Raw genomic sequence first — 576,716 nt, forward strand, 5'->3', positions numbered from 1 at the left:
CTCATCACAGAGAAACGTAGCTTGAGACTTCTGTGCTGAAGTGTATTTCCTCCTATGCCAATACAACTTGCTTGTTCCATTAAGCAACAGGAACATCTGATCAAAAATTTATCTGAACGCATTTTGCATATAATATTTTGTCTCTGACTATGAAGCTCTGTAAATAGGTTAAAATCTGCCTATAAATCATTTATATCTGCCTGATGGTCTCTGCGCAGTTATACTGTTGATGGTTTAAATATCATAAAATTTTAAGTGATTGCTGGGCATGAGAGACCTATGAAATTATTTTTATTAAAAAATTAGGAATTAGAAAGTAGGACTTCCTTTAGAGTTGATGTTGCTTAAATAATTTCAGCCAGATGAACCATTGTCAACAATTTGCATTTAAAATATAATTAATTACGTTAGTCGGCCTGCTGTTTTATTAGGAAATTAAGATACCATGCATGTTTATAATAGGAAACTTCTCAACTGTCTTTCTTAATCCACCATGAAGCTGCGCATTTGTTTCCACAGGAGAAAAGTAAAACGTATTATGCTGCTAATGTAATACCGGTCTTCTCTAGAATTAAGAATCAGTGGATGGTTTGTGGGATTAGTGATTTCTATTCTCAAATGAAAACCAGATGGACCAAATGGACGGCATAAACAGCTGAGAAAAAAATTGGCAGAAAAAGTCAGATTTGATTATTACATTTGTTTTTATGCATTCCCTTATTTAATGAGGTAGTCAGAAGGTTGGTTTGTGAGAGGTTGTAACTCCTGAGTTATGATTTAACCTAATAAAACTTCAGATTCTATTTCATTTGGGAATTATTAGGTAATGATATGATAATCAAGTAGTTTTTTTCATTAGAAATAGAAAATTACACCCCCACCCCAAAATTTCAGGAAATGCTTATCCCATTGTTCACTTAAATGTATAGTAATCAGTGTATGTATATGTTTATACTAAAAACTAATTTAATGTGTACCCTCTATGGTAAATGTATTCACAATGCCTAGCAATCACTAACCACACGTTTTAGTAGTATTCAGTGTTTTAGCATAAATGTAAAGAGGGAATTATGAACTAGAGAGTAGAATCAGTTATGTTAATCACTCAATATCTTAGAGAACACGATACTGACAACACAATATATAGTTTGCTCTTTAATCTAGGCAATTTGTCTGGAATCCCTGATTCACTGGCTCATACATTCATCCACATTCCGTGACAGCCTACCCTGAGTTGGATTCTGTTATTATCCCCACTTTTCAAAGGAGACTGAGGCTCTGAGGGGCTCAGGTAGTCATCTAGGTTTGCCCAGCCGGCATGTGGCAGAGCTGGGTTTGAACACAGACATTCTGCAGCCAGGGAGTGCTCTGAGTTCCTGCTGCGTGCCAGACACCGGGCTGAGTGCTGGGGACACACAAGGCGTCAGACACAGATGCTGAGCTTAGAGTTGGCAGGCACCATGGAAATAGGCTGGCCAAACTCCCTTTTATCACAGATGAGAAAACTGGCCTGAACAGGGTGTCTTACCCTCAGTGTGTATGGTAGATACATATATAGATAAAAATTACCAATTAGTGAAAGTGCTGAAAATATCATTTACTAAATACTGTTGATCTGTGTGGCTTGACTATGTATAAACTAGTACTTTAGCCTGTTCTTTGCTCAAACATCTGGTAAGAGTATGGGTGTCAATGAGTATTATAACTATGGCTACAATAGAGATTAAGAAAATGAAATCATAATTCTGGTTTATTTAGTTCAATGAATATAAATTGGGTGCTTATGTGCTGAGCACAGAAATAAGTGCTGGATAAATAATGATGAACAAGATGTACGAGGTTTGCCCTGACTGGTTGCTCAGCTGTTCAGAGCATCGTGCCCACGTTGCCAAGGCTGTAGGTCAGAGCGCCTACGAGAATCAACCAGTGGATGCACGCAGAAGTGGAGCAACAAATCAATGTTTCCCTCTCTAGTAACAATAATAATGATAATTTTTAGAAAGGTGTACAAGGTTCTTGTCCTGTGGCTATTGCCCTGCAGTAGGAGAGACAGATAATTAACATAATTACCGTGCGTGGGATAAGGGGAGGTTCAGGGAGTTGTTAGTAGGTAACAGGGACACCTAGCCCAGGAAAGGGACAGCAGGGTTTGAGGAAGAGCTGGGGAGAGGGCAGGAAGGAGAAAGGCGATCTGGATGGAAAGGATGTTCCTGTGCCAAGCCCCTTTGAGAGGTAGTGGGACCCACGGAAGGTATTCACACCACATTCCCTCCATTTGCTCCCCAAGATCTGACATCGACCCCTTGCCCCTGCTCTCTGCTGGGAGACTCACTTGCAGGGGCTGCGTTTGTGAGCACCACTGGGCCCTGTGGCTCCTAGTTGGGTTCAGCCACTGGGGAGCCCAAGGAGGAGAATTGGGTGGAGGAAGGTAAGTGAGCCCAGGTGTCCATGGGGTAGTTTCCAGCTGGCTGGAGGTACCCTAGGACACCTCGTCACCCAGCTCTTCTGGGGTCCTGTATCTGCTCCCTCCTTCAGGTGGTAACAGCCCTTAGGGACTGCACTACGCCTACAGTTTCCCTACAGCCCACCCGCCTCTTGGTCCATGGTCCCTTTATGAAGCCTCCCTTAAATGGTCCCAATTTCGTGTGCAGGGATTCCTGAAAGGGAGGATGCAGGAGACAGTGTCAGTGGAATTGGCAAGGTGTGGGGGGTAGTATCGCCAGGAGGTTGACGATCTAGGTTAACAAAGTTCAGAATACGACCTGAGGACAGCTAGGACTGGGATCAAGGAGAAGCTCGTAGGCACCGGGGACTTTGGATTTTATTCCTAGTGGGCTGGAAGCCCTTACGAGAATCTTCAGCAAGAAAGTGACAAGATCTGACATATGTTTTTCAAAGATCTCTCTGGCTGCTGGGTGGCTAAGACTCTCGAGGCTGAGGGTGGAGGCCATGAGGGAGGTTATCGGCACAGCCCCAGGGAGAGACTGGGTGAGAGCTGGTAAGGGCATCAGAGGTGGTTAGATTCTGAACCTGTTTTGAGGTCCAGCTGACAGGACGTACTTTTAGATCAGATGTGGTGGTGGTGGCCGGAGACATGGAGAACTGAAACAGACATGATTGTTGCCTTTCTGGAGCTTTTGTTGTAGTTGGGGTGTCAGACATTAATCAAATAGTCATTTACATACATGAAAAGTTCTAACTATTTAAGTGCTCTGAAGAAAAACAAACCCAGGACCTCTTGTGTGATAGGGAATCTGATGGGGTCAGGGGGTGGAGTGTTGTCAAGGAAAACACCCCCCTGGATCCAAAAGATCCATATGCCCTGACAAGATGCATGGGGGTGAAGGGGAAACAGAATGTGCAAATGTCCTGGGGATGGGGGTGGGGAGGGAAGTGTCTTGGAAGATCCAACAGGAGGCCGAGGAGAGAAGTTGGAGGAAACTTGAGGAGATAAGCCTGTGTGTGTGAGAGAGAGAGAGAGAGAGTGGTGAAACTTCTAAGTGATATGAATTGAGAAATAGAAACCAAAATGGAAGTTGAGATGATGTAACTATTGAAATCATGTCATTATGAGCCTAACGCAGGGACCAGATATGGGAGATGGGAGCAGGAGAGGTGAGACTCAGCTATTCCCATTGATGTCATTGATACCATTGCATCATCTCTGCATTGCTGGTTCTTTCATTCAAATGGTTTACTTGTGCGAAAAACATTTCGAGAAAAACTAATGTAAAAGCGAAGACATTTTGGAAGGGTGGTTGTTTGCCTATTACTTTTAAAGAGGTATTCCAAGATGATGCAGACTGGAGTGTGTATGTGGTTGACTTTGAAACCCCATTTCCTGCCCTTGAGTCTGTGCCATGGACTGGCTTGACTTCTTGTCTTACAGCTCTGCTTTTCTTAAAAATATTGAGGTGAAATTTACACTACATAAAATGAACCATTTCAAATCAAACCAGCAGCGGCATTCAGTACAATGCTGTGTGAGTAGTCTGTCTGATTTAAAAATATTTCCATCACCTCGAAAAAAAACCCTGTTACCCATCAAACAGCTACTCTCCGTGTCTCCCTCCTCTCAGACCCAGAAACCACAAATGTACATTCTGTCTTTATCGATTGAGCTGTTCTGTATTTTTCATATAAAAGGAATTAATGGAATTTTCTGAAATGCTTTTGCGGTGTCAATTAAAACTATTATTCTGTGACTTTAATCTTCTGTTAATGTAGAGAATTACATTCATTGAGTTCCAATGCTAAACTAATCTTGCATTCCTGAATAAACTCAACTTGTTCATTACATGTATCACATTTTTCCACATCAATGGAGTCAGTTTATTATTATTTTGGTTGGTATTTTTATATCTATGCTTGTGGGTAAGATTTTTCCTTAAATTTTGTTTTCTTGTAATATACTTTTTGTGTTTTGATATTAAAGGTATGTTGGATTTTTAAAGTATTGTTGGAAAATAATATTTTCTTCTGTTTGCCAGAAGCCATTGAAGTAAGAAATGTGTTGGCACTTCCTTGAATATGTGGAGTTTGGTAGACTTCCCCGTGGAAATTAAGGGCATCTGGAATTTTCTTTGTGGGAAACAAATTTAGTTTCTGGAATAGATAAAGGACACTTCAGATTTTCTATTTCTTCTCATGATAGTTTTAGCAAATTTTGTTTTTCAACAGACTCGTGTATTTCATTTTAAATTTTTTAACCTATTGGCACAATATCCTCTTATGTATTTGATGTTTATGAGGCCTGAGAGATTCTACTTCTTCATAACTAATACTGTCATTTTTGCCTCTTCTCTATGTTTTTCTTAATCAATATTTCCAGGGCTTTATCAAAATGGTTGGACTTTTCAAAAACCAATTCTTTAAACTTTGTTGATTCTATCATGTTTGTTTTCATCTCATTAATTTCTGTTCTTATTTATGTTATTTTCCTTCTCCTTTCCTTGAATTTATTATAGTATTCCTAATTTCTTGAGATGATTGCTTAGCAAATTGATTTTTAGCCTTTTTATTTTTGCAAATCTATGCATATCAGGATAAAATATCTTGATAAACACTGCTTTAGTGTATATTACAAGTTTTGATATGTTGTTTTTATTATTCACTTCAAAATATTTTCTTTTGCACTGTGCTTTTTAAACCTGTACTAATTAGAAACTATGCTATTTAATTTTAAAATACTGCAGAGAATTCTAATTTATGATTAGCATTATTAACTGTGAATGCTCTCTATGATTTTAATTGTTTTAAATCTGTGGCCCAACATATGGATGCTTTGGTAACTTCTCCATATGTGTTTGATAAGAATGCATACTCTATAGTTGTTGGGTAAAGTGTTCTCTTTTTTTTTCTCAATATTTTTTTAAATTAATTTTCAAGTACAGTTTTCTGTCTATGACTCCCATCCCATCCCACCCCTGTGCTCCCCCCCTCCCATTTCCACCCTTCTCAGTTGTTGTCCATGTATCCTTTATATATGTTCCTCTAAATCCCTCCCCTATTTCCCCTGAAATTGGGTAAAATTTCTTAATTCACTAAATTTCTTAATTCATACTGTTCAATTAATTTATCATCTTACTGATTATTTGTCTGCTGTATTACTAATTACTGAGTGCAGTATTTATAATTTTTCATTTTGTTTATGAATTTATGTACCTTTCCTTTTAACTTTGTCATATAGGGATATATAACTAAATATCCCTCATTTCTCCATTAATGCTTCTTGCTTCAAACTCTATGTTGATATTAGTATAGCAACATTAGCTTTCTTGTCATTGTGTTTGCATAATGTATAATATTTTATATTTATACTTTATTTATTTATTTCTAGAGAGAAGGGAAAGGGAGGAAGAGAGGGAGAGATACACCAATGAGTGATTGCCTTTTGTGCGCCCCCTACTGGAGACCTGGCCTGCAACCCAGGCATGTGCCCCCATTGGGAATTGATGAGGCAACCCCCCTGGTTTGAAGGCTGGCACTCAATCCACTGAGCCACACCAGGCAGGGCTATATTTTTACTTTAAAATTTTCTGTGCCCTTATACTTGAGATGTGACTAGTGGGAGCAGTGTTGTTTTAATCTAGTCAGAATTTTTTTGTCTCTCTACTAGAACATTTAGTCAATTTACATTTAATGTAATTGCTAACATATTTGGATTTAAATCTTCCATCTTGCCATTTGTTTTTTATGTATTTTACATTGTATGTTCCTTTTTTTATTTCTCTGTCTTTTTTAAAAAATATTTTTATTTATTTATCTTAGAGGGGAAGGGAAGGAGAGAGAGAGAGAGAGCGAGAGAGAGAGAGAGAAATAACAATGTATGGTTGCCTCTCGTGTGTCCCCCGCCAGGAACCGGGAACTGGCCTGCAACCTAGGCATGTGCCCTGACTGGGAATCGAACCTCGACCGTGTAGTTCCCAGGCCCGCACTCAATCCACTGAGCTACACCAGCCAGGGCTATCTTCTTTTTAATAATCCCACTTTTATTACATTTTCCAGCTCTCCATGCTTGTTACTTATACATTTTTAACTAATTTTAAGTAGGTGACCATTAGATCACAACATGCATTCTTGACTTATTTAAAGAATGATATAATTGTTACTTTAACTTCTTCAGTAACTCTTAAAACTTATTAACTCCANGGGAATCGAACCTCGATCGTGTAGTTCCCAGGCCCGCGCTCAATCCACTGAGCTACACCAGCCAGGGCTGTCTTCTTTTTAATAATCCCACTTTTATTACATTTTCCAGCTCTCCATGCTTGTTACTTATACATTTTTAACTAATTTTAAGTAGGTGACCATTAGATCACAACATGCATTCTTGACTTATTTAAAGAATGATATAATTGTTACTTTAACTTCTTCAGTAACTCTTAAAACTTATTAACTCCATTTAACTTTCACATTTTCAGCTATTATTGTCATGTACATTAATTATTATATATATAATATATAATATATATATATATATATATATATATACATCAAGCCCCATATTATTATTATTCCTTTATACCACAGGTGGCAAACACAAGGCCTACAGGCTGAATCCCACCCTCCACCTTGTTTTATCAGGCCCGGCACCTTGTTTCTACCTGGCAACAGTGCCGAGTTCTCGCTTCACTGTTAAGGAGTGGTTACACTTATACAGTCCTAAAATTACATTCGGCCCTTTGAAGTCAATTGTGAGGCTGATGTGGGCCCCCAGTGAAAATGAGTTTGACACCCCTGCTTTATACAGTAAATATTTATTTAAATTTATGCATGTGTTTATCCTTCATTCTTTCTTAAACATGCCATCTAGGATCATATTTATTTTTCCTAAAAATCTTTCTTTCACATTTTCATAGTGAGGAATACTTTAGCTGGGCATAGAATTCTATCTAGGTTGGCAGCTACTTTCTCTTAGCTGCCAAACTAGACAGAATACAGATGACATAAGTCCACTGTCTTCTGTATTCCATTGTTTGTTTTTGTTGAGAAGTCACATGTAAACCTTATAATGTTGCTTCTTGAAGCAAATCTATTCTTTTTCTCCTGGATGGTAAGGTTCCATCTTTGCCTTCAATCTTCAGCTGCTTTGCTGCTGAGCACGCACGCACACAGTGCTTGGGTGTTCATGGGACTTTTTGGACCTACGAGACCACGAACATCTCTGCTCACCTTCTCATTCTCTCAGTTTCAGTCCATTCCAAATGCCAGGATTCCCTCTACCGGGTTTTCTCTCATTCAGATATTGATCAGACAGATTCTCTCTGCTTTTGTATTTATAAAGTATCTTCAGAGTTTTTGACGTGTATCTTTTAATCCTCTGTCTAGGTTTTCTAGTTTTTCTCATAAGGAACATGAGTAGAAAACATCTCATTAGTCACTGCTGGAAGTTTCGATGAATCTTTTTATAAAAGTTACCTACCATTGAATATCTGCATGTGTACTAAATGGCCATAAACTTGTTTGCCGTTGTCTGAATTTAGAGAAACAGATCGGTAGATGGTCTGAAAGGGAGGAAAGTAAACACTGATTTGAAACAAACTTTAAGAATTTTAATTTTGGGGAGTTAGTGTAATGAATGCTCTAGTAGTGATAAAGCATAATATAATCATGAGAGTGAAGGTAGAAGCCATTGGAGTTGATGTGTAGAAAAAGAGGGGGAGGTGCCCACTGGGAAATCGTGAGTCCCTGAAGTGACTGCAGGACTCCCTCCCCTGTGATGGAGAGGGAGCCTGAATTTTCTTTGATCAATATGGAGTTCGAAGAGGGATTATACTGATTATGTCACGAACTTCTCTCTTTATGAAGTGCTTTTACTGTGCCAGCTTCTGTACTGGTAAGTGACCAACCTGAGGAGCGGTAAGAGGCTACGTCACTGAAAGGCATGAGGTTTCGAGAGGAAGAGAAGAAAGACCACATGAAGGGAGAGAAGGGATGACTTCGGAAGCTTAGGGAGCACCAAGCCCTTTTTGCTCTCAGCCCCCCCCTCACCTCCCTGCCTCATCACGTGTCCTCCTGTGAAATAAACAACTTCTGTGTGAGGTTCCTATAAACAACAACCTTGTCCTCAAGACAGAGCAGATTTCACTTATAATCAGGAAGCAGAAGGAATGGTTTGGGAAGTGAAGGATTATGGTAAGAAATTTGCTTAGCATTTAGCAAAGGATGAAGTGGGGGGCTTAAGAGAGAGACAAGTACCCATGAAAGGTTCCTTCCCATGCCATTTGAAGAGTGTGATGGTGGAGTTAGGGCTGAGATGTTCCATCAATCAACACTGAGACCAGAGATGCTTATTCCGGACAGTGTGACAATAAATTGAAAAACGGTTGCTGACAACACAGCGTCCTCCAGATCACTGAGAGCCAAGGGGTCCACAGATGGCACTAACCCAAGGAGGAAGTGAGGAACATAGTAGCATAAGTTGTATAAGTTATGTCCATGGATAAGAATAACTTGGAGTATAGTGATTTACTTGTTTGACTTAAATTGCTATGAAAATAACCCCTTAAAGAAAAAAGACACATCACAGCACATGGTATGGTATACTGCTGTGGTATTATATGAGATATACAGGGATGGGGGAAACTAGTTTAATAATAATAAATATAATAATTGTTAAATAATAATACAAGAATAAACTGTGTTTTGTGCACTCACACTATAAGTCTACTTTTGTCCATCCCTGTGTATTGAAGGCAAGAAACAGACCGAGTTAAAAAGAAGACAACAGTGTTAACATCATTCCGAATTCCACTGGGCACATGGATGACATCCCCATGTCTAGGAAGTTGTAAATAGGAAAACCAAGAAAGGACAACACAACAAGAGACTACGACCACCCTGAGAGGAAAAGCTATTGTTGAAAGAAAACACAGCCTAGAGCAAGGGGCCTGTTGGAAAAAGTGATCATGTTTTAGGAAGTCTCAAGTGCATGGAATCCTACTCAAGCCGACGGTCTCGGGCTTGAGACCATCCCTTTGCCTCTGAGATGCCTATGGGCTAATGTGGCATTTCTGAAACAAATGTGGCTCTTAAATGCAGGAAAATATAAAACGTGAGTCATTGTGACAGTTGCCCCTTCTCCCTGTATACTGTCATATTGGTCATTTTCATGGTGTTAAGTTCATGGTCAAGAGTGAGCATAGGGATGGCATATAAAGCCTTTTGCCATAATATTTTACAACCAGCATATTCTTTGTCTTTTGGGGTCTTTTAAGACCAGCCACTATCTTTTCTTCCTAGGAAATTTTTTCCCTGTCTAAGTTCTCTTTAGACAATACAATCCGTTTTCTTACTAGTATGCACTGCTCGTAATGACTTCAGTGAAACATTTAGGTCATTTGGAGCACAGAACTGCTCTGTGATTCACATCATTACGAAACATTTCCCATTAACATGATGCACAAGCTGAACTGGAGTTAATGAACCTACATTCTTGCAGGATAATTCAAACTTTAAGGGTGATATTAACTTAAATAAAGTAAGAAAGGGAAGGAAAATCAGGTTCATTGTACACCAGAGATCTTGCTCTTTATCCTCTCTGTTCATAAACGCGCATCTATTGCTCAGTTACTCTTAGACCATGATGAGAGCACATAGATGTTTATAATTAAGTAGCCCTCTGTGGCTGTAAAAGGACTGAACGCATTTCCACAGGGTGTACACATGGAGCTCGATTCATAAGCTTGTACGAGAGAGTGGACACCTTTAACCTTTAAGGACTGCTGCATGGAAACGTGTGGCGTATCCCCACGCCCATGGCCAAATCCACCCCACTGCTTGTGTTGTAAATAAAGCTTTATCGGCACACAGTCACACCTATTCATTTACGGATTGTCTATGGCTGCTTTAACCCTGTAACCACAGAAATTGTGTGGCCCAGAACATCTGAAATATTTAGTCTCTGGCTCATAAGGGAAAGATTTGCCAACTCCCAAAGAAAAAAATGTTGTTTCACACCTGTTGACCATACACAGAATTGCAAAATGAGTAAAATCTTCATGAAATCAATCAAATATTATTTCAGAGCACAACAGAGGGGTGAGGAAAATTGCCTTATAGCTGTTTGTGTGGAAAAAGACATGCACAGCTTTCCCAGCTCGTGTTTTGCATAGTCACAACTGTAAACCTACTTTTGCCCACCCTTGTGTTTACATTCCATCCAGTATCAGGGTTCTCGAATCCACTTGGCCTGGTTAGGAACGTGTCCTTTTCCAAAGCCTGTACTAGGTGTTTTACAGTCTTCTGTGGTCAAAAATCTAACTGATTAATTAATTCAAACAATAGCTACTCATTTTTTGAGGCCTCCCGAACCAGTGTCTCTGGTTCCCCTTCTGGCTCCGGGGCAGCTGTTGACGATTAAACACTATTTCTAGCGCTGTGCTGACATCAGTCCCCGGTCATTCCCCGGGGCTGTTGGGCAGCGCCTGCCTGCCCTGTGCCGGCGGAGGCTGATACAAGGAAACGGCTCTGTTCAAATGAACTCCATTCACATCGCAGAGGGAAAACTGAGTTTGCCAAATCAAATCCTTCCTATACCAGTGGGGAACAACTATTTTCCAACCTCTAAAAAGGTAATTCAGGCACAGGAGGGGGAAAAAAAAAGAACCCTCCAAAATGAAAATGATAAAACAAAAATTTGCTTGACAGCAAAAGTACTTCCAAATGTAGGAAATTGAATCCAAAACTGAGCCTGCCACAAATTTAACTGACAAGAAAGGCTGCATAATGGACCTGGCTTTATTATTAATGCTAATACGGGTACATTTTTGTTGTGCTGTGTGGATGGCGGGAAGACGAATGCCCACCGAAGGCACTAAACTGTCTTCGCTCTGCTGAAGCGCTGGTTGTACTTACAGCGCAGACGCTCTGTCTTCACTCGTGGGAAGCAAGTTTTTCTCAAGGAAGTGGTACTGTGGAGGCCATTTCAGAATCGGGTGTAGCTTTGAAATGGAATTGCTTAAAATAACCGAGTACAATATTCAAAATACTGTTTCTCTGTGAAATTTAAAGCTCTGTGGGTATAATGTTATCAAAATGACGAATATATTCCTTCCATGATTTTGATGAGAACTTCTTTAAAATGAGTAATTAGCCTCCCATAGTGGTGGAAGTTTACATCAGGGCACGCGATCCAAATGGTGAGAATGCTGTCTTCTGTCAGTTCACCTCTCCCTGAAAATCAGTATTTAAAGTCCTCTCGTCCTCTGAACCCACGGCACACTGGAGGTCGAGCAGCAGCCAGACAGGGACTGCAAGAGGTGGGGTCTGTGCCATTCTCAGGTCTGTGAGACGAGGACTGAGGATCCACAGTTGTCTGGAGTCCGAAGAGGCAAAGGTCTGGGAGGCGGGGAGTTCAAGCCAAAGCCAGAGTGTGTCCAGCCAGTAAATCAGTTAATCTGAGAAGGAGCAGCTGGGTTTTGGAGATCAAGACGCGCAGATCAGAAACTCTGGGAGGTCAGTGACAGTGAGGAAAGAGAACAGGAACGCCAGCCCTGAAGCTAACATCTATTTGTACTTGCTTTTACGGGTCTTGTTTATACTCCTCCATGGTTGCATGCAGAGTAGTGGTTACAGCTACTTGAGAGTGAAACAGCCTGGGTAAACCTTGACCCTGGCTGCAACCAGCCTTTAATTACAAGAAGGCTGTCATAGACCATCAGGGCTGTAGAGATTGTTTGAATACCAATGACACCTGGGCTCTACACCTGTGCTAATCATTCCAAATCCTCCCACCACTTGCCTTCTCTCTTTATGAATTTATTTAACCCCTCCTACTTTCTAGACTTCTGTCTGTAGTAGACAATTTTACGATGGCCCCCAAGAATCCTCACCCCTTGCTGTACATACCCTCTGTAGTCTCCTCCCCTTGATTGTGGGTGGACCAGTGAGTATAATGGGATATCACTCCTTCGATTAGGTTACTCATCCGTTTACTGAGTTAGTCAAAAAGTAAATTATCCTGGTGCGTTTGAGTTAATCAGGCAACCCTTTTTAAAAAAGGTGAAGCTTCAGAAACATAATATTTTGACAGCTTCAAAGAAAAAACAACATATGGCCATGTTGTGAGAGGAGGGGAGTATGCGGTAAGGACCTCGAGGTGGCTTCTAGGAGCTGGAAACGGTCCCTTGGCCGTACAGGTACCATGAAGTTCTGCTAGCAACCAGCGGGTTTGGACAAATACTCTGAGCTTCAGCAGAGACTCCAGCCCGCACTTTGACTGCAGCCTGGAGAGACCCTGAGCAGAGGACCCAACTAAATATATGTGGACTCCTAATCTATGGAAGCTGTGAAATAACGTTTGTCTTATGCTAAGCCACTGGGTTTATGGTCATTTCTTCTGTAGTAATAAGAAACAAAAACACCGTTTGATAGAACTTTCCATCCCAATGAAAATAGTCTGTATTCATGTTGCCAATGTGGTAGCCACTAGACACACGGGGACTATTGAGCACATGAAATGAGGTTTAATGCAACTAAGGAACTGAATTATTTCCTTTATTTAAGGTTAACTAATTTAAACTTGAATAACCATATGTGGCTAATGGCTACCCCACTGGACAGTGAAGTTCTAGGTTAATGATAATGAAGATGAGAGCCCTTTGGTTTTGGTGTTCTTCGTCACAAGTAGTTCTTTTCTGAGTTTCATTTTTGAAATTTAATTTTAAACACATCTCTATAAAGATGGAATGAGAAGCGATGCAGGATCTAGCCCCAGCTCTCTGTCTTTGGCTTATTTGCTTCTCCAAACCATGGGGCTTCTCACACCAAGTTCTTTCTCAGCTGAAGTCTTCCCTCTGTCAAGACACTCTTCCCTTCATTCTTCTTCTGTGTAATACTGACTTGATATTTAGGTCTTAGTTCAAATGTCACTGTCTTGGAGAATTCCCTGATGAGTTGTATCAGTCAGTTATTGCTGCGTAACAAATTATGCCCAAATCCAATGGCTCAAGAAATCATATTTTACTGTACTTTATGCCCCTGTGGGTTGTCGGAGTCATCTGATATAAACTGGGCTCACATGTGTGAGCTGGAGGCTCTGGTTTAAACTGGGATTGGCTAGAGCCTGTCAGCAGGGTCAGGTCTCCCTGGGTGTCTCTCTCCCTCCTGGGACCAGCAAACTAGCCTGGGCATGTTCTCTTTGTGGCAGTGGCAGAAATATAGCAGGGAAGTAAAAATACACCTAGACTCAAAGCTTAGGCTCAAGCCTGGTACAACATCACTTCTGCTTCCTTCTATCAGTCAAATTATCACCAGGCCAAAGCTGGAGATTACAGGTGAGAAGTGTCCTCTGCTCTTTTTGTGGGAGGAATGGCAACACTCATGTAACAAAGGGCTGAGAGACGGGGAAGCATGAAGAACTGGGATCACTGATGGAATCTTTCATATTTTCTTCATTTAAATTGGATCCCTCATTCTTAATACCCCATAAGAAACACTTTTCTTTCAAGGCATGTGTATGTGGTAATTGTACACTTACTTATGAGATTATTTGTTTACTGACAGTCTTTCCCACAATGCTGTGAGCTCAATGAGATCAGAAATCACATTTACTTTATTGACTGCTGTGTCACCAAAACCCATGACACTCAATTATTTATTGAATAAAGAATAGACAAAATGTCTGAAGAGCATTTTTAAAGCTAAATATGTTCTGATAAGCAGTATCTGAGAACAGATAGTTTTGATCAAAATTTGGTAGCTATTATCAGAGCATGAAGAGGTATCATTTAACAAATTGATTTATGAATGGCAAGAGAAGTAATTGAAAAATAGGAGAATGTGTGTTTGTCTATACATACACGTATGTGAAATTTGCATGTGCGTGTATGAATATATAAAGGCAAGAGACGCAGAAGGAAGAAAGGAATGAAGAAACAAAGAAAGGAGGAATGAAGGGGAATTGACAGGTTATAAAAATAATAGACCAGGTACAGCTATCCTTGAAACCGCAATACAAAAACCCTGCAGTAGTCAACGAGTAATCAACCAGAATATACTCAGGTAGGAGCCAATAACAGAGCAATAAACTCTCTGTGCATTGTCTGGTTTGCATTTGAAGATGCTGCTTTTCATTTATGCAGGTGTCTCTCCAGAGGCAACTGTACGACAAATAGTCCTACGACCCATAAAGTCCGCTTTTTATCTGCAGTCAAATCAGATGTTCTAATAGATTCTTTTTTTTCTCTTCACCCCGTGGGCAGTGCAGAACCTCAGAAATTTATGAAGTCCCTCCCTCTCTTATCACCATGTTCCAATCATTTTGTAATTTGGGAATACTCAGCAGTGTTCTTAGCAGTGTTACTTAAGAGTTGTTGTATTTGGGGGAGGTTCATAAAAGGCGCATAGAAAGGATCCCTGAAATATAGTTGTCCTTGCTTAGATGCTGCAAGGCTGGGGTGAATGTGGGACCATCTCTGATTTTCACAGAACCCTGCAGAATTTCAAACACAACAGGGAATTTTGGTCAATCTAGTCAGTCTTCGATGCCAGTAAAGATTTCATATGTTTCTTTCTTTTACTTGCATGTGTGACGTATATATGCATATATGTCCTTTTTCATCAGAATCACAAATAGCTGCAAGATGTTAATTACTTTTCTTTCTTTGCTGCAAGCAGCATCCTGAACTCTGAATCACTGCAAACGATCTCAATGTAGTGATGTGAGCCATTTGAGTGCAGGGTTTCTAACTGCTTTAAGGACAGTGTCTTTTAAAAGTTGCATATAGTGTGAGAAAGTGATCCAGTTTCATTCTTTCTCACATAGCTGTGCAGTTTTTCCAACACCATTTATTGAAGGAATTGTCTTTCCCCCATTGTATATTCTTGCCTCCTTCATCATAGACTAATTGACCATACAAGCATGAGTTTATTTCTGGGCTCTCTATTCTGTTCATTGATCTATATGTCTATTTTTATGCTAATGCCATACTGTTTTGGTTACTGTAGTCTTGCAGTATAACTTGATATCAGGTAGCATGATACCTCCAGTTTTGTTCTTCTTTCTCAAGATTGCCTTAACTATTTGGAGTTTTTGGTGATTCCATATAAATCTTATGATTAGTCATTCTAGTTCTGTGAAAAGTGCCATTGGTATTTTGTTAGGGATTGCTTTGGGTAGTATAGACATTTAATAATGTTAATTCTTTCTATCCATAAGCACAGTATATCTTTCCATTAATTTGTATCTTTTTCAATTTCTTTCTCCAGTGTCTTATTATTTTCTGAGCACAAGTCTTTTACCTCCTTGGTTAAATTTATTTTTACATATTTTATTCTTATTGATATAATTATAAATGAGAATATCTTCTTAATTTCTCTTCCTGATAGTTTGTTATTGGTGTACAAAAATGCAACTAATTTCTGAATATTTATTTCTGCTACTTTGCTGAATTCATTTATTAGTTCTAATAATTTTTTTATGGAATCTTTAGGATCCTTCCTATTATAGTATCATGTCAACTGCAAACAATGACAATTTTACTTCTCCCTTTCTGGTTTGGACCTGCTCTTCCTACTGATGTAAAAGCATGCAGAAGTACTTAATGAGCACCTACTATCTTATGCTGGAAACACTAAGAGTGATGACCAGACGCCCATCTTCTTGGGGCACACAATCTAGTATGTGAGGCATATGTATGTGTAAATAAATGACTGCAAAGAATGTGTCCAAAGTCAGCGGGCACTCTGAGAGGGAGGAGAAACTTCAGCTTCACTTAGGATGGTAGGAGTTTGACAAGTGAGTAAAAGGCTAACAAGGCAGGAGACAAGACCTGAGAGATGTCAGGGTCCAGACCAGGAAGGGGCTACGCTGTTCTGAGGAGTCTGGGTTTTACCCTCCAGGACAGCAGTTCTCCGTCTGTGGTCCCCTGACCAGCACCATGGCCCTCCCCTGGAAACCTGTTAGAAATGCAGATCATTAGTCCCCGCCTCAGATTTCCTGAGACAGAAACCCTGGGAATGGAGCCCCATAATCCCTGTCTTAATGAGTTCTCCAGATGAGTCTGCTGCATGCTCAAGTGTGAGAACCACCGCCCTTGGAGATGAGGAGCCGTGAACGTGTGTGAGTGGACCGACATGTGAGCTGGATCAACTACAGACTTTCTGAAAAGCATCCCTGGCCATGAAGTAGAGGGTACATTGGAATGGAGAGAGGAAGCGAAGTTGAGTGGAGACAGTGAGACCAGTGAGGAGGCTACTGAGAGCATCAGTGGACGGTGTGATAAGTAACTGGGGGGTCCTGAGGGAGGATCTCAAATTTGTTCTGATGAAAATGAAGAGACCTTAAAAGCATATAGGTTATTGGCTTCACACCCCATTAATGAAATCAGTGGCAGAGGCCCTGGTTGGTGTGGCTCAGTGGATTGAGCTCTGGCCTGCTAACCAAGGGGTCAGTGGTTCAATTCCCAGTGAGGGCACATGCCTGGTTTGTGGGCCAGGTCCCCAGGGGGTGGTATATGAGAGGTGACCACACGTTGATTTTTCTTTCCCACTGTTTCTCCCTCCCTTCCCAGCTCAAAAATAAATAAGTAATGTCTAAAAAGAAAAAAGAAATCAGTGGCAGAGGAGGCCTGCGGCCACTGAAGAATTACTACAAAGGGCCTATGAGTCCAGGTGGCCACCTAGACTAAATCAATTGTGGAGCTCACATGTATGTGTGCTACTGTCCCCAAGAGTGTACAGTGTTTGAGTATAATATGCACATTCATTTAAAACAAATTCCAAAGTCTTGGTAACTATTCATCATTATGTATGTTTATACCAAATACTATACTATGCCTACCATTCGTTAGGGGATCTGGGAATTTTAAGAATGTTGTAAGGAGTCTCTATACTTGTAAACGTCCCCAAGCCTACACATGGTTCTTTGAATGCCATTTCGTTGTAACTCTTGGTAATAGATGCCCCAAACCACATTCAAAGTTCACACAGATATGGAAATGTTGCCACATGTTGATTCTCTGATATTCCTTTCTGTTTGTGGGGTTGAGTTTGCAAGCTCGGCACTGAAAAGGTTGTTTAGATTCTGTTAGTGCTTTGTACATGATTAGGGTGCTGGCCCCCAGGAAAGTGACGATTCTTACACTAGAGCTTTGCATTCTAAAAACCCAGATCTCCCAAAGGTGTGATTACCTGAAAAATTGATTTATTTTATAATCTAATTATAATTTTTTTACAGAGAAGAAATCTCTCTATTAATAAGATAACAAACATTAAAGAGCAAAGAAGATAGCCCCACAGAGCAAATTACTAAAGAAAATAAATACCTGAGTACATTTGCTACATTTCTTACCCATTTTTAATTCCTATCAATCATTGTCAGTCTTTGTTTTATTCTGAAAGCTTAGACAGAATTTCTCTTTCGGTCATCGGGGTCTTTATGCTTCCCGTCAAAGCCTCCGGCTGCTCTGTCTGTCTGACTAGCACCGTGGCTTTCCCCAGAGTCCCTGGCTCTCAGAGGCACGAGGATGCAACCAGTTCAGACGCAGAACCACAGAACTGTGGTGAACAAGGCCTTGGTTTTCTCTTCCTCCAGCTGATCCAAAGGAGCGCCCCGTGAGGCATAGCTGTGGGCTGGGAGAGAGAACCGCAGTGCGGCAGGAGGGGCAACCCAAGGAGGAGTAGATGCTGGAGTCTGACTCCCAAGGCAGTCTTCTGGCAGAATTCGCTTTCTTTGTGGGACAGTCTTTTCGGTTATTGCCTTCAACTGATTTGGAGAGGCCCACGACGTCACTAAGAGTAATCTGCTTTACTCAAAGTCTACCAGTTTAAATATTAATCTTGCCTGAAAAAATATCTTCACAGAAATATCTAAAATACTGTTTCACCAAATAGCCGAGTACTGTGGCCTAGCCAAGTTGACACCTAATATTAACCACCATAATGTTCTTTGCTAATAGGAAAAAACCTGTCCATCCTCCCACCCCCTCCCCCTTCTTTTCTTCCTTCTTTCACTCCTTTCTTTTTCTTTCTACAAATATTTCCTGAGAGCCCTCTAGGTTCCTAATCCTAGAAGCCTACTGATGAGGTTGAGCAGTCTCCTTGGTAACCATCTCTAAGTCAGAATGGAACGCAAAGTGTGCTGGGAAACAGACTATCTTCTTTAAAGGGATCACATGTCCCTTTCCAATTGTAAACCCTAACTTATAAGGACACAATGTTACTCTCTCTTTTAAACGAAAAAATAACTTTTAAAAAGAGACTAATTTTTGACACCATGGTTTAGCTGGTGGGGGGCAATAATTCAGACACTTCCGATTTTAAACGTGTCATGATTTGGTCAGAGATCGGCTCCGAGATGTCTCTGGTATTATAGGATTTGGCATGGAAATGAATGGTTCAAAAATGTTTCAGAGGAAAACGTTAATCCCACTTTAGAAAATAAACTGTTTTCAAGTCATTCGGGTAGTTGAATATGTAATTAATGAAGCATGTAAGTTATACTACACTTAAAAATAGATGTATTAAAGCAGACCCAAATATGTCTTATTTGTCAAAACCAACTCAAAACAACTTTGTAAATCTACTTCGAATTAGTATATTCCTCATAAGCTTACTTATTACGAGGTTTGCTTTTCTACAGGTGGGCCTGCTACTCACGCAAGTACTGGGGAGGCTGTTGGAGCGCCATCCCTATGGTGTTGTGTGCCGCCACGCCGCCGACCTCATGTCTGTTCTGTCCAAGTCTCTCCTTTCAAAGATTTTGTTTACTCATTTTTAGAGAGAGGGGAATGGAGGGAGAGAGACATGAATTAGTTGCCTCTTTCACACGCCCCGACCTGGGACAGAACCACAATCCAGGCATGTGCCCCTGATGGGAGTTGTTCTGGCAACCCTTCCCTTGCTTTGTCGGGTGATGCCCAACCCATTAGCCACAGCAGTCAGGGCTCCTTGGCTATTTCCATGAAGGGGTCTCAGACCCCTCTAAAACTGACATTTAAAATCCCTTATGATACTGTCCCCTTGAAATCAGGCCCAATTTTATCCCAGGTACGCCTTTGTCAGCCATTAATGGGTCAAAACGATTAACCACAACACAAAATAAGTGTGGAAAGAGAGGCCATCGCCAACCAAACCACACATTGCAATACCTGCTTAAGCAGCACGGCAAAAAGCTGATGGGCTGAGAGTACAGTAGACCCTTGATCAGCACAGAGGTCGGGGCGCCAGCCCTGGTGCAGTCGGAAATCTGCGTATAACTTTTGACTCCCCCGAAACTTAACAAGTAGCCTTAGTAGTGGATCAGAAGCCTTACCTATAACATAAACAGCCAATTAACACATTTTGAAAATATTATATGTACCTTATATACTGTATTCTTACAATGTTGTAAGCTGGAGAAGAAATGTTATTAAGAAAATCATAAGAAAGAGAAAATACATTTAAGTGTTTATTGAAAAAATCTTCATGTAAGTGGACCGTGGAGTTCAAACCATGTTCAAGGTCAACCGTATGTGCTTTATAGTACAGCAATGCTCATTGGACAAGAGCACACAGCAAAGTCTATCACGCCCCCTCTCATTGGCTGAGAGCACGTGGTCTCCTTGGAGCATGAAGGAAACAGACGTTGCAATAGACTCTGATCGCTTGTGTGTGAAAATTCGGAGTTTTCCTTCAAAATTATGACATGAAATCATCTCAGAGAAAAGCAGCTTTATAACAAGTTAGTGCTGTGTAGGGCAGTAACAAACATAGCATATGTATACTTGAAAAATCATTTTATATTAAAAGAAATCGTCTTTAATGCAGACGTTCATGATTTTAGGTCTACTGTTTTCCCTATGCCAAACTAGTTCAGTAATTCTCAAATAAGACAATGCCTGTTTTTGGACAGAAACAAGTTGACGACTTGTGCCAAATTTTCTCATCTCAAGGGGTATTTCCACCAAGCAGTTAGTGTGTACTTACACATTCCCAGTGACCGATGGCACGGCCACCTGTTTTTGTAAATAACATTTTATCGTAATACCGCACACTCATTCTCTGAGGTCTCGGCTGTGTAAAAACGGAGTCGAATGGTTGTGGTAGGGGACACTCAGCCCTCAACACCTATAATGTGTTCTACTCACACTTGGAGGGAAGGGTTTGTCTCCCTGCTGTAGACACTGGTATCACTTCTGTCCTTTTAGATGGACAGAGGGGATTTCATGAACCCCCAAAATGAATGAACATAGACTACTTACCTCTATCTCTGTGAATAGAGCAGTGCTGTTCTATACCATAGGCAATTTTAAATTTTTGTGTAGCCACAGTAGAGAGCTAAAAAGAAACAGGTAAAACTAATTTTAGTAACATATTTTATGTAACCCAGTCTATCCAGAGTTTTGTCATTTCAGCATGTGATCAATGGACAAATTTAGTAATGGCGTATTTCTCATTCTCTTCATTCTAAGCCTTCCAATCCAATGCGTATTTTATACTTAGAGTGCACCCAGGTCTGGACCCCCCACGGCCCGAGTGCTCTGAGCCACACAGAGGCAGTGGCTGCTGTACTGGCCAGGGCAGGCCTGTCAGCAAGGGGAAGCAGATGACCTTGATGTTCTTTTTGTTTTTATTTATTTGTTCAGCTTTCATGCAACTTTAAAAATCCCTTAAGTCTTATGAAGGTAAAGATGGAGACCCTGTTCTGAAAGACTTTAATTCTTTCTTAAATACATATATACTTATATAGTTATTTTACACTTTTCTGAATATCAAAAGGTACAGTGATGGTGGACATTAGGCAAAGCTTGCTAGATTTCTGGAGGGACTGTCACTTACCTGCACATAACAAGAGCACCCCCAGGATCACCAGACAAGAAGATAGGAGGAGATTTCAGTCTGAAAGCACCTTCTATAAGCTAAACTTAAAAAAAAAAAAAAAAAAAAACCAGAGAAGCCACTAGCTGGTAGTACTCCAGCATGGCCCAGGTACATGGACACACCGATCTGAACTGGGCAGAAGCTCAGGAGCCCAGCATCCCTTGAACGACTGAGTACCTGAATATAGTCATGGGCCACATCAGGACGTATTGGTCAGTGACAGACCGCATATGTGACAGTGGGTACCATGGAGCCCTGGTGTGTGATAGGCGATACCATTTGGTTGGTGGAAGCACACTCTGCGATGTTCATACAGCTACGGTGTCTGCTAATGATGACTTTCTCAGAACGCATCCCCGTCACGAAGCAGCACGTGACTACGAAGCGTTCCTTCTCTTCCTCTTCCAACTTCTGCGAAACAGTTGCTCCCCCACCATTTAGTTTCAGCCAAATGTACCTGCAAGTTTATGGAATTATATGGATAATTAGTTACTATACCACAAGTCATAACATTTGCTATTGACCAAATTTTTCAGTCTCTCACCATTTCATAATCTGGTTGAACTGGCTCTCTTTGACTTAATTTTTTCTTAATGTTCAGAAAAGAGAGATCTGACTATATTAGGAGCTAGGTTAAGAAATGGAGAAAGCTTTCATGGGAACAGATTTTATTTCTCTGTGTGTGTGAGATGAAAAGTATATTTGTGTTAAATACTCTTTAGACACCGTTAACTATGTCCATATTTTATATAATCCACCCACAAAGTGGCCAAGAAACACCATCCTCTTCAAATACAGACAAAATACCTGCATATTGCACAGGCAGGTACTGGACGGCAGTGGCTGACCTTTCTAATAGACAGAAGAAAGGAAACAGGTGAGCACGACTCCAGCCTCTCCTGGTTTACTGCGGGCAGCATGCAGGGGTCAGGTGGTGATTTTTTGGCACGCATATTTCCATTACAAGTGTCATTAATCAACCACTACTTTCCTTCCCGCTGAGCACAAATGTGAGCCCAGAAACTTCCTAAATGTAACACTCCAGGAAGGCGCTATCGAAGGATAGGAGTTGGCATACAAGATAAGACCTGCTGAACATCTCTGGTATACAAAGTAGGGGTTAGCATCCAAGCCAGTGGGTAAAAGATAAGGTGCTGCTTATGTTCTACACCAAAATATTCTTTATGGCCCCCTGAAAATAGCCTTATGCAATTCCGAAGGGTAGGAGTAAAAGACATCTTCGTCGGGAGGTAGGTGAAGAGTGGGCAGCATGAAACCAGATGAAGGTCATTCAATCATTTTAAAAAAATTTTTGTGTATTAACTATTTATTGAACAATTACCAAGAGGGTCAACATCTGAGCTTTTAGGAATTTTCCTCCCACTTTCTTGTTCTAAATATTTTACCAGAAGTTTCTATTTTCAAATGCTTAACTGTACTTTAAACTACAGACTTTTAAAATTTTGACTTATTAATTTTTAGAGAGAGAAGAAGGAAGAGAGAGAGAGAATACCACAGATTTGTTCCACTTACTCATGCATTCATTGGGTGATTCTTGTACGTGCCCCGACCGGGGATCAAACTGGCAGCCTTAACATATCGGGACGACATTCTAACCTACTGAGCTAACCAGCCAGGGCCTAAACTACAAAATTTTAAAATAATGGAACCTACTCTTAATAAAGTCACCTTTTCCCCATCCTCTCCACTCATGAGCAATTGATATCTCATATGTTTTACAAATCTATTTATATACCAATCTGTTCTTTGTATATATAACCCTTCTAGGCATTGACTGTCCTTACTGCTGTTGCTTTGTTTTGCTTGGATCTGGTTTTTTCATTATAAAGGACATCTAAATTAATATTGGCCCTGTTACTCTGAAGTTCATTGGCTGTTTATTGACTTTTCAGGGTTATGAGTAAACAATATTTATGTGTCTATCAACTTAGCTATTCATATAATGTGACTCGGTTTATGTCTTCTTTCTCATAGTATATTGCCCCACCTTTTCTTCATTGTTGGTTTTTTTGTTTGCTTATTTTTAAACAAAGAATCCATTCTACAAAGAAGATAGAATGCAGTATTAGCTGACATTCTTGCTCATTTTAGAGGAAACAATGCCTGTTTTGCAGCAATGACTCATCCACCCAGAGGTCATTTTTCCAATAATGTCAGTCATAGAGAGCAAGGCTCGGATGAAAAGGCCTCGGAGAAGTTAGAATGAACGCCACAGATCTCATTCGCTAAGCTCACGCATCCTATTTTCACTTTCTTACTCTGTCATTCAGCGACTATCTTTTCCCATGCTGTGCACGGTCATAATAAACCCGGTTACTGAGTCTCTTAGCCCATAGAAGATTACAAATGGCTGATTCGAAGGAGATCAAGAGGCATCTAGAAATCAACATGACGGCTGGTAGTGAAGGAGACGGTAGAAAAAGGACCAGATTCCCAAGTTCAACAATTATAGCAAGGAGGGGGCCATTTTGTGTTTGGTCAAAGAGTCCCTCGTAGTGTAGTTACCTCCATGCCCCTGGCAATCATGCTTCTAGCTACAGCTCTGAGTTGTGGAGTTTATTTCCTGTCCAGGGCTCTCTATTTAAGGAGAGGTGGGCGTATAATTCACTTTGGGAGACTGATGAATGGAGGTAAAGTGGTCGGAAGGAGGGAGGACGGGCTTTGGAGCAGAACAGAGCTTTTGGCTTCCCATTGCTGCCTACTGCTTCCTGTGGGACCTGACCTCTCTCAGTCTTATTTTCTTTATCTATAAAAGAGAGAAAAGAACTAACGAGATAATGTTGACCAGGTACCTGCCTGAACAAAGGTGGGCCTTGGAATCCCTCCGTCTGAAGTCTCAAGTCTAAAGGTAGGAATAAAGAGGAAATACCAGACTCAAATGGGAACAGCGTGACAAAGGAAAGGTAAGGTCAAGTGCAGCAGGGTGGGGTGGGGGTGGGCGAGTTAAACCGTGAGAGGGTTTGTAAAGGCCACAGCACCCTGGAAAGGAAGAGGGGTTACTCAGACTCGCCTTGTGGATGGGAGGGAACCACTGAGAAATGGGAAATGTTTTCCAGTTTGGGAAATGTTTTCTTTGCTGATGTTTATTTTTTAAAAATGATTTTATGTTATTTTATGTATTTGTTTATTTTTAGAGACAGAGTGAGGGAGGAAGAGAAGGAGAGAAACACTGATGTGGGAGAGAAACACCCACTGGTGGCCTCTAGCACTGTGCCCCTCAACTGCGGACTGAACTTGCAACCCAGGCATGTGCCCAGAAGGGAATGAACTGGTGACCTTTTGCTTTGCAGGACCACGCCCAGCCCACTGAACCTCGCTGGTGAGGGCCGAAAGGCTTTTGTTTTTTTAACAATAGTTTAACTAAAGTCTCTGCCTGGTGTGGGGAGAGTGGGTGCCTGAACAGGGCTCCTCCTTTTAGCTGGGAAAAGGGTGTACAGGAAGCATTTCACCTCATTTCTTTTTTTCTGAGTATTATTACATTTTTTTAAATTTTCAAAATTGTTTTTGAAAGTGGTTTAAAGTTCACAGCAAAACGGAAAGGAAGGTTCAGAGATTTCCCACATACCCTCTGCCCCAGCACGTCCACGGCCTTCCCGTCATCCACGACCCCCACCAGAACCACACACTGGTGCTAGCTCCTGAGCCTGAATCAGCCCATCGTTGTCACTCAAAGCCCGTTCTTGACAATAGGGTTCACTCTTGGTGGTGTACATTCTTTGGTTTGGACCCATGTATTACTACTGACACGTGTCTATCACCGTGTGTCCTGCAGAGTAGTTTCACAGCCCTAAAAATCCTCTCGCTCCTCCTATCCATCCCCCCTCCCCCACCCCTGGCAACCACTGATCTCTTTACTGTCTCCATGGTGTTGCCTTTTCCAGAAAGTCATGGAGCTGGAACTGTACAGGGTGTAGCCTTTTCAGACTGGGTTCTTCCACTTAGTGATATGCATTTAAGTTCCTCCATGTCTTTTTGTGTTTTAATAGCTCATTCCTTTTTGGCACCGAATATCACCCTCTGTCTGAATGTACCAGTTTATTTCTCCATTCACCTACCGAAGAACAAATTGGTTACTTCCAGTTTGGGGTTATTATGAATAAAGCTGCTATAAGCATCTGTGTGCAATTTGTGTGTGTGTGTGGACATAAGTTTTTAACTCCCTTGGGTAAACACCAAGGAGTGCAATTGCTGGATCATATGGTAAGAGCATGTTTCGTTTTGTAGGAACCTGCCAGCCTCTTTTCCGCAGCGGCTGTCCCATTTTTCAGCCCCAACGACAGACAGTGAGTGAGAATTCCTGTTGTTCCACAGCCTCATCAGCATGCGGCGTTGTCAGCGTTCTCGAGTTTGGCCACTCTCATAGGTGTGTGGTGGTATCTCGTTGGTGTTTTAATTTGCATGAGGAGATGAGCCTGTCTGTGAAGTTTTAAAGACAATTTTAAGTGAAATGCAGTCCTCTCTACCTGCAAATCGCATGAAGTTCTTCACATGCTGTGAGGATGTCTTTTCATTCATTCACTCAGTGTTTAATACATTTAATGTGCCTACTGCCTACCAGGTACTGTTGCGAGTTGCTTGGTATACGATAGTAGAGTAACTGTCATGGTTTAAAAAAGAATAATAATCCTATCAGGAGTGTTTCCTATTCTACCACTACCAAAACCCTGAGAAATATGAAAGGTCCCCACTCTACCACTTGCCATGTGTCCAACTTGAGTTGACATTTAATCGGGTCAACATTTAGTGGTGACAGAGGGTGGTGCTTAGTTGAATGTTTCCCCAAATATAAATAATTAGCTGAACTAAAGAAGATATGGGAAGGGAGGACTTGGTCTTGAGTGGGCAGTCAGCAGCCAGAGACTTTTCTTCCGCTCACCTTCTGCCAACCATTGGTGTGGCGTTAGCCCCTGTGAAGACCTCACAGGTTGGTTTGGGGTCTGCAGGAAAGGAAGTTTTCCTACTGAAAGAGTACAGCCCCTGGCTATGACAAGCAGTCTCTTGTTTACCAACAGAACAGAAGGGTAAGACTTTACGTTAAGGGTAGTCTACCATACCTTAGTAACCTCAACAATGCAAAAGATCCCTCATTTGTATTTTCATCAAAGCGTTCATCTGAGATCATGTTTGAAAGGTGGATTTATCTGTTGTAGTTACTAGAGATAATGACTTCAATTTTAGAAAATGATGTTTTCTACCTTAAAAACAGTGGAATACCAAAGAAAAGGTAGTTTAATTTGGGCCATCAAGAAAGGGTGTCAAAGTCTAGTGGTTTTCCAAGTGGCCAATCATAGCTGTGTCTAAGCAAAAGAGCACAGTTTAGTTTCAAGTTATCTCAGAATTTATTTTCTTCTCTTTATTGAGTTTGCCTCGGCAAGTCTTGGAATTCTGATTTCAGGGACCCTGGGGATTCTCAGGCGATCGCCTGCTTTATCTTCCTGATCAGGAATCGAAGCTCAGAGAGGTGAGACGATGCTCTGGCTGGCTGTCTTATCAGGGGCAGAGAGTTTGCGGGACACAGACAGGCTCGGGGGAAGATGCAGCTGTGGCTTCTTTCTCAGAAAAGACTCTCAGGCAGAACACCATCTGGAGCATGTTCGTAACATCTTCTATAGCCAGCGAGAGTTTCATAGACAAGACAGAGGTTCTTTCATGAAAGGAATTATCGATCAGTCGTTGCCACCTCGTTTTATCCGCAGGGCATAGATTAGCTTTTTTTCTGCTGAATATGTTAGTGGTTAACATCAGTTTCTACCTTTGCCTCTCTCACGTTGCTGGCAGTGCGCCACCGTGAAATGCACTGTTCCTTGGAATCTCACAGTTCCCTCCAGTACCACTTTCCTTCGGCAGCAGGTCACCCACTTGCCGTTTATCTAATAAAACTGGGAATGTGTGCGTGTGTGCGTGCACACACACACACACACGTGTGTATAAAGCCCAGTGGCCTAAGGAATTTTACTGCCCAGTTTAACAACTCAGTAAAAAGGATTTTACATGACAAGCTTTTTTCCCCCCTTCTGTATGATGAAGAAACGATTGGTCTTTTAATTTACAGCCTTCTCTTAAAGAGGAGGTTGCATCAGCTACAATAAATTCTGGATAAGAATGTTTCTGCTAATTCATTTTTCACTGAACCAACCAGTCTGCCAACAAGCTGCTTCTTTATTTGAATTCAAACTGATAGTGAAATATTTTAAAGCACTATATCTGTGGCTTCTTTGAACTTGTTTGATCATTTAAAATCCTGTATTGTACAGAATGTAATTATCTCTTTCAATAAATATTTGCCATGATTTTGGAGTTAAGTTGTACTGTTTCCGAAGCAGAAGGTAAATAAGAATGCACTGAACCAAGGAAGGAGATTCAAGATTTTGATGGACCATATGATTACGAAGGCCAAGACGTACAGGAATCTGATCTGGTCCCATGGCTTCACACAGCACCCAAATGTTAATGATGTCCAAATCTCTGGGCTAGTCTCTCTCTGGAATGCTAGATGCCTGTACCAAAGTATTTATTTGCTATCTGCATTTGGATGGTGAGTAAATATTTCTAACCTAACAGAGCCAAACAGAATTTCTAGGTCACCCCTCTGACCTCCAAAGTAGCTTTGCTTTAGTTTTCCCTCATCAGTGTGCTGACATTGCAATCCACTAACCTGCGTAAGCCAGAAATCTAAGGGTTACCTTCAATTTCTCTCTCTCCTTCCCCACTAACTTCTAGCTATAACTCCAAAAGTTATCCTGTGTCTTTCCACTACCATTGCCCTCATCCAAGTCCTCACCACCCCTCTCCTGGACCACTACAATTACAGCCCAACTTGTTTCCCAGCCTCTAATCTTGCCTCTCTGCAAACTGCTTTCCACACAAAAGCTAAAGTGGGCTTTTAAAAATATGAATCGGCCTGTGCTCCTCTCCTGATTAAACTCTTCAGTGGCTTCTCATCACACTTTGCAAAAACTGAACTCCTTACTCTGACTTACAAGGCTCTAACCGACCTGGTTCCTGTCCCGTCCGTTGCCTTATTTCTTTCACTTTCAACTTCCCTCATTTCACTCCACTAACTTTGACCTTCTTTCCTTCCCTCTAACATGCCTGTATTCATCAGGGTTCTGCAGAGAGAACCAACAGTGTGCTTATATTTATATATGTAGAGAGATCTATTATCAGGAATTGGCTCCCATGCCTGTGCCAGGTGAGAAATCCCGCTGTCTGACTCCACAGGCCTGAGGACTGGAGAGCTGATGGTGTAGATCCCAGTCCAAGAGCAAGAGAGCACCGATGGCCTAGCTCAGATAGTCGAACAGAGAGAACCTCCGCCCCACCCCCGCCCTCCACCATTTTGTTCTACGCAGGCCCACAGTGGATTGGGTAAATCCCACCTACACCGGGAAGGGTGATATACTTTATTCAATCTACAGATTCAAATGCTAACTCCTTCCCAGACACACCTAGAAAGAATGTTTTCACCAACTATCTGGGCAACTAGTATATCATGACCTAGTCAACTTGACACAGAGTTCAACAATCACGAATGTCCTCTCTTCTCCCTCAGATGCTCTTCCCGCCAATTTGTAGCTGGTTCCTTCTTGTCCGTCAGTGCTCACCTTGAGGGCCACCTTTGCCCGATAAACCCTTCCCTGGCTATCCAATGTAAAGTAGTTTCTCCACTTGTTTTCACGTCCGGATTACGGTTGAAACAGGAGGAGGGGGAGAACATTTTGTTGCTCTCAGAGGCTCTTTTTCACCTGAGGCCCATGGACTCCGCAATTCCCTGAAACAGTGGCCATATTTGCTATGTCTTTGAGTATGCAGGTGGTTGCCTCAAATTCTCAAAAAAAGAGTGAGATCCATCAACATTTAAGATACATTTGAAACCGAACCAGCGGCCCACTCACTGGTACCCATCTCTCTCTGCCCCCCATCTTCCTTTTACCTAGAAAATTAGACTTTACATTGTATACAGCACCCCAGGTCATCTCCCCCTTGACACCCATCTGGCATGCAGGCAGAGAAAAAGCACCTGTTTTCACTTTGGACAACAACGGGAAGGTTCGATCCTCATCATCCTGAGGCAGGTATGAGAAGACACCCAGCACTGCATCTCTGACAGGCGTTTCTAATCTCGCCTTATTATTCCGCTCTTCCTGAAATACTAATCCCCGGGGAGAGAAAAATAAATCTCTGTATGAGTTCTTTAGCACAAACAAACCTCTTAAGAGAAATGTGAATGAAAAACCACATTGACATAATTTCAAAGCCACAGGAGGAGAAGGAATGACCAGAAACCCTCCACCACCACTGAAGAAGGGCAGGGGTGAGGGGAGTAAGTAGCTTATGTAAAGTAGGGTGAGCTGAACTGGGAGGGAGGAAGGCAGTGAGGCACACGTTCCTAAATCCATGAACTGTGTGACAATAAAGTAAGCCACCGACAAGAGCTGAGACTTTTCTAGCGACATACATTCTAGTGTGATGGCCCGGCAATAATCGTTAGAGCAGTGTGCATACATACCCACCCAAGGGAGTTGACATGCCTTTTTTGTCATTAACAAAAATGAATTCCACCTCACAAGTGAATTTCACTATATAGGTCTAGCCTATATAGCGTTCTGCCAATAGAAAATATAAACGCATCAGGGAGTTTCACACTCATAACTACCGGAAGCGATGAGCTTCTTATTGTTTCATTTTTCTTGGCAACATCGGTAGACCCGCCCTTGCAATTCTGTCCCAGAAATCAAAATACTAGACTACACAGAGTCTGGCTGATTATCAGCGCTCTCGTCGGTGCTTCTAAAGGGTCTCGTTTGCACCAAACTCCCATGAAAAGGAAACATTAACTGAGAGGATGAATGTGGGGCTCTTTTTGTATTACTAACTTTGTTTGTAAGCCCAGTTGCCCATGTGGCTTGGCGAATATTCTGAAGAGGCACCCATGGCCATCATTTCCTGTTCTCAGAGAGCGTGAACCAGGACGTGCGACGTAAGGCAGGGCGCCGTTTCCACAGTGGAGGAATGGGGTCTGTTCACGGCAGTGCTTGGCCTTCGGACCCAAGAGAGTATCCGAACTGCCTGGTTTATCCTCCCTACATTCTACTTCCGCCCAGTGAAATGGGGCACTGTTCACCTCTCTGAATCTTAGGCTGAGTACCAGAAACAGGACTGATTTCTCTCTCTCTATCTCTATCTCTCTTTCTCTCTCCCTCCCTCCCTCCCTCTCTTTCTCATTGTCCAGGGCAGCAGAGCGCTCATCATGCTCCTTGGAGGAGACCAGCCAGCCCCTCCTGACCTCTTTCCATCCCCTCCCACAAACTCAGACTACGCCTGGCCCAGCTTCCTTCAGGTCTCTTCTGTGGCTCAGGCAAACAATGGGGACTCAGCAATACGGTCGCACAGTCAGAATGAGGATGCTCCATAGGCCGGTAAAGGCTCCCTGGACTCTACGCTGAGTTTGAGGACCTTCTCTTAGATTCCCCGAAGGATGCTCTCAGGACACCATTTGGTAGCACCATTGAAAAATGGATCACATTGTAATGTAAGTTCCTCGTCCCTCTCCATGCATCTTTCCCAGTGGATTAGGAACTCCTCAAGGGGAGAAAGGTGCCTTTTTCGCTGAAATTGAGTCGGCCCACGGTTGGCTCTCAATGTTAGTTCAACAGCTAAATAAATGATCTAAGCAAACAGGTTTGAGGAATTACACGACAGGATTTCAGGAGGAGCAAAGGCGTTAAGTACAACATCGTGGTTGGAAAACCAAGATCAGTAGTTAAGTGGCAGAGGGAACATCAGTTCAGGCGAGTAAGTGGAGATGCACTGGAGAGAAAAGCTGTGAGAGATTACGGAGCTCCTGGAGTGCTGGGGGGTGGGAAACTGTGCGCTGTGTACGCTGGATACTGGGGAGTCACCAAAGATTGGGGGCCGGAAGGTGCTAGAACCAAAGCGGTGTTTAGGGCAACCAAGTGTACAGGCAAAACTAAGCATCGGGCAGCTTCCCTGGAGTAGGAAGCGAGTGGAGGCAGGCAGCCTCGTACAGACCGACCGGGGAAGCAGCGGGGGACTGGCCTAGCGGATAGCGGGGGCAGGACTTGCTCCGATATGGTAACTGTATCAAGCATCAGATTGTCCAGGGTCCTGACCCCCGGAGAAGTCTTTGTTCTTTGTCTAACTCCCATCTGCTTGGACTCCCAGGTCTGATGGGCTTTTCTCTCTTGGCTACCCAAGCAGCACGTGTCATCTGGTGTGAGAGTGACTGGGAAGCAGCGTGGGGTTCACGGGGGCAGTGGCAGAGGTCAGGAGATGCAAGAGGCTGGACTGAGGCGGAGGCCGTGGGGATGGAGAGGCAGGGCCTGGTGTAAGAACACTCTCTGAGGCGGAATCTATAGAGGTTGGGGGATGAAAGTGAAGCAGGAGGGAGGGGCATGTGAAGGGCAATTTTCAGGTTCCTGGACACTGACGGTAGGAACACAGAAAGAGGAAGCTGAGGGCGAGAGGGTAACTAGTTCAGTTCCTGGCACATTAAACTGAAAGTGACAGTAACATTTCCAGGAAGGGGGGGGCGGTCCAGAAGCTTGATTGGGGACAGAGATTTGAAATTCGGGAGGGAGGTGGGTACTGGTTACTGGTGATCATTCAAGGCACTGAAATGGACACGATCACCCAGAGAGAGCAGGTGGAAAGAAAAAGAGGCAGTGAGAGAACGCCAGTGTCAGGAGATGGGGTAGGAGCCGGCGGCAGCATCTAGGAAGGACTGGCCAGAAAGGTGGAGGAAAGCAGAGTGTGAGGAAGGCCAGGGTTGTCAGAAAATGAAAGGAACAGCAGTGCACGGCGCAGACGAGTAGGTGGAGCCCTAGGGGATTCATTCACGCGTCAATGAGAGCGATTTCGGTGGAAGCCAGGTCGACCGGCGCCCCACTCTTTGCAGCGGGGTGGAGGGACGCTCCCCTTCTTTGCCGAGTAACAGGGTCCTGCACACCTGAATGCAAAGGAGTCGGCGTGAAGGCGGAGGGCGGAGCCTCTCACTGAGACCGCCCCTCTGATTCTCTTCCCTCCAGCCTGCTTTCGTCTAAGACCCTGAGCTTTGGTTTCAGGGTACATTCGTGGCTGTTAACAGTAGTGGAAGTGAAAGGTTTAATGATGTTTTTGTCTTCTTGTTTTGTAAGAAATTATTCAACGTCCACTTTTAACGTGCTGAGAGAATAATATGAAAACCTTGCCTTCCTGGTTTTTATCAATGGAAGTCCCTATTGTCTCAGTCTTTTAAAGAATCAGTTCTTGACTCACCAAGACAAAACGATCCATCTCACACTGAAAATATCTTATTGTCAAGTCCAATGGCATCGGGAAAAGTCAATGGATGAAGTACAAGTATTTACCACAATGCGATTTCTGTACGACAAAGAGGGAAGCCTGAATAAAGAACTTGAATATTGAAACTGTTTCTTCTCTATTAAAAAAAACAACAACAGAAAAAAACAATGGTTTTTTTTTTGTTATTTTGGAGATTCATTTTACTTTTTGTTTTTGGTCAAAGCTCTAGCGCATTTCATTTTTTGTGTCATTATGAACACTCTTCCCTGCCTGTGGTATCAGAAACATGTATGGCGGCCCTCTCCTTCTTTCGGAGGGTACGTTCCCAGAACCTCAGTGGGTGCCTGAAACCAAGGATAGTGCTGAACCCCGTATATGCTACAGGTTTTCTTACATGAAACATACATACTGCATGCGTACCGTTTTGCTTACGGGAAACACTACGGCCTCTCTTTGGTACACCCGCATTGCCAGCGTTACCAGTCTGGTGCCTTGAAGACGGGCCATTATTGGGTAAGATGAGGGTTGTCTGAACACAGGCACTGCGGTGGCGTGGCTGTGCATCTGGCAACCGAGACGGCCACTAGTGTCTAACGGGCGTGTTTCATGTACAGGGTGGGTACCCTGGACAAAGGGATGATTCACATCTGGGTGGGATGGAGCGGGATGGCTTACGGTTTCATCATTCTACTCAGAACAGTATGCAATGGAAAACTTATGCATTGTTTATTTCTGGAATTTTCCATTTAGTATTTTTGAACCACAGTTGATGGCAAGTAACTGTGGGTAAGTGAAACTATGGGAAGTGAGACCATGTATCAGTGGGGAACTACTGTATGTAATACATTCCCTATTTTATTTATGCAAAAATGTATCTGTGATGAAATTTGCTCACATTTCTGGTTTATTCACCTAGCACCAGCAGCCAAGGGTAACTAGTTCAATCCGCCTTGAGAGCAGCTGGCTTATTCTATGACCACAGAAGTCCCTACACTTAAATGTGTGTTATGACAAGTGGAGTCTGGAGAGAGTGGGGGACCACGCAAACTCAATGTTACTGCTCATAAAACAATGGCTGATGGGTACAGCTGGTATCCAAGAGGGAAGCCCTTATGTCAGTCAATAGAAGCTGACTCTGGCTGATCTAAGAAGAAAGGACATTTATGTGCAGTGCAGTGGGTGGCCCGCAAGAATCCTTAGGAGGGCTGGGGGACCAGCAATGAGGTGACGCAGCCTGGATGCCGGCTCAAGTCCCACGGCAATGCTGCAGACTGGTCTGGTGACGTCCCCTGCCTTGGACCCAGCGATGCTGCACTCTGCCCCAGAAGCTGCTGCCACCCACAAGGCTGCTGACTTTGGCACTGTCCCCTCCTTCCTGTCACTAGCTGCAGTTGTGTATCCCCAACAACTTTAAGAAAGGCTGGGAACATGGTCTGTGGCACTTCCAGTCTTCAATGGGGAAGTGGCTTTGCCTCTTAAGGTTAGGGAATCCCCAGGCACAGGAAGAAGTTCACATCCTGGGCAACTCAAAAGAATGACAAATGTCACCCTTGCACTTGAGAACTAGGAATATATCTTCACCTTCTTTATGGGCCCAGACCCAGCGTGGCACACCGCGCATAGTAGGGGCCAGACAAACTTGGAGTTACGAACACTCTGCCTACTTATGTTCAGGGGCGAGTTCCAGCTCCCAGACTGCTAATAGCCTAGGGCGCTGAGCAACCGGACAACACAGGCAGGCTTTGCTTTTTAAAGCTGTGGTTCTTTTGCTGAACCCGTTGTGACATGGCCATCCAGTACTCACATTCTTTGATGGGACCTGTGTCAAAGCCATTAACAAAACTCACCAGCCAGTGAAATATTTCACCAGCTGGTGAAAATATTCTTCCGGCCCCCATGAGAACATCATAGGTTGTGTGGTAGAGCAATAAGGAAATAAAGTGTTTAAATCCTCCGGTCTCTATTGAGTGGGAGAGAGAAAAGATACCATGACATTTTAAGATGAACATCTCAAAAGCTGTATGCTGGGTGGCCAGGGTATTACCCACCCAATCATCTGCCAAGATTGTTCTTGCTAGTCACTGCCCACCAAGAGGAAAAGTGTGGAGCTGGTGGAGTGGCGAGCCATCCGTTTTCTGTGACGCAAGGAAAGTACTGGGGGCTTCAGTGGTGGGGTTCTCAAGTCTCTACAACCAAACAGCTACCTTAGAATGACTTCCACACAGGCAACGTTTCCGTTTTCTGGGGTTTCCCCCTGACAGCAATGTTAGCTATTTCAGCATACAGTATGATGCCTTGCAGGCACTGGACACTGGGCGACTTTTTTTCCTGGTGGAGATAACAACTGGCGATAACATAAATTGCCTCTTATTTTGGCAAAAACGTGCTACATTTTTGGACCCTGAGGAGGGATTTTACTACAGTACACTAAACATATAGGGAAAGTATTAGACCTACGGTGTAGGCATTATTGATTTGGATGCATTTTAATGAGGTCACTGCTGTTGTTAGATGAGCATTTGTTGTCAAGATGGAATAGAGTGGGAGCTGTGCAAGGCGCACCCAGCTTCCTGGAATGTTAATACGGCGATGACTGCGATACATGCATCAAAACCAAGACACTGACGTGGATACAAGCTGTCAGCTAAAGCACAGGCTTCATTTGGATCCCCCTCCCATGTCTTGTTCATTTTTTGCTACTAATTTGAGCTGCCTGCTGTATAGTAGAATATTAATTCAGGGAACGGGGGTTAGACATAGAAGTGGCTCAGAGAAACGATAATATCTACTATTTTATATGGCAATGGTAGATATGTTTTAAATTATGGCCCCAAAATATTTTCCATGGGTGATCTGATTTCACCCTCCCCAGAAACCAAGAGGGCAGGGGTGGGTGCCGTCATATCCACTCTGCAATTAAGACAGAAGGACTTGGGCTTCCAAGCAACTGTTTGCAAGAAGGCTCAGCTGGGGAGGGTCAGAGGCCGGATGTGGACTGAGTACTCTCCGATTCCGAAGCCCACCGCAGCGAGACTGTGGGTGTCAGCACTAGGCACAGTACAGGCTGAAGGCCAGCATCACAGGTGTGATACACACACCGCCTCTCCACCAGCAGCGTTGCCCAGAACTCACTTTCCAAGGTCGTCTGGATCAACTGTGGCTGGTGGCCCCGGTTGGGGGAGGTTGTCCTGTAACGATGACATGTGACTCTAAGTGAAATGTGTGGTGTGTGGAATCGGTTCCACCCTTGACACCCTGACCTTGCACTCTCGCACAGGAAGTCCTCCCTGGCTCCTTCCTCTGCAGGGTGAGCGTGGGGCTGCCTGCGGCTGGCCGGCCCTGCCAGAGCAGCTGAGAGGAGCGGAGCGCAAACATCCATCCCCACGTGCCTTTTGCTTTTCTTGCCGGAGTGTTTCAAGGCTTAATTAACGTGTGCAAAGTGATCGGAAATGCAGAAACAAAAGGAGCTGGGGAGCTGTCGAGTGTTGACGATTACCTGAGGCCAGGCAGCTGAAAAAGGGAGGCCCTGGGAGAAAACGAGGGTCTGGGGAGACACAGAGGCCTTCGGCGCGGCAGCCAGCTGGTTGGCCCAGGGCCAGCGCGGACTGTTTCAGCAGCTTCTGCTCCCAGCCTCCTTCTCCAGGCTTACACTGTGGCTTCGCTCAGGAATCAGACCCCCGCATAAACAGTTCCCGAAGGGCTGAGCCAGAGCGGAGGAGAGGGGGTCCGAGGACACAAACGGCAGCCAATCCCATCACTGGCCCTGTAGAGACAGGGTCAAATGCCACCTATCTTCCAGCACTGTCAACGCAGGACGGTCCCCAGATTACTGGATTCGGTCAATGAAGGAGTAAATGCGNCCAGCTGGTTGGCCCAGGGCCAGCGCGGACTGTTTCGGCAGCTTCTGCTCCCAGCCTCCTTCTCCAGGCTTACACTGTGGCTTCGCTCAGGAATCAGACCCCGGCATAAACAGTTCCCGAAGGGCTGAGCCAGAGCGGAGGAGAGGGGGCCTGAGGACACAAACGGCAGCCAATCCCATCACTGGCCCTGTAGAGACAGGGTCAAATGCCACCTATCTTCCAGCACTGTCAACGCAGGACGGTCCCCAGATTACTGGATTCGGTCAATGAAGGAGTAAATGCGATAAATATCAAAGATCGGAATGAAGCAAAGTGTGCTCTGTTCATTCCTTTTGACAAGCACGGATTCGTCGTAGTGATTTAGTACTATCACCTGTGGGAGGCAATAAATCTCGTGTAAAGTGGTGGGTAAAAATAATGAAGTCTGAGTCACGTGCTAGTTCACCATCCCCTGAATGTGCCTTCCTGAAAGGGCAAGGCTTTGGTTTCACGGAGAATGTTAAAGCCTGGGACTCCATGGGGTGGAGGCCGGTGGCGTTTCACTGCAATCGAAAGCATACAGAAAAGCCGGTGGAAAATCTTGCAGCATGTCCTGATACCACCTGTATCTAAAGAGGTAGCATTGCGGGGTTTTCTCCAACAGAGTGCAGATTTGGGGGCTCCTGTATGTAAGCGGTGGCCATGTAGACCGTCTATTCTGAACTGTTTACAATAATGGAGGGAAAGGGCTTATTTGGGTAATCCAAAGTTTATATTAGGCTTTTTATGTCCTGCTTGGCCTAATAGTTGGGTTGTCATCCTAAGCCTGCAAACTGAGGATGTGGCTGCTGGAAGCCCCCTACAGCTTGGCATGGGGCCAAGGGGCGACGTGGAGCCAACCCCATGGTCAAGGAGGGAGGGTCATACTGTAAGACGTCCTCTCTCCCATTCAGCATCAGGACCATTGTGTGAAACGGGAGATCTCCAAAAGCACAGCCAGGCAGCCAACCCCTTCCCTTCCCCGTCTACCCTCTGAATAGTCAGGGAGGCCAGAAGATGCTCTTGTCTGCAGCTACATCAGGGGGACTTCTTGACAGCCAGGACCCACCATAGTCATCCAGTCTGTTCTTTTCTGGACATTGCGCTTGGACTGATTCCTCTTGGAGTTGTGTCTGTGGCTACTTTCTGTGCATGTAACAAAATGTGACACCCCCAGGACTGAAGGGTTATCTGAAACCACCAATAATGGCTTCCTTCAGGTCTGCATCTGTTCTTGCCAGAACTGTCCAACAACAACCTCCGAATAAGACTCCTGCCTCTCTGTCTTGCTCCCTTCTAAATTACCCTCGGTACATGTCCTAGGAGGATCCTGATAAAACACAAAGTCATTTTCAATACTATGATGGTGAATTTTATGTATCAACATAACTGGGCCACAGGGTGCTCATGCGTTCAGTCAAACATTTTTCCGGTATGTCTCTGATGGTGTTTTGGATGAGATAAATATTTAAATCTGTAGACTGAATAAAGCAGATTGCCCTTCTTAGTGTGGGTGGGCCTCACCTAATCTGTTGAGGATCTGAATAAGACTAAAAGATTGAGTAAGAAAGAACTCAGCCTGCCTGACTGCCTTGAGCTGGACCATTGGTTCTTTCCTGTCTTCAGACTCAAATGGACACATCTGTGCTTTCTGGGTCTCCAGCCTGCTGGTGTTTGGGCTGGAACCACAGCATCGGTACAGGTTTTCACTTGGCTGACTGTCGATCTTAGAACTTGTCAGCCTCCATAATCACATGAGCCAATTACTTATAATAAAGCTTTCTCTCTATACTAGGTAGATCCTGTCGGTTCTATTTCTTTGGAGAACCCTAACTGATACAAATACCTTATTATGTACTGACTTCGTTCATTGACTCATTAAAAAAAAATTTAGTGAGCACCTGCTAGGGGGCCAGAAACTGTTTTATGTTCTTGGAAATTAATACTGCACAAAACAAGGATTCCTAGCCTTAAGGAACTTCTATTGTTGTGGGGGTGGATGGCAGTGGAGGGACCTTCACACTTGGAGATACTGAAGACCAGAAGCAAACTCCCAGTCTGGAAGCCTTTCAAAGACTGGGAGCTTGAATCAGACTGGAGGCAATGAATAATCAGTAACACATCAGACGGTAGTAAGGGCAAGGGAAGACGGACAAGGTTGAGCAGGACGGGGGTGGGTCAAGAGAAATTGAGGAGACATTTGGACAAAGGCTCAAGGGAGAGAAAGAGGTTTGCCAGGAGGAAAGCAAGGTAGACTTCAAACCTAGTGGACACTGGCCCCTGCCTGTAGGGACCTACAGGTGCTTCCTCACCTGAAACCCCTGTCTTAGCCACACAGGGCTCTGTGCAGCACCCTGATCACCTTGCACTTTCATCCCATCCTGTGCCCAGGATGTGCCCTCGATCGGGACCTTCCCCCCACTCTTGTTTACATCTTACCTCTACTTGTCTTTGAAGGCTTAGAGCTTCTACCAAGGCTGCCTACCTAGGGATTTTGTGAGCCTCTTTGGGTATCCAATAGACTTAGATTTGAGCTGTAATTCTGCTCCTAAGTATCTATACGACTTTGGGCATGTTTGTTCATGTGTCAAATGGGAATAAAAATAGTACCCTGCTTATAAAGAACCAGAAATGAGAAAATACAGGTAAATTGATTCTGTGACTCTCAGCTGCTATTATTATCGTTCTTCCCCTTCCCCTCCTCCACCCCATGCCCTTCCTCCCCTCTTCCTCTCTGTCTGTGTTCCTGGGGAGCCCGGGGCCAGCCCCTTACCGCCCCTCCAAAGGCACTCTGACTGGCTCTTGAACGCAGGCTCAAGTCTCCCTTCTCAGGCCTGGGCCCTAGGCCCTGGCTCCACACCCTGGCCGGCTGCCTTGGTTTCCTCGCTCACATCCCTCAGCCCTGTCTCAGCATCTTTGTCCCAGATCACATTCTGGCTTCAGATTCAGGCTTTTTTCCTGGCTTCCCAGAGCAGCTGAACTCCTTGCAGGAATGTTTCTTGTGAAACTCCCTGTGTAGAGAGCCCTGTGAGAAAACCCTGGACCTGCTGGGTCAGGCCCGAGGCCTGCTTGGGACGGGAGGCCACAGGGCTTCTGCAGGAGGGACACAAAACCACTTGAAATGTTTACCATAAAGCAAGGTTTTAAAAATAGAGTTTATTTTTTATAACAGTTTTCTTTTTACAGAAAAATCCTGTTTGGGCCCACATACCTCACACCCAGTTTCCTCTTTTAGTAACATCTTACATTTTACCGTGTGGTACATTTAAATGTCACAGCCAGTAAATCCGTATTGATAGATTATCGCTACATGAGTCCATATGTTATTCGGATTTCCTTCGTTTTTCACCTGATGCCCTTCTTCTGTGCCAGGACCCCGCCCAGCGCACTACAACACATTTAACTGTCTTGTCTCCTTAAAGGTCCTCTTCACTCTAACGGTTTCTCAGCATTTCCTTGACGACATTGATGGTTTTGAGGAGTAATGCTCAGGTATTTTGTAAGCTGCTCTTTCCCTGGGTTTGCTGACGTGCACAGAAGGACTGTAATGCAGGGGGTTGCTCATGCAGGTGGTGGAGGATCTGAGATGGAAACAGGGGAAGGTGAAGTTACTCAGACTCATTTCAGCAGAAAGCCTTCAATGTCCCTGAGCTGGAGGGTTAGCAGGAAGTGGCAGTGTTACCTAAGCCAGGGCCTGGCGTCCCTCGGAAGAAGCCTCAGCCAGATGCAGCCACTGCTGGAGGTGCTGTCAGAGGCAAGAGGGAGGGGGAGAATTTCTCTGGCTTCTCCTTTCCTCCACTCTTTTTCCAGTCAGCCTGTAAGGGGCTGCTCCTAACACTACAGGGCAGAGGGCGCGGCTGAGAATGGCTCTAAAGACAAACCGGCCCAGACTGGGACGGTTGGCGTTTGAACACAAGTGCCTGTGATGTGGTTTTATTGCAGCACTTCCCCCCCGCCCCCCCCCACCGGCCCTGCTCTGCGATGCCATGATTTGCCTGCCCACGGGCTCTGAGTGGTGACTAGTGCTTTGAGGGCAGTGTTTATGTTTTGATACCCGTAGTCCTGGAACAGTACCTTGCTCATAGTAGGTTTTCAACATTTGAAATGTGCACAGTCAAGAGAATGAATGAATGAATGAATGATTGGTTCCTTTTGACTCCTACCTCTCTGGTGTGCTCTAACTTTGAGGAAGGCTCACCACCAACATTTCTTTTCAGCTTCATCACCTCCTCTTGGTGCTAAGATTACTTTGAGCCTAGCATTTGCAACATTGGAAGGCCACATGGGTGGTGTGACTATAAAGTAATTAGACCAGTTTGCAACAAGGAATCAAGTTGTGCATGAACCCTTCTAAGTTGTTCCTAAGGAAGGTCATCCATATCTTCCAGTGAGCTGGCATGCCCAGCTTCTTCCATAGGAGCTACACAAAACAAAGGAACGAATCCTTTTTAAAAATACAATGTTCCTGTCTTTACAGCGAAATGTCACCCAGCCCTCACCTGGCTGGTACTTGGGTGGGCTGGGACACACCATCAAAGACGCTACATTTCCTTTCGGCAGAGGGGAGGAGGAAGTGGACTGCCGCAAACAGAACTGACTAGTGACTTTCCACGGGTGCAGAGGGCTGAGAAGCAACGTCCTGGTTGTCTGTCACCAGGTCTGAGCCAGGGCGCCCTGCCTCTCACTAGTAGGCCCTCGGGTGTCTGAAACGTCTGAGGTTCCAGGATTTCCGAGGACTTTCAGTGCTGGGATGCCACTTGAGGAAACCTCGTTTCTCTGTGTACGGAGTCTACTGTTAGTCTCTGAAAAAGAGCAAAAAGGTGCCCAGGTGACGGGAGCATTGCTCAGCCCTTGAGCAGTAAGTGTTCTGTCTGCCAGGGTGCCCTGCGGGCAGCCTCAGGACAGAAACCTGACCAGCCCAGCTCCACTTATCATTTTGTCTAGCAGAGACTAAAATATTTTCAACTAGCTCCTTCTTTCCATTCTGCTAAATTGCTGCTCTAATACAGGTGAAAAATGATGACTACAGAAGCCTCCCTACATTTACCTTTTGGATGCCTCTTTTTCCACAGTAGTTATGGAGAAATTACAGTTGGGAAGCCAGTGGTGTACCTGAAAAAGCAGAAATCTGGCCCTGACCTGCATGGTTCAAATGGTTGGGTGTCTCTGGCCAAAGCAAAGTGTCCTTGGTTTGATTCCCAGTCAGGGCACATGCCTGGGTTGCAGGCCAGGTCCTCAGTTTGGGGCGTGTGAGAGACAACTGATTGATGTTTCTCTCACAGGGATGTTTCTTTCCCTTTCTTTTTCCCTCCCTGCCCCTCTCTCTAAAAACAAATAAAATCTTTTTTAAAAGAAAGGAAAAGCAGAAATCTGTTGGAAATGTTGTGATTTTGCTACACTTCGATACCTCTATTTTCTCACTTAACAACTGGGAATCGTATGTCTGTCTTATAACAGGTGTGGCAAAGATCACATGGGATGTAGGTGAGAGTGTTTTGAAGATGGATGAGTGTAACACACTACAGCTCGTTCTCTGCATGGACATAAGGCCACAGAAAAGGTGCTTTTGACATTTGATTACTACTAAAATTCCTCCACTACTTTTATTTAGCTACAATTGGGAAGGAGGAGGGCAAGAGTAATTTTCAAAGGGACTTTTTCTGCTCCAAAAATAGAACTCAGAAAACACACATTTGATTTTCCTCTTGGTGTCAAACCACAGTGCCATTGTTGTTAGCAGTTTTACAGAATGGTGACCTTCAAATTTGGAGATGACCAGAAGACCAGAAGCAAGCTCTTAAAGCCTTTCAAGCAGGCTTTTCACACTAACTTGCTTTTGTTTTGAATTAAGGGCTCATAAGAATCCTCCTCTTAAATGAGCACTTGCAAGTTTAAAAATTGCCTTCCAGGTGGACTTCAGTGAATGAAGGCGCTGAGGGGTCACTGAAGGCCCTTTGAGGGGACAGTGTGGGTAATCTGTTATAGGGGGTTCATGTCACACCCTTTCCATATTAAAAAATTAGAATTTGCATTTTTCCTGTGTACATAAGCTGCTTTGTGTATATGCCTAGAATCATAATTTACTTTCAGTTTACTGAATTTGTGAATTTTTGCAATTGTTTTGATTTGTAATTAAGTTTTCTCTAGAAGGCACACCATATGCCACCATTAATTCTTGTTGATTTCTTAAGAGATACGCGAGTGCATATTTTGATGCGATTTTTGAGGTCTCTTGAAAATCAAATGATTGAGTGTTTAGCCATATGGGCCTTTGTTATTTAAAATAGCATACGATAAATAAGAGAAAGCAAAATGCATAAGGACCTGTTAGGAAAAAATGGAAAAACTGTTTAAAACATTGCTAGCCTTTTTTATTTTGCGTTGTATTTCTGACACCTGTCTTTGTCGGTCCCGCACTGTCTCTCGCCGTCTGTGAATCTACACTGTCACACGTGCACCGGCAACACCTACAGAAACGTTGCTGCCCCGTTTTACACTGGGGCTGCAGCTATTAGCAGCCGCCTTCAATGAGTCCAGCTGTAGCAAATGGTTTTCTTTAGCATCTCACGCCAGGATTTAACACTAAGCTCCAGTTCCTTCGCACATACGGCGTCCGGTTTAGAAAGGGGCCGACGCGTGTTTCTGTTTTCGCGGGGGTTCACGGTGCTCAGAGCTGCCTGCCCTACGGCGGGCGCAGACACTGCCACTGGCGGGCGCGCGGCGCGCACTAGGACCCAGCAGGGCTCCGGGCCCGGGGAGCAGCCGCGCCGCCGACCCCGGGCGGGCGCCGGGGCTGGAGCCGGGGTTCCGGCCGCGTTCGGCTGCAGCTCCGCCGGGAGACGGCGCGACCCGGCGGCGGGGCCACCCGCGAGTCCAGTGCCGCCGCAGCCCCCCAATGCAGCCGCGAGAAGCAGCGCGGGGGGCAGGCGATTGAAGGTAACGAAAATGGGGCTCATTTCCTGCCTCCTGATCTTCTGCTCTGGTTCAGCATTGTCACGAGAAGCCCTCACTATTCAGGCTGCTGCATTTTGGGGCACCCTTTGATTTTTTTAAGGGGTCCGCCCCCATATTTCCACCTGGCTTGATTGATTTATAGCATGCAGCCCATATGGGAGAGGTCCAGGATGGCAAGTTGCATGTTTTCATTAGTTTTGTCTCAAAAGTAAGTTTATTTTTTTTAAAAAAAAGTTTCTCAGAAATTTGTGCATAGTCGTTTAATTTTTAAAAAAAATATATAGCAGAGAAATGGATAATTTTAAGATTTATCAAATAATTAGTGTAATTCTGTTAATGACTTGCTAGGACTTTACTTTTGTGGGCTTCCCAGGCGTTACTTTTCTTTTCAAGGTACTAGCGTGTTAAATGTGGAGTTTGGCTCGGGCAGAGTTTCCAGCTTTGCTGTCGCAACTGTTTTGCTATCAATTATAAACAGTGTCCAATCTGTGGGCAGTCCAAGCCTCTTTTCAAATACTGTAACTGGTTATCCTGATGTGACACCTACAGATGAGAGTTTCCTCGGAGGCCCGTCAGAATATTTCTCGTTTCGGAGAAACATTGTTTCGAGGAGAAAACCATGATGCCTGGCTGGGGAGGCTGGAGAGACTATTTTTCATGCTTTGTTTGTACTCTCAGGATGACATTTGGGGAAGAGAAACGCATTCTTTCTCGGCAGCTTTTTAATTGTGGGGTTATTAATTTATGTAATTTATTAGTTTCAATGGGTTGGGCCCGGGCCGTTCTCTGTCACAGGATGTGCTTAAGGTGACACGTTTGCCAGCAGTTGGGACACATGATTGCCAGTGTAAAATGTGCCTCGTCTGAAAGGGCTGGTCTGCTGGGAGCTTCCGTGTGGAGCCGCGGCGGGTAGGGTGCGAGCGGCCCACTGGGGAAAGAGGGAATCATTTTCCTTAGCAGAGGAAGAGACCCTGTTATATTCCTTTTGTTCCCTGCTTTTCATTGATCGCCAGCTCTGCCTTAAAGAGGGGAGTGCAGCCGGAGAGCGCAGAGCTGGGAAGACTGCACCGCTGACTATAGCTCACTTCAACTCTCACACTGATTGGTCAGTAAGACGGACTTGCGAAAACAGTCACCCCAAACCTCCTGGTACAACCACGCTGTAAATTCAGATGAGCCGTCTTGCGCACGGATTTCTGCAAGATTGGTTTTTAATTCGGGTGCAGCCTGCCGGACGTACCTTTGAGTTTAATTTTTTTTCTCGTTATTGCTGTCAAGATTAAAGTAGGCCATTTTGTTGACCAATTTCTTTGCAGACGTCAGCCACTGGCTTACATTTAGAGACATATCACTTTCCAGTCCATTCTCCATGCTTTCTGCTCAGGAGTTGTAGAATGCAAAGTTGTTCAACTTAGAATAATTTTTTCCTAACCGTTTTTTGATCTGAAATAGCAGATGGATGCTTACTTTGGTAATGTATCTTTACTTCGATAATGTGTCTGTGCATTGGCTATTAGCATGCACTAAATTTAAGTCTGCAACAGTGGGGGGAAAAAGGCGACCAAGAGCAAACAGTCAAATTGGCTTCTGGTTTGAGAAGAATGCATTTCAGATCCAAGAAAAAAAACTGTATTCTTATGAGAATGAGTTAGTAAATTATGTGACATATTATATCTAGAAGAGAAAAAAATATAAGGCTGGTGGTGGACATCTCCATTTGAGCCTTAAAGCACCCCAGTTAAAGAAACACCCTCCCAGAAGTTGTTAAATGTATAAACACTTTTCTGATTGGCTTAAAAATTTAGTCACAGGAAGTGGATGGTATCTAGTAACCATGAGTGGAGACATGGTTGTCATGGAAACTAAGAAGAGTAACCCCCCCTCCCCACCACACATACACGACTATAACCACCACTTTAAAAAAAAAATCCTGCATGTCATCACAGATGCCTGGAGAACATGTTGGCTTCTGCGAGCTTTCCGACAGCATCTGTTGAAACCTGAGACCGTGCCTGTCAAATCAAGGTCATTTTACCACAACAACCAACAATGCAGTCTCCTAGATTTCATAACTATGTTTTATTGAAAATATGAGTGGAAAAAAAACCTTAAAGCAGGAGTGAGCATTCGTGCTTACTTGGCATTTTGCTGCTTCTGGGTTGTGCAAGGAAAGGCGAGAAAGGTATTGGAGCGCTTAATTGTGAGTCAGATTGATTTGTATGTCTACTGTTGGAATCAAACTCTTCAGAGCTGTAAAGACTAGTAACATAACATGTTACCTGGGGAGGAAAGGTCATTTGGGGGAAGGTATGATAAAGACTTTCCGTTTGCAGGAGGGTTCCAAGTAGAGCTCTCACGACTGAATTCCAAGAACTGTGGCATTTTGGAAACCGGCTCCAGGGCTGCAGGTTGCAGAGGTAAAGGGAGGCCACAGCGGCTGCTTTGGGGGCGGGGGTGTTCTCAGTAGCGGACGGGGAAGAGGAAAACTAAACTAAAATAAGAATGGTTTCGAAACTGCAACTATTATTCTTTGGTTAACTTAGAAAAGTTTCCTCTTTTTCTTTTGTAACTAGAGAAAAATGCCTCAGTAAATTTGTAGGGCAATGAGAGAGGTTCCCCAAATCAAGGTGTTGAATCTTTTCGGTGTCTTGGTAATGGTTTCAGTGATGGGGTGAAGAAAAGCTTGGAGACCCTGCCTTCGTTTTGCTAAGTGAAATAAACCGAGGAGGCCCTAAACCGAGGAGACCGTCTCCGAATGTCTCCGAAATTTCGGCTCTGGAGATGAACGCCGAACCTTCTCAATGCAAAGACATTGTGTTTCTTATATTTCTCTAATCTTGCCAATAGTAGTCTTTACATTTAAAGTTTTTGATGTTCATTTAGAAATATATTCCTTCTAATCATGATGATTTAGAGCATTGTATATTGCTTTATCATAATTGAAAACGGTCAGTTTTAAATCTCATTTCATTACCACTGATCTTTTTTTAAAAGCAGCAAATTCATCTTGTTTTCATCAACTAATTGCCTTGGGGGAGAGAGGAGGTAGAAAGAACCCTAACATTGTTGGGGTGACTTAGCACGTAGTTCATGATCCCTGGTTGTCAGATACTGAATGGATTGTGAGTTGGTGAAAAAGGTTAAGTTTAATGGCACAACTGTTCTCTTTCAGCAAAGGATTTCCTGTAAGGAGCTTTCTTATCTGTGACTGTGTTCATTGGCAGGAAACATGTCAGTTGCTTGTTTTTACAAACCGAAGGAAATGAATGGGATTTGTTGGTTTCTAGAATCTGCCTTCATGCTCCATTGTCTGTCAGATAGTTTGCTCAGAACACTTCGTTTCTAAAGAGACTTTCGAGGATCGCAGTGAAGTCACTCCAAATCTTGGGCATTTCTGTTTATTTATTTTTGACTTGGGGACTAGAAAAACCGGTCATTATGCTACTATGTATGCCTTATTTTACCAATACAAATGGGCAAGATGTTCAGTCAAGTTCCCATTAATTTTCAGTTGTCCGATGTACACATACACACCACAGCAGTGATTTTTTGATGGCTGTGCCAGATTCCTAATAATGAGTCTAGAATACCAACTAAATGCCAGTCTTGATTTTGGATCAGCTTAGGGAAAGGAAGTGAGGCAGCTTCACTGTCTTTGCATACAAGAAAAAATGCGGTAAGACTCCATGTCAGGTGTATGCCTACTTTGCTGGTAACAGAAATTTGATGTTGGGAAAGGGTTAGAAATTGGAACTAGGGGTGTGGTAAAACCAGTTTGAGTTCATATGAGAAGACCAGTCTTAACTCTGAAAAGATTTATTGTGCAAAAGTCTGGACTATTTTTGGATATTGTACATACATATATTTGTTGCAATCCATGCATGTTTCAAATTCTGGAAGAGGAAACAGGGCAAGCTTCTTTGAAGGGAAGTAAGTCTATAGACTCCATCTGAAAGGAGCCGCCTGGGGAGGGGGCCAAGAGTGCCTGCGTGAGAGAGGACCGTTTGCTGTCACGACGGCTTTCACACCTTTTTGAAGACCTCATTTTTTATTTATATTTAGCACCAAATGAAATCTTATGCAAGACCCTAATGTATGAGTAGAATGAAAACAGAGATGCTTTGAGGGAACCAAGAGCCAGAAGCCCAGAGGCGCTCTCGTCCCCTGTGCCTGGGACACATCCTGGAACCCTAGTGCTCTGAACACAAGCTGAAAACCACTGCTTTGAAAGTGCCCAGAATATTCTCTCAAGGCCGGAGGGAAGTCCTGGACCATCTTAGTTGAAGAGAGAACTTTCGTCTTGACAGTTTAAGGTGGTGCTCGTGTTTAGAGCTTGTAGGAACCAGGCACATAATACCATGCAGTCTAATAAGCCAGCGTGGAGGAAGATTAGACTGGCCATAAGCCCAGGTCCAGTCTATAAGGAGGGAAGACAGAGAATGTCTTAACGGTTGCTTACAAACCAGGGCCCCCCTTTTCTTACAGGTTATACAAGCATAGCTCAGAGTGTTTGAGACCCATTGGTTACGATTGCACTATAATGCAGGAGTTTATTCTGACCACCTCAGGGTGTGGTATCCTATCTGTCGCTGGAAGTTATTTCATACTAAGTGTCCTTCATGGAATGAAAGTTTTTTCAAGCTATATAATCTGCTTGGCAGGCTCTCTGGTGTTTTGAGTGTTGAATAAAATGGTAACACACAGCTGATACTTGAATATCATGAAATATATTCAAATTATGATCTCTAACTATGACATTGACTGAAATGGCAGTGTTGGGATTGGGCTCAGTTCTCCTATTCTACATCCCAGAAGCTACAGGCACTAAGATCTCTAGTGGCGGCAGGTAGAGGAGCCCCCTTGAGTTCCACTCTTGATTCTCTCTAGCCCTGATTCCCATACGCATGGTTTACAGAGGTGGGGAGAAAAAAGCAGAGAGGGCTGGCAAATTAGAGGAGAGTTACATTTCTCAAGGCCACGGCCAACTTCCCTGTGTTGATTCGTGGAGGCTGCACAGTCGGGGCGTTTATAGAAGGAGGAAATAAATACACACTCCTCTCGGTGTTTGCCTATTACTTCCATGGTGCTTGCCATGGTTCTCTTACCTGCGTGGGGTTAGAGATGGTGATTAAAATCATCAATGTCCCAGGAAGCCGCAGTTCTTCCAACAATTTGTGCTAGAACATTTTCTAAAGATCTTACTTATTTATTTTTAGAGAGAGGGGGAGGGAGGGAGAAAGAGAAGGAGAGAAACATTGATCTCTTGCTTCTCCTATGCACCCCAGCCAGGGACTGAACCTGCAACCCAGGCACGTGCCCCACCTGGGGATTGAACCCGTGACACTTCATTTCATGGGATGAGGCCCAACCGACTGAGCCACACCAGTTAGGGCAGGAACGTTTTCTTTTTTAGAGAAAATCTTTCCTCTACAAAGATAAAACTAATTTAAGCACAAAATAGTTGCTCGTGGTAGTGGATGAAAATGATTGTGGTTAACTTTTATTTGTTTAGTTGTGTTGAATAAGATGTTCATGTTTAGGATGTTTAAATTTCTCTCATTCCTCCTCCCACCTGCCTTAGAAAACTAACAGAACTGCCCCAAGGTGCATTCGTAGTGATAGACCGGAAGATTCTTCTTCCTCTTTTTTAAAGATTTTATTTTTATTTATTTTTAGAGAGAGAAGAAGGGAAGGAGAAAGAGAGGGAGAGAAACATCAATGTGTGTTTGCCTCTCACGCGCCCCTCCCACTGGGAACCTGGCCCACAACCTAGGCCTGTGCCCTGCCTGGGAACTGAACCGGTGACCCTTCGGTTCATAGGGTGGCACTCAATCCACTGAGCCACACCAGCCAGAGTGTTTCTTGAGTGAGCATTTAAACTTTGCTATTTGGGGGGACTTAGATATCTCTTCACACTCTGAAATTTCCTGATCACATGAACTTAAACATTTTCGCAGCCTTTGAAATGAAAACAATTACCACTTAATGACTACTTAATACATGCCCAAATTAAGACCGCCATATTGTTTTGTAGGACTAGATTTAGCATTTAGAGTGGTGTCTTGAAAAAAGAAAAAATTACTCTGATAAGTTTGGCAATATTGGATAATATAGAAAAACTATATCACACTAGTAAGGGACTCTCATATATCTGATGTTGCCCCCACATTATTTTACTTGATTCTTATAATAACCTAGAAATAATTACTACTTCTACTACTAAGTGATGGTAATAAACATTAACATCCCATTTGACAGATGAGAGGCTGAAGCAACTAGGCTGTCAGAGCCACACTCTTTGGTCGCCAGTAGTTCTCACCCTGACTCCAAACCGCAGGTGTTTCCGCCCCACAGGCTGTCTCCTGGTGGCCCCTGTGTCTCAGCCCCTGGGTCACGACTCCCCTTTCCAGGCAGAAAATAGAGTCCCCTCCCGGGAATAACTGCAGGATTGGCTGGGGAAAATTCGCTGTGACTCTGGAAAGAAACAGGGTTCTGCTTGTCATTCTGTGTTCCCCGTCTGACCATTAGTCATGGGAGGGACTTTTTAGTGAGTGATTATCTTCTTAAATCATCGCTGTTTGTCCCTTCGTCCACACCTGAGCACATTCACCCCTTTGTTAACCAAATGGCCCTTTCCCCAGGGACGCGACTCTCCTGGATTGCTGATGTCCCTCTTAGGCTTTCTGTCCGTGGCATCCACAGAAACAGATTTCCTAGGCCACAGTCACTGTTGTAATTTGCATGAACTGCCCCCAAACTCAGGGGTGCAGATGCATCTCATTTCTTCCTGAATGAAAAAACAATGGGCTTCGGTTGTCAGATTAGCAGGATGTCCAGTATCTCCTTCATTGGTCTCTCTACCCCTAGAGAGAGACCCCATAGGGTCACGCCACAGGGTCATGCCAAACCCGTAGGGGTTTCTACAGGCTGAGTGGAGGTCAGTTTGACTTCCTCATCTAAGCCAGGAGCTCTGTGTCTGTGCCTGTCTAGGGGGCCTACTCTGCGTATGCACACGAATTGGGGGAAACCGGTTGTCCGGCCATTCATTCAGCGAACAGTCATGGAGCACCTACAGCATACCGGGAACTGTGCCGGGAACATAAGGGTGTAGAAATCCCTCCCGGCCAGCCCACCACCTGTTCTCTAACTCTGATTGGCCTCTCAAACTGTAAATGTCCTTCTTTTGAAGTTCATGTTCTAAGCTGATATGGACAGATGGAAGTGACGCCCTCCCCGAGTTCCTTCCTTGGGGCACATGCCTTTTGTTTTTATTTAGAAGCTGGTCTTGCAAGGCGGGTTCCGGGTAGGTCAGTTACTTGGGAGATGATCTTGGGAAGACACCAGTGGGGGACACAGGTGGGAGACGAGACAGAGAAGGCAGCCAGTAGTGACGTGTGTGTCCAGTCACCCCTGTGCAGGGGAGCGAAGGCCCCCTGCAGCTTGCTTAGAACTGCTGTCCAACATGCCACGTGTCCTTTCAGTTAGCCGCTCTCAGGCCTTGCGTCCCCGCATTCGGGGGTGGCACGCGAGCTGGTGGAGTGGGCTTTGGTGGAGGAGGTGCTCGGACATTTGTCGATGCCACGGGTGCAGCTGTTGGTTGTAGGGCTGCGCGCTGAGAAAGTAAGGCCTGAAAGGGACCCCGCCAGGGCGTCAGCTGCTTCTCTGACCTGTCTCTGCTCTCTACCTCCTCCCACAGTCTCAGAAAGGTAGACAGATGCCTTAGAGGAAGGAAGGATCGTTTTTCCAGAGGGGTCCAAACTTCCAAACGAATGAAAATCCTGGGACAGTGGCTTTTCAGTGGGAAGGGAGCATGAGAAATGGCCTTCATTCAGAATCTGAACGTTCAGGCAGAACTTTTCAATAGGGCACTCGTTTTGTCTGTTTGTTCTGCCTTTGATGCAACAACCACGGTCCTTGTGTCCCAGTAGAAAGCTCGGGCAGCCCTTGGTTTACGTCCCACCATAACCCGAGACTCAGTAATGTGGACATCCAGAGGGGATTACTGTGAAGGCTAATCACAGTAATGTGAAAGCCCCCGGCAGAGCCTGGCAGGTCCTTACAACTGAAATTGTTGTAGCTATTTTTATTTTTAAGTTGTCATTGTTGTCGTCATGTCTCTCTACCTGGGACGGGTGGTGGCTCCCTGTGGGTCACCTTACCCAGTCTGTCCTCCTCAGTCTCACTTTCAGGACCTTCTTTAATCTGGCCCTCCCCATTAGTGCCCAGGAAGCAACCCCAGTTCTGGTCCGGCTTTACTCACCTCTGAGCTTGCCTTGCTCCTTCCAGCCGCCTGCCTTCGTTCGTGCTGCCCCTGGCCCCAGCTGTCGTGTCCCCCCTTCGCAGGTTGCAGGACCACAAGTTTCACCCACTCTGCAACTCAGTGCACAGAAAAAATGCAGTTGGTGCATTCTGTCTACGGCAAGCCTTCCTCCCCAGAAAATACCCGTTGACACCAGGGGAAAGAATAGTAACTCTTGATCCCATCCATTTTAAAACTTAGTTCGATCTGATAGCCCAAATAGTTGCTTAAGATAATTCTGTCTTCCTAGGAAAACAGCGCCTGTGTTGTCCGCCTCCTTTGCCCGTGTGGTGTGTGTGGGACAGGGTGTGCAGTGCACTCCTTTTATTTCTCAGGGAGGACAAGCAGGCTCAGGCTCCTTGGGTGGGTGGGGGGTGGGGGGACGCTCTGCTCTAAGGCGCTAGGTCTCTCGCCCACTGGTACCTCTTGTTCTGTGTGGTAGGTCCTCGAATAACATAGTTTTATTTAAGGTCATTTTAATATAACATTATAATGTTTTAACATTGATGAGATGCCTTAGGAACTTAACTCTTTTATATCAGTTAGCCTATGGTAAACATGGCTTTGCTGTAATATGTTGTTTGTTATAACACTTAAAGTCATAGAATGTATCAATGACAATGACAATGACATTACTGTACTAGCAGTTGAAAGCTGTGGCTTTTATAACATGTAGTCTAGTCCAGTGGCTTTCACAGACCCATTGCAAGATACAGATACATTGTCATGACATTCTAGTAAGCACATAGGACATATGTGTACATGGACGGGCCATACCAAATTTTTACTAAGTAACCTGTATAGCTGACACATAACTTTCACAATACGGTATTATTCTCGCTATACCAGGAGGCACTCTTATCTCTTCCATTATATTTTATTTAATGAAAAAAAAGGTAGCATGGGTTGGGACCCAATAAATGACTCCAGATTGCCACAAAAGTTGATCTGATTGTCCTCTCAGCTTTATCAGAATCCTCCGTGGCCTCTCCTGCTGACTCCATCCCACCTCAGCTCCGTGGCAGCAAACTCTGGGTGTTAGCCACACCCTCCAAGTCCACTGGCCTGGTGGTCTTTGCAAGGGGTTCCTTCCTCTGGCCAGAACCGCCCCGAAGCACCACCTCATCGCTCCCTATGCTTGCTCTTGCTGCAGCACCAGGCTGGTGAAGCTGTGTCCCAGACTGGTACAGGCCGTCTCCCCTAGTGATGCAGGGGATGTAGATGGTGCAGGGATTTTCTCTTCCGCCTTCAGGAAGCGGAATCACCCTGGGGTGAGTTGGTACCAGCAGCCAACCACTCCACCGTCTCATTTTCTTATCTCTTCCCCCATAGTGACCTGGGCTACAAAAAAAGCAGGCTCTTCTTTTCTTCCCATCTGGGATCTCATTCTTTTACCACTGAGTCGGAAAGATGAGGGACTTGACTATCCCTAACTGGTGAAAGCAGCATCTTCTATAGCCTTCAGGTCTGGGTCCTCCAGACTCCTATTAAATTGTAGAAAATCCTATCCCAGGGCAAAGTCTGACTTTCAAGACTATAGAATTTCTGTCTGTGGCAGAGTCTGTTAGTTTCTCACCTATGTCCATTCTCTCCACATTTTAGCTGGCAACAACTAATAACCACATTTCTACGACTCCCTTGCAGCTAAGAATGGCAAGATTGTAGTCATTAGGATGTTAGTAGATGTGAAATATGTCATTTCTGGTTTGTTTCTGTGGGTTTTTTTTTTACAATTTTACCACATTTTTTACCCTGAAACTCTGTGTATTGTAGTTTAGTTGTGCATGCTTTCTTACAAATGAAAACATTATAGATATGCCTGTATCTATCCATAAAGTATCCAGCCATATAATATGAAAAATGGAGGCATTTATTGAAGGAGATACAAGAAACATTGAACACAGGGTAATGCCATCTCAGCCCCCTTAGAAGGAGGCACCTTGGGACCTCACCCCATCCTCCCAATCGCCATGAGCAGCTCTGTTGTCTTTTCCTGAATCTCATCAAGAGTCTGAAATCTCTTCCCTTTCAAAGGTAATTTTAGTTTTGGGAAAAGGCAGAAGTCACCAGGTACCACATTGGGGCTGTAGGGGGTCTGAGCCATACACTCATGGTGTATGATTTCATGTTTTGACAAAAACCTCTGAATGAGACGAGATGCATGAGTGGGCAGATTGCCATAACGAAGCTGCCAATCACCAGTAGCCCATAGCTATGGCCTTCCGAATCATCTTAATAGTTTTTGCGTGGAGGAATGTTCGAGCTTAATGCAAAAAATGCAAAATTTGATGTAGATTTGTTGTTCTACTCATTCAGTCATTTTGAATGTGATGGCTACACAGTGCACATGCTCACTAAACAGCATCTGCCGTCTCCACTTAGTACAGTGAAGTCAGCATTGTTCACGCGTGCTCGTTCCAGTCCACTGGCCTTGGCTGCCAGGTTACATCCTAACCCTAACCCTAACCACTCTCTTACAATAATAATGGTTGGACTTTTCCCAGACAGACCTTGTGTGTGTATATATATATATATTTCTACAATTTTCCTTTTTGGTTTTCGTTCAACATTGTGTTCCCAAGAAACACCTGTATTATTGAGTGTAATGTAATTTATTCGTTTCTTTACTGCCATGTGATATTCCATGGTGTGGATATACTGAAGTTTATCTATTTTACCATCCATGGACTTTCGGGTTGTTTGGTTATTACAGCATCACTATGAACAGTCTTAGTACAGTCTAAAGCTACTTAATGTCTTCCTCTCAAATAAGGCAAACACCTTAATGCCAGTCATACCACCCACTTTGCAATTCAGGTCCCACAGGTTAGACATTCTCATTTTAAAATTAAAGTGTTTATTCAGATGTATCCGTACATTTCCTGCTTTCTTTGCTTATAATTCCTCTTCCTCCCCCCACCCCTCAGATGACCTCTCTTTTTAGATTTCATTTAGTGAGAATCAACTGAGGGAAAACTAATTCAGTTATTGTTTGTTGGAAACTTTTATTTTTAATGTTTTCTTAAAATATAGTTTTGCTAGATATAAATATATATTTTTGCTAGGTATAAAATTCTAGTTATTTTTTTTCAACACACTAAAGATGTGCCATTGTTTTCTGGCTTCTGCTGAGAAATCAATGGTAAGTCCAATTGGCACTTGCCACGGAAGGTAACCTGTTTTCAAGAGTAGGTTATGGCTGCTTTGAAGACATTCTTTTTGTTTTTTGCGTATTGTAAATTGTCTAGACATGAATTTCTTTTCTTATGTATTTCTTTTTTAGCTTGAATTTGTGTGTGTATGTGTGTGTGTGTGTGTGTGTGTGTGTATTTTTGGATTAATTTTTTCATTGGTTCTTGAAGATTCTCAGAATTTGTCCCTGCTCTGTGCAATTATCTTTTACTTCTGAATTTCAATTAGGTATATGTTAGATGTTTTTTTGCTGTCATTTTTACATCTTAACTTCACTTTCATATTTTCTGTTTCTTGGTATATCTTTACATGCTACAGTCTAGATCATTTTTCAGTCTTCTTCATTTCCTGCATTTACTCTGTTTAATCCTGCTTGCAATTTATATGCTTTTCCCTTGTCTTATTTATTTACACATTTATTTTGTATTTAGATTGGTGATGATCCCAGGTGCCTGGTAGAGACAAATGCAAAACCTAGAGAAATTCACCTTCAACCCGAATCCTCAAGAATTCCCACTGATAAAGTCTCAGAAAAACAAACAAGCGTAAGGTCACAGTAAAATAAAACAAAGCAGAACAAAAACCACAAGCACATGCACATTCGTAAGGAAACAAGGCATTGTGAACATAACTAGTAGAAATATTAGGTAGTAGAACTGAACCTGCAAATGCTTGATAACTTAAAAATCTAAAAACCAATAGAAAATGAATACAGGAAAACCAAAGTGGGTGTCCTGATTAGGGGGTGGCTGCCATTCGGGTGGCGATTTGGAGAGCCAGACGCTTTCCATTCTGTGGCTCTGCCGTTTTCAACTCAAGGTCATTGTGCTTGTTTGGACTATGTGGGCAAAAAAGGAAAGAACACAGAGACTCCTAAGTGACAGGTTTTTAGCAGCCTGTCCTAGGTGTTGGGAATTCCGCTTCCTGTCCCATTCCATTAGGTAATAACTTGGTCAAATCACGGCATCTGGCTGCACGCAGGGGTTGCTGGGAAAGGCTGTCTGGGTGGGAGCCTAGGACGGAAAAGGAACGGGTTTAACAAGCAGCCAGTCCTCCCTCTTCCACATCTTTCTTCTCCGAGACTTTAGCCTGACCCAATTTTTCTCTTCTCTAAGCTGCTGTTTCATTTATGGTCATGCCACCAAGTTTATGATCTAATTGTCCTCACTTATTTCACATTTGTGTAGTTTAAATTTCCAACTATATAATAACTTCCTTGAAGGTGTGAATTTTGTGCTGATCTTTTAATATTTTGTTTATTTATCTTTAGAGGGGAAGGGAAGGAGAGAAATATCAATGTATGGTTGCCTCTCATGAGTCCCCTGCTGGGGACTGGCCTGCAACCCAGGCATGTGCCCTGGCTGGGAATCTAACCGCAATTGTGTGGTTTGCAGGCCCGTGCTCAATCCACTGAGCCACACCAGCCAGGGCTGTGCTGATCTTTTCAAAAAAAATTTTATTGAGTGATTTTACAGAGATAGAGAAAAAGTGAGGGGGTTGGGGGAGAAACATTGATTTGCTGTTCCCTTATTGATGTATTCATTGGTTGATTCTTGTATGTGCCCTGACCCCAGATCGAACTTGCAAGCTTGACCTATGGGACCAGTGCTGTAATCGCCTGGGCTACCTAGCCAGGGCTGTGCCGGCCTTTGAAAAGGGCCCCTACCACTCAGTTTTGAACATGCAATATGCTAAAAAGAAAAAAATTAAACCTTTGAATGAAAGGAGAATGTTCTCATTCTAAGGAGATAATTGCTAACCTATTTAGAAATGCAGTGTTGTGGTTGGCAACTTATTCATTATATTATCCCTTCAACTTTGCTTCTTATATTTGAAATTTGTCAAAATAAATCTTTAGAGGGAAAAAAACCCAAACCCCTGAAGCTTGGAAGAGGCTTTACAAACATCAGTGGCCTTTCCGTGAGGGGTTTAGTCAAAATCAGCCACTTCAGCTTCTACTGGGTTGTTCGGAGAATTCAGGCAGTCATTCTAGGAAATCTGTTGCTGTCCACATACCGTTGTATGGTTGGGGGTAGGGAGATGATTGACACAGGTAAGACCCTGCTGCAGAGTGGATTAGGTGAAGGGGCATAGACAAACTGCTTTGAATGGAGAGTGACCATTATTTATAGTTGCCTTTGTGATTGAAATAGTGGTTGTGAGGTTCTAGGTTATTTGCATGATGTGAAGGAAAACAGCTTGGTGCTTGCTCAAGTCGTTCAGGAGAGGCCTTGCCCTCCTTTCCCTCTTGTTTCAGGCTTTGCTTAGTGAGGCCAGCCTTTTTTCAGGCCAGTATTTAGCAAGTCGGCAAGCAGCAGAGTTCAGGTCTTCGGTATTCCTCAGGGCCACCGATGATCTAAGCTGGGCTGGGCCCTGGGTGATCAGCCTCAGTGTCTCTCTCTACTTAACTTGCTACTTGTGGCTAGGCTGAGTGTCTTCAATGCTTGATTTTTCATTTCTATTGCTGTCGGTCTTGGTAAATGAGCGTGACATGTGGACCTCAGTGAAGTCACTGGAATCATGACTGGTTTTCTTTTCACTGAGTGGTTCTCTCCCTCTGCTACACTGTGTTGTGGATGGGAAAATACACTAACATCTTAGTAACTAATCTATTATCCACCTGCTCAGATACAAACACCAGGCATGTGGCAAATGACTTTATATGCAGATAAAGCCTGTGTTTTGGAAAAATGCTGGGCTGTTTATATACAAAACATTGTTTTGAACCCACCATCTGAAGTATGCAGATGAAGAATAGGGAGCTGTATCCTGAATAGGATCATCAACATTCCAGGAAGGGTCAGGTTGGAAAGTACAAGACGTGGTGAGTCTATATTTAGATACTGGCCGTGTGTTATTCGCTTGAGCATCTCCTTGGGCTCAGCTCTGGCGCTGGTCACAGGACAGCTCCCCAGCCCAAAGGCTTTCAGCAGGATGATGACTCAGGTGGCCAACTGAGCTCCCCAAGGGCCAGGACAGAACAGGCTCTTCATGTGTTACGTTGTCTCCTTCATGAAACAGACCATAGAAGTTCTGACAGGTGAGAGGCGAGTACACCATTGCCAATACACTGGATGGAGTTAGGGAGGGACAGTACAGAGTGCTGTCCTTGGACATTAGGTTCACTTTCTTCTCAAGACGAAGGAGTCTCTTATCTTTTTTAGGAAAAGTTCTCTTTTGTTTGGAAAAGCTTCGCAAACTACGCTTTTAAAGGTACCAAGTCTCAGCCAAGGACTTTAATGAGATAGAGTTTGGAGCTAGCCGGCTGGGTAGAATAGTTTACTCCTTCTATTGAATGAATTCACTGCCAAATGGTTTCTTCCCACATTGAGTAAAGGCTCATTTCTATCTGGAATACCAAATAGTCATACATAGAGAAGAGACAAGACTTCCATATTCTTGATATAGCCAATGTGATTTTGAAATAATTTAATATTTTTAAGTGATGTATTTTGTGCACTATTGTTGGGAAGACCGTATATCCTGATTTGTTTGTGGTAGCTTTGGTTCATGCCTATGGCCCCAATGTAATTATGCATAGTGAGTGCTTCCTCTCATTTTTCAAAATTGTTCTGGTGTATATGATAAATTGTAGTCACCTCACTTACAATGGTAGTCAGTGTATCTATCAACAGTAGATCAGTTTTGTTCAGATCAACTCTTCTATTGAGAAAAGCTGCTTAAAATTAAAACGAAAAAAAAAAAAAGTCCAGTTGGAAGCACTGGAGAGCCATCCAGGTAATGAAGAATTGCAGAGCCAAGATGTGGGAGGAAGAAAAGCCTAAGAGGTGAGCGTAGCTTTTGGATTTTTTTCTTGAGATAATTGTCCATTCCAAAAGTGGTGGCTAAGAGACTGAGAAGCTTGGTAGAACTTTCGACAAACTCGTGGTGTTGGAGGCATGGGAACTGTATTCAGGACCTGCCAAAAAGCAGGATCCCTAGGAAACAGCTCAGGCTTTCATTGAGACCCTAAGTCAGGATGAACCAGAAATAGAAAAATTCCCGCAGGGACTGAAGTCAAAAATCAAATATTTTCAGATGAGTGTCCCCAGCTTCAGTGCCTGCCAGAAGTCAAAGTAAAAAGCCTTTCGGGAGGGATATAAACCTTTCAGAGCTGCATGTTATCACTAGAGTTTTTCATGTACTGTATCTGTCACCCAATGAAAAAGATGTGATTAAAGACAAAGAAAAAGGTTGATTAATGAGATACACCTACAAGAATCCAGATAGTGTATTTATCATATATGGTCTCTAAAATGTGATAAATATATTCAAAGAGTGAAAAGATAAGATTTAAAAATTTGCCAGAGAACTGGAAAATAATAAGAAACTAAATCAGAAAAATATAGTTGCTGAAGTTAAAACCTACTTGGATGGGCTTTTTAGGTTATTGCAAATTTTTAAAGTCTGCACAACTGAATCAATATATGAAACCATTGAATGTACGTTTATAGTAGGTGAATTTTATGGAATGGAAATTATACTTTAATAAAGCTATGGGTTCAGTGGAGTAGATGCTGTTCAAGAGAGAGTTAGTGAACTAGAACACAGGGCAGAAGAGAATACCCAAAATAAAGAATGGAGAGGCAAAATAATGGAAAATAAATACAGGGCTCTGAAAGACATGTAAAATATGGTGGAAAGCCCTAATATACATGTAACTGGAAGTTTAGTAGGAGAGGAGAGAGAAAAATGGAACAGAAAAAATAATTGGAAAAAATGATTGAGAATTTTCTAAAACAAACAAATGATACAAACCCACAGAATTAAGAAGCCCTAGGACACCAAGCAGGACAAGTACAAAAAAGCCTTTATCTATAAACAGCATAATGAGATTTCTGGAAACAAAAACAAAGGAAAAGCTGAAAAGCACTCAGGGCTGGAGAAATATGTACCTCTTGCCTTCAATGGAACAACAGTAAGATGGACAATGTAGCCCTGGCTGGCGTAGCTCAGTGGATTGAGCGCGGGCCTGCGAACCAGGCGATCGCGGTTTGATTCCCAGTCAGGGCACATGCCTGGGATGCAGGCCGGTTCCTTGCAAGCTAACTACCAGCAGGGGACACACAAAAGGCAACCATACATTGATGTTTCTCTCCCTCTCTCCTTCCCCTCTAAAGCTAAATAAATAAATAAAATCTTAAAAAAAAAAGATTGACAATATATTCTTCAAACCAAACAATAGATGTCAGAAGGAAATGGAATGATATCTTAAAATTGCTAAAACAGCTGTTAACCATGAATTCTATCTCTGCCTAAAAGATTTCTCAAAACTGAAGAAAAACTAAACATCTTTAAAATTACTATCATGACCAGATATATACTAAAGGAAATACTTAAAAGCGTCATTGGACAGAGGAAAAGCATTCCAGATCAAAGCTCAGAGCTGTAGTAAGGCATGAAGAGCAACAGAAATAATAATTATGTAGTTAAATAGAAATAAATATCAACTGTATAAAATAATAATTTGTCTTGTGGAGTTTAAAATATATAGGGAATAAAATATATGATCAAACTGAAACTTAAGTCTGGAGAGATTAATGATGTTAAATTGTTCTCAAGTCCTTAAATTGTATAGGAAGCAATATAAAACTAATTTGTATTAGCCATTAATAAGTTAAGGATGCGTGTTTTAAACTTTGGATAAATTTTTAAAAGGATGCCCTGGTTGGTGTAGCTGAGTGGATTGAGCTTGGGCCTGCGAACCAAAGGATTGTGGTTCGATTCCCAGTCAGGGCACGTGGCTGGGTTGCAGGCCAGTTCCCAGCAGGGGACGCATGAAAGGCAACCATACAAATTGAAAGAAATAGAAAATTGATAGAAATTGATATTTCTATCTCTCTCTCCTTCCCTTCCCCTCTGAAGATAAATACATTAAAAAAATTTTAAAGGACAATGAAGGGATGTATAATAAGCCAAGAGAAGTGGAAAATAGAATAATAAAAATACTCAGATAATTCAAAAGAAGGTAGAAAATGGGAGAAAAAAGATCCAAATAAAAAATTAGTTTTGCCCTGGCTGGTGTGGCTCAGTGGATTAATCACTGGCCTGAGAATTGAAAGGTGTCAGTTCAATTCCCAGTGAGGGCACATGCCTGGGTTGTGGGCCAGGTCCCCAGTTGAGGGTATGTGAGATGCAACTGACTGATGGTTCTGTATCCTGTTGATGTTTCTTCTCCTCTGTTTCTCCCTCACTTGCCCTCTGTCTGAAAATAAATAAGTAAAATCTTTTTTAAAAAAAATTTTAACTTATCTCTTTTAGTAATTATTATAGCCAGCAGAGAAAAATCAGTGATGACAGCACAGTATGAACAAAGTTAATTAACAGATGTGACCTAATTATAAATATTATAGCAAATGTAGAATACACATTCCTTTCAAGAGCACATAGAATATTTAACATTTCCCATATTGAGTCATTAAGCAGCTCAGCAAATTTTAAAATATTGAAATTACACAGAGAATACTTTCAGATCACAGTGACATTAGACTAGACTTCAGTAACAAAAAAAGATAATGAAAAATTCCCATATGTTTAGAAATGATCAACTATGGGCCAATGAAGAAAGGACAATGAAAGTTAATGATATTTAGAAATTAATGACAATGAGCACATGAAATATGGAATGCAGCTAAAGCTGTGATTCGAGGGACATGTACAGCCTTAATTACATGCATTAGAAAAAAAGGAGAGGCTTATAATAAATAACCTGAACATTAATTTCAAGCAGTTAAAAAAGAACAATGATTAAATTTTAAAAACAGGTGTGGTGAAGAAAATAAAAATAAGAGAAGAAAGTAATGAAATAGAAAACAGACATCCTGTAGAGAAACTCAATGGAGGTAAAGGACTAATAAAATTGATAAATCTTGGTGAAACTAATCAAAGAAAAAAGCACAAATGACCAATACCAGGAAAGAAACCAGGAACATCACTACATTTAAAAGATAATAAAGGGAAAAAAGATAATGAATATGATGAATAACCCTATGTCAATATTATAATTTTTTTCCTTCCTTTCTTTCTTATCTATTTATTTATTTATTTTTGAAATGAAGCTTTAAAAGAACTGAATGAATTTTCTAAAAATGCCATTATCAAAACTGACATAAGAGAAACAACAGTCATCATAGCCCCATATCTACTCATGTGAATGTATAATTAAAACCATACCACCAAGATGACTTCAGACCTAGACAACTTTTGTGCTTAATTCACTGAGTATTTAAGAAAGACATAGCATGTATTTTTCACACACTGTTCCAGGTAATGGAAAAAGAAGAAAGACTTCCAACGTGTTTCAAGAGGTCAGCAGAATCCTGACACGGAAACCTGACACTGTGACACAGGCGGATGCGCACCCGCCCCTTGGTCCTGGGCCACAGCTGCGGGCTCCTGCCACCCCTTGGTTCAGGGGGAAAAGAGCAGGTGTTGAAAAGGTGGATGAGGCTGCTCTGGGACGGAAGCCCACAGAGCCTTTCCTTATTCTCTGCACACATAAAAATCCCCCAAATGTTCCTCTAACCCGAGGGAAGGGGAAAGGTCCCTGAAAACACAGTTGAAATTAAATTTTTATCGACTGAGGTCCAGAGTTAATTAGAAATAAAGTAATGGCATGTCCCTTGCACTGAGCTTGCACCAAATGTGGGGCAAATGTATGCCCGTTACATGTCAAATCAGCTCCCGGTCTTGAGGGACCCATATTTGGGGGAGAGCAATCTCACTTCTGGATTAGGGATCAGGCAGTCAGGTGCTGGTGCAAAGAATCATATGGAAGGGGACTGGGCAGGGCTGGGGGATCCCCTTTAAAGGGGACAGTGGGACAGTGGCATCCACCTTTGGCAGTATGACATGGCTTGTGACTCTTGCCTGCGTTTACATGGTTACTCAGATGGACTGAGAACCCCACACAGTGATGTGTGTGCCCGGAACAAATTTTAGTTAAAAGTACTCAGGGTAGTCCTAGAGCACTGAGAACTGACCAAACTCTTTATAGTCTGGAATGGAATAATTTCTCCTAGAACCTCCATGAGAAACTTCTTTTGTTCACCACTTTATAGATGATGAAGTTGTGGTGGTGGGAGAAATTCTGAGCCTAGTACAAGTTCTCAGGCCATTTGTTTCTGGAAAATCTTAAGAGCAGAGTACCTCTTCTTGACTGATTTTCTAGACTTCACTAGAAATACTAATGTGGTGTCTGAAAAAGATGGGTATTGGAGTTAAATAGATTCAGGCTGAACTTTGGGCTTTGCTGCCAATTACCTGGATGACTTTGGCCACAGTTCTGGAAGCCTCAATTTTGTCCTCTTCATAATAGTAATAACATCTCATAAAATTAGGGACACATATAGAAAAAATCTATTTACATATTCACATTTTACTTATTGAGCAAATATTACTGGGTATCTATGCTGTAGCTGGACGAGAAAGGTGAGCAGTGTTCCTGGTACCATAGAGCTGACCGCTGATTGAAGGGACAGGGAAACAGGAACAAGCTAAACAAAGCAAAGATAAAGAATGATATCGAGGCCACTCTGATAAGGGTCACCAGAGGAGAATTCTCTAGTTATAAAGTGCCAGCCAAAGGGCACAGAGCACGACAAGGCCTTGAGGTGGGATCCCATGTGCGTGTCTGAGGAACAGAAAGAAGGACCATTGTGGTTGGAGGCTGATGAGTCGTGGAGCGACCAGAAGATGAAGTGGCAAGGCCCCGCCCCTGCGGGTCTTACAGCCAGAGGAAGGGTGGGCGTCATGGTAGGTGAACCGGCTCGAAGGGGAAGCTGCTGGAGAGTTTTAAACAAAGGAGTCCCTGAGTCTGGTGTGTTTATTTATTTTGTTAAATTTATTTTTAATTATAGTTGACATACACTATTATACTAGTTTCAGATGTACAACGTAATGACCGAACATTTATATACCTTGTGAAGTGATCGCCATTATGTATGTAGTAGCCATCAGTCACGGAACATAGTTCCTACAATATTATTGGCTATATTCCCCATGCTGTGCTTTACAGTTATGAGACTTATTTTATAACCAGAACTTTGTCCTTCTTAATCCCCTTCCCCTTTTCTGCCCATCCCTCTGCTAACCATCAGTTTGTTCTCTGTATCCAGGTTTTGTTTGTTTCTGTTTTGTTTGTGATTTTATTTGTAATATTTTTAAATTTATTGATTTGAGAGAGCGAGAGACATCGATTTGTTGTTCCACTTATTTATGCATTCATTGGCTGATTCTTGTATGTGATTCTTGTATGTTTCCTGGCTGGGGATTGAACCCTCAACCTTGGCCTCTCGGGATGACTCTCTAACCAACTGAGCTCCCCAGCCAGCACAGTGATTTTTAATTTTAATTTTTTAATTAAAAAGATTTTTAATCTTCAATCAAGGATATGCTTAGAAAGAGGAAGAGGGAGAGAAAAACATTGATGCGGGAGAAACATTGATTGGGTGCCTCCCTTACTCGCCCCCACCAGGGATCAAACCTGCAACGTAGGTGTGTGCCGTGGCGGGGGATCTAACCCGCAACCTTTTGGTGCATGGGACGATGCTCCAATCAACTAAGCCCCCCAGGCAGGGCCATGATTTATTTTTTAAAATGAACATTTGGCTGCTACATGGAGAATGGACGCAGAGAGACCAGTGAAAACATATGGACCATGCATGGGAGAGAAGGGGCTTTGACTGTAGTGGTGATGTGCAAAGGTGAGAATAGGAAGGTTCAGGATGTGTTTGGGAAGTAACACTGATGCATTAAAAATGGAGGGTGAGGGGGAAAGGAGCAATGGAGGATTATTTTAGGGTTTCGGAAGACAGCACAATTTCCTGAGATTGGAAAGGGAGACGGCATTGAGCCGTTGTGTTTTGGACAGCCTCGTTGAGATGCCTGCTGGGACGTCAGGAAGGCAGCTGGGTTACTTACGTGTAGAGCTGGGGTTGGGCAGGGTCATTGGCTTGGAGGTGGTATCTGCCCGTGTAAGACTGGGAACGACCACCAGAGAGAGGGGGCAGGGAAGAGGAAAGGGTTGAAGACAGGGCCCTGTTGCATTAAAATGTGGAGGCTGGACCAAAGAAAGAGGGGCTAGCAAAAAAAAAATCATTGAGAAGGATCTTTCACTGAAGTCAGAGGAGAACTGGGCATGCAGTAGGTATCCCGAAAGTCCAGAAGCCTCACATTGACCAGCCACCGCTGGACACACAGTAGACACTGCGTGAGTTAGTTTTCCCTTAATATAAATTGTGTCTTTCATTTATCTTAGTTCTTTCAGGAGGTATAATTTTACTTTTCTTCCCAGCATAAATTCAATTTGCAATGACATTTTTAACCTCTTTCATAATGTCTTTGAACGCTGAAACACGGGGCCCTGCAGAGTCATGGCTTGGCCACCCCACTTGGAGAGCACGCACTTAGCAGCATGCAAATGCGCCAAGTGAAGATTTCTCTTCTTCTGCCGTAAGTTCACGTGATTTAATTTGTCTGAGTAACCTGCTGTCGGAGGTTTTCTTAGAGTCCTGACATCGAACAGAGTAATTAATGCTTTAGGCTTTTAGGAACTGTTTCAGGTTTTTATTAATCACTGTGGTGATTGCACATATGAATTATGAAGGAGTTATTTTGGTAGTTGGATTTCCTCCCCAGAAAAATTTCCATATTTGTTCATTATGAACTGATTGCCTGGAGAAGGAGAATAAAAATGGAGACTGTTCCCTGGGTCCTAGGCAGACCTTTCAAATTAGCCAGGGTGAGGATTAGTTCATAGTAAACAGAATTGTGAGTTGTTTGAAGTTGGGGGTTAAGTGCTTTCTCGTTCCCTCACCGTAAGTGCGAGATTCTTTGTGACTGCCCCGAATAGACGGGGTTTTGTGAGCTGTTTCAAGGGACATGAACTTCAGAAGGCATGCGCAGGTTTGGGGTTTTGTTTGGCTTCTCTACGGTTCCCGTCACTGGAGGAATCACCACGAGGGCCTTCATGGTTAGTGTGCTGTTCTTTGAGCCGTTTTCCAGGAGACCGAGGAATCCAAGCAAGTGGAAAGAAACAATTCCTTCTCATTTTATTTGGGGAAAACATCATGGATTTTCCAAACTAGTTGATTTTATTTGAGACCAGAATATGGAGAAGAAACGTGATGGGTAGCATCTAGTCTTTAGGATTTGCTCTCAAGTATAAAAAACAAAACACAGTAACTGTTTTGTGTGAAGCTCCACTGTCCTGCCCCGTCCCCAAGGCATCCATTCACCCCAGACACGGGCGGGTTTTCTGCATTAATGCTACTGTGCCTGCAGGCGGGTCCTGTGGGCTGTTTTCCTTGGCGTGGGGAGAAATGTAGGTTTCCCCTGTGTCTCCAGGAAATTTTACTCCACGCCTTTTACTTTGACAAGAGACTTGCTGCTTTGCTGGGAACAGGGCTCTTTTCAATGATTAGAGTGATTTTCCATGATTCTACCATACTTGGGGAAGACTTTTGAGACTACAAATAAAAGACGAAGTGGTTAAATCAGTGTGTGGATGGAGGCAGCCACTCTGGGAGTAGGCAGGGCCATGGCTGTTGAGCGAAAATACCTGTTATTGCTCTAACTGCCATTTCTACTGCTCCTAAGTGGCCGGTTGGGATGAGGGGTGGGGAAGGGATCTGAGTTGGGCAGGAGGAGGTCCGTTTGCAAAGTTGATAGCGGAAGTATTCAGGCAGGACATCCTGCATAGATAAAGGAAGGATTTGATACCCAGCAGACACCACCTGGCTCCTGCTATGGGAGCTTGCTGAGGCCGACTGTGCACTTCTAATCTGATGGTCTTTTCATCTTAATTTACTTGCAACCTGCTTTTTTTTTTTTTTTTGTAAGTAACAGCATTTCTGACAAAGGTGATAAATTTGCTAAAGCTTAACATTAAGATTCTTTCCTCATATGAGTGTTATATAATTATATATACATTTGGGCTCAAAGGTCCCAGTCTAACAAATTCCCTTCACAGGAGTACCATTTGAGAGCCCATTCTCTCATTAATTTTATTTGACATTTATGTCAACATTACATTCCTAGCCTAAAGGGAGAAATCACATGCGTACACAGGGGTGTATTTTAAAGTGGAGTATTTAGTTTGGCAGTGAAAAGCAGCTAGCTAAGTCTGCTAAAGCAAAATTTTCTAAATTAGTTAATAGAAAGTGGTCTAAAAGCACGAAATCTAACTTGTTCTACAAAGTGCTAAATGCTGGCGCACATGGCCGTTTTGGTGTTTGTTACATTTTTTTCCTCCGGGGCTCCTGGAGTTGACTTTAAAATGGTGTCAGGCAAATTAACTAGGGAGCCATCAGAGGCCAAAGCAATGACGGTCGGAGAGTAAGTCCCCATGGTGTCAGGAGTGCAAGTTGCTAATGTGAGACCCGGCGCAAAAATCAGCCCCGATGCCTCTCCCACTCACACAGTAACTTCAGAGGCAGGAGTTTATCAGCAGAACATGGAGTGTCTGCCCCTGACTTCTGAAGGACATTGTCACAGACATGGCTGTGGAAGTGGGGGGTGGGGGTAGTTGTGAGACGTTCCACGCATCAAGAATTGCATTATTTCTCTGGCCAGCTGATCACGTGGCGCGAGGTTGCTTGGCACTTCTGAAAGGAGTGGGAACCACGGTCGGGGGCGTGGTGGGGGGTTGAAGTTTATGAGGGAGAAACTTTGAGTCTGGATTGGCCTCAGTGGCTTAGACAGCTTTGTTCTTAGCGTCTAGCTTGGCTTCCAGGGTGTTGTGGTTTTTTTACCTCACCTGATCTGCATAAGCTCCGGCTAGCCCTGGTCGGTGTGTTTGTGTGCAGGGTGAGCTCTGGTGGTGGTGGTGGTCTCTGTCTGTGTGTGTGTGGGGGGGGGTGCGGGGGGGAGCTGGGAGGTTTTGGAGTTCTGGTAAACCCTTTCAAGCCTCTTACAAGCACGTCATGTAGAACAAAGCAATTCACCATTTTCTGGCAGTCAGGGCAGTTCTGGATTGCATAGGGAGGAGATTTTGAGAGCTAGAGAGGCCCTGGAGGTCTGGGCAACTTTTGCACATAGAGATAAACCCAGAGTGGTTCTAAGGGCCAGGTTTCCTGATAGTTAGTCTGTCTTCTTTTCTCCTTACAGCTACCGCCTATAGGACCATCAGAGAAGCTTCCCACGGGGACACCCGTGTAGTGGGGTGGACAGTGGTAGGAATTCCTTTGCTGAGAGCTGATGAGAGTTGTGTCCCAGCACCCTGGAATGGCAGGGTCTCCCAGACTGTGGCGCACACTCTGGGGGCCATAGGCTCAGGCTTGCAGAGCTCTCCTCAGCCCTTAGCTTAGTTAACCCCTCCGCATCTTCTGGGTAGAAGGTGATTCCAGGCAGCTGTTGGTGTTCTCCCTCGTCTCTCCCGGCCAGTCACCAAGCGTACCTATTCCAGGCCTTTAGCAGCCCCAAGGAAGGCCTGAAGCCATATTAGGGGAGTGTTTACCGTGGACTAATCTGTCCTTGTTGAGGCCATGCCTCTGTTTTAAACAGAATTAAATGAACTACCATTCCCTTAGAAGCACTCATTTTTCTGGAATGTTTGCTGCTGCCTCCAGCTGCCCATGGGGGTCTTAGTCCATTCAGGCTCCTGTAATAGCGCCACAGCCTGGGTAGCTTATGAGCAGCAGAGTTTCTTTCTCTCCCTGTGGAGGTGGAAGTCTGAGATCAAGGTGCCAGCATGGTGGGGTGAGGGCCCCCTTCTAGGTCACAGACTTCTCATTGAATTCTCCTTGGTAGCAAGGGCTAAACGGCTCTCTGGGGATCTCCTTAAAAGGGCACTAATGCCCATTCATGGGGCCTCCACCCTTGTGACCTAATCGCCTCTCAAAGGCCCCACCTCCTAACACTATCACATTGGGGTCAGGATTCCAACCTGTGAATTCTGAAGGGGACACACACATTCAGAACAGAGTAAAGGTGACACTCTTCACCCAGGAAATGGTGAGGATCTGCTGTGGGGGGGTGGGGCTGGGAGGATTGGGTGGGGGCCACAGGGAGAGGGCTCAGATCCCCAAGAGTGGAGGACAGTGACCATGGAGACAGTCCCCTAAGTCTCCTGTCCCATTAGAGAGTACTCTGCCACTGAAGACCTCACTTTACACAGATGCCCCCTCCTCGCTTGGCTTTCATACCTGGCTGGAGAGCTGGGTCTGACGGGCCCGCGGTTCTTGACCCCAGTGCCTGTTCACAGGGCATCCAGCTCGTTGCCTGGCCTGGGAAGGGAACGTGGGTGTGTTCGTACCGTGCGGAGGGGAGCTGTTGAGCAGCTTTCTTCTCCAGTGCAATTTAGAAGTTGCCGCTGGACCAGCTCTGTGGCAGGAGGGCCCAGTCCCTTTTCTTTTATTTTTTTAAGCCTTTATTTATTTATTTTTAGAGAGAGGGGAGGGAGAAAAAGAAGAAGGAAAACATCGGTGTGAGAGAGAAACATTGATGGGTTGCTTCTTGTACCGACTGGGGACCGAACTTGCAACCCAGGCATGTGCCCTGACCAGGGATGAACTGGCGACGTTTTCTCGGCAGGACAACGCCGGGGTGGCCCGTCCCTTCTTTAATGAAATATTCGGAAGGCAACACGTGCAGCTGGTTTTCTCTAAGTGCAGCTTTATTGGCATCTGGCGTCTTGTAATATATTTTTAATATACTGTGTGTCCTGTATCTGAGTAAATCAGTAGGTGTGTTTTGAAATTAAATATTTGCTAAAGGCTAGGTTCTCCGGGTGTTCAATTATTGATAACAAATTTCACAGACACTGTATGAGAGTTGATGATATATGATTTTCAAGTGACCTGCCATTTATTAGACTTTATCTGCCCATGAAATCCATTTCCAATTCAGACCGTATCTACTATGGGGATTGCTTGCCAGAAATCTATTCCCAGGTTTCTCCTTATTTCAGTGAAATATCTTTGCCTCAGCACCTTTCCCAAGGTGGCTGATCTAATCAGGGCCCCAATCACTTATCGCTTCTCATTTCGTTGGCAGGTCTGTCAAACTGGGAAGTGTACACTTGGAAGCAGTAGGGACCCACCCCCTTTGCCCTTTTCCGGTATAGCCACGGCAGAATGAGAAGAACTCCTCAAACCAGATCCCAGCTCCAGGTCCAGAAACAGAAACAGGACCACCTTTGTGGTCACAGAAACAGAAGAGGCTGCCTGCCTTTGCCCGTGTCCAGCACGTCGTTTCCTGGGTGAACAGAGCTCAACGACCCTGAGCAATTAGCACTCATTTGCATGGCCTGGAAGGCCCTGGGTCCTTGAGCCTCCTCCAGCTCCCCCTCCTCCCTGCCCCCTCTCTAGACAGGTACATGCTTCTGGCTGCTGGGAGGGCCGGCTGGCAGGACCGCTCTAACTTGTCTTGGCAGAAATAAAATTTGTCACCTCTGTGTTCTCAACCTCTGTTCGTTCATGTTGAACCAGTGCGCTGAATCTCTAAACATGTCAGGGTTTCTATTTTTGTTTCCTAATTAATTCAAGAAAGGAGCAGAAGATATTGCTAATGAAAGAAGAGAGAAGGGGGCAGGTAGGACTGAGGATGGCTTTTATTTTTCCGTTAGATAAGCTAATTGGAGGAATACATGCCCACAGTTTGAGAAATTACGGGGGGCCTGCCAATACCTTGCTGATTCTTGGCCTGCCCTGGACCTGGACAGAATTGATGACATGTCTAAATTGATCGAATATGAAAGCAAGCCTTTCATCTTATACCAATGGACAGTGATACCTCATTGTTGCTACGCACAGGGGAGGAGATGGATTTTCACATAGATTAATTTTTAAATTATTTGAAATGTGTTGTTTTAGCACCACTTCTGAAATTACATCCTATGAGCACATTAAACCTAATTTAACCTTTGTCTTGATGATTCAAAATCACCTTTGTAAATATCTGGAGTTGTGCACTTTAATGATTCCAGAATCTTAACAATCTCAAGGGGGTAGTATTTTAATTAACCAAGCATTTCCTCCATGCCATTGTTACCAAAAGGCTAACATAATAGAATGAAATAATGGAAATAGTTCTAAATTTGGAGTCAAAACTCTGGTTCTCATTTAAGTTTAATTACTAATTAGCTGTTTGACCTTTAGCAAGTCTCCTAACCTCTCTGAGAAGTTATTTCTTCATTTACAAAAATGGGGACTTGGACCATAATGTTCCCAATGTTATTTAGATTGCTAAAATTTTATAATTTTACAAGGAAAAACCATATTTTTCTGTAATTCCAGTTGTCCCAAGGGCCTTTGAAGTCAGGATTATTTATTTCTTTATGATATAGCCGGCAGGTTGTTAGGATTTTCTAGATATGGCGTTGGCTTTGAAGCTTTTCTGTATTTCACCGGTACAAACTATAGCCTCTGGGCAAACTTGGACCCACCACCTGTCTTTGTAAATAAAATCTTACTGGACCACACCATTCGTTGGTTCGGTACGGTCTTTGGGGTGACCATGGTAGAGCTGAGTAGTCCCCTTAGAGAAGGAAGGCATGAGTCGTAATGCCTAAAATATTTACTATCTGATCTTTATCTTTCCAGGAAAAGATGGCCAACCTCTGCTTTATTTTTATTTGTTTACTTATTTCATTCTCAGGCTGTCAGTCTTCTAGGAATCCAGTTTAATTGACCACAGCTACCTGGCTGGAGGCTAAGAAACCAGACAACACAGCTCATTAGAATGAAGGTCAAATGAGGGTCACCAGGCTCTGAGCAGAAGTTCGGGTGGACAGTCTTTGAGGACAGCACTGAGCACGTGTACTTTGTAGCTATTTAGGGGGCCTTCTTTCTCATTTGGGTTTCTGGATCATTCTGGGTAGTCATTCTGTATGGTTGAAGCCTCACCGCAAATTGAAAGTTCTAGAAACGGTTGCTTTTATTTTGCTTACAGTGGTCACGGATTTGCCGTAAAATCAGGTTCCTACATGTATACACCACTTCATACAGGTGGTGTCGCTATCGTGGTGAGTAGGCTCAACGCAAAGGTAGCAAACTGGACTTTCGGTCAAAAGGCCTGGGTTTAGATCCTGCTCAGCGGCCCTGTGTCTGTTTGGCCCGAGGGCTTCCCTTCCCTTTGTGAAGCATGTTTCTTCGTCTGTAAAATGGGAAGGATTCTGAACTCATCATCGGGTGTTCTACAAGGGATATTGTGTTTCAGCTCTGCCCTTCCACTGCCCTTCCCATCACTTGGAGCAGTTAGGAAACTGATGGGCCAAATTACAGAAAATAAAGCGGGCCACAAACAATGGCGGGCAAGCTCACGGGGCCTTCAGAGTTAACATGCCACTCCACGATTTCCTCTCTTCTCCGTGGCCAGGTGAGTAAGTCTTGCACTGGCTGAGTTCGTGATAAAATCAAACTTGGGTTCTATTATGCCCTGTTCCTGTGTAGAGCTCCCAGGGTTGTAAGGGGCAGGAGTTGGGGGGGTGGGTGGTGAGATATAGGCATTCATGGGACCGTAGTCTCATTAGCATCAACCCCACTTGCTGTCAGTTACAGGTCATGGCACCGTTTCGTAGGTGTGGGCCTGAGACCAGGTGTGCATACATGCAGCGCAGATGACTGCCTCTTTCTCTGGTCTCTAGGTTTCTTAAAGGCAGAAACTGTGTTTTTTTTTTTTTAGTTTTAGTTCCAAATCTCCATTGACAAGAACAATGTTCGGCTTCCACAAATATATGTTGAGTTGATTTGTTATGACCAAGGTTTTCTGGCGGCATAAAGGTGTCTTAGAGTCTTTTGTGTTAACTGTGTATCTAGGTAGACTTCTGTAGTAGCTGAATATTTTAAATTCACGCAGCGTACAGTGCTCAGTATCAAAGCACAGCCACCTCCTGCGGGAAGTGCCCTTCCTTTAGGAGACAGAAATGGAAGGCAGGCCACAGCTGTGGCCACCGTAGAGCTGGCTGAAATCTTAGTGGGAAATCTCGTCTTCGCCTCTTGCTCTCCTGGGATCACTGTCTCCGTCCTTCTGTGACTTCAAGGCCGGCACCCGCTTCTCACCTCCATCCCTTTTGCCCCCCAGCTGTCAATGGGCAATGTGGGTCAGATGGCGGGGAACTGACAAAAAAGCTAATATACAACTCAACTTGAAGCTTACCTAAGGCAGGGCCAAACTGTACCATGGTGACTATAGTTAATAAAACTGTGCTGCTTATTGGAAAGTTGCTGAGTATACCTTAAAGTTCTCATCACAAGGAAAAAGAAAAATTCTAAGTAGGGTGACGGATATTAACTAGACTTACTATGATGATCATGTAGCAATATATACAAATATCAAATCGTTACATTGTACACATGAAACTAACAATATTATATATCAGTTATACCTTTAAAAAAACAGAGAGAGAAAGGGTCAAATCATTCATGATCCAAACCATATGTAAATACAAATAGGAAATTCTTCCTGTTACATATACTTTCTTGGGAAATGAATGACAAACACTCGACCCATTCATTTAAAAAAAATATGAAATCTCTGATAGTTGTTGGGGCAACAGCAGTGAAAAGGACAGAGGAGGCCCTTGCCAGCAAGGAATTTATAGATAATTAATGAGTAAAAACAAACAAATGAAATGGTTGAAGATTATGATAAGAAGCAATGAAGGACATAAATGTCAGGGGCCACCTCTGTGAAGGTGAGTGACACGTACAGAGAAGAGCTTCCAGGCTAAGGGCACAGCATGTGCAGAGACCCCAAGGCTGGTGGACGCAGCCCGGCCCAGTGTGTTCGTGGAATTGGAGCAGCATGAATACGTGGGAGAGTGTAGCCTGGATGGAGGCCCAGGGATGGGAAGGGGCAGGCTACTCTTGGGGGAGGTTGGCTTTATTCTAGCTGCTGTGGGAAGCCGTTGGTTAGTTTCAGCACGAGAATGGCGTGGAGAGGTTTCTGTTCAGAGCATCACCTTTGCTGTTGTCTAGAGAATGGTCCTAAGGTGAGCGCGACTGCAGCCGTGGAGACCAGGGAAGTGATGTCCCTGGTGCAGGTCAAGGTGTGAAGGGAACTTTCAGGTTTATTGGAAGGGAGAGACAAGGACCCAAGGGGTTGCATTTATTGAATGGGAGAAATTGGGGAGCTGGTGGGAGGACAGATTTGGGGGGGAAGTCTACAGTTCTGCATGTTCTGATTTGAAATCAGGTGTGTGGATGGCACAAGGCACCCGTTGGAGCTGGAGCTGGTTGGCCTTCCCTGTCCATGCTGCTCATGAATTGTTCCTCGGATGAATAACGAGGCTTGTTCTTACCTGCACATCTTCCCTAGATTTGTATCATGTGGCACTCACAGTGGATAACATAACTGCTTGCTTGCAGTAGATGCTCAATAAGTAATTGGTGATGAGTTGCTTGTTCAAAGAGCTCGACTCCAAAGCAAGAGAAAGGAACTGTGGTTAAGGGGGAAGAGGGGCAGGTGCAGAGGGTTTATTTTGTGTGTATGGTGTCGATGAGGAAATGGCCGGTTTTCTGAAAAGAGACGCTAGATGATTAAGAGGAAGGAATGAGAGAGAAACTAGTTTGAGGGAACACACCTAGACATCGGGCCCTTGCGTCACCTTGCTTGATCCCTCCACCTGTAATCTCGGGTTGGCCGTTGGTGGGGGTCAGGGTCACGTACACACCCCCATCTCCTCTTTCCCTTTTTATGTATCCTCCTTTCTCTGCTCTTTTCTTTTATCCCCTCCTGAGGGGGGAGGGAAAGGCCAGGTGATGGGGAGGAGGAGAGCAAAGCCATAGGCTTCATTCAGGTGTCACAGGGGCAGGGGACATTGTCTGAAATATGTTGTAGCTGCTGTCACACACAAATGCGAATTGGTCCTGAACAATTTCATCTCCCCAAAACCGGCACAATGGGTGTCATTTTCACTTGGTGGTCTCAGTGTTCGGGGAGATTGAAGCTGGTGATAGCGGCACCACTTATTAACTTAAAAGTGCTTTTCTGTGATATGTCCCATGTCCCAAACTAGTAATTTTTGACAAAGCACAATAATGAGGGCAATGTCGCGTGATTTTAAAAGCTAAGCGTGTGTTGCTTTTTTAAAAAAAAAAAATTCAAGTTATTTCTTCTCTGTAGGAAAGTAAAGAAATCTGCGATAAAAATAATAATTAAATGCTGACAGTGCTAAATTTCTACCCAGCATGAGCTGGCAGCAGCTTCATATCAAAACATTAGGTCATTTGAAGAAAAAAAAATCTGATTAAATACCTCCGTAGGCTTTTCTGATTAGCTGTTCTTGAAAGAGTCCGTGACAGTAATGAAAGGGTGTAATTTGACGGCCGCAATTTACTCTCGAAAAAAAAGGTAAAATAGAATAGAGCTTATGCGTGAGGTTTTTGCAGGAATTTCTTGTGGGCCTTTACTAGCGGGGTTTGTTTTACTAATCATCAGTTCTGAGCTGTTCCGAAGAGCCCACCAGCAAGGGGTTATATACGATGAAAAGTACATGGTCTCGCTGGGGCGAGGGCTGGGGGACCGTTGCCATGCTTGCCTTTCTTCGCTTTCTTTCTTTTTCTCCTCCACGCGGGCGGGTTCGTGTTCCTGGGGTTCAATGACCTTGACATGAGCAGGTTTGGGAAAGGAAGTGTAGGTTGCAGAGATCCTGCTCGCATCCCGCGTATTAATTTTCTGAGTCTGGCAGCTCCTGGCGTCTCTTTGTATTAACTCACCGTGGCACGAGGGCTGCAGGCCAGGTTCGATGTGAGGAGGGAATGATTTCGCGGCATATGGCAAATGCAGCCACCGCCACTAATTACTCTTTCTGTTCACCTTCTCCTTGACTTCGGCTGGTCTTCGAAGGTTTCTTGAGTTCGGAAGTGTTCTCCTTTTCTCAGCCCCATTACACTCTCACCCTCAGTGGGTAGGAGAGTGAATGACTCTCTGGCCTATGATGGGATAGAATCATAGCTTCAAACCTAAGAGAGGCCTTTCGGGCTCATCCAGCCCAAATACTTCATTTCAAGGACCAGGACCCTGGCTGCAGGGGGGTTCGCCTGGAGGGATTTGCAGAATGGAGCCTGGAACTCAAGTCTCCCAAGCTTTAGACGAGCCTGTCTGTGGTTTTTCTTTCCTGTCCTACCTCTCAGAGCTGAAACGAAGCAGTTACACTAGTGTCCTCCGGCTGCCTGCCGTAGCAAAGGACTACCCACTGGGTGGCGTTGTTCTCTCCTACGTTCTGGAGGACGGAGATCCCAAATCCAGGTGCTGGCAGGGCCATGCAGACGTCTGCTCTACGGGAGCATCTGCTCTGTGCCTTCCCTTGCTCCCAGCGTCTGGAGGTGCCGGCAGTGCTCGGCATTCCTCGGCTGTGGCGGTGCAGCCCCAGTGTCCGCTCTGGCGTCGCGTGGTGTTCTGTCTGTCCGTGTGTCTGTCAGTCTCTCTCTCTTCTTACAAGGACACCAGTCCTATGGGATAGAGGGCCCACCTCACTCCAGTGTGACCTCATCTTAACTAATTGCATCTGCCAGATCCTGTTTCCAAATAAGGTCACCTCTCGAGGTCCCAAGAGTTAGGGCACCAACATATTTTTTCCCCTCAGTAGTTTTGTAGTTTTCCTTTTGACTTAATTTTTTTGTTACATCCAGAGTGTATTTTTTAAATAATACTTTACAGTCGATCTTATTGCATACTAGTTTGAGGTGTACCAACGTATCTTTTTAGGGGACATAGTTCAGCGTGTAACAGGTGAGCTGGGGTCAGGCTTTCCACGATGAGTTCGGGAGCCGGTTAACTGCGGCGATGAGTCATTGTCACCTTCAACTGCACTTGAGAGCTCNACAAGGACACCAGTCCTATGGGATTGAGGGCCCACCTTACTCCAGTGTGACCTCATCTTAACTAATTGCATCTGCCAGATGCTATTTCCAAATAAGGTCACCTCTTGAGGTCCCAAGAGTTAGGGCACCAACATATTTTTTCCCCTCAGTAGTTTTGTAGTTTTCCTTTTGACTTAAATTTTTTTGTTACATCCAGAGTGTATTTTTTAAATAATACTTTACAGTCGATCTTATTTCATACTAGTTTGAGGTGTACCAACGTATCTTTTTAGGGGACATAGTTCAGCGTGTAACAGGTGAGCTGGGGTCAGGCTTTCCACGATGAGTTCGGGAGCCGGTTAACTGCGGCGATGAGTCATTGTCACCTTCAACTGCACTTGCAGAGCTCGTTCTGTCTTCATGCTTTTCCTGTCAAGTGCAGGAACCCGAGTCCCTTCCATTTATTATTAATGATGCTGACGTGTAGCTTTCACTTTGAGCAGGAGGGAGAGCATGTAAGGCAACCCGAGGACTGGCCATAAAGAAAGGATGAAGTTAGAAACAGTTCAGAGACAAGATTTGAGTTGCAGACTTTTTAAAGAGATTTTCTGAGTAATCTTTTCACTCCGTGTTAAAGCCCTTCAAGTTGGATAGTTGTTTCTTCTTAGGTTTATGGTCTGTATCCCTTTAAAATTTAAAATATACAATGATGTATTCTATAGGATTTATTCTATAATTTATTCAGTAACCACAGGTATTACTTCCTTTTTTAAAAAATGGTCTCCTTTTTAAAAATTGATTTGAGAGAGAGAGAGGCAGAAAGAGAGAGAGAGAGAAACATCAATTTGTTTTTCCACTTATTTATGCATTCATTGATTGATTGTTACATGCACCCCGACTGGGGATTGAATCCACAACTTTGGCATGTTAGGCTGGCGCTCTAACCAAGTATGCGTCTTTCTCTTGAACTTTTATGTTTTCACTATTCCTCATTCTAAATTCACCTTCTGGAAAGCTCGACTATTTTGATTTCTTCCATCCCACCACAATCCGCACGTAAGCCATAATGGCTCTCCATTTCCTGCCATTGTTGTCTCCTGGCGGTGGCCCTCTCCAGGCCCCCACCAGCGAAACAGATTTACCCCCTCATCTCCAAATATACCTTGTGCCTGTGTACCTCCTTACTTGGCTCTGGCTCCTCTTGCCATCCGAAATGGTGTCCCCCTCCCCTTTCTCCCTCTCTGCCTACAGCCTACCCTCAGCGTCTTGTATCCATCACCCACCCTTCATGGATGCTGCCCCAACAGGAAGGGACCCGACCCTCTAATAGAGTAAATTCTATTAGAATTCCTTGTCAGCACCTCATTTGGGTCCCACGGGGCTGCCTTTTCGTGATATCTCTCTATAGAGGTGGTGGCTTCGCAGTCACAGGACCTGCCTTCTCCTTGTGGTTCTGCCCTTACACCTCTGTGACTTTGTGGCACTTCCAATATTGCCCGCCACACTGTGGTTCTGTGAGAGTCAAAGGAGATAGAACATTGAAATTATTTTTTTGGAACTCATCCGTGAGAAGTACTATTCAAGTATTTCTTGCTTAATGTACCTCAGTTTACTCACTTGTAAAATGGGCCTATTAATGATGATAGTGCCTAGTGGGGACTAATTGAGTCAAGCACAGAGGGTGGACCCTTGATTCTAGTAAGTCACTTCAATACTAATTAGCAGTTGTCATCCTTATCATCATCCTCACCATATCTGTGCAGACAGGATTGTATGCCCCTTAGGATAGAGGTGGTGGGCTCCTCTCCATGCTTAGGGTGCGCCCTTGTACTGGCTGCCCAGTAGACACTTGCTGGCTAATTTGAGAGTTCCATTCTCGTTGTTATGTGCGGTACTTACGCATACATTCTCTTTTTTTCCCCTTTTCCTGAGACATTAAAATTCCCACTGATCGCTCGTTAGCTTGGAAGCTTTCAAATGAATGGAAATCAACTCTCTGACAGCAGTGTTGATTTTGGCTCTGACCCTGAATTAGTTTGATAGGTAAATCGCTGCAGTGGTGCAGGTGCCATCATTCAAAGTGGTCCCCATTCATTTTCTTCCGATACCTCCTCATCACGATGTAACATGGGCATGTTTGAAATGGAACATCCTCTGTTTAATTGAGTGTAGTTTTGACAGCATCGAGGTGTGTGGAGTGTCCTCGTAGTAACCCTTTGAAGGTATGTGCGAGAGCAGGATTGTCTTACAAAACAGCAGGGCAGAAAATTTCTCTCCGTGTGTGTGTGTGTGTGTGTGTGTGTGTGTGGTGGCTGGTTAAGTGACAGCTGAGAAATGGGAAGAAACAGAAAACCTTGCAGATGACTATCTGGAAGTAAAAGTTTTATACGTTGCCTAAAAATACATGGCACAATCTGTTCCCCCCCCCACAAAAATTGTTAATTGCATGCTTTTATTTATTGGTACAAATTTCAAATTTCCTTGGAAACCACCCCCCCACCTTGGGTAAGTAACGATACCCCAAGCCCCTGCCTTGGGTAAATCTTACCAATACACTTTTCTTACCAAGACCAAGTTTGTTCATCCCTTGTATCTGTTTGCATGGATGGAAAGATAGAAATTCCTTTGGGGCCTAATGTGGGTATATTTCTTTTCTTCCATGTATTGGTCTGATGCCCTGAATGACCCTCATGCCCAAACCTTTTGACAACCAACTGTCTTTTTAGGACATGTGATTTCGGTACTTTTACCGAGAATTGATGGTGTGACAACAACATTAGCCATGTTTATTCAGGAGTTGTTTTTCCTGTAAGAGGCTGAATGAGAAAATGTTCAAATCTTACTNGCATGGATGGAAAGATAGAAATTCTTTGGGGACTAATGTGGGTATATTTCTTTTCTTCCATGTATTGGTCTGATGCCCTGAATGACCCTCATGCCCAAACCTTTTGACAACCAACTGTCTTTTTAGGACATGTGATTTCGGTACTTTTACCGAGAATTGATGGTGTGACAACAACATTAGCCATGTTTATTCAGGAGTTGTTTTTCCTGTAAGAGGCTGAATGAGAAAATGTTCAAATCTTACTTCCTGCGTACAGGTCGAGGCGGAGCAGTAGATGCTGCTGCAGAGAGGGTTCCGGGCGGAGACGGAGGAGCAAGAAAGGGTCTTGTTGTTGTGATGTGATGGTGAATTAATGTAATATTCACACCTGGATCCCTTCCCCTACACGCACATACACACACACGCGCATACACACACACGCACATACACCACTCCTCCCTTCCGACTGGGTCACACCAACCTAACCAGAGCCTTTCTCATAAATGGCGCTGTTCACAGTTACACAGACCACCATCTCCTCTGCCGCCATGCTTCCCCAGTGCCTGTGAAACTAGGCAGTGCCTTTGAAGGAGTCCCAAAGCCCCCAGGGAAGCCACCTCTTGACGATACCCACAGCATGGCTTCTTCCCTTCCTTCCGGTCCAGAGCCTTCACAGATCCCCACCTTCTGTTCAAGCCCAGGGGGCCTTTCTATACCCTACTCATCTCAGTTGAGGCTGTACCTCCGGTACTCAGTCTGGAGGTTGTACTCCGTCGAGGCTGATTGGAAGGCACCTGGACTCCCTTACCTGCCACTTAACTGCCAGCATCCATCCTTTTTGGTCTGGGCGTGGTTCGTTGTTTTAAAGAATCTAGAGCAACTCTCTTGGAAATTTCTGAACCAGACTGTACGGAGGCCACAGAGCAGAGTCAAAAGAGGGAGACCTGGTTTCCAATGTCAACTCGTCTCACAGGTTGGCTCTGTGACCTTCGGAACGTGTGTCCTCAGAGCCAAACGGGAAGGGGTATGTGATGCGCTTATCTCTGTAACTGGCGTGCACACACGTAAGTGGTGTATCTGGTTTTGTTTTCCTTTGGCATATCCTTAGAAATACCGGAAAGTGAATCACTTGAAAAGCAGTGCTGGGCCATGTAATTTTTGCTCCATAACTGTAGGTCATTATAAAGTAATGAGACTTAGGTTTGTCACCTGGTTCTGGAGTCACTTCTAAAATCAGTGACAAGATGTACTGCTGTGCATAAAGTCAGCGCATTCCAGAGCTAGCTTTTATCGTCCAGAGCTTCTGTACCAGGACTGAGTTGTACAGGTAACTTGGGGGTAGGGTATTGTTCCCCATCCCTACATCCAGTCAGCACAGGCTGTGTGAGGGGGTGGGCCCCACTGTCTCTCTCCATCCCATCACAGTTATCTAGGGGCCACAATGGGACCGCAACCCGGCCAGCCCTCTGCCTGTGCTCATTCAGTGTGTGCAGGGAAGACTAGCTTAGGCGGCGTTCACTGGCTTTGGAAGGCCTCCTTCTTCCCCCAGGTGTGTTTCTGAGCTACTTCTACGGCCTCTGTCCCCTCAGTTGTCAGAGCAAGAGCACTACAGAGAGTGGCTGGGCGCCAGAGCTACAGAGAGTAGCTCTACCTGGTCCTCGCACCTCCCATCAGTGTCAAAAGGAGAAGTTCTGGTGCATTGTCATTAAAAAAAAAAAGAGTCCTATGACTTTGTAATCACACTTTCCCTATTACTTTTGGTAGTGCTGTGCCTTCCGGAGAAGTGAGTGAGAATCTAAAGTGATAAATAGGAAGAAGATTCATGTTAAGAGAGGCCTGAGCCTGCTCAGATGTGAATAGGTTTCACAAGTTTCAGTGAGTCTCAGCCAGGTAGCGAAAATCAAGCTGCAGCCCATCTTGATCTGTGGTTGCCCCTACTTTACAGCCAGCTTTCCAGGGCCCGTGGTAGGCGTTGAGATGGAGGTACCTGCCCGCTCCCCCCTCACCTCTGCGGTGGCTGGGTCTGCCAGACCCCTGGGCTCCAGACCTGGGCATCTCACTGCACAGCTGAGGCTGGCTGGGGCTTCCCTGGAGGATGGGGCTTGTCCAAGACCCAGGATGAATCCTGACCCGAGGCAGTGTTTAGGGAACTTGATCCACCATGTTTCCTTGACACCATGTCTTGGTTCTTTTCCTTGGTTCCTCATATTGGTCTCTAAGTTCCTACCTTTTTCCTAAGCTCAAACATCCTGTCTTGTTTAACTGGTTGAGAACCCAGGGACTAGGGGCTTGGTCTCAGCCTGCCCTGTCCATGCAGTAGAGCCTGTCTCTCAACATTAGCCCAACAGATGTCCCAGCGGACTGCCTGTCCACGAGCTCTGAGGTTTGCACTGTGGCTCTCCTGGTCTCCATGGCACGGCATTCTGTTGTCTGACTATGATTATACAGCCTTTTCCCTGCACTAACCACTTATTTTTTTTACTGTCCTGCCCTTTGTATTGAGTGGAGATACTTCATGCGGGTTTTAACCATATGGTCCAGGCAAAGATAGATAGATAGATAGATAGATAAACAGATAGACAGATAAACAGACAGATATTGTCTAGAGAAGTAGAGACAAGTCTTTAGTATCCACAATACACATTGTAGATTTTTACGTCTATAAAGCCAATCCATTTTAAAGCAGTTTTTAAATTTCAGAGTGGTTTTGTCCACCCTAGTTTTTTGCCTTATGTTTTGACTTTAGTTCCTAACTTCTGAATAACATGAGACCACATTCTGTATGATGTCAAAGACCCCCTTCCAGTGCTTGCCACGGAAGCTTAGTCCTCAGTACCTGCTCCACCCCGGTGAGCAGGTCTGCTGACACCCAGCCAGGGGGCCCTGTTTGCAGTTAACCAGGCACCCAGGCTGCAGTGCAGGTTCTGGGCAGCTCCCAGGCTGGCGAGATGAAGCCAGTAGTGGTGGTACCAGCAAGAGCTGGTTAGATGTCCCTTCAGCTGTTTAGCCAAATTGCACGTCTTACCTGCCCTGTGCATCGGATGGGAGCTCCATCCGACTGTGGTGGAATTTCCAGACAATCCTAATGTGCTTATTCTGCTAGGATTTTTCAACTGGGTGAATATTAATTAACCCTTCAGTAAGAATGGTAAATGGAAAGAGAGTTTTTTCTATTTTTCTATGGAAAGAACTACTCTTGAAAGAAATGAACAAAGTCATGTAGTAACTACATTAAAGGGAGAAATTGGTACCTGTCACTAAAGGTATAAGCTCAGATTTATGAAATATCGCTCATTATATGGTCTGGCCACTGGGGCCTTGAAGATAGTCAAGAGTCTGGGTGACAGTCTCAGGGCCTTTGAGCGAAGTCCTACCTCGTGCAGTGTGGTACTAGAGTCGAACCCACAGCTTTCCGGCCTGGCCACTGTGCTCGCTGAGCCCTTGCCCGCCTGCAGGTTCTGTGGCTGCATCCCAGGCCCTCAGAGGCAGCTCTCAGTGGGTTTGCCTCTTTTTGTTTTTGCCCCTGTTGGTTACAGCTCTGGACCCCCTGCCCAACCTTCCCCCCACCCTTGACCTACACCAGTGTGGGCAGAATCTAGTTCTTCCTGCTTCTTTAGATCCTTCCTGTCTCTTTTTCCAAATCAGCTTGATACTCTCCATCCCAAAGCCCCTTTCTGATAAACTAGAGACCGGATCTCTGGGGACAGGCCCCCAAATACTTAGAAATTAATACCCTAGGTTGAACCCAGAGCAGTTCTTGTCAATTACCAAAAAACTATCAGGCCCCTAGGGTTTGTGACCTTTTCCTGTGCTGTCCTGGGGGGCTCCTCCTCCTGCCCTTTCATAGGTGTGGATCTATTCATCCGCTCCCCTACGGCCTTCAGTAGGAGAAGGCCCGTCCAGAGGTTCCAGACTTTCTGGAACTCCCCTCCACCCGATACTCTGCCCACCCAGGTTGATAATAACAGGTACGTACACTGGTGACGTCCATGGAGTCTGTGTTTGTCTAGGCTTTGGCTCAGAGAACAGAATGAGAGCGTATAAAGTTTTAGTGTTTCTTGTTTGCTTGTCATGCATGAAACCTAACCAGGCAAATAGGAAGTGCAAATTTATCATCAAAGAAAAAGAGAGTATTTCCTTTCTAATCTTTTCTGCCAACCAAGAGTCATTTTGATATAGTAAACACACACACAGAGACACCATTAGACTGGAAGGTAAACTACATGAGTTCCAGTCTTGACCGCAAACTTTCAGTGAGCTCTTTGGTCAAATTTGCGAACTCTCTAAATCTTGGCTTTCAGGGCTATAAAAAAGGAGTCATATTTTCATGCCTCCTCACTAGCTGATTGAAATTATTAAGTTGAATAATATGTGAATGGGCCTAAAGAATTATAAAATACTATACAAAAGACCAGTCTGGGTATTATTTATTAGAAAGATTGCTTTTAATAAAGAAAAGGAAATGGTAGAAAGTCACATGGGATATGAAGATACAGTTGACAGAGAAGGAAACAAGTGTCTCTTAAACACAGGAAACAATGATGGTTCTCAGTGCTAATCAGAGAACTATAAACCCAAAAGTTCATGCATCATTTTTGCCTGTCAGGATGGCAAAGTTCAAAATAGTTGATAATACTTTGTGTTAGCCAAGGCGAGGAGAAACACAGACTCATTGCTGATGGGAGTGTGAATTGATGCCGTTTCTAGGAAAAGCACCCTGGTAGCACTAATTGAATTAGAAAATGCATATATCTTTGATCTGGTAATTCCATTTCTTAAAATTTGTCCTGCAGATGTGTTTGCGCTTGTACGAAACAGGACAGCTCTGTCTGTCCTGATACAGGGTGATCTCAAATGTATGTTAAATGAAAGTGCAAAGTACAGAACAGTTTATACAAACCATTGTTTTATCTTGTTTTTTCACAAAGGAAAGAAATGTTAGTATTTGCATAGATTATATCTGAAAGGATAAGCTAGATTTGGATCATTGTTTTAATTTTCTTCTTTTTTTTTGGTGGTAGTATTTGCTTTTGGGGGGGCAGGGGCTGAAGAGTGGAATTGAGGGGCTAGTGACCCAGGTGATAAAATTACTTACTTTTCACTGTATTTTTTTTTGAACCATTTGATTTTTGTACCATATGTAGATATTGCCATTTTTTTTACATTGAAACAAAACAAGAGGAAACAAAAAAATGAACAAAAAATATATCATCCATGCTCAAACTCTCCTATTTTCCTCTTGCTAAAATAAAATGAAATGAAATGAAAGGAAGAAGGAAGTCACGTTAAGGGGAATTATTCAGGTTTTTCTTTTTCCTGCTCTTTATCATGTTTGACTCTTTTTGTGTTGAAGTTAAAATATTTTCCTTCCACTGTTTGGAAAACTAAGTCGACCCCTTACAACTACAAAAAGTGATTTTGTTTTCACCACTCTAATGAGCCAGACAGTCATGTCTGTGCTTTTCCCTTGATCTGCCAATCTTGATTTCTTAGATCTGAGTAACCCTTGAAATGTCGTGAGCATCAAACCTAACCTAGATACACATTTTCCCTGGCTTCCCAGTGAGCCACGGAGTGGGCTGGAGCGCACCCTTGGGGTCTGCCACCCAGGGAATTAATCTCCGCAGTAATTAGATAGCTGTTCCGGGGCCGTGGATCCTGAGTGGCTATTGAATATTTTGTTAAGAGACTCAAGCACGGCCTTGCTGCTTTATTAGAAATTACAAGTCGTGTATCTGGGAATCGGGCCCCCCGAGTTTTGCTTTCTGTAGTTTACTCTTTCTAAACTTTCATATTGTTTAGGCAGAGGGCTCCTTTAAGTAGGCTTGTCTTTCTAACTGAACAGACAAACACTGCTTTATAGTTCATGTACCAGATTGTCCCCTTTGTATAATTATGGGGAACCACGTGGCCTCTGTTGCTAGGAAGGCCACACGGAGCCCCTCCCCGCCACCAAAGGGAGCCTCTTGAAGATTTTCAGAGCAGGAGACCCTCCATAAACAGGTGCCAACTGGGGTGTTTGAAGGAGCCCATCATGTGGACCGTCACTTTTGATTAGGAGAATGTACCACGGCCCCCAGAGGTCACCCCCTCCCGAGCTCAGTAACGAGCTCATTTTCTTGTGTGCATAGACAGCTTGGAGTTAAAGGTTAACTTCAACTAGGGGTCACATTTACTTTGCTATTGTAAGCGGAAGGGACTTGTTTGTTTGAGTGGGGTTCAGCTCATTTACACATTATTCATACCTGTAAGTCAGAGATAATATGTGTGGTTGTGACATGTATGTGAACTGCATGCTTCTGTTTGCTGACGGGACTTGGTTTTGCTGAGGTTTCCCGGCAGTCCTTACCGCCTCACTTAAGCAAACAAACAGTGGGCTCCGTCACAAAACAGCAGAGCACAGGATCCTGAGCGATGTTGCAGATAGTCTTTACAATGATTGGCCCACGGCCTATCCTCACCCCAGGCACTGCAGAAGCAGCTCTAAGTTCTTTGAAGAACAAAGGTAAATCTCAAAGCAACAGATTTCCTTCTGTTTTCCTTCAATGTTTGGCTCCGAGTCAGTAATTAATTTTACAGGGATCCTCAAATCATGATAATGATGGCACATTATATTATTGCTTTTTCCTAGGTGACTCTTCCTTGGGTCCCAGAATCTCTGGGTCCCTAGCTTTGTGGGGTCTCGCATAAGAACTTATGTCATGGTATGAAATTATAAAATAAAAACAAATAAACTACACTTTTCTGGCAAGAGAGGGTTCTGATCGCCAAGCCTGAATCATGGATGAGGCCCTAAAAATAGAGCGTACCCCAAGACAGGCAGATATCTGGTGGAAAGGAAAGCAAATGTTGGAAGTGGGGGTAAACCAGGACTTTGTTTTACAAGTACATCATGAGTACTCACTACACAGGGTGGGGCAAAATAGGTTTACAGTTGTTTGTATGGGAAATAATACAGTGATGAATAAATAATGATACAAGAATAAACTGTTTCGCATACTCAGAACTGTAAACCTGCCTTTGCCCAGCACTGCGTACTCAGCACCGTACCGCCCAGGCACACAGTGTGTGGGAATGGAGTGGTTGACCAGATGGACAGGACCCGCCATAAGGAATAAACGCCAGTCTAGATGCTTTGGAGAGCCGTGTGGAGGCACTGGTGGGCATGAGGCCCCCAATATGTCAACACCTTGGATTCCCACTTGAGAGACGACATTGGAGGGGGCTGGAGTGCCCTTTTGTGAGGGGGGTCAGGTGAGATATAGTGGTATTGGTGGGAAGGACTGGTGTTGGTAGGACCAGGGAATGTGGAAGCATCAGAACCTATTTCTGCTCTTTGACTTTGACTTGAACCTCACTAAACTGAGCACTACAGAAGACTAAAAGCAACGGGGGTTAACCCCCAAAAGTTAAAGAACCCAGATCTCTTCACCCGCTCAGCACCGGGGAGTGTCCACGAAAAGGATGTTTTCCCCTACCTCACCATCCCATCACTTGGCTGTTTAAAAAAATTGGCTCTTTTGCCTTGTGCTGCAGTGAAAATATTTCCGCAATTCTTGGTAAGTAAATGGAGTCTTAAAGCTTAAATCTCTGCCCCGGGCAAGGAACCAAAGGATGTCATTGTGCATAACTTCAAAGGCTGATAAGATGTTTAAGGTCGCTGCTCTCTGAAAGACTTTCTTTCTTTTAAGGCCAGCCAGAAACCTTCGTGTGCACATCCCACAGTTATTACAACGCGAAGTAGAAGACTGTTTCTTTATTTCTTTACTGCACGTCCGTGGAGGCTCTCGCTTGCGTGCCTGTACCCCACAGAATGTATTCTCTCTCTGACTGTCCCACAACGATTGCATTGTGCTCTGGGTGATGGATGGCCAGTAAGCATGACATTAAAGGCAGTACCTTTTCTGCCTGGAAGAGCCAAGGAAACCGTGGTCTCTTTTGTACCGTGTCTGCGTGTGTGGAAGCGGCCACCCAAGGACATGGGGATCTTGGTTTTGCTTTTGATTTTGGGGGGTGATGACTGGTGAGGTGCATGCTGGTGAAAAGTAAGCAAGCTGCTTGCTTTCTTACCATCTCTGATCATCCACCACTTAAAGTCTCTTGGTGACAGGTCGCACCACTTTCGTTCAGAGTCTACTCTTTGTCAAGGACACTGCTCTCTCTCTCTATTACCAGTTTTATCTGTGGGCAAAGCAGACTCTGTTGGTTTCTCTCTGTCACCAGTGGCCCCTTTGGTGAGACACACCCTTAACCTAAAAGAAGGGGTGGGAGGTTTCCCACGAGCTGGCTGGGAAGTGGGGAGATGCTGGCTGTGCTGCTGGCCGCGTATACTCTTGGCTGCACACATTCGCCCGTAGAACATCTTCCAGCTGTAACAAGTTCTTTAGTGCATTTTGATTTTGAAAATGGAGGCCTGCGCTGTCAAGTCTAGGAGGAAAAGGCTTCAGAAGAGAAAGAACGAAGTCCTTGGAATGATTCGTCACCCCAGATGTGGGCAGCGGGACGTGGCGGCTCGGACGGCCAAAGACGGTGGCGCCTTCCCTGAACCTGCTGAGCACAGCGCGTGGAGCTCCTCGCCGCTCGGTAAATGCCTGCGGGTGGCTTGATGAAAGTACAGTTTGGGGTTCTGGTGCTTGTGGTCTTCCCTTGTGCTCTACCTGAATTCTGGGCTCTGAGGACGGAGACAAAGCTCCCTGGCCTGCCCTCTGCTGCTGCTGTGTGTTAGTTACTGTAGTCCATGAGCATCTCATTGTCGTCTTCCATTGACGGAGCATCAGCCAGCCTGCTGGAAAAAAAATGTAACAGAAATGAGACTTGGGAACCTCACAGTCTGAAGCGCTCATTCTCGCATTCCAGACTGATACCCTCAGGCACACTGGAGATAGCTTCATAAGGCATATTTGTAACACTCCGGTTCCAACCAGATCAGAGGGCAGGGAGCTGTCCTGGGTCGCAGCCGCCCACATGAAAACTGGGCCCTGGCAGTGAGCCTGGGTGACTTGGCCATACCTTGAATCCGAGAAGAAACACCAGTTCGGTCATGGGTGTTTGAGCTGTCAAATGGGGACTTTGAAGTCTCTTTGGCGATGATGCCTTGGTTTCGGGCTCCCCACCGCCCCCAGATTGGTGGTTGCTTGCAAAGTGGCACTTTTCGTCGCGGGTGTTGAAAAGCACAGAGTGAACATGCACGTGCCAAGGAGGTGCTGGTGTGCTGGGGGCCAGGGTGGGCCCAGCTCGGAGACCGGATCTTTTGGGATGTTCTAGAAGTTACTGTGATGGGGGCGACTCAGAGGGATTAAAGCTATAGGTAAAGCGGAAGCCTACTGTCTTAGACAGACTGTGGAGGTGTTGGTGTTTCTGTTGCCTGGATCAGCTTTCTTCGGACTTTCAGATTCCATGGATTAGTGAAATTTCAAAAGAAAAATTTCTTATTTATTTTTTTGCAAGTAAGGGCTTAAAAATTAACGTTTGTGATCACAATAAACTTATGAAACAATGAATGATCAAAAAACAGTAAGAATTTAACTAGAATAAACACAGTATTTTAAGTATAGTATATTTAGTATTATTTTAAATTTTTTATTAAAAAAATTTTTAAAGACTTTATTTATTTTAGAGAGAGGGGAAGGGAGAAGGAGAGGGAGAGAAATGTCAATATGTGGTTGCTTCTTGCATGCCCCCTACTGGGGACCTGGCCTGCAACCCAGGCATGTGCCCTGACTGGGAATTGAACTGGCGACCCTTTGGTTCACTGCCCGGGCTCAATCCACTGAGCTACACCAGCCAGGGCCTAGTATTACTTTTAAAAAAAACACTTAATACATTGTAATAATTTTTGTCATTTTTGCCTCTAGTCAGTGAAAGCTTTGTCACTGACCAGTACTGGTTTATGGACAGGTATTTGAAAACTATTGTGTTAGGCTACGTACATTATGTAATACATATGTATACATAGATACATATACACAAATTGAAAAAAATCATAATTATTATGGTAATAACTCACATTTACTTTAGGCTTTTAATTACAGAGTACTTTTACATATATTATCCCATATAATCAGCTAGTGTATGCCTTTGAAACATAAATTAGTCTTAATAGCTTAAGCTAAATAGAATTAAGAATAGAAGGGAAGTCTAATGTTTAAACTGTTAATGTCCTAGAGTCAGATATGAATAATTTTAAAAATTATCTACTGCTTTGATTTTCCCATGTCTCTGTTACCCAGCTACATTAGCAAGAATAAATAAACATACTACTGTGATGATATACACATATCTTTATAACCATACATACAGCCTACTCACATACATGCATATATTTCTGATGTTTTTTTCTGAATAAAAATTAAAACATGTATTCAGACAAACAAAACCATCCGTGTGGGGAATAATAAATTTATCTGAAGCAGAGTATGTGGAAATCTGAGGAATCGGTGGGGTGGGGTGGGAGGAGAGAGCGAGGGAGAGGAGGGGAAGGGAGGGCAGAGGAGGGAAGGAGAAGGAGGAGGGAAGAAGACAGAGTCGCAAGTGAAAAGACAGTTTTTACTTTAAGTGAATAGGGGTGTTTCTAGTCCCAAACTTATATTTAAAAACAAATATGTATTTTGACTTCAACTCAAGGGTCTCACGAGAACATCTGAATATAGGTGTGTCTGATTTTGAACGTCGTCTTTGAACACAGTAATAAAGTATTTTCTCAATTGCCAGCTTCTCTTTCCAGCTCCTGCTCGCTCTCTCAGGATTATAGACTCCCTAAGGTTTCCTAAAAGAGGGTCTCCAGTATGCTGTTTGCAAGAGTTTCTCTGAAGCAAAATCTGTTGCAAGACTCGCAGCCTAGTTGCTAAATTAGCAGGCTTATTGTGAAGACCGTCAACCAAACTAGAACTTCAATTAGGTATTAATTAATCAGTCAGTTAATTGAATCAGGCTTTGCTCATTCAACACATTTACTTGCTGCCTCCTCTGGTCAGGTTTAGGCTGGTGCAGGGCAGTGTGGTTACTGATAGAGCTCACGATGAAACAGCTTCTAACCTTAGAGAACTCCCAGCCCCTTGCAGAGAGACACAAACTAGGGAACAAAAATTAGATACAAACAGTGGTGAGTTCTGGATAGGGAACAAATAGGGTGGTATTATCAATAAACTCGAAGGAAACAATCTTGCAAACTCATCAGGTAAAGAGAATATTTGACAACCAACGATAGCTGATACTCTGTGTGTATGTATATGTGTGCACATATGTATGCATGTGTGTATGTAAATATATATATTTACATATAATCTCTCCAGAAGGTATCCAGCAATGTAATATGAAAAGTAGACATTTACTGACAAAGATATAAGAAACATTATACGCAGGACAATGACGCCTCAGTCCCCTTCAAAGTAGGCCCCTTGGGACCTCACACAGTTTTCCTAATCGCCATCAGCTGCCCTGTTGTATTTTCCTGAATTTCATCAATGGTCTGAAATCTCTTCCCTTTCAAAGGAGATTTTAGTTTCGGGAAAAGCCAGAAGTCGCAGGGCACCAAATCTGCGCTGTAGGAGGCCTGAGTCACCTGGTGATTTGATGTTTCACCCATGCACTCTGCACGAGACGTGATATATGAGTGGGCGCATTGTTGTGGTGAAGCTGTCAATCACCAGTTGCCCACAGCTGCAGCCTTCTGAATCATCTGAGCAGTCTCCACGCAGGAATGTTCAAGCATAACACAAAATTTGATGCCGGTCCATTGCTCTACTCCCTCACTCATTTTGAATGCGACAGCCACACAGTACACACGCTCAGTCAATGGTGTCTACCACCCCCACTGACTAGTGCAGTGAAGTCGTCAGTTGTTCACACGTGTGCATCCCAGTCCACGTTCTATGGCTGCCAGGTGACATCGAGGTCACCCAGACCGTTCTCGTTATGTTAGCAATGGCTGGACTTTTTCTGGACAGACCTCGTGTGTGTACATACACACGCATGACAAAGACAAAGGTTTAACACATTTGTGTTGCTTTTATTATATACGCATTTTAAGAAAGAAAACCGTTAGGAAAAAATGATGAACTCCTGGGTTCTCTTGGCCTCTGTTTACTGAGCGGTTTCTCTACAAAGCCGCTGTTTCCTGCACCACTTCCAGGGAGCAAAGTGCACTCCGGTAGGAAGGGAAGAGTCAGTTGCTGACTTGTACTCACAGCACAGACTCTCCCTTTCGGATCAGAGCTCTGGGGGTGGGACCAGATATCCCAGGCTATCCATGAACTCAAAAGTATAGCTTTTAATATATACGTGCCGTCTTGTTTTCTTCCAATAAAAATGAAAATCACCTCACATCCACCGAACATCTTTTCTGAATAAGGCCCTGAGCTTGCACTTGGGGACCACACACCAAGCAGGAGAGAGGATAGTTATAGGCAGAGGATGAATATAGCACAGAAAATGTTCGGTGCTGGGACAGAGCTACAGGTAACAGGGGAGATGCGCTGGGGGAGCGGGACTCAGCAGAGATTTCGGGGGTGGCCTTGGGACTAGACCTTAAAGAGGGGGCAAGTGGCCGACGCACCTGCTCAGCCACCTCCACAAGCTCACGGATTACCCATTAAGTCTCTTTTTTTTTCATATTAAAACTAGCAACTCATTGTTTCCTGAGGGCATATGTCTTGTTAGGGAGCAATAATAATATACCGATTTCCATCAAGTTGCATTTTATCATCATAATGGTTACAGAGGAGGCTGCTTTTAGCTCCTGCAGTGCATTTTAATGTGTTGCAAGGAACATGGAAACTGACTAGAGGCATAATGGATCCGTAATGGACGAGGAGCTGGCCAGGCCACAAAAGGGACGTGCCGTGGTTGCGGTGTGAAAGCGCTTTGCTTGAAGTCCTGTGCGTTCTCCACATCAGAAGGGGCGCAATTTGATTTCACCCAACGCTCCTAGGAGACAGCGTGGGCCAAGTTGCTGGTCTGCCTGGTCTGGGTGCCCCTGCCTTCCGTGTGTCCTGTGGCAGCGCTGTGCCCGCCGAAGATCACAGGTGCGGGTTCCCGTGCGAAGAGGAAGCGCTCTGTCGATGCCAGTGTGCACAGCTTTCTGAAGAGGCTGTTGTGGAAGGAGCCGATACATTACGAATGCTGCGCAGCATGTTTTCCTAAAGGGGGAGTTTGAGATCAAGTGTGAGTGGACCATGTGGCATTCAGAGCCCTGGCAGGTCAGCCTGCTTCACGCCTGAACCCTATGAACAGCCTGGCGTGGCCTTGGGGCTACCATCCCCGACCGTATGGGGAGTCTGGTCACCTCAGCCAGCCTGTCTTCGAGGTGGTTTCATAAATGGACACAATAGATGACAAACTAGCCTTTTGCAGAACTTAGTGGGTGAGAAGAAACAATTTTACCTTATGCCCTAAGAGTAAATATGTGCTAAATGAGGACTGGCCAAAAGGCTTTTTTTTTTTTTTTAATTTTTAAATTTTTTTACTGCCCCTGCAGCACAGGGACGGGACCTCAGAGCCCCTAGTGAGCCCTTGCTGATTGTCTACTGAAGCGCTCAGATGTTCACAAAAGAAGTGCAAATGCCTCCACCAATACCAGGCACAAAAGTAGATGTGAATCTTGAACTGCTCATTGTCTTGAGGCTCCATGATACAGCACTAATATTTTCTCGAATATTCTTGGATGCTATTTTGTTCCCATTGCATTGGGATATTCTTTTTTTTTTAAAGATTTTACTTATTTATTTTTAGAGACAGGGGAAGGGAAGGAGAAAGAGGGAGAGAAATATCAATGTGTGGTTGCCTCTCAAGTGGCCCCTACTGGGGACCTGGCCTTCAACCCAGGCATGTGCCCTGACTGGGAATCAAACCAGCGACCTTTTGGTTCACAGGCCGGCACTCAATCCACTGAGCCCCACCAGCCAGGGCAAGAGATGTTCTTATTAAAACAAAATCATGTGGATCCTAGACGGTGCANGCTATTTTGTTCCCATTGCATTGGGATATTCTTCTTTTTTTTTTTAAAGATTTTACTTATTTATTTTTAGAGACAGGGGAAGGGAAGGAGAAAGAGGGAGAGAAATATCAATGTATGGTTGCCTCTCAAGTGGCCCCTACTGGGGACCTGGCCTTCAACCCAGGCATGTGCCCTGACTGGGAATCAAACCAGCGACCTTTTGGTTCACAGGCCGGCACTCAATTCACTGAGCCACACCAGCCAGGGCAAGAGATGTTCTTATTAAAACAAAATCATGTGGATCCTAGACGGTGCAAGAGATTGGTCACCCAGCAGAATAAACTTCATCAGATTCCACTTTTCCTGGGAAGTTAGTCTTTTGCTAGGTGTTGGGATATTGCCTGTCTCTCCCCGATTCCTGCATTTAGAAGTGAGTAAGTTACAGTACATTTTGATTCTAGTTTAATCCATCAAAATCAAGTTAGTTATAAGTGATGGAAGAGCTTACTTTGTGTAGTCTGGGCTGCCTGCAGATGTCAGCCACATGCCAAAAGCTTGCTTGTTGCCTGGCAACCTTGCTGGAGGAATAGATTTTCTGCCACTAGCTCCCTTTTTAGTTGAGGTGGAATCTATTACTGCTACCATTCTAGCAGAGACAACTGGAGCCAAGGTTTAGCTGAAAAGAAGGCCAGAGTTTTGTTTTTGTTTTCCCTTTTTTTTTTGATAACCCAGCACCATATTTGTGGCTTTTGAACACAAGTGATGATTTTATTGGCTTCTTCATAAAGACTTAGAGCTTATTAATAGGACTTGACATCGCTGAAGCTAAGGAGGTCAGTCCTGTACCTCCTTGGGTCCTAAGGAAGCTCATTGTTTAATTTCTGTAGAAACTACCATGCAGGGAATGGGTGGGGACCATGAGCATCCATGTTGAATGTGGGGCAGATAAGAATGACTTCATGTGCCCCCAAACTTTTCCGAGTCCTCACTGGGTGTACTTGTAGGCTTGTGCTTTCTGGAGGCGAATTTATCATCAGGCTGTCGAAGCTGTTATTTCTTCAAGCGAATACAATCCAGCTCTGATTGAAAAGTGCCCGTGCCTTCCTTCCTCGTATCCTTCAATTGGAGGATGTCTTTTCTCCTTTTGTAGCTAAATATTTCACCAACAGGATTGATGGTTTCCATCTACCAGGGGGGTTTGCGTTACTGTCAGCTCGATTGTTTTGCTTATGCTCTTAATGTAATAGCTTTGGGTTGTTGCAAGGGAAGATGATGGCTTAGCCCAGGTCAGGTGGCTAGAGTGATTTGCCTCTGCTGAAATGCAATTTTAATAATGGACTGTATCAGCTCAATGTGTTTTCTTGCCCCTTTGTAAAACAAAGGGAAATCTCGGCACATTAACCCGTTGGTGGCAGGAAACATCAAAATCACCAAGAACCACTTAATTAAATGACACTTGGGTCTCACATTGGAAATCTTGCAGACAGGCTACAGGAATTCTTCGGATAGGACAGGGAGGGGTGGCACGTTTTTTAGTGAGTGGATACTAGCCACCTCACCTTTCCACTCTTTCTGAGGGCCAAAGGCAGAAAGGTACAGTTTGTGATTTGGCAGTAAAATGAACCATCTCAAAGAAACCATGACTAACTCAATAAAACAATCCTGGAATGCATTTATTTGTTCCTGTTATTCTAAACTTTATCAATTATGATAACTTAGTCATTTGGGTTTATGTTTTCCTGAGTAATCTGAGACTGTCAGTGACACAGAGGACCTTTGAGAGCGTGGTTCAACACCCAGTGTTACAAAGAAGGAGACCAGGGAGGTGCAAAAGCTGATTCGGGGATGCAGGGCTGTGCCGAGAATGACAAGGCAAGGCCCCCAGTCCTGGCTGCTTGACTCAGTGACAGCGACACCCCATAAACGATGTGTTTGAAACAAAGAGAAGAAGGAAAAGCACTACTTCCATAGCTCTGACTCCAGCCAGATATCCAACCAGGACGTAAGGCCCACGCACCACGGGTGTGCAGGCACTGGGCCAGCTGCCGGGGCGGGGCAGGTGGGGGGAGGGGGGTTGAGGGGGGCAGTGAGGTCTTTACTCTCCGGAAGTTACATTTAAAGGTGGGAGGACCTCACAGTCAACAATAAAAAAAGTCAGAAAAGTGCTGGTTGTGACATATATATTTAGCTGAGACAAGGTGCACACAGGTCACCATGACAAGGTGACCGCTGGTCACCATGAGATGACAGAGGGTTGTCCCCTGAAGTGCTCCGCTCTTCGGGAACACCCGCTAACAGATAACACGCTGGGCACACTGAAGCCTCCAGAAGCGATTCCTTGTCACGCATTCTGTGGCGTCGCAGTGGGGAGATCTGCCCAGGGAGGTGGTGAGCGGCCCAGGACACAGCGTACAAACCAGGATCTAAATCGGTAAGGATCTCAGAACCCCTCCACCTCAGACCTGCTGGGAGTCAGGTACTTCATCCGCGTGTTCGCCCTTCATTCAGTCCCTTCGCATGGCAAACAGCTCTTAGGCACTCCCGACTCGCTGTTGAAAATCTCTGCTCCGCGAAAAGATTTCCAAGACTCCATTTGACACACACATATCGAGGAATAGTCTATGTAAACTTCTGTTCGCAGCAGTCTGTGGGCATTTTATTGTAATGAGAGTTGAGTTTTGAGGTCATACAGCCAACTGGTTGCTTTGGTGCCCTGGGCGACTTTATACACAAAATTCTTTTGGGGAAAAAAATGTGTGCTATGAAATTCTAGTGTTAGGGTTGCTTTAGTTTTAGGTCTGTGTTCAGCAGGCCCTTTAGGGGGCAGCGGTGAAGATTAATTGACTGTGCCAAGGAAAGCGTGTTTTCAAAGTCTTGATCTTATCACAGACCACAAGGTGGGTTGTTGCTGGCTTTTCCACTACACCGTGTGGTTCCTCAGAAACACCCTGGATCCTGGAATCTGCCGCACATTTGCCCCGGGGAGGGGGGGCGGTAATGGCATTTCCTTTCACCGCTATCCTGCAAGCGCCGATCTGAAGGAATGGAATGGGAAAACAAGGAAAAGCATTGATCCTGCTGATTTCTGCGTTTTCTTTGTTCTCCTGAAACAGTGTGCTATCTGGACATCGGATTTCATAGAAAAGTAGACATAACTGAGGGCACTGTTTTTGTAATTTCCTATTAAACTCATTTCCTTGAAAAGTTGGCTGGAGAGGAGTTTTCTTCAGACTGTTCTTCCATTTTGGCACATTTCTTTTTCTTTCCCCCATGGCCTGCCGAGCGTTTCCCTGGCGTTTGAGTTGAACAGGTTTTCATGTCAGTGTAAGAAGACACAACCCTGTGGACTAACCACACTCTCGGGGGCCTCTGAGTCACCCCTGCGTGTCACATGGGGTGGTTTTTGCCCATTGAAGTTTTTCTCTGCTACAGACACTCTGCTGGAGGGTTGGACTCAGCCTTAGGGGCAGATAATGTCATTTTTCCCATTTGACTCACGTGGAACCCAAGGCTGTGAAAATTTAGGCCAAGGTCACACAGTGTAAGCGGTGAGCAGGACCCAAAGCTGTAGTTCTGTAATTTCAAAGCCCCTCTAGGACTGTGGGCACTTGCTATATTGCCTGCTTTATTTTTCCATTATAGGCACCCTCTTCTTTTTTTTTTAAACTGTGACCAAGACCTTATGATAAGAAGAGGAGGTGATTTATGTATCGTTTTCACTAAACTAGTGTTTTTGGCAATATTAGCTAGCAAGATGCTTCTAAAACAAATAAACAAAAATAGTCTTGCATTAGATCAATGTGGTCAGCACTGCACACTATACCCTCTTCTAGGAGGTTCTGAATTCACTTTTGCCTATGACAGGTCTGAGATGCCCTTCTACCACAAAAGTATTTTTATTTTAAAATTTAAAACGTTCATTAATTTTCCCCAATTTCCATTTAAAAAAAATTAAGCATTCATTTTAGAGAGGGGGGAAGAGGGAGAAAGAGAGAGAGAGAGAAACCCCAATTTTTATTGTCCCACTTTTTTATGACTTTGGTGGTTGACCCTTGATTGTGCCCTGCCTGGGGACTGAACCCACAACCTGGCATATCAGGTTGGCACTGATATGTGCCAACTACCTGACTCAGCTACCGAGCCAGGGCTCCCAAATTTCCATTTGATCACAGAACCTCCCCTGCTCCCCCAGTCCCTTTTAAAGCAAAGTTTAGAAAAGTCTTCAGTGAGAAGACAGCCTGGCGGTCGGTGCATTCCACTATGCAATTGAGTTTAAGAGAAGGAAACACAGCGTTCTGAGGCCCCCAAGGTCATGGCTTCCTGCTTGGCCCTGCTCCACTTTAAAGTGAGCTTTTATTTTATTTTTTACCAAGATTCCTGTAAGACAAGAAATGTGAGCCCCCTCTTCTTTATCTCCTGCCTGCAGACTTACTTACTTACTTTATTTATTTATTTCCGTGTTTATTTCTTCACTTGCCGGGGTTGGGACGAGGTCCCTTGCCCGCTGAGTACCTCTCACCTACCAGTATGCGTTGAGCTCCTTGAGGGGAGGAACCAAGCCATGCCATCTTGGGGGCCTCACAGTGGCTCACTGACCACTTAGAAAGTACGCAGATGGACGGCATTTTGGATAAGAGAACAAATGCAGGATGCAGACCCGTTTTTATGAGTTGACTCTAGCCAAGTGAATGACCCTTTTTCTTTGGGTGACAGTGAGGAATCTGAGAAGCTGCAGTAATTCATTTATATCACTAGGGTTCCATTTGGTAAATGATACCTCCTGTTGTCTAATTTAATTAGTAATTGTGTTTTCAGTTCCAATTGAAAGCCTCAGAAGAAAGGATTGCAGTAAACGGCGGTATTTGGTACTATTATTGTTACCTAATTATATTTACGGTTGTGACAGTTTTAGATTAAGGTGCTTTTCAAGAAAGAGCGTGTCCGTCTTGGTTTTTCTCCATACCTCCCCACCTCCGGTGCATTCTGAAGTCCAGTGTTCAGCACGAGCCCTCTTTTGCAGATATGTAAATTGATGCGCACAGGGTTTTTTTTTGTTTTTTTTTTAAGTATGGTCTAAAGTGATAGGCAAGTGTGTTCCTTATGCAGAGGTTGAGCCGGAAGTCTTCTCCGAGCTGTCACGTTGGCAAAGGCAGTGTGGTCCCAGGGAAGTTGGGAGACCTGGTGCCGGCTTTGGTTCTGCCGCTTGCCTGTTAGGTGGCTTTGGACAGTCGTTTGTTCATTCATTTGTTCATCGAACACTTTATGGACTGTCTACCGGCTAAATGTCCAGGACTAGGCAAGATGCTAGGATTACAAAGATGAATGGGGCCCTGCCCTTGTTCTTAAGGAACTTCCTGTTTAGAGTGTAAATTCAGACACATAACCCAGTGTGTTCAGGAGAATGCCACGGGTGCTTGATTAGAAAAGTGCCCAGGCGGAGTGGGGGCCCAGAGGAGGGGGCGGGGCAATGGTACCTGTGGCACCACAGAAAGGCTTGGTGGCCGAAATTATTTTGGAGGAAACATATATATCATATATATTCTATGTATCGCAGCTGAAGGGGTCATGCCATGATAAGGAGTTTGAACTTTCTGCCCCTGTAATTTCCTGATGATGGGGGCCATTGACGAGCTTTCAGCAAGAAAAGGCATCGTCATGTTTGTGTTTTAAATCTTTTATTTTTTATTTTTATTTATCTTTAGAGGAGAAGGGAAGGAGAGAGGGAGAGAAATATCAATGTATGGTTGCCTCTCATGCACCCCCTGCTGGGAACTGGCCTGCAACCCAGGCATGTGCCCTGACTGGGAATAGAACCGTGTTCCTGTGGTTCGCAGGCCTGCGCTCAATCCACTGAGCTACGCCAGCCAGGGCCATTTTTGTATTTTAGAGAGACGTGTGGAGGATGAATTTACTTAATCTCCGAGGGTCTCACTTTTCACATCTGTAAGATGGACACGAATATCACCCACTCCTCTTGCCTCACGAGTTTGTCTGGGTTGCGTTTTTCTCTTTAAAATGCAGTAAGAATGGCTAATGTGCACTCACTACTTTCTAAGATGTTAATTCTCACAACAAGCCTCTGAAGGTTATTATTGCTATTATTTGCACCTTAGAGATGGGGATGATCACAGAGGCTGGATGAGATCTGACCCAGGAACACACAGCTAGTACTAGGCACAGCCAGGGTTTGAACCCAGGTCTGCCAGATTCTGGAGCCCCATGCCCTTCGCCACTGTGTGATGCTGTTGAGCTGTTGGCAAGTCTTTCGTCTGCCCGTCATTTCTCACCTGAAATATGGTGGCTTGTGGCCGTATTTACCTGCGTCGACCTTAGCAAAGGGTATCGATGTATTGGAAAGACTAGGGATCAGCACCAAACAAACGTGCCTTTATTTACAGCTATTTGATCTTTGTCTGTAATAAGGTGGTCTTTTATTAAAATAGAACCGAATTTATGGAGCAGAATATGTGGCTTTAATTCTTTTGTGCTAACTGGTATTACGAACAACCTATGTTTCTATGGGCACGTACATGAATCTTCCTTCCCATGTTAACAGAAAATCAATCCTGACTCCGATTCCATTCTTTTGAGGAGTTCCTTTGAAGATCCGCATTGTGAATAGGTAAAAGCAAAATTGGAGAGGATGCGATCGGGTGGATTAGAGCAAGGAAAAGACCTTAAATAGGGTTGGCCTGTGCCGAGGAGTTGCCAAAGAACAGACGAGACAAAGGTATAAGGTTTGGCAGCCCGGCGAGCTCTGCTTGTGGAAAAGACTGTCTGGAAAATGTTCTGGAAGTTCACACACAGTGTGCTGCAATCCAAGGACAAGTTAGCAGCACGTCTTTGGTGAAACGTTCGTTGACTACCTTTTCTCCGTACCAGGTCACTGTAGGGTGAAAAGGCTGCGGGTCTGCTAACCGCGAGTGAGCGCCTTTTGGACTGCCGCTTGAGGGTTCAGGAGGCTCAAGAAGAATAATTAAAATGCTGCTCCATGTCTTGACCTGTGTTCCATGTGCCCCCAAAATAGCCCTGAAAAATACCAAGGTTACACATTTGGTGGCTTGGGAGGAACATTTTGATCAGCCTTCAGCTGCTCATAAAAAATAAATACTGCTGTGTTCTTATACGGGCTGTTTCTTAAAGATCTTTTAGAGTAGATTTCCAGCTGAAATTTCACCTCGAATGAAAAAAAAAAAGTGCTGTGCCTTACTTTACACCTTAGGCATGTCATGCCAGAGTAAAATAATGGTGTCGTAAAGGGAAAATGCTCTATTGAGATAAAACAGCTGTCCTTTATACTACCCGCTTCCATATAATTCATCTGCTGCTTGTAGGTTACGCTTTAATGGGAAGGAGTATGGAGGGAATGAGAAAGAATCTCTTTATTAAGTGGAAGAGACTTGCAAACATATATATAAAGCCCCACTTGAAGGAGCTACTTTAGAAGAGCAGGTCCTGGAATGGGGGTCCACGTATGTTCCCCAGGACCTTACGCCTCGGCTGCCCGGCACGTAGGAAGGATGGAGCAGACCCAGGGCGTGTGGAGCCGAGGACAGCACTGACCTCATGGCACCAGTGCGAGGCAGTGGGTGTCACTGCCTAGCTCGTGGGTTCTCAAACTGGGATGTGTATTGGGATCACCTGGCGAGTCTGAACTATGACGCTTGGTTTGGAAGCCTCCGTCCTAACTCTGGAGCGGATGTCTTCAAGCCAGACTCACAGAGCCCTGGGTTAAGTCTTCAGTTTGCTAGGCTCCTGTCTTGAAGGCTAAAAAAGTGGAATTCTAGTGTTCCTTTGAAAATTAGATCTGATATTTTTTTCATCACAGGGAAAGCCTACGTCTATTCTCTCTGAACCTCATAATAGGAAAAAGGAAAAAGAAAACCACATCCAGATGTGGGCAGAATTCCAAGTAATGGGAAGATAAGTGGGGTGAGGGTGATCCAGGTGATGTGAGCAAGTGAGTCTTGACCCTCATTTGCTGCTGTTAAAGAGAAAAGAAATAGAGCTCCGTTCTTGAATACAGGTCAGACGGTCAGAACCGCAGATCCCAATGTAAGTGGGAGCTTTTCTCTTTCCTTTTTGGGATTTCCGGGGAATATCTGTGCAGTGTAACATAAAGAAGAACATACACGGCTTTTCTGTAGTACTTTGCTAATGATAAGCTTTGACCTTCAGTAAGTCACAACTTCCGTGAGACTAGTTTTTCTCAATCTGTAAAACAGGAGTAATACTGTCTCTTCTGTTTTCTGTTCTCAAATTGGGCACAGTCTGAGAGAAAGAAAACAACAGGTAATTCCTTGTAAGGAACACCCTCCCTAGCTGGTTGAGAATGGGTCTGTGCACCTCAACACCCACGAGAAACAGTCAGGGAGTCACAGAGGGTAGCCAGGGGGGTCCGGGAGGCCAGAAGCAGCCTTGAGTAGGGGTTCTCGAATGGAGTGTGCCTGCAGACCTCCTGGAGAGGTTCGAGTCAGACCCCAGTGCAACAGCATTTCCAGGTGACGTGGAGGACACCGATCCCTGGGCCACGTGCAGAGAGGCCCGGCAGTTCAGAAGCCCCGCTGCTGCGATTGCCTTTCTTAAGGCAGCGGGAGGCGGGGGAGACGTGTGTGCACTCGCCCCCTTGCACGAGACAAGGGAAGGACAAACACAATAGTAATGTTTTAGCTTTGAGTTCACGTGGCCCCCTTGGTGTGATCAATGCCTGCTTATGTTCTCCAGTGCCCTCTTATAGATGCTAATCTTTATATAGTTTTCATTGTCTGTGTGCCCTTCAAGGGAGCCTGAGCATAAAAATTCAGTTTTTCTCCATTAATATTTTTCCATTTTATTGAATTCTCACACATCAGCCTCCTAACTTTCTCTGTCGGTGATTCAATCTAATACTGGCTTGGCTGAAAAGTTCGTATAGTTTTTCTCCATAAAATAAAAGACACATTTTTCATTCTTATCAATAACTTGATTGCTATGGATGTTTTGAGTATGTTGGCTGTCTCCAGTGTGGTATAACGTTGATTGTTCTCGATTAATGCCTTGATTCGTTTGCTGTCAACTTCAACTGGTCTGCCCGACCACGGAGCATCGTCCTGTGAGAAATCTCTGGCACAAAACTTCACAAACCACTTTTGACACATTCAGTCAGTCACAGCAACGTCTCCTCACACTGCACAAATCTCTTTTGCCTTTCAGCTGTGTTTTTTCCTTTCTTGAAATAGTAAAGCGTAGACTCTGAAAATGTTGCATATTTTCTTCCACCTTTTAATTTAAATAGCTACACAAAAATTCACCAATTTTGATAAGTTTTTAAAAAATATACACCGATATGACAGCTGTCACAATATACTCTAACAAAATTGTTTCGAATGAAGTTAAAGATAACTAAGGGCTACGAGAGCCAGCTTACGGAAAAAAAAAAAAACAGACCGTTCAGCCAGCGCAGTGTCTCTCTCCAGACTTTGTTACTTACATGTATAGAGAGACCTCTTTTATCTGGTGCCCCCAGAAACGATTTTTAAAAAATCTCTAGGTAAGTGGCCACATAAACATGCAGTTGGCCTCATCCTCACTGGGTTATCAGTGGAAACACTGGGGTGAAACCAACCTGCCAGCATCATTATAAATAAAATCTTCCGATTGCATTGTTTGCCCAACTGATAGGCTTTTGTTTTGCCACCATGAATCAGGAGCTGTGTTGCGTTTTCCCGATCATTCTGTAATGTTCTCACACATCATTTAAGGTTCGCGAAGTTGAAGAATAGATGTAGCTTCGGTGTGCTCTGATTTAAACAGAGTTCGGGAAGGGAAGAGGGTTTTTAAAGACACGGCGGTGACGTGTTTATTACAAACACGTGGAAATGGAGCCTGCGGTTACCCTGGTGGGATATACATTGTACCTTGTCAACAAGAAAGCTTTTGTGTTTAAGAGGCTGACAGGTGAGAATACATAAGAAAATTAAAGAAGTTTCCTTATGGATCGGTTTTAGAGGAAGGGAGGAAGAGAGAGACTTTGATTTGTTGCTCTACGTATTGATGTATTCATTGGTTGGTTCTCATATGCGCCCTGACCCTGGGGATCGAATCTGCAGCCCTCACATGTCGGGATGATGCTCTAACCAGCTGAGCTAACCGGCCACGGCAAAAGCTTTCCTGTGTGTGTCTTTAACACGGCATTTTCTTCCTTAAAAACATTAGAACTGATGGTGTCTCTGGGAAGACTTAAACAGACTGTGGTCCTTTACAACCAGGCTTCTTCTCGAAGTTTCTGTGGCTTTCTCTTAGCACCGCACACCTTTTGGAATCGAGCTGCTTTTGATTAGCTCCTGTCAGTTATTCCTCATTCTCTAAGCCAGGGGTTCTCGGATATCAGCGTGCCACAGAATCACCTGGAAGGCTTATTCACACACAGCCTGCTGGACTCTACTACCAGGGTTTCTGACTTAGGAGGTCTGGGGTGGGGCCTGAGAACTTGCATTTCTCCCCTATCCCCAGGTGATTGATGCCGACGCTGCTGGTTCAGGTGCCACTGCATGTGAAGCCCTTGCTAAGTGTAATATATACATACAGAGCCAACAGTATATACAGGGTGGGGTAAAAGTAGGTTTACTGCCGTGAATATACGAAACACAGAGTTTATTCTTGTCTTATTATTTATTAATCAGTGTGTTATTTTCCATACAAACAGCAGTAAACCTGCTCTTGCCCCACCCCGCATTGTAGGCTGCTGGTGCATCACCTAGGAGCTTCTCAGGGGTGCAGAATGTTAGGGTCCAGTCCAGCCCTCCAGACTAGGAATCTGCATTGTAACCAGAGCCTCCGTTTGGAAGGAGCACTCTTGTGTATTCTCTTTTTATCCCCTTTGTTTACTTAGTAACTATATTTCTTTATTATTTTAGTCATTGCTTTAGTATTTGTAGCAGATAGCTTTAACTTATCAAGTCTAGCTCCAAGTGATATTACACTAATAAATATATGGTATAAGAATCTTAAAAGATGTACTGCTATTTCTTTTCTCCTGGCCTTTGTGCTATGGCTATGTGTTTTACTTCTATGTTTGTTATAAACCCTGCCATTCAATGGTGTTATTTTTTGCTTTAAACAGTCCCTTGTCTATTAAAGAGATTGAGATAATAAATAAGAACAATGTGTTTTATACGAACCTACCTAGTTATCATTTCTGGTGCTTTCCATTCTTCTGTGTCCGTCCAGATTCATACCTGCCATCGCTTTTCCTATACCTGAATGACTTCCTTCCACATTTTTTATAGTGAAGAATGTACTTATGATCAATTCTTTTAGCTTTTGTGTGTCTGAAGGAGTATTTCATTTTGCTTTTAAACGCTATTTTCCCTGGGTATAAAACTCTAATTTGATAAGTTTTTTCCCTTCATCGTTTTAAACATGAGGCTCCACTGTCTTCTGACTTGCATTGTTTCTGGTGAGAAATCTACTGTCACCTTTGTCTTTGGTCCTCTATATGCTTTCCACCCACTCCATGTACCTTCATCATGCCTTCTGATTTTGGTTTTCAAATCTTGATTTCCTCCAAAAGCTTGAGTATGGCATGCTCAGGCGTGGTTTTCTTTGTATGTATCTTGCTTGGTGTTTACTGATCTTAAATATGAAAGTTTATGTCTTTAATCAGATTTGGGGCATTAGATCTTTAAATAATCTCTATGCTTCATAATTTCTCTCCTGTCCTCCTCCCCTCTCCTTCTCAGACTTCACTTGTGGTAAATAGATAGGTGGGTAGGTAGGTAGGCACATAGATGCATCCAGAGATAAGCAGACAATTCGTTTCATAGCCCCCACGGTTCTGATATTTAAGTCTTCATTTTTCTTTGTTTTATAGATGGAATAAGTCTGTTTTGTCTTTAAGTTCATAGATTCTCTTCTAGTCTCTCTATTCTGTTCTTAAGAGATTTTTTTTAATTTTAGATTTTTATTCTTCATTTGGTTCCATTTGGTTCTTGTTCATTCTGAGCCTATTTTGTTTATATCATGCATATTGTGTTTTGTGGTAAAATATCATGTGCATAGTTTTAATGGGCTCTTAACATCCTTGTGTGTTAATTCCAACATCCGGATCATTATGGGGGCGATTCTTTTTTATTCCTTTTGACTCTCTTTTGAGTACAGGAGGCATTTTCTTGTTTCTTCCCGTGTCTCTACATGTGTCTAGACATTTTGGATTATAACCTAGATTTGGGGGAAGAACTCTGTAATTCTTGAAAAATGTTGATTTGTTTTATTTCATCCAGCAGTCCTTCTTGTGGTGGGCAGCCACTGAATTTCTTTTCTGTTTCTTTAGCTTTAGCGTTTGTGCTTGTAATTGTTCCCACACCTGAATAGCCGCAGATTTGGGCAGAGGTTTTTTTAAAAAATATCTTATTAATTTATCTTTAGAGGGGAAGGGAAGGAGAGAGGGAGAGAAATATCAATGTGTGGTTGCCTCTAGTGTGTCTTCTGCTGGGAACTGGCCTGCAACCCAGGCATGTGCCCTGACTGGGAATCGAACCGTGGTTGTTTGGTTCCCAGGCCCGAGCTCAGTCCACTGAGCTACACCAGCCAGGGCTGGACAGAGTTTTTACACAAAACCTAGGACTTCCGTCTCTCAGGTGCTCTTCTTTCTTGGATTTCACGCCTCCCTTTAGAGCTGCTATGGCCGCCTCAGACTCCGCCTTCTGGTTCTGCAGGAGGTCTCTGCCTGAGCTTTAAGCTCTTCTTGGGACACTGATTGGTGAAAAGCCCTAAAATACAGAAGGTTCCCCAGTGTTTGCCACCTGGTGTTCCCCACTGCCTTCAGGTACTATTTTTGTTAGTCTCTTTGCTCATTTGCTTGTTTTTTAGACCTAAGGCTGGTAGTTGTTATCTGTAAAAGGATGGATTTGTTGGAAACCGTTCTGCTATTATAAGAAGCAAGATCCTCCTTTTTCCCTAACTTTTAAAGTTTTGTCCCTGGCTGTAGGTTCTTAAGCCTCCCTGGGCCCCCCACTCCCCTCACCCCAAGCCCCAGCAGAGAAGGCATCAGTGCCATTCCTAGTCCATCACAGTCTTGACTCCCGCTTTCCCTCAGGGACTGTGGACTCTACTCCTCATTCCCGTTGGCCTCCTCATCTCAGGACCGACTTTACCCCCTCCCATCCGACCTTCCTGCTCGAGGCTCTCCTGTTCCAAGCCGCCTCCCCTGCCTTCGCCCACACCTCCCTACCTCGTCACTCTCACACTTTCCGCCTTGCTCTGGGAGCGTCTGCAGCTCCCCACTGCCTGCTCCCCACTCGTGGGTGGTGATAGATCAGTGGTTCTAGAAGCCAGCAGCCCCCCACTTCTTTCCATGGCCTTTCCCATAGTTTTCTAGCTTCCCTGAAGGTAAGAGAGGCAGAAAGAATGAACGCGCCACCACAGCCCCGCCCTTAAGACCCGATGGTCAGTTTGTCGCAGACACACCTTAGAACTTCAGAGAAACACTCAAACACAGCTTTCCTGTGCGCGTGTGGGCATCCTGGGGTCTCCGCAGTGGGACTCGGGCCCCTGTCCGACCTCAGTTTCCCCCACCCCTCCCCATTCACCACGGCCCCTCCCTTGGCCCCCTTCCCTTCGAACAGGCGGGTATCCCATTCCCGTTCATATGTCTGAGGATGGGTGCTTGCGAAGAACTCGTTCTTCAGGGCCAAACTCCAATCCCTGCTGCTTTTCTCACATGCCCGTGGCTGGAAGTCATCTCTCCCTGTGCCGGGCCTGCCCTTTTGTTTATGTTTTGAAATCATTTAACTCGTTTTGTTACCAATAACAGAGACCCTTGCCGACAAAATGAGTTTTTCCTGGGGTGGGGGAGAATATGCTATAAGGAGACTTGGGTGTCAGACTGGCAGATTCCCGTCTTCTAAATCCTGATGCCATGTTCCTGAGAAAGATCATCTGATTGGCCTGCTCAGGTCAGCCCAGGCCTGGAGAGCAAGGTTACGTGATATAAACTTGGCGCCTGCCGCAGGGGGGTCAGGTGATTTGGGGTTGGTCAAAGGGAAAGATATGACCACAAGGTGGCAGTAGCACACGTGGCTTTATCCGGCAATACTTCCGGCAGGTCTGCAGGTCTGCACAGGCAGGGGTGGTGGGGTGGGGGGAGAAGCCCTTGGGGCTACAGCGGGAGAGTTGGGGGTTGGTCCTAAGGAAGGAAGGAGGGTGAGGGACCTCTAGGGAAGCGGGTGTTGGAGAGGGAGCTTTTCTGTGTCCAGGTAATGTCATTCAGCTGCAGCAGGTCACGGAGGAGTCCACAGAGTCTCTAGGTCAAAGAGTCCCTCCAAAGGGCAGGACTGACTTAGGGTCTTAAAACCCCAAGGCCTGATCGTATCAGTGGCTGGCGGATGCTGGCTGTTGGATGTAAAGTGGGTAGCCTCTAAAAGGCTAAAAATCTGCTTGCTTGGGCTATTTTTTAAATAATCGGATGTGTAGAAATCAGAGTTTGGAACCAGGCTTTTGAGCTTACAGTTCTCAGACAGCATTGAAGAAATAAACACAGCTCGGGGCCAGTGTACACGGGCCATCTTTGGCTCCTTTGCCTAACACCCAGGCTTATCCCTGTCGATTCTGGTAGCACGGAGGGGAATTGAACGGAGAAGGAGACAGTTTCCAGAGAAAGTGGTGACCTCTGCAGTTCCTCTTCTGGCTCTCATCACTGTTGCTTAAACCCGGTAGACGTTGGCGTGGGTACTGCCTCCTGCAAGCTTGTGGGCCTATTATCACTGCATTAGCTGGCGTACCCTTTGACTTGTTACACACGGTGAATGTGAAATCCTGTTACTGAATGAATGAGTGGGTAAATGCATAAATGCTTTGCTCCTCTCTGACATGCCAGGCATCTGTGTAAAATCTTCCTTCTGGCGCTTTCCCTGGCCAGTCTGTATTTTCTCTTCCAGCCTCTTCTATTCCATTCCTTTGGCATGTGCCATCTTCTGTGGTTACGTTTGTATTCCTACCAAGATTGTAACCTTCTGGAAGGCTTGGGGTATGGCCTCCATTTCTTTAACCTTTCACGCTGCTGCAGTCATGCCCCCTCCTGGGAAGTTGGGGACACTGCCCCATCTGGTCGGGGTGCAAGCCAGCTGCAGGGCCTGGTTCTAGGGCAAGCAGGCTGAGCAGAGTCTGAAACTGCAGTCATGTTTCAGGAAAGCCTTGGCGGTGGCCAAGATGACAACCAAGTGTGACCTAGAGGAGCAACACAAACAGGAAGTCAAGTGATGATAAAGTCACTGCTGAGGAGAGTGTGGAGGAGGGCAGGCCAGCCCAGCTCAGTGGACAGGTCAAGGGGAGCCGTTCAGGGCTGGGACTGAGAACAGTGACAACTGGCCAGAGCATCTCATTTTCAGGGTGTGTGTGTTACAAAGCCACTGGATCTTCTCTTGGTTTCTAACACAGGGCTTCACAAGCACTAGGGGGCCACTGAGTATCATTATAGCATTTTCCTAAGTCCTAGGAGGCACTTGAATCCCAGAAGTGAGAACTCAGGCCACAGCAGAAGGATAAGTTGTTGCATGCAGAATACTGAGCATGTGCTCATCCTTGACGTTTTGTTTGCTTATTTACTTCTGCACCTTAGAAGAGTGGATGCCTCTGTCTCCACCTGGCCTGTGTCCCGATTTGAAAGATTAAAGTAACGCAGAGTGCACAGAGAGGGGAACTTTGGTCAAACCCCAGTTTTTCAAAGCCCCTGAAGCGTGATCTCCACACAGAGCCGTCTCTGTGCGTACAGCGTCTGCACGCAGATACAACGCCTGCTGTGCGCAGGCGCCGCACGAGCACGGGCTGACTCCTGCTCCTCCGTGATGCACAGCACGAGGACGCAGTCAGCTGCTGTCCTGAACAGTCCGGGGGCTTGATTTGGACCGTTGGGTGCTGGGGTTTTCTTTCACAGTTGGTGGCTTTCTGAAAACCCTGCAGCCCTCTGGAGTGCTGTGGCCGTTGACCGTGGCCGTTGACCCAGGCCATGGTGGAGACCAGGAGCGCACCTGCCCCAGGGTCCCAGAGGCAGTCACACTGCCACAGTTATGACCCTTTAAACTGGGGTGTCCAACCTGCAACCTGTGGGCCGCCTGCAGGCCAACACAAAATCATCAATTTACTTAAAATGTGATGAGATTCGCTTGTGGTTACGTGGCACAATGTATTTAATGGGTGGTCTGAGACGACTCTGCCTCTTTTTCCAGTGTGGCCCAGGGACACCACAGGTTGGACACCCCTGCTTTCAAGGCCCCCTGGGTCCCTGGGGCTGCAGGAATGGTTTCTGTTGCAGCCTGGGACCCTCGGCAATCTAAAAACTGACCCTTGGACTTCCATTACATGTTTTTCCCCCCATTGTAGTTTGCATTCAACATTTTTCTGTGTTAGTTTCAGATAGACATTCCCATAGGTTACAGAGTGTTCCCTCCGATACTTCAGGTGCCCCGGGGCACCACAGACAGCCATTCCCAGAGTGCTGACTGCATTCCCTGTGCGTTGCCTTACGTCCCCAGGCCTTTCGTGTAAGGACCAACCCACCTCCCCCAGCACCACTCCCCTCTGGCCTCCATCAGTTTGTTCTCTGTGTCTCTGAGTCTGTTTCTGTTCTGTCCGTTCACTTCTTGGGTCCTTTAGAGTCTAAAGGACTACAGGTGATATCACATGGCATTCCCCTTCCCCTGGCTGGCTGACGTTGCTCGGCTAGCGCCCTGCAGGTCCCCGGTGCTATGCCTGTACACATCCAGCCTGGCTGGCTCCTTCCCAAGGTCTTCACTGTATTTGGAGCACTTCTGTGAAGTAACAGTGAAAGCCTCTCTAAATGACAGCGTCCGGGGTCGCTGACGGCGGTGACTGCCTTCTCAGCGGCTGTGAGCCTTGGAAGGAACTTTTTCCTGCCCATGCCCAAAGTGGGTTGTCAGTCCAGCGGCGGCCCGTGAGGCGAACGTGAAACGCGCCTGTGTGAATGTTTCCCGTCTCTGTGCCGTTGGAATGCCAGGCGGGTGAGGATCGGTGTAGGCCCCTGGGTCCCCTTCTTTGAAGGGGAGAGCAACAGATAAATGCACGGGAAGCCCTGAGCACAGCGAAGCTAGTGGAATGGCAGGATGCACAGATGGAGTGGGGACTGTGAAATTCCTCGAAAGCGTGAGCGGGATGTGTGATGAACTAAAATTAAATCCGGGTGTGCGAGGCGGAGGGCGTGGTTGGAGACAGGGCCGTCCTGTGACGGCGTGAGCTCCGCTCGTAACTCACGTGACTGGACCAGCCTCTTCGGGCCTCGGTTTGGTTTTAGTGGGTGATGTCCATTCCTGGGGCTCTAAGACTGCGTGAGTAGGAACATTTCTTGGCAGTCTGACTGTACTTAACTGAGGCAACATGGCTGTTGTCTTGGCGTGTGATTTACATGGGTGGGCCCCAGGGAGGTGGTGAGGACAGCCGTGCGCTTATAATCACCGATGGTAAGGTCTCAAGTGTGATTGATGCTGAGGCCAAGGGCAAGTTCATTTATAGCATCTGCCGCCTTTGAGATCGGCAGCAGCAAAGCTCGGGGAAGAGCAGAACGTTGCTCCATTACCCCAGCCCTGGGTGACTGGGGAGCTCAGTTACCCGGCTGTCACCCAGCCTCTCCCTGCACTCCACCCTCCTCTTCCTCCACTCACCACTTGCCTCGTTTTCTAGCATCTTCTCCTCTGTTCTGGCTGGTCTCGTTATGATCTTGTCTTCCGTCATCAGCATCATCCCCTGGTTCTCCAGCGGCCCTTCCACAACAGCAGCTTGCATCTCGCAAGAAAGAAACGAAGCAATGCCCCCTTCCTCCCAGTTCATCTAGAAATGCCACCAACTTTTCCCTTGCGTGCAGGAGAGGGTGTGTGTGTGTGTGTGTAGAGAGAAAGAGAAAGGCACTGCTACATTTGGTGTAACAGTGGGTGGGGTTTAGCATTTTTAAAAAAAACCCTCAAAAACCGTTGTTGGAAACAGCATTGAACACTGTGGAAGCTGCACTCGGAGAGTAGGGTTTGGGGAAGCTGCGGCTGCCTGGTTTCTTTCTTACATTTCATTCCTATTACTCAGCACGTGTGAGGCTGCCCCGCGTGCCACCTGACAGCCCCGGCTGCAGTCCTCGGGGAGCAGAACGTACCAGCCCCAGGCCCGCCGCTTTGGGCTCTTGGTGATTTGGAGGTGAAGGCACCTGAGAAACAGCTGCGGTAGGACGGGGAAGTTGCAGGGCATGTAGGAACGGGCCCTCTGCCCTCCTGCTCTCTACCTAAAAGCAGAGCGTGAACTTCCTACGAGAGAGGTGCCTTCCCTTGACCAGGAAGAGACCATTCTTGTTGCTGGAGACGGGCAGGGGCAGGGGGGCCGAAAAGAGCCCGTACAGCTTCCCTAGAATAACCCTTATCTCCCACTAGTGTCCCCTGCATATTTTCTAGTCACTGCCCAACCAACCGTCTTTCCCTTTCTCTGGTCACGTTCCTACCATTTATCACCCTTTGTTAAAATGGTATATGAAGCTGCCTGGTCTAACTGCTTTTGGTGGGGGTTCACTTCTTTCTCTGGAGCCTCCTGTGCCATGTAAAAACATTAGCATCAAATAAAATGTGTGTGTGTGTTGTCCTGCTGAATCGTCTTGTCAGTTCAGTTCACAGGCCCCAAGTACAGAACAGAAGGGGGCAGAGGGGGAGTCGTTCCTCTTCCGAGGTTCCCCAGCAGCTGGTCGTGCTGCCCCGCCCCACGCCCCTGCCCCCGCCCCCGCCCCCGCCCCGCCACGTATGGCATCCTGCCCTGCTCTGGAGGGATGCAGACACAGGTCTTTGCTCTGCATTGCAGGCGAGTGGCTGAGGGTGCGTGTGCCATTCTGAGAAAGCAGCACGCTCTTCTGGAGGGTCTGAGCCATTCATGTCAGGACTGCACAACCGCGTCAAGCCTGGGTCCGCTTGGGTCCAGCGCCTTTCAGGGATGACCTCTAGGATTCAGGTCTAACTGGACGCTGCACGGTGTGGGTTACGATGTGCAACATGAACCAAGCAGGTCTTCTGAAAACACCACTCCCCTGGGATGGCTGGAATGGGAGTTGAGGAACCCTTGGCCCCCCACGATTGCCCGCACAACCACCCTGGCCGGGTGTGCACAGGGGGATGGAAGATTTAAGGGGAATTACCAAGTTCACCACCATGCCTTTGGGAAGAGGCATGGTGGTGAACTTGGTAATTCCCCTTAAATCTGTGACTTCAAATTTGCAATCGCCAGTCTCCAACTAAATACCCTTTCATTCTGAATGCGATGGTAACTGCGCTCATGGATTTTCTGGGAGTTTACGTGAAGCCACCCCCCGCCCCGACTTGTCTCCTGAGTGGTTGGAGATGTGCACTGGAGAGATGCTCAGCCTGTCAGAGGGCAGTGTGGGTCCTGGACTTGCTCTGGATACACAGCCCATCACCCCTTAGCTGTGGCTGCCTGCAGTGCCTATGCAGGACTAGCTCCCAGGAATGTTGATGTTCTTGGGCTCCATGGACGTCACGAGACTTATTCAGGACCCCTGTCCTGGGTGTTGGAGCTGAAGCCATTCTCAAACCAGGTTCCAGAATCTGTTTATGTATAAAGAGAAGCAGAGTACAAAGAATATTGGGATTTAGGAGGCATGGGTTCAAGTCCCAGCCCTACCACCAAATGGCAGTGAGACCCTATGCAAGTCACTTCTGGGAGCCTCAAGGTCCTCGAGAATAAAACAAGGAATTCTCCACCCTGCTCTCTAGCTTTTCTCAAACCATCCCCATTTGTGTGCCAGGGTGGGAGGCCCCTGTTATAAGGAGGTCTGCCTGCCAAATTAGTTCTGCTCTTGTCTACGTGGGCCCCAGGGGGGTGGGAGGAGGAATCCAGGCTGATGAATGGGAGCTGGAGAGCATGGGGAATGCCTTCCCCTACGAAGCCCGAACTTTCACGGCAAGATAAAAATAGCTCCTACAATCTGTAACAACTGATCCTTTTGAAATCGCCAAGAAATTGGGTTTTTTCCCCCCAGAAAATATCAGATGTAGGCAAACGATCAGTGAAATCCTTGAGGGTGATTGTTGGCACTTTAAAAAAATTTCATTAGAAATTAAAGTCTTCCTTCATTCTATGAATATTTAAAGACGTATTATCTGCCACACACTGGAATCCATGCGGCAGTGAGCAAAACCGACAAACACCCTAATCACTTCGGACTGATGTGCTAGTGGGGAGATGGACAATGATCAAAATAAATAATATGTGTAATGTGCAAATAGTAAGAAATGCTGCGGAGAAGGATGCAGAAGAGAAGGGCCTGTCGGAGGTGCAGGGGTGGTGGCGGGAACCAGACGTCTGGGGCAGGTCCCCCCACGGGAGGAGACGAGGGTTCGTGCACGGCAGGTGAATACCTAGAGGAGGAATTCTGCAGGTAGAGGGGACAGCAAGCATGAGGTCCTATCAGGGGTCTGCTCCAGGCCAGGAATGGCAAGAGGCCAACGTGGGTGCAACCGAGGAGGGAGGTGGGTACCTAGGGGGGCACCTACGAGCTCGGGGTGGTACAGTTAGTGTGGGGGTGGGGGGCCTGTCAGCTGGTGTAAAAGCTGGTGTGAAGATTTTGAGGGACATGATCTGACCCTTGAGCCATGCATGGGTTAGGGGTGCCGGTCTACCTTGCATTCGAAAGTCTGAGTTTAAACTTTTCACCCCCCTCAAGCTTAACTACTAATAGCCTACTATTGACCGGAAGCTTTACTAATAAACATAAACAGTTGATTAACACAGATTTCGTGTTACATGTATAGTGTAGTCTCATCATGAAGTAAGCTAGAGAAAATATTACTCTGAAGATCATAAGAGAAAATGACTTTACTGCATTTATTGAAAAAAATCTGTGTATAAGTGGACCCGTGCAATTCAAACATGTTCACATGTCACCTGTATTTGAAAAGGGTCAGTTGACAGCAATTTTTTTTTCTTTGCCTCATACAAAGCCTGTCATCTGGAGTAGAGGAAAAGCCTGAAGTCACAAGGTCACAGAATGTGTGGTGTCCTAGATCCGGCCACCTAATGTGTGACCTACAGGCCTGCAGAGCTGGGAGCCCCGAAGCGGTTTTAGAAATGTGGAGCCTCAGCCTCACCCAGACCGGCCGAGTCAGAGTGTGCATCTCACAGGACCTGCACGGGGTCCGTGGGCACCATCGAGTTTGAGACGCACTGGTCTAGAGATGACTGCAGCTCTGGGCATCAGGAGCCTGCCCAACCCATGTCCACCAGGGTGTCTCTTCGATGTGCTCAGAGATGGCCTTTCTTCTTGGCAGAGTGTTACAAAGGTACGAAGTCCACACCATGGTGGGAAGAGCAGGGAGTACGCTTCCAGCGGAGTGACAGGCGTGGCAGCTAAGCTCTATATCAGGTTCCATAGTCTTCTCCCCCCCACATCGTCTTTTGCCAGGTCCCCTCATGGGCCCAGAGGTTCCAGGTGCAGGAAGGTTGGTTGCCTTGGAGAGTGCACGGGCACGTCGCTTCTCATGGCTAGCATCGGCGTTACATTGTACGGACCGGTCCATTCTGGCCTCAGGCCCCGCCTGCTTGGCCTGCCCTCCGGAAACAAAGCACACAGCCTGGAATCTTGGTGATCTAATTTTGGTTCAACTATTATTAACTTCTGAGCACATCGCTCCACAGGCCTGGATATCAGGCTCCTGATTGATAAAACGAGGTTCCGATCATATCTGCTTCACAGGCGGGTTTGTTGAAGGCTGCGTGATAGAGAGGTGTGTGAGAGCCGTTCTCCCATGTGCGGTCTCCAGGCTTGAGTCCCGAAATACTGGCACACCTTTAAAAAACAAAAGTGTGCAAGCTCTCCCCCCTTGTTCCTTGAATGATTGCAGCATTGACAACAGCTAGTGGCGAATGCCTATTAATGTCACTCCCAGGTTATTACAGGTTACGAAACAAACTAGGCATCGACCTTTCTTGGCTGTTTCTGAATTAGTCATACTCCCTGGCATTTGCGTATGTCAGCAGCATGACCCGAAATAATGTTGGGGTTGAAATCCTTCAGGATCTGTTTTAGATTTCTCCTTACAATAAGTTAGGGCGGTCTGACGTGAGGCTTGCCGGGCAAGGGGAAGACCTTTTCAGCAAAGCGCTAGCCCGGTGAGGGCGTTTTTATGGGACGTGGGTTTCTGGAGGTGGTCGAAGTCTCAGGTTTCTCCAGTGTCTCCTGGCCTGCTAGGGGCTCCGGCAGGAAGCCGTCTTCATTGGTCAGCGCCGCTTTCTACCGGTGGGGCAACTCGATAGGGACGACCACCCGGGGTCTTCCCTTACCACCTTGGAACTCCAGATCAGCGCCGCACTCGCTGCGGCTGGGTGTTTTCAGATCTCCGCCAGTGTGCTGTTAGGTGGCCTTCTGGGCTCATCGACCAGCCACTTCGTCGGCGGCTGTCCTTGCTCTGAGGCAGGTGGCTTCAGGGCGGTGTTCTCATTAGCCGCGTGATTTTAGGCGACTTTCTGAGTAAGGAAGGCAAGCAAGCAACGCAACACTGACAGTTGCCACCAAAATACCCTCCGTCACGCCTGCGTCTCCCATCAAGCTTGGGCTGCAGAGATAAGATTCGGCCGTGACAGCTTAGCCAGGCGGAAACCACGTAGGGGCTGCATCGGGACCATGCATCTTTCCTGCCCGTTGCCGGTCCACCTGATTTTCTGCCTCACTGCATGGGTGGAGAGCTTCCCAGACCTCCGGGGTGCACACAGGCCTGTTCAGGGCGAGAGAGCATCAGGTCAAGTTCCTCTCTGGTTCAGGGGCCCCTGGCGGGAGTGGGGTTGGGTCCAAGCACTTTGGGTGCCAGGTCCCTGAAGAGCGCTTTGGGATTGGGATTGTGATCACAACCGGTCCTGAGTGTCACGGTTCCCTCCGGAGGGAGTTTGGTCTAGGAATGGTGTAGCGTGTCATCTTACAGAAGGTTTATACCAAGACGAAGGTCGTTCCAAAGCAGTGTGAAGCCGTTCCTCAGAGATGGCCCCCAGACCTGGGGCATTGATTAGGGCTAGGGTTGGGGCATTGGGGAGCGGGGCAGAGGCACCCCAACATCTCATCCATGCTCTCGCCCTCTCTAGTGGCCCTGAGGAGAGCACCAGCCTCCATGAACTGGGGCAGATTAAAGGGTCAGTCCCTTGTGAATTATTCTGGGACAAACCCAAAAGAAACCTATCAGCTCCCCCTGGCTGGCGTAGCTCAGTGGATTGAGCGCGGGCCTGCGAACCAGACGATCGAGGTTCGATTCCCAGTCAGGGCACATGCCTGGGTTGCAGGCTGGTTCCTTGCAGGCTAACTACCAGCAGGGGACGCACGAAAGGNGTGGCCCTGAGGAGAGCACCAGCCTCCATGAACTGGGGCAGATTAAAGGGTCAGTCCCTTGTGAATTATTCTGGGACAAACCCAAAAGAAACCTATCAGCTCGTTCTCCCAGCTTGTCAACAAGTTGGCAGGAGGTTGCTCACTTCTGTCACAAGCCTGGCCATCCACTTCTTGTTTCAAGATGCACAGGTGTGGAAACTCATCGCCTGGACCACCGAGTGGCGTCGTCAGCATCCTGCGTCGCGTGGGTTGCATCCTCGACACTTGTCTGTGGAAGTGAGCTAGTGTCAGGCCACGGATTTCAAGCTTCTGTGGGCTGGTATCCCCTGAACGCACACGAGTGGACTAGCGATGTGCGTGACTCCTTGGTTTGCATATTCCCTTACTGAGTGACCCAGATAGAGGCCTGGCCCAGGGACAGGGCGAGCAAGGCTAGCCAGGCACTGTCAGGAAACGCTTCCAGCTGGGGCATGGGGGCTCCAGCCATCCTTAGCGAGGGGTGCAAACAAGCGTGAGAGTGAGAGGAAGAGTCCCTGCTGTTGGTTTGGCCCGGGGTCATTTTCTTTCTGGTGTGTAAATAAATAGAAAGAAATGAGGAGGGAGAAAATCCGATGGGCTTGATCCTAGAGCTTATTTCATGGCATTACGTGTAGGCAGCAGCCATTGTGAGTGGTCTTCTGGTTTTCGTCCAAGTGTTACCCAAACTCGAAAAATTTAGAAGCTCCTCTATGCGTTCGTATGCCCAGAGGAGCCAGAATCGCTGTTGTGCCCTCATTAGTGGCCGAGCAGAGCTCCGGAGTGGTCATGACCCAGTGAAAATCGCGCCCTCAGGAGGAGCCAGGTGGCGGCAGAACCCCGGGTCCCGACTCTGTCTGTCCCACCATCATCTCTCCGGTGGTGAATCAGCTGATTTACGAAACGTGTGGTTGCTATGAACCGCTGCTGTTGGTACGGGGAGTTGGAAACATTCTCGTTTCTCGATTACCTTTCAAATATTCAAATCCATGCACCAGTAGCATATGGCTAGAACTTTTATTTTTTCACTCCGATGTCTTCCAATGCGCTTCATTGAATTCCAAATCCACATCAGGTTTTAATTTTGAAAATGCCAACTGTAGAGTCACTGAATGTGAGAAATGAAGAAAACTTTTGTGATTTTTTTAAGTTGCGGTGATTTATTTTTCTGCATTCCTATACACCAGCTGTATGGATTCTCCCACCACCCGTTTTGGTTCCTTTGCATCTTGGTAATTCCGAGGAAACAATGAAACCAGTGTATTCACAGCTAATTTTCTGTGAGGTGGTACCACCACAGCAACTATCAGACATGAGAGGAGAAGGGACCAGGGCATCTCTTCTGTCACCTCTGCAGGCCAGGAGCATGGCTTCCCTGTGGGGGGCTGGGGACACCTTTGTGGTCCTCAGACACCTGTGTCTGCTGTGTCCTCTCCGCCTGCACGAAACTTGGTGCAGTATCATTTGACTCTGTTTTCTTCTCACTGGGGTTGAGTTCAGTTTGCACGTGCCTGTACGCTTTTGTCTCCTACCAGGTGAGAGTTTGCAAGCACTTTGGAACTAATAAAGAAGGGCTTTCATCTGCTAGATTTTCCTCAGTTGCAGAGAGAATTGGTCCCCCCATGTGGGTGGGAGTGTGTTTTAATGACCTCAGAGACTGTCAGTGAAGAAGAATGTGGCCCTGAAAGTCAGAAAACCCCTGGACAGAGGGAGCCCAGATCCGGGTTGCCCACTGTGGAGACATCCCCCACCCCCGCCCCCACTCACAAAGGCATCCAAATGCACCACAGTCCACCTGATTTATACATCGTACATCTTCAAATCTAAGTTTGCACTAATTGTGAAAAGTAACATTATTTTGTGCGTCACTAAGAAAAATGCTGCCTAATGTTATAATTAGTTGTACTCATTTCAGAGGTTCAAATGCAGGAAAATGTGCATTTTAGAATTGGTGAAATACAGTTTAATCGTGAGTTGAGTTGCATTTGGGTCCTGAGATAATGCTAAGTTTTGTGAGTTTTATGATGATTTATTTCTACTGTAAAAAAAAACCTAAAACACCATTGTGCCCACCACTCAACTTTGACAGATCTTAGCATTGTCCCCTATTTTCTTCCCATACATATTTTTAAAAGACAAAACACAGAAGATGCAGTTGCGGGCCCCTGTACCCCCCTCCCTGGTCCTGGGCTCACCTCTTCCTTGTGCCCCGTGTGGCCACCGTCTTGGATTTTGTGTTCCTCACCCCCACACCTCTGTGCAAACTCTTAGTAAATATGTCTGCACCCATACATGCACTCAGCGGTTCTAGAACACGGCTGCTTGTCCACCAGAATTCGTCCTCTGCGGCTCCCTCTCAGTAATAGAGCCTGAAGCTTTTGCTGGACACCTTCTGCCCCAGTCTCTCGGTGACTATGGCTGATGGAGGAACATGGGAGGGATGTGATGATGTGTGCGTTTTACCTTTAAAACGAAGGAGCCAGCCCTTCACATTCTCTTACTTCTGTGCTCTTGGTTAGGACAGGGCCAGGGTGAGAGTGTGCTACTGAAAACCAGCAGGTGTGCGGAAGACCCTGGGAGATTGCTGAGCAGCAGGAGAGAAAGATCCAGAGTCCCTGCCCTCGGGGCACACCCACCCCTGCTCTGCTGACGTACTGCGCGCCTTCTTGGGCTGTTGTGTGACAATATATTTTGCCTGGCAGGTGTGGTTCAGTGGATTGAAGTGTTGTCCTGTATACCAAAAGGTTGCCCTGGTCAGGGCACTTACCTAGGTTGCAGGTTCGATCCCCAGCTGGGGTGCGTATGGGAGTCAACCAGTTGATGTTCCTCTCTCCCATTGATGTTTCTGTGCCTCTCTCTCTGTCTCTCTCTCTCCCTCTCTGTGTAAAATCAACAACCATATTAAAAGAAAAAAAACTTTATTTTTACTTAAGTCAGTGTTACTTGGTCTTTTCAAAAAGAGGCCCAAAATTGTTCGGATAGAAGTGGTTTATACTCTGATTATGTATATTATAGTGACTTACTGTATTAAAAACTTGCATTCTTATTAAGTAGGGAAGATTAGGGTAAAACACACTAATGTAATTCACTGCATCCTCAAAGTAAAAAGAAAAAAACAACATTGTTTTACGACTCCCCCAGGGCTGGGTGTTAGTGCCCCGTCCTGGAGTGGTCACAGGCCCTTTGAGGGTGCACGCATTGAGCTCCCTGACCATCTTCCACGGAGAGACCGAGGAAGTTCATACCCTCTGAGGACAGCCAGCTGCTCTGTGCCCGACTGGAGATATTTAAAGCGAACCTCACAGTGATAATTGCAGAGTGAAAAGTTTCCATTCCCAGGAGAATTTTCTTCCCAAATGCTGACTGAGCATCCATGTGAGTGCCAGCAGAGTGAGGCCTTCCCGGTTCGTCTGTCTCCTCCAGCAGCTGGGCGGGGACCCCTCACAACCGCCTGACCACTGGCAGAGCGGCTGCTCTAGGAAGAAGACGACCCTCACTAGCTGCTGGGCACTGTCCAGCGTGAGGCCGGGGTCCCCTGCTGCTCGGAATGCTTGCTTTCTGCAAAGTGGTGAAGGGCTCCGGGGGGTCTACCCAGAAGGGCAATGTCGTGACAGGGCCTCGGATGGGCAGTTGGGGGCGGGGTGTGCACAGGGACCCTCTTTGGTTCTTTCCTGTCCCGCTCTGCAGCTGACACTGCCTGATTCAGAGCCCACCCACCAGCTTGTCCCTGATCTCGCAGGTCAGCTTGGCTTCTGTCCTTAATGGCAGGTCTGGTGTTTGCTCTCTCTCTCAAAGGGCCCTGGGGAACAGTGCTCCAAGGCACCTGGCCTCTCCTTTTGACTGGGGCTGGTGCCATCAGTTCCAGCAATGCCGGATACACCTTGACCCTGGGCTTTCCCCGCCTTTGCATTGAGCATCGGTTGTAAGGGGACTCTGAGGCGTCCACAGCCTGTGCTTTGCTTTGATGCAGGAGACCACGGTGCCTTGTGTGCATTCCGCTCCCCCCTCCCACACACACACCCAACACACACAGCAGAGGCTCCTGGGTAACCGGGAGGTGAGGCCTGCTTTGAGTGAGACTCAACAAGCCGAGCTCTCCTCAGAGGTGCCCATTAATTAAATTCACGGTGGAAAGAAACAGAACCGAGCCCTACAGATTCCTTCCCCTCAGTGGAGACAGAGGCTGAGCTGCACAGGGTCCTATGTAGTAAGGAGAAAAGTAGTCTGGGTAACTGTGAAAGTCAGATTGTGCATTCCCATCTAGTGGAACGCCAGATTTCCTTAGACAGTTTTTACATCCTGAAAAATGAAAATCAGAAGTAAACATCCCCTTAAAACCAGTGCTTGTATTGATCAGCCTAGTAACCAGTTCACCAGAAAATTCAATTCTGTTTTGAGTGTTTTTGCATTCATCACTGGTATCACAAAAAATTATAGAAGTAAAAAAAAAAATGAAACATACACTAAAATTGAAAAGCAAGCTGGGCCCTGACCTGTGTGGCTCGGTTGGTTGGGTATTGTCCGCAAGGTGAGATGTCGCCAGTTTGATTCCTGGTCATGGCACACGACTGGGTTGCAGGTTCAGTCCCAGGTCGGGCGCACACGAGAAGCAACTGATCATAGGATCATTTCTCTCACATTGATACTTCTCTCTTTCTTCCTCCCTCCCCATCTCTCTAAAACATAAATAAAAATTAAAAACTAAAAAAAAAATTTAAAAAGCTGATGTGCCCTAAGAAAACCCAATTTATAAACTTTATAATGCCAAAGAGACAGCAAAAAAAAAAAAAAAAAAAAAAAACCCCAAGGAAGAAAAGACATTCCCATGTAAAAAGATTTAAAATTATAGGCAAATTGCTCATTAGGTGGTTGACTTTGGGCTAATTGACCTGGAGCCAATGGCATCTGAGAGCTGACACTCTTGTGCTGAGGGACACTTGCTGAAGCCTGTATTCGTCTTATTTCAGACAAAATTCCAGTCAACTCTCTCATTTGGCTCCCCAGCCCCTGGCATAGTGGGTACATATCAAAGTAGGGAGGAAACAGCGAGAGCCAGACCGCTTCGCCTGGTGGGAAGGCCAGCTGATGCCCTGACAGCCAGGGAGGGCCAAGTGGCGGCCAGAGAAGATTAAAATGCAAATACAAGGCTTAGGAAATCACCATGGCGTGGGGCTGTTCCTGTGTGGGCCGCCTCCCCGCCCCTGCTGCTGTGGCTTCTGAGAACTCCTCTGTGTCGTAATGTGCGCGACGCCCGCCAGGTTGCAAAAACAGTCGTGGGCCACGCCACGAGCTGTGTGCATCACCCTATTCACTGTTTCCTTAGACCGTCCATGCTGGAAAACTTTTTGCCAGAAGGGACGGAATCACTGCCTCAAGCTGGACCAAGTGTGTGTGAGGGCCCAGGTCCCCCGTCACCCTCAGGAATGTTCTGCTGCTGCTTCAGGGACACCTGGGATAAATTGGGTTGGCTGGAAGAATTTACTTCCACGAAGTCCCCTTTCACCGAAATGTAGCACAACCAAGTCCATTTAACTCCGGATGTCAAGGGTGATGTGGGGAAGAGGTCGTGAATAACCCGAGTCGCAGCGGCCCCCACTTCTGAGGATCTGCTGGTGGAAAGCCCAGAATGCCAGGCTCCCTTAGGGAAGGGCATTATCCGGAGCCCTTACCCAGAGAAGCATTGCCAGGGCTACCCAGATACACACGCACACCCACACATTTACATGGACACACACGCACATGTGTGTCTGCACCCCAAATTAGCTATCACAGGACGATATCTACTCTCCTGCTGCTCCCCCTCCTCCTCTTTCACCCCCAAAGCCCAAGGCACGTCCAGCCTTCTGGCTCCTGCGAGACCCTCTGTGAGGAGGGGCACTTGGGGTTGGGGTATGTGGGACAGAAGGGGGCTCAGGGCTTTGTGAGCAGGCCAAGGTCATCTGCTGTGGAGCCAGCGCTGGACCCAGCCTGCAGGACCCTCGGCGCCAGCTCTTGGGAGCAGAGAGTGGGTGGGTGAGGGCAGAGAGGAGCATTAGCTTGACCAGCCGCCATAGTCAGTATCTGCACTTTCAGGAAAAAAAACTTCTCATTTTAATTCAATTATTTATTTCTATTTAGAAACAAAACTGATCATCATGTTCCAGGGTAGTGTTTTGCATATGGATATCATTACTTTCTAGGGTTACACTTTTAATGCATAAGCATGTATAAAAGAATTAAAAACATTTATATAGATATGGCATTAGTACTATCCATGTATAATGCACATCCTTATTTTTCAATAAAAAATTTGGGCAAAAAGGTACACATTATACACAGCAAAATAGAGTACTGATACCTTGTATCTGACCTTTTAGAAGTTAGTTTTTAAAGTTATTTTAAGTCCTTTATGACCAGCTGCACATGTGAGCCACCTAGAGACCTAGGGACCCATGGACAGAGCACTGGACCAGGCAGCAGGGACAGGGTTCTGCCACTTAGCGTGTGACCTTGGGCCAGTCACTGATCCTCAGGACCTCTGTGCTCTGCACTGTGAGGTGAGGCTGTCGATAGTCGCCACGCTAATTCACAGTATCGCCTAGGGACAGTGCAATGAAGGGACCTGTGTGAAAATGCCTGATGCTCGAGAGATGTAGATACAGAAATGTGACATGTGTCAGGAACAATTGCTTTTATTACTGTGGCTCTGCTCCTTAAGTTGGTAAGTGCTGGTCGTGATTAGCCACAGTTAGTTAGTGAACTCTACCTGCTCTGCTGATACCCCAAGACGAGGCTCGGCACTGGACCCTAACATCATCCTGAGATTGTCTTTAAGAAGTAATTTATCTCTTTCACCAGTATGGTTTGTCTATCTATTTTCTGTCTTGCTTTCTCTTAGGGGTGAGTTGATTATTATTATTATAGTGTATGGCCAAGAATGACTCCATTTAGAAAATAATAAAAAAATTTTGCTTAGCTTTTGGTAGGATACTTTTGCCACAATTCCCACAAATAAAGTAGTGGTTTCTTTAAAAAGTGCCGGTTCAGAATCATGGGTCTGCACTTTCAAAGCCTACAATTGATTGTTTTGTGTGAAAATCATATTCAGATGAAGCGCGCCAGCGTGCAAATCTGAAGTGTGGTCGTTTTCATCTAGACTGAGTATTATCAGCTAGCCCAAGGGATAGGGTGTAATTCGGATTCTGAAAGGCTGACTTTTGTCTACTGTGGTGCGTAACCCTATTGTTAAAAGAGGCGTGCCAGTTTGAACAGTAGCACGCTGTCCCGATGTACTGAAATCCACACATTTTGGCTTTTAGGTGTATTGAGAGAATTGGACTTTTCTCTGTCGGTCCAAACATTTGATAAGATCAAAGATTCGGACTTGCAGCAAATAAAAGAACATTCAGATTCCAGGAAAATCACATTTCTTGCTGGATGATGGCAGATTTCCATCTCGTTACTCACTCATTCTAATACCTTCTATAGGTTTAGAAACAAAGACCAAGGCGGGACAGATGAAGCCCTGGGTGAGGGTTTATGCCTTTGCCCAATTAAAACTATTGGGTTTACAACCTGCTAACGCAGCTCTGGTTGGAAGGGAAAACCGCTCAGCCGGGACCCACTTGAGAAAGTTCGCAAAGCCTTCCTCTGCCTTTCAGGGAACTGAGAAGGCACAAGGCCGATAGCATCTTTATTCTGTGATGACTGTTCTTAGGTGAGACAAAACGCTCACTTTTGTGTGTGTCTGTTCTCCCCACACTGTTTTCAAAGAAGGAAACAAAGTTCTCCATCACTCCCAGGAGAAGTTAGTGGAAGGGTCTACTGCCTACTGGCACCCCCTTAAGCAGATGCCCAGCAGGCTAGGCTAGCGCACAGCTCAATTTCAGCCACCCGTATTTTCAGGTGTACCATATGTATTTAGTACATCATTTGATAATGCTGAAAAAATATTAAAGCAGTGTGAGACTAAAGGAGAAAGAAGATGAATGTTAGCATTCCCCTGGGGTTCATGGGTGAAGGAATTAACACAGCATGGCACTCTACCCTAGCTGTGTTTGTTTCCATGGCAACAGCTACGTACATGTTTCAGACTATCTACAGTGACACAGTTGCAGAAATAGTAGCTTGCAGGTTTCTGATATCGCATCAGTGGACAGGCAGCACGCACTGTATTAAGTAAGTGTAAAAGAACTTAAAATATAGCTCTGATTCAGCTGAGCAATGAATTGGGGTGGGGATTGGCATTCCCCACCCCTCACAACGATGGCAAAATCTGGACAAAGTTGAAAGTTGCAAGATTCCAGCCAAACAATTGTCCTTGCTTGGGTAAATATCATCCGAAGAGACAAACGTGAGTGAGTCACGGAGGTAAGAAAATGGCCTTGGCAGATGACATATTTAAGGAGGCTATTGCTAGTGAAGCTAATTTTTTTGGAGGGGGGAGTAGTGGTGGTTAAGGAATAAAAGCTTCGGTTGAAAATAGCCGAGTCTTAAAGCAAATCTAATGTGCAACAGAATCTTTGACTGCTGCTGAGTTTATGGCAACTAAGGTCTTTGAATGTATCATTGTAGAAATTGCTTTTATATAGAAATGATCAGGTGAGGAGCGGAGAGGTTGATTGGGTGTGCAGTTAAAGGGAAATTGGGGCTCCATTGTCTTTTCTGAATGCTTATGTAAATATCTCTCTTCCCCGGGATGACCCTGGCTTGTCTTTGACATCTGCTGCTACTTTTTGGTACCATTTGCTCGTCTCTGTGTTTATATCCTGCTGCCACACTGTAGCTTGATAAGACTTGAGTGTTGGTTAGAGAGCGACCAAGTAAAGATGATAGACTTTGTAAGTGTGTGACTTTGCAATCAAATTGCACGGTAATTTAGGAGAAGTGTACAAATGGGTATTTATTTACATGCCAGACCTCTGCGTTTTGAATAGCAGCCTAGGTATTAGGTTAATAGATTTCAACACGCGCATTTTGATTGCGGGAGCTTTCAAGTATGGGGTAGTTCCATTTATACGGAGTTTTTAATGTCAAAATATTTTTATATGCCCATTCTTCAGTTTAAGCCTGCATTTACCTCATAGTTTTATGATTTGTGTGTCCGTGAAGAGAATGCAAAATGGCATGGTAATTCAAGCTAATCTGTTCATTTGAGGAGGGTTAGTTTTCTGACCGTAGGTGGACTTGTGCAAAAAGTGGTACGGGAGACATGTGAGTCTTTTGTAGTGTTGGGACTGTTTTTATGCACGTGGGGAATTACCTACAGCTGCTGCTGCATGTTTTTCTTCATAGTAATTATTTGATTAGATGTTAAGAGACCATGGGGAGGGGTGTCTGGAGCTTCCCAAATGCCTGGGCAATATGGAGGGGTAGAACATATTTTGTGTTACAAGTCAGGGACTTGAACCCTAGAATGTTCGACACCCCAGGGGTTGGGGGAGACGATTTGCCTTCAGGTGATCCAAAATGAGACTAACGTTGAAGCTTCCCATTTATGCCCATTTGCAGTCCAAGCGACCCAAAGGTGGGAAATGAAGTTTGTGAAATGGCTTTTAACAGTGGCTCACACCAAAGGGAGCTCCATTCTCAGAGACTCACCTGTCTGCTCCCGTGCTCACCCCTGTGGTTTTTGAGGTACTAGACCATGTTGGGGGCCCGAGGGAGGATGGGCCTGCAGACCCCTCCCCCGTGCTCTGGCGAGCCTGGCACAGGCCCCATGTATCCCCGTGGTGGGCAGCTTCTCTTGTGACAGCTGCAGGAAGCCACCTGTGCTTGTCCCCCTGCCCCCACCCCCCAGGCAGAGGAACCAAATACCATTGGTATGAGGGTTTACATCATGTTCTGCTATTATTACATTTGAGGGGCCTGGAAACCTTGGGCTCGCTAACCTTGGGCGCGGAAGCCGGAAGTCAGAAAAGTTTCAGTGGACGCTTTCGGATGACTGGTTCAACATGCGCCCGTCTGGGAGGGCTAGAGCAGGCTGGCCCTTCCAACGGCTGTGGCATTTGTGTATTGTTTTCACTGCCCAGAAATATTTTCCGTGTTAAAAAAAAAAAAACCCACCAGTCTGTGCCATGTCATTTAACTCTTTTGTAAGAACAGAAAAACCACATACATCTAAATGCCAAGCCCTAGGCCGAATCAGTCATTTGAATTTAAGCCCGGGCAGGGTTTGTAGGAAACTCAGTTGCTTCCATTGGAAGGGCCAGGAAATTGATTTGGAAAAAAATAAATTTGAGGGATTCCCAAATAGTGGCAGCATGGAATGAATAAGAGAAAAAGGAAGGTACAGACAGATCTTATTACTGGTCTTCAATGGTAACAGAATTGCCAGAATCAACTTCCTCAGGCACAGCTCATCTGGAGCCCCCACCGCCCAGTGACTTCTGGCGGGTCTCGGTGGTCACAGCGTACGAGCAAGTCTGAAGGCTGGCGTCCAGGGCTCTCCACCACGGTGCCTACCCAGCCTGCCCTCTCACTAGGTCCTCTTTCCCTTGAGCATCCTTGGCTGCCCTCGGGTACTAACTACTGTGGCCTGGCCTCGCCAGGAAGCTTCTAGGCCTTTCTCTTGCTGCTATATCTGTCCAGAAGTCTTCACTCTCATCTCGGCTTGGTAAGACCCAGCTCTAATTCCAGCTCCTCTACAAAACCTTACAGATCTCCCCCCTCGCCCTCGTTAGAATGATTTTCCATCTTCCCGTGTTCCCATAACAGTTTCTTTGTCTTCAGTTAAAGCACTTAGTTCCCTGTATTAAGATTAGTTGTATCTCTTCTTAATTGAGACGTAAGCATGTTAGAGACCAAGGACCGTGGCTTCCGCACTCCTGTAGCTTTGGCCATACCTGGAACAGTACGTCAAACTGTTGTGTTTCATTGGCTCCGTGAAGACTTGGAAAGCTACACGTCATTGCAATCTTCAGAAGCTCATGTTCTGAGCTTAATGAGACTCTGTGAGATGCCGCAGCCCCCAAGGCCCCGTCTGCCACAGCCCCGAGCACCTGAACCAATCCAGCCGCTTCCAGGGGCTTCCAAATTTCCAGCTGTTTGGCGTCATCTAAACACAGAACCAAGGGAATGGCTGGGTTTTTTTTTTTTTTTTTTTTCATATTCATAGTGCCCTGAGCTTTTAGAGCCAGAGAGAACCCTGTGGAGCTGAACTGCAGAGGAGAGGATTGTGAACCGGAACTAAGTGACTTTTCCACGGCCACACGTTGGTTAGTGACCCAGGTGTGGGGATACGGCCTGTAACATCTGTACATGGTCCCGTCTCCTGAGCCTCCCTGACCGAGGCCTTGGGCTCCACTTAAGATACTGCAGTCAGCTGGTGCTCTTGGCTGGGTGTTGGGATTGGCTGGCTTTCTGTACATAAACACTGTCCTGGGACAACAGTCCCATTAAACTCTTCGCTGATGTCTCTGGGGTAGAATTAAAAACAAAAGTAGACTGAGAGTTGGACTCTGGGTGGGGGTGGGGGACTGGGAGCAATGCTAATGGTTCATTAGCCATCGCCTCACTGAGGTTATGGCAGCTGCTGAATTCAGTCAAATTCAGACCCTTAAAAAGAGTGGAAAAAAGAAAGCACATACTTTCCAGAGCCTGGGCACCGCACAGCTGGGCCAGCTGGGCGCAGCTCCGTGGCAGAAAGATCTCTTCGGTCTCAGAAATATGAGCCCCGAGCTTGCACACGGGGAGGGGACTGCAGCCGCCACGGGACCTGATTTGGCGTTACGTCTCTGGGCTTGTGGGGGCCTGCAGTTGCATTAGACTCGGCTCTTACGGGGAGCCCATGAGTACCTAAAGAAAGAACCAGCCCTCCAGACTGACAGGCGGAGCTCTGTGTGTGTGTGTGTTTGAAGGCCCGTGTCTAAGGTCGGCAGGCTTTTTAAGAGGAGCTCTTGGTTTTCCGTATAAAAGCGTGCTTCCTCTTGTCCAGAGTTAGCCTGTTAAGGGAATAAAGCACAATTCAGGTTTCCGAGTTGGAAGCCTGATTAATCTCTCTGCCAGTTACATATGGAAATAAATTAGTAAATGGCCCATCTGGGACGAGACTACTGCAGAGATGATAAATGATCGCCGTCGTGCACGTCTGTGTTGCCGAAGACTGAGCAGAGCTCCCCTGGCGCTGCTGAGAGATAACTGGATGCTGTGTCCTGGTCAGAGGAATGAAACTTGAAAAAAAAAATCACAAGGAAAAAATTTACTGTGAAATGTTTCATGGGAGAGTGCTTCGGCTGATGCCAAGTGTGTTCCTTAGAAGTGCGGTGTCTGCAAATATTTAAAAGGACTCTGAAGGGCAAAAGAAACATTGTACTTTTATATTTTCAAAGGCCAATATAGTAACAAGTATTAATTAGTCTCCAGATGTCTCAGTGAGTAGGATAATTCTATACCTCTGTGTGGCACTGCAACTTTATAATTTTCATAGCAACTTTATGTTTATTTTCTTATTTAAGTTTCAAAGATGTTAGGGCAAGTCAGTGCCTCCATTTCTTGATTTGTGAGACACCAAGGTTTAGTGGTCGAGTGCCTTCTGCCCGTGGTGACTCGGGAGGCCAGGCAGCAGAGCGGGGATAAGCTACCAGGTATCACCAGTGCCGAGTCCAGCTTCACTTCATCAGAGCCGGTGTGACATCTGAAACACTTTCCGTGTCCCGCCCCTCATCTGGCAGCATCAGGCAGGAACGCATTCTCTTTATGTCAGGTTCCTAGACACGAAAGCCATGCCTTTCCAAAGATTTATTTATTTATGTATTTTAAGCAGAGGGGAAGAGAGGGGGGAAGGGAGGGAGAGAAACATCAATGTGTGGTTGCCTCTTGCATGCCCACCCTGGGGATCTGGCCTGCAACGCAGGCATGTGCTTCGACTGGGAATTGAACCTGTAACCTTTTGGTTCACAGTCCAGCGCTCAATCCACTGAGCCATACCAGCCAGGGCTAACGCCGTACCCTCTTGATTGGGAAAATAATTTTTTCTCTACTTGGAGATCTTAAGTATCAGTTTAACTTGTTTTTTAAAAAATATATGATTTAAAACTTTTTCATTGAGCTATAATTAAAATATAGCATTAAATTAGTTTTTAGTACATGACCTAATGATATGATATTTGTACATATTGCAAAATAAACACAGAATAACTCTAGTTAACATTTGTCATCTTACAAAGTTACGATTTTTTGTGTGCAATAAGAACCTTTAAGATTTACCCGCTTAGTGACTTTTAAATATGCAATAGAGTATTATCAATCCTAGTTATCACGCTGTACATTACAACCCCATGACTTATTTTATAACTAGAAGTCTGTACCTGCCGACTACGTGTATCCATTTCTCCTCTCTGACCCTTCAAATTTTTCCTGTGACTAAGGCACATCACTACTCCCTCGAGTTATTTTATAAAGCTAAAGCCACGGATGTTCTCAGGGACTTTTTAGGTGTGGTAAGATTCTGCCCCTTGCAGAATGGCCTGAGGCTACTGTGGCATCCAGAGCCTGGCGCCTCCTTCAAAATGCTCTTTTACAGGTTCCTCCTGGGCAAACCTTCAGCAGTTAATCCTTGAAGCAGCTGAGATGCTCCCCTCTAGAAAATGCAGTACAGAAAAAAATACAGAAAAGCAAACTGGGTTTAGAAATCTGGGAGTCACCCGGTTTATTAGATGTCAATTTCTAAACAGAAGCAACGGATGCTGCTGGGTGGTTTTCACACAAGAAAGAGGCCCCAGGGCCCCAGTACTTACCTGTCTATCCTTGAAGGTAACCTCATCCCCCCTGGATCACCTTCAAGGGTCTCCGGTGTCAGTTAGACCCGGCTATTCCATGTACCTGAATAACCTTCATGCTTTCTCACTTCTGGGCCTTTGCTTCAGCAATTGCTCGGTCTTCCTGATCAAAATCCTGTTCCAATCTCAACACCCATTAGTGTTGTTATTGTGTTGATACTTTCCCTTACCTGCCTCTACTGCAACCCCACCACGAACACGTGTCTCCTCTGAAGCCGTCTGGCTGTTGTTATAGGAGATAACAGTCTGTCTGTATTTGAGTGGCCTACGTACGTGTTTCATCTCCCACAATGCACAACACCTTCTCAAAGGTGGCGATTTCATCCTCTTCTGTCTCTAGCCCTTCCGTCTTCCCTCCAATCCCCAGTGCAGTGCTTCACTCTTGACGGAAATATACCACGCATTAGAGTAAGGTTGTTTTGTTTTACATCAACAGACTCGATGTCTTTGGATGGGCAGATAAAGATCTGGAGTGTATGGGAATCACATGAAGGGCTCGTTAGAACAGATCCCTGGACCCCCCCTCCAAATATTCAGAGTCAGGTGGTCTTGGGAGGGAGCCAAGAATTTGCATTTCTCACCAACTCACGGGTATCGTTCATGCTGCTCTTCCAGGGACCACCATTGGAGAACCACTGATTTAATGAGTTTATTTCCTAACATGCTCACATTAAAGCTCAACGTGTAACAGCGTTGTTTTTACTAGACAGACAACTGATCCGCCTTCCTTGAGGCAGAGGCTAAAAAAGTAATCTTCCATCAAATTATGATGCAAACCTTCTCATGTACCACCTTTCCTCTTATTCAAGATTATTGGTTAACTGTGGCTCAGAAACCCGCAGCCCCTCTCGTGAGCTTTAGCTCAATGGGATCTTTCTCCCCAGGAGCAGAGCCAGGGTCATTTTTCATTACAACAACAGAACAGGGAGTTACTGACGTCACAGCCTGTCTCCCCGTCTTCCCCATCATCCCCGTCATCCCCATGGGTCGAGGCTGGTCCGCGTGCTGGCACACTGGCCTTGAATGCTCGTTGGTGCCCTGATGTTTCTCCTTTACATAAACAAGTGTTTCGGTGGCAACTCTAGCAAAATAAAATGATCTCGCACATGTCTCAGTAGCCGTGGTAGTGAAATAAGGTGATTTCACAATGTCTGAGGCACGTATTTTCAAATGCCTGAGTCCTTGGGTGCCCCACGAGGCAGTTTCAAGAACACTCCACCGTGAAAGACCCCGGGCTTCAACAGCTTCCCGAGCAATCAGGCACCACGGTTGCAAGTGACTCTCTCCCTGAAGTGTGTCGTCGTGTAGAGTGAGGAGAGAGGGACATCCATTGAGAGGGATGGTGGAGAGGGGCCTCTCTCATCCTCTGCTCTAATCCCGCCTTCCTTCTGCTCCTCTCCACCAGGCGCCAGAAGCATCATTTCCTGGAAGACCAGAGCTCTTGCGGTAATGGAGGCTTCTTGGTCCTTTCCGTGACGGAGCAATGCTGACCTTGGTTTCCTGGACCCATTCTGACTCAGGTAACCACGCTCCCCCTTCCCCCGCTCGAGCACACCTCGCCGACACTGCACGGAATAAATGAAATGCCAAGGCTATATTTAAATGCAAATGCCAAACTGATCGTTTCTCCATCAGTTGGTGTCCTTCCTTCTCCCTCCCACTCTTCTTAATGATCAAGATATGCAGCCGATCAGACTGGCAAGGTGGTCAATCCAATTTAGGCACTGAGAGAATGAAAACACTGAATCACGTCTTCATTGCAAGTTTGTGGGGGGGGGGGGGGTGTTGCAGACACTCAGAGCAAAAGGAACGTCACCGGGAAGTTTTCGAATGGAAGCTAGATTCTACTGTAGTTCCTCTAAACCACTGCATCATTTTCTTTCTCGTAGAACCCTGTTTTACTGATCTTTCTAATGCTGTAGCTTTTCACTGAGGACAATAAGTATTGCCGAGTATCATTTGGGTGTGTGTTCTTGGCACAGATGGGGATAAAATAATGTAAGACATGGAACTCCTCCTGGAGCTCCCAGTGCAGCCGAAGATCCAGTATCTATTCATGAGGAGGTGGTGGATGGTGGCGCCCCCTGGGGCTGGGGCTGGGTACTGACAGTAGCTCTGTGGTTCCGGGAATTTAGGATTAGGATTGAATTCTTGGGAAAGGGAGGGCCCCAGGTGGCCTTGGTCACTGTGAATCATTAGGCCTGGAGGCAGGAAGAGGAGTGTCATGGGGCCTGGGTGGGCAGATGGGAGAGAGCCCGCTGTGAACCCAGGCAGTGAGGGCCCTGGCTGCTTGGACCAGGACCCCAATTCTTCATCACAGCCTGAGCTATGCTCCCCCGAGAGCCTGGGCCCCTTAAGGTTTCCCTGAGGAAACCCCACCTCACCTGTTACAGTGGGGTGTTGGCTGGCAGCTTCCTTTAGGGACAGTGGTCATTGCAGCCCCAGCCCTGGCTTGCCTGCCACTTTGCTGGACTCTTCTGCTTCTTTGTGTCTGTCCATGCCCAGCCTCTGCCTGCCTGCCTGATTATTTAGTCTTCTCTTACACACCTGCACCCTTCTTTCCCTCCAAGCTCTGCCTGCTGGGTATGGCCTCAAAAGGCCCTGGGATGAACCAGGGACTGTGTGAGGTCAGTACCTGGTGATTCACATGATGCTAGTCTGAGCTGAAGAGTGGAATTGACAGGTAGGGAGCATAAGCCAAGAACACAAGTTTTTAAGTTGCTGCTGGGAGCATTTCCAGAGAGTTCGGAAAGCCGGAGGTCAGAGACAGTCTCAGGGCTGAATAAGGAGTCACAGTCAGGGATGGGGAGCCAGATGCCCTGATTAATTTTGGGGTGGCCAAGTACGCCTTCTTCCAGCATTGCTTTTGGATAAAGCAGTGGCGGCTTTTGCTGCCCTGGGTCTTGAAAGTACCATCGAGACTTGCATTCTGAGGCTCCTGCCCTTCCTGCCAAGCCTGCCCTGGCCACACTCCCCCTACTTCGCATGCTTGGGGCTCCGGTGGTGAGGTTCTACTTACCTCGGCGTCTGGGCCTTCCTGGAAGTAGAGCCTTGCAGCACTGGCCACCAGGGCGGCTGTCCTGTGGTCAGTGTTTTGAGACTACAGGCCTCCTGCATCTTGCGACATCTACATCTTAACATGTGGCCTCCTGGTTGCCGCAACATGTGAAGGGAAAAAAAAAAAAAAACAGTCGAAAGCACACACTCACTCTTAAGTATCTTAGACTAGAAATGACCCCAACCAATTCCACACCCACAGCCCATTGGCCAGAATTGGTCACATGACACTGTCTCGCTGCCAGGAGGCTGGGAAGTAGGGTGAAGTGGAGGAATGCTTGGGGTCCCCACTGTCCCTGCAGTGCTTGTCACTGTGGGAAAACCTATACCTTCTTTGTGCTTTTGTTGGCTCCTTATTAAAGGGTAATGAACCCAGCCATATATTTTTTCACCCAATTTATTAAATGTGCAAATAAGATATTTGAAAGAGCTTTAAAAGGTATGCAAAAAAAAGGTATCATGCATAGTAAAATATCTACGATAAAATTTGTCACTTAATTTCTTTATTGCATCTTGAATGGTGATGGGCTGGAGTCAGGGTGGTCACACATGCCCTCGTGTTCCCTATTGACCTAGGGTGATTGCCATGCAGTCCTGCCTTCCACACCCAGAAGTATTGGGGTGTAGACAGTAAATCATGTGATCTCCCCAGCTTGACCCCACTGGTCATCCTTTGAGATTCCTGTTACCTCCTGTTTATTGAGCTTTTCCTAAACGTCAGGCACTGTCCTCAGCTTTTGCCTCCAGGACTCCATTTAATCCCCAAACAAACCTGTGCGGGTTTTAAGATGAGGTAACAGATGCAGAAAGGGTCAAATTGCCTGTAATCACGCAGCTGTCAAGTGGCAGCACTTGGCCCTGAACCTGGGTCGGTCTGGTGCTGCGCTCTTGGGTGCCCCGAGGGGCTGCCTCACTCATCCTTGACCGTGTGGGGCCCACTTTCTGGACACTCCCTTGGGGCTCTGCTCCCCGACCGCAAGCTGGTAGAAAGTTACAGCCCTGAGCGGTGAGTTTAGCCCCTTATGACCCCGACAAGCAGTCCAGATACAGGAGAATCACTTCGTGAATCTCCAGAACCAGCAAGTAGTGGGACCAGGGCTGGCGAGCTTGTCTCCTGACTTCCTGTCAGTCCCCTCCCCTCCCCACTGCCCTGGCGCTGACATGGGCCGCCTACTTTAAAAGTGGGCACTGCGTCGTGTGTAGGGAGAAAAGACTGTTGAAATCTAGGGTGGAGTCGAGCTTAGCCAGTGAAGCCTCGCCATGTGCTGTGCCGTGGGTCCAGACAGGCATCCGCCCAACACAAACAGCTGGGAGAGACCAAGCTCTGTTTCCAGGAAGTTTATTTACAAATTTGTTTATTAGAAAAAAAAAAAAAAGCTGGACCACAACCAAAGACCAGTTTGCTTGTAGAATAATATCAAACAAAAAACCATCTACTCCCAAGCTGGTACTAATTTCCCTGGTTCCTGGGCTTCCTACTCAGTGTTCAAAACCAAACCCATGATATCAAAGGGAAGAGTGTCTGGAAAATGAACCAAATGCGGCGGTGCCTCCCCTGCACTGCGTGCTTCAGGAACCCCGTCCCCCCACATTACATATGTGGTTTCTAAATGTACAAAGAAAACGAAAGGAACTCCATTATGAAAGAAAAATTAGATGGAAATTTCTAATTCCATCTCACAAACAATATAGGAATTACTTTAAAATATTCTGCTTTAAGCATGCATTTAATTTGTGCTCTGGGAACCAAATAATGTTGCTAAGATAAAGCATTCTAATAATGATTTATGTAAATTTATTTGTACAAAGTAATGGTGTAGTTGCCTATAGCAAATTGCTTGGAATATGAAATGATATTTACGAAGTCTTTTTTTGGCCTCCGAATGAATACAATGGAGAAAGTGAGAGACTCCGGGAAGGGAAAGAAATCCACGTTCAAAACGCACTCCAGACAGCTGGACAGGTTAGAGGGTGTGCAGATGGTCAACAACTCAGTTCAGTGTGTTGTCCTGGGATGCGCTCGTTAATGGAAACCATTGTAAACGCCACGCACAGAGTGGGTGTGTTCGATTCTCAGAAGACTAGAACCCTCCATCCTCGTGACCATGAGCTGCTTCAGTGCCAGAGCTTTTTCAGAGCAGCCAGTGACAGATCGCTTGTTCTCGTGGTGCCCCAGTGGACAGGGTGCTTCCAACCTGGGGTATGCGGAGGCCAAGAGCCATTGAAAATCGGGCCACGAACGCAGTTCCCAGGTACTTTAATACGAAGGAAGTTATGCCTGAGCCATGACGGGGACCCAAATGTTACCACACAAAACAAAAAACTCACCCGAAGGCTGATTCATAGACCTGCAGGTAGTTTTCCAATGGGCTGCCCGGGTAGAGCCTCTGATCACGGCTCTGGGTGTTTCCCAAAAACGTTTGAACTGAGCGGAAATCCCCACATATGTAGCAGATCACACTTCGGCCTTGTGAGTGCCTAGTATTTGCCGTAACCTGTACTGTTTGGAATGGCAAGGCGTTAACACCTTGGTTTTGGGAGGCATTCCTTTTCTTTTCTTCAAAATATTTTTGCTGTCTCACCCGGTCATCACGATCATTTTCGTGAGATCGTGTGAGGGTTTGTATTCTGTCCATAGGGAAACTGAGAGGCACGGAAGTCACCAAGCAAGATGTCACAGAATGGAGGGGACAGCTTCTTTGCTAGCATTTGTCCCATTGCTGCCACAAACTACAGCAGATGAAAGACATTTGTGAATTCTGAGGCTCTTGCTTTATTTAAAACCAATTCAGCATTTTGGTCCCTCATAAGCCATTCTGGACTGGCACCAGCTACCCTGAGGGAAATGGGCTTGTCTAATGGGACAGAATGACTCTGCAGTTCGGCTGTGGGCCTCAGCGGGCCAAGGCCGCAGGGCTGAACTTGGAGCTCTGGGGGAAGGGCAGAAAGCCTGAATAGGACTGCAAAGCAGAAGGAAAACAAGGCTGGCCTCAGGGAAGGAGGGTGCGGCCTGGGCGTTCAGCAGAGCCCGGTCTACTGGGCAGGCTGCAGAAGCGTGGCCCCCGCCAGGGCTGGTTTCTGTGCCATGGCCCGGGATCCCGGGGTGGCACTGGATGTGAGGGGGAGAGTATGAGCCCTACTTTCAGACTCCAGTCTTCCTCCTTTGTAGCTGAATGACTTCAAGTGTGATTTCTGAGCTCTGGATTCCTGGATAATATGTAAGGTGCCCTAGCCTCCATTTCCCCATCTGTAAAATGGGGGTGATAGGAATTTACCATCTAGAAATGGTGTCAAATAATTCTCAGAAAATACATGACACAGTGCTTGGCAGATGGTAAATACTCATGGTAGCTGTTCAGAAGATAATAATGGTTATTCCTTAAGAATCTATGGTCCTGACTGTTAATGGGAAATGAAATTGAAACCCATTTTTATTTCATTGAGGATTAATCTAAAACCATTTGAGATCGGTTCCTGGGTACCCAACAATAACAAGGTAACTATGAACTCATTCATTTGTCCATTCAACCAACAGCCCCTGACGTCCAAGGGCCTTTGCCAGCTGTTTGTGAGGGAGGAGGAGGCTGGATGCAGAGTTCTGGGTAAGGGGGATTTTTGCACATGGCAAGTAGGCACCGTGCAGGCCGCTTCAATGTAATGGTCTTTGTCTTCCAAGAATTCAGAAATTAAACTGGTCTGAATCCCTACTTGTCGCTGAAAGTGCTGGTTCTGGCCCAGACTCTGCAAATGGGTTTCCTTCAGAACAGTCGTTGGGGCTGGCTGTGGAGCAGGTTTGTGTCGGGATGAGTGGACAGACAGTCTGTGGTCATTCGCTTCTTCTGCCTGTGCAAGAAGGCACTCATGTTCTTTGCACACGTGTTCTTGGCAGGCGCCTGGGCCGAAAGTGTGAATACGTCCTTTCCTTAGAATTCATTTCCTTGAGGAGCGTAGATATACACTGCTTTCTCATCTAGGCTTGAAGTGAATACAAAGTGAAGGATGTTGACTTTTTTTTTTGAGACGGCTAGGTAGTAATGTCACCTTAGAAAGGGTGTTTCCCAGAAATTTCTCTGAAGGAAGATAAGGAAATGTGAAATGTTCTCAAGTGAAAAGAGAGAATCAGTAATAATTCTCCGATTCTGGATCCAGTCTGGTCAAGTTCACGGGCCTCCTGTGGGGAAGGCAGGGCTTCCTGAGGTGTGCTGCCTGAGTGTGGAGCGGTGATGCCGGTGGGGGTGGGGTGGGGTGACCAGACAGCTACGCACAAGTAAGTGTTCAAACAGGACCTTTTCCCCAGTCCAAGGCAAAGAAGAAAATAAGCACAAGATAGAGAGTTCAATATCCTTACTTGGCCAAATAAGAAGTTGGCAATCTATGCTTGTTCCCGAAACTATTTTTGAAATTTTATGGCAGTGCGAACTCATGATCTGGGAACCGGCCAGAGTGGGTGCTCTGGCCCCCTCTCTGCACAAGGGTCACCTGCCTGTCTTCCTACCCAGCTCCTGCTTCTGCTAACTGGAGGTCCGCAACCCGTGGCTTATCCTCCTCATTAAAAAGGTTAGCGAGTATTAAAGGCATCACAACCATTAAAACATTTTTTCCTGATTTAAGGAGGGAAAACAAGCATTTGAAAAGATGAGCGGTCATCTGCCCATAGTACTCCAGGTTGAGAACCTACAGTCAGCCCTGGCTGGGTAGTTCAGTTGGTTAGAGCATCTTCCTGATATGCCAAGTTTGCAGGTTCAATTCCCGGTCAGGACCTATACAAGCGTCAACCAATGAATGCATAAATAAGTGGAGACACAAATCGTTTCTCTCTCTCTCTCTCTTGCTAAAAATAAATTAAAAAAAAAAAGAATACAAGGCCACACACTGATCTCCTGGCAGAAGTCTGGCAGATCCAGACCCTGCCAAGGCAGAGGGCCAGCTATAGTGTGCCCACTGCTTCCCTGTAGTGGGTATATTTCTGTGTCCCCAGTTTATGTTACTCTCCCTCTGGTGTGTGCATATGAACTCTTAAATGGGTCTGTTAGCATTAACCAGGGACTGAGTCTTTCGGCTCCCAACTCATACTGTCCCCCCAGCTCGGAGCTCCGCGACCCGGGGGAGCGACGCGGCACCGCGGGCGCGCTCTGGTGAGCAGTGGAGAAGCAGCCTCAGAGGCAGGACTGGCACTCAGAGCGGCGGCCTCCCTGGGCAGACTGGGGAGGAGGAGCCGCTCTGAAATCGGCTCCCCTTGAAAGGGAAGGCCATCCCGTCCGGCCTCGTTAATGTGGACAAGGCACTGCATCACCCCCGGCCCAGCAAACGGCCCCTGAACGGCTGCACTTTGACCCGCTACTCGGACCCCCGCAGAGGGTTTGCCTGCGAGGTGAGCACGTCTGACCTCAGCAAAGCAGGCCGGGTCTCCGCTTCGGCGACACTTTATTCTTGTTAGAAGCTGAGGGCACTTGACCGCCGTTGCCTTTTTTCCTTGAGTAGCAGAGCCCGTCATTGCCTCACACATAAGACATAATTTTCCAGGTGAACCAAAAGAGGCGGGAAATTGGTGATAGTAGCGACTGGAAAGTCAAAATCACTCACCAGTTGGAGTTTAACAGGCTTTCCCTGTGGTCGGCTGGGTCGGGGAAGGGCGCCGCCCGGGCATCGGCCTTGGGTGCGATGGTGTTGAAGCGGCCGGTGCCGAGTTCTGATTGAGGGCGGCGTGGTTTCTAGAGAGTTGCATCAGGGTCCCTTTAAGGTAAACGAGGGCTGCTCGTTTGCAGAGTGGTGTGTGGCTGTGCACTAGGTAGGTAGGTGCCTGATAAATGCTTCTAAATAGTGACAGCCTATTATTGTTATTATTATTATTATTACTAGTATCATGGCATTCCACTTTATTCCTCATGTGAATGTACCTGGAACATTATACTTAGCTACAAGAATCTATTGTTATATATATGTATATTTATGCAATATGTGTATGCAAATATATATGTCTGTATGTATATGCATGTATGTATAAATAATGTCATTTGATTCTGGGACAGTTCATAGGAGTCACTGTTTTTCTTAAGGTGTGGAATTATCTAAGTTACCGCCATTGTAACTAGTTCCACTTTTTTATCACTTGGCCTCTGGTTCTTTTTTTTAGCTCTCCTGCACGTGTGCTTAACTCCACAAAAGTGTAAACAAGCTGCTGTTTATTTTATTAAACATCTTGAGCGGAGATGTTTGGTCTGATTGCCGGAAATTGTTAGCTTATCATGGAACTGTCCCGATCGTTTATATTATTCAATTTGCATCACTTATGATAATAATTATTACTACATAAAAGAGCACGGTGTTTTATTTGTATAGTTCTTTCATTAATAATTTAATTGACTATTACATTCAAGTGGTTCTGCATAACACGTATCAAAGTACTTAGAGACTGACCCTGGGCACCTTGGAAAGCCAGAATTTAGCTGTAAATTGTAAGGCAGGGGGTGGGGATCCGAGTGGCCTTGACATTCATTTGGTTGGCTGTACATGTCCCCTCATATTTATTTCCAAGCATTTTATTGATTCATCAGCAGTAACTCTGATCTGGTCACTTTAACACCCTAAAAGAAACTCCATCATGGTGTAGTTATTTTGGTCACTAAAATGACTACAGTGGTACTGATTTATAGGTTAAAAAGCTAATGATGGCTAAAATAATGAATCCAATCCAAAATGAGTACATCACTGTCTTCGTGTAACCGCGGTCTGGGTCTATGGGGCCTGTTCTGTAGAAATGGGGAGATTTCATTGGTCAATCTGAGCCTACGTTCCTACACGGCATTATAGCTGGGTCAGACGTGTGTTCTGATACATTTTGCTACAGGGGAACTTAGTCTGTGGATTTTGGTAGAGTAGGAGAGTACTACAGATTGTCCTAATTCATGCTGATATGTGAAACACATGATGAATTGGTATGTGCCTCTGGAGGCATGAGAACTGGGTTTGGGTCCGACTCTGGGTTGGCGCCAACCCACAGTGAAGTTCAAGCGGGCTACCTCTTAAAACTCTGGGTCCGACAGGGAAAAGAAAGCCAGCAGAGGAATTCCAGTTTGACCAGATGAGCCCGCGTCGGGGAGGACGGGCACGTGTCGATCAGGAGAGTCTCGGAGGAAGTCTTCTTCCACGCCCGCAGTCGGAGTGTGTGGGACCGAATGCCTCTCCTCTGCCCGTGGGCACTGTGTTTGGAGCAGTAGTAACGTCGGCCCTGGTGCCTGGAAACGTGTTCTCTGCTGCGCAGGAAAGAATTGGGGGTCGTGCGGCTGAGGGTGCAGTTTTAACACTTAATTGAAAATGGTGTCTACATCTGTAATAAGCAATGGAGTTCCTAGCGCCGTGCGCTCCATGGGCACACTGGGTGTTTCAATACAGTTAAACCCTTGACAGTAAGTTACCAGTTTAGGGGAAGGAAGGCACCTTCCGGTGGCTAAGTGGTGCATATGACATCGGTCCAGAAAGTATCCAGCCATGGACTGTGAAAAATAAAGACATTTACTGAAGAAGATACAAGGTACAAGAAACCTTGTACATAGGATAATGATGCCTCAGTCCCCTTCAAAGTAGGCACCTTGGGACCTCACACAGCTCTCCCATTCGCCGTCAGCTGCCCTGTCATATTTTCCTGAATTTCCCTAAGGGTCTGAAATCTCTTCCCTTGTAAAGGTGATTCCAGTTTTGGAAAAAGCCAGAAGTTGCAGGGTGCCAAATCTGGGCTGTAGGGGAGCTGAGTCACCTGGGTGATTTGATATTTCACCAGAACACTCAGCATGACGTGACGCATGAGCAGGCGCATTGGCGTGATGAAGCTGCCAACCTCCAGTTGCCTATAGCTGCACCTTCTGAATCAACCAAATAGTTTCCACAGAGAAGTGTTCAAGCTCAATGCAAAATCTGATGCAGACTCATTGCTCTGTTTGCTCGTTTTGAATGCGACGGCCACACAGTGCACATGCTCCCTCAACAGTGTTTATGGCCCCCGCTGATTAGTACAGTGAAGTGCTCACTGTTCACACATGCGCATCCCAGTCTACTCTCTGATGTAACCTGGGTGCCAGGTTACATCAGTGGTGCACAAACCATTCTTGTTATATTAACAATGGGTGGATTTTATCTGGATAGAGCTCATATGTGTCAGTCTGGATATTGTAGTTTGGGGTAACAGTGCCCCCAAAACTCATGGAACATAAAACTCACGAAGTTTTACTTCTTGCTCACTCCACGTATCCATTGAGGCTGGCAGGGGACTCCGCCTGTCATCCTTGTTCTCATTCCCAGATGGAGGCTGAGTCCCCATCACTGTGGCTGAGAGAGAGGAGAAAATGGCGAAGCACGTGTTGGCTCTCAAAGCTGTCCAGTTGCAACACTTGTCACTTCCACTCACATCTTATTGGCCAAAGCTAGTCACGTGGCCACTCCTACCTTCCAGTAGGTAAGAAAATGTGATACAGCTGTATGCTTACAGGATACAGAGCTGCAGTACTTAGAAATAGCTCTCTGACATCCACAGTATGTGGGAACTAGTACCTTCAATACTAGAGCTAGGGCTCAAGAGGCCAACTGAAGCAAGTGAGTAGAACTTATGTGAGAATTCTTTATAACCTTCAGAAAGTGGACCAGTCACGTGAAGTGGGGTTGTCTTATCTCTTCAGTACTGTCCTGTCTAGGAGAGGGGCTCTACCCCAGCCCCCACATTCACCATCTTACACACAATCAAAGCCACTCAAACAGTTGGGGTGCTTGTTGTGCACATGCAAGAGCACGTGGGGTCCTGCATCCATCCTCCCTGGCCAACCCAGTGCTCTTCCAAGCTTCTCCTACCCAGACATTCTGGAATGGCCACACGTCCTTGGTTCTGCTCGTGGGTGGTCACTGTGGAGTGTCCCAGTGTTGGGAGTCATGCTGTAGAAAGCTCCTTCTGCAAGGACAAAGCCCGGCTGGTTGGAGCATCGGTCTGTGTGTACAGCTTCCTGTAGGGAAGTTGTTCCTCCCTCACCAGGCTCTGGGACGCTCCTGTTGACTCCATTCTCTCTGGTCTTCTGTTAGTCTCTGCTCGGGGCCCTTGCTGAGAGACTCTCTGCCTGGAACAGAACCCTTGGGTCTAGGCTTGGGTTGTTGGTGTAACGAGTTCCATCAGGGCCTTAATTATGTTCTTTAAGGCCCCCAGAGGAATTGATACCCACACAGGAGAGCCTGACTTAGCCAGCAAATTCAGCTATCTGGAATATAGCCAAGAGTTAGCAAGAGACAACACGTATCTCAGAGGAGAAAACAGCTTTCACCAAATCCATGCACTAAGAAGTAAGGGAATCTTTACGGGTTTTGTGTTCTTAAATATAGACACGCTCCTGATTCACTGGGGTTTCTGATTCTCTGTACTGTTCTAGATGACAAAACTGAGGCACAAAGAGGTTAAATGATTTGCCTAAAGCCTCAAGCTTTAAGTGGTAGAGCAGGTTCTTGTGATTCCAGACTTAGTTGGATGTTTATGATGGTGGCAGAGAGATTAGGAAAAAGGCTGAACTGTATTTAACTCTTTTAAGAAAAAGAAAGTAGGAGAGAAATATGTAATAACTGTAGGATGACTCCCTTGAAAACGGACACGTTATTTTTTAATTGTAACGTGCAGTGAATATTAGCCGGCAGAGAAAATCTAATCAGTGGAACTGTGCTTCCTGACTCTACAAAATGAATGTGAAATTTCTGGAATTCTCTTCGCAGAACATCTAGTTTAGCTGGTCTATACATAGGTGCTTACAAAATAGGTCCTTGCACAATCAAGATAAAACCTTGAGTCAGTCTGTGTCACCATGATGGGCCTGGCTGGCTCCAGTATGCTCAGGTGGGCGGCGGATGGCCTCGGGAACACCTCGGAGCAGGGGCCCGTCCCGTCTACGTGACTGAGGACAGCTGCTTCATCGGGGAAGTCCCCACACTGACGCCAGTGGCCACCAGCTCCTGGGCCCCCCCCCCCCCCACTCAGGCCCTGTGTTTGTGTGGAGCCCTACAGTTTTCAAGGCCCTGGCAGGCACACAGCGTGCTCCGCTCACCACCATCCTGTGTGTTAGGCAAAGCGGTCATCGGTGTCATTTTCATCATTTAGGGGAGGCTTAGAGGAAGGTACCCAAGGCCACAGGGCCGGTGACAGGCAGGCCCTGAGCGCCTCCCCCGGATGGGGAGTTCGCTCCCCTCGGGTGCTCCGTGAACACCTGCTCTGAGCATACCTGGGCAGGGCCCCCAGAGGGTAATCGAAGGGGAGCCTGCCCCTACTTCCACCAGCTTTCTTTCCTAGTTCAGAAAGCCCAGTCCTGCAGAGGAGAAGGGGAATGGAAGGGTCCAGTCACAAGATGACCCACTTTGCTCTCAGACAGAAGCAACATTTAAGGTGACGGGCGTGAACTGGAGGAAAAATGCCTGAGAGCCTTAGACAGTTTGGAAGCAGCCTTGCAATCCCAGAAGCCTCACAGCCTTGCTTCCTGGGCCAAGGACTAGGCTGAGACTTCCCCTCTGGCCAGCGACACACATTCCTGGGGTTTTCTGGTCCCTGGGGAGGTGCTCGCAGGAACCTCAGGAGTGGAGGACAACCTCTCCCAGGTGTGCCCTGAAGGAGGAAAGAGAAAGAAGGCTGGTCGCCGGGGTGTCGGACCCTCCTCCTGGTGCTGGGGATCAGGACCTCCTGGGGTGGTCCCAGACTCACTTGAGATCTGGTCCTGACACATCTCTGTAAATAGCTCAGGGTGACACATTCAGCCAGTTAGGGGACTTCTGGGTCTCTGTTTTTCTCATCTGTAAATTAAACAGTTCTCACCTTCACTCATGATTTAAAGAGGCTCAAATCTACACAACAAGAAGATACCACTAGCCACTTGTCTGACTAGCCAATATTATGGAATTTGAGAACATCCATTTCTGGAGAGGGGTTGGGAGACGAACACCCTCTCTCAGTTTTCATGGCAGGGTACATCAGCAGGCACGTGGGGGGGGGGCAGCGTTGGCCGTATCTGTGAAAAGTTAAATGCACCAGCCCAGCAAGTTCACCCTTAGAACTGTATCCTGTGGACCTACTCACCGAAGCACCAGAAACTGGGAAATGCAGGTGGCTTGGTATCGTTTATAATGGAGCAGGAGGACAAAGCAAGCGTTCCGATTCAGGACTTTGGTTATGGCCTTTCGTCCTAGTCCGTTGGGACAGCTGCAGCAAAATACCACACACTGGGCGCCTTGTCAGTGACAGCAATGTATTTGCCACAGCTCTGAAGGCTGGAAGTCCAAGACCAAGGTGCCAATGTGGCCCAGTGAGGGCCCTTTTCCAGGTTGCAGACTTCTCATGGTATCCTCACATGGAGCAAGGGGCCAGGGAGCTCTGTGGGGTCTCTTTTATAAGGGGCACTAGTCCCATCCATGAAGGCTCTGCCCCCATGACCTAATTACCTCCCAAAGGCCCCACCTCCTACACCGTCACACTGCGGCGAGGATGTCAACATGAATTTTGTGGGGACACAAACACGCAGACCACAGTCCTTCTTGAGTGAAACAGGCAAGTGGCAGGAAAGTGAGGTTCTGTTTATGCAGAACAATCAAGTCGTATATATGTGTCTATATATGTACATGCATGTATGTGCTCATGTCTTATAACTATTTTGGCAGGATGCACAAGAAAAAAGTAGGGAGGACAGAGGGTTCTTTCCGTACATCACATTTTGCCTTAAAAAAACAACAAGTCTGTGCCTCTCAGTCTTGTACTTTTTAATATTTACATGGGTCTGATATGTTTAGGCAGTGGAACTATCGACCATTTATGTTTAATTTTTTTCTGTATTTAAAAACGACCTAGTAAATAATTGCATTTTTGAGTGACATGGTTGGACCTCACCCTCTCTGAGAGCCCCTTCCAGTTTAGAAATTTGCTGATGTCGCGGGATTGGTACACCCATGCCCAGCCCCATTTCCTCCTGTAGAAGGTAAAGAAGCCCCCTTTTCTGGCCACAAGGTGCGTAGGGTCCGAGCGGTGATGGCAGATGGGGAGAAACACACCTGAACAGGTGAAGCGCCCGAATCACAGCATTCTCTGCTGGAGGATGGCTTGCCTTGCTGGGCCAGAACTAGTCTTTCTTCCCCATGGGAGAGTTGAGTCTGCGCCAGGGACGGGGAGAGCCACTGGGACAAGGGGCCAGTCAGTGTTGTGCAACTGTCCGTGCTGGCCCCTGGGGCAGGTCCCAGCCGGGTCCGGATCCGTCTGAATTCCCCATTGTCATCACCATCGGTAGAGGAACGCACACGGGTCTGGTGCCAGCGACTGTGATCATCTGTTTCTGCCCACGCATTGTAGTTCCTGTTTTTCTCCCCATTCCATAGATGAAGATGCTGGTGGGCCCCTTGCTGCTGCCTTAGCTTTTCAGTAGTGAACATGCCGTGCCCCCTGCTCCACGATGTACACCGCTGGGGATCCGAGTGCCGACTGGAACAGTCGCTGAGCAGAGGAAACCCCCAGAGAAGGGGAAAGGCAGGGCGGTCAAGTTCTTGCTCAGACCCCTGCAATCCTCTGTCTCATGGTAAAGGGTTTGCTTCAGTTACGGAGGCCGAGTGTCTCTCCAGTCCTCTGATAGCCTGCCCACCCTGGCATCACAGCGCTCCCCACACTGTACGGGAACCGGGCTGTGCGGGCCTGGTGGGCAAGGCCTCCATTCAGCCCGCGCTGACCTGTGGGCCTAGAACTGGCCCTCAATTAGGACTCCACAAATGCCTCAAACACGCGCAAGGTTAGTACTCGTGGGCAAAACAGATGTTGGAACAAGTGACACGAAAAAACACCCCCATGCTTGCTGTCAGTTGGAAGAGAGATGAAAAGGCGGAGATGTAAGTGCAGGTGTTCATTTTTTAAGTCGGGAAAAGTGATATTTGGTAGCAAAGTAGCTGCCCTGGTGGGGGTGGGGGATGGGAGGGCAGGGGCCACACGATCGGTTGCTTCCCTCTGAGTTTGCTTTGAGCAGAGTAACTTCTAGGCCTCAGCACACTGAGCTGTGATTTGGGAAGGGGCAGACATGAGAGGAGGAGAGGTGGAAAGGAGGGAAAACGAGTGATGGACCAGTGGCCCCGGGAGGCTCCTGGAGGGTGGGCCCTGCATGTACTTGCCCACCTCCCCCCACCACGTGCTCAGCCGAGGTCACTCTGGGATGCATTTTGAGGCAGCTGTTAGAAACTCGTGTGTGTGTGTGTGTGTGTGTGTGTGTGTGTGCATAGCTGATAAAAATGAACAAAGCTAATGAGATGGGGACTATCCTAGTATCCTACTTGAATAATGAGCCTTGTGGAAGGAGCACTTCATGGAAACCTAAAAACTGGGATAAGCATTTCAACTTAATTTTATCAAACAGTCCAGAATGCTGCCCAAGCCTAGGGTGTCTAGACAGCTCCCAAGTGAAGATTTAAATGAACATTCCCAGCGGTCCTTCACCCTAGTCCAGGGCGCCGATCCGCCTTCACCCACTAGAGGGAGTGGACGTGACCTCCCAGCACCTGGTGTGACGAACGATGTGGGGTGGCAGTGTTAGGTCCCTCTTCATGTTCTTTGGAATGCTTTGGAAGAAGTGAGTGCCAAGGAACCCCTTCTGCATCTGGTCGGTGATGTGAACCCCACCTTGTGGGGCCTCCTGGAGAACTTCCTGCCGGTCATTACTGAATCGTTCATTGAGCGGAAGAACCCTCTTCATAAACTGTTAAGGAGGCTTTCTCAGCACAGGGTTCTGGGAAGAGGGAATCGCTGGGAAGCTTTCCAGAAGCTGCTGGAAAGGGAGCTAGACACTGGCCATGTGTATATGACACCAGGATTGTGTCTTAGTGAGCACGAAGGCTGAGCACGGAAGAGTAGTCACCCAAGCTGCCTCCAAGCCCACGTTAGTGTTGGACCCCCCCAGGCCTGGGGAGAGTAAGAAGACAGGGGTGTTGATGCCTGTACCACACAGGATACTTCCTCACTGTAGGCACCCCTGTGCCTACCCAGCGGATGGAATCTGGAAAAGACTGGGGTGTGTTTCATCTTCCCTGCAGGGCAGTGGGCTGGGTACCCCCACCCAGAGCTTCATGAGATGGCTTTTGACAGTATTGGCCATACGTACCTCTTAACATCCCAGTCTAATGCATTTTACCTTGGAAGCTTTTTCCAGTATTGGGGGTTCCCTTAAGGAAGAAAAGGAGGAACTTGACTTCTATCTGCATGACCAGGAGAGGTCACCAAAGTGACCCTCCCCACAGTGGAGGGGTTTGCCCCAGAGGGCCAAGGATTCCTGCTTCCTAATCCATTTAGTGGCCTTCTGGTTTTTCTTCTAGTCAAGAACTGAGACATACCGAGGTGCAGTCTCTAAGCTCTCTGCTGTGCCAGGAAACATTCATTAATGAAAAAATCAGTGTTTATAAATCTTATTTTACTAGACAGAAAGCTGATGGTCTGGAGTAGAGGCCCATGTGGTCAGGGCCTGTCTCGCCTTCACTGCGGTAGCCTCGGCCCTGCGCACGCTAGGCCACCAGCTTCCTAAAAGGACAGATGCAGGCCTGGACACTGCTCAGGTGTTCTTTCATATGGGGTCCCAAGCTCTGAGACACCCTCTCTTTAGATCCCGCCACCTTCCATGTCTGCCAGACCACCACCCACCGGGCGTCCACCCTGATTGCGCCAGCCCCAGGGGGTCGGCCTGCCCCTGGCACCCACTGCAGATGCCACCATGTGGGTTTCCAATCATTTTCTGTGAATCATAGTGAAAGGGCTGTGTTTTGTCAGGGACTTGCCTTTTATTGTTAGTCTTTTTTTAATTTTTAAGATTTTATTTATTTATTTTTAGAGAGAGGGAAAGGGAGGGAGAAAGAGAGGGAGAGAAACATCAACGTGTGGGAGAAACATCAATCAGTTGCTTACTGTACACGTTCCAACTGGGGACCAAGCCCTCAACCTAGGCATGGCCCCTGCCCAGGAGTCGAACTGGTGACCTTTCATTTCGTGAGACAGCCGATGCCCAACCAATTAAGCCATACTGATCAGGGCTATTGTTATTTTTAGAAAGGCATTAAGGCTAATAATATTACTCCCAGCATCAGTTTCTAATACACTTTCTTCATTCATTCATTAATATATTCATTATTCACTCACAATGCATTCCTTAGGTTTGTGTTGGGTACTTGCGATTCAGGGGCACGGTGACCGGTTAAGGAAAGCTGTTCGGAAGGAGCGCCGGAGTCAGCCAGTAAGAGGGTCTTGGAGTGCCAGGGACAGGAGAGGATGCAGTCCGCCAGGTTAGGGTAGCGGGTTTGGTGGGCGAGGGGCCAAGTGCTGGGCTGGGGGTCTGGGACTCCAGGCCTCTTTGGGGATTCCTCCGCACCTCGCAGAGGCAGGAGCTCAGAGGGAGCCTGTGGTCCCACTGGAAATTCTGCGTTTTTTCTTGCTCTCCGATCCATCCGTTAGCGCAGCAAAGGGTGATGTCTCCTATGAGCCGATCTGACCCGGGAGAGATGCCTGGACGCTGCCTCACAAGGCCACCCCTCCCGGGCAGAGTGTGGAGTGACGAGAAGCCCGTTCACCAGCCTCCGCTCCGACACACCAGTGTTTCCCGGCGAAGTGCCTGTGTTTGCGTTCCATTGACATTTGCTGTACACGAAGAAACTAGGTGTTGGGTGCTATGTCCGCGTTTCCTTCGAGTTTTCTGAAGAGGGAGAGCTACCTGTCAACTACTGGGTCTGCACAGATTAAGAACAGCATCCATCCACCCAAACAGGAGTGTGCCTGTTTGATCGAAGCACTTAGTGTTCTGACCTTTCGAACGTGTCGTTGGGGGCTGCAGCCTGTTAGACACAGCCTGTGGGGCTCTGCTGGCACGCTCAGGAAAAGGGCTGACTAGGATGGCCCTGTCTTTGAACAAAGAGCAAGAAAAGGAAGCCTCTCCCCCTCCCCCCATTGTCCCATTGAGAAGTAGCTTGGCTTCCCAGAGAAAGGAAAGAAAGACAGTGAATAGTGGATACCAGATAAGTGCACCATGGGCTCCCAGGAGGATTGCAGCCCAGATTGGGCAGCCCGGGGTCACTTCCGCCTTCCTTAGCAGTGGGCAGAGTTCACGTCTTCCCCTCCTGCTGACGGGCTGACTGTCACGAGCTGGATGTCACTCCACACAGGCGTGTACCTCACTTGCTCGTCACACAGTTCCCTTTGCGTCATTTGTGTGGCCTCGGTCACAGGTCATGGAATGCAACCCTGGGTGGGAACTCTGACACTGTCGAGGCCATTACCTTCCCAGTGAAGGGTCCGGGTTCCAGGATACACAGGATGGGCCCAAGCAGCCCTCTAGTACGGGACCCTCCACTTTGCCTTTCGAAGGTGCTTGAGTGCGAAGTGACTTCATTAGCAAAAGCCTCTCTGACTGCTGCTTCCCGGGCGGGGCTCTGTGGCCTGCGGAGTGTGTGTAGCAGTGTAAGGAGGAGCTGGACTGGGCGACCAGTGCCCCAGGCTCAGCGCAGCCCCAGCTTGGCACCACCCCAGCCACTGCAGGTTCTAGACTGGGCCATTTAACCTTGTGGGACCTCGTTTTCCATGCCTGTAAATTAACAGCTACAGACCAGATAATCCTCAGATTTCTTCCAAAATGAATATGCTGTCCTTGTACACAAAAGGCTAATGGTTTGTGTACAGATTTTAATTTACCCCGAGCTTCATGCTGTTTGCCAAGAAACAGCGTGCCCTTTTAGGAGTTCTGTTTCTCAGGTTTCCTGAGCCTTTACTGATCTAAAGTAGCAGCGGAATCATTGTCACTGTAAGTGACCATAAGTTTTTAAAAACGGACTTCCTGCTTTTTTAGAGGACACATCGTGCACAACTCTTTGCTGAACCCTCTGTACAGACAGGTTGTGATTCGGAGACCAAAATGTTGAGATTCCCTCCAAGTCGGGGCACACTAGTTTAGCCTTCTTCCGAGAGGAGACGGACAGTCTGCAAGGTGGAGAGAGACTTCTTGTGGCCTGCTCAGAGGGCTCACCAATGAAATTTGTTTCCTTTTGTCCTTTTCCACTCGGCAAATGTCCTTCGACTCTTGGCTGTGAGTGGGCTGGCGCGGGCGCAGCTAATCTCTGGTCGAGGGCTTTATCTCCTCCAGGGAGTTGATCAGCCACAACTTCTTGGTGCCCTTGTTGGCTGGGGCCTGAGGGGGTCTTGGTGGCTCTGATCGCTGAGGCTCAGACGGGGCCGGCCAAGAGGGCTCCACACTCAAGACAAAAGTAGCTGGCAGACTGTGGAGGCCAAGTGGATAACTTTCTGATAATTACTCATTTTCAGACATGCCAAGGCTGCGCTTGAAGCTCGAATTATTCACGAGCATAATGGCCAAGCTCTCAGTTATGTGGTATTTCCCTGCCGACTACTGAAGGGATAGGGCAATTTTCTGAGGAGTGCATGGGGAAACCCTTTGTAGAAGGGCACCAAAGACACAGTTGGTGTGTGTGGTTGACCTGCCTACTGAAATTTGAGGGGAGAGAGATGCGCCCATCCCAGGAGGAAAGGAAGTTCCTCGACAGAGATCCTAGTGGCTGTCTCCAAAACCTACCCTGTGTGTTTCTGGTATCGGAACAGATACAGCTGAGCCTGCAAGGCCCAGAGAGCCAGCCCTGTTCCAAGGCAGAGGGGAAAGATGCAGGTGGTAAGAAACACAGAAAATGACGGACATTTATTTGGGTGGCAGAAGTAGTAGGAGCCACGGTCATCTCTCATCTGATGTCTCACCATGCCACCCCACTTCCTCCAAATCTTCTAGTCACTCTGACATCAAGACCGTGATGGCAGACAAGACAATTGTCGTGAATGACCTTCCCATCCTCCCAGGACCTCACCTACGTCCACTTCTTATTTCTCCGAATCTCTCTCGCCCAGGCTTCTCTCTGTTTGCTGTCTCCTGCCTCTTCTAAAAGCTGTCTGGAGGAGTAGCAAAGGCCACCAAAGGGGCTTTGGAAAACTTCGGTCCAGGTCCAGACTGTGCAACACCTATCTCCCCCTTTGAGAGTTCCCTCCAGGTCTCCATTTGTTTGTTCATGCCGCCTTTCATTTGACATGCATTTATTGAGCGCTTATTGTATTCGGGGCACAGTAGGCTCTGAAGATCTGTCGGTGAGCAGCACAGAGGAGCTCCGGCCCACCCAGAGCTCACGTGGACTGGCTCGTTTTTATGGCACATACTCTTATACCTAAGAGGCATCACTGTGTATTTTGCTGGCTGGACAAATGGTTCATACCTTCTCTGGGTGACCTACCCAGAGTTAAATATCCAGACTCTTCAGCTGGGGGGTGTCCCAACTAGGGGGAAAAAAAGGTAGCCATAACAGAGACTTCTATTAATAGAGATTCTAGCCCCCAGTTTCAAAAGTGCCGAGAGCTTCGCTCACCTTAGTTTGCCCTTAGTTTGAGGTCAAACAGGTGTGATGGACGGTCAGAGTCTTTCACCTTATGTATCAGTCACTCATTCAGACATTCAGTGGAGACCTGTGATGTGTCAGGCACTCTGCTTATGTTCCTGGTGAGGCATCCACTGCAGCACCAGCTGATGCTTCCCTCCACTCCTCAGTGAGGGCACGAGATGATTGCACATGTAACAGAAACGTAGAACCCAGGACAGAGCCTCCATGGAGGGGGTTGCTTCTGGTAGGGTTTCTGCCGATGGGCCGATTGATTTCTGTGATTTTCCACAATCCAGGAAAAATACGATCTTCTGCTTCCATTTCCTCTTCCCCCACGTAGGTACTATTACTTTGTTCTTCCCTACTTTTCAGATGAGAAAACCGAGGCTTCATGTGGTTAATAACTTGCCCAAGGCCATCCAGTTAAGAGTGGTGGAAGTAGGATTTGAACCCAGGCCTCTGCCCCCTGATTCTACATGTGCCACAGTGAACAGGCTCAGGTCTCAGGAGGCCAAATTACGCCTCAACAGTCTAGGTCTAGGCTGAACCCAAACTGCCCGCCAACCTGTTGGTTCTCCGTGACCCATCTGTGGGGCTCTGCCTCACATGTCTGTTCAGGCACTTCGGGGAGGTTCCCAGAAACCACGGATCAGCTGATAAGCTGATCAGCTGTTCTGACAGAAGGAGACAGGAGAAACATGATGTTTGCAGAAGCCCCGTTGCTGTGTTGGTTATTAACCAGGAGCTCCCAAAGGGCCACTGAAACTGAACGGTGCAACTTTGCAGTGGCACTTGCGATCGCAGGAGACGCATGGCCTTCGGGGTCAGTGGGAGTTATTAATAATGGCGATACACTGTTAGTTCCCGTTGTCTTTCTTTTCTTTCAGTTTTACTGTGCACTGGTTTCAGGTGTGCTGGTTCCCATGTTCTGAGCGTCTGCAGTGGGCGAGGCCGCTCGCGCCAGGTCTGCCCCAAAGCCCGGGGAGGCGGTTCCCATGATTCTGCTTCACAGGAAGGAACCAAAGCCTCAGAAGTTTAGGTGACGTGCCCAGGGACACACCCCCACTCTGATCGCCTACTCACTGTGCTTTTTCCACTACGTCATCCGTTTGTAAACGTATGTCCTGACACCTAGTACGTGCCAGCCTCTGTTCCAGGACTGGGGGTGCCGTGGGGAATACGGTAGCAAGGTCTCTATTTTCTGGAGTTCACACCAGACCATGGTGGGCTCCCAGGGCCTGGGCCCCCCACTCAAACTTGGCAAGTGGGAGAACGGGGTCCAGGACGTGATAGGAAGAAGGCCTTGAGTCTGCAGGGTCCAAAGCCTCATTTGTGGTTAGGATTTCATCAGGCATGTAACCTTAGAGATGGGGGTCCTGTAATGAGGCTCAAGTATTTACCAGTGTTTGTTAAAGGGGAAGATTCAGAATGGGTATTAGGAGGTTAGGGGGTTTGTAGTTTTGCCTCCCTGCTTTCCTTTGCCACCCACGCAGCACCCATCTCCCGCCCAGCCCTTCATCGGGTGAGGAAGCTGATGGCTGCTAGTCTCACCAGCACCCCCTCGGTTACTCTGGGGGCTGCGTGGATGGAACTGCCCTGGGACTGCCCCGATCCTTGCAGCAACTTCAGCACTGCGGCCACACCCACTCGCGGCTGGTGGCAGCTGCCTTCTTTCTCCCTGTATTTTGCCAACCCGAACCAAATCCTGAGGATTTCCAAACCCTCAGTTCTTCAGGTGAGAACCTCAGAAAGGTGCCATCCTTTTTTCCCTGCATCAAAACCCTTTGCTCTCTTTCCTGGGCTCGCTCTAGTCCACACCGACTCTGATGACGCGAGACTCTGAGACTTTTGTCAGTTGGTCCTTTTCCTGCGGTTTCCTGATTTCAGGCCCTGTCTCTGGCCTCCTGTATTTCAACAAATGCCGACTGAGCACCCCCTCCCTAGAGGGTCTGATCAGGGAGGGTCAAGGTCTTCAACTGAGAGAAGATCCGAGATGATTCCTTCAAGCCCTGGATGTTACTGAAGAGAAAAACGAGGACACAGAAAGGAATCTCGCCCATGCTGACCCTCCTGAATCAAGGTCTTGCATTCCGTCCACCATACCAGGCAGGTCTTGGGTACGGACTATCTTTAGTGTGAGGGTGTTTGAAAAGCTGGAGTTTCGAGCCATTATTAGAGGGATAATAATAGGATTAAATACAGAGTATTTTTTAGAACATATAAGAAGCACAGTCCTTGCCCCACCACCAGGGTACGATACGGGGCAAGGACAAGGTCGCAGATAGTTAAACAGCATTGTTTTCCTTTTCTGATTACAAGTTATTGTTTGGTGTCAGAAATGAAAAACATGAAGATCCTAACCCGTTTGGAACAACTGATCACGGAAAGTTTAAAGTCCCCAGTGATCCACCCATCAAAGATGTTCTGTACACGTATCAACACATCTAACACTATTTTGCAAGAAAGAGACTTGATATGTAGTTCCACAACGCGCTCTCCTCTCTGAGCCATTTTTCCCTCCAGCGCCTCGTTCTACCTTTCTCTTTTAAAAGCTGCCAATTTCCACTGCATGAATGAACCAGGGTTTCGCTAACTGATCCCTTTTTGATGGACATGGTGTTCTTTCCAGTTTCCTACTCTCATAGCTGGTGCCAACGTGGTGCTTGTGCATGTGTGTGTTTACACAGTTGTATGTTCCCGGATGGTGAATGCCTGTCAGGAGAACTGCTGGGTCAAAGCCAAGGTGCATTTTAAATATGACGGAACATGCTAATTATCCCTCTAAAAATGGTAGGACCCAGGAATGTTCTCCTAAACCATACGCGTGCCTATTTCTTTACCTCCTCACCCACATGGGTTTTTACCGATCTTTTAAATCTTGGGGCTAAGTGTTTTTAAAGAGACAGCATAATTCTTTGGTATACTTTAAGTTCATTTTTAAATGTTATTCTCGTCTGTCATGGTACAGAGTTTATTTATTTATTTAAAAGATTTTAGCCCTGGCTGGTGTGGCCCAGTGGGTTCAGTGCCGGCCTGTGATCCAAAGGATTGCTGGTTCGATTCCCAGTCTAGGGCACATGCCTGGGTTGTGGGTCAGGTCCCCAGTAGGGGGCACACTACAGGCAACCACACATGGATGTTCTCTCCCTTTCTAAAAGAAATAAAATCTCTCTAAAAAAAAATAGAAGGTTTTATTTATTTTTAGAGAGAGGGGAAAGGAGGGAGAGAAACATCAACATGCGAGAGAAGCGTGGAGGGTTTGCCTCTTACACACGCTCCAGTCAGGGACTGGGCCTGTAGCCCAAGCGTGTGCTCTGAGTGGGAATCAAACAGGTGACCCTCGGCCTCGCAGGATGACGGCCAACTCCCTGAGCCACACTGGTCAGGGCAGGGTACAAGGAGCTTAAATGTATGGTGGTTACGTTTTAGATAGGCACTTTAAAGAAGGTTTTCATTTCAGAGCTTTGGAAACCTGAGACTAAAGCCTGGTCCCTTCCCAGCACTTTTTCCAGTCTCCTGTTGGAGCTGACTTGTTTTCTGGAGCCTGGCCCACAGGCTGTTGAATGTGGACACATCGGCCTTCTCCGGGCGGCCTAAGGAGAAAGAGCCAGTTTCCGAGGCCCCACGTTTTAACGGGCACCAGGAAACGTCTTGAAGCTGGCTGATTTTTAAGTTAAGCTCCCCATCAGAATGGCTGCCCCCAGCAGGCTTTAGAGCACACATTTCCTAACCCAGATGGCCTTGCCAGCCTGGACGCCTGGCTGAGACAATGAGCTGGCACCTCCTGCGTCCGAATTAGTGCTGCTCCCGCGATGGCGCTGACGGTCTCAGCTGTGCTCCTTGCCACCCTCCCCCAGGAGCACTGGGGAGATGGAGGTGGGCTTGGCCAGGGAGCTTTTGGCCAACTCCACTTAGGCACCACTGGAGCCAATGGCGGATGAACCAGCCTTCCATGGAGGCTCATTATCATGGGATGCTCCCCTTTTAAAAACCAAACTAGGAAGAGGTAAAACCACCTCCTTGGGAAGGTTGTGCAGTGGCCTTGTTGTTCTGGGTATCACCACCTGTTGTTTCTGCCTTTCTTCTACCCTGCCTCTTAGAACATACCCTGATAACACAGCTCTACACCTCCTAGGGCACGAGGATGCCTGCCTTTTCTCCAGCCTGTTTTAGGGAGCGGCCGTGACATCTGTCGTTTACACTCTAGTATGAATGCAAGGTACTAAACTTTAGACATTAGGTAATAGGGTTGAGGAATGAGCTTCCCATAGGGGCTTTTAAGATGTGGCTCCTTCTTATTCTCTGAAATTACTCCAACAAAATAACCCTCTCCTCAATGTTGAGTAGATTCCATGAGCTGAGACATTCAGACAAAGCAGTGGCAGGGTAACAGTGTCCTCCTCTGGAATCTGAACAATTCTGAAAACCACACAGTCCCTAACCACTCATGTTTGAGTGGCAACTTCCAAAAATATACTCCGTGCCTTTTAAACGCTCCTTTAATTTGAACTGTATGATACACGCACAGGCCATTCAGTTTGTTCAAATGGGTGGTGAGTGAATGTACTCAGAGAGAAAGAAGCGGATCCGGAGTGTTGAGGCAGGCAGGCAGGGGTGATGAAGACTTCACCGGTAGGACTCTCATCCTCACGCGATGGCGAGTTCTCCAGAATGAACAGAGACGTGGCAGCCTCCCATACATCTTGGCCTGTTCTCAGGCTGACGTCTGCATAGTGACATGTTTCTGACAGGTGACATGGAGAACTGAAAACATATCAATGTCAAGGCCAGCCAAGGAAAATCCTGTTAAATTATCACATGGTCCAGGAGTCCCATTTCCAGATTGTTGGCTGAGGGACAGTATGTGTGTGGCCAGTGGTCATTTTTAGGGCTCAGGCGGTGGTTTGAGGAATTGTATTTCCCCACAACCAGGCATGATATTCAGAGCCGGACGTTAGCGGGTGAGCTTCGCCTTATCTGATTAAGACTGGTCCCTATTGGATGCCCCCAGGGCTGGTCGAAGGCAGAGGACTGGCCAACTCACCCTGTATCTGCATGAACATCGTCATCATCTTGACACCAGCAAGCAAAATGAGGGGGAACTGATACTCGTGTCTGATTTGGGGTGTTCCCTCAACACTGGCTTTTCTCCCCTCCTGCCCCAGCCTTGCTGGTTAGCTTGAAATTTCTTCTGGCAGAATCCTGAGCCGTTCACTCTGAGAGGCCTTAGGATTCATCGGCCTTCCCCAACCACAAAAGGGAAAACTAAGACTCTTAAAACCAGTGGTGGGAAGATACGGCCTCCAGGCCTAGCGATGTCCTGTAGATGCCGGGAAAGAAGGCTCGCCTGGGGGCGCTTCCTGTCTTGGTCCACATTCCAGACTCATTTCACAGGCCAGCCAGGAAAGTTATTTCTGTCGAAGGCACAGGGAGCAGAGCTTTAGGAAGAGAATATAGAAAATATTCATTTTCTCAGCTGGAAGAAGCCCTGGAAAGGAGCTTGTCTTGCTCCTTGTTATCAGAAAAAGACACTGAAGTCCAGGGTGGTTCCCAGGCTCCTTCAAGGGGACAGGGCTCCGAAGCTGACATATGACTTCCGGTGGGCTGGGCCGGGCTCCAAGGAACTGCTGAAGTTTCTGAAAAGGGTGTCAACCAAGACCTGGAGGAAAGAGGAGGGAAGAGAATCCTTTTAGTGGGGACATGGACTCTGAAGTACCTTGGGGAAGGGGTACATGGCGGCCATGGGCAGCCCTGAGCCACAGGGGACCTTCAGAGGTCTGTTCCTCAGCAGGAAGGTACTGAAGGGGTAGTTACTGGCAAAGCTCTAAGCCTGCTGGCTCCTCCACGGAGCAGTGATGTTAGGAGCTCAGTAAAATCGTGCCTCCCGCTCAACACGTGTCAGTAAGTCCTGATCTGGAGACATTTCTGTGGAGGCTGGTCTGCCAGGGAGCTCCAAGTGGTCCCAGGCAGCTGTGTTGGCACCGTGGCCCCTTGCCTACCGTCCTCCGGCTCAGTAGTGGAAGTGTGGGGGGTGCCAGGGGCTGCAGGATATCTGGGTATCCCCTCTGCCCAGCTCTGGGTCCAGGGCAGTTGCCTCAAAGGGTAGAAAGTGAGGTGACCCGGGCCATGGGCTCTGCCCCATGCAACAAGCAGACCTGCTGTCAGGGCAACACTTCAGTGGCTTAGGAACAAGGGCACATGGTCACTGTGCCTCTGGTGACAGGGGCGCCCTCGTGTTTGGTTCTGCCAAGTCCTCTCGCCGGACCAACCAGTTCCACCCCTGACTCCGACGGTCTGTTCCCCTTCACTCAAGAAATCTTACTTCTTGGTCCGAAGGGTTTCTGCAGAGGCAGCTTTTCCTCTCTCCCCACGAGCCCACCTGCCCAAGAGGCCGCCTGATGGCAGATTCCCTTTCAGCTGCCGAAGGAAGCAGAAGTCCTCGGGCACGGATGTCAGCCCCCAGCGGTGACTTGGCTGAGCTGTGTGCCTGTGGGGTGGTGGATCTGGCAATGCCACCACTGCAGAGGAGAATGCGCAATGTCCTATAAGTTGGCCTCCTGCCCCCGTCATCGTGGTAATTCCAAATGTCACCTTGGCATTTTCTTGTCAAATGAATTCGGTCTTCGGTCTTGTTTGTATCACAAGAAACCAGGAAACAGACTTCAGAATTTCTGCGTTCCTTTCTCAGTCCCCTGATGGACTTGCTGAGTGACGTGTCAAACTATTAAATTTCTCTAGTGGATAAACGTGAACATGGGCTTTGAGATTTGTATCTATGGCGTACTGGAGTCCCCTGGTTTATTTTGAGTCAAAGAAGCATTTGGATGTCCATGTTGTTTGAGTGTGTATGTGTGTGTTTGCAGGAAAAGGAAATAAGGTGAAAAGTCACTAATATTAATTGATTGTGAAGAGGTATATGGATTTTTAAGTCTCACGGGTGCTACCGGAACTAAGATGATACCCTGATAACATCGCCATTAGAAACTGAGGTGCAGGGATGGTTTGGGTGGAAGAGCCGTGTTCGGTTGTTAAGAAAGCAGAATTCACAACAAAGGAATACAAGTGAAGCCCTGGCTGGTGTCGCTCAGTGGATTGAGCACGGGCCTGCGAACCAGACGATCACGGTTCGATTCCCAGTCAGGGCACATGCTTGGGTTGCAGGCCGGTTCCCTGCAGGGGGCACACGAGAGGTAACCATACATTGATATTTCTCTCCCTCTCTCCTTCCTTTCTCCTCTAAAGATGAATAAATAAATCAATTAACTAATTAATTTTTTTAAAAAGGAATACAAGTGAATTTAGAGACACACTTTGCCTCTCAGAACCCCTGGAAGATTTTAATGCTGCAGTTGTTTGTAAAGTTCTTGTGAAACACCTCAGAGAGAGCAGGAGTCACCCCAAGTTGAAGATGCCGAAGGGAAAACACAGAAGGTACTGTTGACATCGTGATTCTATGACAAGGTGGAATTTGAATCCAGGGCTTCTTTTCTTTTCTTTTTGCCCCCAGCATTTTTATTTATTCATGTTTAGAGAGAGAGGAAGGGAGGGAGAAAGAGGGGGAGAAAAACATTGATGTGCAGGAGAAGCATCAATCAGTTGCTTCTCTCCCCTTCCCCCCCCCCCCCAACTTGGGTCCTAACCTGCAACCCAGGCACGCGCCCAGACCTGGAATGCAACCCGAGGCCTTTCGCTTCGTGGGACGACGCCCCACCCACCGAACTACACTGGTCAGGGCTGAACCTGGGGTTTCTTATGTAGAGGAGAAAAATAATTTTTCATCATTTGCTCTATAAAGGCTTTGGAAAGAAATTAGTGATTTCCCTGAGCAGTCAGCCCAGCACTGTGGGAAGAGAGACTGGAGAAGGACACGGGACGAGGAGGAGGGCTGGAGAGTCAAGGTCATTATCGTATCCTATCAGGAGTATCTTTCTTGGTAAACGGCTTGGTGGGTGCAAGTGGGGACAGCACTGGTGGACATTGGAGCATCTTCCTTGCTGAGATGCTCCTGCTGGCTTCCGAGGGACCGCTGACCACGGAGACGGCGGGCTTAACACTTTCTGGATCAGCACCCACACAGCTCCTTGACCTAGGGAGAAAAAGAAATTAAAACACTCCAGTAGACACATTCATTGGAAATTTATTTTCCCGATTTTATATTAGGGAGAACTGAACTTTTTCTAAGAATCTAACATTAAACATGAGTCTTTAATGCGTGCGTGCAAAAAGGCATTTAGAAACCACTGTGGACATTTGCTTTGAACTGCAGATATTTATAGACAAGTTCAAGCAAAACAGGCTGGGTGCCAGGGACGCAGACTTGGTGTGAGCCACTGTTTACACGGAGAGGTCGGCTTTTCTGAACTGCATCCTAGGAAATCTAGGGCTCCTGGCGCAGTGGGTATGGCTCATAGTATAGCACACGTGTGTAGGGATGGAAGGGAGTTGATACTTCTCCTGTGGCAGCGCGAGGGGTAGAGGGGTAGAGAGGACATTGCCGGGAGGCCGGTGAGAGTTCAGAGACACCCTGTGCTGTGTGGGGTTGCTAGACACCCAAAGCCCAGCCCCCAGTTCCTCATTACAGCTCCTACTGAGGGGTCCCGCACTTCCCCTGGACTCACATACTCACTCTATGGAGAAAACCTACGCCCTTCTCTCTCCTGGATCGCTGGCCGGGGTACACGTTAGAATGACCTTTCTAAAGAGCAGTTTGGTAGCAGGAGGCCGAGGGTTTTCGGCCAGGCCCTCAGTAGGTGTGATATCAAGGCTGACGTGGTCTCAGCCCCACGGAAGCCCAGATTTTGTTGTGGCGACAGATCTCAGACACCGTGAAGGAGGAAAACAGCAGAGTCCCACATGTGTTTGCGGGGTGAGATCTCATTTCTGGTACAGGAGTGGAGGAACCTTGCCGAGACAGTCTGAGTTGTTCACGGATGCGCAGAAGCTCCTGGCAATGAGGAGATCTACAGGCCTTTCCCCTCTCTTTACTCTTCCCAGTTTCCAAGTGTTCCACGGTAGACCGTTTTGATTTTCATAATTTTTAAATATGTGACTTTGGGGAAAGAGAGAGAGTGAAATGAGTAGACCTGGGTTCTAGCCCTAAGGCTTCCTTAAACTGGTAGTGAGGTCTTGAGTGACTCAGACAACCACCCTGAATCTCCTCCGAACGGAGGGGCCAGGCCTGTGAGGCCTCCAGCTCGGGGTTCGGGAACTCAGCCCCTGTCTCCTGTGCAGACACGGGGGACTTTGCTGTGGGGCTGCTGGCCACGAGCTCCCGAGAGACAGGACAGCAGCCAGGCTGTGGAAGCCCCAACCCCAGACCCTTGATCTTCTGGGCTCTGGTCCTCTGGGAACCTGGGGGAATGCGCCGATGGGGACAGGAGTTGCTGTGTGCGGCCTGTGAAAATTAAATTAAGGGAGAACTAAGTTGGACCAACTCAGCCCAATGTCACTGCTCTCCGAGAGCACAAATGACGGCAGCCCCATCGATGGAGCCTTACCTGGGTGCCAGGCACAGTGGAAAGAGCGTTTTGCAGATAGTTTCCTAGTTCTGGCTTACGACACCCCTGAGGTAGGTACTCTGCAACCCCATTTTACAGGTGAGGACCTCGAGCTCAGATGGCAAGTAACCTGAGCTGGTCCCCTGGGTAGAGGAGGCTGGGATTTGAACCTCAGTCCCTCCTCTGAAGCAACGTTTTAACCTCCGCTCTGCGCTGCCTCCCACTTCAAGAGGCAAGCTCTACTGTAACCATAAAAACAGATGTCCAAAGCCAGGGAAATGAATGCGTGAGGCTGTAGTGATCCATCAAGTGGTGGAGCTTCGGAACCTGAGGAATGCGGAGGCCGAGAATGGGCAGCATCTTATTTCTGATGAAACCTGATGCAGAGAAAGTTACTCTTAGCTACCTTTCCTGGCTGGTGTGTGTGTGGGGGGGCATGGTATTCAATGATGAAATGGGTGCGGCGGCTGGGGAGGGGGGGAGAGCGGGCACAGCCACCCTGTGCTCACTGTAATAACCTCATTTCCTGCTTGTGATTTCCAGTCAAAAGGCCACCGTTACACCTTATACACTATCCCTCCCCAAAGAGTGATAACTTCACTGGGACTTGACTTTTTTTTCTGAAATACTTTCCTTGCTGGGTTCCAGCTTTGCTATTCACCAGGTATTAAAAGATTATAAAACTCATAGGAGATACCAGAGACAGGCAGGTAGGAAAATCTAAGTTGAAACGAGGACAAGGAATCGTTTCTTTTCTCTACCAAATGACTGTTCCAGTGTGACGGATGCCTATTCCCGTGTTTCCGCCCTGGTTCTTCTGTAGTTCAGTTTCTTCTGATTCATCTTACGTACCATGACCCGACTGACCTTGCTAAAGTACTACTCTCATGATGTCATCTCCCACCTTCCCTAGAATATTCAGTGGCGCCCCATTGTCTAGGATAAAATCTAAACTTGTGGGTTTGGGATTCAGATTCCTTGGCCGATGGATTGAAAGATGTGAGAGAGAGAGAAACATCGATTTGTTCCACTTATTTATGCATTCATTGGTTGATTCTTTTTTAATTTTTATTTATTGATTTTAGAGAGAGGATGGTGGGGAAGGAGGGGGAGGGAGGAGAGAGAGAGAGAGACTTTTTTGTTGTTCTATTTAATTATGCATTCATTGGTTGATTTTTGCATGTGTCCTGACCAGGCATTGAACCTGCAACCTTGGTGTACTGGGATGATGCTCTAACCAGCTGAGTTGCATGGCCAGGGCCTAGATATTTTCTTATTCTGGCTTCAACTCTACCTTTCCAGACACCTTTCATTATTCCTACGAGTGATCTTTTGCTCAGATGAACTGGTCTATTCCATGTTCTTTGAATATGTTCTTGACCTTTCTTACTTTGAGCATTTCTTTTACTGTTCCTTGTAGTAAAGCACAAGTGGAATGTTTTCCTTTCCCTTTTCTTTTCTTTTTTTTTTTTTAAGTCCTACCCTTTCTTTCAGGTACAATTCATAATTTTCCTTTTTTAAAAAACCAAACAATTTTGAATATCCCAGTTTGGAATTCCTTTTCTTTTTCTTTCTTTTTTTAAAAGTATTTTTTATTGATTACACTATTGCAGTTTTCCCAATGTTTCTCTCTTTATCCCCCGCTCCACCCTGCCCTCCCAACCCTCTAGCATTCCTCCCCCTTAGTTCATGTCCATGGGTTGTACCTATAAGTTCTTTGCGTCCTCTGTTTTCTATACCATTTTTTCTCTCTCCCCATCTATTTAATGTCTACTAGTTACGCTTCTTCTTCCTCATACCTTTTCCCTCCCTTCCCCCTCCCCACTGAAATCCCTCTGTGTGATGTCCATTTCTCTGATTCTGTCCCTGTTCTGATTGTTTGCTTAGTTTTTGTTTTCATTGTTTTTCTTTTCTTTTGTGTTCATTTGTTGATAGTTGTGAGTTTTTTTGTCATTTTATTGTTCATATTTTTTATCTTCTTTTTCTTAGATAAGTCCCTTTAACGTTTCATATAATAAGGGCTTGGTGAGATGAACTCCTTGAACTTGACCTTATCTGACCTTCCCTTATCTGGGAAGTACTTTATCTGCCCTTCCATTCTAAATGAAAGCTTTGCTGAATAGAGTAATCTTGGATGTAGTTCCTTGCTTTTCATGATTTCAAATACTTTTTCCTAGCCCCTTCTTGCCTGTAAGGTTTCTTTTGAGAAATCAGCTGATAACCTTGTGGGAACTCCTTTGTAGGTAACTGTCTCCTTAACGATGAGGACAGAGCCAACCTGTCTGATGGAGAATTTAAAGCCCTGGTAATCAAAATGCTCACAGGACTGAGTGAGCTTGGTCAAAAAATGAAAGAACAAATGAAAGATAAAGCAAAATATTCAGGGAACCAACAGTGACAAGAAGGAAACCAGGATTCAAAGTAATGATTTGTAAAAAAAAAAAAAAAAGAAAAGAAATAAACATCCAACTGGATCAGGACGAAGAAACAAGAATCTAAAAAAATGAAGAGAGACTGAGGACTCTCTGGGACAACCTGAAATGTTCCAATATCCAAATTATAGGGGTGCCAGAAGGAGAAGAACAGCAACAAGAAACTGAAAACTTATTTAAACAAATGATGAAGGAAAACTTCCCCAATCTGGCAAAGGAAATAGACTTCCAGGAAGTCCAGGAAGCTCAGAGAATCCCAAAGAAGATGAACCCAAAGAGGAACACACCAAGGCACGTCATCTTTCTTTTTCTTTTCTATTTTTTTAAATCACAAGTGGCCAAGAGCACTTTATTTTTTCTTTTCAACATCCTGTTCTGTGGCTCCATTGGCTCTTTTTGCCCAGATGCCAAAGAGCCAGGCTCTAGTGCGGGTCACATGGAGACGGTGAATGCTTTGCTGTTCTCCTCCTCTGCCATGACTCTGGCTTTCTGTTTCTGGTAGATGTTTCATATAGGCTTGACTGGTCCTGTCAGCTGGGTGGCCAACTTGCGTTTCTTCAGCACAGCTGTCTCCCTGCTCGGAGGCCTGAGGGCTGCTGGGGGAAGAGGATGAGCTTGGAGCAGAACCTCTTCAGCCTTCAGGGCCTCGTCGGACTTGCTCTGCCCCCTTGGATCTGATAGAGTAGGCAGTCAGGCCAGGTACAGCATGTCGCCAGGGCAGAAAGTCCCGGGTGCCTAGCGATGGGCAAAACTATAGAAAACAGCTATTCCAGGCTAGGACCTCACCCCCAGGGTGACCTTTCTTCCCATAACATTCTTTAGTCATGAGGTTTAGATCCCCTTAGATGAGGAACAAGGGGCCGGAGAACAGCCTATTCCTCATACCAGCCCTTGTACAGTCACTTCTTAAGCATTAGGCCCTCAGGACAATGAGGGTCTGATCAGTCTCAAATAATCTCAGGAACGAAGCCTGAGGTCTGCTGACCACAGAGACAGAGTTTTCCTCGAACTAGAGATACCATCTAGCTCTCAGTTCTGTTTCAGCTCCAGGCTCAGGAAAGCAGCAAAATTAGAAGAAGCGACCTCAGGGCCAGAGGCACCGATTAATGGCGCTCCACTGCAGTAGAGACCACGGCCCCGAAAGGACACCCATGGGGAGTTACTGAGTAATCTATTGAGATCTTCCCCCAGACTTTCCCTAAAATCTCCACCCTGAGAAAACAAATAAAAACTCTTGCCCTGGCTGGTGTAGCTCAGTGGATTGAGCACAGGCCTATGAAGCAAAGGGTTGCCAGTTTGATTCCTGGTTGGGGCACATGCCTGGGTTGCAGGCCAGGTCCCCAGTAGGGGACACATGGGAGGCAACCACACATTGACGTTTCTCTCTCACTCTCTCCTTCCCTTCCCTTCTCTCTAAAAATAAATAAATAAAATATTTTTAAAAAACCCTCTTAAGGCGCGGTACCCAGTATGCTCTGTGTCTCTCTGAGCACGCCCCTGTCTGTTCCCTCTTCTTTCCCGAGGCATGTATCCCTTGCTTGCTTTCTTCTAACCTCCAAGGGCCCTTTTGCCCCAGTAACTTGTTCCTGAATCCAGCTGGCTCACTTCTTCTGCCTCTGTGACCTTCTTTCTAAAAGAGCTAAATAAACCTCTTTTACTAGAGTTCTGGGCCCTGAATTCTTTCTTGTCCAAACTCAAGGACCAAGGTCTAACATGTCTGCCACCAGATCCACCCAGACCAGTCACCTGAGTCACCTCTTTGTGAGTGCTGGCCACTCTCACCTCTTCTAACTAGGTCCATATGCAGGGCATGTGGCGATGTGGCACTTTGGCTCACCAGGCCTTGTGTCAGTGTGTCCTCTGTGCTGGCCAGTTAAACCATGTGGCCATGCGCCACTGCCAGTCCCTGTGGACACGGGGCTTTAAGGTCATGCCATTTGACCTGGGCACCATGGTTGCTGCCCACAGGCCTTCTCTGAAGATAACAGCCACCCAAAAAGGGCAGTTTGGGATTTTCCTTATCGTATACTGTTGTCTGTTGCAATCCCAGGTCACGTGGGGCTGTGACTAGATCAGTGCGTTGATTACCACAGGGGCTTGATAAGCACCTAATGAAAACACCATTTCCTGTGCAGCTGGCCTCAGAAGGAGCACTTCCTGTCCCGGCCCTAAAGTCCTGCTCTGCCAAAGAGAAGACCTCTTACCCTTCAGAAAACAAATAGCCAATTCTCCCTGTCTTGTGTTCAAAATGCATATGTTGGCGTATTAGCCAATTATTTGTCATGCATTTGCCACCCATGACTAATCCTATTTTATGAATGAGATGGAGGCGGAGAGGTGACAATACTGGCCTGACCTCACGGAGTTGAGCCTTTGGTAGAAACAGCACTTGAACCCATTTTCTTCTGCTAACTTATTAGGTGACTGTTCCTTTTAAATCATGAGTCATAGGCCACCAGGAACTTCTGTAAACACGCTGGTGCCTTTTCTCATCCTCTCTTCTTTTCTCTGAAGGGCCAGCTAGTAATTATTTTGAGCTTTGCAGGCTGTGATGGTTTCTTTGCAACTGCTCATCGCTGCCCCTATAGTGGGAAAGCAGCCCTGGGCAATTCATAAACTAAAGGGTGTGTCTGTGTTACAATAAAACTTTATTTACAAAAAGAGGCAGCGGCACTGACCTGTTTTGGGCTCATTCGGTTGGGCATTGTCCTCCAAACCTAACTGTTGCCAATTCGACTCCCGGTCAGGGCACACGCCTAGGTTGTGGGTTTGGTCCCTGGTTGGGACATATGCGAGAGACAGCAGATCAATGTTTCCTTCCCTCTCTTTCTGCCTCCCTTCCTTTCTCACAAACAAACAAACAAACAACAGGCAGTGGGCTGGATCTGGTCTGCAGGTTGTAGTTTACTGACCCCCCACCCCCGCCACGTTAGCAGGTTTCTTTCTTTCTGTTCCTGTTGGTGGGTTAGAAAGTGAAGTTAGCCATAGGAATTTTGAGTTTTACACCTGAGCAGGCCCTGCAGTTGGATATAGACTAATGCGCAAATTCTGTCCATGTCTGGGAAGACTGGCTGTTGGGGATGAAACTGGGAAATTCAGGCAACAGCCCGCACACCTGACCAGCAGTAGAGAGCAGTCACTCCGTGAGCGAGGGAATTGGACTCACAGGAGGCTGTGGAGTGTTCAGGAGGTAGCCGGCCCAGAGTGTTCCCTACTGTTGAGGGGCAGAGTTGCATCATCACCCGCAGCACTAGAATGTTCCATCGTGGTGGACAGAGCCTAGGCCTCCAATCTGCAGGCTGTCCCATTTCTGCATCGGAATGTGGATCCCAGGAAAAATCAGAATTATGACACATGCATTACAACGAGTCCACAGCGCTGAGCACTTTTAATTGGCAGCAGAGGGCAGGGAGCGATGTGATTCCCCTGCAGTGAGGTGCCTGCTGGGGGGGTGTCACAAGAGATGGCTGATGCCTGTCCCCCGAGGGGAACAGGTAGGTTTGAAAACAAAAACATCTTAAAAGCTAATTGTCCGTGTGTGCAACCCCCAGCCCCACCAGGAATGTGCACATTCTTTACGGGCAGTCTCCTACAAAGGGGCTGGAATTTGAGGGCCCGCTCCCCGAGAGTGGGCAAGTTGACTCGCCTTTTCCCTGTGCCGAGAGCCAGAGCTATTTGCCCTTTCAACAGAGACGCAGCTCCAGACTGGGATTTGGGAGAAGTTTTCAAGTATTGTTCAGGGGTTGTGGAAAATATAGGGAAATCCTAGTTCATTCCAGGAAAGAATTTTAGTCATTTCTTGATAGTTTAAACTGTCACAGGTGGGCACAGGTAACCGGGTTCTTGGTGATCTCCAAGACTTGAACCGAACACACAGAGTTTGTAGCAGAAAGAGAGAGCAGATTTATTAAGCGATAGTACACTCCACAGAACATGGGAGGAGGCCAACTCTGAGCAGAGATTGACCTCAGGGGCTGGAGAGATTCTATTCTTGTAGGGTATATATATCCTGGCTAGTTTGGGCGGGCTTTGATTGCACGTGTACAGGTAGTTCCATTACCTTAAAGCTACTGTGCCTGTGGTCTCCCGTGATGTTCCTTGATTGGCCACTGGGGAAGGGGCACAATGTTAATTTATTAGAAGGCTATTATAATGAAGCAGGGTCACGTGGTACCTTCTGCCCCAGTGTGTTCGGGATTCCCCATGATTCGGCGCTATTCCAGAAAGCGGGAAAACTGGTTTTAGAGCAGGGTCTCTGTCCTCTGTCCTGTCCTTTATCTTAGCCCTGGGGCAGCTCTGGAGTTTCCGCCTTCCTATCTCCTGCCTCACAACTACTGTAGGGAGAAAGAAAAGAAGAAGAGCTTTGATCATTCTCCTTAGGAGAAAACAGGCCAGTTTTAGGCAAAATTAATGAGCAAATAATTCTTTCGGTTGACTCTCAACTCTCATTCTACTATGCGTCTCTTTATATGTTATATAATAATAGCAAACATTTACTCTGAGCCACGCATCCCTGTGGGCATGTTACACGAGTTAATTTATTTAACCCTCCTGGCAGCCTTATGAAGAGGGTAGTGTTCCCTTCCCATTTCACAGGTGAGGACAGCGAGGCACCAACAGGCCAAGTGATGGCCTGTGCCCTCACAGCGTGACCAGGGCTGCACACAGCCTGTGCAAGTAACCCTCCTGAGCCCAGCCTCTCGTCTTCTGAATGGACATCGTAGCAGTCGAAAGTATGAGTGTATTCTTTGTATTGTACTTTATAACAGACTGATCCGTCCCTCCTTCAACCTCTTACTTGGCCATGATTTCTAACACTTGCCGTCTGCTGGGCAGCACTCTGTTGTTTAGCCTGTTCAGGAGGTAGGGGTGTCCCAGTGGCCGTCCTGGTCCACAGGAGTCTTGGGGGAGGTGGAGAACTTCCCCATGTGACGTCACTTTCATCTGGGAGTAGCAGACCTGTTTCCCAAGGGTACCCCTGTTAACTAATCTCACAGGATGGTGTAGCAAATCAAAAAGCCCCGGTATTAATTTACGGTGAGAAATATTACTGCCTGGAAGTGGGTTGGTGAGCTTGGAAACGGGGAAGGGAAGGCGAGATGACTTGAATGTTGAGTGCCATTGGAAAAGTCAACGGCTCAGGGCCCCTGTGTAACCCATTTCGTTGTTGCTGAGACCCCCAACCTCAAGGCCAAGGTCAATGCTGCCAGGGTGCTGGGTGGGGCTTGGAAGAGGTTTCACCCTTGTGGAATTTTTGGCGCCTCCAACAACCTGACCCGGCCCACTCCTACCCCACCCCTGCTTCCAGGGGCTGCTTTAGTTCTTTACATATGTTAATGAAGTCTACTCTTTAGGGTGGGGGACTGGGTGGTGTCTCTTTTTCTCTCTCTAGGACTTTGCATATCTATACCCCAGTGTAGAAGGGGGCCTTTTCTGCTCTGAAGGGTGGCTCCGTAGGGTGACTCAGGGCCCTCCCTTTTCTCTCCCTGTGTGGTGGGCGAGCCCAGAAGCAGGACTGGTAAGGCAGGATGGGGCCCTGGCCAGGAGCCCTTTGGATCAAGCTGCTGACCTTAGAGCGCAGGCCACTTCAGGATGCGTGAGGCCCAGGTCCCTCCCTCATCCGTCCAATGGGGACAGTAGCACCTGCCCCGGCTAACTGCTTGCCGACAGTCCGTGAAGACCTATGAGTCTGGTGTGCACTGGGCACCCAGAAGGTGGAGGCCGGCTTTGCATGGCCCGAAGCCTATTCGGTCTGGGGGTGAGGGTCTTGAGAAAGGAATGTACAATTGCAAATAATAAAATTACGTGTAACAGTAAAGCATTCATGTCAAATGATGAAAGGAAACACAGAGGGTAGAGCAATAAGAAGCTGACATCCCAGCCCTGGCTGGTGTAGCTCAGTGGATTGAGCGCAGGACTGCAAACCGGAGGATCGCAGTTCGGTTCCCAGTCAGGGCACATGCCTGGGTTGCAGGCCACTTCCCGGCAGGGGACACACGATACATTGTGTGTCCACACATTGATATTTCTCTCCCTCTCTCCTTCCCTTCCCCTCTGAAGATAAATAAATAAAATCTTTTTAAAAAAGCTGGCATCCCAAACATCACAAACTACAAAATAAATAAATAAATACATAACCTCATATTGTTAGTCAGCTGTTTCATGCTTGTCTGCATTACTTTTTTCCCGACAAATGCCACAAACTCTTTGTGCTGTGTACCCTCTGCCCATTTCATGTGACAGTGACTGTGGAGTGTCATTTCCTCTTGAGAGACTAGCAAGATAACTCATTCTTCTAGCATGATTAACTAGGATTTGTTTTTTATTTTTTCATAGTTTAGTCAAAAAAAGTTACTTAGCTTCTCAACTGTCGATCGATAATTCCATGTAAATTTGTAGGGCTGTCAAGTTTGGGGGACCTTTCTCAAGTTTTGTGTGTGTGTGTGCTATAAGAGTTTGGGGCATTTTAGGTTTTTTTTGTGCAGTGACTAATCTTAAATGCTGAAGATGCTCATTGAACACACTTCGGGGTCCTTCCCAGGGTTGTGGGCAGGGCCTGTGTGAGTGATGGGTGCTGGGGTTCAGCGTGTCATGGTAAATTCTTCCGTATTTAATAAATGTTAACTAGGTCCTATTTTATCGTATGTATGGACACTCATCTTCTTAACTTGATAATTTTAGACTTACTAAAGAAAAGATTCTCAATGACACTAAATACAATCTTGCATTAGTTAAACTTGTGCAAGTCATTCATTCTGTATCATTTGTTAACTACCTACGTTGATCAACTTCTCCCTCACATTGATCTTCGGGAGCATTTGATGACCTAAAGCAGGTAAAATATGGCTCAGTGTCTTCACATGACAACTGCTGTTAAAAAGCAACATTCAGTTGAATACAATTGAAGGTGTAATTGGCTTTTTGAAACAACTCACCAGCTGGGCAGCAACCCATGTAGCCGGAGAAGGCAGCTGCTGGAAGTTGTGCAAGGTGGAAGATGCTTATAGGCAGAAAGTTCCCGTCAAAAGAAGAGAAAGGATCATTCAGGGCCAGGCTGGGGGCTTATCTCACAGATCAGGACAATCCAGACGGGTTTGTCACATGCCTGGGAGGGGCTGACTTTCCTTTCAGCCTTGGTTTGCTGTCCTGGGGGCAAGGGACTCCACCCTGTTCTTTCTTTCTGTCTTCACCTTTCTCTCAGGACACAGTCTGGGGCGGTAAAGCTGAGACATGTCCCTTCGGGAGGTCAGAACAGGCCCAGCTGCTGGTTACACTCAGGTCTGAGTATGGGTCCTAATCGCCCCTCCCCCCTTAATCAGAGCCCGTGTTCTCTACAGTGAATCTCCACCTGTTGGTCACACTACCAACATGGCCACGTTCACACATTAAGCCCTACTTTTAAAGCGCTCAGTGACCCTTAATTTCATATTTTGCACCCAGATCTTTTGAGTCTTATCAAGATCAGCCACTAAATTTGTCAAAGCATGGTTTTCTCTGCTTTGTACTCTTAAAGACTATGATGGCAGAAACATCCCTGGACAGGGATGGCTCGTGACCAAGAAGCCAGATCCTCCTGTAACTACGTGGTCATCTGTTGGGATGCTTTGGGCTGCAAGTGACGGAAGAGCCAATTCAGTGTCTAAACAGAAGAAATGTGTTGGCCGGCGCATGGAATCCTAGCTGGACCTTCAGCCCCAGTCCAAAGCCCCTGGAGCTGATGATGGGGTCAGTTCCACCCAAACCACAAGGCTGAGAAATTTGGGGGCTGTTGGGAAGGGGGAGGAGAAGAGTAGACACCAGACGGGAAACTCCCAATGTGCATTCTGACATGCGGGCCTAGCCTGGTTGCCCTGTTCAGTTAGGGGCTTGTCTGATACCATTAGTAAATAAAGCCTTTCCCAAGAGGAACCTTTAAGATTTTATTTTCTTTTTATATTCCTTGGCTTTTGTAATGAAGAAATAATCCTTTGCTGGCTAGTGCTGTAAAGCTAACAATGTAATTAGTAAACAAATAGCTCTGTTTAGATCAAACGGCAAGTCAGGGCAGTCAGGTGTTAGCACCTCTCTTCCTTCCCATGAGGTGTAGATTTTGATCTGGAAAAACACAGTGGAAGATGTGAGAAAGCAGCCATAGGCAAAGGCGTATAAGACCTGCTCGGACTTGGTAAGCGTGTCTTCTGTGCGGCACATGTCACTTGGCTGTTGGTTCCCAAAGGCCGGGAAAGTCTGAGCAGCTTGTTTTTCTTACTATAATGGCTTGAGGTTTGCTGTGGTGCTGGTTTCACGAAGGGGCCAAGAGAGCTTTGATTTGGTTTCCGAGGGAGCTGGTGTTGGCAGAAGCCGGAGAGTGAGTCTGAAAGGCAGTGGAATCACATCCCTCTCGATAGCTGAAGGTTTCTGGGGACGGAAACCACTGACCTCAGCCTTCTGCTGCGTCCACTTTCTACAGAGCCTTTGGCTAGTCTGGAGGCGAGATTCCAGTAGCATCCCGAGGAAATCTTTCAAGGAAGTGTCTGGGGGCGGGTCACAAGCAAACCAGCTCCTCGGCGTGGTACCGAAATCTGTTTGGTGGCGCCATGGGTACCAGAGGGGCAGTGGCTGTGGGAGCATGTGACCTGTCCATGCCCAGGGCACAGGGCTGTGTGAAGACTGCAGAGGACCCGTGGGGCATTGGGCTGCCTTAGTGGGGGAGTTTTCCCCGTATAACCTGCACAGTTTTCCCCTCCTGTGCAGGTTATATGGGGAAAAGTTAATCCAATTAGCAGTACAGTTAGTGTATTTTCTCCATGGCGGGCTAATTTTGTAACATATTTATAGGATTGGCAAAGGTGGATCTGGGCCTTGACCTCATTCTCTGTCATTAAAGCTTTTGGAAGAAAGTTCTAGTGCGGTAGTTGATGGTGTTTCTAAGCTGGCAGACAACCACCTAACTGTGGGCAAAGTGCGAAAGAAATTGTTTTCTAGTCAAATGTTTGAACCTTGGAAGCATTAACTTGAAGTGAAACCATCAGGTCTTTATCCCTGTGGCCGGAGGATGCTGTGAGCAGTTTCCTTTCTTGGCCTGGGGCGAGTGGGATGGGGCTGGAGAAAGAGGGGACTGTTTCGTGGGCCCCTCCCAGCTGCACGTTTCTCCCGAGGGTCTGTCCAGGTGCAGACGGAGGCACACGCACAGTTGCAGACCTGGCCTCTGGAGTTGTCAACTGTCACGAGTGGGGTTTTTTTTTCCCCTTCCAAAGTCTTTTGTGTTTTATGATTCAGAAAGGAGCAGAGTGCTGATGTGGGAGCCTTGCCCCGGGTATTCGGATGTTTTGTACATGTGCCTGTCCATTCAGCGAGTGGTGTCCATTTCTGAGAGAGCACCCAGAATGGTAGAAAGGGGGCCCATGGTTAATGGCCCCTTTGGAAAAATGCCATGTAAAAAACTAAACCAAACCCCCAAAATTGTAACAAAGAAGCCCAAGAGGTAGGTTGTAAGCAGCAAGTTCCATTCCGTGACCTTGACAATGAGATCTTGGATTGCGTGACTAGACAGGAGAGCGCAGTGGTTAAGAGAGTGGCCGTTTTAGGCCAAAAAGATGGAGGGAATCTCAGCTTTTCATTTCACCTCTACAAGCACCAATCGTTGACCTCGGCCAACGACTTAATTTCTTAAGTTTCAGTATCCTCATCTGTACGAGAGGACGACAGCACCTGTGTGGTGGAAGGGGAAATAAATAATGCAAGTCAAGCTCTTGGCGTGGTGCCCGGCCTGTAGGAAGCATCAGAGAGCTCCTGTTCTGCATGTCTTATAATCTCTGGGGTGAAGCAGATCAGGGACTCGGTGGTCACTGTTTTGGCTGAACCTCTTCAGGCCAAATTGACATTATGTGTGACCGTCTCAAGACAATTAGAAGCAAGATGATATTAGGACCATCTCTGGTCAAGCCAGGTCTCCCTTCCATGAAGGGAGAGGTGACCTGTGCCTCTTAGGCCCGTTCCCCAAAAGAACCCACCTGTGGCTTGGTTTCAAAGCAGTGTTTTGTCCATACCCTCCGCCGAGGGGTGACAGGAATCCGGTTGGAGGAGAGCTGCAGAGCAGCTGGGACCTAAATGGCGTGTCATTTTAGACTTTTCCATTTCTTTGGCATTGGGTTTGTACATGTTGATTGATTTTAAAAAAAGAAACAACTGCAAGAACTCTTGCACAGAGGAAGGAAAGAATGGCTTTTCACTGGGTACGGAAACGAGTATAAAAACTTGCTAAGGTGAAGACCAACCAGATTGCTGTCGGTAGGAGGCCAGGTCCTTGGCTATAAATATTGCAGGATTCCTCATTCTCTGCTTCAAAGAGACATTGCTTTGCATTTCAGACAGACAGCAGAAATGGCTGGACAAGCCATTCGTCCGTGTGCAAGAAACTGAAAACAGCGTGAAGGTTTTCCTTAAGTGGAGTCAGCGCTAGGCCCCGTCTCGTTTTGAAGTTAAAGCCCTGACCTTCACTCGCCTTCTAGAGTTTCTTTCTCATATGTTAGGCAGGATTCTCCGGCCCCCAAGTCATTCATTTTTTACCCCCCTGTCATCGCGAAGTGTGTGCAGGGCACAAGCCAGCCTCAGACCTTTCTGCTTTCACTTTTGGTTACTCAGAACCTTCATCTGGCGGCGTTTGAATGTGTGTTTTCTGTGGCTCCTTTTCAAAGTATTCAAAGCAGTTTAAAAATACACGATGTTCAGCGATCTGACCAAGAACTAATGTAAGGACTTATTGGGGGAGTGTTTTTAAGGAGAAAAAAAATCCATTCGACAAATTTGAAATTCTTAACTTTTACTCTACTGTGTCTTGGAAATGGATTTTTGAAAAGGCTGGAAAAGCAGGGGACGGATTCTCTACAGCCAGTGATTTTAGTAGCGGCAGTCGTAGCAAATAGCAGAGTTCGTGAAAACAGAAGAGCTGAGATGATTTATTTAATATTACGCAGGAAACTGCACGTTGTCTGCAGCAAAAGGCGGTGGGTTTTCAGCAGACCTGCTGCTGGGTCTGTCTGGGCCCCAAAGCCTGACTGAGACCGTCTCTTTTTCTCATGTGAAGACGGTGAGTTTTCATGGAAATCTGCACGAAAACGTGAGCCTGGGAAGCAGGTTCTGTGCTGTAAGGTTGGGAAGCAGCGTGTTTCCCCTGGAACCACAGGAAATTTGGAAGCAGATCGAAACCCTCTCCGAGAATGGAAAAATGCCCTGCACTTTGGTTGCCGCCTCTGTGCGGGGCTGCTGCTCACCCGACATGTGCATCTGAATATTCTGTCTGAAGACCTGGGCTTCATTGTAAGGTCAGCCTTCAATTTCTAGAGAATATAATTTGCTGCTATTTTTAGAGCCTCATGATTGCTCGTAATAACTAATGGAAAAAAAAAAAAACCCTCAACAGAGAAATAAATGTGTAACAGCTGTGTCTGCTTAAACTTGATTAAAGGCAGTAAAACAAAGTAAACAGAAGAATGAGCGTGACAATAGATGAGGGGGAGACAAGTATCTCTTTCACTGTGAAAAGTTTTACAGACGTAACTTGCTGCACTTCGGAGGCCGGTGTTGTCTGTGTTTAAAGTTTACTTTACTGTTTGTCTTGAGTGGGATCAGTGTTGTAGTGAATAATTTATAGCCAGCATGAATGAGCTCATTAGTCACCTTTTCAGACTTTAAATGAGTTTTGTGGTTATCATTACCCGAGCCTTCTGTTCTGCCGCTGAGCAAAATGACAGTTCGGCAGTTGGCTGCCTTGTTGAGGGGTGGCCTGCTCTGCCTCAGGTCTGCGTTGCTTTTGTGTTTCATTGAAGCCTTCCCTTTCTGCCCCCGCCCGGGCCCAGGAACGCCTATGTGGCAGATGCCTTTTGCACCCCAAGTTTAAAAGACAAGTTTTGGGGGGATTAAACAAAAACCATCTTTCAGTTGCATCTGCCAGACGGAATGAACTGGACGGAGTGAGCTTTTTCGGCAACTGCTGCGTCTTACTCCCTTTGTGCTTGGTTCGATATTCTAGTTATTCAAAGCAGCGAGCTGGGGAGTGTGGTGGAGCCTCTGAACCAGGCTCTCTCCCATGGTGGCAGGCGTTTCAGACCGAGGGGTGTCCTTGGGGTTTGGAGGGAGAAGCCTGGTTCGGAGTGGGTTTGCATCGTCACACTCCGGAACACCAAGGTAATGGGAGTGTGTGTGGATGCAGAAATTTAGCCCAGCCCATCTACTCAACCAGATTTCTAGGCCCAAGAAAACCACATTTTTCATATAAAGGGGCCAACAAGATGACCTTTCAGGCTCCCAGCCTTCTCAGAGGTCCAGGTCATTGAGAATGGCCATTACTCCTTTCCCATCTATATATCCTCCCAGTGTGAATCCATGGGGGGAATGCAAACTGTTGCAGCTGCCTGCTCATCGTGCCCTTGGAGCCTTGCCTGGGAAGCTGGTAGGTGGGGAAGACGAGCCTGGGCATGATGCTAGCAGGTGGCATTTCTTGGGAACCGACGTCATGAGGTTCATCCCTCCCTTTGAAGCTGGCCGGGGCAGTCTCTGGAGAGCTCTGACATCTGCTCTCTGGGACTGGACTCCGTCTGGGAGTGGCATGGCCGCCTCAGCACTCAGGTGGCTTTGCTGGTACTCTTGGTGCACGGATGCGTGCCTGGGGTGTCTCAGCCAACCGCCTGGACCCCTGTTTCGAGGGCACTTTGACGTTCGCTATGAGCAACAGGCACTAATGACTGCCATCACCCACGTGGGCAGCACCCCCTTCCGGGATCCATATTGGTAGACAGCTGGCCTAGCGCTGTGTGAGGCATGTAGAAAAGATGCTCAATATTCTTCTGTGGAAAAAATGCCAACTTAAAAAGGACGCCTAGTTGTTTGGGGGCCAAAACTTTGAAGCGAGTCAGAGTCACATGTCTAGCTACAGAGAAATGAGGTGTTTGATTGCACCCACAGAAAGGCAGCCACCATCGTGCAGCTGCTTCCTTTCCAGCCCCCACCCTTACAAGACGGAGTGCTGTGTGCACTGGGGCCTGCACCTGAATCATGACTTTAAAGGCCCAGGAGATGCTATTTTTGGAAGGGGCGGGGTTTCAAGACAGAAAGTGGTGGTGAACTTCGCTCTCCAGCTGAGGAGAAAAGCCTTCAGGTTTGGCTGTTGTAGTGAGTTGCTAATCTCCCCCAAAGAATTTGGTACAGCAGGGAAGTCTTTTGGTAACATTTAAATCTCTGTACTGTTTCCCGGAGAGTTCAACACATGCAGGGCTTTTTGCTTTAAAAAGACAAACTTAAAGAGAAGAATTGATTATTTTCTTTCACATCCCTGTGCAAGAGAAAGAGAAGGCAAGTCATTTCTCGGCCTGGTTGAGACTTTGGCAGACCCAGGCCCCAGGGCACCAGAGGCTGTGTTGGGCTTGATGTGATCCCTGGAGAGAGGGGCACAATGAAAGCTCTTACCGACTTTGGAGGAGGAAAAGGTTGATGATGCTACCTTTCTTTGACCCATCTGTCTAGTTCTGTGATACCAGGATGGGAGACGGACAAAAAGGAGCTTTTCATTTTCCTGGGAAAATAAGGGACCCGTGCTTCAGACAACCGCTGCGCCACGTGCTATGAGCAAACGGGAAGGAGAAGGCAGGGTCCTTGCCGCTCGAGGCACTGACAATCTGTTTGGTGCTCAGTGTCTAGACGACCGACTTCTTATTAGAAAGATACACTGCGTCCTATGGGTTTATGACATAGAAGCCGAATTTCTTCTTTTTGCAAGTAGTACCTTTTCATTCAATCTAAAAGTCCCCTTGCCCTTCTTCCTTCGGTCATTTCCTAGTCACAGTGTTTCATCCCTGAAGCTCTACTGCTCCTGTCCTTCACGTCCTTGGGCCCCAAGAAGTTCCCGTAGAGGCCAAATGCTCTGGATTGATCTGAAACTTCTCTTGATGCATTAATATGAAACTCAGACCATGTGGGTTCAAATCCCAGCCTCATCACTTACCAGCTGTGTGACCATGGGCCGGTGGCTAAACCCCTCTGTGCTTTGGGTCCTGATTTATAACTCAGACATAATAGTGTGAAATAAATGAAGCCTTAGAATACTTTCTGGTACCGAGTAAGTGGTATTTAAGTGCCGTGAATACAGCCGATCTTCATGAATCACAGGTTCCATATTGGCAAATTTGCATTCTTGCTAATCTAACAATAGCCAGAGGGGTAGGGGTAGGGGACAGTGGGGAGAAGAATTTTCAGGAACTACTATAAAGGCCACATGGACAAAACCAAGGGGGAGGGTGGAAGCAAGGGAGGGTGGTGGGTTTGGAGGGGGTTGGGGGAAGGGGGAGGGAGAAAATACAGACAACTGTAATTGAACAACAATACAATAATTTAAATTAAAAAATTATTCTAACCCCCCAAATCAAAGATCGTGGCACTTTCATGGTCACGTGGACATAAGTTAGAGGGACGAAAGTTTGAGTTGCCCAACACACACACATGCACTTGCGGCCAAGATGGAGCAAGGTGGAGATCTGGCTGCTGGTTTCAGCTCGCACACTGCACACAGGTGTCCTTGCCGTGCATTTCGTCGGTGGTGTTGCTGATTACAATGGGCCCCAAATGTAGTGCTCCAGTGTTGTTCAGTGTTCTGAGCGTGCCAGGGCTGATTGGTGTTAGGCAAACTTTGTTACAATGGGAGTTACAGTTCTGTTGGCTGCAATGTGAATGGATCAACGATCGATGTCAAATAAGGATCTTTAAATGGAAACACAGAGGAAATAAGGTTATGTATTGATTAGTTAATGAGTAAGTGACCACGGCACAAAGAACCCAACCCTGTATTTCCTTTAAGGAGCCGTGGCTCCTTATGTGCTGATTTCATCATTTGTGGAGACCGTAGAACACAACACGAGTAATAAGACTTGACTCTAGGTGAAGGGGTGCAAGAGTTTGGAGTGGGAGCCTCTTCTAGGGCAAGCTCCTGACTGCAGGTAATATCTCAGGGAAGGTAAGATAAAATCATAGTTGGTCTCTTACAGCCATAAGTTGTTATAGAAGAACAATCTGGAAAGAGAGTAAATGTCCTCCCTACACCCACAAATTCTTAATTCAGGCATATCTCCTCTCATGTTCACGGCTACTTAAGAGTTCATGGACAAAGTTTGATCCTCAAAACCTGTCCATTGAAAGCCTCCCCAGACAATAGATCTCAGAGTGTAGGGTATAATACTGATTATTCTTAATAATTCTCCTGTTTGCTTGGAGCACCAGCCCTTTCAGAAAGGGATCATTTCTGTCCCTTCACATTGAAAAGATTAAGAAATGCTTCAGTTTGGTGAAAAGCTTTGATAACATATTTATTTTCCCCCCAACTCTTCCTTTGTGGAATGTTTGCAAATGGTTTCACACATACAGTGTATGAGACTGTGAAAGCGATTCACAAAAGGGCAAGCTTCACTTAAAACAGCTTGACTACGCAATGGCAGGGAGCAAAGGGAAGCTGGGGCCTTGGGCCCGTACAATAATACTCCTCTAGCCTCTTATTTCTGCAATTTGCAGGTCTTCACGATTTTAAACAATGTTGCAGCAAACACCCTCCTAAATACATTGTTGCATAGCTCCAAGCCTTCATTCAGTCCATACTGAGTGGCAGGCACCGGGTAGGTGCTGTGTACATTGCTGAGTAGGGGTCCTGCTTTCCTCACGTGGGAAGGCAGTCTGGTGGGGAAGTTCACTGGTGTCAGTCCCTAGCATGTGGAAACTTAGGGTCAGTGGCTGTGCTCACTTAAGTTGTAGTTTGGTTTGTCAGAGGTCCAACTCTCTTGCATAGTGGTACCAAGCCCCTTTTCTTCCAACAACCCTCACCAACATTTCATGGTTCTTTTTAAGTCTGTGCTGACCTGACAGGTGAAAGGAGATATCCTAATTGCAGTCTGCACCATTTTGGTTTTATATAAGCTGAGTATCTTTTCATGGGTGTATTACCATGTTTGTTTCTCCTTCTGTGAATTTGCTCTTTTAACATTAGGGTGATATTTTTTTTCTTGGTTGAGTTGTAAAGGTTATAAATTTAAAATATTAGCTTTGCGCAGTGGCAGTATCATAGCCAATGAGGTTTATCTGAGGCACGATTATTGCTAATTGAAAACTTTTCCTAAAATATTAACCCTTTCATAGGTGTGGCAACCTATTTCCTCATTTTTGGTTAACCTGATTGATGACCGCTGGTACTGTACATGAATTTTAAATTGTCATGCAGCCAAATATGTCAGTAATTTCCCTTTTGATTTATAATATTTATTTAACAGAAATAGTGCTAAGTACAAGGGTGTTATTATATATTTTTTTACAAATGTTATTTCATTTGATCTTCACCACAAGCCTATGAAATGAGCATTGCTGTTAGTTCCTCTCCCCCAATCCTTCTTGACGGTGAAGAGACTAGGTGGAGAGGAAGAAGTTCAGTGTCTTGGCCAACGTTAGCTGGTAAGCAGTAGAGCACACAGACCCAGCCCCAGGTTCTGATGCCAGCCACCGCGCTACGCGTGTCTGGCCGTGGAATTGGGCTCTTTGAGTGTCTATTTGTGGTTGCTTCGTGAATGCTCACTGAGTCTCCCCAGTCCTTGTCTTTTATTTCTCCTGGTTCCTTCCCAGGCCCCTGCACTGTACAGTAACTGGGCATAGAGCACCTAGGTGTTTAACAAATTCTTGGCGACTGAATAGATTGACTAAACCGGTATTCTGGATCATCAGCTCACACTTGTGTTTATGCTGCAGGAGGAGTCGACAGGTTCTATATTTCCATTTTGCCTCCAGCAGGTGACTGGAGAAGCTCAGGTTTGGCTCCGGCACCTGAGCTAATGCACTTCACTGCACCGGTTCGGCTGTACTTTCCCTTCCCACACACCCGTCCTTCCCTCATCAAATAGACTTCCTGGCTCTACTCCCTGCTAGAGAAATCTAATAAGCCTTTTCCCAGGCACCACCCTTTGGAACCTGTCACGTAAACACTGAGAATGCACAAGAGGAAAGCCCCAAGTAAGATTCCAAATGACGCTTGACCAAGTTTTGGAGCTCACCATGAGGCTGAGGGTCTTCAGCTGGGTGCTGGCCTCTCTTCTGCACCGAAGGGAAGGAAGGGAGGAGCTTTTTTGTCATTACCAAGTGCATTCTCATGTTATGCCCAAGAGACTCTTAGGCTGCCCAGGATGAAGGAGTTATCTCTGACCATAAGCCCCCCCCCCTTTCTTCTCCTATTCAGTCATTGGACCAATCCTCTGGGTTCTTCTTCTGAAGGTTCTCGTGCATTCTCCACTTCAGTGGGTCTCAAAGTGTAGACGCTGGACCAGGAGAAGCAGCCACCACCTGGGAGCTTGTTAGACCTGTGAATTCTCAGGTCCCGGCCCAGACCTACTGAGTCAGAAACTCTGGGGGTGGGGCCCGGCAAGCTGGGCTTTAACAGCCCTGCAGGAAATTCTGATGCATACTCAAGTCTGGGAATCACTGCTCTCTGAAGGAACCCCCTTTTATTATTAGAACATTATAAACGTGATAGGTGTTCACTGGATAAAATTTGGAAAATATAGACAAGGATGAAAGAAGCAGACAATAAGAAATTACCCCATAACTCCACTAGTTAGAGAGAACCACTCCTTTAACTTAATTTTAGCATTTAGTTCTCGTCACATTAAAAATAACCTTTCTTCCCCTTTGTGTATGAATTACTGCGGTGTTTTCAGAGCGGTTCTGCTTGGCTTTGGCCTTCTGTTTTCTCCTTTCCTCCTCCAGAATTCATCCCGGATCCACGTCCCCCACTCCTTNAAGCAGACAATAAGAAATTACCCCATAACTCCACTAGTTAGAGAGAACCACTACTTTAATTTAATTTTAGCATTTAGTTCTCGTCACATTAAAAATAACCTTTCTTCCCCTTTGTGTATGAATTACTGCGGTGTTTTCAGAGCGGTTCTGCTTGGCTTTGGCCTTCTGTTTTCTCCTTTCCTCCTCCAGAATTCATCCCGGATCCACGTCCCCCACTCCTTTCTCCCCACACCCTTCTCCTCCAAATTGAGATGTGTGTGCCGTATGACACTGTGTAAGTTTAAGGTGTATAGCATATGGATTGGATACATGTATATTACAATGTGATTGCTATTGTAGCTTAGCTAACACCTTTATCATGTCACATAATTTTTTCTAGTCTTGGGAACAGTTGAGATCTAATCATGTAGCAACTTTAACGTTTATAGTAGTTTTGTTCTCTGCAATCACTGTACTGTGTATTAGGTTTCCGGAACTTATTTGCTAGTCGCAAGCCATTCTTACTTTCATGTATTTCTGAGAGGGCAACTTCTTGGACTCAAAAACGTTCAATGTTTCCTTTTGTCCTCTGAATGACTGCGTATGAACTGCTTACCTTAGCATTTAAGGAGTTTGTGATATGGTATTTTCATTTCACCCACTAATATGTATGTTCCATAAGAAAGGAAAAAAAAAGCCTTGTATCTCAGGTACCTGATAGAGTTCCAGGTAATTGGTAGGTACTCAGTGAATATTTGTTCAATGAACAAATGTATCTTCTAATACAATCAGGTTGTATTTGATAAATCTGTGCCATTCATTTCTACTTCCTGGAACAGCAGTTTGTGCTCTGTGGTGCTTTCTCAGAATGCACATGCCTGAGACCCAGGCAGGGAGATTCTGGTGCTTCCAGTGTGGTGCCCTGGGTAGCCCTTGTAGAGAAGCTCAGGTCTATAACACCCCTTCCCCAATTCCATGGGTCAGACACCCACCCACCTATATCAGATATTACTCCTCCCAAAGTCATCTCCCTCCCCTCCCAGGTCCTGTTGTACCTGCCTCAGCTGTTAGCTTGTGGGCAGAAGGGAGGAGTCACCTGACTTGGGCTCAGCCAATCAGATGATTTCCCTGAGAATGTGAACTCTGTTGTGGAAGATTGAGGCAATCTGATGGTGGTGGGTGCTGAAGTCAGAAGATCCTTAGGACTTGGTGCTGGCAGCCCTGTGTGGTCCTAAGTGAGCAGAGGAAGCCAGCCTTCAAGGAGCAGTGTGGAACAGCTATGCAGAGAGTAGTTAAGAAGATGTGGGAAGAGAGAAAGAGAGGGATGAAAAGAAAAACTACCCGACGACTTCTCGGTTCTGCGCAGCCCAGCTGAGCTGCCAGCCCTGGGCTCACCCAAGTTTCCTCTTATGGACCAGTGTGAAGCATCCTGGACCAGGAGCCCGTCTTTCTAGGCCTGCCTCAGCTTCCTCCTCGTATTTGGAAGTCCCTCAGGTCTTCCCCCGCTGCTCATCTCTTCAGCCGTGACTGCCAGGAGCAGAGTCACAGGGCTTTACACCGATTGTTCCATAAATAATCACATCGGCCAAATAATCAGCACTGGGGCAGGGGCCCTGGTGTTCCAAGGCAGGGAAGAAGCCTGCTGGAGAAGAGAGTGTGGAACCTGGAGGGGAGGAGTGTTCTCTGCTGTGGAGGAGGAGACTGGGGCACCAGGCTGACTGTGCTGGAATCGTGGTGTGCCAGCTTCCAGGCCCTCTGCACTCTCCATCCAGGCCCGGCCAGAGCTGCAGCCTGGATGGTTCCATCATGTCCTCGGTTAGGGAACTGGTGCTGGCCACAGTGACTGCGAGGACACACACCTAATTCTGCTCTCAACTGTGTTTTCAAACAGTTCCTCTTGCAGCTTTGAGACCTCCCAGGACATAAGGCACAAGGGTACTTTTTGGAAGTTCAAGAGGGGAATTAAGAGGGAGGTTGTTTCTGAGCAAGTTTGGTCCCTGTACCCTTTTGTCAGGTAGCATGTCCCGGAGCCTGGGCTCTGTGGAATTACAAGGTGCAAAGGCCACACTAAGCCTTCCTTTGGCTTTCAGTAAAGGCCTTGGATCCCCTGTTGCAGAAGGCAGGCAGACAGACATGTGTATTCTGAGGTCCGAATCAGGCAGGGCTGGTCCAACACTTCAGGTGATACCCTCCCTGTCATATCTCTTGCCACTTTTGTGATAACAGCAAGAGAGATTAAGATACAGGCTTGAGAATGGAAGAAACCATAAACAACAACAATAACACACACGAAGAAGAAGGCGAGCTACTAAAAGGCAGTGTACCTCACTGCACTCTGCCCTCTGCTTATGGCTTCTCAAGGCTTGCTCATCTCTTCGTTTTTGTTCACCTGGGGTGGCTGGTGCAGACACTGGAGGCTAAGAGTTTGCCCAGAGAGTTTTTCAGAGTGACTTACTCCATGTGCAATAACCTTCAGGTCACATCCTCTCATCCTGAACTCTGAGTAGGAAGGAAAGTGCTGGGGTGAAAATAACCTGCCATCTCTACTTAACGTAAAGAGATTTCCAGCTCTTGTGTGAGTGTGGTTGGGGACTGGGAAGGCGGGTAACCGACCAATCCTCCAGGCCAGTGAGGTGTGAGGACAAAGGTCTCTCACCTTGGTTCCTTTGATGGGAGATTCAGCACTCCCAACTGATATGCAGATGAGGGGTGGGGCCTGCACTCAGATGAGCTTCTGTCTTGGCTTCATTGCCAGTTCTGACTTCAGAGATGATCTAGTTTGTTTCTCTCACCTCACACCTTTTCCTGGTGACTTAGGGTAAGTCACAACCAGTGCGCAGTCATTAATGGGGTGGGGCTGGGTGAACTGGGGCTGCCCCTCGGCCTCCACCTCTGAATCATCTTCTGGTTGAGGTTTCCCATCCTGCTGGTAAGTAGCACAGCCTGTGGTGAGTGTCCTTGCCGAAGACTTGCCACCCACCATCTTGAAGCTTTGTGAGGGGGAATGACTTAGATCGATCGGGGTTTCCTTAGTTTTTGAAACAAAACATTTTTCAGACACCCTATGGGACTTTTCTTCCCCTTTGGCTGGGTTACAAAGTACTGCAAGCCAGAGGGATTTCTGATGGCCATCACTCCGGGATTTCTGATGGCCATCACTCCGGGCCTTCTTACCATTTTGGGTTTTTTTCCTGTAGTTTGCAAATAGCTCAAAATGGCCTTTCCACTGGCTCAGGTGGGTTCAGGTAGGGGTGGCAGCGTGACCTGGACTTCTGCGGAGGAACCCGCTCATGTGGCCACCTGGGAGAATTGTGCAATCGTATTTTCATCTGTGTAACCACCAGGGTGTCCTGCAGGACTCTCCCCCCTCCCCCGCCGCCCAAGGCTGCTGCTAGCGACGACTTGAGCAGTGGGTGGCCATTCTTTGTAGGAGCCTAAAGACTTGGGGTGGTGGCCGCACCTTTTGCTGGGTGGCCACGTGAATGGTGGGCTCTTGAGAGCTCAGATATGAAGGAGATGAAGCTTGTTATGGCTCGAGGTTTGGAAGTGGGTCAGGGAGTTGAGCACAACGCCGTGGAGAGGCCCCACTGGCGTTTGCTCTGTAATCTGTAATGGCCACCCTCCGGCCCTCGGCAGACAGGCGCCGGCAGACGCCCGGAGGAGCTGCCACCTAGGCCGGAGGGTGCGGTGTCTTTTGTGCCTTTTCTCCTGGGGCAATAGGTGGGCGCCAGGGGAGCTCTGGCGACGGCCCTGGGAGTCCCGCCAGGACGCTCGTAGTTGGGGAAAAGTGGAATCTCGTCTCCCCCTTGCAAGCCTCGCCCGCATCATAATTCCTTTTATTTTTACTTTCGAGCCATGTAAGGCGTGCGGATGGGGTAGGAGCGCTCTGGAGACACGTAGCCAGCGGCGCAAAGCCGGCCCGTTCGCGTGGCTGGAGCCTGGCGTAGGGACAGGCCTCCCGACTCCTGCCCCACCAGCCTCGCCTCCCACAGTCACGGACACATGGGGTCGTGGGGTTCCCGCCAGCCACCCCAGTCCCGCCGTGCCCCAATCGGGGCGGCCCAGCCCAGTCTCGCCCCAGCTGCGTCCCGGGAACGCCCAGGGGAGAGGCGGGTCGTGGAGTCTGGGGCACCGCACGGCCGGTCCCGGCGTGTCTGCGCCCAGCGCCCCAGGCCGGCCCGGCCCACGTTTTCCCTCTCTCCGGCTCCCTCCGCCTCCTGCGCTCCGTCCCTCCCCTTCGCCCTCCTCCCTCCCTGCGCTTCCCCTCCTCCTGGCTGGTCATGTGTCGCCTTTTTTTGTTTGCAGTGGAAACAATTTCTCGCTGCTCTACGCACCCCGGCCCGACGCGCCGCGGCGGAGGCGAGCGGGAGGCGGGACGGGGCGGGGAGAGCGGCGGGGCCGGCGGGAGGACGCGCTGTGCGCCGGGCGGACGCCGCAGGTCCCATGCCGCGCCGCGACCCCCGTGCCCCTGCCGTCCGCGCCCGCGGCCGCCCCCCGCCGCCCGCTGCCCCGGACTTGCAGTGCCGCGCCCGCGCGTCCCTAGCCGGGCCACCAAGCGATGCCCGCTGGGCGCCCGCGAAAGTTTGTCTGTTCCCACTAAAGGGCAGCGGCGCCCCCGTGCCCCCGCGCCCCGCTCCAGCCAGGTGAGTTCGCTCCGCGCTCTCGCCGGCACCCAGGGCAGGATTGGGCGACCCGGGCCGCGGTCTCTCGTCGGAGGAGGTCCTGGAGGCTCTCGGCAGACAAGGGACTCCACAGTTCCTGCGGGAGAGTGCGGGGCGGGGGCCTGGCCGGGCGGGGAGACGGGAGCCCCGAGCGGGGAACTCGCTGGGTCGGAAGAGTTTCCTGCCCCGACGTGCGGGCTGTTTCCCGGTGCCTCGATTCCCAGGAAGACGCCCCAACGGAGCAGTGTTGGTATTGCCCTAGGGGGACGGGGTCCCCGCCGTTCCGGGCCGAGGGAGAGGGTGCCGATCCAGGGGACACCCCAAGATGAGAAACAGGATCCTAACAAAGATACCCTCCCCCCACAAATTGTGCAGGCTGGGCACTGGCTGTGAGCGTCTCCCAAGACCCCCGAGGCCCGACCCCTCCTCATCCCGGGCCGCTTTGAAGCCCTCCTTGGGTCCTGGAGAAGCCGGGGGACGGCGGGCTTTTACTGATGTGTTTTTAAGGCTCGCAGCAGTGCGGCCAATAAAAGGTTTATGACATCTGACCAGCAGTGAAGGTATGCGAGCTCCCAATTGCCCTGTATACGGGGAGAAGAGCAGTTTCCCTGTTGCTTGGCAACTCCGCTGATTGACGCGCGACGCAGCCAATTGCAGCTCCCGCAGGTCCCCTTGAAATGTTTTTGACAAGTACAGTAAATGCGAGTGGAGCGCGTGCCTGTGCGCGCGCGGGCGCGCCCGGAGGGTGGGGGTTCTGCCCCCGCCCCCCCCCAACTCCAGACTGCCCTGCGAGCCTTGGGGAGGATTTCTCAACTTTTTAAAGTTCACATCTAACATCTGTTCAGAGCTGGGCCAGTAATGTATTTGTCAGTTATTTGGAGACAATTCTGATAGCCGGCAAAAAAACAGCTTTTTTGCTGCCTGTTCTCTGTTGAAAAGCAAAAAAGATAACTGAACGCGTCATGAAAACAAGAGAGAGATAGAGGGAGTGAGTGTGTGTGTGGCGGGGACCGTGAGTAACCCACAGCAAACCGAAAAGTTGCCGGGAGGTCCCTAGTAAACGACTACTGGAGTGCGGGATGGAGCAACCGTTCTCGAAGCCGATTCCAAATGTTTGCCTAACTGCAGCCTCACGTGATCCGGATTCTTCCCCCCACCCCTGAAAAGGGAGGAAAAGAGATTTGGCGAATTATGTAGTTTGAGAATAATAATGGAAAACTCAGCTGTGGTTTCTGGGAACTGTTTTTTTAAAATGGAACGGGAGTGATCCGCAGCTCTCCATCCGGTGGCTCTAAAACCCAGTTTTTAGGGGTGCCCTGCACCGTCGGACGGCCTTGGGGGAGGACAGAGGCAAAGCCTGGAACGATCCGAGGGGACCGACCCCTGTAACCCTGTTTTCTTGACAGTGCCGTTTTTTTTCTAATAAAACTGTATTGCTGCCAATGTTTGTTTAAAACAAAAGAAAACATGGAGAATAGTGTGTTAGTTCCTTTGGGAAGCTACTGACAAATAAGCAAACTAAAAAGAAAGAGAGCAGCATGTTGTCATAGCAACAGTGCAATTAAATTACTTTACTGTCAGCCATGATATAATTTCGCTGTTTCGAAGCTCAGGAGACATAAAACTTTCGTGTGGAGCTAAAGTTGACTTCAGTGGCTGGGTAGCTGTTCTCTTTTGTACTGTACCCTGTGGATATTCCTGGTTATCAGAAAATTTGTGTTGGTTTTTTTTATCTGGGTCTGAGGAAACTTTGAGAGGGACAAACCTAGCTTTGATTTGTTTATAAAGAAGGTAAAAAGCCTTATCAGGCTGGTCTGTGTCAAACTCCCAAGCCTGAAGATACTACCTTATTATTTCAAATATGTCATGACTTCCCTGGTTAGTTCATGACAGAGAGAAATAGTCCCCGTGGATGAACTTGAGGTATATGCAAACTGTCGGGGGCGTGGGTCTTGGGTGCCCATGGTTCTCTTTGTTTAGAATTGGGCACCTCACAGCCATTCTGGAGAGCTCCCCAAGCCTTCTGTGGGTGGGTTCTGTCTGACCACCTTTTGGAAGCAGGAGAGTCCTGTGGTTCTGGACACCCTGTGTGCCCCTCATGGCTTTCTAGAGCCTCATTCTAGAGCTTCCCCAACTGCAGGGGCAGTTATTTTAGGTGTAGTGTTAGGGGACCTTTTGAGCCCTGGAATGATCACTTCTTTGCTTTTGATGTGGGTTTTTTTTTTCCTAGATAGATTGTTTGATCTTCTCACTTATGAAGGGAAAATAAAACAGACACACTTCTTAAACCAAGCGCATGGTTCGAGGGCTACACAGAGAGGCGTGGGAGACACCTCTTCATCATCTTCATTGCTCTTTCTGTCTTGCCTGGAGTCCCAGGGCGTTGAGCAGCTTTGTATCTGCCGAGGTCCTTCTGTTGTTTCCTCATTCTCTTTTCTCATCAGATGTTCTACTCCCTGTTCTAGGCCATTGATAAAAATGGAGAGCGACAGCAAAAGAGGATTCTGTAGCAATTTTTGTTGGATTTGCCTCCGTTTGTTGAAGGGCTATTTTGCTCACCTGACTTTTTCCCCCAATTCTAATTTCGGTTAATGGCTTGTCTTTCATATGCCCATTTGTGTGGTGTCTGAAGTTACTCAGTTTTTTGTTCAGAGTGTAGTGTCGCAAGAAAATGTCCTTCTTCCTCCAGTTCAAATCCACAGAATGCAACGTAATTGAAGTTGCAGAGTGACGGGTACGGTTTGTACAGAAACGTTGAAACAACTTGTCCTAAACTTCCAGGTGTTTTTGTGAGAACACTGAACAGTGAGTCCTGTCAGCCCAAGAGCCAGGGTTTGTGCACTGTAGGTAGTGTGTATCCTGAGGCTTGAAATATTTTTACCTGTGTATATATTCATATATAACAGATAAAGCGAAGCAGCAAGAAAGAACAGATTTTCCCAGGGTCACAGTGAGAGAGTGCGTAGACCCAGGAAGAAGGCATTGTGGAATTTCCCATGCTTTCTGTGATTGCGTGTGCACGTTACAGATGGCAGGTCTCTCCAGTCCTGCTGTATTGAGCCGGGGCAGGTCACGGTGGGGCACGCACGGTGGGCCGATTTTACTTACAGTGTGTCTCTGTGGTTGAACTGTGGGTTTGTGTGACACAGTGTAGGAGCCATGAGGTGTGTTCCAGGGAGGGGGACAGGAGAACTGGAAGAGCACAGCTGCCTTTCTGGTTTGGGTTTTACTAACTTCTCTTTTCCGTGTCATGCGTTTACCAGGAGCCTTCACGTAAATGGGTCCAGTCATGCCTCCCAGTAAGAAGCCAGAAAGCTCAGGAATTAGTGTCTCCAGTGGGCTGAGTCAGTGTTGCCGGGGCAGCGGCTTCTCCAAGGCCCTTCAGGAAGACGATGACCTCGACTTTTCTCTGCCTGACATCAGACTAGAAGAAGGGGCCATGGAAGATGAAGAGCTGACCAACCTGAACTGGCTGCATGAGAGCAAGAACTTGCTGAAGAGCTTCGGGGAGTCGGTCCTCAGGAGCGTCAGCCCCGCCCAGGATCTGGACGATGACACGCCCCCGTCCCCCGCCCACGCCGACATGCCCTACGACGCCAGGCAGAACCCCAACTGCAAGCCCCCCTATTCCTTTAGCTGCCTCATATTTATGGCCATCGAGGACTCTCCGACCAAGCGCCTGCCAGTGAAGGATATCTACAACTGGATCTTGGAACATTTCCCGTATTTCGCAAACGCGCCTACTGGGTGGAAAAACTCAGTGAGACACAATTTGTCGTTGAATAAGTGTTTTAAGAAAGTGGACAAAGAGAGGAGTCAGGTAAGCCTCTGTGTCTGGAGTTCAAGAGTTTCCTTTTTCTTTTTGAAATTTTTAATTTGCCTCCACTAAAAAAAAAAAAATTGGTATGGAATGTAAAGTAGCCACTGTAAATGGATCCGTGTATTTCATTTGTTTAGATAGTGGCAAACGTCCTTTTCCTTAAACATATTAACTCAGGACTGCTTCTGGTGTTTGTGCTGGACCGAGGCTTTCCCACTGTGGTATCGGATACACTCACAGAGGAGTGGGTGATGCCCTCTCGTTGGTTCTTCTGTCAACGGGGACGGGTCAGTTTGGGTTTAGAGTACCAAGAGCCATTAGCCTCGAGGTATATCCTGGAGTAGATGGACAGTAATGGGCACTGGGAGGCGACTAAGCATCCAAGACTAAACAAAGACAGACATGCGTTGCCGAGGTGACTCTCGAAATCAGATGTCTACCTAAGTGTTTGGCAAGTTTGAAATTCCCTGAATGTCAAAAATTAGCTCAGGGTAACGTTCCCTCCCACTAGAGAGTTACTTTAAAAAAAGGTTGATTTTTAAAAATTTTCAAAACTTAATTTATTTATCTTTAGAGGGGAAGGGAAGGAGAGAGGGAGAGAAATACCAATGTATGGTTGCCTCTCATGTGTCTCCTGCTGGGAACTGGCCTGCAACCCAGGAATGTGCCCTGACTGGGAATCGAACCGCAGTTGTTTGGTTCACAGGCCTGTGCTCAATCCACTGAGCCATGCCAGCCAGGGCCAATTTTTAAAATTTTTTAAAGCCTTAGCTTGAGCTTGGTCGTCCACTAAAAGAGACAGTTTTAATAATCTGCTTTGCTTTTCTTCGAATAAAACAGGTACAATAGAAATTAGGTCGACTGTTAAGAGCTGGAAAATAAAATTGTGATCTAACTTGGAGTTCGGTAAGGTTGCATTGCCGCAGTTGAAATAAAATGCCAGAAAACATCTCTCGGCCCACACCCTGTCGTGTGACTCTGCGTTCCAGCTTTGTTTTTCATTAATAATGCTGATGGTCTACTTTTCCCCTTTTTGAAGTTGAGGTTCGGGCTCAGGATCACTATTGTGTGGGGTCAGCAGCTGTGCAGGGTTGGGGCCTTTACTTTCTTTCCAGAAACATGTTTCTGTTTCCATCAAAATCTTGAGCCTGAGAAAATTCTTCTTGGGCACAGAAGAATACGAATAAGGAAGGGGAGGAGCCATTTTTCTCCTTGCCACAGCTGGGCACGTTAGTCTGCAGATGCCCTTGACCTAGAGTTTATGTTTGAGGTGGGGTTGGGCCTCATGCAGAGTTTGAGGAAGGGTGGTGCTGGGGAGCAGGCAGATGTGGACACCAAGGAGCTTGTGCCTTTGGTCGCTGGTGCCGGCGGTGCCTCGATGCAGCGTTGCCCTGTGAACAGTCGTGTTCTGGGCCCCTCCTCCGTCAGACCCTCATACCTACATAACTGTAGCAACTGCGGGGTGCTGCTCTTGTCCCCGGGTGTCCGCTTCTCTTCCTCCTCCCCTCCACGTCTCAGAATGGGCATTTGGAGACCAACCTCTGTGGATTTGGCTCCACGGAGTGTTTTACGATCAGTCGTTGAACTGAGAAAATTTGCTGCCTTCCTGTGAGGAGCCAAGTCTGTTATTAAAAGCTCCTGTTCAGGTAGGTCCTGGTGGCGAGAAAGAGAAGGCAGTTCGAGGTTCAAATGTGGCATGGAAAGTGGTGTTCAGGCCCCCCAAAGCGGCCTGTCACTGATGAGGCAAGACACAGGACTTCAGGTTGGTGAGAAATGATTGTACAAGCCACCATGCGCCCGTGTCTCCACGTTTGCAGTCGTGCCTGTGCGCATAAAAATAGCCCAGCAAACGCACCATCTGAAATATGTGGACGAGCAACTCCGACCTGCGCACGGAGCCTGGGAGGGCTGTTCGCCTGCTGCGGGCGTGGCATGCAGGTGTCGGGTCATCTGTCTGGGAGAGCCCTTTCCTCCCCATGCACCTCCCCCCACCCCCAGTCACCTGTTTCCAGGGGTGACCGTTGTCACTCTGAACAAATGCAGATATCACCTGTTGAAAGGGAACAATTTTAGGGACTTAAGATTGTGAATCTCACGAAATGTTGAGTTCTGCCTTCCTGCCCGTGCTGACCTGTGTGGACACGTTTCTGATCCAGTGCCTCTGATCCAGTGCCGGCAGCCTTGTGGTCGAGAAGTCGTTCCCTGCTGTGAGAGCGAAGCAGGAGTGAGAGTTTTCCTTCCCCTTTTCTCCTCTTTCCTTGGGTTGCCTTGGGGCGAGCTGCTGGCTGCTCTGAGAGGCCTAGGCCTCGGGGACTTCCGGGACACTTGGGATTTTCTCCAGGCTAGCTGAGCAAAGAGGAAGGCATTTCCCCTGACACTTTTCTCAGTGAAACCTCCTTTGGCCCCACAGGTAACTTGGTTGTTTTTTTCTCCCGGGAGATTGTGCATGATGGCCCTGCCACGGCGCAGTGACAGTGACTGAGTGTACCCGCATGTTGGTGGGCAAGAGGGGAGCTGCAGGGGTGCAGGGAAGCCTTGCAGGTTGTATTCACAGAGTTGGCCATTCCTTTTCTTTCAAGAGTGTAGAGCACAGCGTTAAACCCTATGTCACTGTGAGGACACGGAATGTCGTGTGGTCCTTGTCCCCAAGGGCTTGGAACGTGTACCCTGCCAGACCCCTGCCGGGTTTGCAGGAACGCACAATGTTGCCCGCATCAGAGTCCTCAGCGCCCCTTAAAGATAACGTCTGATTCTCTGCCCCTCCCCGGAGATTCCGATTCCGTGGATTTGAGGTGGGTGGGGGACCACCGGTGTCCCTACCGGCTGTTTTCATGGGTGTTTCTGACTCGCAGTTGAAGTCGAGAATCCCTCAGCTGGATGCTTCTGGGTTCTTTCCAGTGCCGAGATTTCATCACGAACATGTCATGAATGAGTAAGTCAGGGGGAAATAGGTGGTTTTGCTTCTGTGTTATCTCTGTTTCTCCCTTCCTTTCGGTTTTATCTCTGGAAGGAATTTAAAAAGATAAGAGTTTTATTTTTTAATCAGGAAAAATTTACACGGGCACAGGGAGGGAGTGGTGTGATAAATCTGTATAACCATCCCCTCTGAGGCTCGAATCCAGGTTCTGTAGTTAACAAGGGCTTCCCTCCCTTCCCTCGTTCTTCTTGGTTTTGCTGGGCATGAGTATTTCGAAGCCAATCCCAGACCGTGTGTCACTTTATCCCAATGTATAACAGTCTGTGTGCGTGAGAATCATGGACAGTTTCTCATCTAACCACAATGCCGGTATCACCCGTAATGAAATGAACAGCTTGTCGGTGTTACCTAATACCAGGGCGACACTCAGCTCCCCTGATGGTTTATGAAATGCTTGCTCGAATTGGGATCCAAACATGGTTTCTGTGTTGCGTTTGGCTCTTACGTTTCCTCATCCGCAGCAACCCTACTCCAACCCCCCTTTGTGCCCGTCCTTCTTGTACAGACCCGGCCTTCGGGCTGTGGGAGCCCCGTGCCTGTCTGTTTCTTGTCTGCTTCGTTGAGATTTCCCCGAGCTGGTTCCTCTGTGCTCTGTGACTTCTGTGATATGGAGGTAAGTGCGAAAGGCTACATCACGTTCTGGCTTGGTTTCCCCCGAGGATGCCTTATGGATGGCACGGTGTGTGCTCACGCAGGAAGCCTGGTCACCCCTTTCTCCGGAAGGCTGAGCTCTCTCTCTGGGTTCATGGGGGGTCGGCTGCTCCGACCTCTGCCAAGTTCCCTGGCTGTCTTTCATCTTACGGTTTCATTTATTGAGTACCTTCGCCCGAATCAATCAAGATCGAGCTTCAAAGTCAGGGATTAAGTTTTATGCCTCCTAAATACAGACCTTAGTTAAGACTATAAGATTAGCAAGTACTAACCTTCTCATGAATACTTATAAATGATAAGTAAAGGGCATTTATTTATTTTTTTATTGACTGGATAATAATGGTTTAGGTATGTGTGTTTCTATTTCTGTGCTTTTTCTCAACTTCCCCTCTTGCCACTTTAACAAAAAAAAAATGTTGTCGTAAGAGGGTTCGCAATGGAAACGCTGTACAACAGAATGTTTTGTATGTCCCGAACTGAGTACTTAAAATATAACTTTAGCTTTTTAGTATAGGTGACTTGGTTTGGTTGAAAAAAGACTGGATTGGAAGCCAGGGTACCAGCTTCTGTGTTGGATGCTGGTGGCATGTGGCGTGGGCTTCAGTTTCCGCATACAGAGAGGCAGGAGTTTGTAGTCACTTGGATCTTCTTCTTCTTCCTTTTGAAGGTTTTGTTTTCAGAGAGAAACATTGATGATGTCCAAAAGATGCATCATCGATCAGGTTTACATTGATCAGTAGCCTCTTACATGCCCCCAACCAGGGACCTGGCCCGCAACCCCTGCATGTGCCCTGACTGGGAATCGAACCAGTGACCTTTCAGTTCACAGGCCAGTGCTCAATCCACTGAGCCACACCAGCCAGGGATCTTGGGGCTTCTTACTGTGGGTCTTTGGGTGTCAAGGGCTCTGCAGACACCCTGGAATTATTGACCATGTGTCACGTGACTTTGCATATTGCATTTTCCCAGAGGATCCAAGATTTTTGTTGATTTACTTGTGTTCATTTTGCTTATTTTGCTTCTTTAATGGACCCTCTGACCCAGGAAAGGGAAAGAACCACTGGCATTGTATAACAATAGTCGGCTCTCCCCTTCCTTCCTTACTATAACCCTATGAGGCAGTCCCATTTTCCTTCTTAAAATAGATGATGAATTAAGCTTAGAGTGGTTGAGTCACTTGGAGGGCACACAGCTAGTACATAGCAGACCAGGAACGCGCCCTAAGCCCCTCCAGTTCTGAAGCGTATGTACATGCTTAAATGAAGCCTGGAGTCTGACTACACCTTCGTAGAGAGGCTCTTGTAGATGGTCTCTATATGCGTCCTCAAAATGCTCTATAAACAGGAGTTATGAGGGACTGAAATAACCCGACTGAATCCAGAATTCGCTCTGGGTACAGGAAGAGACAGGTGAACATAGAGCGTGTTTTTGAGCTATTGCAATTGGGCCAAATTCTGTCTTAGTCAGCAAATGGAAAGGAAGATGTCACACTTACTGCACAGAGCTTGCCACTGCCTTCTCTGCTTTCTATTTCCAGGCTCTGCCCCCGGCCCCTCCCCCCGGCCCCCTCCCCGCTGGGCTGTCTCCCCTGCTGTCCGGCCCAAGTTCAGAGGCCCTTCTCCCTGCACAGACACTGTTTGTACAAGTCCCCCACCGCACTCCCAGCCCCCTGGGTGTTCATTTTTCCCTCGGAGGACATGCCTTTTCCAAGGAAGGCGGTTTAGAAAAGGAGGTAGCACCCATTTATGAGGCAGCACCCTCATGTGCCCAGTGGTCCCTCATGTTTTTCCTCTTGGTGGTACAAACCCAGAACAAGGGCGTTGCCCTTTCCTGTGACACTAGTAACACACATACTAGTTTAATTGATAATCGTTTTAGGAAGGAGAGATGACTGGTTTTGTTTTTGTTTTTTTGAGGGGTGGATAAATCATGCTCTTTGAAAGACGGTGCAGCCTGGTTTGGGGGGGTAAATTTCTAAAACTCAGGGTGATGTTGGGTGGTGGGACGTGCAAAAAATGTGGTGAGGTGTGTGGGAGCAGACCCCGGGGCACACGCTGACCCCACTTCCTCCCTGAGCTGGTTTCTTCCGGGCCCAAGGGCCTCATTGGTGTAGCTGTCCAGTAACTGTTCCGGAAGCGTTCGTTGCATTCTCTTTGGGAGGGCTTTGTGGTACCTGGGTGAGCCTTTGAGATGCTCCTTCATTGATGTACTGCCTGGATGTCCGGCCAGCAAGACAGTGTTCTCAGAGCTTCTCCCCTGTTGAGCCGAAGAGGCTTGGGGATTTCCCTTTGAAATCACTTTAGCTGCAGGATAATTCTCGGCAGTAAATAACATAGGAAGTCGGCACACTGACCTCCTATTTGAAAGTCATGGGCTTCGCTTCTTTCACAAATAGTGGTGGGTTATTTGGATTATTCCATACTCTCCCACGGAGCCCCTGGCCACCTTCATGCTCCCCTTAAGCTTTGGCAAGATGATGGCAGGTTTTAGATTTCACAGGAAATTTCACTGCCTTCCCAATGGACGTTTTTTTGTTTGTTTGTTTTGCACCTGACGCAGAAGATTGGCATATGTTTTTAAAAGGCTAATGTAATGTTTTGGTGATACTGTGTGTATTAGGCAGGTCTTTTCACAGATTTTGGTTTCGTGCACCTTTACAGTGTTTTATTGTTGTCCTTTGGAACTTTCTTGCTGTTCGTCTCAATGACTACATCTAACTGCCTGTGAGAATTTATCCCTTCGCTACCCTTGCACACCAGTCTGAGGTTTTCTGGCCGTAGGGACTTACTTAGGTTGCTTCTGCAGGATGCCTCCCTATTAGTTGGCCTGTATTTCTGGACCCTGTTGCTTCTAATTTCGGGGACTTCAAGCACCCTCTGCGTGTTAGAATTATTTGGTGGTGTTAAAGGTGAAAATAAAAAGGGAGATTTGGTTCTTGCCTTTTTAGGAGCTTACGTTCCAGGGAAACGGGAGGCATAGCACACAATAAAAAAAAGAGTAAACCCGCCCCCAGTGCAGAAAGCGCCGGAGCAGTGAGAGGTGGGAGTGATTTGAGGTTAGTCGGGAAGCTTCCCTTCCCCACAGAGGGCCGTTTGGAGCTGAGATAAAAGAGAGCAACAAGCAGGTTTTGAATATTCCTTTTGGGGGAGCACTTGAATAAATTGTCAACATAGCAATCTTCCCCGGTGGGAACGCACCTGAGAATGCCAAGAATGGATTAGTTAGGATGAGTCTGGCTGCTTGTTGTAGAATACCCACGTTAACAGTGAGTTTAACCCAGAAGTGCGTTGCTCTGTCACACAAAGTCTGTCTTGAGGAATTGGTCACAGACCCACTGCATTCCATCCGTCTTTCTGCTCCACCTGATGGCAGTGCCGTGCCGGCTTCCCTTCTCCGGCCTTCCCATGGTTGGAGAAGGCATCAGCCAGCTTGTCCCCACTTTAGGAAACAGGAGGAGGAATGCACAGAAAGACAAAAAGAGGGTTTTACTGAGTTACCAGTTTTAAGGTGCTTTTTCAGAAACCCCACACTCTGCTCTCATCTCATTGGCCACAGCCTGGCCACATGATCCCTCTTAACTGCAAGGAAGTTTGGGAAATGTATTTTAACTGGGCTCATTGCAATTTCAGATTAAGTGTTGGCTCTGTTACTGAGGAAGCATGGGATTTTCTGCCAGAGAGTTCTAGATACTTAGGAGATGATGTCCTGGGCCCCAGAGGGGTGTTAGAACATTGTCAGGGAAAAGGGAAGAAGATGGGTGGACCTGGAGGTTGTATAAATACTAAGTATGAGGAAGTATGAAATAGTAAGTATGTACTGGGGGGGCGGACTCAGATAGGAAGGGGAAAACTTTAAATTGCTGTAGTAACTTAATTAAAGCAGAGACCCAGACCCATTTTTAAAAAGCATTTCAGTTAACCAAGGGTTTGCGTCAAGATATTTTGGTTAAATTTCATTTAATATCTTCAGAAACATTAGCCTGATAGCAGTGATGATGATGCGTTCTGTGCCAAGTACGATAAGAGGAAAAGCAAGGAAATGTGAGGTTGAAGATGGAGAGCAGTATTAAGTTGTTCTTTTAATAATAGCCCGGTGGTTTGCTCTACGAGGTTACGCAGGTCCAAGAACAGAATGAAGTCCTTGGGGGGGATGTGTGTGCATGTGTGTGTGTGTGTGTATGCGTGTGCTTGTTTGAGTGCCTTTGCGTGTGGACCCAGCCAGAGACCAGTGAACACAGGCAGAGTGACCGCACTGCTTCTCTGGGGTGAGGGGCTCTCCAGTTACCCCCCTCCTCTTCTTTATCTCCCCTCAGGCTGTGTAGGGCTCCCCTCTGGGCCTGGCGGTGCCCACTACAGTGCTGCCTTCCATTTATCAGAGCTCTGTGCAGTGCCTCGCAGAAGGTGTGCCCATCTTCCCTGGGGACGGGACCGATAGGCGACTTAACGAATGTGGTTGGACAGAGAGCAGTAAGCGAGCAGGGCGCTGGCAACACTGGGTTAGGAGGTTAGGCCAAGTCATGTGAGCACTGGCCGCGGTTGTGGAGCCAACGCAGAGGGGAAAAATCCAGAGTCTGCTGGAATCAGCACCGGCGTTGTGGCCCAGAGCTGGGGTGCAGAGTCACACCAAGCACTTCACGGAATGCCGAGTTCCTTCCAGAATCTTCCATCGCTGCAGTTATGTAGAGTAAGAACCTCTGTTCATAGCTGTGATTCTGAGACCCTGCAGAAGTCCTAGTTGAAAAAGTACAAATTTGACTCTGCACTTGAAAGAAAAGTTGCTTCTGTCATGTTAGAAGGGTTTTCAAAGGTGCTTCGTTCGGGCCACACAGCTTTGTGGGAGGCTGGGCACTGTTCTGCGTGCTGGGGGTGCAGTTCTGGCCAATGACTGTTCCCTGGCTGTCCTAGACTGTCCATGGGCCAGGGAGTAGGTGAGGGGGAGGCATGTGTAGAGCAGTAGGTTCATACGTGAACATGTAGGAAATGTAGCAGGTAGTGATACATGTGTGAAGAAGAGGAAACAAGGTGATGTACTAGAGAGGGGAGGGGAGGGAGGTGGGAGTGTCCCAGAGAAGGGGACTGTCTGTGTCCTGGTGGCAGGAGGGATGCAGCCCTGCAAAGACTTTCATCAGAGAGAACAGCAAGTACAAAGGCCCTGAGCTGGCAATGGCTTGAAATGTTCAAGGACCAGGAAGGAGGCCTGTAGGACATGTACTAAAGAGAGGAGAATGAGGTGTTTAAGGGGACATCAGGGGAAAACATCTGTTTGGGGGTGCAGGTTAGAAACGGCAGAAATGACACTGGCTTAGACCAGGATTGAGGTTTGCTGGGGAAGGTGTGTGGGCATGAGTGGATGGGGAAGTGGGATGGAGGTGAGGCCAAAGATTTGAAATGGCTGTTTAACGTGTAAGTGGAGCTATCAAGTTAGAAGCGTGGTATGGGAGTTTCAAGCACAACAGAGAAGTTTGGAGCAGAGGTACAAATCTGGGACGCATTAGCGCTCAGTTGGTGAAAACTAAAGAGGATTTCTGGATTATGTCTCCATCAGAAAGGAAGAAAAATCAAATGTCTATTTCAGTTCTTACAGGAAATTATACTTCCATTAGAGTTGACTAGAGAATTTGTTTGGGAGTATGTCCAGCATGGCAAATAAAAACAAAAGGGGTTCATGTTTGGAGGAAGAAATTCAGAATCATTTCAAAAATAGCCTACCTGTAGTTTTTTATAGCCACTCTCTGTGGCTTTGCAGGCAGAAGGGAACAAACCTGTGCTTTTGGTAATGAGGGCGTAACTTCTCAAACTGCTTGGGGCCAGTGGCATCTCTGATACGATGAGAGAAATGCACTCCGGTAAACATCCCATTTAGCAAAGTCCTCTAACCCATGACTTCTTCGAGCTCCCTGCCATCTGGTCCCTGGCTGCAGAGAGGAATTTTTCTTGTATATGCGTCTCCATGGCAACGAGTTTGCAGTTGATATGGAAAGTAAGCAGTTGCCTTAGCAACACGGAGTTGCTGATGTGGTGGCTCCCTTGCTTTCAGGGAGTGGATAAGCTGACCAAACTGAATTAGATGCACCGGGCAGGGCGCTGTAAAGCAGAGTCGTACACGCTGGCCCTGCCAGTGCAAAATCAGCCCCAGTTTAAAAGAGATGGCAGCCCCTCCTTTTTCCAGAAGGAAGGGCTTACAGAGGTAATAAATCAGACCAAAGTAGCTGCTGTCAGTTGAAATAGATTAGAAGAGGAATCTCCTGGTGGAGTTCATTTAGTTCATTCATCGGAGAGTGTTGTAGTCAGGACACACTTGGTTGCAAGGAAAAGAAGGCCACCCAAGTGGGCATAAGGAGAAGAGAGCTTGTCCCGGGCACGTAATAATCAGCCCCAAAGAGCAGTGGTGACGAGGAACACAGCACGTCCTCAGGTCCACGGTGACTGGATCTGCGCCCCGCGTCCCTCTATGACCACACGGATGCTCGTCCCTGCCTTTCTCTGGGGATCTGGTCCAGTCTCCCGCTTGCAGCCTGGCCTCCTCGGTGTGGCTCTTGATTTCTGCTTTCTCGTACCCTTGGCTTGCCGTGGAGGAGCGTTCGTGCCAACCCTGCAACGCAATGGCTCCAGTGCCCAGTGACACTGACCTCACCATCTGTCGTAGCTCCAGACGCACTGACTCGTTCTTCCTGAGTCAGATGTGCAGCCCTGGCCAAAACAGGGGCAGGGTGCCCAGCATCAAGATGGCTCCCAGGTCTGTCCCTTCACCTGGGCTGGGGCTGGGGCTGGGGCTGGGACTTGAAACAGGCCTGCACTAAAATGTTTCCTGGAAAGCCTTTGGTCTTTCAAACACACTTCCGTAATGAAAATAGAAGTTATGTGGAACTTTGGAGTGTTTGTACTTTCCTGCTTCCCTTTGTGTCTCACAGGTGAGAGGGCAGGTCTCACAGGTGACAGGGATGAGCATCTCAGAGAACCCTGGGACTGTCCGGAGCCTGGGTCCTGGTGCGTCAGGTCCTCTGTGATGACCAAATCTTTCCTGCATTTCATTTCCATAGAGTTGGGGCTGGTGGTTCCCAGACTAGCAAAGTCTTTCGTTGGCGGCTGCTTCTTCCCGCCAGCTGCCCTCAAATTGCCGGCAATCACAGGGTTGAGTGATGACCGGAGCTTATGAACTGCAGCCCCTGTTTTAGACAGGGGTGACTGTCAGCCATCGAACACACGTTGTGCTGGTTTTCTAGATCAAGGGATTGGGTAATGGTTCTTGTTAACCACACTGGACCAGTCCAAGTCATTGCTTTGAGGTTTTCAACATGGGGGGAAATGTAGTCACTCTCTGCCGGGAACCAGAGCTATAAAGAGATGGAAAACCTCTGGAGGAATAGTCAAGGCACAGATAAGAAGAGACCAGGAAGCTTAAAAGTGTCATATGCCAATTGTCAGGGGATCGGCCTGTGGCCAGATTACAGGGTTTGAGACTCCAAAGGAGAAAACGCCCATTGATGGTGAGCAGAGCCAAACCGGGGCCCCTGGAGAGGAGGCGGAATTTGCTGGCTGGATCCTTCGGGATGGGCAGGAAGGGGGCTGGAGACAGGAGAGTGGAGGTCCCCTGAGTCATGGGGGTTAGCTTGGACATGGAGCAGGGGGTGCATAAGGGGGAAGACTGAGTGTGAAAACGGGAACTGACATTTCCGCAGGGCTTGCCGGGGGCTGTTTCAAATTGCTGGAGGCGTTGGCATCCATGATCTTACCGCTTCCAACAGCCGTAAAGCAGACGGTCTGTTCCTTCGGCAGGGGAGGAAACTGAGGCTCAGAGAAGTCTGTCTGCTTGCCCAGGTGACACAGCCAGACGGTGAATCCAGGTCTGAGACGTCTGTGTTTTTCCTTTACTCGGTTGGCTCAGGCAGGGGGTTCCTGTGTGGGGGTGGGGAGAATAGATTTGGGAAGCTAGATGTTTCTATTTCATGGATCCTGTTTTCACTGGCCATCGCTCTTGTTTGTGGGCATCACCACTCCTAGTAACGTCCTGACCGTTCTGGAATGCACAGGAGTGGAATCAGTGACCGACTCGCCCCCTCAGCTCTGCCCTGGGGGGTTCACTCACGTTTTGGTGTTGGGTGGGTGTTCCCTCTTCCTGTCTCTGATGGCAGCTTCTCTTCCCCTTCGGCGGGGTCTGTAGGAAAACAGTGCTGTTTACCCCTTTCGTCGTGTAGGAAGTGGGGTCAAGTAGGCGATTCCACTTGTTCCTTTGTCCTTTCAGCCACGTCGGGTTCTTGGAATGTGGAGGGCGTTGTGCTGGGTGCTGTGTGGGCCCCAAGAGGGATAAGACCCGGTCCTCAGCGAGCATTGTGTGGCCTTCCCCAGGGCTTCCCTCTTCTTCAACCTGGTGCCCAACCAGACAAAGATCCCCGGTTCTGTCTCCAGTTCTGTCTCCGAGGTGTCTCTGGGCCACCCCTTCCTCTCTGACCCCGCCGCCACTGGGCCACACTGTTGGCCCAGAGGTGCATGGTCTCTCGCCCCCTTTTCCTCCCTCCACTCTGCTGCCTCCGCTCGACTCCATCGAATGCGGTGCCGCCCTGTTTGGTCGCAGCTGTTTGGTGGCTCCTTCTCCCCGGAGTGCTTTGCCTCAAGGAGTGGCTCTGACCATTGGCTTTCGGGTGTTTGGTAGAAATGTAGATCTCAGGGCCATCGCCCAGGCTTACTGATGGAGAACATTTCTGGTAGTGCCGCCTAGGAATCTGCATTTAAGTAAGTTCACCAAACGAGTCTTCTTTACAGTGAAGTTTGAGAAGCAAGGCTCAGAGGGGTCAAGTTCATACCCTTCATTCAGCAGGGCTCGTAATGCCTGCCCAGTCTTACACTTTTTCTCATGGGAGCATTCAGTACTGTAGTGTGATGGACTGTCATCCACAATGTGACCATCGTGGGTCCACACACACATGGGGCCCCTCCTGCTTCACTCCGTCTCCTCAGCCCCTCCTCAGCCCCTTTGCTGGGTTGGGCATTTTTATCATCATATCTGCAGATCTTCCAGAATGGACCTGTGATATGTAATGCTCACACACGTGCACGTACACACACACACACACACACACCCCACAAAACCATTATCATGCCTAAAAAGAAATTTACCACGATTCTTTATTATCACCAAAATCTAGTCTGTTTTTGAATTTATCTGATTGTCTGCTAAGAAGAAATTGAGCAGTGGTTTGTTCAAATGAGAATCCAGAGAAGGTCCTCATTTGTTTGATGTATCTTTTTAAAAAGATTTAAAAAAATTTACTTTTAGAGAGAGGGGAAGGGACAGAGAAAGAGAGGGAAACACTGATGTGAAAGAGAAACACTGGTCAGCTGCCCCTCGCACTCACCCCAACTGGGGACCTGGCCCTCAATCCAGGCATGTGCCCTGACTCAGAACCCGACTGGCAGCCTTTCGTTTTGCTGGGTGACACCTGGCCTGCTCCGCTGTGCTGGCATCTCTTATATCTTTTCAGTCTTTCCCCGCCCCCCATGTGCCATGTGGACGAAGCTGTCTCCCCTCTTCTTCCCCCTTTCCTGTCGCTATCCTGATGCTCCAGTCCGGCGGGGCGCCAGGACTAGCTGTCTCTGCAGAAGGCTGCGTGCTCTAACGCCGACTCTCACTCGCTGTTGCTCCTGTCCTCTGGGCGCTGCGTTCTCAGCCCAAAGACCCAGCTGAGCTCTGCACCTCTGTACACCTTCCTGCGAGCATCCCTTCCCATTCTGTTTTGTTCTCCACTTTGCCGTGATTTTGTAGTGTAATATGCCCTTAGTGTCTGTGCCTGCCACTGTCTCCCTTTACTATAATCTCCCCACCCGGAGCTCAAGGGTAGGGCCACATCTTGTCCATTTTTGCATCTAGCACATTGCCTGGCATCTCATAGGTAGTCTTGAAATAACTTAGGAGAGAATTGGTAAGCCGTAAACAACCAACCCCAGTATTTTATGATTAACTTATGTTCAGCTTTTTGGGGACACTCTAGTATTCCCAAACCTTACTTAAGAAGGTTTGCATATCCTATATTTAGGATGAACACAGGTTACTGGGTTTTTTTTCTCAGTCCACTATGATGCTGTAAGTTTACCCAGATACCTGCCTCTCTCTACCATCAACGGCCACCAGCTGGCCTCCTTTCTTCCTGTTTTCGGCCACCACTACCACCCCCTTGTCAAGAAGGAGCAAAAGGAAGAGAGGAAGTCTAAGTCTCGGTACCGAATGTGCTGACCCGAGAATGTCTCACAGTTGCTGGAGAAAAAGGGGGTTCAAGTGAGACAGGAGAGTCGGCCCCTGCCCTGTGAAATGTACTTCGCGGTAGACAACACCCAATGCTCTGTGGCTTTGTCCACAGGAACGGGAGCACAGTGGGTGTGTGCTCGCTGACCGTGGGTGCAGATCTTTTTACCGGGGTGCTAGGAGACGTGGTGGCTTCATAGATGAAGCATCTGAGGGCCAGACAAAATCCGTACATCTGGTCGGAGAGCCCAGCTCTGCTGCCTCCTGGTCTGATGCTCTTTTTTCTGTGTCATCTCGTTGCTTTATTATTCTTCCAGGATTCGGATTAATCGGAAACAGACACAAACCGCGGCCATGTACATGGGATTTTGTTTTCCATCATGTGCCTTATTTTGAGTTACTGAGTGGACTAAAATTTTTTAAAAGCGATGTATATCATTTCTGTTTCTGACCTTGAAACTATGCTCAAATCTAACAAATTTTTATTTTATGAAGTACTCAGAATGTTCTTGAATGTCCTCCTTTGATTGAGTTTGTGGACACTACTTTGAGTTATCTGCTAGTGAGTGTTGTGACCGTCGATGACCCACACAGTCCCTTCCCAGTGTGAGCTAAGGACCTGATTCTCTTATGGATAAAATGTGTAGAGAATGCAGATTGCCCGGAAGTGGTGACAAGCGTAATCGGAGACCATCGTAAGGTCTTTTACTTACGGATCTGTCGTCATTCAGTCTGCCTTCATTGTCTCTGGTTGTTTGACTTGTTTTAAAGGTTTTTCTCCCCATCCTTAGAGATCAATTTATATTTTAGGGGGGTTGTTCTCTGACACAGTATTACTAAGTCGTAAGGTGATGATACCACTCCTGGGCAGTGCCTGCAGCTGAGTGCCTGAGTTCTCAGAACTCATTCATTCACCCAGCAGATGTTGATTTCATGCTTATGAACAGGCTTTGTAGTAGGCACCAGAAAAACAAGGATGATTCTGGGCCTGTGAGAGAGAGAGATGCTTATAGAGAAATACACGTGCAGCGTGACTAGGGGCATCTATCCAAGGGGCTGTGGGACGGGATGGAGGGCCGAGTGACCTCGGGTTTATGCGAGTTGATTGACAGGCTATCTGTTGGATGGGGAGGGTTAGTAGAGAGAGAGCTCGGGAAGTGCACACAGCGTCGAAGTGCACGTTAGGAGAAGCTGGTCACAAACCACCTCTGCGACCTTGGACAAGTTCTTGCATCTCTCTGAGCCTTAGATTTCTTCACCTGGTTCGATAAACTTCCTCAAGTGGGCCTGTTGTATTTATTCACCGAGTTTGTTCAACAGTTAATCTGTAAGCTGAGTCAGCCTGGATGCAGGGCTCCCAGACTGCTGGCCACAGAGGACTCCCGTTACCCTCCTCGCTCCGCACTTCTGGCAGATGCAGAGGTTGCCCGCCAGGCACAGGCTCTGCTCAGCACCAGGCAGCCAGTGTGCTGAGAACATTTCTGCCCCACGCACGGGGCCGGGATGTGGCAGCGCACACAGCAGTGTTGTGCTTGGGTGTATGGCCTCCGAGAGGCTCTGGGCAGGGGTGGGAACGGAGCCCCGTTCTCTCAGTGCCAACCCCGCGGAAGACCCTTTCCGTCTGGGAACAGTGGGACTGTGACCTTCAAGCCCTTCCCTGTGCCGCGGTTGAGACTATGAAGTCGCATGTGTAGGGACTCACCAGTGGTGCCCCCGTTGGGTCTCATGTCTCCCTGGTGCCCGCTGAGCCTCTCGTTCTCAGCAGCCTCTTAGAGTCAGTGGTGGGGACCGAGCTCTCCTGAACGCTCCCTCAGGGCTCACTGGACCCCAGTGTTAGAGAACAGCAGGTCCAGGTATCCTGTTCCTTCGGAAATGGGATCGTAGGTGTGTGCACGGCCACTCGGGCGCCCTTGGCACACACATGTACCTGACCAGAGTTCCTGGGCCAGGCACGTCCACATGGGCTACTGGTTTCTCTTTCTCTGCACATTTCCCTTGACGATGCTGTCTCTTTGCCAGAAAGCACTTAAAAAGCTCCCGGGGAGGCCGTGCAGGGCCCATGGGATGCTCCTCATCTTTCCTCCCCAAGTTCCTGACCTGGACAGGCCCCACCTTGGGGCTCTCTCTCTGCTTCTGCTGCTCTGTGAGCGCCACTCTGGGCAAGCTTGCCATCTCTGCAGGCCTGATTTATTGCCAAATGGTTATTTTATTAGCAGCGGTTGAGTTTCGTGAAATGTAATCCCCGTTGGTCTTTTTGTCCTCCGCGTGAACTATTTGGCTTACACACCTTGCACTGTTTGTTTACCCCCGTGCTGAGGTGTGCGGGGAAGGGGTGGCCTTCACGGCTGCCACCTGGCCGTGGCTGATGGAGGTAGCGGTTACCCTTAGCAATTCGGAGACAGCCCGCCAGGTTTTCGGGTGAATCTGTTTCGCCGCGGCAGTTCAGTCACACAGTGTCATTGATGGATGTCTCCGGGTGGCCTGTGTTCTCCCAAGTAAGGGTTGAGTCTTGAATTGTGTCTCTCAGAAAGACACATTGACGTGTCCGACTGCCTGATTTCAGACTTCAAGCTAGAGCTATGAGGGAATCAGTGTCTGTTTTGGACACTATTTTAAGCCACCCTGTTTGGGCACTTTTTTAAACAGCAGCCCTTGGACACTAATGCAGCAACAAAAAGAAGTCGCAGAGGGTTTCCGCCTCTGGGAAAGACTTGAGGATACAGCCCAAGCAGAAGCACTTAGGAAGTACGTGGTGGGACTGTGTCCTTCTACAGAGGAGGGGACTGAGGCCTGGACAGGGGCTGTGGCCCCACAGTGGGGGCTGGTGATGGATGCCAGACCCCGTGTCTTCCGAGGTTGGAACTTGCCCACTCTGAGCACTGCCTGTTCCAGTCCACGTGAACCCGACCAAATCAGGGGCAAGGGGCGTCTCGTCCCCTTTAGTTTCTGGTGGTGAATGAGACCGCAGATCTTGACGACAACAGTGGGGAGAATTTGGAGGGTTCTGGTTGTATTTGCTACGTGGACTTACAAGTGGGGAGCACCGCGGCACAGACCAAGGGGGGTCATTATTCCAGGACTGTCGCTTAGTGGTCATGCAGTTGAACTTTTTGTTTTTTATCAGGAATGATGTGTATCGAGTCCCCTGTGCTCTTCTTCTTTTCTCTCACCTCCCCTCTTTTCTGTAAATGGAAGTGTTTTATAAAAGATCGTTTTCATGGTTTCTCTTAGATGAAGGTGGTATGGGCGGTAGAACAGGAGGAAGGCTTCGTCTTTTGGATTTATTTGGAAATCCGGAACTGTTTGAAACTCATGACACTCGCCTCACCCTCTCGAAACCCAGTGTATCCTTCAGAAGGTGCCCTTCCTTCCAGCACGGCCGACTTGGCTCTCCACTCCCTGCTTGGTGTCGGGGGTGTTTATGGGCCTGGCTCAGTCTTCTCCCCAGTTCTTCCCCGTCAGGGGTGAGTTCTCCCCGGCATCTGTCTCCTGGGCCTGCTCACCTGCCATCCGTGCCCCCAGCAGGGCGTTAGATGCACTGAACCTGTAGAACTAGGTGCCGTACCTGCCCAGCATTTCTTACTCTGAGCTGATCCGAGCCTTGCACTTGGAGTGACTCGTGTTTGGAGTAACATGTACTTCAGCAGAAGGTCCTCTTGATTGAAACATGAAATCACGAGACTCAGTTTGCCTCCAACTGCGAGGGCTCGCGTCCGATGAGCTCATGGTGCTGACGTGGAGGGATCGGCTGCACCCCTTTAGCACCACTCACGTATGGGCCCTTCTGTTCCCCATGACTCCGTGTTTATACGACCTCACTTTACTAAGCTTCTGAAGGCCCTTTTCTCGAGTGCCTTCTATCGGCCCAGTGAACAGTCACGCTACGTCGGAGCGGCAGCCCAGCCCTTTCAGTGGGCTGCTCTTCAAGGAGGAGGACTCACTGGCCTCCCCTGAAAGCCAAGGTCGGTCTGGGCTGGCGATGGGCGGTCAGGCCGCTCCCTGGGTTCAGGTGATTCTCTCCCCCAAAGCCCTCCTGCTCCTAACAGGCCCCAGGAGTCCAGCGTAAGTAAGTAGATGCTGTTCGTGCAGGCCGGTCCTCTGGACTGTGGTGGGACGGGTCCGCTGTGTGCCTGGCAGCCGCAGGGAGAACTTGCTGAAGATACTGACTGTCGACACCTCTTCTCGCCCCTTCTGAAGCTCTGAGCTCCTTTCCTTTCATCAGTGATCCTTCACTCTCTTTCCTAAAAAGTGGTGAGGACAGGGACTCCTGCGAGGACCCGGACTAAATGTAAGGACCGACTGCACCTTCGAGACGGTCACCCCTCCCGTCCGGGCAGGGCAGAGACTTCACAGTATTTCCGGAGACGTGGGTCGTCCGCGTGGATTCAATTACTTTGGAGCTTCCTTGAGCCATTTTTATTTTCTTTAGTATGTTGTATATTATTTTGCTAGGCTTTCCCCCCCTAGAATAAAGGCACATTCAATAATAGGAAGTCTCTAGTATCCAATACAAAATGATAGTGTTGTCAGTTTGAAGAAAAAGCAAATTGTCTGCTCTGTGGGTTGGGATTTCCTCTTTTTACAAAAAGCAGCTTAGAGAAAAATCCCTGAACATAGTCTCCTGATTGAAAAATATATTAGTGGATTTCACGGCTTTATCATTTTCTTAAAGTAACAGTTTTTCTTACTTTTAGAACATGACGTATCTATATATAATTTTTTTTTTTGCTATTGAAACATATGGCTGAAAACATTTCCAGTACAGAATTTTTTATAGTTTACCAAACTGAAAAAGTCTTTATTTCAGAAAATTGCATAGTTGGAGAGAACGTCGGTATTTCTCACGCCCAGCCCTGGACCATGGGCCCAAGGGCAGGAGTCCCCGAGCAGCCGCGAGCAGCCTGGGCCGATGCTGTGACCTGCAGGGAGGGCTTGCTGGCACCACGGGCTGACAGGTGCAGACAGCCCTGGGAACCCCGAACGGGGCTGCCCACGCATCCCCCGCAAGTGGAGGCTTCTGGCCGGCCCGCTGGCCAGTGCAGCAGCTTCCTCAGCTTTTCCTGCTTGTCTTTAGAGCGCATTGTGTGTGTGTGTAGCCATTTGGATTGTTTGTTGTATACTTTGCCCTGGTTTTTGTAAAAGTCAAAAACCAAAAAGGTGATGGATAAGAGTCACGAAGAACATGATTCTCCTAAACACGGCCATCGAGAAAGCTGGGACTCACTCGGCGAGGCTCTCGGCTCCTGGTTGGGCGGCTGTGGGGTCAAGGGCTGGGAAGGGGAAGAAGGAAATGGAAAGGCATGTGTGAAACGCTGGGGAGGGACTGTGGGATCAGAAAGGCCTGGTCTGCGGAGGGATGTCATCATCGCTCTGTGCTCGTTTTCTGTTTTAAGCAGAAGGTCCTCTGAGAAGGGACACCCCTTTACGTTGGTGAGGTATATGCTGTAACATAAAAGTGCGTGACTTTGTGCATATTACTTGCAAACCCCTGATCAGGAGGGTGTCACAATGGGGAGAATGGGTGCCGTGGGACCCAGACAGACTCCTAAGTTCCCCGCTGATGCAGCCCTGCCCACTAGAACGTTCCTGGATAAATGTTTCCTTTTCGTAACAGCAAGTCACCATAGAGGTCAGCCCCCAGTTACCCTGACTCCCCTCCCCAGTGCCTCAGAGGTCCAGTAGCCCCAGATTGGCTCTCCGGATCACCTGACTTTGGACTCTTCCCTTTCCCGGCTGCCTGTGTGGATGCCTCCTGGCGTCACTGCAAGCCTGGGCCGGCACCCTGCTGTGCCCGGTGAGCCTCCCGCAGAGCCCTTTCCTGATGCCTGGAATCTGTCCTGGCTCATCTTGTCTCCCACAGAAGGCTTTGCTGCAGCCTCGCACGCATCACCATGTTGATTCTCCTGCTTCTCACCCAACCTGGTACCCTGTCATCTCTCAGCTTCCGGCTTTAATGGCGCCTCTCCGGAGAGGTCTTCCTTAGCCCCCCTGCTGGGCTTCATCAGGACTTTTCCTCCAAGGGCGCTTAGCCCCACGAGTATCTATCTATGCATTTACTTGTTACTCGTTTACCTTCTGTCTCTTCCAAATAGGGCACAGTCCCTTGCACTGGGAGTTGCGAAGTTCTGCTGGATGAGTGAACAGCAGCCCCGTCCTCTGGTTGCCCTGGTGCTGGACCTGGCACTTGTCTTCGTTTCCTGCTCTCCTTGGTCATCAGTCTGCTGAGGACTCAGAGCTGGCAGAGCCCAGCACCTGGCCCTCTGGCCCGGGCCGAGCAGTTTCCACACCTTGCCTGAGGCCCCGCCCCCTGCACCCCTGAGTTGTAGGTGTAGCTTTTCCTGTCTCCAGGCTCCGGGCCCTGTAGCCCCTGTGTTGTCACCACTGTGTCCTCTGCTCAGTTGTCCTCGCTGGTTGCTGCCACCTGTGGAAGCAGGTTCTCATCTTGTCCCCGACTTTCTGGACCCTTCAGAGTCTTCACCCCATTACTCTTTTGTTGGGAACCACCCTGCCTGGTTTCAGAAGCTGTAATCCCCTGTGGTAAGGCTGAGTAAAGGACCTTGGGACCATAGGCCATTTAGGAGACAAAGCTTATCTTCCTTGTAGGGGCACCACCTCTGCCCCCTTTCTCTTCACCCTGCTTGGCCCTGGGTGGATGAGTGGTTAGCTAGTGACGGGTAATATTCCTCAAAGGAGGGATGACCTAAGACAGGCATGGCCGAGAAGGGGCCCTCAGGGAAGAACTTGGGGGGCTGTAGAAAAAGGGGGTGATGGACCCTCACCCCTCAGCTCTGACATAGCCCGAGTCCTCATTCTGTCTGTAAGAGGTCTCCTGATCTCTTGGCTGCCTTACTTCCCCTGCCTGACTTAAGCCTGAAACAATGCTGGAGGTGGGTGCGGTCCTATGCTGGAAAGGGTGGGTTCCCTAGGGCAATCAGGCCTAAGAAAGAATGCATAGAATCCTATGAAACCTGCTTTGCCAATACCTTCAATTTAAATGATAAGGGTCCAAGCAGGAAGTGAGTTTGTTCTCCCAAAGTTTTATGGCCCTTAAGCTATCTGACCCAGACTCAGAATAAGCCCTCAGAGTTCTTTGGATGTTATCTACTGTTTGATCATTACTGCCTGACAATGATTGATGAGCTTTTTGTATATGGCCTGTATAAAAGTCTGTCATGGCAAGGGTTGGGGCGCTCTCCCCTTGAGAGAGTGGCCGTGCTGTCCCTTTTACTCCATGGGAGAACCTATTCGTGGGCCTGGCTCCTGTGGGCCACACCTCACTTCCCACCGGCTTTTCCGAGTGGGAGCTGGGCCACATTCCCATGTCACGCAGAACAGTCTCCTGTACTCTTTATTGTATGTTGCTTCTCTGCACATATACCCCCCACTAGAGACAGGCGGGGTCTTGTCTGTTGTACAGACACCTGCCAGGCATGGTCCTCTGCTTCACAGTGACCCCTCTTCCTTCTCCTTTCTGTCTGCCCCCACCCAGCTCTTTCCTAAGGGCTCAGTATATGTAGCCCATCTCCTTAATGGAATCTATTCCCCTTTCTCTGGCCCTTGGCATGTTTAGCCTATGGAGTTTATAGTGAACTCTAGATCAAAGCCTGCCATCTCATGAAATACAGGGCAGCGCAGGTGGTTTGGACCGTGGGTGTTGGAGTCAGAGAGACCTAGGCGTGAATTTGTTTCACCGTTTGCTCTCTGTTTCCTTCAGCAAGCTAGTTGCCATTCATGAGCTTCCTGTTCTCTTCTGTAATATGGAAATAATAATGACTTTCTCACATGGAGGTTTAAAGACTAAAAGATGTGATGATGGTACGGTACCTGGAATACAGCGGACACTCAGTAAATACTTTGCAGGTGGGCGTTTGTGCTGTGCTGATGGTGGGCTGTGTCCCCCTGGGACCTGTGTGTGGAAGTCCGAGCCCCACTCTGATTGTGTTTGGAAATAAAGCTTTTAGGAGGCAGTTCAAGTGAAATGATGTCGCAAGGGCGTGGTTCTCGTCTGTAGGGTTGGTGGCTGTATGAGAACAGGGAGAGACAGACATTTACCTCTGCCCACACTAGCACACCTGGGAAAGGCCCTGCGAGGTGGCCGTCTGTAAGCCCGGAGGAGAGGCCTCCCCAGGAACTGCACCAGGCAGCATTTTGATCCTGGATTGTGAGAAATAAATTTCGGTGTTTTGTGAAAGCTCTGTGAGCTGACTAATACACCTGGCTTTCCCTCTAATTAGATAACAGTTTGTTGAGCTGACATTAATTGAGCACTTACTATACGCTGGGCAGTTTATCACTTGACCTCGCATGTGTGATTTCTCGGTTCTCATAACCACCCGCGGAGGTTGGTTTGGTAGCTTGCTGAGTGTCCCCCAGCCTACCTGTGGCAGGATTGGACCGCCTGCTGCACGTGCGGCCCTCGTGAGACGGTGCCCCTGGGAGGTGTGCCGTGCGCACCTCTGTGACCCTTCGCGGTGACCTGATGGGAGGCCGTGTCTCTGACTCCAGATGATGAATGCCTGGATGGCAGGGCCAGTGCCTTGCATTTTATCTCCATTGGCACTTAGCAAGAGCTACGTGCATGGGAAGCAATTACAAGTAAATTTTCGTTGGCTCGTTTCTTCCAAACAGATCTCCTTCTGCTTCTGGGAAAAGAGTGACATTTCCTGCCCATCCCAGGTCCCCAGGGTGCGTCCCTCGAGCAGTTTGCCGTCAGCGAGGGCATCTGAATACTGAGGTGGAGAGCCCGCCTGTGGACTCGCTGACCCGAGGAGCGTGAGGGGGGGACCAGGCCTTCGGTGGTTGGACACTAGCTGTTGTTAAGTCTGGATCTTTGATTCTTTCCTTCTCTCTGTGCAGAGAGGTAAGAGTGGATGGGAACGGCCCTCGCGGGGGCACTGGGCACGTCGGTCGTGTGAGTGGTCCTCGTCTTGCCTTCTTCTCCCTCTCTTGTAGGATCTCAGCGTAAGGGACCAGAAGGAACATGAACCGTTTTTTTTTTCTTTTCGCCTTGGCCTTTTTTTATTCAGAAATAAATTTGCTTCATTCCTCAGGACCCAGATGGCTTTGCTAGTAATTAATTAATCCCTTTCTTCTCGAAAGTTGATGGGTTTGGGCTTAGACCAGCCAAGTGAAGCCAACTCAGGTTCTGAGGGTTGGTGCTGTAGCTCATGGACTCCAGGGCCGTCTCTACGGACAGTGCCGTTGCTTCTTATCAGCGTGTTTGTAATTGGCGCCCTGTGTCCTTTCCAAAGGGATTACATGAGACATGTACAATAAGGCTGTTAAAGTAAAAATTGAATACAGACCCTCCTCCCCCCATAGGGAGGGGGGAAAGCCATTATTTCAGATTCTTTGGCTGACGTATTTGCTGCGATGGAGTGTCCTGATAGCCAAGGCAATGATGGAAACCAAGCAGGTTGCGTAACCCTGCTTCTCGGGTAAAATGCCAGTTCCAGAGAGAGCCATAATTCTTGGGGGCTGGTTTTTTAAAAGAATACGTTGAGGAACCCCTTCTCCAAGGTATATAAAACCACATAATTTACAGCCAGTGCAGGGAGGGTCCTGAGCTACAGTTTAAGAAATAATCGAGGCTTTTGCTTCTGCTGTTAGTTATGGCCCTATTCTTCTTTGCCCCTGGATAGCTCCTGTTCGTCCTTTAGATTTTGATAGGGAGGAGTCACCTCCTCCAAGAAGCCTTCCATGATGTTCTCTGTCCAGGTGGAGCTGAGTCCCTCTCCTCAGTGGAACCATAATACTGTGGGCGTATCTTTGTCTCTCCACCTCCACACTGCTTTCACACTTTATCTTACAAGACCAGGTGTTCCTCGGACTCCTCCCGGGTGTTGTGGTAGGTATGTGGCTGTTGTTTGTTGAAGGAAGGACCTTTATTGATCGAGGTTAGAAAAACACTTTTGTAAGTGGATGGAACACGTTTCTGCCATGCAAGTCATCCGCTGATAGTTCGTTTCTGCTCCTAGTAAGCAGCTTGTCTGTGGTGCCGGAAATTGTACGTCATTCATTGTAGCAAATGGAAATGCTGGTTGTCAGGTGTGAATTGAGGAGACCTGGAATTGAGTGGAGATGTGTCCTGAATGTTTCATGGGCTCAGTTTCTGCATCTGCAAAGTGTGCATGCTGAGTCAGGGCAGAGACGCCGAATCCACCGCCAGTCGTCTGCCCCACGCCCGGGTGGGCAGCCCGCACGTTCAGGGTCAGGCTCCTCCTCTGAGTGTTGTTCCCAGAAGCTGCTGCCAGGCTTTGAGGGTATCAGAGAAGAAACCTATTGAACGCCCGTCATTACCTTTGAAGTTCTTCGTTTACCTGTAATGATTCTCCAGGATTTCCTGACTTTCCCCTTTTCATGACCGGAGTGGGCTTAAGAACGTGCCCCCAGAATTTGTGCCTGGNGTCTGCCCCACACCCGGGTGGGCAGCCCGCAAGTTCAGGGTCAGGCTCCTCCTCTGAGTGTTGTTCCCAGAAGCTGCTGCCAGGCTTTGAGGGTATCAGAGAAGAAACCTATTGAACGCCCGTCATTACCTTTGAAGTTCTTCGTTTACCTGTAATGATTCTCCAGGATTTCCTGACTTTCCCCTTTTCATGACCGGAGTGGGCTTAAGAACGTGCCCCCAGAATTTGTGCCTGGAGCCTCAGAACGTGACTTCCTTTGGCTACAAGTTCTTTGCACACAGAAGCGGCGAACATGAAGTCATTGGGTGAGGGTGGCCCCTGACTTGAGTGACCTGTGTCTCCAGTAAATAGAGAGGACACAGTCAGAGGGAAGAGCACCGAGTGAGTGATGGTGGAGGCCGAGACTGGAGTGAGCTGCTCCACGCCGAGGAACCACCAGACCTAGACGCAAGAAAGCATGGCCCCTGGTGCCTCCGAGGGAGCGTGGTCCTGCCAGCTCCCTGATTTGGGACTTCCAGCCCCCTGGTCTGTGGGGATTTGTTACAGCAGCTGTCTGTCAAACCCCCACGGTGTGTTCTCACCCTGGCGCTTGGGCATCCCAACCCCCGCTACCTGGAGGGTAGAGAACGCTGGCATTTTGGAGGATGGCTTTTGCTGTATTTTGTGCGGTGGGAGGAACCAGACGTTTCTCTGACTGTTCATAAAAATGTAAGGCATTGATAAAAAGCCCCCTTTCCCAATTAATAGATGAAAGCATATGACTTACTTTATATTTCTGTGGGACATATGTTCAGCTCAGACTCCCCGAGGTCTTATTCAAATTATCGAAAGCCTGGCCTCGGCTGTGCGACTCACAGATGGCACTGGCTGTGTAGCCAAAAAAGGAAAAGGCGGGGGGAAAACAAACCCTCGTGTTCAAAATGTAAGGATACTCGAACACCCTCACCAGTAGGGTTTCGAGGGAGCGGTGTTGACAGGACCTGCCCCCCCCTCTTTGTCCCAAGCTGGACCCCTACCTGTAGACCGGGGGCTTTTTACTGCCCTTTTCCTTGTCTCATTCAATGAGACCTGCAAGTGTTTGTTTGCCCAGGTTTTCCCTGCCTCGGACACAGCCCTTTCTTTATCAAGTCTTTCCCTAGGTTATTCAGTGATCTCAGCACCCTGCAAAGTGGGTGATTATAGTCCCATTTTGTAGACCAGGAAACTGAGGCTTGGAGATGCAATTAGGGGACCTGCCACAGGTCTCACAGCTAGTAAGCAGCAGAGCAGAGTCTGAACTGAGCCCATGTCCTCCCACCCTTGTCTGGGTCTCTGTGGAGGGGCAGGGAGTGTGGCTTGAACAAACTCTGGTGGGCATGGACCAGTTTGGAAAGGAAGCTGGTGGAACAGGAGAACATGGGGAACTGGGAAGCGGGCAGCAGGGGATGAAGTCAGAAAATGAGGAAGGTGTCATGCTGAGAAGGGCTTGACGCTTGGGCCTGGCAGGGAGGACATTTTCTATCCACACTGGGGGATGCTGTTGAAGGCTTGGAGCATGGAGGGGTGTGGCACATGACAAGAGTCTAGGGCAGTCACATCTGGCAGCGGGAAGGGAGGGGTTCCAAAAGGGGGGGGTGTTTGGCTGTGATTGTGAGGAGCGGAGTTCGGCTGGCAGTTGCAGGGAGGTGACAGCAGACCTGCCCTCCCAGAGGGGGAATCCACAGGCTGGGACGATGACAGCAGCGGGCGAGGCTACCAGGTGGGCAGATGAGGAGGAGACCTGGGGTTGAGGGTTATGAGAGGGTGGTGACATGATGCCCTGTGACCAGCGACAAGAGGAGAGGGTGGGTTTCGGTGGCGGTGGGAGATGATGATTCAGGTCTGGCCATGGTGGACTCCAGGCCCCGGAGGTCATCGGGAGAGGATTACCAGCAGACAGCCGGATGAGTGAGCCGTGGATGGGCCTGGGTGGTGGTGGTGAGGGCTCTGGAGATGGTGAGCAGATCACACACAGGCCTGGGGTCAGCTCTGCTGTCGTTTACGGGGATGCCGAAAAGCCCGTCCTGGGCTGTGGGCACAGATTCAGCAGATGCTCTGCAGGGCCAGGCCGTGGGGGCTGCGCAGGTCATGGGGGAGGGTGGTATGATCCTGCCACCAGGTGTTGTGGAGGCTTTTTGTAAAATTAAGAACAAGCCTGTAATCTCTGTGGTTTTGCAGGTGAGGCCTTGGTCCGAGGCCTAGTCCTTCTGTGCGCCGCTGCAGGGGACCTGGGAGTGATGTCCCTGTGCAGGGTCGCTGTTCCTGTCCCACAGCGGTGTCTGCAGACGGCAGTTTGCTCACCTGGCTGGTGTCCTTGTGCGGGTCTCCGAGGAGACAGCTTCTCCGCTGTGGTTGCTGAGCTGGATTTCGGAGTTGTTAGCTACGGAGCCCCAGGCATCCTGGGGCTGGTTTTGCCTCTAGCCCACATGGCGAGCATCCTTACAAATGATTCTGAAGGTGATTTTTTGGACTGTCCTTGGGCCCTGGGGCCAGTGAGGTCATTACTTTCAATTGGACATCTAGTGTGTGGCCTCCATGTGGAGGGAGAAGCAGGTAACCCCCTGCTCATGGCTGGGTTTTTTGGGGATGTGGTCCGAGTGGCCACGCCAGGATGGACAGGGGTGTGGGACTGTGGGACATGGCTGTCGATGCCCAGTTCTTTCTGAGACAGTCTCAAGAAGACCAACTGTGTTTACACATTCACATGAATGAGGAGGTGACACCTGACGGAAGTGCTTCGGTATCCCTGGAAGACAGGGCCTTCGAGAGGACGAGGCAGGGAAGAGAGGGCCTGGGCGTCTGCAGGCGCTGAAGCCCGAGAGGGGAGAAAAGATGGCTGCCCTGCATTCCAGCTGAGCTCTCGTTTGGGCATTCTGCTATCCTCTGTCCTCTTCCTGGGGATTCACAGTTGATTTGGTAGTTTATCTTGCTTTGAAACAGAGGTTCTTAACTGGAGGTGATTTTTGTCGCCCTCCCCCCCNTGCCCCCCCCCCCCCCCCCCCCCCGCCCACCTTGGCCCCCAGACACTTGGCCTTGTCTGGAGAGTTGGTTGTCACAGCTTGGGGGAGGGGTCCTGCTGACATCTAGCAAATAGAGACCAGAGACTCTGCTCAACCTCCTGTACCACACAGGACAACCCCCCAACAAAGAATTACTCCACCCCAAGTGCCAGTAGGGCGAGGCTGAGAAACTGTGGGCTCGGGAGCCAGTGGAGTCTTTCTGTCCTCATCCCTGTCTGCTGGGGTGGCCTCAGGGCCCTTACCGCAGCCACTGGGTACAGCGGGGAAGGTCCCGGAGTGAGGGTCAGGGCCGGGAGACCAGGGCCAGGCCACGAGCTGTGCGTGCTCCAGGAGCTGTGCCCATCGGAGGGTGGGTTCCTTCCGGAGCCAACCAGGGGGTCGCAAAGACCCTTTGCAGTGCCTCTGAGGCTCTGTCGCTGACCCTCTGTCCTCGGAGCCCAGGCGGGACTCTGATGCCCTGGGAAAGGGGGGTCAATGAGACATCCTTTTTTTTTGCCTTTTTTATTAGCTTTTATTTGCATTTCTTTGTTTCCGGTAAAGTAATTGCATAACATTAAATACATATTGAAAAGGTCCCCTTATTTTAATATTTAAGAACCACGATAAACCTAAAAATATTTCTTTTACTTCAGTGAGAAATGACGGGAATCCATTTCACACACCTCTGCTCGGTGAGGAACATGTCCGATCCCTCACCGCAGACAGACGTGTGTGTTTTAGGCATCTCTCCCAGGGTACACCCAGGCTGCCGGGAGCTCCCCAGACAGCCATCGCTGGCTCCGAGAGAAGGTGTCCTGGGAACGCGCGCGGAGCCGTGATGCCAGGGCGCCTGGGTATTCCCCAGCTGATGCAGCAGACGTTAAGTCATCCCGAGAAGCTGTTCCGGCTCCCACCCCTCTCTGCACACACGCATGCACGCACACGCGGTATCCTGGGAGCACTTGATTTTCTGTGCCAGTGAATGGGTAATGCACACAAGTAGCAGGGGCTGCGTCTGCGTTTGGATTCGCCTGAGGAACGGTCTTTGTCTTCCCTGAAGCTGTCCCTCCTGTTTCAGTCGGCTCGGGCAGCCGTAACAGGTATCCCAGGCTGGGGGCGTACACAGCAGGGTTTTTATCTGGTCCCAGTTCCCCAGCCTGGCAGTCTGAGATCAAGGTGTTGGCAGCGGTGGCTTCTTCCGAGGCCTGTGTCCTTGGCTTCTGGAGGGTGTGCTTCCCCCTGTGTCTTCGCACGCACTGTGTTCCCTCTGTGCGTCTGTCCACATTTCCTCTACTTATAAAGACACCAGTTATGCATTAGAGTAGAGCCCACCCCAGTGACCTCATTTTAGCTTCATTACTTCTGTCAAGATCCTGTCTCCAGGTACAGTCACAGTCTGAGGTGCCAGGGGTTAGGGCGTCACCATGTGCATTTGTGGGGTGGGGGGCAGTTCGGCTCAGTGCGCCTGGGGGGGGGGTGGCTAGAGCATCGGTTCTCTCTGGGATGACACTCTACCAGAGGTGGCAATGTCGCCTTTGTTTCCCTCTCTCTCCTTTTCGTATTTTTATTATGGAAAACTTGGAACCTAAGAGAAGTTGCAGGAATAGTAGCGTCCCCACCTGTCTACCCGACAACCTAGAGCCCACGGTTGTTAACGTGCTGGCGGGGCTTCACCTGCACGGAGAGGTTTTATGACCCACAGGAGAAAGCTGCAGGCATCGTGGCGCCTCGCCCCGGAGGACGGCAGCGGGAGTCCCTTGGGCGTGAAGACCTTCTCCCGGGAAGCCTCAACACCGTGGCCGCTCCGATTTCTCCCATCGTCCCTCAAGGTCTTTTTTAACCTTTTTGTGTTTCGTTGAAACTAGGATCTAGTGAAAAGTACAGGCCAGTCTGTACTTTCAATGATGGGACCATCCCCCGCCCCCTCCCCGCTTCTTGAGAAGCTCCAGGCCAGTTGTTCAGGGCTGCCTCACATCCTGAATGTGGCTGATAATTTTCTAGTGGTATCATCCAACTTGTCTCTCTGTCCCCTGGAAGTCAGATCCAAATGCTCATTCAAGTTCAAGCTTGTTTAAACAGTTGCCAGATGATGCTGGGTGCTTCTTCAAGTCAGATCTTACCAGCTTGTCTCACTGTCGGTGACGCTAAGTTTGAACGCCCGCCCAGGGCGGGGGTATGTTTTTCCCTTTGCAATTAGCCCGTGATCTGTGGGGAGATGTTTTGACACCGCACGCGTACCCACTGGCGGTGCTTGCCTGAAGTACTTCACCGGGGGTTGCAAAATGGTGATTTTTCTAATTTTATCATTTAGTTCTGCCTTCCACTTCCAACTCCAATGACCGTATTGTAGAGAAAAAGATTGGTGTAACAATGATCTCTGATGGTGGCAAGTAACTCAGTGGCTATTGCTGTGAACTCAGTGGGTTTTCTCCAGTGGCCGTTCTAACATCTGTTGTCGTCATTGTTTCCGGTGCCCTCTTTAAGCTGCTCTTTGTGTCCTCGAAACATGGCCCTTCTAGTCTCTGAGTACTTTCTTGCTTCTTTGCACGGAAGTGTCCCAGGCTCATCTTCCTTTCCATTGCCAGACAGGGAGTCATCTGTTTCTCCCAGGAACCTCGGACTCCTTTGAGTGGAGAACGGAGAGACAGAACCTGGATGCTAGGGGTGCTCACTGGGCCGGGCTGTTGGCTCTTCCTGGGCTCTCAGTGGATGGGACTCAGGAAAAAGTAGGCTCCCGAGTTCTTTTGATCTTTCCCAGTCACATTAACAGCCCTGAGTTCTCTTTTACATCTTTGGTTTTGTATTCACAGCTCTTCGCTTGGCTCCTAATTCTGTTAATGCTGCTGACACATTTACTTTTTCTTTACTAGTAATGTAAACTACAATAGATAGTTTCAAAATTCTGTTGCCTGTTAATAATTCTGATGAAACATAGTTTTTTTTTTAGTTCATTTTGTCCTTTGTATGGACATCCCACTAGAATATAGTTACTATTGGGTTCAAAGGCCACGTGAAAGAATTACCCCCCCCCCAGCCCCCGAGTGAGGTTATGTTGCCAACTTGGTCCTCTAGTTAGGTCCTTTTGTATGCTTAAATACATCTTTTTAAAGATTCTGTTTATTTATTTATTTTTAGAGAGCTGGGAAGGGAGGGAGAAAGAGAAGGAGAGGAACATCAATGTGAGAGAGAAATACTGATTGGTTGCCTCTTGGATGTGCCCTGACCGGGGACTGAATCTGCAACCCAGGCGTGTGCCCTGACTGGGAATCAACCCAGTGACCTTAAGTTTTGCAAAATGATGCCCAACTGAATCACGCTGGCCAGGGCTGCCTTTTAAAAATTCTGTTTAAATGTATGGTGTGCTCTTTTCTTTTTTATTTGAAAAAACTTTATTGAGGCACTGTTGAAAGTGTTCTGATCAATATGTACATACCTGTGTAACCAACTGTTACCATGGAGCGCTGAACGTTTTCGCCACCACGGGCCTCCTGGCGCCCCTGGGAGCGAGCGAGTCCCCTCGCCCAGCACCCACTGCCTCCCTCGGGCAACTCCTGATCTACTTTCTTAGTAGATTAGTTTTTCACCTTTCCTGAAATTTCTCATGACTGAAATCACAGAGTGGTACACTTTTATTTCTAGCTTTTTACTCAGCGTAATGTTTTTGAGAATCATAAATACCGTGCGTATCAATAATGCAGTCCCTTTTATTGCTGAGCAGTGTTCCATTTTGCGGAGATACCGTAATTTGTTTGTCCTGTCACCAGCTGATAGAGTTTGGATTGTTTGCTATTCGTAGTTTTGAGCGCAGCCGCTCTGAGTATTCCCGGGCAATCTTTTCTGCAGATATATGAGTTCATTTCTTGGATAAATTTCTAGGAGTAGGATGGCTGGGTTGCATGATAAGTACATGTTTCGTTTTATGAGAAAATGCCAAGCTGGTTTTTTTAAAGTGGTTGTAATAGTTTATATTCCTCTCCAGGATTTATGAGTGAGTGTTCCAGTAGCTTCACATCCTGATCAGCACTTAGTATTGTCAGTGGTTTTAATTTTAGCCATTCTAGTGGGCACGTAGTCACGTCTCATGATTTTAATTGTATTTTTCTCCTTTTGATTGCGTTTTTTTTTAAGTTTCTTTTTTTAAAAGATTTTATTTATTTATTCTTAGGCAGGGGAAGGGAGGTAGAAAGAGAGGGAGAGAAACATCAATGTGTGGTTGCCTCTCACATGCCCCCCCCCCCCCCCCCCCTTCCCCCCNCCCCCCCCCCCCCCCCACTGGGGACCTGGCCTGCAACCCAGGCGTGTGCCTTGACTGGGAATCAAACCTGCAACCCTTTCATTTGCAGGCCGGTGCTCAATCCACGGAGCCACACCAGCCAGGGCTGAATTTTTCTTTTAAAGAATGAAATACATCTTAGTTCCCAAGTCAAAATTCTGTGAAGAAGGATATTTAGTGAGGTCTCAAACTTACTCCTGTCGGAGGTGTGGTTTCAACGACCAGTCTGTTGAGCACCTGTGTCTGTGTGAGCCCTGGGTCCTGAGCAGAAATGGAAGTAGTCCCTGCATTCCCAGAGGGGAGGGGCGGAGGACACGCAACCTCATACATGAAGGTAAAATCGTAACTGCTTTGTGCTGTGTTGGAAAAGTCTAAGGCTGTCGTATCAGGATTTCACCATCGTTGCCCAAGAAATTGTTTATGTGCCTCCTTTCTTAATGCTTGTTGCAACATTGTGACCTGTAGTAACAGGTCCACCCTGGGCACGTAACCCACACCCCGCGGGTGCAGCCCGTGTGTGGGAAAGCCGCGGTAAGACCTCATGTGTTCACTTGGCCTTGACGGAGTCGTAGGCAGACTCGTTCCTCACAGAGCCCAGGTTGAAACACACCTTTGGTGTCTTTAAAACTACATAGGGCCCTGACTGATGTAGCTCAATGGATTGAGCACAGGCTGCGAACCAAGGGGTCGCCAGTTCGATTCCCAGTCAGGGCATGTGCCTGGGTTGCAAGCCAGGTCCCCCGTGGGGGGCCAGATGAGAGGCAACCACACATTGATGTTTCTCTAACTCTTTCTCCTTCCCTTCCCCTCTTTCTACAAATAAATAAATAAAAATTTAAAAATAATAAAACTATATTGGCAACACATGGTTTGTATTGAATTTGTTAAATGCTTTTAAAGTTTTTAACATTGTAGGCATACTAGATTAGAATCATTCCTTGGTAATGAAAGAATGTCAGTGCATGCCATGTTACCAGTGTTTCGGTTTTTAAAAATTATGTCTTATAAATTTGTTGAGGATTTCCCACCCCCCCCTTCAGCCCATGAGACAGATCGCAGTTTTTAGATTTGAAACTGTGGTTTATATTTTAATTTCCTGAGGGTCAACCTGACCCAGTACAAAACATCAACGGTCTTTGTGATGAGGTTGACGATTGTCTCAATCTTAGAAGTTTTGACTCGGTGTTGGTATCATGATTGTGTCCATACCACGTTACCTACTTCATGGCGTGTTTGAGGCGAGGTGTAGTTTAATCAGCTCCTGGGATGGGAAACTTCCCTGCCACCCGCCCTATTGACAGCTTTTCTGCTGCGTGGTTACTGTGACTCTGAAACATAATAGTAATCAATGGTGATGCGCTTACGAAGGTGTTCTACGGAGGGTGTTCTTAGTAACAACGTGCTCTTCTAATGTGATGCTCAAGTGCTCGTGTTTGAAAGCTTACTCCCCTTTTTAAGAAGACAGATTCTGCCCTTTCAGGGTACGCAATAACGTAAATTATTTTGGATGTATTGGTGGCATTTTGTTTCCTCTCTGCCTGATGACTGTCTTCTGTGACTTGGAGAGATTGCAGGGGAATTATTATGGACACATTGTGGTGTGTGGATTCCAAGAGCGAAATCCTAGGGTGATCGGTCTGGTTTTTATTTTGCCAGTCGCTGTTCTGCCAGGACACATACTCAAACTGAAGTAACCGAGGAGCCTTTAATAAAGGCAGTTCCTGGAAGAGGGCAGGGGTAGTTCCCAGAAGTGGGCAGGGACACACGAAACCAGCAGGGATGGCATGACCCCCAGAGGGAGGGCCTGGTTTCCTACACCGGGGAACTAGAACTTCTTACCCCTTGGTCCGGAGGGGCAAAGGAAAAGTATAAGTACTAGGTGTTCAGGACATAGTAGCTGAGGTCATGGCCCTCAGGAGAGGCACAGCCTTGGTTGCAGGATGCAGTTAACTCCCTGGGTTGGGGGCAGGGGCATGAACACCCACCCTCACTCCCCGCTCCACAGTCACTTCTCTCATGGTGCCTCCCTTTGGTGGGACCAGACTGGAAGTGAGTGGGTAAGGGAGCCTGTTATAGTACAGATACCAAAGTTAGTGTCCTGGGCTGGGAGCAGCGTGGAGGAAGGCGGAGGTGTCTCAGTGGGGCTGGGGGGGTACGGCCAGGGAACCCATCTGGTAGAATGGGGAGGGCTGACAAGCACTGTGGCCGTTCCCCCTGCCCTGAGGACCTCGTGCAGGTGCACATGAGAGAGGAGTGGGGCTCCTGGTATTTGGGGGGGTCACAATGGTTTTTTTTTAATATCTAAGGATCTTCCTTTAATTTAAAATACGTAACCAGAGCCCCACCCTCTTTAGCGAGGTTCTGATGGCCTTCATTTTCAAGCATTGGATAGTTACACCCCCACCACTGGAAGATGGTATAGAATCTGGGGAGATCTCTCCCAAAGAAGAGCCAGCCAGCCTTCCTCACAGGGCCCCTGTGGGGAAGGAGGACGGTGGGGCTGTCCTTCCCGGGCAGGACGCCGCTCCACAAGCTCTTCTGCGTGGAGGAAGAGTCTGTCCCAGCCCAAGGACACCTGGGGCTGCCGTGCGGACTCCCGTCGGCTCAAATGGGCAGAGCGAGCTTGTCATCCATGAGTCCCCGGGGGCTGGAAGTTGTCCTTGGGGCTGCTGCAGGGGGAGGAAGTGCTACTGAGAGGCATGCCCTGTTCGTTTTGAGGAACAGCCGCACAACCGAAAGCCCCAAAGCACAGCTCTTAGTCCTGTTGTCTTAAATGGTGGCCAACAGTGTGTTATATATGCACACTTGTAAGTACTTCCTGTGCATGTAGGTTAAAAACATTTGCAGCAGACTGGGCCTTCTCACGCCAGCAGACTGGTTTAGTGGGGAGACGGAGGCAGCTCACAAGACTGAGGTTCGAGTCCTGGCCCTGCCTCTGGCTGCTGATGATCTAGGCCAATCCCCTGTCTCGTTGGGGAGGGGATTGTTTTCTTGCCTGTAAGTGGATTTCATCTTCTCCGATTCCTTCATTGAGTTGTTTAGGGCCAAGCGAGATATTTGATCACCCTTTGAAATTTGCTGTACAAACGGAAAAGTGATGTTTGCCTGCCCATGGTTCAGTGCCAGCAACACAAATATCGAGTCATCGTAATATAACTTTTGACTTTTTCACCTGACGGGAGGGATTAAAGAAAGTGTGTGTGTGTGTGTGTGTGTGTGTGTGTGTGTATCAGAAAGCATTTGTAGGCGTGCTCCATTTAGTGCAGTAGGTGATCCCCAAATCACTTGTGATTTGACTTGGAAATATGTGAGATGGTTTTATTGCAGTTGGCTACCCACTTAGCAGTGGTGTGTGTCACAGGCCTCATTCTGGGGGTGAAGTCCCTAAGTCAAGACTGATTGGTTACCTCTGATCTTAGGCAGGTTCATTAACCTGTCTGAATGTCAACTTCCGTATCCGCAGGGTCAGAATACTCCCTGCCCGTGGTTCGTCGGGAGAATGAAATGAAGTAATGAGGAAGAAGGACAGCTAGGAGGGCGCTCGGCGCACAGTCAGCTCTCAGTCAATGCTAATGGTGGTTGCTGGTGCCGGCTCTGTTCCTGGGTCTGTGTGCACCTTGAGTTCCAAGTTGGACTGACTTCTAAGCTGGGTGACTCAGCAGTATACTGAGTTGAAATTTCTTGTGTATAAAATTTCCATGGATAATTAAGGGCTGGCTGTGTTTGGAAACCTGAATTAATCTTGGTGGTTGGTGGGGGTCCGGGTGCATTTCTGGACAACACGCCCAGAGTTCCTGTGCCCCCTGCTCCCTCGAGGGGAGGCCAGAACCCCGGCGGCAGGATGTCTCCCCGAGGTCTGGTTCGGGACTGATGAGACGGTGGTCAGAGGGGACTGTCACACGTTAGATGAAAGGCGCTGTGTGAAGCGCTTGTTCAGCTGGAGATTTCCCCCCCACACCTTGTAATCAGGTAACTCACAACCCTTGGCAGACTTCCTCTCTGGCAATCCTCTTGTTTGCTATCCTGTCGCCTTGTGTAATTGTCAGTTATTAATCAACCCGAGGAGCTTCGGGTTGAATCCCTGGAGGAGTGTCCTTTGTGTGCTGCGCCTCAGGTTGCAGCGAGTTCTCAGGTGAGCTGAGAGGTGTTCAGCCACAGAGGCGTTGTGCCAGGTGCCCCGTGGCCCAGCAACAGTCTTCTAGGTCACTGTGCCTGTAGCCCTGGTGAATCCCCATAGCGCCCCGCGCTCAGCTGTGACACTGGCCTTTGCATACCGTATCACACGTATCGTCTGGTCGCTGAAGCTCAGCCCGCAGCTGGATAGACATGCGAACACTGAGGTTGGCAACTCCCACCTGGTGCAGGACCGCAGAAGCACAGTTTGTGAGGAAGACGTGATGACGAGATCGAGGGCCAACGTACACTGCTTTTTCAGTGCTCTGAAGTGGCCCGGGAGGAGAGTCGGGGTGAGGCAGGAGAGGTGGGCTGAGATGTAGGGTGTGGGGTCTAGACAGCTGCCCCAGCAGGCCACTCATGCCCCACCCACGTTTTCAAGTGCTCTCACGAGGTTCCTAGGGCTCCGGCCAGCTTGGGTAGACTCTGTTCACTTAAGTGTTTCCTCAGTCCCCTTAGCATGAGTCACTGGATTAGTTCTTTCTCTGACTCCACCTCTCTTTTCCTTTCTGCCTTCACCTCCTCTCTTTGTTTGCCTGGGGCTTGGTAAGGTCAGTGGTGAATTCTGGATTTCTCCCCCTTCCTCCAACGAAGTTGGCCCTGCCCTTTGCTTTCGTGGGCTCTGTCCCTATCTTGACCGGCATCTGCCAGAACTGAGAAGGACTCTATAAGACTCAAAATGTCCTCCGGTCACTGTTGCTTTGACCACAGGATCTGGGGTGGCTTCAGATTTATCTCTGTGGCAGATGCCACAACGTCAGGGGTCCAGACTGGGCTCAAACACTGTTTGTTGGAAGTCTCCTTTGTTCTTGGGACACGTGTGCTGGAATTTAATGACACCGTCAAGGCAGTTTCTCATTCAAACTGGGCCCAAGTTGCTATAGCAGAGGGCTGTGGGGAAGACCTGGATTCCCAAACCAGGCCCCCCCAGCCAAGTCCCCTTCTGGACTGTCTGTCAGGAGGAGTGGGTGACCCATTGGTCCCGTGGCCAAAGGCCACTCTTTACAAAACAAACCAATCAACAACCCCGTGTGCGTGTTTTACTGAGAGAGAGGGTCTTCATGGTTTGTTTTTTTTTTTCAAAATAAAGGCCATAACTCTGGCTCAGTACACATACACACACCCTGTAACTGTAACTGTTACCTGGCCAACAACTTTTAGTTCTGGAAATAAGGCGATCAAGTTATAGGTGCCCATTAGATAAGATCACACTGGGACACTTAAAAATAGATGAGTGAGTACTGACGACGAGAAGCTACAGTGGCGCTGGGTGGGCCAGGTGTAACCCAGCCGAGAGCGACTCCGTCCGTCAGCCCCGCGTGGGCCTCCCGAAAACACCGCGTGGTCGTTCGCAGCGTCCGCATGGCTCAGGAAAGCAGAGGCCTGGGGGAGGGGGCCAGTGCGGTGCAGGGCTGGGGCGGCCGCCGTCTTCCCCCCTTCTCTTAACTTGCTATGTTTAGAGAAGTGCTTTATTGGGTCTTGACTTTTGAAATAGCTGGGTTTTTATTTCTGACAATAATGAATGGTGAGTTTTCCCTCATTTTATATCTATGAGCTTGACGTCCGTTTGCCTTTTGAACTAAAAAAGGGAAAAAAACCGTGTAAAAGGCAATTTAATGTATGTCTTTGATTCAACCACATTTTGGTAATTTGCTTATGCAATTTTAGCTCCAAGACTCTTTTTCAAACATTTTGAAAAAGGATTAGATCCACATTTCAGACATCTTTATCACATCATTGAGCATTCCTCTTTCATAGCTGATAAATAAAACCTCTCCAATTTGCATAGCTTTGTTCCTGTAATAAAGTTATCGGCAGTTAAATGGTCGTGCAGGATTTGTGTGTCTGTCCATGTACCCTGTGTGTGTGGGAGGTGGCGCACAGTGGGTTGAATTCATCTGAGTGGCGCCCTTCTGTGAAGGGAAAGGGCGCGAGCTGGCACCAGAGCTGTATGCACGCCCAGCTTCTTACCCTTCCTGGGCACTTCGTGAGTGACATTAAAAAAAAAAGATGTTTCTGTGTGTATCTTTTCTCAGCCTGCATAGGTAATGCCGTGGGGTTTCAGATAGGGGAGAATAGTTACCTCTTTCTTGCTAAAGGCCCCCAGTGGACAGGTTGGTGGAACTCATTGGGGGGAATCCAGGTTGGATAACAGCAGTGACTTCAGAGATGCTGCCAGTGGGCCTTCTGGCGTGGAGTGTGAGGGGCTTCATGCAGCTCTGGGTGTGTTCCCATTTCTTCATTAGAACTCGCCAGTGGAGAGCTTGACAGCATTCATAAATAAATATATCTCGGCTGTTTTGATGACCATTTTATTATTGCTTGTTGTGAGTGCACTAGCTCCTGACTGCCTCTGGCAGTTGGGAATCAGCAGTTCAGAGAGTACAAAGAAATAACTCATTTCAACCCGAACAGACACTTAGGAGCCCTGCCAGCCTTCCCGAGCTGACATGCTTCGGATTTGGGGCCCCGCCCCCAAGCCCGTGGAAACCGCGCCCGTGGGTGGTGGAGGGCAGGAGGCAGCCCGGCGCTGCATCGGTAGTGAGCGAAGGACAAAGACCGAGTGCTGGTCGTTAATAAACTCCACTCCCACCCGCAACTTCACCAGGCCAGGTTGCTCCTACAGATCACCTTGGTTTCAGGCAAATCTTGGGGCTCTTTTGGTTTTATTTAGGTGTTAATGCAAGGAAACTTTGGACTCTTCTTCCCACATTCATCCAAGCACTTCCTTGCATACACACACCTGTGCAGCCACCACAGCCCTGAGAGAGGGCCACCCCCACCCCGCCTGCGTGCTCCGGCCCGTCTCATGGACCCTCAGCGGGGGGGCGGGCTGTCAGAGGCGGCCGAGGCGCACTTCCGGAAGGGCCATGGTGCTGTGTGGTCGCCACGGAAGTCCTGTGTCTGAACACGTGACACGTTCGTCACGGTTTCTGCCTCTGCAGCTCTCAGGACACATCTACACAATAATGGCCACACAGTGCCAGGAGCGAAGGCGATTTCTGTGTCCAGTGTTCAGAGGACCCATGGTGGAGTGAGTTTGAAGTCCTCAGTGGCCGTGGTTTTCAGGGGCTCTGTACCTGGGGTGGGGGAGGGGGTGGGGGGCACTGCAGGGGCCCTTCCCAGAACTGGTGTTAGATCCACGCACACTGGGCGAGATCGTGAGAGGGAAATGACTGCCTGGGCCAGGGGTAGAATTTCTCTTCTCCATCGTTCTTTCTACTTTTCTGGGGGTGGGGTGGGGTGGAGTGGGAAGGGAAATCCCCAACCCCCCAAAACCGTACCTGAGCAAAGTGGGACATTTATCTAAAACACTGCAAATGGTCGTTAGGGAATCCCAAGTGTCCAATGTGACTTTTTCCTAAATCTTGCTTTTGGAGTGATTGTTGTGTTAGGGCAGATGAGCACTGATGTATCAAGAATAAATTTCTTTGTAACTGCTGTTTTTCTTTCCCTCCCTCTCCTTCATGTACTTGGCTATTCCTCAGGTTATTTTCTTAATATTTTTAAAATTTAAATCTTTCCCCTGATGTCTTCAGACTGTAATGTACAGGATTCCAGGACCAAAAGGCCTCCAGGAATCACTCACCTGCTACATGTTTTGTTGTGGTAGGGTGTCATGGTCATTCATTAGAATGGTTTTTTATTGTTCTATTTGGTTTTTATTTTTTCCCCCAGGGTCACCCAACTTCTCCTGTGACTTCTTTTGACAGAGAGAAGAATTCAATTGATCGTTTGCCTTTTAGATGCTGCAGATGGTGTTAGGTGCATTCTGTCCATTGTCACATTTGAGCCCAACCGGGGTGGAGAGACAGTATTGCCTTGAGCGTACAGGTGAAGAAACTGCTGGCCTGAGGGGATTGGTGGTTTATTCTTGGTCATACCACAGGGCAGCTGTGTGGACTGGAACCGAACAGGTTGATCCCTTTGTTGCTTGCGAGCCTCTTGTGGGGATGCGTTCTGGAATGGCCCCCGGGGAAAGCCCTGATGTTGCTTCTGGCCCCTGTCGTGGGCACCTTTGCCACTCAGCGTCCTGAGAGGCCCAGGGAACATGACCCTGAGGAAGTGAGACTGTGCAGGGGGTTTGTGGGGAAGGTAAGAGGAGGTGCATGGGAACAGTCTCTGGGCGGCTGTGTGTTCCAGCAGCACAAGCCTGGGTGCAGGCTGGTGGGCTGCAGGTGAGGTGGGGGTCTGGTGGGGGGGTGGCATTGCATGGGCCTGCAAGAGGAGCTGGCCTTGGTGTGAGTGCGCATGTGTGTGTAGTTTTAATACCGTCATGCCCCACAGGGGTCATCTTTTCCCTCCTCTGTCGTCCTGCAGCCCTTTGGCCAGCAAATGCAGTCACTTACAGTTGTTTAGTATTTGTCCTTTCTGGAGGTTCTGCACCCCAAGACACAGAGCCATCCTGTCCCCCCTGGTGGCCGGCCCAGCACCTCCTACTCCCTTGGCTCCCTACAAGTGTTGTTAAATGACTTGCTTCCAAATGAGGCCCAAGGGGCTTTTCCTTAGGCTGTGTAGGTGTGAATGGGTTTCTCACCTGTTGACGTCTGGATTCTGGCCTTGTCTGTGGGCTGACGCTGTTTGGTGGGAATGGGAGAACCTGGGGCTCTGAGAGTGGACCTCCTTGGACAGCCCTCCCTGCTGCCCCACCCCCCGTCCCTCCTACCTTTGCTTTCTCTCTCCTTTATGCCAGTGTGGGCCTGAGGCTTCTGGCAGAAGCCAATGGGCTGTAGAGGAGGAGCCTGCAGGGGGTGGGGCAGTCTGGTGGGAGCAGAACCAAGGCAGGACCGGGCATGCGGGAGCCGCAGCAGGCTGCTCCTAGGGAGCTAGCTAGGAGTCCACAGTGATACAAACCTGGGCTGTTACCAGGAGAAGACTTGAAGCCTGCATTCCAAATCCTGGAAAAACCCCTACATTGGCTAGTAAGGCAAAAAAAAGAACAACTCAGTCAGCAACTCCAAGGCCTGCTGTCTCTAGAGCCACACGTGTCTGAGTGAGTGCTGAGCGAGGGGTCCTTACTCCACTTTCCAGCACAAGCCCATGGACCCCAGAGAGAATGGGAGAGTGGCCTCCGGGGCCACTGCTTCCTGACCCAGCGCCCTTTCTTCTCAAAAACTGCCCTTCTGCCCATTCTAGCCCTGCCTGCCCTGCCCCAGGGCAGCGTGGAGGGCAGCGCCTGTCCACTCAGGGAAGGTTCTGAGCTCATAAGGATCCCTGGGCATGCAGGGGGCCTTGTGCTAGAAGCAACTCCAAGCACATGCTTCCTCACAGTCTCTTACCAGAGTGTCTGATCTGGTCCTGGCTTCACCCGAGTGACCAGGTCTTGCTTTGTTTTATCTTTGTCCTTCGAGTCACCTTCATCTGAGTGTACCTGACACCAAATGCTTCCTCTGGACCAAGGAAACTAGCGTCAGACGATGGAAGACAGACCGACATGGGTATCGGCATCATTTCCCAAATCGACAGGTACCTGCTCCATCAGGGCAGGGGCTGCGTGTTTCGGAGCTCGGTATCGAGGACGGCTGGCTGTTTGAACATTTTCATCGTCATCGTCATGACGAGTGCAGTGCTTGTTGAGCTTCTGTCATGTGCCGTGAACGGAGTTATCTCCTTTCACAACAGCCCCCGGGGCTCACAACAGCCCCGTGGAGTGGGCATTACCCTGCCCCCCCAATCTTACAGATGAGGCAACTGGAGTTGAGAGCACGGAAGTGGCTTGCCCAGGGTCCCACAGCTGGGAAGTTGAAGCAAAGCTTGGTCCCAGGGCTCCCTGACTCCGACGTGCGTACCAGCCAAGCGAGGGTTACCCTGGGAAAGCTCAGAGGTGGGCCTCACTGCCTTGACAGGTGTGTGGTTCTGGGCGAGGGCAGAGAAGTGGCCGTGCTGGGCAGCTCAGATGGAGGTGGAGAAATGCAGGCCCGAGTATACTAACAGTTAACCTATCGTAACGTGTTCTCAAAGCATAGATAGAGTCAAGGGCCTGTGGGCTGATGTGGTGTAATCGCCTGACTTACCAACGGGGAAACAGAGAGGTCTGGGAGCTGCACATACACAGTGATTTCAGAAGGCATTGATGTCAGGCACCGCTCGACAAACACTCTGTTCTCACTGCTGGGGGCTCCCTTATTCCAGTCTGTGCCTGTACCTCCTCCTCCCCATGACCCCCCAGACGCCCCCCTTTCCTGTCTTGGAGCTCTTGACTTAGATCCTCATTGGCACCATCCTCCTAATCCCACAGGACCCAGCCCCACACCCCTAGCCCCTTTCTTGACCCCTTTCAGATCCCCCCAACCGCAGGAGCTCTGAGTCGGAACCCCGGGTTGGCGTGTAGAAGCTGTAGAACAAGGGCCACCGTTAGTGGATAAAATGCTACGGAACCGTGGCCCGTCTGTTTGTTATGTCTGTGGTTGCATTTGTGCTGCAACGCAGAGCTGGGCAGTTGCAACAGAGACCACGTGGCCCACCAACTCTAAAATGTTTACTCTGACCCTTTGTGAAAAAGTTGATCACCTCCCACTGTAGGACCTCGAGTTGACATCAAACCTCCGAAGCCAGACCGCCTCAGACCTGTCCTTGTAGGTTCATGACCTTTCATTGGGGTTACTGAGAGCACAGCAGAGGGAGAGAGGCGGCCTATATCCGTCCAGCAATTCTTTCAAGTTCCTTAGTTGTTCCTAATAAACATCTAAAGTCTCGTACATTCCAAGAAGCACTGGATTTTTTTCTCTTCTCACAGTCTTTGATCTGCCCCAGTGCTCAAACCAAAGAAATTTTTTTTTTCTCATTTTCTTTACCTGCCACTTCCAGCCCGTCACCAGGTCTACTTGGTTCTCCATAGTATACACCCTGGAGGTGTCTTCTTTTCTCTGTCTCTGCTGCTGTGACCTGGCCACCTTGGCCTGGCTGGAAGCCTCAGCTCCTAACAGTTCCTGTCTTCTAGCTCATCAGTCTTTGTTTTTTCCCCAGAAGGCATTGCAGTCTGTCAGGATATGACATGCTTTTTCTTTACTTATTTACTCTTTTCTTCCCCCTCTAGAATCCAGGCTTCACAAGAGCAGTCTCTGTTTGTATTGTTTTCTGTCCGCTAACATATCCCCTATGGTGCCTGGCTTGTCCTGGGTACCAGAAGGGCAAGGGGATGGATGAGGGAGGTTGGTTTTGGAAACACTCCCAGAAATGGCTTATTGTAAATGCAAAAATGGATTGTTTCAAATTTGCAAAGAGCACGTATCCAGCTCCCTGCTCATTGCGATGTGGGTCCTGCCTCAGTATCTCCTTTCCCCAAGCACAGACTCTTCCCTCACTGGGTGTCACATTGAGAGAGGCCTCCATTGTTGCTGGAAGTGGGCTTCGTACTCTCCCCCTCCCCCAAAGTGACAAGAAGAGAAAAAATATATAAACCGTTGTCCTAGACTGAGGCTTAGCACGCTTTTTAGCAAGAAGTGGACGTTACCTTGTGATCCCCAATGCAACTGCACATATGTAGACATACTCACCCATTTTGGTTCTGCTCTGTCCCGTTGAAACAGTGCTGGTTGTTCCCCATTACACTGATTCCACGACCCATGCGTGTATCATAGCCCACAGTCCATAACCAGTGCTTCAGACAAGGTACTTAAGCTCAGAACTCACAACCTGGCGAAGAGACCCCAGAAGGAGCTGATCCCAGGGGAGCTGCCCAGCGCTGCGGCCCAGGGGCCTGGGGGGCCGGGGGGCCGGGAGGTTCAGGAGCCATGGGGACAGCCCTGGGTCTGGAGCTCTCGGGAAATGGATGTTACTGTGGAAGCTGGGTTTAAGATTTACTTCAGTTGTATTTTTATCTCTTTCTTTTTTTGAACCTTTCTGACTCATCCGTTCCTTCTACAACAGAGGATCTTGTATTTGTCTTTTTTTCCCTCTTATGTACTGATGTTTTTATTACTAACAGGGAGCTGTTTGTTATTCCCCAGGTGGGTTTTAATTTAAATAAAAAGGTTGGCCTCCTTCATATTTTTTATTCAATTTCCCCCTCTACTTTTCACATTAGTTTTCTCAAATTCTGTGTGTGTGTGTATAACATTTAAATACATTTACGATGAAAGTGTCTCTATGAATGAAGGTCTTTCTTCTCTTATAATTTTGAATTCCTTAATATTTAATGAAAAATGGCCCCTATAGTTATTAAGTTTTAAAATATATATATATATATATATATTGTTTACATGAGCTGCAGATATTATATTTCTAAAAGCTCTTACTCTCAATTATATATTTACAACTTTCATAAAATTACACCCTTCTCTCCTCCATTAGGGGCATTAAATGTACTTTTTCTTGGCCCAAGAAACTGGAGCATTCTCTCCTCTGCATATTTCCATTTGAGACGTTTTCAAGTACACCTTCTTTCTACTCTGAACCGTTACATGAAACCAAGGAGAGAGCTTGCAAATAAGACCCAGTGCCCGTGTCTTCCCTGCCCCTTCCAAGCCCTGCCTGTGCTCACTACTATCAGATCACAGGAGGGATGAACAAGATTGACAGTGTCACCATGGGTGTGTCCTGATGATGCTGCTCTTGTTTATTTTTTTGCTTTTCAGAAGTTTGAAGTATGAGATTCTGAAACTAGTGTCTAGTCTGTAAAAAACCTACCAGCATTTCCAGAATCCCCTCCCTGCAACAGGCAGCACTAATGAAGGTCGGGACCATTATGCTGCAAAGCCCGCGCAGAGAGCTGCAGTGAGCGAACGCTGTAGTCATGTGCAGGCTGACCAAGTTTGCAGTGAGGCCTCCGCTGGACAGTCGCACAGGAGGGGTGGGTGTTGAGAGCCAGAGCTGGCTTCCTGAGTAAGGGAGAAGTTACAGTAGAGAAAACAGGGAGTGTGGGGTGCACGGAAGGCAGGTGGGGGCTGGTGGGGTCCTGGGGAGGGGGGTCTGAGAGAGTAGAAAGGACTCCTTGAATGAGTGTGCTGAGCCGGCCCCAACAGCTCCTGGGAGTTATCCTGGCCCCGCCCACTGCCGCTGCAGGCAAGGTGCTGCGTTGGGGGCAGAGGGCTTTGGGGAAGGCAGATTGGATTTCATAAAAGGCATTGCACTCCTAGCACTGGCCGTGCTTTTTCCTGTGAGAAAGGAGATGTTCCTGAGGTCATCACTGTTTATTGAGCCCCCGTAGATGCTGCCACGTTCTAGGTGTTTCACCGCATGCCATTCCTGGGCCTTGCACCAGTCTCTGGGGGGTCTCTGTTTTGCCCACGAGGAAGCCAGGACTTTCTGTGGGACCACAATTTGCCCAGGGCCACATGGGAAATGTCCAGCTCCAGAACTTCTGTTTCTGCTGTGACTCCGCCCGCTTCTTGTACCTGGATCGGTTTACCTTGTGAAATGTAACCCCCACCGCACCCCTGTCCTGCGGTTTTTCCATTTGGTTTGTAAATAGTGCTGTGGTATAATAGACAAGCTACTTAGGTCAGGATTAGGGAAAAACACATTCTTGGCCTATTGTTACTTCCCCTGAGAGGGTCAGTTGTCCTTCCTTCCTCTGCCATTATTTGTATTCCCTGTAAAATTCAACAGCCCTACCCTGAAAGCCACCTTGATAAAAACAAAAGCTGTTAGGTTCCCAGGCCTGAGATAATCTCCCAGAGGAAATGTTTGGATTTCAGGTGGGCCTCAGCCCTCTGGGTAGCTCGTTGGGGGCCCCCTGTTCTGGCGGGTCAGAAAGGAGGGTCCTGCTGCCTCCGCAAGCAGTTCTGGTGCAGGCAGGGCCCCGCCACCGAGGAGCCACTGGCTGCTGTGGGCCGTGGTGCTCTGCCTTATCCACATTTGGTGGTTACAGTCTACCCTCCCTCCCCATGACTCTCCACTTGTTAGCCTTTGGCTTTCTTCTTAACAGTGTGCCTCTTTTCCAAAGAAAAGCACGTAGGGTCCACAGTAGGTCCTTTGGCTGTGTGGCCACTTGACTCAGAGTCTGCTCAGTTCCCTGAACTCGTCCTGGCTGGAAAGGGGACACATGAAAGGCGACACGAGGATGCTGAATTTTCCGAAGTTGAAGTATTTTGTGTCTGTAAAGAGCGGGATAACTAAACTGGGAACTTTGGCCTGATTGGAACCTGTGTTGGGGGTCAGGCCTGTGCCTGGGAATGGGTGTGACCAGGGCGGCGAGGGCTCCTCCCCTCTTCTCAGTGCACCAGAAAGAGCTCTTTGCAGTGACATTGCCTGCTGGTGTTGTTGATGGTAAAGAATGGGAACGAGTTCTGTGAATAAGTTTGTTAGTAAATGATTTGGTGAGTTGACTGACATGGGAAAATGTTAAGGTTTCTCTCAAGATGTTAGGACTCATTTTCTAAGAGATTTTCTTGGGTCCTGTCCCCATAATAGTTAAGCACGTTTCTTGTTTGCTTTCTAAATCTTTCTGGCGTACAATAGTTCTGAAAATAAGTTCTGTTGGCTGGAAGCATGGGGTGGGCACGAGTTTATGTAATTTGACTTCTTTTCTTTCCAAATCAGTAAATATTTACAAATGACCTTATCAAACAGCTTGGGTACATTCGGTCACTTGAAAGCAGTTGGGGCAGTGACTGCCCATTGGCCAGCTGCCAGTTCCAGGGGCCCTCATGGGAAGGCCTTTCCCCCCCCCCCTTTTTTAAATAAAATGCCCTCCGTGTACCAGAAGCCCCCCACAGAAAGTAGGCCTCGCCAACTCCCTCATTCCATGCCACCAGTATCATAGCATGTGCACTTTGAAGACCCACTACCAAAGATCGGACCCCCATTAGGCCCAGAGCAGAGCACTGTGGACTGAGGGGTCCGGCAGACAAACACTGGCCGGCTCAGGTTTACTGCTGCCGCCTGGTTCTTTCATCTCTCAGGGCGGATTACAGGGTTCCGTTTGAAGCTGAAATGTCACACGTGTGTGAGTTAGCAGGAAAGGAGAAGTGGATTACTTGTCTGATTTTGTAAAGTGGGACCAATGTCAGAAACACAGCTCTCGGCTTTTAAAGCAGACATGGAGTTCAGAGGGTGTCTTCACCCCCGTTTTCTTTTCAGCATTTAAAATCTGACACTTCAGACTAATTTTTAGAAGAGAATACATGTTTTTCAAAGTTGACACTGAAAAATAATATAGGAATTTAGCTGTTTGGGGCCATCAGGATATGAAAATTACAATATTACTGTATCAGTCTTGCCCGGTAATAAATAACATGTTCATTTTGTCTGTCAAACTCAGTACGGATTAAACCAAAGTGCATTTTATGGTGTTGTGTTGTCAGGGCATGAAATCACACTGCTTAAGGCAGGCGAACAGTTAACGAATAACTGAAGGGGCTTTTAAAACTAAGTAACCATGATAATAGCTGTCTACCCACTTCATGCAAAGTGTTTAATGTTTTCGGTATTCACAGCGCTTGTGTTCTCATTCTCTTCGCAGAGCATTGGGAAAGGGTCGCTGTGGTGCATAGACCCGGAGTACAGACAGAATCTAATCCAGGCTTTGAAAAAGACACCTTACCACCCACACCCACACGTGTTCAATACACCTCCCGCCTCTCCTCAGGCGTATCAAAGGTAAGCAATTCAGATGGACTTGTCCTTCCCGTCTCCCGGAGTTGCCTAATTGCGGCCGAGACCGGCGCCGAAACTGAATGGGCTGCGTGATTTTAAAAACAGGTAAATGAGAAAGAAATGAAGCGTCACTGGAGGTGTAGCTATGGTTGTCTTTCTGGCAAATCTTACCGCGGTTGCTGCTTAGGAGGCCAGTGTTTCCAGAGGATTCACGGCCGGCGAGGTGCTGCTGTCTTCTGGGCAGGAAGAGTTACAAAGAGGAGTGGGTGGCTGTAACGTCCCAGGGCGTCGCAGTTTGCTGGGGCGGAGGCCCAGAAGGAGTCAAGTAAGCGAGCCCGTCGCCCTCTCGTCCGTCCGACCACGAGCGTCTCCAGGTGCTCACCGAAGGGCTCACCCACTTGTTGTCACTCTGGTCTCCATGTGGACGGAGCTCCTGAGTGACCGTTGTGTTGTGGTTACTTGGTGTTTGCCTCTGTGAGGGCAGCAGTGGAGGACAATGGGTGCTTTCATCCGCCCGCACTTGCCCATTCGTTTGGAGGCAGGGAGGCCATGGGTACCCTTCTTACAGAGATGTAATTGGAGGGGTGGGCAGCGACCTAGGACAGAACCAAATTTTAGCACTGAGTTTCTCTTGGTGCTTGGCTTTGAAATAGATCCCTCAATCCTACCAAAAGGAAAATGTTTAATGTCTAGAGATGTTTCTACCGTAACCACCCAGTGAAATTATCCTTAGACTACAAGTTTATGTTAATGAGAAATGGCGCGACTTCTTAGGTTTCGGTAGTTTTGCAGCCCACCATTTTGCAGATTCCTTCTCTGGGCTGTGCTCTGCAGAACGGAGCACAGAGCAAGCCTCTGAAACGGCCTTAATGAAGTTCTTGTGCATCTCAGTTGAGAAGCATTCCATCACAGGCCCTAGACAATCAGTCTTCAGCAAGAGACGGGGAGGAACAGCTGGGCTCTCTGAGAAGACTGCTGTATGTCTGCCTTTGCTAGGCGATTAGCGTGATGGTAGCCATAGCAACTGGAGCGTCTCCATAGTAACGCGTAGCAGAGACAGGTGCAGTTGCATCGCAAGGCTGTTTGTTGCCTGGCAAAAGGACAGGCCATTAGTACTTAGATATACGCTGTTGCCTTAGAAACAAATAATCCTACATAGCAACTACAGTTGGTTTGAAAGATTTGGGGGAAAAAAAGAGGTTGTAGCGGCTTTTGTCTGTGTTCATAAAAATCAGTGGAAGCATACTTTATTGGAAATGACAACTTGAGGTCATAGAGCTGTAGGAGATAGAATGGGATTTTCCAAAGCAACCCAGCCAACACTGTAGAAATGTCCAGAAGGACAGAGCCATATGTTTGGTTTTCTTCTTGTGGCTCTAGCCACTCCTGAAATCTGGACGGGAACTAGGATTGGAGGGCAGAGCTGTTGCCATTCGAGGTTGATGAGGGAGCAGATGACGCTAGTTTCTGGAATATTTCCCCAGTTCTCTTGTCCCTTGCTTATTCTACTCCCCCTACCCTCCAGACCCCACAGAACACCCCTCACTTTCCTCCCCACTTTGTGCCTCAGAAGTATTTCATATCCTTTTGCTTCTAGGAAGTTAACAACATTGTGTTATTCACTGGGTCATATCATTGGTCCATTTAGACCAGTATTCTGTTGCCAAGAGTGACCCCAAGGGAAATGCAGTAATTATTTAATAATTGGGAGGATTATAGCCGAGCGCCAGGGGCTGCAGGAGGAAGGCACACTCAGGCGGGAGGTTTTCCAAGCTGGTCTAAGCTTAATGACTTCACTGGATTCTTTAATAGAGGTGTAAAAATGCAGACGGACCAGAGCTTCGGAAATGAAAATTATTTCCAAACAAGTACTTCATATCCTGTACTGTCACCTCCAGTTCCTTGTCACCCAGTTGGCTGAGGACAGAACAAAGTTCCTCTGTTTACCTACACGGGTGCTTGGCTTTCACCTCCATGACGGTCACTGGACGTGGAACGAGGTGACAGATCAGCTTCTAGTCTGCCTGTTCCCTGTCTTCACTCTGTGGGAACAAGTCACTTTCTTTTTCCAGGGGACTAGAAAGCTAAAAGCACTAAATACGGGACAGTATTTGTATGACTGATAATGGCATGGTATTCAGCCCCACTATAAGCCATGGGCTCCCTTGTTGACGTGTCTTAGGGAAGGTGGCAGTGGGAAGTAGGGCAAAGTGAGTCATTTAAACAGAGACCAGAAATGCCAACCTGATGCGGTGGCTGGGTCTCATGTGACACAGGGAATCACCTGTCAGCTCCTTGTAGGATTGCGATGTGGGGCACCTGGGAAGTGCTTGGTTTTCATGGAGCCGGTACTTAGCGTGTTGAGGGTGGCGATCACACTAGATGGGTGGTTAGTGCCCATACTTGCAGGTGCGCTTGGCAAGATGCGCTCTGAGCTGAGCTGCAGGTGGCTGGAAGTTCTGCCCGGGAAATGAGTGTCTGAAAAGCCTGCCTCTGCGTTTGCTCAGGGCCAGATAAAACGCTCAGTATTGTGGTGCGTGTATGCGTGCCTCTGATTTGCAGTATGCCCTTTTGGATGTCTGTTAGAATCTTCTTTTGATACCATGTTTGTGAATTGTTTTGGGTTGAAACGCAGAGCTTACTGACATTAGCTCTTGATTAGTTTGCAAAGGCTGCCATAGCCAAGTAACTGCTAACAACAGGAATGTATTTTCTTTCCGTTCTGGAGGCTAGAAGTCCAAGGTTAATCAATGTTTCAGCAAGGTGGGCTCCTTCTGAGGGCTGTCACCTGGCTCTCACCTGACTTCTGGTGTGTTGCTGGCATTTTTGGCATTCCTTGGCTTGAGGAAGCATCACTCCAGTATGCATATGGTGTTTTGCTGGTGCACTGTCTGTGCCCAAATTTCCACCTTTTATAAGCACACTTGCCGTATTGAACCAGGGGTCCACCCTGCTCCAGTACGACCTCATTTTAAGTAATTACATCTCCAATGACTCTTTTCAAATAGGTCACATTTTCAAGTACTGGTGGCCAGAACTTCATCATGAATTGGGGGATGGGGAAGGGACACAATTCAACCCATAACAACCCTTTTCTTAAGTAAGGCAGTTTTGCTGATGGAAACACGAAAGTAATGAAATGTTCGTAACCAAAACGATGAGGCGTGTTGAAGGGTGAGCCTGAAATTGCTCCCAGGGGACAAGGCTGGGACCAGAAAGTAACTGACATAGTGCTGGGTTATAACCCCAAATATAGACTAGATATCTATGTGTCCACACTGATACACTAGTAAATAAGTTATTGGATAAATGGATGTAGAGACAGATTCCCCCCAACAGGATGACTTTTGACAATTTCTGCAGGTTCTTCTCTAACTCCCGCGGTTGGAGCTTAGCTCCCTGTTCACACGATGGCTGCATGAAATGACTCATTTCCAAAGAGTGGATGATGGGAAAAAAGGAAGTTTGTTGTGGGAAAATCGGGAACACACTGCTTAAGCCAGGTGATCAGAGCTGACATCTGTCACATGAAGTTGACAGCAGGTACCTTTGATATGACATCCTGATATTGACACTTCGCCTCTGTTGTCTTCTTCCCCCCCAGTTATGGACTGGGGTCCATAACCCCAGTCTACTCAGTGGAGAACGCTGGACAGTAGTTTTGTCCTTGAGGCGGGCCATTCAACAGAATACCTGACCAGCGCTCCTCAAAGGTCATCACACACAGGGACCCTCTCCGAAGCTGTTTCGACCAGAGCAGGCCAGGGAGATGTGGGTGACGTGCAGGGTGCAGTTCAGTCAATACTCAGGTGCCATCGTGGGTTCCTTAGTTGTGACAAATGTATTGTAGTGGCATAAAGGGGTAGCGGTGGGGGGGGGGGTGGCCTGCGAGAAGGGTATGTGGGAACTACCCCTGCTCTCTTTGTAACGTTTCTGTGAAAGAAAAAGCCGTCCCTGGCACACAGACCAGTTGAGTTTCTTGATGTTGTCAATCTTAAATATCCAAGTGATTTTGGGTGTAATAAAACGTAAGGTCACTGTGTCACCCAGCGGTTTCCTGGCCCCCTTCAGTGTCTCGGTCGTTGGCACAAGGCGTTTGATGAGCTTGTCATCCGCAGTGCTTGCTGTCACCCGGTTCTCTGTAGGATCGGCTGGGCTGCAGGATCGGCTGGGCTGCGTGAGGGGCGCCGTTGTCATGTGGATGTGAGAGTTCTTGGAACTTTATTGTTGTGAAGTGACACTCAGTTCTGCTTTGTGGGGTTCCCATGGCCACGTTCAGAGAACTCGGGCCAAATCAGCTTTCTTTGGAACTCCAAACCTTTGCCAGTGTGGGCCTCAGACTTTGTCAAGAGGAGGGGTGGTGGCACGTTCGGGTTTCGTGCTCACCTCCCTTCAGAAACGTCCTATCGTCTAGTGGTTATTTTGCTTGTACTCCCTCTTTCCTGGATGTGGATTTCTCATTAAACGGTTTGCACGTTTAATACTTTTGATGTAGCTCTTGCCACATTGCCTTCTGATTTTTACACTCTTCCAATCTATATTCCCACCAACTTTCTAGGAAATTCCCATTTTCTAACCTTTTTCCGTGTCTGATGGTTAAATAAGTAGTTTCCCAGTGGGTGACTTCAGCCTTTGTGAATTCGGTACTTTAGAGTAGGGGCATTTAAACTTTACAGCATTAAATTAATGTCCTGTAAATGGCAGATATTTGCGAGCAATGTTTTATATCAGATGGTTTTCCAAAGTCATAAATGGGGATCCTCTGTGATACCTTCTCTGGTATCGGCACCAATCCCGAATCAGTGAACTGAAGTCCTCAGCAGGTAAAAGTCAACTTTGGCTGAAGGAGTGACCTGGTCAAGGCCGATGGTGGTGCGGTTCAGGAGGAGGGGGAGGTGTGCGGGGAGCTCATCCTTTTAGACAATTAGATGATTAGGAGATCCTCAGAATGCTAAGCTTGTTAAGTCCCCCACTAAAAGGCTGGATTTGCACACAGCAAGGAATTGGTTGCTTGGATGACATCCAGTAATTTCTTAACTTATGAGACATCCCTCACTGCAGTTATTTGAAGTGCTGCGCAGTAATAGTTGCCGGGAGAACGGCGGGGCCACAGGGAAGTCGGGGTTGGCTCGTGTTCCAGGGGTTCAGTCGTTCGAGCGCCGTGTTTTCCTTCAGTCAGGCAGAAGGGAGGAACGTGGGGGTTTCGCTCGGCTGCCTCATTATTCCACTCCTTGTATTTATCTGTACGCAGCAGATTTGGTGGAAACTATAAATAGTTTTTTTAAATGCTCCTCATGGTCAGTATACTTACTGTGTGAGTTTATTTGAAAAGGGGGAGGTATTAGGTACTGTGAAAGAGTATGCTTAATGTGCAACTTTTTGCCTAGAGGAATTTTTAAGAGAATAGTAACTTTTAGAAAATCATATGAAGCTGCATTGTGCCAGTATAGAGAAGGAACGGCTAAACTGATGGTAAAGTGGGTGTGGGATTTTCTAGTAAGTACTTACAAATATAAACTTAATTTTGTTTAAAAATTGGAGGAAACAGATAATGGAAAAGGCTTAAAATTGTCCTGGGGGGGTGTCACTCATATATAACAAAGAATGCCATTTACAGTGTGAGCTTAAAAAACCCACTAGCTGGCTATAATTTTATTTGCATATCAACTTGTTATCTGTTGACTTCCGTGACATTTTCTGAGTTGGTCTTAGAGCATTTTTTTCAAAAAATATATTGTATTGATTATGTCATCACAGTTGCCCCACTTCCCCCCTTCATTCCCCTCTACCCTGCACACCCCCTCCCCCAGCATTCCCCCCTTTAGTTCATGTCCATGTGTCACAAGTTCTTTAGATTCTATATTTCCTATACTATTCTTGCCCTTCCCCCTGTCTACTTTCTCCCCATCATCTATGCTACTTATTCTCTGTACCTTCTCCCTCCCTCTCCTCCTCCCACTCTCCTGTTGCTAACCCTCCATGTGATCTCCATTTCTATGGTTCTGCTCCTGATCTAGCTGTCTTCTTAGTTTGCTTTTGTTTTAGGTGTGGTTGTTAATAACTGTGAGTTTGCTGTCCTTTCACTGTTCATATTTTTTATCTTCTTTTTCTTAGATAAGTCCCTTTAACATTTCATATAATAAGGGCTTGGTGATGGTGAACTCCTTTAACTTGACCTTATCTGAGAAGCACTTTATCTGCCCTTCCATTCTAAATGAAAGCTTTGCTGGATAAAGCAATCTTGGCTGTAGGTCTTTGGATTTCATGACTTGGAATACTTCTTTCCAGCCCCTTCTTGCCTGTAAGGTCTCTTTTGAGAAATCCGCTGACAGTCTGATGGGAACTCCTTTGTAGGTGACTGTCCCCTTATCTCTTGCTGCTTCTAGGATTCTCTCCTCCATTTCAATCTTAGCTAATGTAATTATGATGTGCCTTGGTGTGTTCCTTCTTGGGTCCAACTTCTTTGAAACTCTCTGAGTTTCCTGGATTTCCTGGAAGTCTATTTCCTTTACCAGATTGGGAAAGTTCTCCTTTATTATTTGTTCAAATAAGTTTTCCACTTGTTGCTCTTGCTCTTCCCCTTCTGGTGCCCCTATTATTTGGATGTTGGAACTTTTAAAGATGTCCTACAGGTTCCTAAGCCTCTCCTCATGTTTTTGAATTCTTGTTAGTTCATATTTTTCTGTTTGGTCATTTTTTTCTTCCTTCTGGTCCACTCCCTTGATTTGAGTCCCAGTTTCCTTTCCATCACTATTGGTTTCCTGTGCATTTCTCTTCATTTCAATCAGTTTTGCCTCCATATGTTCCTCTAATTTGTGACTAAAATCAACCAGTTCTGTGAGCATCCTGATCACCAGTATTTTGAATTGTGCATCTGAGAGGTTGGCTATCTCCTGCTCGCTCAGAAGTATTGGCTCTGGGGCCTTGAGCTGTTCTTCTTGAACCACAATGTTTTGGTCTGTTAGCACCTGTTACATATGAGGGGCAGAGCCCTAGGTGTTCACCAGGGTGGGTCAATCCAGTCGCTGGGTTGTGATGCTGTATGTGGCGGGGGAGTCAGAGAGGGGCAATGGCACTTGTTGCACTCTCTCTCGGATTTCAGTCCCCTCTGCTGCTTCCCGCAATCAAATTGGGCCCTTTTGGTGCTGGTTCCCGGGTGTGTGGGCCTATGCACCCTCCAGGACCCTGTGGGTCTCTCCAACAAACTCTCTGTGAGCCTGGGAGCCTCTTCTGGCACCTTGACCCCCGAAAGTTTTTTCAATTGGTGCTTTTAGGTTTTAATTCCCGGTGCTGGGGCCCTGGTTTATTCAGTCTGTCTCACTGCTCGTTTTTTTGCCTGGTTTATCTGCACGGGAATGTGTGAACGCAGTCAGCCAGCCGCCTTGCGCCCTCCTCACTGGGTCTGCCCGTTGCCACCCCACGCCTGGGAACTGCCAACCACCGCCTGCCCGTAGCTTTTTCCTGCGTGGCCCTGCTCTGCCAGCTGCTGACTCCGCCCACTGCTGACTCCACCTCTCTTACTGGTCTGGATGAATCGTTCTTTGTTGTTGGAGTTCTGTACAGTTCAATTTTCTGTGTTTTGGTTGCGTTTTTGTTACTAAAACTTTGTTGTCTTTACACTTGGGGTGTGAGGAGGCACAGTACGCCTCCATGTTGGCTGGAAGTCTCAGAGCAGTTTTGATCCCAGCGTTTTGTCATCACTGTGCTGTCCATTGTGTGTTTCATTCTCATCTAATCCTACGTTATTTTCTGTGAAGGGAACCCGCCCCTGTTAATTTCTGAGCACCATGTACTGGGCATCTCTCGTGGATATGGTGCCCAGTCATCCAACTTTACTGTTTGCACACTCACTTTGAAAGTGGAGTGTTTAAGCAGCTGGGCTGATTGTATCTTTTTGACTCAGGTGCTGGGTAAAACTCGTGGCTGCGAGTCACTTTTTTGTCCTTGGAGCTCTTGGGGTTCCTGGTTCGTGCAGTAACTGAGAAACGTTTGGTTCTCTTCTAGCCCTACTGCCTATGAATTTCTGTTGCTGACTCCTGAGATGATGGATAGCAAGGAGGTTCTGGGTGCCTAATTCCTGGTTAGAAAGTTGAAGTGTTGATGGAATCAGTAGGAGTCTAGGCTCTTTGCCGACTTGCTTCCTCTGTATTTGCTTCTCCAAGTAGCTGGCACAGGACCTGGCAGACTCCCCATCAGGGAGCCTCTTAGGTGGTGTTGGGGTCAGGGGTGGGGAGCGAGTGGCCGCTGGATGGGGCTGGTGGGCATTCTGTCTCAACCTCCTCCCCTTTGCACGGGGGGTGAAATTGATCTCCATGTCAGAAACGTGAAAGAACTGTCAAAAAAAAAATGCACAAAATGAACAATGCGCAATGTGAAAACAACAAGGCAGTGTGTGTTTTTGTTGTGCTGTGGCATAAAATAGGCCGATTGTTCATCACAGCAGAAAACAAAAACTTACCACCGCTGTGTTTAAGCTTCTTGTGACACTAAATGCTTCTGGATTTTAGACATTAACATGATGGGGGGTGTTAAAAAGTAGAGGCGTAGTGTCATTAGATTGGGCAGTGGAATCCATCATTCATAAGAGATTTGAGGAAGATAGAATGGGGAAGGATTAATTTCCTCAGCAGTGGATTAGATCGGACAGAAGGTGGTCATAGGTAATATTAATAAAAGGTAAGTATTAGACAAGTGATGTGGTGGCCAGTGATGCCCACTTCCAGTGTCGATCAGACCTCACCGGGAAGGTCCATCCAGGTGGGAGGGGCGCTCTGACATCTGACGTCATGAGGAACACAGGCTGGCTGGTTAGGGGGCCCGCGTTACTGACTACGGAGGAGCTGGGAATGCGTAATGCTGAGAACATCGGAAGGCAGCTAGGAGAGATTTGAGTCCAGTGGGTAGACATTATAGTATAGAATGAAAGGTTTGGGTCTAAATGAAGATCTCTCTGAGAACAGTGTCAGATTCTGTGCTAGGCACGGAACAGGAGCTGGGTAAATGGTTGGGCTGATGGGTGAGTGAGCTACCCATGTGGAGGCCGCTCAAGGCCGGACAGCCACCTGCCAAGAGCCTTCGAGGAGATTTAACGTTTGCAGGGAGAACTTCAAGGTAATCCCCTCCAGGCCCTTGAATGTTGTAAGTCAGTTGAGTTGCAAGGACAGTAGAGTGATGGGCTGTCATTCTGTCCACTGGGTTTGTCACTCTCCAAGCTCACGGTGTAGGTTGGAGACAAACAGGGAAAAGGTGCTCGGCTTTGTTACTAAGAAATGAAAGGTCAGGTTCTTCTCTTGAAATTGCTGAGTCCAGATTTGAAGACGGCGACGGGACTAATTTAGTTACTCTTCACTCTGTGTCATCCAGTGTTTCGGTTCATGCCCTGTAATTACCTCCCTTGCTTCAGTGACACTTCTTTGCATTTCCTTCCAAGGGAATAAAATGATCACTGCAGTGTTTTGCCAAGCAGAAGATCATTTCCAAAAGCTGTCCGTCAAATCCTCTGGGCCTTCCCCCTATTGTTTACCCACTGGGTTACCCCCCCACTCTCTGTGTAAATCTCCATGGGAGAGCCACCCTGGTGTCCTTGTTCATGGAATCACGTTATTGGCTAGAGTCTCTGATCACATTTTCAACCTTTTTTCTTTCGTGAGGTTCATGTTGCATCATTTGTTTGCACCGTGTTTGAGGCTCTGCCCTGTCAAAGTTGCAGAAAGAGTGTGAGCGTCCTCAGAAATTCCATATTAATTGCAAACTTCTGATCTTTGAGTCATCTGGAGGAAACATCCATAAGCCATTTATATATTTAGATGCATTTTGTAGGGCGTGTTGGTTTTTTTTTTCAAGATTGAGCTGCTTAATCACAGTAGTCCAAGTTGAGACATGTTCTCTTTCTGTTTATGTACTTTCAAATGGAAAGTTTTGGTCAAAGTCTGTTTACCATTTTGTTTTTTCCACCCATTTCTCTCTAGCAAACTTAGTACCCCTCACCCCGTACACACACACTTGCTGTCTAGTTTGGCAAGAATGAAGATGAGTGGAAAAAGATACACTCGGGAAAAAAACTAAAGAATTTTACCAGCTTTCTCTACCTCCTTCCCTCCCTTCCTCCTTTTCTTCCTCCTCTCTCTTTTTCCTCTGCAACTGTGGGGCTTCGGAATGAAAAAAAATTTTTTTAACTATAAAGAAAGCAGAGCTTCTTAGGATTCTTCTGAGTTAGAAATTGACACACCTTTTCTGCTTATAGAGAAACTGAGGCACGTAGAGATATTCCCCCCTCCCAGTCCTCTCCTCCTCCGGCCCCCCACCCCTTTTAAACTGTCCAGTGCAGTTGCCCACTGGAGGTGGGTGTTCTGGCCTTTGGGATGGGTCCTCAGGCCCGCAGGCCCCCACCCAGCCTGTGTCCATCTGCACTAGCTGTGGAGGGGTCCGGCTGCCCCCGCAGCTGCAGGCAGACACATATAGCAGCTGTGAGTCCTCAGGAGAAAAAGGACTTCAAGTCTGGGGACACAGTAAGTATGCAAAAAAGTCAAAAAGATCTCAAGTTGGCCTACCCTGCTCCCCGCCACCCCCACCCCTGCCTCCCTGTCTGTGAGAATCCTGCCCTTTGGGGGACCTGAAGTCAGACAAGAGCTCTATCCTGCTTCTGTCTCTGAGAGATTTTGTTGTTGTTGGGCATGACCTTGTGCCTCCATGGGCCTCAGCCCCTCCTGTGTAACTGGATACAGGATGGATGGAACAAGACATGAGAACCCCACACTCGCCAGCACAGACTGGGACTGGAGGGTCCCCAGGCTCCCTTGAAGCTTCTGCAGGTCACTCACCATCCAACTAGGCCCAGGCAAAGCTCGGCAAGTCTCAGAGAGACCTGCAGGTGAGGACTTGGCCTGGGTCACTTACCAGCTGTGTGACTTTGGACAAGTTACCTGCACTCTCAGAGCCTCCATTGGTTTTTGTTTTGTTTTTTTTGTTTTGTTTTGTTTTGTTTTGTTTTTGTATTGTGGCATTAAATTAAGTAAAAGGATGTACCCAATCCTGAGCACTGTGCCTGGACCGCACAAAATCACTGCATTTTAATCTTGTTCTCTACAGTCACCAGACTTTGGATAATTAAATAGTTTTGTTTTTCCAGATGCCACATACCACCTTGGCCTTTGTATATAGGGCTTTGAACTGTAAGGTGTCTTTTTATACTTTATATTCTGTAGTTTCTATGAGATTCAAGATCTGTGAAAATCGAGACTCTGAGTTCTTGGGCCTGTGCTTTAAACACAAACTGCATACAGGTGATATTTATTAATGATTCTTCCTAGAAAGCATAGCGCAGATTCTGAAAATGGTGCAAAAACATTTGCTTATCCTTGCTCAGGGATTGGGTGTCTCCCTCCCCTTCACTGTCCCAAGATAGGGGACATATGGAGGGGAAGGGAGAAGCCCTGCTCTCCGTCCCTTGCCTCTGAAGATACTTGAGCGATTTTGCAGTGTTCGTGTTTCTGGCCATCCCCATCCTTTGCCATCTGTCTGCCAAGGCCCCGCTGTACCTCTGGGTGTCACAAATTTGGACCGGGTCATTCCTGGAGCCTGAGAGACCCATCACACTACCCTGGGTTAGGAAGGTTATAAATTCCAGGCTGTGGACTCCAAGGCACCAAATACTGTCAGAGGACCGAACACTCTGCAGCTGTCATAGGAAATGCAAATGGGCTTAAGGTGGTGCTGGCCAGAATCGCTCCCTCTCTGCCGCCTCTGCCGCCCCCCCTTCCTTTGAAAAGAAGCCCCCCTCTGCTTCTCACTGAAAAGAAGCTTCCTCCGTGCAGCAGCGCACTTGAAAGGTGAGGCGCTCCTTGCTCCCTGCCCTGGTGGTAGTGGGAAAAGTCGCCACCACAGGCTGGCCCTGACAGTCAATTGTGTCCCTTCTCCAGCAGATACATAATCCGCCGTGCTTCAATCTCTTGGCAGTGGTCATTAGTTTCCCCCCCCTCCTTACAATTCTTTTCTTCTTTGATGAGAACAAAGCCTGTCTCCTCCTTGCTCTGCATCTTGCCTCTTCCTCTTTCCCAGGAAACCTCTGTCCCACCCAAATGATATCCTTCCCTACCTGCTAAACGATGAAGAGCTCCATTCTTTGTACTTCCACATCCGTGCTCAGAACTCACAAATACGCCGCTGCCGTGGCCCGGGTCCTGGGCTCTGCCAAAGGGATTCAAGCGATAAATGCGGAGGCCCTGCTAGCGAAGGACCCCTCGCTCAGCGGCACCTCCTCCCAGCTCTTTCAGGGGCCTTTCTTGAGAAAGGAGGGATTGGTCGAATGGTAACTCTGGTGGAATTTTATTCTTATGAAAGCCCTTTGAAGTTCCCTTCTCCTAACACCACCGCCTCTTACCCTCACCTCTTAGATGTAGCGTATTCTATTGTCAGGATTGTTGAAGTCAAAGTTATAGAAAAACCAACCTGAATTGCTGTGAAACAAGTCTTTGATTCAGAGTCAAACAAAAATCCATTTCCACTCAATATTCTAGACTTCTAAGAAATAAACTATGACTGTAAGCTTTTTAGCACCGCAGGAGTATAACGAATTTTAAATTTAGTGAATGTCCCCTGTTTTGGACCCTAAACCCTTCTGGATTGGGGGTGGGAGGCACACAGCAAGCGTTTATTGAACACCTGGTATGTGGTCGGCTTGGTATCACAGGCAGCGTACACACAGTGTTTTCATACTTGTAAGAGCCTGTCGGAATAGATTATATCGCTGTTTCCATGTGAGAGAACTCGCCCAGCTGGGCCCCGAGACGCATGGCCTCGCTGCTCTGACTCCAGAAACCAAGCTCTTCCCACGGGCCTCCGGCACCTTGGGGCCACTGTCTTCTATGGAAATATTCTCTGATATCTAATGGCTGAAGGGGGAGCCTGGAAAAGGGAGGAAGGCATGCCACTTTTTAAAAGGCAGGTTTTATAGCATAATGAGGGTGGGCCGAAAGGATGTGGGACCATCCAGGAGGCTCTTAACGTAGATCCAGCCAGTGGTGGTGAGGGTCTGAAGCTGGGGCTGGAGAGGAAGGAAGGAAGACAACTGTGTTGGGGGGTCTCGGGGCTTGGTGGGGGGAGGGTGGGCCGGAAGGCGAGAGGGTCTGGGTAGCATGGATGGAGGAAGTGACTAAAGATCACTCTGTCTGTGCACACGTGTGTAAAGGCTCACTTTGTGGAGTGGGAAGAATCACAGTATTTTATTCAACTTGTGATTGGAGTTGTATGATTTTGGAGATTATGTATGCTGTTTAAAAAGGAAAAAGAGCCCTGGGTCGTGTAGCTCAGTGGATTGAGTGTGGGCCTGTGAACCAAACAACCATGGTTCGATTCCCAGTCAGGGCACATAAAGAAGCAGCAACCATACATTGATATTTCTTTCCCTCTCTCCTTCCCTTCCCCTCTAAGAATAAATAAATAAAATCTGTAAAAAAAAATAAAAAGAAAAAAGAAATTCAGAGTTTGCAATATTAAAGAGCTTGCCTTGTCCATGAATTTCACTCTTAGAGTTAATTAGGCTTTTTCTTTTTTTTTTCTCTAGGCTTACTTAAATAGTCTGCCATTCTTGGGAGTCAGAGGCTATATGTCCACTATTTTTCTAGTAATTTCTGCGAGTACTTTTTATTTATTTTGTAATGTCTGTAGGGAGAACTAACAAGGGCTTAACCAACTTCTCAGGTTGAATGTGCTTTGTGGTCATTGTTGTTACAGTTAATATATTTTGTTAACATTCTTTAAAAAAAAAAAACTCTTTAACCATTGCCCTGAAGCTCCAATATGTACACACTCAGTAAATATTTGTGGGATAAAAATGAATAAATGTAATAAGCATCCTTTATTTAGATGTTGATGTCACAAAATGGATTAAAGACACAAATGTTTGGTAAGGAATAAGCAGTGAAAATGCCAGAAAATACCTGTCTGATTCTAGTTGATCCACATGTATGAAAACTCAGCTCTTAATAACTATTAAGGCAGTGCTCTGAAATTGCTTATTTACTGTGGCAAGACAGGTTGGAGGCAATGGTTAACGCCTCTGGACATTTGGGTCAGTACGCGCTGAGTTGAGTGGACCACTTGGGTGACAGAATGCAACATGCGAGGATGTTTGCAGTAGAGAAGGTGCAGGAATGATACTGAATTGGAGAGAGTCAACTCAACTTTACATGCTAGGTCACTGAGTTGATTTGCAGTCCGTCTTGGGAATTTTGGGTCTGACAAAGTCTCTGGGTCACCATCAAGGGACAAAGGGCAGGGTATCAGAGTCACTGAGAGGGGCTTTGGAAAATGATATATGATGCGGAGGCAGCAGGCTGTGTACATTGCGGGGGGCTTCCCATTCGGTTCTCTGTGAACCTAACACTTCTTCAAGACCTCTTCAAAATACTGAGTTTTTTGGACTGTAAGATGCCCCGGACCAGAAACGCATCCAGGTTTTAGGGAAGGAAAATAAACTTCGAAGCAAAAAATGTGGGAAAATACTTAATAACATAAATGACCTAGCCCTCCCACCCCCCACCACACACATGGGGAGCCAGGCAAACTACATTCAGACTATAAGACGCACCCCCATTTTCCGCCCAAATTTGGGGGGAGTGCATCTTATAGTCTGAAAAATGCGGGAGTCTTTTTTCTTTGAAAGTGACAGTAATTTAGTTTAACTTTAAATTTCTATATAACGTCATATCTATGTATTTATCATATATACATATAGTCAGACGTACGGGTAAAACCACTGCCCCACTTGGGCCGTGGCTGTGGTGGTGGGGTGGGGCTGTTCACCCCTCTAACTGAGCCACGGCAAATCCGTGTGGAGAAGTGCCATCCTTTAGTACAGAGTGTCAGAGCAGGAAAACCCTAAAACCACCCTGCGTAGTGTTCCACATGTGGGCCCCACAGCGGACAGTTCACAGAGACGTCAAGACCACTTTTGAGTATGCGTGAGGTCTTCCACGGTCAGTAAGTTTGGGAAATGCAGCTTATGAACTTCTTTGTAGTGAGCTAGTTCAGCTGCTTCGCACATTTTATTAAAGGCACTTTGGCAGGGGGCATACACTTATCAACATATTCCAAGGAAGACCAATTTGGGAAAAAGTTATCTAAAATAGGGTGTTTCAGAGTGGCAGTTGCCGCTTGTTGGTGGGCTGTGAAATCGATCTAGGTTTTTTTTTTCTCATATGAACTCAGTCATAATGAAAACTCTGTTTCTTTCTGTAGATGATGGGCCCCAGATTTTGGAGAAAGTTGGTCTAATTCGGGTTCTCCGTTTTATAAGTGAAAATACAGACATGAGTCTCCAGATCACATGGGGAGTTAGTGACACAGAATCTGAGTCTCCACTCTCTTTGACCGACACAGTCGCCAGATTCCTAAACCACCCTCACAGGTAAAAAGCCGCCCTCCTGGAAGCAAATGAGTGGACGGACAGACACATGCGGTTGATACGTACGAGTTTCATTCAGCCCTCGGAACAAGGGATGTTCTTCTAATACAGGCCGCATCGTGGATGAGCCTTGAAGACATTATGCTAAGTGACACCAGTCAGATCCACCGGGGGCAGATATGAGTGGTGTGATTCCACAAACCCGAGGTTCCTCGAATAGAGATGAAGTCCGTTACAGGTTACCAGGGACTGAGGCAAGAGGAGAACGGGAGTTAGTGTTTATTGAATGGGTGCAAAGTTTCTCTTTGGAATGATGAAGAAGTTCTGGAGTCGGATGGTGGTGACGGGTTGCCCAATATATGAATATGCTCGGTGCACTTAAATGTTATGAATATGCACTGAATCGTGCACTTAAAAAATGGCCAAAATGGCAAATTTAGGTGATGTGTATTTTATCACGTAATTTTTAAAAAATCCAGGCACAGAAGAACAACAATAATAAAGCAACACAGTGGTTTTTGTATTCACATATTCATAACACCATGTTCCTTTTATTTGTGTGTGTGTGTTTATGTGTAACACAGTGTTTCTTTTAGACAGACCTTGTTCTCCATTCTAACATCCATTCATGCCTTTGGACCTGCCCTTAGGGGTCCTCGAGCAGAGTGGCCGTGGTATGACCTTGGTCCCAGAGTCCCTGGCAGGCGCTGGCCGCCGACATTCTAACAGGTGATACATTTGACAGCGGCAGGTCCCACTCAGCATATGACCTTTCCTGTGCTGGTCGCTCTGATTTTCCGGCATTTGCAACATTTGGATAAACTTGCATCTGAAAGGCCAAGCAGACACATATTGCATAGTTTTCTCTTGGTTTCGCCCCTGCGTCACTTGGTCTTCAGCCTTGACCATACACAAATACCCCCTTTCTCCATTTACTCCCCTCTTCCTTCACAGCACCGCCGGGCTCCACCAATAGCAATTTAAGTGACATGCTGCCACCCACAAGGTGGTTGCCGTGGTTCCCTCTGTCCCCATTCCCTGCGCTTGCCTCTCCTGTTTGGATATGAGAATCACAGGGGTCTGGTGAACCAGAAGAGAAAGAGGCAGGGCTGGCTGGATGGTGGGAAATGGGCACGCATTTCTTCCTTGGAGCCGACTGAGGCTTTTCAAACTCCTGATGCTAGGTAGTTTCTGCCTGTAAAAGTTGCAGCAGATGCGAGTCACCTTTCAGTGCTGTCTGAGGACTTCGGGGGTTTCTCACTGTCCGGCAGGTGCCCTTTGGCTTCTGGTCCCAGCACAGGTGTGGACAGATGGCAGGGCTGTGCCTGCAGCTGCCTCGGGTTGGCATCTGCAATACTAAAGGGAACCAGGAGAAAATGCCTCCTACCCAACCAGAGAAGGTATTTCACTTGGTTTACTGGGAGCTAAAGAAGTGCTTCAGAAATAGTTCGTTGGAACTTGCCACAAATGAGGGGGAGGCAGGGTGGCTGCTTAAATCTTCCAGAATTGGGGCAACACATCATAACACCGCCCTCAAAATCTTTTAGCATATAGCCTTGTGAGTTTGAAGACTCACTCAGGCCCTGTGTTTGTTGCGGGGTGGGGGGGGCTGTCCTGTGCATGGTGGCGTGCTTAGCATCACCCCTGGCTTCTACCCACCGCATGCCAAGGTGCCCCCTCTCTAGCAATGATCAAAAACGTCTCTAAGCGTCATTAGATGTTTCCCAAAGGGGCAAAATCACCCCCAGGCTGAGAATGGCAGGCAAGCCCCAGATACCTTCTGCCGTGTTCTAAGTTTTCGGCCTTGAGGACTTCGTCAGTTGTTATTCTGGGAATAACTAAGGGGTAAAGGCTTGGGTTTTTCTTTCTGTTTGTTGGAGTTGAGTCCTGCTTTATTAGCACAGGACTGAGATCTTGCACGTGTGTGTACAGTGTCACCAACTGGGAACAGTGGACACCTCGCCCTGGCGTCCGACGGCCCCAGTACAAGTGCAGTAGGCATGTTCTGCAATGGGTGTTCAGTTCTGAGTTCGGGTTTCATGTGTCTGTTGGAGGTTTGCGTTGTGGTGGAGGCCTGAGGCCCCTCTCATCTCTTCTGCGTTCCTGCTTCTCCCAGGGGCTGGGGTTCTGTGTAGCTATTGAGAGAACAGGAACCAGCCAGCGGAAGCTGCTGGAGTGTGCATGGCCACTACCTAAGGCCTCCGGGTCCCCTTCCGCTGTCTGTGCCGCTCTCATGGCTGAATGCTGTGGGCAGGTTATTCACTTCCTCTCCTCGGATCTTTCTCTCCCTCCTCTAAACGGAGGATGAGATGCATTCTTCATCTTCCTCAGTGGCTGTGACGTGGCCAGTTCATCTGTGGAGCTTACCTCCTGGAGTGCTGTCAGCTGTTTGAGACCGTGGCATTCCTGTGGTTTGATTACCTCTTCCAGAGCCCCAGGTGGATTCTCACGTTTTATTTCCTAAAAAGCAGATTTGCTGTTTTCTTCCCCAAGGCAGGATTCACCGGAGTTGTGTCTTTATTCATTCCTCCAGTGTTGCTGAAGCTCCTGTGTGCCATGCTTTGTGCAAGTCACTTGGGACATTTAGATGACTAAGTCAGGTTTCCTGTCACACTCTAGTTAGAAAGACATGTTTCTAAATTATAATATGAGACTTGTTTTCTGTTGCCTTTACAAAGTGCTGTGGTGTGACCTTCCTGCCCACTTAGAAACTCTTCTTAAGCCCTGAGGAACTGGGATGGTGAGGATGAGTTTGGAAGGCATCTTGTGAATTGTGCTGCCCGCGGGAGCACTGCTCTGGGGGTCTGCAAGCCGGGGTTTGTGTGTCGGCACTGGCCCCGAGTAGCTGTGTGCTCGTAGCCAGTCGCTTCACCCTCTGGGTCTCCCTCCTAGGCTTCTGCAGTGATGTGCACGGGCTAGTGCATCTCCGATAGCCCTTCCGACTCCTGCAGTCTGTGCTTATTACAATAATAGTTAGGTTGTAATTTTTAAGTACTATCATAATATGTTTAGAGCTAGAAACCTCACAATTAATTAGCCAGTCTTTGTGCAGAGGATTTACTGTAAGTTTTTCAAATGGCTTCCTTCCTCACTTGTACCCTTTGGGGGGACTTGCATGACTCCAGTAAGGTCACAGGCCCCACGACACCCTGAGTTCCCATTTAAGGAATAAGCCAGGAGTCTGACAGATTGAAACAGATATCTTGCCCTGAAGCTTCGTAAGAAAAATACCACCTTTAAACAGACCCATCAACCTCAGGGGGCTTCTTTCCACAGGCCTTGTGAGTTGGGGTGTCTTTTACCAGTGTTTTTCTGCGCAGCTACAGAATTACTGTATAAACTCATTGGGTAAAGGCTACCCATTGCTTCCACCTGAAGCTGTGGGTAAGTTTGCTGCCCAGTTTAAACCTGCGATACCTGTCCCTTCTGGGTCCTGTGCGGGCCACCTGCAGTGTGGCAGCGGTGCTGGTCAGGGGTACCAGCCATAGTCAGGCACAGGTCACATAGCAACAGGAGAGAAATACTCAGAGCAGCCTTCTCTCTCTCTCCAAGAAACAGCCTATTCGTTAGCATTTCAGCTGTGGTCCTGCAGGTGAGTCTCACCTTCTCCAGGAAAGCATCATGCGATCTTTCACTGTGTCGTAGAGTGATTTCCTGAATCGCCTGGAGGACACCAGGCAGCTGCTGCTGGGCACTGTGGTCCTGTGTGGTCACGTCCTCTTTCTCTTCCAAGATCGTGATCATCGACAGCTGTGATGGGATGTAATCGCCCGGAAAGACCCCGTGGCCCAGGTCCGGCTGTGTGCGCCTGTGTGCTGGGTACGCGGTAAATTCTGGTGGAATGAATGGGTGCATCCAGTATCAGACACGGAGAAGCTCTCAATAAATGGTTGTAGAATTGAGCCGAATCGTAAGCGTGTAAATATTTCACAGTTCCCTAGCTGTCCTACGGAACGCCGTGCACTGCGGGTTAGAAAATGAGATGAAGCTGTGTGTACCCACTCAGGAGAGTAAGTGCTTGCTGGTTAGCTCAAGTGCCGTGGCGCTTTTAGCTGTTTTATAGCTCTGGGTTTGGTTTTTTTTTTTTAAAGCAGTGTTTACTATTTCTGGCCATTATGTACAATAACATAAAAATTTAATTAGACGCTTTCTTTTCAATTAATTATTACAGCCCTGTTTGTTTGCTCTCTCGACAGAGCCTACATTATGGGAACAGGAGAGATCAATTTTCTATCACAAAATTCATTATTACTTTGGACCACAGTCTGCTGTGTTTGTGGGTGTGCATGCACCACCCTTGGTGGCTTCCCGGGTGGGAGGAGGACTGTGGGTTGGGAAATGGGCGAGTGTTCAAGGAGCCCAAGAGGGAAGAACCTTTGGAGCCACTCGGAGGAGGTTTGGTTTGTTCGCTGTCCTTCTCCGAGCAGGCGTGAAGCGGAGATAAAAGTCTGTGCAACGCTTGTAGGTTAAAAATGTTCGCGTGTCTTACCCATTCCTCCCTGTTTAATCTTCAATTATCTAGAGTTGCACCTTGGTATAGAATCTGCGTAGGGTTCTGGTGTAGGACAGGTCCTTTCTTTCACAGCCCCCATAAAAGAAGGGGAATGTCCCAGGAAGGCAGGGACCTGCAGTCCTGTCTCTCTTTACCTCTAGGGCCCGCGCGGTGCTCAGCCCATGGTAGGTGTTCTGTAAGTATTTGTTGAGTGAGAATCCATGACATAAATTGCTTGTTTTGTTTTTGTCAATGTATCAGTGTTTTCTGGAGTAAAGGGCTCTCTGCGATGATGTCTCTAAGTCTCCACAAATCACACCTTGGATGGGGGTGCTTTCTAGGATTGGGAGACACTCCCACACCCATCCGCGAGAGTTGCAGCTACGAGATCAGGGGCAGAGGGCTGGCCTGGTTCCCAAAAGGCACAGGGAATGCCCAGTGCAGCTCATACAGCCCCCAGGGACAGGGCGTGAGTTTGGGAGCCACACACCTGGCGCAAAGCCACGTACCACTAGCTCTGTGGCATCGGGGCAAGTAGCAAAACCTCTTCTGTTGTCTGTTCACCGATCTTGTAAATCTGCACAAGTCACCCCAACCATCCAGAGTGGGGGGGGGACGTATTAAACACAGTAGCAGGTGATGTCCTGTATACTGAGCTATGATTTAAATGTATTCATTTACAGTTCCTTTACCTTTACTGGTGTGCTGCTTTTATGGGTATGGTGGTTCTTCACTTTCCTCGGAACCAAGTGGTTTGCCTCCTACTCTTGCATGAAGTAGGGAAGATGGGAGAAGGGGTCCCAGTAACTTCGGTTCACTGGTGCTTTAAGGAATCTTCACATGGCGCAGAGCTGGCAGCTAAAGCATCAGTGCAGGAAGGACTGTGTGCTGGTGTGTGTGTGGGGGGAGGGGACAATTGAAAGAGAGCTCCAGGAGCAGTGCTGTCCCGTGGAACGCTGTGACGGTGGAAAATGCTCTATGATCTGTGCTGTCCAGTGCGCGGCCACTCACCACACGTGGCCACGGACCACTTGAGATGCGGCCAGTCTGACTGAGGAGCTGAAGTTGAAGTTCATTTAATTTTAATTCAAATGTCCCAGGCCCCGGACGGTCGCGGTCCTCCTCTCGGTGGCTCGCACACCCCACTGTGGTTTTCGGGGGCTGCACCCATGTCATTCTGGCAGCCAAGAAAAAGGTCTCCAGCTCTGAGCTCGGGATAAAATGCTGCTTTGTTGCTTCCTCCTCTGAAATTCCTTAATTTCTCTGTCCCCAAGTTTTCTCCCCAAAGGTGGCTCTCCATTTACCCTCCCATTATACTGTCCCACTGTCACTTTGTACTTTCCTGCTCCTTCACCTTAAACTGGTAAAGACATGAGTGTGTGTGTGTGTGCGCACACACACTTTTTAGATGTTTTGAGCCAAGTTGGCCTGTTTGGTTTGTGGTTATCTTAATGCTTTCACTCTGGCTAGTGATAAATATTTCAATAGGGTAAATGGCATTTTCTCTCCGAGTGAAACTGGAGAACCACCTCTCACCTCACTCGCAGTACTTTCTCTTCTGTAATGGTGCTCATTTAACCAGTGGAAACTCAAACAGACCTTCTCTGAGTTCTTTCACACCGGGCAGTCGGATCTCGAAGGCCAATGGGGGTGTGGCTCGGGGCTTGTCCATGGCAGCCCAAGCTGGGGACTTGATTCGGTGTTTATTTTCCTGGGGACTTTTTCATCCTGTCCCCTTTTAAGTCTTGAATGGCTCACCCACCCCCAACACACACACGCACTGGCGTCCTTTTCTATTCCCAGTGCTATTTACTTTTCCTGTTAGCCCTTAGTATTACCCGCATCTTACATTTTTAAAAAAAGAGTTTGTGTATTTATTTTTAGAGAGAGGGGAAGGGAGGGAGAAAGAGAGGGCGAGAAATGTCAATGTGCGAGAGAAACATTGAGCAGTGGCCTCTCCAATGTACCCCGACTGGGGACTGATTTCTTAACTCAGGCATGTGCCCTGACTGGGAATTGAACCGGCAACCTTTCACTTTGCGGGGGCAACACCCAACCCACTGAGCCACACCAGTCGGGGTGCATCTTACATATTTATTTGTATGTCCTTGAGAGCAGACACTTTGTGTTGTTTACTGCTGTATCTTCCAGGTCTAGAAGTCCCAGCCCATAATAGCACTAGATAAATATTTCTGACTGAACCAAGGAATGAATTAGTGAGTGAGTGAGTGAGTGACTCTGACCTGGATAGGACTGCCACCTCCCACTTGGTCTGTGCTTTGCATCTTGCCTGGTGTGCTCCCCACGACCGCCCAAGTGATCCCACTGTGACCCCTCTGTGACATCTGCCTGGCTCCTGAATGCCTCTTAGTCCCCTTCTCCTCTTTCTGAATTTCCTTGATTCCTTTGACCATGCCACACCACACTTCTTTTCTCTGTCCTTCCTTCTTCGGCCTTGCAGGCCTGGGCCCTGTGTTCCCCTAGGGTGCACACGTCGCCTGTATGGCGTCCACACATCACAGCCATCTCGTCCTCAGTGGACTGGGAGCTTTGTGAGGGCAGGAACCATCTCTATCTCATTCCCCTTCGCCCACCCGCCCCACCTCCACCTTCAGGCTCAGCGCCCCGCCAGAGTAGGCGCTTAATACCTGCGTGTTGGAGGGTGAATGAGGCCACGTAATTCTACGGGGAGATCCACACAGAATTTGTTGGAAGCAAGTCTCACTTCTCTAGAATTAAGTGTTTCTTTGGCACCACGAGGTCTTACTGTTCAAACTGTGAGATTTAAAGACAAAATGCTTCCTGCTAATTATGGGCAGTTGCCCTGTAAGAGCAGAACCGCAGTGGGGCCCTGAACCCTGGCACGCTGCCCCCCATCCACCGGGGAGTGGAAGCCGAGGCGGCCATGGCCCTGGCACCCGGTGGCCCTCAGATTACCCAAAGAGGATTTCGGTCTTGGGGCCAAAGAAGTAGGGAGTGGGTAAAAGGATTTGAAACCAGATGAAAGGACCTAAGAGCGCCTTGCTTTTTGTCCAGGAAGTACTGTGCCAGTTTTCTTCAAGGCAGCGAGACAATCTCGTTTCAGGCCTGGACTGGTGGATCAAGGTCCCAGGGCCCCTCAGACACTTAACAATTTGTTGGTCCACAGCTATGCTTATTATTAGGCTTCTTGTTTAAAAAAAGGGGGGTTGGCGGGGAGAAGGACAAAGATGGACAAAAGTTCTCTAAACAAATACAGTTGAACATACCATCTATAGGAGCACACCAAGACAGCCTCCCCTTAAAGGTCATTGTACGTGGTCCATGCCTGTTCAGGCCCAAGTCTAGAAAGTGAATGGGCCGTGCGATCAGAATGCAGTTTCTTTATTGTGACCTCTGCACAGAAGGGTCATTCCCCCCCAGGACCCCAGCTTCCTCCCTGTGAGATCATTCGTAAAAGCGCTGTCAGTTTGGTTGGGGCTGAGTTAGAATCAAGCTGGAGTTCTCGCTACCATTTGTAGCGGGTTTTATAGCCGTCATAACGATTCTCCTAATGCGTTAAAAGTCTTTTTCACTTTTGATGCTTCCTGGAGGTATTTCGTTTGGCCCTTGGCCCAGGTGCCTCTTACAATCCTAAATCTCCCTTAGTGTCCCCTTCCTCACACTGGTGGCCTCCCTGCCTTCTCTGAAATTTTTATTGATGTGACATGGCTTTTTGCCAGTGGAAGAGTGGGCTTTTCTATTCCTTTCCCTCTGAGTGTGACGAGGGAGGCCCTGGGGATCTGTCTCACTGCTGATAGTACCTGAGGCCACCCCTGGTAGCTGGCAGGGGATTAGCTGACTCACAGAGGTGTACCAGAGAAGACCACGTGGTCTGAGACTCACCTCTAAGGCTGGCTGTCAGGTTGATCCCACCCCCAGCAAGGGGAGCGCTTGTAGGTGATTCCAAAGAAAACATTGGAGAGATCCTTTCTACCATGGAACCCCAAGTCGACATGAATTTTGGGAAACCCGGGGACCCTGGTTACAAAACATACTGCCAGGCCTTGTGTTTGAACGCCCATTGTTGAAAATGTATGCTGAGTCCATGGGACTGGATTCTGCCACATTTCTTTGGAATATTCTGAATGAAGCTGGTGTGTTGGAGGGCATCCCGTTTTGCCTTTCCATGTCCGGCTTGTAATTACACAGATGTAAAATGTGTGTGCACTCTTGAGGGGCCGCAGAAAGTGATTGTTTTGAATACCTCCGCAGAAGAAGCGCCTGACGTGCCCCCTTAACAGTGAGGTCATCTCTATCCTCCTGTTCCCCCGACACCTGCCAGTGTGTTTTATTTGAGGAGGAGGGCCAGGAGCATGTCAGTTAATTAAAGTTTTAATTGTGTTTGATTGTACAGCAGACGTACTGTTTATTTACCTTACTAATGAAATGCAAAGTGTCACTCGCTTCCAGCTCACTGTCTTACTGGACAGCAAGGAGAGCGGAAGCTGTCCCCAGGCCTGCTAGCCCTGCCCTGCCCGGTAGTTTGCATTTGCAGGTTTGTTTTGGTGTTATTTTCCTAACTGAGAATGGTGCTGATTTAGGCTTTGTCATCTGAACATTACTCACGAACTGCTCTAAAGTCTGACGTTTGAGTACTTGTGTGCTGGAGGTAAGATATCACCTGTACTTGTCGTCCTGCGCAGAAAAGATTTAACAGAGCAGGCGTGAGACTGTTCTCCTTAGGAAGTCCCACTTGCAAGCTTGGCCCTTGGCTGGTGGTATCTGGAGACTGGGGTTGTGAAAGGTTTCCCACCATTCTCAGAATGGAAAGAGTGGTTCACTCTGTGTAGGAACAAGGGGATCTGCAGGAGAAATCTGGAATTTGAAAATGTGCCAGACTGAGGGTGCCCCCGTGAGCAGTGCCCCCCCCCCCCCCATGGATAGTCTTGGGCACTGACTCTCAGGTGCCCCTCATAGACAACACGTCACTTACTGTCACAAGTTGTTGCTAGAGGAGTGAAGCACGTCTTGTGTGACTGCATTGGGCAGGGGGGACCCTTGGAAGCTTGTGCCCACTGTTCCTCCAGCCTCGCCCCCTGTGTGCTGATTGCACTGCCCATCCTTTTGCTGAAATCAGTGGTCGCCACGAATGTGTTGATGCTGTCTGCTGAGTCCTGAGAGGTCTCGTGAATCCCTCCACCTGGAAAAGGGAGTTTGTTCAGTAACTATTCGCTGTGCTTATTTTTATGATTATCTCTTGGTTTTCTCCTAGTCTCCCCTCTGCGCTGTGAGCCACCCCCTGATACAGTATCTGGCTATAGCTCTTTAATAGTCAATTGCTGGATGGATGGATGGATGGATGGATGGATTGAAGGAAGAGAAAGGGAGGGGGGAAGGAGAGTTGGTTAAGACATGGTTTGTACTCTCAAGAAGCTTCTTAGCAGTCCAAAGCTCAAGGCAACCAGCTAAAGGGGTTCAGGTGAGGTGTTTGGCTGGGCGAGGAGAAACTCTTCCCTTCCTCCTGCTGTTAAAAAATTGCGCCTAGACTACAAAACAAACATCACCCAGAACCGTCAGAAAATCGAGCTGCATGGAAGTCCGACAACCAAGGATTTAAAGAAACCACATACATCCAGATGGGTGGGAGGGGCAGAGACATGGGGAGAGGCCCAGAGCCCCAGAAGTGGCATGGAGAGGCAGTGGAACAGGCAGTCCCTGTGTTCATGTGTTGTGGATAAAAATGGCGGGGGAGGGATACCTTGGGAGCAAGGGATCCCAGCCCCAAACCAGACCACCCAGCTGCCCAGGGTTCCAGCACCGGGAAGATAAATCCCTATGACTTATGGCTGTGAAAACTTTTGGGGGTTGAGGTGGCAGAAGAAACTGCTGGGTTGTCAGGGCCCTCTTAAAGGGCCCAAGCCCACCCAGTTTGGAATTCGGCACCAGGGCAACAGCTAGAAGGACACAAGTGGCATATGGAGAGAAAGTGAAGTGACTGGAAACAGGGTGAGTGCTGGGAGACAGTTTCCTCCTGGGCAAACCTCCAGAAACCTCTTCTAGACCTCTACCGACACAGGGCCACAAGGTGGCGAAACAGGTTGTCCTGCCCTGCTGATCACCTAAGGCTCCTCCCCACACAGTTTACAGGTCCACTCTTCTACAGTAGACCTGTAAGGTCTACAGTAAAATGTGGAGTCAAAGTAGCTCTACCTAATACACACAAAGAAACACAGGGAGGCTGCCAAATTGAGGAGACAAAGAAATATGGCCCAGTTGAAAGCACAGAACAAAACTCCAGAAAAAGAATGAAATGAAATGGAGATAACCAACTTATCTGGTGCAGAGTTCAAAACACTGGTTATCAAAGCACTCACTGAGTATGGCAACAGCATAAAAAAGACCCAGGCAGAAATAAAGTTTACATTAAGTGAAATTAAAAAAAAAAAATATATATATATATATATATACATACACACACATACACACACACACACATACATACAGGCAACCAACAGTGAAGGTGATGAAACTGGGAATCAAATCAACAATTGGGAACATAATGAAGAAAAATGATTTCAATCAGAACAGCAAGAAGAAAAAATAATTCAGGAAAAAGAGGGTAGACTAAGAAGCCTCTGGGACATCTCCAGATGTACCAACATCAGAATCATTGGGGTGCCAGAATGAGAAGAGCAAGAGCAAGAAATTGAAGACTTAATTGAAAAAATAATGAAAGAAAACTTCCCTAATTTGGTGAAGGAAGTAGACATGCAAGTCCAGGAAGCACAGAGAGTCCCAAAAAAGTTGGGCCCCAAAAGAAGAACCACACCAAGACACATCATAATTAAATTGCCAAAGGTTAAAGAATCTTAAAAGCAGCAAGAGAAAAGCAGAGTTACCAACAAAGGAGTTCCCATAAGACTGTCAGCTGATTTCTCAAAAAGAAACTTTGCAGGCAAGAAAGGGCTGGCGAGACATATTCAAAGTGATACAAACCAAGGACCTACAATGTAGATTGCTCTACCCAGCAGAGCTACCATTGAGAATGGAAGGGCAGATAAGGGGCTTCCCAGATAAGGTCAAGTTAAAGGAGCTCATCATCACCAAGCCCTTATTATATGAAATGTTCAAGGGACTTATCTAAGAAAAAGAAGAAGACCAAAATTATGAACAGTACAATTGCAACACATTCACAACTGTCAACAACCGAATCTTAAAAGACAAACCAAACAACCACAACAGGAACAGAATCATGGGTATGGAGACCACCTGGAGGGTTATCAGCTGGGAAAAGGAAAAGGGAGAATGGGAGAAAAGGTGCAAGGATAAAGAGGCATAATTGGTAGGTACAAGATAGACAGGGGGAGGTTAAGAATAGTATAGGAAATGTGAAGTCAAAGAACTTACACGCACGACCCATGGACATGACCTAAGGGGGGCGGGTTGCTGTGGGGAATGGGGGCATCGGGTGGAGAGGGGCAAAGGGGAAAAATTAGGACAGCTGTATTAGCATGATTGATAAAATATATATTTTTAAAAAGACGTTGGTTAGTTGGGGGCTATCCAGTGCACTAATAGATTAACAGGACGGGGACGTGGATCAGTTTGTGGTGCACCATGTAAGAGATTCCAAGAAAGGAGGGGTCTGTATGGGGTGGGAAAGAAGGCAAACCAAAGTGTGAAGCCAAGGTACCAAACTCACGCTTCGCTGCCATTTCAGGTCCCACAGAGACCGAGAAGTGTTGGGCTTTGGTGTGCTTCTAAGAAACAATGATAAAAGTGAAGTCTTCCTGCGGGACCCTTAGACTCTACTCCTGCAGAAGTTCGTCTTTCTCTGGGGTGACATTTTGATCTGCTTAACGGGGTGCAGTCACTTCCAAGAGAATAGTCACTGTGTGATGATTTCTGAATGCTTGTCCCCGGGGTGTCTGGGTTTCCTTCTGCCTCTCTGAGGTGGAAGGAACTCTCAGGGGCAGGGAAATAGGTCACTGCCAGAGCTGCTGCCCAGGTCCCCGGCCCCTAGAGCATGTCTGGGGAAGTGGGGTGGCTTTTACCAGGTCTTGCACAACTGAGTTGGTAGGAGGGGTAAGGGTGTGTGAGTCAGGGGCTGTTTGGTGTAATGCAGCTGTCCCATGTAGAGCCAATTTTGTCCTGTGAGCTACCTGGGGAACGGCTGGAGGCCAGGTTGCAGAACATGTTATCGAAATTGCTGTTCTGCTTTACTTTTCCTGCAGTGGGCACCATCTACGTCACCACGGGACGTTATGTCTTGCAGCTATGGCGCAGTCTCAGGATCTCCGTTTGTTGCGCGGGTGCGGTTGGGTAGAGTTTCATATCATTTAGCTTCTGCTGCATAACAAGTGTCCCCAAACTTAGTGGCTTAAAAGAAGAATTATTTCTTTATTCATCATTCTGTGTGTTAGTAGCTTGGGTGGGACTCAGCTGAGGCAGCTCACTTCCGTTGATTGCCGTGTTGTCCGCACTCACTGTGTCTTTGGACGTCAGCTGGGAGGGCTGGGACAGTTCTTTCCATGGGGTCTCATGTCCTTTAGGAAACTATTTTAAGCTTATTCACATGGTGGCAGAAGGGTTCCCAGCAACGAGAGAAAACAAGCCCCATTCTGCAAGCCCTTTTCCAGTTTCTGCTTCTGTCATCTTTCCTTATGTCCCATGGGCCCCAGCAAGCCGCGCAGACAAGCCAGAGTCATTGTTGGCAGGGCCCAGATGAGGGTGTGGATTCAGGGACGCGTGATTCTTGTAGGCTTATAACTATAGCATCTACAGCAACAAGTTAGCTAGGGTCTTGCCAGAAATTAAATCATTAATGTTGTCAGCTCTATGTCTTTCTCCTTCAGACAGTCACCTGGGGTGGGTACAGCCAGTGGTTTAGACACTCTGCTCCCCAGTCCACATGGGGATCCCCTTATCATGACTTCACTCCATGACCAGCAACTCTGCAAAGGCTTAAGCCATCTGGCTCACAGATGGATGGGCTCACCTCGTCCCAGAGGACCTACCGGGAGAGTGTGGCTAGATCAGCACAAGCCTGATGTTAATACTACAAAAAAAAAAAAAACCCCTCCAAGCTGATCTCCAATAAAGCTAGTGCCAATAATTTTGACAAAGTGACATCTGAAATACCTTGCAGTGTTCTCAGCTTGCCCCGACATGGGCTGTGTCCTCCCTCCATTCTTGAGCATCTGGAGGAAACATCAGCCGCTGTCCTTTGGATACCTGACCGTGCCTGGACAACACAGACGGCAGCAGAGCCGTGAAGGACAGTTGGGGGATGGCGTGGGGCACTGGACACACAGATTCTTTCGTTGGCTTTGCTGCTAGGTGACTTTGATCTTTTGGGCAAATGGAAGGGTGCGCTGAGCGACTGGATTGCTTTTGTCCCAGTCTGATAATCTGATTTTAAAATGTGTATCTTTTTAGGGTGATGCTGATGTATTAGAAGTTAATAGTTAGCAAATACTACAAAAAGATTGCCTCATGACCCACCAAGAAACAAGATTCAAGGGAACGGTTTTGAGATCAGATGAGTGTTTCCTACAGAGCTGGAATGAGGAGGGGAGGTTAAGAGGAAGGATGGATGGATGGTCTTCGGGGTCTAGAACGAGGCTGGGCCCTGAGCATGAAAGACATAGTCACCCCTCTCCTTGTTTGGCTGAGCCAGGCGGGGCGCACGTAGGGCCGATGAGGAGGCTTCTGGGGCGTGCTCCCCAGGTAGTGCCTTCTGCGGCACACGGGAGAAGACTCCATCGGAGCAAGGACGATTTTCTGTTCTTTTCGTCCAGGAGTATGGCATTACCTCAGGTTGAGCAAGTCAAACGGGAACTACAGCCATTTACAGCAGAAGATGGGTCTACTGCCCTCAGTGGTGGGAACTGTCAAGGTTCTAGGTTGGCTGATTTCAATATCTCTGAATGTGAAAGATGCCCGGGCGACCACGTGTGTGTGCTCACGTGCACATGTGCACACATAGCCTGGTGCGGAAACCCCGGAGAGCTCCCCCCCAACCAGCCCACCTCACGTCTGTCTGCTGGGTTATGGCCTCGGCACGGGATCCAGGACTGGAGCTCGTCCTGGCCAACATCGTGTCTCCAAGGCTTTGTGTGTTGCCAGGCACATACTAAGCACTTAAGAACGTTTACTGAGTGACTGACTCAAGAAAAGCTGGAAGGGGATTTTTATTCAAAGCATCTTTACGTGGTCATTTTTACAGAATTAACCCTGGATGTTGTCACCAGCCCCAGAACAATGGCTGTTGATGCCTTTTAAGCTCTTTTGGTGGCAGTGAGATAAGAAATGAAAGGAAGCTGACGAAACAAGGGACCAGAGTTCAATTTATCCACCATTAAAAACAAACACATGTAAACTGCTAAAAACTTCCAAACTTTATTTACTTACTTATACAATGTATTTAAAAGATTTTATTTATTTACTTATTTATTTAGAGAGAGGGGAAGGGAGGGAGAAAGAGAAGTAGAGAAATATCAGTGTGTGGTTACCCCTCGAGTGGCCCTTACTGGGGACATGGCCTGCAACCCAGGCATGTGCTCTGACTGGGAATTGAACCAGCAACCCATTGGTTTGCAGCCCTCACTCAATCCACTGAGCCATACCAGCCAGAGCCCAACACTTTACTTAGATTACCAGCTATTAGTAGTAGAAAAGTACACTATTTTCACAGTGTATTTCTGCTTTTCCAGGATTAAAATAACTTTATTGTATTTTTCAAATTATTAAGTAAATATACTTATATACAGTGGTTAAACAATGTACCAATATAAAAAAAATTCACTAAAATGCCCTTATTTCCAGGCTGTTAACATTTATGAAAAAAAGTTTAGTGTTAAAATACACATACTGTAGAATTTACCACCTTAGCAATTTTTAAAGTGTGGGCTTCAGTGGCACTGAACACATTCACATTGTTCACCGCCCCCCACCCCGACCCTGAATACCACCCTCTACTTTCTGTTTGTATGAATTTGACTGCTCTAGGTCACCCATGTAAGTAGAATCATCCAGTATTTGTGTGTGTGTGTGTGTGGTTTATTTCACGTGGCATAATGTCTTCAAGTTTGATCCATGTTGTCAGAATTTCCTCTGTATGATATACTCCCTTTTATATGTCAATATAAATGTATATGGATATAGATATAGATGCCTCCATTGTTTATCATGAACTGAGGCGTAGTTTCTACCTCTTGCGTATTGTGAACGATGCCGCCGTGGGTATGGACCTTGAACCTCTTTTAACCTGTCCCTTTCCGCACTCAATCTGTATTTATAAAGGGATCATACTCTGTGCTGCTCCATCACCTGCATTTTTACTTAACACTCAGGCAGGCACATCTTTTCTTGTCCATTAATATTGACATCGGCTCTCTTTTTTATAATGTTCATAATGTATGCACCCTGTATGGATTTATCTGTTTGTGGTTGGGCATTTAGGTTGTTTCTCATTTCATGTTACTGTAACTGTGCCTCAGTAAACATGCTGAGACTCATACCGTTGTCCCCTGGCCTCGTGATAATCATAATAACTGTTAGGTCTGATGTCAGACTCGGCAGAAGCTGAGCCTGAGGTGGGGATTGGGCGTGAGTGATTTACTAAGGAGGTATTCTCAGGAGAAGAGGGGTCAGAGAGGCAGGCTGGGGAAGGGGCTGAGCAAAGAAGCCCAGCCTTTGGCCTTATTGGAGCAAAGCACACTGACGGGGTCCTCCACCTTGGACCAGGGGGCCCGTCAGCCACTTAGGTTCTGTTACTTCACAGGCTTCTCTGGGCCCCTCGGTCAAGGGCAGTTCTGGAGAAGGTGCTGGTTGTGAACTGTTAGTAGAGCCTCCAGCAGCCTGGTGCAGGGTGGCGCAGCCCCCCGGTTGGAGGCCGTGGGTGGGACCTTGCACCAGCGATCATCACATATGGGGTGCCTTCTCAATGCCGGCAATGAGGCTTGGTGCAGTACTGAATTTAATGCACCATGACAGTCCTGTCGTCCAGGTGTTTGCACGTTTCCAGTTAACAGGCGAAGGACTGAAACTGGGTTGAGAAAATTTGACTCAGAGTGGCTCAGGTACAAATGAAAATTTGTTTCGCTTTATCTAACTAGAAAGTCCAAGAGTAGGTATAACTTCAGGCAAACTTATTCCATGGCTCAAACAAAAAGTCATCATTTTCTATCTCTCCTTGTATCTGGTTGGCTCCAGTCTAGGCAAGCTTTCGCCTGATGGAGGCAGGATGGCTGCCTAATTGAGCGTGAATCCTTGAAGGTCAAGTCCAGTGGTAAAAGAAAGGACCTCTTACATCCAAATTTAGGCCAATTTACCATTGGCCTAAAGACTAATAATTATAACAGAGAGCAGTTGACTTAGGCCAGCCTTGCATTTGGGGAGGGCTGGCAGCCAAAGGAATTTGGGGAGCTGTTACAAGAAGAAGAGAGAGTGGATGCTGGCTGGCCGGGAACACTGGTAGAATGGGCCTTCCCGATGTTTTATTTTCACAATCTAAAGCTCAGAAAGGGCAGTGTTTGTAGAGAATAGGGTTTGCCCTGATCTTGTTTGCCCTGGTCTTAAGGACAAGAGAATACCCCTTTCAAGTAATTCTGTGGACCACTGGGAGAGCCCGGGGACATTGAGGTCAACAGTGACCTTTGGCAGAGGTTAGTGGGATTCTCATCCTTTTAAGGAGCCTGCCATTTAAGTATTAAGCCAAATGATTCCTTAGCACACTGCTAAGTCACATATGGACCCAAGGAAAAACACCAAGAAAAAGTTTAAAATGCTTTAAATGAAAATGAGAATACATCTTATCAAAATGGGCGGGGTGCAGAAGCAATGCTTCAAGAGAAAAGTTCGATCATCGGATACAGATATTAGGGAAAAAAGCAGTGCAAATCAATCATCTAAGTTTCTGGCATAGGAAACTAGAAAAAGAAGAACAACTTAAATCTAAAGTAAGCAGAAGGAAATAAGTAAGAATTAAAGCAAAAATCGATGTCATTGAAAACAGAAAATTAGTGGGGAAATATTGGTGAAATCGAAAGCTGGTTCTTCGAAAAGATCAGTAAAATTGATAAGCCTCTGGCTAGGCTAACTACGCTAAAAAGAGGACACAAATTAGGAACATCAGAAAGGAAAGTGAGGCTATCACCACAGATCCCACGGACACTAAAAGGGGAGAGTAAAAGAATACTGTGCACCACTCTGTGCCCACAAGTTTGATAACCTCGATGAAATGGTTCAACTCCGTGAAAGTTATAATTGCTAAAGCTCCTACAAGGAGAAACAGACCATGTGAACAGCCCTATATCTATTAAAGAAATTGACTCAATTAATGACCTTTCAAAACAGAAAGCACCAGGCCCATCTGGGCTCACTGGGGGATTCTACCAAACAATTAAGGAAGAAATTATATCGAATTTTAATAATCTCTTATAGACGAAGTTCCAGACTCATTCTGAGTCTATCAGTACCCCAATACCCAAACCAGCACAGGCATTACAGGAAAAGAGAACTGCAGGCCAGTATCACTTGTGAACATAGATGCAGATGTTCTCAACAAAATGTTGGCACACCAAATCTAACAAAATGTGTAAAAAATAATAATACACCATGGTCCAGTGGGAGTCGTGTCAGGAATGCAAGGCTGGTTCAACATTTGAAAATCAATGTAATCCATCTCATCAACAGGCTTAACAAAAACTATAAGTATGTGTAAGCACACACACATGGTCTGTAGACTATCGTAAGAAATAAAAAGGTTTTTGTAGCAGTCCTGGACATCCCATTCTCATCCGTGGGAGCACAGTGCAGGCTCTAGGGCACTAGTGCCTGGAACTGGGGATGCGCCAGGCTCCTCTGCTCTCACTCCAGCTCCCTCTCAGCTTCAGCTAGCCCTTGACGTCCAGTCAGGCCCCGGCAACCTCCTGGCCTCCTCCTGGTGGCTTCTGCTTCTGTGACCACTTCCCTAGAGTGTAATTCCAGTCCTGACGACTCGGACGGGCTCAGCTGGGCCAAGTAGGTTAAATGTCATCAGAAACTGGTGACTTGTGGTCTGGCCCAGTCAGCTGTGGCCATTGGTGTGGGCTCGGGAGGACTGTGTGGCCAGCAGCACCAGGAGACCATGGATCATCAGCTATCCAAGGCTACCCTGGGTGTTGGCAATCACCGAATACTGCTCTTCCCACTTTAGCCTGAAAATGCGAGGGTTATTCTTGTAGGAGATTGTGGGCCAACAGTGGAGAGCAGTGTAGCCCGTCTAGAGGTAATTCAGAAGCTTGCAGGTTGTTTTAGGGGAGGTAATACTAGCCAGGAGGACCAGGGAGATAAATGAATTTTTGATGTTAATTGCTCTTTAATGCTTTTCTTCCAAAATTGCCACAGTCTTAGATTCCAAAAGAACTTGAAGATCTGTTCTCTGTTTCAGGGCAGGTGCAGCATGTCTAAAAGTTACTCATATCTGGTACACTGGGGCTTTCATTAGTGAAGATTGCTGTAGGATTTACTGTAAGTGATCCTGGAAAGCTTGAAAAAATGGCGCCTGCAGGTGGGGTTGGGAAGGATGGTGAGATGGTGAGGACCATGGTTATGCAAAAAAAAAAAAAGTGGACTTCAGCACATACAAACCACATGGCGCTGCTGTATAACCAGAAGTGCAGGCTGCCAGGGAGCTTCAGGGGAAATGCCTTGCTTGGTAAAGGGAGAGCCCTGGGGAGAGGATGGCAAAGGCAGAGGCTCGTGGCCGTTACAGACTTCAGCGAGTGTGCGTCCAGACTTTAATCTTGATCAGCACTCTCCTAAGAAAGTTCATGGCCATACAGCATGGCCTGGAGGGCCAGCTTACTAACACACAAAAGTATAATTGATTCCACATTCCTCTCAGACCTAAAAACAATACGCGTGTTTGTTTTCAATAATAAAATTACTTCGGAAGGTGGTGTAGATTTACAGTGTCCGATGNCCAGAAGTGCAGGCTTCCAGGGAGCTTCAGGGGAAATGCCTTGCTTGGTAAAGGGAGAGCCCTGGGGAGAGGATGGCAAAGGCAGAGGCTCGTGGCCGTTACAGACTTCAGCGAGCGTGCGTCCAGACTTTAATCTTGATCAGCACTCTCCTAAGAAAGTTCATGGCCATACAGCATGGCCTGGAGGGCCAGCTTACTAACACACAAAAGTATAATTGATTCCACATTCCTCTCAGACCTAAAAACAATACGCGTGTTTGTTTTCAATAATAAAATTACTTCAGAAGGTGGTGTAGATTTACAGTGTCCGATGAGTAACTTGGATTGTTCTGCTAATAACCCAATAGTGGAGAGGAGAAACAATCCAAGAGAAACATTTTCAAGAGAATTTGTGTGTGTGGAGGAGCAGGGGAAGGAAGGATTGGTTAGCTGAAATCAGAAAGATTCCAAGTAATGGTTGTTCAATGTAATACTAATTAAATTAACATTCCATGCGGACTGTATTTGGGAAGTTTTGCCAGTGCATTTACAAAGCAGCCCAGACTCAAGGCCATTTGGTGGGAAATGGCCACTTTGCTTTGTTTTGCTCATCTTTAAAGTCAATCCAGAATCAATTTCTTTTTCGAGAACGAAAACGTCACTGGTCTCTATTCCACCTCAGAGACCTGCAGACTTTTTGTAAAGGGCCAAATACTAGGTATTTAGCATGAAATAGACATATCCACAAATAAAGGAGCACTTTGTATTCTGATAAAATTTTATTTATATGCACTGGAATTGGATTTTATATACATTACTTTATACCATTTTTACATGTCTTGAAATATTAGCCCTCTTTTGACTTTTTTATTTCAACGACTTAAAAATGTGAAAGTCATTCTCACCTCTGGGGCAGTGTAGTTCGGCCACCCCCGCGGAGTTCCTACTTCACCTTACTTCTCTGTGTTTGGGGAGAGAATATTCCTGCCCCTTGCGTATGAAAGGGGGGGGGGCAACGTTTGTGTGCATCCTTGTGTGTCCCCTGCTCTTCCAGCCTCCCGTCTCGGGGATGGATAACTTGGGTTGTTCAGGCCTTGCCCCCCAGCACCACCATCGCAGCCCGGGTGGGAGGGAGGCCAGCCTCAGAGATGCCGAAAAAACTGTGGACTCACCCTCCAGCTGGAGAACTCCAAGCGGCTCTCGACTCGAGGCAACAGGGAGTGCAGACAAGGTAGAAACTTGAGAGTCAGACTGTGGAGCTCCGGTCCAGGTGTCTCGGGAGAGCTGGGAGGATGGCCTTGGTAGCCCAGTGCGTCTTCGCAGATAACAGATCTTTTATTAAAAGCCCCAGCTGCCCCTGATGCTTCCTTTCCTCCTTATTCTAGAGGAGTAGGCAAAAGGCTCCTACAAAATGTAAGCACATGGTTTTGTTTAGTACAACATTTAGGGAATTACAAAGTTGCAAAAACACCCAGTTTCCCTCAGATGACCCACATAACGATCGACAGTGGAGCAAAGACAGATATGCGTTGTGTTTGGTTAAATCCGTTTAATAGGAACCGTTCTTATTAGGGTGCCCTCCCAAAATCCTTCATAAATATGAAGCTTTAAATATTTGTCCCATTTTGCAATTAGTCTAGATTTAGCGGCGGCTCTTCCTGATTTGGGAGGAAGCGTGCTTGATGGTTGCCAGGCAACAGCTAATCACCATATTAGCTGCCAGCAAGCTGTTGGCAGTCACTGTAAATTCTTTTGTCTTGTTAACAACAAAAAAAAAATCAGTGTGTAAAAGATGCTGCGGTATATAAAGTGTATCCTGTTATTCAAATATATGTAGCTTCGGCGATAAATTCCTGTACTGATATGACCTCGGTGTGCCGCGACACTGTGTGAAGCATGGAGAGAACCCCTCCGTCCTCTGCGTGAGTCACACGCAGTCTGCTCCTGGCAGCGTGCTGAACAGGACAGTGATGTCATAGAGGCATTGTTTTTCTCAACGTCCGCAAAAAAAGAGGCTGAAGTTTTTCTTAAGTTACGGGCCGTGAAATGTCGGCGGGCTTACAGCAGAACGGCCCCAAGTGAGGGCTCCGGTTGGTGAGCCGGGGCCACCACCATCCACCTCTGTGTCGGGCTCCCAAGGGCCCAAGGGCGCTCCCGGGCCAGTGGGCGGTCAGTCCGGCCCTCATCCCTCTCCACCGCCCGCTCAGCTGGGCTTGGGGCAAGGCTTTCAGGACAAAAGCTCATGAAACTCATTTTCACCTCGTAAGCAAACGCGGCGTCCGTCCTCCTTTGGATGCATAGTATTAAGAAGGAAAAAAAACCGCTGGCTTTTCAGTCAGTCCATTTTTAAAAAAATATGAAACTACCCTGTATCCCAGTCCTGGCCCCAGACCAGGGTCAGCAGCCCTAGGTCCTTGCCTGCGGAGGGCATTGTTGACTGGCTGTTAGGGGTCGTGCCCTTCGTCAGGCACTTGGGCACACGTATGGTCACGTCACTCTCATACCTTGTACACGAGAGAGACACAGCAGGTCCCTTGGGCCAGAAGGGGAGGGGCCGGAACGAAAGCCCCAGGTTCCCCTCTTTCAAATCTGTCTCTGCTGCTTCCTCAGTTTAGGTCGGGTTTTCAGAAGACGTCCACAGAGGCCCATTTGCCAGTAAACCAGTGGTAGGCATCAAGGGAACGGCCGAGATGGTGAATATATTTCATTCTTCATTGCCTTGATTTCTAAAAACAGCTCTTAGGTGTCTTTTAATGAGTTAAAAAAGACCACTCCATGTTTCGAAGCCCCCTTTTTTCTGTTACCATTTTCTCTGCCCCTCCGCCGCCGCCCCTGACTCCAGCAGAGCGGAAGCCCCCTCTCCTGCCTGCCAAAGCCACAGCCGTGCTCACTGTCTGTCAGGCTCGCCGACAGGCGGGACAGGTTGGGTTTCCCTGCCAGCCTCACTCTCATGCCCAGGGTGCAGCTCGGCAGAGAGTATTGTCCCCAGAGGCTGCAAAAACATTTCTGCCCCTTTGCAGTGTTCTCCTCCCTGCCACTGCTTTTTTTTTTTTACTATGAGCTGAATTCCTTCAGCATCATGTAAACACGTTGGAGTATGTTAACAGCTGCCTCTCTTTTCAAGTTGAACAGGCTCAGAACTAAAAGGGGAACTGCTTTCAGGTTCTGCTCAAGTTTGCATGTGACAGCCAGCATCAGAGCTATTTTTAGTGGAGTGATCACCGGCAAGAAGCTGAAAACTGCCGCTTTCAACTATAAACAGTGGGAAGAAAGGATCATTTATGCACTGCCACAGCTCTTGAGTCCATTTATACGGGAGACAAAAGGGTGTGTAAATCTCTTCTTCAAAGTCACGCAGGCATCTCGTGCCTGTGCAGAGCCCCACCGGCTCTGCAGAGAAGAGTAATGTTAATTTAGTGCTTGGTTGCCCGGGCTCCGAGTTAAGCTCGATGCACTGATAACGATGAATCACAGGGCTGTCCTTTGGGTGTCCATTCTGAAAAGAGGGGAGTGCACAGGTGCTCAGAAACATCCAGGAAACTTTTACTTCCTGTAGATCACAGAACTCGGGAGACAACAGGAAATGAGAGGTGGGTTATATAAACGCCTTGGTGCCGGGGAAACAGCATGAGTCACTACGTGCTACAGGACACTCGTGACTGCACCTTTCAGAATTAAGTGTTCTTCGCTGCAAAATGAGGATCCCGATACCAGCTCTGTTACTTTCATAAGATGAGGGTTTTTGTGTTTTCCCCACGGCAGACATTTGTTGAACTCCTGTTCCGTGCCAGCCACAGAGACTTGAATGGGATAGCCATGGCCCTCGAGGGGCACAGTGTAGCCACCTAATCAGTGTGGCTACAGGGAAATTCGGTGCAGTGTGATGCGTAGAGAGGAAAGGCCGGGCCTGCTCTGGGTGTTGAGAGAGGTGGGAAGAAGACAGAAAGCAGAATTTTAAGAACTGCTTGAGAATTTGCCAAGAGGAGAATAGAGGGAGGCATGGTTGAAACTGGGACAGCTGAGTGAGTGAAGATCGAGGGAAGTGGCACTCTGCTGTGTCCAGAGGCCCGTGAACGACTTCAGATTGCTGGAGCAAAGCAAACAAACAAAAAACAAGACAGGGTGGGGCAGGACATGAGGCTGGAGCCCGTTGAGGTGTTGCTATTGCTAAGGAACTTGGAAGTGCACAGGGAGCCAGGGAGCGGTTTTGAACATAGGAGCACAGCAGAGCGGTGCCCAGATGGGAAGTGGTGGAGGCTCGTTGCGAGCGCTGTGCGTCAGCCCTAAGCCTAAAGTCCGTCCCCAGGAAAGGCCGAGGCCAGGACAGCAGTCTCAGCACTGGAAGGCGCAGAACTCTGTTGGGTGCTGCTTGTGAAGAGGGGCGGCTGGAAGGAGTAGAGGCAGCTGGGAAGACCTCTTCAAGCCCGATTTGGCGCTGAGCTCTGCAGGCGAGTGTGGGGGTGACCTGTGTCCTGCAGGAGCTCTTGGCCACTTGCCCCACCTGGGAGGGCGTGAGCCCCAGCCGGGAGGGGGAGTGTGGGTGCGTGCGGTCAGCACACATGTGACGGAGCTCAGCACACACGTGACGGAGCGCGGGATGGCCAAGGCACCAGGAAGCACCCTCTCTGTGTGGGAGTCCAGTTCCCCCAACGGTTTCAGGAAGTGAAGATTTTCCTGAATATGCTTAACGCGTCCGTGACTGGAAACCCTTCTATGCCATCGAAACTCAAAGAAGGGGGACCTGCAAAACGACCAAAGTCACACCCAGCTATGTTGGTGATACCCAGGAAGAAATTTTCTAAAAAGTCACCACGTCGTTCCAAACTTCCATGCACCTCACTCAGATCAGTAATGGCGTCCCGGAGTCGTTTTACTCTATTGAAATGACACTCTCTTTTAATTCAGTCCTGTCCGGGAAGTTTAGCAACATCGTTTGTTTCCTTTTCCCTTGAGGAGAGGAATGAGTGTCTCTAAGTTTTCTGGGAGACTCGCATGGGTGTAAGGGTTTGGAAAGTCAGCTCATGGTCCCCGCCATGGGACATGGGGCGAACATCAGTGCACTTGAATTTCCCAACCGTTTTTTCTTTGCCTTTTCTGAGCAGGGCTCAGGACGCATGTGGGGTGGTTGGGGAACAGGAGGAAGCCTCAAGCAAGCAGTGACTTGGTGCAGGTGGTGGGGAGGTGACTTGCTGCAGGTGGTAGGGAGGTGGCCCAGGATGGTGTGGAGAGGAGGAGAGGGGGTGGAGGGACAATCTCTGAGGGTGGGTCCCGCTCTCGATGCTCACTCAGAAGCGTCAGGACCAAGACTTAGTTGAGGTGCTGATGCCAATCACAGTGTGTGTTACCTTGGCAGACATAAGTGATTACTTTTTGGAAATGGAAAATTGCTTTTTTGACACTTCAAAGCCAACCATAAATAGACCCAGTAAACCGCAGGGAAAATGTCTCATAAAAAAAAAAATAAACTCCTGTGCTGTTACGTGCAGCTTCACCCTGGATTTGGTGCCCGTGGAATGAAATCTAGACAGCGGGGTCCGGCTCTGTATCATCATATTTCCCAGATCAGCGTGTTTCTCTCACCTTTGTGCTGGGGTGAGGGATGGGACTGACTCTCAAAAAGAGGAAATGAATAATCAAGGTGAGTCACAGCTTTCCCACAGACAGGTCATTTTCCTGTCTGTGACTGGTGTTTAGGTTACAGGGTGTTCCAGTATTCGACTCGTCAGAACATGGATTAAATGTTTACATCTCTTGGTCTCGGGCAGCCTGGAAGATAAATAGGTTGTAGTAACTGTTGTCTGCGTTGCTGAGGCTTTTTCTCTGAGAGTCCTTTTAGTTCAACAAAACAACCAGAGCTAACATTCTGTGCATTGTCCGTATCGGGCAGCGTGTGGCTGTCGGTTGCAGCCTCAAAACAATGTGTCGTCTTGGGGTACAGTGAGGAGCGTGGCAGCCACCCTGCTTCTTGGCGATGGGAGATGGCCCGAGGATATATCAAACCTGCCGTTTTTAGCAAACCACCGATCTCACCTGAGATCAAGGTGAAATGGTATTTTCACTCCAGAGGTATTTCCTCCAGAAGCTGTACATTTTTAGATAAAGATTCCCCTGGCACCTGTCTCTGGCAACAGTAGCACTGTCCAAAGTCCCCAACAGGCCCCACATGTTAAACGGAAGCTCTTTCCCACCATTTTCAAGATCTCCACAAAACCACTGCCCAGGGAAGGAGAGCAAGAAACCTAGGGCCTCTCCACCCTAGCATGGCCAGAGGGGACGGCCTAAGCACTGTCCCTGTGCCACCTTCGGCCACTCTGTCTCAGAGACCCCCCCGTCCTAAGAGGAGCTGCTCCCTGAAGGGTCTCAGTGTATTGGTGGGGTGGTGACGCCGAGACAGAGAAATTCCACGGCAAAGTCTCAGGGTCTCACCTCTCTGGGACCGCACCGAAGAGTGTGTTGAGGGGCTGCTCAGTGGGCCGTGCGGCAGCCAGTGTTCACCGAGCGCTTGCTGGGTACACTGGAGCAGAGCAGGCCAGGTCACGAGGCAGGAAGCCCCAGGCGCCTAGTGACAGGCAGTCCTGGGAAAATGAGGACTGTCAGGTGGGACCTTGCCCCCAGGTGACCTTCCCTTCCCTAGCATATTGCTGGTCATGTGGTACAGAGGAGAAGATGGGCAAATGAGAGGAGAGAAGGTGGGCAAACTCCACTCCCTGACCCCAGAGCCCTGGGACAGAGGGGCAGAGCCTTAGAAGGTGTTCGGCCAGCTGTACGGGGATGCCTGTTCATTTGTGTATTTATTATTTATTTTTAAATTGTGAGAAACACACAGAGCACACGTTGACCACCTTACCCGTTTTAGGTGCACAGTTCGCCGCGCATTAAGCACCTCTGACTGCGGTGCAGCCCCCGTACTATCTCCAGAGCCTCTTGCGCAGCTGAGACTGCTGTGGCCCGGGGGGTGGGGGGGGGCAGCTTGCCCCGTTCCCCTCTCCCAGCCCCTGGTAGCTGCTCTCCACTTCCTGTCTGTCGTGGATTTGACTGCCCTGGGCCCCTCATAGAAATGTGAAGATACATACAGTCTGTGTCTTTTTGTGACTGGCGTATTTCACTAAGCATAAGCAAACCCTGGGGTTCACCCCTATTGTACCATGTGTCGGAATTTCCTTCTTCTTCTTCTGGGGCGAAAGGAAGAAGTGAATGATGTTCCACTGTGTGGACACGGTACAGTGGGCAGTTAGACACACTGGAGCAGAGCAGGCCAGGTCACGAGGCAGGAAGCCCCAGGCGCCTAGTGACAGGCAGTACTGGGAAAATGAGGACTGTCAGGTGGGACCTTGCCCCCAGGTGACCTTCCCTTCCCTAGCATATCACTGATCATGTGGTTCAGACCTTCCCCTGACCTTCCCAGTCCTGGCTTGTTGCTAGTGGTGTGGTGGACCCCTTCAGAGGAGGAACAGGGGGCCTGACAATAGCCTCACGTGACTTACCACCAAAGCAATGACTCCTTTAATCACTAAGCCTGCAGCAAATAAACCTTTGTTCTCTTTCTCCTTAACTGCAAGGACCCTTCTTTTGCCTCCGTCGCTTGTTTCCTGGGTCCACGCAGCCCTTCTGGCTCCCTTCAACCACCGTGACTTTCTAAATCAAACTTTCGCTTGTATTTGAGTTCTTGGCTCTGAATTCTTTCTTGGCCAGACTCAAGGACGGAGCGTCCAGCGTCGCCTGTGACATCTGGTGTGCTCCCCGTTGAGATAGATCAAGTCGTCTTTGTCCGTCCACCCTGTGTCGATGGACTGGCTCCTGGTGGCTCCCACTTTCGCCGCTTGTGACTCAGGCTGCGATGTGCGTGGGTCGACACCCACCTCTGCGTTCATGCTTTCAGTTCTTTTGCGTGTATACCCAGAAGAGGAACTACGGGATCCTACGGGAATTCCACGAATAATTTTTGGAGAACTACCTTACTGTTCTCCATAGTGGCGGCACCATTTTAAGGGGATGTCTCAGTGACTTAACGCTTTGTGTATGAGTCTTTCCTCTGTGAGCTTTCACATACAGTTCTTCTCCCTTCTGCTCCAGGTACGTCCTCTGAACCAGCCCAGTCCTGGGGCCTTGCGTGGGCTGGGTGGGCCGCACTGCCCAGTCAGCCCAGACTCCTGAGCTATCTCCTGCTCTCTCCCAGCCACCTTTGGACAAGTTAACTTTACCCCAGGCAGGTGTTCTCTGGGAAGCCTCAGGCTGCTCCAGAGATTCCCCTAGAACCAAATTTGGCCCCAGACTTGGCGCTCCTGGAACAGCTGCTCAGCTTTCCGTTGATTCCACCGTTTTAATTGTGATTAGTAGGTTCATTTGCATCTAAAAGGAACAGTTTTCTTATCAGCACCATTGAGTTGGGAACCAGTGTGCTCCATTTATACAGAGTGGCCCATTTTAATCGGACCCATTAAGCAGTAAAAGTAAATGTGGGTGTTTTACAAATGCAAATATATCATGCAAATAATGTACTGTATGCTGAATGATGCCTTGGTTTTCATATGTAAAATTAGAAACTGTGTAGCACAAAGATAATGATAAACACCTTTGCATCTGTTCTGAAGATGTGGCGTGAGCTGTGTGCATCTAAAATTGTAGCAGAGGCTTCAGGCAGAATTTCTTCAGCACACCCAAACATGCATTCCATATTATCAAAAATATACATGTACTTATCTAGTTATTTATATATTCCTAAGTAATCAAGAAATTGCAGAAAAGAGTAATCCAAATTGCCTAACCTCTTACTTACCATCAGTGATGAGATTTGTAATTTTGTTTCCTTTTTTAAAGATTTTTCCGTTTTTTATCTGAGCTGATGATAATGAAGTAGACATGTTACTGTATCATCTACCTCCATTCTAAGAGACTTCACTGTGTCTGTAAGAGATACTTTCAATCCTCAAGGTTGGGAATAATCCTGTTTTTGATACACAGGTAGCTGTTTTGTGAAAGCTCTCGGTGGAACAAGGACGGCCCCTGGCTGTGTGCAGCGCGCTCGGCACAGTTCTAGGAGGAACATCCCCTTTAGCCTCTGCCCACCTGGGTTTCCTTTCTGCTCCGTGGAAAAGTGACAGACACACCCGTGGAAAGTAAATTAAAGGTTTACATGATATCAGATCAGGAAATGCCACACGGTGAGATCAGTTCCCAAGCTGGCTATACAGACAGTAATTACCAGGCACATTCAGAGGTGGGAGAGGCCCCAGGCTTGCAGTGACTGNGTTTTGTGATAGCTCTCGGTGGAACGAGGACGGCCCCCGGCTGTGTGCAGCGCGCTCAGCACAGTTCTAGGAGGAACATCCCCTTTAGCCTCTGCCCACCTGGGTTTCCTTTCTGCTCCGTGGAAAAGTGACAGACACACCCGTGGAAAGTAAATTAAAGGTTTACATGATATCAGATCAGGAAATGCCACACGGTGAGATCAGTTCCCAAGCTGGCTATACAGACAGTAATTACCAGGCACATTCAGAGGTGGGAGAGGCCCCAGGCTTGCAGTGACTGGAGAAAGTGTCCCTGGGACCGGGGTTCTGAGTAGAAGCTTAAAGGAGGGATAGGTCTTGAATAGGCAGAGAAGGACACGTAGTAGGATGTTTCAGGCAGAGGGGAACAGAGTTGGCGCGAATGAGCCAGGAAATACAGGGGGCACCTGTGTGTCTCTGAGACCTACGCCAGGTGGCATATTGGGGAGCCACGGGAACACATTGAGAAGAATATAGGGGATTCTGAGAGCTAGAGAACCTGTTGAGTTTGACCATGCCCTATAAACCACTGTTTTTCACACACCTTGATCATCACCGAATTCTCCAAATGAAAACGTGTGTGGAAACTTAATGATACGTAACACACATGGAGAACGAAATGCTTTGTTGGCATTGGGGCAGGACCCCATCTAGACACCTGTCCCCCATCCCCACCATTATCAGCACTGCAGTCGTCCTGGGGGTTTCCTGGAAAACCGTTTGCAAAGCATGAATGTGCTGTTCTTTGAGAAGAGGGCAGCTAAGGTGTCGGGCAGAGTGGCCTGGGCTGGGGAGAGATTGGAGGGCGATGAAGCCTGTTAGGATGCTAGGGGAACATCTGCCAACAACTGGCCCAGCAGAGTAGAAACTCGGAGGAAGGGGAAGTGCCCGAGGCCCGAGAAAGGGAAGGGTGGCAGGAGTGGGTGACAGGCAGGGGCGGGGTGGGGGGAGGAAGGGGTGGGAGACTGCAGATCAGTCCCTCAGCGAACATCTGATGGGTGCCTGCTAAGTTCCCAGGACTAGAGCAGGTGCTAAGAAGTTAGGAAAAGAGAGACCGGTGTCTCTGTGTTGTAGGGAGTGAGCATACCTCTGGGAATGGGAGGCAGCCATGAACATGTAGCTTCAATTGTCCCCCCAGACTTTGTAGGTTGATGTCCTGTTATCCAGTCCCTTAAAATATGACCTTATTTGGAAATAAGGACATTGCAGGTGTAATTAGCTAAAGATGAGATCAGGCTGCGATAGGGTGCCCCCCTAAGCCAGCACAAAAGGGGGAAATTTGGAGATGAGCGCACACAGGGGAAAGCTTGAAGGGAGAGACCGGGGTGTACCTATAAGCCAGGGGATGCTGAAGATGGATGTCCACCAGCAGGAACTAGGAGAGAGGCCTGGAACTGACCAAACTTGCTTGATCTTGGACTTCGAACCTCCAGAGCTATGAGACAAGAAATTTCTGTTGTACAAGCCACGCATCTGTGCTCCTTGAGACTCCAAGAAATCCAGGGCTGCGTGGAACGTGCCCATGGAGACCAGCAGGGGAGGCGGTGGTGGGGAGCTGGACCCCTCGTTTGAGGGGATGGTTGGGGCAGGGGTGACAGCCAAGTGCTGTGTCAGGATGCAGCCAGAGATGCCTTCCAGGTCTGGAGACAAGGTCCGCTGGAGATGCAGAATCAGAAGAGCTAGGTTTCCGTGAGGCTGGGAACTCTCCTGGGAAAGGGGTATTGAGTAGAAAAGAAAAGAGGCTAAAACTCTAGGAATGCCCGTAATTAGGGGGTTAAAGCTGGACAGAGAGCTAGCTGAACATTTAGAACAGAGGGTGGGAGGAGGAGAACCAGTCCAAAAGGGTATTTTGAGGGTGAAATTAGAAAGGATTTTAAAGAGATAATGTCAAAAGTCAGATTTTATGTAACCAGAAAGTAAAAGCATGCTTCTCCTGTGAGCCCACCTCGGGGGAGGAGGGGGGCTACTATAGGGTCTTCAAGGACCCTTGGCCCTGACTGGCCTCTGGTGACCCTGGTGTCAGAGGATTGCGGCCAGGCCAGGGATACGGTGACTCGAGGTAGTGGAAGTCAGGCCCTCAGTGCCCAGCTTGTGGGCCTTCTAAGTGCACGGCCAAGTTACGCAAGCCAAGAGGAGGGTGGGACCCTAGCAGATATTTCATGATGGGTGAGATAAGACGCTATGTTGGTCCTTGGAAGGGGGAGGCAAGTGGAGATGGGTAGTGGAGGGAGGGACAGTTCTAGAGGAAAAGAGGACAATCATGGAGTAACTTTGGTGAAGACGAAGGAGCAGGTGCAGCGGAAATAATGAGGGTGAACGAGCTATGGGGAATGGCTTTGGTTTTAGAAGTGAGGGGGTGACATTGGCTGACGAGGGGCAGAGGGGGGGCTTTCAGATTTGGCAAGAGGGAGAAGTCTGGGGTCAGCTTCATTGGGTTGCCAATCACCATGTCAGTGGTTCTCACTTCGGGGAAATTTTGTCTGCAGAGCATACGGCCGTGTCTGGAGACATTCTTGGTTGCTACAACTGGGGAGGGGTTGCTGCTGAATTCTAGGGGGGAAAGGCTGGGCCATGCTGAGCGCCCGTGATGCACAGCACAGCCCCCATGAATTGTTCGGTTCCAATTAGGAAACCCTGTCGCCTTTGGTCGACGGTTCTCAACTGTTGTCTTTGAAGAACATGGCAGATGTTACTCCAGAGTAGCCGCCTCGCTCAGGTTCTTACGGCCGTTCTAGCCCTCAGCACAGCCATGGCCTTGGCTGTGATGGGCACACAAGAGCCGTGTCAGGTTGATCCCATGGGAGCCAGGATGAGTCTCCAGCTTTTAACCTCTGACCGAGGTAACAAAGCGATTGATTCCTTTCCTTGTCATCCTCCACATTTTGCTCTCAGGCTGATCTTGCCACACTCACTCTCAGAGGTGGTGTTTGTGGTGCTGAAGGGCCGTTGTCTGCTTGCTTCAGTGATGCCTCCCCAACCGTTGTCAGCCTGTGACTGTGCGACCCTGAAAGGTCACTGGGGGCAGGCTTGCCAGTTTGGATCCACGCAGGATTCTATGTGGCATTACCGTTTTTTAAAGTCTTGACCAGGTAGCACCTGTGAAGCTGCTTCTCCTTGCCCGTTGATATTTTGAAACTGGTCAGTGCAGCTTTGGACTGAGGACCATTTGCAACGAGATGATGTCAGAGCATCCTCGGAGAAAAGAGGAAGGTAGAGGTGCGTGCGGTTGCCTCATCCGCCACAAAGATAGCCAGACCGGACCCACAGGGTGTAGGCGGCAGTATGCGTCTGAACCTCAGTCTTGTAGTCAAGACTACCACCGGTTTCCTGCAGTTTGCAGAGGGGCCTCTTGCAGTGCATCAGCCCGTTTCAATACCACACATAGAGGCCCTCATGGCCTCCAGTTTGCAGCATAGAACTCAGACTCTGACATGTTGAAAGCTTTTCAGCCTGCGTTTTGCACAGACAGATCCCCTGAGTCCACATCTTTGGCTGTTCCAGCCGTGCTTTGGATGGGACCATGTGGCCACTGAGATCCCTTTGAATGCCAACGCACTCCAGTTTTATTATTTAGAAAGTTTAAAAAGTGTGCCTGTGAACTCCGAACTCGCAGCTGTGCTCTGTAGTGATGCTCCTCACCTTGTGAACGATATTTTGTGAAACTGGAGACCACCTCACCACACATGTCTCTGTCAGACCTCGCTGATTCCTAAATTCCAAACCTCTGCGACCGGCGTCCTTCACCCCAGTGGTCTGGGTTAGTGTGTGGCATAGTTCATATTTGTTTTTCTGTTATGTCCTAGTGATTAATCCGCAGTTCGAATTAAAGCAATAGAATTCCAAGTACTTTTCCTTTTTCAGGAATGTCCCTTCATTGCAACTGCTCGGGGAAGACAGTTGTAACGAAGCCTGGTGGTAGACGTGTCCCGTTCAAAGGGATCGCCTTCACATGCTGTTTCCAGTGTTAATGACAGGAGTCTGCTCAGTTACCCAAAGTGTAGCAAGCAAGCTCGGCTTCTGTAAGAACTGGGTTATGACGGGCCGGTCCCTTTTCACGGCTGGTCTGTGCTCCCTGCATCCCGTGTGCGGTGGAGCATCCTGGCAGAGACACCAGCTGCTGGGGCCATTCAGAAACTCAACACGAAGGTTCCTTCTTCACTGCCTCAAACACTTTAGACTTTGATTCATTTCTTTCCGAGTCTGTTCTGTATTAATCCTTTCTCTCATTTTGCATTTAAAAAATGTTTAATTGTGGTAAGATACGCGGAACATACGATACAGCGTCTTAACTGTTTTACAGTTAGTTGTCCTAACTGTTGTATGGTTCATAGTGTTAGTATTGGGCTGGCTAAAATGTTCGTTATGTTTTTGTCCATAAAATAAGAGATACGTTTTTTCATTTTCACCAATAACTTTATTGATTTGGACCTTTTGAGTATGTTGGCTCTCTCTTGCTATTGGCTTCTAGTGGAAATAGGCCAGGGGTCCTGCTAAACAGCTTCCAATGCATAAGACAGCCCCACAGCAAAGAATTATTTGGCCAAAATATCAATAGTACCAAGAAACTTCGCAAACCACTTTGACATGTTCGATCAATCATAGCACCTTCTCCATATACTGCACAGAATTTTTTTTGCATTTCAGTTGTGCGATTACCTTTCTGGAAATAATAAAGCGTAATACACCGAAAATGTTGTGTATCTTCCACCCACAGTGTTAAAATGGCTACACCAAAATTCACTAATTTTTATGGGGTTTTTTAGTGCACGCTGATATGACAGCTGCCACAATAGAATCTAACAAAATTGTTTCAAATGAAGTCAAAGACAGGGAAGTGCCCCTAGATCTGTTGTACAGAAGAAAAGCTAACGAACTCTCTGGCCAGCCCCACACATTCACAGAGCCGTGTAACCAGTGTCTGGAACTCTTGTCTTCCTTGCAAAACTGAGGCCCTGACCCCATTACACAATAACTCCCCAGTCCCTGCTCCCTCCAGCCTCTGGAAACTGCCATTCTGCTTCCTGTCTCTGCAAGTCTGACTGTTTCGGGGATCTATTGGGAGTGGAATCGTGTGGTATCTGCCCTTCTGTGCCGGGCGTGTTTTACTTAGTGCACTGTCCGTGGGGCTCATCCATGTTCCAGCATCTTGTTGCGTCTTTAGATACACCAGTTCCCACTTGGCACCTGGTTTCTTAGGAAAAACTACTTTTCTTGATTTGGTTTTCGTTAGCCTTAGCCTTACCGAAGGTCCAGGCTGGTGAGCAGAGGTGGGTGTGGTGCCAGCACCCCCCAGGGTCTTGGTTACAACCCAGCTGGTCTCACGACAACAAAAGCTTGTGGGTGTAGAGAAGAAAGCACATGACAGGTCACATCATTATGCCCAGAGCCACCTTGGGACCCAACAGCCCGTTGACTCACAGTGTCCCCCTGGGAGTTCGAAGGAACACAGCTGAGGTTGGGAGGTGCGGGGGGTGAGGGCGCAGGGCGAGTTTCTGCCTGGCACTGGGCACGCTGTTCTGGACGATATCACTCCTCTCTTGGGATTTGCTGGCTCAGCTCTGGTCGTAATGATCAGCAGGATCGATGTCCTCAAATGCCAGTTCTCAAACTGCCTCTCTGTCAGGTGAGGCCCCGTGAACCTGTTGGTTGGCTTCCTTTGCTGAAAAGTGGGTTACACTTACAGCTGCTGAAGGTCATGGGATTTTATGAGAACGCTATTGAAATGAGACATTTGTGACACCGGCACTGTGTCGTTTCTGCTAAGAGGCACCCACGTGTCTGTGTTTCGCATGTGGTTCGCCCGGTTGCTTTTTCTAGCCTGGGATTCTGCCTCACAGAGGTTCCTCGTGAACTACCACCCGTGGCCTTCTTCCATGGAGAAGGGTAGCTGGGAGGTTAGTACGAGGAGACTGGAAGAGAGGAGATCGAGTCGGGGTGTTGATGGGTGTTGGGGTGTCGGGGTGCGTCGGGCAGTGCGCTGCCCCAGAAGCCCTGGTCTGGCCTCGGGCTGATCAGTAGATGACCTGGGCGAGTCCCTTCACCTCTCAGAGCCCCCATCTCCTTGGGTATAGAATGGGGAAGATGGGTCCTGCCCTGCCTCCCTACCCACCGGATTGGAGGGGTCCATGGAAAAGCGCTGATCGCTGTCCTCTGTGAATGGGAATTTGCTGTCCCACCTTCAAGTCATGGGAGCACCATTGTATGGTAATGAAACCCACTTTGGTAGATGGACGGGGGTCCTGGGGGCCATTTCTCACGGCAGTGACCATTTGCAAGTCACCAGCACTTAAGTGACCGAGTGTGGAGGGTCCCTCACCCTCCTCTCCTGATGATTTGCTGCGCAAGTGGATGGTTTCTAGGGTGACCTCAGGTTCCCCGACACCAGCCTGGATCACAGCGGATTCTCTGGGTGACTGGGGTGGGTATACACTTTAAACTAACTTCATATCATGTTTTCAAGCAGACTTGGAAGCACAATCAGCCCGGAACATCTCCACATTGTGGGGGGGGGGGTCAGTTTGCATCCTCTCCAGCCTGCAGCCACTAGGACCATAACCGTTGACCTTGACCTGTCTATAGGCATTTTTTTCCTCTCTTTAGATAGAATCATAGAGAGTTGGAGTTAGATAAGTATGTCAGTAAGTTCCTAGAGGCCCCCAAATAGGGCTTTTAATCCCCCCTGCCTCACCTCCTGTGCCCTTCTTAACACCAAGCGCGGTTCTACTAATAGTTAGATGACACCATTTTGAGAGACCATCAGAAAAAAAAAAAGAGTGTAGAATATGGGACCAATGAGCTCAGACGTTTTGTACCCAGCACAGCAGGAACCAGCCTAGCTGCAGTCAGAAAGAGACCTCGGTGAATTCGGCAGTCGGAGTGGGGGCCGGGGAAGAGCAGGTGGGTGCCCAGTCCACACTGCTCCCCGAGGAGAGCACGGATCACACGGGCAGCACAGCAGGGAGTCCGAAATAGTGGTCAGCGACATTGGGTGCATTAAAAGGGTGTTGTCAGAATCTTGAAGTCGATTTCTATCACATAGAGAATTTTCCTGATCTAAGCCACCGGATTTTCCTGTCCTCAGTCCTCCATTTACTCCTTTGCTGGCATCTGCTCCGTTTTCAGCCAAATCAAGGTCAGGATAAAGAGGAGATTTGGATGGAAGTAAACTGGGTGTGCAGACTCCTGCAGTAATCCTCAATTATGGAATTCTCTGAAGCACCGACTCTTCTGTAATGAAGTCCTCAGTTCTTAAATATCTTTAGAAATCAGGTGATTTGGTATTAACAACAGCCAGCTTGTTGTTTCCTGTTTTCTTACAAAAACAAGATGGTAAAATCCCAGGAGCTAGCTGGGGTTGTGTAAAAAAGGCAATCTTAAGCATTTTAATGCGCATTATTCTGCATGCAACTTGGAGCCTTTAAAAGCCTCAGTGGAATGGGACAGGAGTAAGGTGGGAGAGAAATCAGCCTGCTACCATCATCCCGGAGCCCGCAGCCCCAGCCAGACCTCCTGTGGTCCAGGCAACTCCTGGCCACTCAGAGGCCACGGCTGCCAGAGTGCAGAATCGGGGCCACAGGAAAAACCGTCGCTGAGGTGCATTATTCCTGCTCACGCCGAGGACGGAGAGTGCGAAACAAAATAAAACAAAGGGTTCGTTTACAGCACAGTTCACAGTGTGTTTTGTAGCACATTTGACATCAATGTTGAATAGGTTTTTTTTTTTTTTCACACTGTAGCTCTTGTCTCTGCTCCTTCCCAGTCATGTACCGTGTCCCTCTACCTGCTGTGCTGTTTGTGCCTCTGGTGGTGACCCTTTGGTCACTGGCCTCTCTCCTTTTGTTAACATATTGCATTACTAGAGACCCTGGGTGACGGGTGAAGCTTTATGGTCGAGTCCTTCGGATTTCGTGTTCTCCTTCTCCAAGCCTGTTTCCAGCAGCCAAATTTACAAATGAGTTTTTCAGATTTTTTTTTTAATGTTGAAGGTGATTGATAATGCATTAACCGGTATCATTTTCCATGGGCTGTTTTGGCGAAAATAGTTTTTACTGCCTCTGAAGCTGGATGTAGCATTTTTGACTAAGGGCTTCCTAACATTAATCTAAAGCAACGCTTGATTGAGGATAACCTACTTTCCACTCCAAGGATGTTTTACTAAGGCAGGCTTGGTTATAAAGTTTTTCACTGGGTGTTTTAAAACAGTGAAAATGCTTGTCTGGAAATGCAGTGAAGTGTCTTTGTGATATATTGATCTTCCTTATTATCTTGCCTCTCTTCTTACCAGACCGTGGGTGGTAACATTTGCAAAATGTTTTATAGGGTTTGGAGTGCAACATTTTAAGCCAAGCAATTGAAAGCAGGATACAAAACAAGAAGATGGGGGAGGGAAAGCGTCGATCAAGGTCACGTCTGTATACTAAGGATTAGACGGTAGAAAAGCTAAGAAAGGCAAGTTTGTGTTTCTTCATAGGCAAGTGGCACCAGGAAGTATTGGAAAACACCCGCTCTCAGACATGGCTGGGAGTTCTCTGCCACATAAAATCATAAAATGATGAACAAGTTAGCAAAACTTGTCGGCCATGACGTTGAACTGTGGGAACTTACCATTTTGTTTACCTGCAAATGATTTCAGCTCCCAGGCGGGAGCAGGGTCAAGATGGTAGGTCACCTGCATGGACTGGTTCTGTGAAATGTGAAGCCCATCCATCATGAAGTGTAACGGATGGTATTGAAGATGCATTTTCAGAGGGTACAGTGAGGCATGTGGGGGAGCGTGTTCTGAGGCCGCGTGAAGGGACATCGTTGGAGGAAGGGCTGTTGGGACCACGGGCGGGTAATGAGCTGGCCCTCACGCCGCTGTCTCTTTCTTCTCTTGCAGCACATCAGGCCCACCCCTCTGGCCGGGCAGCACCTTCTTCAAGAGAAATGGAGCCCTTCTCCAAGGTAAGTCTCTCGAAGCACCTCTCCACCTCACCCCTCTCAAGACTCCTCTGTGCTCAGTGTGGATCAGAAGTATTCTGCTCTGCGGAGAAGTGCGACTGTTGTGGGCTGGGTCTGTTTGCCCAGTTGTCTCTATTTCACCCTCTCCTGGTTGCTCTGAATTGTTCATCTGAAGCCAGGGCTGCTCCTCTGGTCTGTCGTTACTGGTCACGTTCCAGAAGTGTTTGGTTTGCTTTGGCGAAGTAAGAATTACGTAGCCGTTGGGATGTGACAGTATCGTGACCTGGGCTGGTTAAAAACAAACCCCGTTGCGTATCTTCAGTGCCTGGGCTGGTGAGGGTTGTTTTGGGTGTTCGGGCACTTTGGTCCCCATGGAAGGCTCCTGGTTCCTGGCTGGCATGTCACTTCCGTGTGTGCCTGGAAGGGTGACTGTAGGCTTGTTCGGAGGCTCAGAGTTCAGACACCCTTCCCATGTCCCTACAAAGCATCCCGTGCAGGGGGACATCCTTCCTGTCCTTCAGCTCCTGGTCAGCTGCTCTGCCCAAGTGCCTATGCCGTGTGCTCAAGGAATTCGAACTGTCTTTCCTCTCCGCTGTTGCCATGAAGTTTCTTTGGAAGTAGCCAAAATGAAAGCATAATAAGCGGCTAAAAAATAGCAATAAGATACATGCTAAATACTTTTAGAATTTACTTTGGGCTTATTGCTGTTTTGAGTACCTGTTGTATATATGAGCTGGAATTGGCGGGCCTTCCAGGTTCTGGTCCCCGCCAGCCTATGTGGATCCGCCAGGTGTTGGGGTGACCCAGCTGGCCACCAGCAGGTGGATGTGGTTGTAGCAGGGCTTTAGAACTGCACGGAGCCTATGGTGGGGGGCTCCGGTGCATTTGGCTGGTTCGGAGCTGTTTGGTGGGTTTAAGCGTCTCAAGTACATGCTAAAGGATGGAGTGGATGTGAAAAGAGTAGAATTTTATAAATGTGGCTGAGAAAAGTGACTTCTCAAGGCATTCGCCTTCAGGGCTCCGGAGTGGCTCAGACAGCTGCGAGAGCCGGCACAGCTTTGTGCTGTTTTATTGGCGGCACAGCCGCACACCGTCATTCTCCTAGCTTGTGAAATCGGGGGCTGAAGGATTTCTTTGCATTTTTGCTTGGCACAGGGTGACATTTAGGCAAGGAAGTTTAATTTTAATTTTAATGACCACTATAGGCATCATCAGTGTTTAAGAAAAAAAGGAACTCCCTCAACTTGCAAAAATTCATACATAATTTTTAAAAAATCTATTCTCTTCTCCCTTCAGACAGGTATGTGGAGCGTGGTGTATAGTAAGCCTTTGGCCTCCTTCAAGCACATTTCAGAGCTGTGTGCGCCCGTAGTTTGCCTGTAGATCTGCAGCCGTGAATATCCTCTGGGTTTGGACTGTTTTCAGAAAAGGGATTTTATTTACTTAGATTGGAAGATTAGATTCTATTAATCCATTATCCTATACGATTTTTACTCATTAAATTTCACATTGGCTAAGATTTACTCTAAATATATTACTTTTGGGTTATTTCAGGCAACAGCATGAGGGAAATCACTGATAAGTTTTCTGAGGTTGAGTGATTTTGCTGTGAGGGTCTCATCTCACGGGTGGGAGACCTTTGCCCCTTCCCAGGAGAGTTAATGGTTGTGATGACTCTAGGCCTTGACAATGGCGTTATCATGGATGTCAGATGCTGGTTGAACCCACGTCCAGTTCACTGCCACCCATTTGTCTCTTCGTACATGGGAAACTCAAAAGGAGTTTGGAGAGACTTCTGGGCCTTTGCAGGGATTTGTGAACTTTTTATCAGTGACAGTTTTTTCATTTTCTGGGTCTCTATATTAAGTTCTTGGACACTTTTACCGTGACAAGATTTTTTCAAACTATGTGTGTGCCTTTCAAGTCAGTATCTTTGTGTTCCTTTGGTGGGTGGTACTGGCTCATCAATGACTCACTCAAGCCCACAAGCAAAACTTTTATAAAAAGATACAGGTGTGTGAAGAAGGGGGTCACCCTGTCATACCAGCGGAAGGGTGAGGTCATTAAGGCGTTACCTGTCTTAAGGCTCACTTTTGCATCTTTACACTTGACATTTAAAAAATACGCATATATACTTTCTTTTTTCCTGTAGCAAGCAGAAGGACACTTGTCTAGAGATCAAACTCTGCTAATAGGTTCCAGCCACCGGACGCGGGACCCCCTAAAGAGCCCAGTTCCTAGAAATGGGATAGAAGATGAAACTTGGTCACTCCAGGTGACACAGGCCCAGGGACCATCAGCCTCAGAAGCAGAGCCGGCTGCCCCAGCTGCACAGGGAGACAGTGCTGGGGGGCACGGGCTCGGGCTGAGCTTGCCAGAATGTAGGAGCCACAAAGAAAGCAGACCTGTCACAATGCCTGCAGGACAGACTCGTGTGTGTGTCAGGAGGATTGGGAGCCTAGGGTCCCTTTTGGCGAGAGTTGACACTTGAGTAAGGCTTTGAAAACTAGGTAGATGGGGGCTGTGGAAATGGGAAAAGGCATCGCCAGGAGTGGAAACAGCAGGAGTATGCAGGCAGGAGAGGGTCACAGGAGCCGAGCCATAGGGACCCCTGGGGGAGGTGCGGGGAGTGAGCGCGTCAGGGACACTTTGGGCTAATGACAGCATACACCCCAGGAGTTGCTTAAATGGAATAATGGGGTATCTGAAGAGGAATACATGGAAGTTAAACTCTACAATGAGTGGAGCAAAATGACATGATGGTTACAGCGTTGTCTGGCGGTTGTTTGGTGTACACGCTGTGGAGCAGAAACGTAGTACAGTTATTTTTTTTCCAGCATAAAAACCAGTTGCAAGAATTAACTGGGAGCACTCAGGGTCCTCCTCGAGGGCGGACTGTGTTTTGGTTCTTGCAGAATCGCTGGCAAGAGGGCCTGCTGAATCACCTCGCAGTTTTGAGGATAATGGGGTAAGATTTGGTTTGGATTACACTAGGCATGGGTAGTTAACATAATTGGTCGTTTCATCAATTCACAGCATTTATTGTAAAGGCCATTTAGGCTGCTAGAGACAATTTTAGAATGTGAGCAGTTCTCGTCAGCTAGAGAGCACTTCAGCGCTTGTCCTGTAGAGACCCAGCAACGTGCCGGAAGGGGCCAGACCCATTGTTTTAAAGGGGCCCAGGTCCCGGCCAACAGAGGAGTGTGGCTTTGCAGGATTGGCCAGCTGACAGCTGTCTCCAACTGTCCCCCCTGCATGTCTCTGTGTGTCTCTGTTTGGGGTTTTATGTGTTTGAAATGACATTGTTAATTTCATTAAGTAATGATGTCTCTCATTTTCCTAATTAAAGGGGTAAGGGGCTTAATAATTTTTCCCTTTTCCAAACCCCCTAGTCCTCCTTCTCCTCCCCCGACCCCCACACATTTCATTCGCCCGTCAAACTTAAAATGAGGTGACGTTAAACATCACCCTCAGGTGAATTATTTTAATGATCAATGATTCCTCATTAAACACGTTTCTCACCCCTGGTCTGACCCTTCTTCGTCTGGTCCCCAGCGGCTTCGTCCCAGGGCTGCAGATGGCATCGCCGTTCTTACTTGATTTGTACCTTCTGCTGGAGGTGGCTGCCGGCTGCCCCGGTCTCCTGTGCCCGTTAGCCTTCTTCGGCCCCAGGGCCTCAGGGGTCCCTGAGGAGTTTTGTTCCGGGACAGGCTGCTGCCTTTACAGCTCTGGGCCAGCTGACCACTTGGACCTCCCGCCTGTCTTTTACTCCCAGCTCTTCTCTGAGCAGGTGTTCCCTGCTCACCCACGTGACCCACTGGCAAGCATTTCTTTATTACCCTCCTCTGTGTGTCAGGTGCTGGGAGGAGACTGGAGTTCCCAGGAGGCCCAGGCCTGCTGCCTGCACCACTTCCAGCCGGCAGAGCACCCGTCCCCACCCTGTACGAGATGGGCTGACGCAGCCACTGCGCCGCCGCTGACACCCTGCCAGCCCTCCGCGCCCTTCTCCCTCTGCCTTCCTTTTCTCGTCACCCCATCACCGGGCCACTAACTAGGATTAAATCCATTTCTGTTGGATCCAGCAGTGGAATTGAAACAAATTCCATAACACACATAACAGATTTTTATTTCCATTCGCTTCTGACCACCCACTAGAGGAGCTGATGAAACGGAAGGAAGACCCTCCAGGCGTGTCCGGTGCGCAGAGCAGGGTCGCGCCGCGGCAGGCCCGAGAACAGGGGAAAGGAAGCCACTCTCAGGCCGTCAGGTGGACGTCATTCCTGAGAGTGAGCACAGCATTGCCCCTGGGGGCAAGGGGGGAGTGTGCTCGAGGTTGACGATGGCCAGGAGATGACTTGCTTTGGGGGGCATGCAAGTTTCCCAAGTTCTAGGTTGGCTTCGTGTACTTCCTATCCAGGGAGGACTGTGGTGTTCCGCACCCTCTGCACAGCCCTTATGTTCTGCCGTAGCTCTGCCTGGCGTTTCTACTGCTGACACCTATGCGGTCCCTCACTTTGGCTGCATTCCAGGCTGTGACAGTCTCAAGAGCAAGCACTCAGTATATCAGAAACACGTTGGAGTGGAAAGTGCACTGGATTGCGAGTGGGGGGCAGGGACCTGGCGTCCAGTTCCAATTCTGCCACTTGGTAAACTTTGTGACCTTGGGCCAGCCAGCTGCATGGCATCCCGAGGCTTCGTTGCCTGACCCGGGCTTTAAGGAGCGGACCTCAGGGCCGGCAGAGGCTTCCCGTGGAGCACCAGTTCTATTTCGTTTTAGCAACTTCCCTAAAAGGAGGTCAGGATGGATTTTGAGACTTAGCTCTAGCCCAGTGGAAAAAGAATGCTCCCCTCAGCCAGCTGTGTCTGCGAACGCAGCCAAGGAGAGGGAGGAGGGTGGTGCAGGCAGCTGAGGATCCGGTCCTCGAACAGGACGATCCTCAGAGGTCTCCTGGGTTATTACCAATTTGGGCAACCTGCACCCGAACCCTCTCTGGGCTTCTTGGGCAACTGGCTTGACTTTTCTGTAGGGATAATGACCATGGTGCTTGTCATCTCAAGGGATTTCTGTGAGGGTTTGATGCATTCGTATTAGTAAAGCATGTAGACCATGCCAAATTCCCAGTCAGAGTGAGTTGTACTATTTGACAACACTTGGCGAATCTTGGGGAAATGGGGCTAACGTCCTCTGGGCATGGTTTCCAGGGTCCGCCAAACACTTCCCTCGTCCAGTTGGTGGGGCAGAAGTCTGGGGGGGGCCCGAGTTCTGTTGGATTTAAACGTAGATCTGAGAGACGGGTCGTACACCTCTTTATCTCAGATCTCTCATAAATAGGACTGCTTCCTTCGAGGTCCCAGGAGGTGCGTGGGAAGCTGTGCAGAAGAGCTCAGGTTTTAAACCACATCAACCCGGGTTCGAATCCCTCCGTCTCCGGGCACCAGCTGCTTGACCATCTGTAAAATGGGGCTGTGAGCTATGTCTCCCAGAATCTTTGTGGCGGTGAAAGGGGAAAGTGGACATGCAGATGTCCACCCAGTCCAGCGCCTGGCACCTCACAAATGCTGCATAAAAGCAAAGATTTTAGCCTTTGACACTGTTTCGGGCCTAAGGTTTCTGGCCATTAACCCTGGCTCCTGTGTTCCAGGTGAAAGTTCCAAAACCTGCCCAAGGAGGGGTCTCCCAAACTCCTCTTCACGTGACTCCACTCTCACCACCAGCCCCACTGGTGTGTCTTCTCCAAGTCAACCAGGATGGCGCTGCCAGACTCTGAGGTCTGCCAAGGCCTCAGGTCACTCGTCCCGGGCACTGCTCTCCATAAGGGTCCTTCTGTGGAGTGGTTTACCCACCCTCCCTAACTCCTTCCATTCACATTTGGTCGCAGCCCCAGGCTCTTTGGCTTCTTTGAGCTAATCTCCTCCTCACAAGCTGACTCTTTTGTCCATTTTGAAAATGAGGGCATCTCCCTGGTGCATACATAAGTCTCCTGATTCTTGCCCTCAGGCATACCAGTCCCCCCCTTCAAAAAGTAATAATGAAAAGGAGAAAAAGAACCCTCTCTACACTTTCCCCCCAGTCCTAACTAATTGCCTTCTGTCCTCTTCGACCTGGAAGCCCTTTGGATTTTAGGAGGGGCTCTTTCTCTGGGCATCATTTGCCTTATTGTTCTGCATGGAGGTATTGGTGAAGTGATTCATGTAACTGTACTCACAAAGCCAGCTGGCTGGTCCTGTTTGCCACCAGGTGAGTTTCAAGGGGTTCTATTCAGCTCTTCTCATCGGCCACATTTGAGGTGGCCACTGAGAACATGTGTTTGAGTTTATTTAAAAAGGCATAAGGAAAAGCTCTTTTTAAAGAAGCGTTTGGCCCTGGCTGGTGTGGCTCAGTAGATTGAGTGTGGGCCTGTGAACCAAAGGATCGCTGGTTCGATTCCCAGTCGGGACACATGCCTGGGTTGCGGGCCAGGTCCCCAGTGGGGGACCACGTGAGAGGCGGCCACACATTGATGTTTCTCTTCCACTCTTTCTCCTTCCCTTCCCCTCTCTCTAAAAATAAGTAAATATTTTAAAAAAAAAGAAGCGTTTGGTCAGCTCTGACCTTCACTGTCTTGGGATTCCAGATTTGCGCAGTCTGCAGGTGCCCCAGCTGCCGTGTGTCAGCAGCCTGGCGTGGAATCTGACGGGGCATCAGGTGATAGCCCGGATCTTCCCGTCTGGCCATCATTTCAGCCGCTCCCCCCACCCCTGGCTGTCATAACCGTCTCCTCGAGAATCCAGTGGAGACAGAGGCAGGGTGTCAGAGTCGTTGCCAGCTCGTCTAGGAACATGGCCCCGGGAGCTTCCTCTGGGCCCCGTCGTGAGCAAGGGCACATCCAGGAAAGGGGTCCCTCACACACGTTTGTGTCTTTCCACAATGCCGGGTTTATCAAGGGAGACCTCCCCAATAGGCCAGTACAGAGTCACATGCAGGTTGCACATAAGGGTGGAGTGGAGGTCCAGTAGGGCTTGGAACACGACCCATGGTGCAGCCCAGCTCGAGCACTGGGCGGTCGTAGCTCCCGAGTTCTTATAGCTCATGAGGAGTGGGGGGTCCTATTCAAATTGGTGTCAAGATGGAGTCCTTATCTTAGTGTCCAGACTTGTGGTTTTGGGTCTTTCAGGCCCCTCCCAAGAGCATTCACTTTGTACCCCATTACTTCTGCCTTGACCCAGCATTGACATAACTGTCATGGCCGACAGTGACTCCTTATTGGATTGTCACAGATGTCCAGAAAGTCTGCTCTGCTGTTGCTGTGGACACCCTGGCCCCTGCTGGGTGGGTGTGTGTGACCAGACCCTGCTGTTTCAGGGTGACGTTCAGCAGGAGGTGGAGACTGAGGCTGGAGTTCAGGATGGGGACGTTGAATGGTGGAGAGGGAGCTTTGGAAGTTGTGAATCCAGAAACGACACTGAAATTACATGAGCAGATGAGAATCTTAAGGGGTACAGAATAAACAGAGGAGAGGGTCCATGGGGAAGACCCGGATTTACGAAAGGAAGAGGAACCGTACCCAACAATGGCAACAACAGCAAAGAAGGAGCTTAGTCAGAAGCTGGAGGTCACTGAATGAAGGTCACGGAGTTTCAGAAGGGGGCGTGGGCAGAGATGCCAGGGGGATGGGGCTGAAGAACGGCCACCAGTGGGCTCTGGCGACTGAAAGGGCGCCAGGGACTTCAGCGAGCAACCACTGGCCTGCCCTCTGTCTCTGTGGGCCTGCCTCCTCCGGACATTTCACGGAGGTGGAATCGTACCGGATGTGACCTATTGTGTCCAGCTGTATCTATTCTTGACGTTATTCTTCTATGAGCCTTACACAGTAGGTACTGCTACTTCCATTTTGTAGATGGGAAAAGTAAGGCCCGAGGCGATTTTCGTGCTCAAGGTTGAACACCTGGACGCACACTAATGGTTGGTTCAAAATGGCATAAATATGTCTAAACAGTTTTCCACTTTAGATGTTTAGATATTCTGAAGCACATTGCAGACTGGGGTGGGAGAGAATCCTGTTACGGTGCTTCAATACACTTTATGATCAAATGACAAGACAAAAACTTGGGAATGGATACTTGTGTTGTCTTCTTTCATTCAAGTAATTAAGGCGCCACATTTCTTTCTGTCTCCACACATGACTTTGATGAACAGCTAGCTTGAAGATGTTTTAAAGACTGGGTAGAGAAAACAGGGAGTCCTGCAATTCATCAAAGATTAATGTCTGTCATGGGAGGAACCCGCCCCTTAACAGAACGAATCTGTTACTTGAGTCTATCTGAGTTTTATAATGTTAGGTAGATGTTGATATTATTACATCCATTATAATTCATCCAGAGGAATATTTCCTTACAGTTTAATTGTTGAGCATTTAAAGCAGTTGGGGGTGTTTGATTGTCTGTGAGATTATATGAGTGAGGTCATGCAATGTGGAGACTAACGAGCTTCGATCCTGCTGGACTATAGAGCCGGCTTCCATCAGTGTGCTCACTCTTAGCCCAGCTGCAGAGTCGTTCCGCTGGAAGTCCTGTTTACCCCTGCTCAGGAGGAAGTGCTGAAATAGTTTTATACAATTGCCAAGAGGTTTAAGATGAAGAAGAATTTTTAAAAACATAACTCAGAGTGAACTGTTTGCATTGCAGTTTCAGAAGCAAACTTACAAGGATCCACCTGTAAACTGCAAGAGGTCAAGTTTGTCGTATGGTTCCCTCGACAACTGAAAGGTGTGGCTGAGGTGCCCACAGAAGGAGCAGCGTCTGACTTCTCAGCAGCTGTTCTTGGTAGTACTTGTGAATGACTGAGATCTTGTAGAAATGTGACCCAGGGAGAAAAGGTCCCCTGGGGGTGGGCTGCAGTGGCTTTTGATCTGTTTCTTCCTCCGCTTCTGTGCCTCTGAGCCGAAATATGAGCTGTTTGCAAAGGTTCTAGACAGAGATGAGACGGAGGGAGAGTGAGAAGGAGAGACTTACGTGCAGTGATAAAGAACTTGAGAGAGTCATTTAAAGGAGCGTGCTAAACTGGTCCCCCACCTCTTGGTCCCCGTAGCACCCTGGGCTGGCCCCCTTTGGGCTCTGATTTTTTTTAAATGGGGCCTCTTCAGGATGAGCTCATTGTGCTTATTCCACACAAATTATTATATTGAGAGCTTAGAACCACAGATCCGTGCCTAACGACATCTGCCAGCAGAGCTACTGTGACCCAGTGTCAATTCCTAGACTCGGAGCAAGACTGTGAGCACATTGGGACAGGAAGCTGCTGGCATGTAGCAAGGCCGAGTCTGTGTTTATCCTTTGTGGGTAGTATTTCTCAGACCCTGAGCAACTTCATTCTTTAAGTTTTGTCGTAGTTGGGAGTTGAAACAATGAGGGGGTGTTCACTTTCTAACCTGAGCAGCTGCAGTGGGCCCACGTCGCAGGGCTAACATGGGCGCCAGGAGCCATCTCAGGGCATCCAGGGCACCCTTTTCCTCCAGTGGGGCCTGCCGTTTGCCCACCCTCACCCCCACTTTCCAGCAGGTATTCCAAATGGGAGGTGCCTGCTTCTTACAGGAGCTCCCTGGCTTTCGTGACTGCTTGAGGGACAGGCACAGGACCCAATCCAGGTGGATTTCTACCCCGGTATTTCTTATCTTGGGCTCTGGAAGCTCTGGTGGATGTGCATTAAAAGGCCTTCCGTGTGTGACCAAGCAGTGCACCAGACAAGGCACAAAGGCAAAGGGACGAGGACAGGGCGCCATCGCTGTCCTTCCCATGGTTGGATTAGAAGAGGTCATAAATCCCCCTTTTTGCTTTACTCAGCTGGATTTTGGGGGGTTTGTTTTGTTTTGTTTGGGGGAGGTTGTTTGTTTGTTTTTTGGTATATCCAAGAATCCTGACTAATAAAGACTCTAAATGAATAGCATCAGTTAAACTAAATATATATTACTGCTGATTTCTGTGGGTCAGTGAAATTCCAACCTCTCTGTTGTCCTAAGAGGCCCACTCAGTGGTCTGGCTGTCACTTCAAAGAATGTAAGATGACTTGGAGAGCTTGCCAGGGGCGTGGCTTGACTTCAGCGGTCCCAGGAATGATAATACCCATTCTTTCTGTCTCCCAGCTCAGCTTTGCCTCTGGTGGACGCAGGCGTGGAGAGGCTCACATGGAATTCACAAGGTGGCTGTAACCTCTTGTGCTACACACATCAGCTTTGAGTGTAACAGTTCCCCAGTGTTTCCAGAAAATATTCTGAGCATCACTATAATTAGACTCGTCTGCGTCATGTGACCACCTGGAGCCATCTCTGTGGCCAGAGGGGCGGATCAGTTTCCCCTGGGGGTGGAAACATCACTTGGAAGCACAGGGAAGGATTTGGAGATGGAATGTTCTCCAGATGCAAGTCAGGGTCAGTTCCCGAAGAAAGGAAAAGGAAATGTTTGTTTCTGTGTACAAAGGTACACAGCCACTTAAAAAAACAAAGCCACGGATACAAAAATGTGAGGTTGCATGTGCAAGTATAGGTAGCTAGCAGGGGGAAGGTCTAAGGCCAGAATGCAGATCTTCCCATTTGAGACTCTTCCAGGTTTCTTTTCGCGGCAATGGCTGCCATCCCTTGGGTGTAGGGGACTGCCAAGGTTTCAGGGCATATGGTGGTGTCGGTCAACTTGATTTCCCCGAGGCCCAGAGGCTGAGTCAGTGATGACATTCACTTTCACTGGCAGGGCTGGGATTGCTGAAATGGACTAAACTAGAATCGCCTCATTGGTGCTAAAGCTGGAAGGGAAAATGGGTTGCCACCTCCCCTTCCTGAGGATTATCTTTGAGCGACCAAGCGCAGGACCTTTGTGAACTCCCCTTGGCAGCCGGAGCGGATCCCCAGAGTCCCGGCTTTACAGTGCAGGATACTGGGGTGGTGGGTGAGCATGTTGATCAGCTGGGGCTGCCATCACAGAGTACCACAGACTGGGTGGCTTAAACAACCAGACGTGTATTTCTCACCGTTCTGGAGGCTGGAAGTCCAAGTTCAAGGAGTTGGCAAGCTGGACCTCTCCCGGGGCTCTCTCCGTAGCTTGCAGATGGCCATCTTCTCACCACGTCCACACCTGGCCTCTTCTGTGTGTACCTGGCTCCTCCGGTCTCTCCTCCTCTTTATGGGACACCAGTCCTACTGCCCCACCTTTATGGCCTCCTTCGACCTTAAATGCCTCTTTAAATGGTCTTTATGTTCAGTTTCAGTCCAGTGGGGCCTTGGGGTTTCCACATGTGAATTTTGGAAGGGACACAGTTCAGTCTGTAACAGCGAGTTGCGTGCAGACGTCTCACCGACGTTCCTTTTTTCTGCAGTGTGCTGGGTACCCCTTGAGGCGTTGGGACAGGAGCCTGCAGTCTAGCGACAGGGATGATCACTAAAAGCCTTGATGGCTGGAGCTCTTGTGGGAGGGCTTAGATGGGGGTGCGGAGAGGAAGTCAGGAGCCAGGGAGGCCTTCCCTGAAGGGCACTGCTTGTGCAATTTTAGGCTGCTGGCCTGCAGCTTGTAAGTCTGCCCCACCCCGCCCCCACCCCCCGCCCCGAACTGTTCAATGTGGTCAACTGCATTTCTCAACCCCAGTGTTACTCCAGGCCCTAATACAAAAAGGGTGCCATAATATTTGCAGCAATGGCCAAAAAAATAAAAAGCACTCATTCAGCCAAGCTCATAAACTCACAGAGCCCACGCCCAAGGCACGGGCCACAGATGGTGCACATGCAGCCCTGTGGGTCCTGTGAGGTGTGGCTCCAAAGCTAAGGAGGGAGATGGGAAGAGTCACATGCAGCTTTACCTTACCCTGCCCATTCAGGAGGTGGGAAGATGACAGAAATATGCTGGGCAGAATTGTGGGAGATGCTGATAAACATTGACTCTGAGAAGACGAGGATGGCTGGGTGGTGGGGCCTCGGGGTGAGAGGTATGACACAAATCTCCTGTTGACGTAGGTGTGTACGGAAGTGTGAGGGACTGAGAGCTGACAGTCACAAACACAGGAACCTGCTGCAGGATGGTCGGTGTGCCTTGTGTCCTCCTGATCACAGTGGGCAGGGGCAGGGTGACTTGAATTGCAGTGGTCGGGGCTGTGGCTGGGGCTGGGGCTGGGGCTGGGGCTGGGGCTGGCCCTGGAAGGAGGTGTNGAAGCCCACGCCCAAGGCACGGGCCACAGATGGTGCACATGCAGCCCTGTGGGTCCTGTGAGGTGTGGCTCCAAAGCAAAGGAGGGAGATGGGAAGAGTCACATGCAGCTTTACCTTACCCTGCCCATTCAGGAGGTGGGAAGATGACAGAAATATGCTGGGCAGAATTGTGGGAGACGCTGATAAACATTGACTCTGAGAAGACGATGGCTGGGTGGTGGGGCCTCGGGGTGAGAGGTATGACACAAATCTCCTGTTGACGTAGGTGTGTACGGAAGTGTGAGGGACTGAGAGCTGACAGTCACAAACACAGGAACCTGCTGCAGGATGGTCGGTGTGCCTTGTGTCCTCCTGATCACAGTGGGCAGGGGCAGGGTGACTTGAATTGCAGTGGTCGGGGCTGGGGCTGGGGCTGGGGCTGGCCCTGGAAGGAGGTGTGAGCAGCTGAACTGGCCAGGTGTGAGGAGAGTGGCTGACCGGTCAGTCCCGGTGGAGCCGGGGAGGTGTCAGAGCCTCAGATACTAGGATGCCTTTGCATTTCTCCATTACCCAGTCTGTTTTGGGAAAAAAGTGATTAATAATCACATCCTAAATCCATATAATTTAACAAGTAATGAAATTCCAGTTCAGAACCAAAATGCAGCCTCTTCAATCTCACTTGCTAGTTCCCAACTTAATTTTTAAAATTAAGACACCTCTAATGAGACTCAAAATTGTCCACAATCCAAAATGTAGTGAGGGGAGAAAATAGGCTGCAAATAAGAAAATGGGGTTCATTTCCAAACTGCCACTGGCGTGTGTGAGTGTGTGTGCTGGGAAGCCAGGGGGTGGGGTAGTTCTATTCTGTATGAGGCCATTTAACTATAAATGGGGTTTGTTAGACATGTGAGTCAATGAACTTGGAGGAAAACGGGATTGCCCGAAATAGCTTCTGTGCCACAGAACTGAGTTTAGCATTAGAAGGACCTGGCTTTGAATCCGACTCTGACAATCATTCTCATTCTCTCTCCACCCCCCTCCCCCTCCCCCCCCTCACTCACACACACACACACACACACACACACACACACAACTACGTACACATACAGTTATATGCTCATTTACATATTTATGCCTCTTGGCTTGGTCAAATAGTACACCTTGAGCTTCTGTTTCATAATCTGTAAGATCAGGATACCACCTACCTCTCAAGAAGTAAAGGGAATCATATGTCAGCCCACACTCTGTGGCTACAACAGGCTGGGCAGCAACTGGGGCTCACAGGGAAGGCGTGCACGCAGAAGTTAAGGGCGTGGCTATCCTTGGGGTGTAAGATGGCAGCTGGAGGAGGGTAGGGGGCTCCCAGGGTGCTGCTCGTTCATCTGGGTGCTGGTTGCTTGGGTAGATTGTGAACATTCACTGAGCTTTTCCGAGTATGTTATTTCCATCAAAAGTTTAAAAATTGATTGGAGCAGCAAAAATTACATTGCGCCTGCCTGATTTCAGGTTTTTCATTATGCACGTGGACTGAACCTCAGAATTCTGACATGATTAAAGGAGAGTGTCATAGGTTTTATTAAATCGGTGCTGGGTGAAACACAAAACAACAAGGATTTCTTTCACTATTGAAGCGTGCTTTATTAAGGCCGCCGAACCTCCTTGGTATTGATATTGTTAATACGATATTTAGATTCCATTTTGAAGGTGCCAACTGGCAAAGTTTACTGAAATGTCACTCTCTCCCAGGAGTGGGTTGTTGTTTTCTCCTTAACCAGCGTTCGTAATCAGAGAATTGGGTTCACAAATGTACATTACGGCGAATTTATGCAACTATAAATGAAAGTAGGGAAAAAGTGAACACTTTTTAACAATAACTTTTGAGAAGATCTTAGCCAAAACACATAGGAAACTCACATATACTTTAAAATTTTACCTAAACAAAAGTGTTCTTTTTTTTATTCCATTATCGTATCTGGATGGATAAATATGTTGGTGAAGTAACTGATTTAGAAATTATTCTTTCAGTCTGGAATTTCAATGCAAGCATTTTCCTAGTAGAGAAAACACTGTTTTTGAAAACTTTTGAGATGAAAAAAGAAGCAGAGCAGGGTACGGGGAGGGGAAAATGGAGAAAGGGAGTCCCAAGGTGCAAACTTCCCTTCATAAAGAAGTGAGTCCTGTGGGTATAAAGGGCAGCTTGGTGACTGTAGTGAACCACACTGCCTTTGTTACCTTCCATTAAACTCCATTTATCAGTCCTTTGTAAATACTAAGTGGCTCATGCTGCCTCTTAACTTTTCAGATCTCTTAAGAGTGTGTTGTAATTTAAAAAAATCTTAGCATCGTTATTCTCTGCCTACTCAGACATGGGTTTTGTCTGGAGTGTCCAAGAGCCGAGGGCTGTGATACTCCCAGTTTTCAAGGGCATAGGGAATCTCAGTTATGTCAGTTTTTGCTTTCCTAAAAGAGTTGAGAGCGTTACAGTATGTTTTCCTTTTTTAGTGAAGGTCAGGTGACCACGTGTTCGGATTTTGACTTAAAAATCCGAGAGCCTGCACGGTGAATATGGTTCCGTCTCCTGGAGTCATTTATACAGGCTTGGAGGTGTCAGTAGTGTGGTCTGCATTCATACTCCACATCAGGGGTTCATTTTTTTTCATCTCAGTGGTAGTACAAGATAGTACACACCCTTGGCCAGGCGGGGCACGCTGTGGAACAAAATTACATGGTGGGAGGCTCTTCCTGCTTGTGTTTCTTACTTCTCTTAGCATAGTTTCCCTCTTCTAATTTGTTCTCATCCCCTCATGGCTAATAAGATAAAGAACTTGCTTAATGTCCTTCCATAGAATGGGGTAATTCAATGGTATTGCCTCTGTATTGGTCGTCATTATTTTGGCGACAGCAGCAGAGACCACAAGTCTCATTGGCCTCCCTGGCCTCTGGTTGGTATGTGATGAGCCTGTGCAGGGGCTGACCAGTGTCTGAATTTCAGAGCTGGGAAGTTGCTTAGCTGCCTAGCTGACCACACCCCCCAAGAACAGACAAGGAGGCTGGGTTCAGAGAGTCAGGGCTTGTTTTGGGGTCACAGGGCAAATTGGTGGCAACACCAAGTCCCCTACCAAGGCCAGTCCAACCTCTCTTCCCGCCGTCCATTCAAATTGGTGTCAACTCTCTTTTTCTTCTTCGTTTGCCCAGAGATACGGAAAAGAAGAAAAGACACCCCAAACCGTGTAATGTTGAGGCTGGGATTTCTTCTCACCCCGAGACCAGTCCTGGCCTTGAAGTCCAGCTTTTCTGCTCACTAACAGTGCTGTGACTTTTCAGGCCTCAGTTTCTTCATCTGTAAAGTGGGAGGTAGGCCCCACTACGCTAGGTCTCAGAGGAGGTTTACATGGCAGGTCTCAGTGCCTGGTACACAGAAAGCACCCCATAATTAGAAACTACCACCCAACCATTTGGTGGGTCTCGCTCTTTTTAGATTCCTTCTGAGAAATTGAATGCCCCTACCAGCCCTGGGTTTCACCCCAGCACACTGCTTATGTATGTATATATTTGGCTGGCCAAAAAGTCCATTATGTTTTTTCTGTAAAATAAGAGACACATTTTTTACATTTTTACCAATAACATTATTGGTTTGGATATTTTGAGTATGTCAGCTATATCCTGCTATTGGCTTCTAGTGGGTAGAAGCCAGGGGTGTTGCTAAACATCTTCCAGTGCATAAGGCAGCCCCACAGCAAAGAATTATTTGGCCAAAATGTCAATAGTACAAGAAAGTTCGTGAACCACTTCTAACACATTCAGTCAGTCACGGCACCTTCTCCAACACACACTGCACAAATCTTGTTCTGCATTTTTACCTTTCTTGGATATAAGAAAATATAATATGCCAAAAATGTTGCATACTTCTTCCATCTTCAATATTAAAATGGATGCACAAAAATTCACCAATTTTGATGGTTTTTTAAAAATTGTATGCTGATATGGCAGCTGTCAGCATACAATTGAACAAAATTGTTTCAAATGAAGTTCAAGACAGCACTGCTAGAGCCATGGTACGAAGAAAGCTAAACAAAGCTTCTGGCCAACCCAGAGGTGTCCGCGGCCCAGAGCCCGGCTGAGGCTGACCCCGATGCGGGCATAACCCAGAGCCTGGAGGGCCAGCGCCGCACCGTCCACTGTAGTTATTTTGAGCCATAAAATTGAGTTTTTTCTTTTTAATTCACTTTATACTGGTCGAAATAATATGGAATTGGTTATACAACTAAAACATATAAAAGGGTAAAATAAGTTATATTTTATATTCACGAGGTTATTATTAATGGTTCATTTAGACTTTCAAAGATCAAGCACTGTCTGTGTAAATGTAAAATGGTGCATGTTTAAGGCCCTCTCAGCTGCTTAAATATTAGAGAACAGGGAAGCTGGCTCCTCCTTGCACCTAGTATGTGTGCCCGATAGTTACTGTCTCTCTCCTACCTGTGACCCGTACCCTGACATTGTTACACGGACGGAGTAACTAAGAGCAGTGACAGGAACAGGCCAATGTCCACGCACACGCAAACACCCCAGCTGTGCCCTCCCGGAGACCATTGGCTGGTCCCCACCTTCCTGGTGTCCGTGGCAGAGTGAGGGCTAGGATAGACAGGGAGCCCCTCTGTGTTTTAACAATGCATGGCATCCCCTAAAGCACAAGGGGTCTTCCCCGCAGCCCAGGGCTCTGCTCAGGCTGCCACAGGGCGAGGACCCCCCAGGCTCCGGGCAGTGGCAGGTGTGGCCTGGCTCCACACCCAGCAGAACAAGCCCCTCATGGACACAGGAGAGCTTTTCGGTATCCGGTAACAATCTTTTTGATCACGTTTGGGCTGTTTTGGGGTAGTTACTTCAGTTAAAAGCTTAGAGGCAGGTCATGTGGGGACATAGCGTGCAAGCTATTTCATGTCCCCAGGGTTTCAAAAAAAAGAGTATGTGTGTAAACAACTGCAAAAATGTTCAGGTATTCTACACGATTCATTCGTACTGTCTGATACACAAGGCCACAGACTTCTAGTATCTGTTATTTCTTGCATGTGGTTCATGAGACCAGCCTGTCGTGTTTCCTGAAGAACCAGAATCTGTGAAGTTCTGCTTTTGGACATGCTAACTGGGGCTGAGAGACAGTAGGTTCAGAACCAAATATCTGGGTCCCTGGTTTTTCATGGGGATAGCCATTTTTATTTGTCTCAAATATTTTCATAGTCATAAAACACTTCAGCCCTGACCAGTGCGGCTCAGTTGGTCACACTTTGTCCCGTAAAACGAGAGGTCGCCCATTGGATCAGAGCACGTGCCTGGGTTAGGGGTTCAGTCCCCACGTATGAGAGGCAACTGATTGATGTTTCTCTCTCACATACATGTTTCTCTCCCTCTCATATTCCCTTTCTTCTCCTCTCTCTAAAAATGAATAAAATCTTTAAAAAAACAGATCGGTCGATAGAGCATTTAGCATGTGGTCCAGGTAGGCCTCCAGATGTTCTGCGGCAGTTAGAGCCGGAAGGAAGGTTTCTTGCCGCGGACGTTGAGCCCAACGCCACAGAGTGTCCTTGGAGCCCTGGCCGCTACTTGGGAGCTCATTACCACCTGCTTTAGAGCCGTGGTTCTGTGAGGGGCTGCGTGTCAGTGACTTCATTTAATTACTCTGTCTAATATCCCACCTTGTTCTAAAAAGAACTTGCAGCTTTGCAGTGTAACCAGAAATTTTTTAAGGGTGTGCAGAAATCAAGAGAAAGGGGCGGGGGAAAGTGGGAAACCCAAGATAGGGTGAGGGAATAACATTAATATTGAAAATTAATATCGTAATTTCTTTGTATTGGTTTAAAGGGCTGGGCGGTCAGTCATGAATTTGCCTCTGGGCTTCCTAGTAGCCAAGGCAAAGAGAGAAATGTGATCCCTTTTATGGATTAAAGATTAAAATGGACTCATCACTGAAGAGAAACACAGAGGTTTCTGGTACTGATTTGTCCTTGCGACCCTCGCGCTAGAGAGACACAAATCCTTAGTTACGCAGCAAGACGCAGTTTTCTGTCACATCTCTGTAAGCGGGGAGGGCAGTGGTGGCAAGACATTCAGAAACCAGTTCTTCAGCAACAGCCCAGACGCTTGCCTTCTTTATTCTAAATGACTGTGTCAGTGCTGGGGGCACGAGGTCTGTGGCTTTAAAAGCTCCCAGGCGATTCTGATGTAGAGACAGGGCTTGATCATCACTGTTTTTGGCAGTGAGAAATCTGTACCTAAACCAGGTGAGTGGCCAGAGCTGGAAACACTGACTTCTTGGTCAACAGGGGGGAAACCAGACAGGTGAGAGGTGACGCCCACCACGGAAGTCAGCCTGGTTGTGGGTGGGGCTTGGTGAGTGAGCCTGAAAAGGCACCTGGAAGGAACTGAGTGCATGCTCATCGCAGGTCTCTTGTCTCTTAACCTGCCTGCCGTACAGTTTAGAAGAGGAAGTGGTACAGGTTGGAAGGGTCTGCTGTGAAAGGGAATAAAGACGTTCAAAGTACCTATGAATATATCTTTAAATCGGGTCCCTTTAAATGTGAAAGTACAAGGTTTAGTAAATGTTTACCCGTAATTGGGGCTGCAGTGATGCTGACCATTCACAGGAGCTGCCACTTATTAATCCTGACTGTCAGGGGGCCAGCGTTGAGCTCGGCACCCACCTGCAGCCCCTCACTAGGGCCTCAGCCTATCCCTGGGGGGTGAGAGTGTCCTCGTCTCCGTCACTGGCAGGCAGGACATGGGAGGCTTGGAGGACCTGGGCTTTGCTTCCCGTTTCTCCCATTCCAGGGGAACCCATCAACTTGGCATGCCATCAGTCGTTGCTGCGGTTTCCCGTTTCTCTCCTCCCCCCCCCCACCTTTCCTTTCCTTTCCTTTCCTTTTCTTCCTCCTCCTCCTCTGGCTTCTTCACTGAAACCTTGCACAGAGCTCAAATAAAGTAAAAGAGGAAATCCGAACATCAGAGCTATTCTGGTTGAACTAAGAGATGTGGGGGCCAACAGTCCCCTGGCTTAGTGACCCCCACCCTGATTCCACTGTCACCCCCATAGAAGGGTCATGAAAACACCATGCAAAGATGTCACTGCCTCCCCAGGCAGTGGCCCACAGCGCCTTGGCAATGTGACTCAGAGCCCCTCCTCATGGCTCCTGTGAGCCTGTGCACACACACGTCGATTTTCAATCAAGAGATGGATGGTTGGATGATTGTTTCCTATTCCATTTTTATGATACCTCATTTACTTTCACAAATTAGCAAAACAGATACTAAGTCTCTGTTATGCTATTAGGGTATGATGCCTAAGGTTTGGCAAAAACACCCACACTATTGTCTTTTCATCAGTGTATTCTGAAGAAATGCCATCCCTCACGGAGCGCGCACAGGCCCCCTGACTACGCGCTGTGCCTGGTGCTGAGGTTAAAACCCTATGCTGCTCTGTGGCCAGGCGGCATCTCACACCAGGGCCTCAGCCAGAAATCAGTCAAAGTGTGCCAAGTGTTTTATGGTGAAAATTCAACCCTTCGGGGAAGCCAGGGGGGATTTTGAGAGATTTTCTCATCTAGCCTCCTCCCCCAGGATTGGATTAGGCACAAATTGGTACTTTCAGGTGGTAATTAGTTCTGTTCTTAAAAGATTTCTCTAGAGGGCAATTTTATAAGTTTCTTCAATAGTATGTTTCAACCTGACTTTCTGCAAGAAACCTCTTCCCACATTTCTAATTCGAATCTTTCTTCTTACGGTTTAAATACAATTCCCTTTACTTTCATGCTGTGTGAAGAAAAAAACAAACACAAAGCAACACCTTGAACATGTTACCCTCACCATCAAACACGCCCAGGGGCCACCCGGAAAGAACGGATGTCCGTGTGTCCATGAGAGTCCTCGGAGGGATCGACAGTAGTGACTAGTGGAGGCCAGGCCACCTTCTCCTACCCTGCAGACCCCCCACCACATACATACCTGCAGGGCAGATGTTTAGGAAACAGTGGCGTTTCTCCCTGATCAAAGATAACTGGTTCATACCGAAATCAAGCTTGTAGCCTTAGAGTCATTAACTCCAGGTTCCTTTTTACCGACCTGGCCTGCCACTCACACAGCCCAGAGGCTGTTTTCAGAACAAGCAGGTCTGAAAGGAGTCACTGGAGGAGTCCACCCTGCACTGCCTTCTGTAGGTTCCTACTCTTTACAAAGAAGACTCACAGAGGCCCCCACTGCTCAGGCGCCTGTTGGCAGGATAGCAAACCGTGATCTCGTCCCCAGGTTTTTCCTGAATAATGAATGAGTCGGTGTCAAGGAAGTCAGAAATGGAAATCAATAACGCTACATTCCACCACGAAGAAGCAATAGAATGATTGAGCATCGAGGCTGGTGGATGCCAAGTGCAATAATGCACATCCTTAAGCGCCCAGGCCTTAGGGAAAGGAAAGAAGAAAATGCGTTGAGGTTGAGGATGTGCCTCACTCGGTTGCAGTGAGGCGGGCTGGGCGGCAGCCGATGGTTTCCAGCTTCTTACGGCCAGTAGAGCAGCAGCTTGATGTCCAGATCTCCTTTGGCCGAGCACCAGACGTCTTCATAAATCCTGTGTTTGCAGCTGTGCAACAGAAATAGATCCACACATGGCCTGTGTGTCCTGGCTTCATGGAACGTGGCAAGACCACAAGGTCCGAGAAGGCACCGTGATCCCTGCCTTGGCGTCCCTCAGCGCGAAGCTGTCCATCACCCATCTGCTCACACGCATCTCTCCTCCCCCAGCACCCCCAGCTTTGAGTACCGGAGACCAGATATTACGGATTGATTGGCTTTAGTTGGAGGGAGAGTGACACATAGTTTTGTTGATGCCCAGCTACTCGTCTCCCTTTGTCACCGACAACCGTCAGGACAGTGTGGGTGGGTGGCAGGAAGGACAGGGCTGTGCTAGCACACCATTCTGCCTAGCTGGAGGGCAAGCAACCAGAATCCGTCCTTTGGTTAGGGGCGTTTCAGGCGTGCCCCTCGGGCGAGTGTTCGGCCAGCCTCCAGGCTCCTTGTGAGTCTGCATCCTCCGGGGGTGGGGGTCACGTCTCAGGTGCACTGTCACATCCAAGAGGAAAGGCATGAGAACCACTTGAGAACCCTTCTGTAAGGGTAGTGCGGGGGTTGCTCTGCAGTGACGACTGGGGGTTCCCGCAAGGGCCTTTTCCTTGAGGACTTTGAGTGCCATGTTTTCTTGAAGGGTGTCTGAGCTTGGATGTCAGGCCTTGCTAGTGGTATAGTGGGAATCCTGTGTAAAGTGTTCCTCGGGGCACTTTGAAAAGAGAGCAGCACCGCACCAAGAGCAAGGATTTCTGGTTGTGTCTTCTCACTGCTCTGTCATAGCCAAATGGACACTTGCAGGTTGTGTTCGACTCTGTGTCTCTGGTCGTCATCAGGTGTTGGCGGGGGCGGGGGGGGGCAGTGCATCCTAAGGTCTCATCAAGCCTCTGGCATTCTCCATTTGCAGGAATAGACTTTCACCATCTCCCACTTAGTTTCTCTTGTAATTCGAAACCTGGTACTGTGTCTGACATGGAGTGAACCACCAATGCAGGGTGAATGAGTGACGGGAGGGAGGGACGGAGGGAGGAAATGCAGACCGAGAGTGATTTGTTCTAGTAGCCAGCCTGTGCCCTACTTAAATACAGAGATCTTGGTTTCCTTGTATTTCACTCAAGTCCACAGAGTTGGAGGAAATCTGGGTAGTTCAGGGCCTGGTGGAGCTAGAAATATGGGCGTGGCTGTGAATTTCTCCAAAAAAGACATTGATATCACAGTGTGCTGTGTGCCTCCATCAGAATTCACTGGTGCCCAGTTTGCTGTGGGCCAGGTGGACTTCGCAGAGCGGCTCCTGGCCTCTGGGAACTTGGCCTGGAAGATCCTCGGAGCTGCTGCAGATGTGCCGTGTTCAGGAAATCCAAGTGAAGGAATTAAAAAGGTCTAAATCGATGCAGGAGCGGCGTAAAGCACTCAGCTCTCCCGTGGATCCTCGCTAAGTGCCTCTAATGCATCGTTGAAGGGGAGGGGGGAACTTCAACAGGAGGCCCCGGTTCGGTTCCAGCCCTGGCCAGCGGGTGTGGTCAGCAAGGGCACTGAGTCCAAGGCCATGAGAAGGACCCGCAGCTCTTCCATAGCCACCTGGGAAGGCCTCTCCCAAGAGCAGTGTGCAAATGACCTGCACTTCATGGAGGGGACAGCCCAGACTGGTGACTCTGGGGGTAGATCTGTGGCGCTGGCACACAGATGGGTTTTATTTGTCAGCCAGGGTGATTTAAATTTTGAGTTCATTGCCAATGCTTAAAAATCAGGATGTTTGACACAGATATCTAGATTTCCGGCTGTCTAGATGACAGGGAGATGTGGTCTGTCCTGCCACAGCTGGCCGGACCCGAGTGGCTGCTGTCTGCATTGTGCACATGCCCGGTTCTGAGCGCCACGCGCCCCCACTCCACTCAGGCACTTGACTTGGAGCCCCTGATTGGAGAGCAAGCTTCCTGCTTCTGCTGGGAGGTATTCCAGGTTTGGGGCCATGAAAGCAGCCAGGCAGGAGGCCCCGTCCATGGAATGGGGATGATTGCAGCTGAAACACATAGAGAACTGTGTGCAGCCCCCGCGCTGGGCACTGTGCCTGCTTCGACCCATTTATCACCACAGACGCCTAGGGAGGTGGGTCCTCTGTGACCCCTGCATCAAGACCGGGAAACTGCAGCACGGGTTTTATAATTAGAAGTAGTAACTGCCCAGTGGCGTGCGGCTTATAAGTGGCATAGCTGGGATTGTTGCCCGAGCAGGCTGGCTCCAAGGTCTGGGCACTTGACCGACGGTGACTATGAACCGTCACTGAGCACTGGTGTGGACCCTGTGCAGGTTCTTAGTGCTGTGTGGGTGCCATTGCCAACGATTGGCCCACAGCCACTGGGACACATGCTCTGCACAGATGAGGAAATGGGGACTTGGAGAGGACGGGGATGTCCCAGGGGACACAGCTGGAGTCCTGAATGAGGACAGCAGAGTCAGGAAATCCTGGGCGATTTCAAGAGGGAAATTGGGGCCTCAAAAAGCACACTGATGGCAAATGACAGTGGTACAGAGACTGGAGGGAGGAGGCAAAATATTTTCTTAAAGGACCCAGGCAAACATGCCGGTACGTTCCCTCCCTTGGAAGCAGTGTCGAATTGTGGTTCTTTTCTGGTTATTTGTCCTACGTTGGTGCTGCAGCCCAAAGGAATCTGCTCCCACTAGCCCATTGTACCTGAGGCCATGGCTCTGGGAATGAGGAAAGGTCTGATCTTCCTGTGCTCCGCAGCCCAGTCTCTTTCATGGGAAAAAGCCTTTTGATCGCCCACGTGGGCAGCACTTCTGGGCAAGCAGGAGGGACCGGGCCTCATGAGTGTTGAAAACTTGAAGGGAATCTCCACTTCAAAGCAGTGCAAAGAGGCCAGGCCGGGAGCAGCTTTCCCAGGGGAAGCTCCCGGAACTCATGCTTCCAGAGCCTTCGTGCCCCGCAGTGAATTTCGGGTTCCTGCAAGAGCCCCCTTTCCACAATGCCCAGAAACCCTTCCATGAATAAGGCAAGAGCGCCCCTCCAAATGCACGCTCCTCCGTTTCTGGGCCCCTCGGGCCCTGGCCATCTCACATTAAGCCTGGATGAGTGCTGACTGCCTGGGCTGGCAAGGGATCCAGTTAGAGGACAAGCTTGGTGGCCGGAGGCTGACCGGTTCGGTGCGGCAGACTCTTCTCCAAGGGGCGGCCCAGCGAGGTCAGCAGGGAGACAAGACCCCAGACAGTCGGTGCCTTTGGCAATCCCCTTCAAGGCTCCAGCTGGCCTCATCTGCAGTCTCTGTAAAAATACTGCCCTCTCCCGGTAAGTCCGGTGGTTCCCACAGTCCTCAGGGTCCCTGCACCTGGGCACAGACGGCATCTTTACAGCTGTGCTTTCTGCACCTTCATGGAGAACCTCTGCACGTTTTGTGCTCTGTTTTATACTGTATCAGAGTGTCTATTAATATAATACTGTCTTTACTTCCTTTTAATGAGCCCTAACGTTTCATGTAACATTGAAGTTCAGATAAAAGGTATCTTCCCCATCTCACGGCTTCCTGAATGTCTCCACACCCCTCGGGAGGAACGTACGGCCCACTTTAAGAAGCTCACATAATAAAAGGAATCCCAGGCTCCCAGTCTGGCTTTGGTTTGTACTTCACTGTTTCTCAGTTAAGAGACCTTTGTCAAGCCACTTAACCTGTGTTTTCTCAGCTGTTAAAGAGGCATAAGAATCACTACTTTGTAAGGTTGTTATAAGGATTACAGATGATTATTTAAATGACTAATACAGTTTCAACTAAACCATACTGCCTGAATTTTTAGTGGGTCTGTTCCAAAGTGACTTTATACCTTGACTTGTTTATGCATTTTTATATTACTTTTGTCCCATTGTTTGTAAATGCTTCAAAGTCAAGGACCATGTATTAAGAGAACTTTGCATTTCTCATGGCACATCATTGGTATGCTGTAAATTATTTGGGTATAGAAATGATTTTATGGATCTAAAGCAGTGTGTTCTACCAGAGTACAAGGAAATAACTTAAAAATGGAAAAGTATCTTATAAAGAACATTTTAAACACATGGTGAGCTCTGGACACTTTCAATATTTGGAGACCCCGCCCTGTGTCACAGCAGACTCATCGATGTGCACCCCCTCCCACATTAAATGTCATTGTACGTAACCTACGTAAGAGTGGAGTTCTTCTCGACTGGTTAGTATGGTGTTGTGTTTATAGACATTTAAGTGAGTATTAGCTTCCAATTCTCGAGGGGCCTCTCGTGGTTTCCTAGGCCTTCAAAAGTGAGGTGACCCTAAAGCACTGGAATGAAGGGCCTGGTGGACCCAGGCAGAAGGGGCGGCTTTGGGAGTGAGGTCAGTGAGCCCAGGTTGTGTGCTGGGACCGGTTCACCAGGGCTGGAGGACGCTTGTGGGAAGTGGAGGGTGGAGGAGGCTGGAGGGCTGATAAGGAGGGAACGGTGGGTTCTGAGGGAACAGTGGGTTCTAAGGTACCAGCGTGGTTCACGGGCAGGGTTGTTTTGTTGGGGGAAAAAATGTAAATCTAGCACTTTCGGGTCCTAGTTGTTTTCCTTCAGAGAGTTCTCAGTGAAAATGATTTTTTTTCGCTTAGCGGGATGCAATATAAATGAGTTTGGGGATAGCAGAGAAGAACTTCTCTGTACCTGACAGCCACTGTTCCGAGAATTACTCAGCTGAGCAGCGCTGTGTCTGTGCTTCTGAGTCAATGAAGGTGCTGTCGGAGGAAAGGGGAAAGGGCTTGGGGAAGGAGGATGGAGTAGAGACAGGGATGACAGCAGCCTTGACCGCTACAGGTGTCCTGCAAATACACCACGTGGGCCCACGGGCATTTCCAGACGCCTTCCTCTCCTGCTGGCAAGCTTTTTAAGAGCACCGCCTACCTGTTGAGTCCGGACTGTTGAGACGCTTATCTGAATGAGCCCCTGAAATGTTTATGTCAGCCTCTGTTTGGAATTTTAAGGGGAGAGCTCTATAATTTCAACTCAGGAGTGACGACGGTTGTCGGTATTCGGTCAGTGTCCACGGTTGGTGGTGTTTGTGGTGGCTGCCCGTCTCCGGGGAGAGAGCTGCAAGTTAGGGAAGATTAAGCCACGTTGCCGATCTGGAGGGCGTAATGCCGGGATGCACAGGCAAGAAATTACCACCATTTACCTGTGTATTCTTTTTCTCAATTGGAAGCACTTGAATTCCAGAGCTCTTAAATCAAGAGGTTGAATTCCTGGCATTTTAAAGTAGACCACTTGAATAAGCTGTTTAAAGCATTAGAATGGTCTTTTAAAAATTCACGCATTTCTTGGATCCTTTGCTCTTGAGATTTACTTAATTGAAGTTTTTGCCTTTTCATTTTACTTCAAATCAAAATGATTTCTATAGAGAAGAAAGTTTTAATTTTATTCCTGTGAGTAGAGTAGATTTCATTCTTCAGTCTCTTCCCCAACAGGTACACGCACACAGGCAGTTTTCCACAAACCCGACAGCACCAGGCATGCACGGGTCCTTCAGATTTCAACTCAGACTCCCCCCGCCCAGCCCCCCGGGCATCATATCTATAGATATAACATCGCCACCTTTTCAGGGATTCAGGCCCTTATCAGCTCATAACCATGTTTGGTGAAAGCCAGCCATGAAAAAAGAAAGCAGATGGAGATGGGCAAAAGTATTAATAATGAAGTTATAAAGTTGTTCTGCTGGACGTTTGTTATATAGATCTTTTGCTTCTGTTGATGGAAAGCAAAATAGTACTGAAACGCAAAAGTATGGCGGGTGGGACTAAAACCAAAATCCAGAGGTCTGGGCATCTTTATTTGCATAAAACGACTGTTTATACATCAGTCACTGTATTAAGCCCTGAGGAGACAGCAGTGAATAAGTTACAAACAGCAATGAATAAGTAATGAGATCTCTGCCCTTCTCTGCCCTGTGGCATTTATATCTTAGTGGAAAAACAGAAAGCACACCAGTTGAGAAACCAATATGTAACGTCATCTCAGTGGAGGCAAGCGCCTTAAGAAGAATAAAACGAGGTGAGGGTGGGTGGTGGTCGCCATGTTTTCTTTTAGGTGGTGTGGTCTGAAGAGGCCTTTCTGAAGAGTTGATGTAGGAACCAAGGTGCCGAGAAGGTATCGGCCTGTTACCATCGGGCGGGGAGCTTTCTGGGCGAAGGCCAGGGCGTTATAACCTGTGCAGCAGAGACTGGGTTTTGAGGATGAAGGCCGTTTGACCAGGGCACAGTGGCAGGGGTGGTGGCACGTGGTCGTTTACCGTAAACGGGTAGAGAGTGGAGGCCTTGAATATAGCTGCCTTTTCTCTCTCTTCACAGAATTCAGGCCGGGATTGAATTGTCTGTTTCCATTGAGCCCCGTAGTAAGATCTAATGTGACATCTTCTAGGAATTCTTTTCTAGCTTTTCCTAGGTCTCCCGGGTTGCAGAAAGCTCCACCAACCCCATTTGGTTTGTGTGTTTGTTTGTTTGTTTGTTTGGTTTTGCCCATTAAAGTTTACCCAGTCCCCAGGCAGGAGTCGATGGTGTTCAGGTACGGAATGGGGCAAAGAAGTTTAAAAAAAAAAAGGTTACCTTTTAGATTTTTATTCCTATAAATTGTACTTCCATTCTGTGTGGCACTTTGAAATTTACAGAAATTATTTTATTTGTATCGCTGATTTCTGCTCAGGAGATTGCCTCTTGGTGGATGATGGATGGGCAGATGGATGGACGGACGGACAGATGGGCAGATTGTTGAGAGGGTGGGTGTTTGATAAGGGGAAGGAAGGAAATAAGTGTAACCTGTTCCCCTCTTCCACTCCCTGAAGTTGACCAGGGCACGGTGATGCGTTGTGAATGGAGTTATTATTCACTTCATTAGCTTTTTCTCAGTAATCCAGATTTGAGGCTTTCCGACTGTGCCCCCACCCCTTCTCTATTCTTGGTTCTACAGCTCCATCCCCCAAACAGCTTGAGCAAGGAGATGAGGGACTGAGACACGATTCTCTGCCCACTCGGCAGCTGCCCTTCCCTGGGGTCCCCAAGAACACTGTGCTCCTCATCGGCCTCTGCTCTGCTGTGGCGCAGACGCCCAGGCCTGGAGAAAATCATGCCTCGGGAAAGCAGATCTTTTAACACAAAGGTTTGCTCCGTTACAACGTACACAGTGATTCTCAGCATTAGCCTGTTACTGTGGGGCTGTGCAACAAGAAAGCCTTGACTTTGGGGTTGATGAAGATGGTGACTCGGCGGAGATAGAAATCACCCATCCCCTTAATTAAAGCTCCGATTTTTGGTGTAGTCATCCTTGTGTAGGCATCACCATGGTCAGGTTCAGATTTTTCTCATCGCCTGACGGGGGCATCCTTGACCCAGCCCCCCACCTCCACCCCTGTCCCGGCCATGATGACTTACTTAATCAAGTTTGCAGGTCATGGACCTGCTGGGATTTGAGCTGTGATTGTGAACACTGAGAGAAAACACCTTGTTGGCAAGTGGGATTGGGGGTGTGACGGGGGGTGGGGGGAGGGCAGGTGGGGTCTGGTCCACTTGCTGCGTGCAGTGTGTCTCACAGGGGCTGCCACCTCTGCTCGTGTGCTCGAGAGTTTGTTCGTGTATGAGACCACCTATGGAACACACACAAAATGCAAATATTGAAGCATTCTGTCATCTCCCTGTTACCTGGACATTGCTCCTTTCTCACCAACCGGCTTTCCCCCTGGCGGCTGGAACAGCCTTCTCCTTTGCTTTAGTTCACAAGTGGTTTATAGCCCCGAGGTGGAGGACTCCACATAAAAAAAAAATTATGTGTACAGCAAGAAAGCGCCGGTTAAAAAGAAGCACCCTGGAGAAACCACGCTCCTGTTTCTGTCTTTTTTTCCTCCAATGCCTTTTTGAAGCACTGTAAGGCCGGGAAATTTTGAAATGCGGAACCTACCGGGAGTGGTTTCCCACTCTCAAACAAGGACACCAGTTCTTGCCCTGGGCATTTTGTGCCCAGGAAGACTCTTTTGATATATCCAGTTTCAGGGTGAGAATCAGTGCAGCCTGGGAAAGATGGAGAGAACCCCCATCAGTGCCCACCTGCGTGTCTTTCGCATGTGCTTCCGAAACTGACATGTGCTCGTTATTCTGTTTTCCCTTTGCCTTTATTAGTGTTTTAGTAATATTTGCTGCCTTAAAAAACCCCAGACTTAGTTATCTGTCTCCGCTGCTGCCTGCAAGTGAACCATGCACCCTGAAAGCTTCAGCTTGCTCTTCTGGAAAGGTCCTTTAGCAGGAAGTACCTGCCTTGTATCCCGTAGCATCCCGTCCACCTGGCAGTGCGCCGCGCTCCTTACTTCCCTCTTCTCATCACGCCCCAAGGACGTCAGCTCTTAGAGGCAGAGACTTTCCTTTCTGTTCATCGCCCGTGTGCCCAGCATTTGGAACAGTGCTTGGTGTGTGGCAGGGGCTTGGTTAATATGAGCTGAAGGAAATGAACGTTCGAGGCGCTCAGTGAAGTCAGGGAGTGGGGCGTCGATGATACAGAGGGGCCCCCACCCCCCACACTGTAACATTTGACCATTCACACAGGAAGCTCTCTCTAGAAACTTTCTGAGGTATGTCTGTGTGTGTGTGTTTGAAGGATAAATACAGGATTGGGGTTTTCACAAGCCCCAAATCTTACCTTTTGGTGTCTTTCCCTTCTCTCTAATCTGTAGAAGAAAATTAAGTCTGGGCATCTTGATTCTTATAGCTATGAGAAGACAAGGTCAGAGGGTTTTGTTGGGTGTTTTTTAGTAGTTTCCTTTGAAGTAAAATTCTTATTCACGCCCCTTCTCTATAATCTTTAGAAGAAAATTAAGTCTGGGCATCTTTATTCTGGTAGCTATAAGAAGACAAGGTCAGAGGTTATTCTTGTGTTTCTTTTTTAAATAGTTTCCTTTGAAGTAAAATTCTTACTCACACCTTATCCCGAAGGGCAAATTTCTCCATATGTATATGTCAGCTTCCCTATTAGCACAGGCCCAGACCCCGTGGGAAATCAGACAGTGGACTGAGAAGAAAGCTGGTTGCCTAGTCCCGTTGCCTTTTCATACCCCTCACGCTTTGTAAGGTTTTCACGACAGTTGGTGGGTGAACTCTGAACCCATTTGGCCACAGGCAGATTCCCATGTCTCTTTGCTCACAGAAGACACAAGAAAAGGACTTGGGTATGACATTTGTGGGTGTGGGTTAGATGAAGGAAAATATCTGAAGGCTCCTGGAGTATTTTGGGAACTTGCCTTGGGTTGCATTTATATTATAAGGTCAAATTTAAGGTTAGGAAAGGCCATTAGCCTAAGAAAATATTTTGTCTTTTGCAGAAACTTGATTTCATTTAGCTTGGTTTCTTGGGATGATTTTTGCCTTGATTCTGTATACAAAGGATTTCTAAGGGATACCTAGTGTTAGGATGAACTGCAGTCTCTACTAGGTGCCTCTGCATTGCTTTTTGCGGTTGGTTTATGGTAACTCTTTCCTCTGAGCCTCTCTGTTAGCATCGGAGCAGAGAGAATTTCTCGGGTAGGCAGGGCTGAATATAGCTCTTTATTGTTTTCATTCTCCTGCGAGATGGAGCTTAGGGGAGCCCTTATGTGAACTGATGCATCCCGGAGAGAGCGCTCACGTGGTCCCATTGGTGGATGCTCTGCAGACGGGGCTGTGTCTGCAGCCTGGCCTCAGAGCTGCCAGGGGCTCCATCGTTGCGTGCTCTCACCGCCGTGAGCCATGGAACATGGCCAGAATGAGATTGCTGAGCTAATTTTTCTCAGACGCTATTATTACGGTCGACATTGATCATTTGCTACTTCGATTGTATTCCATGATGTCAGGTTTACTATATTTACCTGTAGAAGGAAGAAAATAAACCCTTTCAGAAAAGGGCAGCGTCACCAAGCGTTTATGAAGTCGTAATATGGCCTCATTGCCTGTCGTTTCAGCCATCAAGATGCGTTCTTGTAAAATAACCGAGTGAGGCGGGTGCTCGGAGGTTGTGAAAGGAGGTACATGGGCTGTCAAAGCTGCATCTGGGGTAAAACATGTAGCTGTACTCCCGGCCCTCCTTAAAAGAGGCTATTTATAACCCAGTGCGGGTATTTGTGCTACTTGCATTGTGCGCATCCTGAATGAAGACTCGGCGCCTTCAAAGGAGCATTAGAAACGAAACCCGTGTTGTAGAAATCTGACTGAGGCGGCCCAGAGAGCTCGCGGGTGGGTGAGCGGCTGCTCATCTCTGAGGGTTGCCCCAAGGCCTCCCATTGGTCGGGAGATATGTTGACCCGGTCCCCGGGTTGTTTTTTCTCTTTAATGGTCTGGATTTGAAAATGCATTCATACTTCCTAACAGTCACTTGGCAGACTCTTAGGGGAGCCCCAGCCTGTGAGGAGGGAAGGTTCGTCTCCTTCCCCTTTTCAATTGGCCTTACTCAGCCTGTGGCCCCACCCGGCTCTGGGTTCCAGCTCTGGCCACTCCACTCCTCTCTCCCTTCAGGAGGAAAGACTGGCTGAAGAGGCTGGTATGTAGAGGAGGCATACGTTATACCTCAGTAAAAGCTGTTTTCAAAAATACCCTGATGAATGGACTCTGCTGCCATTGGGTGAATACTCTAAGTGGTTTTTAAAAATAGGTCTTTTTGCTAGACTGTTTTGGTTCAGGGCGTGTATTCTTGGGTGGTGTGTATATAATTGTTTATGCATAGCATTGATGGGAAAAGGTAGAACTCTTCCCATAACGCAGGCAGTATTTAGATTGGACACACTCTCCTCTCCCCTTGCATTGGTTGGTTTCCTGACTTTCTCCTTTGCCTCTCCCTGGTGCTTGAGTGCTGAGTCTCGGGCACTTTTTCAGTGTAATTGTTGATTAAGCGTTGCACATCCCGCGATGATTATGGGAAGATTACTGTATTCAGCTTTTAATCTTGTGAGTGTCAAATATTTTGCTTTGATGGTATCTTTATTATTATTCATAGCTCTTTCTGTTTGAGTAATGCAATCAGGCAAAATAAAGGTAGTGCCACAAATTCGGCTCTTTTCAAGTCATTCTTTCTATCAGAATGGAAAGTGCCATCTACAGGCCCTTCTCAGATGCTGAGTGGGATCAGTGACAAGGGATTAGGAGTACTTTAGGCTTCTTCTGGTTGCAAGTAACGGAAAGCAACTAGCCTACGAAGAAGTAGAGGGGAGGGCGGGAGAGGCACGCCTGCGGCCCTCCTGGGACCTGGGGCCCGGGGCCCGTCATCCAGACAGGGAGCCACACTGATGCCTCCCCTGCTTCTTTCCGTGTGTCCTCCGTGTCCTTGCAAATGGTTGGTGGTCCTTTGTAGCTTTCAAGCTAAATGTCCTCTGTGGAAGACAGTAGGCCGGGTGGACTGGCCGTCTTTTGGTCCTGGTTCCCAATTCCCAGGAGCAGCGGGGAATCCTGACGGGAGTGACTAGATCCACGGGAGCAGCCCGGTCCGGTCAGCTGGGCCAGGAGAGCAGAGTCAGGAAATGAGAACGTGGGGACTGGGGGAAAGAAGCTTTCGGTGAAGGCCCAGCACCACCCCCCAGAGCTTTGTCCGTGTTTTCTCACGAGGAGGACCGCACCTCCGACCCCGTCCAGCCTTCAGTGATGAGCCCCTCCCCTCCAAGAGCCGAATGTCACGTTCCAGAGCATCCACCTGAGGGCAAACGCATGGGGCTGTGAAGGCGCTCTCGAAGCACGCTTTAGTGTCTCTGTCTGTTCCTTCTCGGGATGAAAGGAGCTGGTCCCAGGAATACCTCCGGTTACTGTAGCTACAGAACCAGTGGGCTTTCGGGTTCTTTCCTTAGGTACTGATGCCTTCAGTTTATAGGTGAGGAAACTGGGGTTGGAAGGTAAATGTGTCACGGATGTCACACAGAAGGCAGGAGGCTGCGTAAGGAGAGCAGCAGGTAGTTAGTAAGGGCAGGGATGGGTAGGTGTAGAAAATTTCCTGGGAACAATCCACAGACTGAGTAATATTTGTGTGCACATAATGTCACTTAACTTTGGCATGAACTCTCTGTACAGAAACCTCAAGTCCATCTACACGTTTTGTTGAGCCTCCAGCCGGAGGGCCTTGGGGAGTCCTGTGATTCTCTCACTTTGGGTAGAACGTCACATGGATAGGGTTCTGTCTGGCCAGCCACCGTCCTTCCCTACTCTTCGCTCAAAGGACACCAATGTCAGTGATATGGGGGGTGGCACTAATCGGAAAATGGGGGCTTATCAGAGTCGGTGCTCACTGAACAAGTCACAGAGCCAAGGTGGATGGCGCAGTTTCTCCGAGAGTGATCGTTGGTGGCAGGTAATGAGTGTCTGGGCAGATGCGGCTGCTGTGGGTGGAGCGTGGGGCTGGGAGCCAGGCCCAGCCCCTCCACCAGCCACCTGTGGGGCCCCAGGCACGTCACTGCCTGCAACCCCACTCGGGTTCCTTTCTCCTCTTTATTATGTTGTGAAAAAAGTCCTAAATTCATAAAATGATGAAAAGAAAGTTACCCTCCTTTCAAAGAGATACAGCCCCCTGGGTCCCCCCCCAAGCGGGAACCAAGGGTCGGTTTCTTCCAAGCCGAGTGATGGCCGGTGCCTCTGCATGTCTGCGTGTGTGTGCATGTTTATGCCATGCACACGTTCTGATCATGGGGATATTGTGTCAGTGCCATGTGCACCTGTCCTCCTTTCTGCGGAGTATTTCAGCATAAGGACGGACGCAGCCTCTGGTAGTGGACATCCTACAGGGTTGCAAGGTGACATTTTGCTACTTTCTTAATTGAGTGAGCGCCACAGCCCTTTGTATTTCTGTTTCCGTGCACTTCCTGCTCGTGCCCTCTGCTCGTTTCTTCCCCCATCGAGTTGTTCTTTTTCTTAGTCCACTCATTTTCCAAAGAGATAATGATCCAAGGACCTAATCAGTTTTTCAGTTGGGAATATTTTAGTTTCGGGAGCGTGATCTGACTGATGGATGTTCGCCGGGAAGTCGGGGTTCTCAGGAAAGGATCCAGCCCCAGATGCAGAGGCTGCCTGAGTTTACCAGGTCCCTCTTCTCACCCCCAGTGTTGCTGAGGGGGGGTCATGCCAAGGTCTTGAGCCTCGGCTGGCCTTTGAATATTTAGCAGAGGGCAGTGTCTGCATGACACCGAGGGTGGCTTGACCGCTTTCTGCTGGTTGAACAAGAGAGAACATGGCATTATAGGACGAGGTTGTCTTCAGGTTCAACTGATTCTGTAGACTCTGGCGTGGGTGCAAATTATCTTGGCTCCAGAATTTATGAGCCCTGTGACCCCCAGCCCGATCTCAGTTTCCTCATCTCTAAAATTAGGATGATAGTAATAGGGCTGCTGTTTTGAGTAGCAGAAGGAATACACTGAAGTGCCTGACACATGATAGGTTTTTAGTAACTGACAGCTTCTCGTATTAGTAGCATTGATATGATCGTATTAGTAGCATTGATATGATCGTCACCGCTGTTGTCATCACTGTAAATCAGACGAAAGACAGGAGGGGCCTGGGCAAAGATGAAACAGTGGGTTTGCGAGGCAGCCATGCCATCGTATTGGACTTGGACTTCGTGCACCTGTTCCAGACGATGCAGTTTGGGCTGCACCTTTGCAGTAAAAGTGAATGTGCACCAACGTCAACTTCGTCCTGTGGGTCTATCACTCTCTTACGGGCTTGTGCTTCTGCTGCTGGACATAGTACAGAATGTCTACCCAGTTTTCTGGCCTTGAAAAGAGAGAGTGGCTTGCGAGTATTCGACTTGAATTCTAAGTGGGAAAAATGTAAGAACTCTCCACCCCACCCCCAAGAAGTCTGAGAGCCAAAAAAAAAAAAGCAACCTGGAAAAAATAGATCTTTCTCTCTGCTCTCCGCATCCATTAAACCCAATTTACAAAATCAACAAAGGAAGATGGATAGACAGAAGTATGTCTCTCAGAGAAGAGATGGGAGCCACCTGATCGACTCCCACAAAGCTGCTGGTTATTTACAACTAGGAAAATTGCCTGCTTGAGACAGCAGTTCAGCTCTCTGGTTCCGCGGGCTGACAAGACACCCTGGCTGCGCGTGGCTGGGCTCGCAGGGAGGAGAGCAGCGGAGGGAGTTACAGCTGCCTGTTTCACACCATCGTTCGTAGAGTTCTGCCTTTTCCCCAGTTGATCATTTGCAGGCCTTTTTTGGTATATAATTGTTCATTTTAAATTTTCATGTTTGCTGGAGCTGGGTGTATGTTAATTACCGGCAGTCTGTAATTATGTTGTCTGTCTGTCATTTCTGGGGCTGCAAGGGTGGTAAGCTAGCATCCCTCCAGTACCAAGAATTTTCATTTATATTCTCCCCTAAACAATTTAGAAATTGATACGTTTCACTCACACTCTTGATGTAGTTGAGTAAGTGCCATGTTATTGATACTCATGATCAGGTTTTAAGCTCTGAATACTCATTTATCCTGCTATCGTTTATTGAGCATCCGCTATGTACCAGGTCCTTGGGATTTTTCTGAATGGAACAGACAATAATAAAATATTCTGCTTTCAGTGTGTAACTGAAGGAACTGCCTCGGTGAACCCTAAAGCCACTGTCCCACTGGGGGCTGCTGAACACTTGTCCATTTCCAGTACTGTAATAATGAGGAATTTGGTAAGAAATGAGAAGCCACCGACCTCATTAAAGTTATTATTTCACATTAAAAGCCCCCTATATGATATTGGCAGCTGAGACATACTTGGAAAACACAGTAATTTAAAGATTATCAGATTAGTTCCAGACATCCCCAGGATCTGTGTGCAAATTAAATTAGAGCTCTATCAAATTGTTCCAATGAAGTAACAGGGCTGGGATTTAGGAGGCATGTTTTTGCCATATGGACCAGGTAAACAGACTGACTGAGGCCACATTCCTCAAAGGAGGGTTCCAGCACCCTCGCTTGACATTGGTCGCTGGGAACGGTCCCCAGGGCTAGGCTGTTCTGAAGCCAGGGGTGTAGAAAGACGGGAACTTGGAAAGGGTCCAGAGCCGTGCTGAAGACCGAAGGGTCAGCAGAAACGGGAGTCGGAGAGGTCCTGCTGGTGGATGCTGATAAAGAGCAGATCCTTCCCGAATTCCTTTCCCCTTTGAGAAGACAATTGGAAACGCTGTGTCTACAGAGGCATGTGATTGAGGTTCGCATATGCACTTAGCAGCTTTCTGTAGTACCCACGTATCATGCTCCAGTGTGAGCAAGATGGAGGTCCTGCCCACCGTGGAGCTCACATTCATGTCAACGGGGAAAGCAAAGCAGACAGGACAGGCGGATGGACAGGTCGCCTGATGTGGTACAATATAATGTAATACACAGCAGCGAGTGCTGCAGAGCATCACAGAGCAGGGTAAAGGAACGGAGTGACCTGTTCTGCTGGGCCTTCCTGTGTTTTACTAGACCCTCCCCATGTGAGAAGAAAACACTGGGGGGAAGGGCGGTCAGTTTGGGGGTTTGGTTTTCGTTTATTTTCCAAATCAATCCAGGGATTTTGTCGCATCTTTAAAGTGTCACAGGCAGGTCTGAGGAGTCGTCTGGCGTGTCGCTCCTGTAGATCTCGCTCAGCCTGCTGAGCTGCTGTTTCTTCAGGGGCCTCCATGCCATGGGGAATGTTTCTGGTGTTATTTTTAAGTGCTCCGTCTTGGTGAATCAAACAGCTGAATTTGGTGCAAGTTCAAGTTCAATGCTTCTCTCTGGGCTTGAGCCACTGAACAAGCAGTGCCTGGCCTCATCTGAACCCGGTGGTTGTATTTTTTTTTTTCAACAAGAGACCTGTTCTCCCGAACACCCACGTCGATGGGGGAGTGAGTGTACACAGGCCTCACCTAGTAACGGGAACCCAGTGCGACATCCTGTCTGTACGTGGCAGCAGGTAGTGTAACGGGTAGATAGTCCTTTTCTCTTTCCCCGCCGCTGTTCAGTTTGAGCCTCTTGGTTTTCTTTCCAAGGAGACTGAGTTCTACGTGAATGAGATTGAAGTCCCTCAGGCAAAAGACGTCTTAACCTGCCGGGGCTTCGGTTTCCCCATCCCCATCGGGAGGGGGAGATGAGCTGTGCATTCGTTTCTGTGGCTGCTGACAAAGCACCACAACTTTAGAGGATTCAAACCATGCAAATGTGTTATCTCACACAGTTCTGAAGATCAGGCATCTGAAAGGGATCTTTGGGGGACTAAAATCAAGGGATTTTACAGCATGTTCCTTTGTGAGGCTCATTTCCATACGTTTTCCAGATTCTAGGGGTCGCCCACATTCCATGGCTTGTAGCTCATTCCTCCATCTTCCAAGCCAGCAGCCGCAGGCCGAGTTCTCACGCGCAGGCTCTCTGAGCTCCCTCTTTCACTTACGAGGCCCTTTGTGGTCACATCAGGCCCATACAGACGACCCAGAAGCTGCTCCCCTCTCCAGGACCTCAGTTTCATCTGCAGCCTCAGTTCCCTCATGTGACGTAACCACGTACGTTCCCAGGTTCTGGAGGCAAGGATGCAGACCTCTTTGGGGAGGGGGGCATTATTCTGCCTGCCATCCTCGCTAAACCCCCTTCCACCTCCACATGCTGCCGTACCCAGGACCTGCTGGGGACCCGAGGGTTGGCCCCTGCCAGAAACTTCCAAGGTCACAGCCACCGATGGGCCCAAGAGCTGCTGGTGCCACTGACGTCATAAGCAACCTTGTGTGGGCACGCTCCCTCCCATTCTTTAAGTGGTTAGCGTATCTTTCAGGCTTTCTTATGATTTCCAAGAAATATGCCGTGGGGGTGGAGGCTACAGAGATTCAGTGAGGGAATCAGTAGGCCAAAGGCTCCATCCACCCCTGGTTTCAGAGGTCTCTCTCCCTGGTGATGTTTTCAAAACAACAGGTATTCTTTCCCCGTTTTCCTCCTCTTACCTTCCTACTGGTTAATTTTAGCAAATATCTGTAAGTACCTACTGTGGGTATGGTGACTGAGGAAGAAATAACCCATGCTCTCAAGGAGTGGTAGGCAGAGAGAGCGTACATATGCCCATAGTTCAGGTGTTACCAAGGAGCAGACTCAATGCCTTCAAAGGTCAGAGGCAGGAGGCTTGCAGTTCTGAGAGCTGAGCTGGAGCTTCAAGAGTGAGTAGGTAGGCTCCGGCAGCTGGGGTCGGGGGGCACTCCTGGCAGTGGGGACTGGGTGGGTTACAGCAGGAAAGCACAGGTGCGCCTGGGAGAAAAACACCCTGCTCCCCGTGTGACCATTAGCACCGTAATAATGCCTTTCCTCTTACCTGTTTCCTTCCACGTTGCCTACCACCGTGGGCTCCGGCCACCTCCTCATGCATCTGTACACCTGAGTTTAGTCTTCAAAATGTGATTACCTAGTGGTGTGGATTGAATCATGTAACCCNACCCCCCCCCCCCCCCCCCCCCGCCAAACATAGGAAGTCCAAACCTGCTCCCCCTTCCCATCCAGGCACCTGCAAATGGACCTTATTCTGAAATAGAGTCTTTGCAGATGTGATCAGGTTAAGACATGTTTGTTCGGATGGGCCCCAATCCAGTGCGACAGGTGTTCTTATGAGAAGAGGGACATTTGGACACAGACACATACGGGAAGAATACCATGGGATGATGGAGGCAGAGACTGCAGGGGACCACCCAGGGTGGACAGCCACCACCAGGGGGGGCAAGGGAGGATGCTCCCCTACAGGCTTCAGAGGGCCCTGCCAACACCTTCATCTTGAACCTCTGGCCTCCAGAAATAGAAGGCAGTGTATTCTTGTTGCTTTAAGACCCCCAGTGTGTGGTTCTTTGTGACGGCAGCCCTAGGAACTAATGATCCTAGTTTGTACTTATCCTGTCCTAGGGGATTTGACTTGGATTCTACTCCAATGACTTTAGTCTATCAGGGAAGTGCAGCTGTCTGTTCAAGTCCTATGGATGGCCAGTAGGGGGTCTTTGCAGGGGGAGTGGGGAGTAAGGAATCTGATCATCACAGAGGCCCCTCAGTTTTCTAGCCTGTAGGCCGAGGTCTCTGGGACCCTCGTGAAGGACAGTGGTCTGGTCAGGGAGCTAGAATGAGCAGGCACAGACGATTGTGACATGGTTCCTAGGGGCAACTGGGGTTAGATTGGAATTGCAGGGTTTTAGGGCGAGGGACCCCGGAGTTCGTTGAATATAACTTCCCCTCTTGATGGAAGACAAGCTGCCTTGGGGAGTCTCATGTGACCTGTCCACTGTCCCTTGCCGAGTAGCCAAGGCAGGACTCGAATTCAGATCTTAAATCTCATATCCATGCTTTTTAGAAGATTTCTAGGAACTCGAAAGTCTGTGGTGCTGATTTCTGAAAGTTTTCTTTGGGGCACAGAATTTTAACTTAGGTCTTTAGACTTCTGTTGGGGGAAGGGTGTGTAAAACAGGAAAAGGCAAAAGAGGGAACACATTGACCTTCAGGAAAGGGATTTGAAAGAATACATTTCTGACCTCAAGAAGAAGTCCCATAGATCCTTAGTTTTACTATGTGTCATTATAAAAAAAAAATTTACCCCTCCTGCCCCAGCTGCGGCTGGATGGGAAACTCCAGCTCACACCCAGCCATGGTACGTGTGGAATTTATAAAGTCAGTAGCAATTACGTGGTCTCAGACGCCACCAAGGAGCACTTCTGGCCTTGTTCGGACTTTCCTGTCTTCCTGAGGGTGCACTAGAGCCGCTAATGTCATTTCGATGGCCGCCAGCGTTCCAGGCTCGCTTTAACTGGTGAGCGTGGAACACCGGGTAGATTCACTGCGGTAGCGGCAATGCATGCACGGCCCCTTGGTAGCTTTAAATCAACATCTCCCCCAAAGGTTCCGAGGAATGTCCCATACAAGGCACATCGCTTGCGTGAGTGTCCTTTGTGTCGGGTGCCCTCGAAGGAAATTTCTATCAGGAACACACAAAAGAGACATGAAGAGGGGTCATTTTGCTCTGCAGCACACAATGAAAGGCGGCAGGGGGGTGGGGGTGTTTTTATTTTATTTTTGTTACTATTATTGTTTCTTGGGTTCCTCCAACAAAGAAATGCTGTGGGGCTTTCAAAAGTCCCTCAGTGTGACATGCTTCCTGTCACAAGTGATCAGTGTCCTGCCATTTTGGCACGGCAGAAGTGGCTTTCGCGTTCCTTGTGAAATCATCGTCACCATGCCAGGTGCTGGAGTCCAGCCTCTCGGAGAGATCGACGCCCTTGTTTACTCCCCGTGTGTGTGGCCTTACGGGTGCTCTGTCACTTTAACAAACCATCGCCCTAAAAAGAGGTTGCTTCATCCAGTGGCATGGAAAAACAAGGTTAGAGAGCAGAGATTTTGTCGGTGCTGAGTAAGCGGGATTAGTGAAGCCAGTAGGCAGACATGGTTGGCACAGCATTGGGCGGCTCACTTCTGCGAAGGTGTGTTCTCCCAGCCCTCCCGGGCACAGGTGCAGGTAAAACTGCACCGGGACCTTTGTTACATAATCCTTCCCAGTTATGTAACTAAAGGTCCTGTTTTTTCTTGCCCTGATTTACATCCATTGAAACAAGGACGTAACAGTTCCTAGGCTCCTGCAATGGCCCGGGTGGTGGTTTTATCGACGACTCGCATGAGTCTGTTGGTCGTCAGGAATGCTGTGTGCAGGAGGCGCAGTGCGTCTAGTGGACAGTTGGTGTTTCCGGAATGTGACGTGACTTGTGGACAGGTGTATCATCCTACAGATGGGCTGTTTGAGAGAACCGACCCCCATGTTCTGCTTGACAGGAAACTTGAAGCAGGCCGAAGTCGAGGAAAGCGCAGTATGGTAGTGACTGTTTTGGCAGCTGCGACTTTTTCTGGGCCTGGCCCCAATCCAGTTGGGAAATATTGATATTGCAACCGAAGGGGCAGGGAGGATTCTTGACAAAGGTTCACACCTCCTTCATTTGGTGAGCTCACCTCCTTCTGAAATGGCTTCTGGCTCCCCGCTTCCATCCCGGACCTTCCCAGCTCTTTCAAGTGTAAACACAGTAGCCCCCCATCCCGCGCTCCCCCCCCCCCCCCGCCAATCAACTGGAGCATACTTAGAAGTTTGCTACCTGCCCCCACCGTCCTCCTACCCCCATCTACCTAGTCTCTGAAAAACTGCAGAATAGGCACGTTCGCCCCATGTCCTTGCTCACAGGCACCATCAGCTAGACAAGGAGGGTCCAGAAAACAGTACCACACAGGGCAGCCATGCTATTACTTGGCCTCTTCTGTCTCCAGAGGCAAGGGTTCTGTGTCTCTTCCAGGGCCCTGGCACCCCCAACTGTGTGGCTGTGACCTCCTGAAGGCCACTGGGCCTCGGGTGCCTGTGTTCTGCTCTGACAAAACTCTAGTCAGCACTGTGGCATAGGACACCCGTGTCACCGTGATGGGCAGATCAGATCAGACCCTACTCTGCCCCTTTACAACCACTTGGACGGGGACCAACTGGCCTCTTGTTCGTTTCCAGCCACTCTCCCTTTCGTACCCCTGCCTCCCTAGCTCCCTCCAGCCTCCTCTCCCCACGCTCCCGCCCTGCACTGCCCCCAGGCCTGGACTGTTACTGTCTCCCAGAATTCCGCATGACCAGTGCGGACAAAAAGCCATGCTAACATCTTTCTGCAAAATGGTCCGACTTTGCTGCAGACGCTTCTCATAAAGCCTTTACGAAGACCAAATGGAGTTGTGGGTAATTTCAGTTTTCTTCTTTAGACTCTTCTTGTCTTGTAATCAGACTTTCTATAGTAAACACGTACTACTTTTTAACTGAAAAGAAAAAAAATTATTTTGAAGTACCAGGTTGGGAGAAAGAAAATAAAAACAAATCATCATTTTTGTTCAGTCATGAAACAACAGCCACAAAGACACTCAAGGTAAATCACTGCAAACATGCGGGCGGGAGGCCTGCTCCTCCTCATCAGGTGATAAACGGCCTTTCACAGGTGAGGCGGGTGGGACACATCGTTCCCACCAGCCTCCGGCCCTGACAGTCTCGCCGGGCTGCCAGGTGTGCGCTGCCCTCGGAGACACCGCGGGGGTTCACGGCAGGTTTGTCGGGAGACTCAGGTGAGAAAATAGATGTGAAAGTATTTTATAAATAGAAGCTATTACTTTCCACAAAATGGAGAACTTTCCTCTACATTGGGAGACAAGACAACATTTTAAAGATGTTTATACAACGCAACACAGAGAAAGACGTGGCCTTTTTCACCTAAGAACCCACAATGCTTATTGTGTGCCGGGCATGGGTCTGAAGTCCTTTATGTATATTTAGTCCCAAACACCCTAAAACCTGTGCTCCTTGGCTTACAACTGGGTTACCTACCAATAAACGCATCTTCAGCTGGAAATTTTTTAAGTGGAAAATGGATTTAATGCACCTAACCTACTGATACCACAGTTTAGTCTAGCCTACTTTAAATGTGCTCAGAACACATACGGTAGCCTTCAGCTGGGCAAAATCGTCTCACTGCTATTGGACCTCGTATTGCTAGCCTGGGAGAAGCACAAACTTCAGAATTTGAAGTCTGCTTTCTACTGAATGCATATCGTTTTCTCACCATTGTGAGGTCGAAGAATCTTTGAGTAGAACCAACGTAAGTCAGAGACCGGCTGTGCTATTACTAACCCCACTGGGGGAAATGGCACCCACACAGAGGCGGAGCGACTTCTGCGGGGTCCCAGGGTTAGTAGTGCTGGAGCTGGAGTTGATCTCAGATGGCCTGGCCTTTGTCGCAGAGGATGTTAGCGGGGGTGAGCAGGTGGAGGAAGCAGCAGCAGGGCCCTGGCCGGTCGACTCAGTCAGTCGGAGCACCATCCCGTAGACTGGAAGTTCCAGGGTTTGACTCCCAGTCTCAGGGCGCACACCTCTGTTGCAGGTTCTGTCCTCAGGGCGCACACAGGAGGCAACCATTTGATGTTTCTCTCTCACATTTATGTTTCTTTCTCTTCCTCTTCTCTAAAAGCAATGAAACAAATGTCTTTGAGTAAGGATTTAAAAAAAAAAAGAATAGGTAGGGGATCACCCATTCAGCAGATTGTCTGAGAGCTCTGTGTCTGGCATCGTGTTGCCTGCCTGGGATACAGAAATGCAAGGGACATCACCCTGCAGGGAGGGGTTCGTGGTCCCCTGGAGAGAGTGGTAGGGCACACAGACGTGTTAGCAGACAGCGTGATAACCAGGTGCACCTATACCTTCCTCCTTGGCTTCCTGAACAGCAGAGATTGCATGTTGCAAAAGCACCGGTTTCCATGACACTGTACGTGGCGCCAGCTGCCATACCGTGTCCCAGTCAACAGTGGCGGTGTACCCTCTCTCCCTGCAGAGGTTCTAGGGGAAAGAGGCTGATCAAGTCAACGGCTCCATTGGTTAGACTTCAGGTCACAAGGCCTTCGTGAGCCACTGTCCCGCCTGCATCATTGGGGTCGGTTCAGTTCCCTTGGACATCCTTCTGTTCAGCTGGTGCCTGTGCTGGTAGCCGCTGTTCGTTCATTTGATCTACCTGCCCCCTTTCACCTCTCATGGGCCTCTGTGAGTGTCACACAGAGGGACAACCTTTTGCATCCCCCTGCCTGTACCCAGCCCTGCACATGGCCCTCCCCCCGCAGACTGGCAGAGGATCAGCCAGGGAGAGTGCATGCCGACTAAAGCCCTTGGAAGTTGATTCCCTGCTGCTGAGCGGTCAGTCGCATCTGCGTCCGGCCCAGCAGCAGGTCGCTGACTCCATGGCCCATCTTCCTTCTGCAGCCGGGTATCATCACAGTGGGGACGCGGATAAGGATGGAGCCTGGTTTTCTCCTAATAACATAGGAAATTGTCTTTTCTTCAAATCTGCGCTTTTCTGTTTCTCTAAGCAAGCTGGAGATGATATAATATTAAAGTAAGGACCATAGTACAGATGAAGAATGAAATAAGTTCTGTAAATTCACACTTCAAACTGTAGAAATTGGCTAGCAGGTGAGCCTTACGTACTGTGACCTTGTTAGTTTCCCGGACATTACCAAGCTTTGCAGTGGGTTTTATGGACTAGACAAAAAAGGGTTCATTACCTGGTGTCCAAGAACATTTGGGGGACTCACTGATGAGTTTTAGAGGGCCTAAACAAATCCTTGAAATTATATTCAGAACATGTGCCTCACTGAGCTTTTCTAATTTGAGATTCCTTTTTTTTTATCAGACCCTCAAAGGACATCATCATCCCTGTATTAATTTTCTTGGTTGCACAACAAGTTACCACAAGCAGCATGTAAAACAGGACACATTTATTATCTCACAGTTGCCCTGGGTCAGGAGTTCACTGTTCAGCTGGGTCCCCTGCCCAGGGTCTCCCCTGGCAGAAGGCATGCGTCAGTGGGCTGCGGTCCTTTCTGGAGCTCGGGTCCTTTTTCAGGCTCATGGTGCTGTTGCCAGAATTCCAATCCTTGTGGTTGAAGCATGGAGGCCCCCTTTGCTGGCCAGCTGTCGGGCGGGGTCCACGCTGGGCTGCTAAAAACCCACATAGTCCCTGCTATGTGGCCCCTCGCTGTCTTTCGCCATCATGGCAGCTCACTTGAAGGCCAGCAAGAGCATCTGTGGTTCCAGTTGCCACGACATGGTCATATGTGCTGGAATGTAACCCAGGAAGTGACTGCCCCTCACCTCTGCTGTATATCGTCACTAGAAATGGGTCACAGGTTTCATCTGTGCTCAGAGGGAGGGAGATTCTACCTGGCCATGATGCGTTGGGGCTCACCGTGTTTGTTTGTCTGCTACGGTCACCTCCTCAGAGCCCAGAAGAACCTCCACTCTGGACCCTTTGAACAACTGTGTGACTGCCATCCCGCAGGGCATTCTGTTAGCTCATTGGCTACTTGTGTTACCGCGTGGGCACATGACTGGGTGGGAAGAGCTGGTCAGTGTTATTTTTCCTAGACAGAGTGGGTGCCACGGGAAGTCCTGTTGGTGGTGACAATAAGTGAGAGGAGCAAACCCCGTTTTATGGTTTATGTCGATAGTTTGGCCACATGAGCTCTGTATTTTGAGACAGAACATCACGGTTTGGACCAGTGGGAGGAAGCCAGACCCAAAACAACTTAAAACTCCTCATTCCTGGGTGCTGAGGGGTGGCAGCATGTTGACCGAGATCATGCTTGTTTTATTGGGAGTGTAATTCAGGGTCAATAAAAATGCGTGAAGTTGAGTGAGAGTTGGTCCGTGGTGGACTTCACCGGGTCATTCCCAGACCTGCGTTGCCTCCTGGCTCGGTTTACTTTAATCAGTTTCCGAGGGCTGCCTTCCAAGTCCCACAGACGAGGTGGCTCACAGGGTGCACGCTGATTCTCTCCCCGTCCTGGAGGCTGGACCTCGGAGGGCAGGGTGTGAGCCGGGTCGCACTCCCTGCTGCTGGTGGCGGCACCACGCCCATCTTCACGTGGCATTTCCCCCGTGTGCTTGTCTGGGTCTGTCCAAGTGTCCCTTGTTTATAAGGACCCCCGCATTTTAGATTAGGGGCCCACCTTACTCTAGTATGGCCTCATCTTAGCGGATTGTATCGGCAATGATGCTATTTCCAAATAAGGCCACATGCTGAGGTACTGGGAGGACTTCAGCGTGTGAGTTTGGGGGTGGGGAGTGGACACGCTTCGGCCCATAACACTTAATGAGGAGTCCTTTGAAAATGTTCCTGGTAGTCCTGCTATTCTAGAGAGTAAATACAAGTCTCCAGGGAGGCTGGCCATCGGAGAGAGCAAGACTGCCTCTCTCTCCCCTTCTGAATTTACTATCTTCTCAGCAGAATGGCATCCTCGCCTTTGCATTTAATTTTAGAAGGAAAGCTGCTCTCATTCTGCATCTAAAATTGGTTCATCATAAACCCATTTTTGGCAGTAGGATACTTCACCTATCAGGCGGAGAAGGGTGTTCATGATAAACCCATTTTTGGTAGTAGGATACTTCACCTATCGGGCAGAGAAGGAAGAATCAAGCTTACAAAGAAAATGTAAAGAATATTGGGCAAAGATGTGACAACCTTCATAAAATAAACCCTTTTCCAGGAGAGCCCTAATGACTTTCACTCACGTCCTATTAACCTTTCTACTTTACACATAATCTCACAGGCTTTTCCAATCCAAGCTTCCAGCCCTGGCGGGTGGTGGCCCAGTTGGTTGAGCATCATCTCGTGCACCAGAAGGTTGCTGGGTCAATTCCCGGTCAGGGCACAGACCTAGGTTGCAGGTTTGATCCCCGGGGTGCATATGGGGAGCCGCCGATGGATGTTTCTCACACCGTTGTCTCTGTTTCTGTCTCTTTTGCTCTTCCCCTCACTCTAAAATCAATCAACTTATCCTCAGGTGAGGGTCAAAAGTAAATAAAAGCCGAGTTTCCAATTCACAGGGCAGTAGAAGCAGGAGTATGTCTGGAGGGCAAACTCAGGGCCTCAGGGTATTTGAAGGGGATCTTGCAAACCTTAGAAAGCAAACCCCAGACTCAATCCAGTTCAGCATGGCTCCTGTGTGATGCCTGCACTGACATGTTCCCCTGAGTTCTGACGTCACTTCGCCAGTCAGGCACCGCGTGTTTTCGAATGCATTATTTATGTGTGAACGTAATGTAAACTCCCCTGCCAGATAATCATAGAGACAGGACATCCCGTCATGCCTAGCACAACACCCGACACATAGTAGGTGCATCAGGAAATTTTACTGAAGACTGAATAACTAAAAAAAAAAAAAAGATAGGGTGGAGTTTCCAAGCCTTTTGAGCCAAAAAAAAAATTATCCTGATATTTACTTTTTAAAATTAATTTTTATTAAAGTTACACAATCTAAAATGGTACCTTCCCTTAGGCCTTTAAGAGCTACTTAGAGATCTCATTATTTTATTTATATAAGCCTAGCAATTTTTAACAGTCACTTTTTAGGAGCCTTTTATTAATGTTTGGTCTGATTTGCAAACTTAGTTAATTAAACTCCCTTAAACATTTTAAACTGCATTTGTAAAGGAAATCGAACACATTAAATTTATAAGTCCTCAATTGCCTGACTCAACAAACAAGCCTGCCCAAGCTCTTAAGTAATTCTTATAAATCTAATTAAGCTTATAAGTATATTATACCTTACGGTCTTTTAAGTTCTCTAATACTGTAGTGACATTTTGACTTAAAGTCAGTCTAACTTGTTTATTTAATTCCACATTTTTCATTTGATGTTTTAAGGCTGTTCATTATTCTTATAGGCTGAATTTCTCAATTATAGCAAATATTTAAAATATTAGATCTGCATTGATTTCTTATTTAAAAAATTAATTCTACAGATCTGATATTAACATTTCTGTGCTTTATTCTAAATCTTCTTCAGGTTAAAAGGTGCTCACTCAAATTGTCCAAAAAGAGAAAGAAGGATACGTCTCCCCTCTGCCTTCTAGAACCTTCTGTACATCAGGGATCTGTGGAAATTTCTATTCACCAGCACCCATCCGACCCATGACTGTCCCGTGAGGCAACTACCACAATTCCCCACCTTGAAAGGACCTAGCAGGAGCTTCTGGCAACTTTGACATTGTCCGAACAATTGAGGCTTCTGGGAGCTACCCAGAAACCCAGCTTAGTGGCTAGGCTTTCTCAGTGTTCCTCACCCCAGACAAGTTCATAAAGATGGACAGACAGGCCCAGCCAAGCTGTTGGGGAGCATCAGCCACCAGTGCCTGGATGTCTCCCGAGAGAACCTGTCCCCTCACCTGTCCCCTACCTTCTGGCTGCCACTAGAAATGATGTTTTGCAAGTTCTAGATTTAATATATGTAGATGTCTCTCCATGAGAGTCCAAAGACCTTGAAACTCCACAGGCTTGTGCATGACCTTCCTATAATGCTAAATGCTGAGATGGGCCGGGGGAGCCTCCCCTTTGACAGGCCCGGGCTCCCCACCCCCAGCCAGCTACTCCACATTGACATCTGCTCTGGAGAGGATCAGGCATTACAGCGATGCCCAGTAATGGGTTTCCATGGTGACGACAAGTCCTCAAGAAAGGATTGTTGTAATGGGCAAGTATATGATATGATTTTAAAATTTTGTTAAAATACTTAAAATGTTTTAAAAAAAGATATTTCAAGAGGCAGTGCTTTGTGTATTGGAAACTTCTGTTACAGGGAATGCTTTATTTCCCAACCACGTGGCTAGGTGGGTTAGGGCCGCAGGAGACAAATGTTTGTGAAAGTCTGACAGAGACTCCTGATCCAGTGAGGAAGTTGGTAAAAGCAAGTTCTTTGTAACTGTGTTGAAGAAAAAAAAAACCAGAATAATACGGTTGGGTTATCATTTATTTGTCATAAAATGTTAAGGGATTTGCACGGCTCTCTGGCTTTGCTGCATGGACCGTGAATCAGTAGCCGAAGGTTCCGTACAACACGGTGTGAATGAAGCACGGGAGTGATAACAGGCTTTAAGAGGGAGAGAAAAGAAGGTGCCTTTTAAGCACCCTATGGCATTTCCTCTCTGCCACAGTGATACGCGATATAGTCTCTGCTGTGCAAAATGTGACTGGTTGTCATAGCAATGGAACGCCATCCCCGAGAAGGGAGGACACGCTAGCAGAAGACGCTTCGCTAGAACAGAACCACAGTTATTACAACGTAATCACTGTTAACACCGCTTTTATTGTCCAACAGTAGAATCCACACTACATTTTTTTTCTCTTAGTGGTAATTCTGAGCGTCCCTGACGCCATCCCAGGGCATGGATCACACGCTCGGTCTTCTGCCTTCGTCGGAGAATGTTGTACCTGTTGCCTCCTGCTTGTGGTTTAAAAGTAGGTTGCGTTTTTAATGCCGCCCTGAACTCACCTTCAGCCACGGCCCCGACTCCATGAGCTTCAGAGTTTGAACCCCTTCCCCACAGTACTGTGTAGTGAATTTCTGTGTCTCTCCTCGCCGTCCGGATTGCCCCCCCTTGGTCATTTTCCAGTCATTGTCAGGTTCGACCTTGAGGGGACAGCCCTTCTTCCAGTGGGACCATCTCACTGGAGCCCCTGTTCACGGAGGGTTCTCAGGGCAGGCTGCCTCTGGCGGGGTCTCCAGTGTGCTGGTGCCATCTTTCCAAACCTGCGCCTGCATGCAGAGGATGGAAACTCCTCTGGGCGGGCTAACTCCAGAGGGCTGCTAGGGGCCAGGCTCAGAAGTGCTCTTTGGGTCCAGATCAGTGGTCTTTGCCACAGTCCTGGCTGCATCCCTGCTCCTGATCCACCAGCCCATGAACACCTATTCTGGACCCTACGCGGTGGGCTGGAAGCAGTGTGGAAAGGGTCAGACTGTGTACATGGCCATCGCAGCACCTGAAGACACGGCTTCTGCAGGTCCTCCTTGCGTTGTGCGCACATATGTAATCCTCCCCACAGTGCGTTTCGCAGATAAGGCGACTGGTGCGCAGAAGGGGTGAGTATCTTCACTAAGATCATGCTGATGATAGGTGTGGGAGCTGTCTCCAGAACTGCGTTACCAAGGGAGGTCCCAAGCGCCTGAGGGGAACCGGGCTCCTCCTGGGATTGGCGCTGGGGGTTCAAGGTGCAAGAGGAAGAAGAAAAACATGGTGAGAAAGGAGGAGGAAGGGATGTGAAGCGAAACAAGATAGTGTTACTTGCAAAAAGCAAAATAAAGCAGACCAAAACAAAAGTGCTGTTCATAAATTGTCGATATGGAATTATGCGTCATTATAATAAAATGGATAGATTATTAGTACTGGGAGTGGCAAGGAGCCTGCCACACTTCTGTCCTACAGTGCCTGGCATATCTAGCTCCATGCGGTCTCGGCACTGTACCCCAGCAGTCTCGGGGGTGCCCCTGAGCACAGCATCCATTGATCAAATGGGATAGTGAACTTGCACAAGTAGTAATGGTAACTAATTAGCAGCAGCTGATTTTAATTGACTATTTCCGTGTCCTAGTCATTGTTCCCAGGGCTTCGCGTGCACCAACTTGTTTGACCCACGCAGCAGCCCTATAAGGGAGGGAGGTGCTATTATTGCATTTTCTAGTTGAGGAAACTGAGGCACAGAGAGATGACTAAGTCAACGCGCCCCAGGCTGCACTCCCAGCTCTCGGCCAGAGGAGCCGTCATCCACTCACCAAACGTTTGACAAGAGCCCTCTGGCTGCCAAGCTCCTGGCTCCCGGGACCTGGTGCTGGCCAGCAGACTAGGCCTTTCCCCATGCAGCCGACAGGTGCTTGGTGGTGCCCAGGCACACCTGTTATAGTCTCTGAGCATCTCTGACGCTGTCTGTCAGGTATGAAACAGAAACAGAAACAGGGATTTCTTAAGGGAAGAAGGAAGTTTACGAAGGTACAGGATCCATGGAAACAATGTGTCGGGTAAAAGCAGAAAGGAACTCAGGCGGTGAAGACCCCGGAAGCATCAGGGGAGTCCTGCTGGGGGCTGGGCTGGGAACTGTGTGTGTGCAGAGACAGCCTCCTCCGTACTGGCCCCGACGTCACCGTGCGTTGCTCAGTTCCGCCTGCTCGCTTTGCGAGGCCCAGAAAGTTTCTTTGTGGCGAATTTGCTGGAAGAGCAGCCCCTCTTGTGCTTGCTTTAGCTTTCTTTATAAAAGCCAAACATTGGAAGCAACCTCAATCAATCTCCACGGCCAGGGAAATGTTGAAATAAACTATGCATCAATGAAAAGCCGTGAGCTGTGTCTGTCTTTACCCCAGGTGGGGAGAAAGGCCAAGACTACTGTTAAATGGGCGTGGGGGAGGGGGGCGGGTGGAGGAGAGAAGAAGAAACAAGTTGCAAAGCAGTGTATAGTCTGTTTCCATTTACGTGAGACAGTAACACTGTTGAAGTTTGAAAGATACAGATTCTTGTCTGCTCGTCCAGCAGAGGAAAAGCCCTGGGCAAATACACACCAAGCTGTGAGGAAGGCCCCCTTCAGAAATGGGGCAGGGCAAGAGGATCAGGGGACCTTTCTGTAATGGCCTAACTTTTAAAATAAGCTACTGTATTCTTGTACTAATCACGTAGTTAAAAATTAAGTTAAAAAAAAAAGACGCGGTGACTGGCTTGTCCAGTTGTACACGTGGAGTTAGCTGAAAAGGCAAGTGCATGCAGGACCACTCAAGGCACGTGGCTCCGGATCCCCACGCAAACACCCAAACGTTTAGGCACGGAGGGGTGGTGTAGAGGGGAATCGAGGGCTTCGTGACCAGCCGTGTGTGTACTGCCAGAGAATCCCAGGAACCACACAAATGCCAATGAGTTAAATAGGGTTTTGCTAAATGAGTGCATGTTTTTCAAAAAAGACTCCCGCTTCAAATGGCATTAGTATTCCAGGCAGTGGAATCCCAGGCTGGAGAAAGGTACAAATGATGATTGCTCATTAGCAAATAGAATACAGATGTTAGCTTCATTTTGCCTGAGTGCATCGGCACCTTGGGGAGCCACCGGCATAGTGAGCGAGGCCCGGCAGCTACGCCGCAGGCTCTGCACGTCGGAGGGGACGGCAGCCACGGCAGAGCTTCGGGGCTGGACTTGGTCCGTTCTCCTTCCTGGTTTGCTGGGGCCGATCGGTGGGAGCGGGAAACCAGCACTTCTGGAGCAACCAACAAAAACAAATTTTAACGTAGTTTTTATTTTCTAATTTTTTTTACAAAATGTTATTCCTAACAATCACCGTATGAACTACAGTACCTGGTTCTCTTTGGAAAGGAAACTGAGGCTCAGAAAGGTGACGTGACCTGCCCAAACTCACACAGCCCCAGAATGGTAAATTTGAACCCCAGATGTGTGTGGCTCCAGAAGTCACATTTTGGTGTCCTTCTCACTAGTAACTGGGGGTAAGGGAAGCAGATAACACTCATAAGCATTTTTGAGATCTTACTTTCTTATCCTTTTCCTAAGACACCTGCTCCTTCTTTGAGCTATTTTTAGAACTTACGCGTCCCATTTGCTCAGGTGTTCTCGTAAAACCAGCACCGCGCGCGTTCGGTCTGGGGAAGCGTGGATACAGGGACTTGTGAGGTGCTAAATCAGCACTCCTCAGCGGCCAGAAGCGTCTGGCCTGGGTGTCGGGTCATGAAGATGGGTAGCGGGGCCAGGGCAGCAGCCGTCAGTTCACCAGGTATTTGATGAGAACGATCGTGAAAGGGTTGGTTGGCAATTCCACATAACAGGAGCCATGTGTGGACATCCGTTTTCATTAAGGGGCAGGTACAGTTTCCTTAGGAGGAATGGATGGGGAAGGAGCCCAGATTGCTGGTGACATGAGGTGTAATATCCATGAGGACAGCCTGGGCTGTGCGAGGTACCTGAGAGGCTGGCTAGAGGGGCAGGGTTGCTCCTGAGAGAGGGGCGAGCCAGGAGAGTGGCTTTTGGAATGGAGAAGAGCTGGCAGAGGTGAGCGGGAAGGGGGTTCTTGAGACTGGTCCTGCACAGACAGTGGTTTACCCAGGAGACCTGTTTCACTGTGGCGTCAATGAGCTGCCGTAGGAGCTGAACTCCTGTTTATGCTGGTGTTTGGTGAAACTGGGGCTGTTGTACGTCGTTTCGCCTAATGGCGGCTTGCTGCACTTCCGTGGGCCCTGGCTCCCGTTGGTGAGCGCCTAGGTTAGCCGTGTGGCTGGGAGCTGGCCGGCATCCCAATGCATTTGTGATGTGATTGCTTCAAAGTCCTTGTCTGCTGAGACATGTCCCCCCTTGACCCCCTCCCTGTAAAGTATTCTACCTTTGGCAAAATTAGGGGGCTTTAAAGATTTTTGGTTTTAATCCAGAAGTGAGGACAGAAAGTTCATATCCAATGATGCCTTTTCTTACTCAACTGTTACTCCTCCCTCCCCAGCATCCCTCACCCCCATACACTCTCTGCTTGTGTGTCTCTCCGCTCACTGAGTCCTATGAATGCCCATTAACCAGCTTCCCTGGCAACAGACTTGTCAGCCCAGGGCCTGGGGTGTTTTGAGCTAGGCTTGCTGCCAGAGGCCCGGCCCGGCCATTTTTGGGGGGTGCTCGCTTAACCTCTTGGCTCATTGGCAAAAATGTCCTACATCCCACTTCTGACTTGCAACTGGAAGAGGTAGGCATGCCTCTCAGCAAGTTACATTCCGTCGGGGGTACTCAGGTTACTCTGTTAAGAAGATCCTTGTCTATCTCGAATGTGGAAGGAAACGTTTTAGACGCAGGAAGCTGTGTTCTTCTTCCATCAGCATCTGCCCAGATGTCGAAATGTGAAGACAGAAGGTCATCCCATTTTTCAGCCGTCTCTCCACCACCTCTAGGCACACGAACTGAGAGCACCGTTCACTGTAGGTCTCTGGGTCCCGAGGCTGCTCTCAACCGCCACCCCACTGGGGTTGCACCAAGAGGCCCCAGCTTCTGCACTGGGGCCGACAGGGATGCCCTACGAAGAAACCAAACCACGATTCCAAAAAACAGCTGACTGTAACTTCCTGTTCTAGCCTGAAGGTTTGTCCTGCCATTTTCATGATGCTCTTGAGCAAGAACTTTTCCCCTTTATTAAATGGGTAGAATTCAGTGTGGTCAGGTGCCTGCTGCCTTGGGGGTATAATATTAATTTAGATATGGCATTTTAAATAGTGGGAGCCTTTTATATAATGATGTGAGAATTGTTCTGCTTTTGAAAATCAAACATGAAACAGTATGTGTCTCTGAAAAGAAGCTGGAGAGCTTGCTGGGGTATTACTTTGGCTTTCTGCCAAAAAAAAAATTATTTATCCTCCTAACTCTGAAGAATTGAAGCAAAAAGGTATTTGAGGCGGGAAGAGGGGGTTGTGATCATTTTTATCTTCCAGACAAGAAGCCAGATTTGCAAAACAGCACTTTTTAAAAAAATTCTAACCCAGACAGGAAAAATTGGGCACCTTCCCGAAACAGAATCCCCAAACGGTTCCCAGTGAGAGCTTGAATAACTACTTTGGGTTTTGAAAGCTGTGGAAGCCCCTGCCCATTGCCGACTACAGTTTTGTTACAGAATTAACCCACCAATCCTGTTTAAATCTGCTTTAGACGACTTGCAGAACCATCGTCCCCAGGAGACGCTGCCTCACTTACATCCTCTCTTGCTTTTTATAAACCGTCCGGAGGTAAATTCTTTTAGGTCTCTTGCTTTTCTAAAGGGCTTGGCTTGCCTCACCTTCCCTGGTAAACAGTTTTGCAATCATTGGCAGGGTCCGGCCCTCTGATAGGATCAGAAAATGGAATTGTGTTACTCCTTACACGCAGCTTGTGGCTGGTGTTTTTTCTTTTAAAATACTCTGCTCAGATAGAAGGTGTTCCCATTACTTGGTCCCCACTGGGCTGAGAAGACAAATCTGACAAAATTCAAAAGAGACGGTTAACTCCCACCGAAGCTGAACCACCTTGGGGGTGAATTCAGTGAGAGGGGCTATGGCAGGGGACTCCGTGTGGGTGAAGTACCAGCCCTGGAAAGGGTCCTTGGCGGTCCTCTATCTTTTCACAGCCATAATTGAGTGAAGAATCTCACCAACTTGACTTATAAAAGCTGCTGTTTGCTCCCTGCTTGTGCCCCAAAGCAAACAAAATAGGCAGGTTCCCAGTTTGGAGCCTGGGGGCATGAAGCCCAGGCCTTTGTTTGCTGTTGAGTTGTCAGGGCAGCAAAGCAAATAGATGTGAAGAGATTAACCAAACAAGAAGGCCCTACATGCGCAGCCCTTGCTGTCCAGCCTGGGAAGGGCAGCCAGCCGGGCCAGCCGCAGGGCAGAGGAGGCGGGGTACGGGGACTTCCTTCTACAAAGCCAGGCCACTCTCTACCAGGGATGAGTGCACAGGATTGCGCTCGTTTCAACGGGGGGGGGGGGTTGGAATTGATTTTAGCAATTTAGTTCAATGCCCTTATTTTACAAGTAAAGAAACTCCCTCATTTAATAGACAAGGGAACAGAAGCCATTTGTGCTCAGCAATCTGCCTGAGACTAGTGGGTAGATAAGAAAAAGAAGGTACAGCATCAGATCTGAGAGTGCACACTGATTTATTTGTTCATCTCAGGGGCTCTCCTGAATTCATTGAGAATGTCACGCTACTTTTTTGCTTGCATGTTGCCCCAAGAGACTTTGTTTTCAGTCCTCAAGGATCCCTGAGAAAGCTTATTGGGTAAAGAGCCCTAAGTTGACAGAGTGCAGTGAGAGTATCGTCATCATTGATACTGTCAAAGGGAGCATAAAATGTAGAGGAAACAAGAGCCTAATAAATGATTAGGTATGGCCTTGAACAACTGCGCCCCGATTTAGGTATTGCATGCCTTTTCCTGGAAACTCAGTTGTCAGATTTCCTCTGGGCGGCAGTCTCTTGTCTCCACAGAACAAAAGGAGGGGGCCTCACCTGCTCTTCCTGTTCGGTAGCCCCCACGAAGGGGAGCTGAGAGGGCCATGTCCGCAGACCAGGGACCTGCCCGAAGTAAATGTTTTGTTTTATGTATCTATATACCTCCCTCTCTCACTCAAAAAAAAAAAAAAGAGGTGACGTATAATGATAAAAGCCCCCCCGAACAACAATATCCATCATTTTTCCTGTAAGAATGTTTAAAAAGTAGCCACGTGAGAAGGAAGGGGAGAGAGGGCACGCTGAGGGGCTATCATTCAAGACTGGAGGCTAAGAAAATGACAGTGAGTGATTTAAAACCCAGCTCTGAGTTCCCTAGCAGCAAAGGCAAAGAGAGAAATGTGCTGGTACTCACAGCTCTCATTCGCTGTACAAGCGCACGTACCAGTGAAGTGCCTGCCTCTGGAGAACAAAGGCAATTTGTCATGGCCTCATAGGCGAGGGGTAAGAAATGAATTCAGTGACAGAGGCCGAGGTTCCGTGTTGATCTCTCAGAAGAAATTGCATGTGGCGGATGCTGAGGGGGTTAGCTTGGTGGCCAGGAACACGCCCAGGAGGCACTGATGTGCCCAGAAAAAAAGTAAGCGAGAGTTACCCCCACTCTGTCAGACTCATGAAACTGGAGAAATTTAGTCCATTATTGAGTCTCTTCTTGAAATTGTGTTAGAATCTAAGCTTCTAAAGATCTGAGCTTCTCGATTTCTCTCTTTAAAAACAAAGCTATAGAACATAACTGCTTCCCACTGGTTCTAGTTTAACGAACTGAGCTGCCCTGGGTGCCCTACTGGAGGCAAACTGCTCTCTGGTATCCTGGTTCTCTGGCCCAGGATATAGAGAAGGGAATGGCAAGTGTTCCAAGTGGTTGAAGTAGAAAGAGAGGCCATCCAGGGAATTGAGTGCTTCCGAGATTTTTGGACAGATCAGAGGAGAAGAATCCAGTTTGGTATTTCAGGAATGATTTCCAGAATCCTAAAGACCCAACTACTAGAGATGCCACCATCACTGGAACTATAAGGTCAGGAGCATGCCTCATGTCTGTGACCCAGAAACCATTATCACTCTTGCACCTGCCATTGACCTCCTGGGAGGGTGCTGGAGAATGGACACAGGACCTCCACAGCAGGAAAATCCAGTATCCCCCAAGTTCCTACATGCCCATCCAAACACCCCAAGGGGGCCTCATCTCACCTGTGCCTTCAACCAACCTGAATGTATCTAATTAGTAGAATGAATTCACACCCAGAACCCTAGCTGCAAGAGAGTCTGGAAAATGAAGGATTTTTTCTTTGGTTTGTTTGTTTGTTTGTTTGTTGTTTTTAGCACCCCAAACCTCTCTAGCTAGAAGGCCAGTGGGATATAGGCTGGGCAATCCACAGTGTTCATTGCACACAATGTTTGTGCATTATTGAATTCTGATGATACAACACCCCCCCAACCCCCAAGGAATGTTTTAGTCTGCTTTGGCTGCCAAAACAGCACCACAGACTGAGTTTGAGTGGCATCAACAGAAATGTGTTGTCTTAGTCTGAAAGCTGGAAAGTTCGAGGTCAAGGTTCGATAGGGTTTAGTTTCTAGTGAGAGCTTGCTTCCTGGCTTGCAGATCACTACCGTTTCCCTGTGTCCTGCGGCCTTTTTGTTCACATGGGGTAGAGGGAGATTTCTCTCTCGCTCACTGGCTCACTCTCTCTATTTCCCTCCACACCCCCGTCCCCCACGTCTTACAAAACCATTAATCCCATCACTAGAGCCCTCCCCAAATGTCCTAATCTAACTGTAATTCTTTCCCAAAGGCCCTGTCTTCAGTACCATCCCATTGTGGGGTTATGGCTTCGACATACGAATCATGGGGGCATGCAAAATTCAATTCTTAATATAGCTTTCTGGGCATTGCAAAGATCTCAGACTCACCCAGACCAAAGAATCATGAAGCTTTCTCTCAGTGCCAGGAGGGCGTTTAGACCTGTTCTAATCATGCCTAGTGAGACCCAGTCTCCGATACGTGAGTGCAAAGCCAGCAATTCTCACCTTTTTCTGTGTCGCCCACCCCAGAGAAGGATGGATAAAAGCCACGATGTTCCTGAGAAGTGTGCGTGAAATCTCAGCGTTCGCGGGCGCTTTCTGCAGGCTCCGTACAAGTCACCTTGCAGATGGCCAGCTGCACCCTCCCCTCCTTCAGGGCGGTTTCCTGCTCTGTCTTCAGTGTCTTCAACTCTCCTCTCGCTTACAAACTGCCTTTCTCAGTGGCCATCAGGAAACCACAGTGCTGCTGATCAGGCCCCGGGGCGCTAATGAGGTTCGCAGGCTGGAGGTGAGACCCGTCTGTCCACATTCAGAAGGAGAATTGGGTTGTGCAGCTGCGTACACCGAAGCTCTGATTAGGATCTTTCCTATTCCCTTTAGTTAATAAACATGACCGAGATGACTTGGCCACTTTGGAACATGAAGATTGTGATAAAAAATGAATTTACTTGGGACGCTTAATCTCCAAAATTGCTTGGAGTTTGGGTTCTCATCTTCCCAGCTCTGAAAACAGCACAGGGAGAAACATGTAGGGTGACCTCAGCTCGCTTGGTGGGGACGAAGCACCGTCCAGATGAAAGATAACAAAACAGAGAATTGGAGAAATTAACAATCGCCGTGCGAAATGGGATCAATAAAATTAACTCCATTTTGGATCCATTAGCGATTCTAAGTGCTGAAACGGAGAAAACGGGCAGCTAGAGAATTCAGAGAAATGCGAAAATCGTGTCCTGTCTTCCAAACTGGAGAGTTTCTTTGGAGAAGCGGAATGGAGGGCGAGGATTTGCTGCGCAAACAGATGCCCGGGTTTTAGGAAGGGGAAGGAATGTTTCGCTGCAACCTGTTCCTCCTGCTGAGGAGCCAGGAAGGGGCCGACCTAGTCGCTCCCCACCCCGTGTTTAACCCTTTCAGCCGCCAGGTGCTGCAGCCGCCCAGCTGCCAGGGCCAACCACGAGCTGAGCAACGTGTACGCTTAGCCCCAAAGTTTAACTGGGATTCGAAATGAGGGTGTTTAATTTGTGGCTCGTTTGTGTCAATTAATACAGCAAAGAGCACTTAGGGATGAATGTGGTGGCCCTTGCCTTACCGAGCAGTAAAGCAAAGCTCTAGGCACTGAGCCTTTAACTTTGCTGGGGTGTCTGAGTGAGAACAGCCTGCTAGCTGGGTGGCGCTGCGTCAGGCCCAGTTCTGCAACTGTGACGTACGGGCATGTACTTTGCGAAATCCTGGTGAAGCATGGAATTGGAGTTTCTGGACCAAGTAACTACATGAAATCTTCCAGTAAATCATGTAAACCCGAAGAAGTGACCACGGAAGCATCCCCCCCCCCCGCACCCCCCATAGTGGTCAAACGAGCCGTGTGAATGCATCCGCCTCAGTGAATCACACAGCGACTTTACATTGAGAGGCAGATGAGCTGGTCTCAACTAAATGCCTTTGCTGCGATGTGTTTGGGACTTGCTCCTTTGACGTCTCTTCCTGAGCCGAAAGAAAATCGTAGTAAGTCGTATTTCTTAGTTGTGACATGGCTACAAAAGCAGGGAGGCAATTATTCTTTTATTTAAACACTAGTTTTGGACGCCTCTGAATAGTAAAGTTTTCCTTTTCCGAGTAGAGGAGCTTTTACAAATACAGAGAACCATCATTCACTCCCAGGCTGTTCAAGAAAAGTATCCTGGTGAAAAACAACAGTGATGATCTATTTCTCAGGGCCATTGATTTGAAGCCCATGCCTCCAAGTGGGCATTGGCACTGACTGTGTAAATGTTGTGACTTGGCACTGTCTAACCCATTTGAAGCTGCTTGTATCAAACTTTGGAACTTTCCGTCCCTTCTGTCAGCCGGGAAGAGACCAGCCGGTGCTTCAACCAATATCCCCTTCCTGTGTTTCGAGCACTGGCTGGGGGGGTTAAGCTCCTGTCTGTCAGGGGTGTGGAGTGGCTACTGGGAAAGGTGCAGACGCAGAAGCTCCTTAGGGAGGGAAGAAGAGCGGCAGATGAGCTGCTTGGGCTTCGTGTTGGAAGCGGAGCTGGGATTGACGTGGCCACCACCAAAGAAGGTGCTAACCACGAAGGTATCATCAGCCGTTGGTAGGAGTTCCTCCCCCATTGTTTTCTGCCACCGAATTTGCTTCCCCTCCGTCTGGACCTGCCGCAGGCATTTCATCTGGTAGAGGATTTCACAGGGTCTCTTAGATCGCGGACATTCTCATATTCTGTGCTTAAGACTGAAAGTAGTCTGGCCACATGAAAATCCAGATACCATAGGTTTTATTTCCCGGCAAAATCAGCCATTCCATGTAATAATTTGGACTACATGAGGTAGAAATATTGCTAGGTGAAGCCGATTATGTTATAAAATAACAATAAATCAGAATTTTTAAAGTGAAGTAGAGGCTCTGTAGCAACTTTCCAAAACACTAAAGTGGAAAATGATCAAGAATTGATCTTTTCAACTTCGTTATTCCATGGGTGATTGGACAGGAGGTGCACATGACTGCCAGCAAATTAATTTGAGCGGTTGCTCTTGCCTTTTGCCGTGGTCAGAAAGACTGTGTTAAGCTCTGGTTAGTCTGTGTCTATTTAAAGGAGTAAAGTGTTTCCCAGTGAAAAATGATAATTACTAAACCCCAAACAGATCGAAGATCTTCAGGGAATAAGCGTGGACTCCTGACCTCAAAGACGGCAGGGGGCACTCTGGCTGCCCATCACTGGACGCCAGTGGGTAGGGCCTGTCCCCGCCTTTTATGTACTTCCCAGCATGTAGGCAGCACCACCGCAAGAGGTCAGTTTGGATACTGTGGTCACATTTTAAAAAGAGAACCGTAATTATGACCTCTAATTATGTACAGTTATGCCTGCTGAGTTAAAGATAATGGCGCCTCCTGCTTGGAAGGATGAGTTAATTGCCTACAGGGGTCAGAAGGGCGGTGACCCCTCTCCCCTCCCCGCACACACCCCCAACCCAAACCAGGCACGCACCAGAAGACAGGCCAAATTGGCCTGCTGCACTTCGTCACGCTAGTGAAGCATCGGCTTGAACCACAGCACAGCCCTGGTGCCAGTGCAAAGCCGGAGTTCGCACGCGTGCAGGAGCGAAATGAGACCTCAGTGAGTCGGGGTCTAGCGCGCACCCCCAGGTGGTCTCCCCAGAACCCGGTCTCACTCGGAGTTCCAGGCCCTGTTTCTGTTGATACAGAGCGTATTCTGCATCTGGTACAGCCGGTCTATATATTTTGCAGCCATTGGTTTCTAACTATTAAAACTTTTATTATCATATATTTCAACATACTACGAGGAATAAAATAATACACTGCTATTACCTTTCGCCCAGTTGTCTGTCATCCAGCCCTGGCCAGGCCTCGTCCGCACCCCTCTCGTTTCCCACCACGTTCCACCCTCCAGTAACTGAGATTTGGGAGCAAATCCCCAGGTATCACACACTTTCTTCTGTGTCTCAAAAATACAGAAACTTTTTAAAAAAGAAACAGCCGCAATACCAATAACACACCTTAAAAACATAATTCCTCAGTAATTTCGTGTTCAGTTTTCCCCAATTGTGTGTTGTTTTGTTTTAACTATTCGTTTTTTGAGCCAGGAAACAAACTTCATACATTGAAGTTGATTAATACGTCTCCTAATCTGTAGGTTTGCTTCCACAATTATCTATCTGCCTCTATCTTTTTTTTCGTGCTGCTGCTGTTGAAGAGATCGGGTTGTTTGTTCGCAGTTGCCCACTGTCTGAATTCTGAGTCACCTTGTGTGTCATTTAACATGTTCCTCTGTCCCCTGGGTTTTCTACATATCGGTGGCTAAGAGCTCCAGCAGGGTCATTCAGCCTTGGCACTTGAGGTTTGGGGCCAGCAAAGTCTTTTCTGCAGGGGCCTGTCCTATGCACGGTGGGATGTTTGTCAGCGTCCCTGGGCTGCATGCATGTGCGCAGACAGACAGACAGACACACACACACACACACACACAATCACCAAAGCTGTCCCCTGATGTGGCCAGGGTCCCCATGTGACTGCACTGCTCCCCTCCCTGAGAAACGCTGCTCCGGAGCCGTGGGGGGATTCAGACTGAAGGCCCACTGGCGTGGAGGCAAGATCACTTCTGAGGGGGTGTGTTGGACCACCATTGGGTGATTTGTTGCATCTGGTTTTTCCTTTTTCTGATGTTAGGCTTATTGATGGCCATTGTTTGGATAAACTCATTTATTAGAGGTCGAGACATAGGGATATGATTCTATCCTTTCTTTTTCTCCCAAATAAACAGGAGAAACATCAGCCGCCACTTGTCTACTCCAGGGGCACTTCCTGTAGGAAAGGCTTTAGTTCCAGTGTCAGTTTTCAAAGAATGAGTTTCCCGACATTCCCCAAAGGTGACCAATGAGTTTCAGTGTTTGTAAAATACCACGATAACTATTGGGTTTCAATTTAATGTAATCATAGGAGCTCCAAACATCCCATCTTTGGCCAGTAGGAGCCAAGTCCTTTTGAGGTGAAGCTAGTAGGCTTGGGTCAGACCCACCCTTTCTGATGTGGAAAGGTGCTTGGGGCTCATTGTGTCCAGTTCCTGCTCCAGGCCAGGTGCAGCCATTTTCCCCCGGAGCCCTGTTTTCTTCAGTGAGAAATGTAGACACCACAGTTGGCTGCCACCCCTCAGTTTAAGCACAAGCTGGTTCTGTTTGAGATGGATCTCAGACTCTGCCCCGGCACGTTCTCCGCACCTCAATAATCTGCGTTTTAGGTGGGTTTACAGACTGCTCTGGGTTGCGTGCTGTTTGTAAGATCCCTAAGCCCCTCTGGAGTCTGGTCAGACCAAAGTGTCTTCAGCCTTTGAAGTCGACATTACAGGCTTGACCACAGCGCGTAGAAACAAGCCTGGTAACCCCAAAGAGGTCCTCATCGTTGCGTCATGTGACGGGTTTTAGAAGTTTACTGAAGAGTCAATGGGACATCCTTAGGTCTCCTGAGGACCACAAGACCCTGGGTTAGAGCAAGCTCTTGATCAGATCTTGGCAACCAGTTAGGGTCACTGTCTTTGCTGTTTGCCAACTCTCAGTGGCAGTTCTACAAACAAAAGGAGGTTCTCTCTGGTTCCTCCTCTCAGACACCCGAACCTGTGGCTCTCTCTGTCAGAAGGTACGGCCACCTGTGGGTCTCAGTGCGTCTCCTGCCTCTTCCCAGCATCCTCCCCCAACCAAGACTTCATTGGCAAAGGATTCCTTTTTCCCCCTAGAACGTAAACGGGGCAGGCTTGTTAGAAGTGAAATGTCGTTCCAGACGACGCATGCTCACTGGCTTCCTATAAGGACTGTGGACAGGATTACTTGCCCCTATGGACAGGGAGGTCACCCCTTTGGGAAGACCCTGTGTGTGCATGAGAGATATCAGAAGATAACCCAAGGAAGATTCCAGGTCACGGTAGGAAGAGCTCTAGGTGTCTGGCACGGGGGAGACCGTCACCGGCACGGGTGGACATTTTCACTGGAGGCTTTGTGGCTGGCCACTGCTGCTGCTAGGGCCCCATGCACCCACACCTAGGAACAGAGCACCAGATGACAGATTCTGAAGGTGCTTTGGAGGCAGCCGGTAGGAACGGGCGCTCAGAGGGACCATTCATTGCTCATGAGGCGGGTTTTCCAGGATCGGGTTTTGTTCCCAATTTCGCCATCAGTTTTGGCAGTCTCCCTGCAGAGGACAGTGCCCTGCAGGAACAGTCACTTTCAGGGAGTGCTATATGGACTCTGTGGGTTCCCTTTTAGGGGAGATTGGCTCTGTGACGAAGAAAACATTTTTTTTTAAAGAACCTTTTTCTTACCTAAGACAAACATGGAGACATAAATGCCAAGTTGCAGATGGCGGGGAGTTAGGCCTCCCCACATACTCTCTCCATTGTGATTCAAGCCAAAGCCCAGGTCTGCAGAGTGTTTGGTTCTTACCCCTCTCTCCTGCAGCCCACCCAACCTCCCCCACCACACGCACACTCTCAGGAGCCAAGATCACTTTGGCGGGGACAGCAGGCTCGTGGCGGTAGGGCCGTCCTGTGCCTGCCTGGCCCACCACCCACCATCTCGGTGGTCAGAGCTTGTGGAGACAGGCATTTGGAGTTTCTTCAGAATATGCCCTGGGAAGGACTGGGTGTGCTTTTAAAAAGACACTTATTTTGATTTCACCCTCGCTCCCCTCCCTGTGCACTAAAAGGATAATGCCACACGGACACCTGGCGCAGCTGGAGTCTGCAGGGCCCCAGGCAGGGCTGCAGTTCAGGGAAAAATAGGCTGGAACCCTTCCTAGAAGAGCCCGACAGGGTGAGCTGGAGCCGGCGTGGTGGCAGGGCCGGGTTCTCCATCTGTGTTGTCCAGGGTCTTTGTTCCGCTTTGCCGGTGTGGTACCCGATGCAACATCTTGTCCTGGGGAAAGGCATTCTTTCACGGTGAGAGAATGAACCCGGGCTGCGGAGTGCCCGGAGCCCATTCCCAGCTGGCCAGGCTGGCCCACAAAGCTGCCTCCAGGGGGCGTTGTCCACAATGCAGCCCTGGCAGCGACTCACCTTCCCACAACACCTGCACCTCTTGTCGCTTTTACCTCTGGAGTCTGCCAGGGTCTGTCGATCACCTCACCAGGTCATTGTTGTCCGGTTTTCCACAAGCAAACATGCCAGATACAAACGGAAAACCTTTATTTGGCTTAGCACGTATAGTTCCGGGATGGATTCGTAGCATCTGCAAGAGGAAGTCAGTTTGGCCTGAACTCCCCTCCTTTGAGAGCGAGCGTCCCCTCAGCACATGGGCTGCTTGAGTCCACAGTGCTGTCTTCAGTGCTTCCCTGTGCAAGCTATTTACCCGTGGATGTTGTGTGGCTGGAGAGTAAAGAGCTGGCTCGCTCTCTCTTTTTTAAATCAAGTGCATCTAGAAAAGAGGGAGCCTTCTAAGTAGATTTTGTACAGCCAAAACACTTGTTCTGGGGGTGCAGCCCTCCCCATAAACTATCTAGAAACTTCCGTGGGGATTGTCTTAGCACCAGTTTCCTATTTGTCCCCCAGGAGGTCAGCGAGTGGCTCTCTGATTAGACCAAACTTCAACCCCAAACCAATCATCCCCCCCCATGCCCTCGGGCTCTCGGCATGGAGGCCCCCTCTGCCCTTGGAGGCGCGGGCCTCTTGGCTGGGCCCTCCTTTGGGATCATGGGCACCTTCTCGTTTCTCTTTCTGTGCCCAGTGTCATGCTTACGTCTTCTTGGGTGGGAGCCTTAATCGTATTATTTCCATGATACCTTCGTTTATGGCTTTAATCTTGAATCTCTGTATATTTTCATATTTAATTGTGTCTCAACTGAATTACTCAGGAACAGTTTAACCTCTTGTTTTTGGTTCTGCACATGGATGGAGAGTGCCGACTGGGTGTGTGCTATCCGACGAGTTAGTGACCGTTATATTCTGTATTCTAGCCTCCTCCTGGTAGCCACGGCCTCTGCGGCCCCGGAAAGGTGTAGGACACCCGGGTGGAGGCTGACATGGGGACGTTCCCATGTCGGGTCACGGAAAACAAGCGCTTGGCGGGTGCGTTGTTTTTATTTTTCAATTGAGTATTTCAGAGTGTAGGTTGCTGCTGAATAAACAGGTTTCAGGAAACCGTGCAAAGGTTAAAAAAAAACAGACCCAGTGACAGATTTGCGTTTATCTTCTTTTTCCTAATGTGTTTCTGTGCGGAGAGGATTAGCTCAGAAAGCATGGGAAGCTGTGCATTAAAACCAAGGCCCGGACAGACCTCGGTGACCAGTAATCCCGATGCCAGAATCGCTGCCTGATTCCCTGCAAAGAATGCGCCCCAGTCACCCAAAGGGGCGTGGGGTCGTCCGTGTGGCGTGTACGGACAGAAGCAGGAACGGAACATGTGCTCCCTCTGCATCCCAGCTCAGGTGTCTCCAAGGGAGGAAGGCGGGCTTTCCATGGACCCACACGCCCACAGAAGCGCGGTCATGTGCCTGCTGGCCATGGTGTTTGTGTGTGGACCTGCGTGTTCATGTGCAAGGGTGGGGGGGGGGGGGTTGGGCTGTGTTTCCTCCTGGCCCAAACAGGGGGCCCCAAACAGGGTTTTGATCAGGTGCCCAAAACAGGGTTTACGTGACTTAAATTTTAGTAGCAAACCCCGTGACCCTTCATCTGGGGGAGCAGGGGGGCCGAGGAGTGCCCGCAGGACATCTGCTTTCTTGGAGCTAAAGCCATGCAGAGGTCCCTGCTTCACCGGCGCACTGCTGGTCACTTGCCCTGGATGGACAGGGACCTCCAGACTAGCCAGAGGGAAACCACAGAGGGCTCGGGCCTTCGTGGACTCTGCCTTGCCCTTCACTTCCCTATCCTGCGCCCCCACAGCCCAGCGCTGGCCCTGCCTACCCTGTGGTGTGAATGAAATACCGGTGCCACGCACATTAGCCCTTCCCGATCACCCCCGTCTGCAAAGTACATTGGCGCCGTGGGCCTGCTGTGTTGGGCAGGCTGGCGTCCTCGGTTGCCGCAGACACAAGGCCCTGTGGAAGGGGGAGCCAGTGATCTGAGCTTTGGTGAGCAGACAGGTGTCAGCACCCTAAACTTTCGTTTAGAAATCAGTTGTAGCAAAACAAGGGAATTCTGCAACATGTACTTGACCTCAAATCCTGGTGGTGCAGGCACAGAGGGTCACGTTCTCCTTCCTCTGAAGTCCCTTCGCCACCCCCCACATCTTGTCTAATGATAAATCAGTAGTTACTGCATTTTCTGGTTCCAGCCTCTGGGGGTACCAGCTCTGGAGGAGCTGTCACCGACTCCTTGGTGATATGCACACAAAAGAGTCATTTTACCTTTAACTTGTTCTCACCCCCACCCACATCCTCTGACTTCAGAATGTTCTTTAGATGCCCTCTGCCTTGTCTTGAAGTGACCGAAGGGAAGTGCTGGCCATCACTCCCAGGCTCAGAGCTCCCGTCACCCACGCTGCTGTGGCATTCACGGGGGGGGCGGGGGGGGGGGATTTGGGCTCCAGAGCGGCAGTGGCCGCCCCTTCCCGGTGTTGGAGGAGCAGCTAGCTCCCTAGTAAGGAAAACCCCTCTTCAACGAAGAGATTATTTTGCCTGAATAATCATCTCCATCACGGGACCCCGCAGAGGCTAGCATGGGACAGTGTGTGTGAGACTCCACACGGTGGACCCAGAAAGCACAGGGTCAGGTTTCATTCCCACGTGTCTCGCTGATGGCAGTCGACTGTCGGAGGTGGGGAAACCAGTGGTTCCATGGTCCCTTCTGAGGTTCTCGTGAGTCTGTGGAATGCACACGTTCCACAGCGAGCCGGCCAGGGGTTCAGAGTCAGCCCCCTCCCTTCTCTGTCGCTTGCAGACTAGAGGGAGGACAGTCGAGAGCCAGGCAGGCAGCTGACTGGCGCCCAGAGCACTGGTGTCAAGGCTCTGGGCGACGTCCATTCTGGCCACCGCACCTGCCCGTGTGGCTCCGAGATGGAGCCCTCGCTTCGGGAAAACAGGCTTTGCACATCTCCCCAGCTGAAGACAGAGCTCACGGAAGATGCCGAGCGAATGGAAATGTTTAATTGTCAGCGCTGACAAGGAGTGCCGGGCCCGGTGGGGGCCGGGCCACCGTGAGGACCGCTGGGGTTGGGGGAGACTTTGTGCAGGGGGTGTCGGCTACCCTGGGTCCGTCACTAGGGGAGGCCTGGCTCCCAGGGTGGGGTCTAGGCAGGAGCGATCTGCAGAGGGTGGGGAGAAGTGCTAGGGGGGGAAGGCGCTGACAGTGTGGAGGGGGAAAGGCGGACTGAAGATAGATATCCTTGTGGTCCCCCGACACGTCCTGCCAGCAGCAGGCCCTGCCCTCTGGGCTCTGTCCCCTTAGCTCCCGTATCAGGGATCTCCCAGCCCGGTTTGGTCTCTGCTTCTGGATCTGGCCTATCCTTCCCCCAAGACATCGGTGTGGCCAGGCCCTCTGGCTCTCAGGGATCTCGTGGGCATCCCCATTCCTGCTCCTGTGCCCTGGAAACCATCTCGCACGCAGGGCGGGCTTCCTGCTCCCAGCCGGGTGGGCGGCCTCTGGCTGTTTCCGTGGTTGAAGAAGCCAGGAACAGACAGAGGTTTTCAAAGCAGAGTAGAGCAGGCATCAGTATTTATCCCCTTCTCTCCTTCCTCCTTGTGTCAGAAACCCCTCCACAAAATCCCCAACATCCCCTCTGTTCGTGGCCACCAGCTACTGCAGGTGCGGTTCCCCAGAGAGGCAAGAATCGTAAGTGAATTTGCACCTGAGCGCTGGCTGGTGTGGCTCAGTGGATTGAACACCAGCCTGAGAACCTAAGGGTCACCAGTTCAATTCCCAGTCAGGGCACATGCCTGGGTTGCAGGCCAGGACCCCAATGGGGGGCCCATGAGAGGCAGCCACACATTGATGTTTGTCTCTTTCTCCTTCCCTTCCCCTCTGTCTAAAAATAAAATAAATTAAAAAAAAATTTACACCTGAATGGGTGTGAAGGGGAAGACACTTCTGAAGAACATACAGTTTCTCATTCAGCTGCAAGAAGTTGTTAAAAAACATTTTTTTTAGACCACCACAGACAACAGGTGTGGCACAGCTTCCCACGCTGAACAGCGGAACCAGAATGCCTAGCCTCTTCAGCAGTGGTTACACTCTCGGTCTCCTGTCACCTTTGCCGCCCTGGCCTTCAAGTTCTAGAATTTTAGATCTTGTGTATTGTCAGGCTCGGTCCACGTGGTTCTCCTCCTGATTGCTCCCAGGCAGCTGCTAGGAAGACTTCCATGCACTGGTCCTGGTCATCTGGAGGACGGAGAGGGTCAGGCGATCGAGGTGTGACAGTGTCTCGGCTGAGAGGAGAGGGGTGGACCCTGCAGTATCCACTGGGAGAGGGCTTGTGGGGTCGTGTTCATCAGGGGCATAGATTGGGGAAAAGAGGCCATAAAATGCAGATGCCTTTGCAGAAGCAAATGGGACATTAGAATTCAGGGACTGAATTCAAGACATCAAAGTTAAAACGCTTCTTGTTGCCCGAGGGAGACAGAAGTTGAAAGTACCTGCTTGGACAGTGTTGGTGAGCTTTCCTCTGTCTCTCAAGCAGGGAAGCAGCAGTGATAGTGATTGGCTCCTAGAGCCGGGGTCCCCAGGAGGACCCCCAGCTCAGCCACCCTAACGCCCCACTGGAAATGGGACGTCTGAGACGTAGAGAGAGGGTGACCCTTGGCCTCTGACTCCCAACCCAGGGTACACGTTGAGCTATGAGTTCACTTTCCAGAACCTTTTCCTCAAATCTCACCGTGCATGGCCGGGGGGTGCATGAGCAGTTCACACCAAGGAGAGGGCTGCCCCCGACATGTGGCTGAGTTGGGCACGTGGGCTCCTGATGTGCGCAGTTGGCAGTGACCCAGCTCCTAGGACCTGCCATCCTTCACTGAGAGTTCGCCAGTCACTGGTTTTAAGCTGAGAAAACCTCTGAAGAGGGATGATCGGGAGCCAAATAAGACCTAAAATGCACATATAGATCGTTCCCTTTCTCCCTACAGCTTGATTTACATTATCTTTTGTTGCAGCAAACAACTGTTAGATTCAACTTGCTTTCTAGTTCATCTTAACTCGCCTCACTTCTTCAGAGTAGCAAGAATCTGGAGTGGTTCTTCGAGGCAGTGTTTTGGAGGACAGGGGTCGCTCTTGGTTTTCTCTAACTCCATCCTAAGGACGATTTTTGAACTCACAACCTGGAGTCCGTCTTTGTGTGAGACTTTTAGTCCCTAAAATCCCATCTCTCGTGAAGATTGGCCACTGGGCTCAGCAGTAACCGTTTGTCCCTGTCCGGCTGTGAGAGCCTCCGGTGTTTGCAGGTCAGAGCAATGGTGAATGCAGTCTTAGCAGCCTCCGGCCAGAAGGGGAGTGGAAGTGCCCATGGGGGTGACTTCGGTGGGTCTGACAGCGGCCCCCTGTTCTGCCGCCTTCCGGATCAGAGGCGGCCGGGATAGATCGCTCGATTGATTCCAACATCAGCCAGAGTTTACGGCTGCTGCTTCAGTGGTTTTCAAAGGCGCAAACGTAGGTATCCTCTCTCTTAACCCACACCTAGGGGCTTTGCAAAAGGAAAAGTGGAGATGTCAACCACAGAGTGAATTTTACATCTGTTTGCTTACTTTTGATGTATTCTTTATGAGAGCGTTTGGTTGTAAGAACTGCCGCTCTTGACTCTCGCACATGTGCCTATATGTAAGCTTGGTTTGGAGTTTCTCAACCTCAGCCCTGTTTGCTTCTTGGGTAATTTTTGCTGGGGGAGTGGCCAGCCTGTAGACCCAGAACGTTGAGCAGCACCCCTGGGCTCTACCCACTTGAGGCCAGTAGCACCCCCCCCACACACACACACACACTCACTCATGACAGTCAGAAATGCCTCCAGACATTGCCATAGGCCCTTGGAGGGAAGGGGAACAAAATCGTCCCCAATCGAGAGCCACGGGCTTAATGTAGGATCCCTTCGGCACAGGTCTGCACAGTTCTTGGTTTGTGCTTAGCCAGCTTACTAGGTGACGGAAGAGGCTTGGTTGATGACCTTCGTCTTCATTTACCTGTAAATCTGGGTGTTGAACCCAGAAAATGCTACATTTGATATACTAACAAAGAGAATAAAAGACACTCCTTTGGAGAAAATCTCTGTGGCTTTGAAGTCGGCACAGATTTCTTAGTTGGGACACGTAGGAAGCACTGAGTTATTAAGAGATGGATAGATTGGACTTTGATCATTTAAAACTTCTGCCAATTGAAAGAAACTATTAAGAAACAGAATAAACAAGACATGGGCTGAGAAAAAGACGTCTCACAAAGGACTTCTATCTGGAATTGTTCAAGAAACCTCACAGTTGTAAGAAGTTGAACAACTTAATTTTAAAAGTGGGCACCACCTCCAACAAGTTTTTCCAAAAGTGGTCACACAATTGACCACTAAATGCACGAAAGGATGTTCAGCATCGTTCGTCCTAAGGGAAATACGCGTTAAAACCACAGTGAAATACCACTGCACATCTACTAGAGTGGCTAGAAGTTTAAAAGATTGATCATTTCAAGTGTTGGCAAAAAGTGTGGAGCAACCAGAACTCTTGCTCGTGGCAGCAGGAGTGCCAGGTGGTGCCAGCGCCGTCCTCCGTGGGGGCCAGAGGTGTGGCAGGTCTGGGTGGAAGGAAGGCTGGGGGGACTTGTCCGAAAGCATCGTTTTTTACTTAACGTCATGTGTTCATTTGGCTCCCGTGGGGTCGTGGGCATGTGTTGTGTGGGTCTAAAGAACTCCTCAGGTTGCCCTTTAGGTTCTGCGAGGTTCATGAGTGTTAATTATATTCTTTTCGCTTAAGGTCTCTTTCTCTTCCTCCTTCCTCTTTTTTTTTATTATGCCTCTTCCACCTTCCTCCTGAGGTCCAATGTGTTTTTGAAGAATATGCAAATACTTTCTTTAATTTTTTGGCACAATACATAGGAAAAGACTCCTGACTTCTTACCTGCATTCCTGTATTTCCTCTGGTCCCACCCCCCATCAAACCTGGTGGCTCAGGAAAACTCCTGGAGGGGCAGGGACCATACAGTTGCCCGCAGCCCTTGCACTCCCAAAGGTGGCAAAAACTGTCTTTACTTAATGAAAGAAATAGTCCGGCCCCCTCTAGAGGTAGGCAAGGGCCCTTTTCAAAAGGAGAGAGTAGAAGGGGAAGGAGGAAGCCCCCCTGCCCCCAGCACCTCCCGGGGCTCCTTGCCCCCAGAGGCTTGGCTCACGGGGGTCAGTGTCTTGGCAGCAGGTGGGGACGGCAATCAAGAGCACTGGAGCGGCCGGGGTCGCTGGGAGCAGTGAGTGGCACTGCAAAGTTTTTCGGTTTGTCCTTCAACTAATAACGTCTTTTAATATCTGTGGGGAGCAATGACTATTTCAGGAATTTCACCCCAGGAATTGCCCAACAAATTCATTTACCTGTTTCTCCTACAATGTACTTGTTAAAATAAACTTTCACTCCCTCACAGAGTGTAAGTAACAGGCCTCCCGCGGGCAACATAGAAAAGGGCTTGCAGAGTAAAGTTCCTTTACTTCTTTCGGAGACATTGTCTTCCGGAGCCAGCGTCATCTGTATTATTAATCACTCCTGGGGCTTTCTGCTGCCTCACATGAGTCCTTCGGAATTAAACTGCACATAGAAAGTATGAAAAATGTGCTTTTTGAAGTCATTTTCTAGCATAATACCCCGAATAAAGTGCCATAGAGCCATTAGGAGTAAATTGAATTTTTTGGTATGTAATTTGTACAAAAAACTGACAAGCGCGATCCCCTCCCCCCGTCCCCCCACCATTTGTCGTCGGGTTTAGCGGACACAGAGGTAATCTTGAAGGACAGGCATTTTGATGTCGACTTCAATTGCACACTTCATTTATTTGGACAGGGCACAGGCGGGCCTCTGTGGCGACGTCGCCACACCATTAGCGCGTTTCGCCCCAGGGCAGCTGGGACGCCGTGCTGGGGCAGATGTCCCTTTCAGCCTATTCAGTGACCATTCTCGGGGGTTGTTGACTGTTGCCATGGTGTCTTTCATTTCCATAGCAGCAGCGCTGCTGTTTCTCGGAGGAAAATGAATTTAGTTATAAAAGGATAATATTTTTCTCTGTCTCTGTATAACCTGCCATCTGTCGACCGGTGGATCAGGAAGGACACAGAAAGCTATTAAGAATTACCGTGATGAAGTGATGAGGGTTTTTGGTTTTTTTGTTTTTTTGGCCCTATATCAAAAGCAATGAAAGATGTAGAAGCAAATATTGTGCCTTCAACATCGTAACTTTAAATTTTTTGTGTATGTTTTAAGTGTGTGTTTTTTAGTGCCTTCACCACCTCCACCACCACTGTGCGCACGCACACTCTCGTAAAATGCCATTTATATTCCGCTGGCAGATGGAAGTGACCCAGTGTCTTGTCTGCATCTCACTCGATGCAGGTGTGTTTCATGCTCTCTCGCCTTGGTGCTGTGCGCTTCCTCAGTTCATTGAAGATTCCCGTGGCCGCACTTCCTGTTGCCCCCGCCCCCCACTCTCCTGCGCCTGCCCCCCAGGGGCACAGGCCATGCAGGTGCACCAATCAGCACGCTGTCTGGGACGTACAGTGCACATTATGACATTAGCCAAACGAGGAGAGGCCATGCTCTGCTTGAAAAAGTGAGGGACCTGCCCCTGAAATCTCATTCTAGAATACCTTTCTTCTCCTCATACCCGAGTGGGAAGGATGTCATCTTTGGGATAGTTCATCTGGTTTCTGGACTTTTTTTTTTCCCTGTCGCATTCATAAACATTAACGTGCAGGGGAAAGAAGCCAGACACGCACGCCGGCCCCGTTGTAAATAATGTTATTTATTGGTTGACTTTTCCAGATCCTGACATTGATGCTGCCAGTGCCATGATGCTTTTGAATTCTCCCCCTGAGATACAAGCAGGTTGTGAGTAGCTATTTCTATAGCCTTCAGCGCCACAGTTTGTGAACTTAACCTTCTCCTTTCCATACCAGGCCATAGGAAGAACTAATACCGCTCCGGCAGAACTTCCCCTGCCAAGCCCCTTTAAAGCGACCTCAGTGCACGATCACATGCATAAGCCTACAGCCGTGCAGCCGTGCACGGGTGTGAGTGAATGAATGCTTAGGTGTGCTTCCAAGATGACAGTGTGGTAATGTAATTTCAGGGCTTAAGGCTTGGGGGAAGGGAAGCAGACCCCGTAATGAGTCCCCGTGGAGGGACCTTCTTTGCTCCTGCAGGAGTTGCCTTTGTGAGTTTGTAGTTTCTGCAGGAAGACACAACAGGGGGCCAGCCTAGCAGTCTTGGAGCGAGCACTGCCCATTTTTAGAAAAGTCTTTCCCTTTTGGGATCTCATTAATTGCACGCAGGCTGGCTCTGTATCAGTGGAGAGGAGGGGAAGTCTGGCTAAGGTGGGTGCTGTGCAGGGGCTGGAAGAGCTGTGAACTAGACCCCCACGGTGACCCCGGTGTCCCCCCACCAGCTCAGCGGGGCTCCTTCATCACCTGCTGTTGGCTGTTGAGCAAGGTCAAGCTTGACACAACTCTTTTTCTTCCTTGAACTTTTCTGTCCACCACCTAATGTTTCCTTTCCTAGTGTCTAGAGCAAGACTACATAGTTTTTAGAAAGCTCTTCTTACCAAGTGATGAAAAGTGACCTTACATGGAGATAGACGTCTGTCCCCTCTTCCTCGAGACTGGAGATTTACTGACTCTGCCCACACCCCGCTCCCCCTAGCCCTGTTGAGCAGACAGCCAGCTCATCCCCCTGGGTCTGCTCAGCTCGTCCTCAGAACCTTCCTGCGTCGCAGCCTCCTGTTGAGGAAGCACACAGGCGTGGAGGGGACGATGTGAAGCATAGGTCCCACGTGACACCAGGACCCGGTGTCCCCCTGGCTTGTTCTTATGGCTGAGCCTTCACCTCTTCGGGGCTCCTGGCTCTTGAAGGACTGCAGAGCCTCCTGAGCAAGGGGAACCCCGCCCCCTTCTGGGGTCCATGGTGCTTCCCCCAGAAGAGCATCCGGCCTCAGACTCCCAGCAGGTTGTCTCTCGTCCGCAGTGGACTGGTGTGGTGTTCCGGCACGCCCTTCCCCGCCCTGCACTTGCCGCAGTCTTCCTTGCAACAGCTTTAGGAAATTTGACTCCATCTTTTCTTACTTGTGCCTTTCTTTAAAAAAAAAAAAAAAAGTCCCAAAAGATAGAGCCAAGCATTCTCAGGAGGGACTGTCCCTTTGGCAAGTGCTGCCATTATCGGCTCCCAGAGGCCCGGAATTCTCAGTCTCTCTGTGCTAGCCTGAGACCGCGAGCCCCTCCAGCGGCAGGCTCGCCCTGCCTCTGAGAAGCCACCGCTGCTCAGGGGGCGTGCAGTAGACCCAGTCCCGTGACCAGCAGTTCACCCGTAGTGTGGTTTTCAGTGACATGTGAAGTTATGGAAGAACATTTCTAAAAAACTGCATTCTCAGATGACATTGCAGGAAGAGTACAGACCCTATTATCGTCCAGTTACAGTCGGAAATGGTTTCAAAATCCAGTGGCGAGAGTCCGCTCGGTGGGGAGCATACCGATTGTGTCAGAGCTGTGTAAGATTCGTCTCTTCCTCAGCATCTGGCCACCATACACAGGGATCATTGGTTTAAGCAAAAGCACTTTTGATGCACTGGAATAACAGAGGTAAGAGGGGAAAGGCACGGGGACCAAGCTGTTAACAGATGCTCGGCAACTTCCATAAAGTCCACGTCACTGGGTGCTTGGCCACAGGTAGAACAGGAAAAAGGTGTTTTTAATGCTCTCGTGACTAAACGAACTCTTCCCCTGTCCTTCACTGTCACACTCAAACTGTAAGTGAGTATTTTTCAGGGCATCCACGGCCTCGTGTACTTGGAAATGCCGAATTTGCATTTTCAAACCCAGCGTTCGTGTGTTAAAGCTGGAGCCTCATTTTTCGGAGACTTTTCTCCCTTGCTCTCAGTGCTGTGAGAGCCCAGCACGGCCTTCGCGAAGGCCCCATGCCCAGGGGGCTCCCGGGAAGGTAGGGGCAGGGACGCCCGCAGACCTGGTAGAAGGAGCAGCAGAGAAGCAAATTGAAAGGCTAGGGAGGGGCGATGACAGCACCTCCATCTTCACTGTCCTCTCTGGGCCCAAGGCCTAGTAAAGCGCCCTGGAGGTCAAGGTAGAGCCTAGTCACTGGGCTGTGGGGGCCCTGGAGGTCAGAGCTCTGAGTGTCTGCTCCTTGGACTTGGGAAGCCCAGCTGGCTGCCGCTTCCCAGCCTCCCAGTGAACACAGTCCCAGGTGTCGGTGTGTTCACACTCCGCTCCTGCTTTGCACTTCCCTGCTCCCCTCTTCCTTTGCCTCCCTTTATTTCCATGTCACGCTGCCTCACGCTTCTCACCCTGGGCTTGGATGCAGGACCTTGCCTCCCAAAGGGAGAAGCTTTACAGACACTGTGATGTCTCTAAATGATGACGCCCCCATCCTCTGCTCAGCCAGCTTTGCCCAAGGCCCAGAAAGAACGAGAAGGGGTCCTTAGCAGAATGGTTCAAAGGCAGCAGACCCCCAGCCACCCTGACGGGGAGTGGGCAGCCTGCCTTGTGGTGTCGCCGTGCGTGTGCCCATCACCCAGGCTTGCGTCCTGACGCTGCCCACGTTGGGGCGGGGGGAGTGTGGGCTCCTGTCTGCACACCTCCTGCCTGCGTTCGCCCCGGGGCTGGTCTGGGGGCCCTGCTGTTAAAAGAGCCTCCTGGGTGCTACTATGTCCAGCCTCTTGTGTTCACCTCCAAGGCTGTCGGATGCTCCTGTTTGAACCGGGCCACCAACCTAATCAGTCTGCCACTGTTTCTCCCAGCTGTAAGAGGATGGCCAGGATGGCTTGAAAGGCTTTGTCATCGCCCTTCATAGCCACCCCACTTCAGGTCCCCAGACAGCAGCCACTTACGTCTTTTCCTCTCATCCTGCCCTTGCTTAGCATCTTCAAAGCTAGCTCGGCCGGCGTACTGGCCACCGTGAGCTGAATAGGTCGTACAAAGGGAAGTGACTCAGGGAGCTGGTGAGAACCCCAGTGAGCCAAGCCCCTTGATCTCTGGCGAGCCCCTCTCTGCGCCCCCTGGGAATTCGGCTGGCCATGTATTACTCGAGCTGGCCCCCCTGTGGGCCCCCCTGTGGGCCTCTCACGGCAGCCGATGCTTCCCTGTGGCGAAGCAGTGGTGCGCATCTTACAAAACCTCAGGCTCCTCCAGCGTTCTGGCGTGTGCCGTGCCCACCGGCGGCACCAGTGGTGGCGTTGTCTTCTCCAGACGTTGCCAGTTTGCAGCGTGAGGACGTTCTACCCGAGTGCCATGGAGTCTCCCGTGCTAGACAGGACACTCCTTCCAGGAAAATCGGTGCAGAGCGTGGCCGCCTCCACAGCTCTCAGACGTAGGTTATACCTACAGTCAAATTTGCCCCCCTCCCGCTCCCCACCCCAAAGTGGCTGTGTAGACTAATTTAAGCTTCTACAGTCTGCTTAAGTACTGGCTTTGCAGTCCCCTTTGACAAGCCCTGTGAGTCATCTCGAACCCCAGTGGAGGAACTGCTCAGGAGCCAGGAGAAGTCAGATCCCCATTACTCATCTTCAAAGGCTTATATAATCCTTGGGTGGAGTGTTCCCAGGGAGGACTCCAGATAAACAAAGCAACAAAATGGGTGCCTTCTGTGCCCCGCCTGGCACTGGGGACAGTTTCAGACGCACCAGGCTTTGGGGAAGAGCGACAACCAGGAAGGCGGCTCCCCTCCTGCAGGCGCTTCCCCAGCACCCTTCCAAGTGAGCAGGTGGAGGGAAAGGAAGGATTGTCGGATCACCTGGCTGCTCCGCTTGTGGCCTCCAGTAGGTGAGCCAGGGCTGCCCTCCAAAGGCAGCGGTAGGAGCTCCGAGGTTAATTTTAGAAGCTGTGAAAAGCAAGGAAGCGAAGCATCAGGGGGGGGGAAGCTGGGGTGGGCAAGCGCGGGGGGCGGGGGGCACAGCGCGGAGGGAGGTTCGTCTTGTGCCACAGGCTTTTTTTAGGTCCTCAAGATGATCACATTCAGATCACAGGGAGCAGTGCTGCATGATTCGACTCTTTTGGGTGGGAGTGTTGCTTTCTTGCTGGTTAAAAATAAGTCGGTTTTGAGTCAGTCCGTTACCTTAAGAGAAAGGAGTTGATCCGTTCCACCACTGGTGTCCGTGGCACCTGGTTCCAGCAAGTTGAGGGTCTCCGGTGTGTGTCTTCTCCCTTGTCGACACTGAATGATACAACAAAAAGGGATGGTCCTGGAGGCCTGTGCCTTTTCTCGTGAGAGCCACAAACCCCAGCTACCAGTTGATTTTTAAATGTCCAGTTTCTCATTCTTCTCCGGCTGGAGCCTGGGTGTAATTTAGTGCATTGGGTGGGGTGCCCTGGTTCTTAAGAAGCTGTCCTCAACCTTTGGCAGCAGGGACCAGTTTAAGACAATTTTTCCACGGATGGAGGGGAAGGCAGGAAGCAGCGCTGAGGTGGTAATGCTGGCCCTCCGTTCACCTCCTGCTGTGCGGCCCAGTTCCTAACAGGCCACAGACCGGGCCTGGTCCGTGTCCCAGGGGTTGGGGACCCCTGTCGTAAATGGCTTGGGCTTTCAGTGTTCTGATAGGCTTTGAGGGAAATACAGAGTACAAAGAACGGAAAGGTAGATGTGCTAGTTGAGGAGGCCAAGGGATGGACCTCATCTTCTCTGCGGATCTCGGAATCAAACGGTGGTGATGCACAGATCTCAGAGTGCCTTTCCCACCAATGCCGGCGGCTGGGGGTTCGTCTTCAGAAGCCTTGTTCCCAACCCTCGGGGATGGAGACAGGAAGGAGAAAGGGGGAGCTGTTCGGGGGTCACCGCAGGTTTCTGGCAGTCGGGGAACAAATAGCAACACATCCTCCACGACGCACACTGCCAGCGAGAAGGACTGAGAAATGCCGGCGTCGCCGGAGGTGGTGAGATCCTTCCTTCTCCTTTGAGAACGAGCTCCAGGATTCAGAAGTAGAGCCTGTTTCCCTGCCAGGAGTCTTGAGAGGTTCAGGAAATAGCTCAGGGAAAGCCTTTTAATGCTTCGGGGTAGCTCTGTCCCTGAGATTCTCTTTGAAGTGAATGCAGTTCATTAATCAGGATGATGTTTTAATGGGTGAATGCAGAGCTGGGGATAACTACAAAAAGCACCAGAGGCTGGAAGCATTTCCCTGTGCCCTGACCTCATTCGACCCTGTGCTCGGCAGATAATTAACAAGAGGATGCTAGCAAGGTGAGGCGGGATGGTGGGAGGGTGAACGTGGGGTGGTGGTGATGATGAGCTTACGTGATGGGCCAGCCTCCGCGCTGTGCAGTTTCTGTAATCTGTCTCGTTTGATCCTCAAAACTGTCCTGTGAGGCATGTGTATGCGAGGGTCCCAGGTGAGGAAACGCAGGCTCAGAATGGTTACAGCACTTGTCGAGGCCACATCGTTAGTGGCGGGGCAAGATTTGGGTGGAGGCCATGTCGTCCCGCGTGTCCTCATAACCTTGGTGGGATACTTCTTCCTTGAAGGCTGAAATGAGAATGGCGTCAGAGGAACAAGGCCTCCCGTCGGTGCTGGGGGAGGGCTGGCTTCCTCCTTTCCCTTCCTGGTGGGCCTGCTCCTGGTCTTCAAGGGTCTGGGCGTGGGGCACTGTCCACGGGGCTGCTTTCTATTAGGACCAGCAGGCACGTCACTGGTTATAGACAGAGTCCCTGAGGGCATGCGCTGGGCCTCTGCCTGCTCTCACCGTGTCCCAGAGCTCCCTGGTCCTGCCCCAGTGTGACTGACAGGTTACGGACCGGGGAACAGAAGCCGCATGACAGTGGCTGTTGTTCTTTTGGCAACTTTGTGACCAGGAAGGTGGCCAAATCCTTCCAGCATAGTCTGGCTTTGTTCTCATTCTGTTCTTCACGGGCTTTCGACTCACCTGGAGTGGAGAGAGCATAGGCTGCCTCAGGCTCACTCTGTGGGTGTTGTGCTGGTGGTGACAATAACACAGATAACCAACATATAATTTTCTAAATAATAGTGTCTTTATTAATTCAGTTAGGTCTCCAAACACTCTGAGATAAATACCAGTTTTGGCCCCCATCTTCCTTACGTACCTTTTTCAGGGGACACAGGCGATAAATGACAGGGATAGGACGCAGACCCAGGTCGTCCAGCACCCGAGTCTGGCTCTGAGCCAGCCACTGTGTTTAATTAATCTCGTGTTCCCCCTCAGAAAGCTTTAGTGGGTTTCTCGCGATCCGTGGGGTGAAATCCAAACGCATCTCCCTCCTGATAGAACCGTCTGCTTGAGCAGAATCAGGGTTTAGTTCCTGTGTACGGGGTGCTTTTCATTACTTCAGGCCTCGCGTTCGTTGTTCCTCTGCCTCCAGGAAGTCTTCCCAGAGACCCCTGACTGTGGGCTGGGTGTCCCCTCCTTCACACCCACAAGCTTCCTGCCTCAGCCTCACCTTCGTATACTTGCACTGCCTCTCATCCTCTTTCCGTCCCACCCACCTGGCTGGCCCTTCGCCTGGTATGTTGGCGGATACCTGTAAAAGATTGAATCCATTGGTTGATGTCCTCTGTATATGGGACGGTCGTCATTTTTGCCGGCAAGGTGTATGAGTGTGGTATGGGTTTTAAATACTTATGGATCAGGTGGTCTGCTCTGTCCAATCCGCTTGCTGCCCTTGACGGGATCCCAGTGGCAGATAACGTAGGCAGCGGCGTGAACGCCGGACTGAACGCGGTTATCTGCTGTCTGGAAGAGAGGACCGTACGTACGGCAGAGTAGTGGGAAAACCCTTTCCCTCCACCCCTGAAACCAACAGAAAACCCGCCCCTTCAGACAACGCACACACATGGTCTGGAACACCTGTCAGCGGGCCCCAGAGTTCTGGGGTTTGCGTGTCTTTCCTTGAGAATTCTTGATATTTTCTTCTCAACGTTTTATGACGGTAGTTCTTGTATTTAGACTTATGAACCAATTCTAATTAACTTTCATATATGGCATGAGGTTAGGAACAGGTTCTTTTTTTTTCCCCCCAAAAGGACTGTCAGTCATTCTAATTCTCCTTTTCCCCGTGGTGTTTCCTTGGTACTTTTGTCAAAAACCAGTTGACCACATGTGGGGGGCTCTAGGTTTTCCATCCATCCTTATGTCTGTGGGTCAGTACTTCCTGCCTGGTAGCTTTACAGGAAGTCTTGAAGCCAGATTGTGTGAATCAGGTAATATACACTTTAGAGGGTCTTTCTTACAGAGAAAGAGCAAACTTAAGATTAGCAAACATAAGAAAAGTATGCTAATCAGCTGCAATGTCATCACGTTATACCAGGTTTCATGCTTTTAAGATACTTGGTGAGCCCTGACCTGTGTAGCGCAGTGGATTGAGCACAAGCCGTGAACCAAAGGGTCGCTGGTTCAATTCCCAGTCAGGGCACATGCCTGGGTTGCTGGCCAGGTCCCCAGTGGGGCCCATGTGAGAAGCAACCACACATTGATTTTTCTCTCCCTCTTTCTTCCTCCCTTCCCCTCTCTCTAAAATAAAGAAATAAAATCTTTAAAAGAAAAAGAAGATACTTGGTGAGTGTCCTGCCTTTGGTGATCTATTATTATCTGAAATCAGGCTAATCGTAAGAGGTGGGCAGGAATTCCTGGTCTGGTTAAGCCCACTCTTACAGTTTAAATCTGGTAAGAAACAGCACTAATAATACTGACTTCAGGCACTAGTTTCAATTTTATCTCCCGCCCCCAGCTTTTGTAAAAGCTGGTCACGGGAGCCTTCTGCCAACCTGTCACCCAAGTGGCAAAAATGCTAGCAGGCACTCCAGAACGCGCCTGCAATCGCCCAACAAGTTACCCCATATCAAGAGTGGACATTCATCCTGCATGATGGAAGGTTTGGAATATTTATGCACACATTCTGTCAGAGACCTAAAATTTGTACCAGTAAAAAGTTGTATGTGTTTTTTAGAAAGTATTCATCCTATATAAGTAATATTGGCTTTAAAAGTTTAATATCCAGAGGCGTTTCCATTTTGGAATGTATGGTTTTTGATTTTTTTTTTTTTTTTTTTTTTGGTGCAGTCCTTGGAAAAGCACAGTTTATTCACCTTGTTTCTGTATGAAACCGTGCCAGGGTCTACAGGAACACAGCCAGAGCTCGGGGATGCTGAGGGTGCTGGTGGCCAAAGGGGTCTTAGCACTTGCTCAGGGAGGGAAGAAGAGATTGTGAGGGTGCACAGAGTCACTTGAGAAGAACAGAAATTAAATCCCAGGGCACCAGGTTCTCACACCTGGCTCCACAGACACGTGGAGGGGTGCTGGTAAGTGTAGTCAGAATATTTGCCTGAACCACAGGAAACTGCTTCTGGGCCAGGAGGACAAGGAAAGTCCACTACCAGGGATTCCCTGGGGTTGCCTTGTTGTGTAAATCGTCAGACAAACACAGGTGGGTGTGAAGCCACTGCGAGCTGGAAGGAAAATGGACAGGATCCGGTGGCCACTGGTGAGGATGGCTTAGGGTTGGGTGGGTTGGCTAGTGAAGGTGGAATGTTGAGGGCACCCAGGAAATTGGCTTAGGGAGAAGCTTCAGGAAGGAGCAAGTTGGGTGTCCGGAGTGGGCCTCTGGTGACCCTGAGGCACAAGCCAGAGCCTTGCTGCCCACCCTTCCAGCCTAGGGACACCACTGCGGGTGTCCTCTGGCAGTGGAGATACGGGGAGGGTAAGCCGTGCTGTGAGCGCCGAGGTGCCAAATGGCGTGTAAAGCCGGCTGTGCTTTCGTTTCTGGCTGTCTTTTCCTGTTGCTGGACGAAGGACAGGTGGAAGGATGTTCCCTACCTCTGACCGTGACCGGAGAAGCATGAGAAAGGGCTTTCATTTGGCACCTGGCTCTGTTGTCTCCGAGTTCATGAAATCTTGATAGGGTCTGACGGATGACCAAGCTTCTGTATATTCAGTCAACGCAAGAAAACAGTGTTTGAAGCGGTTGTGAGCTACTGGTCTGACCTGGCTGGCCGAACCCCCTTTCTTGAGGTGCGGTGTCTTTGCGTCTTTCTGTCTGCTCTCGGGGGCGCCGGCTCTGTCTCCGTGTGCGTGTGTCTCTGCCTCTGCTTGCTCTCTCGGCCTTTGACTCGCTCGCCGTCCTTTTTCTCTTTCTCTCTCCATCCAGTTCTTCTGGCTCAGAATGGAGGAAATCTTCACAGCGAATTCACGTGCGGTGTCTTTTTCCTTTTTCTTTTCCAGTTCCCCCAGGAGTGATACAAAACGGAGCACGGGCTCTGAGCCGAGGGCTGTTCCCCGGAGTCCGGCCACTGCCAATCACTCCCATCGGGGTGGCAGCCGCTGTGAGGTAAGGGAGGCGCGCCGGCCAGGCCTGCCCGGGGGTGGGGAAGGCATCATGTGTCCCCGGGGGCCACTTGACCGGCTGGGGAGACCTGGGCTCTGAGCAGTGAAGAGGATAAACCTGGTTTGGATGCTTGAAAATCAAAGTAATACCCAGGGACCCCAGTCTAAACGCCAGCTCCTCCTTCTCAGACCATCAAATTATCCTGGTCTCCCTGTGATGAGGAGATGAAGACAAATCACATTCAGTTTTTTGTTTGTATTTGTAATTCTGAGAAAGCAAGGTGAGGTGGGTAGAGGGAAATGGTGAGCACGTTGTTCATTAGACTCTGGACCAAGGGGCCTGGCTCTAGACGCGGCCCTGTCGCTTCTGCTGGCTTTGGGTGGATGTCTGATCTCTCCGGGCTTCAGTTCCCTCTAAGACGTTCCTCTGCCTCCTGCAAGGGGTGGCGGTGAAAATCAAATGCAAGGTCATGGTCGAAAAATGCTTTGGTACTCGGTCTGCAAATAGGAGAGGGCATTATTTCCTTGCTTCGGAGAACCAGGTCAGCCGCCAAACCAGAGAACTCTTCCTTGGGAAGGCACTTGCCTGCGTGGGTGCCTGCTCCTGTTGGCTCTGCCGCGTCTCTGCCCACCTACCCCTGTCCGCCATTGCCAGGCTGAGCTCCTAACACGTGCCTCTCTGGCATCTCAGAACCTTCCACGTCTCCCACCTCATCACCCAGACGTCCTCCCTGCCCCATCCTCCCGTCTCCTGGTGCCAAATGTGGAGCCAGTGTTTGTCCATCCTGTTCCACCAGTTTCTGCCTTTCGGAATTGCCTCCACCTTTGCGCATGGGGCAGCCACTGACACGTTCCTTCAGAGACCTTTCCCCCACATGGCCTCTGACCCAGCATCACGCCTGTTCTCTTTTCCTTGAACCTGTGCACCCAGGCCCCGGTTGTGTCCCTCTGATGAGGGACCCTGCGTGGTAGATGTTCCCCGTCTCCCTCATCCTGGGGGGTCTGCTTGCTGAGGGCAGGGCCGGGGCCTCCCTCATGGGGCGGACGCCTCATGGCATCGCACAGGCTGGGCCACCTCCCTGCACAGCCCCAGCTCCTTTTCCTCTGCACTTGTGGGTTAAGTTCTCACCCACAGGCCGCTTTGTTTTGATAGTTTTTCAGGTCCCCAGGGAAAGCGACCCAGGAAGTCCCTTCAGGTGGGTCCGTTTCCCTCACGGGAGCCAGCCTCCACTCACTCGTGTCTTTCTCCAGCAAACCAGCCACCTCTTGCCAGGATAGAAGTCACTCGATCTCCAGGGCAGATGCTGGTGTCTGGAACCTCCTAAGGAGGGGACTTGGAAGGAATTAGACTAGTAACAGAAATGATAAAACCACCTTGTATTTCTTCTAACCCGACATGCTGACACTTTCCAAAAACACACAAAAAGGGCCTTTTGGTCTCGTACCTTCCCTTGTTGTTCTTAGATCAGTGGTCCTTGGGCTCGTAAGTGGTAAGCCCTTTTCATGAAGACAGAATACCAGCACTGTTCCTCACAGTGCAAGAGAGGCACCTGGTTTTCCATTCGTGAAATCTTCTCTGCCTCACCTCTCGGTGGACCTGATGGGCTGGGAAGGCCTTGATGCCATAGACTATGTGTCTACAGGGCAACAGCATTTCCGTGAGCAGATGCGAAGCACAGACTTCCAGGTTGTCGTCTGGAGCTTCTTTGAGCGTCCTCTAGAGTAGCCGTCCCTGTGGGTCCAGCTGTCCCGGGGGATGGACATGAGAGAGCCAGGCAGGGGCGGGGGTGGGGGGGCAATCCTAATTTAAATTATTATCCTCGTGCCGTATGTTATTGCCAATTTTACCGACTAACACCCTTGAGAGGCATATTTAAAGCACAGACTTTCTATTTCTGGTGAGGAGATAACAAAGCACAACAGTGAAAGAGGGAAGCCTTGTTTGTGGTTAAAAGCAAGTTCCCACCCACCCAGTCCAGCAGAGCGCCTCGCTCCGGCCCCTTCCACAGTCGGAGACCATAGAACAGCTTTCAGGTACAGTCCGGAGACAGAAAACACAGTAGGTGATGGGTACACGCACAGGGAGACTTCAGTGTAAAGAACCACTGACCATGGAGTAGGGTGTCAACCACGGAACCGGCAGCGTAAAAGGAGAAGTCGGGGTATCGGGGCGTGAGCCTGTGCAGGAAGCCTCCCCAGGGCTGGGGGGGCAGGGAAGTGGTTGGGTGGTGGCCCCCCTGAGCGGGAACTCGGACCTCCGGGCAGGCCTCGCCCAGCTGAGGCCGGCATCTCTGTGCGCACAGCAGGGATGTTGGTTGGGAGGACCAGAGGGGTCTCTGAGGACAAGAAGGCTCCTGATGACGCACATGCTTCTGAGAGAACAGGAAGAAGTTGGGTCTCTGAGTGCGGGAAGAGCCACAGAGTAGGTTCAGCAGCTGCCATAGGAGCCAACTGCCACCGCAGGGGGAGACATCCGGGAAGGAGCATGGCCCTCCTTCCTCCTTCCACTCCCCAGTCTCTCTGGGCACCTGTCCTCCGAGACCAACAGGCAGCCAGGTGGGGCAGCAGAGATGGAGCGTGCACAGCCCCAGCCCAGCCCCTTCGTAGGAAACCCTGTGGAAGGGTGGGTTTGGGGCGGAGTGACAGCAGCTCCACGGTGGCACCACTAGCTCAAAGCCTGCCTGCCCCCGAAGGTCGAGTAGCCTGAGAGCGACCTTCCTGGGATCATAGGAGTTTGGAGCAGAATCATTTCAACCAAGTTTGCTGAAATGAGACAGGTCACTGTTGGAATAGAGCCAACCGGTTTAAGGAGGCCATCATGCATTTCCAGCTCGTGGTCCAAAGGCTGTGTCTCCCAGCCCAGTTTGATGAGGACTTGGGCAGAGATGTGTTGCAAGCTCTGTAAGGTCAGCGACCCTTAGTGTTAATACCTTTGCCCTCATTATGTCCCCAGTGCCTGGAAAATAGTAGGTACAGAGATGCTTTTAGAAAAAAGTGAACATAAACCTAGCTACAGAGCTATTTGCAGAATCAGTATGTGTGTCGTTAAGACTTGTTTGGGGGAGAAAGTCTTGCTTTGCTCCTTCACATTCGTGGCCATTGAAATGTCTTTTTAATTGAGTTAAAAAGACATTTCAGCTGACCCAAATTCAGCCAAGGTTAAGAGGAAAAGATTCTCACAGAGACTAAAACAACAGCAAATGTCCTTGGCCAGACCACGCACGGTGACCGAGGGTGCCTGGGGGTGTGCAGATGTTCACGGTGGCCGTCCCTGTCAGTCCAGCTGGGGCCAGAGGGAGGCCCAGAGAGTCATTAGCACCCACGAAGGACCGATCTACTCTGTCGTGTGACACGTTTTTTTGTGTGAGTCTAAGCGACTTCTCCTTAAGTGAAAATATTTGTCTTTCAGGGATTTTTTTTTTCCCCTCTACTGAGTGGCAAAGGCCATGTTTGTTTGTCTTAACTCCGAAGCCGTTATTGACATAGATGAAGTGTTACTTTTATTAGCTGATCATTACACAGCTTGTATTTGCTGGGTTCCTTTGCATGTAATTATGATGTGAAATCTCCTTGTAAGAGTATCTGTCAATAGTGTAATTGACTTTACGGTGTTGACTTTTTACTCAATAACCTCAGAGACTGGCCCATCCTTACATGTTGGAGACCTGCTTATTTTTAAATCTGCCTGGGTGTGGAGTGCGCAAGACACACTCTCCTCAAAATAACCACTCACATGCCCAAGGGCTGTGCCTGTGTCTCTGGCCCTTTCCCAGTGAAACTTCTTACAGAGGATACATGGACTGGGACAAACAATCAGAGCCCCAGAAGAACTGCTTCCGGCCCCCTGGGGAAACGGGAGCCCCACGTTTCTTACATTCCCGGCACTCGGGGCTGCCTCCCCGGTAGGGGCCCTGGACCCCTTGCTTTCAACAGTCAGAGGTCTTTTTGACCCCAAGTAACCAGTCAGGTGGCAGGGAAGAGTTCAATGCCCAGGCCCTGCCAAGGAATCAGAAAGAACTGTGGAAAAGGGGTTCTCTCTGGGACAACAGAGCCCAGAAATCACACACACACACGTATGGGACTCAGTTCCCTGGGTTTGTGGCCTGCTGCTTTGTGACCTTGGGCAAGTCGACCTGGAAAGATCAGTGCCTGCCTCATGGATTTGTTAAGGTGAACAGTGATGTGCCCGGCACATAGTAGGTTTATGCAGGTATTTGATAAATAGGGTGGAAGAACAACCCCATTCAGAAACAGGCAAAGATCTTGAGTAGATAGACTCTTTCTCCAAAGAAGGCATACAGAGGGTCAGTGAGTAAGCACATGAAAAAGATGCTCAACCTCATCATTAGGGAAGTGCACACCAAGCCTACAGCAAGACACCACCTCCTACCCATTAGGACGGCTCCTATCAGAAAATAGCAGGTGTTGGTGAGGCTATAGAGCAGGTGCAGCCTTCTGTGGGGAATGGTGTGAAAGTTGCTCAAAAATTAAAAGTAGAGTTACCAAATGGTCCAGCAGTTCCACTGGTGGGTATGTACCCAAAAGAATAGAAAGCAGGGTCTTCCGGAGATGTGTGTGTATCCACGTTCATAGCAGCATCACTCACGGTATCTGAAATGTGTGAGCGACCCAGGCGCCCATCAACAGGTAGATGAAGGAGCAAAATGTGGTGCGTGCACACACGTGGAATATTACTCAGCCTTAAGAAGAAAGGAAGTTCTAACATATGCTAAGTAGGGATGGACCTTGAGAACATTATGTTGAATGAAATAAGCCAGTCACAGCAGGACAAATACTGTATAAGAAGTCAGAGTCATAGACAGAGAGCAGTGGCGGTTGCCAGGGGCTGGGAGGAGAGAGAAAGTGGGGAGGGAGTGTTTTCATGGGTACAGAGTTTCCGTCTGACAAGATGCAGAGCTCTGGAGGTGGCTGGTGCTGACGGCAGCATAGTATTATGAATGACTAAAGTACAGTGAACAATGTGGAGGGCGTCGTGGACTTATCCAGCCTGCCCTCTGGAGACCTCCCCAGGTCACGTTTCTGGGCTCCTTGGGCCCGGGAGAAGGCTTAGAGCAAGCCTCTTAGGCTTCCTGCAGGACGTTTGCACATTTGTGGCAGAACCGCTGGTTTTGAGGAGCCCTGGTGGGAGGCAGGACCCCAAGTCTAAACCACAGCATGTTGTAGAATTATAACACAGGTCCCTGTAAGCACCATCCAGGGCTGTTTGATTTTATTTGAATCTCTTAGGACCTCAAGTGAAAACTTCAGTTCCCATGGAACATGAAGCAAGTCAGGAATTAATGGTCCTATTTATCATACGAAACATTCATATTTAAGTTTCTATCAAAACAGAGTCATCAGGAAAACCCCTATCAGCCTAGGATCTGCTCCTCGAGGAGATGTTTGTCACAGGTTTAAGAAGCCAGCAACCCTGGCATTCAGGTTGGGTGTGGTCCGATTATGTAACTGGAGGGAAAATTTACCCCTGAACCTTTTTGGCGTTCTACTTTGTTTTGTTTTTCGGGCCCAAGCATCTGTCAGCTTTTGTCTTCTGAAGTCATTCTTTTAAGGCAACTCTGAAACTCAGTATTAGATTATGCTGAGTGTGTGATGGGAGGAAGAGGAGGAAATACTAAAGGTGAAAGGCAACAGGAGCCCTGGCTGGTGTGGCTCAGTCGATAGAGCACGGCTTGTGAGCCAGGGGATTGCCAGTTCAATTCCCAGCTGGGGCACGTGCCTGGGTTGTGGGCCAGGTCCTCAGTGGGGGACACACACACAGGAGGCAACCACACATTGGTTTTTCTCTGTCTCCCTCTCTCCCTCCCTTCCCCTCTTTCTAAAAATAAATAAAATCCTTTGACAAAAAAAGGCAACAGGGAAAAGGAGTACCTGGAGGCCAGTGCACCTGTGCTTGAGTTCCCACTGGGCCCCTGTCTGTTCTTGTCTTCGCTTTTGGCTCCTCTGGTCCAGAAATCCAAACAATGACCAGTGAACTTACTGTGGGAAATCTGCTCCCTCTAGAGTTGCTTCTCGTGCTTTATGTCCATGACATTGGTTAAAGCCTTTGAAAGCCCTGCTGACTTTCTTTCTATTGTGTCTGAAAACCCTCGCAACTCCTGGTGGTTCTGGGATGTGCCAAGTGCAGAAGTATGGCTGGAGGAGAGTTTTAGGATGGTCTTCCTGTTCTGTGATCTGATGCAGAGAGGGGTCACACTCATCTCAGTGGTTTAGGGGGACAGTGTGCAGCTCATGGGAGAAAACTGTGCCCCCAACCCCACCCTGGAAATGACTTGTGAGGCGGAACTGATAAGGCACTCATGAATCCATCATCTGACTGAAAAATGAAAACATTACTGATAACCTTTGTCTTCCCTGAAAGGTAACCGCAGTCCCAAATTTTGTACACAGGGCAGAGCGAAAAAGGTTTACAGTTGTTAGTATGAGAAACACAAGAGTTTATCCTTCTAATAATTATTGTATTATTTTCTGTAAGAACAACCATAAACCTACTTTTGCCCACCCTGTATACTGCATCCATATTTTGCTTTGCTTGGTTTTGTGTTCTAATGTAACTGGGAAAATACACTATATGTCTTCTTTTCTAACTTGCTTTTTACTCATTACTAAGTTTGTTCTGCTGCATGTAATTATAGTTGAATCATTTTCACAGCTGTACAATATTTCATTCTGTGATTATACCACAGTGTGTGTGTGTGTGTGTGTGTGTGTGTTAAGATATTTGAATCATACCTTTGCAAATACAAACAGTACTTCTGTGGAAATTCTTTTGTACATCCCCAGTTTGATTTAGGATGCATGTCCAGGTGTAGAATTGCTGGTTGGTACAGTGTGCACACGCTCAGCTTTACAAGAAAGTGTCAGGAGCATTTACACCCCTACTGGCAGAGCGTGATGGCCCAGTCCTCTGCGTCTTCACAGCTATTTAGGACCATCACACTTTATTTCAGCCAGTCTAGTGAGTACATAATGGTATCTCATTGTGCTTCGATTTCCATTTCCCTTGTCACTAGAGATGGTGCATTTTTCCATGTATTTAGGCGGCTATTTGAATGTGGTCTTTGATGGGTTGCCTCTTTATCATTTAGCTCATTTTTCTATTGGGTTATTTCTCTTTTTCCTAATCTTCTTAGTTCATTGTATATTCTGAATATTCTGACTGTATATGTTGCAAATAACTTTTCTAAGTTTGTGGATATTTCACTCTAATAATATCTTTTGATGAACTCTTAATTTTCATGCTTAATAACCATTTTTTATGAAATCTGGTGTCAAAAAAATCCCTACTCTAAGATCATCCAGTCTTCTATAGTGTTTTTCTAAAAAAAAACTTCCAAGTTTTTCCTTTCACATTGAAGTCTATAATCCACCTGGAGTTACTTAATAATATTTTGACATTTTTTTCAGAATCCTTGCAAAATATACTGCCTAGGTAATTCTAACAATATCTTCTGTAAAGAATGGTGGGGAGTTTTCTTCCTAATTCTTATCTTTTATTTTTCCTACCCTATTGCATAGTTTAGGATCTCAGAGTAAAGTAACAATTATAGACATCTTTATATTGTTTCTTATTTTAAAAGGGGCTATGTTATTGATTCACAATTAATGAATGTTTATTAACAGCTTTTAAGGAAATATACTTTATCATAACAAATTCTATTCCTAGTGTGCTATAATATTTTATTATGAATTAAATATTAATTTCATATTTTAAAAGTTCACTTCTCTTACGATAACTGTAAGTTTTCTTTCATTGTTTTGCTGTGGTGACTTACATTATAAGTTTTACAGTTTTGAATAAACCTGCACTTCTAAATACCTGCTTATAACACATTATATTTTTTTAAATTTACTGCTGGAGTTGGTACAGTAATATTTTATGTATGAATTATGCATTTTGTTTATGACCAGTGTTTCTTCCGTGCTCTCTTTGCCTAGTTTTAGTGTCAAAGTTACATTAGTCTCATAAAATGAGTTGAGTATTTGCTCTTAGATTCTCTGAAGGACTTTATGTAAGACAGTAGTAATCTATGTCTGATCAAACTTGCCCGTAGTATGGCCTGGGGCTAATGTTTTCTTTGTGGGATGATTGTTAACTATTGGTTTAATTTTTTAATGATTACAATATGGCTTATTTTTTTAATTTCTTTTTGAATTCCTTCTGGTAGCTATAGGATTTCTGTTTCACCTAAGCTTTCAAGTATAGTCCCATAAAGTTGTGCATAGTGCTACCAGTCATTTATTTAAATATCTTCTGTAATTGCATCCTTTTTGTATTTATTTCATTTTATCATCTCTCTTTTTGTTTAATCTTGCCATAGTTTTGTTTGTTTTTCTCAAAGAGTCAACTTTTGGGTTTTATTAATTACCTATATTTTGTATCTTTTCTCTACTTCATTTCTGCTATTTTCTTTATAATTTCCTTCTTTGGATTTGTTGTTTTTTTGTCTGGATTGAATGCTTTTATTTTAAACCTTTTTTTTTTCTGTAAAAGTTTGAAGTTATCATTTATTTCAAATCACTACTGCTTAGTTATATCCTGTTAAGTTTTGATACCTTTCATTTTTATTATTGTTAGCAGATCAAAGTATCTTCTAATTTTCTTTTTTATGTTTTTGACCCATTGGTATTTTTAGAAGTGTCATTTTAAATTCTCAAACCTATGAGGAGGTGAATGTTTCTTGATTTGGTTTTTAGTTGCCTCTTCAACATTGATCCCTAACTTCAGTGCACTGTGGTGAGAAATTGATCTGGAAGATACTGCTGCTTTGGAAATTTTGGAGATGGGTGGGCTTCGTGGTCTGGTATATGTCAATTTTTATAAGTATTCTGCGTACTTCAAAATATTATGCCTTCTCCATTATTAGCACATGCTCCACACACATTTATGAGATCAAATCTTCTACATGCTAAGATTGGGGGAGGGGGACAGGCACTAGTCAATTGGATAGGAAGGATGGTGTATTCACATCTCCCATCACAGTATGGATTTGGCTGTTTCTCCTTGTAACTCTTTCTGTTTGGGGTGTTTGTATTTCCAAGCTACCTAATGGGAGAAATTCGTGTTTAGAGCTGTTTTATCTTCCTGGTAAATCGAACCTTTATGAATGTTTAATGACTCTCTTTATAGTAGTAATGATTTTTGCCCTAAAAACCTATCGTCTGTGGTTTCAATACAGCTACACCAGCGGGGAATGATAGTGTTTTCCATTCTTTTACTTTTGACCTTTGTCTGTATGTTTTAGGTTTATCTCTTGTAAAAAGCATATGGGGTTTTTATGTGTATGATCTTTACCTTCTAACAAAGATTTTTAGCCCATCTTTAATGACTTTTTAAAATTTATTTCTGCCATCTTGTTCTGCGTTTCTGTTTGTCCCTCTTTTTCCAGATTCTGTTTCTTTCTGGCATTATTTGAAATTGGTCAAGATTCTCCCAGCTCCTCAGTCCTTTGGTTTTTTTGTTTGTTTGTTTGTTTTCTTTTCCTTTCTAATGGTTGAGAAGTTGTGCATTTTGTTTCTCTTCTTCGAGTGTGGATCCTGGGTCTTCTAACATGAGTATTTTAAAATGTTTGAAGTTTGGTTAAAGACAGGCCCTTGGAATTTGTGAGCTTCTGATCTCTACCTCGCAGATGACAGGCCTGCTGCATTGGCCAGGCACTTTGGTCCTATTTCAGCTCCTGTTTCTTTCTTTTCTTTCCTCCCCATCCTTCCCTTTCCTTCCTTTGTTCCTTCCTTCCTTCATCACTGGGACATTATAATTGTTTTGTTCAGTCAATACTTGATTACATTTTCTTTGATTACCATTACTTCTTGTATCTCAAACCTCCTTTTTGGATCATTTTCCTTTTTCCTGAGGTATATTCTTAAACTTTTCCTCTAGTATCTGCAATCAGTTAAAACCCTGACTTTTTGTCTGAAAATGTATTTATTTTGCTCTATTCTTAGGGGTAGTGTTACTGGCTATACATCGTAGGGTGGCCGTTATTTTTTCCCCTCTCACACTTTGAGGATATTGTTCCACTTTTATTTGCTTCACTGCTTTATCTTAATTCGTACTCGCTGTTGGGTATGGTGTATTTTGTTTCTGTGGCTTTTCAGTATTTGCCCTTTTTTTAATGCTGTACAGTTTGACTACAACGTGTGTAGACATGGGTTTCTTTTTATTTCTTCTCCATGGGGTTTGTTGGCTTTCTGAGTCTTCTCGGTTTTTCGTTTTCAGTCTAGAACTCCAGGTAGAGTTCTGTCTTACTGTATTCCATATTGCCCAGTCTGTCTTTCACATTTTTATCCTTTTGTCTCTCTCCGCTGCATTTTATATAATATCTCCAGGTCTGTCTTCCAGTTCACTAATTTTTTCTTCCAACTCGAGTTCTTCGATTTCAGAGATTATAGTCTTCATCTTTGGAAATTCTATTTCCAAATTTTTCCCAAAATCCGTCAGCTTAGTTTTAATAATCTGTTCTGCATAATATGTTTTAATTCTTTCTTTTATTTCATTACATCTACTCTACATCTGTGTTCAGCTGTTTCAGTATTTGTAGACTTCACAGTTTAAAATCTGTAGGGGTTTTTTTTCCCCCTGTTGCCTCTCGCTGATGGTGGCTTATTTCTTTAATCTGTAATGAGTTTTGGATGATGAACCTGTGTTTCTTAACATCTCATCTGTGGGAATTCTTTAGGGCCTGGCTTTAAAGTTAGGATCTGCCGGCTATTTTCTCCTGGTGGGCACTGTGGGGCACTTCAAACTTAGCTTGTGGTCTTTTGTCCACACAACTGAATTCGGGCTCCATAGCCACAGGACTCCCCAGGCTTGTAGTTAAGAATTCTCGGGGGGCTTTTCTGGTCTCCAGCCTCATCTGGAGCCGAGGCTGTGACCGACTTGATCCGTGCCGGCTGCCTGTGAAGGGCAGTTGCGTTTCCCTGGGACCCCATCCAGGGGTCCCCATTCTGGCGCCCTAGCTCGTTACGCGATGTTTTCACTGGCATCCATTCCCGGTGGCCTGTTTGCCAGAATGCTTGCTGATTTCAGATGAGGGGCTTCTTTTTGAATATCTGCTTCAAATTAATCTGTGGGAATCCTAGTGACCTAAAATCAAGGTCCTTTTTTCAAGAGAGGGTTTGCTTCATAAAACTTCTGTTGGGAACCTGGGGACCATTCACCTCCCACTTTGAGGGGCCACGGTAATGGAGTTGCCCAAATCAACCTTCCTGCTAGTCCCTGTCACTCAGTGAAGTTGGGCTCTTATCCCACCACGAGGGTAAGCATTCGCTCCAGGGAAACCCTGGCTTTTTTGGTTGTGTGTGGCTCACATTTCAAAGTAGGTCCCTTTATTCTTTGTCACTCGTGAGTGTGAAGCTCTTTTGGTACATGTGGGCCTGTGTGTGTCTCTGAGACTCCCCTTAGTGCAGTGACCAGCAAGGACCTATGCAGCTGTACCCTTTCCGGGATCTTTCTTATGGCAGGCAGGAGGATGCCTTCCAAACGTCTTCCCTCCACCTGGCTGCAGGTGGAAGCCTCAGTCTCTTGTCTCCCCCTCCTCTCCTGCGGTGGGCAGTTGTAGACAGGACCGCTGCTCCAGCTCCAGGGCTGCAGGGACAGTCCCCTTAATCCCACCTGCTTCTTGGCACGTGTGGCCCGAGGTCAGCATTCTCTGGTAAGTCCTAGGAAGGACAACTTGGCCCTCAGTGATAGCCTTCAGGTCTAAAGCCACCGGTGCCAGAGAGGACCCTAGTGCCCAGGTAGAAGGTGGAGGCGTCGTCACGTGCCGACTGGACCATGATGCAACAAGTAAAGAACCGGTACAGCCCTGGCTGGTGTAGCTCAGTGGATTGAGCGCGGGCCTAGGAAGCAAAGGGTCGCCGGTTTGATTCCCAGTCAGGGCACATGCCTGGGTTGCAGGCCGGGTCCCCAGGAGGGGACACCTGAGAGGCAACCACACATTGATGTTTCTCTCCCACTCTTTCTCCTTCCCTTCCCCTCTCTCTCAAAAAATAAATAAATAAAATACGTATTTTTAAAAAAGAACTGGTACAGAAAGCAACAGGTCAGCCGTGTCTAATCAGGGGCTGTACCTTAACTTGTTAGTTGCAGGCATTGCTCACCCTCGGCCTGGACTAATGTGGTCTCTCACCTCTCTTTGATGAGAGAATGAATACCAGGCGTTCATTCCAAATCACTAAAATGTGGTTTCGTTGCGGCTCAGCAAAGTCAGGCGGATTTAATGTACACTAGCATGATAACTTTGAGTATTGTTACTTATAAATTCAGTTAAACTGAAAAACTGCAGGCATTTCAGATGCAGTCTGTGTTCATTCTAATGAAGGCCATTGGCGGAGGTGGTTAGAAGTTGACCTTCAGACAAGTTCAGGGTGGCTGGGTTCTCTGTCCAAGCATGGCCCCCGTAGTGACTGCCCCTGCAGGGGGAGGTTCTGACGCCAAGTCAGTGCAGCCGGCTAACACCCACGTGCACGGCGCCGCATCCTTATTAGTAACTGGAGGCGCTGGTCACTTCCTGCTGAGTTTGTGCGTGACTTATGGATTATGAGCCCATGCTAAAGTCTCAGAGAAAGTTCGTTTTTATCAGGTGAGAAAGAGATACATTTATATTTTAACTTGAACTCCCTGAAGTTACATCTGTGTATCTGTTTTCATCCAGATGTGTTGTCAGTGGGTGTCTTGGTTTCCTGTCTTCATCGCCATAAACTTTCTTCTCTAAGGGAGATGTTTCAAATTCCTGCTTGAATTTACTGCCTGGATCATCTTGGAGAACTAGCTGGGCCACCTTGGGCCAATCACGGGGCTCCCCGAGTGTGTTTGATCCAAGGTGGGGGGTTGTGGAATCGCTGTTGGCGTGCAGTGTGGGTCTAGGGGTATCAGAGACCTGCGTTGCATGGCCTTGACGCGTGGGACGCGTGGGTTGTGACAGTGACATTCCTTTCTTTTCTCCTCACTCCTTTGCTCTCCTGGTTCTCCCCCCTGCACAGGTGTTCAGGGGGGTATCAAGGTAGTGGGGTCTGTCACAGCCCATGTTACTGAAAAGTACGGATTCGGAACTGAATGGACCTATCTTTTTTTTTTTTTTAGATTTTATTTATTTACCTTTAGAGGGGACGGGAAGGAGCGAGGGAGAGAAGTATCAGTGTATGGTTGCCTCTCCTGCGCCCCCTCCTGGGAACTGGCCTGCAACCCAGGCATGTGCCCTGACTGGGAATCGAACTGCGATCCTTTGGTTTGCAGGCCCATGCTCAATCCACTGAGCTACACTAGTCAGGGCTGAATGAACTTTTCTAAAAGCCTAACATAGACCAGTGCACTTGTCCGTGTGTGGTGGGTTCACTCTGAAATTGTTTTGTGCTAATTCAGCATACTCATTACTGAATTAATTTTTAGATTTTACAATACTTACCTGAAACAACAAAGATCAAGAGAGACATTATATGAGACTTTCATTTTCACTTGCCTTCGCGACTATTAATAGCCACCTATACGATTAATGACATTAGCCAAGTTTCAAATTTGGTAACACCTCAGAGGAATCCTTCACCAATCAGCATCACATTACCCAAGACAGAGCCAAGAATCAGGAAGTCTGCAGGAAATAGGCATCTTGGAAGCCATTCTCCAGAGCCCAGGGGCAGCGTTTACAGGCAAGCCCCTGAAGAATTGCTCTCTCGGGGGGCCTTTTTGTTCTTATTGTGTGCTGCCTCCCCTATGTCTCCTAAGCTAGAACAGAGAGAAAGCAGCACCGTTCAGGGTAAGCGTGTTGTAGCAGCAAGCTATCTGTCGAGAGAGGAGACCAAGTCGGAACCCCCCCATACCCACGAGAACTGTCCTGCATGCTTGGGACTTTGCATTTTAATCACCCTGCACTGTGGACGGTGGGGGGCGGGGGTATGCTCTGAAGGTCACCAATAGACACTGCTGGGGTGCGAACTAATGTCTGCTGGTCTTGCAAGCCAGGCGCTTTCTGTAAGGACTGGGGAGGAGGTGGCGTGGCCCTGGGATCAGAGAGTACAGGACAGTCTGGGGCCCGTCTGGAGCCTTTGAAGACGTCACTGTGTAGATGCTCGCACCGCCACTGGCGGGGTTGCCCATGGTGGTCTGGAAGCATCTAGCGCAGGTTGAACTTTCATCCGCCTCTCAGGCATTTTGCTGGTGCATACCACCACCAGCTTAAATTTAGCAGAACATCAAAAAGATGGGAGGCCCCTTGACCTCACCCCCTGCTGCACCGGTTACAGCAGGGGCTCTCCTCCCCTTTCGCCTGCCACCCGGACTGCTGCAGTCAGGGTCTTGCTGAGCCTCGGGGCCCCCAGGGGTGGCAGGAGAGAAGGGGAAAGGGGCTCACGACTGTATCTCATTGGTGGACCTGACCCCGCAGCCTTTCCCACCGCCCCTATCCTTAGGAAGTGCCCGATAGGGCACGCTGGTGGGGATCCAGTCATCTTCCCGTGCTCTCTGCCTTCGTCCCCTCTGCTGCTGCCTTCTTTCTGCCGTGTGTCCCTGCTGGGCCTGGCACGGTGCTGGCCGCTGGGGACACCTCAGTGACTGCACCCTGACTTACGGACCTAATACCGTAACAGGGAGCACAGACGTGGACCAGGTCATCACACGATGATAGTGGGAACTTCTGTCCTCGGAGGACTTAGACTTAGGGTTGCGTAGGAAGGAAAAGTGTGCTGTGTCGCCCAGATCGCCTAGAAATGTATCACCAACAGGTGAATGAGCTTACAAAAAACAGGTGGGCACAGTGCGGGAGTGCGTCTCCTCCCTGCCCCAGACCTTCCCCGCCCCAGACCTTCCCCCTCACGTGCCCCTTCTGAAGCCATGTCTGGCACAGACCTCTTGCTTGTGCCCTCCTCTGCCCCGTCCAGCTACATGTAACCCTCCCCTACTGAGAGGATCCATCCCTCTGCTCGCCGACCCCCCTTGAGCACCTACAGGCCGCCAGGCACCATCAGAATCACAGAATCCCGACGGAACCAGTGGCTGCCCCAAGGAACGTTCAGTCGCTCCAGGACTGAGACGGGTCACAGTCCTCACTCTCTGGGCAGGTGCTGGTCCACACGCCTGCAGGCACTCACTCATGTTCTCAGCCCAGTGACCCCATGCCATGGGTGTAACTGCCGCCCCCGCTTAGCTCCTAGGGACTCACACAGGAGGTCAGTGTGTCACTAGACGTAAAGAAATCATCGGAGACGTGATGGGTGCTGTCGGGCCCTGATGGGGATGGAGAGCAGGGGACCGAGGCAGGGAAAGCAGCCCGGAGAGTCAGACTGTGGTTCCAACCCCAGCTCCGCTACTTCATAGCCATGTGGCTCCAAAGAAGCCACTGAACATCTCCAGATCCTTCTTCCAGCCTCTGGAAGACAAAGCTGCTCACACCTGGTCTGCAGAGCCGAGCGCAGTCCCTTGGGCAGACTCTGCACGGCACCATGCCGGTGCTCCCCACTCTGTGGTGTCCCCGGGACCTGTTTCTGGGACCGTCAGCGACTCTGTGACAGTGTCTGTGTCTGACCCCGCCTCAGGTGCCTCCCCCAGGACCCTCCCTGAGGCCGTGCGTGTATGCGGGGTGTTCAGTGAGTATCTGCACAACGAAGGCGTGAGGGGGGTTGCAGGAGTGAAGGGCTGCCACCACCGCCTGGCAGGTGACCCCTTACCCTCAACACCGGATTCCACCTTCTGACGACAGGTTCTTTGTGGAGCAGGAGAGCGGGCGTTCCCTCTGAGGGGCCTGGCCACCGTGGCCTGGCGGTGGCTCCTCCCTGGCGTTGGTGGGCACATGGAAGCCGGCACAGCTTGATTTTGATGGTTTAATCTGACAGGCTGTGCGTCCACCACAGTCACTTCGGAGGAGTGTTGTTTTGACGTCTCAGCCGCACACATTGAAAGGAAATGACTGTGGCAACAAGACAGGGGTGTCGGGATTTAGGAACCTGTTTTCCAAGCAGGTGGCCCTGCCGGTCGCTGTTGTCACGCTGCTGGATCGCACATCAGGGGACCTGATGCGTGAACAGGGGGGGCTGTGGGTGACCCATCGCGGCGTCTAATCCATGTCCTCTCTGTCTCCCATCCCTCCCCGCCGTCCCCACCCCGCAGGAACGGCCTCGCCAGCTGCAGGACGCGGACTGAGAGCGAGCCGTCGTGCGGCTCCCCGGTGGTCAGTGGGGACCCCAAGGAGGACCACAACTACAGCAGCGCCAAGTCCTCCAACGCCCGGAGCGCCTCGCCCGCCAGCGACTCGGTCTCCACCTCCTCGGCCGACGACCACTACGAGTTCACCGCCAAGGGGAGCCAGGAGGGCAGCGAGGGCAGCGAGGGGGGCTTCCAGAGCCACGAGAGCCACAGCGACACGGAGGAGGATGACCGGAAACGCAGCCCGAAGGAGGCCAAGGATGCCCTGGGGGACAGCGGCTACGCGTCCCAGCACAAGAAGCGCCAGCACTTCGCCAAGGCCAGGAGGGTCCCCAGCGACACGCTGCCCCTCAAAAAGAGACGCACGGAAAAGCCCCCCGAGAGCGATGACGAGGAGATGAAGGAGGCGGCTGGGTCGCTCCTGCACTTGGCAGGGATTCGGTCCTGTTTGAATAACATCACCAATCGGACAGCAAAGGGGCAGAAAGAGCAAAAGGAAACCACAAAAAATTAAAAACAAGTCACTGATTTGTTTTGAACTTAAGGCCATTTGGTTTCAGCATGTCAGGAGATTTCTAATGATTTGTGGCAATATCAGCAATTTCTTTTATTTTTTCCTTTTTTTTTTGGTTTGTTTTTCTTTCTTTTCTTTCCTTTTTTTTTAATTCACCCCCTCCTTTGTTTTGTACCCTTGAGAATTTTATTTTTAAAGGAGATTGAAGCCATAGAACTCATATTGACATTCAGCTGTTTTACAAAAGCTTTTCATTATCTGAAGATAAAACCGAAAAAGCCAAAATGACCATTGCTTCCTCCAGCGTGTCAGAAACACGAGGCTGAATCGCAGGGATGTCAGGAAAATGCCGCAGAATACCCACATTTGGCACCTAGAAGGCCGGTGTGCAAAGTCTTCATGGCTCAGGCCCAGCCATTAGGTTTAAATGGTCAGGATGTCCGCCCAGTCGGGCTCCACTGAGTGAATGTGCAGGAGGCCACGGGGGAGAAGGAAGGCCCCGCCCACCCAGGAGCAGACCCGAGCTGGTGGCACTGCACAGTGTACTGTGCCACGAAAGCCCTGGGCATTGCCCCTCGGCACTCGGGGGCAGGGGGCACCTGTCCTCTGTGCTTCTTAATCGTCACGCCTCCTAACATCCTACGAGGTGGACACTGGACCATTTACGTCCACTGGGTGTCAGTGACTGAGCAAAAGAAAGGAGGTCAATATGTAGTGATATTCCTAATCACCGAATTCTGTTCTATGTTAAATTAGGAGAATGTTCCACAAGCCATAAGCCTGTAGGTCGGCCCTGCACACACGCACACATGCGTGAGAGAGAGAAAACGTGCAGCAAACAGGCTGTGTTTTCTTAACTGCCCAAGTGAAAATCAAGTCCAAAAAATTACAATAGCTGTTGAGCAAGGAAATGATGGTACCTAATCTTTTTCTGTCTGTCAAAACTGTTTGATCTAAGAGAAAGCAAACAAGCAAAGAGCTACAGAACCTGCCATTAGTATTGTGGTATATTTTTAAAAGATGAAAGGCACATTGATGGACAAAAAAAAAGGAAAACATGGCAAAAAAAGCCAACTCCTATACTGCCCTCAAAATGGAGTTTGCAAATAATGTCAGTCAGGATTCATTTTTGTAAAAATCCGTGATTTCCACATTCAGCCAGTGTAGCCAGCAGAAATTTCTGATCCACAATGCATGGATTCCTTCTAAAAGAAAAAAGAAAAAAAATCACAAAAACACAAACTTTTTTTATTCAAAAATAAAGTTCTTGTAAGGTAAATAATGTATTTAGCATGAAGCATGAATTATTTTCATATAAATATAGAAAATAGAGAAAAGGCTATGCCTCTAATTTTTAAGCCCTTAGGCTTAGAGGTTCTTTGGGTTTTCTTCTTTTTCGTTTTTGTTTTCTTTAGTTTTGTTTTTGTTTTTGTTTTTTTTTCCCAATTGTTTTGTTTTGGTTTTTTGAAGCAGGTGTTTAAGGTTTAACCTTCTTCAGGGACAAACTGACTGTTGGGGAACTCACTCTGCAATATAAAAATGTCTTCGTGTTCCGGGAGGGCCTGCCTTGTCTGCGCGTCAGCCCCGACCCCTCTGGTTCTCTGTGGAGAAGTGTGTCCTTTCTCTCTGTCTGGACATGTTTATCACGACGCAATAATTCGAGGGCAAACTTGGCAGTGAGTCTGTATGATGGGGTCAAGAGAATTAGGGGACGCTGACTTGAGAAAACCATCACCACCATTCAGTCCCAGGAAAAAGGCAGTGAATAATTATGCAAATTCGCCAGGAGAAGGGAAACACGCTAATGGGCCTTATTGGATGAGGGTGTGAGGTAGGGAGCACGTGAAGGAGGAGGTGACGCGGGCGTGGGAAGGACCGGCCCCGCAGCCTTCTGTGACACCAGCGTGGTGGGGAGGGGTCGGCCATCTCTACGGCCTCTGCGCACGGACCCACCTGCAGCTCAGCCCACCTAGAGTGTGAGAGCGGAATTTAGACCACAGGACAGTGTCATGCAGCCCAGAAACTCCTGTGATCTTTGCCTGACAGCAAGGGGGAGATGCAAAGAGAAATCTCTAGAAGGATGTGATTTTTCCACCCACACGGAAAGGAATTGTATTGTTAAAACAAACAAAAACACCCACTACTGTGGCTCAGGATACGATGGTGAGGGAGAGGGATGGAAGTGGGGTGATGACTTATTTTAGAAACGGAACGTGTAGGCCCACGAGCTGGCAGCAGGCGCTGGCGGCACCTCCATCCCCGTGACAGTGGACGCGCACCGGGGCTCATCTCCCTCTGGGCTGCAGATGGGAGGCCCTGACGGAAATCAGCACCTGCACAGCCAGTCACAGTTGTTACCTGAACTCTTCCAACTCGTTTGTTCAGGGGGTGGGTGGGGACACGAAGTGCCCTGTTCCCTCCACCTCACCAGATGTCTGCTGCCCCCAAAGCCATCCACAGCTCTGGAACCTGAGGGACACTGATTTGTGTTGTCACCTGATCAAGCCCAGGAGACCCCACCCCCACCCCTGAGATAAAGTTGGGACTTCCCTCTGAAAGGCAGAGTAAAAACATTGGGGCCTGTTTCTGGCAGGGGGCTTCTTCCATTAAGACCCCCACAGTGGGCTGTCTCCCCTCATTTCGTTTTTCTAAAGGAGCAAAGGCCTCTTTTAGAAAATAATAAAATGCAATGTGTGTGATTTACTTTTCTGATCTCTTTGAGAAATAGATAACTATCTTATAAAGTGTGTTCTTAACTCCAGAACCACTGTTTTTGCATAAATACCTCATTGGGCAGCTTTCTAAGTGTTATTTCCCCTGAGCCCCCCTCGGCCCCTTCCCAGGGACCCGGGGGAGACCTACAGGGGAAACTTTAGTGAGGGTACTTTTTTCTATTTTTCTTCTGTTTTTGGAGGCATACACATTATGCATAACCAAAACAATGGCTCAATTGTGTTTAACTTTGTATTTTGATTGTTGAGAAAATATCCATGTGTATGTGGCCGTTTGTGGTGAACTCATTGCAGAACGGGTTGTCCGTGCCCTCACCAAGCCAAGGGGCAGGCGGCACCCTCTCCTACCCCCTCCTCCAAGAGCAGTAGAGAATTTAAGCACAAGCCTATTTGTGAAAGAATATTTTGTTCAAGTGTAATCCACTCTAGTCTTGGAATTCCTTCCCAAGCGTCAGGTGTTCTTTTAGCTTCCGAACTAGCCTATGTATCCATTAGTCTGACAGGTCGCCTGAGCACGCCGTTCAGGGGCGTTAGGGGGGTTGCTTTCACTTCTCCTGCAGGGGGAGGTGGCGTTTCATGTGTCATTCCAGTATCTCATACTCACGTGGGGCGGGGGGGAGGGGGAACCGGGGAACTATAGCAATATTTAAAGATGCTTTGGAAAACAGCCGTGAACACATCAGCACCGTGGCATCTACCATTGCTCGCTGTCGGCCCTTGGACACATTTAAGAGAAAGAGACCGCAGCGCTTTTTTCTTAAATGACATACACGTAGACAGTTACTTTTATGCTACTACAGTTGTCTTTAATCTCTCTCTAGTGCTATGTGGAAAGGGTTTGTTTGCATCGTAGATTTTTTTCCCAGCCTTATAATGTACCCTAAGCTCCTACTTTTCCTCCCCCTCTCCAATCAGTCAGTATCCTTCCAAGAGTTCTCTGGTAAAGCTGTCTATCTGGACCGGAAACAAGCCACACCCACATTTGGAGGGTGGTTGGAGACAGCCCGTGGCAGGTTTCAGTCTTGTGTGGGGCTGAGTTCGGAAGAAGGCAAGTGTCCGAGGCCTTTCCCGAGAACTGGCTGCTTGTAGGCGCACTCAGCGTGGGCGCGGCAGTGACCACCATGGGACATTCTAGAAGAGGCCACTCCCTTGCACGGTGTTCCTGCCTGAGGGATGGCGTCAGGCTGTGGGTTCTGTAGCATGAACACCACCCAGGTGGTCTTTGTGCCCAGCTCCGTCCTGGGACACACCAGGGCTGCTCAGCGCCAAGCTCTGCACCCCACACCGTGAGCGCGGGGGCCTGGCTTGTCCCAGAAGGGCCCTTGGAGAAGGAATCAGAGCTGCGTACACGGGAGGGGTTTCCACAGGGGACTGTTTTCGATTCGACGCGACTTCCCTTTCCCTTGAGAATTCAGGTTGGGAGTCCTTCCTGTCTGGCGGATCACAGCTGCCCAGGTGTTGCGATTTATTTTTCCGTTTCCGTAGAAAAGTGGTTTATTTTTTTTTCTTTCATCTTCAGGATTTTTGCCACCAAAAGAACACATTTGAACTCTGTGTCCCCTCTCGATTGTGACTTACCAGTGTGGACAGTTAAATCCCTAGTGTCATAGGTCCCGGCCCTCCAGTACTATATCAAACACTGTTATGCACATAATGCAGCACTGTGATCTAATTTAAATAATACTTTTTTATTATTTATACTACTATATATAATATACATCAACACTTTTGCTATATAACCTAAGTGGATAACCCTCTCTTAGTTACCTGCCAAACTTGGGACTTTGGTTTATATTGCAGTTAACACAGTTACAAAGTCGTAATGGTGTCTTTCCCCTCCCCCCCCCCTTGTAATGGAATGTGTAAATCAAAATATATACATTGTGTGGTGTTCCTGTCTCTGGAGTTTCACGAGGATTTACACATGGCATTCAGTGTTCTGTATAGACCCCCCTGCCTTTGTGGCTCCATCTGTTAACCCCTCTCCCTTTAAGAGAGCGCCCGCGCTGGTGGGGACCCCTTGTTCTCTCTCCCTCACTGGTCGTTCTTGAATCAAGCACAGACTCCTCGGCTCTGTTGCTTCATCATGAAAAACGCGTGTGACCTTGCCATTCTTCCACAGTTCCGCGAACAAGTGCTAGCTTCACTGACCAAAAACTAAGGAAGGACAATGCGATTTTTAAAACAATCCATCTTCTCACAGCCGAAACCGACGTGTCTATGGTGCTGTGCCCTGCTGTCTGTCGGACTTCCGAAATCAGACCTAGGTGAAAGATCACTTCTGACCTAACTGTGATGTGCTCACAAGTCCCCTTCCCGTGCATTCTTGTCAGCGTCGAGATCAAGACTATTTATTTGGGATATATAGACCACAGTGTTTTCCACTGTGTTTCATTTGCAAACGTGGAGGACGACCTTCCCTGCTTTTGCAAATAATTAATATTCCATATTGGATTCTCAAAGACTTCGATATGGTGAACCTATCAAACCTAGAAATTGTATTTCATCCTTTCATTACTGTGGCCTGAGTTCCCCACACCCTCCCTCCCCCTGCCCACCCCCCCCACCCACCATTTTCAGATGAAAATTAGCACCGTTCAAGTTCCGTCCACATTCAGCCTCCCCCGAGCACGTGCGTTGAGGCCATCCAGGCTCATCCCCGATTCCGTAACCAGTTTCCTGTCCCGTCACTCACACTCACTACGTATACACTGCCGCGGTGAAAAACGGGGAGGCTGAGGTAGCCGTGTGTGTCTGGGAAGCATTGTACACTTGGACCTTCTTAATCCTCCGATTCTGTAACACTTCTGAGTTGTTTTTGTTAGATGGCACAGTAACAGTGATAAAGCAATCAGAAGACCAAGAGGTTTACTGTCGATGCTTGGGGTCGCCTGGCCTTTGCCGGCCAATAGACCTACATGGCCAAATTAATTTACTGGAGTAATCATTTTTTTCAAAAGCCAATTTTCTTTCCTGTACTTTCTGTATGAAACTGCCAATATCACGAATGGAAAGGGAGAGCCGGAAAGGAGAAGGAAAGTGATGTTCAGTGGCGTCCACGGTGTGGAGCAGTGTGGAGGGAGGCACGATCTGCCGAACGTAGGGACCTGACGGTGTTGCTTTGGAGGTATCCATACTTGCATTTTGCATTCTTCACATGTAATCATATTGCCAAAGACAAACTTTCATCATTTATTGTAAATAACACTTTCCCCCCAAACCTACCATAAAGTTTCTGTGATGTATTGTCTTCCAGTTGCAATAAAAATTACTGAGTTGCATCAATTGGAGAGAAAGGCCATGTCGTTTTGCATGCACTGCGTCTCCACGGGCAAATGCTGAGCAGGGGTGCATTTCTGTCTTGCAGCTGCACGTGCCCCTGCACTGCAGGGTGCCACTTTCTCAGTCCGGTCTTGGGGCCTCTGCCACGCTGATGGCGCCCATCCTCGCGTCACCAAACAGCAGTGGCGTCCCACTGCCCGCTGCCACCCTCTGGGAGAAATCTCAGAGGCAAAGATTTGGTGACAAAGGAAAGGAGTGTTCATTCAAAAGCTTCGCAATTTTGGAATAATGGCTTTCCACAGGTATTAGCCCCTTGAGCCTATCGATTAAGGCTGAACTCTTTAACACCTGCATTCTATCCTGTCCTCTGTTTTAATTATGTTATTTCTATAGAGTTCGTTTACAAACTAAAGCAACGTAAGACACAAAAGCTACACAATTTTGGAAGAATGGCAGGCTCCTGCCTCAGAGGTCATGGTGCCCTCAGAACACCCAAGGGAAAAACCCTGCCGCCCGTATTCCAGGCCAGCGGCTGCGCCTGGAATTCCATCCCATGCAAAACACCGTTGGGAAAGGCAGGCAGCTGCAGCGTCATCACCCAGGCATCCTCGGGGAAGAGAGCCAGAGCCCACCAGCCAGCCAGCCAGTCTAAATCTCGCCCATAATTCCGTGTGCTCTGGATTCAGCTTCTCAGCCAGTCCCATCCTAGACTGTTTACCGTTGCCTGGGGCGAACCCCTTCGGCCCCTTCCTCCTCCTCCCCACCGATCCGATCAGGTCTTTCTCTATCACTCAGGCTTGCTTTCCTTTTTCTGAAAAATCACACATTTTTCTGCAAATCAGTGCACAGGCCTAGGAGCTTGTGGTTAAGAGAACACACCTTTCATATCTGTCAAACGAAGAACGAAAACTGTACTCCAGGGCTGGAGCCGGCTGGCCTGTCCCAGGCCCTGAGGGTTTCCTGGGATGACTTTCCTAACCCTCTGGTTTTCATCCTCCAGGATTTAATCCATCACCACTGAGACACCCTCCCCATCCAACACACACACACACACCAGGAGCCAAGCTGGGAGCTGATGAGAGGAGGGGCTGGGACAAATGACAGATCACAGAGGACTGTCACCAAGCTGGAGGAGCAGAGGGACGTTCTCACAGATCTTCGCTGTGCTCCTTTTGGGACGGTTGTGTGTTTTCGTGTGTCCAGTAGTTCTGCAGTAACCCCAGCAGAGCTGGCCTGGCCACCCCTCTTCCACTGGGCTCTGTTCACTGGTGTCATCGACAATGTCAGGCTGTGCCTTCCCGTGTCACCAGAAGGTCAGTAGTCCCCTAAAGATCCCTTGTCATCCAGCCATCCTGCCGTCTCCATTTCCACTGTTGGAATCACCTGCAAAACGGCAGTGTGCCCTCTGGGATAAATCTTCAATATGAGAGAACAGCTGACTGGGAGGAAGAACAGAAGGTCATGTGGGTCAAATCGGATGGATCAGGTAGTTGGCCAAGGTCATTAATGCTTAAGGCCACAGAGAAGGCGTGGCCGCCATGAAGCAGCCATGGCAAACGCTTCCTGTACGTGATTCTCCCAGTGGCCAGACGGGAGACCCCAGTTAGAGCATCATAACAGGTGTCTAGGGAAACCCGGTCAAAATGATAACACCCGCAACATTCTGACCTGACCTCCAGGGAACACTGAGCATCCCACAGAAAGGAACAAAACGAGGGCAGTGGCTTGCAGCCCACCGGGAAGACCCTCGTAGAGGGCCTGGGGGCTACGGCATGGCTTAAGTGGGAAAGGAAAGGAGACACGTGAAACAGACAGAATTGAAATGACGCTGCATGACAACAGAAAAACTGCCACCAGAGTCGTATTTGCCATATCGGTATTGCCCGTGATTTTCATTAATTCAGGACCCACTCCCTCCCAGTGACTGCTGAGTGACAGTGACACGTACAGCCGGTCTTTGAGGGGCTCAGGGAAGGGGAGTACTCACATGGCACCCCAGAAGGGGGTGGGACGGTCTCTCTGGAGCCAAGCTTCCCCGAGGGTTAAGTGATGACAATCTTGTGGCAGTAAATGAAGAGTATTGCCAGGTGACTGGCTGGAAAGGACTGTCCCTCACTATTGCCACATGTGTTCAATTACTGGATGTTCATGTACCTCCCCATCCGGCTTCTCCACCCTCATCCAAATGGCCCCACCGCCGCCAGGCCCCTCCTCCCTCAGTTCACACTCCAGTTCTTTCCCTGAAAAGAAGAAAAGCAATGACCAGTGTCTTCATTTTATTAGAAACGATTTGGGATAATGCAACCAACCACGAAATCAAAGGTGCTAATAATGAGCTCACACTCATAAGCTGCACGGTTTCAGCCTCAGCATTCGAGAGCCTGTGCTGTGCATTTAGCTGGGGGACTGTACATCTCATGTTCTGTGTTTCCTTTGAGCCAAACACAAGCTTCTGGGATTCTGCCTTAAAGATGTGGTTGTTTGCCAGAGAGATGCCTCATTACATATTTAAATACTCTACACGCCCTCTCATTGTTAGGTAATCTAGATGTAGGCTATCCTGTATTTTAAAATTTTTTCCTGGACAATTGAAAGTGGGTTTTTGCCCTGGCTGGTGCAGTAGTTGGTTGGAACATTGTCCTGTAAACCAAAAAGCTCATGGGTTCGACTCCCAGTCCAGGCACATGCCTAGGTTGCGGGTCTGGTCCCCAGCCAAGGGGCAGCAAGAGGCAGCTGATCAATGTTTCTCTCACATCAATGTTTCTCTCCCTCTCTTCCTCCATTCCACTCTCTCTAAAATCAATCAGTATGTCTTTGAATGAGGATTAAAAAATGGGTAATTTGCTGAAAGGAGCAGACAACAGTGTCCTCAAAAGTTGTGTGAATTCTCAGGGCAGTGAAGCCCACCCCACCCCCCAGGTATCACAGGTACCCCAGGTGTGTTGATGCCGTGATGGTGGGATGGGTACAGGCGAGGGTGCTGCTGCCCCGGCCAGCTTCTCCTCCTTTCAACTCCTCTGCCTGATGAAAGAGCAGTGTTCTTTATTCACTCTTCTAGAAAGTTCTGGACAAATGATGGTGATTTCAGAGGAAGTCTGGTGTGACTGGGGGATTTCTATGATCTGAAAGCTCAGGTCCCATGCTGCTTCTCAGGTTCTCAAGGAATTAATGGTCCTACTCAGGCACAAACCTAAGTGTGTTTGGACTATTTTCTTTGTTGGACTATAAAACAAGGGCTTCAGGAACCAGGTAAGGACACTTTCTCTGAAGAACTCAAACCTAGTGAATAAATCCATTTATTAAATGCTCACTTCTTCCCTTGGCTTTGTGTGAATGAATAAACCTCCCCAGAACAGGGCCTTTAAATAACGCCCCCAGCTGTAGGACTTTGATTTGAGATCAGTCCTGGGCGTTTTGGGACGAAGGACCCTAATGATTAGAGAACTGTTTCATGTTACTCCATGACAAAGTGCTCACGGAGCAGATGCCCAAATCCCCTTCGAAATGCAGTCATTTGTGTAAGAGGGATCGAGGAATTCTATTTTTTTTTTTACTCATTTCAAAACTGATTTCTAAAGATCTCTGATGTGCAAGAACCACAGTTTGATGGGAAAGTCAGAAAACCAGGCGCTGGCTGCTCCTTAGACCCTCTGGGCATCGGCTTCTTTTCTAAGGACCATTCTGTTCGCACCAGAACATGGGGGGACATCAGAGGCCACTGAATCCCAGTCCCCTACGTTACAGACCAGCAGCTGAGGTGCTGGGATTTTGCCAGGATGACCTGGCTTACTAGTGGCAGAGCTGGACATAAAAAGAGGAAATTTTCTGTTTTTGTCATATCCATTCATGTGTATATAATTATAATAATCACATCTGTAGAATTTTGTAGCTGGCAATCCCCGTATATACACACTTAACCTTGTGTCCTATGCGTTTTGTATACAGCTACAGTGAAAATGACTATCCTTTAAAATGATAGAATCATACATAACATTCCATTGAGTGGTGGTGGCCTGTCATCTTCAACGGTGACCTCACTTTCCATTGTTTAATTTGCTCCCGGTTTCCCTTATTGTAAGTAATACCACGATGAATAGCAGGCATGCGATTGCCTATTTTCTACTTGTCCTTTGGTTCGACAGCCTCTCAGAATGTTGGAACAGGAGAATCATCAGTGTTACAGCTCCTTACAGTCGGGCCTTGCAAAAGGCATCGGCACCGACTTCATGGCATCCTTGCCAGTATTGAAATGGACTTTTCCCTTCCATTTTTGCTGGCAGACAAAAATAATGCTTTGTGGCTATCGGAGCTTTTATTTAATGACTAGCAAAGCTATATTATTTTCCATATGCTTACCGGCCGTTTACTTTTCCCTTTTCAGAACCAACGGTAACAGACTCTCCACAAGTTCGAAAGAGAGGGAAACGAGACATGACGTCTCCTCTCTGCAAGCTTCCTGGTGAGCCATTAAATGGTGCCTGGATGGCCAACACAGCCCCTGACCTCATGTGGTCCTTTCATCCTCAGACCCTCAAAGTGTGCTCACATTGACACGAAACCCCAATTCCTAAAACTGTGACCTGAAGTGCCTTCGATAGCCTGGAAAGCCACAGAAATGCAGACCTAAGTCATCTTGCACAGAGCAACCATTTTATGTTTGGAAACGAGAACAGTCTTTTCCCTGAGTCCTCTCTAGAATACGCGTTCGTTCCCAGCTCTGTCTGTGGGCATGTTCCTCTCCTGGATGTGTCCCGGTCCACGCTCAGGACCGAGAGCTGAAAACAGGCTCCGTCTGACCATGAGCAGCTATCGCTTCCTCCTTGATTTTCCTTGATCCTCCGGTCCTATTCATGTAGCCAAGACTGATTTTATTCGTTTCTAGAAATCTCATCCCACCACTGATTCCCACTGAACTTGCTATTGACTGAAGTGATGGAGTCACAGCTGTTGGTGCACTTCTCCAGGTGAAGAACTTTCTATTAAGTCACCTCTTTAGATGTGGTTGATGGTTCAGCGCCAGTTGGGATTAGGTCCTGTCCTGATTTTGTCATCCCAAACACTTCCTCTCCCCCCTCCCCCGGGTATCATTGGATCACCCATTGGGAAATGCTTTTTGTAAATTGATTAAGAGAAAGCTGGAGCCAGGCAGCATTGCTCTGGAGACCCCTTTGCTGGTCAACTTGCATCTCACTCAGCACCCTTGGAGGGCGATCACTCAACTGCTCACACCCACACCTGGCTGTAGGAGACGTAGCCCACCTTCCTCCATCCACTCAAAGTTGGTCCAGCACATTCTTGGTCTCCAGGTATAATCCATAGTCTTCCTTTATAAAAAAGGCAGCAAAGTCACACTCTATGTTAATACCAACCATGCAAATTTGGAATAAGGCAATGGGAAAGAATATAAAGTTTCACTTACTGTACAAAAGCTAAAATAATGTAAATCCTACTTTATTCCTATAGGGGGATTGATCTTGATTTATGCATATAGGAAATGATTTGAGGTCTTAAGAAACATATTCTTCCTATAAAAAGCAACCACAATTTATTCAACCATTGCATTCATTCATTCACTCACGATATCTTTTTTCTTAAATTTCATTGGTGGTGACATTGGTTAATGGAATCGCACAGGTGATTCCATTCTGTGTACTCGCCATAGCTTAGTGAGCCCACGCTGGCTGCCTTGCCAGAGGCGCACGAAGCATTCTTGTAGTAATATGTGCCTGAACGTTTCCCAGCGGCGGCACCGGGACTAAGGATCTGCAGCCCGCAGACGCCGCTCCATTTGCGATCGGGAAGTTTCAGCGTAATGCCGCACGGCGCTTCTTCACTCTGTGCGCATGCCTACTTAGAGACCTCCATGTCTAGCGTGGAGTTAGGCTCTAAATAGTGTCGAATGCATTTAAAATAATAAGATTCCTTTGGAAAAACACCTCAGAAGTTGAGTTTGGTTGTTTATTTTGAAATATTTGACACCTTACCCAGCATGGCATCTATATTTAAGTATCTAGAACTTTAATAGTGTGAAAGACCATCCCCAAACACGAAAGGATAGAGAAGAAATGAAAGAAGAAATAGATTTCAGAGTTTACAAAGAGATTCTCTCCTGTACCCATGGTCAACCCCCACGTGCCAAACCTCTAAGTGCTGGGGATGCAGATGAAAAATCTGGCTCCTACCTTCAGGTAGTGCCACCTAGATCCAGCCATGGTAACTGATGGGTCATTGCTATAAATGGCAGCTGAAAAACGGCTCAGCAGTGGGTGGTCTTTCCTAGACATAAAAATTCTTGTTGCGAAGATGTTCCTTTCCCTCCAATCTGGTTGCCTCTGTCAGCTGGTGAGACGATAGGTAAGAACCTGTTTGCCATCTGCAGGCATGGCTATGCCTCCCACGGGTGACTGACTTCTAACTGAACTAACTCTTGCACAAAGTTCTCAACTCAGAAAGAAGCCTTCATCCCCTCCCCTGCCCGCCCCCCACCCCGCCTTCTCTCCCCACGCAGCCCAGACTCAAAACACTTCTGTCCAGGTTTCCTGTTCTCTTCACATCACGACACTCCTTCCAGGCACTCAGAGGCCAGGAAACTACAACCACAGATCAATTCCAGCCTCCGTTTTGTCAGTGACATTTTGGGGACCTTTCCTTTACCTGTCATCGAGAGCTACTTGTGAGCAACACCAGCGAAGTTGGGATTTTGAGACAGAGCCCCATGACGTACAAAGTCTAAAATATTTACTATCCTGCCTTCCACAGAAAAAGTTTGCTAAGCCCGGCAGTATTCTAAACTCACCCACAATTCCCTATGCCCCTCCCCCTCAGGTGTCCCCAAATTCTATCCCTGCTACAGTGATAACCTCTGCTCAGAACTTCATCCCCGCTCCCTCAGATTCTTCCAGTTAGAAAACTTGCGCCATGGCTTCCACTTTCTCCCCTTGGATCATGGTCAAGTTCAACCAGGGAGAGGACGCCACTCAGGGACCTGGCTACACAGGTGGTGGACGAGCAGAGAAGCCAGTGACGGGGGACAAGAGGCCGCCCAGAGATGCACGAGAGCAGAAAGCCCTCACCAGCTCTGAGGCAGAGGGGCTGTTGGGGAGGCAGGGTTGTTAGTAGGCACACAGACCGGTCCAGCAGAAGCTGGAGCCACGGAGGCATCAAAGCCACAATGCTACGGACAGACACCACCTGCCAGCAGAGCTGGTGGGAGAGCAGCGCCCTTTCTCCCTCCCTCCTTCCAATCACTCATCGGGCTTCCCAGTGCACACACCCAGAGGAACGCCAGCTGACGCGGGAATAGGGATCACAGTCTCTGGGGTCACCCTCTGCAATGCTGAGAAGAGCTGAGGAAGGTCTTGAAGGAATGAAACTGGAACCACACACAGGCCCAGGCCCCGCACACTGGTCCTCTCTGCTGCAGGCAGGACGATCATTCCCATCACCTGACTCTTCACCCTGCCTAAAACCCATCCATCCACCCTAAGCTCTGGGTTCCTCACCCTGGGGCAGGAGCCCTTCACCCTGGCCCCTCCTGGCCCACAGCCTAATCTCCAACCCCCGTCCCGTGCGCCCAGCTGCTCGGGGAGTTGCAGTTTCTGGGGTGTCCCCTGCCATCCTGGCCCTGTGCACAGACTGCCCCCTCCCCGTTCCTGGAATGTCCTCTCATCTCACAAAGCTCAGTCCCCATGTCTCCCTTCTGTGTTCAGCTTCCACACTCTTTCTACCAAGATAACTGGTAGTTAAAATTCCTGTGTTCTGGCACTTTCCGTGTTTGCTTGTAGCCATTGATTTTCCAGTCTGTCTGCGTCACATTGTCCTCCATAAAGGGCAGGCCTCCATCCTGTGTGTATCTCTCTCCCTGGGGCCGCCCGCCAGAGCACCTGACACATAGTGGTCGCTTGGTGAGTGTGTCTTGGATGTGCGAATGGTGGCACAGGCACGAGATGTTGCTTGGATCCTGACCTGGCTGGTCTGCAGTCCAACCAGAGCCAGAGCAGGATGAACAGCTCCTCAGGGTTAAGCCTCACTTACCACCCTGCTCTGGCCACACGAGTGAGCAGGGGATGCTTTGGCCTGGCTTGTGCAGGCCACACCCACGGCCAGGTTCTCCATCTTCAGATGCTGCTGCAGCTGTGGCCAGCAGGGCAAGGGGACCGCCCTCCTCCCACAGAGCCCCCCAGACCCAGAAATGTCACAGCTCCAATGGCTCTCAGAGCTGCTGGGCAAACTGAACCAGTGGGGAAGAGACGACCTGTCCCCCAGGGCCCTAAGGGCTCTTCCACCTCAGAGGCAGGCCCAGCCTCTCCTCTTGCTGCCTGCAGGGCTGGGCACAGAGGCAGGAAGGTGTGGGCACAACCTGGGCTGCCCCGCTCTCTGGCCAGGCCTTGGTTTCCTGCTCCTTTTCTGCTGACTGGCCACCCCGGAGCCCGTTTCCACGTGGGAAATCACATGGCAATGTCTCTGCACCGACGATCTCAGCATGGCTAAGTCAGAACCCTCAAATCATCACTGGGGGACAATCGATGCTCTTGTCTGGGTTTTAATGACAATCAATTCTCTCTCTGGCTCTTTGCTAAATAAGTGTCATTGAGAACAATTGCATTTTGTGAACCTGGTTGCCAGCCTTGAATTTGCAGCTTCCTCCAGCCGATGAGAGAGCATCTTGTTACTTCTGCTCTGTTCTCAGTCAGTCACGCAGTGTGCTCAGCTGTACAATTAATGTTCTTTTCAGTCTGTTTTTTCGGTCAGTGTGGCAGCTCCATTAATAAGAAAAGAGAGTCCGCCCGTGTGCACAGGCTCCCAGCGACGAGCTGGGAAAGCCTGGGTGCTGGCCGTCCCTGAGTAAACAAGGCAGAGTGACTGGTGTCAGGCAGACTAGACTTCCAGTCCCAGCTCTGCTGTTGACCAGCTGTGTGACCTTGGGCAGACCACCCACCCTCTCTGAGGCTCTGTTTCAGCATGTACACACCAGGATGAGTACTGACCATTTAGGATTGGTCAGAGGAAAAACTGAGATGCTGCGTGAGAAGGGGGGTTAACAGTACATGTGCCACATCCAGGAAACTCAGTGAGCTATTGTGATTGCTGCTGGTACCATTTCATCCATAGGCACCCCAGGACTGCAGGGTCTGTGCTGACGCCGACCACTGCTGGAGCCCCAGCCACACGTGGCCGCTGCAGAGCCATTGAAATGTAGCGTCCAGTTTGAGATGCGCTCGAACTATACTGGATTTCAAAGACTTACTGTGAAAGAGTATACAATATCTCATGAATGCCTTTAAAAATACCGATTACATTTTACAATCATATTGAGACATATCGAGTTAAACAAAATGTATTATTAAAATTAATTGCACCTGTTTCTTTTCACTTTTTAAAAAGTGGCTGGCGACTCCTAGAAAACTTTCAGGGATAAATGTGGCTCAAACACTGTTTCTCTTGCACGGCACTGTTTGATCTGAGTCTCTTTCAAAGAAGCCTCGTCAAGGAGACAAAAGTCATCAACAATAACCACAACAAAAAGCAAGCAGCACAAAACCCCCCCAGAATTCCAATTTTTAATTTCTCTTAGAAAAAAACCAACAAAATCTCTGCATCATTAATGCTTTTCATATTGCCTTTTCCCCCCTCCTAACTTTCTGGCCCCTGGCGCTGTTCTAAAGCCTATAGTTTGCCACTTCCACACCCCACCACCGAGTACAGACGCACCCTCTCTCCGCTTCAGTCCACAGGACATTGCCTCCTGTTCCCCAGCTCCACTACCGCTCTCTCTCTCTGTCCTTCCTCCCACCCTCCTCCCAGACCTTGTCTTCTCCTGGCTGTTGTCTGAATTAGCATCTCCGAGGAACAGGTCTCTGGATTTGGCAGCTGCTCCCAGAGACTTGGGCGGGGGGGGGGGGGGGGCAGAGCCGACTACCACTCACCCGGGTCACAGAAGACTGATGGATAAACCAGATTGCCAGCGGGTTCACTGATAACCAAGAGAGTCCTTTCCAGGGACCGTATGCTTCCCCTGCACGAGGCGAACCCTGACCCCAGTCCATATCGTGGGATGTGGGGGGTGTGCATTGCATAACACCAGGGGACAGCATTTACACAAAGCCCACCGTGAGGTTAAATGTGCAATATGATGGTTGCCAGTATCAGGGTCCCCAGGAAAGTGCATTAGTCAGTTTGGTGAGCTCAATGTCATAACCAAGAAGGTCTTGAGGGAGAGTTCATCAAAGCCAAGGAAAAGCCAAGTGCAACTACCTGGAGGCCAGAGTGTCCGAGTCCCCAGGTTTGCTGACTCTCCCTCTCCACCAGAGCTGGATAAACACCGACAGATTCTTGTTCTTTAGCTTTCTCTTTTCCCCGGCTTCTGGAGGCATCCTGCTCTTCTGATGGTAAGGTTCCCCTCTATCCTGGACACTGGACGTTGGATTGGTTTCAGCTCAGTAACACGTCAGTTTTTCCTCCTCAGAGTACAGCCTGATTGGGGGGGTCACTCATGTCCTTGTTCACCATTGTAGGTTGGATTGTGTTCCCCCCAAATTCATACACTGAAGTCTTAACTGCAGAGGTTCAGATGCGACCTGTCGGGTCTGCTGCATGTCGGGCTCACTCATCCAAGCCGCAAAATTCCAGGCCACTGACAGGGGGGAAAGACTAGTATCTAGGTCTTAGAATTTCGTTTAAGGGTTAAATGAGGTAGTTCCTTAGAGTCTGCACAGAGGCCGGGGAAGAGTAGCTCCTCCATAAATGTGAGCTGTCATCACGGCTCTGCTGCTTCTCCCGAAGCCCCGCAGTCCCCTGGGCTCTGGGAGTATCCAAACCTGCAGGGAGAGTGGCATGGAGCTTTAGAGGAAACTGGATTTAAAGTGGGAGAAGAGGGCTTGGATTCAGCTCTGCCACCACCCAAGGACATGGAACCTCGGTTTTTCGTGAAATGTAGACACCAGTCTCGCAGGGCTGCTGTGAGAAAGGAATTAGAGAATCCGTGGACAGCCTCTGGCAGTGGATCTAGTCACGCAGTGGGTGCTCGGCAAATATTTGCTGAAGCAAATGCAGGAGGGCCAGTGTTTGGAACAATTTTCTGGGGCGATGGCACCTCTCCCTCCCCCAGGGCATGACCCCAGCGTGACTCATCACTGCTAAACCTCAAACCTGGGTGTGGCCCTCTGCCCACTGGTGCGGCCCCCTGCAGGGGTCACCCCAGGGCCACCTAGGCCTGAGCAAACAGGAAGAGTCAACAGGTGGAAAGGTCTGACCTTCTGCCACTCGGCATGAGGCTCAACTCCTTGTTTCATGCCCAGCCAGAGGCAGTATTATTCCAGGAGGCCAGATTTCTCACTGGGCAAGGCCGGCAAGACCCCTGGGGTCCCGCTGATCCTTGGGAAAGGCTGGACAGGACTGCTAGGTAGTCTTGAGCAGAATGAAGCATTGTATTGCACAAGGAGGTGTGTTCTCAAGGGATCTCTCCTACCCTTAAGAGTGGAGGAAGATTCTGCATTGAGAGAGTGGAAACACAGACCAGCCATCTGAGAAATAGCCTTCAACCTTGCCATCAGCTGGGCAGGCCTCAGATTCCCCAGTGAGAAGCTGTTTTCTTGGAAGGGGCTGCAAAATTGAAACAAAAACAGTCATGTTGATAAGCTGCTTTAATTTTACAAAGGGTTTGTTATATATTAGCTTACATTATCTTCACAACCACGCTGTAAAGCAGCCTGGGACCTAGTGTTCCCTGTCTGACAAGTGAAAGACACTGAGGTCCAGAAAGCCAAGTGACTGACTTCAGTCATTTGCTAGGGGCTGAAACTGGAGGAGTCCCATATGGTGGGTCCCAGTTCTGTGACTTCTCCACTCCAGAAAATGAGTAAGTTAAGTGGCAGAAGGAGAGCTCCTGTGTTAATTTTAGAGGAATCTTAAAAGTAGGGAGAAAATCCTTTTATATTCGTTCACACAGATATCATATCTAGTGTTCTTCATTTCTTGTATATAAATATATATTTCCATCTAGTATCAGTTATCTTCTGCTCAGATATCTTTCTCTGACACTTCTTATAAGAAGTTCAGGTCTTCTGCAATGGATTCTTTTGGCTTTATTATGTCAGCTCTTGTTTATTGAAAGATATTTCAGCTGGGAATAGAATTCCAGGCTGCTGGGTTTTTCTCTCTCACTGTTTTAAAGACACATCCCCATTGTCTCCTGACTTACATTATTTCTGACAAGAAATCTGCTGTCATCCTTATCTTTGCTCATTTGTGCATAATGAGTACTTCTTTCTCTGGCTGCTTTGAAGATATTCTCTTTATTGCTGGTTTTATAGAATTCAATTTTTATTTGCCTTGGTATAGTTTTTTTTCTTTGTGTGTTTTTGGGACATATGGAGCTTCTTAAACCTATGAGTTTATAGTTTTCTACATATTTGAAAATATTTCTTCAAGTGTTTTTCTGTTCTTTCCCGCCCTTCTACAGGGACTCCAATTACATATAAATTAGGTTGCTTAAAGCTATTTCACAGCTCACTAATTTCCCCAGTCATGTTTCTGTGTTTCATTTTGGATGGTTTTGACTGCTATGTCCTCAAGGTGATTAATATTTAACTGTACAAGTTTAAGCTGCTATTAATCTCATCCAGCGTTTGTTTTTTAATTGCAGGCATTGTATTTTTCATCACTAGTAATTTGATTTAGGTCTGTTTTTATATCTTCTGTGTCTCTTTTTAGCAGGTTCACACTTTTCCCTACCTCTTTGAAAATATGGAATACAGTGAAAATAACTTTTATTGTTCTTGTTTACTAATCATATTATCTGCATCATCCCTCCTTGGCCTGTGTCTATTGAATGATTTTTCACATGCTTTTGGTTTGTATTTTCCTGCTTCTTTCACCATCTGGTAGTTTTTCTTATTGGATACTGTGCATTGAGGTGCTGGATATTTTCATATCCCTTTAAATACAGTTGAATTTTGGTCTAGGATGTAGTTACATTGTGTTGATCCTTTTGAGACTTGCTTTCAAACTTTGTTGGTTTGTACCAGAGCAGACATTAGTCTAGGGCTAGTTTTTACCTACTACTGAAAGAACACCTTTCTGAGGACTCTACCTATGTGTTATGTGTTATGGCTTTTTTTTTTTTCACTTTAGGTGGTGGGAATGTGAACTGCGCTGGGCCCTGAATGTGCCCCATGGATTGGTCAGCCCACTCTTTTCGTTGGTTCTTTTTCCAGCCTTGGCTAGTTTTCTCACATGCATGCACTGATCAATAGTCAATCAAGAAGAATTTCCCACAGATTTTTAGCACTGTCTTTCTCTGTAGTTCTCCCCTGTCCACGAAGCTCTCTTCTCTTAGGTATTCTGCACTGTGAATTTTAGCTCCCTTCTTGATTCTCAACTCTGTCTTCTCAACTCAGAAAAATCATTAGGCTCTGTTTGAGTTTCCCTCCCTGTCCTGTGGCCTGGAAATTCTTTCCCCTCATTCATTTCTCTTTTCTCAGGGGTCACTTTCTGCACTGACTGTTGTCTAACATTTGAAAGCGTTGTTTGATATGTTTTACCTACTGTTATAGTTGTTTAAGGCAGGAGGGTAAATCCCTGTCAGTCTTTTATAGCTGAAAGCTTAAGTTCCTATAACATTTTTAATTAAAATTTTTTATCGTGGTAATATATACATAGCAATATTTACCATTTTAGCCATTTTTAAGTGCACAATTCAGTGGCATTAAGTACATTTCTTCTGCCTTAATTTTAAGTGAAAAGATGCTTTTTTCCCTAATAATTACTAAACATTTGCTAAGTGCCAGGTATTGAAGTAAATATGATGGTCAGACCCATTACAAATACAAGAAATGTGAAGCTTACCATGTAAGTCGCCCAGGGTGTCAGGGAAGCTGGTGGTGTGGTCAGGATTTTGTCCCATGGCCAGACAATGAGCTTCATTGTGAAAGGATCCGTGCATTATATGGTCTTCACTTCCCTGTAAGGACTGCCATTGGAAGGCTTTTTCTTGGCATGGAGCAGACATCCCAGAAATCAGCTGCCAATCCATGCTGGCAGGAGCCTATCCCCCCATATAGCAAAGTAACACCGGTCCTGGGGCCAGACTGATACCTGAGTGACAGTCTCTGTCACCTCAGAGCCAGGACAGATCCAGAGAGGGGCTCCATCCTTGAGGTGCTGCACAGGGCAGGGGTGTCCTCAGAGCCTGCATGCGTGTGGTGCTCGAGGTACATGTCAGCCTCACTTACATCACTGGCTTATCTTAAACTACAGTTACAAATCTCCTGAGATCCCCAGGTAAGGTCTTACCAGCTCCAAATGGACACATAAGCAGTCATTGATCCAGTATATCAGGGATGCTTGCCTTCGAGGAGCTCATCCCTTTATGTACGTGAATGAAAGCAAGACTCCTATCTCAGGAATACTCTGGTGACCTCTTTGCAGAGGCTGCGGGTCATGTACTCCTGGCACATTCCTCTGCATGGTTTCAGGTTGTGTCGCATGCACTTTAAGAATCACAGGTGGATTTTTTAATGTTATTACGCACTAACAAGTTTTGACACTTGGAGCACTTTATAGATCCTCTTTTTTACAGGAGGGAGTGTGCAGGCCGAGGGGCATTCACTCTCTCACGGCCTCTTTTTCCACCACAGCCCCTGGTTTGGAGGCCACATACCTCCCCCTGAAGTTTTCCCATGGATCTCTGCTCTCTACGGAGGCAGCTGTCCCTGACCCTGGGGGAGGCGCCCTCTGGCTCCTGGAGGGCCAGACTGTGCTTATTCATCTTTGTTTTCCTCCCACGTCTGGGGCACGAAACCCAATATGCTCTTAAGCAGAAATGTGCAACCTTTGTCACCATGGCGTTGTCCTCCAACAGTTGCAGTTTTGTGGCAACCAAACTATCGTTAGTATTTTCCACCAATGGTGTGCAGGGAGGTAAGTAGGCCAGGTTTTACCTCTTCTTGCCCTGTACAAATTTGGCATAAAGCTCGACCCCAAATATCCAATGGAGCAAGAACGATGCATTTGGTAAAATAATGTTTTCTTTTCTAAAACATGTGGCGGTGGACAGTTCTGGGGAATCAACATGTCTGACAAGCTGAGGTTCACAGCTCTCTCAGCACTTTGGTTGCAGCTGGGGGTGGCAGGGGTGGAGCTGGCAGCACCTGTGGGGCTTGATGGAGACGGTGAGGGTGGTGGCGCCTTCATTCTGAGTGGCAGCTCTTCTCCGAAGGGCGGCAGATGTGGCAGCCTCAGCTGCAGTCCGGGAAAGGGACGGACATAGAGACATTGGCCTTCTCGGCAAAGTGGACACCCAGAACCAGGGCCAGCTTCCTGGGCATGTGACCTGTGCAGCCATCCGGGGCCCCACGTCTCAGAGGGCTCCAGCCAAGTTTGGTTACATGCTCCACTGTCACCATCTTAAAATTCGTAGTCATTTTTGAACAAGGGACCCCACACTAGGCCCTTGTTCAAAAGTGAAATTATATCATCAGTCCTGCCGGGAGCAGATCATTGCTTAATCCCCCTCTTCCACTGTAGGATGCAATTCTTATCATAGTAAGCATGAAAGGACGTGAAAAATAATGGCCAGAAGAAAAAGGCAGACATTGAAAAAAAATTTTTACTGAACTTTGGTTGCATGATATATAAGTACAATTTAAAAAAACAAAAAAAATAAAATAACTATTATAGCACAAAAAGGAAAAAAGTCAACTATTTATTCAATACTTTCAATATTCACCTAATAGTTCAAACTAATGATATCTTATAAAAATGATTGTCTAGTAACTAATAATTGTTCAATAGTGTTTATTTTCTCAGCTTGTTCTTTAGTTTCTAAACAATCAACACTTTAGAAAAAAGAACAAATTTCAATTTTAAAGATAGTATATAAATTCAGGGAAATAGTTTATGGCATAAACTAAAACTGGCACTTTAAAGATAAAACTATGACACCTCACAGTTTGTACATTGTTTTTCTTTTAACTTTAGACACAAATTGAAATTCCAAGTGGTCACATGGAATGAAGTCATTCAAGTTCTGCGCTATCATCATTTATTTCAAATTTCCGTTCCAGCGCAACCACTTGTGGGCCCAGGGTGGTTGGGTGTGAGATCTGCCTCCAAGTAAACGCAAAAGAGCCCAAGCCCATCGGGAATCAATCCTGAAAGGAATCTCAGAACCTGCCCTGCCTGTGCTCCGCTCTGGGCTCACCTGCAAACTGAGAGCCCTATAAATGAACTCCCGTGCAGAACGCAATTTACATTAAAGGGTACGTTTAAAAATCCACAAATGTTAAGGTTCCATGTAGCTTATTGAAACTCAACAATAACCACAATTGTTTAGAAATTAGACCCCAAAAAGGGCAGTCTTTCCGGAGTATTCATTACCAATCGTGTTTAGTATGGCTGACCCACCCGAGTACATTCGATGACTTTTAAATTCTCTGCAGATGACGTACCTTCTGATCACCTGCATCTGAGCAGGTGTACAGCGCTGCCAGAACAGGCCCTTTTCATTTTGCCCTCAGCAGTGACACTTTTCTTTTAAAATGTGTCATTTTTTTAAAAATTGTAACAATAGTATTACCAAGGGTTGGAAGCTGCTGGTAGAAATACAGTTTTGAGGCAGGACAACGTGGCCAAAGGTCTTTTGACTTAGGAGTTTTGCTTCAAGGATTTCAGTCTAAACAGGTGATCATGGGTGTATTTAAAGATTTCACAGTAAAAGTATTCATCACAGTATGGGTTACAGTAATGACATTGGAATTAAATTGGCTGAATAAATCACAGTGCATCTGTGCACTCGGATTCACGGCAGCCACTTCTTAAATGCTGCCTGAAAATATTTAATGTTATGGAAAATTTTCTGTAACACATTTCCAAGTGAAAAAAATCGGTTTATAAAACACAATGTATTATATTTTCCTCCTTTTTGTATAAGAATATGCCTATAATTAATATGTGCCACCCACTTCTCAGCTGGAGCACGAAATAAGTTTATATATTCCTTTATGCTTAAATTATAATGATTCTTGGTCCCCCACAAAGATCACAGGAAATCCATTTCCACCCAAGGTCATTCTGGGAAGTGCCGGGGATGCGTGGTGGCTCACAAATCCAACCTTCTCGCTCTTCCCAGCAGCCACTGCGCAGCCACAGGGCACCTCCCAGGCCTGCGGGTCCCCTCCGGCAGCTGTTTTGGGGAGTGGCTCTCTCTTCCAAGCTGCTGGCTCCCAGCTGGGCCCCTTCCTTAGCTGCCCACCAGCCTCAATCCAAGTTCAGGTGTTTAGCATATCTTTGTTAAAGGCTTCGGCGAATGACCCCAAGTCAAATGCCTTGGCAGCTTAGTCCGTCCCTTGCCCTTTAGGACTAGCAGGCCCAGAGCCACCCTCGGAGGCAGGCACCACCCCAACCCTCCGATATTCCTACTGAGGTAAGGCGGCCCCTCCCCGGTGCAAGGGCTTGTGCGCCCCCCGCCACGCCCACCCCAATGACTGTACCAGAGAGGATTTTGTTCCTTCAGGGGAAACACCCAACTCCAGGCACATGGCGTTTGGCGTGACCTCTCTGATTTAGAAAAAGCAAAGACAGCCCCAGTCAGCGCAATTCCCAGAGCCAGTTACATAACCATGATTAAATAATACAGCACAAGGAACACCAGCATTCCAACCCAAATTTTTCATTGAGATGAAAATCATTTCTCCAACTCATTAAAGGCAGAGTCAGGCTAAAGAATCGCCTCGTCTCCCTTAGTAACTGTGTCACACTGCACAGCTGCGGTCACGTTTGCGGCCACTTTGCCGTTTTCAGGATCCTGGGTAAGCCCTTCACCTTCATGGAACTAAAGAGCCCGACTGAGCCTTTTTCTAAACACATTCGAAATCTGCTCTAAAGGAGAAATGACGTTTCCGCCACCAGCAACAAAACATTGCCAACTCGTTTCCAATGTTGCTACTCACATTACAAATGTCCACGAGAAAGGGGACAGGAGAAGGGGAGCATCCCCAGAAGTCACCCAGCTACCTGCCAGGTGTGCTTGTGCGTGCGCGTGTTTGGTGTAGCCATGAAAGGTCAGTAACACGTGCACGGAATCACAGATGGCGGCTGAATCTAAGTGACGAGGTGGAGGACAGTATTAATTACTTTCTTGTTTGGGGGTTTCACTTTGCGTGAATTTTAAGATGAGCCTGAAAGAGGGGCCAGCAAAAAACCTACACACCAAGCTGAGTTTTTTCAGATTCCTGTTGGTGTTAAGCCCTGAATATTTTATTTTGTCCTCCCTTGATTCTTTCTCCCCAAAACAAAACCCCACGTGTTGGATTAACGAACACGTTCAGGTCATCAGGTTTTTTTAGGCACTGCCGGGTCTCGCAGGCCGTTGTTTGTACGTGGGACTGACGCACAGTGGGGGGCGGGGCCCGTCTGATCAGAGAAGGCTTCACAGAACAGAGCGGACGGACCGTGGCGTTCCCTGAAACCAATGCGATGTGGAATGGGAAGAGTTTGTTTCAGAAACCATTCATTTCAGCGAAGAGGGAGTTGAAATCAGTGACATTTACTTAAAACTACACAAGGAATTTTCACACCACAGGGGCACCTTGATATCTCGTCCGTAGCCCGCTTTCTGAACTTAAATCCGATTTTTTTAGAATATTAATTTTGAAGCTTTGTTTTTTTCTCTGTGGTTGAGCAGCCTTCCATCTGTCAGGTGGCCAACGGGCTGGTGCCTTTTAAACCAGTTTTTAAGTGTCAGATTGCCAAAATAACACATGTTGATGGACCAAAATATGACAAATACGAAAAACCATCACACACAGTCTCATCGTGCTGCTCGTTTTGTGGCTTTTACTTCCCACGTGATCCACACGCACAACATGCACAGGCCTGTACATACAGACACACACATACACACACACAGACAAAAACAGGCGCGCCTACATGAAAACACACCTCTACACAGTGACAAGGTCATCCTGGGCACACGGAGCGGTAATCTGCTTGTTGTGACTCAGCAGTGTGTTGTAAACGCATCTCTAGATATTCTCCATTAGCATCTTTTAAAGGGCTGCATTGTACTCCACCGTGTTGTTGGCTCTTGGGATCATTTCTAAGTCTTTGCCATCATGGCTACTCCGATGCATATTTTTGTACATTCCTTAACTATTTCCTGTAACTAATTTCCTCAAAGTGAATTCCGAAAGCAAAGGAAATGTACGTTTGCAAGGGTTTTCTGTTCATGTTGACGAATATCCCTCTGGACAAGTTGTACTAAGGTACACTTCTTCGGGCCAGAGGTGAGCGTGTCGGTCCTTATCCGACACACCCCAAACAGCCACCAATACTGGGCGTGCCAATATATTGGAATATTTCTGGTTAATGGGCTAAAACACTGATACGTTAAGATCTGATTCTGATTCAGCAGTCCGGAATGGGGCACTGGGACGCGGCCCAAGTACGAAGCAGTAGCACGCACCTGTCTCGCTCCCTGAGACTGGCAGCCCGACCCCCTACCCTACGTCTCACTGCAATAAAACCTGCAGGTACATGGCATGCGGAGACAACAGGAGACTTCCAGTCAAACTCCGCAGTGAGGAGGACTCCACCTGACCTCCTGCATCTTCTCAGGCCACAGTTCTGCACAGATGATCACGATTTATGGGACATGCGGGAGCCTCACCCGGCTACACACGCCTCAGGACGGGCCCTTTGCCAACATTTTCAACTGCAGGCTTGGTGTGGGGGGAGTTGGCAAATATGAACTTATTTGCAGTGTGTGTAATAAAGAAAGTGAAATAATGACGACAGGAAATTACAAATACAATAAATGTATTTATAATCTATTTATTATACACGACACCATATGAATTTATTGTATTCGATACAAATAGGATATAATAAAAAACTAATAAAAATATCTGCCACTCTGTGATCTTCCCGCACAGCAACTTGTGCATAAACGTTACTGCTAGGTGGAGTCTCTGCAAGGGTCATGGGTAGTAAAATGGGTTTGTGTGATGAGTGAGGTTTGGCCCCCAAGCCCCTCTCTTCCTATCACCTGTGGATCAGAAATTGGTGGAACCATTTCTAAGCCCTAGAGGGGGGACACTCGACCTCAACTGTATGTGGGATCGCCTGGGGAGTTTTTTGAAAGTGCAGTGCCCGGTGGATGGAAGGTGCTGTCGGATTGAGAACTGGTGATCCAGGACACACTCGGCCTCAGGCTCCGGCAGGTGTTGCTCATCACCGGTGGTAAGTAAGGGAGGGCCCCTCCTCAGAAAGGGGCCCGTGGAGACCCTACTGTCTGTGTCATAGGAATTCTTAGGGTCCCTCAGGGAAGAGGGCCTGGTCGCGGGCCCGAGATCTGCTAGGCACGTGGTTGCCGCATCACCTCCTTACAGGGCCTTCTGTGGATGGTGCGAAACGATGAAAGAAATGGGGTTAGTTGTTCCGTTAAACAGCTGCGAACATGGAGAGAGTTTTAAAATGTTGAAATCAACGTTTGAAAATGCTCGGTTGCCTTTGAGTGTAGGGAGTTGTTTTTGAGACTGGGAAAATGCGGGTCCGTATCGTCGTCTGTCTGGCTTTCCACGGGGTCTTCTTTGCTAAAAGCATGGCCATGGAGCAACCTGGGAAGGAAGCAGGAGGCAAGTCTCTCCAGGCTGGTGCTGGGCGCAGGTAGCAGGCGTGGAGGGGCGAGCTCTGTGGGCCATCCCTTCTCTGCTGTGGTCATTAGGGAGGCCTGCTAGGGCAAGAGGGAGGGAAGGTAAACTGTGCAGGGAGGGGTTGAAGGGGGGGTGAAAGATGGGGGCGTGTCGGTCGCAGGTCCTCATCACAGTGTGGCGGAGGCTAGGAAGTGTGTTCTGGTTGAACTCTCCAAGGACGAGACTTAGTAGATTTGGGGATATCATGCGACATGCCTGGCTTTCATGCCTCCTATGAAAAATGGGGGAGGGGTCTGAAATAGATGACACCTGAGGCTCCACCAGTCCTGACATCCCGAGAGATAATAATTTTGAGCAGGAGGTTGCTGACTGGCTGCTAAGAGGGAGAAGAAAGAAGAACTCTGTTGAGGGATTCATGCTCAGGAGGGTTTGGAGAAGGAACAGGGGACATCGGGTGGCACTTGAGGAAACACGGGGACCTCGGGACAGAAGTGAGCCTGGGTACTCTGGCAGCCGGCTGTGTCCCCAGTTTCCCCTGCCACCTAGAGGCTGCCACTCGGATTGTGAGGCAGAAAATGGTGGCGGGACCAGCTTCCTCTTCTCTGCTTCTTAGGGACTTGCTGTTACCATGGCGACGGTTAGGTGGTGTGATGTGTGGCTTTGTGCTGTGACCACCTCCTTTGTTCTCCTCCCAGCTACAGCTACTCCCTTTGGGGCTGTAAGAAAGGGTCCAAGTAGGGCGTTTCTGTGCTCGTTTGATTCACCTCGGGAGCAACTTCTCTTTCTCTCTTGCCATGGCTTCTACCCTCCACACTATTCCGTCTCCTTAGAAGTTCAAGGCACTGAGGTCCTAATTCTTGAGGGAGGCAGAGAACAAAAATCTGAACTGGAAACCCACTAAATGCAAACAGAACGAAGTTTGGTCGGCCCCCTTGCTCTGTCTTTCACAGCGGTAGGAAGAGATGCTTTATAAGGGAGCACAGCGGTTGCCTTCGGTGAAGTCAATTTTTAAAGGTTAGGAATGTGAGCCTCTTTGACTTGCCCCTTAATAACTCATTCTGGCTCTATCATTCATGTGAGCTCCTCTAAGCCCTTCTGGAACTTATTTATTCTTTCAGCCTTTATTGGATTCCACACGATGGAGGCAACCCCTGAGCCCTGTGGTGGAATCCTGGCCTCATCGGTCAGCTGTGGACTGCAAGGTGAAGTCATGTTTTCTAGAGGAATTTCTCTGCCAGGGTTCTTTCCTTGGCTCTGCCTCTGAAAAGCTATGACTCTGGGCAAAGTCCTTCAACCGCTCTGAGTCGAGGTTTCCCATCCTAGGAAACAACAGCAGGAGCATCTGACAGCGCCTAGTGTGGGGGGTGGTTGCATTTTGACAGCAGAAACTGTGCCCTATTCACGGTTGCATCCCCAGAGCCCAGCACGGTTCTTGGCACATCACAGAACTTGGGGGACGGTGCCCAAATGAAATAGATAAAAGGAAAAATTGGGAGTGGTGATATTTCCCTACCAGTTGGAATTGTTGGTGGCAAATGACAGAAACCAATTCAAACCAGCCTCATACACACAGGGCGTTTCCATCTCACGTAACAGGGAAGTCCAGTGCTGGGGTGATTTCAGCCAGGACTAGATTCCAGAGGCTCTAGAAAGCCATAAGAGCACAAACCATTCCAGAAAAAAAAAAAAAAAAAACGAACTGCTTTGGAGCCCACATCTCTGCAGGGGTTGGAAGAGGCTAAGTTTCAGTATAAAAAACCATCTGGACTCGTCATCCTGCCCTGCCCCTTCCAAAGTGATTGACCTTGGGTGAGTCACTCTTTCCTAAGACTTCGAACCCTCTAAAATAAGAATAAGAATATTTGCTTTGCATAGAGTGACTGAAAGGTCAAAAGAGGGAAAAATGTGAAAACTTTCTAGTAGCCTTAAAATGTAATTTAAATGCAAGATGGATGTCATGTACATTGGTGGTTTAAGTAAGCGTGAAAGCCTAATTTACTTTGCAGGAATTCATTTTAGGAAGTATGTTCAGGACACCTCTTTATGTAAGTCTATTTCTGTGCTGATTTAGACCAGTATTTATTGAGTACTTTACACGGATTACCTCATTTAATCCTTACCTAACTCTGTGTGGTAGGTACTACTATTATTAGTTCCATTTGAAGATGAGGAAACTGAGGCTTTATGCATGCATGAAACTCCGCCCAAGAATACATAATAGGTTGTGGAGGTGGGAGACTAACACTCAGTTCTGACTGAGGATCCAGCAGGTGTCACACCTAGGACTTGATGTTCTTGAGGTTCTCCTTGCCTAACATGACATGTTCATGCTGGATGAGACTCAGAGAGCGTAGGGTCCCAACATCACAACTTACCAAGGCTCAGTGGAGCCAGGACATAGCCCCAGCTTTCTGACTTTCATTCCGCATCTGCCAGAGCTTCTAAGAAGAAACCGTAGAAATGTCAACCAAAGGCACGCATTAAAGAAGAGCTTGCAGAATTGCTGGAGAGGCTGGCGAAACAGGCTGGTGGCATGCCTTCAGGAACAATGCCACTCAAGCTGCAGACCTGGCTGGTAGGACACCCCTTCACCACTACTCTGCACCAGACATAGCAATTGGTAGCACCCAAACTACCGGTGCTGGACACTACCCCTAGCCCCTGGTCCATATCACTCCCTTCCCCGGCCCCTCCCTGTAACTCCATCTTTCTGCATATTCTACTGTTCTTGCCTTCCTATTTCACTAACCCTTGATGCAAAGTCTGGTTGAGTACATGTGATGGGTGGAGCCCAGGTTAAGTGCCCATGTCCTAGCTGCAAGGGAGTCTGGAAAGCAATATCTGGCAATTTTAGCTTTTTAGAGTGAGATGCATCGGTGCCAACCCACCAATACTCAAAAAGGCGAGTTTCCCAGACCTTGAAAAGAGATGTAGATAGTTGATGGCTAAAACTAGAGTTCTTGAAACTCTGAATGAGAGTAAATGGGGTCTCGGGAAATGTTGGTTCACTCCCAAAACCCTTGCCCTAGGAGCCAAAATGCAAATTCCATCAGTTCCTTTCCTGCTTTGTGGGAGTGGGGACATGTGCCCTCCACTGAGTTTTCTGAAGCCTATAGTTGTCAGCTCCTCTGCAAAGCGAATTTGCAGCCCCTCTCCTGGGTCTGACTCATGGACATATGGTACTGTGTCATATTTTGTAACATAAATAAAAATATTTTACATAGAAACTTAAGAGATGACAGCATTGGAGCCCCAAGCCCTGCCTGTGGCCTCAAGCTGTGAAGGGAAGAAATGTGCTTGGTGTGCAGACCGACTGTGCCTCCGTGGGGAGCTGGCTGAGGGAGGGAGGCCTAGACAGGTCTTTCCCCTCGTGCCTCCCTCCTGCCCTGTCCCAGACCCCCAGAGCAAATGGACATGGCTTGAAAAGGAAAAGGCAGAGGCACCCTGTGTTTGAGACACGTATTTTCTAGGAATCGAGGAGGAGAGAGCGTTTAGGCTGTGGTCACCCTACTGTTGGCCCAAGGCTTTCCTCACCCCCATCAGCTAGTCTTTTGATGCTTCCATGGCCCATGCCATGGGTTGACAAGTGTCCTGCTCCTTTAAAGGACATGAGCTTTTGGCCTCTCTGATTTAAATGCACATTTTAAATAGATTCATCTGTGTGGTATTTATGACATGTCAGAGACCTCCCTCACCTGACATCTCATGTGCCACTATCACAAAGTTATTACCTCTTATCATAAGCCGGTAAAGTGACAGAGAGGGAAAATGACCCCTGTGTGGTGCCTGGTTCTTGACAGTGCAAAGACAGGGACCCAGGTTGCCCGACTCCCAGAACCAGTCATTCTAGACCAAAGATTTTGAGTCAGAAGCAACTTTAAGATCCCCTTTATTTTATGATCGAGAAAACAGTGGCTCAGGTTGATTAAATGACTTGCCAAACGATCACACAGGTAGCAGAGCGGCCAAACAGAGACCAGAACTGGCACAGAGTGTGGCTTGCAGAATCACACGAACCCGGGTTCCAACTGTACCTTTGCCTCGTTCCCAACCAGCCCACCCCGTGAAATGGGCAGTCACGTCCGTTGCTTGTTAAAAGTTCAATGAAATGAAAGCATTGAACGAGAGCAGTAGCCAGCACACGGTGGTGCATAATCCACGCTTTTCCTCTCTTCCCTTCCCATCTGGACTCCCCGTCCAGTGCTCCTGCTGCTGCATTGGCATCACTGTCCCTGATATTAGAGACACCGCTGGTCTCCTGCCTTGGGGGGGGGGGCAGGCTGGCCAACCTTCTCATTAGCTACAAGAACTTCGATTAAGTGCCAGCCTGTCATCCTAAAAATGTCACATTATTGGGGCCTATTAGAATCCCCAGTCGCGGCCCAGGAAACCATCCTCAGAACACCCAGAGAACTGAGATTTCCTGTCTTGTTCGCCAAGATTTTTGTAAGCAGTGACGGTCATCTTCATTTTTTCCAACTTCTCATTTTCAGGGATTATCTCTGCGCACATCCTGCAAATATGTGTCCCCTGCGTTCCCAGGGTGGTGATTTGAATGACTGCCTCCCCCTCGCTCCCAGCCCTGATTTTTGGCTCTGTGATATGTCATTATATTCTAAAGAGCCATCCACGAGGCAGGGCACCACGGATGCAATTAATTCTGCCTCTGTAGCAACACTGCTCTTAAGCGAAATATATTGATTGCTGAAGCTTTGGACCCACTTTAATCAAGTAATCTAAACAGGGCTTAAGCTTCAAAAGCCGAGCGATGTGCCCGGCTTCAAAGCGCTTACTTACACTGAATTAATTTATCCGGGGTGTACTGATACTCCCCGAAACCCCGCGGATTTTAATGTTGGAGGTTGCAATCAGGGCTCTGATAACATCCCCCAAGCCCAGCCTCTATTGATTGTCGTGTGAAAAGACACAAAAGCGAGTGGGGTGCAGGGGAGGAGGGAACAAAGGGGTTGGATTTGACTGAGTGAGACTGAACCATCCCTGTTCTACTTGCTGTCCCAGGGCCTGCCGCCTCGGCTCTGGTCCTCCGGCAACACTAGTTTGGGGAATGGGATCGGAAGAGAGCAGAGGTGGAACAGTGACAGGATGCTCCGGCTGTGATTCTGAATGGAAGCCAGAGGGGTGGCTCCCGTGTGTGGGTGCGTGCTTGCGTGCTCGGGTGCCTGTGCATGGCAGGGAAACGGGACATTTGCTGCTCTAGAGGACAGGCTGCCAGTCACCCTCCTGCTGGCGGCTGCCCCTTCCCACCAATTCAGTCGGGGAAACTGCTCTCTTGATCTCATTCCTGGCTTTTGAGTGAGGCCTCGCCCACACCCCAGATCTGGAGCCCATAACCTCATCATTTATTGAGGACTCACCCTGTGCTTGTAATGATTCTAGGCCCTGGGGACACAGCAGAGAATGGGAAAGACAAAAATCCTTGGCCTCGTGGAACTCACTTTCCTCTGGGGTATGGTGGGAGAAGATGCATACACTGTCTTTTTAACCTGATTATTTGATTATAGAGGAAATAAGACAGGAGCCAGGGATAGGGAGCATGAGGGTGTGTGATGGTGGTGCTATCAGTGTTTGTTCAATTTTAAAATCATTGCCTCTCATTGGGAAGGTGACATTTGAGCAGAGACCTGCAGGAGAGGTGGGAGGGAGATGCCTTAGGCTGTTGGTGGGCGGGGCTCCGAGCAGAGGGGAGAGGGTGCGCCCAGGCCCCGAGGCGGGGCATGTCTGACCGGTCCAAGGGGCAGCAAGGAGGCTGATGTGGCTGCGACAGAGTGGACAAGAGGAAGAACAGGATGACAAGAAGCCAGATGATGCAAGGGCCAGAAGGAGGCCAAAGTCAACCATGTATTTACTCTTCTTGGCCACAGTGATTGGTTCAGGGATGGACCAGGGACATAAACCACAAAGGACAGAGGCTGAGTTGTCAGCAGCTATCTTGTGGCCACGTGGAGCCTGAGGATAAAGCCGAAATGGAGGACAGTGGGACCCAGAGCTGGGTGACCTGGTTTGAACGGCTGCATCCTTTCGAGTCTGAAAACTCCACGACACTTGTATTTAAAAAAAAAAAAAAACTTATGGGAGCCTATAAATCTTCCTTTTTTGCCTAACCCATTTTGAATTGATTTCCTAAATAAACCTCACAGCCACAAGTATCCCGCCTCTTGACACTAATTCCAGAGGTGGGGCATCCGCGTCCTCTGTGTCACGCTGAGGGCACATCTCGCTCTCCTCCCTCCTCAGGAATGGGGAGGTCCTCTGGGACTCGAGGCCCTTCGGGTAGGAGAGGGTCCTCCTGCCCCCCAAGGCCCGGCCCTTCTCCCTCGCTTTCCTCTCTCTGCCTCTACACAGCGCCTGGGTGAGCAGAGATGGGCATGGGAGAACCCAGAGCCCCTTTCCAAATGCCGTTTCACTCCCTCCCACTTCGTCCCCCGATGGTTTGACCCAGTTGGCCCTTTTTCTCTCCACCTGAAGTAGGGACAGTATTAGCATCAATTAAGGACCTACTGTGTACCTGATTTTACATACACTGGGTTTTTACATATGTTACTGCATCTTTGAAATTTTTTTATATCTTCAGAAGCTCTGATACGCACCACCATTAGCATGATGGTGTGCAGGCCAGCATTCTGTTCTGATGGCTGGTGCCCATGCCACACAGGCTGTGAGAGTTTTTAGATTTGACTCCCGGTTGCTATGGTCTCCTTGTATCCCAGTGTCAGCAGGGCCCCCCTGCCCTTTAAGATCAAAATTAAATGGATTCAAACGCTGTTCTCTGTGTGGTCACAGGCAATCGTGGTTCCTCCAATCTGTCTAGGGCTTTATGGAGCGTGGAGGTGGTGGCACACAGTTTCCAAGTCTCCCCTGTTTTTGAGCGTCTCTGAATTACTAACCACATTGTCCAGGTGTGGACCACCCATATTATTAACAACGCATATTATTAACACAAGGCATCTGCATGTAAAAGACTTCACTGAAGGTTTAGAGTGATAGAGAGAGATTACATCATAGTACCAGGTAAGAAAAAAAAAATCCAACATTATGCATTCCTCTGCATTTGTTTTTTTGGCCATTTCCCACAAGAAGACTCTTTCCCTTACGCCCGTTCTCATCCCAGCCATGCTGCTAAGCCCTCTCTCTTCTTCCAAACCCCTCACTCCACATTTTCCCAGGTTCATCACCCTTTCTATCTTTTTTCTCACTCCTTCCCTCCCTTTTCCAACTTGATTCCCAGTCACTTTTGCAAAGAAAAGAACTCAGTTCTTTGCCCCTACTGAGTTCTGGGCTAATGAAAAGACTCCTTAACAAGTTTGCTCATCAGTGGGACAGTCACTCTGTGTCCCTCTGCTGAGCAGCCCAGAGGACCCAGCTTAACTTTGCACTTGGTGTCTCCCATCTCTCAGCCACCCCAGTCTCTCCTGGGGAGGGTGTGGGTTAGTGAGCCATTCCCCAGTGGTATTTATGAATGATTACCACCTACAGGAGGCAGAAGACATAGCCGCAGCCAGCCTAAGTTTCGGGAACTAACTTCTCTTTATTATACCCATTTTAATGAGGAAAAACAGATGATCTTGAGGCTAGATGAATAAATGACTGGGCCAGTCTAGCACAGCCTGGTACCCAGGAGAGAGGGCATTTGAACACTGGTATGGCGATGGTGATTTTATGCCATTCCCACTGCAGCGTCATGAACTCAGCAAAAACTGCGTACCCTGTCCACGTCCATCCATCCATGCACATTCACTGAGTGCTTCCTGTATGACAGCACCAGGCTGGGAAGGTGGTGGTGGATGGAAAATGAATAGTCCCTTTCCGGTAGGATTCTTCGTCTCACACAGAGATCGGCCAGATGGCACCTGTTGAAGGGGAAATTCAGGAAGTCCAAGAAAAACAGGATAAAATACTAAAAAACTGTTAACCTGTTTATTAAAGGGGCAGGATAGTAGTGATTACAAGGGTAACCACGAACCCCTTGCGAGATACATACTTGCCTGCTCTGCACCTCACTTTTTTTTTTCAGTTGTAAAACAAAGATAGTAATAGCACCTCTCTTACAGGCTTCGGAGGCTAAGCGGATAAATCCATGTAACATACTTAGGACAGTGCTTGGCACACAGCAAGCGCTCAATACATGTTAGCTATTATTATTAAATAATGTATGGTGATGTGTTTGGCCAACGATGATGTTACTAGATAAATATCACTATCCCTGGTTGACGGGGGTAGGGAGGGATTGAAGCACAGAAGTAGACTTCTCCACGCCACGGAGCCATTTTGGGCAGAGGCAAGAATAAAAGGTTGGAGGCTGGTCTGGTATGGTTCTCCCACTGGGACAGAGCACAGGACAAACTGCTGGGCAAGCTTCTAGGAAAGGTGGCACTGATCTGGGATGGAAGAGATTGTATTTGGGAATGGATGATAAGGAAGGGTGATGTGACTAAAGCAGCTAGTTGCCTACCCAAACCAGTTCTCTTTGTTTCCCACTGCGACAAGTGTGGCAGCCGGACACAGGCTGCCCAGTTAGGAACTACATTTCCCATCTTGCCCTGTGGTTAGGCGGTGGCAGCCATGCTGAAAAGTTCTCACCGATGGAATACAAGTAGAAGAAAGTGATCTCCTTCCACGCTGGCGCGTTAAAACAAAGGACGTGCCTCTTCTGTGTTCTTTTCCTCTTGTATGCTGGCTACAGAACTGACCAGGCAGAGCAACAGGCTATAAGGCAGCGAGTGTTAAACCACCTGTGTGGGAGAACTCGATGTCTACCCCACCACACCTCCAAACCATTACTGACCGAACTTGTGTTCTACAACCTGCTCCACGAATCCACTGTTCATACACTTGGGTGTCACGGAAATGCCAAATTGCGGTAAAAGTTTCTGCAAGTTTTGTCTCAATGTCATGACTCAGTTCACTCAGTACTGTTGCCAATCAGGCAGGCCATGGCCGGGACTCGTCTGTGTGGTCCAAGATACTTTAAATAGCGCAGCCCCAGGATGCGGAGGCAAAATGAGAAGTCCCGGGGCCCCTGATGGCTGCGTGGAGCTGAGAGGAAATTTTTAAAAATCCATATTCTTCAGCCACTGCATCACAGGATTGCTCTGTTAGGGAGGTGTGCTTTCCCCTAAAACAGGTGGATCATGTCGCGTATCAAAAGGGAGAGTGGACTTTCCAACCAGGTACAGTGGCCCTGGCAATGGCCCAGGCTGTTAATGGGTTGTCTCCGCTTGCCGGGACAGTGGCTCATCTCCACATGCCACCCCTGAGCACCCACTGTATCCATACGCTGAGGGATGACACCAGGGCCACCAGTTTTCCACCAGCGGCCCCTTTGCCAGGTGCCTTAAAATCTGTGAGTTCTTGGTACACTGTGGGATAATTCGGATCCAAGTAACTGTGTTCAAATTATAGAAGGCTCGCATAGAACCATAGGTGTTACACAGTGCTTTGAGAAAACAAAGATAAACAAGTTATAGTGTGTAAAGCAGCTGGGGATGACAGGAGATTGAGGTAAGAATTTAGGAGCTGCATGAGGTCAGAGAGACCCTACAGGGTAGTACTCGGGGCCTAACCTGGGATGTGATACCCAAATGCTTTTGATTCCTAGAGTCATAAACTCCAGCTGGTGTCCCCAGGCCTCAGGCGAGTCATGTAGCCTCCTCTCTGTGAGAGAGGATTGCCATGATGACATCGCAGGATTGGTGTGAAGGTCTGTGAGAAGGATTGTAAAAACCCGGGTGCACCTGTGTGCCGGCCAGGGCCTGGCAGGAGACAGATGGCACACTCGAGCTGGGTGATTGGAGAGAGTGAGATAAAGAGGCAATTTACAACAGTGTGGCAGGGATGGTAAGACTAACCAGGGCTAGTGAGCACCTGATGAGCAAAGGTATGCATGAAGTCGGGAGCAGCCGTTGCCTTCCTGAGGCCTGGAGGGGAGAGGAGGGAGCCGTGATCAGAATCCAGGAGCCACACTGCATCCAGGGGACTGAGAGCACCACCTAACAGAAGTGGCAGCCCGCTAAGACCGATGCCACCAGCCTGGAACGGGCTGGGAAGTAAACACCCTGACCTTCCTCTCTTTCCACTCTCCTGACTCCTGCCTCTGCCCCCCTCCGGCCAGGGTACCCTGGAAAGCAGAGGGCAAGGGAGCCCTCGATGCCTGTCCTGACCCCCCCGGCCCCCACCAGACACAGAGGAAGATGGAGAAGCAGAAAAGAGCACCCAGTGAGCCCACAGACTGTGTCCCCCACCCCCAACCCTATAGACAGAATCTGCCCGATTTATAAAAGCACTTAAAAAATAAAGAAGAACTTGCAGTTTCTGGATGTAACTGCAAATGAGAAGGCTTCTTCCCAGGCGCCACTTAACTGAAAATCGGACCTCCTGGATGCCAGGCCCGCAGGTCTGTTCTCACCTCGAGCAGAGAAGATGAGCAAATGGTCCTTCCCCTGCTGGCCTCTCGCCAGACTCTCTTCCACCTCTTTATTCCTCGTTTTCTGTCGTCCTTGCCTAAGAAACCACCATCTGGCTGCAACCCGGCGAAGGGAGGGATCGGTGAGTTGAGGGCCTGGGGTACGTCCCCCGCTGCCTCCAGAGATGATTAGTGGCTGCTTGTCGGCAGATGTAGCTCAGTGGCGGTCTGATGTCCCGAAGTCCCCCCTCCCACCCTCACGAGGAGGCTGCGGACAACTGAAGGCATTTCACACAGAGAGCGGTGATTGCCACAGCGATCGTTTCCTTCAACAGCCATTAAAACACTTCTGAATGTATTTTAAAAAAGAAAAAGAAGAGGAAAAGGAGAATGTGTGTTGGGGGTGGGGGAAGGGAAGGGAGAGGAGTCCTCTTATTTCCTGACCGATATCAAAGTTCACAGAGTGAACTTTCATCAGATGGGCTGTTAATATCAGCCTGTTTGTAGTTCCAGGGGCATCGGTGCCCACCTTCCATCCTCAGCCCAGCCGGAAGGTGTGGGTGGGGGCAAAAGGCGCAGGCGGGGCCCGGCTGTCGCTGGGATGGGGCATTCCGGGGATGCTCACCAGCCAGCTCTGGTCCAGAGAAACGTCAAATGCACCTTCTCAGTTCAGCTCCTTCTCTACGCAGAACAGTCCGTCATCGACCCGGGGCCTCTGCTCCCACCTGGAGTCCATTTACCGAAGGGGAGAGTTGTGCCTTCATTCATTTACTCAGTAGATAGTTGTGGAGAGTCTACCAGGTGCCAGGCACTGAGGTGGCAGCAGGGGGGGGTTGCAAAATATTATGCTAAGAGTTGTCAAAGCCCCAGCAATGACCGACTAGGACAGAAGGGAGTCCAGGCTAGAACAGGTTCTGGGGGGCCCAGTGGGCTCAGGAAGGGGGGCCAGGGGAAGTCTGGGGAAAGATGAGACAGTGAGGGGAGCAGGGGGCACTTGGGCCACAGGACAGTGACTGTTAACTGGTTTGGAAGTGTTTCAGTATCTTGCCAGTTGTCATAGTCCTGTTGTCTGTGCCGCAGAAAAAACGCAGTGGCTCCCAATGGACTTTATTTTCTTGCAGTCAACTTGTCTTTTCCATGCTTATTGTAAGGATGTTGCTTTAAAACCTTGCCCCAAAGTATGGGCAATTCCATTTTCTGTGCTGGGCCTAGGTTGATCCCCACAAAACGACGAGACAGAAGTTTCAGGCCAGCAAGGCACAGGGGTTGCTGGGCACAACCCGCTGGTCTTCGTTTCAGGTGAGACTGGGCATTACTGAAGAGGGTCCTCACTCTGCTGGAGGGGGCCCCAGGCAGCTGTCACCAGCACCCCGTCTGCCGCCCCCAAGGGGACGTGGGAAGAGGAGGTCACCCACATATCTAGGTGCAGGGAAGCTGCTTCCAAGGACGCACACATTCTGTTTTCTCTCGCTCCCTCTCTGGGGACCAAAATCTGCTGGGCCTCTGATGGGCCATGGCGGCGTCCAGCTACAGCTTCCGGTGTCATCTGCCCCGTCGAGGAGCTGGCCTTCTCTACTGGATCGCTTTCTGGAGAGAAAGCTCTTATCTATAAGCAGGAAAGTCTTTCTCACGGCTACACACGGAGTCACCTGGCCCCTCACTCTGGAGTGATGGTCACAGATGATGAGTCCGTTTTTGCTCATGGGAAGCAAGAACGGGAACGTGGTAGCTGGTGGCCTTCCCTGTCCGTGAAAGGGCCTGTCCAGGCACTTCGCGGAGCCACTGCCCATTACTGCAGCCTGGATTCCTGGGCGGCCTCTGTTCTGAAGGTTGCCAACACTACCAGGAAGGCAGAAACGCCAAGGAGAGGTAGCGGGGGCAGAAAAGGCAGTGTACTGTTTACAAAGATAGAAGCAGCACGGTTATTATTCTTAGAAATTACCAAAAGGAAGAAGAGATGCCGGCTCTGCTCTTCTGGGTTACTCTGGGGTCAAGTCTGCCCGAAGTTACCTTAAAATCTGTATTCGTTGACATGCTGATTAAAAGCAAATTATAGAACAGCAACTAAAGTATGTTTCTGTTTGCATAAAGGGAAGGTATATACAAATGCATATAAATCACACAGGAATGTGTGCACACACACACACACGGTCCAGAAACGGTTGGAAGAATGCACCCTTTAGCAATTTCCTGCGATCTTCAGAGGCAGAAAAAGCTTTCTTATCTTTGAGCCAATGTGTATGACAAAACTCTTCAGGTTTCCTTTTTTGCTTTGGCTGCTGGGATGCTCAGATTTAAATCTGCATTCTCATGTTAATGATGGCAGCCTCCACTTGAGAACAGGGGTTCTCAACCGCCACTGCAGGTTGGAGTCACTGGGGTAGCTTCAGTACACGCTGATCCCAGACTACACTCAGGACCAATCAAATCAGAATCTCTTGGGGGGGGATTCAGGCACCCTAAGTTAAGATCCCTGAGTGATTGTAATTAGCAGCTGTCATTAAAAACACTGCTCCACTCTGTCTGAATTCTGACTTTCCCTTGTTTAAAAAAATTGCTTATTTACATTTTCCTTGGGTCTGGTTTTTTACTTCTGTGTAATTTTTCAATTTAATTTTGTGTATTTTTGTAAATTGCCTCCAGTCCTTTCTGGAACAAGATAAAATATAGACAAATGATTAACTTTTGTCATGTGCTCTGGCCACATGACAAGCAGCCCAGAGTTGTCCAGTTTGGGCTGGCAGAGTATTTTCCGTAGGAGGTCCCCCCCCAGAGGGATGATGGGCCCGAAATCCCACCACGCCCCCGCCTGTGGGCTGAGTCTGCCCTACAGAAAAGTCCTGTCTCTAAGACACCCTCTGGACTAGAAACTGCTCTGATAGCCTGTTTGTAAGTGGGAGCAAGGGGGTGTGGAGAACTCAGACTCTGTAGGAAGTAAGTTTCAGAACACGTCGGTATATTTTCTTCCTGGCTGTCTCAGGAAAACTTGACCTGCTAAATAAAGCTTGTGTATAGGTCCAGGGGACGAGAAGAAATGGATCCAGCTCCCTCCTGAGGTGGATGATAACCGTCACAATTTGCTAAAACGGAGCCAGTTGGGATAATCACCTCCTGTCGGAAGGACAGTCGCTGCTTCTGGGGAGACAGCCAGGTGGGGCTGGTCCTGGGTTAGGGAGGGAGGGGAGGCCATTCTCTCCTCCCCCCAGACCGCCCCGTTTTGAATTTTCACCCTGGAAGTCTGCCCCCAGCAGCCTTTAATCAACCCATTGCCTGTGTTTAGGTAGGATTGCAGAGGGGTGGCCAGAAGGCTGGCTATTACCTTGAACTTGAGTTGCAAACTCAAATGCCTACTGAGGAGAGGACAGATGGCAGAAGAGCAGACACGTGAGCGAAGTCTCAGGGCACAAGCTGGACAGGGGTGGTGGGGACTGTGATGAAAGGCATCAGGCAGCATATGAGGGACCTGCAACCTCACACCAAAATAGGGCCTCAGTGGGAGGGGGTAGTTCGAGGGCACCAAGTAGGGCGAGAGCAGAAGCTTCCAGAACCTGTGGATCTAGCGTGAGCCAGCTGATTGCCCAGGAGACTGTACTAGAGAACTTAAAATAGCATCTTCTATAATTGCTTGAGTCTCCGGGTATTTAGTAACCACGTCTGGCAGTCTAGACCCAAGACAGGCTAGCTGCGGGAAAGCCACGGTTAAAATAAAATCATTAGCATAATAGGCTTGATGAAAGGGTGGCAAGATGGGAATTTCCTCTTGCAATATGCGCTCCGCTCAAAACAGTCCCTGAGCCCTGACCAGGACCACACCCAACCAACTGAGCCACACCAGCCAGAGCTCAGGGTCACCGGTGACTCCCAGTCAGGGCACGTGCCTGGGTTTCCCGTTCAGTCCCTGGTTGGGTGCATATGAGAGGCCACCAATCAGTGCTTCTCTCTCACATCAACGTTTTTCTCCCTTTCTCCCGTCCTTCCCCTCTCTCTAAAAAATCTTTAAAAAGGAAACAACAGCCCCCGAAACCAGTGGGCCACGTTAATGGTTGAGTCGAGTGCCCCAATGTCTCTCAAGCTGTTATTTTCCTTCGGGACCTAACAAACATTACCTCTGAAAACAGCTTGAAGCCCGAGCATTCGCAGCATCAAACAGGGCTGATGTCACCTAACTCCTTTCCTTTTCTGATTTATCATTTGTTTTGTTTCCTAGTAACTAGGTGTGCACAGACAGACAGACAGACAGACACAGGTGCCTACACGTACACAGGCACATGTTTTGCTATTTCCCCAGGGAAACAAATGTCAGTTAATGAACCTGAACACATGGCACTGGGGAGCTGGTTAGCAAGGCCAAGTGCTCAGTGATGTCAACATTGTAGAGAAGGCCAGGCCAAGAGTAAGAACGGAATCCAAGAGAACTGTGCGTACCCAGAAGCACCAGGACTGGGGGAAATTGGTGGCAGGTGTGGACTGAAAAGCAAGTCCTTCTGAATCCTATGATGAAAGATGGCTGGGAGTTCTTTGGCCCTCTCCCTCCCAAACCCCGCCCCCATCAGGAGGTGGAGGTTTTCTCCTCTGCTGACTGGCCCTATCACTTTGCCGGTTCTATGCCTGAGTCCCCAGACACTTCCCCTTTGTGCTTTTTGGGAGCCATGAACTACCTTGCTGGAGAGGCCTGGTGGGCAGGAGAGGCCCTGAGACTCATGGACAGGAAGGGGCCCAGTGTGTGCCTACCCAGCACCCTGATGACTATGGACCCAGCTCCATCTGGCTGCAAACACATGAGAACACACCCACAACCAGCAGAAGAGCCACCTGGTCAACCCACGGAATTGAGAGAGAGGGAAATGACTGCCCTTGCTTCAAGCTGCTAATGTTGCAGATGGTCGTTATGTAGAAAGAGATCATCAAAACACTGCCCAAGCGGAAACAGAGGGTGCGCTTACTGAGGGACGGTTCCCAGCCACTGTCCAGCCCACTGCTGCTGGGACACTGACTGTGCCCTTCCTTGGTTTTCTAGGTGTTTCCTTTTCCCAGTCAATGGAATTAGCTTCACGGAGGCAGGGGTCAGGGCCCAGGAAGACAGGCCTCTTTTTAAAAATGGCTATCTCTTCAGATGAACGGGTGGTGCATCTCAGGGAGGCCCATAGGCCAGTGGCATGGGGGAGCTGTCAAATGCAGTGGCAGGCGGGTAGGGAGAAACACGAGTCCTGATCAAAAAGGCACGAGAGGATCTTCGTCAAGCAGGAGACATGAAGGTGACAGATTCTAATCAAACAGGCCCAGCACATCTGGAAAAACTGGTGTGTTACTGTCTTTACAGCATCATTTTGCCAGCCAGTGTCTCCAAACAGAATTATGTCACCATAATTCCAGTTTCTCCTTGGAGGGAAAGGAGAATGGTTCAGAGCAAGGACTTCTACGCCGAGTGTTGGACCAGGCACTTTCCCATACACTCGCTCCTACATTCTGCCGAGACTGGAGCACCCAGGCTAGCCTCAGGTTGCTTGACATCCTTAATATCTATTTATAGTTATCAGCGTGAGCCTTGAGTCTAACGTTATATTTGCTTTAGGTTAGTCCCTTTTTCATTCAGTGTGAAAAGAAAATGGCAAAACTAAAACAAGAGAAACAGTTCAAAAATTCACTCGTAGCATTTGTTACCTTTGATAGAAGTGGAAATACAGCAACATAAATGTTTGAACAGTACATCCTCCCTCTTTAAATATAAATGCACCAAGAGACATTTAAAATGTCCCTTCTCCTTGATTTTCCGATTCACATTTCTTTCCGACATCTGGGCAGTTTCCACGTAAGATCACAGTAAACCATTTCCTTCTTATTTAATAAATAAGTCAGGATTTAAGGCATCAATCGTACTTGGATACACCAAAAGCTTGCAGAGAGAGAGAGACTTAAGTACTTGGTTACTGTTGACCTATAGAAGAAACTGGCTCCTGTCACTCATGAGATACATAAAGGTGACTGAATGGAAGAGTTCATGTTAGGGATGACCTCCTGTTTTCTGTGTCTACTGAAAAAGACTGAAAAAGACTGTCTACTGAAGTACTGCGAGATAAAAGGACCTCATCACTGAGAACCGTTAAGCACCAGAACCAGCTTGAATGGTGATGAAATGTATTCTAGGACGGTTTGGGAATGGCAATGTTTGAAGGCAGGAAGTCACTCGCAGCTTTGTTATTTCTGCTATAGTTACTGATGAGTCACAATTCATTTATTTGTAAGAGAAGCTGTAAATAAAGCCACGGCACGCTTCCAGCACTATTTAGATGGAAAGAGTCATTTGCAATTTTTTTTGAAAATTATTAATTGCTGGAGTAGAGCAATTAATAAAATATTTTATGTTCATTGGCATCCATATATTGGAGTGCCCCTCCATTCAGGATCTCTCTAACTTTAAATGACCTGTCTTCAGAAGACAATATGTTTGGTCTGAAATATATGTGTATTTTATGTATATAATATGGATATATTATATCATGCCATATATATGATGCATATGTGTATTACATATAATACCTTTAAATTAAGTCACATGTGCATTATATATTATATGTGTTATATAGTATGTAATACTATATATTATATAACATAATATGTTATGCGACACATGTTATATAATATATGTGCATTGCATGATATATGTGGCATATATTATATATTATATTCTCCCTCTATACATGTTTGTGTGTGTGTGTGTGTGTATGACCGACTGCCAGAACATCCCCTGGGGACCTGATGAGGGTGAGAAAGTGTCCCCTACCAAGGACAGGTCCTTATTTCTGAGGCGCATGCTGTCAGAGGCCATAAACTAGGGTGATACACGAGGCTCAGACGTTCCCGAGGACACTGTAACAAGGAGTCTCACCTAGGGTCAGGGCAGGTGGGGTGCTCTCTGGCATGATGGTGGCCTCAGGTGTGGAGAGGACGAAAATCCAGGATCCTTGAGGATACTCCTAGTCCTGGGATACCTGGACAGGTGAGGGGGGGTAGCCTTTTTGTCACTCGGAACTCAGCCCTCATAGCCATCTCAAATTTTAATTCTTAAAACAGTAAGATTTTTGGACATATATGGAGAAAAAGTCAAGATGTGGATGCGGTCGATTGCCCTATTTTTTTATAATTCTTTCATCTCTCCCCATTCTTGCCAAAGTTCACTGGAGCGGAATCTTTCCTCCTCTCCCACATCCATGTTGCTTCAGCCAATGGAATGTAAGAAGTGAAACATACACCACACCCGACTGTAGGTTTTCAAAGTGTTTATGCGGATTGGCTCAACCACGTGTACTCCCGTCTGGCACCATGAGAAGAATCCACCCCAGGTAGTGGCTGATCTTGTAGTCCAGGTCCTGGCAAAAGATACACGAGGTAGACTTGGATTTGACCTGCAGCCTGAAGCCCAGCCATGGCAGCCAACTCACAAACTGTTGAGTGAGCAATAAACATTTGTTGTTGGAAGTTGCTGAAATTTTTGGAGTCGTTTGTTACACAGCATCAACTCAACCATTGTTGGCTAAAGTCAGAGCTCTCAGTGATTTTAAAATTTTATTTTATTTTTGTATGCATGTATTTTTAAATCCTCTACAGTGAACAAATGTTATTTAATTTATTCAGTCAATAGTTACATATTGAGCACCTACTGTCTACCTGCCCCTGTGCTAGGCATTGGGAATAACGTGGTGAAAAACAGTTGACATACCTACCCTCAAGGCACTTAGATGCTCGTGGGAAGGCAGGCCCTCCTGCAATCACCACACACGTAAATGTGAAACTGCGACCACTGTAAGGTCGTAAGTGCCTCGGGTGGGAAGTGTGTGGGGCTGGAAGCATATTGGTGACAGAAATGTGGCTTAGACAGAAACACCAAGAAAAGCTTCACTGGGGATGTGACAACTGAGCCGAGAACTGGGGAATACCGGGAGTTAATGAGGTGAAGTGGGGTAATTTAAAAAAACAGCTTTTAGGAAAACAACTTAGTTTTTATTGTTCAGATTCTGTCTGTCTGCTGTGATATTAACAGGTAATAATTAGCCTGAGGACTGAATTACCAATGATGTCACTATTAGTAGCCTCTGTGTAAAGCTGCACAGTACATACAGTATAGAGCCGTTTTGGGGAAGTGGCTGCTCAGCCAGAGACTCGGTCCCCAGACCCTCTCGTGTTCAGGTGCCATTGTTCTTGCCAATGGAATGGAGCCCCGATGATGGGCCTCATTTCTGGGCCAGGACTGTTAAGGAGCAATTGTGCCTTCTCCACTTTGGTCCCTTTCCCTTCCCCCAGAGGTGAAACTGATGGCAGTATGACTCTGAATGACTGCTTAGATGGAAGGTGTCCACAAATCTGAAACGCCTTCCTTGGAACACTCACTCACCGTTATGTGACTAAGAAGTAAGCTCTTATATCGAGCTTCTGAAATCAGGGGTCCTATTTGTTATAGCAGCTGTACCATGCTGACTAATAGAACATGTATTTTAAAAATTGATTCTGTGTTTTCCTGATTCACATACACACACAACCAAACTTTTAAGTGGGTAGAATATTTATTTTATGAGAAGTGAACTTCAGGCTCCATTTTCTTTTTTTTACCCATGTGGTAGGACCTTTGCTGTGCGGGTCCTGCATGTCACAACTGGCGAGTTTGGGGGAACTGCTTACTTTTATGTGCTATTAACTTTATTTGCTTCTCCACTTTCATGAGATCTTATGGGTGACGCTGACATTTTCAGCATGAAGAATGTTTTACACAAATCAGAGGTGCTCTGCTGAAACCTGAAACACATTGCCTTGAAAGAAATACCATATTTACTGACATAAATCTAAAAGGCCACATTTGCGAGACCAAACAGCCTGATTTGGGAGGCAACGGGGAGCCATTGGAAGTCCTCCAGTGGGGGAATGATAGGGCTGAAGAGGTGTTTTGGGAAGATGAATCTGTGAGTTTTGCACAGAAGAAATGAGGGGGAAATAGCTCCGAGGCCTAGGGGCCAACTGTGGCAACAATCCAGTGCTGAACTAAAGAGGCCTGGTCTAGGAATGTGCCAGTGGGAATGGAGGGAAGAGGTGACCAGGTGAGGCTGCAGGAGAACAAGAGCAACAGCTGACCACGGTTCCCAGCTCACCCAAAGCTCTTACCAAACCCCAGAGGCACCATATGCCAGTGTCCTCATATGGCTCCACTGGCCACCATCTTCCCTTAAAAATAACAACACCTATAGGCCTAGTAAAGGAGTGTGTGTTTTTTTTAAAGTATGTTCATAAGGAAAAGGGAGTAATTGCTTGACTAATTTGAAATGCGCCAAATGAACTGTTGTCCTAAGTCACCGCTAGTAGCTGTGTACTACTCCCTAGAGATGAAAGGGCAGCACATCTCAGTTGGAGGGAAATGTCCCTGAAACATTTTTAATCTGGAAAAAATAAAATAAGCCAAGGCTAGGAGACTAGCGCGAAAGGAAGGAGAATGCCTGAAAACGTTTTTTGGAAGTGTTGGCGGGTTGCTTCTGTGTGTGCTTTGCTCCAGTAAAAACACCGACCTCCAGGGCTGAGGCCTGGCTCCGCCTTCCTCCTTGACCTCAGCCCCCACCACGCCTCCCTGCCCGATGGGCAACAAAACAGGTCTGCTTTCTATCCCACAAACACGCCCTGGGTCTCTACCGAGCTCTCCACTAGGTCAGAAACACTCTTCCCACTGGCTTCTTATTGTTATTTACAATTCACCTTAAACAGCACCTTGGAGAGTCTCTTTAACTACCCAATCTAATACAGGCACTTCCCCCTATCATGCTTCCTTATTTTAATTCTCACTGAGCCTTTATTTCTCCTCAATATCACCTCATTTATCTGCTTGTTTGTCTGATGACAGTGTCTCCTGCCAGAATGTAAGCCTCTAGCCAATCTGTCTCCATGCAGTGTCTTCAGCATCTGGAACAGTCCACACGTTTACTGGGAGCTGAACGAACATTTGTTCTTCATTGAATCACCAAGTCAGAGACCAAAGAGGAAAACACCGAGTAAGTTTCGCTCCTCTGTCCTCAGAGAAGCTCATTCAATGAAAGGTTCCCCCCTTCCCCGTGGTTATATTTGATTAAGAAATATATTTTCTCAATTATGCCTGAACTTTTCTAGTCTGTATTTGGTATCAGACAACTAGGCTCTAGGAAAATGCAAGATTTCTAATCAAGGAGGGGAAAAAAACCAAACATGTTTAAAATGATCTCTGGGGGAAGTGTATAACCCTAAATGCAAGTCATGAATTTTGTGCGTGGTCTTCTCTGCTACTAATTAGCTTTTTCCTTCTCCTTAAAGTTACAGCATCTCCTTGGTAGTGCCTATCACAGGGTTAGGCCCACATTCAGACTTCAGGGAAGACTGAGTTAAGGGTGCGGAGTCGGCATTAGGGATTGGTGGGTTCAAGTTCCCATCTCTGGGAAGTGTTTTCTGATTCTTCCAAGCAGAATTGAACTTTCTCTGCTCTCACAGCACTGCTCATTTGATCCTGTAATCACCCCAGTGCCCAGCACCTGGGACACACTTAATAGGCACTCAATTAAAAGGAGGCATAAGTAAATAACATTAAAATTATATATATATATATATATATATATATATATATATATATATATATAAAATGAAGGATTGGGACAGACTTTAGAAATTATCCATGCAGTGTTTCCCAAAATTCAGTCATTTGCATCTTCCACCACAGTTTTGGCATACTATTAATTTGTACTTATTTCTTCAAATCAACTTTCTCACTGCTTAAATACGTTTATATTCTAAGAAAATTGTGCATCATAATCATAAATAGTAAGTTGCCACCTCTTGCCACAAGTGAAAGCAATCCCCAACAACCAGTGAAAGCTCACATATGCTACTAAAGGTAAATAACATCCTTAAAATATGATTTGACATTACTGGCTGAACCGTGTCTCCCCCAGATTCCTATTTTGAAGCCTTAACCCCCAGAACCTCAGAATGGGACTATCTTTGAAGATAGGACCTTAGAGGTGAATAAGTTAAATGCAGGTTGTTAAGGTGGGCCCTAATCCAATATGACTGGTGTCCTTATCACAAGAGGATATTAAGACACAGAGTGAGAGAGAGAGAGAGAGAGAGGTGCACACACAGAGATAATTGAGTGAACACGCAGAAAGAAGAAAAGCCCAGGAGAGAGGAGAGGGTTCAGGAGAAACCAAGCTAACTGACACTTGACCTTGGACTTCTGCCTCCAGAACTGTGAGAAAATACATTTCTGTTGTTTAATCCCCACCCCCGCCCCCAGTCTGTGGGGCTTTGTTATGGCAGCCCTGGTAGACTATCACAGCGGAAAGAATCGCCTGCTAAGGATGGCAAACCCAAAGTCTGCTCTTGTTTTGCTGGAAACAGATTTTTAAGCGTCAGGGAAGTGTTAAAAACCTAGTGCCATCAGCAGAGTCTTCCTCCTTGACAAAATTAGAAGAATTAAGTAGAATTTAAAAGGAAATGACTTTTTTACTATAAGATTTATATCAGTCAGGTTGAAATACGCTGCTTTAAAAGTGATCTCTGTTTTAACACATTAAAGGTGGGCTCCTCACTCAGGCTGTGTGCCCCACCCAGGTTGACAGGGCCTCTCCTCCACCCAGTCGCTCAGGGATCTAGGCTAATGAAGGCACCCCTGGAGCTGCGTCATCTGGAATACATGGCGCCCTGTCCCCACTTGTGGGGAAGAGAATTTGGAGAGTTGTGCGTGGCCTTCCTGTGCTTCAGACTGGACGTGGCACCCATGATTTCTGCCCGCATTTCATTGGCCAGGACTAGTTACATGGCCCCACCAAACAGCAAGAGGACCAGGAAATGTAAGCACACAGGTTCTTTGGGGTGTGGTTCGGTCCTTTCCACAGGATCCAATACTATTTAATGTCATATTTCTGTCCTTAAAGAATCACCTCAAGTATATATATCTCAAGGATTCATCCTGTGTTTTGTTTTGGGGGGTGGAAGATTTGGAGCAACTTCTTAACTGAATAACTGAAGTCCACAGTGCAAATGTTAATTTGCTATTACACAAACTCTTTGTGGAGGATTTGCAACTAGATCTTTGGTCTCTTGAGACCTATTCTTAAGCTCTGTCCACTCAACCCCGTAAGCACCAAATGGTTGTAACTAGAACAATTGGAGTGTGTATTTTTTGGTGCAAGAACCTTTCATTGTTCAAATAAGACCTTAAAGGGAAATACTCTAAAGACCAATCCTGCTACGGAGAGCATGACGGCAATTTGTCCCGCTAGGCATTTCATCCAGAACACGTAGACACCTTTCTCCACTCTTGTTCGAGGTGACTGCATCTGCAGAATCAAGGAAAACGTATGATGGCTCAGTGTTGTCTGATTAGTATCCAACTAAGTCCAGGGTATTTATTTTATATCTAGAAGACACATACAAGAGATTCCCAGGAACAGAATGAGAAGAAATTGGCAGTGCACTGGACGGAAAAATTAATGTCTTGAATTCCAGAGCCTGTTGGGTGGAGGCAGATCCTTCTGCACTTTTTCCTATACTCTGTCACCGTTCTTTTCTTCCCGGCTCACTCTTCAGAGTGTTCTGAGCCCGTTTCTTGGACTCCTGACTGATCAGGAGCAGAACACGGAAAAAGAATGTTGCTGGCCTGGAAGTGCCTGAAACCTTGGGGAGGTTTCGGGAAGGTTCCTTGGGAAACATTTGGGATCCTGGCTGGCTGGCACCTCAGCGCCTCCTTGTGCCCTTCGAGGAGAGACTTCACCCAGGTGAGGGACAGGCCCCACTCGCCACCCTCACATCTCCCCACTCAGAGCTCAGTCCAGTGGAACTGGTGGCCGTGAACCTAGTGCATGGGGCTCCCTCCGAGCCCCAGCCTGCTGTACATGCTGCCTGCCCCTCCTGGAACACCCTGCCTCCCTCTTCCCCTCGGCCACCTCACACCAGCCCTCCAATTTTGTTTGAGATGCCACTTTCTTGGGGGCCCCACAGTGGAGTCAGTTTTCCCTCCTGGGCTCAAGGGATTCAAGCCTTCCTGCTTCAGGCGGCTCCTGTAACGGCCTGAGAGCTCCTGGGGTGACAGGGAGGGTCCAGTTCACCTCTTACCCCCAGAGACCACCACAGCGTCCCCCTCATTCCATATCATCTACTGAATGAATGAATGATGAATGAATGAATGGGAGTCCCCGGGGTGCTCCCCCAAGGGGTTAATTTTGAACAATTATACCCTTAGAGGGCTGTGGGCTGGTCATCCCTTCTCAGCCCAGGTGACCCCAGCCCTGGGGTTCGTGACTCCAAACAGCAGGAGAGGGGGAGGGCAGAGGGATGTCATTGAGTCACTGAGTTAAACCTTGCCACAGGCAGGGGCAGGGGCAGTCATTTTGTGGGCTTTCCAGTGACTGGGAAGCATTTTGGAAATGCAACATTGTCAACAGAGAGAATAACTCCCAGGAGAAGAGAGCCACACTGCATTGTGAGTGGTGTGACAGGGATGCCAGTTTGGTCTCAGACAGTATGCACTCAAGTCCCTTTGGCCCCATTTACTAACCAGGGGCCTGGAAGGAGCTCCGCCCCCTCCCTGGAACTGCATTCCCTCAGTGGTAAAGCAGGCCTCACCGCATGTCCTCCCCGGCTTGCTGTGAAAACGGGTGCAACTACACGTATGACGATGCTGTGAGGCTGCCGACTCACCGATGGGAGCCAGGGCGGGCTTGCTCTTGCTGGGCCGATGCTGTGGCAGGCGGTACCGGCTGGCAGGTGTGTCCTAAGAATACAGTGCGCAAAGCATCGTGTGCAGTCGATTCGTCCTTCTCAGTATCCACTCCAGACCCGGCTCCCAGGGTTCCCGGGAGACACCAAGATAAATATGCAGTTTCTGCCTTCAAGGGATCTATAATTAAGTAGGGGAGTTAAGACCTTTAATACCTACTTTAATGTGCTAATATATGACTCTGGTGTCAGCCATGATCTCTTAGCCCTTTAAGATCTAAATAAGATTTGTTTAAAGCTCCCAGTCAGTATTCCACGCAAGTCTAAAACCATCCCCAAGACTTGTGACAAGTCCCAGGAGAACCATAGCCCCTCGGTCACCGAGGTGGCTTTGTGTCCCTGCTGCCTCTGACTGTAGATCAGTTTAAGGACCAGCTTCCTGTCTGTTCGCTGCCTCAGTGACCCAGACATGGAGCTCAGCCTCTTCTGGGACCAAAGGGTCCTTCCTAGGACTCGGTCAGGGATGTCCAACCCACGGCCCATGGGCTACGTGTGGCCCAGGTTGGCTACGAATGCAGCCCAACACAAAATCATAAACTTATTTAAAACATTAAAAGATTTCTTGTGATTCTGTGTCACAGTGTATTTAATGTGTGGCCCAAGACAACTCTTCTTCTTTCAGTGAGGTCCAGAGATGTCAAGAGGTTGGACATCCCTAGTGAGGGGATCCTACGTTTATCCTTCTGCTACTCTCCTAAGCTGTTTAGTCTGGAATCCTCCAAAATAAACTCCCATCTGACCTTCCCATGTTTCTGGAGTCCTCTCTTCCCACTCGCAAGTCTGACCCTCCCTGGCTGCTTGACCCCGAGTCGCCTGGCCTGGCCCCTTCGACGCAGGGGTTCTGGGCGAGGAGAGGCTGGGTCCCGTTTCCTGGGGATGGCGGCAGCTGCGGGCCACGTTTCCTCCGCCTTGCTTATTCTGCATTTTTGGGTGAGCCGTTTTTGTTTAATGTAAGCAGAGCAAATCCATCCACAGCAAAATCAGAGAAAATAACTTGTTGATGTGTAAACCGGGATGTCACAAATAACCTTGTTTGTTTAATTATAGCCGGCTGAGTGCTGTGAGCCGGGAAGGCGGCGGCGGCCGTGGTGGTGCTGATGGTGTTCAGGATGCCAGGGCCTCGGCCCAAAGGCGCGGGGATGAGACCTTGAGGAAAGTGGGGTGCTTGGTGCCACGTGGATAAACTGGGGCACATATGGTGCATGAGTCAAGCTCAACTGAGTGGGTAGATGGCGTTCAGTGCTAACGGGAGCTTGCTGTAGAATCGCTAGACAGAAAAACTAAATCATAGGTGAAAGGATAAAAAAAGGTACGTGGAAATAATAAGACGGTGCATGTAGGAAATGTCGACTTTATGAGTAATCACTTTACAAGAAATTTGTTCTCTATGAAATGCATCCACCTGAGGCAGAGGACACTGGGCATGGGAATAGGGGTGTCCCCCCACCCCACCTGCCATTGCCTCCTCTCCTATTTCAGGAAGAACATGGAAACCAGGATGTTAGAAAAGCTAGAAGCCAGACAGTGTAGCATTTAAGGTCTTGGCTTTAGATTTGGGTGGGCCTAGGTTCAAGTGTCCCTTCTTTGCTATGTGACTGTGGGAGTCCCCTCACCCCTCAGTGCCTCAGCTGTCCTGAGGTGTTGGGGTGATCCCATTCAAGAGGCACAAGATCTCAGCCCTGCACCTGGCACAGGGGTAATCATCAATGAATGAGGCATAGATCGTAGAGTGGAAAATGAATGCAATGAGCAAAATTGTGGATCCGAGGGAGGTGGTTCTCTCCCCGCACACACCCAGAATCTCTTTCCCCTGTATCACCTCCCAGGGCTCCCATTAGGCCTTTTAAGGAGTGATTATTCTAACTGGCTAAGGCTCTCTTTCCTCCGGGGGAGCAACACACTGGTTAGCCAATGCAGATGCGGGCTGACTTGTTCTGGAGATGACAGGACAGTCGCCTTCAGAAATTTAGGGGAGGGGCCCTGGCTGGTGTAGCTCAGTGGACTGAGCGCTGGCCTGTGAACTAGAGGATCGAGGTTTGGTTCCCAGTCAGGGCACATGCCTGGGTTGCAGGCCAGTTTCCAGCAGGGGACTCATGAGAGGCAACCATACATTGCTATTTCTCTCCTTCTCTCCTTCCCTTCCCCTCTAAAGATAAATAAATAAAATCTTTAAAAAAAAGAAATTTAGGGGAAGACTTCGAGGGAGAGGTAGGGTGGGACCACATTATAACCTTCCCTCCAGGGGCCTTTTCCTCCACTAAAAAAACATTATATTGTATCACAGAATATATTATATTATATCATATCATATATCATATCGTCATGAGTACAATATGGCTTGGATTCATATTACATATTCATACAATAATCATTATTTTTATTATGATTTTAAAAGAAATGGAAACGTTTTTGTGGTCTCTATGCATGGTGCCTATTAGTGGGTGGAAGTTAGGAGCGTGGAAAGTACATGCTTTTCCTAGCCAACTGAAGTGTTTACAGAAACAGGAAAATGTATTGAGTTTTTCATAAAACTCCCTTTAGTTCAATAAAAGAGCTCTTTCTTGGGGTACTTTCTTTTGTTTTGTTTTGTTTCATGCTCGGAATGGGCTTTCTTTTAGGAAATGATCATGAAATTACAAAGTAATTTTATTGTAGTTATTGGATTGCATTTTATTTAATGTGTTGTTATTCTGACAAGATAAAAACAGCTCTGATTTCATATGTTGCTTTTGCCTGCTCAGGTTACTCCTTAGCTTCTTTGTGTAACAACAATATTCCTTTGCTAAGTCACGCCTACCCAACTCTCACTCTGATTTGGGTGGGGCTGCCAGAGCCCCTTGAGCTGGCCTGTCCAATCAGAGCAATTCTTCTCCTGGGCGTTGATTGGTTCAGTGATAATGAGCACCTGATTCCAGACAGGCCAGTGGGAGCAGAACCTGGGATTCTTGCTGGTGATGTGGGAAACAGGAGTTCTCTTTCCATTAGGATTCCTGGATATAAAGGTAAGTTTCTAGCCCCTGGTGCTACTGAATGATAAATACACGCCAAGAGTGAAGCCATCTGAGGGACACAGAACAAAGAGGCAGAGAGAGGGAGAGAGAGAGCTCTTGATAGTATTATTTGAAAATGTGCATCTAGTTATGTCTAAAGCTTGTTATCCTTGGGATTTAAGTTACAAGAACAAATGACTTGCCTATCTTTCTCTCCTCCTTTCCTTTCTTCCCCCCCTCTTTTTTTGTCTGTTTAAATTGAGAATTTTTAAAAATTGAAACAAAGAATTCTATTTAATATACTTGGCAACCCCAGAGTTTTGAAGCATGTTTTATGAAATGCACATATGAATGCCAGCGGATATCTGTATTATGCCCAAACGGAGCAGAGAAGGCCGCTCCCAGTCACGTCCAACCAGTACGTCCACTTGAATGACTTGCATTCTGCAACTGCCCCCCTTTTATTTAACTTAAAAAAATACTCTAGGGGTTCCTTCCACATGAGCAGGCTTCCTTAAAAGACGTTCTTCCAAGTCAGCAATGGCCTCTTTCTGGTAACCAGGAACAGGTGGGACAGGCCCTCCCTCTCCTGGGTCCCAGCTCTGCGCTGCTTGACAGCTTGCTCCAAGGAGGAAAGTCAGCAAACACCGACAGTCCGAGGGTACGATGGGGCAGTCAGTCCCTCTGGGCAGTGGTTCTCAGAGCGTGGTCCTGGGACCACAGTAACAGCACCGCCCAGGAACCTGTGAGAAATGGGAATTCCCAGGTGCCCCCTCGACGCCATGACTCAGAAACTCTGAGGGTAGGACCCAGAGATCTGCTTCCGTAAACCCTGAGAAGCACTTTCCTCTTTCTCTGTTACTACAGACTCAGCTGCCTGGTGATTGAAAGCAGACCTGAGTTACCTTTGTAGAATCACTCTGGATTGGAGCACCTGTTTTTTTTTTTTTACTTTGAGGAGAGGAGCTCAAACTATAACAAATTGATTTCCCCCCCTTTTATCCAGTAGGAGCTTGCTAAGTGTACATTCTGGTTTTAATCCTTTCTTCAAGCATTTTTTACACTTTACTCAGCATATTCAAATATATATATTTTCATCACTGTCAAGAATTAATCAGTATCCATTACCTATTCACATTAAGAGGGCCAGACCTCGACTTCTCCGGTCTTCCTCCCTCTCCACGCACTCTCCTTTCCTTCATTGCCAAGTTTTGTTGAAACCTCTTGAAATTGACAGATGGAACTTTTTCTTAACTCAATAAGCTTCACAACCATATTTTTAGGTGGTCATTTGGGTTTTACTAGTTTTACTAATTTCTTTGCACACCCTGTTTTTTTGTATCTTGTCTTCCTCTTTCTTGCATTCATTTTTCCTGGTATTGGAGTATATTCTCTAGAGAATCTTTCAGAAAGGGTCCATGGTGAGAAATTTATTGAGTCCTTATTCGTTGAAAAACAGTTTCTGTCTTGCCTTTAAATAATATTTTGCCTGGGTGTAGAATTCTAGATGCAAAATCACTTTCTCTGCACTGTGGCAGAGAAATGAACTTTATGGCATCTTGTCTTATCGAGTTTTATACTTACTGTACCAAAGAAGTCTGGTGTCCCTTTGTTTCTCTTCTTGTTGAAGGCAAACTTTGGGGGTTTTCTTTTTTCTTTTTATTTTATTTTAATTGTTGTTCAAGTACAGCTTTCTGCCTTTTACTCCCATCCCAGCCCACCCCCCCGCCCAGTGCTCCCCACCTCCCTCCCATTTCCATCCCCCACTAGTTTTTGTCCATGCGTCCTTTTTACTTGTTCTTGTAATCCCTTCCCCTTTTCCCCTGAAATTCCTTTCCCTCTCTCCTCTGGTCATTGTCAGCCTGTTCCCTACTTCAGTGTCTTTGGTTATATTTTGCTTGGTTTTTTTTGTTGTTGTTGTTTAGGTTCCTGTTAAAGGTGAGATCATATAGTATTTGTCTTTCACCGCCTGGCTTATTTCACTTAGCATAATGCTTTCCAGTACCATCCATGCTGTCACAAAGGGTAGGAGCTCCTTCGTTCTTTCTGCTGCTTAGAATTCCATTGCATAAATGTACCATAGTTTTTGGATCCATTCACTTACTGATGGGCACCTAGGTTGCTTTCAACACTTGACTATTGTAAATTGTGCTGCTATGAACATTAGGGTGCATAGGTTCTTTTGGATTGGTGTTTCAGTGTTCTTAGGACATAATCCTAGCAGTGGAATTGCTGGGTCAAAAGGCAGATCCATTTTTAGTTTTCTGAGAAAATTCCATACTGTTTTCCATAGTGGTTGTACCAGTCTGCAATCCCACCAACAGTGACCTAGGGTTCCCTTTTCTCCACAACTTCTCCAGCAGTTGTTGTTTGTTGCTTTGTTGATGATGGCCTTTCTGACCTGTGTAAAGTGGAATCTCATTGTGGTTTTAATTTGCATCTCTCTGATAGCTAGCAATATTGAGCATCTTTTCATGTGTCTCTGGATCCTCTGTATGTCCTCCTTGGAGAAGTGTCTGTTCAAGTTCTTTGCCCACTTTTTAATTGGGTTGCTTGTCTTCTCAGAGTGGAGTTGTGTGAGTTCTTTGTATATTTTGGAGATTAAACCCTTGTCTGAGGTATCATTGGCAAATATGTCTCCCATACAGTTGGTTCTCTTTTTATTTTAATACTGTTTTCTTTAGCCGTGCAGAAGCTTTTTATTTTGATGAGATCACATTTGTTTATTCTTTAATGTCCCTTGCTCTAGGGGACGTATCAGTAAAAATATTGCTGCGTGAAATATCTGAGATTTTCCTGCCTATGTTTTCCTCTAGGACTTTAATGGTGTCAGGGCTTATACTTAAATCTTTTACCCACCTTGAATTTATTTTTGTGTATGGTATAAGTTGATACTCAAGTTTCATGTTTTTGCATGTAGCTGTCCAGCTCTCCCAACACCATTTGTTGAAGAGGCTACTTTTACTCCACTTTATGTTGCTGCCCCCTCTGTCGAATATTAATTGACTGTAGAGATTTGGGTTTATTTCTGGGCTCTCTGTTCTGTTCCATTGGTCTATGTGCCTGTTTTGATGCCAGTACCAGGCTGTTTTGGTTACAGTGGCCTTGTAATACAATTTGGTATCAGGTATTGTGATCCCTCCTACTTTGTTCTTCCTCAACGCTGCAGCAGCTATTTGGGGTCATTTATGGTTCCATATGAATTTTCCAAGTGTTTGTCTTATGTCTGTGAAATAGGGATTTTCCTTATTTTTACCAATGTGCTTAGTGCCAAACCCTCCACACCCCCTATCGGGTTTCTTCTCAGGGCTCTGTGGGCCCTTTTGGGTGAAGAGTTGAGACCCTCTTTGGCTCTGAAGTTTTTTTGGTATCATTTATTTTATTATTTTCCCTATCCATTTCCCTGAGACGGAGGTTGGAACCCCTGATTCTGATTTTTCATATTCCCTTTTTTATCTCCCACTTTTTGATACTTGGATTTCTGCACCATGTTCTGGGTGGATTGCCTGCCTCGTGTAGTCCAGTGTGTTAAATGCGTTCTTTAGTTGTGTGCATTTTCTTCACCAATTCATCTATAGGGGGGATTTTTTTTTCATTTGAATAAGTTAAAGCCATAGAGGATTGCGAAAGATCACGTAACAAAGCCCCATGTACCCATCCCTGAGAAATAACAAACATTAACATTTTGTCATATTCCTTTCTAAGAAAATAAAATATTACTGGTTCCTTTCTCCCATCCAAGTATTAACCAGGCCCGACCCTGCTTAGCTTCCGAGATCAGATGAGGTCGGGCACGTTCAGGGTGGTATGGCCATAGACTACTGGTTCCTTTCTAATAAAATAAAATAGTACTGATGAAATTGCAGTTTATTCCTCCCCCTACTCAATTTATTCCTCTCTTTACTACTTTCCTCCGTCTTCCCCAGAGCAATTACTATCATAACTAAATATATATACACATATATATGTACACACACACACATACACACACATATTCCATCATCCCTCAGTCTTTTTCAGTTTTTTTTTAGCTGTTTAAGGTAAATAGTATCACACAATAATAACTCACTGACCAACAATTTTGGGAAATTCATTTAGGTTGTTGCCTCCCTAATAGTTTGTCCATTTTAACCCCTGTGTAATAGGCTATTGTAGGAGCAGGTGCAATGCGTTTATTCACTCCACTAATGATGGATCTTTAGGTTGCTTCTAAGTTCTTCGCTATGAGAAACATCCCCGCCCAGAGCAGCGTGCTTCTGTATTCGTCCGTGTTTGACAGTCTGTCTAAGGTTTGCATCTGGCAAGGGGACTGCTGAGTCAGAGGATTTGCTTGTTTTCAATATATTAGAAAAACTGTGACATCGCTCTCCAAAGAAGGTTGTGCATGCCCCACGTTTCTACTGGCAAGTTGGAGAATTCCTGGCTCCTCACACCTTCTCCAACTCCAGGTAAGAACACTGCTATTGTAGGACTCTGCTGGGAGCAACAGTGCCTTTTTTGAGGAAGGCCTCTCTTTATCCTATCCTATTTGTACCATAGCATACAGACTACACAGTCTCATATGGGTGTTAGCTGACTTGTTCAATTGACTTCTGTGATGCCATATTTAGTTGTCCTTCGCCCCTGCCCCACCCCCACCCCCGCCCCAGTCCTTTCTGTTACAAACAGTCTGAGTCATAGATTTCTTGGGGCTAAATACCTGATCATAATTATTTTCTCTTCCACAAGTTTTAGCAATTCAAATGAGATAGAATGTGGTAGATGAAGTCAGGAAAGTTATTTGCATTGTAGAGATCCCCATGGATTACAATTCTAACACCTTGCAAAAAAGAGCAGCAACATGTAAGGGGAACCATTATGGAAGAATCTGGAACGAGCAAGGGAGCTTTCGGAATGCCGATAATGTTCTGCTTCCTGATTTTGGTGCTGCTGGTATGGCTCTGACCGGTTGGCGAAAACACACGTTTCTGCAATAATAGTGTATTCCAGTAAAAATTAAAAGAGAGATCACCTGCTGGGCAGACGGCAGAGGCACGCCAACTCTGCGTACTGCTGCTGAGTCGGCCTTGCATCTTTTAAAGACAGTTATAAATTATCTGCTGCATGGCGAAGGATTTCAGTGGCCAGGCGATTCTGAACTCTGGCTGCACGTTAGGTCATCTGGGCGTGTGTTTTAAAAATGCGGTTGTCCAGTTCGGCTCCAGGTCGAACCTCTGGGGGCGGGGCTCAAGCTTCGGTGTTTCTGCAAAGCTCCCCAGTGGTTCTAATGTGCAGCCAGGTGTGAGCGAAAGTGGTCTTCAAGGGGAATTATGTTGATTACCTGTGTTCCATTCAGATTTTCGAAGTGATTGCGTATGTTTTTACCCATTCAGACCAACTGCTTCGTTTTGCAATAATAAAGATGCACATACTGTAGAGTTAAAATATGCTTTATTACTATAATTCTCCCAGAAAAAAAATAACTTTACACTGTGAATGTGAATTTACTACCTACCCACCTCCTTTTCCTTTTAAGCCACTGAAACAATTTTTTTTTACTAAAGCAAGTTTTATAAACTCAGGAACGTGATTATTGTGTTGGATGGAAAGTATTTCTTTAGGATGCATTCTTTTTATTTTTTTAATCCTCACCTGAGGATATGTTCATTGATTTTAGAGAGAGGAAGCAAGAGAGAGAGACATATATATCAGTCATCTCCCACACATGCCCTGACTGGTGATGGAACGCACAACCTTTGGGTGCACTGGACGATGCTCCACACCACTGAGCCCCCCTGCTAGGGCTAGGATGCATTCTCGGAAGTAAAATTTGTTGGTTCCAATGGACATTTTATCCGACAGCATCCAGTATTGCTAAGTTGCCCACCAACACTGCCACTGTAAGAAGAGCACCCTATTCTTGCCGCCTTTCCCACCTTCCTTCTTTTTTAAAAGAAAAATGTATCTATGAGAAAAATCCCAATTGTATATAAAATATTAAGGAGAGAGTTAAACCTGAAGTTCTTCCATCTACATAACCATTCTTAGCAGGCTATTGTCCTATTACCTCAGGTTATATACAGATTCACACAATACGCAGGTAGTAAGGTAGTCAGATGGACCGAAGTACAGCTTCCTTCCCATCCACAGCCTTCTCCCAACCCACTGTAGTGGCTCGAGCCTGGTGCAAAGCTTATTATTACTATTTTTAAAGAACTAAGGATATAATTATTTCAGTAGAAATATCTACATATATGTACACATACATATATATGCAAATACAGTAAGTATGCATACATAATTTTTTCTTTTTCTTTTTGGAGATGTAATTAGTATATAACATGGGTTTAGTTTTAGTTGTACACTTTGAAGATTTATATTCTTATCTATTGTCTTAGAATTCTGACGGGCAGCGTCTGACACAAGTCCCACAGGGCTATGGTCAAGGTGTTGGCGGGACACTTCCTTCTGGAGGCTCAAGGGCAGGACCCATCTCCTCGCCTTTTCCAGCTTTGGGAGGAGCCCACACTCCGCCGCTATGGCGACCACCGCATTTTGATCTTCGAGGCCTGCAACACTGTGTCTCTCTGACCATTTCCCCATAGTCACAGCTCCCTCTCTGACAAAGCCAGGCGAGACTCTCCGATTTTAAGGACTCATATGATGAGGTTGGGCCCATCTGAATGATTCAGAATAATCTCCTCACATCGAGGTCTTTCACCTTAATTACATCTGCCAAATGCTCTTTGCCACGTAAGGCCACACATGCACAGGTTCTGGGGATTAGGGCGTGGCATCTTTGGGGGGGCATTATTCTACCACAACCTTCCCAGATCTCTAGTCTCGTCTTAGCTGGGCTGGAAGAGGGGCTGGGGGTTCGTAGTTACAGGTTGGGATCTGCCACATTTCAGTAATTTGGGTAGGGGCCACTCTTTCAGAATGCGGGGTACCTATTGCCTGTCGCCCTCAGCTTTAAGGCTATACCCGAATTCCGAGTGTCAGGAACAGTCACATTCCACATGCCAGCTGTGAGCTTGTCACCCCTGCTCCAGGCTGTGAGATCCCCGCGGGCAGGGTCATTTCTCCTTTGTCAAATCTTGGGGCCAGGCAGAGTTCTAGAAAAGTTTGTTGTTTATACGACTGAATTGATAAAACTGTTACCTGCTTTATCTCTTAGAGGAATTAAGGATGTATGACAGTTATCAAAACTCCACTAGACAGAACGGGGTCATATGATTATTGAAAAGAATAGGTGGGCTGTAGCCACTTGCCCAGAGGGACCGGGTGTGCGACCCTGTGGGTGGAGGATGCTGTCGTGGTTGTTTTTATTAACCTGCCAGCGTAGGAGAGAATGCGGTGAGGTTTGCAGAAGACGACCTCCCTTTGCAGAAAAGTTGGAGACACAGCCTGGGTTAGTCCGCTGGTACCGCCTCAGAGCCATGGCTTTAAATCCTATTTCTTCCCTTAAAAATAACCCGTTTCCTGCAGGTGGGTCATGTTCACGGCTGCCTTCGGGGAAGGTGGGCACACTCCGCATGCTATTGCCTCACATGGAATTGGGCATTGGTGCATCAAACCAACCGGCTCTCACCTACCGACAGCGTAACTCTAAGGGTGGCTGTAACACTCAGTTACAGAGCCATGCAAACCACTCTGACTGCTCCCTCTTATTTATGTTGTATCCCCAGGCAACCTGAAATTCCTCTGTGGGGGTGGGGTGGGGAGGAAGCCAGGGCTGGGTGGATTGGGACGGAGCCAGCCTTACACACTCTGGCTTCCTTATTTTAAATATTGGGAATGTTGGAAACTTAGCCACACCCAGATTCAAAGCACAGTGAAAAATCCCCAAATAACTCTGTGTTGTGTGTGTGTGCGCACTTGCGCTGTTTTTTCCTCTTTATTTGGTGCAGCAGGCTGAATAGTAGCCCCCTAATGGATAATAATAACGGGTATCAGGTAACAATCCCTGGAACCTGTACAAGTTACCTTCTGTGGTGAAAAATTAAAAAGAGCTTTGCAGAAGTGATTAAGTTAAGGATCTGGAGATTGGGAGATTATCACCCCACACTTTTCAGTGTGAACCCTAAATGCAACAACATGTATTCTTGTAAGAAGGAAGCAGAGGGAGGGAGATTTGTCGACCACAGAAGAGAAGGATGTGTGACCACGAAGGCAGAGATTGGGACAATGTGGCCACAAGCCAAGGACTGCCACCAGGAGCCCCCAGAAGCTGAAAGAGGCAAGAGGCACGAGTGCTTCCCTAGGGCCCCAGGGGCCCCAAGGGGGGTCACATCCTGCTGCCACCTTGGTTTCAATCTGGTGATACTGATTTTAGACTTCCACCCTGAAGAATTGTAAGAGAATAAATTCCTGTGTTTTGAGCCAAATTTGAGATAATTTCTTTACAGTCTTGGGTAACAAATACATTATAGAGCTGAGAACTGATGATACACAACATTCATTCATTCAACAAATATTCCCTGCACGGCTGGCATGTGTGACCCAGGGAGGTAGGCAGGACGGGGCGGGGGGATGCCGGAAGGAGGTCAGGGACTGAGCCATAAAAATCTACAGGAAGGGAATCCAGGGGGAGGGAAAGACAGTGCAAAAGCGCTGGAGGGACTTGAGCTGGGCTTGCTTGGTGAACAGCCAGGAGGCAACCGATGAAAACTACTGGTTCAGCTAGTAAACAGCCTAGCAATAAACACAGGGAACCCATTCAAATGAAAGCTAATTTTTCCCTAGTGATATGCAACCTCACTAGATCAAGGGTCCTCAACCCCTGGGCCCTGGACCAGTACTGGCCAGTCCACAGCCTGCTAGGAACTGGGCCAGGGAAGCTCGCCTAAGCTCTGCCTTCTAACCCCCAATACCCCACCCCGCCACAACCCATGTTCATGGAAAAACCTGTCCCTGGTGCCCAAAAGTCTGGGGACTGCTGCATTAGATGGTAAATTGTCCCCAAAGGAAAAGAAGGAAGCTCTGCTGGGTAGTTTAGAATTCTTTTCAAAGAAGGAAGAGATACATACATGTTGATAGACTAGGCTGCATCAAACAGTCCAAGAGACAAAATGGGGCTTGGGCTTTCAGGCAAATGTGAAGGAATAACGAGTCGGCCCCATAACAGAAGTGTGGCGGGGTAAGTTGAATGTTCCGCTGGATTTTTGTGCGTGTTTCTTTTCAGTGTTTTGTAACTGAGCCTAGGGACTCTGTTCCCAAGTTCCCTGTTAAACACTGATGAGTAGTAATTACTCCTATTTAGTGGTGTCAGACAGACACCAGGCCCTGGAGGTTTAACTGGGGAAGTGCAGAGTGTAACCTGGGAAGACTTCCATCTGAGCCAGAGAGCCAGCGTTCGGCCTTCGGAAGGCCAGTCCCCAGGATCTGGAGGACAGTGACAAAACATTGATCCCTCGGGGGCCTGCCCTCGCAGAAATGAGATTTTCAAGGCCCTGGTTCCTGAAACGCTGTTAGGATGCTGGTGCCCAGCAATTTGAAGGCAATAAGACTCTGATTCAATTCCACAAATGGAGACGACTGAGAGGCACAGGGGTGGTAATACAGGGTTTGGCTCAGAACAGAGCAGACCTGGGCTTGAATCCCAGTCCCTCTGCTCACTCCTCGACCTTGGGAGCCTTCTGTCCCTCCTTAGCATCTGTAGTGGAATGAACAGTCTCCTCCTAAAATCCGTGCCCACTTGAACCTCAGATGTGCTGCTAGGTGAGTCCGAGTGGGGTGGAGGTTGCCATGGGGGCGTGGGGGAATGTGTATCTATGCACCTGCTGGGTCCATGTTGAGAACTGAAAGATGAGAAGGAGCCAGCTTTTGATGTGTGTGTGTGTGTGTGTGTGTGTGTGTGTGTGTGAATCCATTCAATAGGCAAACTAATGAAGGGACAATTGGTATCTTTAGAATATTGATTTTCTTCTATCCGAGAATAGGGCCAACCTTTTCCTTAATTTGGACTTCTTTTGTGCTAAGGGAAAGTTCTGTTTTCTGGATTTTGTTTGTTTGTTGTGTTTAGATGTTTATTTATAGTAATGAACTAATTCATTGGAAATAAATAAGACAATCATGTACCCCTATGGACACCCTTCGCAGGCCCCTCCTACACACGTCGAAGACCCTGCCTCCTGCCTCTGTGGCTGGGAGGGACCCTCCCTGAAAACTGGACTTAATGCTTCCCTTTCTCCATTTATCACTTCACACCTTCCTATGTATACCTGAGTAATTGTCTATTTTTGCTTGATTTCTGAATTCCATGTAAATGGAGTCACATTGCATGCTTTCTTTTGAGATTTGCTTCCTTCACTCACATCAGGTTGTTGAGATGCATCTGTGTTGTGGAGGAAGTGGTGGTCCCTTCCTTGTCCCAGTGGCTAGTATTACCATGTGACCATTCTGCAGTGGACGTATCGCTCTCCCATTGGTGGCAATTTGGGTTGCACGTGACCCCTGGTATACAAGGGTAGGAGTTTTTCCAGGGCATTTATCTAGGTGTAGCGTTACTGGAGGGCAGGTATGTACATCTTCCACTTTAAAGACAGTGCCAAACTGTTTCCCCAAAGTCATTGAACCAACCAGCAGTTTCACTAGCGGCGTGTAAAGTGCCCTGGACTCCGCATCTTTGCCAAAATTCGGCCTTGCCAGGTGGTTTTTATAGTCACCTGGGTCAATGAGGATGTCACATGGCATCTCCTATCGTAGCAGTTCTTCGTTTACTGAGGTTGACTGTCTTCTCACTGTGTTCTCTTCTATGAAACATCTTTCCTTTTGTCATCCACAAAACAATTGAATTTCTGTCTTTTATATATTGATTTGTAGAAGATTTTAGATATTTTTGGATATTGACCCTTTGTTGAATAGGCGAGGCAGAGATCTTCTTCTAGTTTGTGGAATATATTTTTTAAGGTTTTATTTATTTTTAGAGCAAGGGAGAGAGAAAGAGAAGGAGAGAAACATCAGTGTGTGGTTGCCTCTCGCACACCCTCAACTGGGGACCTGGCCTGCAACCCAGGCATGTGCCCTGACTGGGAATCGAACCTGCGACCCTTTGTTTCACAGGGCAACACTCAATCCACTGAGCCACACCAGCCAGGGCCAGTTTATAGAATGTTTTTTAAGTTTCTTTATAGTATATGTGATGGGAAAAGTTTGTAATTCCCATCTAGTCAAATTTACCATTCTTCTCCTTCACGGCTCACATTTTGGTCTTGTTTAAGAAATCCTTCTCTACACTGGCGTCATGCAGATGTGTATATGTTGCTAACAGTACGAATTTTTGCCACTTTTATGCTAGGGACCCTTTGGCATGTGTTCAAGTGTATAAAGTAAAACTCAGAATTACAAACAAACGCAAACATGCTGAAATATAAGTATCGAAATAGTTAAAATTATGATATGTAATAAATATCCTTTTTAATGCATTAAATAAGAAGAGGTAGCAAAATATCTCACAGCTGCTCCGCATTTCCAAGTCCCGATGACCACACACAGTAGGTTGGGATCCCTGCAACAACTGTAATATAATATTAAAATATTTGTCTTCGTATTAGTGACAAAGTCGCAGGTGCTACAGGAGAACTACAGTCTGTTGTGTATGTTCAGATTTGAGTCTCCAAATTTTCATTAGAGGTTAGTGAACATAAATATCAAATTTTTCCCCACTCATGTTATGAACCTACAGGGTTCTGGCCACTGACCCACAAAGAGTCTGGTTAAGAACCTTGTAGAGTATTTTCCAAACATTTTAGCTTTATCTTTCATGTTTTTATTGATCAGAATTTGTTGCTTTGTACTATATATATTTCCTTTCCCCCTTTTACTGATTAATTGATTAATTTATTGATTATATGTCTATTTATTGATTACTTTCCCCTTTGAACTGCAGTGTCAATGCTGGCTTAAGTCATGCTTCTTTATATAGGTCCATCTGTTTCTAAGCCTTTTATTCCACTCTCTCAATCTACTTATTGATCTATGTAAATACCATGTTGTTGTCATTACTAGAATTTTGAAATAGAACTGACATCAGCTGTAAGAGGGGAAGGGGAGTTGGCTGGATGAAGGTGGAAGAAATAGTTGGAGAACATGTATGAATGACCCATGGATGTGGACAATGGTGTGGGGATCGACTTGGGAATGGATGGCTGGGGTGGGGCAAAGGGGAAAAACTGGGAAAACTGTAAGAACATAAACAGTAAAGTACTTTTAAAAATGAATAAAATGTCAATTTCTCTTGCAAGAATAAAACATAAGAAAGAAGTCTGACATCTGGGAAGGCAAGTTTTCCCACTTGTGTGTTGGCTCCTCTGGGTCCTTTGCTTTTCTACATACATTTTAGAAACAACTGGACAAATTTCATGATTCAAAAAGCCCATTGGGATGTGGATTGGAACTGCACTGAGTTAAAAGACCACTTATTTATACCTTTTAATAACATTGTGTATTTTTTCCCATGAAAGACTGGTGCTTCTTTTGTCAAATCTCTCTCTCTTTGTGCCAGTGTTTTGGTTTTGGAAATTTTGGTTTTTAATTATATTTTCTCTGTTGCTGATATATAGACCACTCACTGCTCTTGAATATTGCTCTTTTAAACCCAGTTTATGAAATCTGCTTATTAAATCTAATAATTTATAGTTTTGGGTTTTCTATGAAAATAATCCTATCCCCTCCAATTTATGTGTTGTCTCTTTGATTCTAAACCTCATATCTTGTATTTCTTTTTCTTATTTTATTAAACTTACCAGGACCTTTAGTACAGTATTGAATAAAAGCAGTAATTTTTTAAAAAAACTTTCACTTTCAAGAGTAATGTTTCTTGTAGGCTTTTGGTAGATGTTCTGTGTGTGTTAGGTTAGAGAAATTCCTTTTTATGTATAATTAGTCAATTTTATTTTAAAATCATAAGTAGAGGTTGTTGGGGTTTTGTTTCACTTTAAGGCGACAGATACCAAAACGCACGTGTACGTCCGTGGAAAAGGCCCACTGCGGAGGAAGAAACTGAGGATGGGAAGTGAGTGGATGTGTCCTAAATAGACAAGTTCTTGAAAAGACCGAGGGTGGAGTTTTACATGTTCTTTATGCATCTGAAGTACTGAGTGTAATGTCCGCTCTGTTAACTTCCTGTTGCTGCTGCAGCAAATAACCACAAACGTGGTGGTTAAAACAGCACCAGTGTGTCCTCTTAGAGCTCAGAAACCTAAAGTCGCTTTCACGTGGCTGACGTCGAGGTGTCCGCAGGGCTGCGTCCCTTCTGGAGGGTCCGCGAGAGTCTGTTTCTCACCTCTGTCAGCTTTAAGAGGCTGTCCACAGTCCCTTGCTCGTGGCCCTTCATCTTCAGATTTCTCTCTGCTTTTGTCTTTTCTATGTAAGGATCCTTGTCCACGATCAGGCCCGCCCTGATGACCCAGATAATTTCCTATCTCAAAATCCTGAACTTAATCACATCTGCAAAGACCCCTTTGCCATAGAAGGTAATATTCACAGGTTCCAGGGATTAGGATGGGCCCATCTTTGGGGTCCATTTTTCGGTTTACCAATCTTGGCATGGATTTGATTTTAAAAAATGGTTGAATATTGAGGATTCCGTGTAATTCAGCCTAACGTTTCTCAATATATAGGAGTCAGCGTTAATGTCTAAAACAAAAGGGGGGATGATTCTACCATGAACAGCCCTCTCCAGGCCTGTCCCTGGTCCGAGGAATAGTGGGCAAAGTGCGGCAGAGCCCTGGATCTTTAGTCCTTCCTGGCCACTCACCCAGGAGCATAGGTAGGTCTCTCTCCCCACAGCCACTCGCCTCCCCATGGTTTGGGAAGAGGCCTGCTAAAGGCCTGCAGGAAGGTCCTCATTCCGCAGAAGAAGGGAATGACTCTGCCAACTACAGGATCCAGTACCTTTTGGGCGGGTGGCTCAGTGGGTTGGAGCACTGTCCTGGGAGCCAGAACGTTGAGGGTTCAATCCCCAGTCAGGGTGCCTCCAAGAGGCAACCCATTGAAGTATCTCTCTCACATCAATGTTTCTCTCTCCCCCTCTTCCCCTTTCTCTTTCTCAAATCAATAAACACATCCTTAGGTGAAGATAAAAAAAAACCTGACAACTCTACCCCACAGTATAAACATTCTTTTGAGGAAAAAGCAGCTCTGAGCATCTTCTATGTTGCAAATGTGCGTGAGGCAGGAACAGAGTGTGTGGCACCTGAGGACAAAGGAAAGAAATAAGTGACATGGGTCCTGTCTTTGTTTAAAGTTTTGGTATTTTATTTGCCATGGATCTTTTTGCATTGGTTTAGACATTTTTAATGTTTTGTTAACATTTATTTTGATGACTGATTTGGGGGGATGCCCCCTTAAATTTTTCATCTTAGACTCCACCCTCCTCCCTTGAATCCCCACTCTGGTCTGTGAGCCTGCATTTGTAGCTGTTTTCTCTAACAATAGTTTTGGACACTCCCAGCAAAAGTTCAAACTTTATCTGTGGGGAAAAAAATAAAAACCACAACGGTTCAAACTTGCTGAGATAACAGGAGGGGAAGGCTGTCTTGGAACCTCTAAACCGCCCGTCATCCAAGTGACTCTCTGTGCTGCCGATTGCCTCCTCCAAGTGAGAAAGAATAAACTAATTTCATACCTATTCAGTCCAATAAAGCTCGTTGCACTAACTCTACCTCCAGCGATAAGAGGCAGGAACAGTTCATTTTCCATTGCTAAGCAACGGCGAAAACAGCACACGGCATCTGTGCCCTACCTAACTGGCTGATAGGGATCAGTGTCTAAAGTTCTTGTTTGCATTTTGAAGTCAACAGTAATTGCGGTTGTCTATTAGTGTTCATTAAGTTGGTTTATGGCTGGACCAACTCCAAACTCCACTTGGCGCTTTGAATGCATTGTCCTCCTAGGGAAAGAAATATTTGGCAGTAAAAACCCTGTGCTGATATCCTCAACTGACTTCCCCTTGAAAGGCTGGGAAACTATGGCCGCTGTCTGCAGGTGTCTAGTCTGGGAGAACAAGGCCTCTGTTGAAGGTTCTCCAAGAGCGGGGTGGACAGCAGGGCGAGGAGGAACTGGCTTCCTTCCATCCCGCACGAGAAGTAGGCCAGTGGAAAAGTCTGTTATGTGAGCCCAGCCTCCGGGGAGTGCTGCCCCTTCCCCAAGGCCATCGCTGAAGTCTGCAAAGGGCCTGCTGAGCCTCCTTCCACAGACTGGGGCCAGAGGGAGGCGTTACTCAGGGAGACAATCAGCTCCGCCTCCCTGGCCTGGGAACAGGTCAAACGGTGGCCTCAGTGTAACAGGAGAAAGTTCCAGCACTGCCCTTGAACACCGTTTCCCAGGTGTTGACTCACCGGGGTGGCTGAAAGGCCGCTGGCCCCAGCTGAGGGTCAGCGCGCCACCTGCCGCAACCCTGTTCCCAGTTCTCCGAGTCAGGTCTGCTCTGAAAATAACACTAGAAAACAGTTTCAAGCAACCAATGAGGATCCTGTTCTCCTTTCCAGACCCCTTCCTGAAACACCCTTCCACGCTCAGCACTCTGCAGGGCTAGGCATCACCTCGTCCCCCTTTGCTGGTGGGATTTGCTAAGGGCTGAGCTGGATAACAAGCTTGCTTGCACCCCCTAGTGTACAAGAAGCCAGGCACCGGTCAGCGTCATGTCTTGAGTGAGGCGGGTGGGACTGCAGACATTTATCACAGCGATGGGCAGGAAGGTCTGATTCCACAAGGTCTGGGTCAGTAAGAGGGAGCCGCATTCATGCTCCTGATTCAGTTCATGGCCCAGGAGATTGTTCTTTTGAGTGTTTTCTCCCATGCCTTCTCTGAGTCTAAATCTGTCCTCTGCTTGCTGCGAAGCAGGAAGCAGTCTGGGCCCCCATTACTCAGGGGAGGTGAGGACCGAGTATTCCAAACACTTGACTCACACAGAGAAACTACAGAATAAACCTGTCTTAGGGTTGATAGGTACAGAAGCCTAATCGGTGTCAACCGAGAAACTCTCTCAGTGGTGTTGAAAAGAGCCCAACACCAATTTTCTTGGTACTGGTGTTACAATATGGGCTCACTTCTGTTGGGGACAGAGACACGCTAGCACAATGAGTCCCAAACAGCAGCCACGCTGTGGAATGGGTGAGAAGGTGCAACAGCAAGCTTAGGCAGATGGGAAAAAAGAAGCAGTTGTCAGGATAAACCAATGCAGGACAGGCACCAGAGCATGAGGTGAGCATCAGGAGCCGTGGAACCTTTAAAAGAAGCACTGACAACCTCCTACCTAGGGTCGCTAGGAGGCTTATCTACCTAAATGCTGGTGACCATGCCCTGGCTGGTGTGGCTCAGTGGACTGAGCATTGACCTGCAACTGAAAGGTCTCCAGTTTGATTCCCAGTCAGGGCACATGCCTGGTTGTGGGCCGGGTCACCCCTAAGGGGCATGCAAGAGGCAACTGATAGATATTCATCAGTATTTCCCTCCCTTACCCCCCAAATAAATAAATAAATAAATAAGTCTTTAAAACAAATCTTGGGACCTCAACCAGTCGGTTACTTAAGGAATCTTTTCAGGTTAACTGTTTTGATTAAAAACTCAAGAACAGGGATGGCAAATTAGTTTTACATTACATACGAACTTGCATCACCTGAAGAACCTGAGCTCTATATTGGAAGTATTCCTATAGGTTCAATTTGAGGAAAAGTATCATGATCGATTAGTGATGTCTGCCACGAGCACAGGACATAGGAGTGGTGGTGTACATGCCAACAAGGCAAGATTAGAGAATGTATTATAAGAATTATAATTATGTTAATTATAATTATAGGACATAATTAAGAAAGCTAAGCCATCTCACCCTGATGCTGTTTTTGGTCCTTCTTGTACTCAGAGACTGTGATGATGGTGTGGTTTTTCCAAGTTCCTGCACAAGGGGTGCAGGGGACTTACTGTTTCCATCCTCTCCCTCCTTGGTTTGTATTGATTCTCAGCTGACTTGAAGGCTGAGGTGGATTAAAACAGGGTGGAGGTAAGAATGCATCTGATTCTCACCTTTCCTGAAATTAGAGAATGATGGCTCAATTGCCGAGTACTAACTGAATCTCGACTATACACCCAGTAGGCTGGCAAGTGAGACGGACATGCAGAGAAAGAGGGAGGCACAAAAATCCTAAGTTTGCAGTCTCCTGATCCACAAGAGGCGAACACAGAACAGTGTTGTTGCCCGCACGCCGCAATCTCAGAAGAAACAGAAGAGGAAGGGGTGGTCAGCAGGTAAAGCAGCCAGTCAGCTCCCTCTGACACTCCAGACCCTCAGGCAGCCGTGGATTAGAAGGCGGAGAGCTGCCAAGGGTCTGGCTCAGCTCTGGAGCTGTGCACCGTGTCCCGAGGGCCCCCACAGGCTGCCACGGAGCACCAAGAAGTCCTGGTGTGCTCCTTCCAAAACGTGCCTTGAACTTTCCACTTCCTCACTGCCGCTCCCATGTCCATCCTGGCCATGGTCACATCTCCCTGGACAATGCGCTGGCCTCCCAACAGCTCTCTGCATCTCTCCCCCACCCCTCAGTGCCCCCTCTCCTCTGGAGGCCACTCTCCAAACAACAGTTAGTGGCATGATCTTTTCGAGCACAAATCAGACTCTGTCACCGCATGTTCAACTCTCCCTCGGAGCTCCCCGTTTCCCTGCTAAATCCTGCCTGTGGAGCCACACCGGCCTTTATGCGGCTCCTTGAACCAACACCTCTGCCCTTCCTCGCCTGAATCACTGGCCCTTTCTCTCCTCTCCTTGTTTACTTTGCTAACAGCCACCTCCTACTCCTCCTCTGTCTCTCAGCTTGCATGTCATCTGCTGGGGGAACTCAGCTAGCTTAGGTCCTTCTTGTTATAGGCCCACATAGCACATTATACTCTCCTTAGGGACATCGATTGTGATCGTGCCTTACCTCTATTCCTGGCTGGACCAGAGCCCCGTGAGAAGAGGTCTGACAATTCGCTGCAGGAACTCCAGGACTTGCACAGCCCCGACACAGCTCCTGGTGCTTGGTACTTACTGAATAAATTAATGAATAGAAGGACCCGCGGGCGGGCGGGTGGGGCTTCCTGAGATTGAAGTCGATTTCTACCCGTGGGCAGTCGCAGTGGAGGAGGTACAGCCTGTGGCGTCACCAGGAAAGGCAGAGGGTGGACCACCGAACGGAGGCCTGGTTCCGGATTGCAGCTCCACGGTCCGGAAATCGGAACCTCGCCTTTCCAAGACTTCCAGGGATGAGTGTCTAGAATTCCACTCCTCCAGATGGTACTTAAAAAGGAAAACTTCCAAATGAGAACATGATAGATCAGAGGGAAGGAAAGCAAAGTCTGAGCGTGGATCCACATCACAGGGGAAGTGATGTGAAAACAAGTCACTTTCGTGCCGGCTCTGGAGCAACCCCGCCTTCCCCAGCAACCCAACTGCCGCACGGTAGGGGGCGCTGCTCCAGCGCCTTCTGAGACGTAAGGAAGCAAACCTGTGCTGCAGTTTTTCCACCTGTGATTTTGGAAGACAGACTCCAAAAACCTCTCCCCACGAGTAGGCCATGCCAGTTCCTACCTCGTGTATCAGTTGAAGCACCAGGGAAAACGGAGCGTGATGCCGTTTTGGTTCTCTGGGATCTAATCAGGCATCTTACATTTGTGCAGACCACTTTTTCAGTGGAAGGAGAATTAGGAAGTAGGGTTTGGATGACTCCGCCATAGGAAAAGCCCAGAGAGGTCTTCTAAAAACTAAACTTGGGGACAAGTTCAAGGATTGAGCCATGGGTCCCACCCTCCCTCCCCAGGGCTGGGTCTCTTCTCCTGAAGGGCATGCGTTGGTTTTCACTGGACTGTATCAAGCCGTGGGCTTTCCTCTGCCATCAAGGCCCATCCATAGGAGAGCTAATGGGCGTGAACAATGGAAGTCTCGGGGGATGTGGTATCTGCAGCCGTCCCCTGCGGGACTGTCGTGTGGACGTGGGAGCGTCCTTTTCTAGGATGCTGCAGACAGACCGGAGCTTGGTTGGGTGACGTCCCACCCCAGGCTCACCCAGCACCCTGCAGGCCCCTTCCCCACAGGGTGCTCGCCATTCACAGGCAGGATGTGCCGTGAGCAAAGGGAACAGGCCTGCCTTCTAGAGCCAGGCCCCATGCCTGGGCCCTGGACCCTGATGAGCCTGTGTTTGCTGATGACGGGGAAATGCAAGAACGAAGCTTCTTGGGCGTAGATATGGGCTGAATATCTTCAAAACTTCCCGATCATCAGAACAGCCCCGAGACGATGGAATGGGCTGCTTGACAAGGACCCTTCGGGGCGAGTGTTCCATCAGCGTCCATTCTGGCTGGATTGGGGGCACCCAAAGCATTTGGAGGTGGGAGGCAGTGGCACATGACGTTAGGTCCACGGGCTCTGCGGTCAGACAAAGCTACCGCGGCTGTGAGCCTTTACGACAATTTGCCTCGTCTGCACCTGTAAAATGGGGGCCGCCATCCAGTGTGGGTTCCTGGAAAAAGAGCCCAAGACGAGGGTGTGAGGGCAGGTAGTTTATTCATCCAGGAAGCAGGAAGGAGGCAGCAGTGAGGAGGAAGGCAGAGGAGGGGGAAGAGCCCATTCAGGGGGCCAGCAAGTGGGGCTTGCTCCTATCCAGGGGTCCGGGGAAATTCTGCAGCAGGTGTTTCTCTGAAGGACGAAAGGCCTGACGTCGGCCACCTCCCTTCCCCATCCTTCAAGGCAATCTGCCCTGCTCGGCCAGGCTGCACCTGCTCACGGGATGAGGCCTCTCCCTCCCTCCCTCTCCAAATCAGAGACCACCAGAGGTAGGGGGCGGTCCATCCTGCCATGGCTGCAGACAGAGGTGGGCGAGGGGAGGGACCCAGGGCCCTGCCCTGCCTCTGCCTCCAATATCCCCATAGTTACAGAATTGGAATGGGAGCCTCTGGGCGGGGGGGGGGGCTTGTCAAGGCCATAGTCATTCAATGAATCTGTTTTGTATGAATGTACATTATAAGGATTAAATAAAATAATGTTCTGAAATGTTTAACACAGAGCCTAAAAATAAAGTGCGGCAGACAGCTGCTGTTATTATCATTCATTTTCTTTTGTTAATAGACAATGACACTTTTCAAGAGAAGCGGGAAGCATTTGGGGTAACACTGTCACCATGGGCTAGTGTATTTGCTGGGAGGGCTCCTGGCTTTGGGGAAGACTAAAATACTTCCGGCCTTGACCTACAGAATGAAAACTCCAGCCAGCCTCACAGACCCCGGAGCACACTGGAGTTTCTTGTCTGGCTTTTAGTGAAGCCGCTGCTTCTAACGCTCCCTGACATGTGGCTTAATAGTTTTCCGAGTTAAACTGACAGTTTTAAAGCAGAAACAATAGGATTACGTCAGGGGGAATTACCTGGTGACCCCAGATGTCTGAAAACAGCGGTTTAACTGGGTGACTTGTGGGGGGAAAAGTGCAGTATTGGGCAGACCCCCCCGCGCTGTTGAGCTCAATAGCACCCCAAGGCGCAAAAAGAGCAAGCAACCGGGATGTGGCACCCCATAAATCCACGCTTGGCATGCCTGGCGGCCCCGCTGCAGCCACGTCCACTGTCACCTGCTCCCGAATGAAGAAGGCAGAGCCCCAGGCCGAGAGAAAGAGACGAGTGACAAGCAGTCAGGACGCCCCCTTTTCCTGACCAATAAGGCCCATCATGTACACCTGCTTTTTAAATCTTCGGTCCTGATCTGGATGCGTTCACCGAAGGAAATCTCTTCCACACCCTGGACAGACCTGGCCTTGGAGAGCAAAGCAGGCGATGCCCCCTGGGCAGCCCATGTGCCAAGGAGACCGTGGAGAGAGAAAACAAAAAAGACTGTTTAGAAGGAGTTCAAAGGGAGCACCCGCAGACACCTAGGCATGGCTTCCCTCGACTTTGGAATTCCCAGGGGACAGATCCCTTCTTCTGGAGACAGGGATGGTAGGGGATGGTGACTTGGGTATGAGTCACCACTCCAGCAGCCGCACCATGACGTCTGACATCACCCAGCCGGTGTTTTCACGCCACACCTGTCCACGCCACACTGAGTGGCCACCTTGAAGACTGACCATTCTCATTTTCAGGAGAGACGGGTGCCAGAAGCCAGCTGTCTTTTCTTTCTACAGTTTAAGGCGTACAGCCCCCCAGCTCCCCAAACAAACACACCTGGTTCACCCCAGCAAGGTGGGACAGAAGACAGAGTTTTAAAAACACACCGGCTTGTGCTGCCTTGTTGATACTGATGCTGATTTCAGGAAGCAGAAGGTGGCTCCCCGGGCAGCGATGTCAGGTCCGGCGATCAAATATTTAGTGGCCGAGTAATTACTGTAATAATTAATTTCCGTTGCTTAATCCTGCAATCAGGCATGTCACTTTACACATGGGAAATGTTGGTCCCTGTAGGGACGTGTGTGCGTGCGTGTGTGTAAAATATGGAGCAGCGATTGCTGTTCGGTTAGGATCTGGAGATCAGTCTGTGGCATAAATAAGATGCATTTAGTGTGGTTTGTAGTTGTAGGTTCAGGAGAAAAGCAGAAAGGTGAATAAAGAGAGACAAAAATGAAATGCTCCAAACTGCAAATGTTAATCTTTTGAGAACCCTTCCAGAGCAGGGTTCGATCAAATGTTGCAGTTTGCAGCTTTGTAACCGGCAACTTGAAAGTGGGTCACCGTGCCCAGACCCTGCCCTGCGTGTCCCCGAGCTCAGCTGCTCCGTAGAAAGACGCTGGGAGCCACATACATAATCTCCAATTTTCTAGTAGCCTCACTTTAAAAAAGTAGAAAAGAGACAGGGAAATTATTTTTAATAATAAATGTCACATAATGCGCAAGATCTGAAAGTCTATCACTTCCAATATGATCCATAGAAAGAAACATTAATGGGCTATTTTGCATTTTTTTCTTCATACAAAGTCTTTGAAATTTGATATATTTTTTAACACTCTTGGTTTCTAAGTCTCTCTAGGGGCAATTCAAATGCCCAAGAGCCACATGTGGCTAGAGGCCTCCATATTGACCAGCGGAAAGACACAGATGCTGGACAGATTCACCTCTATGAAGCTATCACTTAGATAACACCATCACTAAAAAAGTAGGCAATGTTGCTTCGTGTGTCGAAGGCTGCACTGCTTCAGTGTAAGCAGTTATTGGGCACCTTGATCCACGGCGGTAGGGATCCTGGCTTCCTCGTCCTTCACCCTCCCCTGCACAAGCCCTTAGGTGCCTGTTTTTGTCCCCCCAGGGTGGAATGCATTGTGAGGACCCAGTAAACGCCGAGAGAACGCCTAGCCCGGTGAGATGAGGGGAGGTGCACAAAAAAGGAATTGAAATCAACTCTGAGCCGAAGGAGTTAGGCATCAGGAGGAAGAGGCCGCACCCAGACACAGTGACGGGAGAGCACCACCCAGCAGTGTAGAGTTCTATGGCAGATTAAGTGCGACTCAATGCAAAGTGAAAGGCGGATGGGAGCAGACGGGGCGATGACGGCTGTCTTTAACAGGGATACTTCTAGGGAATGGCAGGGTCCTTTGGGGCTGGCCTGGGTTCCCACGGGCCCAGAGGAGAGGCGTTTGGGGACGGGAATGCGCACTGTGCAGCCGGGCGGCTGAGCACCTTCCCCCTGCCGTGCTCCAGAAGTCTGACTCCAAGCCTGCAGTTGCCTTGCGGCCAGACACTGGAGCAGCTGAGATGCACCACCTATCATGGGCCCTGCTCCCTACAAGCCTTCATTTTCCCTTGGACCCTTGGTCTTGATTTTTCTTTCCTCATCCCTTCTGTAGTTGTTCGTGCTGTGTCCCAGGGGTTTCTAGTTCCCCGTCTTCTGGTGGGATTACACTTCTGGGCCCCAGGTGGGTGGGGCCAGGTGTCTGGTTCTGGTCAGTGAGCTGTGAGTGGGCGCACAGTGGGTCGCTCCCAGGCCACCCTCCTGAGCTCTCTTGGCAGAGCTGGCTTGAGACGGTGGCCACTCCATTGGCACCTCCACCTGTCATCATGCGAGCCTACCTGCCGGCTTGTAATGAACACATCGTGGCAGATGGAGATTCACCATGTGGTTTTAAATATCATTCCATCGATGTCGTTACCATGATGTGGCCTAGGCTGCCCTGAGTGACACAGCCCCTCTGTTGAGAGGGGACACGATCTTTTTGGGGTGGGTGGATTTGAAAGAGGGGCCAGGAGAGTCATGTCTCTAAACAGACATTCGGAATCCCTGGAACGCCCTGCTCCTTCTGCTGAGGGGAGCCCCCTCCATGGCTGCCTAAGACGTGGGGGACTTCTCAGGGTTGGGACAAACCCGCCTCCAGGGCCCATGCCATTGTCCAGTGCATTTCGCAGAAGACAGGCCCAGTCAGCACTCACTGGTGGTACTGGACGCAGGTTGGGGTGCGGGGAGACACCCAGGTATGTCCCAGACAGGGAGACTGCAGAGGAAGTTGGGGGTCTGGCCCACTGGTGTTGAGGAAAACTAGGGCTCAGAGTCAATGAGTATCTTGGTTGACCCCGGACCTGCCACCCGAGCATCCCACTTCCCCTGCATCCCTGATTCTAGACTGTCCTTCAGTCAGATTTTACCTCCCTGGGGGAGCAATGGGTCTCACAGATTTCATCAGTCGTTTAACAAAGAGATTTTGAGCCCCGGCTGGTGTAGCCCAGTGGATTGAGTGCCGGCCTGAGAGGCTAAAGGTTGCTCGTTCGATTCCCAGTGAGGGCACAAGCCTGGGTTGCAGGCCAGGTCCCCAGTAGGGGGTGCACAAGAGGCAACCACACATTGATGTTTCTCTTTCTCCTCCTTTCCCCTCTATACATACATACATACCTACATACATACACACCTACACACATACATACAAATCTTTAAAAAGAAAGCAGGTATTGAAGGGCTCCTGTGTGCTCATCTTAAGGATCTAAAACCACTCTGCCGATGGACTCCTGCCCTTACAGAGTCCCATCTAGTAGGGCAGAGAGACGAGCAAAGCTAACATTTCTGAGGTTTTAAGTTCTGGATAGTCCACTGGGAGTCCCGCAGAGGAGGAGCCTCACCTTAGACTGAGAAGTCGGGGAGGGCTTCCCAAGGGAGGTGGGGCAGCAGCCCCTGGGCACCCGGAAGGGAGAGGCAGTCCGGCTTGGGCAGTGAGGAGCGCCCAGGAACAAAGGGATGACACGGGCCCACTCAGAGAAGGCTAAGTGGCTGGGCCGGCACCGCCCAGGAGGTGCTGTGGGCAAGCAGAAAGATGTTAGGCTGAAATGGAGAGGGCAGGACCCAGTCACCAAGGGCCCGGTAACCATGGCAATGGAGATGAGCACAGGCTAGCAAGGAGCTACTGCAGAGATTTGAGCAAAGGAAGACCTTGATGGAATTTGCATGTAGTTGGGAAGACCAAGGAGTTATTTTGTGAGCTGGCTGGCCAGGAGGAGACCTTTCTTGAGGGTTTTATTTGCATGGAGTGGTATTTATTTGTGTTAAGAGAAACGCCCATCTGGCACAGGTGATATGAAAAGACAGACCCCAATATGGGTACAGAATGAGGGAGGAGGGAAGTGGGATGATAGAACAACTTTAAGCAAATTGGGGGAACTTGGTATTTGTTCTGGATAAAGGGCCAGGGAGCAAAGGGAGGAGTCGGGGGGCACGTGAAGAGAGAGACCCTGTGAGACATGAGGAGCCCAGGCAGTGAGTCCGAGCCTAGGAGGTGAGGGGTACGGGTACTCACTAGCGGGTCAACTGTCTCATCGTGGAAAACACTGTCACGGGTGCTGGCTGGGGTCTTCCAGCCACAAAAGTCAGCGTAGTGCTGTCTATGTGAGAGGCTAAAGTGAAGAGGAAGTCAAGGTGTGGGAGGACTGTGCTCCAGGAATCACGTGGAGATGTTACGGGGCAGAAAGGCGCCCAGCCCTGGGGTCCACGTCCAGAAGGCACGTGCGTGGGGGTTGGAGAGGTGGCGAACTGACCTTCAATTTGCCCTCGGACCCTGCAGCCTTCGTCCTTGCACTAACCCCTAGGGAAGGACGGGAAAGCGCAGATGGCCAGGACAGGCCCCCGGACCAGGGCGCCCAACCTCCCTCACCTCTGTCCCGCACGTCCGCCAGCGGGTGGTGCGGCAGCGCCACCGTGTGGCTGTACAACATCAAAGCGCCGCCACTCTGAAGGCTCCGGGGTCCGCTGCAGCCCGGGCCCTGCAAGACCTGCTGGGAGAAAGCGCGAGGGGAAGGGCCTCTCTCAGCGCTCCCGCACCCCTGTTTTCTTGCACATCCACCCCTCACAGAGCTGTTTGCACCACCAGATACAGAGCGGACGGAGCAGAGGCCGTGCCCCTCCCTGGGCCCCTATGGTGCGCGGGCGCTGGCGCAGAGGGCGCATTGGGCAGACACGGTCCCCTCACACCTTAGCCGACCCGAGGACATCTTGGGGAGGCCAGGATCCTGGCGTCGTAGGCGGGAGCCTAGCTCCGTATCTCCCGGTGGGAGTGCAGTGGTCGTGTAAAGTGGGTTCATAGGTTCGAGTCTCGAGGGCCTCATTGCACGTTTGCTCTCCTCCACCCCGGGCAGGCAGATCGCCTCTTCCCGGTAGGTTCTGCGCCTCCTCTCAGATCCCGCAGGGGAGAGAGGAATAGGCTGCCCCGTGAACACGGTTGGAGATGAAGGGCACACAGCTGCCGGAACGCCAGCTCGGCTTTGGCAGCAGTCACCCAGGTCCTAGAACGGCACCTCGTGCCAGGGTTCGCGATTCCCAGAGTCACCACCCCAGGGGGCTCCACCCCAGCGCTCCGGCTTTGCCAGTGAGCTCAGGAGGGATGCAAGAGGAAGCTCCCTCTCCCCCAGCCCCACTTAAACTCTTACCTACTGGGGCTCACCCTGGGTTGGCTATTGTGCTCAATTCCGCCAAGAAAGGACCATTATGGCTAAGGAGTATGAGGCCAAAAAAGGACTAAGTAATTTGCTCAAGGTCACCCTCTGGAAGACCCAGGTCAGTCTGTCAGTCTCCCAAGCCCACCACCGTTAGAAGGAGACCCCCTTTACTTGTTCATCCCCCGCCTTGGGGGTGGGGGGCTGGGGGAGGCGAGGAGCTTTTTCATGGTCAGGGAAACCTGGGAATTTGGGAAGGAAACTCCCATCCATGAGAAGGATGGGTCTCCCCTCTGCTCCCTCAGCCCCCACGCCCCTGGGGGAGCTCCCCAGCAGCTTCCTCGTCTGTAAAATGGGAACACGGGAGGGTTCCCGCCACCTGCCTTGCCGCGCATCCTTCTTTCCCACGACTTTTCATCTTGACTATTTCGACTCACACTTGAGGGAAAAGAGACAGAAGAGAAGTTTCCAATGAGAGCGCCCAAGGTTGTCCGGCCTCCTGGGAGGATTCTGGAGGTTACTCTTCAGTGGTGGCACCGGGATTAAATCCCGTCTGGGTGCAGTTCCTTTCACATTTGGGAGTCCGCTCTAGCAGCTACGCTCTTAAAGCACGGGTCGAATACAAGCTAGATCTGTGGATTAACAGTTAGGTTCACTAAAACGTTAGTGGTATTGTTAGCCTCATTGTCCATGCAAGGAAATTGAGGCACAGGGAAGTTAAATATCTTGCCTAGAGTCACAAAGAGCGAGTCACGGAGTCGGGCTTCGGAGTAACCGTCCTGGCTCCACGGTGCTGTCGCGGCCGCGGACGCCACGCAGAGCTTCTCCAGGGGGTTTCTGCTGCCAGAAAGAACAAAGGCGTGCCTCCGAGGGAATGCAGTTTGTGCAACTGTTCTGTCAAAGTCCTTGGTTTGTACAACCAGGAGATTTTGTTCACACCATTCAAGAGGAAAAACACCTTAAAAAGGAATTCTCCCTGTGCCTGTTGCTGAGAATTCTCTATGGGAGGAAAATCTTTACCCTGCATGGGGAGCAAAGCAAAGTCCCCGTTATACCCTTCCAAACAGCACACATTCATTTTCTTCTGAAGGGAGTTATACTGAGAGGGGGGTCTTGAGAAAAAAAATACATGCCCTTTTATAGCTTTTAAAACAACAGTAAGTAGCCCTGGCTGGTGTAGCTCAGTGGATTGAGCGCGGGCCTGCGAACCACATGATCACGGTTCGACTCCCAGTCAGGGCACATGCCTGGGTTGCAGGCCAATTCCTGGTTCCCAGTAGGGGACAGATGAGAGACAACCATACATTGATATTTCTCTCTCTCTCTCTCTCCTTCCCTTCCCATCTAAGATAAATAATCTCTAAAAAAAAACAGTAAGTAAAGCAAATTTCTGTGTATTCTACCATGGACAGTTAGGTTAGATGGCAGATTGTATTTTCCAAAAGTGGCCACCCCAGTCCATTCCATGTGTTCTTAAAATACAACTGTGACACTCCCCTTGAACCTGGGTGACCAATTTATCGTGACAGAAGTGGTATACACCTTCCCAGGCTGCATCTTAAAAATGCCACACTCTCTTGGGACACTTACTCCTGGAGCTTGGCCGCCATGCTGTGGGGAAGCCAGTCTGCTACTTGGAGAGGCCACATGGCAACACTCCTCCCAACAGCTCCAGCTGCGATGCCCAGATGTGTGGGTGAGTCTTCAGATGATTCCACCCCCAGCTTCTAGCTGGGCCAGCTGATACCGCATGGAGCTGACCCTGCCGAGCTCTGCCCACACTGAAGATTCGTGAAGAGAATAAATAATCATTGTTGTTTTAAGCCACTTAGTTTGGGAGGTTTGCTACACATCAAGGGATGACAGGAACAAGTTTCTCACATCTTCTTTGCTACTGTGAACTATTTCACGGTGAACGTCCTTGGGCCTATTCCCTTGTACCTGAAGTTTTCCCTAGAGAGACAGCTGGAAGCAGCGTGGCTGGGCCAGAGCATATGCCTCAGAGTGAATACTACAGAGCAGTTATGTGAGTCAACTGTATCTACATCTAACAACATGAGACCACGTTGAAAATGATGTTGAGCCCTGGCTGGTGTAGCTCAGTGGATTGAGCACAGGCCTGTGAAGCAAATAGTCACCGGTTCGATTCCCAGTCAGGGCACATGCCTGGGTTGCAGGCCAGGTCCCCAGTAGGGGACACATGAGAGGCAACCACACATTGATGTTTCTCTCCCACTCTTTCTCTTTCACTTTTCTTCTCTCTAAAAATAAATAAAAAATATATTTTTAAAAATAAAAAAAAGAAAATGATGTTGAGTGAAACATGCAAGCAGTAAAATGACACAGTATGGTGTCACTTCTGTAAATGTCGGAGGACACTGAGAACAATGTTAATGGAACTATATTGATTGAACTATATTGATTTTGTTCATGGAACTATACATACACTTAAAGTGAAACATATAGGAGAGTGGCGCACATAAATGAGCTTTAATAGTATCTATAATATTTTATTTAAAAAATAATGAAAGGTCTGAAGCAAATATCATACTACAATGTTGACATCTGTTAAATCTGGATGTGGGGATATACAGGTATTGTTACTATAAAACATTTCCCTTACATTCCTTATATCTGCTATGTATTGGTAGTGTGTTATTTGTAATTATATGAACCTTTCATTAAATTAAAAGTGTAGCCCTGGCCGGGTGGCTCAGTTACTTAGAGCATCATCCCGTACCCCAAAACGTGTCGGGTTTGCTACCCATCAGAGCACACGCATACCTAGGTTTCGGACTGGGTGCCCATTCAGGGGCGGGGTGGGTATGGGAGGCACTGGTTGATGTTTCTCTTTCACATCAATGTTTCTCTCTCTCTTTATCTCTTTTTCTCTCTTCCCACCTTCTTCTCTCTGTAAAATCAATAAATATACCCTCGGTGAGGATTTTTTTTAAGTGTAAAAAAAACTCAACTCAAAATAAAAATTATGGTCAGAGTAATTTTGTCCCTTGTGACTTTCTGTTTTATATGATCCCAGAACTAATTGATTGAAGCAAGACTTTTGACCTTTGATGGGCTTATCACTCAATTCAAATAGCACACCCTTCCCACCATGTGCCCCTCGCCTTGGCCACAGTCAAGAACTCTCTCTCTAAGAAATGGTCCTCGCTCCCCAAGCTTCCCTGCCTTTACATGAGACAGTCCCTCTGCCTGGAATAATAATCAGAGATTCAGGTTCAGAAATCATTGTCACACCTCCTGTCCCATCTGACCCTCACTAGCTCCCTATGACAGTAATAACAGCCTGACATTTGCTGAGGGCATTGTAGGTGCTAAGCATGGTGTCAAGTGCTTTACATGGGCCTTCTTTTTAAGTAAAATTTGGTTATTGTCTCTTTTTTTGCAGAAAATAAAACTTCACTTAAACATGAGCTACTATTATTGTTATTTTCCCAAAATCTTGGTGGCAGATCAAGAGTCAAGGCCAGACCTGTTCAGAGGTCACACCCTTGGTGGTGAGAGAGAGCCCTGCCTCCCGTGGAGACACTGTCCTTTTTGCTCTCAAGTTACAAAGGAACAGAGTCTGAGTGTTTCTCGCCTTGCCAGTCGGATGAGCCATTCATCCTTCTAGACGCAGAAACGTCACCCCATTTGGGAAGCTCTCCCCTGGCCGGTCCCTCTGTCCGAGCCGTCCACCCCACTCTACCGTGGAAGAATGTCTAGATCCAGCCTTCTCCTCACCACTGGGCAGGAGGTCCTCAAAGGTGAAGGCTGGCCTCTGCCCATTTGTATTCCCAGCACCTAGAACCGCACCTGATGTGTTATAGGCCCCTTGTCTTCCCAGAACTGAATATTGATTATTCAGTGCGCAGCCCTCAAGCTATACCCACGGCCGTTAACTCCAGGGTGGGTCTCGTCTCCCCTGTGTGCACCGGGCTCAGTCTGTGCAAATCGGCCCATAGCCATCCTGGCTCTTCCTCTAAAGCAAACATAAGGAGGTCCCACTCGCCTTCACTGAAGAAACCCAGCCCCCAGGGCTGCCCAACCTGAGAACTTAAATCCATAGATAGAGCCCTGAAAACGCCACAAGAAGAACAGGAACAGGAGTGAATGTGTGTCGGGCAGTTAGCCTTTGCCTGGGACAGTGCCAGGTGGCAGACGTAGATTTAACTCTAGGAAATAAAACGAACTGTGGCTTTTCTTTGTACAGTGAGCATTGTGTTTGGGGTTCGATGTCAGCAAAGGCCCAAATCGAAGTTTGCAGGGGGGAGGTTGAGGGAGAGGAGGGCATGTCTCACCTGGAAACCTTGTCTTGTCATCCTCGCTGGTGAGAGGACTCCCAGTGGTGCGGCTTCTCTGAGCCGCGGGTGGCATTTGTCATCTCCTGGGGGCATGTGTGGCAGGGCCATTTAATGATGCCATCACACCATGCTTGTCAATATCTCTTTTCAAACGGCACTGAGGAGTGACAGGCAATACTGTGTGGAATGATCTGCATTGAGACACTGGCTACTGACAGTCTTTTGTCAGCCTTGCTTTCCGCACGAAGTTGTGAAGGAATGTCGGCCTGGCGCTGTTTCTTCCCCTTCGACACCACACTCGGTTCATTCATGTAAACCTTCCTGTGACGATGTGCACAGGCTGCTGGAAAACCACACAAGGACAGGCCAAACCGGTGACTCAGGTGACCGCAGGGCTCCGTGTCTCCCTTTCTGGTCCGATCTAAGTGCTGGCGTCACCCTCTCATCTGTCTGTCGCTCAGCATCCTCCATTCACCAGGGAGTGTGATGGGAGAGGGGCCAACTTTCACACCTGACGGTTTTGCTAACAGGTAGAGATTAACTAGTAAACTGTGTTTGTCAAGTCTGAGCCATGTGCCAGACATTAACCTGGTTCTGTGAAAGGTTCAAGGAAAATTCAAGGCTTGGTCTCTGCCCTTAAAAGGGATTGGCCAGAAAACATACAAACAGAACACATAGACACAGACAACAGCGTGCTGACAGCCGGAAGGAAAAAGGGGAGGGAGGTAGGTGGAGGTGGGCAAAGGAGGGGGGGAAAGGGGGAGGAAAAGAAAGTTTGCTTGGGGATGATGTGCGCATGATGTTTTATTGAGCTGAACACTTAAAGCTGTATGGTTTTGCAAACCAATGTCACCCCAATAAATTCGGTTAAAAAGAAAAAGAAATAATAATACATTTTAAAAGAGGGTGCTGCCTGACTGCACAAGCAAAATGAAAACCTATGAAACACTTATAAGACAGTAGAGGTCAGAGCATGTCTTAGGCCCATGTTCAATGCCCATGGGTAGCAATTAGGGCTTGGTCAAGATGGAAAAAAAAAACACCTGTTTCTCATTTTAACCCCATGTTTCTTTGGATCGGTCAAAGGGAGACTCTCATCTGATTGTCATGAAACTCAATTCTTGATCTTCCGGGTCCAATCGTCCACAAAAAGAGGAACCAGCCCTTGAACTTCATTGAAGCCACTAGAGGACAGCTCGAATAGGAACAAGGGGAAGACCGACTAGAGTTAAAAGTACAATGAGAAAGGGCCCTGGCTGGCGTAGCTCAGTGAATTGAGCGCAAGCCTGTGAACTACACGATCGTGGTTCGATTCCCAGTCAGGGCACATGCCTGGGTTGCAGGCCGGTTCCCAGCAGGGGACTCACGAGAGGCAACCACACATTGATATTTCTCTCCCTCTCTCCTTCCCTTCCCCTCTAAAGATAAATAAATAAAATCTTTTAAAAAATTTTTAAAAAAGTACAATGAGAAAGGGTTCCTCATTTCATCTCCAGTCAGCACTAGGCAGAACCTAAGTGTTCTTTGCTTGGGACACTTCTACTCCACATCACTGGAGAGCTGAAGGTTCTAGTAAAGGAAATCAGGTAAGAAAAAGAAATAAAGGGCATCCAGCTTGGAAAAGTCGCCAGTTTGATTCCCGGTCAGGGCACATGCCTGGGATGCAGGCCAGGTCCCCACCTGAGGGCGTGCGATCCCTCGCATAGTGACATTCCTCTCCATCACTTTCTCCCTCCCTTCCTCTCTCTCTAAAAATAAATAAAATCTTTAAAAAAATAAATTTTGAGATGGGAAAATTACCCTGCAAATTATCCAGGTGGGCCCAATGTAGTCACCAGTGTCTTTATAAGAGAGACACAGAGATTTGAATAAAGACAGAGGAGAAGACCAGGTGATGGGAGCGGAAGGAAGCAATCTGACAGAGACGACGCCAGAGTGCAGGCTTTGAAGACGGAGGAAGGGACCAGGAGCCAAGGAATGCAGCTGGAGAAAGTGGAAAACATACAGACAGAGAGTCTGTCCAGCAGCCTACAGAGGGGGCACAGCTCCGCCAACACCTGGATTCTAGCCCACTGAGACCACTTCGAACTTCTGTTATTTTAAGCCACTAAGCTTACGGTTATTAGTTACGGCAGCAGGGGGAAGGTTTGGTGCTGTGGAGGCGTAAGGGGAACTGCCATCCACCCTCACCTCCTCTGCTCTCTGACCTCCTCAGTTGGCCAGAACAATTCCCGTCTGGCCCCAGGCTGCTGCCCTCACCCCGCAGAACAAAATCCTTGCTGCTTATTGGACCCCACTCTTGGGAAGGTGGTGGCTTAAGCTAACATCTGTTGCGATTAGCGTATTCAGGCGTTTCCTCCAACCACCCGCGGATCTCACTGGGAAGATACAGACAAAAAACACTTGTCCCATCTCCCTGAATTCCCAACTGTATTTGGTACTCCCTACAGACAGCCTTTGCAGACCTCATGTGTACATACATGAACATGAGCTTTTTACACAATTCCCTGCACAAAGCGGTAAGGAGAGTGTGAGGAGCCTCATTCCATGTAAATCGGGGACAGGACGGCTGTCTGGTCCGTGGAAGCTGGAAGGACTCCACCGGAGCCGTCAAGATCTCTGGGGAGAGGAAAGCCATCAGTGATCACGGGAACTTCCGTGAAATGGCTGGAAGGAGCAGTGGGTTTGGACGATTCAGATCTGCAGGTTGGTAACGTGCGTTCAGAAGTTCAGATCTGGCTGTGGGGGCTCCCCGAGGAAAGGGTGGGGAGTACACTGTTGAGCAAACCCGTTTCAGGTAAAGCCCTTCGGGGCAGATGAGTTGCGGCAGGTTGTCTGTGGTTTGCAAACAGATGGAACGGCTCCGTTAAACCCACCTTGGCCATTTTAGAAACATCCCTCCTCCCTCCCTTTGCACCTACCCGGTCTCCTGGTTCTGGCTTACCGGTTCCTGCTCCGGGCCACGCAGCTGAGCGTTACAGGGGCATTTGCTCCCCGAGCCACCTGTTAGAATAATCTGGGGCTCCTCCACATCCCCTTCCCGGGGAAGTGGGTCAGGCCAGGCAGCAGGATGACAGTCTAACGATCACAACCATCAGAACCTTCTTCTGTGTCTTTAATCCACCTTAACAATCTGGTGGTTTGTCACTTCGAGGCCTCTTAATTGGCTGCGTGATTGACAGAATGTGGGGGGCTTTTATTTTAAGAACTGAAGAGAGCCGATGCCTTCAATATTAGCTCGGTTATATGGTGCCACAGACCTGGTCTGCACCCGACGTGGGCTAGGATTTGGTATTTGCACTCACGCGGATTCTAGGTCACCAGAAAGGATGACGGAGGAAGAAACCCAGGCAACTGCCTGTGCTTCCTGTTTACCTTTCGCCAAAGGCGTCCTCAGCCTTGGGGTGAGCTGACATTCCCTTTCACTGGCACAATGAAAAGACTGCCATGGTCTGAATATCTGTGTCCCCTCGTCGTTCATGTTTTGGTTGCAAAACAGAGCTGGATTTGGAACAGTGTGAGCAGGACTCTGTCATTCTCTTTCCATCTTGCAGCTCCGTCTTCCTTCCAGGAGGTTCTTCCCTTTAGGGGGTGGGAAGAAGACCCCTACCAGTGCCAGCCTTACCTGACCCTAATGGTCTGCTCTCCCAGAGAACAGCACACCTCTCTCTCTCTCTCTCTCTCTCTCTCTCTCTCTCTCTCTCTCTCTCTCTCGGGGCTCGTGCTTGCTCAGCATTCAGGGAAGGCTCTGCTTGGCCCTGCCTGGCCTCTCTCCTCAGTTCCCTGGAGGCAGGAGAATGTAGTTCTGTGATTGGCCAGGAACTGGTCATGTGACCAGGAGGAAAATGGCCCTGTGATTGGAAGTCCCATTAGAGCCTCCTGAAATAGGGGAACCCAAATCCTAATGTCTGCTGCAGACATTGGAATTGAAATTATTTCAGATCGAGTCGTTCTGGTAGGTCTTGCGTCTCCACTTTTGTCCTCTTTGTCTGAGAGCACGGCCTGTTACGACAGCCAGTGCGGAAGCTAGCTCAGCTTCTCTATTTTTAGGGTTTGTCCCTTGCCAAAGGGATAGATTGCTCTGTCTTGGTCCCGGGGACCTCACTAATCAGAAGAGATTCGTGCTTCCACCGCAGGATGGCAGTGGCCGGGGGCTCCTTGGCCAGGAGCTGATAGACACAAGAGGGAGGCACGGCCGCACCGGTCTGCCCCTTACCGCCCTGCACCCGCAGCCAGGCCTGCCTTCCCATGGTGGTCTTGGGCAGTTTGGCTGGCACTGGCCCAGCCTCAGCCAGAATGTCTAATCTAAGGCTGTGATAACTTGGCAGTTTTCTACAGTCTGGCGTTCCCTACGTTCCAGAGACCTTCCTCATTTGGGTTTTCTCCCCCATCCCTGCCTGGGTACTTTATGGGCTGTTTAAACTAGAAGAGAGAGATGAAAACCTTTGGAAGCTTGCTTTCAAGCGATATCAGCTCTTATTTGATCACTGCCTGCTGTAGTTATAAAAAGCTTTAAAGAACATTTGGTCCTTGGTCACTCAAAGTTTCTTGTATGCGTTTAACAGTTTCTGGTAGAAAGACCATGGAATGTTATCTGGTGCATTTACCCACTTCAGACAGAAGTCCTTGCTAGAGGTCACTGACATTTCCGCTTAAACCCCTTCAGGGACGGGAGCTCATTCTTTAGTTTGCTGCTTCTGTTGCCAAACATTTCCAGCGGTTAGAATGTTCTCCTTTATTTGGAGGATGCACCTGCTCGTTTTGCCTTAGTCTGGCGCACAGATCAGTCTCACCTCCTCCTGCAGCCATTGCAGTTTTGGAAGACTGACTTTACGCTCCCCTTCTCTCTCTTAGCTAACACGGAGTGAACGCTTACTGTGCTAACCGCCTGATGTGTGTGTGCACATGCTCCCTCTCCTTGAAGCAGTCTGTGACATAGGCGGCCTCACTGTGCTCATTTTGTAAGGGAGGAAACTGAGGCACAGGGGTCACCAGGATGGCCTGGCAGATGGCACTGATGCCAAGGCCAGTACTTATCCCCCCAGGTGTTCCCCAACTTTCAAAAAACAAATGACATCAATTCAACATACCAAGTGATCTATTATCATTCATGATGTTTTTTAACTCTGCGGAAGAGCTTGAGGAAGAGGACAGGCTTTATTGATGAGCACTGGCAAGGACACGCAGAGACCCAACCCCGAGAGGGCACGGAGGCCAGAGCCCACTTGGAGCCCTCCTGGCACCCGAGAACCCAGTACTTGGGGTGAAGCTGACTTGTCAGGGCCTAGGAGGAAGTCGTTACAAGATAATGACCAGAGGCTCAGGAGACTGAATTTTATTCCGAGCCACGCTGAAGTACCCCACCTCAGTTTCACCATCTGAGAAATGGGGATACCTTTCTGTTCCTTTCACATTCCAGAAAAGCGATAAGAACCTGATCAACTAATACAAGATGGGTTTTGAAACTGTCGGGGGAAAATGGTAATAGAAAAATCCAACTTTACTTTTAGACGACCAACCCACACGGGCCGGTTTCTGATAGCAACAGAGATTTCTTCTCAAAACTGCAAAGAGCCCACCAGAAACCTGTGGTGTGGTGAGTACGTTTTAGGATGCTTAGCTCCCATGAGGCAGTGATGGTGATGGGCTGAAGGGAAGGGCCATTTTGTCTAATGAAAACACCTCCTTCTCTCCATATTTCTGTAAACAAATGGGTCTTACTCTTAATGGCTTTTTTGAGGATTCTCTGAGAGTCAATTTGAGGACAGTTTGTTTGTGACTTAATCTATGCAGCTGGAGCAGCTAATGTCTAGGCTCATTACTCTATTTGTTCTCTCTCCTCCCACAGGGCAAATTTAGCTTGCCTTCACCTAATCACTCAGCACAGTGTGCACACAGATTCATCTTTCCCAAGTGTTCTTTAATCCTGGGTGTTCCAGTGGCTTTTTACCTGCCGGAGAGCATCTGACCTTCTCAGCCACTCAGCCCCGACAATCGGCTCCCATCCTGCCCCTCCCACACCATCTCTGACATTGTTCCCACAGGAGCTTTTCAGTTCAGGCAACCTCATCCTCAGAACCGTTCACATCGTTGTGCATCCGTCATCGCAATCGACTTCAGAACATTTCATCACCCCAAAAAACCCCACAGCCCCCCTTATTCAGCCCCCCTGGCTCATCCCTCCATCCCCTTGAACCCTAAGCAACCAGTACTCTGCTTTCTGTCTCTACACCTCTTCTGGGCATTTCGTAGAAATGGAGTCATGCAACATGAGGTCCTTTGTGACTACCTTCTTCCACTTACCACGATCTTTTCGAAGTTCATCTGTGTTGTAGCACGTGTTAGTACTTCAGCCCTTTTCTTTGTCAAATGATATTCCATTTGTATGGATAGATCCATACAAATGTGTGGTTGCCTCTTGCATGCCCCCTACTGGGAACCTGGCCCACAACCCAGGCATGTGCCCCGAGTGGGAATTGAACCAGCAACCCTTTGGTTCACAGGCCAGCACTAATCCACTGAGCCATACCAGCCAGGGCTGTGCTAAACTTTTCAAGAAATTGTCAGATTGTTTTATAAAAGAGCTGCACCATTTTACATACCCACCAGCAGTGTACGAAGGTTGTAATTTCCCTACATGCTTGCCAATGGCTGTTATTATCTGTCCTTTTTTTTATAGCCATCCTGGAGGGCGGGAAGTAGTGTCTCATTGTGGTTTTGACTTGCATTCATTCTCCTAATGACTAATGATGTTGAACATCTTTGCTTATTGATCGGTTGTGTATCTTCTTTGGAGAAATGTCTATTCAGATCCTTTGATCATTTTAATTATTACTTGTCTTTTTAGTGTTAAGTTGCAAGTATTCATTATATATTCTAGATACAAGTGATTCTGAGAGTCAATTTGAGGACAGTTTGTTTGGGACTTAAATCATATCAGATATACAATTTACAAATTTTTTCCCATTTCGTGAGCTTTCACTTCTTGATATTTTTTCCCCTTTGAAACAAATTTTTGATTTGGATGAAGTCCAGCTGATTCATTTTTCTTTTTTAAAAATATTTATTTATTTATCTTTTAGAGAGGAAGGGAAGGAGAGAGGAAGAGAAATATCAATGTATGGTTGCTTCTCGTGGGTCCCCTGCTGGGAACTGGCCTGCAACCCAGGCATGTGCCCTGACTGGGAATCGAACTGCGATCGTGTGGTTCGCAGGCCCGCGCTCAATCCACTGAGCTACACTAGCCAGGTGATTCATTTTTCCGTGTGTGTGTGTGTGTGTGTGTGTGTGTATGTGATGTCACACCTAAGAAACCGTTGTTCAATCTAGGGTCACCGATATGTATGCCCGTGCTTTCATTTAAGGGTTGTTTTTGGTTTAGCTCTTACATGGAGGTCTATTATTCTTTTCATATAAAGCATGAGGTATGGGCCCAACTTTATTCTTTTGCTTGTGGATATGCAGGTATTTCAGTATTATTTTCTGAAAAGATTATTCTTTACCCAACAAATTATTTTGACACCCTGGTCAGGCAGCTAGCCATTCTGGCCTTAGTGATTCTCTTGGCTCTTCTCTCTACTGTATGATGTTACCACCCTGGTGTGGACTGATTGGATCTTGAAAGGGTGCCCGATCCATGTACTCACTGGATTTTTGCATATCTTCTTTGGGAAAATTATTCAAGTCCTTTGCCCATTTTAAAAATAAGATTGCTTGTTTTTACTCTTGTTGAGTCATAGAAGTTCTTTATAGATTCTGAATATTATCCCTTTATCAGACATACAATTTGCAAATATTTTCTCCTATTTCATGGGTTGGCTTTTCATTGTGTCTTTTGATGCACAGGATTTAAAACTTTTATGTAGTCCAGTTTATCTGGGGTTTTTGTTGCCTCTCCTTTTGGTGTCATGACCAAGAAATCATCACTGAAGGACTCTGTTGTCTTTCAAAGACCTTCCAGGTCCCAAATTTTGTTCTGGCTTTTATGGGGTCTGACCCTGTGCTTAATATTTTCAATTTCCTTCTCTCCATGTTTATGCTGTTAATAAGCTATCAACTTCTAATATATGTCTCTCCTCATTGAGAATAAAAGATAGGCGCTGGCTGGTGTAGCTCAGTGGATTGAGCGTGGGCCTGCGAACCACACGATCGCAGTTCAATTCCCAGTCAGGGCACATGCCTGGGTTGCAGGCCAGTTCCCAGCAGGGGACTCACGAGAAGCACCCATACATTGATATTTCTCTCCTTCTCTCCTTCCTTTCCCCTCTAAAGATAAATAAATAAAATCTTTAAAAAAGAGAATAAAAGATAAAACCCAAACATTTTTCATCTACCAAACAGAGACACTGTTGGGGTATGAGGCAGTGTTTTCCAACCCCTACGCTGAAGCATCTAAATGCACCCAGGAAGAACACGTGTGGTCAGATGAGCACAGGAAGTGCTGTGCAGTCTGTCTCCTGTAGGTAGAAGTCTACCTCAGATAACGTCCAAACTGCACATTAACATATTAAAGTTTCTGAGAGGTCCTGTAATAAAGAAGCCAGTTTAATTTTCTTTAAATTCACATGCTCATTTACACAGGAGATGAGATGGCTTTTTCCTCTCAGCACACCATTAACATGCCTAGGAAGGATCTTCTTAAACACACCTGGGAAGCTCAGTCTTGAAAAGTGAGGATTGAGTGAGCAAACCCCCAGGCAACTGGGATGTAGAATAAGCGTGATTCTCAGTTTGAGAAAAGCACACCTTTATTTTTTGTCTCCCACATCCCTTAATACTTTATTCAGTGGACAGAACTTCCGCCAACTCTATCAGGTCACCGGACTTTTCCGCTCCCTTTTGCAAAAATAAGTACTGCGAGGATGTGAAGTTCAACACAGTGTCCAAGTCCAGGAATTAAAATGCTCTATCTGAACTATTCCACTCAATTCTGATCTTGACTTTGCTCAGGCCTGCTTCAGACTGTTGCTTACAGTAGGACAAGGGGTGCTTCTGGCTTCTCCTGCCCCTGCCTCCCTGCTCATCTCCTCCTCCAATCTTTACTGCTATTTGGACCTTTTTTTCTGAGGGGAGTGAGGAGAGATATGAGAGAGGACAGCCCACAATCTTCTGGATGTCTGGGTTCTCTGGGCCTGGTGAAGGTCAAGCTTGCTCTTATGAGCAGGAATAGTTCTGGTCTCTTCTGAGAGACCCTGTAGGGCCCCAACTCCTCCCACCTCCCCTCCAGATGCAGGCTTTGATTTATGGTCTTGGATTTATGGTTTGTGTTATGGTGACTCTGGCCTGGCTGCCTCTGGTGTGGGGAAGTACTCTCTCACCCCTGCTCGCACCATTTCTTTGAAGACAGCAAATCCCATCATGGCATTAAATCAGCATTCACTGCTGTTCGAGATTCCCTGGGGGTGAACACCTCGTCCTCCACCCAGGTTCATGCAAGATTTCTTGAGCGTGAGTCAGGCCCCCGTCCTCTGGGACTTCAAATTTCAGAGCCTGGGCTTGGGATCAGAAAAAGGTGTCTGCCTCCCTCCCCATGGGGACTCAGTGTAGCAACAAAGCAACCCCCTCACTCCAATTTAAAGCATTGGTCTGATGAGGGGTCCAGGGACAGCATATCATGATAGGTTATTGAATTGACACATGAAAAGTGTCATTTGGAATCTTGACATCTACCATATAGGCTCATCAGTAGAGACCCAAGCTGCAATAGTATCATTCTGACACCAGGTCACTTACATAAAACCTCTAATATTGCCTAACTTATGATAGGTGCTCAGGACATGACCTTTGTGTTGTCTTCTCTTGTTCTCTAGGTCAGAACCTCCTCATGTTTCCTAAACCAACTCCACTATTTTCTCCTCTGGCAAGGCACCCCAGACCACTCACCCCAGAGTGACTACAGAGATTCCCTTGTTGCTGGGACCTGCCTGGGACTCAAGGATCCCACATGGGGAACGGCCACTATAGTCAGACACGTTGAGGTCTAGAAAGGAGTGGTGACTTCAGTGAGATCGCATGGCCACTGAGTGTGACAACCTGAGACAAACCAGGTCTCCTCCTTCCTGAATGAGCCTTCAAGTTAAAAGCAAACTAAGAAAGCAAACACCGAGAAAGGGGATCACCTCATACCCCCTCCTGATATTTACTGAGTGTTCCTCCCCGTCTCTACTCCCAAGTGGAACTGCTCAGTAGAGCTTGTGATTCACCCTCACTCCAGTTCACTCGCTCACTCACTTTGCCGTAATATCACGCTCATCGCCAGATCCTTACAGGGAAGATCCCACAGCAAATATGGCGAATGCAGACTCAAGTCCCTGCCACCCACAGGAAGCTGTGCTGTGGTTTAGGTGCCACCTTCCCTCTCGAGTGCCGCAATTTTGACAATGTTCCATTGGAGCTGATCTTTTTTGGTTATATATTGAGATCTAGTTGACATATAACAGTGTATAAGTTTAAGGAATACAGTGCAATGATTTGATATACATATATTGCAAAATGATTACCATCACAGCCTTGCCTAACATCTCTGTCATGTCACATAATTACCATTTCTTTTTTGCAGGGACAACTTTCAAGACCTGCTCTTTTAACAAGTTTTAAGTGCACAATACAGTGTTATTAACTATGGTCACGTGCTTTACATTACAGCTGCAGAACTTAATTCACTTTGTGACTGGAAATCTGTACACTTTGTATATCTTCCCATTTTCTCCATGTCCAGGCCCTGGTAACCTCCACTCTACATCCTGTTTCTCTGAGTTTGACTCCTTCAGATTACACATATAAGTGATACTATGCAGTGTTTGTCTATCTTTGTCTATTTATTTCACTTAGCATAGTGTACGGCCTGTCTTTACAATCCATTCTGAAAAACTGGCCCTCTGAAGTCTCCCAGCATCTGGTTGAAAGGGTGGCTCCCATCTTCTGACGGACCTGGTTTGTCATCAAGGCCTTGTTTGGGGCATTGAAAGAGACCTCTGGGTTTTGGCCTTCAGACTCCCACCTGGGAGCAGGAATCTGATGAGACGGCAGAGAGGCCCCCCATCCTGACCTAAGCTGAGTAAAGTCACTGAGATCATCACACGGTTGTCTTCTCATCATTCAGGTCACACCCTGAATACAGTCTTCTTAAAGAGGCTGCTATGATCACTCTCACTAAAGTAGCCACTCGCCTGGATTCAGTCATCACATGGCATCCCGGTTTATCCTCAGAGCACTTACACCACCAGGCATGTTGGATGTTTGCATGTTTGTTCGGAGTCTTTCTCCTCCCACTAAAATATAAGCTCCACAAGAATGGGAGAGTATGCCTCATTCACCATGATATCCCCAGCTCCTAGAACAGTGCCTAGCACATTGCAGGCACTCGATAAATATTCTTTTAAAAATATATATATTTTATTGATTATGCCATTACAGTTATTCTATTCCCCCCCTTTATTCCCCTCCACCCACACACTCCCTCCCCCATCCTTCTCCCCCCTTAGTTTATAACCACGTGTCTCAAGTTCTTTAGATTCTATATTTCCCCCACTATTCTTGCCCTCCCCCCTATTTTCTACCTACAGTCTATGCTATTTTCTGTGCCTTCTCCCCCCTTGTCCTCCTCCCACCCCCCTGTTGCTAACCCTCCATGTGTTCTTCATTTCTATGGTTCCACTCCTGATCTAGCTGTCCTCTTGGTTTGCTTTTGTTTTAGGTGTGGTTGTTAATAACTGTGAGTTTGCTGTCCTTTCACTGTTCATATTTTTCATCTTCTTTTTCTTATATAAGTCCCTTTAGCATTTCATATAATAAGGGCTTGGTGATGATGAACTCCTTGAACTTGACCTTATCTGAGAAGCACTTTATCTGTCCTTCCATTCTAAATGAAAGTTTTGCTGGATAAAGCAATCTTGGCTGTAGGTCTTTGGATTTCATGACTTGGAATACTTCTTTCCAGCCCCTTCTTGCCTGTAAGGTCTCTTTTGAGAAATCTGCTGACAAATATTCTTTTTTAAAAAAAATAATTCTTTTAAAAATATTTTATTTATTTATTTTTAGAGAGAGGAGAAGGGAAGGAGAAAGAGTGGGAGAGAAACATCAATGTATGGTTGCCTCTTGTACATTCCCTGCTGGGAACTGGCCTGCAACCCAGGCATGTGCCCTGACTGGGAATCGAACCGGCGACCCTTTGCTTCACAGGCCCATGCTCAATCCACTGAGCTACACTAGCTAGAGTGATAAATATTCCTTTAATAAACAAACAAGGTGCTTAGGATGAGGCAAGGAGGAACGAATGAAGAGAAAGAAAAGGTACGTATCCAGGACCTAAGTCACTGTGATAAAGTCATGCGGTGTCATCTACTGCAAACGGTGCAGGGTCTCAACTCATTAACTACCCTATAACACTGGGCAAGTTATTTGAATTAGCTAACGTATCAGTTTAGCTGCTATAAAAAAAAAAAGGCCACAGGGGAAACAGCTTAAACGATACAGCCACTTGCTTTTCTTACTCGGAAATCCAAGGAGGTCTGGGGCTGGTGTGGCAGTGCCACAGTCATCAGGGACCCGGCTCCTCCCATCCTGTTGCTCTGCTGTCTTTAACTGGGGCTTCCAGCTGGTGGCCCCCCCAAAGTGCTCTGGCTCCTCTAGTGTCTACACTCAAGGCAGCCTCCAGGAGGAATGAGGAAGAGGAGGGCCAGACACTTCCTTCCAGGGCTGGACTCAGAATTTACACTCATCACCCTCATTTACATCCCGTTGGGTAGAATTTAGCTATATGGGTACACTTGACTGCCAAGGAGTCTGGGAAATTCATTTTTAGCTGAGAGGTCATGTTCCCACATAAAACACTCTGTCCTCATCGAAGGAGGAAACTCATGAACAGCAATCTCCGCCGTATGCTTTACCACCACCCTACTCCTGGCCCTCCACCCCGCCCACTTTCCTCATCTGTAAAACATGTGCTCACGGTGTCACAACCAAATGAGATCAGTCATTTGGAAGTATGTCGTAAGCTTCCAAGTTCTGCCCATGCATAAATTAGTAACTGTACATGAGGAGAGAACACCAGCAAAGGGCCTTTGGAGTCATAGAACAAGGGAGATGCATTCTAGCTGAAATGATAGAGGAGTTTATGGAGCAGGTCATTTTAAACTGGGCACTGAAATACTGATTGGCACTTGTTAAGGAGGGAAATAATGGCAGGGGCATGGAAAGTATTGCAGGTGAAGGGAGAAGTAGAATCAAAGGTAATAAGGTGGGAATTTACATGCACGTTTGAGACTGTATGTGAGGCGCAGTTAGAGGAAGTGCAGGGGACAAGACTGTATGTGAGGCACAGTTAGAGGAAGTGCAGGGGACAAGAAAGAGAGCTGCACCAGAGCGGGCACGGACAGGAGTAGGCGGGGCTTTGGGTGGGAAGTGGGAAGCCAGAGTCAGCCTCTGGGTGGGAGTAGGACACGATCTTCTCCACAGAAGTCTCTGTGGTCCGGAGGAACCTGACCTTGGAAATCCGGAGGCCGTGTAGGAGGCTCTTAGGAGAGTCCCAATAAGACAGTCCAAGGCCTGGACTAGAGCCATACGAATGGACAGGTAGGAATGGATTGGGAAACTATTTCACAGGTAGAACCACTGGACTTAGCAACAGATCAGATGGAGAGAAGAAGAAGGAATGATTGGGGATTTCACCAGGTGCCATCGATCAGCAGGGAGACCCAGGCAAGAAGGGCAAATTCGGGAGGAATCATGTACATTCAGTGCCCAGTGTTAGTCTGAGCATCTGCCAGCTGGGGAATTTGAGACCTGCTCATAAAATGGATGACAAAGAGCTAAAAAAGTTACCAAAAATGATGAAGATGCTTGATCCACAGTCCTGCAGCCCCTTAGAGTATGACCTAATGTCTGACAGCTCAGACAGGCCATTAAAATTCAGTCTTTGGGAAGAGCTTCTTTCTCCTCTGGGGCCTGACTTTTGTCTCTCACTCTTTATGGCCAAGTGAGTCCGGGCTGTGTCCTTACTTGGTACGTGAAGGACAGTGACGAGCCCAGCAGCGTCAGGTTGCATCTCAGCAGAGGCTCGGGCAACATCTGGCCGCTTCCTTTCTTTTCCTCCCAAACATCCTCCGCTGGTCCTGGTCCGAAGGCATCCAGACATGGGTCTTCCATCCAGCTGTGAGAAAACCTTCCCAGTTTTTTTTTTCTTCATAGTGGCAGGTTAAAAATATCATCTTGAGCTGAATTGCAGATCAGAAATGTAAACAAGGTAGGAGAATTTTGAGGCTTTTTTTTTCCTTTCAAAAATTTCCATCATTGCCATAACATTGATTATGCAAAAAAGTGCAAACTGTTTTTGTTTAAGCATGACCTTGAGAGTTCTCCTGGACATTGGAAGGTCCCGGATGGACACGGAGGCTGGAGACACTCTCTTAGCTGTGCGTGGTGATCAGCACCGTCCTTTCCCCCTGCCAAAAGCACGGTGACTGTCCCTTAATTCTGGCTAATTCATCTCATCTTGTAGTTTCAACCTTGAACATCCTGAGCTGGAAGCAGAATTTACCAACCACTCTTGCTATTATTATGATGATTTTCCCAATATATTTGGACACCCATGTGGAGTTCAAAGGCTAACAACAGCATTGCATTCATTGTCCGATCAACAAAAGTAGTTAAAATATAACTAGTCGTCTATTTGCATCTCTTAGAAAGCATCAATGACTGAGCTCCATTGTGACCTATCACCATATTTTGTTAACTCTCTCCCTGCTCCCAGGGCTCCATGTGGTCTTTCCATTGTTCTCTCCCCAGCATCTCATTCCAACTCCCTGTCATGAAATTCGTCTAAGTCCTTTTTAGGAAGGCAGTGAGCAAATTCCAGTACTAATAGATCAGTAGAGGAGAAGAAATCTGAGAACAACCACGTTTTAATAATTTATTCCTGCCTCTTCTATATCATGCAATTCATTGTTTATATTATTAACTTAAAATGAATAATAATAGCCAACATTTATGTAGTGTTTTGTCATTTCCAAAGTGCTTGTCTACCCATAACTTCTTTAATGCTCATGACAAGAAAAACATGATACTTTTCACCCATTTTACAGATGAGGAAACCGGGACCAGGAAAATGGGAATGTATTTCCCCAAGTCACAAAACCAGCAGAGAGAACCATGATTCCAGAGTCTCCATGATGCATCCAGGAATCTCATTGTCCACACACTGGACTTGGCTGCAGAAGCTCTGATTCTTAGGGCACCTGGGAGTTCTGCCCATTTTCTGGTGGGGCTGCAGGACTGGGATGAATGTGAGGCAGGTGAGGTGCCCACGACACAAAATTTAAGGAGGTCCTTGCTCACGCTCGCGACTGTGTGGGTGCGCGGCCCTCCCATTTTGCACCCGGACCCCTCATGTGCCCCCGGACCCCTCATTTGCCCCATTTTCATGCTGCTGCTGCTGCTGGGCTTATCCAGGAAGCAGGAGGGGAACAAAGCCCAGCTCCTCCACCCTCCTTTCCACAACAGGCACGACCTGCCTTTTAAAACCCAGAGAGAGGAGAGCAATGCCTCATCAACTTCCACAACCAGACAAGAGGCTTTGGTCACGGTCGTGGGCTTTTGGCAGCTGCCGGACGCTGAGAAAGGGAAGGCAGGTGTGACTGACTTAATTGAATACAGAATGGATGTTCGTGGTGCCACTTAAAATATTTAACATGGTGTGGGAGCTCGGTAGTGGCTGTGATTTTTTTTTTTTTTTTGGTCTCTGTACTTTGCAAAGGTAAAAGATTCATGTTCCTAATCTTCATGGGGCAGGAGACACATTTCAGGTTCAGTGATCAAAACCTGTGGCAGACTATGGCCACCACGAATGTTTTTGCGAATGTTTTTAAAAGAAAGTAACAGCGCCCCTCCCCTCCATTTTTCCTTTCTTTCTCTTTTTTGGCATGCGACTGAAAGGTGACAAGATGACCTGGCCCCCGTGGCCTCAGCCAGCATTCCCCTCTTTGTGTGATGGTAGAGAATGTACAGACATGCCACCATGGATACGAACCAGGTCCCCAGTGTAGGGATGCCTCTGAGTCAGGGCGAGAGGTGGGTTTCAAGCCCTTAATTCCCAAGAGTGAGGGCTGTGCCCCCAGCCAGGTGACAGGCCTGTGACCTCCAGATATACTTTGCATGGTGGAGTGGGGAAAGCCTGGGTTCTACACTGATTCTGCCAATACTGAGTAATCTCAAGCAAGTCCCTGAGCCTCCATTACCCCAGTTGTAGTACACGAGAGCCTTGGTTTGGAGTAGAGGTGGCCAGTGCACAGTGCGAATAGCCCTGGAATTCTTCTTGGTGCCTTGTTCTGGGCAGCCATTATTAATCAGTTAGAGCTGAATGGGAGTCGACAGCATAATATGCTGGTAGAGGTGAAACTACGGGTTCTCTGTGGGAAAAGCCCGGGTTTGTCACATCTGCCGATTTCCGTGGTGTAAACACTCCCCCTGTAGCTGAGTTCAAGCCTCCATGGCAAAGTCGGCGAACGGCCTCTTGGGAAGAGATGTGCATTGTTGGCTCTCACCAGCTCCAGCACCCCATGGCTTCTAGACCCCTTTCCATCCCGGTTCAGATGAGCTCCGACGTGGGGTTCATTTCCAATAGCCTGTAATTCTGAATCACACTTCCGTCTGTAACATCTCTTGGAAATTTGTGCTCCCTAATGTCATTGCTCTTTTAGTCCCCCCCCAAAGCAAATGCGTGCGGGGACTTTGTTGAGAATGTGGGCGCCCAGGGAGCAGACCTGAAGAATGGGAAGCGGGGAGGAGGAAGAAGCAAAGTCGAGATGCCTTAAAGCCCACTGGCTGCCCCACCTCCTGAGAAGTCACAGGAAGTGCATCTCTGGGACTAACTGGAGGGGGCAGATCATGGAGGGGAGGGGCATGAGGCAGCTGAGGAGGCGGAGGAGGTTGATGGTCTACACCAGGTGGCCTCAGACTGCCCAGTCATCTTGCTGACTCACTCCCAGGGAGGCCCTGAATGACCCTCTCTCTGCAGAAACTGCTGAATCACACACACGGCCAGACAGGGTGTGGGAGAATGCCTACCTTTCCCCCTTGCAGCTGTGGACGCCAGCTGGGCATTGCTAGGTCTAGGGGATTGACCCTGCCACTTCTTGTCAAGCTCAGGGCTAGGCTCTGGGAATATGAGGTGCCCCAAGCCCTGTCCTCAAGGAGTCAAAGTTCATTTGGGAAACAATTGAAAAAGAATTTAGTCACTCAGTTTTTTCCCAAAAAGACCTCAGCTGAAATGTAGGTGGAAATTCTGAATTACTAAAGGAGAAGGAATTTGACTGCATGGATTTATTTAAAATAAGAAATTCTGCTTTTTATTTTGAAAGCACTTGGCTGATGTTAATTAACCATCTGGTATTGATTTGATGGTTGAGTCTAAGGACTTTGGTAAATAAAATGAAAATAAATATTTCCAAATTGAGTACATTTTCCGTCTGATGCTTGGTTGTTAGTTAGGATACTTTGAAGGGATTGAACACAACTCAAAGTGATTTGAGTAAAAAGAGAGTTTATTGGGGGATATAACTCAGGAGTCCAGGACTGGACTCAGACGCAGATAGATTTTGGGCTCAGACACATTCACGGAGACTCGGTTTTTCTCCATCTCCAAACTCTGCCTTACACCAGGTTGGCTTTACCCTCATGTCCCACCAAATAATTCTAAGTTCTTCAAACTCTTTCCTCATGGTGGCAAGATGGCTGCACAGCTTCAGCCCCTCGTTCTCTCAGAGTCACCCTTCTGTAGTCCAGCCGGTCTCTGGTTGAGTCATGTGCCTGACTCTGAAAGCTTCACTGTGGCTGGCTCAGGCCTATATCATGTGCCCACCCATGGAGATGGGGAGACCCAATGGAACCACATGGTCTTAGAGTTGGGGAGGTTTGGACATCCACACAAAAGTTAGGGGCTTTTATCTGAAAAGAGGGACTAAAATTAAGTGGCCCCACAATGGCCTAGAGACAATGGGACATCCCAGGGGAGGAAGGCAGCTCAACATATAAGGAGAGATAAGCCAACAGGGTTTTGGAGTCATATTCAGATTGGCCTCTGCTACTGTGCAGAGAGGCTTACTGGTCACCAAATGCCACTGTAGAGCATTTGTGACAGTCATGGAGGTGTATTACTCATGCATTTTCAAAATGCCAGTTAGCAACAAGGAATGCAATTAGCTTTAGAGCTAAAGCTGTACTCTCCAGGCATCTCCCAGCCAGTGAGCTGCGGGCAAGCGGGTGGGGTTCTGGAGCTGGCCAGGGCAGGACTCCTCCCCCGGGTGGTCTTTGTTCTGGATCTCCCTGCCAGCTTGGGGGACACTTTGTGGGATCTGCTACACAGCCTGAGGCCTGATCCCTGAATGGCTGTGTGGAAGGCCTCCCTCCGATCAGGAGCAGCCACGCTGGGCTGTTGGGGAAGCAAAAAGGTATCTTAAGGAGTGTCTTCCTGCACCGTTCCTTATAATTCCTACTCTGGTAATTATGTGTCTTGAAAATAAAAGTCTTAGAAGTGGTTTTAAAAAAGGAGCTTGGCTGTGGTCTTGTCAGTGCGGGTTACTCTAATGGAATATTGTAGACTGGGTGTCTGTGTAAACAACAGACATTTATTTCTCGTAGTTCTGGGTCCCAAAATTTTGAGATCGATGTGCCCACAGATTCAGCGTCTGATGAGGGCCCCTGCCGAAGTTCACAGGTGGCTGCCAAGCTGTGTCCTCACATGGGCAAGGGGGCACGGGACCCCTTAGGGGTCTCTTTTATAAGGGCACGAATGCCACTCATGAGGGCTCCACCTTCATGACCTAATCACCCTCCCAAAAGCCCCACCGCCTGACACTGCTGGGGATTAGGTTTCAGCACACGAATTTTAGGGGGGACACAAACATTCAGTCCATAGCAGCTAAGAGACTGCCCTTAACAAAAGCCCGAAGCAACCCTGCAAACCCAGCTGTGCTCAGGGTGTTGAACAATGTTTTTTATAGAAATGTGGCAGGTATATGGAGAGGTGCACAGAACATACATGCACAAGGTCAAGGAATTATTCCAGAGCAAAACACCCTCGTCCTCACCATCCAGGCCAAGAAAATACATGTTCTCACCTTAGACGTCCCTGGCCTCCCCCACTACCCATCCCCTCTCAAAATTCTTGACCAGTTCCACACTTTAAGTCCTAATAGAGGAAGCAGGTTTGTCCAACCCCTTTAGCCAATGGACTGATGGACTGGAAAATGTAGAGAGCAATTTCCTTTTAATGTTTTTTTTGTTGTTGTTGTTGGCTTTCAGCTTAAAGAGCAAGTTTTACCTTTAAGATGTTTTCAAATCCCAAAACATTGCTCAGGCATCGGATGAGAAAGGGAGGGAGGGAAAGAAGCAGAAGTTACATTTTGTTCTATCTTGTTCAGGAGTCTGCTCTTGATAGGCAAAGAATATAATTAAAATGGATTATAGACTACCAAACACAAACAAGAACAAAATGATTGCAGTGTGTGCAAGCCAGTAATTAAAGCCTTAAAAGAGGAAAAAGTCACCATCACTTAAAATGTTTATTTGTCAAGGTTAGTAACAAATATTGACATGAGGGCTTTTTTCTTTTATTTTCTTCTTAGCATAGGGCCCTGGGCAATTAGTGGTGCATATTCCAGAATCAATACAGCCTCAGGTCCGAAAGAGTAAGATCCATACACTTTAAAATTAGTTGGCGTAATAGCCGACTGGCTCCAGCCCTGCCGGTAGCATCATTCGATTAGAGCTTATTGGAAGACAAAGAGACGCATGTCAGAAGCAGCGGCTCCTTAAATCGGTTTCTTCTCACAGACGTTCTGATGATGAGCATTAGGGAGAGACTTATTCATGGCAAAGGAGTTTATAGTGTGTCTTTGCCATTGAAAAACATTTAACCCATAAAGTGCAATGTTTCTGAAAAGTATAGTGCAGTGATTAAAAGCATGGGCTCTGGGGTCAGATGGCCTGGATTCAAACTATTTCTAACTGTGACTTTGGGCAAGTTGTTCAACCTCTTCGCCTCTCAGTTTCTGCATCTGTAAAATGGTAGTAATAATTATGTCTACCTTATAAGGGACTATAAGTAGTAAATGAGATAATACATGCACAGGTCCTGGAATGCATTTTAGGTTTCTGAGACGTAGTGTTAGCTACAGAATTAGTCAGGATAGGCTAGGTATGATGCAGTTACACGTGAGTCCCAAAGTTCTAATTGCTTTACTCAATGAATTTCATCTCTCACTCAAGCTAAGTCCCTCCAGTATGGGTTCATGGAGGAGGGAGGCAAAGGGCTGTGTTTCATGTAGCCACTAAGGGACCCACCACTCCATAACTACACCAAGTAGAACATAGAGCAATAGAGAAGAAAGACAGTAGAAACTCACCCAGAAAGGACACACGTGATTTCCAACACGTCTCACTGTTCAGAATTGGCGTACTGAGTGCCAAGGAGCCTGGGCAAAGTTAGGGGCAGGTAGAATGTTTAGTGAGTCTCTGCCACGTGCATTATTATCGTCATCATTGTAGATGTTCTAGGTTCCACCAGCTTTTTACTGTATGAAATTTGGAGAATATAGTTTGACCTGGCTTATAACTGAATCCCCAGAGAATTCATTCAACCAATAGCTCTTCATTGATTACCTGTGATGAGGTGATAATGTTTTAGGTGTGGGACAAAGACATGAACTGGACCAGTTAAGGACCTTTGTCCCATGGACCATCCAGTGCAAAAATAATGGGACCAAGCACATAAACCCAATAATATCTGATATTATTAGGTTCTAGCAATGGTGTAAGTGGTTGGTGGGGTGGGGAGAGTGGTATTTGCGCAGAGACCTGAATGACAAGAAGGAGCCAGTGAGAGGGACATGCACAATTAACGGCTTTGCAGGCAGTCGTAAACAAGGTCAGTGTAGCTGGAGGATAGAGAACAAGAGAGAGGTGACAGGGGACGAGGTGACAGAAGATAGCAGGTACCAACTGTGTACAGACCTGGAGGCTGGCTCTCACACAAGCGACTTGCCCATCCAAGCAGCAAAACACCTGTGGGACCCACGTGTCTGTGAGATTGAACCCACACAAGGTTATAAATAAGCTCCTTCCTCCAGGGGAGTGATGAGGATTAATGAGGTTTAATGCCTCTAAGGGCCTGCCAACCAGGGGTCAGGCAATCGGGAGTTTCTGTGAATCATGGAACAGATTGTGTTTGTCAGGGACGATCTCTTCGGCCCATCAGGGCAAAGGGGAGCAGCTTGGTTCTGCTGTGAGCTGAAGCCCAGAGTCATTAGCTGCGCAGAGGGAGTGTGCTGACTGGGGCTACCTCGGGTTGCTGGTCAGGCCAAGGCCAAGCCCAAGCCCAGAAGGTAGGTTCAGGCTGGGAGCAAATTGAGCTGCATTCCAGATGTCTGGAGCAGGTTCTGGTGCAGACCGGCAAGAACTGGACACTTGGTGAGAGGAAAGGAGGGAGGGGATGAAGAACAAGGTGGGGTCTGTAGTGCCTGCGAATGAGAGATTCATTCCATCTGTGAAATGGGGACAAGAATACAGACATCATAGTGTTTTTATGAAGATTAAAAAAGGGCTGGCCACTTCAGTTGTAAGCAACAGGATTTGAATTTATTTATTCAGCTATCATTGGCCTTATTTGCTCTCCACTGTGAGGTGAGATTCATAAAAACTTTGTTGCAACTTTTGGCTGGGGACCTAGGATAGGTTTCTGAGACGTAGGAAGGTTTAGGACATGTTCCCACCCAAGGATGGAGAGCACCGGTGGATCGTTGGCTCAGCAGGGTCGTGAGGGCGATCCCTAATGAAGCCAACTCCATTACCACCCTTCTCTGCCTCCAAAACGTACCCCAAATCTGACCACTTCCCAAGACAAGCGATTTCATGGAGCAGGAGCAGCTGTGAAAACTGAGTGCTGGTCATTCCTGCCTTTGCTCTTGCTGAGGGGCTCTTGGATGCCGACCAGAGCCGGAAGGTAAGGAGCAATGTCCCGAGAGTAAATCCTCAAGGTCAAATCCCTCAGCCTGAACTGTAAGCGAATAGCTGGGAAAAAAGATGTGACAAGGGAAAAATATCCAGCAATGGAATTTTAATTTTGTTCATTTATTCATCGAGCATTAATCAGTCACCTAAATGAAGGATTATGGGGTCTGAATTCAATCCACGAGCAGTTTTCTATTTCAGGCATCGTTTCTCCAGATATTTAAACTTGAATGTCACTGGATGAGCATTTGTTCTCCAGTTTGCCACAGTCCCCACCATTTCCAATGTATTACATCTGGTCTACCACAGCCACTTACATTCCTTGCCTGTACCCCAAAGCCACTTAGTGTGTGACCCCTACCTTATCAGTACTGGACTGAAGCCATCCCATACTGACTAATGTGAGCTGATGGGTACATTTGGAGAATTTTGCCAGACAAGTTGGCATCCTATTGGTAGGAAGAAATGAGCCATGGAGGGAATGTTTACACCACAGAAATTGGCAAATGCTATAAATCAGGCCTTTTCCCCTGGGGCAAAAGTCCGCTAGCAGCACATTACATACTACCAAAAAATGACCTAAGTGTTGCTAGAAGAGGGAGAAGAAATCAGAGATAGGAAAAGGTAGACTTTTTCTTGCCTAAGCACATTATAATCTTTAAATATTGAATTTAAGTAATTTCAAACGACCTTTGCTTAAAAGCCATCCTACAGGGCTTTGTACTACGCCGTGGAACTCAGCTGGGGTGGCAGCACGTGGAGTCACTGGGGAGCGTTGGAAAGGCACTCAGTGTCTGGGATCCAGTCCCCGGAGCTTCTGCTTTAATGGTGCTGGCCTGCAGCCTGGGTGCCTGAACTGGACAGCTCCTCATTATGCGGCAGCGCAGCCAGCAGAACCCGTGGCTTGGAGCTAGGAACCCCAAGCCTGATGGCTTACAGCACTGGTTACAAAGGCCTCTCACAGGTCTATGTTGGCCTTCACATCATCAGGAAAGACTGACTGCTCTGCCAAACAGCTCCAGCTCTGAACACAATATGGGTGGTGGTGGATGGTGGAGAGAACACAGATTTTGGTGCCAGACAACCTTCTGAGTTTGCGGTTTTCTCATCTGTAAAATGGGCATAGAAGGACAATCACCACAGGGTTTTCATGAGGATTCAAGGAGTGTAGAGTGCTACAAGCCACAGAATATCCACTAAAGAGGGTATTATTATTATTACTATTACTATTATCTTATTACTATTTAACATGGCTAGAATTTCAGGGGTAGAGAAGTTTCAGCATGGGTTCATCAGCCCTACAACATTATCAGAAGCTCAGGCTCTTTCCACACTTCTGCTCTGACAACCATGGGGTGTTTCAGCTTTTCATTTAGGCTTGCTTCCTCATACTCACAAGACGGCTGCCACAGTTCCAGGCGTTGCACTGGAAAGGCAAAGTCTGGCAAAAGAAACACTCTCCACCCTTTGTCACATTTTACTGGGGAAGAAAACCCTGGAAGCCTGCAACAGCCTTCTTGGTGGATCTCATTGGTTAAGATGGGGGTCACATGATCTAGCTGCATGAGCGTTTGAGGAAACGAGTTTCTGGCATTTTCAGCCTTTACAATAGCAGGTGGTTGGGCAGTCCTAAAGGAGAGGGATAGATTAGGGCTATTGGGGGAGCCACAAAGAGTTCTGTTAAAGGGATCTATGCTGTGATCGCCCCTTATCCTCTCATCCCACAGTCAGGAACCCATCACAACATCCCTTCAGCTTCAGGGCTAGAATGGAAGTTCTAACTTCTGTTCCAGACCTGGCCCCTCTCCCCAGACTGACGATGCAGCATGGTGGTGCAGACACTCAGTGCTTCCAGGAGAACGTCTTCTTTAGACCCAGAGAGGACACTACACTGGGCCATGAACATCTACATGTGCTTGGCCTCTTCTCTCCCCTTGTATGAAGCCGAGAACTAGAGAATGATGCCAGGTCCCTTCACCTTGATAAAAAACATCCAGACCTCACTGATCTCCCAGCATTTGAGCTACAGTACATTTTTATAACGCAGAATCCCCAGGGCAGGCTTGCCATCTGGAGAATTCCAACTTGCCAAGGTCACTATTGTGCTCACTATTGAAACCCCACAGAGCAGTAATGAACCATTCCCCAGGGAGGTCATGGCCCCAAATTAGCAACATACATGTCAAGTCCCATTAGGGGCAACGCCAGGGCTCAATTCCAAATCTTTTGTTACAAGGACACCATTTCCTTTGGAATATAACCTGAAACCAGCCAGCTTCAGGCTGAGAATTAAAATGTTACACTGTGTGTGCTTTTAAATTGCACTTTTTAATGTTACAAGATAATACAGTCACATTACAGAGAGTTTGGGAAATAGAGAAAAGGTGAATAAAACTACCAATAATTTCACCACACAAACAGAACCACTCTTGCCATTTTGGTACCATTCCTTCTCAAAGTTTTCCCTTTGCTGAAGTATTTTTACATCGTGATCATCACAGCCTGCATGCTATTTTTATTCTACTTTTTCAAATGAAACTTAAGAAGTACTCCCTGTGTATCCTATGTCACAGAGCTCAGGATTAGATGATAGGGGTCCAGTGGAGTACGAGACAGGCCATGACAAACTGGCAATGAAGCCCACACAATATGGTAAGTAAATGAAGTGTGTGTCAGGGCTTATGAAAGTCCGTGAGAGGAATCCCCAAACTGGACTTGAAGGTGGTGCTCAAGGAAGGCTTTCTGGAGGAGGGCCTCTGTAACCTGAGACCCCAAGATGCACGCGAGAGTGAGGTTAGCTGAGAGAAATTTGGGGCAGTAGCTCTCGCAGAAAGAAGAGTGTTTTTCACCAGCTTGGGTAAGGCCCAAGCTGATGAAGTACGCAGTGTTTGGAGACACAATATGAGAGTAATTCAGCATGGCGTGAGCTTGGACTTAATTAGGTCTCCTCACCTCCGCCCCCCAACTTCAATGTTAAAGCTTTAACCCCCAATGTAATTGGAGATAGGGTTTTTAAGGGGGTACCTAAGGCTAAATGAGGTCATGAGAGTGGGCCCTAACCTAGTAAGTCTGGCAGCGAGAAAAAAAGGAAGAGGTTTACTATAATGCAGTAGACTCGCGTGATTATAGAAGCTGATAAGTCCAAAATCTGCAAAGCCAGTGTCCCAGTTTGAAGGTTGCCGGGCAGAATTCTCTCTCACTCTGGGGAGGATCAACCTTTTGTTGGATTCAGGCCTTCAACTGATTGGATGCTGCCCACCCACAGAATGGAGGGCAATCTGCTTTACTGAGCCCACCAATTTAAATGTTAATCTCATTTAAAAATACCCTTATAGACTCATCCAGAATAATGTTTGACATCTACATGGGCATCTCCTGGCTCAGTCAAGTTGACAAATAGAATTAAGCACTACAGACTCCATGATGAGGGAAGGTAAGAGAAGAGGCTAGGGGATTTGGCAAGGGACAGAGGTCACTGTGAGCTTGCCTGTTAGCCAGAATAAGGAGCTTGCACTTGATTCTGACATCAACAGGGAGGCACTGGATGGGTTTCATCAAGGAATGTCATGGCCAGTATGCTCCTTTTAAAAATAGCACTGAGGTTGCAACATGGGAAATGATGGCCGCATGCAGTTGGGCAGGTTGCGTAGTAAGCAACTCTGGTACAGGCCCCTTCTCGCTCTGTTCTATGGGCATAGCTCCTCCTTACATTGCGTAAGATACAATCTGTGCCACTGTATGGAATGGCTCTGAGCAGGCCTCAAGGGGTGAGATGAAGGGAAGGAAACCTGTTAGGTTTCCTTATTAGGGGTGCAAAGTTTTCAGATGTTGGACATAGTCATGAATTTGACGGCTTTCTTCTTAGTGGTAAACCATGATGTACTTCACCATTTTCCTGTTATTATTTGTAAGCATAGTTTGGGCTTAGCAGTGTTAGATGTAAATAAATTTGCTCTGCATTCAAATGCCCCTGTGTGACCATGTGATTTATCGTCTCACTGGGACACTTTTGAAAGCCTCGGGGCCATAAGTGACTCCATGGAGAGCAGTGGCATGATCTGTGCTCACCAGAACGAATGGCCGCCTTCCCTCTTGCTTCCCTCTCTGCATATCAAACCTTCTGTCCAGGGAGTTCCATCTCGGGGGGGAATCAGAAGCCAACTGCACATCATGTACTAGCTGGTGTCAAAAAAACTTCAGTCTTTTTCTGTAGATTGAAACCCTGTAATTTATGTGCTTCAGTCTATGTTTATTTATATTCCCTTCACATCTTCAGTAGCAGGAGATAGCTGAGAACATCTCATTCTCCTCCCACTAGGTTGCTATGATTTCACAAAGGTTTTTTTTTTTTAATTTTTGTTTTTGTTGAATCAGTGGTCCTCCTTCCAGCATTAGCTGACTCGCTGCCTGCTCACACTTTTGCTTCTGACTCCATGGAGTTACCCAGAAGAAGATGCTTCAGTCGCCTAGACGTTCTCACTTTAAGATGCCAGAATTTTCTTTAAACTTGAGTGGACCACCAAACGGAGTTCTACCATAGAGTAGGAGGAAGTTACCCCTAAAAGAATGTGACAGAGGCTGGTAGAGCTCCCCAACATCCATGTTCTAATTATTTATGTATGTATGTATTCGTTCATTCATTCTTTTTTTTTTTTTTTTTTGGTGGAGAGCTATGCGACATTTCCCATCCACCCTTAAAGTTACGTGTGACTGAATTTTGGCCAATAGTGTGTGAGCCAAAATGATGACCGCAGTTTTCAGGCGTGACCCATATATACTTCCCCCAAGCAATCTTGGCTCCCTTTTCCCATCTGCCTGATGAATGGAGACAACTGAGATCGTAGAGGTGGATGGAGCCCCACAAGATAGAAGGAACCTGGTTCTCTGAATGACTGTATGGAGCAGAGCGCCCCCACTTGGTCCACACTGGAGCTACATGTCAGTGATAGATAAACTTACCATGTTGAGTAACTAAGATATGGGGAGATGTGTGTTACAGAGAGGCCTGACCGAAATGATCAAGTGTCCCAGGCACCTCCACCAACTCAGCCAAAGAGATCTGAGAACAATGATAGCAGAGAGATTCGCTAGAATGAATGTTTATCGGGCACGTCTCCATGTACCCATTTTGCTACCTACCAGGAAAGACTGAGGACTCCAACCACAACTGCCTGCAGTCACATCGGCTTCCTTAAGGGAGGGACATGATGTTTCTCAGGACCAGAAGGGTGTTTGTTGGGCATAACTCTTTGTGAGCCATTTGGCAGTAAAAAGAGTCCTGTGCACATGACACCGAAGTCATAGCAGGAAGAGAAGCAAAATTCCTTTTCATAATAAAAAATCTAACTTGGGGGTCGGGAAGAGGGTTCAGGAAGAATGAGCAGAGGGGGAAGTGGTACCAGTCAAGAAGACAGGGGCCGGCTGGGGAAGCAGAGGCTGTTTCGGACAGGGTTCTGTGGGCCATTTAAATGTATCCGCTGTATCTGCTACAGCAGAAGCCCGTATTTTTTTTTAAAGATTTTATTTCTTTATTTTTAGAGATGGGAAGGGAGGGAGAAAGAGAGGGGGAGAAAGAGAAGGAGAGGAGCATCAGCGTGTGCTTGTCTCTTGTACACCCCCCACCAGGGACCCAGCCCTCAACCCAGGCATGTGCCCTGCCTGGGAATCGAACTGGTGACCCCTTGGTTCACAGGCCAGCACTTGGTCTACTGAGCCACACTAGCCAGGGCCACAGGCCCTTCTTTTGCTCCTCCAAATGATGAGAAAGATGGCTGTTACCTTAGCCTAGAGTTCGTGTGTCCCTGGGAAAGGATAGGAGTAGGCTCCTGCCGAGTGAGCAGAGGCCCAAAGTGAGGTGCCGCTGCCAGTGTCTCCCCAAAGTGGTGGAGACATGGGCTCAACCAGGAGTGGATGTGAGACAAATGCCTTCCCCTAAATATACAGAGAAAGAGTGACTCTCAGGATGGGTGGAGACCCCAAGGGCCCATGAGAAAGATAAAATAGGTTGTATAAAGAAGAGCCAAATTACTCAGTGTCTAGGTAGGAAGCCCCTTCTCCCTATAAAACCATTTAAATCAAAGTGTTTACCAGCATACCAGCTAAAGTCATAGGTAGGGAAGGCCCCTAAAAGCACAGCAGTGAGTAGAATGAACTCCCTAAGACCAAGGTCACTGTTGATCCGAGGTCAAGAAGCTCTACAAGGTTGAAAACCCAGTGTGTGTGCTGCACACATAGTGTTCCAGGGTCAGTGTGGGTCATCCTTGAGAGTGAGTCATGACCTTCTGGTGGGGAGGGAGGAAAGATGGGAGCTCGGGTTGTCTGTTGATCTTATTACAAAGAGGTGGGAGGAGGACACCATCTTGACTGAAATTAAATCAGGTCTTTCAACGTCTGGCCCTCCAAGGAGGTTGGGCGTGAACTTGGCCGAAGTGCTAATGCAGTTAGGACACTGGGCCGGTGCCCAGCCACCCACTCCTCTCTGACTCACTGGCAGTGCCCTCAGCACACTCCCCGGACATCCACAGCTCTCTCCCTTGGCACTTCTCCAGCTTGAGAGGAAAATTCCTATGATCATCAGTTAAAGGAGATTACAACTCAAGGAAAAAGAGCTGCTGAATTCAGTATTTTTCCTGTCCCATTTGGGATATGCCAGGTGCCCATGACTTCCTCAGTAAGCCGTCAGCTCAGTGAATATCCACAGGGCCCCTAGCACAGAACCTGGCACTCAGTGCGTCCCCCACACACTGTTTCATCTCTTCTTCTTTTCACCACCATTGCTATTACCATCCCTGTTACCGTTGCTAATCTATATCCAATTTTCTAGGACGGGCCTACCCCCTTACTGCTACCAAGGCTCGGATGTCTTGGCTAGCTCTGATGCCCTCCTGCCCTCCTCCTGCCAGCACGTCTTAGCCCTGAAAGAAGCCAGGCACCCTCAGAATGGCCAGAATGGCCCAGCAATGCCTAGCGCGACAACAAGTCTCAGCCAGCTTGGGAAACAGAGCCCCCTGAAGGAGTCAGCCTACGCGGCTCGTAGTTAAGCAAAGATAGCTACACTGCCTTGTTTCACCGCAGAGCAGCCCCTGTGATCAAGGATCTACCTCATTTGTTAGAATCCCATCACTCATTCCATGGATTCTCCCTTGTTCATCCCCTGTAGGTGTTCTCCCTGAGGGGGGCCATCTGCCCAGACCTGGGGCAGGAGGCTCTGTTGCTTTAAGAAGTGGTGCGAACAGACAGGAGCTTAGCTTTGCTGGATGCTCTGGCCGGGCCTCAGGTGGTGTCTGACAGCCCAGGGCCTGATCCTCCGTTCAGATCACCTAACCTCTCTGAGCCTCGCTTTTCGGATCTGTAAATGGAGTTAGCAATTCCTATCTGGTAAGGTTGTCAGACAGATAAACTGAGATCCTGCACTGCAAGTGCTTGGCCCCATGCCTGGTACTACCTGGGACGCACAAACGCTCGCTGAAGTAGGAGTCGTAATGATGGTGGCAGTGGCAGTTTAGGGTTTACTAAACTCAAGTAAAATAATTCCACCTAACCCACTAGATGCCAACCAAATGACAGGCTACCGTGCCAAAGGGAAATATGTCTGCCCTAGAATATTCTAGAATATTCAAGAATATGCAGCATCTCTTCCACTGCAGGGACTACTACAGGTCTGCATGGGGGCTCGGTCAGTGTGCAAATCCCTGCAAAGGGCATCAGCTCTTCTTTAAGAGCTGATAATAAGCCACTTTATAGCCCAAAGCCACTATCTCCACTGCAGAGAGAGAGACGTGGGTGTGACCAGCCAGTGCTGGACAGACTGACAAGGGGCCTTTTGTCACTGTGTTTGGTTCTGGGCCTTGTGGAGACCCTGCCCGTCCAGCGGAGCAGCCTTCCTCCAACCTGCCAAGCTGCCATCTGGCTGATGAGTGTCAGCCTTCTTCAGTGACACCTAGGTCCTGAGAGTGCTCCCAGGCCACCACACTTTGACAGGTTGTCTCCGGATGTGCTGGGCAGTTCATTCACAGACTGTGCCTTGACGCGAAGGATCTGTAGGTGGCTGTTATCGACTGTTTGAGGTTGGCTTGAGAACTTTCATTCTCATGAAGTAGGTGTTTATTCCCCAGGATCCCAAGTTCTGCATACTGGACACAGAACCCAGGCAATTACTCTTATTCTGATGTGGAGGTTGTTCTTTGCCCCAAGGAGGAGGTAAAGGGAGGAGCCAGATGCTAAGAAATTGGACCTTTGTCTTTCTTCTCCTTTTAGGCCATACACTCTCTGTTTTAAACCCCTTCATGGTTTTGTCTGCCATCTTTGACTCCAAAGTCTCTATCTCTAATCTCAACCTCAAGCAGTGTGCTGCAGCTGACTTGGATGTACTCACAAAGGCTGATTAGCAAATATTTAGAAAATGTGCAAACTGGCTCGTAAGCCATTGGTAAGTTGAAATCAGCCATGGTAGCCAGATTTACACCATGGAAATTGGCAAATGCTACAAATCAGGTCCTTTGATTTGTCCTGTGGCTTTCCAAATATTTCCCGAATCCATCCAGTCCTCTCCACTCTATCTCAGGCTCTTATCCCACATTTAGCAATCGTGGCAGCTTCCTACTGGCCTTCTGGGTTTTAAGTTTGCCTGCTCCAGGCCCCTCCCCATATTGCTGCCAAAACGATCCTTCTAAAGTGCAAGTTTTACCACATCTTTGCTGTCCCCAAAGCCTTCCTTTTATTTCCAGTGCCAATAAAATAAACTCTACACCCTCACCATGGCAAACGAGACCCCAGCTCACCCCCCACTCCACCCTCTCCACTCTAGAAACTGAACTCCCTGTGTGCTGCCCTGTCTGCAGTACCTGCTACCTACACCCTTCATTCAGATCCTGCATCTTTCCCCCCAGGGAAAAGTTTCAGCACTAGTCAGAGAAGGTCCCCTCTTCCCTACTTAGTGCTCCCCAAACTCCCTGCACATGCCTGTATTGGGCATTCCTCGTATATTCTGAAATACATATTTGATTAATCTGTAGTGGATGTTTGTCTTTCCTTTTGACCACCTTGCCACTGAGCGCCTTTCCTATGCATGGGTCACCCCTACTTCTTGTAGGCCTACTTCCTGCTGCAGACGCTGAAAATGCCAGATGCTTCCTCTCCTCCTCTTCCTCTCACTCCAGTGAGGGCTCCTGACTTGTCTCCTTCAGTCAGCTACCCTTCCCCAGGTTTGCCCAGAAATTGGTGGCGCAGAGAGGCGGGGACTCTGAGGACACCACATTGATGAGGAGGCTGCAGATCTGGCAGCTATTCCAGTGGCCACACCTGGGGTCCTGCATGGGTGGTTCCAGTGGGGCGAGCTGGGGCCTGATCTCAAGCTTTGGCCTTATTCTGCACCCTGTTCAGCAAGCCCTCCAATACCCTTCCATAGATGCTTTTTCTGCTTACCTTAGCCAGGACTGGGTTCTCTTGCCACCAAGAGCCCTGACCATGTCGCTCTCTATTGAGACGGTGAGCTCCTCCATCAGACGTGTCTTCATTACCTTTGTATCTGCGGCCCCAGCACAGAGTGGGCATTCAGTAATCGTTGCATTTGTGCAGAGGCTGCCAGTAACGTCTAGGCCCAACTCAAGGAGACATTATGCATTCTAGCATATTCATCCTTGTGTGTCCAAAGAGGAAATAACCAGGGAAGATAATAGTTATCTGTGTCTTCCATACACAGATACTCCTCTGCTCAAGGAAATGTCTATCACCATTACCTCCATTCGCCCACCCTGCTTCCTGCACTGGGCTGAAGGCTTTCTCTCTGCATGTTCTAGAGTCATCAGAAGCCAGGAAGTAATTCTTGCCTTGGCCGTATCATCTCCCCCTTTCTCCTTCTACCTGGGTGAGGAGTGAGGAGATGCCCTTCCTTGTGGCCCCTGGCTAACTGTATCCCATGCAATATTTATGTTCTGCACGTCCCTGAACTTCTCAAGCTGTGCCCTGTTTATGTATTTATGAGCAAGTGCTCGAGACAATGTCATTTCATCAAATGGAGCTGAACCATGGCTCCATTTTGTGAGGGATTACAGGCTGGTTTTTCTTTATTTGTAAACGTGCCAGTCTCAGAAACGCTGTGTTTTGTCGGAGACAGCTGATTAAACACCTCTGAGTATCTGTCAGTGCAAACTGCGAGATCATTAATTTATGCTGTAAAAAGAATGGCTGGGGAAGCGTGCCTCAGACGGGTGTTGTTCTTTTCCTCATTTGGAACAAATAACATTTACATCTTCGGAAAGAATGTTATGAAACATCATGCTAATGGATTGATGTTTTCCAGAGTGACGTCAATGGTGCCACTTTGGTACTCACCTATCTGAAGCCTCAAAGAGCGTATATTAGTCTTAAACAGCAGGTGTCCTGATATGGAAAAGCTTCTGAATTTGCTTGGGTCCGAGGCTCTTTTGATGTGTTGTCTCCATTTCCTCCTCTTTCCCTGTCCCTTCTTATTTCCTAATCGCTCTCCATGGTCTCACCACTACTACCTAGTTTTGAAATCGTTTTTGCTTCTTGTTAATACTTTGGCCTGGATTTGGAGATCAAAGTGTTGCCTCTCTTGGTGGAGTTTGCCTGGTGGGTTTGTTCTGAATTCTGGATTTCAAAGAAGTGTCAGCTAGTGGCTTCTCAAACAAATAAACAATTTAGGAGCAGACAACTTTCCTCCCGAAGGGGCAGGAATGGCCCACCTTTTGGCATCTCTGCACCACCCTGGAAGGAGGAGAAGAGCTGTCTCGGACCACACGTTACATACATCATGACACGTAATCACGCACACACAAATCTCATAATGTTTTAAGTACATTTACGATTTTGTGTTGGGCCTCGTTCACAGTCATCCTGGGATGCATGTGGCCCACAGGCCACAGGTTGGACATCTCTCACAGAGACTGCTTTTATTAAGTTGAAGTGGCGTGTGTTTACACCATTTTGATTATGCATGTTTTACACCATTGAATGATAACACATTTCATTTTGAGTATACCTCATGTATCCTTCTCTTTCTATATAGAAATCTGGTTTTCATGCAACATTTGCAGTGGCAGCCTATTAAATCCATTTCCATTTCCCCAAATGCTTTCCTATGCATTTCACAGTATATCCTGCTCTGCATAAACAAAAACAGAGACCAGTCAATTGGCATCATTGCTATATACAATAAGCAACTCAGTTATTTCATTGGACCCTCACAATTACCCTAGGAAGAAAGCAGGACCCTATTTTGCATATGAGACAACAATCTCAGACTTTTCTGGAAGGACTGGCTCAAGATTGCATAGTTTGGTTCAATACACAATCAATTTGCATGTTGCTTCTAGAGCTAAGGAGGCAAAGATGAATTAAATGCAAATTTTTCTTTCAAGTTCAAGGTTTAACAATTGTGGAGCTGGGAATTTAACCCAGATCTTCTGATTGCAACTCCTTCTCTCTCTTTGCAGTCTTAGATCTAAGGTTGGGGCCAGCCCCTGGGTAAAATCATCAGGTTTGAGAAATTTACTTCCACTTAACAGTCTGTTCTCTTCTTTAACCTCCTTTCTCCTCAAACGCCTAAAATCCCCATATTTTCCAAGTGTCTCAAATGTGCCTCCTAAATTCCTGAACAGTATCCCTCCCTCTCCTCTGCACCCAAAACTCAGCCTGCCTGGGGTTTATTCCTGCTGTGTTGAGTCAAAGTTACTGAACCTTAGAATCATGTCCACACTTTTCACCATGACCCACAGTAACAGGGCCTTTAGCAGACATAGGATTTCCATAAGGGAATTTTTAAAATGTGCTCCTTTCCCAGGGGAGTCACAGCCCTGCACAGGGGTACACATTTAGCCATAGAGCCCACTCTCACCCCCTTAACTTAGCCCCCCTTTGCAAGACAAAATGCACAGAGCAATACAGGGTAGCCTGCACAATATGAGATGTACTTTGCCATGCCAGGGGGTGATGGCACTTTAGAGACCCGCTGTTACTGTCCATGGTTCTGAACAAGCTTTGCTGCAGAGGACACCATGTCTTCTATCTCTGGGTCCCCAGTGGTCCTTGTAAAATGCTCCCACTGGTGGTAGATAGTCCTACTTTTATCTCTTCACCTTGATTAAAAGTCTGCCCTTTGTGCAATGTCACAACACAAACAGGGCCCACATGACTCACGGGTCACAGTTTATGAAGAAGAGTGGATATAGGTGCCTGCATTTGAATCCCAGACCGACCATTTGCTAGTGGGCCCTTGAGGTAGCTTCTGGACTTCAATCTTTCCATCTTTAAAGTGAGGACAAGAGTAATAAATATCTAAAAGGTTTGCCTTCAGGATTAAATGAGATAATGCATGCAAAGAGCTTTGAGGGTATATTTTTTGCAGGAGAAATTCAACAAGTGTTTTACAGAAGTAGTAAAATCAATAGTTCTAAATGTAATAATGAGCGTAATTTTAGGAGTCATGCTATGTTTTTCAATAGGACATTTCCTTGGCACCCAGGAATTGAGAAATACATGCTTCTCTTCCACTTGTCACTGTCAGAATTGAGTCAAGAAAGACAGAAACCATATTTATTATTTTAATGAAGAATATAATTCAACAAATTTATTAGACAAACATTGAAGAATGGAGAAAGCTAAAAGGGAATACTGAGGTAACTCAGAGATAGTAAGGGCAGCAACCAGCCACCAACCCCTAGGACTGGAGCAACAAAGGAGAGAGATTGGGGCCTTCCGAACCTCACAGGTTAAAAGAGACACACCTCTCTGTCCCATGATGCTATTAATACATAATAAGAAATTAATAACTGGCGATAGCATGGTAAATTATCAGTCTAGTTGACCAAGAATTTAAGGGCCTTGTAAGTGACTCAATATACTGTCTCCTCTATACTATGCAGGGTGTCTTGCAGTCCCATATTTTACATAAGAAAATGTTAAGATAAATTATTCAAAACTTGGAAAAAAAGCAAAGAACATGCACGTGCTTTAATGTCACATTAGGGACACTGTCTAACAGATACTCCCAAGATTACCTCTTTTCCTGAGCATATGTATCTTTGTTCCTTTCACTATTTCCTATTAATTAGGGCCTGGCCTGTGCAAAGTTCAAGAATAACTTGAGAAAGATTAATAACCTGCAAAGAACTTTGTTCAGGAGAGATGAAAATTATTTCTGTTCATTATAAAAGATAGCTTGAAAGACTACAGATTCAACAAGTTTATATCTAACTTAGCAGTTTTATTTCAACATTCCTTTCTTGACAAACTACATATTTCTTCCCAAGTACCTTGAACAAATATCTATTTTGATTGCTTTGACCCAACTTTACCATTTTATAGGTTTCTCCTTTAGCAAAAGCATTAGTTAGATTTTTCTAGAGAAACACAACCAATAGAACATTTGGGGTATATCATACATATGGGGAGAGTAAAGTACATTATAAGGAACTGGGTGACATGACTAGGGGGGCTCAGGAGTCCCACAGTCGGTCATCTGCCAGCTGGAGACCCAAGAAAGGTTATGATGCATTTTGAAGGCCTGGCAGCCAAAGAGCCAGGGGTATGGACTCCAGTCCAGAACACCTGTGACCCAGGGGCTCCAAGGGCAGAAAAAGGTCAGCATCCCAATTCAACCAGTCAGGCAGCCAGAGAGAAAATGAGTCTTCTCTTCCTCCATAATTTTGTTCTATTCCAGCCTTCGATCGATTGAGTGGTGCCCACCCACACTGGAGAGGGCAATTTGCTATGTTCTGCTCATCAGCTCAAATGCTAATTTCTTCCAGGAACATCCTCACAGACACACCCAGAACTAATGTTTATCCGGGTATCTGGAAGTCCTGTGATCCACTCAGGTGGACACATAACATCAACTATAAAATTAGTTCAATAAATCTTTTACATATGTTCACTAAATACTTGTATGAGAATCATATTTTTAAAAATTACATTTTGGCAAGAACTGAAATGACAGGGAATAGTGTATTTGTCCAAAGTCACACAGTTCAAAAGTAGTCGGGTCAGAATTTCCACTCAAGTCCGGTTGACTCTAAGGTTCACATTATAATCTCTTGGTGCCTTTACTCCAAACAAGATCTGTTTAATGGAGAAATTGTACAAGGAAGTGTTGCGCAGCCCTTGCTAAAGTTAGACAGCACTGGGAATCAGCTGGAGTGATAAGCCAGTCTAAAACACCCAGGGAAGATTTACAGACTGAGGTAGGTCAGAAAAGGTCAAGTGTTTATGTAGAGCAGGGAAGATAATGAAAATGGAAATGAGAGTCTGAGAAGGACCCAGCAGTGTTGACACAGGCATGAATTTTAAGATGAGCCCCAGGCTCCAGCTGTCTGAGACCTGAACTGATGGTCAGCGGTCAAGGCCCAGCCCAGGCCATCAACCACCCTGGTTCCTCTCCCTGACAAGGGTCAGAGAAGCAGGAAAGGCAAGGAGACTCAACCGAGTCTCTGACAAATCTCTGATAAATCCCTGAGGTGTTTCATGCAGAGTCAAAAGGAAGGGTGGTGCTATTTGGAAATAAAAAGAATGGCAACAGCCACACAGGGAGGCCATTTCATGATTTTTAATTTTATTTAAAAATTTAGCACCTAGAATTAAGCCTTCAATCAACCTTAGGAATACAAGTTCTGGAGAAATCATGAAAAAAAAGAAGAAGAAGAAGAAAGGAAGGAAAGAAGAAGAAAAAGAGTCTTGAAATCTTAGAGATCTCCACCTTTCAGATGTCAGTCTTTCCTTCCAGCTGTCAGTCAACATTAATACCACTACTGCCCCCTTCTACTGTGGGTCAGCCTGCTGTTCCAGTCATGGGAACACGGCAGGCAGGACCAGTGAGGTCCTTGCACTCTTGGGGCTCAGCAACTAGTGAGAGAGACATAATAAAAGAGGAAATTATTCTATTACTAATAAATACTTATATGATACTATATTAGAAAATGGTACTATTATACTTATTGTATGCAATACATTGATTATATATATTATTAAATATTACTATATTGATATAAGACATAACACACGCTCAGGAGTGAGTGAACAGAACCATGGAGAAAGGAGAGCAAGACAAGGGGATGGAGCTACAGTGAGTCTGAGGAACTATTGCAGAACAGTCAGGAAAGACCTCTCCGAGGAACTTAATTAAGTAAAGGAGCAAACTGTTTGAAGATGTTAAGGGAAGAATGTGCCTGGCAGAAGAAACAGTAATTTCATAGGCCCCAAGGAGGGGATGGATTTGGTATTTGGAATTTGCTGTGCCTGGAGTGGGTGTGCTGAGGGAGCCAACAGAGGAGATGGAGTCATCGAGGTGGGCGGGATCACAACACAGCTTGCAAGCGGGAATTGGTTTGGATTTTATTCCAGCCGTTTCATCCGGGTCCCTCTGCAATGCCCATTTGGCAAATGGGGATGCTGTGGCTCCTCGTTTTTTAAGCAGCTTCTACACAGCACGTCTGTATGGGATTCGCCCTGGCAAAAGTGGAAGTTCTCCAAAGATGAGAAAGGAATGGAACTTACCTTCACGGGATGAGTCATTCAGGAGGCTCCTCCAGTGGCTGGAGAAGCACAAGGTCTCTGGAGAGCCAGGGCTCCCGCCTCGGCTCACGGAACCATCGTTCACCTGTTGCTCGGTCAGCAGCCTCATTTCAAATCAGCCCCCAAGTCCTGCTGATCGTGCATCTGAACAGGCCCCCATACATCCATCACCAATGTCTGGGTCAAACAGTGTTTCCATTTCAGACCTTGACCATTGTGATGTCCCCACCCACCCCCACCAGATGTTCTTCCTGCCTCTGGGATCCCCCCACCTCCAACTCAGCTTCCATACTTGGGCCTGATTAATCTTTCTAAAACACAAGTTCAGTCCTATCTTCCCTCCTATCTTCCCTACTTGGGAAAAATATTTAGTGCCTTTATATCACCAAAGATTTGCCAAAGCTCAAATTTCTATAGGTCTCTCACCCTTTAGCCTCCAATCCTCTTCCTGAGTTGATATCCTGCCTCCTCTCCCCAGGCTCTAGTTCTTGTGCCGCACTGAACTCTTGCCATTTTCAGCATCCCACACTCTTGCACATCCCACCTCCTCTTCTTGGAATGCCCACCCTGGTGGCCAGCTAGTTGAACTCCTACGGATCCTTCAGGATCCAATGCCAAATAGACCCCTCTTTGAAACCTCATTCTTTCTTTCCAGGGAGAGTTAGTTACTTTCTAGAATCCTGTTCATAGTTGTATGATAACACATTGTGTAGCCTCCATTTATTTACTCCTGTACATACAATACACACTGACTCTTTATTTTTTTTAAGAGTTTATTTATCTTTAGAGGGAAGGAGAGAGGGAGAGACATTTCAATGTATGGTTGCCTCTCATGTGTCCCCTTCCGGGAACTTGCCTGCAACCCAGGCATGTGCCCTGACTGGGAATCGAACCCCGATCGTCTGTTTCACAGGCCCGCGCTCAATCCACTGAGCTACACCAGCCAGGGCCACACTGACTCTTTAAATAGGGACAGACATCCTAGTCATTGCAATATTTTGCATCACCAGGCACATAGTACTTGGTCTTTGTTTAATGAACAAGCTTGGGGTTTCCCAAGCTTCCTTTTGGAATATTCATAGGATGTTAATAAAAATATTCCATGCAAATAAGTTAAGCAAGCAATGGCTGAAGCATAGTTAAATTTGGGCTAACATATATAGTACAATCTCATTTGTATTTTTTAAAAAATAGATATACATTTATATGGAGAACATTTTCTAAAAGAGTAGGTGGCAAACTGTTAACAGTGTCGTCTCTGGGGAGTGAGGCTTGGGTAGTAAAGGGAGAGAAAAAAAGCATTTTCATTTTCTTCTTATATCATCCTATACTATTTGATTCTTTATCTGTAATACTTTGAAATAATTAATTTTTAATTATTTCAGTACCTGCGATACCATGAAATTATTAATTTTAAAAATAATGAAATATCCAGCTGTGTTTTTAAAAATCACACTAGCAACCCTATACTAAAAATGTGGAAAATAAGCCCTGGCTGGTATGGCTCAGTGGATTGAGTGCTGGCCTGTGAATTGAAAGGTCACCAGTTCAATTCTTGGTCAGGTCATATGCCTGGGTTGTGGGCCAGGTCCCCAGTAGGGGGCAGGTGAGATGCAACCACACATTGATGTTTCTCTCCCTTTCTTTCTCCTTCCCTCCTTCTCTCTCTAAAAATGAATAAATAAAATTAAAAAATAAAAATAAGAACGTGGAAAACAGTGATTTGACATGTGGGATATGCTCCCTCTCCTGCTTCTACCACGACCCTCCCCTCTCCCAGGATCCTCCCATGAACTCTCCAGTTCTTGTGGGAGAATGGACTCCCCAGGTGGAGAAGACCCAAGAAGAGCTCTGTCTCCGGCCCATCCCCCAAACAAAGTGTTCTGGGAAGAGATTCTATCCAAGGCAGAAGAGGACGAGTCCAACATACAACGAGAAGGAGAAACAGCAGAGTCAATATACAGAGAGAGTCACAGTGATAGATTTGGAACAGAACTTGAATTCCTGGATTCAGCCCTGCCTGAAGTCAATTTTACCTATAATTCACCCTCGTAAACCAAGAATTTTCTACACTTGCAAAGAAGCCTAAAAAGTTACCATGGGAAAGAGCTCTGCCTTGGGAACTAGGAGACCCAGCATCTTCTATTACCATCTGGGTCTCTTTTCTCCTCGACAGTCCTCATTATATCCAAGAAATGAAATGCATACTGTCTTCACCTCCACTCTGTGACCCCATGTCCTGATCAACTCCAAGGTCCACATCCTTTGTCTGACCCCAGGAACTTGGATCTTCACTTTTGTATCTTTGTCAGAGACAACTGAGGTGGCCGAGTCTCCTCAATGGGCAGGTGAGTACTGACTGGCATGGATGCTTGGTCTGCCTGAGACCCGCATCGAAATACTGGTCGCTTTAGGAAGGCTGACCCTCTTCTCCTCCCTGCTCTTTCAAGGGGCATTTGGGGAAGTAAAAGACCCCTGATTCTGGGGTTCACCTAGGTTGGGGCCTTGGCAGTTTGTTCCCCAAGTCAGGAAACTGTGTGTGGCCCAAGGCCTCCTGCGATGCCAGGGTCCTGTCAGCCAAAAAAAAAGACTGCAGCTAGACTGGACAGGTGACTATGGGCAGGTGGCAAAGACAGGAGTCCCCAGGAATGACCACCCTAGACAACATAAGATAGTCCCTGTGGATGGGCAGAGCCCAGTGTCAGAAAAAGAGAAAAGAGGCAGCGCCCTGATTTAGCTGCTCAGGATCTCTGCTGGTGCTTCGCTTCTGTTCTCTTGCTCAATCCACACAGGAGGTACTGTGTCCCATTACGTGGCCGGAGGATGTAAGGCTCAGAAAGGTAAAGCACCTTGTCCAAGGTCACACAGCTAGTAAAGGACAAAGCCATGACTCAAACCAGGCTGCTGTGACCCCAAAGCCTCCTAGGAGTGTGGCCCCAGCTACAGGGGGAGGATATGGGCCTTGTAAAGCCCAGGGGTTGGGGAGGGGAGAGAGACAGACCTGACTTCAGTCTGGGAGGGATTAGGAACATGAACCCAAACTGGAAGAAACAATGGGAAAGTGCCATGGCCAGAGCTGGGGTCCTGGGCCCAGGTGCTGCGCCAGAGAGCCTGGCCACAGCCAGCGCCCGGCCTCCCCTGTTGCATCCAGGGCTGTGCTCTGGGCCCTCAAGGCGAGCACACCAACTTGGCTCGTTATCTTCCCCCATCTCAGAGCCAGTATTGCTTTGCTCTCACCTCTGCTTCCCACAACTGCCTGGGAGCTAGTGAGTCCCTGTCCTGGCTCAGTACAGATCTGTGGAAGGAAGGAATGGATAATTAGTCTTGTAGGAAGCACGTTGCTTTCTCATCTTTGCCCAGGATTCCAAGGCCCCCTGTATGTCAGAATCCACCTCCTCTCAGGGAAGAGGATTCCTCTTCTTATGAATGCTAAGAAGACTCTGGTCCTACCCAGAACCTTCTCTCCCCAACCCTAAGCATCCCTGCTGAAAGGAGGGAGGGTGCTGGGGGGAGGCATCCTATTTTTCAGATGAGACAGCAGAGGCCCTGCTCCAGCTGAGCTCACAGGATGGTAGAAGCCTCAGGTGGGTGTTCCATTCCACTGCTCTTTTGGCTCTAGCAGGGAAGGCCTTTGCAAAATAACAAAAAAAAGTTCGCTCCACCCACGAGCTGACACGCTGATTTCCAGGACACCTGCATTTAGGCTTCCTCCTCTCTGATGTATTCTGAATTGCTTGGTTAGAGGGTGGGAGGGGGAGGGGCCTCTAATTACACCTTTCTGGCAGTCTTTTGGTTCTGTGACTATTTCAAGGAGGAGTAGAAGGATGTTGACATCCTCCTCTCAAATGAAGACACACCTCGAAGGCCCCCACTCCATTCTTTTCCCCACAAAAGCCTTAGTTGTCTGGTGCTATTCTCTCCTGGTTATCAGTTGCTCTGTCACAAAAACCCCAGCTGCAGAGGCTTAAATAATGATCACTTTATCATGTTCATGATTGAGGGAGGAATTTGGGTAGGTCTCCTGCCCCGTGTGCTATTGAGCTGGTGCGTGGGCTGGCCTAGAGGGTCCAGGAAGTCTTCTCTCACATGTCTGGAGCCTCGGCGAACACAGCCGGACTCCCCTGTCTCTGTGTGTATCTTTGAGCCTCTCACATGGTCTCCAGGCATGAACGTTAGAAATAGAAACAGAACGTCAGAGATGCCATTGCTTCAGGCCTGGAAACTGGCACAGCGTCACTTCCTCTGCGTATCCTACTGGTCAAGTGAAAAGGACACAGCCCCACCTCTTAACGGGAGAAACATCAAGGAATGTGTGGCCACATTTAATCTTGTGTTATCCTGCTCAGCTTTTTTTGCAACCTCACATTTCTGGCTCTAAAAATCTTTGGTCTTATGGGCATGTTTTTTATAAATTGTCTCTGGACTTAAATCATTATCACCATCACCATCATCTCAGAAGAGTTATGGAAAGTGAAGTCAGTGGCAACTTATTTTTAAAATAAACACCCTGGCTGGTGTGGCTGAGTGGACTGAGTCGCAAAGGGTCACCGGTTCAATTCCCAGTCAAGACACAGGTCTGGGCTGCAGGTCAGGTCCCCAGTGGAGGGGCGCATGAGAGGCAACCACAGACTGATGCTTCTCTGCTTCTCTTCCCCTCTCTCTGAAAATAAGTAAGTAAAATCTTTAAATAAAACAACACCTTTCTGAGATAACAGACAATGACAACTTAGGATTTTATCAGCTATTTCAGAAAGAGTGAAGAGGGAGACTTTAAACATGCTGGCCTGTGCCTTGTCACCTCTAGCACAGGTAATATTTCTCATGACGATGTCAAGGCACCTGGGCCACCATCTACCCACCCTTTCCCCCTGCCCCATTTCCAGTTCCCCTGCCCCATTTCGATTCCCCTTGCATTGGTGTATGCTGGGATTGGCTTTCTGATTTACATAACCACCGAGGCTCCGTGGCCCAGAGCCTCTGATGCCCCCACCTCCCTGAAGTTAATACCCCTGGGTCCAGGGTTAAGAAGGCTTTGGAGAGCTTTTTTGGATGAGTTTCTTTATTTCCAGGCCAGATTAGTTGGCTGGCCCAATGAGAGCCTAAAGACCCACTTAGAGGGGGAGCCAGGAGCTCCTGAGTGGTGTTCCCGGGACGCCCCTGGGCAGTCCAGAGTGGGGTCCTGTGGCGAGGGCAGCGGTGCCAAGTGGGTTGCAATTCTAGGGCAGAGGGACATTTGGGGGAGTGGAGAGGAGATGCTGCTATTTTGGGCGTGCCCCAAGGGAAGGAAGCTAATAGAACAGACGTCTTCAGTGCCACCCAAGTTGATTTCTGAAGCAAAGGCCAAAACAGGCTTCCCTTTTCTTCCCTCTCGCTATCTCCACCTCCCACCCCCACCAACCCAAAATCATAACACAAGCAGTTAGTGGCAGGTCTGCTATGCGAAACAGGATAAACCTGCTTCCCAACAACGACCAGCTCCATCGGACACACATGTGTCCACACGGACACATCTTTGAGTGTGGGCTCAGCTGAAAACAGAATGCATGCAGCCGAGGAGTGTCTCGCAGGCAGTCTCCGGGCCCCACAGCCCTTTAAATTTATCACCCCGCAGGGAGGGAGTGGAAATCCTTTTTAGGATACACACTCAGGATTTTAATCTGTTTTCTATTTTTAACCTCTAGAAGAGAAGAGGAGACCCTGAAAACTAAAAGAAGCCATTATCTTTGCTAAAGTAATTTCGGCTCCAGGAGAGACAGAGTCCAATTTAGCTTTCTAGGTTGTTGGTTGTTTTATTTTTTTTAATTCCTTGCAAATTAGAGCAGGTGCTAACAAAAAAGGGATGGGAAGCTGGGGGAATGGATCCCGTGGGGGCCAGGAAATAGAGACAGATATGTCATGGGGCTCCCTCAGGCCGTGTATCACTACTGCCCCCGACCCATCCGTGCTGAATTAGTACATATCTTTCCAGTCACTCTCTTTAATCCATCCCGTCTGATTCTGCTTGCTTTTTCTTCCCTATACTTGGTTCTCATCACACCATTGCTCTGCTTAAAAACCACAATGAACTCAGAAACAAATGCAAACTCTACAGGGATGATGCACATAGTCTTCCAGCTTTCTCCTGGCTCCCGTCTGCCTTTCCAGGTCATCTGTTCCTTGCAGCCGGTGGCCAGGGCCTAGGCCTGCACCTGCTACACATTCACTTACCTTTGTCAAGCAAATGCTAACTAGCCAGTATCTCCTGCATTCGACCTGTGTTAATACCTCCCCAGGCTTTGCACATTCAAGTCATTCCCTTCACCAGGAACTGCTTTTCCCATTCCATCCACCTGGGGAACAGACACTTACTTATTCTTAAGTGTCTAACTCAAATGTCATGTCTTTTTCATAGCCTCCCTCTACCTACCCACACACCGCAAGGCAGAATTATTTTGGTTCCCATCCTCTTTCATGGGTGCCTCTGCTGTAGCGCTCCCTGCATTATATTTTTATACAGCCTGCTACGCTATAAAAAGATCATTGGGTTCCTAAGAAAATTTACTGTATCAAAATTGATTTACAAAACCAGTTGATTCAATGAGAGATAAAGGGGGTTTAGGTCAGGGTGTTTGAGGCTTATGAAACAGAGTTAGTGGTCCTGCAGGATTTTGAATAATAAAGGTGCTTTACAGCTATAAGAATATTTTATCACAAGCTAAAATATCAAATTGCTTGATCAAGAAAGGCAAAAACAAACCCAAATGTTTCATTTTCCTCATAAGCCACACACTCAGGAGCTTTTCCAACCTCAATCAACTTGGCCTTGACTTTGCACCTTTGCTGGCATCACAATTCATAACACCCAGGAAACACAAACACAAAGAAGAGACACATCACTGTGCGCCCTGGCCCTTTGTTCTTAGTGCCTGTCATCCTGCTCATCAAAGACTAATCCCCAGTGACAAGCCTGTTGTGACCAATGTCAATCAGGGTAATGCAAATTGTGTTTCTTAACTCACTGACCTTCTGGTCAATATCCAATTCAATTATGAAAACTTTCTCTGTAGGGAAAGACCTCTATCTGCTCATCTATTACTTTCCTTTTGTACGGGAGGACAACAAAAGCAAGGATGGTGTCCTAGTCAGCTTTGTCACCCCAATACTGCTGAGTTGACGCAAACATTCTGCATTATTCACATAATGAGCTTTCGCCTTGGCTTTGACTAGAGCTTGCTCAGTGCCTAGACTTTTTAGCATGAGTCGGATGCATTCCCACCTCTCCCCAAACGTCTCTATACTGATTGAAAGATTTTATTGCCATGAAAGAAGTGGCTTTAGTAGAACACTAAGTGCTTCTATAATACAACATTAACATTTATCGAGAACGGTGTCAAACTCTTTACACGAAGTATTTCATCTATGCCGCCAACGACCTGTAGCATAAGTAGCATTACTGGGCCATTGTATCCAGAGTAAGCAGGCTCAGAGAGGACAATTATTTGCCCCAGACAAATAAATGGAATAATGACAAAAATAACTACTCCAAAACCAAGATTCCCATTTAGAACGGACTCCTTCCAACCTTAGTTGTTTTATAGCTTGTCTAACCCAAACAGAGAGTCAACTCACTTATTCGCACATTGACAAATTCTGCCATTCATTTATCTTACAGAATTTAACTGGCTAATACTAGATAATCAATGTTACTAACTTGGGTAGCTTCAGGCTAAAAGGAAGAGAACTTTTCTCTAGGAGAACACTGAAGCCCTCAATCACTGCTTTGTCCAGTGTAGTATGGGACCAGAGGTGTTGTCTAAGGAAAATCTTGGCCACGTCCTGGGCCAAATGAAGTGTGAGGAGGTAGAATGTCTCCATTTTTACAAAGGGATATTAGCCCTCCCCAAGAACTAGCATATGGCTCAGCACTTAATCCATGCTGTGATATGACATGTTCTCCAATATTCATCATGAATGCCCTTGAACTCCCTAAGACCTGATTCTTATCACAAGCCTAATTTGTACGAATAATATTTATGAAAGATGTCTTAAAGGAGAATGGTGCATATCATCTTTTAGATCACAGATGTTTCTGAAATCCACTTGAAATGTGGCATTATGTATATAATTAATTGATTATGGTGATTTCAGGTCATTTAACCTCCTTGCAGGTTAGTTTCCCCACCGGTAGTACCGTGAAGAAGTTGGTCTAGGTGACCTCCTAGTGCTTTCCAAAGCTAATATTTCATCAAGTACCCTCAGCTCTAACCATATGTGTACTAATGAGAGTCTCATCACAAATTATCACAAGCAGTAGAAGATCTAAGCATTATTTCTATTTGGTCTAAGAATGCATTAGAGTTTGCGGCTTGCTTGGCTCAGTGAGGAATATGTAACGGATGACTTAGCAGCGGCCGTTATTCCCTTTTCTAGTGCAATCAATTTCTACTCGGAGATTCAAGTGGCGCCGAGGAAAGTGACTCCTCCAGATGAATTGAGAGGCTCTTGCCATAGTCCACGTAGGAGGTAAAAATGATTTGGACCAGGGTGGTGACAATGAGACGAACTCAAGGAGTTTTGACAGATTGGAGATCGGAGATGAGAGAGACAGGAATCTGGAAGGACTCTGAGATTTCGGGCTTGAGCCACCTGAATGGTGGACCTACTTACTGAGACAGAAACCCAGGGAGGAACAGGATGGTGGAGGGTGGAAACTCAAGAGCTCAATTTTGAATATGTTAAGTGTGGCTGTCAGGTGGAAATGTCAAGAAGGTTGGATGTAGAAATCTGGAATCTGGAAGACAGGTCTGGGCTGAAGATACAAGTTTGGAAGTCATTACCATACAGGCTGTAATGAAAACTCCAGGCAGATAAATCACTGAGGAAGAGCACAGAAAGAGATTTTAAGAAGTAGCTTTCCCCTGTTTCCTTTAGATTGTTAGCCCAGTCTTTATCTCACGTTGGTCTTCTCCCGTAATTTCCCTTAATTGATCAATTAATCAAAAAACCGAAAATATTTTTAATGAACGAATGGTTTCAAATCTGAGTTCTTGTCTGCATTTCTATGTGCTTTGGTGCTCTCTTATTTAACAATGGAGTTAAATCAGGGTTATCTTGAATGCAATTTTAACTTGAGCGTCTTTTTCAAAGAGCTATTCCCACCAGCCACTAAGCAACGAGGCCGGTCAAGGCTGTGGCCAATGCACAGTTTGATATTGCTTTTCTGTGCCCACCCCCCAACCCCACGTTAATGAAAAGCTCCTCGGGAAAATGAGTACAACCTGCTCCTCTTGACACCTACCACAGCCAAGTCGGCACAGTATAGACTTGCGGACAGAAGGGCCGTTCTGGAGTCAGGATGGTGGTGGTGTTGACCAGTGGGGAAGGACTGTGTGAGTGGAGACTTTGAGCTGGCTTTCACCCCAGAGGGGAATTTTTTTGGTTCATGATATAAAAACCCGGGAAAAGCAAGGGTGGGACTAGTCTTATGGGAGAGAGACAACCAGCAACTCGAGTGCCCCTAGGGTCTTCTTCCCCTCCAAGTTCCACTTTTCACTGGGTGTTAGCCCCGCTCACTATCACTATCACAGTGGCTTACACGCTTCGTAACACTTAACACTCTCACAAGTCATCTCCTTCATTTATTTGGTTATTGTTTGCCTCCCCACCCCACCCCCAATGTAAACTCCATAAAGAGAGGAATTACATCCATCTTGTTCATAGCTACTTCTCCAGCACCCAGAACAGTGCTTCTTTCTAAGTGAAGGGTTAAAAAAAGAAAAGATGAATACGTGAATGGCTTCTTCCTGAAATAGACAAGGGCTGTGTCTCACTTTGGCCATCCATGAGTCCAGTGCTTATGTCCAGGGGTTTGAGGTGCTGTGGTTGGTGCTCCTCTTGAGTCATGTCCTTGTGTCTGGAAGTGGGAGGAGATACAGGACCAGAAATCGGACAGAAACAAAACTATGAGCAAAGAGGAGAACCTTGGCTAACATTAAAGGGAAAAGGGACCTGACAAGCAGTGTCTTGGGCCCTGCTGACTGTGAGGTAGCCTTGGTCCTGAGCTCTCTTTGGAAGCGTGTGGGGATTGCCCCCTTTGACCTCCTGGCTTTGGAGTTGTAGTTGCCTGGACATGCTCTGAGTGATCTATTTAAACCTTGAATACAGAGACAATATTCCCCAAACCAAAATTCAAATACACAGTCTGATAAATATGAGGACCACAAGATGCAACATTTAAATTAGGCCTGTTCGCCAAATACCATGATGGTTGCTGGTTGTTTCTGTGGGTGTCTGCTCTAAGCGAGCTGGGAAAACACTCTCCACTTGAGCCTTGACCCTCAAAATGGCATTTACACAGAGAAGAAGGGCTGGCATTAGCTCACCCACATCACTCCCAGCTTTGCCTGCCTCTGGTACCCAGCAGTGAGTCCAATTTCCCTTAACCATTTGGAAAAGTGGCAAATTATAGGGAACAAATGTCCCTTCCAGCAGCGGGAGAGACACCTGCCTAATGAATCAGCAGTTATGCAGATGGTGAGATGGAGACACAGAGCAGGAAGAATCTGGAGTTGGCTTGTCCTGATCAGCAATCGGTGCCAGGGCATCTTCCCCGTCCCTCGGCCTGCTGGGCTGGACCACACGGCTTTCCACATAAATGTAGGTCATTTAACATGCTATCAGCAAGCTGCTGTTCCTCCTTGCCAAGACACTGGAAAACTTACAGTGACTGGGAGAAATTATCTCCAAGCTGCTGCTTTTCACTTAAAACAGGGAATCCAGATTTTTTAATTCTCTGCAGTCTACACCCGGAACCACGATTATCCTTTGATGTGTCCAATGGCGGCCACTGTATACGCCTGTGTTGGGGGGTAGGAATGGCGATGGGGGAAGGAGGGCAAGAAAAGATGCTGGGAGGCCCTATTTTTAAAGGCACAAATTATGAGTTTGCAATTTATTCTTGAAGGTATTGAACAACATACTCCCTTATAGGAAGAAGAAAAATGTCATCATTTAGGCCGAGGCCTGGACGCAAACTTGGCCCTTAGTTTGGCTGAGAAAGAAAAATATCTGTTCTACTGAGTGAATTGGCCATTTTGCAAAAGTACCCCTGTTTAATTCATGAAATTTAATCACGCTCGTCCTGGGACTCACTGCTTCTTGTTAATGCCTCCTTTGAAGATGAGTGGAAGGACCTAGGGTTGAGAGGAAAGGCAGATTCTTTCCAAAGTACTGTAAGACTTAATTGGGGTTTTTATTAAATCTCATTAGCTCACTAATACAAAATTTATGATACTTTGGACAGAGAGTGGGCTGATATTTATCTTGGTTTAATTTCTGAAGAAGTGATTTTTCTCTGCAGGTGAATGAGACCAGAAAGTCTTGTGGGGACAGTCTGTGTCCTTGATGGAATACTCATTAGACACTTTCTTTTACATATAAGTACTATGCTAATTTCAGCTTTTTAAATATTTTCATTAAAGAAGGCGGATGGAGACTCCCACTTGGAAATACTTTTATACACTGGTTACCACTACTGTTGCTTATTTATGTGTTCTCTACCCTTCCCCAAAAGAATTTGATGCAGCCCCCGGCAGAAGGCGCAACGACGTAGGTAAAATTAAGTGGTTGTCTAATTGCCACACCACGCAAAAGCGTTGAGACGAATCTTCACTAAATTTGGAGAATATTTTTGGGATGATCTGTCTTAAAAAATAGGATGAATCTGAATTTTATCTTTGAAGAGTTCTGGGAAGTACTGCAAGAAAAGATAGATAGTAATTTTATTAGAAAATCCCAAATAAGAGTGACTTCAACACAACAAAAGCTTTATTTCTGACTCGCCTGAGAAAAACCTGTAACCAGGCAGGCCTGTGTTGGTAGGTTGGCTTTCTAGACATCAGTGACCCAGGGCCCATCCTCTCATTCCGTCAGCCTAGTGCCGGCTCTCATCCCTCAAGCGCCTCATGGCCCAGGATGGCTCCTGCTGTTGCGACAGTGTCCGGGCAAGGGGAGGGTGAAAGCTCTCTTATCCCACCCAACTGAACTGACCTTTCCCTCCATAAAACCCACTGGCTGAGGCTGTGGTCCCTCCTGCAGCCAGTGGGCTCTGCAGATGAACGCCTTCAATACTTCTGTCCCCACCTGGGCTGAGGTGTGTGCTTACTAAGAGCCTGTGGAAATGGTCCCAAAGTAGTTCATGGCAGTTGTATTCAATACTTGTCGTTTTCACCCCACGACATAATTAAATGCCATGCAAACTGATGCAATATAGCTACAGAGAGAAAGTATTGTTTCTATGAAAACTACCTTGCATGCCTAGGAAAGACTTGCTAAGCCAGAGTCTTTGAGGAACTCCTGCGCAATGAGATGCTGTTGAGATCACTATAAATGGTGGGAGAAATCCACCAGGATTACACGGCTGGGCCTTTAAGTTCCCACCCCACTTTTAAGACCCAGAAACTGGAGATGCAGATAATGCATCTGGGTGTGGTTTAGCCCAGACACCGGGCTGCAAATTGCACCATCTGAAAGAAAAGCCCGGGCTCCGTGCAAAAGACCGAGGAATGAGTATGCATTTATATGTTTTCGTTTGAACTAACATGCGACGGGCGTGTGTGTAAAATCTCCTAGGATCCCACCATTTCATCAGCTTTCTGTGCAAATCAAGCAGCTGCTGAGGCGTTGGATGAGGGGGGCACTGCTGAACACGCATAGAAGGGGATGTTCGGCGGTCGTTAAAAAGGAAATTGCGGAAAAATGTCTTTGACGTGAAAAAAAAACTTCCACGGCAGATTGTTGAACGAGAACTCAGGTTTGAAATATGCCCTGGATAATGCCTTTCATGGAAAAAATAAAGACCACGTTAAAAATAAGTGGTGGACCCTGGCTGGTGTAGCTCAGTGGCTGAGCATGGGCCTGCGAACCAGAGTATCAAGGTTCGATTCCCGGTCAGGGCACATGCCTGGGTTGCGGGCCAGTTCCCAGCGGGGGACACACTAGAGGCGGCCATACATTGATGTTTCTCTCCCTCTCTCCTTCCCTTCCCCTCTAAAGATAAATAAATAAAATCTTAAAAAAAAAAGTGGTGGGAGCGTGAGTGGCTTTTGTCTCCTTTGGTTTTCATGTGTTCTTCTATGCCTACAATAAACATTTTGTGAGGAAAAGTACCACAAAAGTACGTTGTTGGTTTAGAGACAATACACATCTGCACCCAGGACCTGAGAGCGAGGGAGGAGAGGGTGGGAGGGCGGGTGGTGGAGGCAGGGGTATGGCGCGAGGAGGCTGGGTAGACAGGGGTGGGCCGCACCCCCTGGGCACTGCAGGTGTTCAGTGAGGGTTTGCTGATTGGCTCATTTTCCACTGAATTTGCTCCCCGATCTGGCACTGACTGGGCACAGCTGGGCAGCGATCACTTGAGGCGCCTCACGCAGTGACAGTCAGATGGCCATGGGGCCGGGGTCGTCTCAAGGGCTTCCTCACTCACTGCCTGGCCCCTGGGCTAGAAGCTGGAACAGCTGGGGCTCCCTGGGTATCTCCCCTCTTTCTTCTTCTTCTCATCTTCCTCTTCCTGCTGCTGCTCCTCATCCTCCCTGCCCCCCTCTATCCCCCGCTCCATCCCTCTCTTCCTCCCCGCCTTGTACAAGTACCTAGATTAGCTGGCACCTGAGAGGCCTGACAGATTTGTAGAAGCTATGTGGTCTTTCTAGCCGAGCCTGGTAAGTGACACCGTCTCGTTCCATTCATAGAGGCCATCACAAAGGCCCACCCAGGTTTAGAAGGGGACACAGACCCCATCTCTTGTGGGAGGAATTTTGTTGAAAAATTTGTGGTCATGTTTCAAAACTTATACCTCCTGATGTCTGCCACACTCCTACCTACCCAGTGCCGGGGGTGGGGGCGTTGGGTGGGGGGTGCAGGGCAGGGATGGGGGTGGGGGACTGATGGGAACATGAGCGTCTGCCAGGCACTCAGTTCACCTTTTTCTCTACTTCTCCTCTCACACCCTCCCCTACTTGCAACTCTGTTTTCATCAGGACTAAATCCAGCAACTCCTGAATTTCACTCCTGCTGCAGGTTGCCTGGGAGCCGGGGCTTCCTCCCCTTCCTTTGAATTCCCCTAGTTTAGAGCTGGGTGAGACGCAGCACTCTGTTCCGTGCCCCGTACCACAAGTGAAAGGCCGCCAGGAAACTGCCCACTAGGGTCTGCCCTCTTCTCAGCTCCCCACGGAGCAGTGCTAGGGTGCACTCGGATCCCAGGGCTGTCCTGGCTGCCCCGCTCTGGGCGGCGGCACCTTAAACAAGTCACTCATCCTTAGTTTCCTCACTGAAAAAGCTAAGAGTAAGAATTGCACCTCTCTCGTAGGACTGTGGTACAGGTCAGATGACACGATCAATGTCAGGCTTCTTATATGCTCTCAGAAAATGCCTGCTAGTTCCTACCGTCATTGTTACTACTACTAATGCCCGCTGAAGGTAGGTACAGTGTCTTGTCCATGACAGTCTTCCCTGGAACATTGCCCAGTCCCTAGCATACAGAGGGGGCTCTGTACAGCCTATTCTTCCTTTTCTAGTTTTTCTCTGTTGGTTCTCCTTGGAGATTTGGGGTAGACTCATCCTTGGTCTTCTCTGGCCGTGCCTGGCCTGAGCGATGGTTCAGACCAGTCCCCGTTAGCCCTTTGCAAAATGGCCTTTACTGTCCAAAACACACCTTTGTAAATTACAAGGGCATTTTATTGGTTCCTAATATAGCTTTTAAGTATTTAAACCCTGCACTTCTACACAACCCTATGTCACTCCAGCCTCTTTCTGGGACGATCTTTTCTTACGCAAAAGGTACTATTTCCCCAAAGGCCTCAAGCCATTGTCCACACGAGGATTGAACTGTAGGCTTGGGCCCTTTGATGGGGCCTCAGAGAGGAAAGTGGCTAGTTGCACGGGCTTGTCGATATAACCACCAGGATCCTCTGCATAATTTGTGGGACCCGATACAAAATGAAAAGGCATGCCTCTGTTCAATAAGGATAAAGAATTTCAAGACAGCATCAACCAAGCACTAGACCGAGTGCAGAAGCTTTCAGAGCATCTGTGTGGCTACACTCACAGAGGAGGTCTGGGTACCCACTCAAACTGGGCAGCAAGGGGAAAAACAGAAAAATAGTCATGAGGGGCGGGGTGACATGCAATTCGATCAAGGATGCGTGTCAGGTCGCTGAGAGCGCCCTGCACTTGAACTCAATCTGCTCTCGTTCCAGGAGTGCCCCCTCCTCCCGCTCCTGCCCCGTCTCCGGCCACTCCTCCCTCGCCGCCCAGGTTCCAACCACACCGCAGCCGCCTCCCTTGAGCACCTGGAGCATTCTTATTTCTTTGTTCTTCCTGCCCCTTTGGTCAGGACCAGCCGTTCTGGGTTTTCACACAGCTGGCTCCTCCTTCTCTTCAACTACCAACCCTATGTCACTCCCGGCGCCTAATTCAGGCGCCTTGTCATTCTGTACCCCAGTGACTCCCCATATTTCCCTCAAAACTTGTATCGCAATCAGTATCGTCCTGTGTATGGTCAATCACTCCCCCAGGAATGTGGTCTCCTAGCGCAGGGATTGTCTATTTGGGTCACTGCTGACCCTCCAGCATTCCAGAATAAAGCCTGGCAAGTTGTAGGTATTCGGGGTGGGCAGACTAAGGACCCCCAGAGATATTCAGGCCCCCGACCCTGGAACCTGTGAGCATTCTTACATGACGAAGGGAGATGGAACAGATGTGATTGGAGCAGAGACCTTGAGACGGGGAGATTTTCTGGATTATCCTGATGGAGCCGAAATGCCATCGCAACGGTCCTTCTACGAGGGATGCAGAGGGAGGCTTGACACAGAAGGGAAGGGGCCCACCTGATGGAAACGCAGGGAAATGGGGTCGGAGGGAGAAGGTCACGTCGCAGGCTTAGAAGATGGAGAAGCTGCCCCAGGCCGGGGTACACAAGCGCCAACCTGGAGCTGGAAAAGGCAGAGACGCAAATCCACCCGAGCCCCAGAGGCTGCCCACACCCAGTGGGACTTTATTTCAGACCTCTGGCGTCCAGAAGTGCAGGAGAATAAATCCGTGCTGTTTTAAGGCACCAAATTTGCAATAACTTATTGGAGCATTCATGGGAAATTAATATAGTGTTCAATAAAAATGAGTTGAATAATTTATGGTTACACAGATTTGCTGCATTCCATTCAGGGAGGTTGCCCAGAGCTTTCCATGGGCACAACGATATGCCAGGGGTCAGCTGCCAGCCCTCAGCCTCAAGGTGCTGACTTTTAGAGAGGCCGAGAAACTTGGAAATAATCAGGCAGAAGTAGAGAGCCCTTCCAGGCAGAAACATATTAAAACACTGAACTGACAATGACTGTCAAAAAGATATTTTCCCCCTTACTCTTCTTTATGACTGTGCCTGTCCTTCCCTTTGAATCACTGAGACCTGTGATTCTCTTTGTTAGTTGTATGCCGTCTTCGCTTCTAAAATATAAGCACCATTCACAGTATGACGATGTCTACCAGTGCCAAAAACCAGCTAGGAGACAGAAATCTGTACTGGAAAAGCCACCTCTATGTGGGCTGCTACATTCAACCTACACGGCAGAGCGTGGGGTCCCGCAGACCAGCGAGCTCCACCTGGGCTCCAGCTTGGTGCAAACCGAGGAACAGGGAGCCTTGGCCGTGGGTGTGTGGGGACACTCGGGCATGGACTGAGGTGCTGCGTGTCCTGGCCAGGACCCGAATATTTGTCCCCTAGGGTGGTCTTAACAAACTGGGGGCTCAAGTGACAGAAACGCATTGTCTCACAGTCCTGGAGGTGAGCAGTCTGAGGGCAGGGGTCAGCAGGGGTCAAGTGGCTGCTTCCCTCGGCCTATGCTGAGGGAGAATCTGTCCCATGCTGTCCCCTCGCTTCTGTTGGTTTGCTGGCAGTCTCTGGCCTTCCTGGGCTTGTGGGAACATGGCTTCCATCTTCACATAGTGCCCTCTCTGTTTCTTTTTCTGCCACCAAATGTCCCCCTTTTTATGAAGACACCAGCCATATCGAATTAGGGGCCCACCATACGCCACTGTGACCTCATGTTAACTGATGCGCCTGCAGCAACCCTGTTTCCAAATCAGGTCCCACTCGGAGCTGCTGGGGATTAGAACCTCAGTATGAAATCTGGGGGCACAATTCAGCCCATACCAGCAAAGGCCTTCTTCTGCGAAGTGCATGATGGCAACTCCCTGAATGTGGCACCCCCCCCCATCTGCCTAGAGAACCCGTCTGCTGGCTTGGCTTGATTTAGAAGGGTGCCCTCGGGGCCTCCCCCAAGCTTGCTGCATCACCAGTCCCGACCGAGTTTCTTTCATCACAGGGCGTGGGCTTAGCGGACACCAAGGGAGCGGAGGTTTTACAGGGGCTCAGAGAACTTCCAGGTGGAAACGTGTCACCCACAGGGGGCGGCTCATCTTCAAGCTCCAATCCAGGGAGGCAGCTCTGGGGGGTTTCTGACTCCACTGGCTCAGGTCTCACCTCCCTCTCCGAGGAAGCACACCCCGCCCCCCGCAGCTGCCCTAACCTTCAGAACCCCTCTTCTTCTCCCCACCAACCATTCTCAGCCTGTTGGCTTGTCTGCTCCCACAGTGGACAGTGAGCTTGTGACCAAAGGGACTGCGTCTCAATCATTGCTACACCCTTTTGCCCAGCCCAGAGCCTGACCCGCAGCTAGACTGCACATAACTGGCCCCGGGGCCAAATCCTGTCCACTGCCTCCTTTGGTGTGGCCAGCAAGCTAAGGATGGTTTTTATATTTTAAATGGTTGAGGGAAAGTTCAAAAGAAGAATATATAACACATGACAATTATGAAATTCAAATTTCAGTGTCCATAAATAAAGTTTTATTGGAACACTGCAATGCTTCCTCATCTATATGTAATCTGTGGCTTATTTTTCTCAGCCTTATTGAGTTATAACTGACCCAAATTATTGTAAAATATGGAAAGTAGACAATGTGATAATTTGATAAATGTATATCACTCTCTCTGCTTGATTAATACATTCATGTCCTCACATATATATATGTTTGCAAATGCATGTGTACATGTGCACAGAGAAAAATTATTCTCTTTTTTTTGGTGAGAACATTTAAGTTCTACTCTCTTAGCAAATTTTCATTATCCAATCCAGTGTTACCAACAATAGTCACCGTGTTGTGCATTGTATCCTCAGACCAATTCATCTGATAGCTGCAACCGTGTGCCCTTACGCCAGCCCTTCCCCGTGAGCCTGTGTCTGTGGCTTCTTCAGCGCTCCAAGGACAGAGTTGAGTGGTTGTGATGGAGACCATCTGTCCGGCAAAGAAGAAAACGCTTACAATCTGGCCCTTCACGGGAGAAGTGAGCCAACACCCCTCTCTCTGCTAGACACTCAGGAGACTGGTGTTGACCAGCGATTAAGCGATTGGATAAGCGGTCTCCAGTGCTCAGGCAGCCCAAGCTGCCTTGTGTTGTTCGCTATTTTTATATGTGAGATCCTGAGGGCAGGGATGCAGTCTCATCGTCCTTTTTTGGCTCCTGCTCAGGGTCAGCAGGTCTTTAAAAATGTTGGTGCTGATTTGCTGCCTCAGACATTAAAGGACGAGGATGTATCAGAAAGGGTCTGAGATGCCAGTGCTTTCTCGTGGCTGCACCGGGGGCATCTTTAACCTTGAGGTCCGGCCTTCAGATGCTCAAGAGCATCCCTGCAGCAGGAAGGCCATCTCTCCACGCACTGCGGCAGAGGACCTGAGGCCAGCAGACCTGCTAACAGCACGGGGGACCACGGCCAAGTTAGCAACGGAGCATAGAATTTGACTTTCAAGTAAAAACCCGACACAGGGCACTAAGGAGAAAGCGTGGACTTCTGCCATGGACGGGGCTGCATTGAAACCTCGTCTGCCATTTTTGCTGGCTCTGTGACTGTACCACAAGCTGCCGAACTGCCGTTTTCTTGTCTGAAAGTGGAGACAGGGAGAACAGCCCTTACAGGGCTGCCCTAAGAACTAGAGAAGACGGTGCGTGTGTGTGAAAGGATGTGGAGAGTTTTCCCATATCTCAGGAATTGGACCGATATTCAGTACCTAATATTTATCACTTAGCTGATAAACATTCATCAGATATCTACCATGCACTACCTTGCACTTGTGATATATCAGTGAATAAAATGGAAAGAAGCCCCCTCCGAGTGGCTTATATGCTGGCAGAAATATGCAAGAAGCTTAAAAACAGAAAACAAAAGAACAATAGAAAATAAAAATAAAACAATAAACATAAAGTACATGAAATTATATAGTATATTAGCAATAAACATAAACAGAAAACAGCCTCCACGTCCACCAGCAGATGGCTGGACAAAGCAGCTAGGGAACACGAGCCGTGGAGTGTTACTAAGCCCTGAGAAAGAAGGAAATCCTGCCGTTTGCACCAGGGATAGACCTTGAAGGCATTATGCTAAATGAAACAACACAGACAAAGACAAATAGTGCATGGCATCATTTATATGTGGAATCTATAGGAAAAAAAGCCACAATCATGGACACGGAGAATAGGGAAGTGGTTGCCACAGGCTGAGGTGGGGGAGCAGGAAGAGGTTGGTAAAAGGGCACAAACTTTCAGCTCTAAGATGAATAAGGTCTGAGGATCTACTGTAAAACCTGGTGACTATAGTTGATAACACTGCATTGTGTAATTAAAATCTGCTAAGAGAAGAGATAAATGTGTAAGGTGGTGATGTGTAAATTAACCAAATAGAGGAGACCCTTACAAAATCCATTGTTAGTCCTGGCTGCTGTGGCTCAATGGATTGAATCTGGCCTGCAAACCAAAGGGTCACCAGTTCGATTCCCAGTCGAGGCACATGCCTGGGTTGTGGGCCAGGTCCGCAGCTGGGGGCTTGTAAGAGGTAACCGATCAATGTATCAATCTCCCATGTGGATGTTGCTCTCCCTCTGTTTCTCCCTCTCTTCCCCCTCTCTAAAAAATGTATATTAATATCAAATCATCACACTATGTGCTTTAAATATCACACAATTTTATCTGTCAGTTTTACCCCAATAAAGCTGAAATATAATGAAAAGGAAAAAAGAAAAAGCACAAGGCACTGTTTTATATACAATAAACTCATTAAAAATAAGAAACAAAACAGAAAAACAGCAAACATAAAACACATAAATTACATAGTGGACTAGTAGGCAATAAGTACTATGGAAAAACAGAAAGAAATAGGGCAGGGCATGAGGGTCTGTCTGGGAGGGCCCCAGGCTGGATGCAATTTGCAATATATTTTTTAAAGATTTCATTTATTCATTTTTAGAGAGAGGGAAAAGGAGGGAGAAAGAGAGGGAAAGAAACATCAATGTGCAACACACATACCAGTCAGTTGCCTTTCACATGCCCCCTACTGGGGACCTGTCCCACAACCCAAGCATGTGCCCTGACTGGGAATCGAACCCCCAACCTTTCAGTTCTCAGGCTGGCACTCCATCCACTGAGCCACACCAGCCCGGTAGTAGAGTGATCAGGGTGGGCCTTGTGGAGAAGGGGAGATTTGAGCCAACACTTGGGAAATCAGGACTGTGTCTCCGGAATAGGAAAGAGGTGTTTGGCCCCGGGCAAGTCACATACTGGCATTGAGCCTCCCTTTCCCATCTGCGTTTACAAAAGCTGCTTCTCGGGACTGTGTGAGTTTGATAGGAAACGAATTCCTGAAAGCACAAAGCTTGGCAGAGACAGGGAGCTCCATACAGTAAATGCAAATGACAGGGAAGCAATGGGATTTTGCTTGTTGGGGCTGGTTGCTCATTAAATCAAGACGCATGGAAAATTAGGAGATCCCCAATACCTCACAGGGAAGCCTCTGAGAGCACGGGCACTGTGTGTCACAGAAATCTCCCCAGTGGCGCCACGGACCTGCATGATATGCCAGACACTGGGGACAACAGACTCCTTGAGACGCTGTACCCAAATCAGAAGACAACTGGACTCCAGGGGGGTGTGCGTGTTGTTACTGTTGGGAGGAGAAAGGAGGTTGGGTGTGTCCCCAGACAAATGGATGTGCTACCTATTAAGACCTTTCAGGTAACAACCACAGCCTCCTCCCAGTGCAGAGCTGGCTACATGATTTGTGGGGCCCCGTACAAAACAAAAATGTGGGGCCCCTTCTTCAAAGAGTAGGGGAGAGAGACCATGAAAAGTTCTAAAATATACAGCATTTTTCTTTCTTCCCTGGTTCATTGTCTCAAGTTGTCATGGTGTCTTTTATGCACTATTCAATATCATACAAATGAAAACTGGAGATTTTAGCATGAATTTTCATATTCATCTTTATACCCTGGAATGCTAGTTTCAAAGGCAAGTATAAGAGTATTTAACCCTCAAGGAAACAAAAGCACTACCTTGAAGAGGCATCTGCACCCCCACATTCAGTGCATTTTCTCTACAGTCTCTGAACGTGGAAGCAGCGTGAGTGACCACTGACCACGGAGTGGACACAATAGTCGTGGCATGTACACACTATGGGATGCTACTCCGCCACAGAAGGAAGTCCTGCCATTTGCAACAGCATGGTGGACATTGAGGGCACTGTGCTGCGGTTGACGAAACAATTTATAAAGTGGGAGACAGGGTGAGAGGCGAGATACGGAGGAGGGAAGGCATGAGAAGCACATTTCATGTATGCTTTGGGGGCCAGTGAGTGGACATCTTTGATGGGAGGGGCATTATGCAGCCTCCCACTCTCGCCTAGTCCAACACCCCAGGCACTCTCGTTATCCTCTGGGGCTGCTGGAGCCAGACAAAATTAGATGAATGCTTGCTCATTAAGTGACAGCAATCAATTAAACAAACAGCGTGGTGCACCCCTGCCTGGTCTGAAAATAACACTGCCACCTGTCTTCAGGAAAGGGACCAGGCGAGATGCCCCAGTGGAGCAGGGAGTCATCTGAAGCCGTTTGTTAAATAAAGTTAGGAAGAAAACGCCCTGCTCTTCTGGCTTCACGGCTTCTCTGACAACATCAGAATATTTACTTGAACTGCCAAATATTTTATTTTTCGTTGACTTTTAAAGTTGTAATTTTAGAGTAACGCATGCCCATGGTAAAGCTTTCACGTACTACAAACAGGAACACAGAGTAAAAGGAATCTTTCCCCCGTTCTTGACCACCAGCCAGTCCCTAACTCACTGTCCCCATGAACAAAAGCAGCAATCGCAGCAGTAATGGTACAGTAACAGCATGGGCCTACTGAGCGCTTACGAGGCACCCAGTGGGTCCTCAGTGCTCCACACCCATCATGCCAGGGGATCTCAGGACCCCAGCAGGCAGGCATTTGTGGGGGGTCTGCATCTCCACGTGGTTAAATGGGGACCTCTGTTTTCCAGAATCTTCTTTCCTGCACTGTCCCAGGTTAGAACTAGCCGATTTGTGTGAGATTCTGAAGGTGGGGGTGAGCTGCAGTTCTTATTGTCTGAAAAGCACTGATATCATGCCAGGCAGAGTGGCTTGGCAGGTCCCCGTGGCTCCTTCCTCTGCTCCATGCCCAACCCTTCCTGCCAGCGGCAGGTCCTGCTCGCCCAGGCCCACCAGCAGTCCCTTGGCTGAGGACCACCATGGTGACTACCTGTCCCCTCCCTTTGTGGTCTCACTTAGACAGCAGCACAAACCTGTTTTCTCCAATTTCCCTGCAAGCTCTAACTTTTGCACTGGCCCTGATGCTTCAGAAAGACTGGTTAGTGCCATTGCTTCTGGTCCAATTCCTCCTTCCGAACCTTCGTTCTTCATTTCCCAGCTTCTCCCAGCGCCGTGTAACGTCTCATTCCTATAGGCAATCCCTTTCCCCTATCCTGTGTGGAGCTTCTGCTTTCTAACTGAATCTTGACTGTTGCGCTATTGTTATGATCGTTTTACAAATCAGGGAACAGGGTGCCGAGAGGTTGAATTAGCTCAAGCTTTCACTACTAGAAAGTATCAGGGACAGAATTGGAACCCAGGCAGTTCTGACTCCTGAGCCCTTGCAGAAAGGAATGGCCTAGATGAGCAGAGAAGGAGGAGGAACCCGGGATCAAGCCCAGGTCACACAGTCACGGTGGAACGGAATGAAATCACGTCTTCTGGGAAAAGACCTGGCACACAGGAGCAGGGGCAGAGAAGGCCCAGGGCTAGAGACCACCCCATTTTATGGATGCAGAACTCTGTGCTCCAAGCTGTTCCTGACAGAATATTCCCGAACGGGAAAGGATATCTCTTCCTCGATTGGCTTAATCTATGCAAATGCATCCTCTGCACCTTCAGAAGGCCTAAAGCACAAAGCAGGGGAATGAGCCCGTTGCTCCTGGGTAGGCAGTCCACAGTGTCCACAACCACGAATGGCCCTTGAGAGCCCCTTCCCTGAACTACGGGCTCTACATGAAGCCGCTGAGTCATTCTGGACCCTGGTTTACACAGAGACTGTTATTCTTGTGGAACTTTGGAATTTCAAGGGGGGAAAAGTCTCAATGCAAAGGTCTACATGCAAATGAAATTTGAGTTTTTGCACACTTCACACACCTCCAAAGCAATTTGAGAATCTTGATGAAGCAGGAAGCTCTCGGTTACCGAGATAATTCCCCCTGAGCAATAATACAGAAAATGGGCTTTCAACAGGGGCCAAGTGCAAGCACCAAGCTAATTCTTGGGCTTGAAGGTTTTTAATGTGACTCAGGTGCGGCTGTTTTCTGGCAGCCTCTCCTGGCACTACGGTGGCATTATTTCCTGGCCCATTATAGAGAAGGCCTTTTAGTCTATAAAAACTGTTTTCATAAATACGACCCGACTCTGCCAAGGCAGGCCACTTGGAAGGTAATTGATTTGTACGTGCTCTTCAGAGATGTGGTGCGGCCATTCAGGCAGATGAAAGGGAAGACAGCGCCCCATTCTTCTCAAAATGACATGTGTAGGCAAGTGCCGAGCGAGATTGCGCTGCAGCTCCCAGCGCTGGCAGCTTCTTCCTTGGCGGTGCCCCAGGAGGGAGGCGAGACCTTCCACATCAATTTCCATCACTGCCTGGTTGACCTAGGCTTGAAAGGAAACACTTTTCTTCTAGAATAAAACACCATCTGATTAAGCAAAAACAATGAGCAACATTTTACCACCAGGGAAATGTTTTTATTTTGGAGATTGGCAGCTATATAATTTAGTCAGAACCCTTTGAGGTTTGCTCTAATGATATTAATGCCAGGGAGAAAAGGTGATTAAAGGCTAGAATGGCCAGATAGTCAGCCACCAAGGGAGTAAATTACCAAACTCCATCCAGTGACTCAGAGCTCTTATAGGTGGCCAGAGTGAATATTGATTCCATCCTCTGGCTTTTATTAGCCATCTAACATGCTAATAAGGTGTAATTAGCAGCCCCAGCCTTGGCATCACACCGATGCGCTGGCATTTAAAATGAGGAATTAGGAGGCAGAAGACTTTTTTGCCTACAGCATGATAGGCCTGTGGCCTTGCTTGACCCTTGGTGCCTGGTCACCTAACCCACTCAGTGTTCTAGAACAGTGACAAAGGGAATATTACCATGGGGGCGGGAGGCACACTGATAACGTTTCAAATTGATAATATTTATTAACTGCCCGTGATATGCTGTGGACTGTGTGAGCTCTTCTGGATACTGTGGCAAATACAAATTAAGATGAAGCCCCTCCTTTTTGTCAGTCTTATGGTATAGTGAAGGAGATAAGCATTAATGTTTAAAAAAAAGCACAATTAAATGTAAAATTTCAGCTAAAATGAGGCCTCTCCTTCAGATCAGGAAAATGGTGCTAGGAAAGCAAGTAGTAGGAGAATTAAACCCATCCGAGGAGGTCGGGGAAGGTTCCCTGAGGCAGTGGCACTGAGCTGAGACCCAAAGAGCTAGTTTTATAGAAAGGTAGGGGGAGGGTGCTGTGGCAGAGGTGGACCAGGACATCCCGAGAAAAGCCCAAAAGATATATGAAGCTTGCTGTAGTTAAGGTTGATGCTGAGTTTCTGTAAGAAAATATCCCCAAAGCACAACTCAGAGGATAGCATTTTTTTGTTTTACTTTTCTCTGTCATACCCACGTAAGATGAATAGGCAGCTCTGCTTCTTTTCTCAGAGACCCAGGCTCCTTCCATCTTGTTGCTCGGCCATCCCCCTAGGAACCCGGGGTGTTTTCCTTCACCATGTGGTCAAAGCTGATTTGCCATGACGGCTGTATGAGCATTTCAGCCCAGACAAAGGAGGAAACAGTTCTCTCGTTGGAGAGAACTTAGTCACAGATCCAGGTGCCAGGAGGCTGGGAAACGTGGCCTGCAGATGGCCGTGCGCGCCAACAGAAGTTATCTGGGAGTGGGCACAAGCTCCACTGTGAGGGAGAAGGAAAGAATGGGCACTGGGATTTAGTAGCCTCTGCCACAAAGCAAAACCTCTCGCATGGAACTGTGTCATCATTGAACTAACAAATGTAGATGGATGTCAGCGCTGACCTTGGCTTGCTTGAAAGGACTGCAACAAAAAGGTCATTCTGTAATTCTATAAGCTTCCTGAAAATGTCTTTGTTGCAGTTCCCCATCTGTGTGGATCATGAACGAAGCACTGGGGAAGAAGCTCCCTCTAGGTTTTACCGTCTATGGATAGGTTTTACCATCTATAGGTTTTACCATACATTATCTCATTTGAACCCTATAACGATCTGCTTCACAGATGATGAAACCCTGGGGAGAGGCGGGGAGAAATGAAGATCACGTTAGGTCATGGAACAGGCCTATGATGGATTAGAAATCAGTCCTGCTTCTACATTCCATGCTTTTCACAGGCATACCCTGTGCCTGCTTCTAAAAAGTCTGATTCTAATAGAAAGAATGTGACAACTGATGCGATGTTATTAACAAACATCCCCCCAAGAGATTTAATAATAAAAAGAACGAATGCATAGTGTATTTGCAAAGGAAATGGTTGTGCACTGTATCCAAAGAGTTGCCTGTATCCCCATGTTCACCGCAACATTATTTACAATAGCCAAGGCGTGGAAACCAACTAAGTGCTCACTGATGGATGAATGGGTAAAGACCATGTGGCAAATTATACAATGGAATATTTTACTCAGCCATTAAGGGAGGGAAATTGTGCCATTTGTAACAACATGTATAGATCTTGAGGGAATTAAGCTAAGGGAAGGAAGGCAGCCAGAAAAAGATAAATACTGAATGATCTCACCTATATGTGGAACTGAAAATACTGAACTTATAGAAATAGAGAACAGACTGGTAGTTTTTAGAGGTGGGGATGGTGGTAAGGGAAATGGGTGAAGGGGATCAAAAGGTACAAACTTTCAGCGGTGAGACTGATAAATTCTGAGGATGCACGCAGCACAGTGAGTATAGCTCACACTGCATTGTATGTCTGGAGGTCGCCAAGGGAGCAATGTTAAAAGTTCTCATCGCAAGAAATAAAAGGTAATTGTGTGAGGTGATGGATGTGACCTAAAAATACCCTAGCACGCTGTACCCCTTAGACGAATGCAATGCTCCATGTCAATCACATGTCAATAAAACTGGGGAGGGACGTGAACTAAGGTATGACTTAGCAGAGAACTATGCATATGCAACTGGTTAGACACTTTCTATGTTAGCCCTTAGGAATATGCTGGTGTAAATACCTTGCTTTTTTCTTCCCTTCCTTCCCCTATTCATGACTAAGCCTTCCATGTTATCATGTGAGTGACTAGTGTACAATGGACATTGCATACTGATTTTTCTTCTCTTTTAAAAAAAAAAAAACATTTTCTTGTTGACGCTGTAACAGAGGCTCCTCATTTCCTCCCACATTGCCCTCCTCTACCCAGCTCCCATCCCCTTGTTCCATGGCCTTCACTACCTTGTTGCCTGCGTACCGATTTCTCAAAGAGGGAGACTCAGAATAGGTTACTTCTAATTCACCGAAGGGAGTTTAGCTTTTTTTTTAAAGCTGTTCAGGTGTTCTCAGCCTCACTCATCTCACATTTCCCGATTGCGGACTTTAGGCGTGGTGACAGGCACAGGCCGCAAAGGTGAATGCGGCCCAGACCCTCCCCTCGAGGTGCACTCAGCCCTGGGGCGGAGGCAGGCACACGACTGCGTGTCGCAACAGCGGGACGGCACAACGCAGCAGCCACAGGCACTAAAGACTGCGCGGGGAGCCAGCAGAAAAGGCCTCCCAGGCAGGATGACATCTAGGAGAGCTCTGGAAGGTGAGAAATTCTCAAGTTCTAGTCAGGGCCAAGGAAGGCCCACCCGGCATCTGAACACACAGAGGTGTCATGTGTGTGGACGCCTGATGTCATTGTAGAAGCACAAAATCAAACCACAGAGATACACCTCTACACTTTCAAGTGGTTACCATGGAAGACTGGCGACATCGAATATGAACTGGAAGGTGGGACAGCTGGAGCTTTCTGTCGTTCCTGCTGGGAGTAGACATTGGAGCAACCAGTTGGAAAAATTTGGACAGTACCCCGTAAACCTAAACCTAAGGAAGTTTGATGACCCAGCAGTTCCACTCCTGGGTGTCTGCCAAGCAGAAGTGAGCACGTACACCCACCAAAAGATGTACGATAATGTTCGTGGCAGCTTTATTCACAGGGACCAATAACTGGAAACAACCCAAATGTCCAGCAACAGAAGCTTGAATGAATAAATTGTGGTGCAATCATGGAATAAAATACTACTCAGTAATCAAAAAGAATAAACTACCCACACCAATATACAATGGTGAAAGAAGGAATTAAGACATAAAAGAATATAGGCCATATGATTGTATTCACATCAATGTCAAAACCAAGAAAAAACTAACCCGTGGTGACAGAGGTTAGAATAACAAGTATTCATTCTTTGGAGTGGCTCTCGACAGGGTAAAGGAGCCTTTAGAAATGATGGGGACACTCTCTCTCTATCTGGACGGGACATGTGTGCATGCCTGTGTGAGTGTAGATCCTTATCAAGCTGCACAATTAGTGTTTGTGCACTTCACTTGGAGTTAGTCCTCAATTTAAAAAGACCGCATGGCAGTCTTGGCCACTGTAAATGGACTGGACTGACTAGAACATGTGGTGTTGAGAGTAGTGTGAGAAGAGACTCATTTGTTTAAAAAACATGAGGTGCGGCACTACTATGGGGCCCATAGCAGTCTCCACTCAAGGAATACTGCCCTCAGGGAGACTGCATCTTCATGCAGGAGATACAGTAAGAAAAAAAGACACCATATAATGTAATTTCAGGTCCGACGGAAAAACACTAAAGCAAGGTGAAGGGTAAGAGTGAAAACAGTTGCTGTTTTCATAAAACGAGGTCTGAGAAGGCCTCCCTGACTTTCGGCCCATAACCTGAAAGGGCTGAGGTCTTGAGCCATGTGGACATTGAGGAAAAGAGTACTTTTCGGGTCCAGGGAGTGCAAAGGCCCCGGGGTGAGCTTAGAACGTTGCAGAACCAGAACGGCTGGAGGAGATGAGAGAGAGAGAGAGAAGACAGTAAGGGATGACATGAGAGAAACAGCAGGGCGCTACCTGGAAAGGTTCTCCCACGTTAATGTAAGGTAAGGACCTGGGACTTCACTCTGCAAGCACGGGGCACCGTGTGGGCGTGTGGTGTGCAGGGCAGGGCTCCGAGCAAGGGAGTGCCGTGATCCAATTTAGGATCTTCGCAGCCCGTGGCAGCAGGATGACGTGTTAGTGCGTGACTGGGACAGTCAGGAGGGGTGTGGTCATAAAAGACGTTGTAGGGAACCAGCTGAAACCAGGATGTGACTTGGCTCGGATTCAGAAAGGTCAAGTTGGTGACCTTGAGGAAGAAGTGGTGTGGGACCAGACTGTTGTCAAGGAAGTCAGGTGGGTGGACATTAGAATACTTAGAAATCTTCCTCAGGATCAACATTCTTAGCAGCTGAACGTAGTGTANACATGAGAGAAACAGCAGGGCGCTACCCGGAAAGGTTCTCCCACGTTAATGTAAGGTAAGGACCTGGGACTTCACTCTGCAAGCACGGGGCACCGTGTGGGCGTGTGGTGTGCAGGGCAGGCTCCGAGCAAGGGAGTGCCGTGATCCAATTTAGGATCTTCGCAGCCCGTGGCAGCAGGATGACGTGTTAGTGCATGACTGGGACAGTCAGGAGGGGTGTGGTCATAAAAGACGTTGTAGGGAACCAGCTGAAACCAGGATGTGACTTGGCTCGGATTCAGAAAGGTCAAGTTGGTGACCTTGAGGAAGAAGTGGTGTGGGACCAGACTGTTGTCAAGGAAGTCAGGTGGGTGGACATTAGAATACTTAGAAATCTTCCTCAGGATCAACATTCTTAGCAGCTGAACGTAGTGTATTCTAGATGGCAGGAATGCAGGGTAGTTGGAAGTTCTGGTTAACAGAGTGTCCAGGGCCAGAGAGCTTTCTCCACAGAATCTCATGACTGACGGACAGCACCCTCCTCAGTTTTTGCCCTGAATAGACTTGTTTCCCTTTTCTTTTTAAGATTTTATTTATTTATTTTTAGACGGAAGGAAAGGGTGAGAGAAACAGAGGTAGAGAAACATCAATGTGTGGTTGCCTCTCCTGCATCCCCTACTGGGGATCTGGCCCACGACCCAGGCATGTGCCCTCACTAGGAATCGAGCCAGCCACCCTTTGGTTTGCAGGCCGCTGCTCAGTCCACTGAGCCACACAAGCCAGGGTTGTTTCCCTTTTCTTTAAACAAAATGGCAGCCTGGGCACAGCACAGCTGAACTGTGAGGGTTTGTGTGCTATTTTCGGTTTAGCTCGGTTTCCCAGTTCATCACCTTGTGTTGCCAAGAGGAGCTAGTTCATGGGCACATAAACGAAGCCCAGCTGTGAGAGAGGCTAGGAAAGAAGGGTCATTATCATAGCATCTCATTTGAATGTCATTTTAGCATGTCCAAACAACTGAGGAAATCTGAGAGATTAAATTCACTGGGAGGCAAGTGGGACTTTCTTACAAAGCGAATCTGTGTTCTGCCACAATTGCTTGCTGGAACCATCCCAGAGGACTGGGGGCACAGGGCCATTTTCAAACACCATAGTTACAGAGGAGACCCCTTTAGGGTTTAAGCTCCAGAGTATGGTGTTATCATTTAAAGGAATGTAGTAGAAATCCTTCCATGTTTTATTTGGGAATGGGGAATAGATTTTAAATATTGAACAACTGTAAGTGAATGAGAGTATTGCTGGTCACATTCCAAAGCTGTAGAAATAGTAAGAAAATCAACCCCTTTCCTCTGAGAAAGGGGGTGCAGTGGGATGTTTATAAGAAAACAAGGAACTCCAAGCTGGACGGGTCTAGGTTCAAATCCGAGCCCCACCACTGATGAGCCAAATGTCATGTGGAAACTTTTTAAACCTGAGTATAGTTTTCTTTCTGTAAAATAGGGATGAAATGATTATCTTTCAGAGTTGATGGAAATATTAAACTAAAAAGTGCACATAAGGCATTGGATACTTAAGTGGTCAACAAAGGAAAGATATTTAAATAATATGTGGCCATCCACATAATGCTGTCATATATGACTCAATAATAATTTAAAAAGCATATTGGAAACACCAAGTGAACTGGTCATTTTGCATATTTGGTGTGGTGCTCCAAGGGCTCCCTATCCCAGGACCTCCCCACCCTGTGTTGGACTTTACACCAGCCCAGGGAACATTCCTAGGCACTGCCACATCCCCAAAAGATTCCAAAGAAATAATGAGTTCCCGTGAGCTGTGGCTGGCATTTCAAGAAAAGGCCAACCAAGAGTTTTCTCCGTATAGACCTGCACAGACATGGAAAAGGTCAAGTGCTGTTGCCTTTGTCTGGAATTAAGTTTGCCCAGGTGTTAGCTCATGTTGAGCAAGAGCTCAGATTCTTTGCCCTATATGTCTTGATGGTTAAAATTAAGCAAAATGAGTTATACATTTTACTCAGATTGTCTTAGTACATTCTGGTGACTATAACAAAATACCATAAACTGGATGGCTTATAAAAAACAAACACTTATTTCTCACAGTTCCGGAGACTGGAAGTTCAAGATCATGGTGCTGGCAGAGTCCGGGTCTGCTGAGGGCTCTCCTCCTAGACAGCTATCTTTTCTTTGAACTCACAGGCCAGGATCCCTCCTCCTCTTGACTGCACACCAGAATCCTCTTTCTTCTCTGCCCCCCTCTTCTTCCAGCCCTGTGTCAGGTCTTGCCTTTCTGAGCCAAGCCATCTAATCAACATCTGGTGTAGCTACAGCACTGTGTGTGTTTTCCCTGCACCAAACATAGATGAACAGCAATGAATACAATTTATTCTCACTTTATTATATGTAATATAAATATCTTTGAGGAATCTCATCGAGAAAAGGAATCCTGCTAACAGAAATACAGGAAGCATTCATTCATCGAGATCAGTGCTTCTAGAAGAGCGGCCCCTAGACCAGGTGCCAGGGGGTCACCTGGGAACTTGTTAGAAATGCATGGGCCCCACTGCAGGGGACCGGTTTGTCTTGGCCTGGCAAATGTGACTCAGCTCTGTATGGAAAACCTACAAATGCAAAGTGGTGGGCAGGAGCCAGACCTTCAAACTGAGTTTTCTGGTGGGAGTCAGGCCTAGAAAATGCAGACAGACTGTTGTGGCTTGCTCTTGCTAAAACTCCCTCACACTGGTCTAAAGCAACAAATGTATATTATTTATCCTCAAGGTAACTTCCAAAGCCTGTGTGAGCTCTCCCAAGGACAGAGCTAATCAGCTCATTGCCATTCCCCTCTGCATGTTATTTTTATTTCCTTGATTGTACCTATAATATAGACAATAATGTTCTATGTGATAGATAATAAGTCTTTCTTTGATGTAAGACCCAAGGGGGGAAAAAGCCTGTCTAGGCAAGGGTTGGGGCGCTCCCCTCTTGAGGGAGTGGCCGAGGTACCCTCCTTGACAATCATGCTCTCCCCTTGAGAGAGTAGTTGTGCCTGTTCCCTTTTCCCACACAGGATTGTTGTCGCCTGTGCATTGATTCTCGTCGTCAGCCACAACAGGCGGACTCTGCTGGACAGGGTCTGCAACACCCCACGCCAGTCCCCCAGAAGCAGATACTCAGAGGGCAGGACCCAGCAAGTTATGGTTTAGCAAGCCCTCCGGGTCACTCTCATGCACACTGGTGTTCGAGGAGCACGGATCTGGGAGAAGGACTTCAGCTGTAACTCCATGGCGGTTCCACACCAAGTGCCCATAAGGACCAGGCAGTCATATAAAAGGAACGAGGCAGAAGGGCATGTGATGGAGAACGTGAGGAACCTATGGCTGATTTCGCCGCATGAAAAGGAAGATTCAGGATGGTCCGTTTTTCTGTTTTTTAGAGAAAACAGAAATTTGAATTTTTTTAGGTGCAATCTCCAGATGTTTAACCGTGAGCAGCCAAGTGGGTTTGTCCCTGTAGGTTGTTTCAAAAGCTTGCAGACACTGCCTGCATCCTTGCCCTACTTAAAAGGAAAATCACCGGTTTCCAAACCAGGCTCTGGGTCTGCTGTGCTCAGTTCAACCTTTAAAGCACAATTAGGAATGGAGAAGGAAAAAGAAATGGAGGCTCTCGCTTAACATGGAGTTCGTGCCAAACATTAAAATGGCTTTTTAAGTTAATGCAGGGCTAGAGAACCTATCAAAAGGCAGAGAAATGGCAGTTGAACTAATATGAGATATTGTTTCCGGGCAGCCTTTTTATTCCTGTCTGTATTTTCTCAGAGAGTCACCAGGGAATCCATTTCTCTCCCTGCATCATGTTTAAAGCTGGGCCTATAGAATGTATGCAGTGCTCTGCCGTTGCCAAGGTAACCATTATCTTCTCTTAATTCCATTTCCAAAAATAAAGTGCCCTTTCTCAAAGTATCTATTTCCGTTTTTTATTTAAATCTCACTTTCTGCACAGGCTTCGCCTCCCTTTGACCTGAACATCGCTTCTGTTTTGCTCAAGAAGAGACAGTGATGCCCCACATCCAGGACCTGCCAGGCACCTGCATGTGTTAAATTAGAAGGACTAATGAGAGCACCAGACACAGGGGGCTATGGAACAACCCCAGCGATTTCATAGAAGGGGGTCACAGTCACATTCCTATGGCACAGATGCCACTGGGAGCAGGGTTTCTCTAGCCCATTATTTCATTCCAAAGAACTGTATTTCTACTACATAAAAGAATAGTCAGACAGGCAAAGAGATGGACTGAGGGCCCATAGCCCAGTGCTCTGAGGAGGGATGGAGCCTTGGGCCCTCACTCCTTTGATCCCTATTAACTAGACAATCCCCTTGCACCCTATTCCTTGTCCTTGTTGCAGGCTTTCCTTGGCTTGCAGAGAGATCTTGATGATCCACTTCTGAAGCGTTCAAGGAGGTGGAGAGAAGGGAGGAGTTGGGCATCAGCCCAGGCTCTGCAGCCTTTGTACATCAAAGACCGGGCCTTGATCAAGACATCCACTAAAAGTGATTGCCTGGGAGTTCTGAACCGAAAGGCAATCTCTCTGTAACCTGTCCCTTCTGGGGCCATCTGCCATGCTGAGATGCCACGCAGACGCTATAAAGATTAGTTAGGTCTTGTCAGGATAGAAGATGAAAAAACCTGCCCAAGATGAAATAAGTCTAATAGGTGTGGTCCTTGCCTTCTAAGTTAATAAATGGCTATGGAGTATAGAGCCTGTACCCAAAGCAGGCCATGCTCATGCGTCCAAGCAAATGACTTTCCTAAAGTCACAGAGGTTCCCCTGGCTCTCAGGAGAATGTGTGCTCGGAGTTGCCTCCGCGTGTGGGCAAGACATCCACACTCCTGCCCCTCCACCCCTACCAGGTCCAGCCTGCTCCTTGACAATCATGCTCCTCTGTTGAGTCTGTGATGATGGAAAAAGCGTTTTGCTTTCTGCCAAGCTAAATGGCCAAGGCAAGAATGGGAAGCGAGACTTTGGCTCATTACACCATAAGGAGCTTGTGTTTCGGACACAGTGTGTGTCTGATGGTTTGTTTGTTTTTTAAGTTTGACCATTATAGATAATACGTGATTAGGTGAAATCATTCTTTTCTTTCTCTTCCTCTTGCAATTTCCAGGGTTAGTTCTGCCCAACATCGTAGAGAGCCAACATCATAATCTGCAATAATGTTGTTCACTTGGGTGGTGGCCCTTTGGCAGAGCTCATCTGGAGCCTGAGCTCTGTCGTATCTTTATTGGGAAGATGTCACCTGCTCTGACCCCAGCTGGGTACCATGGCTGGTGGCCAGGCTGAAAGTGATGATCAAGAATTGGTCTTCTGCGGTTGAAAGAAGGTGAAGGCATTAGTCAAACCACATAGATGCATGCATGGCCCATGGATATGGACAACGGTGTGAGGATTGTGAGAATAGAGGCAGACTCTGTAAGGGGGGCAAAGAGAAAAATTGGGGCAACTGTGATAGTATAAGCAATAAAATATTTCAAAAGAAACATAACACAGATTAAACTGTTTTTAAAATCTTTAAAAAGAGAATTGGTCTTCTGGACTACACTGCAGCCATGAAGCCCAGGCCAGCAGCTGGGGTCCCGGATTATGTCTTCAGACAGACATGCTGTTCACAGCAGAGAGGACTGAGCGGAGGTGACAGGCAAGGGACGGGCCACTAGGAAAACAAGTCCAGGGGTGGGGACTGCACTGGTGGAGGGGAGGGCACCAGCACAAAGAGAAGGGAGGTGCCTTGCTCTGACCACTTCCTCTTGAGTCTCATGGTCTGGTCCCTGGAGGTTCAATCACACACCTTTCTCTAAGGCCTCATAGGTTTAATAATTTTAATAATGTCAACACTTGACCCAAAAGTATGGAAAGCAAGGACTCAAACAGATATTTATACACCCATGTTCATAGCAGCATTGGTTGCAATTGTCAATAGGTAAGGCAACCCAGGTGCCCACTGACAGAGGAACGGATGAACAAAATGTAATATATGCATACACTGAACTGTTATTCAACCTTGTGGAGGAAGGAAATTCTAATACACGCTACAACATGGATGAACCTTGAAGACACTACGCTAGGTGAAATAAGCCAGTCATGAAAAGACAAGTATTGTATGATTCCACTTATATGAGTCGCTTAGAGTAGTCAAAATCACAAAAGACAGGGAATAGAATGGTGGGTGCCAGGGGCTGGGGGGAGTGGAGCGCGGAGAGTCATTATTTAACGGGTGCAGAGTTTCCATTTGCAAGATAACAGAGGTCTGGCTGTGGGTTCCACAGCAATCTGAATGCACATAAGTACTGAATTGTACACTTAGAAATGGTTAAGAGGGTAAGTTTACTTTAGATGTATTTTACTACGATAAAAACAAACACAGAGAAGAAAACAGAAGCACATGTTAAACGATTCCCTGTTCCTTCCCCAGCTACTTCACGGACACGAATTGACGCCGCAGCTGCTACCGGTGAACACAGTGACCCTGGGAAGCTCAGAAAGACTTCTAAACTTAATTCCTTTCATGGGCGATGGGGAGTCATAATGGTGACTCCAGAGGATCACGTAAAACAGGTTTTGTGAATTAAAATGGGCAACATGTAAGGCATGATAAGGATCATAAAGCCATTACTCCGCACATGACACCTAGGATAAAATGTAGCATCTATTAAGGATTCTAATGTAGGGGATGAATGAATGAGTGAAGAAATGTATCCTAGCCAACAACTGACCCACTTTGTGGAGACAGAACAGTGAGTCAGGGCAACTGGCCTTCAGGCCCCACCCCCGATTTGGGTACGTCCTTCCCCTGTAAGCCCTCAGTGCTGCCATTTGCCCCTCCCCCCAAACAGGTGCAGTTTTACACTCCGATGTTGATTCACAGATGCCTTGCAGAGGTAGCTGCACTTTCATAAAGAACAGCGGGGAGAACAGAGCCCTCACCCAAAATAATACACATCAGTGATGGAAGTCAAGGCATTAGCAATAGGACAACACAGAAGGTGACCTGGGCTGGTGACATAAGGGAGGGAGGGTGACTTCTTAGCCATCTTTCAGTCTCACACGCAGGTCAGTGTCAGGTCTACCAAGGTCTGCCAATGGGAAGTTGGTGGAAAAAAAGACAAGGTTCTCATCTTTATAGTCATGCCGCCACCTGGGTGACAGGCAGCACCGCTCAGTGTTAAAAACAAGGACACAGGAACCTAGTTACCTGGGTTTGAATCCCACCTCTGCCACTTAGTGCTGTGAGGCCTTACACTTACCGTTTTAACCCCTCTGTGCTTAAGTTTCTTCAACTTGAAAATGAAGGGGATGATCGTCGCCCCCGCCTCATGGGTCTGTTGTGGGGATTAAATGAGTGTTGATTCATAAAGTGGGCACTCAGAGAGTGCTTGGCACATAGAAAGCAGTCTGTAAATATTTGTTCAGTAAAGCCCAGAAAAAAACGTCAACCCCAAATCTGTTCCCTGGCTTCTCCATTTGATCTTCTCCTCCCTGTTTCTTCTATCATCCTGATTTCCTGAGGGGCAAGTGTACTTTCTCCCCACCCATCCCTCGACCACAAGCAAAAGGCTTTTAGGCAAGGTTCCTGGGTGCTAATAAAGCTGACTTTCAGACCTCATTTTCCAGTTAGTTGCCTAATTTACAGGCCCTGTCAATTTGCATTGCCTAGAAATAATGGAATACCACTTCAAAGCTACGTGGAACCGTGCCCCGCAGCCCAGAGCTCTGAATCCTCCAAAGTGAGTTGGAACAACTGTGAATTATTCCACAGCATGAAACTTCTCCCTGGCCGATTCTCTGATGCTCACTGGACAAGGACACTTTTGGAGGTAACTAAAAACAGATGACCCAAAATGCTCCAGTTTCTACCCACAGATAAAAGCTGAGTGAAACTGTTTCATCATAATGAATCGGGTTATTCTGTTGTTGGGGCTGCTCCTGTTCATTATTTTTTTCTCCCACCTCTTTCTTAGTTTTACAGATCCCTGTGTGAGTTTTAGATAAAATGTAATGCATAAATGCAACCTGCACTCGTATTTTTTAAAAGAACATCACAAGCCACTAGAAGCCCCATCATGACCCCCTATAGTCACCACTCCCCCACCTCCTAACCCGAACCTTACTTCTGGGTTTGACTGTTTTTAATATTTCATGGGAGTGGAACCTTACGGAACGTAATGTTCTGAGTCTGTTTTCGTTGGACAGACTCCATTTGCGAGTTTCACCCATTTGACTGTTGTGTGAAACTGTAGTTTGCTCATTCTCACTGCTGTGTAGTATTCCACTGTGTGATTATAACGTCATTGATTTGTGCATCCCGTCAGGTGGACATTTGTACAGTTTCCAGCTTGGGGCTGTTGTGAACAATGTGGTGAGGAGCTTTCTGATCTTCTGGCGAATGTGTATAATGTTATGTTGTGTTGTACCGCTGTTTCCCCTCCCTTCTTTTCTCACAAGTCTCTCGCCCCTTGGCACAGTGAGGTGGGGCAACCCAGAGTGGGTGGAAGGCATGAAAGGGAAGGAAAGGGAACCCTAACTGCCTGGCTTTAGCCCCCACTTCCCTTTCCCCCCCAACCACTGTCCTCCAACCCCCCTCTCCTACCTGGGCTCTGCCGTGCCCCAGCTGGTGACTACCTTCCTGGGGATATGCCTGCCTGTGACATCTCCTAGGAGCTCAGGCTCCTGCGCTGAAATGCTGCCACACCCTCCTTCACCCACCTGCAGGGCAGAGTCCCTGGTACCTCGGGGGAGCCCCCCGAATGAGGACTGCTAACCTCCACTGACAGCCCTGGCTGTCCCAGTTTTCTTCAGCTGCCACTACTCACCTGCTCTGCCAAACTTCCTTCTGTCCCTCTGAGCGATGTCTTCTGGGCTTCTGTCACCCCCCCGCCCCCGACACTTGTCTGAACCACTTTCAGTAGTTACCAGTGTGGGACTCGAGGGCGGGAAACCTAGATTTGAACTTTGGTTCCGTGTGCTAGCTGTGTGATTGACAAGTGACTTCATCTCTCTGCATCTCAGTTTCCTCATCTGTAGTAAAACTAGTACTAGGCCCTGAACCCATAATAGATTCTGAGTTAAATGAGACAGTGCACTTATTATTCTGGTGTCATTGGCACGTGTGCTCTGTATTATGTGGGCCACTTTTTTGCCTTCTAAAGAGAAGTGGCTTTGTTAGGTTTTTTAAAAAAATTCTACTAAGTCAACCAGTTCTTATAAAAAAATTACTTTGAAGAATGCTACCTTGAAGAAATCACAAAAGCCTGATTCCTTTGCCATTTTTTTAAATACAGGATAAAGATAGAGGGGTTTGGAACTCTGTACTGCTATGTTATAAAAGAGGTAGGATAATAATTCCTGTGTACATATGTCTACTTCATTTTAGAAAAATCAAAGACATATACAGAGAAAGGCTTCAAAGAAAGATATCTAAAGGAGACAGTATTTCCTTCTGGATGTTGGTATTCTGGGTGTTTTAAGGCATCTCGTGTTTTTCTGTAGACTCTGATCTACAATATATAGAAACACACATATGTGTGTGTGTATGCAGACACTTTTGTGTACATACCATTATAATCAGAATTTTTATTTTTAAAGTATATTTTATTCATTATGCTATTGCAGTTGTCCCATTTTTTTCTCACCTTTATTCCCCTCTGCCCTGCACCCCCCTCCCACCTTAATTCATGGCCATGGGTCTACTTATAAGTTCTTTGGCTTTTCCATTTCCTGTACTATTCTTAACCTCCCCCCATCTAATTTGTACCTACCATTTATGCTTCTTATTCTTTGTACCTTCCCCCCACTCTCCTTCCTCCCCCTCCCCACCAATAACCCTCAATGTGATCTCTGTTTCTGTGATTCTGTTTCTGTTGTAGTTGTTTGTTTAGTTTGTTTTTGGTTTTTTTGTTTTGTTTTTTGGTTTGGTTGTTGATAGTTGTGACTTTGTTGTCATTTTACTGTTCATATTCTTGATCTTCTTCTTTTTCTTAGATAAGTGCCTTTAAAATTTCATATAATAAGGGCTTGGTGATGATGAACTCCTTGACCTTATCTGGGAAGCGCTTTATCTGCCCTTCCATTCTAGATGATAGCTTTGCTAGATAGAGTAATCTTGGATGTAGGTCTTTGCCTTTCATGACTTTGAATACTTCTTTCCAGCCCCTTCTTGTCTATAAGGTTTCTTTTGAGAAATCGGCTGATAGTCTTATGGGAACTCCTTTCTAGGTAACTTTCTCCTTTCCTCTTGTTGCTTTTAAGATTCTCTCCTTATCTTTAATCTTGGGTAATGTAATTATGATGTGCTTTGGTGTGTGGTTCCTTGGTCCAACTTCTTTGGGACTCTCTGAGCTTCCTGGACTTCTTAAAAGTCTATTTCCTTTGTCAGATTAAAGAAGTTCTCCTTCGTTATTTTTTCAAATAAGTTTTTGATTTGTTGTTCTTCCTCTTCTCCTTCTGGTACCCCTATAATTCAGATGTTGGAATGTTTAAAGCTGTCCTGGAGGTTCTTAAGCCTCTCCTCATTTTTTTGAATTCTTGTTTCTTCCTTCTGTTCTGATTGAATGTTTATTTCTTCCTTCTGGTCCAAATCATTGATTTGAGTCCTGGTTTCCTTCCCTTCACTGTTGGTTCCCTGTATATTTTTCTTTATTTCACTTTGCATAGCCTTCACTTCTTCCTCTATTTTGCGACCATACTCACCCATTTCTGTGGGCAGTTACAGATGACCAGTTTTGAACTCTGCATCTGAGTTAGGTTGGCTATCTCTTCATCACTTAGTTCTGTTTCAGGGGTTTTGATCTGTTCTTTCATTTGGACCATATTTCTTTGTCTCTGCACAACATCCCTTATGTTGTAAGGGATGGAGCCTTAGGTAATCACCAGGGCAGGGCAACCCACATCATTGCATTGTGGTGCTGTGTGTGGTGGAGGGATCCAAGAGGGAACAATGCCACTTGCTTGGCTATCAGCTGGCTTTCAGTCACTTCCTCCACTACCCAGAAGCAAATTGGGCCCTTCTGGTGATGATTCGTGGGTAGGTTTGTAGATGTTCTAGGACCCTGTGGATCTTCCCAGTGAACTCTCCTGCAAGGTTGATACTTTCTCCCGTCGCCTCAACCCCCACAGGTTTTTTTCAGTCAGAGGTTTTGAGGCTTCATTTCCCCACACTGGAACCCAGGGTGTGTGATCTGTCTCACTCCCCAGGTGTTCCTCCCAGTTTATCAACATGCAGATGTGGGCCTGCCGGCTCCACCAGCTGCCACCTGGCCATGAGTCCTCTCGGTCCAGCTGCCAGTCTGGATGAATGTTTCTTCTTCAACTCCTTGGTTGTCAGACTTCCATACAGTTTGATTTTCTGGTCGTTATGGTTATTTTTTTGTTTTTAAATTTGTTGTTGTCCTTCCTTTTGTTGTGTGAGGAGGCAAAGTTTATCTACCTGTGCTTCCATCATGGCTGGAAGTCCTTATACTCAGAATTTTAAAATAAGCCTATATTGGGCAAAGGAAAAGAATTCAATTTCATAGGCTGGTTATCTCAGGAAATGATTTAATGTTAGCTTTCTGGGTTTCATTCACGTTTTTCTGTGCAAAATCCCCACAGGTTGTTGCCACGCGATGGGGGCAAAGAGGAATGTGGTCCACACCCAGGTGACCAACTTTAGCGCTTCCTGCTACTTGCACCATGTTGACAGTAGGGGCACAAATGTACCAAGGCCAGCCTGAGAAGGTCGTGGTGGCCAGGGGCACAAACCCCTCAGAGATACCAGCCTGGGTTATCCTACCAGCTAAGCCACCAAGGGCAGCAGAGGTGGTGGCTGAGGATGAAGAAAACTGGGATGGATGGAGGGGCAGACAATGAACATCTGTGTGATTCTCAGACCAGCTACAGCAGCAAGAGCTCTAGTTTGTCTCGCTAACCTTCTTCTACCATGTTTCACCCTGGAAAGTGGCCCACTGGACTATGATGGTCACTGTGATGCATCACCTAGGTCCCCTTTTAGGAAGTCAGGGTTCATGACTACCTTCAGCTGTCAGCCCTTTGGGGCAGAGAAGTGACAGAACCAAATGTGTGACTTAGAAAGATTTCTCTGATAGCTGTTGAAAGAAGTGATCTAGCCCTGGTCAGCTTGGCTCAGTTGGTTGGACATCATCCCACAAAGCAAAAGGTTGTTAGTCCAATCCCCAGTCAGGACGTGTGCCAGAGTTACAGGTATGACCCTGGTTGGGACACACACAAGAGGCAACTGATCGATGTTTCTCTCTCACACCAATGTTTCTCTCCCTCTCTTTTTCCTCCCTTCCCTTCTCTCTAAATAAATAAATAATAATAAAATGTTTACAAAGGAATGATCTAGGCCCACCCACATTCACATGAAGAGGCATATCAAACAAATCTTGACTATAAAAATCAAGGTGTAGAGACATATAAAAAGAATGGAACCATTTATGCAAACCTCAGAACACATACCAAACATAACCAGGTATTGTTTGTGCATACATATATATCAAGATATAAAAGAGGAACACAATAGATACGCTTGTGTTCATTTTGTAAACCTTCACATACATGCAGATATTTTGAATTAGTCAACTTTTGCTGTGTAACAATAACCCTGGTATCTTAGTGGATTACAATAACAAATATTTAAATTTTACTCACATCACGTGAGGGCTGCGGGTTGGTCATGAGGGCTGCGGGTTGGCTCAGCTTTGCCAGGTTCTGTCTGACTATAGTGGGTTTATGTCCTGCCTCCAGGGAGAACAGAATGAGGGGACAACAAATTATGGTGACCAAATAATAAAATCTACCGTGCACACCAAACTCATGATGGTGATTACCTCTGGTGGAGCAGGAAGGGGAATGAGGAGAGGAATTAGTGAATAAAAAGGATGTTATCTAGTATTGTGGTATAATTTTATAAAAGACAATGCAAATATGACAATTCTGGATGATGGAAATATAGGTGATTGCTTAATTATCCTTGGTACTTAGCTTTCTGTTTTTGCAGCAATGATCAGTTGATAAGAGATGAGATTAAAGATGGAGCTGGAAGGGAGTAGTTAGGAGACAGGATTACAGGTGAAAGGATAAAGACCTGAACTATGATGCTAAGAATAGAAATGACATAATGGACTTATTCAAAAGCTAGAGTTGCCCAGACTTGATGATCAATTCAACGTGAAGGGCGAGAGGGAGAGGTGAGTGAAGAATACCGAGACAGATAAACCCATAATAACTGCAGGGCTCCCAGGTCCGGTGCCTGCGTGAAGGAGCAAGCATTCTCCCTGCCAGAGGATGGAGGCGGAGCCAGTCACACAGTGGGTGGGCCAACAGGAGGCGATACCTGTTATTTCAAGCCTTGATTGATAACTCTGAGTCCTATCATTATTTCACTTTTTTCCTGTTGACTTATCTGTTCTTTCGCTTGTTCTTTCTCACGACTGGCTTGCAAACCAGAAGGACATACACACAGCTTTAGCTGTTTCTGTTGCAACGAAGCCTTTCACTCAAGGCCTTGGGTTCTACAAAGGAGTCACGTAAGTTGACTAGATAATAGGTTGCTCTGAACACAAAAGTGACCCCAGCGAAAACTCAGTGACTGCCCAGCACACGCTTATTGCAGACTTCTCTTTTTAACTGACTTTTCTTTCTCTAAATCTTTTTACATTGTTTTTATTGTATTTTTCCATGACCATTTATGCCCCCATATCCTCTTCCACTTCCACCCATCCCCCTCCTCCCTGTTGCAGATTTAACGTTGCTTGGAAGGTTCATTTACATTCATTAAACACATGTATGTATGTCTTTGACACGAACCTGGAGCTTTCTACACAGAGACTCCTCCATGGTAGGATGCTAGACAGCAAACGAGCCCTGTCATTTAGAGTCCCAGTCCCTGTGTTTGCTTGGTTTGGGATTCACAGTTGAAGCCGCTACCCATTCCTCCCTGTCATTTTACCTCACCTCCAGCCTTTCTTCCACACTCCTGGGATTTCCCAAAGGACGTTGTTAACCAAGCCAGTCAACATTGAATCTCCAAATTGTTTTTAAAAAAACCTCCAAATGTTCACATGGTAGAATAAGAAGCAAAAGAAAACAGGTAACCGCAGCTTGCTTTGTGTAGAGAAACAGATCCTGAGCAACCAAAGGACCACTGTTTCTGCATAAAAGCCAACCTGGCATCCCATCTGGCCATGTCTCACTCCTTCGTCACTCAGCTGTGCGTCAGGAAGAGACTGCACGCCAATAGCTAATTCCCTACCTGCCCCTACAATCCCACTCCAACCCACAACCCGTGCCCACTATCACATCTTTGGTTCATCTTTCCAGAAGTGAAGTGTTGTAATCTTATTACACTTAAAAGCTGTGCCGGAAGAAAGGCTGGTGCTGAGATTACCTGGAACGAGCCTCTGCCTTCCATCCCAATGGTCCAAACAGAGAATATCACAGAAGTGCTGGGCTTGGAGACCCAGTGTCTCTGTTCCATTTTCTAGTTGTGAGCAAATCACGAAACATTTCAGAGGCTCAATAACCCCACCTATAACTCAGAAGAGTAATAAACACAATGTCAATATTTTATGAAGACCAAGTGAAATAAAGTAGGTGAAAGTGCTAATGTATGTTAAGAGCAGAGCTTCTTAGATGTTGACATGGGAATCGCCAAAACACGGGAACAAAACACAGATTCTGATTCTGCGGGTCAGGGGCGGAGCCCGAGATTCTGAATTTCTCCCAGGCTCCCGGGTCCTGCCAAGCTGTTGCTTCATAGACCACAACTCGAGTGACACGCTGTTTGCTGTGCTGTCCATGATGACAGCCATGAGCCACATATGGCCATGTAGAAGGGAATTAATTGAAACGGAATGTAATTTAAAATCCAGTTAGTCACAGTAGCCACACTTCATGTGCCCCATAGCCGCGCATGGCCAGTGACTGCGGTACTGAATGGGGCATTTATAGACCGGCTCCACTGTTGCAGGAAGTTCTCTCGGACCATGCTGTGTCACAGAGGCCAGAAAGCCACCAGCAACACTCAGGCCGGTGTACTGAACACCTTCCACGAGCCAGACAATTTTCTAGGCAGTCATGATACAGCAGTGAACAAAACCGACAAAATTCTCGCTCTCGTGGAGCTTACCTTCTAGTAAGTATTGATTTGAAAAAATAAGAGATCATTATTAGTTGGACACGGACATGGCTGCCCCCTGTAAGCAGACCCCAACTCCACCGTGTGACAGTCTCACAGGTCTTTGTGTCCCCCTGAAGCACAGCCATCCTGGGAACTCAGAGGTTCTGGGTAGAGAGAGCAGCCGCTGAGCAAGCTTCTCCTCGGCACTATTTTCTTGTTCTTTTAGAAAAGAAATATGTCAGGGACTGCAGCGAGAGCCAGCCCCACAAACCGCAGTGGGCAACGCGGGACTCCCATCTCCACCCCTGCTGCTTTCTTACTTCCCTTTTCTGTTTTTCTGAAGGTTGACCTTGACGTTGAGTGAAGCCTTTTTTGCTTTGGGTCTAAGTCCTGGGAGAGGAGAAGAAGGGAGAGGAGAGGTTCTCACTGTGATTTATCTTACGGTTTCAACAGGGCCTGGGCTCACCCCCTGGTGCCCGCGCTGCATGCGAGGTTCTGCCCCGATGCCCCGCACCCTAAGGCTTCCATGGAGGGGCCACGAAGATAGAGGGGAGGTAGGAGCTGCTCCTGGGGAGGAGGGGCTGCTCCTGGGGAGGAGGGGCTGCCATTGGCTGGGGTGACAGGGAGAAGAGGAAAAGAAGTACCTCTGAGGGGGAAGCATCTCTGGGTGGTGCTTCCCGGTCCCCTTGGCCCTCAGTACACTCTCCTGCTCCTTTATTCCACTCGGATCAACTCTGGGCTCTTTCTCTCCTAATTATAATACATAAGGGCCAATTTTTAGCGAAGTGGCACCTAAATTGAGCCTGCACTTGTTTCACACTGCAGTTTGGTTTTTAATAGCTTGATTAGCTAAGACAGCCCCCTCAGGTGAATCACCTGGCTTGTAAGGAGGTATTTAGAGCCACGGTGAGGGGGGCTGGGGAAGTTTTCATAAGGTAGAATCAGAGGTAGCATGTCACCCAGAAATTTCGAGTTGGATATACTGAGTTTGAAAATTCGGAGCAGGGACCCCAGATGCACCCCGTCTCTGGTGGGGAGGAATGTCAGTCAGAACTCCACAGGAGGGATCCTGGTCTGAAAAAGGGTTTATTCCAAAGGAACAGGAGGAGCCTGGATCATCAGCATGGCCCAACAGCCTGACCCCACTGACAGAGCGAGGGTGACTTACATGCTGTTAGTCCCCGATTCAACTCACTGGCACCCCAACCCCTTGGTCCTGCAGCTCCTCCTCTGTCCCTCCCCTCTCCACATCCAGGCTTAGATCCAACAGGGCATCGTCATCATCACCCCCTCGCCTTTGTCATTGTCTTTCTCCATTGTACTCTCCTTGCAAAACTCCAGCCCCCTCCCTATTCTGCTCCTGCACCCAGACCACTGAGTGTGGCCCAAGAAAAGTTCAATGCTATGCTGGCTATTCTCCCATTCAATTTCTCATTGAGCCCCAAGGGGCTCAGACTGCTGGTTGGCAATCCTGTCTTGCACTCCCCTGAACAATCACTTCATACTTTGTCCTCTTTCCTCAGAACTCCAGTTTCTCCTCACTCCCAGCTGCTGATACCCTTTCTGACTTCCCTGAAACCACAGAAGTAGTTAGAAGAGGAAGTCAGGTGCTCCCACTGACACATCTATTCAGGTGGCAATGCCTGGGCCTCTACGCTCTGTTTCCCCCCCTGTTACTATGGATAGAGCTCTCTGCACTTCGTCTAAAGCCGAACCTTTATGAGGACACTTCCCATCCTGCCTCCTGCAATGGCCCCTCTCTTTCCTGCATCACCAATTCTCCCCCTGTCTCCTATATCACCCCATCAGGTTACAAACACGATGGAATACAAACAAAGCAAAATACACAAGTAAAAACCTCCCTTGACCTCCTATCTCTAATCCAAACGCTACCCATTGTTCTCCTTCTACAGAAGCATTCCTTGAAGGGGTTCTCTTCTCTCACTGGTTCTATTGCCTCTCCTCCTGGTCTTCCTCCATCCCCTGCAAGTGGGATTTTCGTCCTTGTCACTTTGGTGAAAGAGTTCTGAGTGCAGTGGTAGAGGCTCACTTTACACTGCTGAGCACCTTCTTTCTCGAAACTGTGTGCCATGGGGCTTCCAGCACGCCACTCCCTCTCTTGGCTTCCTTCCCGCTCACTGGCCGCTCTTCGGGCTTCTTTTGCTGCAGCCTCACGATTTCCCCCAGTCTCCAACTGTGGAGGGCCCAGTCACCAGACATCTTTCCATCTCTATCTACGTTTACTTCCTAGATAATCTCATCCAATGTAATGGCTTTACATGCCATCTATTCACTGATGATTCCCAAATGGTCCAGCCCAAACCCCAACTCTTATCCGGCTGCCTCTTCAACATCTCCATTTGGATGACCGACAGGAAATGTCAAGCTTAATTTTAACTCTCGGTTTCTTCCCTCCGTCAAATATCTCAATTGCTCGGACCAAAAAGCCAGGGAGGCCTGTGTAACTCCTTTCTCTGTCTCGCACTCTACAGCCAATCCCGGGCACCTCCGCCACCACCCCAATCCAGGCTACCACCATCTCTCACCAGGATCCTGTGATGCATTCTACACTCTGATTCCTCCTGGCTCCTTGGCTCCTGACAGCCAGCGTGAGACTTTAAAAGTCATGCCGTTCCCCTGGCAGCACCCTCAGATCACTTTTCATCTCTCTCAGAATTTAAAGCCTTTACCTCGACCTCCAAGGCCCTGCAGGACCTGGCCCCTGGAGCTTCTCTGCCCTCACCTCGTTCCCCTCCTGCTCCAAGGTCAGCTCAGGTTGCCATGACAAAACACCACGGACTGTGCAGTTTAAATAACAGGCATTTATTTTCTCATTGTTCTGGAGGCTAGGCGTCCAAGATCAAGTTCTCAGCAGGTCTGGTTTCTTCAGAGGCCTCTTTTTTTGGCTTACACACCGCCATCTTCTCCCCGTGTCTTCATGTGGCCATCTCTCTGTGCACATGCATGTCTGTGTCCAAATTATAAGGACACGAATCATACTGAATTAGGGCCCACCCTAATTCATTCATTGCTAGCCCTGTCTTGTCTTCAGAACAGCCGTGCAATTTTGATGCACTTAATTTTTCTATGCCTGTTTCCTTTCCAGTAACATGAAGCAATTGGACTGAAATCATTAGACTTCCGTCTTTTACCACAACTCACACGAAGCAATATATTTCATATCACTACTGAATACTTAAACCTGCATGTATAAATAACTAGAACCATCGTTTCATGAAATGAGATCCCTGAGAACAATGATGTACTCTGATTTTTTCCCTATTTGTTATATTTTTAATGCTGTTGGTAATTATTACAGGCTGAAAGTTTGTGTCCCCCTAAAATTCGTATGTTGAAATTCTAAACCCTAATGCGATGGCATCTGGAGGTGGGGCCGTCTGGGAGATGACTGGGTCACGTAGATGAAGCCCTGTGGACATGACTAGTGCCTTTGTGAAAAAGACCTCAGAGAGCTCCCTCGATTCCTCTCTTCGTACACGTGAGGATACAGCAACTAGCAGTATCTTCAGCCCAGAACCCCAACATGCTGGCACCCCAGTTGGGGCATCCAGCCTCTGGAATTGTAAGAAGTCAACTTCCATTGTTTCAGCCACCCAGCCTTTGCTTTTGTTCTGGCAGCCCGGACGGGCTAAAACAAGGATCTACCGTGTTCACTTCACAACCCAAGTACCAAGGTAAGCGACATGAGCTTTCTGAGCCTGTTTCATCATCTGCAGAACTTGAGAAATAATGCTTCTTTTATTGGGTTATTGATTGAATTAAGTAGGGATTCATTCTAGCTCCGGGTTTAGCTCGGGGTTGCTTCATCTCTAGAACCCAACTAGCGGAAATAGATCATACCTAGTGCTCTGATTACATCAAAGACAAGGAACAGTCCAGGTTGTGGGGGAATCTGAACAACAAATAATACAAGAATACCAGCTCTGAGAAGTAGTTTAAAACCTCCTCTGCAGTTGCCAGAAACTCACTGTAGAAACACTCCTGTGGCATTACACACACCTGGGGGGCTCAGGTCAAATGGAAAACAGCTCATTTTGGAAGAGGATGCAATGCCATCGAGCAGTGTGTCAGTTTTGGTGTGAGTGAGAGAGGAGCCCTATTTGAAATGCCGCTGCGGCATTCCACTGGGGCCCTCCACAGTCGAAGTGTCTTTCTAAGTTTCCAGATGCCAAATATCTGCTTCCATCTTAAAGCAATGTTATTTCAATCATTTTTCTCTCCAAGAGGTTGTGAGAAAATTGCATTTTTATAAATCAGCTATCATGCTCCCAATGGCTTAAATTATAACTTGCAGAGATTTTGTTTTTAATTCCTGATTCATTTTCAACCCTAACACTTCATTGAAAGTATCCCTGCTTCCTCTACCCTGCCTATATCAATCAGAGTTCACAGTTGAGAAAAACAGAATTCATTCTAGCACTTTAGACACAAATGATATTTATTAAAGGATATGAGGTCACTTACAGAAATTCCTGCAGGTCTAGATTCAGACTAAGAGTCAATGAACATGCAAGCCACGCTGCAGGGCAGCTCCAGCAAAGACATAGTTACTGCCATGGATACAGATACTGTGGCTCCCATCGCTGACCCCAGGTTCTGAACACAAGAACTCTCCTTCCTCTTTATTGAAAGCTGGATGTCTTGCTTCTCCATCATCCAGAAATTGAATTCTAGGAAACATCTATTTTTTTTTTTTTTGCTTTCTTTCCAATTAAAGTGGCACATTGGTGCCTCTGATCAGGGAAGTCAAGGTAACATGTCTGTACCCTAGCTGCAAGGGAGGCAGGGAAAGAAAGTTTGGTTTCTACCTTAGTCAGTAGGGGGAGAAAATTTTAGCTTGGGAAATCCCCCCTAAAATACTGGATGGTCATAAACCTGACCATTATCTACCATATACCATCTTTACACAATCCCTCTGCCAGAGTCAATGAAGATCTTTGAAGTGAAAACAGAGACTTAATAAATCACCTACCAAGAAGCCAGACATGTATTTGGTGCTTTGTGGAAGTTGGCATGCTTATAAAAAACAATTTTATACACAGAACCTACCTTTGAAGGAGTTTAGAATTTAGCTGAAAAATAGAAAATCAATGATACCTAAGGATGGTAAGTGACAGTAGTGTAGACCTTTGACATTCCAGAGGACAATGCCCTTTCAGTTAGATTTTCTCTTTAATCTGGTGCCATTTTAAAACAGAGAAACAGAGTTGGTTTCATTTTCTAAGAATACATGAAATAATCACCAGAGATCCACAGAGCAAGTGGAGATGAGAATGCTGGATGTCGAGGGAGGTGTAGTCAGTAGTGGAATCACTTGGGGTCAAGTGATTGTGCTTTAAAAAAAGTAGTGAAAGAAGGTCAGGGGAGGGTCAATAGAGGAAGCCAAAAATCTAAACCCCTTTCTATAGATTATGAAAAAATTATGTGATCTAGCCCTTATCAGTTCTCTGACCCCATCTATTTTATTCTCCCCTTAATTCACTATACTTCAGGCACCCTAGGCTTCTCTTCATTCCTGATACACAAACTTTTCCTGCCTTGGACCTTAGCACTTGTGCTTCCCACTTCCTCAGGAATGATTTTCTCCCCTGATCCTTGCCAGGCTAGTTTCTCCTCTCGTTTGGGTCTCAAACCAAATAACACATTCTCTAGGAGAACTTTCTGTGAACACCAGGACAAATGGCCACTCCCTCACTCTGCTTTCCAGCACATATCGTTTCATTTCTTTAAAAGTACTTACCATCATGGGCAGTTACCTCATTTATTTGCATGCAATGCATTGTTGATGTTGTCCTTCTGGAACGTGAGATCCATGAGCAGGAATCCTGTCTGACCAGCTCACTAAATCCAAGACAGCGTGAGGCGTACGTGAGAAGCTCCAAAACTATGAATTGAATGAATGAGCTGAAAATTCCAGGAAACCTAAGAGTCTGTATAAGAACAGGCATTTTATTTGAGAGAATGAAAGAGCTTGTGTAATCGGCACACATGCACGCTTCAGAGCAGGAACTTATTCCCACAGGGAGGGAGGAGCGACTGAAAGGCTCTACCCAGGGGTGAAAGGGAATGCACTGAGAAGGGAGCACGAGGCAGGTAGACAAACCTGCAGAAACAAAGATGATGGAAGGAGGAATATTTCACCAGGGGCTGGAGACCTGGTGCTGCCACTGCTGCAGGCACTTTTTAAAAGCCATGTCAAATACTGTGTGAGATGAATGGGAATAGGGAGAAACGGGAGTCAGGGAGACTAACTGGGAGTTTTACTAGGGTCTGAACAAAGATGGCGTAGTTAACAACGACAAATAAGGGGCCGAGAGACATTACAAAAAATCAGAAAGATGTGGCGACAGATTGGCCATTGAGGTCAAAGAAAATGGTCAGTTTCTGCGGAGATCCCTCTTCCAGATTGCAGACTGCTCACTTCCACTGCACCCAAACGTGGCAGAAAATGGGCTGGAGAGCTCTCTGGGGTCTCTTTGGTTAGAGCCCTAATCTGATTCTTGAGGGCTCCACCCTCACCATCCAGTCACCTCCCAAAGACATGCCCCCAATACCATCACACTGGGGTTAGGTTCTGGACATCGGAACTTTGGAAGACACAGACATTCAGTCTATTGCATTGGCCTTGACCTTCCCCTGCCTCCCCTGGCTCCACCTATCCTTTGAGCCTGGTTCTCTATCCATCTCACCATTTCTAGCTCACCTTCTTCCAGCCAGACTTCATTTCCATTGTTCACAACCTACAAGCCTATGGCACAGCATCTAATAAACTAAACAGACTTGTAAAAAAAGATTAAAATCAACGACAAAAATATTTGATTAGTACTTGAAGAACTTGTCGTGAAAATAAAGAGCTAAACTTTCTTTCAAGTACATAGTAGTTGCAATTACACTTCAAATGGCTCCTGAGCAGAAATTCCTGTATTCAAAATGTTAACAAAAACCAGCTGGAATAGTAGTAAGATACCAGCCCTTCCCTAGCCCAGGCTGCTCCAACACTCCCAATATTCCCGTGGTTTAAACCAGAGCAACACTATCTAAGTCACTGTGTAGAATGGATGTGGACACGTGCCCAGGAAATAGCTGAGGTTTAACTCAAAAGTCACAGGAAGCCTTAAGAGATCAAAGTTGGACATTCACAGAGTAGTTGTAAGAGACAAATTGCTACAGAACACAAAAGTGAAAAAGAAAATAATTTTAAGAGCGTACTTGGTGCAGCATGTGATGGGAACCTGCCCTCCAGGATTTAATAAAGTCGCAATCATCTGAATCGAACTGTGAGAAGATTTACCAAATCAAGTTACTAGGTAGCCTTTTTAAACGACCCGCGTTACCAGGAAGGGCAGTAGCACCGGCGACGACCCGCATTATCCCTGATGGGTGTTCTGCTTGTCGGGAATCAAGGCTCCAGGAAAACCTATCACATGTAATTTGTAGCACATCGGTGTGTGGAGGCGCTTTTAGCCGGAGTGGGGTGGACGGCAGGAGAGAAACACAGGGAACATGAAAAGCAGGTGGAAGTGGAAGAGGGTCATAACCTTTTACCCTAGAAGCTGACCGCATCTCATCATCTCCTGGTCCCCCTCATGCCTTGGTTTCTGCAATGATTTTCCTAACTTGTCTCCTCATTTTCACTCTGATCCCTATGGTCTATTCTCATCACAGTAGCCAGGGTGATCCTTTTAAAACCTGTCAAATTACTGCCTAAATAAACTCTCCCATGAGTCCTCACCTCGCTCAGAACAAAGCGGTCCTCGCAAGGCTGACAAGAGCCCAATGAGCTGTCAAGTCCCCCCCGCACATGCATTGACACATGGGCACTCACGCACACACACACACACACACACACACACACGCACGCACACCCCTCTGACCTCACTTGTACACTCTCCTCTCCCCGCAGCTCCATCCGTACTGGTCTGCTTGCTGGCCCTGGCACGATTCCAAGCGTGCTCCTCACTGGGGCCTTCGCTCGAGCCATGCCTGTGCCTGGAACACTCTTCCCGTGGTGCCCGCTCAGCTTATTCCCTCGACCCTCCTTAGGTCTGTGCTCATACCTCACCTCCCCAAATCCTACCCCACCCTCTCTTTTTAAAACTGCCGCTCCCCCTCCACTTTCCCGACCACTCTTCTCACGTTCTGTTTTCCCCTAGCACCTGTCTTCTAACACACTGTCCTCGGGGCGGGACAAAACTGAGTTTACAGGCATGAGCACACGAAACAGTTTATTCTTGTATTAGTTATTGTATTGTCTTCTACAGAAACAACTATAAGCCTACTTTCGCCTCACCCTGTACTTTACTTGTTGTTACATTTATTGACTATTGTCTGTCTCCCTGCTAGAACATAAGCTCCAAAATCACAAGGGTATTTGCGGGTATTTTTTTCTTTTGCCGCTATATCCCCATAGTCCAGAAGAGTACTTGGCATTTAGGACATACTCAATAAATATTTGTTGAGGAAATGAAGGAGCATCTCAAGAGAGAAATATGGTGGCCCAGAAATAGAGAAAGTCTTTTCGAGTTTCTGAAATTCTAAGCCTCTGAGCAACAGAAGGGTTAGGTGCAGACAAAAATGTTTGGAAGAAATTTGAAAGGGAGAAGGGTTTTTCCCTACTCACAAACTGCAAAAATATTTGAGGGGATTGAAGAAAAACGGTGAAGCAGAAAGTTTGGTGAATTCTGAAGAGCGAAATCTACACCTGACCTCATGGGCCAAGCCCTGAGGGAGCGTCAGGACCCCGGTGCTGGTGCTGTCTGCCTGCTGCGTCCCTCCGTGCGGAGAGGACCCAGAACAGCTTCTCAGGGAGAGACACACAGCCCGAGAGGGGACAGAGCAGAGAGAGAGGTACAGGACCAAAGACGGCCACCTAGACAGAAAGGAGGGAGGTCTCAGAGACGACTTGTGGGCCCAGAGCCTGGCAGTCTGTGGCTAACCCCTCCCCCCCAAAACCTTCACCCAGCCCTGTATAAGTGGAGTGATTCCTAAAGACTTGTCAGATTTTCCCACTACCCCACTGAGATAAAGGTAGAAATTATAGCTGAGTTACGTAAAAATAAAATTCCATTTCCTGTATGCCAAAGTTCCAACCCGCCTCATTTTATTTTATGCCAAAACAGCCACTAATATTTTAAGGAACGGAATGAATTTTAAACACATTTTGGCCATGCGCCAGGCAGACTAACTTTGTCCCCAGGAGCCTGGGACGGGCACTTCGTACCCTCCGCTGACCTTGTGTTCACTTCCCTCGGGAAATTAGAGGGGCGCCAGGCGGCTGCGCACAGCTGAGTAATTGCCATGGCAACGGAAGGCCCGTCACCTGCGCTGTATTCCAAACTGCTTTACCAGGAATGAACTGCAGACAGTCTCAGCAAATGAAAGATGAAAAATTCGTATTATCTCTCCTCCTTTCTCTTGTGTTAAAAGACATTGGGGTTCCAGGGTAGCCCCTTTCCTCTCTTCCTAAACTTATTCCAAATGCCTCTTTATTTTTCTCTCTGACTTGTCGTCTGACTCACAGGTCCTCGCGATTGACGAGGTGAGGGTTTGGATAGGATCAGTGCGGAGCTGTTCCCTTGGGGATCACACCCCCGTCACACACAGGCAAGGCTGGCAGAATGACACTGCGTCCCTGAAGAGGCCACCGTGGGGCAGGCACATCTCTGGTCTGTCGAAGGGGATCCATGACCCTGTCACTCTGCTGTCCGGAGGAGACCTAAACCAAGTTAGAAAAGTTGTCATGTCAGGCTGTTTCTGGACTTAGAGTTGTGGTAATAAATAAATGATGACTTACTACCCAGATCTTTGGGGGGGGGCGGGGGAGTCTCCTCTGCTCTATCTTTTAAAGCAAAAGACGGTACACACAAAATTAAGTAGAATACAGTTTAGGTAATGCGTTCTCTGGTTGCTATGGCAATTACTCTGCTCTGAGTCAATATTNGGGGGGGGGGGCGGGGGAGTCTCCTCTGCTCTATCTTTTAAAGCAAAAGACGGTACACACAAAATTAAGTAGAATACAGTTTAGGTAATGCGTTCTCTGGTTGCTATGGCAATTACTCTGCTCTGAGTCAATATTTCTTCTAAAAACCGATGTACCATCTAATTACCTCCCCAAGGCCCTGCTTCCAAATACCATTACATTAGAGGTTAGGGCATCAACATATACATTTGGGGGGAGCACAACCATTCAATCCATAACAATGACCTTGCACAAAGAGCCTCCGATGTGGCTCAGGGCAGCTGGATTCCCCCGACTGACTGGTGGTGATGGAGGACCAGGCCTTTCCCCATCCCAGGCAATTTCCTCCTCTGAGACATGAAAGGGAAGGATTGGACACTGTGCAAGCTCCTTTGGCTTAAAGATCCCACGTCCCCGTGATCAGCTGGTGCTGGCTCCTGGTGGGCATTCCAAAAATGGGGCCCAATAAATGGACACGTGGTTTGGGCACCTACAAAGAGGAAGAAATCCCCTGGCCTCTGTGGGCTTCCTTAGACCCTTCATCAAAAGGCACATGTTTGAAATGAAAGAAATCATTCAGGTAAGAAACACAGCTATTGAGGTGTATGCCCTAACTTGTTTCAGTGGAATATGTTTCAACTTTTTCCCTTTTAGCAATTGTTTTTTCACATAAACCTAGAAGGCAACACTGTTTCCTAAATATCTGGTGACGGTTACTGTTTCTTTCCTCTTGACCCTTCCACAACACCTGCTGGGACCCTGGTTAAGGAATCATCTTGGGTAAGTTTACTGGAGTGTCATCGTGCCTGGACTTCGTGTTGATCTTGCCTGGCTCTCCGAGCCTCGTATGAACCCTGACATTTCAACTCTGAGCCCAGAGCCTCGTTGTTTTATACTAACACTTCATGCTCTGGTTACCTCAGCTGGAAGTGATGCTATGGCGTCTCCATATGAGCTTTCCCACATTTTTTGAGGAAATAACCTTAAGTGATATGCCTATATGTGGTATTTGAGTTATACTGGAGGGGAGACAATCTAACAGAGTGCCTGGTATGCAGCCTGCCTTCAGTAAGGGTTTGTTGAATGAATAATTAACTTCCATCTAAACGGTCCTCCCACAACTAGCCTTTCTCCACTGCCCACTAGTGTCCCCTTTGTTTGCCAGACACCCTGCCCCAGATCTTTGAGTCCACGTGTCCCGCACAGACACAGGCGTGGGTTCCGACGCTACACTAATCCCACCATGCACACGGCAGACCTCATTCCTCCCAACCGGCTTTCGTCACTCCCGTGAGCACTTCAATGTCAGCATGGTCCCTGGCTGGCAGCGTATTCCCCCTCTGAGTCAGAACGCTTTACAAGAATTCAGAAAAGATGGGGAGGAGCAGGGTCATTTTTCTGGGCCCTACAGGGTGTGCAGCCGGGGCTGTCCAATTTGCAGAAGGAAGCTTCAGTCTCTCTGGTGTTAGAACAGCTTTCCTGTGCCCAGAGCAACATTCCACCCTGTGCAACCTACTCAAACTTTCATGCCCAAGATTACCTTAAAATCTTCTTTCGGAAGGGCTGGCCCCAGTAAAGGTAATGGAAAGTGATAGACTTCATTCAGACAACTAGACCATTATGATTCATAGTGTAGTGGGTTGAATAGTGCCCTCCAAATATTCATGTCCACCTAGAATCTCAGAAGAGGACCTGATTTGGAAAGAGTGCCTTTGCAGGTGTAATGAGTTAAGATAAGATCATATCAGATTAGAGTGGGCCCTGACCCCAACAAATGGTGTCCTTATTAGAAGAGGCGAGGACACAGGCAGACACGCAGGGAAGGAGCCACGTGACAATGAAGGCGGAGACCGAAGTCACACAGCCACAAGTCAAGGAACACCAACGACTGCCGGCCACCTAGAAAGAGGCCTTCAGAAGGAGCCTAGCCCTGATGAGACCTTGATTTTGGACTTATGGCTTCTGGTGCTGCAGGATTTCTCCCCCTCCCAAATCATATTGAGGTATCACAGTATTGTCTGGATTTTATACCATATTGCCATAGGTCGTCAAAGACTTGGATCATTATAAGGGGAGGGGACAGGGAAGGAAAGAGGACACCAAGCACACACAGGCTCAGTAATAAAGCACTGAGCTAGATACTTGATATGTAGACATCCACAGTTTTATTTAATACCCAAATCAAAACCCCTGGGAGATGGTTTATTAGTTAGGATGCTTTCAAGAATTGGACAACTTCAATAGATTAAAAAGGCAATAAGGCCCTGGCTGGTGTGGCTTAGTGGATTGAGCTCAGGCCTGTGAACCAGAGTATCGCGGTTCAACTCCCAGTCAGGGCACATGCCTGGGTTGCAGGCCAGTACCCAGCAGGGGACTCATGAGAGGCAACCATACATTGATATTTCTCTCCTTCTCTCCTTCCCTTCCCCTCTAAAGATAAATAAATAAAATCTTTAAAGAAAATTTTTAAAAATGCAATTAGGTTCTTTCAACTCTCAGATTTTGGTTTTAAAAAAAAGGCAATAAGGCTCTGGCTGGAGTGGCTCAGTGAGTGGATTGAGAGCCAGCCTGCAGAACAAAAATTTGCCAGTTTGATTCCCAGTCAGGGCACATGTCTGGGTTGCAGGCCAGGTCCCCAGTTGAGGGCGCAGGAGAGGCAACCAATTGGTAAATCTCTGTACATCCATATTTCTCTCTCTCTCTTTCTCCCTCCCTTCCCCTCTCTCAAAAAATCAATAAATAAGATCTTTTTAAAGAAAACTAAATGAATAAACAAAAATAAATAAAAAGGCAATAAGGACATGAATTGAATAATAAAATAAAATAAAACAGATAAAGTGATTTGTGTATTAGAGAGAGAAAAATCCTGATATCTCAAGTACAGGAAATAAGCATGTTTTATGTCCATGTACACATACCAAATGTGAGGTAAGTCCCTCTGAGATTCCATAGCCAGATGTTACTGGTCTCAATAAGGGTGGTGGACAAAGAAATTGGTAATCATACAGGTAATTCTAAGCAAGTGTTAGCAACTAAAGTAACAAATGACAATATTGAGAGATACAGAAATGAGGTTAGTTGAAAGAATTGGACACAAAATGTATTAACACGTAAGATTGGAGGGTTTTGGATTACAAAGGAAAAGGGTGGAAATAGTAAATTGAACATAGACTTAAACTGTGTATGCCTCTTAATATTAGGAATGACTCCTAAAACACACAGAAAGAGACTGTAAACCTTCCAAATCCGTAGAGACTGGCTAAAGGGAATGTTCTCCGACTCTCCTCCAAGCCCCCCGACTCCCCTGCCCCTTTCTGTTCTAATGCACATCACGGCGTGAGAGGGGCAGGTGGGTGCGTTGCTACTTCTGTTCCACTTGGCGGAGGTGGACAGGGAGATGCTGTGCAGACAGTGTCTGTGGATAGGGAGCAGATGCCTCCGAGACAGACGATGGGCTCTGCCAGCGCCGGAGAAAGACTTCCGTGCCATGCGGTTGGTAGATTTCTGTGACTCACGTGAGACCCCACGACTATAAAGACGGTCTCTGTTGAGCGCGGGCCTGTGAACCAGACAATCACGGTTCAATTCCCAGTCTGGGCACATGCCTGGGTTGCAGGCCAGTTCCCGGCAGGGGCCAGTTCCCAGCAGGGGATGCACAAGAAGCAACCATACATTGATGTTTCTCTTCCTCTCTCCTCCCCTTCCCCTCTAAAGATAAATGAATAAAATATTTTAAAAAAAAAGACGGTCTCTGTATTAAAAAAAACACTAGAAGATTTTGACTGTCCAAATGGTATCTAGAGAAAACTTTCCAGATCAGATTACCTTGCAATTAAAGATGATTGAATATGATCTCCTCCACCATATACACAGCTACACACACTCACAAGCACACAAAGTGAACACCCCTCACAGGCCCCCTAAGGTGTAATCTGTGTGGCGCCACATGGGNCCCTTCCCCTCTAAAGATAAAAGAATAAAATATTTTTTAAAAAAAGACGGTCTCTGTATTAAAAAAAACACTAGAAGATTTTGACTGTCCAAATGGTATCTAGAGAAAACTTTCCAGATCAGATTACCTTGCAATTAAAGATGATTGAATATGATCTCCTCCACCATATACACAGCTACACACACTCACAAGCACACAAAGTGAACACCCCTTACAGGCCCCCTAAGGTGTAATCTGTGTGGCGCCACATGGGCAGAAATGGATGTGTGAGCCAAGCCAGCTCGGAAAGTGTCTCCTGGCACTTACTCACTCTCCCACTGCCTCCCAAACCATTGTGTTGAGTTTGCAGCTTTGAAAATGTAATTAACACTTTTACTCCGGGGAGGGTAGGTCCTGAGAACTTTAACAGGGCATGCTAGAAACAGATTCGGGTCTCAAGGAGCATTGGTTTACCCAAAAGATAAAATAAGTACAGCTGCCATTTCTGGGACCCCGGAGACCAGCATGGGCTTAGGTCAGCCTTTCCTTGAATGCCACTGTCATGGTCACATCCCTCTGTTGGATTTGAAAGTTAAGCCGCACTGGGTATAGCTCCAAGCAATAGCACAGTGAAAGCCCAGAGAAGCTGTTTGAATCAACAGGACCTAAAGTGTTCTGGCTTCCTGCTCTAACTTCTCCAGGCACTTCCACAGAGTGGGGATTTCAAGAGCAGCGTCCCCACCAAGTTGGCTGTTTCAGTTGAGGGATGCTGTGAAGTGCCTCTGGTCCCCAGATGTCTGTCTCACAAATCTTCCACAATGCCTGAAAGCCCACGTGAAATGACATGTATTTACTTAGAAGACACAAAACTCTCCACACTGGATAACGATTGGGCATACCCTTGAGGGAAGAAGACCCAGGACTGGCAAATTTTGGTGAAGGGACACAAAGGTCCAGACCAGGATACCTCTGATCCCTGAGGGAAGGACTCGGAGCCTGACATGGGGAAAGAACCAGACAGCCAGGAGAGAAAGGCCCCAAACAAGGCCAACCTACTGTTCTACCTCAAGCTGAGGCCTGGAAGGAAAGATCGCAGACCCTGCCGGGGAAACTACAGGCTCAATTACAAACCTTTATCCTGGAACAGCTGCTTTGGGAAAAGACGTGAGGAATATATCACTTTCATAGTAAAACAAATGCAGACTGGCTTTGGGGTTAATTGCAAGATCTGCGTGGCTTTTACAAAGAGAAAAGCCAGGAAGATCAGGTGCACAGTGGACTTTTAGGTGGTGACCCAGACTCAGGTTTTCTCTGCTCGGTCATCTGCCCTGGCTGGTGATGTCACTGTACACCTGGAAAAGCTGCTTGCTCATGAACTTCATGGATACAAAACTAAGAAGCCCTGTTCCGGGAAGTCACTGCCAAGAACACAGTGTGGTATTAAGAACTTGTGTTCTTTTCAATCAAAGTTCTTGAGGAATTATTTTCTGGTTGAAAGCCTACCAGGAATTACAAGCCCAAATTAGCCCTCTGTGAGCTTGGACAGGTCAGAATGCAGGACGTGGAGTGCAGCACATATAATGCAGCTGGTTTGGGTCCAAGCATCTGGGATCCCCCACTTCCTTTGGAACCGAGGAACACCTTCCACACACACCCAGTGGGATGTAGTTAAGTCATGCTCAGTCCTGTTTGAGGTCACTCTGCTTCCCGTTGCAGCTTTCCCTTGCCTGGAAAGTTTAATACATTTATAACACCTTTGGTTTTGCTTTTCATTTAGTCTCTGTATCACTAACAGGCTGCCTGGCCGGGCATGTGGAGATGTACTAGTATATTGGGCAATGAAAGACACATTGAAGTCCCCAGGCTATCTCTTACCAGCTGTGTGACGGTGGTGGACCCTCTTATCGCTCTGAATGTTCTCACCTGTGAGATGGGTGTGTGAATTGCTGGACCACTACCCCAGAGGGCTGCCGAGAGGACCAGAGGAGGCCACAAGAGCACGTGAGGCCACGAGAGCACATCGTGAGCAGTGGAACTCAGAGAACTGACAGGACCTATTCCGATGGGGCACATGTTGGCGTCTGTCAACTGTATCAGTATTAATGTTTTTCTTTCCCCCCAATTCCTGTAAAATATAAATTATTACATAACTGGAAGCTCTGCCTTTGTAAAAAGCCAGCAAGCTCGTTAGGAAAACTATTTGTTGCAAACCGTAATTACTGAAGCACCATCTGTGACATTGTGTTCTTTGCATGAGCTGTGACTGTCTAGGCAAATTTTTATGCCTTTTAGCACAGATGGGAAAGAGAAAGGGGTGTAACCAAGCAGAATTGTGGCGTGAACTATCTGATCAGTTGCATATGCTATGCGGTTGAGAAATTTTTATTTCTTATCTAGTGTACATACACTCATTTTCCTAGAAAACTTTATTTGAAATCTATATTCAACTTTATATTCTCCCAAAGATCCTGAACATTGCTTCCAGAACAATTCATACGAAATGCTGGCTTCCTCTTCAGTCCTCAGGTAAAGCTTAACCTCCTTAACTTGGCATTCAAAACCTTCTATGTTGTAGTACTTCCTGAGTCTCCAAGTGTAGCTCTCATGACCAGCCTATGCCTGCCACCATTTCCCACTGCCCATCCAGCCAAATGTATATTCCAGTGGCCTCCAGATATATTGCCCCGTGAGTCTTGCCTGAATGCTTATCCTTAGACTCTCTCTCCTCTCTGGTTGTCAATATTGTGCTGACTTTCCAAGGTAACACACTTTATCCAGTAATTTCTCCCATATGCTGTCAATAATTGTTCTTTAAAAAACATTTGCATGAAGTTCTGGTCAAGATGGCAGCATAGGCAGACATGACCCATCTCTTTGCACAACCACATGAACATTACAACTAAAATATCACCAGATCAACAATCACCGGATCAACAATCACCCAGAACTGTCAGAAATCGAGTTGAATGGAAGTCTGACAACTACAGAATTAAAGAAACTACATCTATCCAGACTGGTAGAAAGGCCACAGATGCAGAATGGGCTGGTCCCTCACCCATGTGGGATGGACAAAAATTCGGGAGGGATATCTTGGGAGTGAGGAGTCCCAGCCCCACGCCAGGCCCCAGGGTTCCAGTGCCAGGAAGGTAAGTCACCATTTCTGACTACAAAAATCAGTGGGGATTGGGTCGGTAGAAGAAACTGTTGGAGCCTCAAGCAGTTCCTCTTAAAGAACCCACACATGGATTCACCTACTCAGATTCACACCCTCTGAGCTCCAGCACCAGGGTAGTAGCTTGAAAGGTGCCTGTGGTACACAGGGAGGAGATATCTGGAATCAAGGTGAGCAGAGGCCACGGTCCCTTTGCTAAACCCTCCTCCTACAGAACTGATAAACTGGTGCCGTACCCGGGACTCCATCAACCCGGCTAACACTCTTTGACCTCTCTTGGAGATACCCAAAGACTCTGACCCACACAAATTACAGGGCCATCCAAGCTGGTTTTCCATATGAGTGGCTGGTCTTAGCTAATGTTTCACAACTTCCTAAATTCTACCAAACAAGCAACAGCTGGCTTCAGTGAACCCCAGGCCCACCACTAGCAGCTGCCAGCTACAATTCACAGTTAGCTTCACCTGGGAATCTCCAAGCCCACCACAAGTAGCAGCCATCTCAGATTGCTTTATAGCTCATGCAGGGTGGCCCGAGGCAAAACACAGGTAGGAGTTGACGTTGGCCTGCACCACCCAGAAACCCTAGGGCCATTGCACCCCATGGATACCTACAGACCAAACTGAAACACTACAACCCTGCCCCTGCACAACTGATCCTCCACAGAGGGCAGAGGGTGATGGCCAGTGGTCACAGCCAGTCCTTGCAGCTGACCGGCCTGGGTAAATCCCTCCTATTGATCTGCCAACAGCAACCAAGGCTCAACTACAAGAGGAGGGTGTACTCAACCCACATGGAGGACACATCTTGAGTACTTAGCTTGGGCAATAGGGGAGGCTATGCCACTGGACCCTACAGGACACCTACTACATTAGGCCACACTACCAAGATACAAAGTCAAAGCAGCTCTACCTAATACACAGAAACTAACACAGGGATGCTACCAAAAGGAGGAGACCAAGAAATATGGCCCAAATGAAAGAAAAAATCAAAACTCCAGAAAAAGAGCTAAACAAAATGGAGATAAGCAATCTATCAGATACAGAGTTCAAAATCCTGGTTATAAGGATGCTCAAGGAACCTCTTGAGGACCTCAGCAGCATAAAAAAGATCCAATCAGAAACAAAGGCTACACTAACTGAAATAAAGAACAGTTTGCAGGGAAACATTAGTAGAGTGGGTGAAGCCAAGAATTAAATAGATGATTTGGAAAATAAGGAACCCAAAAAAAACAACCAATCAAAACAACAAGAAGAAAAAAAGAATCTAAAACTATGAGGATAGAATAAGCAGCCTCTGGGAAAACTTCAAGAGGTTCATCATTTGCATCATAGGGGTGCCAGAAGGAGAAAAGAAAGAGCAAGAAATTGGAAATCTATTTCAGAAGACAGTGAGCCCTGGCTGGTGTGGCTCAGTGGATTGAATGCCAGCCTGCAAACCAAGAGGTCACTGGTTTGATTCCCAGCAAGGGCACATGCCTGGGTTGTGGGCCAGATTCTCATTTGGGGGCACATGAGAGGCAACCACATATTGATGTTTCTCTCCCTCTCTTTCGCCCTGTATTTAAAAATAAGTAAATGAAAATTTTAAAAAAACAATGAAAGAAAACTTTTCTAATTTGGTGAAGGAAATAGACATGCAAGTTCAGGAGGCACAGGGAGTCTCAAACAAGATGGATGCACAAGGACTCAGTACAAGACACATCGTAATAGAAATGCTTAAGTTTAAAGATAAAGAGAGAGTCTTAAAAGCAGCAAGAGAAAAGACATTAGTTACACACAGGGGAGCTCCCACAAGACTGTCAGATGATTTCTCAAAAGAAACTTTTCAGGCTAAAAGGAACTGGCAAGAAATATTCAAAGTCATGAAAAGCAGGGACCTACAGCCAATATTGCTCTATTGAGCAAAGCTATCACTTAGAATTGAAGAGCAGATAAAGAGCTTCCCAGACAAGAAAAAAAAACTAATAGAGTTCATTATCACCAAACCATTAGTATGCAAAAAGGAATTTTTTAAAAGGTCAAAACTATGAAGAATAAAATGGCAAAAAAATACATACCTATCAACAGCTGAATCTTAAAAACAAACTAAGCCAACAAGAAGAACAGAGACAGAATCATGGAGACGGAGAACATTTGGATGGCTACCAGATACAAGGGGCATGGGGGAGAATGGGTGAAGAGGTGAGGGGATTAAATACAACTGGGCAGTTACAGAATAGCCACGGGGATGTACAGTGCAGTATAGGAAATGGAGCAGCCAAAGAACTTACACGCATGATCCATGGACATGAACAAAGATGGAGGAGGCGTTGTCTGAGGGCACCCTAGTGGAGGGGGGCAAAGGAGGAAAAATGAGGACAACTGTAGTAGTATAATCAATAAGATATCATTTAAAAATAAATTAAATAAATAAAAAGGTCATAGAGCTCCTAAACTTTCATATCACTGTGTCTGTACAAATAGCACGGTGCTCCGGTTCATGGTGATACTTGTATTTTCTTAAGTCTATTGAAGTGAAATCTGCATACAGTACGATTGACTTCTTGGGAGGATGTAGAGTTCTATGAGTTTTTGTTTTATGAAAGTTTCGTTGGCGTATAATTGAAAAATGGTGTAAGATTGGCGTATGTAGACATTGATGCGGGAGCTCCGAGCGGGCAGAGCTTACGCGCTTGTGATATTCCGAAAAGAACCACCTGGAGGACCACCAGAGGTGGACAGGCTGTGGATGTGCCGTGTGTTACTCACACTGCAGGGGAGGGCCCCGATGGCGGCAGGTCAGAGGGAGAGGGACTGCACCCCACCTCCAGCCTAGGCGCTACTTAGAGGGTTAAGGAGGGAGCCATGGCAGTGGGGTGGGAGCTTGTCAAAGTGCTACAGGTTTGGGATCAACCCAGGGGCCTTGAGAGACGGGGGCCTTGGGAGACTGTTTTCTTCGTTCCTTATGGCTGCTGGCCAGATAGCCATCTGTTTTCAGAGGTGGAAAGAGGTGGAAGGGCCAAGTCCTGAGTTACCCCATTACCATAATGAAGATAATGAACATATCCATCACCTTGAAGTTTCCTCACGCTCCTTTGGGACCCTTCCCGGCAACTCCTCCCGGCGTTCCTTCCTCCTGCATTCCTCCCGCCCAACTCCTGCTCCCAGACAACCGCTGATCTGCTTTCTGTCAATACAGAACAGCTTGCATTTCCAAGAACTTTATATAAATGGGGTAACACAGCATGTACTTCTTTATGTTTGGCCACTTTTACTCAGCACAGTTATTTTGATTTTCACCCATGCCATGCATATATAAATAGTTCGTTCCATCCTGTTGTTAAACAGCATTCTAGGATGGATACACTGCAGCTTGTTTCTTCATTCACCTCTTGATGGGCATTTGGATGGTTTCCAGTTTGGAGCCATTACAAATGGGCTGCTAAAAACATTCAGGTCCTTCTGTGTATGCTTTCACTGCTCCTGGGTTAATACCCAGGAATGGGAATGGCTGGATCATGTGGGAGGTGCAACATTGAACTTAAGAAACTGCCTCACTGTTTTCCGATGTGGTTGAATCAATTCCCAGTCCCACCACCAGTGTATGATATACGGTGCTACCCGCGCCACATGCTAACCAACACATGGTATCGTCTACCTTTTTACCTTTAGCCATTCTCATTTGACTTTAATTTGCATTTCCTTAATGACTAATTTGTGGAGAATCTTTTCCTGTACTATTGGCCATTTCTGTATAGCTTCTTTGGTGAAGTATGTGTTCAAATTATTTGCCCATTTTTAATTTTTTTCTTACTGAATTTTGAGGGTTCTCTATATATTCTGAATGCAAATTCTTTATCAGATATAAGATTTGCAAATATTTTCTCCGAGCCTGTGTCTTGTCTTTCAATTCTAACCATATCTTTTAGATTGTAAAAGTTTTTAATTTTGATGAAGTCCAATTTATCAATTTTTCCCTTTTTTGGAATATGCTTTCAGTGCTACAACTAAAAAACAACTGTGTAACCCAAATTCACAAAGAATTTCTCTTGTGTTTTCTTCTAAAAAGTTTCATGCTTATAGGTTACACATTTAGGTCCACCACCCATTTAACTAGTGTATGCCGTGCAAGGTGAGAATCGGATTTGGAGAGGCTGATGAAGAATACTTTTACTTTGAATTTGAGATGCTCTGAGATAGCCGCGTGAAGATGCCAATTGAGATTTGGAAATGAGGGTCTGGAGTCAGGAGAGAAGATGGGGCCTAAACGCAGAGTGGGGACCACAAGCCTGGGCATGGTAGTTGGGAGAATGAGCATGCCGGGGAATGAGAAAAAGAGTGAGAATTGAAAAGGGTGAAAAATGGAACCCTGACTAACAACAAGATTTAAAAGGCCAAGACAAAGAAAAGGATTTAAACTATTGGGCGATTGGAGTCTTTCATGAGATTGAGGGGTGCTCTGAGAAGTGTGAGCAGAACCCAGCAAGAAGTCACAGGGGAGGAGAACTTCAAGAGAGTGGTCCATGCAAATGCCGAGAAAGGAAGGTCAAGTAAAATAAGGGCTAAAAATGAACCACTGAGGCATCCCATGTTCATGAACAGACTTAATATTAGGATGGCAATGTTCCCCAAATAGATCTACAGATTTGATACAATTTGCTAATGGGTACATGGTTTCTTCGGGGGATGGTGAAAATGTTTTTAAATTAATTATAGTGATTGATGATTGGCCAATGGTGAATGTTATAAAAAAAAAACACACGACAACCACTGAATGTTCTTAGAGAGACTTGTATGGTATATGAATAATACATTTTAAAAGCTATGTTTTAAAA

General features: G+C 47.7%; 1 protein-coding gene, 1 long non-coding RNA gene and 2 pseudogenes across 8 annotated transcripts; 2 read left to right on the forward strand and 2 right to left on the reverse strand.

Annotated features, from left to right (window-relative positions):
- The first annotated feature begins 43,253 nt into the window (after positions 1-43,253).
- FOXN3 (forkhead box N3) lies at positions 43,254-392,343 on the forward strand. Of its 5 annotated transcripts, XM_037031360.1 has the most exons (8): positions 43,254-43,442; positions 131,973-132,087; positions 189,691-190,247; positions 237,385-237,521; positions 290,466-290,530; positions 363,034-363,099; positions 372,436-372,541; positions 388,655-392,343. In XM_037031360.1, the coding sequence occupies exons 3-8, from the start codon at positions 189,705-189,707 to the stop codon at positions 389,202-389,204; spliced, it is 1,467 nt and encodes a 488-aa protein (XP_036887255.1). In that variant the 5' UTR covers positions 43,254-43,442; positions 131,973-132,087; positions 189,691-189,704; the 3' UTR covers positions 389,205-392,343. The 5 variants fall into 5 exon arrangements, with proteins under 5 accessions (XP_036887255.1, XP_036887256.1, XP_036887254.1 ...); XM_037031361.1 differs by lacking the exons at positions 43,254-43,442; positions 131,973-132,087 and adding an exon at positions 175,030-175,294; XM_037031359.1 differs by lacking the exons at positions 43,254-43,442; positions 131,973-132,087 and adding an exon at positions 186,066-186,409.
- LOC118976733 (60S ribosomal protein L13-like) lies at positions 164,341-165,944 on the reverse strand (annotated as a pseudogene).
- Positions 180,047-180,195, forward strand: LOC118977030 (uncharacterized; annotated as a pseudogene).
- LOC118976734 (uncharacterized) lies at positions 227,302-237,808 on the reverse strand. 3 transcript variants are annotated; one of them, XR_005064340.1, is made up of 5 exons: positions 237,690-237,808; positions 231,451-231,561; positions 230,647-230,899; positions 228,064-228,939; positions 227,302-227,559 (listed from the first exon to the last, which is right to left on the reverse strand). It is a non-coding gene; the product is annotated as an uncharacterized LOC118976734 (long non-coding RNA). The 3 variants fall into 3 exon arrangements; XR_005064339.1 differs by lacking the exon at positions 227,302-227,559 and having other exon boundaries at positions 227,813-228,939; XR_005064341.1 differs by lacking the exons at positions 227,302-227,559; positions 228,064-228,939 and adding an exon at positions 229,661-230,051.
- Positions 392,344-576,716: the final 184,373 nt, after the last annotated feature.

The sequence above is a fragment of the Sturnira hondurensis genome, unplaced genomic scaffold, assembly GCF_014824575.4.
Source record: "Sturnira hondurensis isolate 20B ecotype Veracruz unplaced genomic scaffold, ASM1482457v3 Scaffold0021143, whole genome shotgun sequence".
Classification (NCBI taxonomy): Eukaryota; Metazoa; Chordata; class Mammalia; order Chiroptera; family Phyllostomidae; genus Sturnira; species Sturnira hondurensis.

Bases quoted from the DNA above. Each gene is read 5' to 3' on its own strand.
- FOXN3 (XM_037031360.1), top strand. From the start codon at position 189,705: ATGGGTCCAGTCATGCCTCCCAGTAAGAAGCCAGAAAGCTCAGGAATT. The intron at 190,248-237,384 runs GTAAGCCTCTGT...TTCTCTTCGCAG, and splicing joins TGGACAAAGAGAGGAGTCAG to AGCATTGGGAAAGGGTCGCT. The intron at 363,100-372,435 runs GTGAGTAGCTAT...TTTCTTTTCCAG, and splicing joins CCCTGAGATACAAGCAGGTT to TTCCCCCAGGAGTGATACAA.